This window comes from Homo sapiens, chromosome 16, assembly GCF_000001405.40.
Source record: "Homo sapiens chromosome 16, GRCh38.p14 Primary Assembly".
Taxonomy (NCBI): Eukaryota; Metazoa; Chordata; class Mammalia; order Primates; family Hominidae; genus Homo; species Homo sapiens.
Genome location: NC_000016.10, coordinates 30,135,923 through 30,640,089, shown reverse-complemented (window position 1 = coordinate 30,640,089; position 504,167 = coordinate 30,135,923). Strand labels below are relative to the sequence as shown.

Sequence of the window (504,167 nt, the reverse complement as noted above, 5' to 3'; positions counted from 1 at the left end):
CTTGCTCTGTTGCTCAGGCTGGAGTGCAACGGTGCAGGCATGGCTCACTGCAGCCTCTAGCCACTGGGCTCAAGCGATCCTCCCGCCTAAGCCTCCTGAGTAGTTGGGACTACAGGCACGCACTGCCACGCTCAGCTAAGTTTTTATGTTTTAATTTTTTGTAGAGACAGGGTCTTGTTTTGTTACCCAGGTTATCTTGATCTCTTGGACCCCAGCAGTCCTACCACTTCGGCCTCCCAAAGTGCTGGTATTATAGGCATGAGCACCTGACTCTGTTTTCTTGTTTTATTTATTTATTTTTTTTGAGACAGGGTGTCACTCTTTTGCCTAGGCTGGAGTGCAGGGGCACAATCTCACCTCATTGCAACCTCTGCCTCCCAGGCTCAAGGGATCCTCCCACCTCCACCTCCCAAGTAACCGGGACTACAGGCGCACACCACCATGCTAGGACAATTTTTTATTTTTTGAGAAGGAGTCTTGCTCTGTTGCCCAGGCTGGAGTGCAGTGGTGCAATCTTGGCTCACTGCAACCTCTGTTTCCTGGGTTCAACCAATTCTCCTGCCTCAGCCTCCCGAGTAGCTGGGATTACAGGCACCTGCCACCACACCCTGATAATTTTTGCTTTTCTTTTTTTTTGAGATGGAATCTCACTCTGTTGCCCAGGCTGGAGTGCAGTGGCATGATCTTGGCTCATTGCAACCTCTGCCTCCCAGGTTCAAACAATTCTCTGCCTCAGCCTCCCAAGTACTGGGATTACAGGTGGCTGCCACCACACCCAGCTAATTTTTGTATTTTTAGTAGAGACGGGGTTTCACCATATTGGTCAGGCTGGTCTTCAACTCCTGACCTCGTGATCCACCCGCCTCGGCCTCCCAAAGTGCTGGGATTACAGGCATAAGCCACCGCATCCGGCTGCTAGGACAATTTTTTATTTATTTATTTTTGTTGTTGTTGAAACAGAGTCTTGCTCTGTCGCCCAGGCTAGAGTGCAGTGGTGTGATCTCGGCTCACTGCACCCTCTGCCTCCTGGGTTCCAGCAATTCTCCTGCCTCAGCCTCCTAGGTAGCTGGGATTACAGGCGCCTGCCACCACATCTGGCTAATTTTTGTATTATTTTATTTCATTTTATTTTGTAGAGGCGGGGTTTCGCCATGTTGGCCAGGCTGCTCTCAAACTCCTGTCCTCAGGTGATCCTCCCGCCTCAGCCTCCCAAAGTGCTGGGATTACCAGCGTGAGCCACTGCGCCGGTCCGTTGTTGTTGTTGTTGTTGTTGTTGTTGTTGAGACAGAGTTTTGCTCTTGTCATCCAGGCTGGAGTGCAATAGTGCCATCTCAACTCACTGCAACCTCCGCCTCCCAGGTTCAAGTGATTCTCCTGCCTCAGCCTCCCCAGTAGCTGGGATTACAGGTGCCCACCACCATGCCCGGCTAATTTTTGTATTTTTAGTAGAGATGGGGTTTCACCATGTTGGCCAGGCTGGTCTCGAACTCCTGACCTCAGATGATCTGCCTTCCTGGGCCTCTCAAAGTGCTGGGATTACAGGCGTGAGCCACTGTGCCTGGCCTCAGAATGAACATTTTTAAATAAAATAACTGATTTATCCTAATCTACCAGTACATAATGGACTCTCAGGACTGGCAGGGAAAAGCATGGAAAGGAAGGACTCAGATAACACCCATGTTTTGGGACATTAGGTCTAATATTGCTAGTAACAGGAGGGAAGTCTAATTGAGTAGTCAGTGAAAGTTTCTAGGAAAAATAAACTCATAACCCAATAATCATGTGAAAATATTTAGCAGCCATTTAGATGTGTTGGCCTAGAAGGGGGTTACTCAACCTCAGAGCAATTAATATTTTGGACCAGATAATTCCTGTGAAGAGCTGTCCTGTGCATTGTAGGATGTAGTATTAATAGCAGCATCCCTAGCCTCTACCCACTAGATGTCAGTAGCACCTACGTCTCCTCCCTGTCTTTCTGCCCATTTGTGACAAACAAAAATGTCTCCAGACATTGCCAAATGCCCTCTAGGAGCAGTCACCCCCAGTTGGGAATCACTGGCCTACAGTATATTGAAACCAAGGCAAAGAGGGTGGAGGCTTGAACCTTGGGGAAATATATTTTATTTATTTATTATTATTATTATTATTATTATTTTTTGAGATGGAGTCTTGCTCTGTCGCCCAGGCTAGAGTGCAGTGGCACGATCTCGGCTCACTGCAAGCTCCGCCTCCCAGGTTCATGCCATTCTCCTGCCTCAGCCTCCTGAGCAGCTGGGACTACAGGCACCCGCCACCACACCCAGCTAATTTTTTGTATTTTTAATAGAGACGGGGTTTCACCGTGTTAGTCAGGATGGTCTTGATCTCCTGACCTTGTGATCTGCCCGCCTCGGCCTCCCAAAGTGCTGGGATTACAGGCTTGAGCCACCGCGCCCGGCCTTACTATTATGTTTTTTTGCGATGGAGTTTCACTCTTGTTGCCCAGGCTGGAGTGCAATGGTGCGATCTTGGCTCACTGCAAGCTCTACCTCCTGGGTTCAAGTGATTCTCCTGCCTCAGCCTCCTGAGTAGCTGGGATTACAGGCGGATGCCACCACGCCCGGCTAATTTTTTTTTTTTTTTTTTAGAGTTTCGCTGTTGTCCAGGCTGGAGTGCAATGGCACGATCTCAGCTCACTGCAACTTCCGCCTTCCCAGTTTAAGCGATTCTCCTGCCTCAGCCTCCTGAGTAGCTGGGATTACAGGCACCTGCCACCACGCCCAGCTAATTTTTTGTATTTAGTAGAGAAGGGGTTTCACCATTTTGGCTAGGCTGGTCTCCAACTCCTGACCTCAGGTGATCTACCCACCTTAGCCTCCCAAAGCGCTGGATTATGGACATGAGCCAATGCGCCTGGGCAGAAATGTGGTTTTTTTTTTTTTTTTTTTGAGACTGAGTCTCACTCTATCACCCAGGCTGGAGTGCAGTGGTGCGATCTCAGCTTGCTGCAACCTCTGTCTCCTGGGTTCAAGCTATTCTCGTGCCTCAGCCGCCTGAGCAGCTGGAATTACAGGTTCACACAACCACACCCAGCTAATTTTTGTATTTTTAGTACAGATGGGGTTTCATCATGTTGGCCAAGCTGGTCTTGAAGTCCTGACCTCAAGTGATTGGCCCGCCTTGGACTCCCAACGTGCTGGGATTACAGGCATAAGCCACCGCACCTGGCCAGAAATGTACTTTTAAAATGAAGGGTGGCCGGATGCAGTGGCTCACTCCTGTAATCCCAGCACTTTAGGAGGCTGAGGCATGAAGATTGCTTGAAACAGGAGTTCGAGACCAGACTGGACAACACAGTGAGGCCCCGTTTCTGGGCACACTTGTGATTTCAGGCACAAGTCACCACGTGGGGGCTTCATCTAATTATTACCTCTGTATATTTTCCATGGTTTCCCATCTTTTACCTCTTTCATTACTACTGCATTTGTTTAGATTCTATCATCCTTGAAGGTCCAGCTGCAACAGCAGCCCCACCCATGCGTCGAAGCCTTCTGAGGTCTTTCCTTCTTCTGAGCTTCTAGGGCATCTTTTACTGTCCCTTCTGCCCTCCAATTGTGCCACCACCAGCCTGGCCAACATGGCGAAACGCCACCTGCTAAAAATACAAAAATTAGCCGGGTGTGGTGGCACATGCCTGTAATCCCAGCTACTCAGGAGGCTGAGGCAGGAGAATTGCTTTAGCTCTGGGAGGCGGAGGCTGTAGTAAGCTGAAATAGTGCCACTGCACTCTAGCCTGGATGACAGAGACTCTGTCTCTAAATAAATAAATAAATAAATAAGCAGGGCTCGGTGGCTCACACTTGTACTCCCAGCACTTTGGGAGGCTGAGGTGGGTGGATCACCTGAAGTCAGGAATTCGAGACTAGCCCGGCCAACATGGTGAAACCCTGTCTCTACTAAAAATACAAAAATTAGCCAAGCATGGTAGTGCGCACCTGTAATCCCAGCTACACGGGAAGCTGAAGCAGGAGAATCGCTTGAACCTGGGAGGCAGAGGTTGTAGTGAGCTGAGATCGCATCATTGCACTCCAGCCTAGGCAACAAGAGCGAGACTCCATCTCAAAACAAACAAAACAAACAAACAAACAAAATGCTGCTCACCTCAGAGGACTAGATGGAGAATTTTTTTTTTTTTGAGTCGGAGTTTTGTTCTTGTTGCCCAGGCTGGAGTATAATGGTGCGATCTCAGCTCACTGCAACCTCTGCCTCCCGGGTTCAAGCGATTCTCCTGCCTCAGCCTCCCGAGTAAGTGGGATTACAGGCATGCGTCACCACGCCCGGCTAATTTTGTATTTTTAGTAGAGACGGGGTTTCACAATGTTGGTCGGGCTGGTCTTGAACTCCTCACCTCAGGTGATCCGCCCGCCTCAGACTCCCAGAGTGCTGGGATTACAGGTGTGAACCACCGTGCCCTGCCTGGATGGGGATAGTTTTGTAAACTATAGAGTGCCCCCAATTTTTAGTAAAGTTACAAAGAATTTTCACACATTTTGAGTTTTATGGAGCTAGAATGCACATCACAAATACACCTATTTGAAGTGTACAATTCAATTTTTGTGCTAGCATGAAAATTTTAGTGCACTTTCATGACCACAAAAAGAAACTGCATATTCATTAGCATTCACTCCCCATTCCCCCTAGTCCTTCTTTTTTTCCCTGGGCCATAGCGTCTGGCCAATGAAACGGATTTTTGTGCTAGCGCGGCCACAATCAGTACTAGTACATTTTCATCACCCCAGAAAGAACCTCTGTATTTATTAGCATTCACTCCCCTTTCCCCGAGTCCTTCTATAGATTTGTGTATTCTAGATATTTCATATTTTATAAAACACCTTCACACATTTTTACTTGACTTCCAGGATTTTTCTTTTCTCTCTTTTTTTTTTTTGAGACAGAATTCCGCTCTTGTTGCCCAGGCTGGAGTGCAATGGCGCGATCTCGGCTCACCACAACCTCTGCCTCCCGGGTTAAAGCGATTCTCCTGCCTCAGCCTCCAGAGTAGCTGGGATTACAGGCATGCGCCACTACGCCCGGCTAATTTAGTAGAGACGGGGTTTCTCCATGTTGGTCAGGTTGGTCTCGAAGTGTGATCCGCTCAAAGTGCTGGGATTACAGGCGTGAGCCACCGTGCCCAGTCCAGGAGGATTTTTCTTTGTAAGAACCTTTTACAATGATCTGTGGGGGTCCATCCCTCCTATTTTACAGGAGAAAATAGACGGTTATCTAGGCTTTGTGAGTGCCAAGTTCGCACGCGGCTTTCGACTCCGTGGCTACATTGTCGGGCCGGGATTTCGCGATTTCGAGGAGGGATGCTCGGCCTCCTCCTACTAGCGTGGTTGGGGCCTCGGCCAGGGCCGAGTTCCGCGGGGGAGAGCCCCAGGGTTCTGCCACCGCACCGTTGACCTAGAATGCACGTGGGGACAGCCAAAGGTCCAGTCTCCAGTCTCGGAACCCGCGGGCCCCCGAACACGTCTGCCTGCTTGGTCTTCTTTGAACCCAAGTCCCACCGCCCACCAGGATCCTAATGACGCCGGCCTGGGGAACTCCCACGCACGCGCCGTTCAAACGCCCCGCCCTCCGCGGCCCAATCACCGCACACCTTGTTTGGACGTTCGACCAGAAGCGTCCTATCAGCGAGCGCGATCCTAGAGACTGACCAGGATCCGTGACGCCCGTTCGGGTGGGCAGTGCCAGTGCGCTGAAGGGCAAGCCTCAGGGGAAGCTTGTTCCTTATTTAGTAAGATTAGCTTGACTAAGGGAGCGAAGGGCGTCACACTGCTTTTGGAAACAGGTGGTGAGGCTGGCGTCGCCATGTTTTCTAAGGGACTTTCTCAGGATCAGATCCAAGAGTGGTCCTTTAGGGCTTTTTTTTTTTTTTTTTGAGACGTTGTCTCGCCCTGTCACCCAGGCTGGAGTGCAGTGGCGCGATCTCGGCTCAGTGCAACTTCCGTCTCTCGGGTTCAAGCAATTCTCCTGCCTCAGCCTCCAGGGTAACTGCGATTACAGGCTCCCGCCACCACGCCAGGCTAATTTTTGTATTTTAAGTAGAGACGGGATTTCACCATATTGGCCAGGCTGGTCTTGAACCCCTGACTTCCAGTGATCCGCCAACCTCAGCCTCCCAAAGGGGCTTTTAAATGTAAGGGCCGCGCAGGGGCTCCGGGTAGGGCATGAAAGGTTGGGAGGGGCCCTAGCCATTGTCTTTTTTGTTATTGTTAAGGCTGACTTTTTTTAGGCTGTCGCCCATTCTAGAATGCAGCGGCGTGATCTTGGCTCACTGCAGCCTCGACTTCCCTGGCTCAAGTGATCCTCCCACCTCAGCCTCCCGAGTTGCTGGGACCACAGGTGCCACACCGCGCCCGCTTAATTTTTTTTTCTTTATATATATTTTTTTGTAGTGACGGGGTTTCGAACTCCAGGACTCAACGGAGCCTCCCATCTCAGACTCTGGGTGAGATTATAGGCGTTAACCATGACTCCCTACCCAGTATAAACTCAAACACACCAGGCGCAGCAGCTCACGCCTGTAATCCCAGCACTTTGGGAGGTGAAGGCAGGTGGATCACCTGAAGTCAGGAGTTCGAGACCAGCCTGGCCAACATGGCGAAATCCCGTCTCTACTAACAATAACAAAAATTAGCTGGGCGTGGTGGCAGGCGCCTGTAATACCAGAGATTCAGGAGGCTGAGGCAGGAGAATCGCTTGAACCCAGGAGGTGGAGGTTGCAGCCAGCCAAGATCGTGCCATTGCACTCCAGCTGGGGCAACAAGAGTGAAACTCTGTCTCAAAAAAACAAAAACAAAAGCAAATAAAATATTGCTGGGCGCGGTGGCTCACACCTGTAATCCCAGCAGTTTGGGAGGCCAAGGCGGGCGGATCACTTGAGGTCAGGAGTTTGAAACCAGCCTGGCCAACATGGTAAAAACCTTTTCTCTACTAAAAATACAAAAAAATTAGCCCAGCGTGGCAGTGGATGCCTGTAATCCCAGCTACTTGGGAGGCTGAGACAGGAGAATCCCTTGAACTCGGGAGGTGGAGGTTGCAGTGAGCCGAGATCATGCCATTGCACTCCAGCCCGGGCGACAGAGCGAGACTTTGTCTCAAAAAAAATAAAAAAATAAAAAAACCAAACATTTAAAAAATAAAAAACCAAACGAGGCTGGGCACGGTGGCTCATGCCTCTAATCCCAGCACTTTGGGAGGCTCAGGCAGGCAGATCACTTGAGGCCAGGAGTTGGAGACCAGCCTGGCCAACATGGTGAAACCCTGTTTCTACTAAAAATACAAAAATTAGCTAGGCATGGTCATGGGAGCCTCTAATCCCACAGGCTGAGGCAGAAGAATCGCTTGAACCTGGGAGGTGGAAGTTGCAGTGAACTGAAATTGCGCCACTGTACTCCAGCCTAGGCGACAGAGCGAGACTCCATCTCAAAAAATAAAACAAAACAAAACAAAACAAAAATGAAAAAAAAAAAAAATAGCTGGGCATGGTGGCGGGCGCCTGTGGTCCTAGCTCCTCAGGTGGCTGAGGCGGGAGGATCTCTTGAGCCCAGGAGTTTGAGGCTGTAGTGAGCTGTGATTGCACCATTGCACCCCAGCCTAGTGACACAGTGAGACCCCATGTCCATACACAACAAAAGCAAAAGAGGAATACAAAAATAGCTATATATTTTTAGTGTTTGCATTTAAGAAACTGATGCTTTTAACACAGTAATACATTACAATATAATTATTATACTCACAATATTGTTACAAGAGAAAAATAATACATAAGGCAAGATAATGAGGCCTAGTTCCTAATGAGGGTTTTCTTTCAATTCAGTGTCTCTAGGTCCAGAATACTTGCTTGAGGCTAAAATAAAGGTTTAAATTTTAGAGTTTTGGCTGGGTGTGTTGGCTCGGGCCTGTAATCCTTGCACTTTGGGGAGCCAAGATAGGAGAATGGCTGGAGCCCAGGAATTTGAGGTTACAGAGAGCTATGATCATGCCATTGCACTTCAGCCTGGGCAACAGAGTGAAACCCTGGCTCTTAAGAAGGAAAAAAAAGTTCGATAAGTATCCCCAACTTCCTAGTTGAGGACCTGTCAGAGTTGTTCCCCTCTTCCACCAGGGACTTCCTCTGGGTCTCCTACACCTGCTCTGCCTAATTTCTTCTCCCTCAGGATCTAAGAGGTCCAAACCACCTTTTAAATTTTTTTAATTTTTTTTGAGACAGAGTCTTGCTCTGTTGCCCAGGCTGGAATGCAATGGGGCGATCTCGGCTCACTGCAACCTCCGCCTCCCAGGTTCAAGCGATTCTCCTGCGTCAGCCTCCCAAGTAGTTGAGACTATAGGCTCCTGCCACCACACCTAGCTAATTTTTGTATTTTTAGCAGAGACGGGATTTCACCATATTGGCCAGGCTGGTCTCGAACTCCTGACCTTGTGATCTGCCTGCCTCAGCTTCTCAGAGTGCTGGGATTATAGGTGTGAGCTACCATGCCTGGCCAACCACCTTGTCTCTTGGATGGGACAAAAAAAGCTGAGATCTGTGGTATCCGAAGTTGGGGATCCCAAGGAGAAGGAAGGTTCCAAAAGATCCTGTTGAGACAAGAGAACCCTTGTATGCCTCAAGTCAGACTTCTCAGGGCCTATCATTTGCAAAGATCTCCCACTACAGAAACTGTCTGGGGCAATTTCAGTACCTTTTCTAGGCATTTCCATTCTCTTAGATTCCAGGTGGCACCAGGCTTCTTCCAGGCTTGAGGAATATAACAGTGGGTTTCTATTTCCTTCTTCTTTTTTGTTTATTTATTTGTATATCAATGGGTTTCTAAAAGTAACACAACTGGCCAGGCACGGTGGCTCACGCCTGTAATCTCAGCACTTTGGGAGGCCGAGATGGGCAGATCACCTGATGTCAGGAGTTCGAGACCAGCCTGACCAACATGGCGAAACTCCATCTCTACTAAAAATACAAAAAGTAGCTGGGCGTGTTGGCATGCACCTGTAGTCCCAGCTACTCAGGAAGCTGAGACAGGAGAATCACTTGAAGCTGGGAAGCGGAGGTTGCAGTGAGCCGAGATCCCACCACTGCACTCCAGCCGGGGCGACAGAGTGAGATTCTGCCTCTAAATAAATAAATAAATAAATAAATAAATAAATAAATAAATGTAACACAACTAAAATCTTTTCTTCACTCACCCCTTTCCCTGTGAATGATACAGAGAGAGAGGGCTGCAAAGTACAGGTAGGGAGGAAAGCTATATTTTGTTTAGCATATAACTGAACTCAGGTCTTGTACCACATTCTTTTTAAAGAGGGTCCCTTTAATTATCACACTTAATCTTCGTGACAACCCTAAGAGGGAGAAATTATTATCCTTGGAAATTAAAGCAGAAAGGCTCTCTTGCCAGTGAGGAGCAGAGGTTAAGTTTGCTTTGTAAATGGGAATTCTCAAGGAAACATAAGCTCTTTGGAAAGGGGCCCAAAGATGACTTTAAGTGTTTGAAGCTTTAGGTACATTGCTTTTGGTTGGAGTGGGAGAGTTGTGAAGGTCAGTCCATGCCTGGAATCCCTCCAAGGTGAAGATCAGTGTTTCCTGTGCCAGTCATTTAAAAAGATTAGAATGGGCCGGGCACGGTGGCTCATGCCTTAATCCCAGGGATTGGGAGGCTGAGGCAGGAGGATCACTTGAGCCCTGAAGTTCGAGACCAGCCTGGGCAACATGATGAAACCAGGTCCCTACAAAAAATGCAAAAATTAGCCGGGCATGGTGGTGCATGCCTGTAGTCCTAGCTCCTTGGTAGGCTGAGGTGGGAGGATCACTTGACCCTAGGAAGTCGAGGCTGCAGTGAACTGTGATTGCACCACTACACTGCAGCCTAGCGATGGAGTGAGACCCTGTGTCTGTCTCTGTCTCTCTCTCTCACACACACACATGCACGCACACACACACACACAGTAGCACGAGTTGGGATCTCAGTTTTTTTATCCAGATTGAGGGTAATATCTTCTAGAAGTCTAAATGAATCAGCCTGAGAGAGTGATGGAAATGGGAGATACCCTAATAGCCAAGGAATGGAACACTGAAGCTGACTGTACTTCTATTGATGGCTGTTGTGATATCTGTTCTTCTTGGTTTAAAAGAATTTAGACAAGAGACACAACAAAAAAAGTGTAGCATATAGTAATTTATTGCAAAAGAAAAAATATTTTGTAAGTTAGATGCCACAGCCTGGGCAACCCGTTTCTACTAAGAATAGAAAAATTAGCTGTGTGTGGTGGCACACACCTGTAGTCCCAGATACTCGGGAGGCTGAGGTGGGAGGATTGCTTGAGCCCGGGATGCGGAGGTTGTAGTGAGGTGAGATCGCATCTCTGCACTCCAGCCTGGGTGACAGAGCGAGACTCTGTCTCAAAGAAAAAAAAAAGTTAGGTGCAGAATAGACAGGACATCCTGAGAGCGTGAGGATTCTGGGCGGGCTGCTGGTAAGGATGAGACAGCAAAGACTGACACTAGGAAGAGTCCCTTTATGGGAGTCTTACACGATTATTCATAAGGGGATGGGAAGAGGTGTCACTAGTAAGCTTGTTCTGGGTGGTCCTCTGGGTGCACATGCACAGTAGCTGTACATGCTTGTTCATTCCTCGTCATTCAGCATCTTAAATCTCCACCCAGGGGTGTGTTTTTACTATTATAATGAGGAAAGGATCAGTTTGAGGACGGGTAAAATGAAAATGTGCATGCTCTCTAGACGGGACAGTCCCTACTGAAGATAGCTTTGCTTGAATGAGCTCAATTACAATGCGAATGCTGAGGCTTATTATGTTGGTCACCACGGCCGCTGCATCCCAAGAACATGATCATCAACCTTCAAGGCTTCTCCAAGAATGTATACTGTAGTGTGTCTCACTGCTTAGAGATAGCAGAACATACTAGGAAGCAGCCTTCTTGTTGGCCAAGCTCTATCTCCCTCAGATAACCCTTTGGAAATAACTGCCTACCATAGACCCCATACTTGACACAGGTAATGCATTTAAATCTCACATGACATTTCTGTGAAATAGGTAGCATGATCCCAGCTTCACAGATGAACCCCTCACTTGCTTACTTCCAACAGCTGCCGCCAGGTGGAGCCAGGGTTCAAAGGAGGTTCTGATTCCAAGGCCTGACCTCTTCCCTCTGAACTACGAATGAACCTATTCCATTTCCTGTGCCTCATAGCCTGTAAAGGGGGTGAATTATGGAATGAGGGTCCGCTGTACGCCTCTAGGAGTAAAAAGACAATCTGTTCCTTTGGGTGGAGGAGAAGCACCGAGGAAAGAGTAAAGCAAAGACAATCGTTTTCTTTTTTCTTTTTTTTATTGAGACGGAGTTTCCCTCTGTCGCCCAGGCTGGAGTGCGGTGGCCCGATTTCGGCTCACTGCAACCTCCACCTCCCAGGTTCAAGCGATTCTCCTGCCTCAGTCTCCCGAGTAGCTGGGACTACAGGTGCGCACCACCACGCCCAGCTAATTTTTTTTTTTTTTTTTTTTTTGAGACAGAGTCTCGCTCTGTCTCTCAGGCTGGAGTGCAGTAGCGCGATCTCGGCTCACTGCAAGCTCCGCCTCCCGGGTTCACGCCATTCTCTTGCCTCAGCCTCCCAAGTAGCTGGGACTATAGGCGCCCGCCACCACGATCGGCTAATTTTTTGTATTTTTAGTAGAGACGGGGTTTCACCATGTTAGCCAGGATGGTCTCGATCTCCTGACCTCGTGCTCCGCCCATCTTGGCCTCCCAAATGATGGGATTACAGGCATGAGCCACCGTGCCTGGCTGAGACTCTACTTTCAATTCTTTTGCCTAGTACCTGGAATTGCCAGATCATATCGTAATTCTGTGTTTCTGCTTTTACTTTTTTGAGAAACTACTATATTGTTTTCCACAATAGCTGCACCATTTTTGCATTCCCATCAACAGTGCACAAGAGTTTCAATTTCTCCACATTATCATCAGCACTTATTTCTGAGTGTTAATAGTTCTTTTTTTTTTTTTTTAAGACGGAGTCTTGCTCTGTCACCGAGGCTGGAGTGCAGTGGTGTGATCTCGGCTCACTGCAACCTCCACCTCCCGGGTTCGAGCAATTCTCCTAACTCAGCCTCCTGAGTAGCTGGGATTACAGGTGCCGGCCACCACGCCCGGCTAATTTTTGTATTTTTAGTAGAGACGGGGTTTCACCATGTTGGCCAGGCCAGTCTCAAACTCCTGACCTTGTGATCCGCCCGCCTCGGCCTCCCAAAGTGTTGGGATTACAGGCATGAGCCACGGTACCTGGCTTGATGTTTCTAATAGTTGCCATTATAATGAAGGTGAGGAAAGTATATATTTTTGAATATTGACCACAGCCTCACCCTAATCATCCCTGCTGAAAACAATTGCTTTATTAATTTGTTTGTTTGTTTTATTTGAGAGACAGGGTCTCCCTTAGTTGCCCAGGCTGGAATGCAGTGGCACAGTCATAGCCCATTGTAGCCTCAAACCTTTGGGCTCAAGTGATCCCTCTCAGCCTCCTGAGTAGCTGGGAATACAGGCGCACGCCACCACGCCCTATTGCTTTATTTTTTATATTTTTGAGATGGAGTCTTGCTCTGTCGCTCAGGCTGGAGTGCAGTGGTGCGATCTCGGCTCACTGCAACCTCTACCTCCTGGGTTCAAGTGATTCTCCTGCCTCAGCCTCCTGAGTAGCTGGGATTACAGGCACACGCCACCATGCCTGGCTAATTTTTATATTTTTAGTAGAAACGGAGTTTCACCATGTTAGTCAGGCTGGTCTCAAACTCCTGACCTCGTGATCTGCCCACCTTGGCCTCCCAAAGTGTTGGGATTACAGGCATGAGCTACCATGCCCGGCCTATCATATTCCCTTCTACACAGGCATAAGCAATCTGACAAATGATATCTCTGTTTGTTGCACACACGATCATCCTGTATTTGGATGTGTTGTATTTATTTTTATCCTTTATCACCAAGCATTTCCGAGCATAGTAATGTGGTTTTACCCTCTTGTTGTCTTCTAAATTTCACTTGGTATCTCTTAAAGTAGGCCTTATTCTTTTTTCCTTCTTTCTTCCTTTTTTTTTTTTTTTCTGAGACATGCAAGCTGGAGTGGGCATGGAAGTGCAGTAGCGCCATCTCGGCTCCCTGCAACCTTTGTGTCCCAGGCTCATGCAATTCTTCTGCCTCAGCCTCCTGAGTAGCTGGAATTACAGACGTGTGCCACCACACCTGGCTAATTTTTATATTTTTAGTAGACATGGGATTTCGCCATGTTGGCTAGGCTGGTCTTGAACCCCTGGCCTCAAGCAATCCACTGCCTCAGCCTCCCAAAGTGCTAGGATTAAGGTGTGAGCCACTGTGACTAGCCTGAATTTTGGCTTTGAATACCCTAAGCTTAGAAGATCTGTGTGCTCCTCCTGGCTGGCCTCAGAGGGGCCAGAGTTCACCGAGCCAGGTTTGTGGGCCTGCCCTTATTTCTCATGGCGTAGCTTGACATTAGAAGCTTCCCAGAACTTTCTGTATGTAAATAATTTGGTGACTTGGCATTTAGGATGGAAACAGCTGTTTCTGGGGTTCTGTTGAGATATCAGTTTTTTGAGAAATCTGTTTCCATGGCAATGCCCACATTTACGTTTTTGTTTGTTCGTTTGTTTTGAGACCAGAGTCTCACTCTGTTGCCTAGGCTGGAGTGCAGTGGCACAATCTCGGCTCACTGCAACTTCCGCCTCCTGGGTTCAAGCGATTCTCCTGCCTCAGCCTCCTGAGTAGATGCGATTACCACCACGCCTGGCTAATTTTTCTATATTTTTAGTAAAGGCAGGGTTTTACCATGTTGGTCAGGCTGGTCTCGAACTCCTGACCTCGTGATCCGCCCACCTCGGCCTCCCAAAGTGCTAGGATTACAAGCGTGAGCCACCACGCCCGGCCTTTTTTTTTTTTTTTTTTTTTTGAGATGGCGTCTCACTCCCATTGCACAGGCTGGAGTACAGTGGTGCCATCTCAGCTCACTGCAACCTCCACCTCCCGGGTTCAAGTAACTCTCCTTCCTCAGCCTCCCGAGTAGTTGGGATTACAGGTGTGTGCCACCATGCCCTGCTAATTTTTTTGTATTTTTAGTAGACATGGAGTTTCACCATGCTGGTCTCGAACTCCTGACCTCAGGTGATTCACCCGCCTCAGCCTCCCAAAGTGCTAGGTTTACAGGCGTGAGCCACCGCGCCTGGTCTTTTTTTTTTTTTTTCGAGACAGAGTCTTGCTCTGTCACCCAGGCTGGAGTGCAGTGGCATGTTCTCAGCTCACTGCAACTTCCATCTCCCGGGTTCAAGGGATTCTCCTGCCTCAGCCTCCCAAGTAGCTGGGATTATAGGCACCCGCCACCATGCTGGGCTGATTTCTTTTTTTTTTTTTTGAGATGGAGTCTCGCTCTGTACCCTAGGCTGGAGTGCAGTGGCGTGATCTCCACTCACTACAAGCTCCGCCTCCTGGGTTCACACCATTCTCCTGCCTCAGCCTCCCGAGTAGCTGGGACTACAGGCGCCTGCCACCATGCCTGGCTATTTTTAAAAATATTTTTAGTGGAGACGGGGTTTCACCATGTTAGCCAGGATGGTCTTGATCTCCTGAATTCGTGATCCACCCGCCTCAGCCTCCCAAAGTGCTGGGATTACAGGCGTGAGCCACCGCGCCTGGCTGCCAGGCTGATTTTTGTATTTTTAGTAGAGACGGGGTTTCACCAGGTTGGCCGGGATGGTCTCCAATTCCAGGGTTCCAGTAAGTTGAGCTGCCATGCCCAGACCACCTTATAATTCTTAGTTCCAATTATCTTGTCTCTGCAAAACAAGAATAAGAAAGAACAGAAGGAAGAAATGATGGCCAAAAGCGAAACAAGAAAAAAGAAGAGAATTAAAAAATAAACTTAAAAAAATGCAAAGGAAAAAATAGAAACAACAACCAAACAAACAAATAATAAATAAATGGGGGTCAATGGCCGGGCGCGGTGGCTCACGCCTGTAATCTCAGCACTTTGGGAGGCCGAGACGGGCAGATCACGAGGTCAGGAGATCGAGTCCATCCTGGCTAGCACGGTGAAACCCCGTCTCTACTAAAAATACAGAAAATTAGCCGGCCTTGTGGCGGGCACCTGTAGTCCCAGCTACTGGGGAGGCTGAGGCAGGAGAATGGCGTGAACCTGGGAGGCGGAGCTTGCAGTGAGCCGAGATCACGCCACTGCACTCCAGCCTGGGCGACAGAGCAAGACTCTGTCTTAAAAAAAAGAAATGGGGGTCAAGAAACTGAATGTGGCCTGTGTGAGGAAGTGGTCAGTATGTCACAAGTAGCAGGACCCCTGGAGAAGCCAAAGGCCCTATCTGCAGGGCCTGTGGCCAGACATGGCCTGGGGGCTCCTCAACCATGAGGTGACAGTGCACTCAGGCTCCAGTGGCTTTGGCTCCCTCCTCTTCCTGGGCAGCCCCTCCAAATCCACTTGCTGGAGCAGCCCTTCCCTGTAACTGCCCACCCCCTCAAAGCAAGGGTCTGCTCCAGCATCCGCTCATTCATCCACAGAGATGAGACACCCTGCTGCTGCCCCCAGAGTGGCCACTGTGTTCGAACAAGTGGGGCTCTGGCCACCCACAGGCACACACATGAGGGAGAAGCCGTAGGCATGTCTTGACCGTGGGCAGCTCTTTGCCTCCATCTCACTGTTGGTCCAATACCAGGAAATCCACTCTGGTGACCGTCCCCATGTTTGTGTGTTGGAGGCCGAAAGAATGAGGGTTGTGACCAACTCAGTATACCACTGGAGGCTATATGAGCAAACAGCAAACTGTTCTCATGGATGCAGGATGTGGGCAAGCTGACAACTGCATCTGCCGCCAGAAGGAATGCTGAGGATGGTCATGCCGTAGGTGAAGTGTTCTTTGTGGTTATCTATAGGAACATCTGGAGCCTGTTGTATAAAGAAAGCAATTATGTGAGCCTGTGATAAATCAAGCAGCTGATCAACCGTTGCCTCGTCCTCCCTGTCGATTCTACCTAATAAATACGAAGGGCTGTAGAAGCTCAGGGCCCTTATTCCCTAGAAGCAAGGAGCCCCCTGACCCCTTCCTTAAAACAGATCCTTTTGTCTTTGTCTTCATTTCTGCGTTTGTCCTCCTTCATTCAGTCCCAAACCAACAGCCACAAGTGGTGCCTAATCAGGGACGTGAAGGAAGAAGATCTGCTGGAGCAGAGAAACTGAAACTGACCAGATGAGTGAGAAACCCCAGGACAAATCTGCTGGCAGAGGATATAAGGTCAGTGCCCTAAAGAGATACTGGGAGTGGGAAGTTTGTGAATCAGGGTAACGTGGGGCAGAATTTGTCAACTGAGGAGCAACATTATGTGCAGTTGCTTAAAGTTTTACTTAAACAATCTGGTGCTCAGGTTAGTTCTCAAACACTAAGCTGCTGCAGGAGGTTGTTATGCATAACCCATGGTTTCCACAGACAGGCATCTCGATGCGGAAAATTGGGACAGTGTAGGGGAAGGATTAAAACAGGCTTATCAAAAAGGTCTTAAAGTTGATCCTTCTGTTTTGACTTTATTCCATACTGTCCTCCTGCCATTGTCTCCTTCTTATTCTGCCGGACAGCAGGAGCCATGTTCTGAATCTCAAATTTCAAAAGAATCTTTTGTCCCTCCAACAGCGCCCATTGAAATAATAAACAGGAGAGGGAGGATGAAAATTGGCCTGTACCGCCCCCTCCAGTAGTGGACACACGTGTACTGTCTCCTTCAGTAACAGAAATAGAGACCCCAAAACAAAGAATTCTACGCTCTGCTGCCATAGCTGGAGAGCCCTTCGAACCTTGTGCTTTTCCTATTTCTATAAGGCTGGATCCAAATAATCCACAGCAGTTTATTCATGAACACACCCCACTAGAGTTTAAGTTGTTGAAGGAATTAAAAGCTCATGTACTGAATAATGGAGTACAGAGCCCATTTACTTTAGGATTGCTAGAATCTGTATTTGGTGCTATGCGCCTTCCACCCTTTGATGTAAAGCATTTGGCCTGCACTTGTTTGTCTGCTAGTTCATACCTGACATGGAATTTAAATTGGCAAGAACTGTGTGCAGACCAGGCTAGACAGAATCGTGCTGCTGGACACAGGGACATTACAGAGGATATGCTGTTGGGTAATGGCCCTTATTCAGACCTGCAACATCAAATGGCACTCCCAGAAGCTGCTTATCAGCAGTGTGCACTGGCCGCTAAACACACGTTGGCCACAATTCCAGAGGAAGGGGGTCCCAATACAATCTTTTTTACGTGCCATGCAAGGGTTGCAGGAGCCCTCTGCACATTTTCTTGCATGATTACTAGAGGCAGTGAGGTGTCAGATTCCTCATACCGCGGCTGCAGAGATGCTAACTTTAACTTTAGCTTTTGAGAATGCAAATGAGGATTGTAAACGTGCACTGGCTTCTGTAAGATGTACAAAAAACTTAGGAAATTTTCTCAAAGCCTGTCAAAATGTGGGAACTGAGCTTCATCGCTCTACAATGTTAGCTCAAGCAACGGCTAATTTATTAGTGGCCAAATCTAGAAAGGGCCAAGGGTCAAACTCTAAAAGGGGAAAATGTTATAATTGTGGAAAAATCAGACGTTTCAAAAAGGAGTGCCATCAGACCTCTGGGCAGAAGGGATCTTATAATGCAGTACCCTACCCCCAACAGAAAAAAACGCCAGGACTTTGCCCTCATTGCAATAAAGGAAATCATTGGGCTAATCAATGCCATTCACAATTTCATCAGAATGGGACCGCCCACATTGGGAAATGAGAAGGGGGCCTGGACCCAGGCCCCTCAAACAATGAGGGCATTCCCCATCCAGGCCACAACCCGACTTCAGGGGTGGATCTCCGGAGGAACATTGATTCCCTCTCCCCAGGAACACCTGGAAGCGCAGGAATAGCTCTCCCAGTCAGAGAATGGGTTACGTTAGTCAGAGGAGACAAAAACCACTAAAATTCCCACTGGCATTTGGAGTCCTTTGCCAACAGGATATATGGGATTAATTTTGGGTAGAAGCCGTCTCAACTTACAGGGCATTACTATAGTCCCAGGAATTGACTCTGATCATGAAGGAGAAATTCAAGTAGTGGTAATGTCACAAGATCTGTGGGTTTTTGAACCAGGAGAATATACAACTACTGCCTATTGCCTGCAAATTACCCTTCTCCACATAAGGAGAAATGAGGGAATCAAGGATTTGGGAGTACAACCAGAAGGGAAATTTACCCCAAACGATAGCTTCTAATCGACCCACCTGTACAGTGCAAATTAAAGGAAAAAAGTTCTATGGGCTTATGGATATGGGAGCTGATGTGTCAGTAATATCTAAAAACAATTGGCCCCCATCCTGGCCCCTGCAATTAACTTCTACATCCTTAGTGGGAGTAGGAAAAGTTCAAAGTGTTCAACAGAGTGCTGAGATTTTACCCGTCTCAGACCAGATGGACAGTCGTGTACTTTTCAACCTTATGTTGCAAATATAGCTGTTAACCTATGGGGCCAAGATTTACTTACAGCACAGGATATGAGACTTACAAATGAAACTATTGACAATCCAGGATTTAAAATGTTAAAGAAAATGGGATATCAGAACGGAAAAGGCTTAGGAAAGTCCCAACAGGGAAACCCTGATCCTATATCAATAACTGGGCAAACAGATAGAAAAGGGCTAGGTCGTCAGGATTTCTGACAGGGGTCATTAATATTTCTCCTCCACCCAATGCTTTGCCGCTAGGGTGGCTGACTGACAAGCCTGTATGGGTGGATCAATGGCCCCTATCACAGGAGAAACTAACTCAACTCCATCAGCTAGTAAAAGAGCAACTGGATGCAAGACATATTGAAGAGTCAGTCCCTGGAATTCATCAGTATTTGTAATTCCAAAAAAGTTAGGAAAATGTTTCCTACTGTTTCATGATCTGACAGCTATTAATGCACAGATTAAACCAATGTGTGCATTACAGCAAGGTCTGCCATCCCCGGCAGTGATTCCAAGAGACTGGCCTCTTGTAGTAATAGATCTTAAAGACTGTTTTTTTTGTTGTTGTTGTTATTATACTATTACATGAGCAGGATAGGCCTCGATTTGCCTTCTCTGTGCCTTCTGTTAATCAAAAAGAGCCTGTCTCTCATTATCAATGGAAAGTTATACCCCAAGGCATGCTCAACAGTCCTATGTTATGTCAGCATTTTGCAGGACAGACATTAAAGCGGCCTTGGAATATGTTTCCCACTGCCTACATCATTCATTATATGGATGATATTCTTTTGGCTGCTTCTACAGATTAAATTTTACATCAGTTATTCAGAGAAATAAAACGGGCTTTGACTAAATGGAATCTCAAAGTAGCTCCAGAAAAGGTGCAAACAACCTCCCCATACCAGTACTTAGGCACTATTGTTACTGAAAGAAGTGTTTGGCCTCAAAAAGTAGCTCTCCGTAAGGACAGATTACAAATTCTGAACGATTTCCAACAATTATTAGGGGATATTAACTGGCTGCACCCAATGCTAGGTATTGCTACTTATTAACTCAAACAGCTTTACCAGACCCTCCAAGGAGACTCTTCATTAAGCTCTCCTCTGCAACTTATTAAGGAGGCAGAAGCTGAGTTACAGCTTGTAGAGCAGGTGCTTCAGCAACGACATGCCTCCTGGCTACAGCCACAAAAGGCTTTGCTTCTGTTTATTCTTCCTACCCTCCATTCTCCAACAAGACCTTTAGGCCAATTCATAGACAAATCTGTAGTAGTATTAGAATGGCTTTTTTAAAAATCCAATCAGACAGTGAAATCTTTGCAAGTTTGTCTTTAATTACTCAACTTATAACAATAGGTAGGCAGAGATCAAAAATACTTATGGGATATTATCCAGAAAAAAATTATTGTTCCCTTGGATTCCCAACAACAGGCAGCAGCATGGGAAATGTTGACTGCATGGCAAATTGCTCTCACAGATTTTGTAGAAATAATAGTTAACCGTTATCTATCAGACAAAATTTTGCAATTTGATAAAGCTCACCCTTTTATCCTTCCTGTGATTACTCATCACAAGCCTACTCCAGGCGGACAGACTTATTTCACTGATGGCTCTTCCAAAGGCCGAGCAGCTATTTATGGACCTAAGCATACTCAAACAATAAAGACCTCTGGAGTTTCAGCTCAATGCTCAGAACTAATGGCAGTTATTCAGGTTTTACAGCTCACCGCTTCATCTCCTATTAACATTGTCTGTGATTCAGCCTATGTTGTGAATGTAGCCAGTCGCATTGAAACTGCCACTATTAAAAGCAGCCTAGAACCAGAGCTGTTTAACTTATTTCTAAGACTTCAACAAGCTATTTTCTCTCGTGCTGTTCCTTTTGATATTTCTCATATCCACTCTCACACACAACTCCCTAGACCACTATCTCTAGGTAATGATGGAGCAGATAAACTGATCAGTTCTGTATTTCAACAAGCCCAAGTTTCTCATGCATTATTGCATCAAAACACCTCTGCCCTTACTCGTATGTTTCATCTGCCTCGCAGCCAGGCTCCAGCTATTGTGCAAGCCTGCCCTACTTGCCAGCATGTCCCTGGTGTTGCACCCATGGAAGGATGCAACCCATGAGGCTTGGCTCCAAATGAAATCTGGCAGATGGATGTTACACATATAGCAGCCTTTGGCACACTCAGCTATGTTCATGTGACTATAGACACCTACTCTCATATGTTACATGCCACATGTCAAACAGGGGAAATGGCTGTCCGTGTCTGACGACATTGTTTGTGATTATTCGCCCATATGGGGGTTCCTAAACAATTAAAAACTGACAATGGATCTGCTTATGTTAGTCATGCTTTTCAAAATTTTTACAGTTATGGGCAATCACTCATAAAACAGGAATTCCTCATAACCCTCGAGGACAAGGAATCATAGAGCAGGCACATCAAACATTACAATGTATGTTGAAAAAACAAAAAGGGGGAATAGGAGACCAACTAACCACCTGAAACAAAATTACATTTAGCCTTATTTACTTTAAATTTTTTGACTCCTGGTACAGATAGTAAGACTCTGGCGGAATGACACGGGCAAATGTTAGAAGGAAAGAGGAAAGTTTATCCAAAGCTATTATGGAAATCCCCAGAAGAAGGACAATGGAAAGGCCCAGTGGATTTACTGACATGGGGACGAGGATATGCTTGTGTTTTTTGTTGTTGTTGTTGGTTTTTTTTTTTTTTTTGAGACAGAGTCTCGCTCTGTCACCCAGGCTGGAGTGCAGTGGCATGATCTCAGCTCACTGCAAGCTCCGCCTCCTGGGTTCATGCCATTCTCCTGCCTCAGCCTCTCCGAGTAGCTGGGACTACAGGCACCCGCCACAACGCCAGGCTAATTTTTTGTATTTTCAGTAGAGATGGGGTTTCACTGTGGTCTCGATCTCCTGACCTCGTGATCTGCCTGCCTCGGCCTCCCAAAGTGCTGGGATTACAAGCATGAGCCACCACACCCAGCCTATGCTTGTGTTCTTACAGGAGATGGACAAACCGTGCGGGTGCCCTCTAGGTGTGTGCGACCATGGAATGGGGGACTGGAGGGATCTGTGGATCCCAACCATGCGTCCGGTTCCCCCAGTATGAGCCATGAGCCAGTGGAATCTGAATGCGAAGACAGAATGGGGGCCAACCGGAGTCACAATGACATCAACCCCCATAACATGGGGACAGATCAAGAAAACCACACAGGAAGTTGAAAAACTGCTGGAGCGCCAGGGTCAGGCAAAAACCCCAGACTCCATGTTTATGGCCATGCTAGCTGTAATATCCTGTGAGGTATGTTTTCCCTGTGCAGAGGCAAAAACATATTGGGCATATGTTCCTAACCCACTGGTAGTGTGACCATACTCTGGAACGACACTCCTCCTGAGATATATCATGATCAAGGAGCATAGGCACCAGGACCCCTAATCTCCCCTGACACAGAGCAATTAGACTCTCAGAACAATGGTATCAATTATACCACTCCATTGGAGGAACTTCCTTTATGCGTCACCCAGGATACCTCACTCAACTGCAGTTGCCTTGCAATTCAATCCCAAGCATGGCTGAGTTACCATGGAAATATTATGTACCTATTAGGCCTTAGCTCTATTAATATTACTGGTGTGGTTACTAATCACTCCCGGCCCCATCGCCCAAATTGTATTGATTATACAGAATGGGCTCCCTTTGATAATTCTCACCCCTCTCCTTGGGCCCACTGTCTTGGCCCCTTAGCTAGACAACAGTCCATGTTAATGGGAGACATTATTGACTGGGGTCCCCGTGGTCATTTAGATGGGAGAGATGAGAATCAGACCTCACGGCATAAGCTTCACTAGCACTGGTGGCAAAACTTTAACATCTCTTCACTACATCACACTGGGATTCAATCCCAATCTGTCACGTAACTTGCTTGGCACGGAATGGGCTTTAGCCCACCTTTGCCTCAATGGCATTATCAAGGAAAGAGAGGTCCAATTAGGAGTCGATATGGAAGGCACTCCCGTTTATGAATGGCAGCATTTGGGTTGGGACACTACCCAATAATAGTAATAGTGCTCAACACAGTTTTAATGTTACCTTTATAGAAAATATTACCACTCAATTTACAATTTGTGTTTTTTTTGTTTTTTTGAGACAGAGTCTTGCACTGTTGCCCAGGCTGGAGTGCAGTGGTGCGATCTCAGCTCACTGCAAGCTCTGCCTCCCGGGTTCACGCCATTCTCCTGCCTCAGCCTCCCAAGTAGCTGGGACTACAGGCACCCGCCACCACGCCCGGCTAATTTTTTTATATTTTTAGTAGAGACGGGATTTCACCCTGTTAGCCAGGATGGTCTCGATCTCCTGAACTCGTGATCTGCCCGTCTTGGCCTCCCAAAGTGCTGGGATTACAGGCGTGAGACACCGCGCCCAGCCTACAATTTGTGTTTTTAATCCCTATGTCTTTCTAGCAGCAAAAAAGGACCAACTCCAGGTAAACGATGCCCAATTGGCTTGTGATTCCTGTCAGCTGTATAATTGCCTTAATCATAGCACAATACAAACACACAGCATATCCACCCTAATAATTCTAGGTCGCATTCCCGGATTATGGATTCCTGTAAATCTGTCCAAGCCTTGGGCCCCTGCTTTGCATTTTGTAAAACTCCTTATTACTCAGCTTACTCATCGTGCTCGTAGAGCCTTAGGCATGATAATTTTTGCTATAGTATCCTTAGTCACATTAATAACCTCTGTTGTGGTGTCCTCCGTAGCACTGCATAACTCCATTTAAATAGCTCAATATGTAGAAAATTGGACGTGTATAGCCAACCAGGCATGGATGCTTCAAAATAAAATTAACACCGAGATACAAACAGAAGGGATAATGTTAAAGACTACTGTTCTGTGGCTAGGAGAACAAGTACAAAGCTTGCAGTTGCAGCAGCAATTGCATTGTCATTTTAACCATACTCATATTTGTGTAACCAATTTGGAATACAATCAAAGTGAATATCCATGGAACCTTGTAAAGGCCCATTTACAGGGAACTTTTTACATCCAGTGTTATTTTTGATATTAATGATTTACAAAGTAAAATCCTTAACTTGAATAAGCAAACTCAAGCATTTCAGCCCTCTTTAAAATATTGGGCAGAATTCCAGCAACTTTTAGAGAGCCTTAACCCTTGGACCTACTTCAAACAGCACCTCAGTGTCTTTTGTGTAATTATTGGAAAAATGTTATTATGTTTCTGCTTTTTGTTCACAGTCTGTAAAATCAGCTGGACCACCAGCTGGCAATTGAGAGCTGCACAGCCTGCAATTACCTTTATTCAACTAATGCAAAAACAGAAAGGGGGAGATGTTGGAGGCCAAAAGAATGAGGGTCGTGACCAACTCAGTATACCACTGGAGGCTATATGAGCAAACAGCAAACTGTTCTCATGAATGCAGGATGTTGGCAAGCTGACAACTGCGTCTGCCACCAGAAGGAATGCTGAGGACAGTCACACACCAGGTGCAGTTGTTCCTTGTAGTTATCTATAGGAACATCTGGAGCCTGTTGTATAAAGAAAGCAATTATGTGAGCCTGTGCTAAATCAAGCAGCTGACCAACTACTACCTCTTAGTCCCTGTTGATTCTACCTAATAAATATGAAGGGCTGTAGAAGCTCAGGGCCCTTATTCCCTAGAAGCAAGGAGCCCCCGACACTTTCTTTAAAACAGATCCTTTTCTTTGTCTCCATTTCTGCGTTCGTCCTCCTTTGTTCAGTCCCGAACCGACAGCCACATTTGTGGGTCATGCAGTGTCTAATTCTCCCAGAGAGCTCACCTGGTCCAGCACCAGCTGCCCCCACACAGGGGACGAGCTCTGCAAGGGCTCCGACTGCAGCCACCTCTTCCACCTGAGGAGGGCGCTGTCCACGCACATATGCGGATGTGTGCACAGATGTGGGTGCCAGTTTGCATTCCCCTCCCTTGTGGCCACCACCAGGCACATGCACTTGGGTGAGCACTGCCACCACTGCCTACAGTGTGGCACTCCCCTTGCTGACTGGGAAACTTGCTCCAGCACCAGCTTATCCATGCAGGAGAGAAGCCCTACTGGTGCTTTGACTGTGTGTGGTGCGTGCACCAAAGAGGCTCCCTTGGCCATTCATAGGCACACGCATACAGGTGAGAAGCCTCAGTCCTGCTCTGAGTGTGGCATCTGCTTCTCCTGCTAAAAAAAAGAAAAAAAGAAATAAAAGCTTGGCTTTTCCCTTTTTAGATGGAGTCTCACTTTGTCCCCTAGGCTGGAGTGCAGTGATGTGATCTCAGCTCACTGCAACCTCTGCCTCCCATGTCCAAGCGATTCTCCTGCCTCAGCCTCCCAAGTAGCTGGGATTACAGGCATGTGCCACCACACCCGCCTAATTTTTTTGTATTTAGTAGAGAGGGAGTTTCACCATGTTGGTCAGGCTGGTCTTGAACTCCTGACCTCAGGTGATTTGCCCTCCTCAGCCTCCCAAAGTGCTGGGATTATAGGCACGAACCATCGTGCCTGGCCTGACTTTTCTTTTCTTTTTTGAGATGGAGTTTCACTCTTGTTGCCCAGGCTGGAGTGCAATGGTGCAATCTGGGCTCACTGCAACCTCAGCCTCCCCGGTTCAAGCGATTCTCCTGCCTCAGCCTCCTAAGTAGCTGGGATTACAGGCATGCACCACCACTCTCGGCTAATTTTTTGTATTTAGTAGAGACAGGGTTTCACCATGTGGGTCAGGCTGGTCTTGAACTCCTGACCTCAGGCAATCCACCCGCCTCAGCCTCCTGAAGTGCTGGGATGGATTACAGGTGTGAGCCACCACGCCCAGCTGACCTGACTTTTCTTAACAGATTCATGCAGCCCAGGTTTTTTGTTTGTTTGTTTGTTTTTGTTCTATTCATTTAAACACAGAGTCTCAATCTGTTGACCACGCTGGAGCGCAGTGGTGTAATAATCATAGTTAACTGCAGCCTTGAACTCTTGGGCTCAAGTCATCCTCTCGCCTTAGCCTCCCAAAGGGCTGGGACTACAGGCATGAGCCACCATGCCCACACGCCCAGCCACAATTAGGAGGCTAGAGCTCCCGCCTTTTTTTTTTGTTGTTGTTGTTGTTTTTGTTTTTTGAGACAGGATCTCATTCTTTCGCCCAGGCTGGAGTGCAGTGGTGCAATCTTGGCTACTGTAGCCTTGACCTCCCAAGTCTCAATCGATCCCCCCACCTCAGCTTCCCAAGTAGCTGGGACTATAAGTGCCCGACACCATGCCTAGTTAATTTTTGTATTTTTTGTAGAGAAAGGGTTTTGCCATGGTGGCCAGGCTGGTCTTGAACTCCTGGGCTCAAGCAATCCCCCCACCTCGGCCTCCCAAAGTGCTGGGATTATAGGTGTGAGCCACCACACCTAGCCTGTAACTGTAGTTTTTTTTCCACCACCTCTGTTCAAACATCTCCTTCCTCTGAATATCTCACTGCTGCCTCCTCATCCTCCTCCTCCTTCTTCTTTCTTCTCCTTCCTCTTTTTTTTTTTTTTTTTTGAGACGAGTCTCGCTCGGTCGAAAGCTCCGCCTCCCGGGTTCACGCCATTCTCCTGCCTCAGCCTCCTGAGTAGCTGGGACTACAGAAGCCCACCACCATGCCTGGCTAATTTTTTATATTTTTAGTAGAGACGGGGTTTCACCGTGTTAGCCAGGATGGTCTTGATCTCCTGACCTAGTGATCTGCCCGCCTCGGCCTCCCAAAGTGCTGGGATTACAGGCGTGAGCCACCAAGCCCAGCCTTTTTTTTTTTTTTTTTTTTTGAGACTTAGTCTTACTCTGTCACCCAGGCTGGAGTGCAGTGGCACCATCTTGGATCACTGCAACCTCCGCCTTCCAGTTTCAAACAATTCTCTTCGGCTGGGCCTGGTGGCTCATGTCTGTAATCCCAGCACTTTGGGAGGTCGAGGCGGACAGATCAGCTGAGGTCAGGAGTTCAAGACCAGCCTGACCAACATGAAGAAACCCCATCTCTACTAAAAATACAAAATTAGCTGGGTGTAGTGGCGCATGCCTGTAATCCCAGCTACTCGGGAGGCTGAGGCAGGAGAATCGTTTGAATCCGGGAGGCGGAGGTTGTGGTGAGCCGAGATTGCTCCATTGCACTCAGCCTGGGGAACAAGAGCAAAACTCCGTCTCAAAACAAAACAAAACAAAACAAAACAGAAAACAATTCTCATGCCTCAGCCTCCCAAGTAGCAGGGACTATAGGCATGTGCCACCAAGCCCGGCTAATTTTTGTATTTTTAGTAGAGACAGGGTTTTGCCATGTTGGCCAGGCTGGTCTTGAACTCCTGGCCTCACGTGATCCACCCACCTCGGCCTCCCAAACTGCTGGGATTACAGGTGTGAGCCACTGCTCCCGGCCTCATTGCCTTCTAATTTTGTGACTTTTCCTGCCACATTGTTTGTCTTTATTCCTTGAAAGCTTTGAGGTTAGTGTTTTGCCCATAGTATATGCTTTACAATATTGATTAAAGGGTTAGAGAGATAGATGTGCATGTCACTAGCTAAGAGACATGGCAAATGGTGTATTCTCCTGCTCGCAGGACCCTTGGGGGTGGCATTGAGCTGGTGAAACTCTGCAGTATAACACATACATAGAAGTAGGGGCTAGGGCGGGCGTGGTGGCTCATGCCTGTAATCCCAGCACTTTGGGAGGCAGAGGTGGTTGGATCATGAGGTCAGGAGTTCGAGACCAGCCTGGCCAAGATGGTGAAATCCCGTCTCTACTAAAAATACAAAAATTAGCCGAGCAAAGTGGCGGGTGCCTGTAATCTCAGCTACTCGGGAGGCTGAGGCAGGAGAATCACTTGAACCCGGGAGGCCAAGGTTGCAGTGAGCCGAGTTTGCACCACTGCACTCTAGCCTGGGCAACAGAGCAAGACTCCGTCTAAAAAAAAAAAAAAAAAGGGCTGGGCACAGTGGCTCACGCCTGTAATCCCAGCACTTTGGGAGGCTGAGACGGGTGGATCACGAGGTCAGGAGATCAAGACCATCCTGGCTAACATGGTGAAACCCCGTCTCTACTAAAAATACAAAAAATTAGCTGGGCGTGGTGGCGGGCGCCTGTAGTCCCAGCTACCCGGGAGGCTGAGGCAGGAGAATGGCGTGAGCCCGGGAGGCGGAGCTTGCAGTGAGCCGAGATGGCGCCACTGCCCTCCAGCCTGGGTGACAGAGCGAGACTCCGTCTCAAAAAAAAAAAAAAAAAAAAAATGTGGAGGCTAATGGGGTGGGTGCTGGCTTGTTCCATCAGCAATTTTCAGTTCAGTGCCTTTCACATACATGCTTGTATCATTCTGTTATGATTCATTGTGAATTTATATGCTTTACTAGACTGTAAGCTCCATTCAAAGCATGGCCTATGACTTATTTATGTACGCTCTCCCAATTGCCTAGCACTATGCTTTGTACGTTGAACAAATGTCACGTGAAAATAATGTAGGGAGATTATGCAGAATATTGAACTTGAGAAGAAAACAAGAGCTCAGGTGGATTCCTGGTTTAGCAAGCAAATTAGGATACTGTGAAGGAAGGATGCCTATCAGTGGTATGAATAAAGGCTCTGTCTGCCCCAGGTTTAAATCTTTATTCCCCACTCCTTACTAGCAGTATGGCCCTGGAAACTCATGGAATCCCTCTGAGATCGTTTCTTCATTAGTAGAACCAGGATGATAACCATTGGTTCACAAAATGCTAGTAAAGAATTAATAACGGGCTGGGTGTGGTGGCTCACTCCTGTAATCCCAGCACTTTGGGAGACCGAGGTGGGCGGATTGCTTGAGCTCAGGAGTTCGAGACCAGCCTGGGAAACATGGCGAAACACCGTCTCTACCAAAAATACAAAAAATTAGCAGAGCACTGTGGGTGCATGCCTTCACTCCAGCCTGGGCAACGGAATGAGACCCAGTCTCAAAAAAAAAAAGCGAATAACTAATGGCTCCGGTGCTGTGGCTTATGCCAGTAATCCCAGCCCTTTGGGAGGACGAGGCAGGAGGATCACTTAGCCTAAGGGTTCGAGACCAGCCTGGGCAACACAGGGAAACCCTGACTCAACAAATAACATAAAAAATTAGCCAGGCGTGGTAGTGCACACCAGTAGTCCCAGTTACTCTGAAGGCTGAGGCAGGACGATTGCTTGAGCCCAGGAGTTAGAGGCTGCAGTGAGCTGAGATTGCACTACTGCATTCCATCCCGCCCGGGTAACAGAGTGAGACCCTGTCTCAAAAAAATAAAAATAAGGCCGGGCATAGTGGCTCACGCCTGTAATCCTAGCACTTCGTGGGGCCGAGGTGGGTGAATCACTTGAGGTCAGAAGTTCGAGACCAGCCTGGCTAACATGGTGAAACCCCATCTCTGCTAATAAATATGAATATTAGTCAGGAGTGGTGGCACGCGCCTGTAATCTCACTTACTCGGGAGGCTGAGGCAGGAGAATCGCTTGAACGTGGGAGGTGGAAGCTGCAGTGAGCCGAGATTTCGCCACTGCACTCCAGCCTGGGCGACAGAGCACGACTCTGTCTCAAAAATAAATAAATAAAATAAAAATAAAAAATAATAAAGATGAAATATGTAATATGCTGGGCATGGCGCCTGCCCCCAGGAAATGCTAACCATAATTCCCTCCCCTAAAGGGCAAACAAAGAAGATAACCATTCTCCAAAGTCAAGGATGCTCTGAGAACACCAGTAAAAGGAACTCAGGATAATCTCAGCTCTAACTCGGCCAGAGTGGCTCCATCGCTCAAATCGTTCCCTCCTTCAGTGATTGGCTGAGCCTGCCAGAGTCGAACAGCGGAAAGCAGCCCCGGGGCCTCTTGCTGCCCCCAGGTCGGTGCAAGTCGCTTCACAACTCCTTGTAGTCGCCTGATCCTAGCAGTCCAGCTTCCTGCCCTTATGCAGCTCTTGGCTTCGTTCAAACGGACCGCCTTTGCTAGCACCCAATCAGAACGCTCGATCTTCGGCTCTCGTCCAATGAACGCGCGTATTGGGGAGGGGAAAAAAGACGGCGTGAAGCCCAATCGCAGCGCCATTACACTTGAGGGCAAAGAGGTTAGGAAGCCGGCATGGCGCTCCGGTCAATAAAATCGATAGCTGGAAGCTGCCTGTGTTCCAGGCAAAGGCGGTGCGGTAGCAGCGCCGCCATTTTCCCCGAAGGCATCTTCCGGTGCCTTTCACCCAAGTTCGGGCAGGAGTTTCCTGAATAACAGCAAAAGGTTTCCGTTAGCCCCGCGGGCGACCAATTCCGATTCCCTCCGGGCCTCCCCGGCCACGCTCAGCCCTGGTCCGGCAGGGGCTCCTCGATCCCAGGGGCCGCCAGCGCCCGAGGGCCGAGGCCTGGACACGGAAGGCCGTGGCGCCGGCTTCTCGGGTCCCATGGCGCCACCTTCGGCTCCGCTCCCTGCGCAGGGACCAGGAAAGGCCAGACCCAGTCGGAAAAGGGGCAGGAGGCCGAGGGCTCTGAAGTTCGTGGACGTGGCCGTGTACTTCTCCCCGGAGGAGTGGGGCTGCCTGCGGCCCGCGCAGAGGGCCCTGTACCGGGACGTGATGCGGGAGACCTACGGTCACCTGGGCGCGCTCGGTGAGGCCGGCCCCATCCGCTGCCGCGGGGCGCGAAGGGATGCAGGAGCCGGAGAGGGTGTAGGCAGGGAGGCCACGGTCCTGGCAGGCGACCAGGTTGTCAGGGGAGGTGGGCAGGGGCTTAGCAGGAGGTGCCGTCGGGGAGATACTACTCGGCGTGATCTAGGAGCTGGCCTTCTGATTTGTTCTCTTTCCCCAGGGTGCGCAGGTCCCAAACCAGCCCTCATCTCCTGGTTGGAACGAAACACCGATGACTGGGAACCGGCTGCTCTAGATCCGCAGGAGTACCCGAGAGGGCTAACAGTCCAGAGAAGTGAGTGCTAAATAACCACGCAGAGCCTGCAGCCCTCCTATAACGTTCTACCTCTAACGGCTCTGTCCAGAGTTTTGGTTGGGCTAGGGGTGGGTGCCGCGTATTTAGTATATTCATCTTCCCAGCCTCTTGTGTCTGGTGGTGTGGGGCCGGTCCACCACACAGAGATTCCTATGTCAGTCTGCAAGCTGCAGTTTTCCACTGTGTGAATGAATCAGTGGGCTTATTCTTCGTCTTTTTTTTTTTTTTTTTTTTTTGTAGAAACATTGTCTTGCTCAGTTCGGTCTTGAACTTCTGGCCTCAAGCGATCCTCCTGCCTTGGCCTCCCAAAATGCAGGGGTTACTGGCGTGAGCCATTGCAGCCAGCCAGAATCAGTGAGCTTTTAACAGGTGCTACCCTCTGCCTCCTTTCCAGGATCTCTGCCTCTAGCCACCTTTGAGTTGGACCAAAGAGATCCTAAACTTCTCAGAGTTTTCTGGGTTTTGGTTGAAGGGAGCTCATGGGGAACAGCTGCCTGGGATGCAGGGGCCTCTTTCTGCTCTTACGGCAGGATGACCCTTATCAGCGAAGGACATACTGCAATCTCCTCAGAATCCAACAAGGCTCTGCTTAACCCCATTCAGGTAGAAGGGTCCCAGATCCACCCATAGTAGAAGATGGAGCTGTCTGGGCTGGAATTTCAGAGCCAGATTCTTCAAGACCAGGGATAGCTGTCCAAGATTCAGATCTGACCATGATATTTCCTTGCTTAAAACTTTTCAGTTAATTTTTGCCAAGGTTGTTAAATGGCCATTGGTTATATCTAAATCACTTGGGGAACTTGGTAAAAACGCAGGTTCCAGGACCCCATCCCAGAGCTATTCATTCACTCGTGTGAATGTTTAGGAACTTCCATTTTTTAAATAGCCTCAGCTGATTCAGATGTGCATCTAGGTTTGAAAACCGGCCGGCTGGTGGCTCATGCCTGTAATCCCAGCACTTTGGGAGGCCGAGGTGGGTAGATCACTTGAGGTCCGGAGTTCAAGACCAGCCTGACCAACATCGTGAAACCCCGTCTCTACTAAAAAAATACAAAAATTAGCCGGGCACTATGGTGGGCGCCTGTAATTCCAGCTACTCAGGAGGCTGAGGCAGGGAGAATTGCTTGATCCTGGGAGGTGGAAGTTACAGTGAGCCGAGATCATGCCAGTGTACTCCAGCCTGGGTGCCACAGTGAGACTCCATCTTGGGGGAAAAAAAAAAAGAAAAGAAAACCATTGGGTAAAATACAGTCCAAGGTCTTTAACAATGCTAACAGCAGTGGTTCTCAAAGCGTGGTCTCAGACCAGAAGCAGCATTATTTGGAAACTTGTTAGAAATGCACATTCTTGGACCCTACCCCAGACCTGCTGAATCCAAAGCGGGCACTAGGGCCTGGCATTCTGTTTCAGTAAATCCTCCCAATGATTCTGATCACAGTGGAGTTTGAGAACCATTGGCTTAGAGGGCCTTTTGACCCAGTCACTGCTAGCTCATACCTCATAGGTTTCCATATCTTGCCTTACACTCTTTTGTGTGTGTGTGAGACGGAGTCTTGCTCTGTTGCCCAGGCAGGAGTGCAGTGGCACGATCTCAGCTCACTGTAACCTCTTGCTCCCGGTTTCAAGCAATTCTCCTGTCTCAGCCTCTGGAGTAGGTGGGACTACAGGTGCCCACGATCACACCCGGCTAATTTTTAGTAGAGACAGGGTTTCTCCATATTGGTCAAGCTGGTCTCGAACTCCTGACCTCAGGTGATCCGCCTGCCTTGGCCTTCCAAAGTGCTGGGATTGCAGGTGTAAGCCACCGCGCCCAGCCTGTCTTGCTTTTACACTTTGTGTCTAAGAAGATCTTAGGGCCTGTGCACACTGTACACTGAGCCTTGGGACTTATGTTTCTTTTCTTTTTTTTTTTTGAGACGGAGTTTTGCTCTTCCACCCAGGCTGGAGTGTAGTAGTGCAATCTTGGCTCACTGCAACCTTTGCCTTCCGGTTTCAAGTAATCATCTTGACTCAGTTTCCCAAGTAGCTGGGATTACAGGCGCCCGCCAGCATGCACGGCTAATTTTTGTATTTTTAGTAGAGACGGGGTTTCACCATGTTGGCCAGGCTGGTCTCGAACTCCTGACCTCACAGTCCGCCCACCTTGGCCTCCCAAAGTGCTGGGATTATAGGAATGAGCCACTGCGCTTGGCTGGGACTTACGTTTCTAACACTGCATAATTTTAATTCTTTTTTTTTTTTTTTTTTTTTTTTTTGAGATGGAGTCTCACTCTGTCATGCAGGCTGGAGTGCAATGGCGTGATCTTGGCTCACTGCAACCTCCGCCTCCCAGGATCAAGTGATTCTCCCACCTCAGCCTCTGGGTAGCTGGGATTATAGGCACCTGCTATTGTGCCCAGCTAATTTTTATATTTTTGTAGAGACGGGGTTTCACCATGTTGGCCAGGCTGGTCTTGAACTCCTGACCTCAGGTGATCCGCCTGCCTCAGCCTCCTAAAGTGCTAGGATTACAGACATGAGCCACCACGCCCAGCCACATTTTTTAAAGAATCAGCTAAGTCAAATAAACCATCCACAATGGAATTCTGTGTAGCTGTAAAATAGAAAAAAGATTTGCTGACATAAAATGATCTTTAGAATATATTAAGTGAAAAAATGTAAAGTGTGTATAAGGTGTGTATATGTTGTCTTTTGTATAAGAAAGGTGAGCTGGGCATGGTGGCTCACGCCTGTAGTCACTTTGGGAGATAGAGGTGAGCAGATAACCTGAGGTCAGGAGTTCGAGACCAACCTGGCCAACATGGTGAAACCCTGACTCTACTAAAAATACAAAAAATTAGCTGGGCATAGTGGTGCATGCCTGTAATCCCAGCTACTTAGGAGGCTGAGGCAGGGAGAATCACTTGAACCCGGGAGGCGGAGATTTCAGTGAACTGAGATCACACCATTGCACTCCAGCCTGGGTGACAGAGCGTGACTCTGTCTCAAAAAAGAAAAAAAAAAAGAAAGGTGGGGAAGAGAACATACGCTGTAAAGCATGTGTATGCAATCTCTTATGAAAGAAAGATAGGGAAGGTGACATTTGTATTGCATCAAAAAAATGGGAAAAAACTAATATGGTTTCTACAAGGTAGATTGGAAAAAGGTGGCAGCAAGACTTCTCTGTATTCCTTTATTAATATTTTGACTTGTTTGTTTTTTGAGATAGGGTCTTGCTGTGTTGCCCAGGCTGGAGTACAGTGGTGCCATCATGGTTCACAGTAGCCTTGAACTCCTGGGCTCAAGTAATCCTCTACCTCAGCCTTCCAAGTAGCTAGGACTACAGGCAGGCACGCGTGCCACCAGGCCAGGCTAATATTTGTATTTTTTGTAGAGATGGGGTCTCACTATGCTGCCCAGGCTGATCTTGAACTCCTGGGTTCAAGCGATCTCTTGCCTTGGGCTCCCAAAGTGCTGGGATTACAGGCATGAGCAACCATGCCTGGCTGATATTTTGACTTTTGAATGATGTAAGCTTACCTCTTCAAAAATATTCCTTTTTTTTTTTTTTTTGAGATGGAATCTCGCTCTCTCGCCCAGGTTGGAGTGCAGTGGCACAATCTCGGCTCACTGCAACCTCTGCCTCCCGGGCGATTCTCCTGCCTCAGCCTTCTGGGTAGCTGGGATTACAGGTGCGTGCCACCACGCCCGGCTAATTTTTGTATTTTTAGTAGAAACAGGGTTTCACCATGTTGGTCAGGCTGCTCTCAAACTCCTGACCTTGTGATCTGCCCGCCTCGGCCTCCCAGTGCTTACGATTACAAGCGTGATCCACTGTGCCCGGCCTCAATTTTTAAAGTTAGTTTAATCTCCGAGAAATCTTCCTAGACTTCTCCAAGCTGGGTTAGAAGCTCCTGTAATGCACACCGTATTTGCATGACAGTATGTCACACTTAGCTGTCTGTGGCACTAGGAATTGAGACCAGGGGGTGAGTCTATTGGTCTTGTAACCTATAATGTAATTGACAAGAGCAGGAGCCCAGTATTTGTTAAATTAATGCTTCTGTATTTCTATAGAAAGCAGAACCAGAAAGAAGAATGGGGAGAAGGAAGTATTCCCGCCTAAGGAGGCACCCCGAAAGGGGAAGCGAGGCCGGAGGCCCAGCAAACCCCGACTGATTCCTAGGCAGACGTCCGGGGGCCCCATCTGCCCTGACTGCGGCTGTACCTTCCCTGATCATCAGGCCCTGGAGAGCCACAAGTGCGCCCAGAATCTAAAAAAGCCTTACCCTTGCCCAGACTGTGGGCGCCGCTTTTCCTATCCATCCCTGCTGGTCAGTCACCGGCGGGCACACTCCGGCGAGTGCCCCTATGTTTGTGACCAGTGTGGCAAACGTTTCTCCCAGCGCAAGAACCTCTCCCAGCACCAGGTCATCCATACAGGGGAGAAGCCCTATCACTGCCCTGACTGTGGTCGCTGCTTCCGGAGGAGCCGGTCCTTGGCCAATCACCGGACCACACACACAGGTGAAAAACCCCACCAGTGCCCTAGCTGTGGACGTCGCTTCGCCTACCCCTCCCTGCTAGCCATCCACCAGCGTACACACACGGGAGAGAAGCCCTACACTTGCCTCGAGTGCAACCGCCGCTTCCGCCAGCGCACGGCCCTCGTCATCCACCAGCGCATCCACACGGGCGAGAAGCCCTACCCGTGCCCGGACTGCGAGCGGCGCTTCTCCTCCTCCTCTCGCCTGGTCAGTCACCGGCGTGTGCACTCTGGGGAGCGTCCCTATGCCTGCGAGCACTGTGAGGCCCGCTTCTCCCAGCGCAGCACGCTGCTCCAGCACCAGCTCTTGCACACCGGAGAGAAGCCCTACCCCTGCCCAGACTGTGGGCGTGCCTTCCGGCGGAGCGGCTCCCTGGCCATCCATCGCAGCACGCACACAGAGGAGAAGCTGCACGCCTGCGACGACTGTGGTCGCCGCTTTGCCTACCCCTCACTGCTGGCCAGCCACCGGCGCGTGCACTCGGGCGAGCGGCCCTATGCCTGCGACCTTTGCTCCAAGCGTTTTGCTCAGTGGAGCCACCTGGCCCAGCACCAGCTGCTGCACACGGGGGAGAAGCCTTTCCCCTGCCTCGAGTGTGGCCGGTGCTTCCGCCAGAGGTGGTCTCTGGCTGTCCACAAGTGTAGCCCCAAGGCCCCAAACTGTAGCCCTAGATCTGCTATCGGGGGCTCCAGTCAGAGGGGCAACGCCCATTAGAAGGGGAAGGACTGCCTACGTTCATTTCATTTTATGGAGGGTCCCAGAAAAGGGAAGGAGGAGCCCCAGGTCATACAGGGCAGAGTCAGAACTAAACCCGGGTCTCCTGCTGCACAGAGCTGAACTTTGTATCTTGCAATGCGCTGGCTGCCTCCCTGTGCGTGTCTGGAACAGTCCCATTAGGAGAGGTGACGTCATTTGCTTAAAGTTTTCCAAGCTACCCTATCCTAAAATAGTTTGTGTGGATATCAGGGCTAAAAGTTCTCCCCATCTATTTTAGGGGCTGTCTGCTTTTCTAGTCTGTCCACACAGGGATTACCTGTCATCTTGCATGCAATCAGGAGAATCTCATAGGGGCAGGACCTTCCCCTACTCTGCCTCTTCCTCCATACTAGGTTGGAAAAATCTGGTTTAGCCCACTTTTTGCAACACTCCTGCCAAGTGGTCTTCTACCCATTGCTTGAAAATCTCTCTTGACAGGGAGCTCACTACCTCACAAGGCAGGTCATTTCATTGTGGGATCTATAGAAGGTTAAGTACCACATTCTCCTCTAAACCTTGCCTACGACATGTTTAATACTTCATCTACATAGCAGCCCTTCAGATAATCACAACCACTTTGCCCCCAAGTTTTCAGGTTAAGTAGCATGAATTTGGTCATTCCTTAAAGACAGGGTTTCAATTTCCACACATGATCTCTGCAAACAGGCACTGGGTTTTCAGTGTCCTTTTTGAAGGGTCATATAAAAATAAGGTAACACCACAGTGCCACTACACCTTCTGGGGCTGGACTTGTTTCAGCAGCTTTGGTTGCACTGAATTTGGGGGAGCTGCATGGTACCAGGGGTTTATTGGGTTGCAGATATATAAATGCCCTAAACTTAAAAAAAAAAAAAAAAGCTATAAAACTAAGTCTTCATCTTGTATTTGGAAAATTGGTTCAAGCTGGGTATGAGACATAAGTGTAGTCAGCTCTGGGAGAAGGTTGCTCTTAAGGAGAAGCAGGGACCTGTGGTTTAGCAGCAGGAAGTGCAAATGGGACTGGCTTGTGCTCTACCTGGCAGACCTGGATTGGCTTCAGGCAGCCAGTGCCTGGAAAAGCCTGGAGAATTGGGCCGTACTTGACCCTGATTCTCATCAGGCACAGATGAATCACAGGCACCTAAGAATCGGCACAGAACTTCCATGAGGCCTCAGTCAGCATTTTTTCACAAAATGAGCTGAGGCCATTCAAGGAGGCTAGAAAGAGGGAACTGAATCCAGAGAGGAAGAGTCTATAGTCATCAAGTTGTATCCATGCCAGCCTCCCTCCACAGAGGTGGCAGCAGCGTGGCTCAATCTGATCCACCTCCATGGCACCCACTGGGTAGGTGCTTCATAAAGCTTTACCGAGTTAAATGTGAACAAGGCCTACCACTTTGCCTTGGGCAGCTGCACCAAATTAGAATTTCCAGATGTGACTCATCTCATATTCCAACAGCTGGAGTGGGTCATCCTTTACCCCTGTGGCTCCTTCCTACAGCTCTCCTGATCTCAGCACAAGCAGGGGAGCAGCTGGGGGAACACAGCTTTATGTAATTACCTCTGTTCAATATTTAGCAAGTTGCATTGTAACATTGTAACTGTTTGTTTCTCCTTGGATGATGAGCTACCCCCAAGAAGGGGTCATATCAGATTGGGTCTCATTAAAATGTCTGATGAATGAATTCTGTTCCTTGTGGAATTACTTTTTACAAAATATCAATCTGGTTCCTTGACTCTGTAGCAATCTTTGCTATTCTGATGGGAGAGCCAGACTTTCAGACCAGGAGACCTGTCCTGCCCAGCAGAGCCCTATTACCAGGTCTGCCCAGCCCCCTGGTAGAGCTGGCTCTTTCCCCTTCCCTTTGCCACCAGAACGCAAGGATTTCCTCAGCTAGGAATTGTATAACTTTCTTTGGGACTGGATTGTAATTCATAAAACTTGGTAGCCACTGATGGCTAAATTCCATTATGTGGTCTGTGGAGAGCAGAAATGGGAGATAACCTCCTATGTTCCCTGAAGCACTTCAATCCACCCGAGCTGGGATCCTGGTTCCTTATTCAGTGAGAGATCCTAGCATCCTTCCAATAACTTCCCCTTTCCGCTTAAGGTGGTTTGAGTTTCTGTTATTTGCAATCAAAAGAATGAACTAATACACAGCCTCAGTCTGGGTTAATCTCCCATCTGCCTCCATGCCTAGATATGAGCTGTGAGGAAAAACACTGCATTGCTGCTGAGAGGGGCCACGATACCTTTCCTGACCTTCAACCTCAGTAGAACCTTCAATATTATGTCTTCTGGGCTGGGTGCAGTGGCTCATGCCTGTAATCTCAGCACTTTGAGAGGCCAAGGCGGGAGGATTGTTTGACCTGGGAGTTTGAGACCAGCCCGGGCAATATAGCAAGACTTAAAAAGCAACAACAGTAATAAGACAATATTATGTCTTCCATATATATATATATATATAGAATTAAAGTTAGATATAAACTAATAGTTTATATACAAATGTATAAATATAAATATAAATAAATAAGTACATAAATACTCTGGTAGTCCAGAGCAGGACCACCCTATAGGCAGTGTGCCCAGAGAAGCATTCCATATATATATATATATTTTTTTTTTTTTTTTGAGATGGAGTCTTGCTTTGTCGCCCAGGCTGGAATGCAGTGGCGTGATCTCAGCTCACTGCAACCTCCTCCTCCTGGGTTCAAGTGATTCTCCTGCCTCAGCCTCCCTGGTAGCTGGGACTACAGGTGCCTGCCACCACACCCGGCTGATCTTTGGTATTTTTAGTTGAGACAGGATTTCACCATGTTAGCCAGGATGGTCTCGATCTCCTGACTTCATGATCCACCTGCCTCAGCCTCCCAAAGTGCTGGGAATTCAGGTGTGAGCCACTGCTCCCTGCCCATTCCATATATTTTTAACCAGTAAATACCTCCGCTTTCACTAGGAAAATACAAGGGGTCAAATAGGAGCTTCTTTAACATTCTGCTCCCTGCCATTACTCCAAATTGACCAGTGTGCCCACTCATATTTACTTCTGATCCATCTCAGCAAGTCCTGGATATACAATGTTCAGCAACACAGCTGGGCCTGGGTTTCATCCCCTTCTGCCCCTCAGGGACTTTGCTCTATTATTCCTACTTTCTCGTCTCCTAGTTTTATGGTTTCAGATTCCCTTTCTTGTCCCAAAGACACTCCAGCCTATAAGCATGCTAAGATCTGCCTTTAAAACAATAAAAAAGAACTTTTCTCTTGATCCCTATTATTTTCAGCTAAATGCCTTGAAGCAGTAGCCTACATTCACTGAATCCACTTTTTTCTTTTCTTTCTTTTTTTGAGCTGGAGCCTCACTCTGTCACCCAGGCTGGAGTGCAGTGGCACGATCTCTGCTCACTGCAGCCTCCACCTCCTCCCAGGTTCAAGTGATTCTGTGCCTCAGCCTCCTGAGTAGCTGAGACTGCAGGTGTATGCTATCACACCCAGCTAATTTTTGTATTTTTAGTAGAGACGGGGTTTCACCATGTTGGCCAGGCTGTTCTCAAACTCCTGACCTCAAGTGATCTGCCTGCCTCAGCTTCCCAAACTGCTGGGATTACAGGTGTGAGCCACTGCACCTGGCCTGAATCCACTTCTGTTTATTCTTTGGCCTACTGCAATATTAATAGCCACTTGACTGAGCTTTTATGATGTTCCATGTACTGTGTTAGGCACTTTATATACATTCCAATCCAATGTTCACAAGAACTCTATAAAGTAGGTGTTAACAGACACTCCTCCATGAGTCTCCCTGCTGTGACTCCAAATTGACCAGCGTGCCCACTCATGTTGACTTCCGATCCATCTCGGCAAGTCCTGCCTTCACATCTTGTTGAGTTGGCAAAAATTGCAAGTCCCTGCCTTCAACAGATTCTCAGACTTGAGCCTATTCACAGATCTAGAGTCTCCCCTTCTCTAGATCTGGGGAGGCTGGGTTCCCTTGATGAAGGACTTGATGTCAGTTCTACACTGACAAAAACATGCTGTAGAGCTTCTAGCCTTTTCCAAGTGTACCTGCAGCCATTTAGCAAGCACATTAGATTGGAATGTATATAAAGTGCTTAACTCAGTACATGGCACATCATGAAAGCTCAGTCAAGTGTCTATTAATACTGCAGTGGGCCAAAGAATAAACAAGTGGGTTCAGTGAATGTAGACTACTGCTACTGTGAGCATCAGAGAAGGGGAAGTAACTAGAGTTTCCAGAGATTTGTTGACATTGGACCTAAACTAATTTTAATTCTAAGAGATACAAAATTTAGTTTACCAGGTACAATGGACTCATGGGATCAGGTGTGTGTAGGAATGGGTTAACTCAGGAGGTGTAGGTTGTTCAAACCCTGCACATTCCAAAGAAAGCTCATCTTTAGAACTGGCATTTGGTCTGCTCCTGGGAAATAACTTCTGAGCCCGTGGAATATTTTATTTGATTAGTGTTTTTGTATGCCAGAGGTCTTGGCATACAGCATGCCATCATGCTGTACCAGTCTGAACAAATAAGTTTATCCTAAGTGTGATTTATAGTGAACATTGTTTTTTGCTCTGGGGTCTGAGTAGCAGAGATCAGTAGTATGGACACTCCAAGCCTATGTGACTAATCCCCAATAAAAACCCCACACATGGCCGGGCGCGGTGGCTCACGTCTGTAATCCCAGCACTTTGGGAGCGCGAGGTGGGTGGATCACCTGTGGTCAGGAGTTTGAGACCAGCCTGGCCAACGTGGTGAAACCCCGTCTCTACTAAAAATACAAAATTAGCCAGGTGGTGGCACACACCTGTAATCCCAGCTACTTGGGAGGCTGAGGCAGGAGAATTGCTTGAACCTGGGAGGTGGAGGTTGCAGTAAGCTGAGATCGCACCATTGCTCTCCAGCCTGGGCAACAAAAGTAAGACTATCTAAACAAACAAACAAACAAACAAAAAACCAAAACAAACAAACAAAAAAACCCTGCACCCTAAAGCTTGGGTGAACTTCTCTGTTTGGGAACAATCAGCACCTGTTGTCAAAAATCATTGCAGGGAGAAAAAAGCACGTCCCTGTGATACCCCACTGGGAGTAGACACCTGAAAGTTTGTGCCCGGTTGCATCCGGATTTTGTCCCATGTACCTTATCCCTTTGATGATTTTAAATCTGTGTCGTTTTGCTTTAATAAACCATAAATGTAAGTATAACCAATAAATAAAAATAAATAAGCAAAGCCCTTGCCACTCATTACCCAGAACAATTCTCAGGAGTGTTGGCAGCAAGCAAACCTTGAGGGAGAGGTAATGTCTGCATCCAGGACAAAGAGCAGCTTCCTTACTGCTTACTATAAAACAGCAGATGGCTGGGCATGGTGGCTCACAACTGTAATCCCAGAACTTTTGGTGGCCAAGGCAGGAGGATTGCTTGAGGCCAGGAGTTTGAGACTACCCTGGCCAACATAGCAAGACCCCATCTTATTTATTTATGTATTTATTTAGAGAAGGAGTCTCACTCTTGTCACCCAGGCTGGAGTGCAGTGGCGTGATCTTGGCTCACTGCAACCTCCACCTCCTGGGTTCAAGCAACTTTCCTGCCTCAGCCTCCCAAGTAGCTGGGATTACACTCACCTGCCACCATGCCCAGCTAATTTTAGTATTTTTGTAGAGACAGGGTTTCACCATGTTGGTCAGGCTGGTCTCGAACTCCTGACCTCAGGTGATCTGCCTGCCTTGGCCTCCCAAAGTGCTGGGATTACAGGCGTGAGCCACCGCTCCCAGCCAAATCCCATCTTTAAAAAGGAAAAAAACAGCAGGAGCTTCCTGTTCCTCCCCTATGATGCAACTCACTGTGTGTCTAGCATCCATCTGGGCACATCCCACATTGCCCCTGCAGGGGGCAGAAGGGAACCAATGCAGGCATGCTCATGCTGCTTGTTGTGCCCTGAACAGTAAGGTCTTTTGTCTCTGTTTTCTGACAGCATCCATGAAACAATAACAGACCCATTTATTAACCTATAAGTAGGGCAGCCTCAAATTCCAGATCTGACTGTAGGTATTGTTTTCCTTGACCAGATGAGGAAACAGAGGCACAGTGACATTAAATAGCTTGTCGACCGGGCACAGGGTGCACGCCTATAATCCCAGCACTTTGGGAGGCCGAGGCGGGTGGATCACCTGAGGTCAGGAGTTCGAGACCGGTCTGACCAACATGGTGAAATCCCGTCTCTACTAAATGCAAAAACATAGCCAGGCATGGTGGCACATGCCTGTAATCTCAACTACTTGGGAGGCTGAGGCAGGAGAATCACTTGAACCCGGGAGGCAAAGGTTGCAATGAGCCGAGATTGCGCCATTGCACTCCAGCCTGGGCAACAAGAGCAAAACTCCATCTCAAAAAATTTAAAAAAAAATAAATAACTTGTCCAGGATCACATATCTGGGTGACTGTAAAGTCAGCTGCCATGCAATTATTCTAAGACTGTCCTTTAAGATAACTGATGACCTAGTTAACAAATCAGTGCTTCAATTTTTATCTTACATACCTTAGTTTTCCTACTTAAGCTCTCTTGTAACTTAGCTTTCATGCCCCGCATTCTTCTAGTCTTCCTGGTGCCGCTTGTGGCTTCTGCTAGTGCGTACATGTGAGAATTCCTTCCCAGCAAGAAAGAGTCTTGCTCTGTGGCCCAGGCTGGAGTGCAGTTGTGTGATCATGGCTCACTGCAGCTTCTACTTCCCTGAGCTCAAGTGATCCTCCTGCTTCAGCCTCCTGAGTAGTTGGGACCACAGGCATGTGCCACCACACCCAACTAATTTTTTTGTATTCTTTGTAGGGATGAGGTTTCTCCATGTTGCCCAGGCTGGTCTCGAACTCCTGGGCTCAAGCAATCCTCCTGCCTTGGCTTCCTAGAGTGCTGGGATTACAGGTGTGGGCCACCTCGCCCGGCCTTATGTTTTTTCCAAATCCCAAAAATAATCAGTAAAGAAATTGGGAAAATGCAAAAAAGTGATAATTATTTATTATTTGTTTGTTTGTGTGTTTATTCATTTATTATTTTTGAGATAGAGTCTTACTCTGTTGCCCAGGCTGGAGTGCAACGGCAAGATCTCGGCTCACTGCAACCTCTGTCTCCTAGGTTCAAGCAATTCTCCTGCCTCAGCCTCCCAAGTAGCTAGGATTACAGGCGTGCGCCACCACGCCCGGCTAATTTTTTTTTTTTTTTGTATTTTTAGTAGAGATGGGGTTTCACCATGTTGGCCAGGCTGGTCTTGAACTCCTGATCTCAGGTGATTCACCTGCCTCAGCCTCCCAAAGTGCTGGGATTACAGGCGTGAGTCACCACGCCCAGCTCATCTGTATATCTTCTTTGGAGAAATGTCTATATAAATCCTATGCCTGCTTTCATCTTTTTTTTTTTTAATTCTTTTTTTGAGTGGTGTCTTGCTCTGTTGCCCAGGTTGGAATGCTGTGGTGCCATTTTGGCTCACTGCACCCTCCACCTCCCAGGCTCAAGTGATTTTCATGCCTTAGCCTCCTGAGTAGCTGGGATTACAGGTCTGTGCCACAATGCCGGCTAATTTTTGTATTTTTAGCAGAAATGGAGTTTCATCATCTCTGTTGGCTAGGCTGGTCTCGAATTTCTGGCCTCAAGTGATCTGCCTGTCTTGGCCTCCCAAAGTGCTGGGATGACAGTGTGAGCCACCGTGCCCAGCCTCTTTGCCTGCTTTTAAATTGGGTTTTTATTTTTTAGTGGTTGTTGAGTTACCGGAGTTATTTATAAATTCTGAATATTAATCCCTTATTAGACACATGATTTACAAATATTTTCTCCCATTCTGTGGAGTGTCTTTTCATTCTCAATAGTGGTTTTGCTTTTTTTTTTCTTTTGAGATGAAGTCTCACTCCATTGCCCAGGCTGGAGTGCAATGGTGCGATCTTGGCTCACTACAACCTTCACTTCCCAGGTTCAAGCGATTCTCGGGCCTCAGCCTCCCAGAGTAGCTGGGATTACAGGCATGAGCTACCATGCCCAGCTAATTTTTGTATTTTTAGTAGAGATGGAGTTTCACAATGTTGGCCAGGCTGGTCTCAAACTCCTGACCTTAGGCGATCCACCTGCCTCAGACTCCCAAAGTGCTAGGAGTACAGGTGTGAGCCACTGCACCCAGCCACCATTCATTTTAAAAGTTTTGAAAGACACAGTAAAGTTGAAGGACTTTTACAGAGAATACCCATATACTCACCACCTAGATTCTATCACTAACATTTAGTGTATCTGCTTTATCATGTAACTATCAGTTACTCTACCAGTACACTTTGTTTTTGGGTGCATGTAAAAAAAATTGCTGAAATCAGTACACTTCACCCGTAAACATTTCAACATGCATATCATTAACTAGAGCTCCACGTTTGTTTTATATATTTTTTGAGTTAAAAGTACATAAAATGCACAAACTTTAAGTGTATATTTGCTGAGTGTTGACAAAGACGTATACATCTGTAACTGAAACCCCTATCCAAATACATAACATTACCATCATCCTAGAAAGTTGCCTCATGTGGCTGGGTACAGTGGCTCATGCCTGTAATCCCAGTAGTTTGGGAGGCTGAGGCAGGCAGATCACGAGGTCAGGAGTTCGAGACCATCCTGGCCAATATGGTGAAACCCCGTCTCTACTAAAAATACAAAAATTAGCTGGGCATGGTGGCATGTGCCCATAATCCCAGCTACTAGGGAGGCTCAGGCAGGAGAAGCGCTTGAACCAGGGAGTCAAAGATTGCAGTGAGCTGAGATTCTGCCGCTGTACTCCAGCCTGGCGACAGAGTGAGATTCTGTCTCAAAAAAAAAAAAAGAAAAGAAAAGAAAGAAAGTTGCCTTATGCCCCTTCCTAGTCAATTCCCATTCCCACCCCACCAGAGACAACTACTATTCTAATTAGTGTTCCCTGTTATAAAACTTCATATAATTGGAATCATACAGTGTGTATTTTTTTTTTTTTTTTTTTTTGTCTAAAGCTTCTTTTATTCAGCATAATGTCTCTGAGTCCTACTTCTTTTTAGACTTTCTTGAGTTCAGAGCTGGGAGAGTGCTCCCACATCAATAGAGTAGTTGACAAACTCAGAAATGCTCCTCAACAATGTTATCTGTGTTCATTTGTTACTGTAAGAAATTACTAGAAACTGGTGGCTGAAAACAACACAAATTTATCGTCTTATAGTTCTTCAGGTCTAAAGTCTGAAAATAGGTCTTATGGGACAATCAAGGTGTTGGCAGGGCTGCATTCCTTTTCTAGAGGCTCTAGGGAGAATCTGTTTCTTGCCTTTTCCAGCTTCTAGAGGCTGCCTGCATTCCTTGGCTAGTGGCCCCTCTCCAGCAACTGCATCACTCCACCTCTGCTTTTGTTGTCACATATCCTTCTCAGACTTTTACCCTCTTGCCTCCCTTTTATAAGGACCATTGTGATTACATTAGACTCAACAGGTTAGTGTTCCTAACTCAAAATCCTTAGTTTAATCACATCTGCGAAGTCCTATTTGCTAATATAAGGTAACACAATCAAAGGTTTTGCAGATTAGGATGTGAAATCTTTGGGGTCCATTATTCTTCTTAATTCATACATAATAACTATACATAAATATGGGGTATGTGGTGATGTTTCTATACATATGATGTGTAGTGATCAAATCGGGGCAATTAACATACCCATCATTTAAAACATTTATTATTTCTTTGTGTTAGGAACATTCAATATCTTCTCTTCTAGCTATTTGAAAATATATAGTATATTATTGTTAACTATAGTCATCCTACGGTGCTATAAAACACTAGAACTTATTCCTCCAATATAGCTAATAATTTTATGTCCATTAACAAATTTTTCCCTATCCCACCCTTGCCCCTACCCTTCCCTTTCTAGCCTCTAGTAACATCTATTCTGCCTTTTTTTTTTTTTTTTTTTGAGATGGAGTTTTGCTGTTTGGCCCTGGCTGGAGTGAAGTGGCACAATCTCGGCTGACTGCAATCTCTTACACCTGCGTTCAGGCAATTCCTGTGCCTCAGCCTGCCGAGTAGCTGGGATTACAGGCATGTGCCACCAAGCCTGGCTAATTTTTGTATTTTTAGTAGAGACAGGGTTTTACCATACCGGCCAGGCTGGTCTCGAACTCCTGACCTCAGGTGATCCATCCACCTCGGCCTCCCAAAGTGCTAGGATTACAGGCATTAGCCACCATACCCGGCCTCCACTAACTTTTGACTCCCCAAAACTTAACTACTGTTGACTGGAAGCCTTACCAATAACATAAATAGTCAATTAAAACATGTTTTGGGGTTGGGTGCCATGGCGCATGCCTGTAATCCCAGCTGAGGCTGAGCCAGGAGGATTGCTTGAGCTTGGGAGGTGGAGGTTGCAGTGAGCCGAGATCTCACCACTGCACTCCAGCCTGGGTGACAGAGCCAGACCTTGTCCTAAAAAAAAAAAATCAGATAGTAAATATTTAAATACATATATACTTTTTTGGGCTTACGCCTGTAATCCCAGCACTTTGGGAGGCTGAGGCGAGAGGACTGCTTGAGCTCAGGAGTTCGAGACCAGCCTGGACAACAAGGTGAAACCCCGCTTCTACAAAAAATTAAAAAATTAGCCAAGCATGGTGGCATGTACCTGTATTCCCAGCTACTTGGGAGGCTAATGTAGGAGGATGGCTTGAGCTCAGGAGGCAGAGGTTGCCAGGATGGTAGCCACTGCACTCCAGCCTGGGTGACAGAGCCAGACCCTGTCTCAAAAAGAAAAAAACAAAAACATATTTTGTATGTCATATATATCATATACTGTACTCTCTCCCCCCACCTTTTTTCTTTTTTTAATTTAGAGATGGGTCTTGCTCTGTCACGAAGGTTGGAGTGCAGTGACGTGATCATAGCTCAACTGCAGCCCGAAACTCCTCAGCTCAAGTGATCTTCCTGCCTCAGCCTCCTGAGTAGCCGGGACTACAGGCGCATGCCACCACGCCTGGCTTATGTAGTGTATTCTTATCATAAAGTAAGCTAGAGAAAAGAAAATGTTATTAAGAAAATCATAAGGAAGAGAAAATATATTTACTATTCATTAAGTGGAAGTGGATCATCATAAAACTCTTCATCATCATCATCTTCATGTTGAGCAGTCTGAGGAAGAAGAGGAGGAAGGGTTGGTCTTGCTGTTTCAAGGGTGGCAGAGGCAGAAGAGGTGGAGAAGGGCGAAGGGGGAGCAGAAGAGGCAGGCACACTGGTGCAACTTTATGGAAATACATCATAATTTCTGGAAATACATCATAATTTCATAATACATCATAAGTACATCAAAAAATGACTTTTTTTGCTTTTTCATTTCTCTAGACATATTTCTATACAGTACCAATCCTTCTTCTACTGTTTGCTTTAGTTTCAGTGCCCATATCTTAGAAGGGTCTAAGTCATAAAAGAAGTCAAAAGCAGTCTTAAATGACGGAAACCCTCCTGCCAGATTGTCTAATGTCAATTTGTTTTCTGGCACTGCCCCTTTCCATCTTCCTTATCATCTGGCACTGGTTCAGAAGCACTCATCTCTACCAAGTTGTATTCTAATTCCTCTGGTATGGTGTCTATTAGCTCTTCAGTTTCTCCAAAATCCATGTCTTGAAATCCTTCACCCCCTAAATTTTTTTTTTTTTTTTTTTTTTTTTTTTTTTTGCCATATTCACAGTCTCTTTCGTGATTTCCTTGATTGGCTCTTGTCATAATTTCCTATGAAGTAACACCTAGTATCTGGGCATAGTTTTCTCTAGTAGTCGCACTATTGGATACAGTTTTCTCCTGTAGGAATCTGTTTCAGGTTTGATGGCTTTCACAGCTTTTTCTATAACAACGATGGTGTCTTCAGTGGTGTAATCCTTCCAGACTTTCATGATGGGGTTCTCTTCCATAGGGTTGACCATCCTTTCCATAGAGTACCATGTGTAATGAGCCTTAAAGATCTTTATGACAACTTGATCTATAGGCTGAATTGGAAGTGTTGTGTTTGGGGGTAAGTAGGCCACTTCACCACCAAAGGTGTTGAATTCATGGGGTTCTGGGTGGCCAGGGGCATTGTCCAATATCAAAATAACTTTAAAAGGCAGTCCCGGCCGGGCACGGTGGCTCACGCCTGTAATCCTAGCAGTTTGGGAGGCCAAGGAGGGTGGCACACCTGAGGTCAGGAGTTCAAGACCAGCCTGGCCAACATGGTGAAATCCTGTCTATACTAAAAGTACAAAAATTAGCTAGGCATGGTGGCGTGCGCCTGTAATCCTAGCTACACGGGAGGCTGAGGCCGAAGAATTGCTTGAACCCAGGAGGTGGAGGTTACAGTGAGCCGAGATTATGCCATTGCACTCCAGCCTCGCAACAAGAGCGAAACTCCGTCTCAAAAAAAAAAAATAAAAGCTTCCAGATAGGTGAACATGTGGAGGTTCCTAGAGGGGTAGCATGCATACCTAGGGAGGGCATGGAATCTCTGCTCCCTTTCCCCCATATCTCACCCACTACATCTCTTCATCTATATCCTTTGTAATATCCTTATAATGAACCAGCAAATGAAACACAACCAGAGTTTGATAAAATTTGTCCAAATTGGGCAGAGTCTAAGTGACATGCCAGTGGCTTGTGCATCTCACCATCTGAGGGACCCCATCTGATAATGGTGTTGTGAGGAACACAGACTAGACTCTCTAGCTGCAGGCAGTGGATGCCTGGGAAGGAAGATCTGTGGCTGCAGACAGAAATCTAGTGGCTCTAACCTGTCAGTCATGGTCTGTATTTCCTTGTGCTTTAATTTCCCTTTAATAAAATGAGATGGTGGGCTGGGTGCAGCGGTTCACACCTGTAATCCCAGCATTTTGGGAGGCCGAAGCGGGCGTATCACGAGCTCAGGAGTTCGAGACCAGCCTGGCCAATATGGTGAAACCTCGTCTCGAATAAAAACACAAAAATTAGCTGGGCATGGTGGTGTGTGCTTGAGTCCCAGCTACTCGGGAGACTGAGGCAGGAGAATTGCTTGAACCCCCAGAGGCAGAGGTTGCAGTGAGCTGAGATTGTGCCACTGCACTCCAGCCTGGGCAACAGAGTGAGACTCCATCTCAAATAAATAAATAAATAAATAAATAAATAAATAAATAAATAAGTAAAGGCCTGGTGCGGTGGCTCACGCCTGTAATCTCAGCACTTTGGGAGGCTGAGGCGGGTGTATCACGAGGTCAAGAGATCGAGACTATCGTGGCCAACATGCTGAAACCCTGTCTCTACTAAAAGCACAAAATTAGCTGGGCCTGGTGGTGCATGTCTCTAATCCCAGGTACTCGGGAGGCTGAGGCAGGAGAATCGCTTGAACCCGGGAGGTGGAGGTTGCAGTGAGCTGAGATTGCACCACTGCACTCCAGCCTAGTGACAGAGTGAGACTCCATCTCAAAAATAAATAAATAAGTAAACAAACAAAATAAATAAAAATAAAATAAGATGGTAAAGGCCAATGGAGAAAGGCAGGCCTTTACCGGCCAGGTACTTCCTGACTTCAGGGACAAAGCACAGATGTACCCCATCCAGAAAAAGATTATTGTTGTTCAGGCCTTTTTTGTTGTACACCCAGAAGACTGCAAGCTAGTATTTCTCTTTTCCCTTCAAGGCTCAAGGATAAGCACCTTTATAGATAAGGGACGTACTGATAATAAACCTGACTGCATCTGCACAAAACAGTGGAGTTAGCTTATCCCTTCCTGTTGTAAATCCTGGTGCTTGCTTCTCTTCCTTACTACTAAATGTCCTTTGTGCCTTTTTTTTTTTTTCTTAGATGGAGTTTCACTTTTGTTGCCCAGTCCCATGGCGCCATCTCGGCTCACCGCAGCCTCTGCCTCCTGAGTTCAAGCGATTCCCCTGCCTCACCCTCTCCAGTAACTGGAATTACAGGGGATCTATGGAACCGATGAACCATACTGGAAAACCTCAGGTGATCCACCAGCCTCGGCCTCCCAAAGTGCTGGGATTACAGGCGTGAGCCACCGCGCCCAGCTACAGTGGTTTTTTTTTTTTTTTTTTTTTTTTTTGAGACAGAGTCTCGCTCTGTGGCCCAGGCTGGAGTGCAGTGGCGCCATCTCGGCTCACTGCAAGCTCCGCCTCCCGGGTTCACGCCATTCTCCTGCCTCAGCCTCCCGAGTAGCTGGGACTACAGGCCACTACAGTGGTTCTTATACTGGATCAATTTATCTGGAAATGGTGGGCAACTGCAGCTGCAGACCTCAATCTATGGTACATACCAAGCAATTCAACTTTTTCTTGAAATGTCATGACTTTTCTTTGCTTCTTGGGAGCACTTCCAGCATCACTAGTGGCACTTTGTATGGGTCCTATGGTGTTATTTAAGGTTTATGGTACTGCGCTAAACACAATGAAAAATGAGACCCAAGAGATTACTTTTTACTATGATATGCAAATCACTGGAGTGTGAACTTTTTTTTTTTTTGAGACAGAGTCTCACTCTGTTACCCAGGCTGGAGTGCAGTGGCACAATCTCGGCTCACTGCAACCTCTGCCTCCCAGGCTCAAGCAATTCTCATGCCTGTAATCCCAGAATTTTGGGAGGCCAAGGCCAGTGGATCAGAGGAGGCCAGGAGTTCGAGACCAGCCTGGGCAACATGTGAGACCCCGTCTCTACCAAAAATACAAAAAACTTAGCCAGGCATGGTGGCACCTGCCTGTAATCCCAGGTACTCCAGAGGCTGAGGCACGAGAATCTCCTGAACCCAGGAGGTGGAGGTTGCAGTGACCTGAGATTGCACTGCTGCACTCCAGTCTGGGTGACACAGGGAGATTCCATCTAAAAAAAAAAAAGAAAAAAAGAGAATATTATCAGCATCCTAGAAGCATCTATTATCGTACCTGGCTCTGATTTTTGATAGCATGGATTAAGTTTGCTGTTTTTTTGTTGTTGTTGTTTTGTTTTGTTTTGTTTTTGAGATGGAGTCTAGCTCAGGCTGGAGTGCAGTGGCGCGATCTTGGCTCACTGCAACCTCTACCTCCTGGGTTCAAGCAATTCTCTGCCTCAGCTGCCTGAGTAGCTGGGATTACAGGCGCCCGCCATCATACCCCGCTAATTTTTTGTATTTTTACTAGAGATGGGGTTTCACCATCTTGGCCAGGCTGGTCCTGAATCCCTGACCTCATGATCCACTCCCCTTGGCCTCCCAAAGTTCTGGGATTACAGGCATAAGCCACCGTGCCCGGCCACATTTTGTCTGTTTTTATACATATGTTTTTTAATTTTAGAGATAGGGTCTTGCTCTGTTGCCCAGGCTGGAGTGCAGTGGCATGATGATAATGGCTTATTGCACCCTTGACCTCTGGGCTCAAGCAGTTCTCCCATCTCAGCCTCCTGAGTAGCTGGGACCACAAGTGCACACCACCATGCCTGGCTTATTAAAAAAAATTGCTTTTGTAGAGATGGTGTCTCACTATATTGCCCAGGCTGGTCTCAAATTCTTAAGCTCAAGTGATCATCCAGCCTCAGCCTCCCAAAGTACTGATATTACAGGCCTCAGCCACCAGCCTAGCCTACATGCAGAGTCTTTTAAAAAGAAAAACTATAGAAACGGAATCTTTTTTTTTTTTTTTTTTTTTTTGAGATGGAGTCTTGCTCTGTCACCCAGGCTAGAGTGCAGTGGTGTGATCTTGGCTCACTGCAACCTCCACCTCCTGGGTTCAAGTGATTCTCCTGTCTCAGCCTCCCGAGTAGCCGGGCCTACAGGCGCCTGCCACCTCGCCCAGATAATTTTTGTGTTTTTAGATGGGGTTTTGCCATGTTGGCCAGGCTAGTTTCAAATTCCTGACCTCAGGTGATCCGCTGACCTCGGCCTCCCGAAGTGCCGGGATTACAGGCATGAGCCACCGCATCTGGTCTAGTTTTTACCTATTATAAGAAGTGTGGAGAACATTTGAGTAAATGCCTTTGAGTAAACATATGTATGCATATCTGTTGGGTATACACCTACAAGTGGAATCACTGGGTCATAGGGTATGACATCTATTCAGCTTTAGTAGGTACTGCCAGTTTTCAAAAGCGGCTGCACCAATTCACACTCCACCAGTAGTGTAAAAGAGGATAACACTTGATAAACTTGCTTTTGACTATATATTCTTTTGAATTTGGTTATATATATTCAGCTAAGACAGCAGAAGAGGTGATTTATTATATGGTTGTTACACTCGGCCACCAGTGAACACAGAAATAGTCCAGAATATCACAGGTCCGGAGCAAAGGACCAACATGCAGTTTTGGTTATGAGCAAGGTGAGTCTCAGAGGTGGTCTTGGCGACCAGATGGAGATGAAGTTCTAGATGCACTGAAACAAGCTCTAGACAGTAGCATGCAGCCCAATAACTGTACCAGCATCCCCAGCCTCTGGATTCCATGTTTCTGCTCCTGTAGCCTCCATGGGTGCATAAGCTTGTGGTTTACTTGGACCTCTGCCTCATCTTTCTTCTTTTGCGCTTCAGCCTGCGCATTCGCTTCCTCCACTAGGCTCTCATGGTGCAGAGGTTTCCAAGAAGATGGTGTGAAGGCCGAGATCATTTGGTTATATTATAAAATAGAATGCAAATTCACACAAGTTTTTGTTTTTTATTTATTTATTTTTTTAGAGATGAGGTCTTGCTATGTTGTTTAGTCTGGTCTCGAACTCCTGGCCTCGTGATCCTCCCACCTTGACCTCCCAAAGTGCTGGGATTACAGGCCTGAGGCCTGAGCCACTACACCCAACTGAATTCACATTTTTTTTTTTCTTTTCTGAGACGGAGTCTCACTCTGTCACCCAGTATGGAGTGCAGTGGCGCGACTGCGGCTCACTGCAAGCTCCGTCTCTCGGGTTCAAGTGATTCTCATGCCTCAGCCCCCCAAGTAGCTGGAATTACAGGGGTGCACTACCACACCTGGCTAATTTTTCTGTTTTAGTAGAGATGGGGTTTCACCATGTTGCCTGGTCTCAAACTCCTGACTTTAAGTGATCCACACACCTCAGCCTCCCAAAGTGCTGGGATTACAGGTGTGAGCCTCCACACCCGGCCGAATTCACATGAATTTTAAAGTGATGTCTTCAAAGTGGTTTCACTGTGGGGATGGGCAGCTTTTTGTTATACATCTAGAACGTTCCTCTTCTGTTTCTATGAATACTCGGTTGGAAAGGGCTGAAAAACGGTCTTAAGAGATTATCTGATTCGTTTCCCAGTTTTATTACTCACATATCAGCTGTAATTTGAGCACGTTTTCTGATTGAGACAAGACTCAGATGGTATTAAACATTACTACAACACATCCGGGCACGGTGGCTCACGCCTGTAATCCCAGCACTTTGGGAGGCCGAGGCGGGCGGATCACGAGGTCAGGAGATCGAGACCATCCTGGCTAACACGGTGAAGCCCTGTCTCTACTAAAAATACAAAAAATTAGGCGGGCATGGTGGCGGGCGCCTGTAGTCCCAGCTACTCGGGAGGCTGAGGCAGGAGAATGGCGTGAACCCGGGAGGCGGAGCTTGCAGTGAGCCGAGATCGCGCCACTGCACTCCAGCCTGGGCGACAGAGCAAGACTCCATCTCAAAAAAAAAAAAAAAAAAAAAAAACTACAACACTATAAATTCATATCTATTATAATAGTACTTTGTGCAGGGCCCTACCCTAAGTCCTTAACCGAACCCGGAAGCGAGAAGATGACTTTTGTTTGTTTTTAGAGATGGGCGCCTGGCTCTGTCGCCAGCCTGGAGTGTGGGGGCGCGATCTCGACTCACAGCAGCCTCCACCTCCCGAGTTCAGGCGATCTTCCTGCCTCAGCCCCTCGAGGAGCTGGGACCACCGGCGCGCTCCATCGCGCCCGGCTAGGAGCTGACTTTGAATCCGGGCTCTGCGCCTGGCCTTCTGCATCTCTATAAGGGAAGACATCTGTGACCTCGGGGCAAAGGTCAAATTAGATCCTGGGTAGGATCCTGTTCCCGCTGCCCCTCGGGCTGGCACTGCCAGGAGTACTCAGAGCTCAAAGCTGGGATCTGCAGTCCCTTACCCACTCAGTGCACGCCGCCTAAGGCTTTGCGCTTCACCTTTACTCACCTCGAAGCCCTGGACATCCGCATCTGCCCTAAGACTTCTCACCTCAGTAGCAGAAGGAAGTCGCGTCAGCTGGCCACAGCCTCTCTCCTAGGAGACCGTCCGGGAAAAGCGAGTCAGGGTAGACCCTGAGGCCCCTCAGCTCCGGCTATTTTCAGATCTGTCGCTCCTTCACCCTCAGCCTTTCAAACAGGCCACTCCAAAAAAAAGCCCAATCACAGCCTTCCTTCTTCTCCTGGCCTTCCGGCACTGTCCAATCAACGTACGCCATCTATCGGTTAGTGGTGTTGCGGGGCCACCCTTCCCGCTGGTTTCCCTCGTGGTGTGTAAAGGCAGAGAGGAAAGGCGAGGGGTGTTGACGCCAGGAAGGTTCCATCTTGGTTAAGGGCAGGAGTCCCTTACGGACTTGTCTGAGGAAAGACAGGAAAGCGCCAGCATCTCCACCTTCCCCGGAAGCCTCCCTTTGCCAGGCAGAAAGGGTTTCCCATGGGGCCGCCCCTGGCGCCGCGCCCGGCCCACGTACCCGGGGAGGCCGGGCCCCGGAGGACGAGGGAAAGCAGGCCGGGCGCCGTGAGCTTCGCGGACGTGGCCGTGTACTTCTCTCCCGAGGAGTGGGAATGCCTGCGGCCAGCGCAGAGGGCCCTGTACCGGGACGTGATGCGGGAGACCTTCGGCCACCTGGGCGCGCTGGGTGAGGCCGGGCCCTCCGGCCGGGACCCCCAGTCCGTCGGTGGGAAGCGGTGATCGGTGTCCCCAGAGGCTAGTGGGCTGGAAGCGGGGCGCCGAGGGAGCAGTCTCATTCTCCCCTCCCGTGCGCTCAGCCGAGCCCATTGTTTCTCCTTCGCAGGATTTTCAGTTCCCAAACCCGCTTTTATCTCGTGGGTGGAAGGAGAAGTGGAGGCGTGGAGCCCGGAGGCCCAGGATCCCGACGGTGAGAGCTCTGCAGCTTTCAGCAGGGGCCAAGGACAGGAAGCAGGTACTTCATTTGGATAAGTAGCCGTGGAGAAGCCCCAACCCCCGCCCCCAACTCACTCACATCCTCAGCGCAGGCTGCCCCCTCCAAAGTCCCATCCTGTCTCCCTGCACCCTACCCCAGAAACGTCCTCATCTCACTGCAAAATGGCCCGATGGAACAGCGAAATTGGGATCTATGGAACCGATTAACCATACTGGAAAACCTCAGTTTAATGCAAAATAGAGCTTGAGCTTCCTAGGAGGTCAAGGGAAAGGGGAAACCTGTAATTTGATTTTTGTTGTGGGATAAAATGAAGACAGATGTTCCTCTTGGATATTAATGATGTGAACCACGTGTAGTAAATAACACCATTAATTAGATTTTTAAATGAAGAGAAATGTTTTTCCTGCAGCCCTGATACCAGAATAAATGCTTGTTCCCAGAAGGTCTTCCCGTGGAACCTAGTGAGGCAGTCCAAGTGTAGACTTATTTTTTGAGACAGTCTCGCTCTGTTGCCCAGGCTGGAGTACAGTGGCATGGTCTAGGCTCACTGCAACCTCCGCCTCCCAGGCTCAAGCAATTCTCCTGCCTCAGCCTCCTGAGTAGCTGGGATTACAGGTACCCGCCATCATGCCCAGCTAATTTTTGTATTTTTAGTAGAGACGGGCTTTCACCATCTTGGCCAGGCTGGTCTTGAACTCCTGATCTCGTGATCCACCTGCCTCTGCCTCCCAAAGTGCTGGGATTACAGGCGTAAGTCACTGTGCCCCACCAGCAAGTGTAGACTTTTTGGTGATGGTAAGAGCAGAGAGGAAAGGTGCCAAAAGAATTTGAGCTGGTACCAAAGAAGGTCATTGAATGGCTGTTTTGTAAAGGGATCATAAACAGGTTCAGGATGGTAAGTGCCATGAGGACTGGGACCATCACTGTGTCCTCAAAGCCTGACACAGAGTTAAGCGTTCAATATTGTTCACTCCTTTTTCTTTTTTTATTTTTTTGAGACTGAGTCTTGCTGTGTCGCCCATGCTGGAGTGCAGTGGCACGAGGTTGGCTCACTGCAACCTCCACCTCCCCAGTTCCAGGGATTCTCCTGCCTCAGCCTCCCAAGTAGCTGGGATTACAGGCGCCCACCACCTCGCCTGGCTAATTTTTGTAATTTAGTACAGACAAGGTTTCCCCATGTTGGCCAGGCAGGTCTCGAACTCCTGACCTCAGGTGATCTGCCCACCCCAGCCTCCCAGAGTGGTGCTGGGATTACAGGCATGGGCCACCACGCCCAGCATTTTTTTTTTTTTTTATTAGAGAGTTGCCCAGGCTGGAGTGCAGTGGCCCGATCACAGCTCACTGTCCCTTGAATTTCTGGCCTCAAGCGATCCTCCCACCTCAGCCTCCTGAAGTGCTTGGATAACAGGTGTGAGCCATGGCACCCGGCCCGACTCCTCTTTCATTATCTCCAGTGCTCAGGGCCTTCTTGTGTTAACCTGCAGACCATGGCATTTGCTTTTACTCCAGGCTGGCTTTCAGGGCTTCATGAGGCCCCTATCATTAAGCCGTGCTCCCTGGGCGCCATATTCTGAACCATTCCTGCTGCCTTCCAAGGCAGGACATGGTCCCGGAATATGCTGGTTTTGACTTTATCATCTTTCCTGTCTCAGGATCCAGGGATGAGTTTCTGATTTTATCATCTTCCCTGTTTCAGGATCCAGGGATGGGAATGAGGAGAAGGAAAGGCTGAAGAAGTGTCCAAAACAAAAAGAGGTGGCGCATGAAGTGGCTGTCAAGGAGTGGTGGCCCAGCGTCGCCTGCCCAGAGTTCTGCAACCCTAGGCAGAGCCCCATGAATCCCTGGCTCAAGGACACTCTGACCCGAAGACTGCCCCACTCTTGCCCAGACTGTGGCCGCAACTTCAGCTACCCTTCCCTCCTGGCCAGCCACCAGCGGGTCCACTCCGGGGAGCGGCCCTTCTCCTGCGGCCAGTGTCAGGCGCGTTTCTCCCAGCGCAGGTACCTGCTCCAGCATCAGTTCATCCACACCGGCGAGAAGCCCTACCCCTGCCCCGACTGCGGGCGCCGCTTCCGCCAGAGGGGTTCCCTGGCTATCCACAGGCGGGCTCACACCGGGGAGAAGCCTTACGCGTGCTCAGACTGCAAGAGTCGCTTCACTTACCCCTACCTGCTGGCCATCCACCAGCGCAAGCACACGGGCGAGAAGCCCTACAGCTGCCCCGATTGCAGCCTCCGTTTCGCCTACACCTCCCTGCTGGCCATCCACAGGCGCATACACACCGGCGAGAAGCCCTACCCCTGTCCTGACTGCGGCCGCCGCTTCACCTATTCTTCCCTCCTCCTCAGTCACCGGCGCATTCACTCCGACAGCCGGCCCTTCCCCTGCGTGGAGTGTGGGAAAGGCTTCAAGCGCAAGACCGCCCTGGAAGCCCATCGGTGGATCCACCGCTCCTGCAGCGAGAGGCGCGCGTGGCAGCAGGCCGTGGTGGGGCGTTCAGAGCCCATCCCTGTTTTGGGAGGCAAGGATCCCCCAGTTCACTTCCGGCACTTTCCAGATATATTTCAAGAGTGTGGGTGATGGCGTTCACACAAACTGGTCAGCGTTTCCCTGGAGAGGAAGAGGCAAGGTTTGTGTATTTGGGGGATAAGGAAAGGAAGTGGGCGTTTGAGGAAAACAAAGTTCTGCCTTAGGTAAAAAGCAGAGGTAGGGGCACAGAGGGCTGTGGGGAGGAGGCAGGAATCTGAAAAGGTGCCTGGGGGTTGACCCCATTTTCTGAAGCTCCAGCACACAGGGCCCCGTGTTCACGTCCCATCCTTCACTGAAAACCATTCACCTAACTGGCTTTTCCTTCATGATTGTTCTCTCCCTTGTAGCTCTCTGCTTTTTGGCCTGTATCTCTCCTACTCCTCTGAGATGGGGTCCCCTACATTCCAGTGCCTATTAAAGGAGCCTGCACCCACTCTGGACCCCCCAGAATAGAGGGGATACCTCAGGCCTGTCCCTCGGCTGGTGGGGGGGGCGGAGCTCATCCCAGGATTCTTTTCTTTTTTTTGAGATGGAGTCATGCTCTGTCGCCCAGGCTGGAGTGCAGTGGCGTGATCTCGGCTCACTGCAACCTCTGCCTCCTGGGTTCAAGCCATTCTCTGCCTCAGCCTTCCCATTAGCTGGGATTACAGGCATGCGCCACCAGGCCCAGCTAATTTTTGTGCTGTTAGTAGAGACGGGGTTCCACCATCTTGGCCAGGCTGGTCTTGAATTCCTGACCTCGTGATCCACCCGCCTCGGCGTCTCAAAGTGCTGGGATTACAAGCGTGAGCCACCGACCCCTGCCGAGGATTCTGCCTTTTACCAATGCAGGTGAAACATCTGGCAAGGAGACACCTGGAGTGTAGGTGTTCCTTGGTCTTGAAGACCTAGAGGTGGCCATAGAGAGGACAGTGGCCTCAGGTGGGGAACTCCCCCCCCACTCTCATTCTGCAAGTGCACAAACTATCAAACATAGCGGACTCTGGAACTGGGCCAACTCTTCACTGTATGCATTAGTGATTGCAGTGTTTTTTTCTTCTTCAGATATTTGCATGTTCCCTGGATTTTGTATTTTTTGATAAAGATATATTCTTGGGCCACAGTAGCTGGAGATATAATGCCGGAGGATTCTTTTTTTTTTTTTTTTTTTTGAGACAGAGTCTGTCTCTATTGCCTGGGCTGGAGTGCAGTGGCCCAAGCTACGCTCACTGCAAGCTCCACCTCCTGGGTTCACACCATTCTCCTGCTTCAGTCTCCCGAGTAGCTGGAATTACAAGCACCCGCCACCACGCCCAACTAATATTTTGTATTTTTAGTAGAGACGGGGGTTTCACCGTGTTAGCCAGGATGGTCTCGATCTCCTGACTTCGTGATCCTCCCGCCTCGGCCTCCCAAAGTGCTGGGATTACAGGCGTGAGCCACTGCACCCAGCCTCTTTTTTTTTTTGAGATGGAGTTTCGCTCTTGTTGCCCAGGCTAGAGTGCAATGGCATGATCTTGGCTCACTGCAACCTCCGCCTCCTAGGTTCAAGCGATTCTCCTGCCCCAGCCTCTTGAGTAGCTGGGATTACAGGCACCCACGACCATGCCTGGCTAATTGCATTTTTACTAGAGACAGGTTTCACCATGTTGGCCAGGCTGGTCTCCAATTCCTGACCTCAGGTGATCCACCCGACTTGGCCTCCCAAAGTTCTGGGATTACATTTTTTTTTTAAAGAAAGAATAAATTAATTGTGATTAAAGTTGAAATCAAGGCATAGTCTTTCCAGTCTAATTTTTACTGTAATGCTTGTATGTCAACAGTTATGAAGGCCAGGCGCGGTGGCTCACGCCTGTAATCCTAGCAGTTTGGGAGGCTGAGGAGGGTGGATCACTTAAGGTCAAGAGTTCAAGACCAGCCTGGCCAATATGGTGAAACCCCATCTCTACTAAAAATACCAAAAAAAAAAAAAAAAACGGCCAGGCACGTTGGCTCACACCTGTAATCCCAGCACTTTGGGAAGCCGAGGCGGGCAGATCACGAGGTCAGAAGATCGAGACCATCCTGGCTAACATGGTGAAACCCCGTCTGTACTAAAAATACAAAAAAATTAGCCAGGAGTGGTGGCAGGTGCCTGTAGTCCCAGCTACTTGGGAGGCTGAGGCAGGAGAATGGCGTGAACCCGGGAGGCGGAGCTTGCAGTGAGCCGAGACTGCGCCACTGCACTCCAGCCTGGGTGACAGAGCGAGACTCCGTCTCAAAAAAAAAAAAAAAAAATTAGCCAGGCCTGGTGGCGTGCACCTGTAATCCCAGCTTCTTGGGAGGCTGAGGCAGAAGAATGGCTTGAACCCAGGAGGTGGAGGTTGCAGTGAGCCAACATAGCGCCACTGCACTCCAGCCTGGGCAACAGAGCAAGACTCTATCTCAAAAAAAAAAAAAAAAAAAGGCCTGGTGTGGTGGCTCACGCCTGTAATCCCAGCACTTTGGGAGGCTGAGGTGGGTGGATCACGAGGTCAGGAGATCAAGACCATCCTGGCTCACACAGTGAAACCCCATCTCTACTAAAAATACAAAAAATTATCCGGGCATGGTGGCGGGCGTCTGTAGTCCCAGCTACTGGGGAGGCTGAGGCAGGAGAATGGCATGAACCCGGGAGGCGGAGCTTGCAGTGAGCTGAGATCGCGCCACTGCACTCCAGCCTGGGCGACAAAGTGAGACTCCAGTCTCAAAAAACAAAACAAAACAAAAAACAACAGTTAAGAGAGTTCTTTCTGGCCCATTTAGATCTGCTAGCCCTACTTTTGAAGAGGAAACTTTTGAAGGAATGAACAAAAGAGGTAGGTGGGACTAAGCATTTCTGCATTCCAGGACTGGTGGTCAGTGACTCAAATATCTCTTTGAAAAGACTGCTTCTTTGAATCCTTGGGTTCCAAGATAATTAATGGGAACTGGTGCCGGGCACGGTGGCTCACACCTGTGATCCCAGCACTGTGGGAGGCTGAGGCTGGTTAATCACTTGAGGTCAGGAGTTTGAGACCAGCTGGGCAATATAGTGAAACCCCATCTCTACCAAAAAATTAGCCAGGCGTGGTGGCACATGCCTGTAGTCCCAGCTACTCAGGAGGCTAAGGCAAGAGGATCACTTGAGCCTGGGAGACAGAGGTTGCAGTAAGCTGAGATGGCTCCATTGCACTCCAGCCTGGGCTACAAAGCAGGACTCTGTCTCAAAACAAAAACAGATACAAAAACTGGGAACGGGGTGTTATCTTTACTTCACCACATAGCCTCTCCTGAATTGGTGGACCTGGATTCCTAGCTTGGCTCAGTCCCCACTGGCTGTGTGGCCTTTAGCATCACCTAGATTCTACAAATAACATTTTTCTCTATTTGTTTTACACATGTCAATCTGCCTATCCATCCCTCTATCCATTCATTTATCCATTTTATTAATGTATTTCAAAGTAAGTTGCAGACATCATTACATTTCACTTCTAAACACTTCAGCATACAGCTGAGTTTTATGCAAGAAACTTAAGCTCTCAGCTGGGTACAGTGGCTCACACCTGTAATCCCAGCACTTTGGGAGGCTGAGGCAGGAGGATTGCATGAGATTGGGAGTTTGAGACGAGCCTGGAAAACAGCAAGACCTCATTTCTACTAAAAATTTTAAAAATTAGCCGAGCATGGTGGGGGAGGGTGAAGAAGGAGGATAGCTTGAGCCCAGGAGTTTGAGGCTATAGTGAGCTATGATGGCGCCACTTCAGTCTGAGTAACAGCAAGACACTATTAAAAAAAAAAAAGAGCCAGGCGCAGTGGCTCACACCTGTAATCCCAGCACTTTGGTAGGCCAAGGTGGGCAGATCACCTGAGGTCAGGAGTTTGAGACCAGCCTGACGAACATGGAGAAACCCTGTCTCTACTAAAAAAAAAGAAATACAAAATTAGCCAGGCATGGTGGCACATGCCTGTAATCACAGCTACTCGGGAGGCTGAGGCAGGAGAATCGTTTGACCCCAGGAGGCGGAGGTTGCAGTGAGCCAAGATCGTGCCATTGCACTCCAGCCTGGGCAACAAGAGTGGAACTCTGTTTCAAAAAAGAAAGAAAGAAATTCAGCTCCCACTTAAAGTTCAGTTGTACTCTGTTATTGACAAGTAAAGTCGATTGAAGCCCAGTCATCTCCTGTATGTTGTGTGACTTCTCATAATTATCTGATCAAGAGTCTTGAAGAAACATTTACAATTTGATGGGCAATAAAATAATTTGAAAGCAAGAGCATTTTGTTGTTCTTGTTATTTCTTGAGACAGGGTCTCACTATAGCCTAGGCTGGAATGCAGTGGCACAGTCACGGCTCACTGCAGCCTCGACCTCCTGGGCTCAGGTGTTTCTCGTTCTCATCTCAGCCTCTTGAGTAACTGGGACTACAGGCATATGCCACTATGCCCAGCTAATTTTTGTATTTTTTGTACAGATGGGGTTTTGCCCAGGCTGGTCTTGAACTCATGGGCTCAAGTGATCTGTCTATCTGAGCCTCCCAAAGTGGTAGGATTACAGGTGTTAGCCACTGTGCCCGGCCAATTTTTGTATTTTTATAATGAGTGGCAGGAAAAACAACTCATCAGCTACACGGAACAGTTTTAGTCTTACTTGAAAGTTTGTTTCAGGCCTGGCGCTATGGCTCATACCTGTAATCCCAGCACTTTGGGAGGCCGAGGACGGTGGATCACTTGAAGCCAGGAGTTTGAGACCAGCCTGGCCAACATGGCAAAACCCCATCTCTACTAAAAATACAAAAATTAGCAGGTTGTGCTGTTTTCAGCTACTTGGGAGGCTGAGGCACGAGAATTGCTTGAACTCGGGAGGCAGAGGTTGCAGTGAGCCGAGATTGTACCACTGCACTCCAGCCTTGGCCACAGAGTGAGACTCTGTCTTAAAAAAAAAAAAAAACCACAGGCCGGGTACAGTGTGCAGTGGCTCATGTCTGTAATTCCAGCACTTTGGGAGGCCAAGGCAGGCGGATCACGAGGTCAGGAGATCAAGAGCATCCTGGCCAACATGGTGAAACCCTGTCTCTGCTAAAAATACAAAAACTGGGTGTGGTGATGCGTGCCTGTAATCCCAGCTACTCAGGAGGCTGAGGCAAGAGAATCGCTTGAACCAGGGAGTTGGAGGTTGCAGTGAGCCAAGATCCCACTACTGCACTCCAGCCTGGCGACAGAGCGAGACTCCATCTAAAAAAAAAAAAAAAAAAGTTTCTTTCAATCTGTTTAGTTAATATTTTTATTGTTCAGCTTCATCTTCTTAAGTCTTCTGCATACTTAGTTCAAAGAGAAGTGATTTACAACATAGGATCTGAAGAAACAAAAGTATTTTTGGTTCAAGTTGCTACTCTGTTTAAAAGGAGAATCCAAATAGCCACTCACCTGTAGTCTTAGCTACTCAGGAGGTGGAAGTGGGAGCATAGATCACTTGAGCCCAAGAGTTCCAGGCTGCAGTGAGCTTTGATCTTGCCACTGCACCCCAACCTGGGTGACAGAGTGAGACTCTGTTTCAAAATGACAATAATAGGCTGGGCATGGTGGTCCACACCTGTAATCCTAGCACTTTGGGAGGCTGAGGTGGGAGGATCACTTGAGCCCAGGAGTTCCAGACCAGCCTGGGTATCATGGAGAGACCCCATCTCTACAAAAACGAAAATTAGCCAGGCATGGTGTTGCACACTTCTAGTTCCAACGACTTGAAGGCTGAGGTGGGAGGATCACCTGAACCCAGGGAGGTTGAGGCTGCAGTGAGCTGTGATCATACCACTGCACTCCAGCCTGTGTGACAGAGTGAGAACCTGTCTCAATAATAATGATAATTAATAATAATAATCATAATAGAAGGAGAATCAAAATAAAACATGCAGATGGTCAACAGGTACATGAAAAAATGCTCAACACCACTAATCATCAGGGAAATGCAAATCAGAACTACAATGAAGCCGGCCTGGTGGCTCACGCCTATAATCCCAGCAGCTTAGGAGGCCGAGGTGGGCGGATCACCTGAGGTCAGGAGTTTGAGATCAGCCTTCCCAACATGGTGAAACTCCATCTCTACTAAAAATACAAAAATTAGCTGGGTGGCTGGGCGCGGTGGCTCACGCCTGTAATCCCAGCACTTTGGGAGGCCGAGGTGGGTGGATCATGAGGTCAGGAGATCGAGATCATCCTGGCTAACACAATGAAACCCCATCTCTTCTAAAAATACAAAAAATTAGCCGGCGTGGTGGCGGGCACCTGTAGTGCCAGCTACTCCAGAGGCTGAGGCGGGAGAATGGCGTTAGCCCGGGAAGCGGAGCTTGCAGTGAGCCAAGATCGCGCCACTGCACTCCAGCCTGGGCAACAGAGCGAGACTCCATCTCAAACAAACAAAAAAATTAGCTGGGCATGGTGGTGCACGTATGTAATCCCAGCTACTCAGGAGGCTGAGGCAGGAGAATCGGTTGAACCCAGGAGGGGGAGGTTGCAGTGAGCTGAGGTTGCGCCACTGCACTCCAGCCTAGGCTGCAGAGCGAGACTGACTCAAAAACAAAAAAGCACACAATGAGATATTATCGTACCTTAGTTAGAATGGCTGTTATTAAGAAGACAAAACATGACAGGTATTGGCAAGGATGCTAAGAGAAGGCAACTCTTGACTGGGCGCAGTGGCTCACGCCTGTAATCCCAGCATTTTGGGAGGCTGAGGTGGGTGGATCACCTGAGGTCGGGAGTTCAAGATCAGCCTGACCAACATGGAGAAACCTCATCTCTACTAAAAATGCAAAATTAGTCAGGAGTGGTGGCACGCGCCTGTAATCCCAGCTACTTGGGAGGCTGAGGCAGGAGAATCGCTTGAACCCTGGTGGCAGAAGTTGTGGTGAGCCAAGATTGTGCCATTGCACTCCAGCCTGGGCAACAAGAGTGAAACTCCTTCTCCAAAAAAAAAAAGAAAAAAAAAGAGAAGGGAACTCCTACACACTGTTGGTGGGAACGTAAGTTAGTACAGCCACTACTGAAAACAATATGGAGATGTCTGAAAAAAACAAAAACAGAACTACCATGTGGGCTGGGCATGGTGACTCACACCTGTAATCCCAGCACTTTGGGAGGCCAAGGCTGGTCGATCACCAGAGGTCAGAAGTTCACAATAGCCTAGCCAACATGGCAAAACCCCTTCTCTACTAAAAATACAAAATTTAGCTGGGTGTGATGGAGGGTGCCTGTAATCCCAGCTACTTGTGAGGCTGAGGCAGGAAAATCACTTGAACCTGGGAGGCAGAGGCTGCAATGAGCCGAGACCAGGGCATTGCACTCCAACCTAGACAACAAAAGCAAAACTCCGTCTCAAAAAAAAAAAAAAAGAACTACCATGTGATCCAGCAATCCCACTACCTGGAATTTATCCAAAGGAAAAGAAATCAGTATATAAAAAAGATAACCTGCATCTCCGTGTTTACTGTAGAGCCGTGTTTACAATAGCAAAGATATGGAATCAACCTAAGTGTTGATCAGGGGACAAATGAATAAAGAAAATATGATATATATACACAGTGGACTTAAGCCATAAAAAATGAAATCATGTTTACAGCATGGATGGAACTGGAGGTCATTATGTTAAGTGAATAAGCCAGACACAGAAAGGCAAATATCACATGTCCTCACTTACATGTGGGAGCTAGAAAAGTTGATCTCATGGAGGTAGAGAGTAGAATGATACCAGAGATTGGAAGGGTGTACGTGGGTGGGAGAGGTGGATGAAGAGAAGTTGGGTAATGGGTACAAACATACACTTAGGAAGAAGGGATAACTTGTAATGTTCAATAGCAGAGTAGGGTGACTGTAGTTAACAAAGTACTGTAAATTTCCATAGCTAGAAGAGAGGACTTGAAATTTTCCCAACACATAGAAATGTTAAATACTCAAAGTGATTGATACCTTAAATATCCTGACTTGATTATTGTACATTCTATGTATGAAGAAAAGCAAAATATCACATGAACTCCATAAATATGTAAAAATTTTGTGTATCAATATATTTTTTGTTTTGTTTGTTTTTTTTTTTTTTAGATGGAGTCTTGCTCTGTCACACAGGCTGGAGTGCAATGGTGTGATCTTGGCTCACTGCAACCTCTGCCTCCTGAGTTCAAGCCATTCTTGTGCCTCAGCCTCCTGAGTAGCTGGGACTACAGGCGTCCGACTCCACACCCAGCTAATTTTTGTATTTTTAGTACAGACGGGGTTTTGCCATGTTGGCCAGGCTGGTCTCGAACTCCTGACCTCAGGTGATCCTCCCGCCTTGGCCTCCCAAAGTGTTGGGATTACAGGCACAAGCCACTGTGCCCAGCCCAATTTTTTTTTCTTTTTGAGACGGGGTCTCACTCTGTCACGCAGGTTGAAGTGCAGTGGCATGATCTTGCTCACTGCAACCTCTGCTTCCTGGGTTCAAGGAATTCTTGTGCCTCAGCCTCCTGAGTAGCTGGGACTACAGGTGTGCACCACCAGACCTGGCCAATTTTTGTATTTTTAGTAGAGATGGAGTTTCAGCATGTTGCCCATGCTGGTTTCTAACTTCTGGCCTAAAGCAATCTGCCCACCTCAGCCTCCCAAAGTGCTGAGATTACAGGTGTGAGCAACTGGGCTGGGCCTAAATTAAATATTTTCAAAATTTAAAAAATACTCATTTCTAAGGATATATTTTTCCTTATATAATTTCTACAGTATTCACCACATGGAGTGCAGTGAGGCAGTTCCAGAACTCAAGGTAATAATGTAAGCATATTAATAATATTTAATTATTAACAATTAATAATTAATCAATTAATAACATATGCATATGAGATCAGCAGGAGTCACACTAAAAGCCAAAAAGCATTTCAGGTGAAAAACAGCAAGGGTAGGCCAGAAAACACAAAGAAATCTTGACTGAAAAGTCAGCAATAAAAAACACTATTGAATAAAAAGGAAGGCTCGATATACTAGGGCTGGCAGGGGAGCCAAGCAAGTAGATCCAGAGCCAGAATGACAGCAGGGACCTGGTAGGCCTTGCTTGTTATCTCCAGCAACCAGCCCCACGCTTAGCAAACAGTATTCTGCATCCTGTATGATTGCAGGTATATTCCAAATGTGGGGATGAAGGCAACTAGTATTTACAGTCCAATGCCACCAGCCATGAGGATGACCCATCTTGGCTGAAAAATAAAGACCTTAAATCTAGGAAGCGGAAGATACAACCCAGGACAGCAGGAAGGGGAGACCCGGTATGAGAAGAACTGAGGCCCAACCCAGTTTAGAGAGGAGACTGAAGGCTAAAGGAGGAAGGTTTCCCAGGAAAAAAAAAATTAGGATTTGAAAGTTGATGCTATCTTTGATAATTTGGAACAACGTAAATAAGTAGAAATGGCAGGGCCGGGCGCCGTGGCTCACGCCTGTAATCCCAGCACTTTGGGAGGCTGAGGCGGGAGGATCACCTGAGGTCGGGAGTTCGAGACCAGCCTGACTTAATATGGAGAAACCCCGTCTCTACTAAAAATACAAAATTAGACGGGCATGGTGGCTCATGCCTGTAATCCCAGCTACTTGGGAGGCTGAGGCAGGAGAATCGCTTGAACCTGGGAGGCGAAGGTTGCGGTGAGCCTAGATAGCGCCATTGCACTCCAGCCTGGGCAAGCCGAGATAGCGCCATTGCACTCCAGCCTGGGCAACAAGAGTAAAACTCCTTCTCAAAGAAAAAGTAGAAATGGCTGGGAACCGTGGCGCATGCCTGTAATCACAGCACTTTGGGAGGCCGAGGCAGGAGAATTGCTTGAGGCCAGGAGTTCCAGACCAGCCTGGGCAACATAGCAAGACCCTGTCTCTGTTTTAAAATTTAAAAATTAGCCAAGCATTGGGTGTGCGCCTGTGGTCCCAGCTACTCGGGAGGCTGAGGTGAGAAGATCGCTTCAGCCCGGGAGGTCGAGTCTGCAGTGAGCTAGGATCGCACTGCTGGGCCACAGAGCAAGACCCTGTCTCAAAACAAACAAAAAATAAATTCATGTATGTTAGCAACAATTACTATTTAATTTAAAACTTCCCCATTCCGATTCCATCCTCACCAAGCACGTTCCTTCGCCTGCAGCTTCGGTCTAGAGCCTGAGCGAGCCGAGCTGCGGATGCCAGGGGCTGGGTGGACTCCGCAGCTAAGCTACTGTAAAACACGCACCTGCTTCTACCGCGGGTGTACACATGGTTTGCCAGGGTGTGCGCGTCTTCCCAAGGGGTCTGGGGACCAAATTCCAGCTCCCGCCATCGGGAGGCACGGTAAGAGACCGTAGGGGACACAATCCCGAGCACCGCAGATGCCGAGGTCTCCGCTGCGCTCCAGTCTGTCAACAGAGGCTTCAGGACCGCGGGGTCCCTTCAAATGCCCCGCCAGTCCCAGGCCAATCACCGCGCAGCTTCTTCCGGGATCGTCGCCAATCATCGGCCGTTGCGTATTGCGGGTACAGAGGGGTAAGTGAAGCTTCGGGCCCTTACATCTTTCTTGAAGGCAAGAAGCCTCTCCTCTACTTCCCAGACACCCCGCCTCCCCCACTAGAAAAAGCAGCCGAAGCGGCTTTATTTAAGGGCAAGTGGGACGATGAGGCCAGAGAAGTCAGAAAGGCTCCATATTTGATATGGTCAAATAATGGCGCCCTTAAGAGCAGCCTGTGACAATTGAAGGGTGGTCGCCATATTTTCAGAAGGCACCTTCCGGGTCCCTTAACCCGGGTGTCTATGTCCAAGCGGCCATGAAGTGAATAAACACTGAGGAATTATATTTGTCCCTATCAGAATCCTCGAATCCCTAGCAGCCAGTCCCTGCTACTTCGGTTGCCTCGGCTGCGTTCGGACGCCACGGCTGGGCGGGGCCGCCCTTCCTGTGGACAACGACAGCTGAGGCCGGGAGCGGGGAGGCGGCGGCTCCAGGGACCTGGCGGCCGCCGATCGGGGCTGCGAGGCCCCATGGCGCCGCCCCCAGCCCCGCTCCTGGCGCCGAGGCCCGGGGAGACCCGGCCTGGTTGCAGGAAGCCCGGGACTGTGAGCTTCGCGGACGTGGCCGTGTACTTCTCCCCGGAGGAGTGGGGCTGTCTGCGGCCCGCGCAGAGGGCTCTGTACCGGGACGTGATGCAGGAGACCTACGGCCACCTGGGCGCGCTCGGTGAGAGCCCCGGGTCCGAGCCCCCTCCTCCTTCACCGGGTTCACAGGGGAGATGATGTAGAAGGGCCGAGAGGACTGTGAGCCCTAATCCCGCACTCTTGCACCAACACCAGCAGCCACCTCCCGTTCCCAGGGCTTCAGGTACCCCCTCGGGAGTGTTTTCACCCGCATCCATTTCATTCAGGCAGCAGCACTGCAGCCCCTTCCAGGTTGAGTATAAGCTCCGAGGGGGTGCCCTCAGCCTGGAGGGGAATGCCATCTTCCCACGATGGCCTCTCAGGCCCGCGCTGTGATCCCTGTTCTCTCCCAGGATTCCCAGGCCCCAAACCAGCCCTCATCTCTTGGATGGAACAGGAGAGTGAGGCTTGGAGCCCCGCCGCCCAGGATCCTGAGAAGGGGGAAAGACTGGGAGGAGCTCGGAGAGGTGAGGGATAGTCCCGGGTCCCCCCACTTGGTTTTCCAGGGCTTCCTGTCTAGCAGAGTTTCTTTTCAGGCCCCCACTTCCAGCATCCCTAAAGAAATTCAACTGTGTTGGGTACTAGAGGAGTAAAGAAGGCAGACCTGGTACAAAGTTTTCAGAACATGGGACAGCGGTCCTGTGAGGACTGGGAGCCCAGTCCAACCAGGCACTCCAGCCTGGGTGACAGAGTGAGACTCCGTCTCAAAAATAAATAAATAAATAAATAAATAAATAAATAAATAAATAAATAATAGCCCCTGCTTCCTGAGCACTTCCTAAGTGCTTAACATGCATCTACTCAGCTAAACCAGTAACGCTGTGAAGTCAAAAGCCATTATTATTCCCATTTGATGCATAAGGAACCAAGGCTCAGATAAGGCACTTTTAGGAGATCTGAATCCTGTTTACCTTGTTCTAAAGCCTGTGTGTTAATCACTGGACAGAACTTCCCTCACTGCCTTAAGTGAAAAGCATTCTATAACCTGAGACAGTCTGTGCAAAAGTGTTTGTAAGTGTAACTTAATTCCGGTTTCCCAGGAGATGTCCCAAACAGGAAGGAAGAGGAACCGGAGGAAGTCCCAAGAGCCAAAGGGCCTAGAAAGGCTCCTGTGAAGGAGAGTCCTGAAGTGCTGGTGGAACGCAACCCTGACCCAGCTATTAGCGTGGCCCCGGCACGGGCACAGCCACCCAAAAATGCTGCCTGGGACCCGACCACAGGAGCACAGCCCCCGGCACCCATACCCAGCATGGATGCTCAGGCCGGCCAGCGGCGCCACGTGTGCACGGACTGCGGCCGCCGCTTCACCTACCCCTCACTGCTGGTCAGCCACAGGCGCATGCACTCGGGGGAGCGGCCTTTCCCCTGCCCCGAGTGTGGCATGCGCTTCAAGAGGAAGTTCGCAGTGGAAGCGCACCAGTGGATCCACCGCTCCTGCTCCGGGGGGCGGCGGGGCCGGAGGCCTGGGATCCGGGCTGTGCCTCGGGCCCCCGTCCGAGGTGACCGGGACCCGCCTGTGCTCTTCCGGCACTACCCAGACATCTTCGAGGAGTGCGGCTGAGCGGCACCGCAGGCTGGAGTTGAGCCTGACCTTGGCACGAAGGACTGACGGATCCCTGAGGTGGGCCACTGAGTCGGGGACTCCGGAACTGAAATTCATGCCCTGGGCTTTCCTCAAGGATCCCTCAAGTTTCCAACTTGTAAAAAGAAAAGTGCCTGTAAAGATTCGAATAGATTAGACTTGCCACCCATCTCCCCAGTCTTTTGTTTAACAAAAAAAAAAAAAAAAAAAAAAAAAAAGAAGAGAGTGAGACCCTGGACTCATTTCAAAGTGTTATCTGAAGATCAGGTGCAACAGAGACCTTTATATCATCTCAGGAACTAGCCACTCCTTATCTATTTCAGATGCAGATGCTGAGGGGGACCAGGGCCTGGGGAGGGGACCTACATGGAGGGCGTGGTCAAACCCTGGCTAATTGTCATCAGCAGGGGACCCAGACACTGGAGTGGATGGGAGTAGAATAGATGCAGGTGGCACAAATCCAGCCTCTGTTGGGAGACCAAGGAGGGAGGATCGTTTGAGTCCAGGAGTTCAGACCAGCCTGAGCAACAGGCTATCTAGCGATATCTAGATATCTAGGATATCACTATCTAGAGATAGTGAAATCCTATCTCTACAAAAAAAAAAAAAAAAAATGAACCAGGCATAGTGGCACATCGTGCCTGTGGTCCCAGCCACTTGGGAGGCTGAGGTGGGAGGACTGCTTGAGCCCAGGAGTTCAAGGCTACAGTGAGCTATGATTGTGCCACTGTACTACAGTCTGGGCAACAGAGCAAGACTTCATTTCTTTCTTTTATTTTTTTTGAGACAGGGTCTCACTCTGTCACTAAGGGTGGAGTACAGTGGCGCCATCTCAGCTCACTGCAACCTCTGCCTCCCAGGTTCAAGCAATTCTCCTGCCTCAGCCTCCTGAGTAGCTGGGATTACAGGTGCACGCCACCATGCCCTACTAATTTTTGCATTTTCAGTAGAGACGGGGTTTCACATGTTAGCCAGGCTGGTCTCAAACTCCTGACCTCAGGTGATCCACCCACCTTGGCCTTCCAAAGTGCTGGGATTACAGGCATGTGCCACTGCGCCTGGCCAAGACTCCATTTCTTAGAAGAAAAAAAAAAAAAAAAAAGCTGGCGCCATGGCTCATGCCTGTAATCCTAGCACTTTGGGAGGCCGAGGTGGGCAGATCACCTGAGGTCAGGAGTTTAAGACCAGTGGCCAACATGGTGAAACCCCATCTCTACTAAAATACAAAAATTAGCTGGGTATGATGGTGGGTGCCTGTAATCTTAGCTACTCAGGAGGCTGAGATGGGAGAATTGCTTGAACCCAGGAGACAGTGGTTGCTGTGAACCGAGATTGCGCCACTGCACTCCAGCCTGGGCAGCTGCGTGAGACTCTGTCTCAAACAAACAAAACAAAACAAAAACTAGTCTCTGCAACTTACCCCAGGCACAGCTGGTAAGTCATGTGAACTTCCTGAGTCTCAGTGCCTCCTCTGTAAAATGAAGATGAATAATATCTACCTCAAAGGGTTACCGTGGAGACTGACATTTTAACAAGATGTATGACATAGTAATTGTGCAATACACATTTGTTGAAAGAGTGAATTACTGTGGATGGTCTACACTTTAGAAAGTGTAAAGAAGCCTGCCAGGGAGCCAGGGCATGGATATCAATAACCATGTTTGCAGATAAGTAAACTGAGACTCAGAGAGATAACGTGATGCTCTCAAGATTTCACTCCCATGTGGCAGCATGGGTGGAAATGAACACAGAGCCCAGATGTCTCTACCACTTCCTTTGAGAAGTCAGATCTGGACAGAAAACACGGGCTGGGAACTCAGGATGCAGGTCCCAGCCCAGCCTGCTTGGGGAGTGTGAGCAGAAAACTAAGAGTCCCAGTAAGTGCCCCTTTTCTTATCCTTTCCTTTTCTCTTTTATTTTTTTGAGATAGAGTATCACTCTGTCACCCAGGCTGGAGTGCAGTGGTGTTAACATGGCTCTCTATAGCCTTGACCTCCTGAGCTCAAGAGATCCTCCCACCTTTGCCTCCTAAAGTGCTGGGATTACAGGTGTGAGGCACCTCGCCTGGCCAGTTTTTACTTAGAAGGCACAGTCATGCTGGGCGTGGTGGCTCACACCTGTAATCCCAACACTTTGGGAGGCCGAGATGGAAGGATCTCTTGAGCTCAGGCGTTTGAGAACAGCCTGGGCAACATAGTGAGGCCCCCATCTCTACAAAAACAAAAATCAGCCAGGTGTGGTGGCGCGTGCCTGTAGTCTCAGCTACTTGAGAGGCTATGGCAGGAGGATCACTTGAGCCAGGGAGACTGAGGCTGCAGTGACCCATGATTGCGCCACTGCACTCCAACTTGGGCGACAGAGTGAGACTCTGTCTCAAAAAGAAAAACAAAAAAGAAGGTACAATTGGCACTTAGTGACTGTGTGTTGAGTGCCTTCTGTTGAAGGGACTGTGCTAGGTAATAGGGGAATTCCACGATGACGAAAGCTGACCCCATTCATTCATTCATTCAGCAAACACCCTCCTGAAGCCTCTGTGGGTTTTTGTGCTGGGCTCCAGTGATACAGCTGAGTCAGGGCCCACGTTCGACGTGGGAAGAGATTAATTGGCGCTATGACAGAGGAAGCCCAGAGGCACCACCTCACCTAGGCTGGTTGGTGATATGCCAGGAAATGTTCCTGGGAGGAGATGGCTGTGCTTCCCATAGCCTATGAATTGGTGTTGGGGGAGATTTTCAGGCAGAGGAAACAGCAAAGGAGTCTTGCTTCATAGAAAGAATAAAAGACACTTTGGGAGGCTGAGGCGGGCAGATCACCTGAGGTCAGGAGTTCAAGACCAGCCCAGCCAACATGGTGAAACCCTGTCTCTACTAAAAATACAAAAATTAGTTGGGCATGGTGGTGGGCACCTGTAATCCCAGCTACTCGGGAGATTGAGGCAGGAGAATCGCTTGAACCCGGGAGGTGGAGGTTGCAGTGAGCCGAGATCGTGCCACTGCACTGCAGCCTGGGCGACAGAGTGAGACATTCTGTCTCAAAAACAAAAACAAAACAAAACAAAAAAACTAGATAAGGAAGAATGGGAGACAGATGCAGCCGAGAAGTGGGGTCAAATCTGGGAGGGCCACAGAGGCCACCAGAGCAGCTTGAGATACATTCTGTGGCACTGAGGAGCCACAGAAAGTTCTTGAGCAAGTGCAGTGCTGTTTGCCAGGTGCTATCAGAAGATATCTTTGCAAAGCAGTGTGGGTGTGACCTGGTTGGGGGACAGAGCTAGACACTAGAGATCTGTTGGGCATTTTTTCCTAAGTGAGGGTCACTGGGAGCTGGGACCAAGGTGGTGACCTTGGAATTAGGAAGAAAGACACGAGAGGCTTCTGACATAGAATCTGCAGCTCGGTGACTGCCAATATGAGCCAGTAAGACCCAGAGGTTCCAGTATGGAGAGCCGGAGCCAGGGGACCTGATGCCCACCAAGGGGTGATCAGGAGTAGGAGGGTGTGAAGGCCAAGGGTGATCCGTTCTGGGGAGCAGGGAGGCCAAGGAGAAGGTGCAGCTGGAGAGAGGAGGCCCTGCCAGTGAGGGAGGAGCAGAACCAGGTGAAGTGTGTCAAGCATAAAGCTGCTCTGGGCAGCCCCAGCTCTGGTGCTGGACACAGGGCAAGTGCTGTCTGCTATTTCTCTTTCTCATTGGCGCATTTAACAAATAGCTGCTAAGCGTTTACCATGCACTAGCTGTTATTCTCCATGCCAGAACATAGCAGGGGAAACAGACACAGGAACCCTCTTGGAGCTTACTTTCTACGAGGGAGAGACAGGTGATAAACCAGAACACGAATGAAGGAAGGGACTGCGAATGCAAATACTAAGGCTTATGAAGGAGCTCGAACAGCGATGTGCAGAAAGAGCCTGCTGCAGACCGATACTGAGGCTGCGCCATGTTGAGAAAGAGCCACAGGGAACAGGGTTAGGGGACAGGGAGTGGGGAAGGGCAGGGTTCAAAGGCTTGGGGCTGGGGTCGGGGAGAGTAGGGGGTAGAGACGTTTCCAAAGAAAGGGAACAGCAAGTGGGATGTTCCAAGCTAGGGATGAGTTCCCACAAGGTGCAGAAAGGACATCTGTAGCTGTGCTGAGACACCAGGTGGAGAAGATTAACAGATGGGCTTAGGGAGGGGGAGGCGCTCCCACAAGGCTCTCGCTTCCCATGATGCTAAGTATCTTTTCTTCCTTCTCTTTCTAACCCCCACCCCGACACCACGTCTTCTTTCTTTGTGACAGGGTCTCGCTTTCTCTCCTGGGCTGGAGTGCAATGGTGCAATCATGGTTCACTGCAGGCTTGATCTCCCAGGCTCAAGTCATCCTCCCACTTCAGCCTCCCAAGTAGCTGGGATCCCAGGTGCACACCACCGCACTCAGCTAATTTTTTTTCCAGACAGGGTCTCACTATGTTGCCCAGGCTGGTTTCAAACTCCTAGGCTCAAGAAGTCCCCCTGCCTCAGCCTCGCAAAGTGCTGGGATTACAGGTGTGAGCCACTGCACCCAGCTCCATGATTCTCAGTATGTTGGGACATCACTGGGTTGTCTTTGTTTTTGTTTTGTGGTAAATATACATAATATACAATTTATCATTTAGACTATTTTTGAGTGTACAGTACAGTTCAGTGGCAAAATGTGTAATAGTACTATTGTAGAACCATCACAGCCCTCCATCTCCAATTTTTTTTTTCTTTTTTGAGACAGAGGAGTCTCACTCTGTCATCTAGGCTGGAATGCAGTGTTGGGATCTCAGGTCACTGCAGCCTCTGCCTCCTGGGTTCAAGCAATTCTCCTGCCTCAGCCTCCTGAGTAGCTGGGATTACAGGTGCGTGCCACCACGCCCAGCTAATTTTTGCATTTCTAGTAGAGACAGGGTTTCACCATGTTTGCCAGGCCGGTCTCGAACTCCTGACCTCATGATCCACCTGCCTCAGCCTCCCAAAGTGCTGGGATTACAGGCATGAGGCACAGCGTCTGGCCTGGAAAGTTTTTTTTAATGTGAAAAAATTTTTTTAGAGATGGGGTCTCACTGTCGCCCAGGCTGGAGTGCAGTGGCATGATTGTAGCTCACTGCAGCCTCAAACACCTGGGCTCAGGCAATCCTCCTGCCTCAGCCTCCCAAAGCACTGGGACTACAGACATGTGGTACAGACATGTGCTACCATGCCCCCCGGCGGACTACATTTCTTTATTGAAGGCTGCCCTGAACCTTAAATTTGCCAAAGGGGACTGTCAAGGGGAATGGAGAAGGCTGTTTGTTTGTTTTTTTTCCATAGAGCTTCTCATGGGAATACTGTTCTGCAGAATACACTCTGAGAATGCTGAAGCCAGAGAGATGAGGGGACATAATTTTTTTCTTTTTTTCCAAGACAGAGTCTTGTTCTGTCGCCCATGCCGGAGTGCAGTGGTGTGATCTTGGCTCACTGCAACCTCCGCCTCCTGGGTTGAAGTGATTCTCCTGCCTCAGCCTCCAGAGTAGCTGGGATCACAAATGCACACCACCACACCCAGCTAATTTTTGTATTTTTAGTAGAGACGAGGTTTCACCATGTTGGCCATGCTGGTCTTGAACTTCTGACCTCGTGGTCCACCCACCTCAGCCTCCCAAAGTGCTGGGATTACAGGCATGAGCCACAGCACCTGACCCAAGGAGGGGACATAATTAAGATCATGAAGCTGAGTCAGTGGCAGAAGTAGACCTGGAACCCAAATCTCCTATTTCCCAGGCACTGCTCTTCCTGTTTTCACTACACCAGGCTGCAGTGACAGATGGACGGCAAAGGCAAAAGGCTGGAGGCCCAGAGGCCAGCTAGGAGGCCCCTGGCCTAACTCAGCAAGGGCCTGAGCAAGAGGGGACAGCGGTGAGAGATGCTACAGGGGACCCTTTGTGAAGCGTTTGTCACCCATCCTGGGCAATTTCACACACTTCCTAGATATCTGAACAACCCCCCATTACATGACCCCTAAACAACCCTCTTATTTTTAGTACTTATCATAGTCTGTCATTTATATTTTTCTTTACATTTATTTATTTATTTATTTTGAGATGGAGTTTCGCTCTTGTTGCCCAGGCTGGAGTGCAATGGCACGATCTTGGTTCACTGCAACCTCCGCCTCCCAGGTTCAAGCGATTCTCCTGTCTCAGCCTCCTGGGTGGCTGGGATTACAAGTGCATGCCACCATGCCCCGCTAATTTTTGTATTTTTCATAGAGATGGGGTTTCATCATATTTCTCAAGGTGGTCTCAAACTCCTGACCTCAGGTGATCCACCAGCCTCGGCCTCCCAAAGTGCTGGGATTACAGGCATGACCTACCGTGCCTGGCCTTATTTATTATTATTGTTTTTTGAGATGGAGTCTCGCTCTGTGGGCCAGGCTGGAGTGCAGTGTGTGATCTCTGGTCACTGCAACCTCCACCTCCAGGTTCAAGCGATTCTCCTGCCTCAGTGTTCTGAGTAGCTGGTACTACAGGCACATGCCACCATGCCCATCTAATTTTTGTATTTTTAGTAGAGACAGGATTTCATCATGTTGGCCAGACTGGTCTCGAACTCCTGACCTCAAGTTATCTGCCTGCCTCAGCCTCTCAAACTGTATATTTTTCCTCTTTACATTTACATGGCAGTGTAGTAACCTAGCCTAAAATCCCACCTCTCTCTAGTTGCTAAGGTTTTGCCTTCAATAATTTGAGGCATTCCAGCCTGGCTTCTGGGGTCAGTGAGCCAAGATCATGCCATTGCACTCCGGCCTGGGGGACAAGAGCAAAACTCCCTCTCAAGAGTAGAGAGTAGAGGCCGGGTGCAGTGGCTCACGCCTGTAATCCCAGCACTCTGGGAGACCCAGGCGGGTGGATTTCCTGAGGTCAGGAGTTCAAGACCAGCTTCGCCAACATGGTGAAACCCCCTCTCTACTAAAGATACAAAAAATTAGCCGGGCGTGGTGGCAGGCACCTGTATTCCCAGCTACTCAGGAGGCTGAGGCAGGAGAATCGCTTGAACCTGGGAGGCGGAGGTTGCAGTGAGCCGAGATTGCACCATTGTACTCCAGCCTGGACAACAAGAGCGAAACTACGTCTCAAAAAAAGGAGAGAGAGAGTGTGTAAAGTGGAATAGAATAGAATAGAAAACAATTTAAAAAGAACTAAAATAAAATAATAAAATAAAGACTTGGCGCCGGGCGCTGTGGCTCATGCCTGTAATCCCAGCACTTTGGGAGGCCAAGGCGGGGGGATCACGAGGTCAGGAGATCGCGACCATCCTGGCCAACATGGTGAAACCCCGTCTCTACTAAAAATACAAAAATTAGCTGGACGTGGTGGCGCGTGCCCGTAATCCCAGCTACTCGGGAGGCTGAAGCAGGAGAATTGCTTGAACCAGGGAGGCAGAAGTTGCAGTGAACGGAGATCGCGCCACTGCACTCTAGCCTGGCGACAAAGTGAGACTCTGTCTCAAAAAAAAAAAAAAAAAAAAGACTCCGTCACTGAGTGGGCCTCCTCGAAGGGCCTCCTCTAAGGGACTGGGAAGGGGACGTCAGGCCCTCGGTCGAGAATCTTGGACCGGTTTCCCCTCCCCTGCAGCCTTTGCTGCCACCTGCCTGAGCCCAGGTCAAAGCGGCCGCACCCATCTTAACTACGGGCAAGAGGCGCTGCCAAGGCCGCCTGGGAGGAACAGCAAGAGAAGACTTTTCCAGCAGGAACAAACTAGGTCAGCAACACCGGATCGATATTCAAGCTGTTCAATGCCTTTCTCTAAAATGAAGAGAAGCTGGACTGTCGCCAGCCATCTTTTCTTCTTCTTTTTTTTTTGAGACAAGAATCTCACTCTGTCACCCAGGCTGGAGTGCAGTGGCACGACCTCAGCTCACTTCAACCTCTGCCTCCCGGGTTCACACGCTTCTCCTGCCTCAGCCTCCCAAGTAGCTGGGATTACAGGCGTGTGCCACTATGCCCGGCTAATTTTTGTATTTTTAGTAGAGACGGAGTTTCACCACGTTGGTCAGGCTGGTCTTGAGTTCCTCACCTCAAGTGATCCACCCGCCTCGGCCTCCCAAAGTGCTGGGATTACAGGCGTGAGCCACCGTGCCCAGCCGCCAGCCATCTTTTCTAAGAGCGCTTTCATTTTTCTGGACTCCGGAACCACAGAGTTGCTCGCCGTCCTCTCTAGGCCCCACCCGAAGCTACTACCGGTCGTCGAGGCGTCCGTGGAACCTCCTGCACCCTACTCCCAGGGCAAACCCCCAGCGTCCCTCCGGGAGCCGCGGAGCCACTGGCCGCGCTCATGGCTCCAAGCCAATGAACCAGGGAAGGTGGAAGGGACGGAGACTGGGAAAGTGTCTGAGGACCGAGAGCTCCGCGGAAACGGCCGACTGCCGCTTCCTGGCGCAGTGGGGGTGTCTGCGGTATAGGGATGTTCGCGTCCTGATCCGGGACGCGATGCCGCGACCTGCGGCCACCTAGACGCGCTCAGCGGCGCCCGCCCCACCCGGATCCCCGAAAAGGGAAAGAAGTGGCTCTCCTCACTTATGCGGCAGGTTGAGCTGTTTCCTGAGATTCCCGCCAGATCACCCTCCCTGAAGTTCCCTCCAGGCTCCTCCACAGGGGCTCCCCTGGACCTCCTGTAAAACATTCACAGCCTGGTATACTGATATATTCTGAGTTAAAAACAGAGAAATTGTAGTTTCAGAAGGAGCAATCCGACCTGTTTCTTCTGCATGGAGCATGCCAGAAACCTTACTCTGGGGGAGTATCCTTCTGTACCAGGGCAAGAAAACAGCCCTGAGAAGCCACAAGGGACCAGAATAAACATACGTAACAAAGTCATCTGTATCTTGTACCTGTTTGACAACCCCCTGATACATATTCTAGTTACTCACTGCCCTAGCCAAATTTTCTTTGTCCTGTCATTTCTTTTTTCTTTTATTCTTTCTTTCTTTTATTTTTTATTTTTTATTTTTGAGACCGAGTCTTGCTCTGTCGCCCAGGCTGGAGTGCAGTGGCGCAATCTCGGCTCACTACAACCTCTGCCTCCCGGGTTCAAGCTATTCTCCTGCCTCAGCCTCCCAAGTAGTTGGGACTACAGGCACGCACCACCATGCCTGGCTCATTTTTGTATTTTCAGTAGAGACGGGGTTTCACCATGTTGGCCAGGATGGTCTCGATCTCTTGACCTCGTGATCCGGCCACCTCAGCCTCCCAAAGTGCTGGGATTACAGGCATGAGCCACCGGGCCGGCCCTCTTCTTCTTTTTTTTTTAAACGAAGTCTCTCTCCCGCCCAGGCTGGAGTGTAGTGGCTCAATCTTGGCTCACTGCCACCTCTGCCTCCCAGGTTCAAGTGAGTCTCCTGCCTCAGCCTCCTGAGTAGCTGGGATTACAGGAACCCACCACCACCCCCAGCTACCTTTTTTTTTTTAATTTTTAGTAAGGACGGGGTTTCCTGACCTCAAGTGATCTGCCCACCTCGGCCTCCCAAAGTGCTGGGATTACAGGCATGAGCCACCGCGTCTGCCCACTGAAATTTTATTGTTCTTTGTCTAAAAAATATAAAAGCACCTGGCTTTGGGCACTTTTTCTGACTTCCCTCTCTTGTGAAGATCCCCATGTACATGTAAAACTAATACAATTGGTATAATTTTCTCGTTTGTCCACTGTCAATTCATTTGTTCTTATTTTACTTTAGTTTATTTTTATTTTTATTTTTTGAAGATAGGGTTTCACTAACTTGCCCAGGCTGATCTCATACTCTTGGGCTCAAGGGATCCTCCTGCCTTTGCCTCCCAGTAGTTAGCATTACAGGCGATTCTCAATCTGGGCCTACATTCAACTAAAGAGCCCACCAAGAGCTAAAAGGCAGTTGGAGGCAACTCTGACTCCCATACACAGTAAGGGAGGAGACCATCCCTCATATTGTCTTACGCCCAATTTCTGCCTCCAAAGAAAGAAGAAGTAAAAACTCAAAGGCAGAAATGGAATCCACAGGCAGACAGCCTGGCGCCACACCCTGGGCCTGGTAAAGATCGACCTCTGACCTAATCAGTTTTGTTATTTATAGATTACAGACATTGTATAGAAAAGCACTGTGAAAATCCCTGTCCTGTCCTGTCCTGTTCTAATTACCAGTGCCTGCAGCACCCAGTCACATATCCCCTGCTTGTTCAATGGATCACGACCCTCTCACGGGGACCCCCTTAGAGTTGTGAGCCCTTAAAAGGGACAGGGATTGCTCACTCGGGGAGTCGGTTTTTGAGATGTGAGTCTTGCCGATGCTCCCAGCCGAATAAAACCCTTCCTTCAACTCGGTGTCTGAGGGGTTTTGTCTGTGGCTTGTCCTGCTACAACAGGACATGTATGAAGTCACGTGGAGCACAGAATAGACCATCAGAAAGTGAGAGAGAGGTCTGGGGGAGAGTTGGTGACATTTACTAGATAAAGACCCTAGGGGAAGCAGATTGGGGCAAGAAAGGGATGAGTTGGATTTGAGTAGAGGAGCCTTGGGCCATCTGTCCAGGGGCAGGATGTGAGGGGAGGTGAGAGCCCGGCTGCAGCTACAGGGAGACTGGCAATTGGGAGGCGTCCTGAGCAGCACATGGGAGAAGCTCCTAGAAGAGAGGACCCTCTGACTTTCTCAACCTTACCCTACTCTCCCCACTGCCTCCGCCATCTAGAAACTTCCAGAATTTCAGGCCCCAACAAGCCTACGATGGAGGAGGTTCTCCTGTATCCACTCCTTTTTCTTTCTTTCTTTCTTTTTTATTTTTGAGACAGAGTTTCGCTCTGTCGCCCAGGCTGGAGTGCGGTGAGGCAATCTCGGCTCACTGCAAACTCCGCCTCGCGCGTTCAAGCGATACTCCTGCCTCAGCCTCCCCAGTAGCTGGGATTACAGGTGCACGCCACCACACCTGGCTGTTTTTTTGTGTGTTTTTAGTGGAGACGGGGTTTCACCATGTTGGTGAGGCTGGTCTCGAACTTCTGACCTCAGTTGTTCCGCTGGCCTCGGCCTCCCAAACTGCTGATTACAAGCGTGAGCCACTGCGCCACGCCCACTCCATTGGTTTTTTTACACTCAACATTGGGAAGAGACTGCTGTTGCCCTGTTTCTGAGATAACAAGGACAAAACGAGAGAGTGATGAGCTGGAGCCCGATTATAAAACGGTCCACAAACGAAAACTAATGCCTGAGTTCAGTAAGGCCGGGAGGCCAGCTCACTCCCGCGAGGCGCTCTTTTGTTCGTGCAAACCGGGGCGGAGCTCTCTGCTGCACCGCCTCGCCGGGCCGGGGCGGAGCTCTCTGCTGCACCGCCTCGCCGGGCCGGGGACTAAACATGCGCGGCTAGTTTTCAAGGCCGGCCTCTGTATTAGTCACCGCGGCCATTTTGGATGAGGGTACGGAGAGAACGCGGACTGGAGATACCGGGGGCGTTGTCTTGGGCACGACTGCGTAGGGGCAAAGGTCGAGTACCCGCGCCGCCGCCATTTTTTATGAGGGCATATTCCATTTCTGATTATACACCCGCTGCCATCGGCACCGTTAGTTTCCACGCCCTCTAGTGCGCCCTCGGGGGCCCTAGTAACCTCCCTCCTTCCCTTGGGCCCGGGCCGGGGAGGCTTTCTCGGGCGCAGGAGGTTCCGCAGGCCCAGGCCAGGCCAGGGGAGGCAGCCGATCCGTCGTCGGGGTTGACAGTTACCATGGCGCCGCCTCTGGCCCCGCTCCCTCCCCGGGACCCAAACGGGGCCGGACCCGAGTGGAGGGAGCCGGGGGCTGTGAGCTTCGCGGACGTGGCCGTGTACTTCTGCCGGGAGGAGTGGGGCTGCTTGCGGCCAGCGCAGAGGGCCCTGTACCGGGACGTGATGCGGGAGACCTACGGCCACCTGAGCGCTCTCGGTGAGAGCCCCACCTGCTCGCCTGAGCCCTGCGCCCCCACAGGCCCTGCCGCGCCTCTGGGAGCTGCGCGTGAAGTTGGGGGCCCCGGGGCCGGGCAGGTGGCCTCCCCGCAGCGTGGGGTTTGCGTTCTTCTTCCCTAGGAATCGGAGGCAACAAGCCAGCTCTCATCTCCTGGGTGGAGGAGGAGGCCGAACTGTGGGGTCCGGCTGCCCAGGATCCGGAGGTGGCGAAATGTCAGACACAAACGGACCCAGGTGGAGTATCGGGTGCTCAGTCCCATGGGGACTTCTCTGTTCCTGTCCCATCCCGGTACCCTCTGCCACCTCCAGCTACCTGCTTAGCAGTTTCCTCTCTGAACTGCCTTCTCAACTGCGACGACGAGGCTGAGCCCCTGCGTGGCTCCCAGATGCAGCCTAGAAAGGAGCTGTGATGGGGGCTCTGGCCCTGCCATACCCGCCTCTGAGTCCTCACCTCTGCGTGGTCACTACACTCTGGGGGCTTTTTTTGGTGTTTTTGTTTTAGAGACAGGGTCTCGCTTTGTTGTCTAGGCTGAGTGCAGTGGCGGCATCATAGCTCACTGTAGCCTGGAACTCCCGGGCTTAAGCAGTCCTTCCACCTGGGCCTCCAGAGTAGCTAAGACTGTACAGGTGCTCGCCACGAAGCCTGGGTAATTTTTTTTTTTAGACAGAGTTTTACTCCGTTGCCCAGGCTGGAGTGCAGTGGTGCCATCTCAGTTCACTGCAACCTCCCACTCCCAGGTTCAAGTAATTCTCCTGTATCAACCTCCCAAGTAGCTGGGATTACAGGCGCCCGCCACCAAGCCTGCTTAATTTTTTTTTTTTTTTTTGAGACAGAGTCTTCCTCTGTCGCGCAGGCTGGAGTGCAGTGGCGCCATCTCGGCTCAGTGCAAGCTCCGCCTCCCTGGTTGACGCCATTCTCCCGCCTCAGCCTCCCCAGTAGCTGGGACTACAGGCGCCCGCCACCACGCCCGGCTAATTTTGTTTTTGTGTTTTTAGTAGAGATGGGGTTTCACCATGTTAGCCAGGCTGGTCTCGAACTTCTGACTTTGTGATCTGCCCGCCTCGGCCTCCCAAAGTGCTGGGATTACAGGCGTGAGCCACCGCGCCCAGCCAATTTTTTGTATTTTTAGTAGAGACAGGGTTTCACTATGTCGCCCAGGCTGGTCTTTAACTCCTGGAGCTAAGCGATTCGCCTGCTTCGGCCTTCCAAAGTGACCCACTGCGTCTGGCCTAATTGTTTTAAATTGTTATGTAATATATATATTTTATAGAGGGGGTCTTGGCTCTCGGTGTGTTGCCCAGGCTGGTCCTGAAATCCTAGGCTGATCCTCCTTCTCTACCTCCCAAAGCGCTGGGATTACCGCCTTGAGCCCCCACGCCCAGTCTCTTAAACTCTGTTGACTCTACCTCCACCTCAGGACCCACCCCTGCCGTTCACCTGCAGGCTGGTTCCTTTCTCCCCGTCCGCCCCCCTTTTTTTCTTTCATTTCTTGCCCTCAGCCTTTGCAGAGTATCCAGCCCCACTGAACTTGGCCATGCCCTCCTGGTTCTGCCTTTCTTGGTGCTGTTCCTGCTGCCTGGAACATCCTCAGGTGTCCGTTCCTCCTTCTGGATCAGGCCCAGATGTTCATGTCATCTCTGCCCTTCCCCCACCGTGACATTTCCCCAGCCCCGAGGCGGAATGGGCTGTTCTCTCCCTCCCGGCTCTGTCTGGCTCTGCAGCCGAGGAACAGGTGTCACTCCTCCATCTCCCAGGAGCAGCCGGGGATCCAGCAGGCCTGTCCCTGTCCACGCGGGCTGTGGGATTCAAGGACCAGGATGAGCCGAGCCTGAACTCTCCCCTCTTTATCTCTCAGCAGATTCCAGAAACAAGAAAAAGGAAAGACAAAGGGAAGGGACGGGAGCCCTGGAGAAGCCCGACCCTGTGGCCGCCGGGTCTCCTGGGCTGAAGTCTCCCCAAGCCCCCTCGGCCGGGCCCCCTTATGGTTGGGAGCAGCTGTCCAAGGCACCGCACCGGGGACGCCCCTCCCTCTGTGCCCACCCCCCTGTCCCCCGAGCTGACCAGCGTCATGGCTGCTACGTGTGCGGGAAGAGCTTTGCCTGGCGCTCCACACTGGTGGAGCACGTCTACAGTCACACTGGCGAGAAGCCCTTCCACTGCACTGACTGCGGCAAGGGCTTCGGCCACGCTTCCTCCCTGAGCAAACACCGGGCCATCCATCGTGGGGAGCGGCCCCACCGCTGTCTGGAGTGTGGCCGGGCCTTCACGCAGCGCTCGGCGCTGACTTCGCACCTGCGCGTCCACACCGGCGAGAAACCCTATGGCTGCGCCGACTGTGGCCGCCGCTTCAGCCAGAGCTCTGCCCTCTACCAGCACCGGCGCGTGCACAGCGGCGAGACCCCCTTCCCCTGCCCGGACTGTGGCCGCGCCTTCGCCTACCCCTCGGACCTGCGGCGCCACGTGCGCACCCACACCGGCGAGAAGCCCTACCCGTGCCCGGACTGCGGGCGCTGCTTCCGCCAGAGCTCGGAGATGGCAGCCCACAGGCGCACCCACAGCGGCGAGAAGCCCTACCCCTGCCCGCAGTGCGGCCGCCGCTTTGGCCAGAAGTCAGCCGTGGCCAAACACCAGTGGGTTCATCGGCCCGGGGCCGGGGGCCACAGGGGCCGGGTCGCCGGGCGTCTGTCTGTGACCCTGACCCCTGGCCACGGAGACCTGGACCCGCCCGTGGGCTTCCAGCTGTACCCGGAGATATTCCAGGAGTGTGGGTGACGGCCTTAAAAGTGACTATCTAGACATTACGGGAGGCCCGAGATGGGCTCAGGGGCCCGAACCTCTGCGGCGGCCTGCAGGGAGGTCCCAGAATCTAGGGCAAGAGCTGGCCCTGGGGTGCGGACAGTCTGATCTTGGGCCCTTAGCAGCCTCCTCTGCCAGCACCTTGCTCCCCACTGCCCAGGGCTCTCCAAGGCCCCCTCTACTGAGGCAGGGCTGAGTTGAGAACCCCCAGACCTACATAAGGGGAACCAAAAGCTGTTTCTCAGCCCAGAGGTGCTAAGAGGACTGAGGTAGAGGAGAACCTTGTTTTACCCATTGTCTTTTTAAATTTTTTATCATTATTTTTATTCTTGTGACCCTCCCAGAACACAATACTCATTGTCTTTTTATTTATTTATTTATTTATTTCTGAGACAGCTTCCTGCTCTGTCACCCAGGCTGGAGTGCAGTGGTGTGAACAGGGCTAACTGCAGCCTCAACCTGCAGTGCTCAAGGAATCCTCTCCCATCAGCCTTCCAAATATCTGAGACTACAGGCGGGCAACACTACGGCCAGCTAATTTTTAAATTTTACATAGAGATGAGGTTCTCACTGTTGTCCAGGCTGGTCTCAAACTCCTTGGCTGAAGTGATCCTGTCGTCTCGGCTTCCGCAAGTGCTGGGATTACAGGCGTGAGCTACCACCATGCCTGGCTTCCATTGTCTTTGTGTGTGTGTGTGTGTGATGGGGTTTTGCTCTTGTTGCCCAGGCTGGAGTGCAATAGCGCAATCTCAGCTCACTGCAACCTCTGCCTCCAGAGTTCAAGCAATTCTCCTTCCTCAGCCTCCCAAGTAGCTGGGACTACAGGCACCCACCACCTCCATTGTCTTTTTACTGCCCAAGTTAAAATCCTGTGACTGTGTACTGGATCTGGCCTGCGGTTGTCATATTTATTGATCTGAGTCCAGGCAGTGTTTTTAAGTGATATGAGTTAGTAGTGAAAATTGAAAAGGATATTTTACAACCAAATACAGGTTTTCTGGTGTCTTTTGAAAAATCCAAAGATTTGGCAACTCGACCTAGGCTCCGACAAAACCACAGTTGTTGGGAGCTGAGCCGGAGCCAGAACTCACAATTCACCGTGGCCCGGCCACCCATCCCCACCACTCCCGTGGGCTCCTGACCAAGCACCACGTGCCATTCATCATGGCTTGCTTTTAGTGTTTTTGGTGTTTATCTTAAAGTACAGCGAAGAAGAAAGGGAAGTATTTCTTAGACCCATGTCTCTGTCCAAATAGGCCTTTCCATCTGGCATTTCCCGCTCATTTATATGACTTGCTGAGTTCCTATGGTCATTTGAGTTTGCAAACAGTGGTCTGTAGCACTCAGGTTTTCTGGAGTTGGAGAGAAAGGGTGGCAAGAGAGAAGTAAAAGTTGGTTTTATTTTAGATCTTTGCTTGTATTGCATTTTATGGTTTACAAAGTACTGTCTCTTCCATTGAATCATTTCACCTTCATAAGTGCTGAGAGAAACCCCTTGGTTGAAGAGGACAGCCTGGTCAGGAAGAGGCAGTCAGGACTGCCTTTCATCCCAAACCAAGGGGTGTGTCCGCCATCAGCCAACAGGCAGTTCCTGTTTTTGAATGGGAAGGTTTTGAGAGCTCCCTCCAGTCTTCTTTGGGCCTCCCTGAGATAGCCACATGCCTCAGGACTTCTTAGCCCTCCTAGACCCTGCCAGGAGGGCCTTATCACAGTTTTGAACTAGAAGAGATCTTCACTTTCCTAGGCTTTTACAGTTGGAGACACTGAGACCAAGGAGGGCTAAGCAGCCTGTCCAGGGTCACACAGAGACCCCAGGGTTCTTAGCTGACTGCTGACTTTACCCATCACTCCTGAGGCCTTCACTGGTGTCTCAGCCAGGGTTTTGCAGGCATCTGCCCCTCCCTGTGATAACACCCAGCCCTGACCTGGATGGGGTCAGACTAGCCCAGCATCAGTGAAGCCCACGTACCAGATGAGTTCTGACAAAGTGGCCATGTGACAGATCAGGTCAACTCAGAATCCAGGCAACGAGGAGAGTCCCAAGGCGCACAGACCTTGCATTTTTCCTCTGTACCATCATGGGCAGAGCGGGGTAGGCCAGGAACACCTGGTGTTAGATTAGATTTGTAGCCAGGGGTGACTACCCATCTGTATCCCCAAGCTCTGCACAGAATCCCCACCCCCATTATCCATCTACCACTAATTCCTTTGTGGGCAGAGTCTAGCCATGGGCAGCCCCTGCCCTGCTCCTGGTTAGGACAACATCTCCCTGAGGAGAGCAAGGGCCTGTGACCTCTGCTGGCCTATGCAGAGTCACCCAGCTCAGCCCTGTGTCTGGCCTACCCAGGAAGGAAGAAACCAGATTAATCAACCTGGAAGGAGGTAGAAGTTTTGGAGAAAAGACACTGTTCCGGTGTCAAGTGAAGTAATGAACTGACTTTATTCCAACCTCATCTCCAATCCGACCCCACCAAGGTCTCTCTCTCCTTCAGCTTTTCTGGGGCGGGTTGACTCGTGCGCCACCTTATCACAGGGGCATATTGGGGTCAGAAGAGGAACCTTGGCAGTAGAAGATACCTTTGTACCAGTTTTTTTTTTTTTTAATGTTTTGTTTTTGAGATGGAGTCTCTCTCTGATGCCCAGGCTGGAGTGCAGTGGCACGATCTTGGCTCACTGCAACCTCTGCCTCCTGGGTTCAAGTGATTCTCCTGTCTCGGCCTCCCGAGTAGCTGGGATTACAGGTGTGCGCCACCACACCTGACCAGTTTTTGTATTTTTAATAGAGATGAGGTTTCACCATGTTGGCCAGGCTGGTCTTGAACTCCTGACCCCAAGTGATCTGCCTGCCTTGACCTCCCAAAGTGCTGGGATTACAGGCATGAGCCACTGCACCTGGCTATTTTTTGTATTTTTAGTAGAGATGGGGTTTCACCATGTTGGTCAGGCTGGTCTCCATTTCCTGACCTCACATGATCCGCCCGCCTCAGCCTTCCAAAGTGCTGGCATTACAGGCGTAAGCCACTGCACCCGGCTTTTGTACCAGGTTTTAATTCCTAGTGTACAACCTAGTTCCCTCCCCTAACCCTCAGCACAGCCTCCGGGAGGCCCAGCTTGCAACACCAGTTCTCAGCCCAGACTGACAGCCAGATCTTGGCCCTCAGCTTGCCACTTAAAGGTGCTATGATTATTATCTAGAGATCTCTGAGTGCTTTGAAGTTTGTAAAGCTTATTTAGGGCCTAGAAACCAGACCTGACTCCTCTGCTTCCTGCCCTCATGACCCAACTTTCCAGCATCTCATCAATTTTTTTTAGTGTCATGAAACCCTTCAGCCTCAGCCCCACCCCATTCTCAGCTCCTCATTTCTTTTTTCTTTTTTCTTTTTTTTTTTTTTTTTTGAGACGGAGTTTCGCTATTGTTGCCCAGGCTGGAGTGCAATGGCACAATCTCGGCTCACTGCATCCTCCGCCTCCCGGGTTCAAGCAATTCTCCTGCCTCAGCCTCCCGAGTAACTGGGATTACAGGCATGCGCCACCACGCCTGGCTATTTTTTGTATTTTTAGTAGAGATGGGGTTTCACCATGTTGGTCAGGCTGGTCTCCATTTCCTGAACTCAGGTGATCCGCCCTGAGCCTCAGCCTTCCAAAGTGCTGGGATTACAGGCGTAAGCCACTGTGCCCAGCCAGCTCCTTGTTTCTTGGCACAGATATTTCCACCAGAGGTAGGGCCTCCTTTTCTCTCTGCTACCACAGGTCTTTGAGGGTCAGCCCCAGAAGCAATTGAAGTCAGGAAGGGGCTTTCCCAGGCTTCACTGTGCATTGAGGATATGCTTGTCTGCATCAACAGAATAAGCCACATCCAAGTGGCCAGCCAGAGTGAGAAGTAAAGGCCATGGCCACATGCCCATCCCTCGTCTGTCCAGGCCATTTAAGGGTGGGAGACCGGGTGCAGTGGCTCACGCCTGTAATCCCAGCACTTTGGGAGGCCGAGGTGGGCAGATCACCTGAGGTCAGTAGTTCAAGACCAGCCTAGCCAACATGGTGAAATCCCGTCTCTATTGAAAATACAAAAGTTAGCCGGGTGTGGTGGCGGGTGCCTATAATCCCAGCTACTCAGGAGGCTGAGGCATGAGAATTGCTTGAACCAGGGAGGTGGAGGTTACAGTGAGCCAAGATTGCGCCATTGCACTGTAGCCTGGGTGACCAGAGTGAAACTCCGTCTCGGGCCAGGCGCGGTGGCTCACACCTGTAATCCCAGCACGTTGGCAGGCTGAGGCGGGCGGATCATGAGGTCAGGAGATTGAGACCATCCTGGCTAACATGGTGAAACCCTGTCTCTACTAAAAATACAAAAAAAATTAGCCGGGCAAGGTGGTGGGCGCCTGTAGTCCCAGCTACTCAGGAGGCTGAGGCAGGAGAATGGCGTGAACCCAGGAGGCGGAGGTTGCAGTGAGCTGAGATTGCACCACTGCACACTCCAGCCTGGATGACAAAGCGAGACTCTGTCTCAAAAAAAAAAAAAAAAAAAAAGAGTGAAACTCCGTCTCAAAAAATAATAATAATAAAATAAGGCTAGGTGTTGATCTGAGCTCCAAGACCCCTAAAACTCCTTGGAATGTTTGTGTATGTGTGTGTCTCTAGGAATAGGCATGTAGGCATGCAAAGATGTATATGACCCAAAGAAGTTAATACTAGGCTAGTATTTTCAAATAAGGCCTCCCTGATGCAGAATCACGAGGTTATCTTTTATTATTATTATCATTATTATTATTTTGAGACGGTCTGTCTGTGTCACCCAGGTTAGAATGCAGTGGTGTGATCTTAGCTCACTGCAGCCTTGAATTCCTGGGCTCAAGCCATCCTCCCGCCTCAGTCCTGCATAGCTGGGACTACAAGTGTGCACCATTATACCTGGCTAATTAAAAAAAAAAAATTTTTTAGAGAAAAGTTCTCACTCTGTCACCCAGGCTGGTCTTTCTTTTGTTGTTATGGGTTTTTATTTTTGGAACCTGTCTCAGGAGCCCAGGCTGGTCTCAAACTCCTGACCTTGAGTGATCCTCCCATCTCAGCCTCCCAAAGTGCTGGGATTACAGGTGTGAACCACTGTGCCTGGCTGAGTGTCTTTTAAAAATGTAGGTTGCCAGGCGCAGTGGCTCATGCCTATAATCCCAGCACTTTGGGAGCCCAATGGGAGCAGATCACTTGAGCCCCAGAAGTTTAAGACCAGTCTGGGCAACATGGCGAAAACCCATCTCTACAACAATTAGCTAGGCGCGGTGGCTCACACATGTAATCTCAGCACTTTGGGAGGCCGAGGTGGGTGGATCACGAGGTCAAGAGATCAAGACCAGCCTGGCCAACATGGTGAAACCCCATTTCTACTAAAAACACAAAAATTAGCTGGGTGTGATTGCAGGCGCCTGTAGTCTCAGCTACTCAGGAGGCTGAGGCAGGAGAATCACTTGAACCCAGGAGGCGGAGGTTGCAGTGAGCCGAGATCACGCCACTGCACTCCAGCCTGGTCGACAGAGTGAGACTCCATCTCAAAAAAAAAAAAAAGAGAGAGAGATAAAGGCATGTCAGGCCAGGCAGTGACTCATGCCTGTAATCTCAGCACTTTGCTGAGTGACAGAAGAAGACTGACTCTGTCTCCAGAAAAAAACAGGCACGTTCAGAGAACAAAGATTCCATCCATTTAGCTGGAGCTAAGTGGGATCGTTTGCCTGTAGGGAAAGATGGGGGTTTGACTTTGAGAAGGTTGGTTTGCCATGGGCCTGGAAGGTCATGGGGGTACTGGCTATGAACACTTTTTTGAGACAGGGTCTCGCTCTGTCGCCCAGGCTGGAGTGTAGTGGCGTGATCTGGGCCCACTGCAGCCTCAACCTCCTGGACTCAAGTGATCCTCCCACCTCAGCCTCCCAAGTACCTGGGACCACACGCACTTGCCACCACGCCCAGCTAATAGAGCCCATGCCTCTATCTTAATGAGCCTTTGTTCTAGCTACTCTGTTCTATATAGGCTACACTTGCAAATCAAATTCCTCTGTCAATGACCTTCAATGCTATCTCTAAGAAATTCCTCCAGGAGTCTGTCTGTCCCATGCTAGAAGCCTCAGAACTGTGCCTCTGTGTTTTTATCCTGGACACAATCTGCCTAGAAGGTCTTCCCCAAACTCGTGTCAGCTGAATTCATACCTGGTATCTCTCTCCCCCAGCTTAGTGTAAACTTAGTGCAGGGACTTTATCTTGCCTCACCAATGTCTTCGCCACCCAAGAATAATGCTTGGCACACAAGAGGGGGCCAATACATTTTTATGAAATGAATGTAGACTTAGGATATGTGTCTGTTTTTTGATATGTTTCCTGAGTGGTCAGTGTTCTTCCCCAGGATTCCCTGACTCCAAACCAGCCCTCTGTTAGGGACAAACTGCCCAAGAAACCTTCTTGGTGCTGTCCACCCATCCCCCAAGCCTCTTTACATTTCTAAGCCCTTACCTAGGCACCACGGTGAAGCCAGCAGACTTTGCTTATCAGACCTTGCTGCAATAAGCAAACCCCAATTACAAACCACCCACACTGCACAGGGGGAGGTCATGGGAAACATAAACAAACTTTACCTACACCCTCCTGTAATAAACGTCACAAGGTAATATGTAGCAAAATTAACCAGCAAACAACCCCAGGATGCGGCCATACGAAAGAACTCCATCAAACTCCCCTCCCCAATATAAACCCCTCATTCTGTAAGCTTGGGGCTACTTCCTCTCTGACTGTTAAGGGAGCAGCCAGCAGGTTAATAAAAAGTTACCTGCCTAACTTTGGGTCTGTTTTTCCTTTCTCTTGGCTGACCTTACATTCTGGTGCCAAAACCCGGGAAGGGGATAGCCTCTGGCCAGGACTCACTCACTCACTCACTCTCTCTGTCTGTCTCCCTCCCTACTCCCTACCCTATCACCCCTCTTCCAGCCAATCTCCCCTTCCCTGAACCTGCCAAAGACCCAGAGAATCTCCTAGACTCTCCCATTGCTGACGACTTCATCCACCACCTCCACCAGGGTGAGTAAAAAGAGACTGTTGCCGTTCCTCAGAACCCTTGACCATCCATCTCTCCATTTCTGAAAGACCCAGCGCTGGGCCAAGGGCTTCCTCCGGCCTGTGGGCCTCTGGTTCCTCCATTTTAGGGATGCCTGACACGGCAGTTACCTCCTCTATTCCGGACAAGTTCCGCAAGAAAGGGGACGCCCTCTCCCACCGTCCTTGTCAGCAGCAGTCTCTTCTTCCTCTACCCCTACCTCCTCCATTCCGCAATCTCAATGCTCTCGGGCTCCATTCAGAGGTCCGTTCTTTTTTTTTTTTTTTGAGACGGAGTCTCGCTCTGTTGCCCATGCTGGAGTGTAGTGGCATGATCTCGGCTCACTGCAAGCTCCGCCTCCTGGGTTCACGCCATTCTCCTGCCTCAGCCTCCCGAGTAGCTGGGACTACAGGTGCCCGCCACCACGCTCGGCTAATTTTTTGTATTTTTAGTAGAGACGGGGTTTTACCGTGTTAGCCAGGATGGTCTCGATCTCCTGACCTCATGATCCGCCCGCCTCGGCCTCCCAAAGTGCTGAGATTACAGGCGTGAGCCACCACACCCGGCCCAGAGGTCTGTTCTAAGAGGCTTATCTTTTACTGCAATACCACATGGCCTCAATACCAACTGGACAGTGGCTCCCAATGGCCCAAAAATAGCACTTTACAACTTTTGCCATCACAGTGGGAAATGGTCTGAGATTCCTTATGTTCAGGTTTTCTTTAAGGGAGGAGACCACCCCTCATATTGTTTTATGCCCAATTTCTGCCTCCAAAGAAAGAAGAAGTAAAAGGCAGAAATGAAATCCACAAGCAGACAGCCCAGTGCCACACACTGGGCCCGGTAGTTAAAGATCGACCCCTGACCTAATCGGTTATCTTATCTATAGATTACAGACATTGTATAGAAAAGCACTGTGAAAATCCCTGTCCTGGGCTGGGCGCGGTGGCTCACGCCTGTAATCCCAGCACTTTGGGAGGCCGAGGCGGGTGGATCACAAGGGCAGGAGATTGAGACCATCCTGGCTAACATGGTGAAACCCCGTCTCTACTAAATGTACAAAAAATTAGCCGGGCGTGATGGCGGGCGCCTGTAGTCCCAGCTACTTGGGAGGCTGAGGCAGGAGAATGGTGTGAGCCTGGGAGACGGAGCTTGCAGTGAGCAGAGATCGCGCCACTGCACTCCAGCCTGGGTGACACAGCGAGACTCTGTCTCAAAAAAAAAGAAAATCCCTGTCCTGTTCTGTTCCGATCTAATTACCGGTGCATGCAGCCCCCAGTCATGTGCCCCGTGCTTGCTCAATAGATCACAACCCTCTCACGTGGACCCCCTTAGAGTTGTGAGCCCTTAAAAGGGATAGGAATTGCTCACTCGGGGAGCTTGGTTGTTGGAGAAGTGAGTCTTGCTGAAGCACCTGGCCGAATAAAGCCCTTCCTTCTTTAACTCGGTGTCTGAAGGGTTTTGTCTGCAGGTTGTCCTGCTACATCTTCACTCTCTGTAACTGCCATTCCCTCTGTCAGTCTTGTTCTACTTTCTAAATCCTCCTTGTCCGCTCCAAATCTGACTCGCCTCCTATCCTCCTCCCCACAGCCCCAGCTTAGGACGATTCCTCTTCCTTTGACTCTGCCAATTTTCCCCCTCCCCGACAGCATCACGATCCTCCACAGGAGCATCCTAATCCTCCACTGTATGTCCCCGTTCCAGCTCTACCCTTCTCCCCGTCTCTCAAACCACCCCGCTTCTGACTCTGGTTCCTCTCCGTCTCCACCCCTCACCCGCTCTTGGGCCCAACATGTTCAGCAACCAGCTCCCTTACTTCCCCTTCAGGAAGCAGCAGGAGCTGAAAGTATTGTTAGAGTTTATGTTCCCTTCTCCCTCACTGATCTCTCTGTAATTAACAAAAGACTTGGTTCATTTCCAGAAGACCCTACCTCTTATATTAGGAAGTTTCAGTACCTTACCCAGTCTTATGAACTAACCTAGCATAACCCCTACATCATCCTCTCTTCTACCCTCACCCCAGAAGACCGAGACCATAACTGGACCCTAGATCAGGCACATGCTGATACCATTCATCACCAGGCTCCTGCCCAGCCTACTGGTGCAAAGGCAGTCCCCAACCAGGACCACCCTAGGATTATCAAGACGGGGCCTCTGGACGCCACCATTGAGACCACATGATTGTATGTCTCTTTACAGGACTCCAAAAGTTTGCCTATAAAGCGGTAAACTATAAAAAACTTTCAGAAATCACCCAAGGTTCCTAACGAAAACCCAGCCCTTTTTCTCTCTGATTTAACTGAAGCCATGAGAAAATATACCAACCCAGACCCAGCCAGCCCAAAAAGAAACACTATTTTAAACCTTCAGTTTGTCTCCCAATATTTTAAACCTTCAGTTCATCTCCCAATCCACTCCCAATATTTGATGCAAGTTTCAGAAGCTTGACAATGGCCCTCAAACCCCACAATGAGACCTTCTTAATTTAGCCTTCAAAATCTTTAACAATCATAATGAGGAAAATAAAAGGCAAAAACAGGCAAAGTTTCAAATGCTTGCCTTTGCCATTAGAGGCCCTGCAGGCCCACGGGACCGCAGCTCCACATGGAAGCCTCCTAACAATTCACTTCCACCTGGCACCTGTTCCAAGTGTGGCAATAAAGGCCACTGGTCCAGACAATGCCCAAACCCAGGAAAGCCCACCAGGCCATGCCCCCTCTGTGGAGGACCCCACTGGAAGTCAGACTGTGAGTGGCCCCAGCAAGGACTGCCCCCATCCCCTCCTGAGCCAGCCAAAACCTCCTACTCGGATTTCATCGGCCTTGCCACTGAAGACTTGACGGTGCCCTGGAATGAACGCCCCCAGCAACTACCATCTCTTCATTCAAGCCAAAATAACCCTAATGGTGGCAAATGGGCCAGTATATATATTTTTTAAATTAATACCGGGACAAACTACTCTGCTTTACCTAATTTTTCAGGACCCACCCAGTCCTCCCAGGTCTCTGTTGTAGGAATTGATGGACAAGTCACCAAACCCCGAGCCACCCCTCCACTCTTCTGCTCCCTGCACAGTTTTTCCTTCACTCACTCTTCCTTAGTCCTGCCCTCATGTCCAACTCCGCTCCTGGGCAGAGATACCCTTTTCAAAACTCCACACTATTCTCCACCTCCATGGTAACCTACTTAGAAATTCAACTTCCCCTGGGGCCTGGACTGTGACCCCAGCCTGAGCAGCATTAATAATCTACCCCCCGCGCTCTTCCAAACGAGAAATCCTTTCCTTCCCAGGGTTAGCAGGCTTCTTTAGAATATGGATTCTCAACTTTACCCTCCTAGCTTGCCCCCTCTATAAAGCGGCCAAACACCCTCTCGATGAACCCCTAAAACCCTCACATAACATACTCCCCAGCTTCTACAAACTCAAAACCGCTCGTCACTGCACCAACTCTGTCCTTACCTATTATCTCCCAACCTTTCACTCTCCATACTTCCAAAAACTGAGGAATAACCCTCGATGTCTTAGGACAACAGGAAAAAAATCCTCCTTCTTTTGCCCCTGTAACTTACCTCTCTAAACAACTAGATGACACAGTCAAAGGGTGGCCAACCTGCCTTAAAGCACTAGCAGTGGTGGCCATTTTAGCTCTAAAAAGCAGGAAACTAACTTTCAGCCAGAATACCACCGTCTGCAGTCCTCATAATCTACAAGATCTCCTCTCCTCCTGAGCATTAGGCTCCCTTTCTCCTTCATGGATTCAATCACTCCATGCCTTTTTTTTTTTTTTTTTTGAGATGGAGTTTCGCTCTTGCCTCAGTGTCTTGCATAGCTGGGATTACAGGCGTGTGCCACCACGCCTGGCTAATTTTTGTATTTTTAGTAGAGAGGGGGTTTCACCATGTTGGCCAGGCTGGTCCCGAACTCTTGACCTCAGGTGATCCACCCGCCTCAGCCTCCCAAAGTGCTAGGATTACAGGCGTCAACCACCGCGCCCGGCTTACTCCATGCCTTCTTTATCGAAAATCCCAAATTCAGTCTTTTCAAAAGTGCTCCCCTCAACCCAGCATCCTTACTCCCTGTATCTTCTTCCCCTTCTACTCATTCTTATACTAACATCCTAGATCACCTGCAGCCACACTTTCTAAACATTTCCTCCCAGCCTCTCACCAACCCCAATGACCAGCTATTTATAGATAGCTCCTCTTCCGTACCCACTGGCTCCCCCAAAATTGCTGGGTATGCAGTTGTTTTCCTTGGCCGAGTAATTGAAGCTAAACCCCTACCTCCAGGAACCTCCTCTATCCCTCCTCTCCACAATATACAATGCAATCCCTGCCTCAGCCTGTAACTGGACTTCCACCCAAGTAACCTACCATCCCGAAATCCTCATTAACAGCCCCCTCGAACTCGACATGCAGGCATTAACAGAAATCTCCCCTCAGTTAGCTAATGAGTTGGGTCCAGCTGTTACAACCTTACATCCCTATTTACGCAACCTATCCCCCTACCACAGCTGTGATAAACCCGTATTAGGAGCCATAACAACCCACAAAATCTTATCCTATCCAGCACTGCTGTGCATCCAATGACATCTACCCTCTGGCATTCCCCTCAGCCACCTGAATTCCAAACTGCAACTTTACCCTACAACTCAAACCTCCCACCGAACATACTACTCTCAAAGCCGCCAACAAAAAAGACAGGCTTTATTTCTCTAGCCTCCACCTCCTTAACAAAAATTAAGGGTACTGTAATGGCCAACACCTCCCCTGTTTATCCCTCTTCCCTTGACTCCCCTCTCCATGCACCATCCTTACCCTACACCCACCACCCGGGACTGTCTCCTTCTCCCAACATTCAACAACACTCCCACATGCATCTTAGTGGAAACAAAACGCTTCCTCTTACACTGGCAAAAAAAAGAACCCAAAAGCCTCCCAGCCTAAACCAAACACCCCTTTACAACCACTTACAGCAGCAGCCCTAGCCGGGACCCCAGAAGTATAAATGCATGAAAATAACAAAATGTATATCTTTTTAGCATACACACCAGTTCTCTCTAACAAACCAAGGCATACTTTTCCTATGCAGTACCTCAACTTATATTTGCCTCCCCTCTAACTGGATGGGCGCCTGCACACCCTGGTTTTCCTCAGTCCAAAAATCAACGTTGCCCCAGGAGACCAACCCCTACCAATCCCCGTTAATACCCCTATCTGACACCGCCGTGCTATACAACTCATACCTCTATTAGTAGACCTCGGAATAACTACAGGAGTTGGAACTGGGATTGCGGGATTAACCACCTCCGTTTCCTATTACCAATCCCTCTCCAAAGACCTCACAAATAGCTTGGAAAAAATAGCCAAATCCATTACAACTCTCCAATCACAAATAAATTATTTAGCAGCAATGGTTCTTCAAAACCACAGAGACTTAGACCTACTCACAGCCGAAAAAGGAGGACTCTGCCTTTTTCTAGATGAAAAGTGTTGCTTTTATCTTAACCAGTCTGGCTTAGTACAACATGCTGTAAAAAGACTAAAGGACCGAGCACAAAAAATTAAAGAAAACATCCCTTGATGGCCAGCGTGGCCCTCCTGGTCTTTTAATACCTAGTTTCCATAGCTAATGCCCCTTCTAGGCCCGGCCATAACCATTTTTCTTTTCCTAGCATTCGGCCCTTGTCTCCTACACCATCTCACCCAGTTTTTACAGGACCGTATCAGAGCCTTCACCTATGCGACAATACAAGATATAATGCTGCTCCAGGAATACCAATGGCTCCAAAAACTGTAGTCCCTACTGTCCAGCCTTCCCCCACAACCGTCGCCCCTTCCCAGCAAGAAGCAGCCAGACAATGGCACCCCTCTTCTATTACCTATTAAAGGGCTGGAATGTTAGGGACAAACTGCCCAAGAAAGCTTCTTGGTGCTGCCCACCCTTCCCCCAAGCCTCTTTACATTTCTAAGCCCTTATCTAGGTGCCGCGGTGAAGCCAGCAGACTTCACTTATCAGACCTTGCTGCAATAAGCAAACCCCAGGTACAAATCATCCACACCGCACAGGGGGAGGTTGTGGGAAACATAAACAAACTTTACCTACACCCTCCTGTAATAAACGTCACAAGGTAATATGTAGAAAAATTAACCAGCAAACAACCCCGAGATGCGGCCATACCAAAGAACTCCCTCAAACTCCCCTCCCCAATATAAACCCCTCATTCTGTAAGCTTGGGGCTGCTTCCTCTCTATTAGGGGAGCAGCTGGCAGATTAATAAAAAGTTGCCTGCCTAACTTTAGGTCTATTTTTCCTTTCTCTCAGCTGACCTTACACCCTCATCTCCTGGGAGTAGGAGGAGGCCCAGCTGTGAGTCAAAATGCCCAGGATCCCCAGGAAGGAGGAAGCCTAAGAGAAAGGCAGAAAGGGGAGAAGAGGGGATGACGTCTCCGTCCCAGCTGGAAGAGGATATTTTGTTGAGGAAGGAATGCTATTTATATGTTCCTTACTCCTGGTGTGACTCATTTTTGCTGACCTGAATTTATGACATTCCCTGGAGCCTGGCATCTTGACCTTCTCTTTCTCACTTTAAGGGAGGAGACCACCCCTCATATTGTCTTATGCCCAATTTCTGCCTCCAAAGAAAGAAGAAGTAAAAACTAAAAGGCAGAAATGGAATCCACAGGCAGATAGCCCAGCACTGCACCCTGGTTAAAAATCAACCCCTGACCTAACTGCTTGTGTTATCTATAGATTGCCAGACATTGTATAGAAAAGCATTGTGAAAATCCCAGTCCTGTTCTGTTCCGTTCTGATTACCTGTGCATGCAGCCCCCAGTCACGTACCCACTGTTTGTTCAATCAATCATTACCCCCTCAGAGATGTGAGCCCTTAAAAAGGACAGGAATTGCTCACTCGGGGAGCTCGGTTTTTGGAGACATGAATCCGCCGATGCTCCCAGCTGAATAAAGCCCTTGCCTTTCACAACTTGGTGTCTGAGGGGTTCTTGTCTGCGGCTCGTCCTGCTACAATTTTTTTTTTGAGACGGAGTCTTGCTCTGTTGCCCAGGCTAGAGGGCAGTGGTGTGATCTCTGCTCACTGCAGCCTCCACCTCCCAGGTTCAAGTGAGTCTCCTGCCTCAGCCTCCTGAGTAGCTGGGATTACAGGCACCTGCCACCACACCCGGCTAATTTTTAATTGTTTTTTAGTAGAGACGGGGTTTCACCATGTTGGCCAGGCTGGTAATGAACTCCTGACCTCAAGTGATCTGCCCCCGTCAGGCTCACAAAGTGCTGGGGTTACAGGTGTGAGGCACCACACCTGACCGAGACTGGGCTTCTTTTCTTTCTTTCTTTCTTTTTTTTTTTTTTGAGATGGCGTTTTGCTCTTGTTGCCGAGGCTAGAGTGCAATGGTGCGATCTTGGCTCACCGCAACCTCTGCCTCCCGGGTTCAAGTGATTCTCCTGCCTCAGCCTCCTGAGTAGCTGGGATTACAGGCATGCGCCACCACGACTGGCTAATTTTGTATTTTTAGTAGAGATGGGGTTTCTCCATGTTGGTCAGGCTGGTCTCAAACTCCCGACCTCAGTTGATCGGCCCGCCTCAGCCTCCCAAAGTGCTGAGATTACAGGTGTGAGCCACTGTGCCCGGCCTTTTTTTTTTTTTAAAGATAGAGTCTCACTCTGTCACCAAGGCTCGGGTGCAGTGGTGTGATCTCGGCTCACTGCAACCTCCGCCTTCCGGGTTCGCACCATTCTCCTTCCTCAGCCTCTGGAGTAGCTGGGATTGCAGGCATGTGCCACCACACCCAGCTAATTTTTGTATTTTTTGTAGAGATGGGGTTTCACCATGTTGGTCAGGCTGCTCTTGAACTCCTGATCTCAGGTGATCTGCCCTCCTTGGCCTCCCAAAGTGCTGGGATTACAGGCGTGAGGCACCGCGCCCAGCACTTAATTTGACTGGTGACATCCCATGGGACTACAGTCAGGCTGTGCTATGAATCGGCCCATTCAGTGGCAGTGTGTGAATTCAAATTTAGGATGAAGAAAGTTCACCTTTCTGTCTCCAGGCCCCCAGGCCCTGGAACAGCTGCCTGTGTAGTTGATGGTGGCTCCTCTGGTTGGCCTTGAGGTGTGTGGGAATGTCACTGCCTGGTGAGCTCCTCAGTTGGCCAGCACTGTCTGGGGGTGGGGGATGAGGGTGGCTCCCAGGGGTACCCATCTGAATGCTGCTGTTGTGAAGGTTGATTCTGTCACCTGAATATGAGTAGGCCTTGAGGAGTTGACAGGGCCAGAGGTAAGTTATGAATCAGCAGTTTCCCAATGGCCACTCAGAAAAATGACACATTTGGAAGGGACCAGCAGGAGTCTATTTGGGAGCTGTCATAAGCCCTTGGTGTCAGAAACACTGACCTGGTCTCTGAGCCTTTGGCCAAGGCTCCCTGTAGCCAGACCTTCCCCAAATCTGCAGTCTCTGCCCGGCCTCAACATCTGGCACTCACTCAGCACCTCATTCCTGTCCCCAGTGCAGCCACACTTCGCCAGTACCTTCAGCCAGGCCTCAGGTACTCCGGGGAGTGACCCTTTGCCCGCAGCTGGTATAGCACCCACTTCTCCCACAACGAGGCCCACCCCTGCTTCCTGTTGCCCAGCGGGCCTGTGTTCCTTCACCTGTCCCCACTGCTGGCAATGCTTGAGCCAGGGGCCCTTCAGTGGATCGACTGGCCTGGTGACATGGACCTCAGAGGCTGACCTCCAGGATTGTGAACTCTGCCCCTGGTTCTTTCCCAGGAGGGTCCAGACCCCCAAGGGAGCTTCTAGGATCTCCCAGAGCTCTTCCAGACTGTGGGTAATGGGCACCACACTGAGGGGTGGGCACTGCAAGAGACAAAATGTCATTGCTTTTAAGGGAAGTTTTCAGTTTTCTCTTGTGTCCTTCCGAGGTCTGAGAGCCTGGGAGACCTAGGGCTGGGAACACACCCCCTGGGCAACAATGAATCCTTATGCCCCTCCCAAACTTTTTGCCTCCTCTCCCCAGGGTGAGAAAATAGCCCTTAGAGGCCCCAAGGGACCAGAATAAACACACTTAACAAAGTAATCCATATCTTCCACCTGTTTGATGCCCCCCCAACCCACACAGATCTCCCCTTGAAAATTTTACTGCCCTAGCCAGATTTTCTTCGTCCTGTCATTTCTTTTAAAATTTATTGTTCTTGGCCAGGTGCAGTGGCTCACGCCTGTAATCCCAGCACTTTGGGAGGCCAAGGTGGGTGGATCACCTGAGGTCAGGAGTTCAAGACCAGCCTGACCAACATGGTGAAACCCTATCTCTACTAAAAATCCAAAATTAGCCGGGTGTGGTGGTGCATGCCTGTAGTCCCAACTACCCGGGGTGCTGAGGCAGAAGAATCGCTTGAACCCGGGAGGCAGAGGTTGCAGTGAGCAGAGATTGCGCCATTGCACGCCAGCCTGGGCAATAAGAGCAAAACTCCATCTCAAAAAAAAAAAAAAAATTATGGTTATTTAAGAAATACAGGCCGGGCGTGGTGGCTCACACTTGTAATCCCAGCACTTTGGGAAGCAGAGATGAGCGGATCACGAGGTCAGGAGATTGAGACCATCCTGGCTAACACGGTGAAACCCCGTCTCTACTAGAAATACAGAAAAATTAGCCAGGCGTGGTGGTGGGCGTCTGTAGTCCCAGCTACTCGGGAGGCTGAGGCAGGAGAATGGCGTGAACCCGGGAGACAGAGCTTGCAGTGAGCTGAGATCGCGCCACTGCACTCCAGCCTGGGTGACAAAGTGAGACTCCGTCTCAAAATAAAAAAAGAAAGAAATATAATGATCAGTAGCTGCACCACTAGAAAGATGGCAGAGCAAGAGCACAGAAAAATTCCTTTGGTTCCAGAAAATCTCCTGAAAAATAGGAAGGCTTATCAAGCCCTCAAAGCCACCCAGGCAAAGCAGGCATTTTTGGCAAAGGAGCAGAGGAAAGGAAAAGGGCTCAGGTTTAAGTGACTGGAATCATTCCTACATGATTCCTGGCAGGAGAAACGTGACAAGGTGCATCTCAAGACAACTAGAAGTGCAACCTCACGCCTTGGAATTGCCGGATAAATGTTCCTTGGCCTTTGTTGTACGCATCAAAAGGATTGATGGCGGGAGTTTACTGGTGCAGAGAACCATTGCAAGACTTTGCCTGAAGAAAATTTTTAGTGGTGTCTTTTTAAAAATGCTGCGTATAGTGGAACCTTATGTGACCTGAGGATTTCCAAATCTGAAGTCTGTCTGGGAATTCATTTTGAAACATGGACAAGCCAAGGTCAAGAATAAGACCATCGGCCAGACGCAGTGGCTCACGCCTGTAATCCCAGCACTTTGGGAGGCCAAAGATGGGTGGATCATGAGGTCAGGAGATCGAGACCATCCTGGCTAACACAGTGAAACCCCGTCTCTACTAAAAATACAAAAAATTAGTCCGGCGCGGTGGTGGGCGCCTGTAGTCCCAGCTACTTGGGCGGCTGAGGCAGGAGAATGGCGTGAACCTGGGAGGTGGAGCTTGCAGTGCGCCGAGATTGCACCACTGCGCTCTAGCCTGGGCGACAGAGCGAAACTCTGTCTCAAAAAAAAAAAAAAAAAAAGAATAAGACCATCCCTCTGACAGACAACACAGTGATTGAGGAGGACCTGGGGAAGTTTGGCGTCATTTGCTTGGAAGACCTCATTCATGAAATTGCCTTCCCAGGGAAGCATTTCCAGGAGATCTCATGGTTCTTGCGCCCTTTCCACCTTTCAGTGGCCCGTCATGCTACCAAAAATAGAGTGGGCTTCCTCAAGGAGATGGGCACACCTGGCTGTGGGGGTTAACGCATCAATCAGCTCATCTGCCAGCTGAACTAGACCCAGGTGCCAAACCGCAGTAAATTTTTATCAATGAAGTGGAAGCATGTGTTTTTGTTGTTTTGGGAATTTTTATCAAGTACTTTCAGAGAAGATTATTTCCTGCTTTATCTTCAAAAACTGGAAAGGGTCAAAGAAAAGACAGTAGCTTGCTGGGCACGATGCCTCACGCCAGTAATCCCAACACTTTGGGAGGCTGAGGCGGGCGTATCACCTGAGGTCAGGAGTTTGAGACCAGCCTGACCAACATGGAGAAACACTGTGTCTACTAAAAATACAAAAATTAGCTGGGAATGGTGGCGCACGCCTGTAATCCCAGCTACTCAGGAGGCTAAGGTAGGAGAATCACTCAAACCTGGGAGGCGGAGGTTGCGGTGAGCCAAGATCGCGCCATTACACTCCAGCCTGGGCAAAAAAAGTGAAAGTCCGTCTCAAAAAAAGAAAAAAAAGACAGTAGCTTATGTTCATGGCAAGCACCTCTCATCACAGTCCAGTTCCAAGGAAAAATTCCAGCGTTTTCTACATTGGGTGCCACGTCGCCTGAAATCAGCACATTCCATGGAGGAAGTAGTACTTCTCTGTTGCATCTATCCTAGGGTTTAATGTTGGTAAATGAGTCACTCTAGCATTTGCACAAGGCTCCTTAAGACTCCTGCAGCAGTCGACCAAGCCCAAGGACATAATTGAATCTGGAGAGTCCTGGGGCCTTGTTTTGAAAAAGACTTGAAATACACATAGGAAGAAAGACATAAAAATAAATGTTCACTTGTCTCTGCAAAAAAAAAAAAAAGAAAAGAAATATAAAAGCACCTGGCTTCAGCCACTTTTTCTGACTGCTCTCTCTTGTGAAGATGCCTGAGTACATGTAAAACAGGTACAATTTGTATTCTTTCCTCCTGTTAGTCTGTCTGCTGTCGATTCATTTTTTCTTATTTATTTTTGAGATAGGGTCTCCTAAGTTGAGCAGGCTGATCTCATTCTCTTGGACTCAAGGAATCCTCTTGCCCCGACCTCCCAGGCGCCAGGATTACAGGCGATTCTCAATCTGGGCCTAGATTCAACTAAAGAACCCACTAAGAGCTAAAAGGCGCGTTGGAGGTGACTCTGACTCCAGTACACAGGACATGTATGAAGTCACGTGGAGCACAGAGTAGGCCATCAGGAAGTGTGAGAAGGAGGTCTCAGGGGAGAGCTGGCGACTTTTACTGAGATAAAGACCCCAGGGGAAGCAGGTTGGGGTAAGAAAGGGATGAGCTGGGTTTGAGCCTAGGAGCCTTGGGCCATCCGCGCAGGGGCAGGACGTCAGGGAAGCCAAGAGCCTGGCTGCAGCTAGAGGGAGACAGGCGGTCGGGAGGCGTCCTGCACAGCACATGGGAGAAGCTCCTAGAAGAGAGGGCCCTCTGACTTTCTCAGCCTTACCCTATTCTCCCCGCTGCTTCCGCCATCTAGAAGCTCCCAGAATTTCAAGCTCCAAAAAGCCTACAATAGAGGAGGTTCTCCTGTATCCACTCCATGGCTTTTGTGAAAGGAAAATAAATCTTGGGACCCCCCCAAATCACTACGCTAAAGGAAAAAGTCAAGCTGGGAATTGCTTAGGGCCAACCTGCCTCCCAGTCTATTCAAAGTCACCCCTTTGCTGGCTGACACAGATGCATATCTGATTGCCTCCTTTGGAAACGCTAATCAGAATCTCAAAAGAATGCAACCGTTTGTGCCTCACCTTCTGTTTCTTGGAAGCCCCCTTCCTGCTTCACGTCTTCCTGCCTTTGCTTCAAGTTGCCCCGCCTTTCCAAACAGAACCAATGTACTTCTTACATACATTTATTGATGTCTCATGTCTCCATAAAATGTATAAAACTAAGCTATGCCCAGACCACCTTGGGCACATGTCGTGAGGACTTCCTGAGGCTGTCACGCGCGCGTCCTCAACCTTGGCAAGTAATTGAGATCTGTCTCGGAATTTCTGGGTTCACACTTTTTGCTCTCAACATTGGGAAGAGGCTGCTGTCGCCGTTTCTGAGGACAAAACGAGACAGTGATGGGCTGAAGTCCGATTATAAAAAGGTCCAGAGACGAAAACTAACTTCTGAGTTCACGAGGGCTGCCTTCCGCAGGGCGCTGCTTTGTTCCCGCAAACCCGGGCGGAAGCTCTGAGCTGCGCCGCCTCACCTGGCGGGGCCGGAGCATGCGCGGCTGGTTTTCAAGGCCGGCGCCTGTAGCCGCAACGGCCATTTTGGATTAGGGCAAGGAGAGAACTGGGCCTGGAGCGGGGGCGCGGGGAGGGGGGCGTCGTCGTGGGTACAATTGCGCAGGGGCAAAGGTCGAGAGGTCGCGCTGCCGCCGTTTTATTTGAAGACATCGTCCAGTTCTGACCATGGACTCGCAGCCATCGGCCCTTAGTTTCCATCCCCTCTAGTGGGCCTTCGGGGGCTCTACTGACGTCCCTCCTTCCCTTGGTACCGGGCCGGGGAAGTGTTCTCGGGCGCGGGAGGTTCCGCATGCCCAGGCCTGGCCAGGGGAGATGACCGATCCGTCGCTGGGGCTGACAGTCCCCATGGCGCCGCCTCTGGCCCCGCTCCCTCCCCGGGACCCAAACGGGGCGGGATCCGAGTGGAGAAAGCCCGGGGCCGTGAGCTTCGCCGACGTGGCCGTGTACTTCTCCCGGGAGGAGTGGGGCTGCCTGCGGCCCGCGCAGAGGGCCCTGTACCGGGACGTGATGCGGGAGACCTACGGCCACCTGGGCGCGCTCGGTGAGAGCCCCACCTGCTTGCCTGGGCCCTGCGCCTCCACAGGCCCTGCCGCGCCTCTGGGAGCTGCGTGTGGAGTTGGGGGCCCCGGGGCCGGGCAGGCGGCCTCCTCGCAGCGTGGGGTTTGCGTTCTTCTCCCCCAGGAGTCGGAGGCAGCAAGCCGGCGCTCATCTCCTGGGTGGAGGAGAAGGCCGAACTGTGGGATCCGGCTGCCCAGGATCCGGAGGTGGCGAAGTGTCCGACAGAAGCGGACCCAGGTGGAGTATCGGGTGCTCAGTCCCATGGGGACTTCTCTGTTCCTGTCCCATCCCGGTACCCTCTGCCACCTCCAGCTACCTGCTTAGCAGTTTCCTCTCTGAACTGCCTCCTCAACTGCGGCCAGGAGGCTGAGCCCCTGCCTGGCTCCGGGATGCAGCCTAGAAAGGGGCTGTGATGGGGGCTCTGGCCCTGCCATACCCGCCCCTGAGTCCTCACCTCTGCGTGGTCACTACACTCCGGGGACTTTTTTGTTTTGTTTTGTTTTAGAGACAGGGTCTCTGTTGCCCAGGCTGAGGTGCAGTGGCGCCATCATAGCTCACTGCAGTCTTGAACTCCCGGGCTCAAGCAATCGGCTCAACCAATCCTCCCGCGTGGGCCTCCAGAGTACCTAACACTGTAAAGGCACTCGCCACCACGCCTGGCTGGTTTTTTTTTTTTTTTTTTAATTAAAAAAATTTTAAAGAGGTAGAGGTCTTGGTGTGTTGCCCGAGCTGGTCTCGAACTCTAGCGATCCTCTATCTCGGCCTCCCAAAGCACTGGGATTACAGGCATGAGCCACTGCACCCGGCCTCTAGGTTCTGTTGACTCTACCTCCACATCATGACCCGCTCCAGTCGTTTTCCTGCACTATGGTTCCTATGCCCCCACATCCCGCCCTCCCATTTCCTTCCTTTAGTTCTTGCCTCAGCTTTTGCAGAGTATCCAGCCCCACTGAACTTGGCCATGCCCTCCTGGTTCTGCCTTTCTTGGTGCTGTTCCTTCTGCCTGGAATATCCCCAGGTGTCCGCTTCTTATTCCAGATCAGGCCCAGATGTTCACGTCATCTCTGCCCTTCCCCCGCGGTGACATTTCCCCAGCCCGGAGGCGGAATGGACTGTTCCCTCCCTCCAGGCTCTGTCTGGCTCTGCAGCCGAGGAACAGGTGTCACTCCTCCATCTCCTAGGAGCAGTCGGGGGTCCAGCAGGCCTGTCCCTGTCCACGCGGGCTGTGGGATTCAATGACCAGGATGAGCCAAGCCTGAACTCTCGCCTCCTTATCTTTCAGCAGATTCCAGAAACAAGGAAGAGGAAAGACAAAGGGAAGGGACGGGAGCCCTGGAGAAGCCCGACCCTGTGGCCGCCGGGTCTCCTGGGCTGAAGGCTCCCCAAGCCCCCTTTGCCGGGTTGGAGCAGCTGTCCAAGGCCCGGCGCCGGAGTCGCCCCCGCTTTTTTGCCCACCCCCCTGTCCCCCGAGCTGACCAGCGTCACGGCTGCTACGTGTGCGGGAAGAGCTTCGCCTGGCGCTCCACACTGGTGGAGCACATTTACAGCCACAGGGGCGAGAAGCCCTTCCACTGCGCAGACTGCGGCAAGGGCTTCGGCCACGCTTCCTCCCTGAGCAAACACCGGGCCATCCATCGTGGGGAGCGGCCCCACCGCTGTCCCGAGTGTGGTCGGGCCTTCATGCGCCGCACGGCGCTGACTTCTCACCTGCGCGTTCACACTGGCGAGAAGCCCTACCGCTGCCCGCAGTGTGGCCGCTGCTTCGGCCTGAAGACCGGCATGGCCAAGCACCAATGGGTCCATCGGCCCGGGGGCGAGGGGCGTAGGGGCCGGCGCCCTGGGGGGCTGTCTGTGACCCTGACTCCTGTCCGCGGGGACCTGGACCCGCCTGTGGGCTTCCAGCTGTATCCAGAGATATTCCAGGAATGTGGGTGACGGCCTAAAAAGTGACCATCTAGACATTGTGGGCGGCCCGAGATGGGCTCAGGGGCCCGAACCTCTGCAGCGGCCTGCAGGGAGGTCCCAGAATCCACCGCAAGAGCTGGCCTGGGGTGCGGACAGTCTGATCTTGGGCTCTCAGCAGCCTCTTCTGCCAGCACCTTGCTCCCCGCTGCCCTGGGCTCTCCAAGGCCCCCTTTGCTGAGGCAGGGCTGAGGTGAGAACCCCCCAGACCTCCATACAGGGAAGCAAAAGCTGTTTCTCCTCCCAGAGATGCTAAGAGGATTGAGGTAGAGAAGAACCTTGTTTTCTCTGTTGTCTTTTTCTTTTTACTTTTTTAATTTTTTGAGACGGAGTTTTGCTCTTGTTGCCCAGGCTGGAGTGCAATGGTGCGATCTCGACTCACTGCAACTTCCACCTCCTGGAGTCAAGCGATTCTCCTGCCTCAGCCACCCAAGTAGCTGGAATTACAGGCACCTGCCACTATGCCCGGCTAACTTTTTGTATTTTTAGTAGAGATGGGGTTTCACCATGTTGGCTAGGCTGGTCTCGAACTCCTGCCCTCAGGTGATCCACCCACCTCTGCCTCCCAAAGTGCTGGGATTACAGGCGTGAGCCACCTCACCTGGCCTTTTCTTTTTTATTCTTTGACCTTCCCACAAGACAATACCCATTGTCTGTTTTTTTTGTTTATTTATTTACTTATTAAGACAGCATCTTGCTCCTCACCCAGGCTGGAATGCAGTGGTGTGAACTGGGCTCACTGCAGCCTAGACCTGCTGGGCTCAAGGAATCCTCCTGCCCCAGCCTCTCAGATGGCTGTGACTACAGGTGGGCAACACTATGCCTGGCTAATTTTTAAATTTTTTTGCAGAGATGGGGTTCCCACTATGTTGATCAGGCTGGTCTCAAACTCCTCGGTTCAAGCAATTCGCCCACCTTGGCCTCCCAAAGTGCTGGGATTACAGGGGAGCCACTGCACTGGCCTTCATTGTCTTTTTGCTGCACAACCTAAAAAACCAGTGACCCTGTATTGGATCTCGCCTGCAGTTGCTGTATTGATTTGGGCCCAGGCAGTGTTTTTAAGTGATAAGAATTAGTGATGAAGATCTAAAGGGATATTTTGCACCAAAATCCAGGTTTCTGGCATCTCTTGAAAAATCCAAAGATTTCGCAAGTTCACCTAGGCTCTCAGAAAGTCGCAGTTGTTGGGAGTTGGGCCGGAGCCAGAACTCCCAACTTACTGTGGTCCGGCCACTCATCCCATCAGCTCCTGACCAAGCATGAGTAGCCATTCATCATGGCTTGCTTTTAGTGTTTTTGGTGTTTATCTTAAAGTACAGCAAAGAAGAAAGGGAAGTATTTCTTGAACCCATGTCTGTGTCAAAACAGTCCTTGCATCTTTCCTGTCTTTAGGTACGCACCATCTTTGCTGTCTTTAAGTATGTGCCATCATGGGCAGAGGGGGCTAGGCCAGGAACACCTGGTGTTAGATTTGTAGCCAGTGGCAACCGTACCCATCTGTATCCCCAAGTTCTACACGGAATCCCTCCAGCACTTCACGACTCCATTATCCAGCTACCACTAATTCCTTTGTGGGCAGAGTCCAGCCACGGGCAGCCCCTGCCCTGCCTCTGGTCAGGACAACACCTGCCCAAGGAGAGCAAGGGCCTGTGACCTCTGCTGGCCTGTGCGCCCTCACCTGTCACCCAGCTCAGCCCTGTGTCTGGCCTACCCAGGGAGGAAGGAACCAGATTTATCAGCCTGAAAGGAGGTAGAAGTTTTGGAGAAAAGACACTGTTCGGGTGTCAAGTAATGAACTGACTTTATTCGAACCTCATCTCCAATCCAATCCCACCGTGGTCTCTCTCTCCCTCAGCTTTTCTGGGGCGGGTTGACTCGTGTGTCACTTTATCACAGGGGCACATGGGGTGAGAAGAGGAACCTTGGCAGTAGGAGATACCTTTGTACCAGGTTTTAATTTCCAGTGTACATCTCAGTCCCCTCCCCTAACCCTCAACACAGCCTGGGGAAAGCCCAGCTTGCAACACCAGTTCTCAGCCCAGACTGACAGCCAGATAGATCTTGGCCCTGAGTTTGCCAATTAAAGATGCCGTGATTATTACCTAGAGGTCTCTGAGAGCTTTGAAGTTTGTAAAGTTTACTTATGGCCCAGAAACCAGGCTCCAACTCCTCTGCTTCCTGCCCTCATGACCCAACCTTCCAGCATTTCGTCAATTTTTTTTAGTGTCGTGAAACCCTTAAGCCTTAGCCCCACCCCATTCTCAGCTCCTCAGTTGGTGGCACAGATATTTCCACCTAGAGGTAGGGCCAGGCTAAGTATCTTTTAAAAATGTAGCTATTCTCGGCCGGGCGTGGTGGCTCACACCTGTAATCCCAGCATTTTGGGAGGCTGAGGCGGGCGGATCGCAAGGTCAGGAGACCGAGACCATCCTGGCTAACATGGTGAAACCCCGTCTCTACTAAGGATACATTTTAAAAAAATTAGCCTGACATGGTGGCACGTGCCTATAGTCCCAGCTACTCAGGAGGGTGAGGCAGGAGAATCGCTTGAACTCAGGAGGCAGAGGTTGCACTGAGCAGAGATAGCACCACTGCACTCCAGCCTGGGTGACAGAGCGAGACTCTGTCTCAAAAAAAAAAAAAAAAAAAACTAGCTACTCCCTGGGCCCAGTTCCTCATCTATTGAATCAGAATCTCCAGGGATAGAATTTTATGGCTGTGAAAGTTTGAGAGAACCACGGCTGGGAACAAAACATTATTTTCAAACTGCTCTTAGTTTTGCAAGAGTAGTGGTTGGTCCCAGGGCCTGTCCCCAATGTCAGGCATACACAAAGACCTCCATTTCTTTGTTCTTTCCAAAGGGCCCTGTGCCGTGGCTGCTGTCTTCCTGGGTACTTAGGATCATGTTCAATACACTGGGGCATCTCCTCTAGCATCGGATGGAAGGGCTTTAAGAGGGCTTGTCCTTTGCATGAGGGAAGGGAGCAGTGCATACGGAAGCTCCTCTCACTGAGAACGTCTGTGAAGGCTCTCTGGCCTGCAGTGTTGGCCAGGTTGGCTGACCATAAGCCTTGGCTGCACACTGAATGGCTCTGCCCTAGTGCTGGGCATGCCAGGAGATAATGCTGTGAACAAAGTGACCACCTGACTCAGGACATGCACAGGGCTCATCCTCATGGATGCAGAGGCAGGACAATGCCAGTGGACTCCCCAAGTTTCTCCTGCCTTGGATTAGCTGGTGTTGGGTCAAGATGCAGCCCTTATCAGAGGCTTTCCTGGGCTTGGAGCCTCTCACTGCTGTGGCTGTGTGTCAGGTGGAGGCTGGCTTCCTTGTGAAGTCCCTGTGCATAGATGGCACCCTGGTCCTAGAGGAGGCTGGCTGGAAGTGAGCCACTCTTACTCCAGGTGCCAGTGAGGCTGAATTTGCACTTGGAAATGCGGGTGCCTGGGCAGCATGAAGTCTTGGCCCAGCTTCTGCTACACCTGGGACTTGTGGCTCATGATAAGAGTGCAGGCAGTGTACGGTGTCAGAGCTGTGGCTGGAGGTCTCGCCACCCATTTTTAGGGTGTGGCTGCTCTCCTGTGTGAATTTTGGTGGATCAGCAAGTTGGATGTCAGAGAAAAGTGTCTTGTGAAGGAGACTTGTTTCCTACCTGTGTGAGTGCTTTGGGGATGACCAGAGGGTACCCCATGTCCAGCTCTTCCCAAAACTGGTCCTCTTGTAGGCTGTTTGACTGTGGGCTCTAGTGCTGGACCATGTAAGCCATTCTTAGCAAAGGTTTCAAGACAAACATACATTGGGATGGGAGAGAGCTATGGGGCTGGAAGCTGTTTCTCTGGAGGGCAGAAAGTTTTCCCCGCTTCATTCGTGGCATAAGCTCTTGTGATTTTATTTGTAAGCCTTTATTATTATTATTTGAGACGGAGTCTTGCTCTGTCACCCAGACTAGAGTGCAGTGGCGAGATCTCGGCTTACTGCAACCTCCGCCTCCCGGGTTCAAGTGATTCTCCTGCCTCAGCCTCCCAAGTAGCTGGGATTACAGGTGCCCACCACCGTGCCTGGCTAATTTTTGTATTTTTTTAGTAGAGACGGGGTTTCACCATCTTGGCCAGGCTGGTCTTGAACTCCTGACCTCGTGATCCACCTGCCTTGGCCTCCCAAAAGTGCTGGGATTACAGACATGAGCCAGTGCGCCCCACCTGTAAGCCTTTATTTAGATAGTTTCTCTCCACTTTTTACCACTTGGCATTCTTCAAGTTCTTGTTCTCACCTCTTTTCAGGAAGGAGAGGCCATCCTTCCTCCCAAACATTCTCTTCCCTTCATTTGTCTGGGTAGGCGACAAGAAAACACGATCCATGGCTCCTGCTCACACAGGGGCATCGGGCTCGTTAACTGTCAAGAACGCTGCCAAACTTGTTTCAGCACGAAGCGTAGAAAAAAAAGACAAGAACTGGATGATATTAAGTTGTCTGTCCAGGCTCACTTCCTCAATTCAAAGCTGCGCCCGAGGCAGTGTTTCTCAGGTTCCCTTCCTCTGCAAGACTCCATTCGAGTCAGACAAGACTGGAGAGTTGTTAGATGCCTCGAAGGCCAGATGGTTCTCTCAGTCCAATTCTCCTTTGTATCACCCTCACCTGGAAGGAATCCTGCCTCCCTGTGAGGAAATCTAACAACAGGGACTAAGGCTGCCAGGGATTGAGTTAAACTCAGGCGCTGGGGAAGGTGGAGGGGAGAGGCAAGGGGTGTGAGGCTGACGAGGAGGAAGGGTGTCTGTCCTCAGATCTTCTGGCTTTCATAAAACATAATGGAGGCTAAGTGGGGGCGGGAAAAGTTTTGATGGCACAGGCCGGGCTGGAGGGGAGATGCCTGGCACCTCCCTCCCACTACCTCCTGAAGGCGCTTCTGGCCGACAGGGGAGGCGGACCCGACCACAGCACTCCCGGCCAATCAGGAAGGCGCCTGGCGTTCCCTGGCGACCATTAACGCCCAGCCGTCCGCGGGGTTGGAGGAGGCGGGGCGGCTAGAGCACGAGCCCCATCGGCCAACCGCCGGGCTTCCTGGGGCGGAGAAGCTGTGCCTCTGGGAGCCGGGGCGGGGCTGTCTCCTTGGCAACTATCCTAGCCCTCGAGGAGGGAGGAGGGAGGAGGAGGATCAGGGGAGCCGAGCTGGGTGGGGGCCGGAGGAACGGGAGCGGGCGCGCGCAGGTGCCGGGGAGCGGAGTTCCTGGAGGGGGTCCCAGGCTCAAGGACCTCGGCGAGGCCAAGGGGAGTCCGTCCCGGTTCCCGAGGCGCTGCCGGAGCTGACCCGGAGGCCCGGGAGGGGAGGGAGCGAGACACCGCCCCCGCTGGCGCCGGGAAGCGTCGCTCCTTCTCGCTGACCTTGGTCTCGCTTGTCGCCTCGCCCTTGGCCACACGCACCGACGACGCGGGGCCCGGGAGATGGACAGACGGGCCTCTGGAGGGACGGAGACCTAGAACATAGGCACACACACTGCCCCGGTAGCCCCGCGGGCTCCGGGGCGTCCGGTCCTCACCCACCCCGTGGCCGGGCCCCTCCAGCCCAGGGTTAATGCCAACGAGTTTCCACCTCCAGCGGCTCCTAGAGAGGCCGCGGCGCGAGCCGGCGGGGGGACCTGGCCGCGGACGGACACTTCCTGTGCGGGGGAGGGTGGGGGGGTGCTGGGCGGCCGTTGGACAGTGCAGCCCAGCCCGGGGCCGGGGTCCAGAAGGTGGGGGCTCGGGCGGGAGCGGGGGCCGGGGGCCGCCGGGGTAGTCGCGAAGCCCCTCATCCCCGAGGCCGCGACGCGCGGGGGCCAGTGAGGGCCACGGGGAGGCCGAGACCTTGGGAGGGGGCGGGGCCGCGGGCAGGGGAGGGGCCCGGCGCGCTGGAGAGGCGCGGGGTCAAGACGTCCGGCCTCGGGGGCCCGGGCTGGGCCGCCGAGTCCCCTGGGCGGCGCTGAGCGGGCGGGAGGCGGGGGCCCGCGGCTCGGGGCAACCGAGGCCGGGTCGCGGGATCGGCCGCCATCGCCGCCGCCGCTGCACTGGGAGCCCGCGGGGATGGAGCGGGAGGCGTTGCCGTGGGGCCTCGAGCCCCAGGATGTGCAGAGTTCTGACGAAATGAGGAGCCCCGAAGGGTACCTCAGAGGTGAGGAGGGAGCGCCCGTCCGAGGAGTGGACTTGCGCGCAGGAGAAGGGGCTGTGGCTCCAGGGAGGGAGCGAGGGCCCGGGGCTGGGACACCTGGGACTCGAAGGAGGGGCCGGCGGGGACTGGGGTGTCTTGGGTCAGCTGAGGGGGGCGTGGGAATTTCAGCACTTGTCTAGGGGCCAGCGACCCTGCATGTGAGGTGGGAGGTGTGTGGTTGCTAATGGACCAAATGACCTTCCAGGTCTCACACGATCTGGATTCTCTCATCCTGCAGGCAACATGAGTGAGAATGAGGAAGAGGAAATTTCTCAGCAAGAAGGCAGTGGGGACTATGAAGTCGAAGAGATACCATTTGGGCTTGAACCCCAGAGCCCTGGGTTTGAGCCACAAAGCCCAGAGTTTGAACCCCAAAGCCCCAGATTTGAGCCTGAAAGCCCGGGGTTTGAGTCCCGAAGCCCTGGGCTTGTGCCCCCAAGCCCTGAGTTTGCACCCAGAAGCCCTGAATCAGATTCTCAGAGCCCTGAGTTTGAATCCCAGAGCCCTAGGTATGAACCCCAAAGCCCTGGCTATGAACCTCGGAGCCCCGGGTATGAACCCCGGAGCCCTGGCTATGAATCTGAGAGCTCTAGATATGAATCCCAGAACACTGAGCTCAAAACCCAAAGCCCAGAATTTGAAGCTCAAAGTTCCAAATTCCAGGAAGGTGCGGAGATGCTTCTGAACCCCGAGGAAAAGAGTCCTTTGAATATCTCCGTAGGAGTTCACCCCCTGGACTCCTTCACTCAGGGGTTTGGGGAGCAGCCCACAGGGGACCTGCCCATAGGGCCACCTTTTGAGATGCCCACAGGGGCCCTGCTGTCTACACCGCAGTTTGAGATGCTTCAGAATCCCCTGGGTCTCACAGGAGCCCTTCGAGGTCCAGGTCGGCGGGGTGGCCGGGCCAGGGGTGGGCAGGGCCCTCGGCCTAACATCTGTGGCATCTGCGGGAAGAGCTTCGGGCGGGGCTCCACCCTGATCCAGCACCAGCGCATCCACACCGGTGAGAAGCCCTACAAATGTGAGGTCTGCAGCAAGGCCTTCTCCCAGAGCTCTGACCTCATCAAACACCAGCGCACCCACACTGGCGAGCGGCCCTACAAATGTCCCCGTTGCGGCAAGGCCTTCGCCGACAGCTCTTACCTGCTTCGCCACCAGCGCACTCACTCTGGCCAGAAGCCCTACAAGTGCCCACATTGTGGCAAGGCCTTCGGCGACAGCTCCTACCTCCTGCGACACCAGCGCACCCACAGCCACGAGCGGCCCTACAGCTGCACCGAGTGCGGCAAGTGCTATAGCCAGAACTCGTCCCTGCGCAGCCATCAGAGGGTGCACACCGGTCAGAGGCCCTTCAGCTGTGGCATCTGCGGCAAGAGCTTCTCCCAGCGGTCGGCCCTTATCCCCCATGCCCGCAGCCACGCCCGGGAGAAGCCCTTCAAGTGCCCTGAGTGCGGCAAGCGCTTTGGCCAGAGCTCGGTGCTGGCCATCCACGCCCGCACCCACCTGCCAGGCCGCACCTACAGCTGCCCCGACTGCGGCAAGACCTTCAATCGCTCCTCCACTCTCATCCAGCACCAGCGCTCCCACACGGGCGAGCGGCCCTACAGGTGCGCCGTGTGCGGCAAGGGCTTCTGCCGCTCCTCCACGCTTCTGCAGCATCACCGGGTCCACAGTGGCGAGCGGCCTTACAAGTGCGATGACTGCGGAAAGGCCTTCTCCCAGAGCTCCGACCTCATCCGCCACCAGCGGACCCACGCGGCGGGCCGGCGCTGACCTGGGGCCCCAGCAGGGGTGGGAGGTGTGGGCAGAAGATAAGGGGCCAGGGAGCTAGAGGAACCTTTAGGGAGGATAGTGGAGAAGCCGCAGGAGAATGGAGGAGCTGAGGATGCTGGAAGAAGAGAACCAGGGTGGAGGAAGTGACATGCCCTGGAGACTTGTGGGAAGTGGGTTGGAGGGAGGCCAGGCCGGCAGCGGGAGGCCCTGGGAGAAATGGAGAGAGGTCAGCGGAGGGCTGGCCTCAGCCGCGGCTCCTTGGTGGGTGCCTGGCTTGGCAACTGCTAGAGCAGGGAGGGGGGAGGGCAGGGGATTACCTAATTAGAGTGGGTTAGCTTAGATTGGTAGCTGCTGAAACTCTCGTTGAGTCAGGAGCGGGTAAAAGGTAGGTGGGGTGGGGAGTGGGGCCCCGGGGTGGGGCCTGGGCCTCTGCGTGCAAACCCCAGCCTCCCTCTTCTTCCTCAGGCTTTGGAGCCCCTGAGTTTGAGTTCAATAAAAACTTTATGTGGTAAACGAGACTTGTCCTTAAAATGTGTGCGTGCACAGCGCCCTGGGAAGTGGGAGACACCAGTAGTAGCCTAGGGCCTTATCCGGGAAGTGCTTTGCTGTTGCTGCTGTTAGAAAGCGGGTCTTGCTGTGTTGCAGCAGGCCACCGCACCTGGCTGGAAGTGCTATTTGTTTCTTTTTTTTTTTTTCTTTTTTTTGAGACGGAGTCTTACGCTGTCACCCAGGCTGGAGTGCAATGGTGTGGTCTCGACTCACCGCAACCTCTGCCTCCTGGGTTCAAGTGATTCTCCTGCCTCAGCCTCCCAAGTATCTGGGATTACAGGCGCCCGACACCACACCTGGCTAATTTTCACCATGTTGGCCAGGCTGGTCTCGAACTCCTGACCTCACGTGATCTGCCTGCCTCAGCCTCCCAGAGTGCTGGGATTAGAGGTGTGAGCCACTGCGCCTGGCCTGTTTTTCTTTTTTTTTAATTTTGAAGGCAGTATCTTGCTCTGTGGCCCAGGCTGGATTGCAGTGATGCGACCATCGCTCACTGCAGCCTTGACCTCCTGTGCTCACGTGATCCTTCTGTCTCAGCCTCCTGAGTAGCTGGGACTACAGGTACGTGCAACCAGGCTCAAATAAGTTTTTATATTTTAATTTTTTGTAGAGACAGGGTTTGCTATGTTGCCCAGGTTGGTCTCAAACTCCTGGCCTCAAAGGATCCTCCTGCCTTGGGTTTCCAAAGTGCTGAGAATACAGTTGTGAGCCACAGAGCCCAGCCAGAAATGTTCACTTGAGTAGGGCTGCAATATTGCACCAGCACAAAACCACCACAAAACTGGACAGAATTTCACATTTATTGGATAAATACATGCAGGCACTGTGCTTGGCACTGGGGCTCCAAGTTAGCAGACGTGGTTCCCACCTTGAGCTCAGTCTTTCTGTGGGGGCCACTGCACAGGCGTGATGGGTCCTGGGAGAGGGTGTGGAGCTAGGGCAGGGCAGAGCCTGAGAAGACAGCCTCCAAGGGTGGGGATGTCACGGGCCCGTGCCCGCTTTTTATTTTTATTTTTTCCTTGAGACGGAGTCTCGCTGTGTTGCCCAGGCTGGAGTGCAATGGCGCAATCTTGGCTCACTGCAACCTCCACCTCCCAGGTTCAAGCAATTCTCCTACCTCAACCTCCTGAGTAGCTGGGACTACAGGTGTGTGCCACCACGCCTGGATTTTGTATTTTTAGTAGAGATGGGGTTTCGCCAGGCTGGCCTCTAACTCCTGACCTCAGGTGATCCACCCTCCTTGGCCTCCCAAAGTGCTGGGATTACAGGCGTGAACCACCGCGCCCAGCCCAGCCCCTCTTTTTCTGTATCTTCCCACTGGCTCTGTCATTAATTCAGTGAAATTATGTCAAGCACCTACTAGATGTCCCACGCCCTGACATATCATGAGGCATCATCCCAAGGTGAACAAGACAAGTATAGCCTTTACCCTCACAGTTCACTGAGAGATAGCTGCTAAGTACGTCAATCATTAAACAGGGAAAAAACATCCAGGCTGCCGGATGAAGAAACATGACGTGTGCTTTGAGGGAGTAGTGCAGGCTGGTGGAAGTGTGAAAGATGTGAGGACCCAACCAAGTGTGACGTGAGCTGGGATCTGCTGGTCAAGGAAGGAGGGGTGGCGAGATGGAAGGTTCAGGCAGAGGGAGCTGTCTGGGTGAATGCAGGAAGACAGGAAGGAGCCTGGCCTGGGAGAAAGGCTGGTGTCACCAGAGCTTCAACAGGGAGGCATCACGGCTCTAGAAGAGGCTGGGGAAGGCCACGAGGGTCTCATTTTGCAGGGTGCTGGAAGGCATGCCAAGGAATTTGGTCTTTGGCCAAGAACAAGGCGTGTGCCACAGTCACGTAGTGACACAGGTCACATTTGCTTTCTGCCAGCAGAAGAGACTGGACTCCAGTGCAGGGGAGTGTGCAAGGACAGGTTCTGGGGGGTGGAGGCATCTGTGGACATCCCAGGGCAGGGGTGAGGGCCAGAACATCCCTAGGTCCTGAGACTACAGTTTCTCCACATTTAGATCAGACATTCTCTTCCAAGGAAGGAAACCAAGAGAGGCTGGTGAACCGTCTGGTAATGACAAGCCCTCACTTTTGCAGCCCTCTTGGCTGGTCCCTCAGCAGGTCTTCCCTATGAGCCTGCAAAGGAGACAGGCAGGAATGAGTTCCATGTTCGAGATAGGGAAACTGAGGGCCAGGGAGAGGCAGTGACTCGCCCGAGGGCACACGGCAGAATGCAGGCAGAGGCAGAGTGGCCCTGGGCATCCTGAGTCCAGTTCTGGGCACTCTGCACCTCACAGGCCTGGACTCAGTCCTTGCCACCACCACTCTCAGAGTCCTTCTCATGGAGGGGCTTCAGGCAGCCGGGATCCCCAGCCTCTTGCCCAGATGCCAGCTGCTCAGAGTCTTCTGCAGGGATTCCATTCGGGACACCTCTGCCAGCCTCCATCTTCTCCTTCAGGTTCCGTTTGAAGAAACCAACCTGTACAAAGACAAAATTTGAACGAGCAAAGAATTCACTGAGCACTTTGGCCCCAAGAAAATGTGAGAACACTTTTTTTTTTTTTGAGATGGAGTCTCACTGTGTTGCCCAGGCTGGAGTGCAGTGGTGCGATCTCGGCTCACTGCAACCTCTGCCTCCCAGACTTAAGCAATTCTCTTGCCTCAGCCTCCTCAGTAGCTGGGATTACAGGCATCTGCCACCACGCCCGGCTAATTTTTGTATTTTTAGTAGAGACAGGGTTTCACCATGTTGGCCAGGCTGGTCTTGAACTCCTGACCTCAAGTGATCTGCCCTCCTTGGCCTCCCAAAGTGCTGGGATTACAGGCATGAGTCCCCGAGCCCAGCGAGAACACTTTATTTTATTTTATTTATTTTATTTTATTTTTGAGATGGAGTTTTGCTCTTGTTGCCCAGGCTGGAGTGCAATGGCACCATCTTGGCTCACCGCAAGCTCCGCCTCCCAGGTTCAAGAAATTCTCCTGCCTCAGCCTCCTGAGCAGCTGGGATTACAGGCATGCGCCACCATGCCCAGCTAATTTTGTATTTCTAGTAGAGACAGGGTTTCTCCATGCTGGTCAGGCTGGTCTCGAACTCGCGACCTCAGGTGATCCACCTGCCTCTGCCTCCCAAAGTGCTCGGATTACAGGTGTGAGCCACCGTACCCGGCCTTCATCTGTAATGTCTACTCAGCCTTCAAATCCCACCTCAAATGCCACCTCTCCTGGGAGGCCTGCCAGGCCCTCACAGCCTAAGTGAGGCTCCTGGGTTCTAGGCCCCAGGCCACACAGGCCCTTTGCAGCCCTCATTCTGCTTGCTTCTGCCTGTGTCCTCTCTTAGACTGTGAGCGCCACAATGGCAGGGAGCATGTTTGTGGCATGTGCCTCTGTGTCCCTGTGCCTGGGACAGTGCCCAGCAGCCAAAAGGACCTCCACATTTGGCATACTTCCTTTTCCTCTCCCAGGACGCCTCGTCCTGGCTCTGCCAGGGATGGGCTGAATGACCGTGGAAAAGTCTCTCTTGCTGTTTGTGTGTGTGTGAGACAAGGTCTTGCTCTGTCACCCAGGCTGGAGCGCAGTGGCATCATCATGGCTCACTGCAGCCTTGACCTCCTGAGCTCAAGGGATCCTCCCACCTCAACCTCCCGAGTAGCTGGGACTACAGTTGGGTAGCATCACGTCCCCCTAATTTTTAAAATTTTTTGTAGAGGCGGATGCTTTCCATGTTGCCCAGGCGGGTCTTGAACTCCCAGGCTCACGTGATCCACCTGCCTCGGCCTCCAAAGTGCTGGGATTACAGGTATGAGCCACTGCACCTGGCCCTTGCTTGTTCTTTGGACCTCAGTAGCCTTCTCTGTTGAAGGAGGGAGTAGGCTGAGGCCCCCTGGCTCTGAGGCCCCCTGGCTCTTATGCCCTCTGGCTTGGTATTCTCCTCCCTGGCTCCCACCAGATCCCCTTCCCCAGCCTGGCTGTCTCAGCAATGCCTGTGACCCCCGGAGGCACCCACCTTGTACAGCACTATGAAAATGAGCAGCAGCAGCAGCAGCCCCCCGATGCCGCTCAGCACGTAGAGGTAGAGCATCTGCTTCTCATACACCACGTCAACCTTCATGACAACCTGGGAGCAGGGGGAGGGGAGTGCCGGAAAATGCCTTTTCCACCCCTGAAAGTCCCTGTGAACCTGGTTCCATTCCCCATCTCCTCCTATCCGGACTGCATCACCCGCCTGGAGTCTCCAGCTGCAGACCCTCTCCCTTTAACACGTCACCTATTGCAGTCGCTGCCATGAGTTGGCCAACACACACCTTAGGCAGCCCTAGGCCTTCAATGGCTTCCCCGGAATCGCACGCAGCTCAGCATTCAAAGCCGTCCAGAATCCAGCTTTTGCTTACCTGTTAGATGCAGCTTCCCTCCTCCCCTCTGCCTGTTAGCCACACTGAACTTCCTGCTCTTCAAACCTGCCCTGCCAACACTCACCACAGAGGCCCCTGGCCTTGCCACTGCCTCTGCTTAGAGCGCTCTTTCTTCACTGTCTGACTTGGCTTGGTAACTCCTTTGCTAAGCTGCCATCAGATTGATTTTTTTTTTTTTTGAGATAAGGTCTCACTGTGTTGCCCAGGCTGGAGTGTAGTGGCATAATCATAGCTCACTGCAGCCTTGAACTCCTGTGCTCAAACGATCCTCCCATCTCAGCCTCCCGAGGCACTGAGTACAGGCGTGAACCACCACGCCTGCCTCTGACAGATCCTTTTGAGATGAAGTCTCACTCTGTCGCCCAGGTTGGAGTGCAATGGTGGGATCTCAGCTCACTGCCACCTCTGCCTCCCAGGTTCAAGTGATTCTCTCACCTCAGCCTCCCGAACAGCTGGGATTACAGGCGCCCACCATCATGCCCGGCTAATTTTTGTATTTTTGTAGAGATGGGGTTTCACCATGTTGGCCAGGCTGGTCTTGAACTCCTCACTTCATGTGATCTGCCTACCTTGACCTCCCAAAGTGCTAGGATTACAGGTGTGAGCTACTGCGCCCGGCCTCGATTGAACTTTACTCGACACATAAGTCTACTACATCTCAGGCAACTCTGGGGTTGTGTGCCCACCAAGGGGAGAAGAAGCTTCTCCCAGGCTGATGGCTCTGGCAGTGGGAAGTTCTGACTCGCACAGAGCCCAGGAGCTCTCCCACATCTAGGTCTGCCCTGGGGCTCCTGGGCTCCCTCTGTTGCCTGTTCCTGGGGCTTCCAAGGAGGTGGAGATACCTGGGCCAGGGAGGCGTTGCTGCCATAGAGGTGGAAATGCTTGCTGCTGTTGAAGGAGATGGAGAGGGAGCTGCAGAGGCTGAACATGGAAGAGGCCTGTGGGAGCGGGGAAAGGCGTCAGAACCCGGGAGAACGAGGACAGAACCCACTGGCTTTTGCCCCCACCACAACACAGTGGGGAGGGGCAGAGAAGGGGTTCCAGGGGGGTGCACCCATCTCTACACAACTCTCTATTGTGGCATTCTTTTCTTTCTATTTTTTTTTTTTTTTTGAGATGGAGTCTTGCTCTGTCACCCAGGCTGGAGTGCAGTGGTGCCATCTTGGCTCACTGCAACCTCTGCCTCCCGGGTTTAAGGGATTCTCATGCCTCAGCCTCTCAAGTAGCTGGGATTACAGGCATGTGCCACCACGCCCGGCTAAAGTTTTGTATTTTTAGTACAGACAGGGTTTCACCATGTTGGCCAGGCTGGTCTAGAACTCCCGACCTCAAGTGATCCACCCACCTAAGCCTCCCGAAGTGCTAGGATTATAGGCTTGAGCCCCGCCCCAGCCTCTACTGTGGCACCCTAATATGTCGCTCCCCATTGTTGTAAGGAAAGCTTTTCTATAAAGAACACACAGGAACTATCCATAGGCCCATGGAAACAGCATTGCAAATATCACAGAAATCATTGTTCTCTTTCACCTGTGACTGTGTAAATGGGATTTTTCATCAAGATGGAAAACAAAAATGGAGGCAGACTATCTGGTGGGAGCCCACCCACAACGGCCCCAGGCATTGGGGCCCCCACAGCAGCTCCACATCTCTTAGGAGCGGGGACTACCTCGATCTCTCCCACCAGCTCCAGAGTCCCGATCACTTGGACGAGGATCTCCTGCCTGAAGACAACAGGGCAGCGGAACAGGGCTCCGGGGAGACAAGGCTGACAAGGATGAGGAAAGCGGGGTCAGGGCGGCTTCATTCCGACCCGTGTACCGCCCAGCCCCACCGTCTCTCAGCTCACACGCCCATACCTCAGCTGCATCCGGGAGCCTCTCCAGATCCTCATAGTGGCAGGGCACGGGAGGCTCCTAGGAACAAGCGGCAGGTCTTCAGTTAGAGCCTCCCCAACCCAGATAAGACACTGGCATCCCAGCTTTCCCCTGCCCTGGCCCTGGCCCTGGGTGAGTTCAGACATCTCTGAGTCCAGCAGGACCTGAATTCATCCATCCTTACTCTCCATACACCCAGCCTTGCCCCCTTGATTTTTTTTTCTTTGTTAGAGACAGGGTCTTGTTCTGTCACCGAGGCTGGAGTGCAGTGGTGCCATCATAGCTCACTGCAGCCTCAAACTCCTAGGTTCAAGTGATCCTCCCGCCTCTGCCTCCTGAGTAGCTGAGACCACGGGCACGGGCCACCATGCATGCCTGGATAATTTTAAAATTTGTTTGTAGAGACTGGAGTTGTGCTATGTTGCCCATGCTGGTCTCAAAATCCTGGCCTCAATGGATTCTCCCACTTCAGCCTCCCAAAGTGCTGGGATTTGGGAGGCAGAGCCACCGCACCTGGCCAAGCCCTGCCCTCTGTACCCTCAAATGCACTCACCCCCAAGACCTGAGGAGGGTAGACCCTCCCTCTACAGGCAGCACTCACCATCTGCACGCTCCACTGGTGTGTGATGGGCCCCTCGCTGGGAGGCTGTGGCACCCCAACCACAGCCTCCAGGGTGGGTATGTTGTGGTCGTGGATGGAAGGCTGGATCCTCACCTGGCACAGAGGACAAGGGATGCAGAGCCCTGAATGCCAGCCACCCCAGCTGCCCCCCAGACCCTGTGTGCCCTTGCACGCCTCTTCCAGTCCTCATTGGCTGAGTCCCCAGGGCCCTTGTCGGTTAGGCAGTGTCCAGTGACTGGGCATGGCCAGCTTCCGTCCTCAGGGCCTTGCAGTGTGGCTTCCATGCTCTTCCAGCTTTCTCCGCCCAGCACACTCTCACACACCCTGCAAGGGCCTGCTCTAATATTATCTCTGAAGGCTTCGCTGACTCCCCAAGGACAGGGCAGCTCCCCCTCCTGGGCTCCCACAGTGTGCTCTGCGTCCCCAGCAGGACGGCAAAGGATCTGCTTGGATGTCTGCATCTCCACTAGACCATGAACTCCCTGAGGACAGGAGCCATTCTTACTCCACCTCCAATCCCCTACTGCTTGACACAGTGCCTAGTGTGGTGGCTCACACCTGTAATCCCAGCACTTTGGGAGGCTGAGGTGGGCAGATCACTTGAGGTCAGGAGTTTGAGACCAGCCTGACCAAGATGGTGAAACCCCGTCTCTACTAAAAATACAAAAATTAGCCAGGTGTGGTGGCACAATCCTACAGTGCTGGGTACTCTGGAGGCTGAGGCAGGAGAATTACTTAAACCCAGGAGGTGAAGGTTGCAGTGAGCCGAGATCATGCCACTGCACTCCAACCTGGGCGACAGAGTGAGACTCCGTCTCAAAAAAAAAAAAAAATTTCTGAGCACCTTTTATTAAAAAAAGAACTACCTGTGTTAAGGCTGGGAGACTCAGATATGTGTAAGAAAGTGACACAGAAGTGGCACTAACAATGTCTCAGGAAGCAGGGAAATGTATCAAATTAGAAGGATTCTATCATTTATTCATTCAACGAACATTTGTGGACACTTGAAATACCAGTTAAATTAAAAAGGCCAAATGTCAGGGGCAGTATTTGAATTTGACTGTGAAAGATGGACAGGATTTTTTTTTTTTTTTTAGACAGAATATCACTCTGTCACCCAGGCTGGAGTGCGATGGCACGATCACAGCTCGCTGCAACCTTCACCTTCCAGGTTCAAGCGATTCTCCTGCCTCAGCCTCCCCAGTAGCTGGGACTACAGGCACACACCACCACACCTAGCTAATTTTTGTATTTTTAGTAGAGATGGGGTTTCATCATGTTGGCCAGGCTGGTCTTGAACTCCTGACCTCAGGTGATCTGCCCACCTGGGCCTCCCAAAGTGCTGGGGTTACAGGTGTGAGCCACCGCGCCTGACCAGATGGACAGGATTTTAACAGATGAAGGTGGGAGAGGGCATCCAAGAAGAGACATGTGGGGAGCCAGGATGGCACCAGGTGAGAGGGATGTGGCTGGAAGGAGGGTGCCTGGGAAGGAGAACAGGAGCTGAGGCTGGAAAGGAAGCCCAAGATCACACTATGGGGCCTGGAAGGCTTGAGAGTGAGGAGTTGGAGCAGCATCAAGGAGGCAGTGGGAAGTCACAGAAGGTGGCAGAGGAAGAGAGTGGCTCCAGGGAGGTCCATCCCCTGCAGGCATGAGCTGGAAAGAGGCTGGGAGAGGCGGGTCATGGCCCATGTTGGGAGCCTCTCTCAATAGTCCAGTTGCAAGAAGGTGAGGAATTGGGTCTGGGCGGTAGCAGAAAAAGGACACAGACAACCAGACTCCAGCAGGCAGTGGGACAAAGCAGGAGGAAGGAGAAATTCACCCAGACACGTTAAGTTTTCCTTGAGAAAGAGATGGTGCTTTCAAAAGATTCCACGCAAGCCAGAGGAGATGCTGGCTTAGGGGAAGACAGCAAATTTGGTTTAGAATATGTTGAGACCAGGCCAGGCACAGTGGCTCACGCCTGTAATCTCAGCACTTTGGGAGGCCGAGGTGGGCGGATCACCTGAGGTCAGGAGTTTGAGACCAGCCTGGCCAACATGATGAAACCCTCTCTCTACTAAAAATACAAACATTAGCCTGGCGTGGTGGTGGGCGCCTGTAATCTCAGCTACTCAGAAGGCTGAAGCAGGAGAATTGCTTGAATCCAGGAGGCGGAGGTTGCAGTGAGCTGAGATTACGCCACTGCACTCCAACCTGGGTGACAGAGCAAGACTCTACCTCAAAAAAAAAAAAAAAAAGAAAAGAAAAAAGAAAAGGTAAAAATAAAGCACCAGGCACAGAACCTGGGTTTGGAGACTGGGCAGGATGCCAGCACCTAGCTAAATACCTAACTTAGAATAGGCCAGGTGTGGTGGCTCATGCCTGTAGTCCTAGTACTTTGGGAGGCTGAGGTGGGTAGATCACTTGAAGTCAGGAGTTCCAGACCAGCCTGGCCTACAGGGCAAAACTCCGCCTCTACAAAAAATACAAAAGTTAGCTGGGCATAGGGCCGGGTGCGGTGGCTCATGCCTGTAATCCCAGCACTTTGAGAGGCCACGAGGGGGGAAGATCACGAGGTCAGGAGTTCAAGACCAGCCTGGCCAACATGGTAAAACCCCATCTCTACTAAAAATACAAAAATTAGCCGGGCATGGTGGCACATGCCTGTAATCCCAGCTACTTGGGAGGCTGAGGTAGGAGAATGGCTTGAACTCAGGAGGCGGAGGTTGCAGTGAGCTGAGACCGTGCCACTGCACTCCAGCCTGGGTGACAGAGTGAGACTCCGTCTCAAAAAAAAAAAAAAAAATTAGCTGGGCATGGTGGTGGATGCCTGTAATCTCAGCTACTTGGGAGGCTGAGACAGGAGAATTGCTTGAACTTGGGAGGCAGAGTTTGCAGTGAGCCGAGATTGCACCACTGCACTCAAGCCTGGGTAACAAACAGAGCAAAGAATAGTAGCTCATTCAGTGTTGTTATGAAAAAGCAGGTTCTCTCTCAGCATCCTCCTTGCTCTCAAGTCCTGTGATTCTTGAAATAATGCATCCAGTGGCAGAAAGGAGTTAGCATATGCTGCTGCTGGAAGCCTGTAAGTGGAGGCTGTGACACTCTAGAGAAAGGATTATTGAACAGTTGGATGGCTAGGATGAGTACTGTGTCTACTTGGTGCCTGCATCCTCAGTCCCCGGGATAAAGAATGAATGTGTGACCTATAAGGACCTTCCACATTGGGATTCATACCTGGTACATGTGCTTGACTTGGTGGATCTTGGGGCCTTTGGGGGTGAAACTGACATAGAGTGTGGAGTCTTCTTGGCTGCGGAGAGAGAAGGGCAGCGATGGAAGAACGAAGTGACAGCAACCCGGGCTCCAGGAAGCTTCTGAGCGCCCAGCCACTGTGCTAGGAACGGCACAGATACCATCTCATTCAATCCCTACCACAACCTGCTCTTTCCCAGAAACTAAGGCTCCTGGACAGGGCCAGCCTCTTGTCCAAAGCTTCTCCACAGTGGAGAGACAGGACTGGAGCCCAGGGAAGTGTGTCCAGTGGAGGCTATGTCCTCCCCACTGCGCGCCACCTCACCAGTGTCTCCACTGTCCTCTGGGCCCTGCTCATCTCCTAGATAATCGTATCCACTGCTGATGCCCCTCGCACCCATCCTTCCAACACACACTGCTGGGTGACCTTCCCAACATCACTCTCTAGTCCTGCCACTCACCTGCTCAGCATTGGCCAACGGCCCCCTACTGCGAGGGAGGGTCAGGTCCAAAGCCTCCCATGTCCAGGCAGTCTCCTCACTGCTCCCCTGCACACACCTGCCCTTGGCTAATCCTGCCCAATCCCTGTCCCCCAGGTATGCCCCACTGCTTCCTCCCTCCTTGCCTTTGTCTGGGCCATGGTCTCTGATGAGGACATCTAGGTTCCTTTTTAGCTCTTCCCCTAATGGCCTCATCCTCCAGACCCCAGTCCAAGCCGCACTTTCTCCACGAACTCTTCCATTTCTCCCCCAACCCACACTCATCTTTCCTGGCTCTAATTTCATGTCAGTATCATACTGTGTGGCATTGATGTTCAAAAGCACTGGAGGCCAGGCGCGGTGGCTTACGCCTGTAATCCCAGCACTTCAGGAGGCTGAGGCAGGTAGATCACCTGAGTTCAGGAGTTTAAGACCTGCCTGGCCAACATGGCGAAACCCTGTCTCTACTAAGAATACAAAAATTAGCTGGGCATGGTGGCAGGCACCTGTAGTCCCAGCTACTCGGGAGGCTGAGGCAGGAGAATTGCTTGAACCCTGGAGGAGGAGGTTGCAGTGAGCCGAGATTGTGCAACTGCACTCCAGCCTGGGCAACAGAGCGAGACTCTGTCTCTTAAAAAATAAAAAAAATTTAAAAAGCACTAGAGACCTGAGCTCAGACACTGTCCCCGTCCTTCTCTGTCCTTCTGTAACTGAGCCAACTGGAAAAAGCCACTCGATTTTGAGTTTCCTTTTTTTTTTTTTTCACACAGGGTCTCACTCTGTCACTCAGGCTGGAGGGCAGTGGCATGATCTCGGCTCACTGCAACCTCCTCCACCCGGGTTCAAGCAATTGTCCTGCCTCAGCCTCCTGAGTAGCTGGGATTATAGGTGCCTGCCACAACGCCGAGCTAATTTTTGTATTTTTAGTAGAGACAAGGTTTCACCATGTTGGCCAGGCTGGTCTTGAACTACTGACCTCAAGTGATCCACCCACCTTGGCCTCCCAAATTACTAGGATTACAGGTGTGAGCCACCACACCTGGCCAAGTTTCCTTTTCTATAAGCGAGAAGACCTGTAACAGGTTTTTTTGAAATAGCAAAAAACGGACATAACTCCCTCCATTTTTGTTGAAGAGGCCTTTACCCATTCCTGCCCATAGGCTAGGATAATTTTAGAGCACTGAGATAACATGCAAAAACAGCTATCATGTAGTTTTTAAAACTAAGTCTGGCATTAAAGGGGACGTTTGTAAACAACTAACTATGTTTTGTTAAAGATTTATAGAAGCACTGTGACCTGACCAAGGACCAAGAAGTTCCCAACCTCCTTGTATCCTCTCTGGTGCCCAGATGTCTGTGCTAAGTTACCTCTTGATCTTAACCCCTTTCTCTTCCCCCTACCCTTAACATTACAGATGGTCCTTTAGAACACTAGTTCACTGTCTTCTCAATTGCCTGGCTTTCCAGATAAACCTGCCTTTCCTCCCACCAACTCTTGCTTCTTAAGTCTGGCTTTCAAGTAACAAGCAGCCAGACCAGAGTTCAGTTACAAACCCAACTAGCGATCCCCATGGTTCCTTCCTGCTACTGTGTTCTGAGAGTCACTGACTCTGTGTGTGCATGAGTTTGGGCTCTCCCACTTGACTGTAAGCTCCCTGAGGGCAAGGGGTATTGTGATAACTTTTCTCCTATCTCTCCTGGCATTATCGGCCCCCAGGAGGGGAGAGAATCTAGGGTGACTGAAACAGTCAGGAGCTTGGCTGGGCCTTTGGAGTCAGACAGGCTGAAGCTCAGACCCTGGCTTTAGTACTTCCAGCTATTGGACCTTGGGTAAGTGCCGGCCTTCTCTGAGCCTCAGCTTGTTCATTGGTAAAATGGAGAGCGGCACAGCTGCCTCACAGAGGTGCTGAGGGCTCCAGGCAATGTCAGCAACTGCGCAGTGCAGCTGGCCCTCAGTCTGACATAAAATTAGTGTTCAATGAGCTTTTTCTTCCATCAGTAAATGCTAATCCTTCCCTGAGCTCTTCCATGGCCCTCACATTTTGGAATGTTGAAAACTTTTGGGGTTGTGGCTGGAATCAGTTCTAATTACCCCAAGGGGCTCTAAGAAAGGAAGGAGGTTCAGAAGGAGAGCCCCAGGAGCAAAGTCGGGGCCCTGGGTTGGGAGGCTGCGGTGGGAGGAGAGGGTTGGCTGTCTGCTGGGAAGAACTTACTCCTGGATGAGGATGTTGATGGGGTACAGGATGGGGATGATGGTAGTGGCTGAGTTGTCCTCCAGGAGGTCTGAGTCCTCATTGTTACTGCATTGGGGCAAGGAAGAGGCCAGTGTTAGGAGAAGGGCTTGGCCAGGTCTGAGACCATGGCAGGGATGTGGGCGGGGCCTGCTCACCAGGTCACATTGGCGTGCAATTCAACCGAGTCCCCCCAGGAGCTGTTTACCAGTGTATTAAACATCATCTGCAGAGCAACCTGGCAGGAAAGGAGAGGGCAATGGAAATGGAAGGGTCATGAGGAGCAGCCTCATGGCCCCCACATCTAATCACCATCATCTCAGGGACCCCTTATCAAGTGCTCACTGCACCCCAAGCACTGAGCTAGGATTCTACCCATTGCAAAGATGAGGCAACCAAGGCTCCAGACGGTTAAGTTATGTCTATAAGGTCACAAAATGAATAACCCAATCCCAGCTTTGCCTGATTCTAAAGTCCAGGCTCTCAAACATGACACAGAACAGATTCACATACATTTCTCTTAGGTAGGGGCAAGGTACACCCTTCTTGACAATCACCTGCTCCCTTCTCCTGAGCCAAGAGCTCCCTGCCCTCCACCAGCTCAGGGCCCCTAGGCTGCTTGGTCCCTGGAGACTTGAAGCACTCACCGAGTGGCCTGCTTTGAAGATGGGAGAGCTCACATTGCAAGATAATGCCCTGGACAGAAGCCTGGACTCTTCAGGAAGCTCCTCGCAGCTCACAGGTATCTGGCTATGGGGCTGGGAGTGAAAGGAGGAAACAAGTTTGTTAATGAGCAAGGCCAAGTTTCCCCCAGAGGCCACCAGCCCTCCTGGCCTACCTCCCCCAGGGGCTCTGTCCCTGTCATGGAACCTTCTCAGCGGGAAAGGGCCCAAGAATCAGGGCTGCAGACAGAGGCTTAGTACAAAATAGTCACTGGAAGGCTGGGTAAGGTAGCTCACACTTGAAATCCCAGCACTCAGGGAGGCTGAGGTGGGAGGATTACTTAAGGCCAGGAGTTCGAGATCAGCCTGGGCAAGAGTGAGACCCCATCTCTATTAAAAAAAATTTTTTTTTTTTTTAAATATAGGATCTTACTCTGTTGCCCAGGCTAGAGTGCAATGGTGCGATCTCGGGTCACTGCAACCTCTGACTCGCAGGCTCAAGCGATCCTCCTGCCTCAGCCTCCCGAGTAGCTGGGACTACAGGGATGTGCCACCATGTCCAGCTAATTTTTGTATTTTTAGTAGAGATGGAGCCTGTGTATGTCACTCAGGCTGCTCTTGAACTCCTGGGCTCAAGAGATCTGCCTGCCTCAGCCTACCAATGTGCTGGGATTATAAGTGTAAGCCTCTGTACCTGGCCTACAAAAAATTTTTTAAAATGAGCTGAGCATAGTGGGGCGTGCCTGTTGTCCCAGCTATTAGGCAGGAGAATCACTTGAGCCCAGGAGTTTGAGGCTGCAGTGGGCCATGCTTATGCCACTATACTTTAGCCTGGGCAACAGAGTGAGACCTTATCTCAAAAATAAAAGTTGGGTGTAGGGGGGTAATTGCAACACTATTTATAATACTGAAAAACTGGAAGTGCTCAAACAGGTCAAAGAGATAACAACGGCTCAGTAAAGTGTGGTACAATCAAAGAAGAGACTATCGTGAAGTTTTTAAAATGCCACTACCTCTATACATTCAGTAACCATTTAAAAAATGAGCCTGATCCTGGGCTAAGCATTATTAAACCATTCATCTTCATCCCAATTTTGTAAAGGACAGATTTCAGTCTCAGACTGGGAAGGAAACAGATAAGGAAATACAGGTTCAGGGAGGCTAAGGGACTTTCCCAAGGTGTCATAACTGGGTAACAGTAGGGATCCGTAAGAACTTGAACACAGAACTGTTTGACTCCAGTTATTTTCTCTCTCTCTCTCTCTTTTTTTTTTTTTTTTGAGATGGAGTCTTGCTGTTGTCACCCAGGCTAGAGTGCAGTAGAGTGATCTTGGCTCACTGAACCTCCACCTCCTGGGTTCAAGTGATTCTCCTGCCTCAGCCTCCCAAGCAGCTGGGATTACAGGCACATGCTACCACACCCAGCTAATTTTTGTATTTTTAGTAGAGATGGGGTTTCACCATGTTGCCCCGTCTGGTTTTGAACTCATGACCTCAGATGATCTGCCCACCTCAGCCTCCCAAAGTACTGGGATTACAGGCGTGAACCGCCACACCCAGCCCAGTTTTTTTTTTGTTTTTTGTTTTTTGTTTTTCCTGAGACAAGGTCTCGCTCTGTCGCCCAAGCTGGAGGGCAATGTTGTAATCATAGCTCACTGCAGCCTCAAACTCCTGGACTCCAGCGATCCACCCACCTCAGCCTCCTGAGTAGCAGGACTACAGGCACACCCCACCACACCTGGCTAATTATTTAATTTTGTGTAGAGACAGAGTATTGTTCTGTTGCCCAGGCTAGAGTGCATTGGCATGATCATAGCTCACAGCGGCCTCGAACTCTCGGGCTTAAGCACTTCTCCACCTCAGCCCCCAAGGTAGCTGGAATTGCAGGTGCGCACCACCACATCCAGCAAAGAAACATTTAATGTTGCTGTATAAGAATAATTCGGTTGGGTGCAGTGGCTCACGCCTGTAATCCCAGCACTTTGGGAGGCCAAGGCGGGTAGATCACCTGAGGACAGGAGTTCAAGACCAGCCTGGCCAACATGGTGAAACCCCATCTCTACTAAAAATATAAAAATTAGCTGGGTGTGGTGGCAGGCGCCTGTATCCCAGCTACTCGGGAGGCTGAGGCAGGAGAATCACTTGAACCTGGGAGGCGGAGGTTGCAGTGAGCCGAGATTGCGCCATTGCACTTTAGCCTGGGGGACAAGAGCAAGACTTCGTCTCAAAAAAAAAAAAAAAAAAAAATAGGCCGGGCGTGGTGGCCCACGCCTGTAATCCCAGCACTGTGGGAGGCTGAGGCGGGTGGATCATGAGGTCAGGAGATCGAGACCATCCTGGCTAACACAGTGAAACCCCGTCTCTACTAAAAATACAAAAAATTAGCTGGGCGTGGTGGTGGGCGCCTGTAGTCCCGGCTACTCGGGAGGCTGAGGCAGGAGAATGGCGTGAACCCGGGAGGTGGAGTTTGCAGTGAGCCGAGATCGCGCCACTGCACTCCAGCCTGGGTGACAGAGCGAGACCCCGTCTCAGAAAATAAATAAATAAATAAATTTAAAGAAAATAAAAAAATAAAAAGAATAATTCAAGTGTTCATTGACAGATAAATAGGTAAAATATGGTCTATGCATAAAATGGAATATTATTCAACCTTAAAAAGGAAGGAAATTTGGCCGGGCACACTTGTTCACACCTGTAATCCTAGCACTTTGGGAGGCTGAGGTAGGCAGATCGCTTGAGCTCAGAAGTTTGAGACTAGCCTGGGGAACATAGTGAGACCCTCTCTCTATTTAAATTTTTTTTTTTTTGAGATGGAGTCTTGCTCTATCACCCAGGCTGGAGTGCAGTGGCACAATCTTGACTCACAGTAGCCTCTGCCTTACAGATTCAAACGATTCTCCTGCCTCAGCCTCCCTAGTAGCTGGGATTACAGCCGCACACCACCTCGCCTGGATAATTTTTGTGGGTTTTTTTTTTGTTTTTTTTTTTGTTTTTTTTTTGAGACGGAGTTTCGCTGTCGCCCAGGTTGGAGTGCAGTGGCGCGATCTCGGCTCGCTGCAGGCTCCGCCCCCTGGGGTTCATGCCATTCTCCTGCCTCAGCCTCCCGAGTAGCTGGGACTACAGGCGCCCGCCACCTCGCCCGGCTAATTTTTTGTATTTTTAGTAGAGACGGGGTTTCACCGTGTTAGCCAGGATGGTCTCGATCTCCTGACCTCGTGATCCGCCCGCCTCGGCCTCCCAAGGTGCTGGGATTACAGGCGTGAGCCACCACGCCCGGCCCATTTTTGTATTTTTTTAGTAGAGACAGGGTTTCACCATGTTGGCCAGGCTGGTCTCGAGCTCCCGACCTCAGGTGATCTGCCCGCCTTGGCCTCCCAAAGTGTTGGGATTACAGTTGTGAGCCACCGCACCCAGCCTGAGAGGGTAAACCTGGTACCTCGGATCATACAGCTCGAGGCTGGGAACCCAGATATGACCCTAAGACCCCTGTCCACCCGCAGCTGCCCATGTGTTCAGGCTGTCCTGGCTGCCTGGGGCTCAAAGAAGGGGGCAGTGTCTGCCGAACAGATGCCCGCAGGCAGGCGCTGTCCTCTCACCCACCTTCAGCATCTCCACCTTGCGGAAGGAGAGTCCCGGGGGGAAGTGCAGGTCCAGCTGGACCCAGTAAGCATCTTCTTCCAAGTTACTCAGGCTCAGCTCCACAGAGAGGCTGGCAAAAGCAGTTAGACGCAGGGCTCTGGATCTGTGGGGGATGATCAGGGAAAGATGGAGGAGGGAGGATCAGGGTGGGGAATATCAGAACTGAGGGATCTGGTGGGCCAGAAAGAAATAAATCAAAACCAATCATCTTTTATGCTCAGTCTTTTTTTTTTTTTTTTTTTTTTTTTTTTTTTTTTTTGAGATGGAGTCTCACTCTGTCACCCAGGCTGGAGTGCAGTGGCGCGATCTTGGCTCACTGCAAGCTCCGCCTCCCGGGTTCACGCCATTCTCCTGCCTCAACCTCCCGAGTAGCTGGGACTACGGGCGCCCACCACCATGCCCGGCTAATTTTTTTTTTTTGTATTTTAAGTAGAGACGGGGTTTCACTGTGTTAGCCAGGATGGTCTCAATCTCCTGACCTCGTGATCCGCCCGCCTCGGCCTCCCAAAGTGCTGGGATTACAGGCCACCGCCCCCGGCTTTTTTTTTTTTTTTTATTGAGACAGAATCTCACTCTGTAGCCCAGACTGGAGTGCAATGGCACAGTCTCGGCTTACTGCAACCTCCACCTCCAGAATTCAAGCAATTCTCCTGCCTCAGCCTCCCAAATAGCTGGGATTACAGGCACGTGCCACCATGCCTGGCTAAGTTTTGTATTTTCAGTAGAGACAGGGTTTCACCATGTTGGCCAGGCTGGCCTCGAGCTCCTGACCTCAGGTGATCTGCCCGCCTTGGCCTCCCAAAGTGCTGGGATTATAGGCGTGAGCCACCGCGCCAGGCCATGCTCAGACTTTCAGTTTTACAATTCTTGCAATCTCATTTACTGATGACTGATAGGAGTTCCATGAGGGATTTGCTTTTTATTTTATTTGCTTTTTATTTTTTAGAGATAGAGTCTTGCTCTGTCACCCAGGCTGGGGTGCAGTGGTGCTTACTGCAGCCTCAAACTCCTGGCTCAAGCCATCCTCTGCCTCAATCTCCCAAGTAGCTGGGAATACAGGCATGAGCCACCGTGCCCAGCTAATTTTTAAATTTTTTTTTAGTGACAGGGTCTTGCTATGTTTCCCATAGCTGGTCTTGAACTCTTGGCCTTAACGAATCTTCCCCCTTTGGTTGGCCTCCTGAAGTGCTGGGATTATAGGCATGAGCCCCTGAGTTCAGCCTCAAATTTCTCAGAAAAGGAAACTAAGGCCCAAGAGAGGGAAGTGGTGTCTGCAAATGACATATCTGGTGAGTGGAGTGGGGGGTCTTAAAACAGAGTGGATGGGAGGCTGGAGGGTGGGAGGCCTTACTGACCTTGCAGGAGAGAAGGACACTCTCAAGTTTGCCTCACACTTCTTGTCCTCCCCACAGTTCTTCTCAAAAGGGATCTGAAACACCAAGAAGAAAGGAGTAACAGGCTCAGATCAGGAGGGACTTGTTCCCAGGCCTCTCTGCCTGCCCCTTCTCCCCTCTTACCTCCCAGGTTTCCGAGTGCAGGGAGGGTCTCAGGATGGGCGGTATGTCCTTGCCCTGCTGAGCGAGGGGTAGTGGGCAGGATGGAGAGAGGAGAGATTAACTGAGGCAGCAGACCTCATGAAGGAGAGCTGGAGGGGCAGGGGCTTAGCTCAACTGGGCTGGCTGTGGTTGGCCCTGCCCAGGAGCCAGCTGCCTTTCCAGGGCTGCCCCACTCTGCTGCCTCAGCCTACTGCCATTTGTGCAGTCTTACTCTGCTGGCAGCTCTTTTTTTTTTTTTTTTTTAAGACTGTCTTACTCTGTTGCCCAGGCTGGAGTGCAGTGGCACAATCTCTGCTCACTGCAACCTCTGCCTCCTGGGTTCAAGCGATTCTTATGCCTCAGCCTCCTGAGTAGCTGGGATTACAGGCATCTACCACCACGCCTGGCTAATTTTTTAAAAATATTTTTAGTAGAGATGGGTTTTCGCCATGTTGGCACACTGGTCTCGAACTCCTGGTCTCAAGCAATCCACCCCCCTCAGCCTTCCAAAGTGCTGGGATTACAGGTGTGAGCCACAACACCCGGCCGGCTCTTTTTTTTTTTTTTCTTCTTTAGAGACAGGGTTTCGTGCTGTTGCCTAGGCTGGAGGGCAGTGGTGCAATCATAGCTCAATAGCTCACTGCAGCCTCAACCCTCTGGCTCAAGTGATCCTCCCTGCTCAGCCTCCCAAGTAGCTGGGACTACAGGGGCGCACCATCACAATAACTAATTTTTTATGTTTTGTAGAAAGGGAGTCCCACTATGTTGCCCAGGCTGGTCTCAAACTCCTGGCCTCAAGTGCACCATCACACCCGACTAATCTTTGTATTTTTAGTAGAGATGGGGTTTCACCATGTTGGCCAGGCTGGTCCTGAACCCCTGACCTTAAGTGATCCACCCACTTCAGCCTCCCAAAGTGCTGGGATTATAGGAGTGTGCTGCCCGGCCATGGGCGGCTCTTCTTGCCAAATGGATTTCTCTGATAAACTCCCCACCATCCCTAGCCATCTCTTCTTACCGCCCTTTGGTCCCTCGGTGTCCCTTCCTCCTCCCAAAGAGAGAAATTCAGGGAAACATTGATGGGGGAGATGAGGTCTTGAACACATACCTGAGGGTGATAAGAATACAGCCTATGTCATGAATCTAACTTTTACCGCACTTCCGATTAGATGTATACCTTGTCAGCATTTTACAAGTGATGAAATTCTGGTAGTTCTTTGTCTAAGACCCTACCAGTATTGAAAATCCATTGACTACATAGCAGGTGTGTACAGCACACCCAGGGGGCTTCTCAGCACAGTTATCATCCCTGAGCCCCGGTTCCCCAGCAGACATCACTAATCAATCCCAGCACTTTTCCCCCACTGTGTCCTAACTGAAGCCCCTGAATTTTGACCTAGGCAGCCATTATCAAAGTTTGCTTAAGAAAATTTCAGAATAACTAGAATATCCTAGTTCTAGAATTTTGTTCCTTGAGAATAGGGCTGGGTCTTAGTCATTTGCTATTACCAATGCCTGACACTGGCATTTTGTAGGTACTCAAATTGTTTTTCACCTGAAGGTTCTACTAGCCCTAAGAGGTAGGTATTATTACCCCAACATTTAAAATAAGGAAAATGAGCTCTCCCTTCCTTCCTTTTCTTTCTTCTCTTTTCCTTCCTTCTCTCCTTCTTTCTTTTCTTTTTTTCTTTCTTCTTTTCCCTCCCTCCCTCCTTGCCTGCCTCCCTCCCTCCCTCCCTTCCTTCCTTCCTCCGTTGTCCTTCCTTCCTTCCCTCCTTTCTTTCTCTTTCTCTTTCATCCTCCCTCCTTCTGTCCCCCTCTAGAAAAGAAAAAAAAAAAAAGAAAATGAAAACTAAAAAGGTGGCACAGTTGTCCTAAGAGCTTGGAGTGACAGTCAAGATTTGAACCCAAATCTGTCCAAATCCAAAGTCCAGGATCTTTCCACCATGTCACACTGCTTTCTTTTCTGGCAAATTTATGTTTAAAATGTCTAAATCTTATAAGAGGTGGAATGGGAGTAGGCAGAGGGGCACTGAGTAGAGGTTTGAATGAAATAGAGGGTGAGTCGATAATTGTTGAAACTGGGTGATGAGGACCTGGGGATTCATTAAACTATTTTTTTTCTAGTTTTGTGTGATTCATATTCTCATAATAAAAAGTTTAAAACAGGCTGGGTGCAGTGGCTTACACCTGTAATCCCAGCACTTTGGGATGCCGAGGTGGGTGGATCACCTGAGGTCAGGAGTTTGAGACCAGCCTGGCCAACATGGTGAAAACCCATCTCTATCACAAATACAAAAATTAGCCAGGCATGGTGGTGTTCACCTGTAATCCCAGCTACTTGGTAGGATGTGGTGGGAGAATTACTTGAACCCAGGAGGGCAGAGGCTGCAGTGGGCCCAGATCATAACAATGCATTCTAGCCTGGGCAACACAGTGAGACTCCATCTCAAAAAAAAAAAAAAGTTTAAAACAAACTTCAAATTCTTATGTCCCAATCCTATACTGTCTTATATGAATTTTTTTTTTTTTTTGAGATGGAGTTTCACTATCATTGCCCAGGCTGGAATGCAATGGCACAATCTCAGCTCACTGCAACCTCCGCCTCCTGGGTTCAAATGATTCTCCTGCCTCAGCCTCCTGAGTAGCTGGGATTACAGGCGCCTGCCACCACACCTGGCTAATTTTTTGCATTTTTAGTAGAGATGGGTTTTCACCATGTTGACCAGGCTGGTCCTGAACTCCTGACCTCAAGTGATCCGCCCACCTCAGTCTCCCAAAGTGCTGGGATTACTGGCATGAGCCACCATGCCTGGCCTTTTATGAAATATTTAAGAGAACATAACAATTTGATATCAATCCTTTTTTTTTTTTTTTTTTTTTTTTGAGATGGAGTCTTGCTCTGTCGCCCAGGCTGGAGTGCAGGGGCGCGATCTCGGCTCACTGCAAGCTCCGCCTCCCGGGTTCATGCCATTCTCCTGCCTCAGCCTCCCAAGTAGCTGGGACTACAGGCCCCCACCACCACGCCCAGCTAATTTTTTGTATTTTTAGTAGAGACGGGGTTTCACCGTGTTAGCCAGGATGGTCTCAATCTCCTCACCTCGTGATCCGCCCACCTTGGCCTCCCAAAGTGCTGGGATTAGAGGCGTGAGCCACCGCGCCCGGCCATATTAATCCCATTTTTATACAGGATTGCTTATAAGCAACTGAATCTGGGTATTTCAACAGTTGTTCAAACTTTATTGTTTTGGAGACAGAGTCTCATTCTGTTGCCCAGGCTGGAGTGCAGTGGCACAATCACAGCTCATTGCAACCTCCACCTCCTGGGTTCAAGCAATCCTCCTGCTTCAGCCTCCCAGGTAGCTGGGACTACAGGTGCGCTCCACCAAGGCTGGCTAATTTTTTGGTGTTTTTTGTAGAGAAGGGGTCTCGCTATGTTGCCCAGGCTGGTGTTGAACTCCTAAGCTCAAGCAATCCACCTACTTCAGCCTCTCAAAGTGCTGGCATGAGCCACCGTGCCTGGCCTGTTTTAACTTTTTTAAAAACTTTTTTTTTCCATGTACCATACATGAGACTTAATTTAAAAACTTTAAAAAATCCCTAAGTTTTTCTGGGATGCATGATATGTACCTGGCAAATAACAACATACCATGATGATTGAATATTCTGTAAAAATTAAATATTTTAATTTTTTTTTTTTTTTTTGAGATGGAGTTTCACTCTTGTTGCTCAGGCTGGAGTGCAATGGCACGATCTCGGCTCACTGCAACCTCCATCTCCTGGGTTCAAGTGATTTTCCTGCCGCAGCCTCCCAAGTAGCTGGAATTACAGGCATGGGCCACCACGCCCAGCTAATTTTGTACATTTTTAGTAGAGATGGGGTTTCTCCATGTTGGCCAGGCTGGTCTTGGACTGCCAATCTCAGGTGATCTGCCCACCTCGGCATCCCAAAGTGCTGGGATTACAGGTATGAACCACCGTGCCCAGCCAAACATTTTAATATTTCATAATTAAAAATTATGAAAGCTGTGTAGCAGCATTAATATATAATGTATGAAAAGAGTAGGGAAAAATAGTAACTACATTGCCATTGTAATCATGTTAAAAATGCCCATAAATATATTAAAAAGTAGAAGCTGCTGGGCACGGTGGCTCATGCCCGTAATCCCAGCACTTTTGGAGGCCAAGGTAAGAGGATTACTTGATGCCAAGGGTTTTAGACCAGCCTGGGCAACACAGCAAGACCTTGTCTCTACAAAAACTATTTTTTTTTTTTTTGAGATGGAGTTTCACTCTTGTTGCCCAGGCTGGAGTGCAATGGCACGATCTTGGCTCACTGCAACCTCTGCCTCCTGGGTTCAAGCAATTCTCCTGCCTCAGCCTCCCAAGTAGCTGGGATCACAGGCATGTGCCAACACACGCAGCTAATTTTGTATTTTTAGTAGAGATGGGGTTTCACCATGTTGGCCAGGCTGGTCTCGAACTCCTGACCTCAGGTGATCCACCCACCTTGGCCTCCCAAAGTGCTGAGCCACCGCGCTTGGCCTACAAAAACATTTTTAAAAATTATCCAGATGTGGTGGTGCATGCCTGTAGTCCTAGCTACTCGGGAGGCTGAGGTGGGAGGATCATTTGAGCCCAGAAGTTGGAGGCTACAGTGAGCCATGATTGCATCACTCCACTCCAGCCTGGACGATAGAGCAAGGCCCTGTCTCTAAAAAAATTTTTTTAATAAAAAATTAAAAAAATTAAAAACCTAGAAGCAGCCAGGCACAGTGGTGTGCACTTGTAGTCCCTGCTACTCAGGAAGCTGAGGCAAGAGAACCTCTTGAGGCCAGAAGTTAGAGTCCAGCCTGGGCAACAAAGTAAGACCCCCATCTCTAAAAATATAAAATATGGCCGGGGGCAGTGGCTCATGCCTGCAATCCCAGCACTTTGGGAGGCCGAGGTAGGAGGATCACCTGAGGTCAGGAGTTCGAGACCAGCCTGGCCAACATGGTGAAACCCCAACTCTACTAAAAATATAAAAATTAGTTGGGCATGGTGGCATGCACCTGTAATCCCAGCTACTCGGGAGGCTGAGGCAGGAGAATCGCTTGAACCCGGGAGGCAGAGGCTGTAGTGAGCCGAGATCATGCCACTGCACTCCAGCCTGGGTGATAGAGCGAGACTCTGTCTCAAATAAATAAATAAATAAATAAATAAATAAATAAATAAATAAATAATATAAAATAGGCCAGGAGCGATGGCTCATGCCTGTAATCCCAGCACTTTGGGAGGCCAATGCAGGCAGATCACCAGAGGTCAGGAGTTCGAGACCAGCCTGACTAACATGGTGAAACCCTATCTCTCCCAAAAATACAAAAATTAGCTAGGCATAGTGGCAGGTGCCTGTAATCCCAGGTACTCGGGAGACTGAGGCAGGAGAATTGCTTGAACCCAGGAGGTGGAGGTGGCCATGAGCCGAGATCGTGCTGTAGTAAGTGAGACCGTGCCACTGCACTACAGCCTGGGTGACAGAGCGAGACTCTGTGTCAAAAAAAAAAAAATATATATATATATATATATACATATATATATATACACATATATATACATATATATACACATATATATATAATTTAAAAAAAACACTAGAAGAAAATATGCTAAGGGTGTTATTACTACCATTGCACAGGAGAGGAAGTGACAGCACAGAGGGATGGAAGTGACGTGTCACCCACTGGACAGTGACGGAGCTGAGCCTGCCCCTGCAGGTAGCTCATCCCAGAGCATTGGCGCTGGCTCCCTTACCGGGAAATGAAATGAGAAGTCAGTGCATGACATGCTGGTGGTGACAGCTATATTCCTTCTGAGTTCATGTCTCCCTCCTGGGAACAACCCCCGTCTTCTGGTCCGGTGGCCATCCAGCTGCAGAGTGTAAGTGAGATTGGCAACCAGGCGGCCTGGGCAGGGCGGAAAAGGCAAGAGTTAAATGGTGGGGGATCCCAGGCCATAAGCCTGGATTTGGGGCGGCAGCTGCCCTGGGAGCAGGAGGAGAGCTCTGACCTTGGAACTGGGGGATGAGAGACTTGATCTGGAAACAGATTGTGATATTAACTCCTTCTTTCATCTTGTTACTGGTTGAATAGGAGCACTCCACTTCATGCACTGGGATCTCAGCTGGAGAGAAGGACATCAGGGTGACCATATCCACCACGGGCCGGGAGCTGCAGGGCAGAAGGCAACCAACTCTCTCCCTCCAACCCAACTGCACGTCCCCCCTCAGATGTGGGGCTCCCGCCAGCAAAGCCAGAGAACTCTCCTTCCCTAAAGCAGACCTCAACATGTCACTGTCTCCTCTTAAGGAAAATAATAATGATACTTTTTATTTATTTATTTTGAGAGAGGGTCTCACCCTGTTGCCCAGGCTGGAGTGCAGTGGCATGATAACAGCTCACTACAGCCTCGGCCTCCCAGGCTCTAGTAATCCTCCCACCTCAGCCTCCCAAGGATCTGGGACCACAGGCATGTGCCACCACACCTGGCTAACTTTAAATAAATTTTTGTAGAGAAGGGACCTTCCTATGTTGTCCAGGGTGGTCTTGAACTCCTGAGCTCAAGCAATCCTCCCGGCTTGGGCTCCCAAAGTGCTGGGATTATAGGCATGAGCCACCATGCCTGGCCAATAATGGTGATAACTAATTAGGGCTCCCAGTTCATTCTAGCAGCCTCTGACCCATTTTCCATGAAGAAGAGAAAGCTCTTAGGAAGAGAAATCATACTGAGTTACTTTCATGCTTATGTTTAAGCCTTCAGTGATGCTTGCATGAATTTTATTATGCTTCATAATAAAGTTGCAGCTTTTGTTGTTGTTAGAGCCTCGCTTTGTTGCTCAGGCTGGAGTGCAGTGGTGCAGTCATAGCTCACTGCATCCTCACACTCCTGGCCTCCAGCGATCCTCTTGTCTCAGACTCCTGTGTAGCTGGGATTACGGGAGTGAGCCCCAGTGCCTGGCTCCTATTTTTTTTTTTTTTTTTGAGATCCTCCTCTTGGGCTCAAGCAATTCTCCTGCCTCAGCCTCCCGAGTAGCTGGGATTACAGGCGCATGCCACCATGCCCAGCTAATTTTTGTATTTTTAGTAGAGATGGGGTTTCAACAGGTTGGCCAGGCTGGTCTTGAACTCCTGACTAAGCCCCCCGTGCCTCCCATTGAAGATGTATACAGCCCCCTGCTCCTCCAGAGGGGCCCCCACAACCACGTCCACCTGACCTCAAATGATCCACCCACCTCGGCCTCCCAAAGTGCTGGATTACAGGCATGAGTCATTGCATCCGGCCTATTTATTATTTTTTTGTGGTAGGATCTCACTCTGTAGCTCAGGCTGGAGTACAGTGGCATGATCACAGCTCACTGCAACCTCGACCTCCCAGGCTCAAGTCATCCTCCTGCCTTAGCCTCCCAAGTAGCTGGGCCTACAGTCATGCACCACCATACCTGGCCAATTAAAAAAAAAAAAGAAAAGGGCTGGGCACGGTGGCTCACTCTGTAATCCTAGCACTTTGGGAGGCCGAGACGGGCGGATCCCTTGAGGTCAGGAGTTCAAAACCAGCCTGGCCAACATGGCGAAACCCCGTCTCTACTAAAAATACAAAAAAATTAGCAGGGCATGGTGGTGCATGCCTGTGATCCCAGCTACTTGGGAGGCTGATGCAGGAGAATCGCTTGAACCCAGGAGGTGGAGGTTACAGTGAGCCAAGATCGCACCACTGCACTCTGGCCTGGGCAACAGTGCAAGACTCTCTCTCAAAAGAAAAAAAAAAAGTACAGATGGTGTCCCACTGTGTTGCCCAGGCTGGTCTCAAACTCTTGAGCTCAAGTAATCTTCCTGCCACAGCCTCTCAAAGTGCTGGGATTACCCACATGAGCCACCACACCCTGTTAATCTTTTTTTTTTTTTGAGGCGGAGTCTCACTCTGTCACCCAGGCTGGAGTGCAGGGGCGCGATCTCGGCTCACTGCAAGCTCCGCCTCCTGGGTTCACGCCATTCTCCTGCCTCAGCCTCCCGAGTAGCTGCGACTACAGGCACCCGCCACCACGCCTGGCTAATTTTTGTATTTTTAGTAGAGACAGGGTTTCACCGTGTTAGCCAGGATGGTCTCCATCTCCTGACCTCGTGATCCGCCCGCCTCGGACTTCCGAAGTGCTGGGATTAGAGGTGTGAGCCACCGTGCCCAGCTGCCACACCCTGCTAATTTTTAATTATATGTTTTCCAATATGTAAGCTGTCTCTGGGATTACAGGTGTGAGCCACTGTGCCTGGCCTGGAAGACCATATATTAAAAAAAATAAAAATTAGGCCATGCATAGTGGCTCCTGCCTGTAACTCCAGCACTCTGGGAGGCTGAGGAGAAAGCATAGTTTGAGACCAGGAGTTTGAGACCAGCTGGGGCAACAAAGTAAGTCCCCATTGCTACCAAAAAAAAAAAAAAAATTAGCCAGGTGTGGTGGCGAGCACCTGTAGTCTCAGCTACCCGAGAGGCTGAGGTGGGAGGATCACTTAAGCCCAGCAGTTCGAGGCTGCAGTGAGTTATGATCATGCCACTGCACTCCAGCCTGAGCAACAAAGAGAGACCCTGTCTCTAAAAAAAACCAAAATAAATAAATAAAATAAAATATAAACAAAACAGGATAAGAGCTGGGGTCATCAGGTGTGACCTGGGAGACCCATCTCACCTCAGCACGATCATCTGGCTCTCAGCCCCCACAGCCACATCTGCCAAGCCATCCCCTTCAAGGTCCTTCACCCCATGGATGGAGCGTCCAAACCACTGAATTCCTGAGAGCACTTGGGTCCCTTCTATCCGCTGAGAGCAAGAAAGAAATTGCCACTAAGCTGAGGAGAGGTAGGTTGGAGGGAGGGAAGGATCGGGCTGGGGAGTGGGGTCTGGGCTTGGGGGCTTAGGGCACCTGAGAATGGAGTGTGATTGGCAGGCAGCATACGTCACCTGACTTGGCTGGGGACTAAGCCCCCCGTGCCTCCCATTGAAGATGTACACAGCCCCCTGCTCCTCCAGAGGGGCCCCCACAGCCACGTCTACCAGCCCATCGCCGTTGATGTCTGTCAGAGCAGTGATGGCTTCTCCAAACCGCCCGAGTGGGTAGCCGGGGTCCCCCTGCAGCTCTGAGACTTCTTCAAACCCCAACTAGGAAGTAGCAAGAGACAGGTCACACCCAAGTCACTCAGCATGCTGTCACAGAACAACTGAGTGAAGAATGCTAAAGAAACGTAAGATGGGGTCCCTCACAGAATTGGAATGGTGCTGTTAGACTAACCAGGGTTCAAGCACCAGCCCAGACTCTTACTGTCCTCTTACTGTGACCTTGTGGTTTCCCCTACTGAGCTTGGGGTTTCCATTTATATATATATACATTTTTTTGATAATTTTTTTTTGAGATGGAGTCTTGCTCTGTCGCACAGGCTGGAGTGCAGTGGTGCAATCGCAGCTCACTACAGCCTCGAACTCCTGGGCTCAAGCGATCCTCCCACCTCAGCCTCCCAAGTAGCTGGGACTACAGGTATGTACCACCACATCTGGCTAACTTTAAAATTTTAATTTATTTATTTTTATTTTTGTAGAAACAGGGTCTTGTCATGTTGCCCAGGCTGGTCTTGAACTCCTGGCTTCAAGCAATCATCTTGCCTCAGCCTCTCAAAGTGCTGGGATTACAGGCATGAGCCACCGCACCCCAGGGATTCCCATTTATAAAATAAAGCTTGTAGTATCTCAGCAGGTGGTCATGAGGAAAGGGAGGTCATATCTATAAAAAGTTTGGCGCTGCCTACCAGGTGCAGCGGCTCACGCCTGTAATCCCAGCATTTTGGGAGGCCGAGGCGGGTGGATCACCTGAGGTCAGGATTAGAGACCAGCCTGGCCCACATGTCGAAACATGGTCTCTACTAAGAATACAAAAATTAGCTGGGTGTGGCGGCAGGCACCTGTAATCCGAACACTTTGGGAGGCCGAGGTGGGTGGATCACCTGAGGTCAGGAGTTCGAGACCAGCCTGACCAACATGGTGAAACCCCATGTCTACTAAAAATACAAAAATTAGCTGGGCATGGTGGCACATGCCTGTAATCCCAGCTACTCGGGAGGCTGAGGCAGGAGAATCCCTTGAACCTGGGAGGTGGAGGTTGCAGTGAGCCGAGATCGTGCCACTGCACTCTAGCCTGGGCCATAAGAGCGAGACTCTGTCTCAAAAGAAAAAAGAAATATTGGCACTGGACCCTGCATACAGTCTTTCCCCAGTGAGGATTTGCTATTGCCTCTCTGTCGTTCTAAAAGTTTGATCGCCACGTGACCAGACAGAGAAAGCCTTCAGAATAACTGGGAGCTGCGAATCTCTGCTGCTCTCCCTCCTCCCTCTCAGCTCCAGATCCTGGCCCCACCTGTCTTCTCTGGTAGATAAACACCCGGCCTCCTCTCTGCTCCCCATAGAACAGTGGGGCACCAATCAGCAGCAGCTCTGTCTCCCCATCTTGGTCCACGTCGACGCCACACAGCTCCCCACCGAAATAAGAGCCAATCTGTGGGGAGAGGCAGGTGTTTGGGGAAGCGCCTGTGGGAACAGCAGGGGTTGGCAGGGAGATACCTGTACCGTGTTCATCTTGTGCCACTCCCTCAAATGCAGGTTCCAATCTTGGATCCACCCCTAGTCTATGTGCGTTAAGACAAGGTGGGCTCTTTGAGGTTCAGTTTCTTAAACTAGAGAGGGAGATGACAGGGCTTACCTCTGTGTGTTATGAGGGATAAATGTGATCATGTTTAGCACAGGGGCTGCCACATGGTAAGTGGATGAGCATTCAAAGGACAGAAGGGAGTGTGATGTGTGTCCCGCCAGTCCCTGGTCTGCAGATGCCCTCGGACTGGGCGCACCTGGGTCCCATGGATTGTCTGGACCTGGCTCCAGTGTCCTCCGCCCTGTGGCTCTTGGAACAGCAGCACTCGGCCCATGTGCTGGTATCGAGGGGCTCCCGAGGCCAGCAACGAAGTCTTTTGCCGGGAGGGCAGCCAGGTCACGGTGTAACCTGAGGAAAGTGTGTGGGGTGTGGAGTTAGGAACACAGGATGCTGGAAGAACACCCAGCAGGAGAGGGGCAGGGGCCCCAGGGAATTGGGTTAGTAGCAGAGATGCATGGAAACAGCTGAAGACCTTCTCCTGAGAAAAGCATCCATGTGCTCCCAGCCAAACAAATCCTGCCATCTTGGGGATGGCATGTCTTCAACTGTGGGTGACATGCACACCCAGGGAAAAGCAGCTATGCACAACAAGTGGAGCGTGGAGCCTCTTCTGAGCCTCAGTTTACCTGAGGATTAGTAAGGAAGACTCCATTCTTTCTTCTTTTTTAGAGACAGAGTCTCGCTCTCTTGCCCAGGCTGGAATGCAATGGCGTGATCTCAGCTCACTGCAACCTCCGCCTCCCGGGTTCAAGCAATTCTCCTGCCTCAACCTCCCAAATAGCTGGGATTACAGGCGCCCAGCCACCACACCCAGATAATTTTTTGTATTTTTAGTAGAAACAGGGTTTTGCCATGTTGGCCAGGATGGTCTCAAACTCCTGGCCTCAGGTGATCCACCCACCTCAGCCTCCCAAAGTGCTGGGGTTACAGGCATAAGCCACTGTGCCCGGCCTCTTTTTTCTTAAATAATAAATTAAAATGGGAGTCCAGGTGCGGTGGCTCACGCCTGTAATCCCAGCGCTTTGGGAGGCCGAGGCAGGTGGATCACAAGGTCAGGAGATCGAGACCATCGTGGCTAACACGGTGAAACGCCGTCTCTACTAAAAATACAAAAAATTAGCTGGACGTGGTGGTAGGCGCCTGTAGTCCCAGCTACTTGGGAGGCTGAGACAGGAGAATGTGAACCTGGGAGGGGGAGCTTGAAGCGAGCTGAGATTTCGCTACTACACTCCAGCCCGGGCGACAGAGCGAGACTCCGTCTCAAAATAAATAAATAAATAAAATAAAATAAAATAAAATAAAATAAAATAAAATGGTATATATTAGTCAGAAGAATGCAAAGTTGGCATGGATATTAAAAATAAAGCATGTCTGGGCCAAGTGCAGTGGCTCACACCTGTAATCCTAACATTTTGGGAAGCCGAGGTAGGAGGATCACTTAGGCCAGAAGTTTGAGACCAGCCTGGGAAACATAGTGAGACCCCGTCTCTACAAAAAATTACAAAAACTAGCCAGGTGTGGTGATGCACACCTGTGATCCCAGGTACTAGAGAGGCTGAGAGGCAAAAGGATTGCTTGAACCCAGGAGTTCAAGGCTGCCTTGAACTACGATGGTGCCATTACACTCTAGCCTGGGTGACAGAGTGAGACCCTGTCTCTAACAAAATAAAATAAAGCAGGAAACTTGAAAAATTTTCATGCTTAAAGATATCATGTTGCCGGGCGCGGTGGCTCACGCCTGTAATCCCAGCAGTTTGGGAGACCGAGGCAGGCGGATCACGAGGTCAGGAGATCGAGACCACGGTGAAACCCCGTCTCTACTAAAAATACAAAAAATTAGCTGGGCATGGTGGCGGGCACCTGTAGTCCCAGCTACTCGAGAGGCTGAGGCAGGAGAATGGCGTGAACCCAGGAGGCGGAGCTTGCAGTGAGCTGAGATAGCGCCTCTGCACTCCAGCCTGGGTGACAGAGCAAGACTCCGTCTCAAAAAAAAAAAAGATACCATGTTGGCCGGGAGCGGTGGCACACGCCTGTAATCCCAGCACTCTGGGAGCCCAAGGCGGGTGGATCACCTGAGGTCAGGAGTTTGAGACCAGCCTGGTCAACATGGTGAAACCCCATCACTACTAAAAATACAAAAAATTAGCTGGGCGTGGTGGCGGGCACCTGTAGTCCCGGCTACTCAGGAGGCTGAGGCAAGAGAATCAGTTGAACCTGGGAGGTGGAGGTTGCAGTGAGCTAAGATCGCGCCACTTCACTCCAGCCTGGGCGACAGAGAGACTCAGTCTCAAAAAAAAAAAAAAAGAAAAAAAAGATATCATGTCAGTGTCAGGCTGTCTTCATCTTCAACTTCCTGTAATGAGGTTCTTTCCTCTAAGATACCAGGACAACCTCTATTGAATGTTCGAGGAAACACTGCAGGAAATTGGACCCAAGATTGGGCTAGAGCCAAGAGCCACCAGCAAGAATCCTCTGAGATGAGTCACTGACCCCATCTGATGGTCTCTGTGCAGAGCAGTTGAAAGTGAGTGAAGAAAACAGAGCTGTCCAAGGCCCTACAGCACATGGAAGGAAGAGTGAAGAGACGGAACCGCTTCCCTATTGTCGTATGGAGTCTGGAAGCACAAGGGTTAAGAACTCCAAATTCTTGAACTCCATGAGACAAGGTTTAAATCCTAGTGCTACTGCTTCCTAGCTGTGTAGTAGTTAAGTAAATTGCTTCATGCCTCTGTGCCTCAGTTTTCTCATCTACAAAAAGGGAAGAGGCTGGACATTGTGGCTCACGGCTATAACCTCAGCACTTTGGGAGGCTGAGGAAGGGGGATTGCTCAAAGCCAGGAGGTCAAGGCAGCAGTGAGCCAAGATGGTGCCACTGCACTCCAGCCTAGGTGACAAAGTGAGACCCTATGTCTAAAGAAAAAAAAAAGGAACAGTACCAATCTCATGGGGTGTGTTTTGAGAGTTAAATAAGACATGTATATAAAATGCTTAGTGCTACACTAGTGATAGCTAAACTGAGATCTGAAGGATAAGTAGCATAGTAGACACTCAGGATTCTGTTTATTTATCTATCCACATATATGTATATATTTATGTGTGTGTATAGTGGGGTGGGTGTCTAACTAGAGATTAAACTTTTTTTCTTTTTTCTTTTTTTTTGAGACAGAGTTTTGCTCTGTCACCCAGGCTGGACTGCAGTGGTACGATCTCGGCTCACTGCAACCTGTACCTCCAGAGTTCAAGAGATTCTCCTACCTCAGCCTCCCGAGTAGCTGGGATTACAGGTGCATGCCACCATGCCTGGCTAATTTTTTGCATTTTTATAGAGACGGACTTTCACCATGTTGGCCAAGCTGGTCTCGAACTCCTGACCTCAAATGATCTGCCAGCCTCAGCTTCCCAAAGTGCTGGGATTACAGTGTGAGCCACCACACCCAGCTAGAGATTAAATTTTAGAGTCATTTCTTCTTTTTTTTTTTTCACTGCAACCTTAACCTCCCAGGCTCAAGTGATCCTCCCATCTCAGCCTCCCAAGTAGCTGGGACCACAGGCATGCACAACCATGCCCAACTAATTTTTTTTTTTTTTTTGAGACAAAGTCTCTCTCTGTCACCCAGGCTGGAGTGCAGTAGTGCAATCTCGGCTCACTGTAACTTCCGCCTCCCAGGTTCAAGTGATTCTCCTGCCTCAGCCTCCCAAGTAGCTGGGACTACAGGTGCGTGTCACCACGTCCAGCTAATTTTTTTGTGTTTTTAGTAGAGACGGGGTTTCACCATGTTGGCCAGGCTGGTCTTGAACTCTTGACCTCAGGTGCTCTTGGACAATTCAAGAGGAGGAAGCCTTAAAAAGGAGTGGCCAGTCCTCTTACTAATAAGGCAGGTTGTTTTAAAATGTGCCTGGGATTTAATATATAGGTGTGACTGATGATACAGAGAGTCACTGTCATTGAAAGAAGTTTACTAGCCACAGTTCCAAGAGGGAGTAGGCACTGGATGCCATGCAGGGCCAGAGAGGGAAACACTACATTAGTGAAGAGGCAGGAGGAGCCAGGGAAGAGCATGGCCCAGAGCTCTTCTTGTGGTTTCCACAAGGAAGGGTGGCGAGCTAGGTTGGCAAGTTCAAGCAAGTTTAGGATTGCACAGTTTGAATAATTTTGGCTGGCTCTGGGCTATAGCGGTGGCCTCTGGTTGACTGATGCCTGGCTCTGAGCTGATTTAGGGCAGAGGAACTATCGGCTTATTGTGTAAGGATTAGACAAAGGAGGTGGCTGAGGATATGGGCTCGGAATTGGCTGGTTTGCATATAAAAGGCCTTTTTTTTTTTTTTTTTTTTAAGACGGAGTCTCGCTCTGTCATCTTGGCTGGAGTGCAGTGGCATGATCCTCAGTTCACTGCAACCTCCGCCTCCTGGGTTCAAGCGATTCTCCTGCCTCAGCCCCCTGAGTAGCTGGAATTAAAGGCACCCGCCATCATGCCCGACTAATTTTTGTATTTTTAGTAGAGATGGGGTTTTGCCATGTTGGCCAGGCTGGTCTCGAACTCCTGACCTCAGGTGATTCACCTGCCTCAGCCTCCCAAAGTGCTGGGATTACAGGTGTCAGCCACTGTGCTCGGCCCTGTTTGTTGAGACAGAGTCTTGCTCTTTTGCCCAGACTGGTGCGCAGCTGCGTGATCTCCACTCACTGCAACCTCCTCCTCTCAGGTTCAAACGTTTCTCCTGCCTCAGCCTCCAGAAGAGCTGGGACTACAGGCATGCGCCACCATGCCTGGCTAACTTTTGTATTTTTAGTAGAGACAGGGTTTCACCATGTTGGCCATGCTGGTCTTGAACTCTTGACTTCAGGTGATCCACCTGCCTCAGCCTCCCAAACTGCTGGGATTACAGGCATGAGCCACTAGGACCAGCTACAAGGCATATTCACAGGCAAGTTGTTTACTATCTCTAGGAATTTGCCTACCCTGGGAGAGGTAGTCTTTTCAGGATTAGCACGGCCCCAAGATGTCAAAGCATCAGAAAATACAGACAATAAATTATGAATGTTATAGCCATATTTAAACTCTGACTTTGTTCATGCTGGTTGCTTAACTGCTTTCATTATTGTTTTGGAAGCCAGGCTGAGCGACCATCTGACCTCAACAACCAGAAGATCCCAGCAGAAAAGAGAAGTACTCACCCAAATAGCCTGCTCTCACTTCTGGTGTCAATGGTTCATTCCCAATAAATGTGTCATCCTGCAGGTCTGCCTTCAGGTCAAGAAAGCCCCCAGCCCAGTCCTTGGCTCCTACTGCCCCCACGACTGCATGGCCCTGCCCAGGGAAGGAGATGAGCGGGTCAGCTACCCACCGACCCACCCCCCAGAGCCAACTGCACTCCCTGCAGCCCATTGCTCCAGCCCAGCACGCACCCTGCTGAGGTCAGCACTGATGCCGCTGGAGGACAGCTCCATGTTGAAGGAAGTCAGGTCCTGTTTGCTTGTGCCTGGGGAACAAAGCAGAGAACAGGTGAGACCCAACAGCAGTAAATGCAGTGAAAAAAATTCATGGCAGGACGGGGAAGAAGTGAGGTATTTACTTCTGGGTAAGGTAGAAGGCATGCATGTGAGGGTCAGGCAGACCCAGGAAGTGGCTTAATGCGGAGTTGGCTTTTACCCTGGGAGTCCCAGATTTGTTTGTTTTTTGTTGTTGAAACAAGGTCTTGCTCTGTTGCCCAGGTTGGAGTGCAGTGGCGCAATCACAGCTCACTGCAGCCTCAACCACCCAAGCTCAAGCAACCCTCCGGGCTTAGCCTCCTGGATAGTGGGGACTATAGGCACACACCATCACACCTGGCTAATTTTTTTTTTTTTTTTTTTTTTTTTGAGATGGAGTCTCTCTCTGTCACCGAGGCTGGAGTGCGGTAGTGCAATCTCAGCTCACCACAGCCTCTGCCTCCTGGGTTCAAGCGATTCTCCTGCCTCAGCCTCCCGAGTAGCTGGGATTATAGGTGCACCACCATGCCCAGCTAATTTTTGTATTTTTAGTAGAGATGGGGTTTCACCATGTTGGCCAGCCTGGTCTCGAACTCAGGTGATCCACCCGCCTCGGCCTCCCAATGTGTTGGGACAATGACAGGTGTGAGCCACTGTGCCCAGCCTCCAGATTTGAATATCCAATTACTCATCTCCATGTGTCCAAGACTCAGCTCTTGGTTTCTGCTCTGACTCAGGCTTCTCACTTCAATGAATGGCACCCCCACTCACCTAATGAACCATGCTAAGAAACCAAATCCACCTGGAGTCTTCTCTATACTCCATCTCATCTCCAACACATCACCAAATCATGATACTCCTGCCTTTGAAATACACCCTTTTTCTTTTTTTTTTTTTTGAGACAGGGTCTTGCTGTGTTGCCCAGGCTGGAGTGCAGTGGTGTGATCATAGCTCACTACAGTCTCAAACTCCTAGGCTGAAGAGATCCTCCTGCCTCAGCATCCCAAGTAGCTGGGACTACTGGTATGCACCACCGTGCCTGGCTTATATAGCTTCTCCTTAAGAACTCTTCACTGGCTGTGCGTGGTGGCTCATGCCTGTAATCCCAGCACTTTGGGAGGCCAAGGCAAGCAGATTACCTGAGGTCAGGAGTTTGAGACCAGCCTGACCAGCATGGTGAAACCCTATCTCTACTAAAAGTACAAAAATTAGCTAGGCATGGTGGGACATGCCTGTAATCCCAGCTACTTGGGAGGCTGAGGCAGGAGAATTGCTCGAGGCTGGGAGGCTCAAAAACAACTGGAGGTTGCAGTGAGCCAAGATCGCACCACTGCTCTCCAGCCTGGCTGACACAGTGAAACTCTGTCTTGAAAAAAAAAAAAGCCAGGCACAGTGGCTCACACCTGTAATCCTAGCACTTTGGGAGGCCAAGGCGGGCAGATTACCTGAGGTTAGGAGTTCAAGACCAGCCTGGCCAATATGGTGAAACCCCGTCTCTACTAAAAATACAAAAAATTTATCTGGGTGTGGTGGCAGGCGCCTGTACTACTAGCTACTTGGGAGGCTGAGGCAGGAGAATCGCTTGAACCGAGGAGGCTGAGGTTGCAGTGAGCCAAGATCACACCACTGCACTCCAGCCTGGTGACAGAGCAAGACTGTCTCAAAAAACAAAACAAAACAAAACAAAAAACCTCTTCATGGGCTGGGCACAGTGGCTCACGCCTGTAATCCCAACACTTTGTGAGGCTGAGGCAGAAGACTTGCTTGAGCCCAGGAGTTAAAGATCAGGCTGGGCAATATAGTAGAAACTCTGTCTCGGCCGGGCGTAGTGGCTCATGCCTGTAATCCCAGCACTATGTGAGGCTGAAGCAGGAAGATTGCTTGAGCCCAGGAGTTCAAGACCTGCTTAGGCAATATAGTAGAAACTCTTTTTTTTTTTTTTTTTTTTTTGAGACGGAGTCTCACTCTGTCGCCCAGGCTGGAGGGCGGTGGCACAATCTTGGCTCACTGTGAACTCCACCTCCAGGATTCACGCCATTCTCCTGCCTCAGCCTCCCGAGTAGCTGGGACTACAGGCGCCCGCCACCACGCCTGGCTAAGAAACTCTTGTCTCTACAAAAAATTTAAAAATTAGCCAGGTGTGGTGGTGTGTATCTGTAGTCCCAGCTACTCAGGAGGTCAAGGTGGGAGGACTGCTTGAGCCCAGGAGTTTGAGGCTGCAGTGAGCCGTGATCGCACTACTGCACTCCAGTCTGGGCAACAGAGTGAGTCCCTGTCTCAAAACAACAACAACAAAAAACTCCTTCATGATTTCTCATCGATCTTCACACTGAAATCCAAACTCTTTCTGAGGGCCTGGAAGACCCTTACCTCCCTGCCAACCTTCTCTCTCCCTTCCTCACTGCGCTTCGGTCACACTGAACTTTTTCCATTTTCCTGGCATGCCGAGCCCTTTCCCCGCCCCTGGGCTTGCACCTGTGCTTCTCTCTGCCCTCATTCCACCTTTCTCACATTGCTGTTTGAATCTCATCTTTCATATCTCAGCTTAAAAGCCAGTTGAGAGTGAGTTTTTTTTAAAAACTTTTTTTTAAAAAATCACTTTTCATTTTTATTAATTATTTAGACATGGCTTCTTGCTATGCTGCCCAGGCTGGACCATTGCTGCTGATTTTTTTTTTTTTTTTGAGACAGTTTTGCTCTTGTCACCCAGGCTGGAGTACAGTGTCACAATCTCAGCTCACTGCAACCTCTGCCTCCTGGGTTCAAGCGATTCTCCTACTTTAGCCTCCCAAGTAGCTGGGTGACCTCAAGTGATCCGCCTGCCTCAGCCTCCCAGAGTGTTGGGATGACAAGCGTGAGCCACCACGCTCAGCCCATTGCTTCTTTAACTGAACCGAACACCAAGGCTGTGTCCTAGCAAAGGAGACTTTCCTGTAGGAATCACATATCTTTCAGTCAAGTAAGCTTCCTGGGGAAATGCCCTCCATAACCAGTCCTCCATCTGGTGACCACAATATAAATCTTCTCTTATTCTAGGCCAGGAAAGAAGACTTGTGGGTTCTTCACACTGGCCCCTGCCAGCCTGCCCTTCTGAAGTAATGTGGAGCCTTGGATAAGTGACAGCAAGACAGTTGAGCAAGAAGGGGGAGGAATTACATTCACTCTGCGGGGCTCAGATCACACCAGCAAGACATAGGTCAGTCCTAGATCAACCTGAGCTCCAAGAGAAGATGGAATTTCAGAAAGAAATATCAGAGAGGGCCGGGTGCAGTGGCTCACGCCTGTAATCCTAGCACTTTAGGAGGCCGAGGTGGGCAGATTGCTTGGGGCCAGGAATTCGAGACCAGCCCAGGCAACATAGCGAGATCCCTGCCTCTACAAAAAATACAAAAAATACAAAAAAAAAAAAAAAAATTAGCCAGGTGTGGTATCACACACCTGTAGTCCCAGCTACGTGGGAGGATCACCTGAGCCTGGAAGGTCAAGGCTGCAGTGAGCTGTGATCATGCCACTGTACCCCAGCCTGGGTGACAGAGTGAGACCCTGTGAAAGAAAAGCAAAAAAGAAAAGAGGCTGGGCGCAGTGGCTCACGCCTGTAATCCCAGCACTTTGGGAGGCCAAGGCGGGCAGGTCACGAGGTCAGATCGAGATCATCCTGGCTAACACGATGAAACCCTGTCTCTACTAAAAATACAAAAATTAGCCAGGCGTGGTGGCTGGCGCCTGTAGTCCCAGCTGCTCGGGAGGCTGAGGCAGGAGAATGGCGTGAGCCTGGGAAGTGGAGCTTGCAGTGAGCAGAGACTGCGCCACTGCACTCCAGCCTGGGCAACAGAGCAAGACTCTGTCTCAAAAAAAAAAAGAAAAGAGAGAAGAGAAAAGAAGAGAAGAGGAGGGGAGAGGAAGGGGGGAGGAGAGGGGAGGAGAGGGGAGGGGAGGAGAGGGAAAGGGAAGGAAGGGAGGAAGGAAGGAAGGAGAGAAAGAAGGAAGAGAAAGAAAGATCACAGAGGCTGCTCTCAAATGGCCCTCTCCTAAATTCCTTCTAAAGGTCTGTTTTATTTAGGCAAGCCCTTGGCACAAGATCAGATATTCAGTAAGTGCTTATTATTCTTTGTGTTTCTAATAGGATGTCCCAGGGGAGGTTTTTTTTTGTTTTTTTGTTTTGTTTTGTTTTGTTTGAGACTGAGTCTTGCTGTGTTGCCCAGGCTGGAGTGCAATGGCACATCTCAGCTCACTACAACCTCCGCCTCCTGGGTTCAAGCGATTCTCCTGCCTCAGCCCCCTGAGTAGCTGGGATTACAGGCATGCACCACCAAGCCCAGCTAATTTTTGTATTTTTAGTAGAGACGGGGTTTCGCCATGTTGGCCAGGCTGGTCTCGAACTCCTGACCTCAGGTGATCTGCCCACCTCAGCCTCCCAAAGTGCTGGGATTACAGGTGTGAGCCACCGCGTCCGGCCATTTTTGTTTTTTGTTTTTTATTTTTTGAAATGGAGTCTTCCTCTGCCACCCAGGCTGGAGTGCAGTGTGGTGCGATCTTGGCTCACTGCAACCTCTGCCTCCTGAGTTCAAGCGATTCTTGCGCCTCAGCCTCCTGAGTAGTGGGATTACAGGCACCCACCACCACACCTGGCTATTTTTTGTATTTTTAGTATAGATGGGGTTTTGCCATGTTGCCCAGGCTGGTCTCAAACTCCTGAGCTCAATTGATCCACCTGCCTCGGCCTCCCAAAGTGCTGGGATTACAGGTGTGAGCCACCAAGCCCGGCCTGATGTCCCAGGGGAATTTCTTTATGCAGACTCCCGAGCCCTCTCCCAGGGCCTGCCACTCACCCTCAATGACATAGATCTTCTTCTGCAGCTCAGTGAATAGATCTTTCAGCTTCTCAAATGTGTCCAGAATTTTCACAAACTCGCTCGCGGGTTTTGATGCAAATTTGTGGAGGGTCTCCTGACTCTCCTTGGTCTGAAAATGCTTTCCAATCTGTGAGGGAGTGGAGAGTGAAGAGCTGAAATCCCCCAAACCTCAGTCCAGTTTGCTATTATTTTCACAAGAGTCTGGCCCCAGGGAGAAAGGGGCTTGGGGTTCAGAAAGAGGAGAGGGAAGATATGATGCAGGAAGCAGCAGGGGCCCTACCCCGATGATGTAGCGGATGATGTCTTTGGCCGCATCGATGTTGCCACTGTCAGTGGCCTCCCCATCCGTGATGATGATAAGCACTTTGGTGGCATCTGGCCGGGCCCCCAGCTCCTCCCGGAACACCTCTGTCCTGTGTCCAGGAAAGGAGGAGATGAGAGACTCCCCCAAACTAGGGCCTGAGGTCTCTTTCCCCACCTGCTCATCAAGTCACCTCCATGCTGGTTACGCAAAAGCCCTTCCTGGATCTCCCAGGCCGGGATTCCAAGCCTGCAGCAGTCACCTCTAAACCTCTTTGCTGCCACCCCTTTCCTTCTGGACCAGTGGTCCTCACACTGCATCCTGGGCAGTCCAGAGGGTGTCCCAGAGCCCATGGACAGGAGGAGGAGGTTTTGTGAGGAATGACTCTGGGCTTCCTACCCTCCATTGCAACCACATGGCCACCACTCTTTAATCAGCTACAGATATTGATCCAAGTGAGATTTCAATGTGGAAGAGAGGGTCCTACAGCTGAAGAAAACTGGGGAGTCACTCTTCCAGAGCAAGCTCTTCCAGCACCTCCTCTGCCTTCCCATAGTCCACAGGCTGCCTCCGGATCTCTACCATAGCAGTGAACCTAGTGAATTACCGTGACTCATTTCTCTGTCAATTTTCCCCCTAAACCATGAGTTCCTCAAGGAAAGGACCATGTTGGATTTGTTGCTGTATCTCTGGCTCCCAGCACAAAGGAGGCGGTTGTGCATGTGAGATGAAGGAGGGAGAACTAGTGTTACAGCTCTTTTAGAATTTGTCTAGCAGGCTTTCTGTTTTTTGCTAAAATCCTCCACCCTCAAAAAAATTAAAAAAATAAAATAAAGAAGGGAGAACTGAACACCAGATGGGCCAAGGCTAAAAATTTCTGCCCTGGGAGTTCCAGACCATTCTGGGCAACATAGCGAGACTCCAACTCTACAAAGATGAAAACAATTAGCCAGGCATGGTGGTGTGTGATTGTAGTCCCAACTACTCAGGAGGCTGAGACAGGAGGATCGCTTGAGCCCAGGAGTTTGAGGCTGCAGTGAGCTAGGATCACGTCACTGCGCTCCAGCCTGGGCAACAGAGTGAGACCTTGACTCTAAAAAAAAAAGAAAAAGAAAATTCCTGTTTTGCCCACAGCCTTCCTCTGAGCAAGTTGGGTTGGCCATAGCTCTTGCTGGAACAGCAGCAAGGTGTGAACCGTCTTACCCATGAACACCTGCTGTCAAGACCTCTGGTTCTATCTTGGATGCAAAATGCTTCTCCAATCTCCATCCACACAGACATGGGCCTATTGCGGGTCCTGTTCATGGATTTCCACCCTGGTTTATACAACCATTGTCTCTCATCTGGATTTTTCAGTAGCCTTCTAACTGGCCCTATCACTTCCACCCGCCCTTGCCCCCTCTACAGTCTAATATCAACCCTGCAGCCAGAGGGATCTTTTAAAAAACATAGATCATCACTCCTCTACTCAAAACCTCTAATGACTTCTCATCTTACTCAGAGGAAAGCCAAAGTCCTCACTATGGTCTCCAAGTCACTAACCCATCCAGACCCTCATGATCTCTCTGACCTCATCACCTACTATTTTCCCCCCTCACTTATTTCTCTCCGGCCACATTGGTGTCCTGGCTCTTCTTTTTTAATTTATTTTTAATTTCTTAGAGTTAAGATCTTGCTCTGTTGTCCAGGCTGGAGTGCAATGGTGTGATCATAGCTCACTGCAGCTTCAAACTCCTGGCTCATAGGCCAGGTGTGGTGACTCACACCTGTAATCCCAGCACTTTGGGAGGGTGAGGCAGGTGGATCACCTGAGGTCAGGAGTTTGAGTCCAGCCTGGCCAACATGGTGAAAGCCTATCTCTACTAAAAATACAAAAAAAATTAGCCAGGCGTGGTGGCACAGGTCTGTAATCCCAGCTACTTGAAAGGCGGAGGCAGGAGAATGGCTTGAACCTGGGAGGTGGAGGTTGCAGTGAGCCGAGATCATGCCATTGCACTACAGCCTGGGCAACAAGAGCGAAACTCCATCTCAAAAAACAAAAACAAAAACCAAAAACCAAACAAACAAACAAAAACTTCTGGGCTCAAAAGATCCTCCTGCCTCAGCTTCCCAAAGCCCTGGGATTACAGACTGTGCACCTGGCTTAGACTTTCTCTTGGATTTAATTAGTACAGAGTAGATTTCTGTTACGTACAACCAAAAGAATCTGCAGTAAAATTGTTCCACTTCAATTCAGACAATAAACTGCCCCTTGCTGTACCTACCTACTGAGTTCCCATGCCCTGCAGCTGGAAGTGGGTAGATCACCCAGAACAAATCACAGGACACGTGCTCTCCTGCAAAAGGGAACTCACGCGACATAATTGATGGCACCAAAGGTATTGGTCAACAGCAACATGTGCTTTACATGCTTCAGCAGAGCATCAGGGTCCTTCCGTTTAACATAATCTGAGAAATCAAATTCTGTTTTGTAGCTTGTGGAAAACTGAACAGCAGCAAACTAGAAAAGGAAGGAAGAAATGACATTCAGTTATATATCCCTTTCCATTTGTCTGTTCCAAACTCTACTTCTTTTTTTTTTTTTTTTTTTTTTAGATGGAGTTTCGCTCTTGTTGCCCAGGCTGGAGTGCACTGGCACAATCTTGGCTCACTGCAACCTCTGCCTCCCGGGTTCCAGCGATTTTCATGCCTCAGCCTCCCAAGTAGCTGCGATTACAGGCACGTGCCACCACACCCGAATATTTGTGTGTGTGTGGTGTGTGTGTGTGTGTGTGTGTGTGTGTGTGTGTGTGTGTTTTTAGTAGAGACGGTGTTTCACCATATTGGCCAGGCTGGTCTCGAACTCCTCACCTCAGGTGATCCACCTGCCTCAGCCTCCCAAAGTGCTAGGATTACAGGCATGAGCCACCGTGCCCAGCCCCAAACTCTACTTCTTCTTTTTCAAAACAGGGTCTTGTTCTGTCTCCCAGGCTGGAGTGCACGGTCACAATCATAGCTCACTGCAGCCTCAGCCTCCCAGGCTCGAGCCATCCTCCCTCGTCAGCCTCCGAAGTAGCTGGGACTTCAGGCACGTGCCACCACACTTGGCTAGTTTTTATTTTTTGTAGAAATGGGGTCTTGCTATGTTGCCTAGGCTGGTCTCGAACTCCTGGCTTCAAGTGATCCTCCCGGCTAAGCCTCCCAATGTGCTGGGATTACAGGTGTGAGCCACTATGCCTGGCTCAATCTCTTCTTATGCAGGACCTGGGCAACCCAACTCCACATCCTTGCCTCAGATAATTCTTTTGAAAATGAGGCAATATACAAATAAACACAGAAATAAAATGAAATAAACCTTGCTCCCTCATGTAACACTGTGTGTTGAGCTCCTGTTTTCTGGGTCCACCTATGTCACTGATAGGGATGGGTTCCAGCAGCCATATTTCTGCTGAGTGACGCTGCTTAACTAGATACAGTTGGCTGGGCCGGGGATCAACACCTGACTGAAGCTACGCCAGCCAGAACCTCTTCTCTGAGAACTGGAAATTTGCAAAGGGAGGTGTTGGTTGAGGGGAAGGTAAAAAACCCTCTTGGAACTTTAACACATGAACTTAGGAGCTTTCCATAGGTCTATGTGGTCTAAAGGCGCTAAGGGAGCCAGTCTACGGAGACTGAGAAAAGAGAAGAAGGAAGCAAAGACGCAAAAAGAAACAGAAATGAGAACTAGCTGGGCACAGTGGCTCATGCCTGTAATCCCAGCACTTTGGGAGGCCAAGGCAGGAGGATCTCTTGAGAGATCCAGGAGTTTGGGACCAGTCTGGGCAACACAATGATAAACCATCTCTACAGAAAATTTAAAAATTAGCCACGCACAGTGGTGCACATGGGTAGTCCCAGCTAGTTGGGAGGATCATTTGAGCCCAGGAGTTTGAGGCTACAGTGAGCTATGATCGTGCCACCATGATTCCAGCCTTGGGGACACAGTGAGACCCTGTCTCAAAAAGAAAAAATGGCTGTGCACGGTGGCTCACGCCTGTAATCCCAGCACTTTGGGAGGCCAAGGTGGGCAGATCACAAGGTCAGGAGTTCAAGACCAGCCTGGCAACATGGTGAAACACCATCTCTACTAAAAATACAAAAATCAGCTGGGTGTAGTGGCAGTTGCCTGTAATACCAGCTACTTGGGAGGCTGAGGCAGGTGACTTGCTTGAACCTGGGAGGCAGTGAGTCGAGATTGTGCCATTGCACTCCAGCCTGGGCAACAAGAGCAAAACTCCATCTCAAAAAAAAAAAAAAAAAAAAAAAAAAAAAGGAAATGAGAACTAGAGAGACTCCTAGAAGCTTTCTACTCCCTGGTTCTTGTCCCTTCCAGAGGCCCAGTTATAGCCATGCCCATAGGCTCTGAGGATTCCACATACTAACATTTCCTTTCATGGTTTAAGTCAGTTCAGGTAGGCATCTATTGCATGCAACCAAGAATCCTAACTAACTTTTTTACCTGGTACGAAGTGTTGCTGAGTTTCTTCATCACATCCTTCATGAAGTCCAGAATTTTCTGAAATTCATCTGGCTGCAAGCTCATCGAACCATCAAACAGAAATACCAGGTCTACGTTGCCCTTGATACATTCTGCAGAAGCCAGACGCAAGGGACCCAGTGAAGCATCTCTGGTGTTTGACCTGCCCATGCTGGTTCTCTCTAGGGACAGCCATTTGGAGGTATTTTTACCCAATGAGTCCCCAGTTCCTTACCCTGAAAACCAGGGCGCCCCTGCAGCATGGGACCCTGCAGATTCTGGCGGAAGAGGTAACACAGGCCACTCAGATAGGTGTTCTGGTCACACGTTCGAGACAGCCCAGGGTCACAGGCCTAAAGAAAGCAAAGGCCAAAGATTTGGGTCTCCTATTTGCTATGTGTCTTTTGGGCAACATCAACCAAAACTAGGAACGTTCAGAGTCCTTGTCCTCTTTCTCACTTCCTCTATCCAACTGGTTACCAAGGCAAGGAATGTCCGCCTCCACAGTCTCTACTGTCCATCCCTCCCATCCTACCAATGCTCTATGCCAATGGATGCTCACCGCCTGTAGGACTGGTGGTGAGTCTGGACTCCTTATCTGGGCTTACACTGGGCACGACCCCACATTTCCAGGTCCATCTTCTCCTAGTCCCAATCTCTTTTTCTGTGTTCCAGCCAAATCAAATTATCAAGATTCCCAGAATATACAGTGCCTCTTTCTTTCTTTCTTTTTTTTTTTTTTTTTTGAGATGGAGTCTTCGCTCTATCGCCTAGGCTGGACTGCATGGCATGATCTCGGCTCACTGCAAGCTTCGCCTCCCGGGTTCACGCCATTCTCCTGCCTCAGCCTTCTGAGTAGCTGGGACTACAGGCACCCGCCACTACACCCGGCTAATTTTTTGTATTTTTAGCAGAGACGGGGTTTCACCGTGTTAGCCAGGATGGTCTTGATCTCCCAACCTCGTGATCTGCCTGCCTCGGCCTCCCAAAGTGCTGGGATTACAGGCATGAGCCACCGCGCCCGGCCATGCCTCTTTCTTTCTTTTTCCCTTCCTCTCCCCTCCCCTCCGCCCCCCACTTTCTTTCTTTTTCTTTCTTTCTTTTTTTTTTTTGACGGAGTCTCGCTTTGTCACCCAGTCTGGAGTGCAGTGGTGCGATCTTGGCTCACTGCAACCTCTGCTTCCCGGGTTCAAGTGATTCTCCTGCCTCAACCTCCTCAGTAGCTGGGACTACAGGTGCCCACCACCACGCCCAGTTAATTTTTGTACTTTTAGTAGAGACGGGGTTTCACCATATTGGCCAGGATGGTCTCAAACTCCTGACCTTGTGTCTGCCCACCTCGGCCTCCCAAAGTGCTGGGATTACAGGAGTGAGCCACTGCACCCAGCCTTTTCTTTCTTTCCTTCCTTCCTTCTCCTTCCTTCCTTCATCTTTCTTTTTCTTCTTCCTTCCTTCCTATCTCTCTCTCCTCCTCTCCCCTTCCTTCCTTCCCTCCCTCCCTCCGTCCTTTCTTTCTTTCCTTTCTTTGCTTTCTTGCTTTCTTTCCTTGCTTTCTTTCTTTTCAGGTCTCACTCCCATCACCCAGGCTGGAGTGCAGTGGGACAATCATGGCTCACTGCAGCCTCAACTTCCTGGGCTCAGGTGATTCTCCTACCTCAGCCTCCCAAATAGCTGGGACTACAGGCACACGCCACCATGCCTGGCTATTTTTTTTTTTTGTAGAGATGGCATTTTGCCATGTTGCCCAGGCCAGTCTTAAACTCCTAGGCTCAAGCGATCCACCTGTCTCGGCCTCCCAAAGTCATTTCTTTCATTTATGACCCTTTCCTGCCAGATTGCAATTTCTTCAAAGTCTGGGCTTGTATCATGGTCATCTTTTTGCTTTGTTTTGTTTTTGTTCTTTTTAGACACAGGTCTCACTCTGTCTCCCTGGCTGTAGTGTAGTGGTATGATCAAGCTCACTGCAGCCTTGAACTCCTGGCCTCAACTGATCCTCCCAAGTAGCTGGGACTACACGTGTGTGCCACCATGCCCAGCTAATGAAAAAAACATTTTTTTTTTTTTTGTAGGGACAGGATTGACCAGGCTGGTCTTGAACTCCTGGCCTCAAGCAATCCTCCAGCTTTGGCTTCCCAAAGTGCTGGGATTACAGATGTGAGCCACCAGCCCGGCCTCATCAACTTTGTATCTCACTCCCCTTCCCCTGTCAGAACCTCGCCCAATGCCTGGCTATAATAGTAGCTAAATAAACAAGCTCTACTTAAATACTGGATGAATATTTCACTCAGTCTTCTATCTCTCACACAGAAGGATGCTGGCTGGGATAAGTTGGAGAGAGCAATGAACTTGGGATCAAATGAGAATTTTATTCAAATCCTGACTCTACCACTTTGCAACCATGTGACCTTGGTCAAGTCTCTTAACCCTTTGGTCCTGTTTCCTCGTGTGTGAAATGTGTACACTGATCCCTATCTCACCGGAGTGTCTTGAGGGTTTAAAAGAAATAAAGTGACCAGGTGTGGTAGCTCATGCCTGTAATCCCAGCATTTTGGGAGGCCGAGGCGGGCAGATCACCTCAGGTCAGGAGTACGAGACCAGCCTGGCCAACATGGCGAAACCCCATCTCTACTAAAAATACAAAAATTAGCCAAGGCATGGTGGCACACGCCTGTAATCCCAGCTACTCCGGAGGCTGAGGCAGGAGAATCGTTTGAACTCAGGAGGCGGAGGTTGCAGTGAACTGAGATCATGCCACTGCACTCCAGCCTGGGTGACAAGAGTGAAACTCTGTCTCAAAAAAAAAAAAAAAAGCAGTGTTTCCTAAACTTTAGGCATTTGTGTAATACTTCACAATATCTGCCATATGAGCATACTATTATTTTCTTAATATTTTCCTTTAAATTTTTGTTTAACTTCAGCCTCTTCCTAAGCAATATGATGTAAGAAATTATAAATTTGATGTGCTTGTCATATATTTTTTTCTAATAAGCCATTAAATTTATAACCATGAAAACATTAAAAGTTTGTATACCACTAAAAATCATATTGCATATCAATGATCACAGATATTTCATATTTGGAAGAAAAGTGAGGTTAAGTTATTGAAAATAGCTGGCTCTGCTGGGTGTGGTGGCTCACACCTGTAATCCCAGCACTTTGGAAGCTGAGGCAGGAAGATTCTTTTTTTTTTTTTGAAACGGAATTTCACTCTGCCGCCCAGGCTGGAGTGCAGTGGCATGATCTCGGCTCACTGCAAGCTCCGCCTCCCGGGTTCACACCATTCTCCTGCCTCAGCCTCCTGCGTAGCTGGGACTACAGGCGCCCGCGACCATGCCCGGCTGATTTTTTGTGTTTTTAGTAGAGATGGGGGTTTCACCGTGTTAGCCAGGATGGTCTCGATCTCCTGACCTCGTGATCCGCCTGCCTCGGCCTCCCAAGTGCTGGGATTAGAGGCAGGAGGATTCTTGAGCTCAAGACCAGTCTGGGCAACATGGTGACACTCTCTGTCTACAAAAAATATAAAAATTAGCTGGGCATGGTAGCATGCGCCTATAGTCCCAGCTAATTGGGAGGCTGAGGTGGGAGGATTACTTGAGTGCAGGGAGGTTGAGGCTACAATGAGCTGTGATCACGCCACTGCACTCCAGCCTGGGCAATAGAATAATAGAATGAGACCTTGTCTCAAAAAAAAAAAAAAAAAAAAAAAAAAGGCTGGTTCATCATTGGTTCTCAATAAACACTAATTGACTCTGATGCCTTTGACCATCTGTGGGAACTTTTATCCACATTCTTCTTCTTTTCTTCTCTCATTACTTGAATTGAGCTTCACAGGCTCTGATAACACCACTGCACAAAATTCTTACCAAAATGCTTCCATCTGTGGGGTCTGTTGCCAAGGTCATTCCCAAGTACTTGGAGGTATAGTTGGAACCTGTAGGCACCAGAAGGTTGGTCTGGAGGAGCTCAGGCAGTCTAGGTGGGCTGGGGCCAGCCTCAGTTTCCCCAAGATCCCATTCCTCCCAGCTCACCCCCCAGTTACTCACCTCTCAGGGTGACTGGCAGGCAGTGTCCTGTGCCCGACTGGCACTGATAGAGGCTTCCTGTGCTGTTCCCCTCCCCTGGAGCTCCCACGATGACCCTGGTGAGAAATCTCACCTGTGAGAGGGAGTGGCCCAGATCTGTACCCATCTACTCCTGCCTGCTAAGGAGGTTCAGATCTCCTGTCTCATTTCTCCAAGCACTGCAGCCATTCCCCTTCAAGAAGGTGCCTCTGGCCAGGTGGGGTGGCTCATGCCTGTAACTTTCGCATGAGGCCAAAGTACTTTGGGAGGCCGATGTCGGTGGATCACCTGAGGTCAGGAACTTGAGACCAGCCTGGCCAATATGGTGAAACCCCGTCTCTACTAAAAATACAACAATTAGCCCAGCATGGTGGTGCATGCCTGTAATCCCATCTATTTGGGAGGCTGAGGCAGGAGAATGGCTTGAACCTGGGAGGCACAGATTGCAGAGAGGTGAGATCTAACCGTTGCACTACAGCCTGGGCGACAAGAGCGAAAACTCCCTCTCAAAAAAAAAAAAAAGAAAAAAAAAAAAAGAAGATGCCTCCGTCCTCATCTCTTCCCTACAGAATCGCAGAGAAATAATTCCAAATGCTAAAATCCTAGAAAATTAAGGTTCCTTTGCATTTACAGTCTCTGAGGCCCAGAGAATGATCCGCCAGAATGTCTCATGATAAGTACATTCATTCAATCCTTGATTCAAAAGCCATTCATGGCTTACCTACTGTGTGCTGGGCGGTGGCGTATCTAAGAAGGGTTAGGAAGAGAGAACAGACTCCTGGCTTCCAGGCGCTCGCAGGGGAGTAAGGGAGTGTCAGGAACCTACTGGGCAATGCGAAGTGTTTTGGGGCTGGGATCCTTCCCTGTTCTGCACTTCCATGGCCTCCCTGATCGCGTGTATCCCGCTTTTTGATCCCTCACTCCTGTCTCTGAGGATTCCCACCACAGGCTCCTCCAGACGGGAACCCCTGGAGAGCTGCCTCGTGCCACCGACTAGCCCAGGCGAGGGTCGGGGAGGCGGCCACCGCCTCGGGGGCTGCCCCAGGGCGGGCATCAGGAGGAGGACTTGTGGGGCACAGCTCACCCGTTTCCGACCTGCAGGACGCGGTATCCAAAGTGCCTCCCGGCGCGCGGTGGGGAGAAGCTCCGCGCGCCCCGCACGTCCAGGTTGTAGCTCGAGGCCGGCGCTGAGGAAGGCAAGGGTCGTCAGCTGCGACCGAGGGACCCCCGCCCCTGCACGTGCCCAGCAGGTGGCCGATCCCAGGCCCACCCGGATGTCGCTCCCCAGGCCACCCGCACCCTGCGCTTCCCCTCCAGGGCGTTGACTTCTGGGAATATGGAAGGAGCAACTCCCGGCCCCCCTAGAGCTCTGAAAGCTCTTCCCAGGGCCTGAGGATACAACTTCCCGTTTGGCCTCTCTGCAAAAAAGGAAGGATGAGAAGTTAGAGGCTCCAGAGAGAGGAGCAGACCCAAGGGGCCCCAAGGCAGAGGGTGACCAAGTTCTCAGGCAGAGGCCAAGATGGGGATGCCCCCGAGCCGGGTGCGCCTCTGCCACCCACTTCTCCTGCGGTCATGGGGCCCAGGCGCCTCCTCCCACAGTCTCAGATTGTAGCTCCCCTGATCCCTGGGGGGCTGCCTCCCCACCCCACCGGGCCAGTCTTTCGGAGCATCTGTAGATCCCAGCTCCCTTCCCCCTCAGTCAGCCTGCCCAGGCGCCCTGGCACACCCAGCTGTCCTTTCCGCCCTGCTTTCTCTCCCCGCATGGAGTTTAGTTCAGAGCATCCTAGAATGTCATGGAGGCTGGGCCTTCATTTGTTTAGATGAAGGGTGTGGGGCTGGAAAGGGGAAAGGACTTGCCTAAAACGCGCAGAGGTGGCCCCAGAACCCAGCACCCTCCTCCCAGCTCTAGCTACTCAATAACTATCTGCCTTTTGTTTGTTTGTTGTTTAAGAGACAGAGTCTTGCTCTGTCACCCAGGCTGGAGTGCATTGGCACGAGCTTGGCTCACTGCAACCTCTGCCTCATGGGATGAAATGATTCTCATGCCTCAGCCTCCCGAGTAGCTGGGATTACAGGCCTGTGCCACCACGCCAAGCTAATTTTATTGTATTTTTAGTAGAGACGAGGTTTTGCCATGTTGGCCAGTCTGTCTTAAATTCCTGACCTCAAGTAATCTGCCCACTTTAGCCTCCTAAAGTGCTGGGATTACAGGCGTGAGCCACCGCGCCTGGCCCTATCTGTCTTTTTAAAGAACCCACTGCCCCTTCTTATGCTCCCTTCTCTGTCTTTGCCTCCACCCCTTGCTTATTTGTTTCTTTTATTTCCCCACTCTCCCCTTTCTCCTTCCAAGATCCCTGGGCCCCATATCCCTAAGGCCAATCCCACTTTTAGGGGGCAGCTCCTTGTTTACTCCAGCTGCACCAAGCCCTGCAGTTTCTCTGGTCACAGACACATGTCCCTTCCCCTGCCTCCTCCCTTGCCTACCGAAGAAAAAGAACCCAGACAGCAGCGCCATGGCCATCACAGTGATGCAGGAATCCTTCATCCTTCCAGCACTCGAGGGACCTGTGGCCCCAGGGGCAGCGTCAGGAGGCCCGTGGGATTTGCTGGCAACCTAGACAGGGTGAAAGAGGAAAATGATCATGCCCTTTGGCCTCTTACAGTGGTACTTTCTCACAGAGGCAACAGGCTGGTGACACTGGCAGGCGGGGAGGGAGGTGTGCCTGCAGGAGTTGTGAAACCGCAGGGGTTCAGGGAGGAAGTGTAAGCAAGTTAGAGACATTTCCTGTGCCTGCTTGCATTTTCACATCATCCAAAAGCTGACAGCATGTCAGGGAGATGACAGTCTCCACTGCTGTCATGGTTTCTCACTAACATCCCAACTAAGGGCTCTGTAAAGCTCAGCAGAGGACTGGTCTAATAAACAGTGGCAAAATTACAATGGAATGCTATGCAGCAGTGAAAAAGAATGAGGGAAGGAAAAATAAAACGGGGAGAAAGTGAGAGCTTTCTCTGGACCTTGAAAGATGTACATGAACTACTATTAAAGAAAAGAGCAGATTACAGAACAGTGTATTTAACCCATTTTGGTTCTAAAATGTAAAATCTAAAGAATTGGAGGCTGGGTGCAGTGGCTCACTGGCTGTAATTCCAGCCCTTTGGGGCTTCAGGAGGTGGAGGTAAGAGCATCTCTTGAAGCCAGGAATCAAGACCAGCCTGGGCGACAAAGTGAAACTTTGTCTTTAAAAAAAAAAAAAATTGGAGAAAATATTTGCAAATCATATCTCTAATAAGGGATTTGTTTCCAGAATATATTTTTTAAAACTCTTATAATTCAACAATAAAAAGACAAATAACCAGTTTTTTTTGTTTTGTTTTAAATTTTTTGAGACAAGGTCTTGCTCTGTCACCCAAGCGAGAGTGCACTGGCGCGATCACAGCTCAATGCAACCTTGAACTCCCAGAATCAAGCGATCCTCCCACCTCTGCTCCTAAGTAGCTGAAACCACAGGTGCATGCCACCATGCCTGGCTAATTTTTCTTTTTTGAGATGGTTTTTCACTATGTTGCCCAGGCTGATCTTGAACTCCTATGCTCAAGTAATCCTCCTGCCTCGGCCTCCCAAAGTGCTGGGATTACAGGTGTGAGCCACTGTGCCCAGTTTTTTAAATTTATTTATTTTAGGCTAGTCAAGTGAAGCAGAGGGAGTGGAGAAGGAACAAAGATATTGGTAACTGGTTGTGCTCCATTAGTTTTAAACGGCCTGGTGCGGTGGCTCACACCTCTAATCCTAGCCCTGTGGGAGGCCGAGGCAGGTGGATCACCTGAGGTCAAGAGTTCGAGACCAGCCTGGCCAACATGGAGAAACCCCCGTCTCTACCAAAAATACAAAAATTAGCCAGGCGTGGTGGCGCATGCCTGTAATCCCAGCTACTTGAGAGGCTGAGGCAGAAGAATTGCTTGAACCCAGGAGATGGAGGTTGTAGTGAGCCAAGATCTCACCATTGCATTCCAGCCTGGGCGACAGAGTGAGACTTTGTCTCAAAAAAAAATTAGTTTTAAACACCACTGCACTCAGACCAACCTACCTAAGTTTCTAAATGAGCAAACGGTTTGAGTAGACATTTCTCCAATGACATATAAATGGCCAACATGCACATGAAATGATACTTAACACTATTAGTCATTAGAGAAATGCAAATCAAAACCACAGTGAGATACCCTTTACACCTACTTTGATGGTTAGAGTTTAAAGCAAAGGAAATAAGAGTTAGTGAAGATGTGAAGAAACTGGAAGCCTGGTGCACATTGCTGGCAGAAATGTAAAATGGCGTGACTGCTGTGCAAAACATTTTGATGGTTCTTTTTTTTTTTTTTTTTTTTTTTTTTTTTGAGAGAGGGTCTCACTCTTGCCTAGGCTGGAGTGGTGTGATCTCGGCTCACTGCAGCCTCAACCTCACGGGCTCGAGTCATTCTCCCACCTCAGCGTCCTGAGTAGCTGGAACTACAGGTGCGGGCCACCACACCTGACTACTTTTTTATTTTTTGTAGACATGGGGGTCTCTCTACCTTGCCCAGGCTGGTCTTGAATTTCTGAGCTCAAATTATTTGCCCGCCTCAGCCTCTCAAAGTGCTGGGATTGCAAACGTGAGCCACCGCACCTAGCCCAACAGTTCTTTAAAACAGTTAAACATAGGCCAGGCATGGTGGCTCATCCCTGTAATCCCAGCACTTTGGGAGGCTGACATGAGAACTCCTGAGGTCAGGAGTTTGAGACCAGCCTGGGCAACATGGCAAAATCCCGTCTCTACTAAAAGTACAAAAATTATCTGGGTGTGGTGGTGCGCCCTGTAGTCCCAGCTACTCGAGAGGCTGAGGCAGGAGAATTGCTTGAACCTGGGAGGCAGAGGTTGCAGTAAACTAAGATCACACCACTGTACTCCAGCCTGGGCAACAGAGTGAGACTCCGTCTCAGGAAACAAAAACAAAACGTTAAACATAGAGTTACTATATGACCCAGAAGTTCTCCTCCTAGGTATATACCCAAAAGAATTGAAATCATATGTTCGTACAAAAACTTATACATGTATGCTCATAGCAGTATGAATAATGACTCACACTAGCCCCAAACTGGAAACAGCCTACATGTCTATCAGCTGATAAATGGATAAACAAAATAAGGTATAGCCATGCAATGTAATATTATTTGCCTGTAAAAAAGAATCAGGCTGGCGATTCACACCTGTAGTCCCAGCACTTTGGGAGGCCAAGGCAGGCAAATCAGCTGAGGTCAGGAGTTCGAGACCAGCCTGGCCGACATGGTGAAACCCCGTCTCTACTAAAAATACAAAAACTAGCCGGGTATGGTGGCACACGCCTGTAATTCCAGCTACTCGGGAGGCTGAGGCAGGAAAATCTCTTGAACCCGGGAGACAGAGGTTGCAGTGAGCGAAGATCGTGCCACTGCACTCCTGCCTGGGTGACAGAGTGAGACTCCATCTCAAAAAAAAAAAAAAAGTAGAGTACTGGTACATGCTACAATATGAGTAAGCCTTGAAAATATGCTTAGTGAAAGAAGCCAGCAAAAAAAAAAGTCACATATAGTCTGACTCCGTTAAGTGAAATATCCAGAACGCAAATCTAGAGAGACAGAAAGCAAGTTGGTGCTTGCTGGGGAAATGGAGGCTAGGGAGCGAGTACTAATGGGCATAGGGTTTCATTTTAGGTGATGAAATGTTCTGGAAATAGACTGTGGTAATGATTGCACAATTTTGTGAATCTATTTAAAAATCACTGAATTCTATACTTCTTTTTTTTAAATTTTTGAGACAGGATCTTGTTTTGTCACCCAGGCTGGAGTGCAGTGGTGCAATCATGGCTCACTGCAGCCTCGACTTCCCTGACTCAAGCAATCCTCCCACCTCAGCCTCCCAAGTAGCTGGAACTACAGGTGTGTGCCACCATGCCCAGCTAATTTTTGTATTTTTTGTAGAGACAGGGTTTCACTATGCTGTCTAGGCAGGTCTCAAACTCCTGGGCTCAACTGATCCTCTCTCCTTAGCCTCCCAAAGTGCTGGGATTACAGCCCTGTGCCTGGTGAATTGTATACCTTAGAATGGTGATTTATGGTATGTGAATTGTATCTCAATAAAAAATAAACATGAAATTATATATATGTATATATTTGTTAAATTGGAAAGGATATACAACCATACTTTAAACAGTGGTTAGCTCTGTAAAATGAGATTTATACATTTCTATATGGTCTGCATTTTTTTTTTTACAATGAGGATGTATAACTTTACCACTTAAAAAAATTAGGCGCAGTAGTTCACACGTATAATCCCAGCACTTTGGGAGGCCAAGGTGGGCAGAACCCCTGAGGTCAGGAGTTCGAGACCAGCCTGGCCAACATGGTGAAACTCTGCCTCTACTAAAAATACAAAAATTAGCTGGGCATGGTGGTGCACGCCTGTAATCTCAGCTACTTGGGAGGCTGAGACAGAAGAATAGCTTGAACCCAGGAGGCAGAGGTTGCAGTGAGATGAGATCGCGCCATTGCACTCCAGCCTAGGCAACAGAGCAAGACTCCATCTCAAAAAATAAAAAATAAATAAAAAATAGGCTGGGCACCACGGCTCATGCCTGTAATCCCAGCACTTTGGGAGGCCGTGGCGGGTGGATTACCTGAGGTTGGGAGTTCAAGACCAGCCTGACCAACATGGAGAAACCCCATCTCTACTAAAAATACAAAATTAGCCGGGCGTGGTGGCGCATGCCTGTAATCCCAGCTACTCGGGAGGCTGAGGCAAGAGAATTACTTGAACCCAGGAGGTGGAGCTTGCAGGGAGCCAAGATCACGCCATTGCACTCCAGTCTGGGCAACAGGAGTAAGACTGTCTCAAAAAAAAAAAAATTAAACTACCATTAAAAAACAAAAAATATTGGCCGTGCATGGTGGCTTACACCTGTAATCCCAGCCCTTTGGGAGGTCAAAGTGGGCGGATTGCTTGAGCTCAGGAGTTTGAGACCAGCCTGGGCAACTTAGCAAGACCCTTGTGTCTACTAAAAATAAAAATAAAAAATTAGCCAAGTGTGCTGGTGCACGCACGTAGTCCTAGCTACTCGGGAAACTGAGGTAGGAGGAGCACTTGAGTCCAGGAGGTAGAGGCTGCAGTGAGCTGTGATCAGGCCACTGTCCTGCAGCCTGGGTTACAGAGTGATACCCTATCCTTATACACAAACAAACAAACAAACAAACCAAAACATAAAAATATTTAAAACACAACAGAGTGAAGGAACTATATTCGTTTACAAGAAATTGGGAAGGATCTTCAGACTCTCCCTGTGCGGTGAAGAAATCCCGTTCAACCTGGAAAGATGTCACTGCCCTGAGGAAGCCTTTTTCAGACGGATTATCTATCATCTGTACTGCCAGGCGGCTGGAAAAGGACAAGCTGGCTTGTGGTAATTAGAAGGTATTAGACAGTCTTTTGAAAATTCAGTTAAGATCAGATAATTCAGGCTGATTTCTTTGATTCTCTGTAGAGCAGTTCCAACCAAATTCTTTTGTTTTGCTCTGAAATTACAAAAAGAGTATAAGTTTTTAGATTCAAACACTATGGAATGTGTAAAGAAGGATAAGCATTGTTTTTTTTTTTTTTTTTTGAGACGGAGTCTCGCTCTGTCACCCAGGCTGGAGTGCAGTGGTGTGATCTCAGCTCACTGCAAGCTCCGCCTCCCGGGTTCACACCATTCTCCTGCCTCAGCCTCCCGAGTAGCTGGGACTACAGGTGCCCGCCACCAAGCCCAGCTAATTTTTTGTATTTTTACTAGAGACGGGGTTTCACCATGTTAGCCAGGATGGTCTCGATCTCCTGACCTCGTGATCCACTCACCTCGGCCTCCCCAAGTGCTGGGATTACAGGCGTGAGCCACCGTGCCCGGCCCCAAGCATTGTTTTAGTGTCCACCGCCCATCCCTAAATCCCAAGAGGAATCATTGTTAACAATTGAAGCCATATATTTTTCATGAATAAAAAAAACTTAGGCCAGGCACTGTGGTTCATGCCTGTAATCCCAACACTTTTGGAGGCCGAGGTGGGCGGCTCACCTGAGGTCAGGAGTTCGAGACCAGCCTGGCCAACATGGTGAAACCCCATCTCTACTAAAAATACAAAAATTAGCCAGGCATTGTGGCACGCGCTAATCCCAGCTACTCAGGAGGCTGAGGCAGGAGAATCACATGAACCTGGGAGGCACAGATTGCAGTGAGCCAAGATCAAGCCACTGCACTCTAGCTTGAACAACAGAGGGAGATTCTGTCTCAAAAAAAAAAAAAAAAGAAAGAAAGAAAGAAAAGAAAAAAAATTAGTTCTATTAGTTAACCATACAGGTTTGACCTGTTTGGAAAAACTGTAATTATCTCACCACAGAACATCTGAGAATTAATGGCTAAGTCAGCCATCTCCTGTGTGAAGGTTTTCCCTCAAGCCATCTTCAAAATTTAGACTTGAATTAGGGTTTAATTTTCAGCAGGCAAGCTTATACGTTTTTATCATATTATGTTTTCAGATTTAAAATAAGCAAGGCTGGGCATGGTGGTTCATGCCTGTAATCCCAACACATTGGGAGGCCGAGGCGGGTAGATCACTTGAGGTCAGGAGTTCGAGACCAGCCTGGACAACATGGTAAAACCCTGTCTCTACTAAAAATACAAAAATTAGCTGGGCATGGTGGCACACGCTTGTAATCCCAGCTACTCGGGAGGCTGAGGCACAAGAATCGCTTGAACCTGGGAGGCGGAGATTGCAGTGAGCCAAGATCGCGTCACTGCACTCCAGCCTGGATAACAGAGTGGGACTCTGTCCCAAGAAAGAAAGAAAGAGAGAGAGAGAGAGAGAGAGAGAAAGGAAGGAAAGAAAGAAAGAAAGAAAGAAAGAAAGAAAGAAAGAAAGAAAGAAAGAAAGAAAGAAAGGGAGACAGAGAGAGACAGAGAAAGGAAGAAAGAAAGAAAAAGAGGAAAGAAAGATGAAAGAAAGAAAGATGAAAGGAAGGAAGGAAGGAAAAGAAAGAAAGACAAAGTAGAATGGCAGTTGCTAGGGGCTGGGAGGATCAGTAAACAGCGGGTAGGGATGGGGGTGGGGAAAGCCAGATCATGTCACTTTCTTATTCAGAACCCTCCAGTGTAGCCAGGGGCAGTGGCTCACACCTGTTACTCCAGCACTTTGGGAGGCCGAGGTGGGAGGAGCACCTCAGGCCAGGAATTTGAGACCAGCCTGGGCAATATAGTGAGATCCCCATCTCTACAGTTGAAAGGAAAAATTATAAAAAAGGAAAAAAAAATCCTCCAGTGGCTCCATATTTCACTCAAAATACAAGCCAAAGTTCTCACTGTGGCCTACAGAGATTTAACCCATCAGAGATCTCGTTCTCTCTCTGACTTCATGGCCCTCTGGCCCTCTCCTCACCAGTCACGCTGCTGCCCTGGACTGTGATCATTCCAGCATGCCTGTTCTCTTGCTTGAATGCTCTTTCCCAAGAAAGCCTCATACATGGCCGGGCTCGGTGGCTGATGCCTGTAGTCCCAGCACTTTGGGAGGCCAAGGTGGGCGGATCACAAGGTCAGGAGATCGAGACCATCCTGGCCAACATGATGAAACCCTGTCTCTACTAAAAATACAAAATTTAGCTGGGCATGACTGTGCTTGCCTGTAATCCCAGCTCCTTGGGAGGCTGAGGCAGGAGAATTGCTTGAACCCAGGAGGTGGAGGTTGCAGTGAGCCGAGATCGCACCACTGCACTCTAGCCTGGTGACAATGCTAGACTCCATCTTAAAAAAAAAAAAAAAGAAAGCCTCATACATGGCTTGTACCCTCGTGTCCTTTCAGTCTCTGCTTGAATGTCAGCTTCTCCTTTACATTTATAGCCTCCTTCTGTACTATCTATTTTTTTTTTTTATATGGAGTCTCACTCTTATGCCCAGGCTGGAGTGCAGTGGCATGATCTTGGCTCACTGCCACCTCCACCTCCGGAGTTCAAGCAATTCTCCTACCTCAGCCTCCAGAGCAGCTGGGATTACAGGTGCGCACCACCATGCCTGGCTAATTTTTGTATTTTTAGTAGAGACAGGGTTTCACCATGTTGCCCAGACTGGTCTCGAACTCCTGACCTCAGGTGATCCGCTCGCCTTGGCCTCCCAAAGTGGTGGGACTATAGGCCTGAGCCACTGCGCCTGGCCCTATATGATCTAATTTACTTTGCTGTCCAGTTTATTGTCCATTTTTCCTACTAGAATGTAAACTCCACAGAGGAAGTATTGTTATTATTTGTTTTTCTTCATTGGTCTATCCCCAGGACCTAAAACAGTGCCTGAAGCATAGTAGATGATTAGTAAGTATTACTGAATGAGTAAATGTTTGGGGTTGCCCCTGCCCCTAAGGAGAGTTAAGAGGCTTTTGCTTTTGCTGGGCACAGTGGCTCACCCCTGTAATCCCAGCACTTTGGGAGGCTGAGGCAGGCAGATCATGAGGTCAGGAGTTCAAGACCAGCCTGGCCAACATGGTAAAACTCCATCTCTATTAAAAATACAAAAATTAGCCTGGCGTGGTGGCGGGCGCCTGTAATCCCAGCTACTCGGGAGGCTGAGGCAGGAGAATCACTTGAACCCAGCAGTCTGAGGGTGCAGTGAGCAGAGATCGCGCCACTGCACTCCAGCCTGAGCAACAGAGCAAGACTCTGTCTCAAAAAAAAAAAAAGAGCCTTTTGCTCTTGAAGGTCTAGATTCTTAGAAGCAAAGAGCTGTATTGTCCAAAAGGGATGGGCTGAAGGGGTTGAACGAAGAGGGTTAGGCCGGGCATGGTGGCTCATGCCTGTAATCCCAGCACTTTGGAAGGCCGAGGTGGGCAGATCACCTGAGGTCAGGAGTTCAAGACCAGCCTGGCCTACATAGCAAAACCCCGTCTCTACTAAAACATGTATATAAATTAGCTGGGTATGGTGCTGCGTGGCTGTAATTCCAGCTACTGGGAAGGCTGGGGCAAGAGAATCATTTGAATCAGGAAGCAGAGGTTGCAGTGAGCAGAGATTGCACCACTGCACTCCAGCCTGGGCGACGGAGCAAGACTCCATCCGCCCCCCCGCCAAAGAAAAACAAGAGGGCTAAATTCCCAGAGACTGGGCCTTGAAGAATGCTTCTGGTCCTGCAAGTGAGGGCGATCAATGTCTGTGACTCTCTGTGCTGGAAGAGGCAGTCCTGGAGGGTGATGTGTGGAGGTCTGGAGACAGAATCCCAAACCCCTGGATTTAGAGGCTGCAAGGCGGGTTCCAGTGTCCAATCTGGACATGAAGATATGAAATCCCTTGAGTAGAACCGTTGCTTTAGAATGAAACAGGCAGCTTGGACAATGAGCATCCCCATAGCCACCAAGACAGTGAAAACCAAAAACCCTCCATCTAATTTTTGAAATACATAAATCTCCCAGGACTCTTTAAAGCCAGATTTAGGCTGGGGGTGGTGGCTCACACCTGTAATCCCAGCACTTTCGGAGGCTGAGGTGGGAGGATCACTTGAGCCCAGGAGTTCAACACCAGCCTGGGCAATACAGTGAGACCTCATCTCTATTTTTAAAAATTAAATTAAATTAAAAACTAAAAGCCAGATTTGTTTATGTATCATCTACACTTATTAACATTCACTGTTTAAAAGAGTAGAGTTCATGAGTTTTGACAAATATATACCGTTGATTAACCACTATGACAATCAAGATATAGAATATTTCCATCACACTCAAATGCCCCTTTTTTACTACTTAGTAGTAAATTTCTTCCATTTACCCCAACTCCCTGACAACTATTGATCTGTCTCTTTTCCTACAGTTTTGCTTTTTCAGAATAGCCTAAAAAGGAATCATGTAGGGTCTTAGTCTGTTTTGTGCTGCTCGGACAGAATACCTGAGACTGGGTAATTCATAAAGAACAGAGATTTATTATTTGGCTTATGGTTCTGGAGGCTGGGAATTCCAAGGCTGAAGGACCTGCATCTGGTGAGGGCCTTCTTGCTGTGTCATCCCACAGTAGAAGGTATCACATCACATCTTTTGAAGGAGACAGCATTCCAAACAAAAACGAAAAATAAAAAACAAACAAACAAACAAAAAAAACAAGAGATTGAACTCATAGCATTAAGTCCCGTTTTTTTTTTTTTTTTTTTTTTTTTTGAGACAGAGTCTTGCTCTGTAGCCCAGGCTGGAGTACAGTGGTGTGATCTTGGCTCACCGCAACCTCCGCCTCCCAGGTTCAAGCAGTTCTCTGTCTCAGCCTCCCACCAGTCCCTTTATAATCAGCATTAATCTATTTAGGGAGGCAGAGCCTCCATGACCTAAACACCTCCCATTAGGCCCCACCTCCCAACACTGTTGCATTGGGGATTCTTTTTTTAACACATGCTTTTGGGGGACATCTTCAAACCATGGCGTATAGTCTGTAGCCTTTTGTGCCTGGCTTCATTCACTCAGCATAATGCCATTGAAATTCGTCCATGTTGTTGCATTCTTATTTTTTTGAGACAGAGTTTTGCTCTTGTTGCCCAGGCTGGAGTGGAATGGTGTGGTCTTGGCTCACTGCAAGTTCTACCTCCTGGGTTCAAGCGATTCTCCTGCCTCAGCCTCCCAAGTAGCTGAGATTACAGGCACCCACCACCACGCCCAGCTAATTTTTGTGTTTTTAAGAGAGACAGGGTTTCACCATGTTGGCCAGGCTGGTCTTGAACTCCTGACCTCAGATGATCTGCCCGCCTCGGCCTCTCAGAGTGCTGGGATTACAGGCATGAGCCACTGCACCTAGCTGTTGTTGCAGTTTTATAAAAAAAGTTTTATTTCAAATTTTGTGGGAATGTAGTAGGTATATATATTTATGGGGTACGTGAGATGTTTTGACACAGGTATGCAATGTGAAATAATCACATCATGGAGAATGGGATATCCATCCCTTCAAGCATTTATGCTTTATGTTTTAAACAATCCAATTACACTCTTTCAGTTATATTGAAATGTACAGTTAAGTTATTGTGGACTACAGTCACCCTGTTGTGTTAGCAAATAGTGGGTCTTGTTCATTCTTTTTTTTTTTTTTTTTTTTTGACAGGGTGACAGGGTCTTGTTTCATCACCCAGGCTGCAGTGCAGTGGCACAATCTTGGTTCACTGCAACCTCCTCCTCCTGGATTCAAGTGATTCTCCTGCCTCAGCCTCCCATATAGCTGGGATTACAAGCATCTGCCACTATGCCTGGCTAATTTTTGTATGTTTAGTAGGGATAGGGATTCATTATGTTAGCCAGACTGGTCTGAAACACCTGACCCCAAGTGATCCATCTGCCTTGGCCTCCCGAAGTGCTGGGATTACAGGTGTGAGCCACCACACCCGGCCTGAACCACATTTTCTTTATCCATTCATCTGTTGATAGATACTTAAGTTCCTTCCAAATCTTAGCTATTGGAAACAGTGCTGCAACAAACGTGTGAGTTCACATATCTCTTTGATAGGCTGATTGTCTTTTTTTTTTTTTTTTTTGAGATGGAGTCTCCATCTGTCACCCAGGCTGGAGTGCAATGGCCCAATCTCAGCCCACTGCAACCTCTGCCTCCTGGATTCAAGTGATTCTCCTGCCTCAGCCTTAAGTGATCCGCCTGGCTCAGCCTCCCAGCGTGCTGGGATTACAGGTGTGAGCCACCACGACCGGCCCTGATTGTCTTTCTTTTGGGTATATGCTCTGTATGAGATTGCTGAATCATATGGTAGCTCTATTTTTAGTTTTTGAGGAACCTCCAAACTGTTCTCCATAGTGGTTATACTAATTTATATTCCTGTCTCTACTAAAAATAAAAAATTAAAAAATTCACCAGGCATGGTGGCTCAAGCCTGTAGTCCCAGCTACTTGGGAGGCTGAGGCACGGGTTCAAGTAGAGACATGGTTTCACCATGTTGGTCAGGCTGGTCTCAAACTCCTGACCTCAGGTGATCCGCCCGCCTTGGCCTCCCAAAGTAGTGCTGGGGTTACAGGCATGAGCCACCATGCCAGGCCAAACATGCTTATTATAGATTCTTTTTTTTTTTTTTTTTGAAAGAACAAAACATCTACAGCTCTGCAAAGCTGGTGGGACCTGATGTTTACCTTAATTCTGACTTGAACTGGAAGCATTTTAAGAAAACTTCTCATTGCTTTTCTAACAAACTCCAGCTTATTTTGCCTTTGTTGCTACTTCTAGCTAGATTTCAAACTTGCCTGTGGACTTGACAATGCAAATTGCAATTAATTATTTCTGGAGTCATGGGAACACACAGCATAGAGGGTACGTGGGGCCCCCAGGTGCTGAATCTAGACATCTGTGGGGTCTCCTGAGTTCAGCAGCTGTTGATCCAATGTCAACGTTGACCATCAGGGGAGTGGTTTAAGAGTACCAGGCAAAGGGCAAACTGTAGATCAATCGTTATACTGTTATTACAAGAGAAGTGACATACTTTATATATGTTTATATTAGCAAGGTCTGTTTTTAATACCATATACTTTATATTCTATGCATTTATATTTCTAATAATATGGTTATCACTAATTCATGTAGAGAGTTTTAGAATTTATTAAATCCTTGACTTTGTGCATTATAGCATTCCATTAGCAACAGTTGCGCCCCCTCCCCTTCCCCTTCCTCTCTATTTATTTATTTAATTTTTTTTGAGATAGAGTCTCGCTCTGCCACCCAGGCTGGAGTGCAGTGGCACAATCTCGGCTCACTGCAACCTCCGCCTCCCAGGTTCAAGCGATTCCCCTGCCTCAGCCGCCTGAGTAGCTGGGATTACAGGTGCACACCACCACACCCAGCTAATTTTTGTATTTTTAGTAAAGACAGGGTTTCACCATGTTGGTCAGGCTGGTCTTGAACTTCTGACCTCATGATCCGCCCGCCTCGGCCTCCCAAAGTGCTGGGGATTATAGGTGTGAGCCACCGCACCCGGCAACCCCTTCTCTTTTTAAGCTGTTTTATGCAAAAGATCTAGAAGTCCTTGATTTATTTTTAAATTGATTTATTTATTTATTTTTGAGACGGAGTCTCGCTCTGTCGCCCAGGCTGGAGTGCAGTGACGCGATCTCGGCTCACTGCAAGCTCCGCCCCCCAGGTTCAGGCCATTCTCCTGCCTCAGCCTCCCGAATAGCTGGGACTACAGGCGCCTGCAACCACGCCTGGCTAATTTTTTGTATTTTTAGTAGAGACAGGGTTTCACCATGTTAGCCAGGATGGTCTCGATCTCCTGACCTCGTGATCCGCCCGCCTCGGCCTCCCAAAGTGCTGGGATTACAGGCATGAGCCGCCGTGCCCGGCCGCTTTATTTTTAAATTTTTTAAAGTCCTTGATTTATTTTTATTGTTCTTTCCATAGGTAGAAGAGAAAGTTGATTGGTTGGTTGGTTTTTAATTATGCCATTAAACTAAACATTTCTGTTAAATTACCTTAAGAAAAAAAAAAAAACAACAACAGCAATAACTTGCAGAGCTGCCTCCATTCCTCATGGCCCCTCTAGTCCCAGTCCACATACTTTCCTACTGAACCTTTCTCTCTTTTGGCTTTTACTTATTTTTTTATTTTTATTTCGAGACAGAGTCTCGCTCTGTCACCCAGGCTGGACTGCAGTAGCACGATCTCGGGTCACTGCAAACTCCGCCTCCTGGTTTCAAGCGATTCCCCTGCCTTAGCCTCCCGAGTAGCGCGCACCACCATGCCCAGTTAATTTTTTGTATTTGTAGTAGAGACGGGGTTTCACCATGTTGTCCAGGCTGTTCTCAAACTCCTGACAGGTGATCCACCTGCCTTGGCCTCCTTAAGTGCTGGGATTACAGGCGTGAGCCACCATTCCTGGCCTCTTGTGGCTTTTAAATGAATCAAATGAATAAAATCTTGGGTAAGCCTGGGCAAAATGGCAAAACCCCTTCTCTACGAAGAAAAAAATTTTTTAAATTAGGTGGCTGTGGTGGCATGTGCCTGTGGTCCAGCTACCCAGGAGGCTGAAGTGGGAGGGTCTCCTGAGCCTGCGGTGGTCAAGGCTGTGGTGAGCCGAAATAGCGCCACTGCACCCCCCCGAGTGACAGAATGAGACCTTGCCTCAAAAAAAGAAAAAAAAGTAGAGTAAGCTGGGGTGTGGCAGCAGGAGGCTGCTGGGTACACTTGGGACAAATGGGCCATGGATATGGAGCCGGCAGCAGGGCTCGGGCTGGAGAAATAGGCTAGGGCTTCCCTGCCCCACGCTAGTCCACCAGGCCTGGCTGCCTCCAGTCCCTGGAGGGCTCAGGGCTAAAGGTCTGTCTGCAGCTTCACAGAGGCCTTGCTGGGGAAGGCGCTGCCTCACTGACAGCTACTGCTCTCTGCGCCAGCCTGGCTCCCCACCCACCACTTCCTCCTGGGTGCGTGACAAAGGCCACTTCGGTTAGGATGGCTCTGACAGATGTTTGTGGGTCACCACACTGCTCCTTCCCCTTCTTCCCACCTGCCAAGAGGTTAAGGGGAGGCTGCACCTCAAGCGAGCGGTTTCTAAGGTGGTGGTGGGAGCTTACGATGGGTGGAGCTTGGAGGCCACCATCATATTCCAAGGCCCTTGTGATCTCATGGTAGGTGGGTCTGGGCATTCCAAAGTTCTAGAAACTCAAGGCCGGGCACAGTGGCTCACGCCTGTAGTCCCAGCACTTTGGGAGGCCGAGGCGCGTGGACCATTTGAGGTCAAGAGTTCAAGACCAGCCCGACCGACATTATGAAACCCCGTCTCTACTAAAAATACAAAAAAATTAGCCAGGCGTGGTGGTGGGCACCTATAGTCCCAGGTACTCGGGAGGCTGAGGCAGGAGAATTGCTTGAATCCGGGAGGCAGAGGTTGCAGTGAGCTGAGATCGCGTCACTGCACTACAGCCTCGGTGACAGAGCAAAACTCCGTCTCAAATAAATAAATAAATAAATAAATAAATAAATAAATAAAAACTAAAGTTCTAGAAACTCAACCTGGATTTTCTGAGGAAGGGCTGAGCTGAACGCACCACAGGTAGGATTTTGGAAGGATGGCTTCTCTTGGGGGTGTTCATATGCAGTCCATAGGATCTGTTGTCACTGGGTGAGCTCACTCCAGAGGCTTCATTTCCAGCCTCTAAGTGGATGGTTGATGTGTGTGTGTGTGTTTGTGCGTGTGTGTGTGTGTGTGTGTGTGTGTGTTTGCAAACGAGCATATAGTTGAGGGCCAGAGACCTGGGAACCAGATATGGGCAACACTCTCTTGCCTTTAATGTCGATGAATGGGCTGGGCACGGTGGCTCACACCTGTAATCCCAGCACTTTGAGAGGCTAAGAAAGGCGAATCACCTAGGCCAAAAGTTCGAGACCAGCCTGGCCAGTGTGGTTAAACCCTGTCTCTACTAAAAATACAAAATTAGCTCAGCGTGGTGGCAGATGCCTGTAATCCCAGCTTCTCAGGAGGCTAAGGCATGAGAATCGCTTGAGCCCAGGAGGTGGAGGTTGCAGTGAGCAGAGATCACTTGACTGCATTCCAGCCTGGGCAACAGAGCAAGGCTGTGTCTCAAAATAAAAAACAAAAAACAAACAAATAATGTGGATGAAGGTATTCCTCTCTCTGGGCCTCGGGCCTCCTTCTGTATATATATAGCTCGCACCTCTACAGAACTCACCAACCTGTGAGTTCAAATAGCATCATATTAACTTTCACATACCCATGCTGTGGCCTCATTGCCTCCACCTGCCATTCCAGGTTCCCTAGCTTCCTGCAAACCTGAGTTCTTGCAGAAAGCCTCCAGCACTATCTCACTGGTACTCCACTCCTCTCCCTGGAGTGTGAGCTGCTCCAGGCTTTTGCCCCTTGGCTGCTGTTCTATAGTCTGACCTCAGACACAGCCATTCCCCTTGCTTTTGGCCCTGAGCCCTGGATGTGCCAGGGCTGAAGGAGCTGTGGCAGAGCTGGGGAGAAGGGCTCTCTCTCTGCTTTGCATCATGCAGAAGGTGTCCCAAAGCTATTGCTTGGGCTCCAGGGTGTACAGGCTAGCGAAGTAGCTGTTTCTGTCTTGTTTCTTTGTTTGTTTGTTTGTTTTGAGATGGAGTCTTGCTCTGTCACCCAGACTGGAGTGCAGTGGTGCGGTATCAGTTCACTGCAACCTCAGCCTCCCAGGTTCAAGCAATTCTCCTGTCTCGGCCTCCCGAGTAGCTGGGACTACAGGCATGTGACACCACGCCCTCTAATTTTTGTATTTTCAGAAGAAACAGGGTTTCACCATGTTGGTCGGGCTGGCCTCGAACTCCTGACATCAAGTGATCCGCCTCCCTCAGCCTCCCAAAGTGCTAGAATTACAGGTATGAGCCACCTTGCCCGGCTAGCTCTTTCAGTTTTTACCGATTCTTCTTTCTCTCTCCGTCTGCCTCTTGAACCCAGATTTATATTCAGGGAGGCTGAGCCAGAAACACACTTGAATAATAGCCACCATGCCACAGGCAGTGTCACTACTCCCCAAGGATGACTAAGACTTTGTTCCTTGGCCGGGTGCAGTGGCTCATGCCTGTATTCCCAGGGCTTTGGGAGGCCAAGGTGGGATGGCTTGAAGCCGAGAGCTCAAGACCAGCTTGTGGGCAATGTAGTGAGTCCCCATTTCTACAAAAAATAAAAATATTAGCCAGGCATGGTGGCACACATCTGTAGTCCTAGCAACTCAGGAGGCTGAGATGAGAGGATCCCTTGAGCCCAGGAGCTTGAGGCTGCAGTGAGTGGTGATCCAGCCTGGGCTGAGCAGAGCAAGACCCCATCTCAAAAAAAGAAAAAGAAAAAGAAAGAAAGAAAAAGAAAACAAATCAAACAGAAACCTGTTGCTGACTGATGTGTTTACATGGTGTAAGGAGCTAAAGTGTTTAGGGGAATTCCTACAGCATCTTTCTAATCATCTCCAATAGCACCTCTAATAGCTGAATGATTACGAAGGCCTCCTGCTGGCTTCACTAGCTGCTGGACTCCTCTCAGCCCCTTATGCCACTCCTCCTCCAGCTAAATATTCCTGAAGCTCACTGGGGAGCCGTGGATGACTCCCTTCAAAACCCTGGATGGCTCCCTATTATTTTGGAAGTTCTTGGCCAAAGCTCATACTGTGGCAAGTCGGAGGAGCCCCGGAGAGCTGGCTAGAACTAAAAGAATAATTTGTAGCCGCACATGGTGGCATTCGCCTGCAGTCCCAGCTACTCAGGAGGCTGAGGCAGGAGGATCCCTTGAGCCCAGGAGGCTGAGGCTGCAGGGAACTATAATCATACCACTACACTCCAGCCTGGGTGACAGAGCCAGACCCTGTCTCAAAAAACAAACAAATAACCAAACAAACAATACCCCAATAATTTAAGGGCTATCAAAAAAACCCTTAGAGGAACCCAAAGACATCAGGTCTCCTGGGCGGCTGGAGGAGGCCCCCACATCCCTCCATTCTCCCTCTCTCTACAGGCTACTTTCTCCTCTTCAACACACAGTGAAGATAACTGCCCTTCAGTGGCAACGTCAGTTCCCAACTTTGCATTTACTTAATTGAAAGACCATGGACACCCGGGCGCAGTGGCTCATGCCTGTAATCCCAGCACTTTGGGAGGCCAAGGTGGGTGGATCATTTGAGGTTAGGAGTTTGAGACCAGCCTGGCCAACATGGTGAAACCCCATCTCTACTAAAAATACAAAAATTAGCCAGGGGTGGTGGGCGCCTGTAGTCCCAGCTACTTGGGAGGCTGAGGCAGGAGAATCGCTTGAACCTGGGAGGCGGAGGTTGCAGTGAGCTAAGATCTTGCCACTGCACTGCACTGCACTGCACTCAGGCACTGCCAGTGAGACAGAGCGAGACCCTGTCTCAAAAAAAAAAAAGAAAGAAAGAAAAGAATGACCATGGAGGCTAAAGTCTCAATTTCCACAGTCTTAGGTCTTAGGAGGGAGGATCTCTGATTGGCCCAGCTGGAGTCAAATGTCCATCCTGTGGTAACCTATGGTCAAAGGAACAGGGTCATATCCTACATGCAAACCCAGCACTCGGCCGCCTCATCTGGCTGAGGAAGTAGTTCTTATGTGGAGGTTGTCGTGCTAGGCAGACACAACAAAATTATTTGTCACCTGCGGTAACGTTCAATCTTGTGCCATAGCTTGGCCCAGTCTCTCTCTTTGGCCTCACACCCTGCTTCCCTTCCTCAGTCTCTCTGATCAGCCTGTTCCCTTCGCCTGGAAAACACATCCCCCATCACCACTTGCCAAAATATCCCCAGGCCTCTAAGGCATTGGGCCAACTTCTCCGGGTCACCTTTTATGATACCTTCAACTGTCAGGCCTCTGAGCCCAAGCTAAGCCATCATACCGTGACCTGCACATATACATCCAGATGGCCTGAAGCAACTGAAGATCCACAAAAGAAGTGAAAATAGCCTTAACTGATGACATTCCACCATTGTGATTTGTTTCTGCCCCACCCTAACTGTTCAATGTACTTTGTAATCTCCCCCACCCTTAAGAAGGTACTTTGTAATCTCCCCAACCCTTAAGAAGGTTCTTTGTAATTCTCCCCACCCTTGAGAATGTACTTTGTGAGATCCACCCCTGCCCGCAAAACATGGCTCTTCACCCCCATCCCAAAACCTGTAAGAACTAATGATAATCCACCACCCTTTGTTGACTCTCTTTTCGGACTCAGCCCGCCTGCACCCAGGTGAAATAAACAGCCTTGTTGCTCACACAAAGCCTGTTTGGTGGTTTCTTCACATGGACGCGTGAGACATCAACTAGAAGTGTAGTAATAAAATGTCAGATTTGAAAGGACCCCAAATATCATCTAATCCAACGCTCCCCTGCCTCACACAAGTCCTGTCTCTATTCCCTCTCACTAAGTGTTCAGCCAGCCCTGCTTACGCACCTTCAGACAGGATGCTCACAACTTCCCACAGAGATGCATTGCAGCTCTGCCTATAGGAAATGCTTCCCTGTGACTCCCATGCTGAGAGGTGGCTCTGACCTGTGGAAATGCCCAGGACGAGTCTGTTCCATTCCACACCTGGAAGCTCCTTCAGAAATTTGGACAGGGCTCATGTCACCTCTTAGTCTTCTCTCTTTCTGGCTGAACATCCTTAGTTATAACTAATATTCCCCCATAAGACAAATTCCCAAGTCCTCTGATCACCCCACGGGGAATACCTGCTTCAACTTTTAGGACATCTGATGCCTCAGAATAAAGGCAAAAGGGGCTGGCCCGAGTGCAGTGGTGTTTACAGCGAATTGATCACAACCAGTTACAGATTCCTGTGTCTTTCTCCGCTCCCACTGCTTCACCTGACTAGCCTAAAATCAATCAATCAAGCAATCATTCAATCAATGCAAATGCATGTTCCAGGAAATCTTTTTTTTTTTTTTTTTTTTTAATGCAGGGTCTTATTCTGTCACCCAGGCTGGAGTGCAGTGGCACAATCTTGGTTCACTGCAGTGATCCTCCCACCTCAGCCTCCCAAGTAGCTGGGACCACAGGCATGTATCACATGCCCAGCTAATTTTATTTTTTGTAGAGACAGGGGTCTAGCCATGTTGCCCAGGGTGGTCTCAAACTCCTAAGCTCAAGCAATCCTCCCATCTCAGTCTTCTAAAGTGTTGGGATTACTTGGCATGAACCACCACACCTGACCAAGGAAATCTTTTAATTAAAAAAAAAGAGGAAGAAGACAAGACAAATGAAATATCCAACAATAAGTTGGTTAAATCAATTAAATATATCAATTTCATAGAATATTATCCATCCTTTAACAAAATATCGACTGGGCACAGTGGTTCATGCCTGTAATCCCAACACTTTGGGAGGCCAAAGTGAGCAGTTCGCCTGAGCCCAGGAGTTTGAAACCAGCTTCCGCAACGTGACAAAACCCCATCTTTGCAAAAGATACAAAAATTAGCTGGGTATGGTGGTGCATGCCTGTGGTTCCAGCTACTCGGGGAAAGGGAGGAGACCTCCCCTTATATTATCTTATGCCCAATTTCTGCCTCCAAAGAAAGAAAAAGTAAAAACTAAAAGGCAGAAATGAAATCCACAAGCAGACAGCCCGGCACCACACCCTGGGCCTGGTAGTTAAAGATCAACCCCTGACCTAATCGGTTATGTTATCTATATATTACAGACATTCTATAGAAAAGCACTGTGAAAATCCTTATCCTGTTTTGTTCCGATCTAATTACCGGTGCATGCAGCCCCCAGTCACATACCCCCTGCTTGCTCAATCGATCACGACCTTCTCACGCACACCCCCTTAGAGTTGTGAGCCCTTAAAAGGGACAGGAATTGCTCACTCGGGGAGCTTGGCTCTTGAGACAGGAGTCTTGCCGATGCCCCCCAGCCGAATAAACCCCTTCCTTCTTTAACTCGGTGTCTGAGGAGTTTTGTCTGTGGCTCGTCCTGCTACAGGGAGGCTGACGTGGGAGGATCATTTCAGCCCAGGAGGCGGAGGTTGCAGTGAGCTGAGGTCACGCCACTGCCCTCCAGCCTGGGCAACAAAACCAGACCCTGTCCCCAAAATAAAAAGGTAGATTTACATGTGCTAGCATAGAAAGATTGTTATGATAATGTAAGCAGAAAAAAATCAAGATACAAAACAGTGTGTGTCACATCTCGTTTATCTGTTAGGCAGGAAATCTGTTTTTTCTCAGCCTCTCACTTCCACATCTCTGCCTACTAAACATTTGTTAGGTATACTTTAAAACAAATTGGTGTGAGGAACTCTGCACAGTTATTTCTAGATTTTAGAGATGTCTTATTTATAGAGCGCAGAAGAGATGAGGTTTTGGGAACCTTCCATGTGCAATGATATTGATATTGATATTGATATTGATATACACAGTCGTCCCTCCCATATCAATGGTGGATTGATTCCAGGAAGCCCTGCAAATAACAAGTTCCACAGATGCTCAAGCCCCTTATATAAAATGGCATAGTATTTGTATGTAATCTACACACATCATTTCTAGATTACTTATAATACCTAATACAATGTAAATGGCATGTAAATCATTGGAACACTGTATTGTTTAGAAAATAATTACAAGAAAAAAGTCTGTACATGTTCAGTGCAGAGGTAACCATTCATTCTTCCTTTTATAATCATTTTCAATGCATGATTTGTTGAATGCACGGACATGAAACTCACAGATACAAAGGGCTGGCTGTGTATATATCTCCATAATGTTTGTTTTCAAATAAAGAGCACATATTACTTTTAAAATAAAAAAAATTAATAACGGATTTGAGATAAGCTTGGCATGGTGGGAAGATAAGGCAGGAGGATTGCTTGAGCCCAGGAGTTCCAGGCTGCAGTGAACTGTGATTGCACCACTGCACTCCAGCCCGGGTGAGTGCAGCATGGGTGAGAGACTTAATCTCTTTTTTAAAAAATTAATTGGCTGGGTGCGGTGGCTCATGCCTATAATCCTAGCACTTTGGGAGGCCGAGGCAGGCGGATCACCTGAGGTCAGGAGTTTGAGACCAGCCTGGCCAACATGGCGAAACCCTGTCTCTATTAAAAATACAAAAATTAGCTGGGCGAGGTGGCAGGCGCCTGTAATCCCAGCTACTCAGGAGGCTGAGGCAGGAGAATTACTTGAACCCAGGAGGTAGAGGTTGCAGTGAGCCGAGATCATGCCATTGCACTCCAGACTGGGCTACAGAGCAAGACTCCGTCTAAAAAAAAAAATAATAATAATAATAATTAATTTTTGGCCAGACGCGGTAGTTCACGGCTGTAATCCCAGCACTTTGGGAGGCCGAGGCTGGCGGATCACTTGAGGTCAGGAGTTCGAGACCAACCTGGACAACATGATGAAACCCCATCTCTACTAAAAATAGTCCCAGCTACTGGGGAGACTGAGGCGGGAGAATCGCTTGAACCTGGGAGGCGGAGGTTGCAGTGAGCCGAGATCGTGCCACTGCACTCCAGCCTGGGCGACAGAGCGAGACTCCGTCTCAAAAAAAAAAAAAAAAAAAAAAAGACATTCTTTGTACCAGACCCCATGCTAAGCCTTGGGCACATGGAGACCAGTGAAGCGGGGTTCCAGCTGTAGGGCTCACAGGTGTCACAGAAAACCCAGAATGGTAAATGCTAGAACAGAGGAAAGACCAGGGTATGAGATCACAGAGGAGAGACTTCCTCTTGAAGATAATAGTGTTTCTTGGGCAGAGAAACAGCCATTCCAAAGGGCAATTGAGAGCAGCACTGTGTTGCCTGGGCTGGAGTGCAGTGGCCATTCACAGGTGCCATCATAGCACACCATGGCCTTGAAGTCCTGGACTCCAGTGATCCTCCTGCCTCAGCCTCCCAACTAGCTGGGACTACAGGCTTGCCCCACCAGGCATAGCTCTCTTGCTTTTTTGGCAAGAGATGATGCACTAGGCCTTCTCACATTTGCCCCAGATACAAAGATGAAGCTTTCTGTCACTTGGGATGGTGGCAGCTGATGAAGGTGTGAGGGTGGTGGCCATAGGTGTCATCTCTCAAGTCTTCTGAGGCAGAGCCTGCTACTCTTAAGTCCCACAGGCAAGTCCAGGGGAAGTGGGGCTTGGGAACTGAGGCCATGCCGGGCCTGGGTCAGGGTCAGGGCGAGGTCAGGGACCGGCAATGGGGGCACTCATTCAGATGCTGAGCCAAGGTAGTGCAGGCTCAGACTGTGGGAAGGACACTTCAGAGGTTCCAAACCTCTTGAATTTTTTTTTTTTTTTGAGACGGAATTTTGCTCTTGTTGCCCAGGCTGGAGTGCAGTAGCATGATCTTGGCTCACTGCTGTGAGACAATTTTGTCTGTTGTGTTCACTGCTGTATCCCCGGGTCTAGCACAGTGGCTGGCACAGAGGAGGTCTTCAGTAAGTATTTGTGAATGAACCCAGGGAGTGTTGAGCATCTATAACCAGGTATCTCAGGTAATTTTTAACCATTATTTTATTTCTTACTAGAAAAAATGATGCTGGCCGCGGTGGCTCACATCTGTAACCCCAGCACTTTCGGAGGCCAAGGTGGGCGGATCACCTGAGGTCAGGAGTTCGAGACCAGCCTGGCCAACATGGTGAAACCCCATCTCTACTAAAAATACAAAAAATTAGCTGGGCATGGTGGCAGGCACCTGTAATCCCAGCTACTCAGGAGGCTGAGACAGGAGAATCGCTTGAACTTGGGGCGCGGAGGTTGCAGTGAGTCAAAATTGTGCCACTGCACTCCAACCTGGGCGACAGAGTGGGACTCCGTCTCACCAAAAAATAATAAAATAAATAAATAAATGAGATTATCCCATTTTTGCTAATTTAAAAAAAAACATACATACACAGCACACAGGGCAGGGTTCCCCACAGGGCGGAGGGTGACAGGGCGCCCCCTGGAGGGTGATGCGTGTAGGTGGAAAATGTTTAAAACACCATCCATTAAGGTATCCCAAGGATTTCTCTTTGGGAAATGGGATTTCAAGTCGTTTTAACATTCCTCCTTTTTACGAAGCTGTATTTTGTGATTTTTCTACAATGACAACAGAATGATTTTACAATAAGAAAAAAAATGGGGCCGGGTGTTGTAGTTCACACCTGTAATCCCAGCATTTTGGGAGGCTCAGGTGAGTGGATCATTTGAGCCCAGGAGTTGGAGATCAGCCTGGGAAACATATCAAGACCCTATCTCTACAAAAATTTAGCAGGAGTGGTGGTGTGCACCTGTAGTCCCAGCTACTTGGGAGGCTGGGGTGGGAGGATTGCTTGAGCCCAGGAGGTCAAGGCTGCAGTGAGCTATGATTAAACCACTGCACTCCAGCTGGGGTGACACAGCAAGACCCTGTCTCAAAAAAAAAAAGGGGGAAATGGGAATAGTGTACTAAAGGTATGTATATTTTACCACAGTAAAAAATAAGAATTTTTTAGATGTACTGATCCTTCAAGTGTAGTGTTATAACCCCAAATGATTATCACAATTGGGCCACATACCTGACCCAAATGCTGTTGTTGTATGTGAAAAGCAAACCAGGGGCTAGGACTCCAATCCTGTTATTCTTTTCCCAACCTGGAGTGCAGTGGCGCAATCCATAGCTTACTGTCACCTTGAACTTGAACTCCCAGGCTCAAGCGAGGTCTTCTTGTTCTTTTTTTTTTTTTGAGATGGAGTCTCACTCTGGCACCCAGACTGGAGTGCATTGGTGCGATCTCTGCTCACTGCAACCTTCGCCTCCTGGGTTCAAGTTATCCTCCTGCCTCAGCCTCTTGAGTAGCTGAAATTACAGGCATGCACCACCATGCCCGGCTAATTTTTGTATTTTTAGTAGAGACAGGGTTTCGCCATATTGGCTAGGCTGGTCTCGAACTCTTGACCTCAGGTGATCCGCTCACATTGGCCTCCCAAAGTACTGGTATTACAGGCGTGAGCCACTGCGCTCGGCCACAAATAGTAAAACATAGCTCAATGGATCTCTCAGTGAGAAATAAGAAAAGAACAAAAGGAATGCTTCCAGGTGCTGAGGCTGCAGCCCTCAGGGTCACCCTTGAGAGGCCCCTATGGGTCACCTGCACAGAGGCACATGCATGTGTCATTCTGAGCACAGCAGGTTGGTCACTGGCCAAGGCAAATTCGTGACTTTCTTTGCACTGGCCCAAGTGAATATTGCTCCAAGTAGAAGCAACAGGGAACTGTATGGATGAAAACCTTCCCCCAAAGACCTCTGCTTCCTAGAAGGGCATGGAGTAGAGGTTATGAGTATTATCAAGGAGGCCCCTCAGCCAGGTGCAGTGGCTCATGCCTGTAATCCCAGCACTTTGGGAGGCTGAGGCAGGAGGATCACCTGAGGTCAGGAGTTCGAGACCAGCCTGGCCAACATGGTGAAACCCCATCTCTACTAAAAATACAAAAATTAGGCAGGCATGGTGGCAGGTGCCTATAATCCCAGCTACTCGGGAGGCTGAGGCAGGAGAATCGCTTGAACCTGGGAGGCAGAGGTTGCAGTGAGCTGAGGTCAAGCCACTGCACTCCAGCCTGGGTGACAAAAGCAAAACTCTGTCTCAAAACAAAACAAAACAAACAAACAGAAACAACAGAGCAGCCCCTGCTCTGCAGAGCTTACAAACGAGGGGGCCAGACAGATAGGCATGGCATTATCACATGATTAAAGAATTACAGGGCCAGGCGCGGTGGCTCATGCCTGTAATCCCAGAACTTTGGGAGGCCGAAGGGGGCGGATCATGAGGTCAAGAGATCAAGACCATTCTGGCCAACATGGTGAAACCCTGTCTCACTAAAAATACAAAACATTCGTTGGTTGTGGTGGCGGGTGCCTGTAATCCCAGCTACTTGGGAGGCTGAGGAAGGAGAACTGCTTGAACCCGGGAGGTGGAGGTTGCAGTGAGCCGAGATCGCACCACTGCATTCCAGCCCGGGTGACAGTGCGAGACTCCATTTCAAAAAACAAACAAACAAAAAAAAGAATTGCAAATTGTACTAAGTGCAGAGAGGGAGAAGTCCAAAGAACTAAGAGAATGTATAACCAGCACCACCTGACCTAGTCACTTTTTAACTCAGGTGAGGTGATTACAGACATAATACAATGTTTTCCTCTTTCCCTTAGAGATATGAGGATCCTTTCCCTGTACAATAGGCTTAACATTTTGCAAAACACTTTTCAGCTGAGGTTTCCTATGGCCCTTCCACTAGATCCTAAGCAGAGATTGTGACCCTGGTTTAACAGAAGAGAAGACTAAGGTGCAGAGAGGCTAGATCACTTCCTCAAGGTCAGCCAGCTCACTGACAGCAATGCAGACATCATACAAGGTCTTTTGCTTTCACTGTATTTTCCCACTCCATCATGCTTTCTTTTTGCATGTTTTTTAAATTCTGAAATATAGCATACCTACAAAAATAGTGTGGGAAAATATCTATGTGCAGTTTTTTTTTTTTTTTTTTTTGAGACAGAGTCTCGCTCTTTCACCCAGGCTGGAGTGCAGTGGTGCAGTCTTGGCTCACTGCAACCTCTGCCTCCCAAGTTCAAGCAATTCTCCTGCCTCAGCCTCCCGAGTAGCTGGGATTATAGGCGCTCACCACCATGCCCGGCTAATTTTTGTATTTTTAGTAGAAACGGGGTTTCACCATATAGATCAAGCTGGCCTCGATCTCCCAACCTCGTGATCCACCCGCCTCGGCCTCCCAAAGTACTGGGATTACAGGTGTGAGCCACTGTGCCCGGCCCCGAAAATATCTATGTACAGTTTAAAGAACAACCATGTACCACGTACCCACCACCAGCCCAATGAACAGAATTAAACATAGCCCAGAAGCTCCCTATGTAGCCCTCCCTAGACATAGCCCCTATGCTGAGTCTTCTATTCATTTTCTTGTCTTTTAAAAAAGTTTTTATTGGCTGGGTGTGGTGGCTTATGCCTGTAATCCCAGCACTTTGGGAGGCCGAGGCCAGCAGATCACTTGAGGTCAGGAGTTTGAGACCAGCCTGGCCAACGTGGTGAAATCCCGTCTGTACTAAAAACGCAAAAATAAGCCGGGTGTGGTGGCGCACACCTGTAATCCCAGCTATTCAGGAGGCTGAAGCAGGAGAATCACTTGAACCTGGGAGGTGGAGTTTTTAATAGATATTGGCAAACTGCCCTTCATGGCTATATAAGATATATATATATATTTATTTACAGAGATATAGGAATTTTAGAATAGACCAGTCCTATGTAACCCACTCTGTTCCACAGATGGATGAGTCAACCGACGCGGAGAGTGACTCCACACAAAGCTGGTGGGAAACACCATTAGAATCCATGCAGGTGTCTGGACTTCCAGTCCTAAATCTCTCTTTTTGTGTGTGTCTGTGTGTGTGGGGGGGGTGTTTGTTTGTTTGTTATTGTTGTTTGTTTTAGAGACAGGTTCTTGCTCTGTCGCCCAGACTAGAGTGCAGTGGCGCGGACGCAGCTCACTGCAGCCTCGACCTCCTGAGTCCTAGAGTTCTTGAAGTTCCTGTTAACATTTCATTATATTGATGCTGCCTGCAGTTTGCTAACTTAATGGTAGTAGTTTAATTTCTAATTTCTCATGCTTTCTGTTTTTTCCCTTGGGCTATTTTGCCATCCTGGATCGATCATGTGCGCTGTCAAGTGACCTTTGGGACAATCCTGCCGATCATGAGGTTTGCCGAGTGACCAATCTTCCCTCGTCTACAATTTGCTGGACTTGGAAAAGTGACTGGAAGGGAGCAGAGTTCCGTCAGCCACTGCCAAGAAACCATTTAAATTACTAAGAGAGCGAAGGAAAGCACGTGACGTTCTGCAATCCCGTTGCAAGCGGTTTTGCAAGCCGGAGGTTGTTGCACCTTTTAGAGTCTAGGAAGCCCGCCTCTCGGTGGCGGAGTCGTCATTGGATGTTGCGGCTGTCAATCGCCAGGGCTATAAATAAGGGAGTCCGGCGGCTCCTCTATCAGGAAGATTGTGCATGCCGTGGGTCTGACGGCTTGAGTAGCGCTAGGGAGAATCCCTGCAGGTAATATTTGACTTTTGCTTCATATTAATCTGAGTGGAAAATAAAAGGGCCCTCTTCTCCTCTCGCTTCCCTGCCGGGCAGGCGCCATGGCGGAAGCCTCGGCGACGGGCGCCTGCGGAGAGGCGATGGCAGCGGCGGAAGGCTCCTCGGGCCCGGCGGGCTTGACTCTGGGCCGGAGCTTCTCGAACTACCGGCCCTTCGAGCCCCAGGCGTTGGGCCTCAGCCCGAGCTGGCGGCTGACGGGCTTCTCCGGCATGAAGGGCTGAGGCTGCAAGGTCCCGCAGGAGGCGCTGCTCAAACTCCTGGCGGGACTGACGCGGCCGGACGTGCGGCCCCCGCTGGGCCGGGGCCTGGTGGGTGGCCAGGAAGAGGCGTCCCAGGAAGCCGGCCTGCCGGCAGGAGCGGGCCCCAGCCCCACCTTTCCAGCCCTGGGCATCGGGATGGACTCCTGCGTCATCCCCCTGAGGCACGGGGGCCTGTCACTGGTGCAGACCACGGACTTCTTTTACCCCTTGGTAGAAGATCCCTACATGATGGGGCGCATAGCTTGTGCCAACGTGCTGAGTGACCTCTACGCCATGGGGATTACTGAGTGTGACAACATGTTGATGTTACTCAGCGTCAGCCAGAGTATGAGTGAGGAGGAACGCGAAAAGGTAACGCCACTCATGGTCAAAGGCTTTCGGGATGCGGCTGAGGAAGGAGGGACGGCAGTGACCGGTGGGCAAACGGTGGTCAACCCTTGGATTATAATCGGTGGAGTTGCCACTGTAGTATGCCAACCAAATGAGTTCATAATGCCGGACAGCGCCGTCGTTGGGGACGTGCTGGTGTTAACCAAACCGTTAGGAACCCAGGTTGCTGTCAATGCCCACCAATGGCTGGATAATCCTGAAAGATGGAATAAAGTAAAGATGGTGGTCTCCAGAGAAGAGGTGGAGCTGGCCTATCAGGAAGCCATGTTCAATATGGCTACCCTCAACAGAACTGCTGCAGGTTTAATGCACACATTTAATGCCCATGCGGCCACAGATATCACAGGCTTTGGCATTCTAGGACACTCCCAGAACCTTGCAAAACAACAAAGAAATGAAGTGTCCTTTGTTATTCATAATCTGCCAATAATTGCCAAGATGGCTGCCGTCAGCAAGGCCAGTGGACGGTTTGGGCTTCTTCAAGGAACCTCAGCTGAAACCTCTGGGGGATTACTGATTTGTCTGCCAAGAGAACAGGCGGCTCGCTTTTGTTCTGAAATCAAATCCTCCAAGTACGGAGAGGGTCACCAAGCGTGGATCGTTGGCATTGTGGAAAAGGGAAACCGAACGGCCCGGATCATTGACAAGCCGCGAGTTATTGAAGTCCTGCCTCGTGGGGCCACAGCTGCTGTTCTTGCTCCTGACAGTTCAAATGCCTCCTCTGAGCCTAGCTCGTGAGATGAAAGAACAGAAGTTGTTTGGACCTTAGAGCCATTGTCCACAATCACGGATGGTTCTCAAGAGTTGATTGTAAGAAATTTCCAAAGAAGGCTGCCTGCATAGTGGTTCCGGCTGCCCTTTCTAGGTGATTGGAATCAGCCCATCTAAAGCAGTCTTTATATGCATTCCGAGGCCAGAGTAACATTTTGAACTTTGGGGGGATATTTGTTCATCACTTGGGTAGAAGAGGAGCAAAAATACCTCTGTTTTCTCTTGCCAAAGTAAGATGAAGCTATTCCAGGTTGAGGGATTTTTCTTTGCACGGGGTTGATTAATTTCTGCACAGGGAGTGAGATTATTAAAGTAACACACACACAAAGTAAATTGCAAAATGAAAAAAATTAGAAGCAAATGAGTTTTGGACCAATATTGTTGATAAATCTAAATTGTTAAGAGAGATCTTATAATGCAACATCAAATTCTTTATTCAATTTTACTGAAGTACTGGCTCTTTCCTGCTCTGGACAAGAATTGAGCAACTTGTCTGATGACTGGGAAAGGAGGACCTGCAACCATCTGACTTGGTCTCTGTTAATGACGTCTCTCCCTCTAAACCCCATTAAGGACTGGGAGAGGCAGAGCAAGCCTCAGAGCCCAGGCCTCAGTGGTCATTAAGATGTTAAGTCTTTTGCGGCAGATTCCTGGTGATTTGATCAATAAAGAGTAATTTCTTGCTAAATAAATAAAAGAAACCTTGTTGAAAAACTATTCTGGCTAATGTTTGGTGGTTTGAAATTCAATACAGTCTTATAAAACGAACCAGCTTATACACTGAGTCTGGTATAGCAGAGAGAGAGTGTTTTCCCTGATGCTGGTGAATTGGGTAATTTAACACCCAGATTTAGGGTTGCACCTTCCCCCTGAAATGACAGAAAAGGACTCGAAGCAGGCATACGCCCCAAGGGTTAGAGAGTGGGCAGGAAATAGCAAAAGAAAGGTGTCAACAATTCTTGAAAGATGGAAAGGAGGTGGAAGAGGGGTAACTGACTTAAAGGAATCCTTCATAGTAGGGGAAGACAAGAAGCAAGAAGATGTGCTTGGAAGATGGGGTAAGACCTGGGGATAAAACATACTGTTTGAGAGTTTATACACGGTAATTCGATCTTTAGCGTTCTCCACACTCTTATTTCACACAGCCAGGTGACTGCCTCTCACCTACGCAGGTAGAGTTGGGAGCACCACACACAGCAGAGGATAGGGAGCCTAACTGAAAAAATAAAAATTTAAAATGAGACTGCCCAGCCCCCTTCCTCAATTAGATATTCAAAATACTGGCCAGGCCAGCACGGTGGCTCACGCCTGTAATCCCAGCACTTTGGGAGGCCGAGGCGGGCAGATCATGAGGTCAGGAGGTTGAGACCATCCTGGCTAACAAGATGAAACCCCATCTCTACTAAAAATACAAAAAATTAGCTGGGCGTGGTGGCGGGCGCCTGTAGTCCCAGCTACTGGGAAGGCTGAGGTGGGAGAATGGCGTGAACCTGGGAGGCAGAGCTTGCAGTGAGCCGAGATTGCACCACTGCACTCCAGTCCGGGCAGCAGAGCGAGACTCCATCTCAAAACAAACAAACAAAAAACTGGCCAGGCCAGGCCCAGTGGCTCACGCCTATAATCCCAGCACTTTGGGAGGCCGAGGTGGGCAGATCTCTTAAGCTCAGGAGTTTGAGTTCAGCCTGGCCAATATGGCAAAACTCCGTCTCTACTAAAACAAAAAAAAATACAAAAATACCCAGGTGTGATGGCGTGCCCCTGTAGTCCCAGCTACTCGGGAGGCTGAGGTGGGAGAACCTTGAACCCGCAAGGCAGAGGTTGCAGTGTGCAAACACTGCAGTCCAGCCTGGGCGACGGGAGTGAAACCCTGTCTCAAAAAAAATAAATAAAAGCCCAAAATCACTCTACCACAAGGCCTCCTAGGTGAAAGCCTTTATTGAATGATGTTAAGCTTTTTTTTTTTTTTTTCCGGACAAAGTCTCACTCTGTTGCCCAGGCTGGAGTGCAGTGGTTCGATCTCAGCTCACTGCAACCTCCGCCTCCCAGGTTCAAGCGATTCTTCTGCCTCAGCCTCCCGAGTAGCTGAGATTACAGGTGTGCACCACCACGCCCGGTGAATTTTGTGTTTTTAGTAGAAAATGTGGTTTCACCATGTTGGCCAGGCTGGTCTCCAACTCCTAACCTGAAGCAATTTACCCGCCTCAGCCTCCTGAAGTGCTGGGATTACAGGCATGAGCCACCGCGCCCAGCTAATGTTAAGCTTTTTAATGCCTCATTCTTAAATATGAGCAGTCAAGGATCACCAAGCATGTGAGGAGAGCCTCCAACTTAAACAGAAAAAGGAAACTCAGAGGGACAATACAGGGAGTAGGAAAAAAGATAAAAAATATCCGCAAAGCAATACTTAAGAGAACCAGCCACTTAGAATATAAAGATAAAGCTAAAACTTGAAATTTTTAATAGGGGGCTGGGTGCAGTGGCTCACATCTGTAATCCCAGCATTTTGGGAGGCCAAGGCGGGCGGATCACCTGAGGTCAGGAGTTCGAGACCAGCCTGGCCAACATGGTGAAACCCCCATCTTTAATAAAAATATAAAAATTAGACAGGCTTGATGGCATGAACCTGTAATCCCAGCTACTCAGGAGGCTGAGGCAGGAAAATCACTTGAACCCAGGAGGCAGAGGATGCAGTGAGCCAAGATCATGCCATTGCACTCCAGCCTGGATGACAAGGCAAAATTCTGTCTCCAAAAAAAAAAAAAAAATTTCTAATAGGAGACATAAAGTTGCAGAAATTTATCAGAAAGTAGCCCCAAAAGGCCAGGCACCTTACTCACACCTGTAATCCCAGCACTTTGGGAGGCCAAGGTGGGCTTGAGCCCATGAGTTCAAGACCAACCTGAGCAACGTGGCGAAAACCTGTCTCTACAAAAAATACAAAAATTAGCAGGCATGGTGGTGTGCACTTGTAGTCCCAGCTTCTCTGGAGGCTGGGGTGGGAGGATCACTTGAGCCTGGGAGATGGAGGCTGTAGTGAGCCAAGATTGCACCACTGCAGTCACCACTGCAGTCCAGCCTGGGTGACACAGTGAGATCCTGTCTCAAAAAATAAATAAGCCGGGCGCGGTGGCTCACGCCTGTAATCCCAGCACTTTGGGAGGCCAAGGCAGGCGGATCACGAGGTCAGGAGATCAAGACCATCCTGGCTAACACGGCGAAACCCCGTCTCTACTAAAAATACAAAAAATTAGCCGGGCGTGGTGGCAGGCACCTGTAGTCCCAGCTACTTGGGAGGCTGAGGCAGGAGAACGGCGTGAACCCGGGAGGTGGAGCTGGCAGTGAGCCAAGACTATGCCACTGCACTCCAGCCTGGGTGACAGAGCGAGACTCTGTCTCAAAAATAAATAAATAAGAAAGTAGACCATGTCGCCATAAAAAAGAATGAGTTCATGTCCTTTGCAGGGACATGGATGAAGCTGGAAGCCATCATTCTCAGCAAACTAACACAGGAACAGAAAACCAAACACTTGCATGTTCTCACTCATAAGTGGGAGTTGAACAAATGAGAACACATGGACACAGGGAGGGGAACATCACACACCAGGGCCCATTGGGGGTTGGGGGCAAAGGGAGGGAGAGCATTAGGACAAACAGCTAAAGCATGCGGGGCTTAAAACCTAGATGACAGGTTGATAGGTGCAGCAAACCACCATAGCACATGTATACCTGTGTAACAGGCCTGCATGTTCTGCACATGTATCCCAGAACGTGAAGTAAAATAAAAAAAAAAAGTAGCCCAAAAAGATGCACAATAAAATAAATTCTATAAAGATCAAATGAGGCAGGAGGTTCAACATCTAAGCGGAGTTCTAGAATAAGGCAGTAAAGCAGATGGAAGAAAAAATATTATCCAAGTTTTCTAGAACTTAAAAGTTGTAAACCACATACCTCTTGAACTCCTAGCACAGTACATTTTAAAAGATCCATGCTAATTTTATTAAATTTCAAAATGCCAGTTATGAAGAAGAGATCCTAATAATAATGAAAGCAAATGTTTATATAGCACATATTCTGTGCAGGAAGTAAGTGCTTTATACGTATTAACCCAATCTTCTAACAACCCCAATTTGCAAATGAGGAAGCTGAGGTATAGGGAGAATAAGAAATTTGTCCAAGCTTGCATAGTCAGTCTTGTAGGCGGTCTGACTCCAGAACCCATGCTTCTGATCACTATGATCACATACAAAGGTGTGGGAATAATGACACACCTTTGTATGTCATCATGACATCAGACTTCACAACCTCAAATTGGAAGCTAAAAAACAATAAAGCAGCCAGGTGCGGTGGCTCACACCTGTAATTCCAGCACTTTGGAAAGCCGAGGCAGGAGGATCACTTGAGCCTAGGAGTTTGTGACCAGCCTGGGCAATACAGTGAGATCCTATTTCTACAAAAAAAATAGAAAATTAAGTTTAGCCAGGCATGGTGGCATGCGCCTGAGGCCGAGGTGCAAGGATTGCTTGAGCAACAGAGTGAGACCCTGTCTCAGAAAAAAAATTTAAAAACAACACACACACAAAAGCAATGCCTTCAAAATTCTGAGGGTAAATGATAATCTCTGTAGAAGTCTACAGCAAGCCACATTTTTCAAATAAGTAAAATAAAGATATCTTGGGGCATACAGGGTATCAAAATGGCTTCATCCCATGTACTTTTTCTCAAGAAACTACCAGAGGATATGCTCCAACAAAACAAGGAAGCAGGCCAGGTGCGGTGGCTCATGCCTATTAATCCCAGTACCTTGGGAGGCCGAGGCGGGCAGATCACGAGGTCAGGAGTTCAAGACCAGCCTGGCCAACATGGTGAAACCTTGTCTCTACTAAAAATGTAAAAAATTAGCCAGGCATGGTGGTGGGTGCCTGTAATCCCAGCTACTTGGGAGGCTGAGGCAGGAAAACTGCTTGAACCCAGGAGGCAGAGGTTGCAATGAGCTGAGATCGTGCCACTGTACTCCAGCCTGGGCGACAGAGCGAGATTGTTTCAAAAAAAAAAAAAAAAAGAAAACCCCGTCTCTACTAAAAATACAAAAATTAGCCAGGCGTAGTTGGTGGCGGGTGCCTGCAATCCTAGCTACTTAGGAGGCTGAGGCAGAAGAATCACTTAAGCCCAGGAGGCGGGGAGGTTGCAGTGAGCCGAAATCGTGCCACTGCACTCCAGCCTGGGTGACAAAGCGTGACTCTGTCTCAAAAAAAAAACCAAAAAATCAAAACAAAACAAAACAAAAAACAAGGAAGCAAACTGAGAAAGAGAAAAACATGAGATTAAGGAAATGCAACCCAGCACAGGAGAGAGGTGAAGGTAATAGCTAAACAGTAGGCTTACAGAGCAACCAGCCCACACTGGACAGGGAGCCTGGAAGGCTTCCAGAAAGGCCTTCCAGAAAAGAAAAATATGAAACTGATATAATATTGATACATTTAATTGTGTGAAAATTGTATTGGCAGGATAATCGAATATGTGAAAACAATTAGTGGCCAGGCATGGTGGCTCATGCCTGTAATCTCAGCACTTTGGGAGGCTGAGGCAGGAGGACTGCTTGAGGCCAGGAATTCAAAAGCAGCCTGAGCAACATAATGAGACTCTGTCTCTACCGAAAAAAAAAAAAAAGAATTTGTGATAATCATTTAGAAAATTAGCAAACGACTGCCAGGCGCGGTGGCTCACACCTGTAATCTCAGCACTTTGAGAGGCTAAGGCGGGTGGATCACCTGCGGTCGGGAGTTTGAGACCAGCCTGACCAACATGGAGAAACCTTGTCTCTACTAAAAATACAAAATTAGCCAGGAGTGGTGGTGGGCACCTGTAATCCCAGCTACTCGGGAGGCTCAGGCAGGAGAATCACTTGAACCCTGGAGGTGGATGTTACAGTGAGCCGAGATCGCACCATTGCACTCCAGCCTGGGCAACAAGAACGAGACTCCATGTCAAAAAAAAAAAAAAAGAGAGAAAAAAGAAAATTCACAAATGACAACAAAAAATGAATCAACACAGCCAAGAATAACCCTGTAAAATAAACCAACTAACCAACTCCAGCCCAAAACAACCTTATAGAACAAATGAAATGTAGTCATACATTTGTATGAGGTATAGGGAGAATAATAATTGAACATTGACTTTTTTTTTTTGAGACAGAGTCTCACGGTGTTGCCCAGGCTGGAGTGCAGTGGCATGATGGCGGGTCACTGCAACCTGTGCCTCCTAGGTTCAAGCGATTCTCCCGCCTCAGCCTCCCGAGTAGCTGGGATTACAGGCAGACACCACCATGCCTGACTACTTTTTGTATTTTCAGTAGAAACAGGGTTTCACCATGTTGGCCAGGCTGGTCTGGAACTCCTGATCTCAAGTGATCCACCTGCCTCGGCCTCCCAAAGTAATCCTGGGATTACAGGTGTGAGTCACCGTGCCTGGCCAACATTGAATATTTACATAGCCAGTTATGTAAATACTATTAACATCAACAACAAAAAATAGGTAAATCAATTCAATCCATTTTTCTCCTGTTCAAAGTGCAGAAACAGCTTTTCCAGCAATTTCCCACCCCTGCTACAGATCTCCAGCTTCATCTCATGGCACTCTCTCTACCTCTCTCACTACCTGCTGGCCCATCAGCCTTCCCTGGGACTTCAAACAAATCAAGATCCTTTGTGCTTGCAGTTCCCGCTGTCTGGAACCTCACCTCACACTCACCTGACTGGCTTGTTCTCAGTCCTGTCTCAGTTCAAATAAAACCTCTTCACAAAGGCCCTTTCCCACCTCCTGGCCAACAACCAGCCACTCTCCAATGCATCACCCTGTTTATTTGCTTTGTAGCTCTTATCCTAGCCTATAATTCCCTTGAGAATGTGTTAGTTCGCTTTAGAATTGTCTCCTTCTGGGCAAGGCATGGTGGCTCATGCCTGTAATCCCAGCACTTTGGGAGGCTGAGGCGGGCGGATCATGATGTCAGCAGTTCGAGACCAGCCTGGCCAACATGGTGAAACCCCGTCTCTACTAAAAATACAAAAATTAGCCAGGCGTGGTGGCGGGCACCTGTAATCCCAGCTACTTGGGAAGCTGAGACAGGGGAATCGCTTGAACCTGGGAGGTGGAGGTTGCAGTGAGCCGAGATCATGCCATTGCACTCCAGCCTGGGCAAGAGGGCAAGACTTTGTCTCAAAAAAAAGAAAAAAAGAAAAAAAAAGAATTGTTCCCTTCTGCTAGTATGTAAGCACCAGGAAGGTAGGGATGTTCAGTATCTCCAGCAGCTAGAACAGTGCCTGGTCCATAGGTACTGACCCTTTCTTTTCACTCTTCTGGGGCTCTTGGTGTCTCCTGCAATTGAAGCTGGTACCACTTTTTTTATTTGAGACTGTAACCCAGACTAAAGTGCAGTGGCACAATCATAGCTCACTGCAGCCTCGACATCCTAGGCTCAAGTGATCCTCCCACCTTAGCCTCCCCTGAGCAGCTGGGACTAGAGGCACACACCACCACACCCAGATAAGTTTAAAAGTGTTTTTGTATAGATGGGGTCTTGCTATGTTGCCTAGGCTGGTCCCTGGCTTCAGGTTGGGCACCATGGCCTGTAATCCCAGCAGTATGGGAGGCCGAGGTGGGCGGATCATTTGAGGTCAGGAGTTTAAGACCAGCCCGACCAACATGGTGAAACCCTGTCTCTACTAAAAATACAAAAAAAATTAGCCAGGCATGGTGGCACAGGCCTGTAATCCCAGCTATTTGGGAAGCTGAGGAAGGAGAATGGCTTGAACCTGGGAGGCTGAGGTTGCAGTGAGACAAGATCACAGCACTACACAGCAGCCTGGGTGACAGAGCAAGACTCTACCTAAGAAAGAAAGAAAGAAAGAGAGAAAGAGAGAGAGGAAGGAAGAAAGAAAGAAAGAAAGAAAGAAAGAAAGAAAGAAAGAAGGAAGGAAAGAAAGAACGAGAAAGAAAGAAAGAAAGAAAAAAAACGAAACGAAACTAACTCCTGGTTTTTCAAGTGATCCTCCTGCCTTGGCCTCCCAAAGTGCTGGGATTACAGGCATGAGCCACTGTGCCTGACCCTATTTCCTTTTAGGAGGAAGTTTAGGAAGGCTTTTCAGACGAGGTGGCCTTGAAACAGGGCTCTGCAGGATGGGTGGCATTTGGATTTGGATGTGCACAGAACGGGGCGGGCATTCCAGATGGAGGAAACTGAGGAAGCAAAGGTGGGGAGGGAAGAGTCCGGAACATCTCTCTGGACTTCAGCAAGTGTGTACAGGGACAGGATGGAAAAGCAGGTTCGAAGAAGACTTCAAAGGGTGTTGGGGACTCTCTGGCCTGAATGAGCTAGGCTGGAGATTCCTAAAAGCCCCTGTTATGACTCTCCCTGAAAAATTTAAGAACAAATATTCTGAATTATAGCAGCACCTTTTCTCCCAGTAGCAGAAGGATGTACTGCAAGCATGGCCTGCTTGCCTGGCCCAATCCATCCAGCCGGCCATTAAACCTTTATTGGCTTGCACTGGAAAAACACCTTTGATTTGAAAAGACTCATGGATCCCGTCTCTTGGGAAGATAGGCTCATAAAGAGCTAGTTACTGGGGCACGGTGGCTGATGCCTGTAACCCCAGCACTTTGGGAGGCTGAGGCAGCAGGATCACTTGAGTCCAGGAGTTCGAGGCTGCAGCGAGCTGTGATTACACCACTGTACTCCCGCCTGGCCAACATGGTGAGACCCCGTCTCTAATAAAAATAAAAAAATTAGCCAAGCGTGGTGGTGTATGCCTGTAGTCCCAGCTACTCGGGAGGCTGAGGCAGGAGTATCATTTGAACAGAGGTTGCAGTGAGCCGAGATCGTGCCACTGCACTCCAGCCTGGGCAACACATCAAGACTCCATCTCAAAATAATAATAATAATAAAATATAAATAAATAAATAAGTAAACATTAATAATATAGAAAACATCTCACTATGTTGCCCAGGCTAGTATCAAACTCCTGGGCTCAAGCAATCCTCCCACCTCAGCTTCCCAAAGCGCTAGTATTACAGAAGTGAGCCACCATGCCTGGCTCCAAATCTTGGTCTTTTCTGCCTAGATTCTTGTGTTAGTTATTCATCTTCAGTTCCTTGACTTTCAGTATTGTCTAAATGATTGAGACTGCCACATCTGAATGTCTAGCCCTGATCTCTCCTCTAAACCTTAGATTCAAAACTTCACTGCCAACTCACCATGCCTCTTCAACTTGCCTTGCCCTAAACCACACGCCTGAGGCCACACGTGTTCAGTCCTGTCCCTCATCTTTTCCATCCCCAAATCAGTCACCATCCACCCACCGGGTTGCCAAACCCTCAAAATCTGTAAGCCATTCTACCCTTTCTCCCATCCCCCATTCAAAACCAACAAAAACCTCCAGATCTACCTTCAAAATACGTTCCCAAGACATCCACTTTGCTCCATCTTCACCCACCATCACCTGGCTCAAGTCACCATCATCTCTTGCCTGGACAACAGCAGTAACTCATCCCCCTGCTTCTACTCTTGCCTCCTCCAGTTCTTTTTTTTTTTTTTTGGAGACAGAGTCTCGCTCTGTTGCCCAGGCTGGAGTGCAGTGGCACAATCATCGCTCCCTGCAGCCTCAAACTCCTGGGTTCAAATGATCTGCCCAAAATATGATCACTCTCCTGCTTAAAACCCTCTGAGGCCAGGCGCGGTGGCTCACACCTGTAATCCCAGTGCTTTGGGAGGCCAAGGCAGGCAGATCACCTGAGGTCAGGAGCTCGAGGCCAGCCTGACCAACATGGTAAAACCCTGTCTCTACTAAAAATACAAAAATTAGCTGGGCGTGGTGGCACATGCCTGTAATCCCAGCTACTAGGGAGGCTGAAGCAGGAGAATTTATTGAACCCGGGTGGCAGAGGTTGCAGTGAGCTGAGATCGCACAACTGCACTTCAGCCTGAGCAACAGAGGGAGACTACATCTACAAAAAAAAAAAAAAAAAAAATCTAAAATGAAACTCGTGGTGAATTGGTCTGATCTGACCTCTTTTTACTTCTCCTACACCGTACACATGCAACCACTCTCTGCTTTGCTCACTGCCTTCCTGCCACACTGCAATATGCCAAGCCTTTCCTGCATTAGGCATTGGTTGTTCCCTCTGCCTAGAACTCTATTCCCCTTGATTTGTCCTCAGCTTAAATGTCACTTTCTCCAAGGCAAGTAACAAAAAACCGAACTAAAAGTAGTTTGACCATTAAAGGGATTCATTTTCTTATATAGCCAGAGTCCGAAATTAGGGTATTTCTGGAACTTGTACAATAAGTGGCTCAGCAATGTTAGGAAGGATCAAGTTCCTTTGTATCTGGCTGACTTGCCAATTTCAGCCTGAGGACTAGGTTTCCTCTCAATCTTCTCTCCATATACCAACATCTAGAGGTAGAAACATCCTGTGTCTTTTGTGGTTTTGTTTGTTTGTTTGTTTGATTTTTTTTTTTTGAGACAGGGTCTCCCTCTGTCACCCAGGCTGGAGTGCAGTGGGCTGATCATAGCTCACTATAACAAACTCCTGGGCTCAAGTGATCCTCCCACCTTAGCCTCCTGAGTAGCTAGGAATACAGGTGCATGCCACCATGCCCAGCTAATTTTTTTTTTAATTTTGTGTAGAGTGTCGCTATGTTGCCAGGGCTGGCCTCAAAAGATCCTCCTGCCTCCACCTCTGAAACTGCTGGGATTAGAGGCATGAACAACCATAGCCAGCCCCTGTAATTTCTTTAAAGAACTAAGAAGAACGTTTCCCAGAAATCCAATAGAGTTCCTCCAACTTGGCCGGGCAGTGGCTCATACCTGTAATACCAGCACTTTGGGAGGCCGAGGCAGGGAGATCACAAGGTCAGGAGATCGAGACCATCCTGGCCAACATGGTTAAACCCTGTCTCTACTAAAATACAAAAAATTAGCTGGGCGTGGTGGCACACGCCTGTAGTCCCGGATACTCAGGAGGCTGAGGCAAGGGAATCGCTTGAACCCAGGAGGTGGAGGTTGCAGTGAGCAGAGATTGCGCCACTGCACTCCAGCCTGGCGACAGAGCGAGATTCTGTCTAAAAAAAAAAAAAGACTTCCAACTTATTATCCATAGCATGCTCATTCATAAACCAATCAATGGCCAGGGCAATGGGAACACTATGACCAGTCAGGCAGAACAATCAAGTGGAGGAGCGTGGACCCCAGAACAAAATCAAGATTCTGTAAGTGGCCGGGCGCGGTGGCTCACGCCTGTAATCCCAGCAATTTGGGAGGCAGAAGGGGGAGGATCACTTGAGGTCAGGAGTTCAAGACCAGCCTGGCCAACATGGTGAAACCCCATCCCTACTAAAAATACAAAAATTAGCTGGGTGTGGTGGTGTGCACCTGTAATCCCAGCTATTTGGGAGGCTGAGGCAGGAGAATCACGTGAACCCAGGAGACGGAGGTTGCAGTGAGCAGAGATCATACCACAGCACTCCAGCCTGGGCGACAGAGTGAGACTCCTAAAAAAAAAAAAAAAAATTCTGCAAGAATAGAAGAGGAGCCAGGCATGGTGATGCTCACCTGTAGTCTTAACTACACAAGTGGGCTGTGATTGTGCCACTGCACTCTAGCCTGGGCAATAGAACCAGAACCTGTCTCCTCCTCAAAAAAGAAAAGAAAAAAGAAAAAGAGAATGGAGAAGAGGAAAAAGAGCAATTAAGTAGGTAACCTACAGTGCTTACTATATATCTTCCTGGACCATGCAATCTAAACATGCCCCCAATCACTTTTCATAGTATATATGTATGTATTTATTGAAACAGGGTCTCACTCTGTCGCCCAGGCTGCAGTGCAGTGGCGTAATCATGTCTCACTGCAGGCTTGACCTCCCTAAGCTCAGGTGATCCTCCCACCTCAGCCTCCCAAGTAGCTGGGACCACAGGTGTGCACCACCATGCCCAGATTTTGTTTTGTTTGTTTTGTTTTGTTTTGTTTTTGAGACAGGGTCTTGCTCTGTCACCCAGGCTAGAGTACAGTAGCACAATCTCGCCTCACTGCAACCTCCATCTCTCGGGTTCAAGTGATTCTCATGCCTCAGCCTCCTGAGCAGCTGGGACTACAAGCATGCACCACCACACCCAGCTAAGTTTGTATTTTTAATAGAGAAAGGGTTTCACCATGTTGCCCAGGCTGGTCTCAAACTCCTGATCTCAAGTGATCTGCCCACCTCCGCCTCCCAAAGTGCTAGGATTACAAGCATGAGCCACTACGCCCAGCCTTTCATAGTATTTAAAATACAGTTACATTTATTTTTTTCATATTTATCGCCATTTCAGGCAATACATCATAGGGTCTAATAACAGACTGTGAAGCCAAACTGCCTGGATTTGACGCCAGCTCTACCACTTTACTAGCTGTTAAGTTATTTAACCTCTCAGTTTCCTTATCTTTTTTTTTTTTTTTTTTTTTTTTTTTTTGAGACGGAGTCTCGCTCTTTCGCCCAGGCTGAAGCACAGTGGCGCGATCTCGGCTCACTGCAAGCTCCACCTCCCAGGTTCACACCATTCTCCTGCCTCAGCCTCCTGAGTAGCTGGGACTACAGGTGCCCGCCACCACACCCAGCTAATTTTTTGTATTTTTAGTACAGACGGGGTTTCACCGTGTTAGCCAGGATGGTCTCGATCTCCTGACCTCGTGATCCGCCCGCCTCGGCCTCCCAAAGTGCTGGCATTACAGGCGTGAGCCACCGCGCCCGGCCTCAGTTTCCTTATCTTTAAAATGGGGATGACAACAATATTACCTACCATATAGGGTTTTTGTGAGGATTAAATTAGTTGCTATGAGGATTAAATATGTAAAATGCTTAAAACAGCCACCCCAGTTCCAGTTCATTCCTGAGGTCCCACTGTATTCTGGAGACACTCTTGTATCCTTACAATAAATTCCTTGTGGCCGGTGGGGGTGGCTCGTGCCTGTAATCCCAGCACTTCGGGAGGCCAAGGCAGGAGGATTGCTAGAGCCCAATCCAGCAATCCTGGTTCAAGACCAGCTTAGGCAACATGGTGAAACCCTGTCTCTATAAAAAATTTAAAAAATAAAAATAATAGATTTCTTTTTCTTGCTAAAAGCAGTTTAAACTTGTTTCTGTTGCATGTATCCAATCTTAACTGCTGGATAATATCATTTGTATAAATATACTTCCATGTAGCCATTCTTCCGTTGATAGTCATTTTATTTTCAATTTTTTTCACTCTTAGAAACAAAACTGTAATGAACTTCTTGCATGTGTCTCTCTGCACATATTCATTAATTTCTCTAGGGCATATACCTAGAATTGCAATTGTCACAGCCTTGGGATTTTAATTTCCAAAATCTGACTCTGCCTCTTCCTGCGCTTTCTTACGCTTTCACTTCCAGCAAGCTGGAAGCCTCTTTAAACGTGGAAATCAGAGATAGTAGCCCTAATAAGGGTACAATAATAAATCATTCTTTGCAAGACTACACCTGTTCTAGGGTTTCATAAAGATCTCTGCTCCTCCCATGGCCAATAACTCAGTGGTTCTGATTTGAAAGCAGCAACCCTGTGACTCGCCACCTCGCGTATTCCCTGGTGTGAGTGGAGCCTGGAGTTCTCGTGTGTGGGGTGGAGGAGCCGTGCTGGGGACCCATGAGGCTGGAGAGGCCGGCACAGGCCAGACCATAAGGGGCCACGTGTTTCAGGGCAATGTACGTTGCGCTGGGGCCTACTGCCTCCCTTAGGACAGGGATGGGGCGACCTCCATCGTTTCAACCACAGGACACAGCGATGGCGGGGAGCTGAAGTCCTACTGCCGTCTGATCTTACTCCGCTCTTCCCCTTCAATCCCATCCAAATAGTGTGGGGGTTGGCCTCGAGGTTTCTCAACGTCCTTAAGCCCTGATTTAATACCTATGCATAGGGCCTTTCATTTATAGGGTTTTCCACCTGACGGGCCCTCTTCCGCTGCCGTTTCGCTTTGGCGCCCTCTGGCGCCCATAAACGAAGTGACGCGCCTGCGCTTCCCCCACCCTCTGCCCTTCGTCTCTTCCCCAGGTCGAATTGGTACCTCTACCTTTAGACACAGGGCCTAGCGGAAGAATTCCAGGGCCTAAGACTAGAAACGCGCGCTTGAAGCTCCCTCAGATTGGTCCAGTGAGGGAAGGGGAGGGCTGTAGCAAACTCCACAAAAGTCATTGGTCTCTTTCCTCAGGCTCCGCCCCGTGAGGCAATAGAGAACTCCCGTAATTGGTCGGAGCTCTGGAGGCGGGGCTTCGAGCGTGGCTCGTGGGTTTTCCGTGAAGTCGCGGTGCAGCGGTGGGCGGCATGTCTGTGGCCGGTGGGGAGATTCGTGGGGACACGGGGGGAGAGGACACTGCTGCTCCCGGCCGGTTCAGCTTCAGCCCGGAGCCCACGCTCGAGGACATGTAAGCAGGCCTGGCCCAGCTCGGGGTGGGGAAGTCGCCCCTTTCTCCCGCGTTTTGGGGAGGGTTCCTCCACGTGGTCGGGAAGCGGGCTGGCAGCGGGGCTCGGGTCCTGGCTCTGTGGGCTGTCCCTGGGTGAGCCTTCTTACCTCATCTGCAAAATGGGCGCAGCGGTGCACACCTGAGGCAAGGGAAATTGGGTGGTGCCTCCGAGTGGTAACTAGGAACGCCCTTCAGCCTAGCCCTGGGAAGATACCGGCACCAGATACCGCCTCTGCTCTCCAGGCGCCGGGGGTACGAGAGGGGCAAACGAAGTGCTGAGAGGTGGGAGACGTTATTTTTTGCTGGAGGAGGTCAAGAAAGGCTTCTTAGAGGAAGGGTCTGTGGAACTACCTTCTGTAAGAGAAATTGCATTTTGATGTGCGGCGATTCCAGGTGGAGGAAACTGCAGAAGTAGCAGCAGGAGATGGAATAATGAAGAGGGTTTTGTTAGTTTTGGCGAGATGTTAAGGGCAGTTCAGGGGCACGCCCATTTTATAGATGAGGGAACCAAGTTCCGGAAAGAGGAAATGACCTGCACAATACCATCCAATGAATTAGTTGCAGAATCTCCTGGTCCCAGGCCCCATTACATACTACGGGGGTAGCTGCCTCTGGCCCCTGCATCACCCTCTAACCCGGAGACTTGGACTTACACTCCTTTGTCCTATTTCAGCCGCCGCCTCCATGCTGAGTTTGCTGCGGAACGAGACTGGGAACAGTTCCATCAGCCTCGGAATCTCCTCCTGGCCTTGGTTGGGGAAGTGGGGGAGCTGGCAGAACTCTTGTGAGTAGATGGAAAGCTTCCTGGTAGAGTCTGAGTTGTGGGGGAGGGGAGGGGAGCATTTATTTGGTCTTCAAACATTCATGGGTTCAGTTTCCCCTCCTGATTGCTAGGCTCTTTGCTGTTGTTGGGATGCAGAGAGGACTCACGGGTCCCTGCCCTCTAGGGGCACTCAGCCTCCTGGAAGAGAGAGGTGTGAGGTGTGAAAGCATCAGGACAGGTCCCGTCTAGGAAGAAGCAGTGGCAACAACCCTTTTCCCTTCTTTTGTTTTTTGTTTTTTTGGCTTTTTTTTGAGACGGGGTCTCGCTCTGTCGCCCAGGCTGGAGTGCAGTGGCTCAATTTCGGCTCACTGCAACATCCGCCTCCTGGGTTTAAGCAGTTCTGTCTCAGCCCCCCGAGTAGCTGGGACTACAGGTGCCCCCCACCACGCCTGGCTAATTTTTGTATTTTTAGTGGAGACGGGGTTTCACCATATTGGTCAGGCTAGTCTCAAATTCCTGACCTCAGGTGATCCACCCGCCTTGGCCTCCCAAAGTGCTGGGATTACAGGGGTGAGCCACCACGCCTGGCCCAACAACCCTTTTCCTCTGCCTCTGGGGCTGAAAGGAAGGTATTCTGTAGAGGACCTGCCTGTGGCATTCCAGACATGGGAACTACATTTGCAGGGGCAGTGAGGCAAGAAAGGGCAAGTTCAATTCAGGGAGAATCTGACGCTCCTTCATTGTAAGCATCTCAGGAAAAATCAGGGATTTGGGATCTGTTTTCTCTGATGTGTCCCAAGTGCCCAGCGCATAGTAGGCGCTCAATAGGCACACGTTGGATGAGTGATAGGGCTGTGGAGGAGAGGGGTGGGAGTTGAACCCACAAAGATATGATTAGGGCTAGAGTATGATGGAGAGTTTGGACAGAAGACCTGACCAGATATGAGTGTTGGAAAGGTCACTGTGTCTACAGGGTGGATTGGATGGATCACTGAGAGAATGGGGCAGGGGACACCAGAGAGTTGGCTGGTGTAGACCAGGCAAGAGGCGATGAGCCCTAGACCAGGACAGTCATTTTTTTAAGAGAAAAGGTCTCACTCTGTTGCTGAGGCTGGAGTGTACTGGTGTGATCATAGCTCACTGAAGCCTCAGGAGCTCAAACGATCCTCCCACCTCAGCCTTCGGAGTAGCTGGGTCTACAGGCGTGCGCCACCACCAAGCCTGGCTAATTTATTTTTACTTTTTGTAGAGATGGGATCTCTCGCTGTTGTTGCCCAGGCTGGTCTCAAACTCCTGGTCTCAAGTGATTCACTTGCCTCACCATCCCGCAGCACTGGGGTTACAGGTTGAACCACTGCACATGGCCTCATGACAGATTTATGAACATCACCTATGTGCTAGGTCTTCTAGAATTGAGATATGGCCTGGAACAAGGCAGAAAGGTTTCCACCTTCACAGTGGAAGGAGATTGACAGTAAATCAGTAATCTCATATTAGAAGATCTGGAATTATGACAAGTTCTATGAGGAAAAGAACACAAGGTGATGACCCAGTCTGGCCAACATGGTGAAACCCTGTCTCTACTAAAAATACAAAAATTAGCCAGGCATGGTGGCGGGCGCCTGTAATCCCAGCTACTCAGGAGGCTGAGGCACAAGAATCGCTTGAACCCAGGAGGCAGAGACTGCAGTTAGCCAAGATCACACCATGGCACTCCAGCCTGGGCGACAGAGCAAGACTCTGCCTTAAAAAAAAAAAACAAAAAAGGGGCTGGGCGGGGTGGCTCACACCTGTAATCCCAGCACTTTGGGAGGCTGAGACGGGCAGATCATGAGGTTAGGAGATCAAGACCATCCTGGCTAACACGGTGAAACCCCGTCTCTACTAAAAATACAAAAAAATTAGCCGGGCGTGGTGGCGGGCGCCTGTAGTCCCAGCTACGCAGGAGGCTGAGGCAGGAGAATGGCGTGAACCCAGGAGGCGGAGCTTGCAGTGAGCCGAGATCGCGCCACTGCACTCTAGCCTGGGCGACAGAGCAAGGCTCCGTCTCAAAAAAAAAAAAAACCCAACGAAAAAGGTCCAGGTGCGGTGGCTCACACCTGTAATCCCAGCACTTTGGGAGGCCGAGGCAGGCAGATCACCTGAGGTCAGGAGTTCAAGACCAGCCTGGCCAACATGGTGAAACCCTGTCTCTACTAAAAAATACAACCATTAGCTGGGCATGGTGGCACACCCCTGTAGTCCCAGCTACTCGTGAGGCTGAGGCAGGAGAATTGCTTGAACCCTGGAGGCAGAGGTTGCAGTAAGCCAAGATTGTGCCACTGCATTCCAGCCAGGGCGACAGAGCAAGACTCCGTCTCAAAAAACAAAACAAAACAAAACAAAAAAGACCAGCCTGGCCAACAGGCTGAAACCCTGTCTCTACTAAAAATACAAAAATTAGCCGGGTGTGGTCACAGGCGCCTATAATCACAGCTACTCAGGAGGCTGAGGCAGGAGAATCGCTTGAATCCGGGAGGCAGAGCTGGCAGTGAGCCAAGATCACGCCATTGCACTCCAGCTTAGGCAACAGCAAGACTCTGTCTCAAAAAAAAAAAAAAACCGGCCAGGTGCTGTGGCTCACACCTGTAATCCCAGCATTTTGGGAGACCAAGGCAGGCGGATCATGAGGTCAGGAGATCGAGACCATCCTGGCTGACACGGTGAAACCCCATCTCTACTAAAAATACAAAAAATTAGCTGGGTGTGGTGGCAGGCGCCTGTAGTCGCAGCTACTCAGGAGGCTGAGGCAGGAGAATGGCGTGAACCTGGGAGGCGGAGCTTGCAGTGAGCCAAGATCGTGCCACTGCACTCCAGCCTGGGCGACAGAGCAAGACTCTGTCAAAAACAAAAACGAACAAACAAAAAACACACAAGGTGACGAGCCAGGAGGTGACATCTAGGCTGAGCCCTGAATAACAGGAAGGAGCTAGCCCTGGGAATGATGGGGGATGGGGAAGCATTCAAGGCAGAGGGAGCAGTGAATGCAAAAGGCCTGTGACAGTCTGGCCTGTGTGCAAGGCAGAACAAGCCAAAGTGGCCTTAGGCGGGGAGTGAGAGTGGGGGGCAGTGGCATTGGAAAAGGCAGGCGTCAGCCCATGCAGGACAGGAGGGCTTTGTCAAGAGTTTAGATTGTATTCCAAGCACAGTTTGTATTTTAGCAGAGAAGGGGAAAAATACAATTTGTGGGGTCTCGTTTTGTTTTGTTTTGTTTAGTTTTTGAGACGGAGTTCTGCTCCTGTTACCAAGGCTGGAGTGTGATGGCGTCATGGCGGGTCACTGCAACCTCCGCCTCCCGGGTTCAAGCGATTCTTCTGCCCTCCTGCCTCAGCCTCCCAAGTAGCTGAGATTACAGGCATGCGCCACTATGCCTAACTAATTCGTATTTTCTGTAGAGATGGGGTTTCACCTTGTTGGCCAGGCTGGTCTCGGACTCCTGACCTCAGGTGATCTACCCACTTCACCCTCCCAAAGTGCTGGGATTACAGGCATGAGCCATGGCACCCAGCCAATTTTTTTTGTTTCATTTTGTTTTGTTTTGTTGTTTTTTTGAGACGGAGTCTTGCTCTGTTTCCCAGGCTGGAATGCTGTGGTGCGATCTCGGCTCACTGCAACCTCTGCCTCCTGGGTTCAAGAATTTCTCTGCCTCAGCCTCCTGAGTACCTGGGATTATAGGTGCCCACCACCATGCCCAGCTAATTTTTTTGTATATTTAGTAGAGACGGGGTTTCACCATCTTGGCCAGGCTGGTCTTGAACTCCTGACCTCATGATCCACCCGCTTCAGCCTCCCCAAGTGCTGGGATTATAGGCGTGAGCCACTGCGCCAAGCCTGATTTGTGCTTTTAAAAGATGGTGTGGGCCGGGTGCGGTGGCTCATGCCTGTAATCCCAGCACTTTGAGAGGCCGAGGAGGGCGGCTCACCTGAGGTCAGGAGTTCGAGACCAGCCTGGCCAATATGGCAAAACCCTGTCTCTACTAGAAAAACAAAATTAGCCGGGCATGGCGGCACATGCCTGTAATCCCAGCAACTCGGAAGACGGAGGCAGGAGAATCGCTTGAACCCGGGAGGCGGAGGTTGCAGTATCGCCCCATTGCACTCCACTCCAGCCTGGGCGACAGAGCGAGACTCCGTCTCAAAAAATAGAAAAGATGGTCTGGGCAGGAGTAGAAGATGAGCTAGCCAGGAGATGAGTGGGGAGGCTTCTGCAGTGGTCCAGGTCCGAGGTTTGGTCTGTGGTGGTGACGGCTAGGGCTGGAGAGAATTAGAATTGGGCCTCAAAGCTTTGTCTCAACAGATGAAACATTCTTTTGGCCACTCCTTGGCCCAGGGAGAGACACAGACATCTTGGTATCATCTGTCGGGGTCTCTTCCCCACCTGACTCTTCCCAGGGCCCAGATTGGTTAGGTCGTCCTTGGAGGTGGGTGTTATTACTGCAAGGACTGGCAGAGCCCATTGCCCCAGGTTACATCTGAGTGTGTGTCTGTCTGTGTTCTGCCCCTAGTCAGTGGAAAACCGATGGGGAACCTGGCCCCCAAGGCTGGTCCCCCAGGGAACGGGCAGCCCTTCAAGAGGAGCTTAGTGACGTCCTCATCTACCTGGTGGCATTAGCAGCCCGCTGCCGTGTGGATCTGCCGCTAGCAGTGCTCTCCAAAATGGACATCAACCGGCGACGCTACCCAGCCCATCTGGCCCGCAGCTCTTCCCGCAAGTATACAGAATTGCCCCATGGGGCCATCTCTGAAGACCAGGCTGTGGGGCCTGCGGACATTCCCTGTGACTCCACAGGCCAGACCTCAACCTAGAAAGATGGCCACAGGACTTGCAACTCAGGGTGGTGTCTGAAGAGCAGAGAGTGGCCTGGCCCTGGAGCCTTTTTCTAGTCTTTTCAGAATAGATCATGGGCCTGAGGCCTCCACTTCTTGAGGTCTGAGGCCCAGCAGCCTCTAGAAGGTAGCCTCCTGGTGTTTGTTCTCCCAGTAAAATGGTTTTGGGCGATAACTTCTAGATTATTCCTGGATGGCCAGGGAGGCTCTCTGTCTCAGCAGGTGATGACGGGGGTACCAGGGGTGCCTCTGAGACCCATTCTCGTGTTTCCCTGTTGTACCTTTTGCCTGCAGGGCAGAGAGATCTGGTTTCTAGCAAATTCCCAGTAGGATGTCATGTAAGTTCCTTCCCCCTCTTAGAGATTGAAGGCTGTAAGAGTCCAGATGGTGGAGCCAGGCTGTCTGGGTTCAAATGCCATCTTTGACACTTGCAAGCTAAATGACATTACTCAAATTAATCGTTCTGCACTTCAGCTTCCTTGTCTATCAAATAAAAAGAATAGTACCTGCCCAATAGGGTCGTGAGGTTTCAATGAGTTATGTGAATGCTCAGGGCGGGGCCTGGCACATAGTAAAGTACACTTGGTAAGTTTTGCAGTTACTGTTATTACCTGTTTTCCTTTTTTTTTTTTTTTTGAGACAGAGTCCTGCTCTTGTAGGCCTGGCTGGAGTGCGGCGGTATGATCTCGGCTCTCTGCAACCTCTGCCTCCTGAGTTCAAGCGATTCTCATGCCTTAGCCTCCCAGTAGCGGGGATTACAGGTGCCCACCATCACGCCCAGCTTTTTTTTTTATTGTTTTGAGACGGAGTCTCACTCTTTCGCCCAGGCTGGAGTGCAGTGGTGTGATCTCGGCTCACTGCAAGCTCCACCTCCCGGGTTCACACCATTCTCCTGCCTCAGCCTCCCGAGTAGCTGGGACTACAGGTGCCCGCCACCACGCCCGGTTACTTTTTTGTATTTTTAGTAGAGATGGGGTTTCACCATGTTGGCCAGGCCGGTCTTGAACTTCTGACCTTAGGTGATCTGCCCACTTTGGCTTCCCAAAGTGCTGGGATTACAGGCCTGAGCCACCGTGCCCAGTCGTTTGCCTTTTTATTTATTTATATATATATTTTGAGACTGAGTCTCGCTCTGTCACCCAGGCTGGAGTGCAGTGGCGTGATCTCAGCTCACTGCAACCTCCGCCTCCCAGGTTCCAGCGATTCTCCTGCCTCAGCCTCCCAAGTAGCTGGGATTAAAGGTGCATGCAACCATATCCGGCCAATTTTTGTAATTTTAGTAGAGATGGGGTTTCACTATGTTGGCCAGGCTGGTCTCGAACTCCTGACCTCGTGATACGCCCACCTCAGCCTCCCAAAGTGCTGGGATTACCGGCGTGAGTCCCCGCGCCTGGCCTTATTTACCTTTTTAACTCAACTATCGGGCCCAGAGCAGGAAATCAGGGTCAGGTCTCTGATGTGGGGCGAAATAGGGCTTCCTCCTTGGTAAAAGTAAAGGCTACCCACCCTGCCACACCAAGGCCAATTTATTGTTTTTCCTCTCCACCTAAAGATAGTGTTGAGGGCCGAGCGTGGTGGCTCACGCCTGTAATCCCAGCACTTTGGGAGGCTGAGGCAGGTGGATCCCCTGATGTCAGGAGTTCGAGACCAACCCGGCCAACATGGTGAAACCCTATCTCTACTAAAAATACAAAAATTAGCTGGGCGTGGTAGCGGGTGTCTGTAATCCCAGCTACTCCGGAGGCTGAGGCAGGGAGAATTGCTTGAACCCGGGAGTCAGAGGTTGCAGTGAGCTAAGATCATGCCACTGCACTCCAGCCTGGGTGACAGAGCGAGAATCCGTCTCAAAAAAAAAAAAAGAAAGTGTTGAGTGTGTAAGATTTGCCTGTTGTGTGACTTTGGGCACATCACTTTTTTCTGAGATACCTCTGGCTGCCTCCGTCATAGGGTAGGCTAATGTAGGGGAAAGGACTTTTAAACTGCAGTTGACCCTTGAACAACACGGGTTTGAGCTGTGTAAGTCCACATTTGGTTGAATTTTTTTTCAACCAGACATGGTTCAACAATACAGTATTTGTGGGATGCAAAACCCATGTATGTGGAGGACCAGCTTTTCCCATATGTGGGTTCCGCAGGGCTGACTGGGGCTTGAGTATGCGTGGATTTGTGTACACGGTGGGGATGGGGGTGTGTCCTGGAAACAGTCCCCCACGTATACCAGTGGACATCTGTGCTTTCAGAATCTTCAATGGTCAGCCGGGTGCAGTGGCTTACACCTGTAATCCCAGCACTTTGGGAGGCTGAGGCGGGCGGATCATGAAGTCAGGAGATCAAGACCATCCTGGCTAACACAGTGAAACCCCGTCTCTGCTAAAAATACAAAAAATTAGCCGGGCGTGGTGACAGGCACCTGTAGTCCCAGCTACTTGGGAGGCTTAGGCAGAATGACGTGAACCCAGGAGGCGGAGCTTGCAGTGAGCCGAGATCGTGCCACTGCACTCCAGCCTGAGGGACAGAGCGAGACTCCGTCTCAAAAAAAAAAAAAAAAAAAAGAATCTACAATGGTCACTGACTTGCTGCCTCTCTGAGGCAGTCTGCATCTCAGTAAAATGAGGCATTCTCCTTTCCTGGCCTCACTCTCTTATATTTCTTATCCATTGACCCCCATTCTTATTTCCCAGGTAAAACAGTGCATCAGATTATGTGCCCAAACCCGCCTGTCTTCTGGCTGTCCAGTGATAATGGGATCCGCATTCTTATGAAGCCCTGATTCCTTCCTCTCTTTAATTGGGTGTCTGCTTTCCCTTCTGTATGATCAGCTTCTCTGCATTAGCCCTTTCTTCCCGTGCAGAAAGCATATATGAATCCCTTCCCTGTTGCCAAAAGTGAAACCATCAAACCTCGAGCAGTATCTTCAAAGGGTTGGCTAAATTCCCCCAATCTGCTTCCCCACTGTCCCATTTACAACCTTGCCTCCTGGCTGGTTTTCACCCCCCTCCACTGAAACGACTCTCACCACTATCCCCACCTTCATGACAAATGCAGCGGGCACCAGAGCAGCAGCTGATCCTCCACTCTCCCTGAAACACTTTCCTCTAGATTTCCCAGATAAGATGCTTACCTGGTTTTCTTCCTACCTCTGGCTATTTTTCCTTATTTTTAGTGGAGACGGGGTCTTACCATATTGCCCAAGTTGGTCTTGAACTCCTGGCCTCAAGTGATCCTCCTCCCTCGGCCTCCCAAAGTGCTGGGATTACCGGCGTGAGCCACCGCGCCTGGCCACTTTCAAGACTCTTCTTGAGTGCTTTCTTCTGGACATGGTGTCATGGACTCCAGACGAACTCCAGACCTGATATCTCTAAGCTATTATTGCCAATCCCCTCCCTCATGCTGACCTAACATTCAGCATGTCCAGACTGGGGTGTAACAGTTGCCCCACTTAACCTCCTGTCTTGCTCTTCATCCTGCACCCCCATCTCAGTGACACTGTCCTGCAGTCACCCAAGCTAAGAAATGAAGTCAGTCCCATCTCCTTTCCCTCAACCCCAGGTCCACTGCTATGAGTTCCAGCTCCCTACAGATGTCAGATCCATCCTTCCCCTCTAAGCCCTCAAGGCTTTGCTACCTTGGATACTTTAACCTCACTTCCAAAACCCTCTTGCTTTTTGTCCCCCCATTCCACCCCAGGGAACATTTGCAAGCTCTAATGACCCTGGAATGCAGCTTTAGGGGCTCTCTCCACACTTCCCGAACCCCAGCTTCACCTTCCAGACCCAACTTAAACATCACCTCTGAGAAGAGCCTATCTTCCTCCATCATAGCACCAGTTGACACTGGACTGCAAGTGCCTATTTACTTGTCTCTGCCATTCATTGGCTGTAGCAAAAATGGACAGAAAAGATTTACCTAGCCAGGCATGGTGGCTCATGCCTGATCTCAGCACTTCGGGAGGCAGAGGTGGAAGGATTGCTTGAGGCTAGGATATGGAGACCAGCCTGGGCACCATAGCGAGACCCTGTCTCTACAAAATAAATAAATTTATTTTTATTTTTTATTACTATTTTTTTTTGAGACAGAGTCTCACTCTTGTCACCCAGGCTGGAGTGCAATGGTGTGATCTCAGCTTACTGCAACCTCCACCTCCCATGTTCAAGCAATTCTCCTGCCTCAGCCTCCCAAGTAGCTGGGATTACAGGCGTCTGCCACCACGCCCAGCTGATGTTTTTGTTTTTTGTTTTTTTGAGATGGAGTCTCACTCTGTCTCAGCCTTCTGAGTAGCTGGGATTACAGGCTAATTAATTTTTGTATTTTTAGTAGAGATAGGGTTTCACCATGTTGGCCAGGCTGGTCTCGAACTCCTGACCTCAGGTGATCTGCCTGCCTCAGCCTCCCAAACTGCTGGGATTACAGGCGTAAGCCACCTTACCCGGCCCAAAATAAATTTAAAACAACGCATGGGTTTGGATTTATGATGGGCTGGATTCCCTAGGCCTCTCATAGTACCCCATGCCAGAGCAAACTGTAGCCCCAACCATTGCCGGGCCTCTATGCCTGTAGGCTGCTGGCACTGAAGTGGGTTGCACAGTAGAAAACAAGAAAAAATTTTTTATAACTTTGGAATTTTAAATTTTTATTTATTTTTGAGACAGCCTCACTCTGTCGCCCAGCCTGGAGTGCAGTGCCACAATATTAGCTCACTGTAGCCTCAACCTCCTGTGCTCAAGTGATCCTCCCACCTCAGCCTCCTCATTTGCTGTGACTACAAGTGTGCCTCACCATGCCCAGCCTTTTTTTTTCTTTTTTTAATAGATGGGGGTCTCACTTTGTTCTCCAGGCTGATCTCAAACTCTTGACTTCAAGAGATCCTCCTGCCTCCGCCTCCCAAAGTGCTGGAGATTACAGGCATGAGCTGCTAGGTCCAATCGCTTTGAGATTTTTTTGGTTTGGTTTGGTTTGGTTTGTTGTTTTTTGTTTGTTTGAGGCAGTCTTCCTCTGTTGCCCAGGCCGGAGTGCAATGGCACTATCTCGGTTCATTGCAACCTCTGTCTCCCAGGTTCAAGTGATTCTCATGCCTCAGCCCCCTCAGTAGCTGGGATTACAGGCGCCCGCCACCACACCCAGTTAATTTTTGTATTTTTAGTAGAGACCGGGTTTCACCATGTTGGCCAGGCTGGTATCGAACTCCTAACCTCAAGTGATCTGCTAGCCTCGCCCTCCCAAAGTGCTGGGATTACAGGCGTGAGTCACTGTGCGCCGGGCTGGGTAAGCTTACATAACAAAGCAGTTAAAACCTTTAACGTAGTGTTATTACAGTTTTCTCTCCTTCACTAGACTGAGATCTGAGGGTCGTGCCTTGCTCACTGGAGCTCTGCCGAATGCAGTGCGTGTCTGATCGTGAACATAGTATATTTATGGGCCCTTTCAGGTCTAAGGTTATGAGGACGTAACCAAGGGCCAAGTGTGCGATCACCTCCAACCAACACAAACCGAGGTGCCGGGAACCCCTTTTAGGTTTACATCCCCATTTGGTTCCTTGACAACTCACTTGGCACCTGAGCCTGGAGAACCCCAACTTTCTTCCTCTCCCACCCACCTCACTCACAGGCACGGGTGGGGTGAGGATATAATACTTTATTCACTAACACGGGCCGAGGGAATGTAGTGATGTGGGGTGGGCACTGTTTCCAGGGACCCCGGCAGGGGATTCTCCCTGTCTCCCAGTTCCAGGGCAGCCGGGCCTGCCGTCCCCTCAATTTCCCAGACCCGGAGGCCGGGGCGAGGAGGAGCCTGGGTTAGTGCAGCCAGGTCGAAGCCCCAGCGCGCCCCTCCGCAGCCCTGCGGGACTCAGCTGCCCTCACACTCCGGGCAACGCTCGGTGGCAGTGGCGGCCGTGGCGCCAGGGGGCAGCTTGAAGTCCCTGCCGCAGCCGGCGCAAATATACAGGCGGCGCCGCATGTGCGCGCGTCGGTGGCGAATGAAGTGCGAGCTTAGGCGGAAGCGGCGGCCGCACTCGGCGCAGGGGTAGGGCCGCTCGCCTGTGTGCGTGCGCGCGTGCTCCGCCAGGTTGGAGCGGTGGCCGAAGCGACGGCCACACACAGCGCAGCGGTGCGGCTTCTCGCCCGTGTGCACGCGCCGGTGCTTGGCCAGCGCCGAGCTCTGAGCGAAGCGCGTGCCGCAGTCGGCGCAAGCGTAGGGCCGCTCGCCCGTGTGCGTGCGTCGGTGGCGCGCCAGGCACGAGCTGCCGCCAAAGGCGCGTCCGCAGTCCGGGCACGCGTACGGCTTCTCGCCCGTGTGCACGCGCAGGTGCTGTGCGTAGTTGGAGCTCTGCGCGAAGCGGCGGCCGCAGTGCGCGCATGCGTACGGCTTCTCGCCCGTGTGCCGCCGCCGGTGCTGCCGCAGGTTCGAGGCGGCCGAGAAGCGTTTGTCGCACTCGGGGCACTCGTAGGGCCGCTCGCCCGTGTGCGTGCGGCCGTGTTTGGTCAGCGCCGACTTCTGTGAGAAGCGCCGCCCGCACTCGGTGCACCCGAAGGGCCGTTCGCCCGTGTGCGTGCGCGCGTGCTTCGCCAGCGTGGAGCGGCGCGCGAAGGCGCGGCCGCAGTCGGGGCACGCGTGGGGACGCGCCGGGTCGGCGGACGGCGCGGGCGCCTCGCCCGGGACCTGCGGGGAGAGGGGGATAGGTCAGCCCTTAGCGGCAGGCCCCGGAGCCAGAGACCTGGGTCTCCACAGGCTGCTCCCTCTGTGAGCCTCAGTTCCCCATCTATGAAATAGGAAAGGCCACGGTGCTGCCTCCCAGGATGGCTGTGCGCATCCAGTGAGATAATGCGCGTAACGCACACATCACAAAGCCCAGTGGCGTTCTAGCTATTTTTATTAATTCAACCAATATTTACTGAGGGCATGCAGTGTCCTAGACTGTTCTAGGCACGGGGATTCCGCATTAAATAAAAAGCATTAAAAAATTCCTGCTTTCAGAAATAATGGATAAGGAATGCTGGTATTGGGGATGCTACAGATTTAAACAGGGTTGTCAAGACACTTTACCGATATGATAACATGAGCAAAGACTTAAAGGAGGTGACAGAGCAGGCTACGTGGATAGCCCTCTGAGGAGCACTGCAGAGGGAACGGCAGGGCGCAGAGGCGGGAGTTGCCTGCTGTTCCAGAAATGGCAAGAAAAATTGGTTAAAGCAGAATGCATGATGGGGGGAGTCACGGATGTAGTGGTGGAGATCTCTTGGCATATAGGGCCTTGTATTTGTTATATTTGGCTTTTTTTTTTTTTTTTTTTTTTAAGAGACAGGGTCTTGCCGTGGCCCAGGCTTGGTCCCGAACCTCCTGGCTCAAGCAGTCCCTCCTGACTCAGCCTTCTGAGTAGCTGGAGTTACAGGCACATACCACTGTGCCTGGCTCTGGCTTTTATTATAAAGGAGACAGGGACCTGTAAGAGGAGATGTCAGAGGGCTTTGAGCAGGGAAGTGACCATATCCTACACATTTAAAAAGGCTCCCCTCAGGCTACTGGGGTTGAAAACCAAATGAAGGAGTTGGAGAGAGCAGAAGCAGAAGCCCAGTGAGGAGGCCACTACAGCCACCTGGCAAGAGAAGATAGTGGCTCATACCCAGGTGACAGAAGTGGACGGTGGATGGTGGAGGTGGTGAGAAGTGATTGGCTTCTGGATCTATTTGCAGTGTGAGACAATAGATTTAATAAGAGATTAGATATGAGGTGTGAAGAAAAAGAGATCAAAATGACTTCAAGGTTTTTGAGCTTAGCAACTGCAAAGGTGGAGTTGCCATTTACAGAGATGAGGACGGTGGGAGGAGCAAGTTGAGAGGGGAGATCTGTTTTGGATGGTGTCACGGCTTCTTGACATATCTGGAGCTCAGAAGCGAGGCCTAGACTGGAGATGTTAATTGAGAAGCTGTCAACCTATAGATGGTTTATAAAGCCTTGAGAATGAGTGGATGAGATCATCCAGGGGATGGGCAGACAGAACCTAGGGCAGCAAGATGGGGAGAAGCCAGGGAGGGAGGAGAGCAGGAGAGGGGCATCCTGGAAGCCAGGCCAGGACCAAGTCCAGGCTCTTAATCAGCTTTGAATAGCAAACACCTATCATTTTTTAAGCAGTGAAGAAAAAGGCAAGGGTAAAAGCCAAATGTTATTCTGAGGTCTGAAATGAAACAATCTGAAAATGAGCCAGTTTCACAAGCTCTGGCCTTTTAGAGATAAAAATCAGAAAAAGGAAAGAAATGCCTTCTAAGAGGCACATGAAGGGAAAACATTCTGGACTAACAGTGAAGAGTATTGAGGGCATATTGCTCCCTTCCTAGAAAAGAGAACGCTCAAAACCCCAGCAAAACTGATGTCGCGTATCTACTGTGGCCAAGCAATTAATTCATGACCAAATGAAGTGCCTGGGGCATATTAAGGACAAGACAGTGTCAGCTTCTCCCATATTCGATCTCCACGAGGTAATTATCATCATCCCTATTTTACAGATGGGGAGACAGGTGAAGAGAGAGGGACAGCAAGGCCAGGTGCAGTGGCTCACGCCTGTAATACCAGCACTTTGGGAGGCCGAGGCAGGTGGATCACGAGGTCAGGAGTTCAAGCCCAGCCTAGCCAAGATGTTGAAACCCCGTCTCTACTACAAATACAAAAATTAGCTGGGCGTGGTGGCGGACGCCTGTAATCCCAGCTACTCGGGAGGCTGAGGCAGGGAACTGCTTGAACCCGGGAGGTGGAGGTTGCAGTGAGCCAAGATTGCACCACTGCCTCCAGCCTAGGTGACGGCAAGACTCCGTCTCAAAAAAAAAAAAAAAAAAAAAAGGGTGACAGCAGAAAATAGTAGGGCCTTCTGTTTCTGAAGCTGCAGGAGGGCAACTTCAAGGCCTTCAAGATAGTTTGTCAAAAGGTAGTGGCTTTGTGGTAACCAACTCAGAAATTAGAAAATAAGCCAGGCGTGGTGGTTCACACCTGTAATCCCAGTACTTTGGGAGATCGAGGTGGGCGGATCACTTGAGGTCAGGAGTTCAAGACCAGCCTGGCCAACATGGTGAAACCCTGTCTCTACTAAAAATACAAAAATCAGCTGGATGTGGTGGCTCATGCCTGTAATCCCACCTACTCAGGAGGCTGAGGCAGGAGAATCACTTGAACCCGGGAGGCAGAGGTTGCAGTGAGCTGAGATCATGCCACTGCACTCCAGCCTGGGGAACAGAGTGAGATTCCATCTCAAAAAAAAAAAAAAAAAAAAAAAAAAAAAGAGGCCGGGCGCGGTGGCTCACGCCTGTAATCCCAGCACTTTGGGAGGCTGAGGTGGGCAGATCACAAGGTCAGGAGATCGAGACCATCCTGGCTAACATGGTGAAACCCCATCTCTACTAAAAAAATACAAAAAATTAGCCAGGCGTGGTGGCAGGTGCCTGTAGTCCCAGCTACGCGGGAGGCTGAGGCAGGAGAATGACATGAACCCGGGAGGCGGAGCTTGCAGTGAGCGGAGATGCGCCACTGCACTCCAGCCTGGGCAACAGAGCGAGACTCCGTTGAAAAAAAAAAATTAGAAAACAGGGCAATTTAGAAAATTAGTGACCAAGAGAAATCTGGTTTAAATAGTATCTATACTGATAACAATAGCAACAATCAATAACAAAGTATTAAGCTTTGACAACACTATGTATGTTATTGTATTAAATCCTCCTGTCACCCGCCTTGAGCTGGGTGTTCTCTCTTTTGATAGCTGAGAAAGCTGAGGCTGAGGGCGATGAAATTCACATGGCCAGTGGGAGCCAGGATGGACTCAGGGTGCCCATGAGACCATGCCGTCATTCAGGCTACACTGTTCTGAACTCACGTGACCAAGATGTGACAGAGGCTGGATTCCACGTCCCTGGCACACTCCAAGAGGGATTCAAGGTTAAAATACAACTTGATACTTTAAATGGAGAAACTCCCCACAGTATGTTTGGTACCATCTGAATTCAAGGTCACATTTTCCAGTCTTGCCCTGGTTTTGAAATCTATTGGTTTATTTCAATACATCAGCCACTGTGGAGAGAACTTGTCTCATCAGATCTACATTTTTCTGGCCCGTTTTTCCTTGGCACCCTCTTTCAGGTGACTTTGGACAGCCTGAGGGCTTCCTCATGCTGAGTTCACTGACTTCTGAAAAAGAAATTCTCCATACAAGCACTGTTGATGTCTCCAGCCCAGGAGAAGGGGCCTTGGATGCCCGAGGAAAAATCTTGGTAAGAGGAGCTGAATCCAGCTCATTAAGATCCTCCTCTGCCCCAGTGTCCCGAGAAAGGCCAGGTAGGCTAAGTGAGATCAAATTCCCAGTATGAGGCCAGGTGCAGTGACTCACACCTGTAATCTTAGCACTTCGGGAGGCCAAGGAAGGAGGATTACTTGAGGCCAGGAGTTGGACACCAGCCTGGGCAACACAGTTAGACCTCGTCTCTACAAAAAGTGAAAAATTAGCCAGGTGTGGTGGGGTGCACTTGTAGTCCCAACAACTTGGTAGGCCGAGGAAGGAGGATCACTTGAGCCCAAGAGTTCAAGGCTGCAGTGAGCTACAATCACGTGCCACTGCACTCCAGCCTGGGTGACAAAGCGAGATCGTGTCTCTAAAAAAAGAAAAAAAAACCCAAAATTTCCCAGCATGAGGTATAAGGTGGTATGTGGGCAAACTTTAAAAAAGTCTCATAATTGTTACACATTTATTTTCACGAATATTTAAAAAACAAGATATCACATGAAACCCACAATTTCATCAGTACTATTGTTTAGATGAAGGTACATTTATTTAACAAAACAATGTGAATCTATTTGAAGAAAAACATTAATAAATAATGTGAGTACAACATATGAGCAATACACATGTGACTGAAACTTGGCAAATACCAGACTAGGTGATCATTAATGGCCCAAGCATGTCTTAAATTCTACAACTATTAGATTTAAAAATTAGAATAAATGGTATTTGCACTATAACAGGAGGCTACTGTGAACATACAATGTAGTGTAATAATATAATAATCCAGGTATTAGAAGTTAGTGATTTTTGTTTTCCTGCTTAAATGTTTTTTAACCAGAGCAAACATCCCAGTTTCTTCCTTAGCCATTACTTCTCTAATTAATAAAATAACTCCCACTTGTTGGGCACTCACCATGTGCCAGGAACTGTGCTAAGTGCTTTTTACCAGTACTGTCTTTCTAAATTCTCGCCATGGCTTTCGTTAGGTACCTTAGCCCTGTTTTATATATAAGGAAATAAGACTCAGAAGTTAAGTGACTACACAAGGCAAGGCTATTCAGCTAATAAATGGCAGAGCCAGGGTTTGAACTGAATTTACTCATTTTCCAGAACACCTATTCTCTTAACCATGATGCAATTCTTTTTTTATTCTCTTTTTTTTTTTTGAGAAAAGGTCTCACTGTGTCACCCAGGCTGGATGCAGTGGCATGATCACGGCTCACTGCAGCCTTGACTTCCCGGGCTAAAGCAATCCTCCTGACTCAACCCCCCAAATAGCTGGCGCTACAGGGGTGTGCCACCACACCCGGCTAATTTTTGTATTTCAGTAGAGATGGGGTTTTGCCATGTTGCCCAGGCTGGTCTCGAACTCCTGAGCTCAATCAATCCTCCTGCCTCAGCCTCCAAAAGTGCTGGGATTACAGGCAAGAGCCATCACGCCCAGCCTCCATGATGCAATTCTAATCTCACTGACTAGAGTTTGAGGCCACTTACACAGCTTGTCTCCCTCCCCTGGCCCCTTTTTGCGGTCACAGTCTTCCTTCATTTTGGCACAAACTATTAAACACAACCACTGTCTTCTAGTTCCTTGCTGGAGGATGTGTGGTCCACAGACCAGCAACATCAACATCACTGGGAACTTTTTACAAATGCAGAATCTCAAATCCCACTCCAGATTTTACTGAATTAAAATCCTCATTTTAACAAGACCCCTGGGTGATCTGTATGCATGTTAAAAATTAAGAAACTGATCTAGATGAGAAAAGAGCTACTCCTGGAGAAAGCAGGGAGCAAAGGTGAAGAGGGCTTTGCGGGCTGAGACCACAAGGGGGGATGGGATAGGTGTCGAGGGGATGAAGCCAGAATGGCATGAGGTCAGATGGTAAAGAGCTTTGAATGCCAAGTTTAGGAGCTGAGACCTCACCCTGAGGGAAACAGAAAACCACTCAAGGGTTCAAGCCAGGGAAAGATAGGTTTGGATGTGCATGGAGCCCTCAGAAAATCTTTCTAAAAGATAGATTGGGTTTTGATGGCAGAGGGAGAATACTCCAGCCCCTGCATGCAGCGTAATTAAGGCCCTTCTGGACAGTGACTGGCCACAGGACTGGCAATAGCTAGGACTCACTGAATGTCACCACTGGAAGGTGTTTTCGAGGTCACCATTTCATAGATGGAGAAATGAGGCTCAGGAAGGCCCACAGCAAGCTAACGATCGAGCACCCTTCTGGGCACGATGCTAACAGTTCATGGGATATGTGTGCATAATCCTCAATTCCACCCATCTCCTCCAAATCTAGTCACCTTGATGACACTTCTCAGACTGGCATTCAGGGGTCTTACTCTATTACCCCATTTTACAGATGAGAAAGCCAAAGAAAAGCTGGTAAACGGTGGAGTTACGACCGCTACATGATACCATTCACAATCTGGCCCTGTGTGCCTTTCATGACTAGCCATGTCAGACCTTCACCGCACATACCCCTTGGCTCTAGCCAGGTTCCTAAATGGCCCCTTTTCCTCATCATTGCTGTTACTACCTTAGAGCAGGCCCTACCTGGCCTGGGCTCCCTGTAGCAGCCAATAATTCTTCTAAACAGAAAATCCAATCATGTCCCTCCTCTGATTTTTTTTTTTTTTTGAGATGGAATCTTGCTCTGTTGCCCAGGCTGGAGTGCAGCGGTGCAATCTCAGCTCACTGCAACCTCCGCCTCCCAGATTCAAGCGATTCTCCTGCCTCAGCCTCCCAAGTAGCTGGGATTGCAAGCAGGTGCCACCACACCCGGCTAATTTTTGTATTTTTAGTAGAGATGGGGTTTCACCATGTTGGCAAGGCTGGTCTCGAACTCCTGACCTCAAGTGATCCGCCCGCCTCAGCCTCCCAAAGTGCTGGGATTACAGGCATGAGCCACCACGCCTGGCCTGTTTTTGTTTTTTGAGACAGGGTCTCTCTCTGTTGCCCAGGCTGGAGTACAGTGGTGCAGTCATGGCTCACTGCAGCCTTGAACTCCTGGGATCATTCAGCCTCCAGAGTAGCTAGGACTACAGGCATGCCACCATGCCCAGCTAATTAAACTTTTTTTTTTTTTTTTTTTTTTTTTTTGTAGAGATGAGGTCTCCCTATGTTGCCCAGGGAGGAATCGAACTCCTGGGCTCAAGTGATCCTCCCACCTTGGCTTTCCAAAGTGCTAGGATTACAGGTGTGAGCCACCACGCCTGGCTCTTCCCATGATTTAAGGCTTCTTATGGTGCCACAGAACCTAACACAGTACGTCCTGCCCTAGCTTGCAAGGCCCCTCTGTCCCCCAACTGCCTTTCCAGTCTCATTTCCTCTGAGTCTTTGTTTTTGCTGTTTCCTCCTCCTGGAATGCCCTTCCTCCTCCTCCATGTGCCAAACCCCTGCAAAGCCTTCAAGGCCCAAGTCAAAAATCATCTCCTCTGGGAAGCCTTCCCCACTGCCTTGAGTCGTTTGTCTTCAATCCTCTGTGCCCCCACATTCACTTCCCTGATCAACCCCAGTTCTCATGGTTCAGCCCAGGCCTTTGATAAAAATGAGTTGAGCCAGGCGTGGTGGCTCACGCCTGTAATCCCAACACTTTGGGAGGCCGAGGCGGGCGGATCATGAGGTCAGGAGTTCGAGACCAGCCTGACCAATATGGTGAAACCCCACCTCTACTAAAAATACAAAAATTAGCTGGGCATGGTAGTGCGCACCTATAATCCCAGCTACTCAGGAGACTGAGGCAGGAGAATGGCATGAACCCGGTAGGTGGAGGTGCGGTGAACCAAGATTGCGCCACTGCACTCCAGCCTGGGCGACATAGTGAGACTCCGTCTCAAAAAAAAAAAAAAAAGTTGAAAAATCTCAAGAAGGATGACCTTGCCCAAGGTCCTGAGCTTTGGGGAGAAGAATAAATGTAACAGCAACTATTTCCGTGTTTATTTTGTGCCAGACACAGTTCTAACTCTGTGCATGTGTTGACTCATTCATTCCTCACAACTCCAAGATGTAGGTGCTGTTATAATTTCCCTTTTACAAATGAGGAAACTGAGGCGTGGAGCGGTTAGGAAACTTGGCCAAGGTCACACAGCGGGTAAATGATGGAGCTGGAAGTCCACCCTAAGCTCTGGAGCCTGTGTTTGTAACTTAGAGGCCAAAGGTGGAGATCAGGCAATCGCAGGGCCAGAAGAGGCAGGCAGAGCTGGATAATGGGCGAAGGGGGCCCGCAACAAACACAACCAGATAGTTATTAGACTATCCAGAGGCCTAAGGAGCTAGTCCCCTCCCCCAGCACCCAGCAGGCCCACTAGGGGGCAGCAGAGCATTCTTTCCCTGGGAACTGGCTCCTGGGCAGGAAGAATCAGAGTCCCGGCCCCTGCAAGCTGGGTCCCTGGGGCCAAAGCCCTCTGCTGGTACTCAGGGCTGCTCAGGCTGGGGGCAGACAGAATCCTCTGGGGTTCTGAGAAGCGGAAACGTATCTGGTGGCAGTTAGGGTCTCCAGGGGGTGAAATTTAACTCATATTCTGATCTCAAAACCTTCAAATACCCTCAGAATAAAAGCCAGACTCCCTGTGTGGCCTGCCAACCACCCCCACTCATCCACACTACAGCATGACCGAACCACCCACCCTCACTGCTGCAGTGCACTACTCACTCGTCTGAGCCTCTATAAGGGCCATTTCTGGCTGGATACGGTGGCTCACACCTATAATCCCAGCACTTTGGGAGGCTGAGGTGGGAGGATCACCTGAACTCAGGAGTTTGAGACCAGTCTGGCCAACATGGCAAAACCCCAACTCTACTGAAAATACAAAAAATTAGCCGGGCGTGGTGGTGCATGCCTGTAATCCCAGCTTCTTGGGAGGCTGAGGTAGGAGAACCACTTGAACCCGGGAGGTGGAGGCTGCAGTGAGCCGAGATCACGCCACTGCACTCCAGCCTGGGCAACAGAGCGAAACTCTGTCTCAAAACAAAACAAAAAAAAATTAGCCAGGTGTAGTGGTGCATGCCTGTAGTCCCAGCTACTTGGGAGGCTGAGGTGGGAGGATCACCTGAGCCCAGGGAAGTCAAGGCTGCAGTGAGCTGTACTGCACTACAGCTTGGGTGACTGAATGAGACCCTGTCTCAAACAATAACAACAGTAATAATAAAAGAGCCATTTCCTCTGACTGGGTCCATCACCCCACTTCTGACCCCAGACTCCTACTAGTCTCACATAAGCCATCCTTTTACTTTGAGACCTGTGGCCAGTTACCAAACTGCCCTGGGCCTCAGTCTCCTCATCTGTAAAATGGAATAAATGCTACCGACATCATAGAATCGAGGTGCTTAGAACAGTGCCTGGCACATAGAAAATGCTAGGCAAGGGTTAGCTATTGTTACTGTTGCTGTTGAACTAACCTGACCTTTCCCCAACCTCTAAATCTGAGTTAAGTTCCCACTTCTAGGCTTCATCATCCCCCTGTACCTGCAGCCATCACACGGGATTCTAACTGTGTGGTTACCCTTCAGTCTAACATCAAGCTCCATGGGGGATCCAAGGACGGAGTTTAATCTCCTGCACCCAGCAGGAAGCCTGGGACAGTAGGCGTGACTTTTGTATGATGGAAGCCCAGGCAGTAGGGCAGAAGGATGGGCCAATCCTGAGGTTTTAGATCCGAGATTCTGGGAAAAGTAGGGGCAAGATCCCTGGCTTCTATCTGAGGGAGGCTGGGCCTGGACCAGGTTTGGGGACAGTGTGCCCCAGGGTGTGTGTGACACATACCTCCTTGTTGTCCATGGGGATCTTGAGTTTCACCACCTCATACTTCTCCTCACCCTCATCCTCCTCACCCTTCACCAGCAGCACCATCTCCTCCTGCATCTCTTCCTCCTCCTCTTCCTCTGCCTGCTGTTCGCCAGGCATCTTGGTGTCCTGAGGCGGGGAGCTGGATCAGAAGCTCAGGACCCGCCCCCCCCCACCCCCCCCCCCGCCCACCGTGGCCCTGGCCCAGCAAGGCAGTGCAGCCGTGGCTTCTCCCGCCCTGCCCTGGTCTCCGAATCTGGTCCTCTCCCGTCCACCCCAGCCCGGCCCCACGCTCTGGCACAGCCCCGGGACCAGCTCCGAGGGCTCGCGTTCACCCCACTCATCCCAGCATTCAAGGCCTTGAACAGTTCGAATCTCCAGCCCCCGCAAGTCGCCACCATCCTTGCGCTGAGTCACTCCCCAGGGCCCGGGTCGGCGACCTGGAGCTCTGGGGCACGGGCTGGAGGCGGGATCGGGGCGGAAACCCCGGGGAGGGGGTGCGCACTCACCAGCCGAAGGTTCGGCACTCGCGGTGCCCCAGGCCTGGGCGCCGGGCGGCTGGGCACTCAGCGAGGCCGCGGCTCCGGGGGCGGGGAGGGGGCGGGACCGCAGGGACGGCCGGTCATTGGTCCGAACATATAGCCCCACCCCCTGGGGCGGAGCCCGAAGGACCCAGGCGTCCGGCCCAAACGGCTCGGAGAGGGCGGCGAGCTCAGACTTGGCGTCCTCCGCAGTCCCCCGACTCCCAAGCACCTGGAGCCGCCCCAGCCCGGCGTTCAAGGTCCTTGCCGCCGAGTTCCAACCTAACCTCGCGGCCCGTCTCCTGGGGCCGGCTTGGAGGTCTCCGCTGCGCCCAGTGCCTCTGCTCCGCCCGAAATAGGCCACGTGCGCTCCCGCCCCGGCCTGGGCCTCTCCCTGGCGCCCCGCCTGGAGGGCGGACCCTGTTGCCTCCTCACTTCTTCCATTCCCTCTTTATCTCCTCTGCCGTCTTTTCTCCATCTTTCTCGGCTTCGCCTATTCCGCTGGCCTCTGGGATATCCTTGAATACATCCTAACCAATTCAACATCCACCCAAGCTACCGCTGTCGCGTCATGCGTGGGGTGCTTACCATGCGCCAGCGCTGTTCAGCGTCTTACATACCTGGTCTCATTTGATCCGCATAACGATGGGTCCTGATCCATTTTACAGATGAGCTCACTGAAGTTCAGGGAGGTAAACTGATTTGCCTAAGTTACACGATAAGGATGTCATAGCATCCCTGACAATCAGTAGCCTAGGTGAACAACAGCCCAAAGCTAAATCCAGTCCACAGGGGTACCTTGTTTGGCCCTTAGGGTATTTTTACTTTTAAAAAATCTTTTCGGACGGGCACGGCGGCTCACGCCTGTAATCCCAGCACTTTAGGAGGCCGAGGCGGGCGGATCACGAGGTCAGGAGATAGAGACCATCCTGGCTAACACGGTGAAACCCCGACTCTACTAAACAAAATACAAAAAATTAGCTGGGCGTGGTGGCGGGCACCTGTAGTGCCAGCTACTCGGGAGGCTGAGACAGGAGAATGGCGTGAACCCGGGAGGCGAGCTTGCAGTTAGCCGAGATCGCGCCACTGCGCTCCAGCCTGGGCGACAGAGCGAGACTCCGTCTCAAAAAAAAAAAAAAAAAAAAAAAAAAAAAATCGTTTCAAAGCCGGGCGCGGTGGCTCATGCCTGTAATCCCAGCACTTTGGGAGGCGGAGGCCGGTGGATCACTTGAGGTCAGGATTTCGAGACCAGCCTAACCAACATGGTGAAACCCCGTCTCTACTAAAAATACAAAAATTAGCCAAGCTTGGTGGTGCATGCCTGTAATCCCAGCTACTCGAGAGGCTGAGGCACGAGAATTGCTTGAACTGGGGAGGCAGTGGTTGCAGTGAGCCGAGATCATGCCATTGGTCTCCAGCCTAGGCAACAAGAGCGAAACTCCGTCTCAAGAAAAAAAAAATTAAATTGGGATATTTCATATAAAAATAGATTTTTTTTTAGTGGAATAAACAAATGCCACTTCCTTTGAAAAACAGCCACTTCCCTTGAAAAAGCAGATATCTAATTTTCCCATTTTATGAATGGGGCAACTAAGATTCAGAAATCATGAAGGAAAACAGAAATAACATTCAGTAAGTGCTTACAAGTTCTATGTTGTCTCTTTACAACAGCCCTGTTGGGATCAATAATATCTCCATTGGACAAAAGAAGAAACGGAAGCTTAGACAAGTTAAGTAATTTGCTCAAAGTCACACAGCTGGCAAGCAGCAGATTCAAAGCTTGTGCTCTTCTATTGCACCAAATTACCTCTCAGGAATGAAGTTATAAAACTGGCTCTTTCCCAGAGCTGGGAGAAGGGGTCAAATGCCTGGATACTCACACACAGGATCCCCAAAAGCCACTTTGCATTCATTCTCTGAGTTTTTTTTTTTTTTTTTTTTTTTTTTTGAGATGGAGTCTTGCTCTGTCGCCCAGGTTGGAGTGCAATAGCACAGTCTAGGCTCACTGCAACCTCCGCTTCCCAGGTTCAAGTGATTCTCCTGCCTCAGCCTCCCAAGTAGCTAGGATTACAGGCACACACCACCACACCGGGCTATTTTTGTATTTTTTGTAGAGACGGGGTTTCACCATCTTGGCCAGGCTGGTCTCAAACCCCTGACCTCGTGATCCACCCACCTTGGCCTCCCAAAGTGCTGGAATTACAGGCTTGAGCCACCACGCCTGGCCTCTCTGGGTATTTATTGAGTCCTATATACCCGTCACCCTTCTAGGTATGGGGGATGTAGTAGTGAACAAAACAGATAAAAATAGTGGCTCTTGTGACACTACTAAGGGTGCAAACAAATGTACACATGTAAAGAGGAAGATAATATCAGATAATGATAGGTGCAACGGGGCAAATCTGACAAGATGATCCAACAGGGAGCAGCTATGGTAACAGGGGCTTCTTTAATGCAGGCAGGGAAGGTGTCTCAGGATACAATTTTTTTTTTTTTTTTGAGATGGAGTCTCATTCTATCACCCAGGCTGGAGTGCAGTGGCATGATCTCAGCTCACTGCAACCTCCACCTCCCGGGTTCAAGGGATTCTCCTGCCTCAGCCTCCCGAGTAGCTGAGATTACAGGTGCGCGCCATACACTCAGCTAATTTTTTTTTTTTTTTGAGGCGGAGTCTTGCTCCGTCTCCCAGGCTGGAGTGCAGTGGTGCGATCTCGGCTCACCGCAAGCTCTGCCTCCCAGGTTCACACCATTCTCCTGCCTCAGCCTCCCAAGTAGCTGGGACTATAGGCGCCCACCACCACGCCCAGCTAATTTTTTTTGTATTTTTAGTAGAGACAGGGTTTCACCGTGTTAGCCAGGCTGGTCTTGAACTCCTGACCTCAAGTGATCTGCCTGCCTTGGCCTCCCAAAGTGCTGGGATTACAGGAATGAGCCACCATGCCCAGCCTGGATACAATATTTTGTTTGTTTGTTTGAGACAGAGTCTCCAGCTGTCGCCCTGGCTGGTGGACAGTGGCGCAATCTTGGCTCACTGCAACCTCTGCCTCCCGGGTTCAATTCTCCTGCCTCAGCCTCCCGAGTAGCTATGATTACAGGTGCCTGCCACCATGCCTGGCTAATTTTTTGTATTTTCAGTAGAGAAGGGGGTTTCACTATGTGAGCCAGGCTGGTCTCGAACTCCTGACCTCAAGTGATCCACCTGCTTCGGCCTCCCAAACTGCTGAGATTATAGGCGTGAGCCACCGCGCCCGGCCTGGATACAATATTTGAGATGAACCTTGAATGATGAGAAAGGGTTAGCCATTTGAAAATCTGGAAGAAGAGTGTTTGAGACTGAACTGCAGAGGCCTTGAGGCAGAAGCTTGTGTGTTTGAGGAATAGGAAGAAGACTTGTGTTGCTGGATCTGAGCATCCAAGGGAGTGAACAAGGGGAAATGTAGCAAGGGAGATGGAGGAGAGGTAGGCAGAGGGTAAACTTGGCCAGAACCCAACCTCTAGCGAAAGCAAAGCATCTCGCTCTGATTAAGAGAGAATCAGTGAGGAGACTCAGCCAGGAGCCTGTCTCTGGCAGTGAAAGTCCCTACTGGAAGGAGCCTCCTGCTGTTTTAAATAGGAACTTGGAAAAAGAAGGTAAAGGGCTCCATCGATTTGCCCTGCAACCATGTACAGGTATCTACTTGCAATACGATCTAGTTCATGTTCTTGAGGATCTCATAGTCTAGTAAAGAAGTTTTTGGGCCATGCGCGGTGGTCACACCTATAATCGCAGCACTTTGGGAGGCTGAGGCAGGTGGATCACCTGAGGTCAGGAGTTCGAGACCAGCCTGGCCAACACCCCATCTCTACTAAAAATACAAAAATTAGCCTAGTGTGGTAGCGCATGTCTATAGTCCCAGCTACTTGGGAGGCTGAGGCAGGAGAATTGCTTAAACTCTGTCTCAAAAAAAAAAAAAAATAAGTTTTTGGGGCCAGGAGCAATGGCCCATACCTGTAATACCAACACTTTGGGAGTCCAAAGTGGGTAGTCGCTTGAGGTCAGGAGTTCAAGACCAGTCTGGCCAACATGGCGAAACCCTGTCTTTACTAAAAATACAAAAATTAGCTGGGCATGGTGGCACACGCCTGTAATCCCAGCTATTTGGGAGGCTAAAGCATGAGAATCGCTTGAACCCAGGAGGTGGAGGTTGCAGTAAGCTGAGATCGTGCCACTGCACTCCAGCCTGGGCAACAGAGCAAGACCCTGTCTTAAAAAAAAAAGAAGACGGAGAAGGAGGAAGAAGAAGAAGAAGAGGAATAGGAAGAGGAAGAAGAAGAAAAGGAGAAGAAGAAGAAGAAGAAGAAGAAGAAGAAGAAGAAGAAGAAGAAGAAGCAGCAGCAGCAGCAGCTTGTGGGCTGGGCGTGGTGGCTCTCACCTGTAATCCTAGCACCTTGGGAGGTTGAGGCAGGTGGATTGCTTGAGCTCAGGAGTTGGAGACAAGCCTGGGAAACGTGGTGAAACCCCGTCTGTACAAAAATCACCAAAAAAAAGAAAATTAGCTGAGCATAATAGTGCACGTGCCTGTAGTCCCAGATACTTGTGCGGCTGAGGCAGGAGGAGCACTTGAACCTGGGAGGTTGAGGCTGCAGTGAGCCGATATTGCATGCTGCACTCCAGCCTGGGTGACAAAGTGAGACTCTGTCTCAAAAAAAAAAAAAAAAGAAGCTTCTGATTTAAAATAGATCTCTAAATATACAGTATGAGTGATATAAGAAAAGGATAACAGGGTGTTCTAGCAGGAGAAGAGTGGGGTAAGTGAACCACTCTTTCGGGGGTATTAGGTATTTCGTGCTGGTCTCACTGAGAAGGTAACTGTGAAGGACCTTGAAAGATGAGTGGGTGTCAGGTGTGGTGACGCACACCTATGGTCCCAGCTACTTAGGAGGCTGAGGCAGGAGGACTGCTGGAGCCCAGGGGTTCAAGGCTATAGTGCACTATGTGCCTGTGAATAGCTACTGTATTCCAGCCTGGGCAATATAGTGAGAGCTCATCTGTAAAAAAAACAAGCAAACAAAAACTAAAGATGAGTGGGACTTTGCCAGATTGGCAAGGAGGCAGTAGTTTGTGGAAATATATATATATATTTTGAGACAGGGTCTCACTCCGTCCCCCAGGCTGGAGTGCAGTGTGCAGTCACAGCTCACCGCAACCTTGACTTCCCAGGCACAAGCGATCCTCCTGCCTCAAGCCTCCCGAGTAGCTGGGATTACAGTATTTTCTGGTGGTGGCGGGGGTCGTTTTTGTTTTTTGGAGACAAGATCTTGCTCTTTTGCCCAGGATGGAGTGCAGTGGCATGATCATGGCTCACTGCAGCCTCAACTTCCTGGGGCCAAGCGATCCTCCCACCTCAGCCTCCTGAGTTGCTGGGACTACAGGTGCATTCCACCTAATTTTTGTATTTTTTGTAGAGAGGTCTCACTATGTTGCCCAGGCTGGTCTCGAACTCCTGGCCTCCTGGCCTCCTGCCTCAACCTCTCAAAATGCTGGGATGACAGGCCTGAGCCACACCTGGCCTGGAAAGGCCTTTGGATCACAGAGGATTCTTTCCAGCTCATAGGTTTGCTGGACATTTCTCACCTCACTTGTAATTATTTGTTCAATGTCTATCTCCCGCATAAAAACAGGTCAGGGACTTTGTCTTGTTTATCTTTCTATCCCAGTATGCAGCACACAATAGGTGCAGCTGTTGAGTGAGTAACTATCCTCAAGAAGCTCTTCATGTGTTAGGTGCTCAGAGACGGGTTGCTCAGAGAAGGGGATTGTAACTAACCCAGACGAGGGTCAGAGTAGGCTTCTTGGAGGAAGTAGTGCTTGAGGTGTTTTGACAGAGGAGATTAACAAGGGGTGGGTAGTGGTGGAGGAGCATTCCAAGTAAAAGAAACGACATTTAAGGAGCCCAGGGCTGAAACTACACAAATGGAAGGGCTTGAGTGCCAATGAAAGTTAGGCTTTGGGGACAGCATGTGGAGATCCACTGGGGTTTCAATGGGGGAGTGACATGGCCAGATGTAATTTTAGAAAGCAGGCCAGGCACGGTGGCTCATGCCTATAAATCCTAGCACTTTGGGAGGCCGAGGCGGGCAGATCACCTAAGGTCAGGAGTTTGAGACCAGCCTGGCCAACATGGTGAAACCCCGTCTCTACTAAAAATAAAAAAATTAGCCAGGCGCGGTGGCGGACGCCTGTAATCCCAGCTACTAGGGAGGCTGAGGCAGGAGAATCGCTTGAACCCGAGCGGAGGCTGCAGTGAGCCGAAGATCCTGCCACTGCACTCCAGCCTGGGCGACAGAGTGAGTGAGACCCTGTCTTGAGAAAAAAAGAAAAAAGAAAAAGAAAGAAATCAAGAAAAGAAAGTGGCCAGGCGCGGTGGCTCACGCCTGTAATCCCAGCACTTTGGAAGGCTGAGGCGGGCGGATCACGAAGTCCGGAGTTCGAGACCAGCCTGACAAACATGGTGAAACTCCGTCTCTACTAAAAATACAAAAATTAGCCGGGCTTGGTAGCGCGCCTGTAATCCCAGCTACTCAGGAGGCTGAGGCAGGAGAATCGCTTGAACCCGGGAGGCGGAGGTTGCAGTGAGCCAAGATCGCGCCACTGCACTCCAGCCTGGGCGACAGAGCGAGACTCCGTCTCAAAAAAAAAGAAAAGAAAGTTCACTGCAGGTCGTCTTGGAGGGCACACTGGTAGGGAAGGGAGCTAGGAAAACCAGCAAGAAGGAACTTCCAGAAGCCCCAAAGGGCTCCGCTCAGGCCATCAAGAGCCCCAGCCCTGAACGCAGGGTTCTAGGGTTTTGAGAGCGCATCAATTTGGAAAGGGCGGGCGGAGCGGGAGGAGCCGCACTGCAGCCAGCCCTGGTCGGTTTCTAGGGAAGCCAGGCCAGTGCTTACGATCTCGCGAGAACCCGTCCAGGGATTCTTTCCGCACGGAGATCGGGGAGAGCCGGGGGCGGGAACTTGCGACCCTGTACTTCGTTGCCTTCATTGTTTAGCGGGGAGAACCGCCCTGGACTTCTTTTTTCTTTAATCCCTGGCCGATCAGGCCAGTGGTTGTGAAAACGCTAGGGATTGCAGACCTGCTTCCCAGGCCCCGCGGGGCGCCGGGAAATCCGGCGGGCTTTTCTGGGGGTGAAGGAGCACCGTTTGCCCTCCCTTTGGGCTGTGCAGCCGAATGACTCATTTCCCGACGCATAAAAAGGGTCTCGGGTGTCGGGTTTCCCAGGTCCCGGTGGGCGGCGCGCCGGCGTCCGGGCTTTCCACGCCGGTTCCAGACCTGTGGGCTGCCTCCCGCCGACAGCCGTCGCCATAGCAACAACGCCCCCCACACGCCCCCTCTTCCTCCTCCTTGCTGCCTTGTCTCTGCAGCGCCGCGCGGTTTTCCTTTTAAGGGTCGCGCTGGATGCTGTGGCGTAGGTGGTGCCTGCGGGCAGCCAGACCTCAGGCCTGGGGCATCGGCTGATGGAGCTGGCGGCCGTTTTTGAACCAGACGTCGGAGCTAGAAAGCCGCTGACTACGCCAAGACAACCTCTTTATTTAATGGGCTCAGAGAGCAAGGGAAGCACACAAAATTTACAGTCTGAGTTTTGCGCGCAGAGACCCCTCTCCACCTTTTTCATGCCTGTGTGTACACACACACTGTCCAAGCCTCAGAAGAGAAGCCGTTTATTGGTAAAAAGACACATGGAAATGTGGCTGCCAGGCCTCAGAGCATCCTGCCCTTTTCCCAAACAGCTGGCCTCTGCTATCCACCAGGACTTGGGCTTGGCATCCAGGCTGGATACCATGAGAGCACCTTCTGTCTCTGGTCTATTCTGCCAGTGTCTCCGTGTCAGGGTGGGTTGGCTCCCTCCAGGGCACAAAGGTCTGGGCTCTGTCCAAGAGTGCCCCTCCATAGGGGTGGGTACCACCATGCCACACAGCAGTATTTGCCCCATCCGGATGATCAAGATACCCCTGCCTCATCCTGTTACCTTAAATTCCAGAAGCCCCATCTCTGCAGCTCAGAAGGTAAACAAACCCTGGTTCAGGCATTGGTCTCCCAGAGCAAGGTTGGGAGGCATCAGTGGTGCAATCAGCTCACTGCAGCCTCAAACTTTTGGGCTCAAGTGATTCTCCCACCTCAGCCTCCCAAACTGCTGGGATTACAGGTGTGTACTACCTGCCCAGCAAGGGGAAAGTGTCAGTTCTTAACAGATGAGGCAGCAGGAATTTAGGGTTGAGTCCTTAGGTGAAAGCCAGTTTATTTATTCAACAAGTATTGAATGCCTACTGTGTGCTAGGCAGTCTTCTAGAAGCCAGGGGTACAGCCCGTCCTGGCAAGGTCCTGACTCAGCCCAGCCAGGACAGTTTCCTGAGCTTCAAGGTTACTGTCTCCAATCCCTATTTCTATCTATTCTTCCTCCCCTTTCTTCCCTTCCTTCTCCCTCCCACCACCTCCCAGGCCCTTTCTTCTCTGCTAAGCGGCAGAGCCCCTCCCTTTGGTCTCCTGGGCCTCCGCCCTCCCTGGACCGCGTCATTCCAGTCCTGTTGCTGCCTCCTGCTTGAGGGGCCTTGCCCTACCATCCCCTATCCCAAAGGGCGTCAGGACCAGGTGCCCACGCTGGTGCTTGATGCGGGCAGAACTGTCACCAAAACCCTTGCCACACTCTGCACACTTGTATGGCTTCTCCCCCGTGTGTGTACGCCTGTGTTTGACCAGATCTGAGCTCCGGGGGAACTCCTTCCCACAGAAGCCACACACGTGGGGCTGGCTGGGTCCAGAAGGCTGGGCCCGAACTCGGGGTCGAGGGGCCATGGGTACTGGGCCAGGTGGGTTATGTGGCCGCAGCAGAGTGGATGGTGGTGGTGGCCGGGCCCGTTCACCACGGTGGGTGCGGAGGTGCTTGACTCGGGCTGAGCTGTCAGCAAAACCCTTGCCGCATTCAGGACAGAGGTAGGGTTTCTCCCCTGTGTGCACACGATGGTGTTTCACCAGGTCAGAGCTTCGGCGGAAGCCCTTGCCACACTCAGGGCACTTGTGGGGCTTGTCGCCCGCCAGTGGTGGGGGTGGCTCCCCAGCCTGTGGGCCCCCAGGCTCTGGCTCCAAGCCAGGCAGGCCAAAAGGCTCACCCGAGTGTGAGGGACTTCGAGGTGTCAGCGGGGGGCTGGTGCCCAGAGGAGGTGGGGGTGGGCTGGGGATCAGAGCGGGTAGGGGATAGCCTGGGAAGCTGAAGTCCTGGGGCTCCATGTGAGTGAGGCGGTGGCGAAGAAGGGTGGAGCTGAGGCTGAAGGTACGGTCGCATTCCGGGCAGGCATGGGGCCTCTCGCCACTGTGGGTGCGGAGGTGTTTGACTCGGGCGGAGCTGTCCGCGAAACCTTTGCCGCACTCTGGGCAGAGGTAGGGCTTCTCACCCGTGTGCACCCGCAGGTGCTTCACCAGGTCGGATCCCCGGGCAAACTCCTTTCCACACACATCACAGCCAAAGGGCTTGGGCCCCAAGTGACTACGCTGGTGACTCAGGAGGCTGCAGCTGAGCACAAACCTCTTGCCGCAATCAGTGCAGATATATGGCTTGTCCTGGGCCTTCGGTCCCTGGGTAGCTGCCGTGGCTGCCCGAGATGGCTGCCGTCGGGGCACCACTGGTCGGGGGGGCTGCTCCCCCCGGTGTGTCCGCTGGTGCTTGATGCGGGCGGAACTGTCGCCAAAGCCCTTGCCACATATGCCACACTTGTAGGGCTTCTCACCAGTGTGTGTCCGCTGGTGTTTCACCAGGTCAGAACTCTGCCGGAAGCTCTTGCCACATTCACCACAGATAGTGGGGCGCTCACCAGCAGGGATCCGGGACCGAGGAATCTTTGGGGGACCCTGGGCTGGTGGCCGGGCTCTATAGGGCTTCTCCCCACTATGAGTCCGCTGGTGTTTGATCCGGGCAGAGCTATCCCCAAAGCCCTTGCCACAGACCCCACACTTGTAGGGTTTCTCCCCTGTGTGGGTCCGCTGGTGTTTCACCAGATCTGACATCTGCCTGAAGCTTTTGCCACACTCACCACACACAGCGGCCCGATCACTACTAGCCTGGCCCCAGCGTGGTTCACCCAGGAGCCGGGGGCCTCTGTCCCGAGGCTGAGGCTTTCCTAGACCCTCTCTCTGGACCCATAAGTCATCCCAGTTCTGGATGCCTTCAGGTTTGAGAGAGGCATTTCCTACTTCATGATCTGGAGCCAAATCTTCTTCCTTGAACCCCAAGTCATCTTCCTGTGGGGTATGTTCAAACTCATTCGGCTGAGAAATCACGTTCTCACTCCCTAGACCTGAGGAAAGAAAAGGAAGTTGTAGACCCTCCCCTTTGGCTCGGTACTTATCTTTGACAGCAACCTCTCCAGGAAGACTCCCTTGACAATCTGTGGTCACAGGAACCCCAATCTCTCTGTCCTCTCAACCTCTGGTGCACTTACTATCTGTGCCTCTCAATAAAAACTTCTTTTTACTGTGCCCTTAATGTATGTCATTCACCAAACTCAGCATTAGTATTAAACGCTTGCAAACAATACTATAACACTATGACTATCCCCATATTACAGGCATGGAAAGACTCAGAGAATTTAAGTCCTTTTGCTGGAGGTTATAAAGGTTAGAAAGTAGCAAAGCCAGGCCAGCAGGGTGGCTCACACCTGTAATCCTAGCACTTTGGGAGGCCGAGGTGGGTGGATCACTTAAGCCCAGGAGTTAGAAACCAGCCTGGGCAACATGGTGAGACCCTAACTCTACAAAAAAAAATACAAAAATTAGCTGGGCATGGTGGTGCACACCTGTAGTCCCAGCTACTGGGAGGCTGAGGTAGGAGGATCACTTGAGCCCAGGAGGTGGAGGCTGCAGTGAGCTGTGATTGTGCCACTCTAGCCTGGGTGACACAGTGAGACCCTGTCGCCAAAAAAAAAAAAAAAAAAAAAAAGTAGCAAAGCGTGATGTCTAACTAAGGTCTCTCTGACACTCAAGCCCGTGTTAATCCCTACATTATATTGTCTATTTGGAAAACTTGGTATTTGCTATTATTATTGTATCTTATTATATTAGCCCATTCGGTAATTTATTACATCAGTTATCCTGTGTGTACCTGAGAGGACCCAGGCACACATCCCTTCCTCAAGAAGCTTAGGGTGGTAGGAGAGATAAGATTAAAGTATCAATGGTTATAATTGTGGGTGCAGAATAACTAGAATAACTATGTTGTCACAAGAGAGATAGGAGATAAGGAAATAGGAACCGGCATTACGGCAGAGCGAAGAGAAAATAATGGAGTGGAATGGAAGATAAGGTGTCAAAGGATGTTGGGACTAACCTGAGCACGCACGGTTTGGATTGGACACTAGCTAAGGCTTTTAATTAGGAGACTGGGGGACGCTAGGGAAGGTTTTCCAGAAGAGACACAGGATTATATCTGGACTTAGATCAAGCTGGCGAGAGAATGCATCAGTGGAGAGAAAGGGGCAGAGAGGAGGCTACTGCAATTGCCAGGATAAAACAGAATGAAGCCTGAAGTAGGGCAGAGGCAGTAAGGATGAGGAAGGCCGTGAGGGAGGGGACAGAGGCCGTGAAGAGCCCCTCCCGGCCTGGCGCACAGTTGGTGCTCCGAAAGCTCCCCTCCCCCTATCTCCCCAGAGGCACAGCTCACGTCCGATCTTCCAGGATCTCGGCCGGCCACAGCCAAGCATCGCAGTCCCCACCGGCCGTTACCTGTCCGTGGCGGCGCACGGCCGAGGCCCTCACCTGTGCGGGCGCCTCTCTGTGGCTCCCTCTCCTCCGGGCGGTGGAGATCTGGGCCCCAAGGCTCTACCGCGCGCTCCATCGCCGGCACGCCGCCCTGAGCAAGGGGACAGACAGCATCCCGCGGTCACGCAGCCATGTGTGGCCCGCGGCGCCCTGCCGCTGCCCTCTGCCGGCCAGCGCGGGCACCGGGCGGCGTCGGGTCCCAGGTACGGGCGCGGCTCCCGGTGCCCCCTGCCCGCGCCGCCGGCCGCCCCTGCACCTGCTGCTCCTCCCAGCGCGCAGCCGCCGCTCTCACCTTGCCGGCCGCCTCCGGCTCCGCCACCCCGGCGCCCTCCGGAGCTCCTCAGCGGGGTGCAGGCGCCCGAGCCGCCAGCGGCTCCGGGATGCAGGCTCCGCGCCAAGCCGGGAGCGGGCTCGGACCCAGGCGTCCCGGGGGCGGCCACCGGGGGCGGGGACGGGAAGCGGAAGCGCGGGGCCGCACGGAGCCGCTCTAGGACCTTGGAGGAGCTGCGGGCCTGTGGGGGTCGCCCGCGTCGGCGGTAGCTCTGTGGCCGGCGGGCGGCAGCGTGCGGCCCAGGGGCTACTCTAAGCCGAGGCCGGCGGCCCGAACTCGGTGGTATTAACCGTGTGCCTCCTGGGCTGCAGCTGGGTGGTGAGGCCCGAGGCTCTTCGTAATTGTGGCTGTGTGTCTCCAGCCACCCGCGCCGACCTCCCCGGCCGGCCGACAGCGCCAGCCACTCCGACCTGGGAGAGACAAAGAAAGAGGGATCCAAAGACGGACCCGGGGAAAGGGGTGGGGGAGAGACCAAGGCAGACAAAGGGCGGCGGAGACCCCAGACGGGGCGGGGCGGGGCGCCGAGACGTGGGAAACAAAGCGGGGCTGGTCCGAGAGGCCGAGGGCCCGGGGTGGGGGTGGGTATGGAATGGGGGCTGGGCTGGGGAGACCGAGGCAGGAGCAGAGGCTAGAGGCAGACACCGGGTAAATGCTGCTGGAGAGATGGAATCAGACCTGGGGCCCGGAACAGAGACCCTGAGCCAGAGACTCACATCAGAGCCCTGAGTCACAGAGGACGCAAAGGCAGAGAGAGACCGAGGGACAGCGGCTGACCAAAAATAAGGGGAGCCAAAGATTAGCCGCTAGAGACAGAGACGTAGAAACGGATAAGAGATAAAGTCATTGACGCAGAGTCCGAGGAGCAGTAAGAGGCTGGGAGCCTGGAGAGTAACAGGCCCAGAAGCAGAGGAACAAAAGACGATAGTGAGCGAAACGGGCAGAGACAAAGAGAAAGAGACACAAAGAAAGAGGCGGCCAGAAAGACTCCGGACAGGTCGGCAGCCCTATAGAGGCCAGGCTCAGGGAGAGGCTGAAGAACAAGCCCTGTTTCCCATCCTGGTGGGCCCCTGGCTGGAGCTGTGTTTCCAGGTTCCCAGGCCCTAGGAGCAAGATCCCAGTATCCGCTCTCTGGGCGGGCTTGGTTTTGGGGTGGAGAGAGTGTCTGGAGGTGTCTTCAGCCCCTCTGCCAATGATGGTGGGGGTAACTGTGGTTTATGCATTAATTCACATTTATTAGCATCTTAGTGCTAAGCCAAGAGTTGGGGATAAAAAGTTGAAACACCTGCAAGATTTGTCCTTGGAGAGCTACCAGTCTAAAGGAGCAAGTACACAAATCACTGAAATTAGAGAATTTAGCTGGGCCTGGTGGCCTGCCCCTGTAATCCCAGCTGAGAGGATTCCCTGAACCTGGGCATTCAAGGATGCAGTGAGCCATGATCGTGGATCGTGCCACTGTACTCCATGCTGGGCAACAGAGCGAGACCCTGTCTCTTTAAAAAAAAAAAAAAAGAGAGAGAGAATGGGCTGGGCCCAGTGGCTCATGCCTGTAATCCCAGCACTTTGGGAGGCCAAGGTGGGAGGATCACTTGAGGCCACTAGTTCGAAACCAGCCTAGGCAAAAAAGTGGACCTTGTCTCTACAAAAAAAAAACAAAAATTTAGCAGCGCATGGTAGCACATATCTGTGGTCCTGGCTACACTGGAGACTGAGGCAGGAGGATCACCTGAGCCCAGGAGGTTGAGGCTGCAGTAAACCATATTTGTGACACTGCCCTTCAGCCTGGGTAATAGAGCGAGACCCCATCTAAAAAAAAAAGAGAAAGAAAGAGAGACTGTTAAGGTAGTTATATGGACCCGGCCAGGTGCAGTGGCTCACACCTGTAATCCCAACACTTTGGGAGGCCGAGGCAGGTGAATTACATGAGGTCAGGAGTTTGAGACCAATCTGGCCAACATGGTGAAACCCTGTCTCTACTAAAAATACAAAACTTAGCAGGGCGTGGTGGCACGGGCCTGTAATCCCAGCTACTCAGGAGGCTGAGGCAGGAGTATCACTTGAACCTGAGAGGCGGAGGTTGGAAAGAGCCGAGATCACGCCACTGCATTCCAGCCTGGGTGACAGAGTCAGACTGCGTCTCAAAAAAATAAATAAATAAAATTTAAAAGGCCGGGTGTGGTGCCTCACACCTGTAATCCCAGCCCTTTGGGAGCCAGAGGCAGGAGCTCACTTGAGGTCAGGAGTTCCAGACCAGCCTGGCCAACATGGTGAAACCCCATCTCTACTAAAAATAAAAAAATTAGCAGGGCGTGGTGGCAGGCGCCTGTAATCCCAGCTACTTGGGAGGCTGAGGCAGGAGAATCACTTGAACCCCAGAGGCGGAGGTTGCAGTGAGCTGAGATCGCGCCATTGCACTCCAGCCTGGGGGACAAGAGCGAGACTTCATCTCAAGAAAAAAAAAAAAGAGTTATATGGACCAATTCACGATAGTGTGGGAGAACAGGAAGGGTTCTAGTTTGTAGTAATGAATCTCTGTGTGCCTGGCATGCATGGATGTTAGCACTGACAGAAACAGGGACCAGAAATCAACACATACCTATTGATCACTAGCTAATACCTAAACACTGTCCTAGGCCCTGGAAATAAAGAAACTCTTCAGGGAGCTCTTGGCCCAATAGGATATGGAGTTGTCAGATGGTGTGACAGGTTCTATATTGACTGTATGGACAAAATTTTATAGGAGTGTAGCGCACAGAGATACCTTCTGTAGTGTTCAGTGGGTGCAGATACTGTCTTTAAAGCCATTTATGCAGAGTGTGGTTCTTGGCCTTTGTCACTTAATTGCTACTTGACTTTAGGGAAGTTACTTAAGCTTCTGTTTCCCAAACTGTAAAATAGGGATGATAACAGCTAACTTTGATGGTTGAGGATGAATATGTGTAAAGCACTTAGCAAAAGTATCAGCTATTACTCTAATTGGTTTGATTTCGGCAAAGTCCAGACTCTGCCTGGAGTGGGGGCTGAATGAACAACTCCAGGCAGTGGGGGCTGAATAAACAGTGGGCCACATACTAATTGAAAACCTAATATGGGCCAGGCATGGTGGCTCACGCCTGTAATCCCAACACCTCGGGAGGCTGAGGTGGGCAGGTCTCTTGAGTCCAGCAGTTTGAGACCAGCCTGGCCAACATGGTGAAAACCCATCTCTAAAAAGATACAGGGCCGGGGGCGGTGGCTCACTCCTGTAATCCCAGCACTTTGGGATGCCGATGTGGGTGGATCACGAGGTCAGAAGATTGAGACCATCCTGGCTAACACAGTGAAACCCCGTCTCTACTAAAAATACAAAAAAATTAGATGGGCGTGGTGGCAGGCGCCTGTAGTCCCAGATACTCAGGAGGCTGAAGCAGGAGAATGGCGTGAACCTGGGAGGCGGAGCTTCCAGTTAGCCGAGATCGCGCCACTGCGCTCCAGCCTGGGCGACAGAGCGATACGCCGCCTCAGGAAAAAATAAAATAAATAAAAAGATACAAAAAAGTTAGCTGGGAGTGGTGGTGCACACCTGTAGTCCCAGCTACTTGGGAGGCTGAGGTGAGAGGATCTCTTGGGCGCGGGAGGTGAAAGTTGCAGGGAGCTGAGATCATGCCACTGCACTCCAGCCTGGGTGACAGAGCAAGACCCTATCCCACCCCCACCCCCCCGCCAAAAAAAAAGGAGAAAGAAAAGGAAAGAGAAAGAAAACCTTAGGCTGGAATCAGTGGCTCACGCCTATAATCCCCACACTTTGGGAGGCTGAGGCAGGTGAATCACCTGAGGTCAGGAGTTCGAGACCAGTTTGGCCAACATGGTGAAACCCCATCTCTACTAAAAAATACAAAAATTAGCCAGATGTGGTGGTACGCGCCTGTAATCCCAGCTACTCGGGAGGCGGAGGCAGGAGAATCGCTTGAACTCGCGAGCCGGAGGTTGCAGTGAGCTGAGATCACACCACTGCATTCCGTTCTGGGCAACAGAACAAAACTCTGTTTAAAAAAAAAAAAAGAAAAGAAAAAGACTGCCAGGAGCAGTGGCTCACGCCTGTAATCCCAGCACTTTGGTAGGCTGAGGCGGGCGGATCATGAGGTCAGGGGTTGGAGACCAGCCTGACCAACATGGTGAAAACCTGTCTCTACTAAAAATAAAAAAATTAGCTGGAGGTGGTGGTGCTCACCTGTAATCCCAGCTACTCAGGAGGCTGAGGCAGGAGAATCATTTGAACCCGGGAGGCAGAGGTTTCAGTGAGCAGAGATCACTGCACTCCAGCCTGGGCGACAGAGTGAGACTCCGTCTCAAAAAATAAAAATAAAAGAAAACCTAATGTGTGCTAGAAGCTTGAGATCCAAAGATGACTATGGATTACGACCTATCTTCAGAGAGGAAAATAGAGAATAGTTCCGTTTTAATGTGCCGTGAGTTTACATATTAGGAAAGCAGTGAAAGATGAAGATAGAATGTAAGTTTATTCGGCCGGGCGCAGTGGCTCACGCCTCTAATCCCAGCACTTTGGGAGGTCAAGGTGGGCAGATCACGAGGTCAGGAGATCGAGACCATCCTGGCTAACACATTGAAACCCTGTCTCTGGCCAGGCGCGGTGGCTCACGCCTGTAATCCCAGCACTTTGGGAGGCTGAGGTGGGCAGATCACGAGGTCAGGAGATCGAGAGCATCCTGGCTAACACGGTGAAACCCCGTCTCTACTAAAAATATAAAAAAAAAATTAGCCAGGCGTGATGGCGGGCGCCTGTAGTCCCAGCTACTCAGGAGGCTGAGGCAGGATAATGGCATGAACCCAGGAGGCGGAGCTTGCAGTGAGCCGAGATCACACCACTGCACTCCAGCCTGGGCGACAGAGAAAACTCCATCTCAAAAAAAAAAAAAAAAAAAAAAAAAAAAAAAAAAAAAACCCGTCTCTACTAAAAATACAAAAAATTAGCTGGGCGTGGTGGCAGGTGCCTGTAGCCCCAGCTACTCGGGAGGCTGAGGCAGGAGAATCACGTGAACCCGGGAGGGGATGTTGCAGTGAGCCCAGATCGCACCACTGCACTCCATCCTGGGCGACAGAGCGAGACTCCGACTCAAAAAAAATAAATAAATAAAAATAAAAAAGAATGTAAGTTTATTCATTTGTTCCACAAACATTTCCTGGGTATCCATCAGGTACTGGGCATTTGTGCTGGGAAATAGAAGAGGGTATAAATGGTCAGCATGCCTGCCATATTCATTTGCAGAGCTGCCTAACTCTGACTTTGAGAGGACAAATCCTATAGTTATTAGATCTGAACTTGAATTAATGTCTAAAGATATAGAAGTCCCTCAAGGGATGCAAGGGGTGGGGAAGAGGTAACTGTGAAGACATGATGGCAAGATGAAGAAGAACTAATACGGGCTGGGCATAGTGGCTTACACCTGGAATCCTAGTGCTTTGGGAGGCCAAGGCAGGAGAATCATTTGAGGTCAGGAGTTTGGGACCAGCCTGGCCAACATAGTGACCCCATCTCTAAAAAGAAAAAAGAATTAGCCAGGGATGGTGTTGCAAAGCTATAGTCCCAGCTACTTGGGAGGCAGAAGTGAGCCCAGGTGTTCAAGACTGCAATAACCTATGATCGCACTACTACATTCCAGCCTGGGCAACAGAACAAGACCCTGTTTCTAAAAAAAAAAAAAAAAAAAAAAAAAAAAAAAAAAAAACTAATCCAAATGACTAAATAATTACTAAATGGGAAGAGAGCTGTCCACCACACACTGCCCTATATGAAACTCAAGGTACTGCCTTCCTTTGTCAAAGCAAACAAGCCCCAAATATCATATGAATGATTCGCCATAATTAGTTGGAATTAATAAGCATGGAAATGGACTATGGTGTCACTGTTAATTCATATAAACTCTACATTTAACACAATGACCAAGCAAGAGCCTTTTTTTTTTTTTTTTTGAGACAGAGTCTCACTCTGTTGCCCAGGCTGGAGTGCAGTGGCACGATCTCGGCTCACCACAACCTCTGCCTCCCAGGTTCAAGCAATTCTTCTGCCTCAGCCTCCCAAGTAGCTGGGATTACAGGCGCGCACCACCATGCCCAGCTAATTTTTGTATTATTATTATTTTTTTTTTTTTTTTGAGATGGAGTCTCGCTCTGTTGCCTAGGCTGGAGTGCAGTAGCACAATCTCGGCTCACTGCAAGCTACACCTCCCGGGTTCACGCCATTCTCCTGCCTCAGCCTCCCGAGTAGCTGGGACTACAGGGCCCACTACCACGCCCAGCTAATTTTTTGTATTCTTAGTAGAGAGGGGTTTCACCGTGTCAGCCAGGATGATCTCGATCTCCTGACCTCGTGATCCGCCCGCCTCAGCCTCCCAAAGTGCTGGAATTACAGGCATGAGCCACTGTGCCCAGCCAATTTTTGTATTTTTAGTAGAGACAGAGTTTCACTTTGTTGGCCAGGCTAGTCTCGAACTCCTGATCTCATGATCCGCCTGCCTCAGCTTCCCAAAGTGCTGGGATTACAGGCGTGAGCCACCACACCCGGCCACAAGAGCCTTTTTTGCAGGGTTGTTTTCTTTTTGTTGTTGTTTTTGTTTTTATTTTTATTTATTTTTATTTTTAATTTTCTTTTGAGATAGAGTCTTACTCCGTCGCCCAGGCTGGAGTGCAGTGGCGCAGTCTCGGCTCACTGCAACCTCTGCATCCTGAGTTCAAGCAATTCTCCTGCCTCAGCCTCCTGAGTAGCTGAGATTACTGGTGTGCGGCACCACGCCCGGCTAATTTTTGTATTTTTTTTTTAGTAGAGATGGGGTGTCGCCATGTTGGCCAGGCTGGTCTTGAACTCCTGACCTTAGGTGATCCACCCACGTTGATCTCCCAAAGTGCTGGGATTACAGGCGTGAGCCACCGCGCCTGGACTGTGGTTGTTTTTTTTGAGACAAGGTCTCGCCCTATTGCCACTGCACCTGGCCTGGCATTAATATGTACAAATGCTTAAAATATATAACTTCCTGGGCCGGGTGCAGTGGCTGTAATCCCAGGACTTTGGGAGACCAAGAAGGGAGGATTGTGTGAGTTCAGGAGTTCAAGACCAGCCAGGGCAACATAGCAAGATCTTGTCTTTACTAAAAATCAAAAAGCTTAACTGGGTATGGTGGTGAACACCTGTAGTCCCAGCTAAAACAAACACAAAAACTAAAACAAAAACAGATAATGTACATGTGCATGTATCATAGAAAGATGTAGAGAACAGGCCTGGCGTGGTGGCTCACACCTGTAATCCTAGCACTTTGGGAGGCTGAGGTGGGTGGATCACCTGAGATTGGGAATTCGAGACCAGCCTGACCAACACTGAGAAACCCCATCTCTACTAAAAATACAAAAAAAATTAGCCAAGCGTGGTGGTGCATGCCTGTAATCAATCCCAGCTACTTGGGAGGCTGAGGTAGGAGAATCGCTTGAACTCAGGAGGCGGAGGTTGTGGTGAGCCGAGATCGCGCCATTGCACTCTAGCCTGGGCAACAAGAGAAAAACTCCCTCTCCAAAAAAGAAAAAAAAAAAGATGTAGAGAACACATGAAGCAACAAAAGCATGTTTCCAAAGTTATAATGTGACCCTATTTTTATAAATATAAACAGTGTGTATACATATATATAGGCGTACGAGAAGGATAAATACTAAAATTGGGTTATAGAAAGATAGTGATTGGGAGGCCAAGGTGGGCAGAGCACCTGAGGTCAGAAGTTCAAGATCAGCCTGGACAACATGGTGAAACCCTGTCTCTACTAAAAATACAAAAATTAGTCAGGTATGATGGCAGGCATCTGTAATCACAGCTAGTCGGGAGGCTGAGGCAGGAGAATCACTTGAACCCAGGAGGCAGAGGTTGCAGTGAGCCGAGATCGCGCCATTGTACTCCAGCCTGGGTGACGAGGAAAACTCTGTCTTTTTTTGGTTTTGTTTTGTTTTGGAGAGGAAGTCTCACTCTTGTCCCCCAGGCTGGAGTGCGATGGTGCGATCTCCACTCACTGCAACCTCTGCCTCCCGGGTTCAAGTGATTCTCCTGCCTCAGCCTCCCGAATATCTGGGATTACAGGCATGCGCCACCATGCCTGGCTAATTTTTGTATTTTTAGTAGAGACAGGATTTCAACATGTTGGCCAGGCTGGCCTTGAACTCCCGACATCAGGTGAACCGCCCACCTAGGCCTCCCAAAGTGCTGGGATTACAGGAGTGAGCCATGGCGCCCCGCCGAAACACTGTCTTTAAAAAAAAAAAAAAAAGGCCGGGCGCGGTGGCTCACGCCTGTAATCCCAGCACTTTGGGAGGCCAAGGCGGGCGGATCACAAGGTCAGGAGATCGAGACCATCCTGGCTAACACGGTGAAACCCTGTCTCTACTAAAAATACAAAAAAATTAGCCAGGCATGGTGGTGGGCACCTGTAGTCCCAGCTATTCGGGAGGCTGAGGCAGGAGAATGGCGTGAACCCTGGAGGCAGAGCTTGCAGTGAGCCAAGATCGTGCCACTGCACTCCGGCCTGAGTGACAGAGCAAGACTCTGTCTCAAAAAAAAAAAAAAAAAAAAAGGCCAGGTGCAGTGGCTCATACCTGTAATCCCAGCACTTTGGGATGCCGGAAGTTCAAGACCAGCCTGACCAACATGGTGAAACCCCATCTCTACTAAAAATACAAAATTACCTGGGCGTGGTGGCACATGCCTGTAATCCTAGCTACTCGGGAGGCTGAGGCAGGAAAATCACTTGAACCCGGGAGGCAGAGGTTGCAGTGAGCCGAGATCACACCATTGCACTCCAGCTTGGACAACAAGAGCGAAACTACAAGGGCGAAACTCCATCTCAAGAAAAAAAAAATGGTGATATCACATTAAAAAATATATTTTTTTCGAGGTAGGGTCTGGCTCTGTCACACAGACTGGACGATCCTCCCACCTCAGCCTTCTGAGTAGCTGGGACCACAGGTGCATGCCACCATGCCCAGCTAATTTTTGTATTTTTTGTAGACATGGGGTTTCACCATGTTCCCCAGGCTGGTCTCGAATTCCTGAGCTTAAGCCATCCTCCTGCCTCAGCCTCCCAAAGTGCTGGGATTACAGGCATGAGCCACCACTCCCGGCCCACATTTAAATGTTTATATTTCAATTGCATTTTATAATTTTTCTATGAAAACATGTGTTGGTTGTACAATAAACAGATAAATATATATCATCCTAAATTTTGTATTTTTTTTGAGACAGGGTCTCGCTCTGTCACCCATGCTAAAGTGTAGTGACACCACAATGACTCATTGCAGCCTCAAATTCCTGGGCTCAAGTGATCCTCCTGCCTCAACCTCCCAACTAGCTGGGGCAACAATTGTGCACCACGATGCCCAGCTAATTTTTTTTTTTTAATTTGTAAAGACAGGATCTCACTGTGTTGCTCAGGCTGGTCTCAAACTCCTGGCCTCAAGTGATCCTCCCACCTCGGCCTCCCAAAGTGCTGAGATTACAGACATGAGCCACTGCCTGGCCTACATGTTATCCTCTTTTTTATTTATTTTTTTAATACAGATCGGGTCTTGCTATGTTGACCAGACTGGTCTTGAACTCCTAGCCTCAAGCAATCCTCCCACCTCAGCCTCCCAAAGCACTGGGATTACAGGCGTGAACCACCACGCCCAACATTTTTTTTTTTCCTTTAAACATGTTATTCTGTCAAAGGCTGTTGAATAACTCAGAGAAGAGTTGATCAGGGTCTGAACCCAAAGCAGGTTAATGGCATGGAGAGTGTGAAGAAAAGGGGACCAATTTTTCTGAAGGATAGGTGGGAATTGGAAACTCACTGGAAACACTTGTGGGGAGTGAGAGTGGGAGGAGTTCAGAAAGTTTTTTTTCCTTTTTTTTGAGACAGAGTCTTGCTCTGTCGCCAGGCTGGAGTGCAGTGGTGTGATCTTGGCTCACTGCAACCTGCGCCTCCTGGGTTCAAGTGATTCTTGTGCCTCAGCCTCCCAAGTAGCTGGGATTACAGGCACGCGCCACCACATCCAACTAATTTTTGTATTTTTAGTAGAGACGGGGTTTCACCATGTTGGCCAGGATGGTCTCGATCTCCTGACCTTCTGATCTGCCTGCCTTGGCCTCCCCAAGTCCTGGGATTACAGGCGTGAACCACCACACCCGGCTGATTTCAGAATTTTAACTAAGACCATAGAGATGCTCAACCTGGTGAGAGATGCAGGAGGAAGGCCGGTGGTGGAGTGCTGAGAGGTAACATGATCCCTGCCCTTTGCTTATTTATTTATTTATATTATTATTATTATTATTATTATTATTATTATTATTATTATTATTTGAGAAAGAGTTTTGCTCTTGTTGCCCAGATTGGAGTGCAATGGCACAATCTCAGCTCACCGCAAACTTCACCTCCCAGGTTCAAGTGATTCTCCTGCTTCAGCTCCCGTGTAGCTGGGATTACAGGCATGCGCCATCACGCCCTGCTAATTTTGTATTTTTAGTAGAGTCAGGGTTTCTCCATGTTGCTCAGGCTGGTCTCGAACTCCTGACCACAGGTGATCTGCCTGACTCAGCCTCCCAAAGTGCTGGGATTACAGGCATGAGCCACCGCGCCTGGCCTACTTATTTATTTTTTTGAGACGGAGTCTTGCCCTGTCGCCCAGGCTGGAGTGCAGTGGCAGGATCTTGGCTCACTGCAACCTACGCCTCTCAGGTTCTAGCAATTCTCCTGCCTCAGCCTCCCTAGTAGCTGTGATTACAGGCGTGCACCACCATGCCTGGCTAATTTTTGTATTCTTAGTAGAGACGGGGGTTTCACCATGTTGGCCAGGCTGGTCTCGAACTCCTGGCCTCAAGTGATCCGACTGCCCTGTCCTCCCAAAATGCTGGAATTACAGGCATGAGCCACCGCACCCAGCCCCCCTTTCCAGATTCTTAACAGTCCCTAGATGGTATTAAGTAGCATTTTTGTTTGTTTGTTTTTTGTTTTTTGAGACGGAGTCTTGCTCTGTCACCAGGCTGGAGTGCAGTGGCACGATCTTGGCTCGCTGCAACCTCCACCTCCTGGGTTCAAGCAATTCTGCTTTAGCCTCCTGAGTAGCTGGGACTACAGGCAATGCCACCATGCCCAGCTAATTTTTTGTATTTTTAGTAGAGATGGGGTTTCACCATGTTGGCCAGGATGGTCTCAATCTCTTGACCTCGTGATCTGCCCGACTCAGCCTCCCAAAGTGCTGGGATTACAGGTGTGAGCCACCGCAGCGGTCCTGAGGTAGATTTGTTTGTTTGTTTGTTTGTTTGAGATAGGGTCTTGCTCTGTTGCCCAGGATGGAGTGTAGCGGTGCAATCTCGGCTCACTGCAACCTCCACCTCCTGGGCTCAAGCAATTCTCTTGCCTCAGATTCCCAAGTAGCTGGAATTATAGGTACGCACCACCATGCCTGGCTAATTTTTGTATTTTTGCTAGACAGGGTCTCGCCATGTTGGCCAGGCTGGTCTTGAACTCCTGGCCTCAAGTGATCCACCCGCCTCGGCCTCCCAAAGTGCTGGGATTACAGGTGTGAGCCACCACGCCAGCCAGGTGCTGGGAATCTGAAGGAGGGACAATGACCCTGCCTAGGGTAGGTGGAGAGATTGCATAGAGGCAGAGCCCTTGGAAAGAAACACTTGAAGGATGAGGAAGAGTTTAACTGATTCAGAAAAAGGAAAAGCTCAATGTGGGTAGAGAGCCAAGGACGTTTGGAAGAGTGAGAGATGGGGTGATGAGGCCAGCTGAGGGAGGCTTTGGCAGTCAGGCCAGAATTCAGACTTGACTCTGAGTTACTGGGGAGTTCCTGAAGGATTTTGAGCAGTGGAGTTCTTTGGCCAGGATTCTGAAGGAAAATCTCTCGGGCAGTGGTGTCCAAAGACCTGGAGTCCTTTTATGAATCCATTGTCTGAGCTGGAAAATGTATGGCTTCACCCACTCCCAATCCCATCATGGCTTCTGGTCCACTTTTTTCTTTTTCTTTTTTTGAAACAGCGTTGGCCTGGCATGGTGGCTCACGCCCGTAATCCCAGCAGTTTGGGAGGCCGAGGCGGGCAGATCACGAGGTCAGGAGATCGAAACCATCCTGGCTAACACGGTGAAATCTCGTCTCTACTAAAAACACAAAAAAATTAGCCAGGCGCGGTAGCAGGTGCCTGTAGTCCCAGCTACTCGGGAGGCTGAGGCAGGAGAATGGCGGGAACCCGGGAGGTGGAGCTTGCAGTGAGCCGAGATGGCGCCACTACACTCCAGCCTGGGCAACAGAGCGAGACTCCGTCTCAAAAAAAGAAAGAAAGAAAGAAAAAGAAACAGGGTTTTGCTGTGTTGCTCAGGCTGGAGTGTAGTGGTGTGATCACAGCTCACTGCAGTCTTGATCTTCTGGGCTCATGCAATCCTCCCACCTCAGCCTCCCCAGTAGCTGGGACTACAGGATTGTACCAACATGCCTGGCTAATTTTTTAATGTTTTGTAGAGATGGTAGAGGGGCACGTCCCTCTGTTGCCCAGGCTGGTCTGGAACTCCTTGGCTCAAGCTGTCCTCCCTCCTCCGCCTCCCAAAGTGCTGAGATTACAGGCGAGAGCCACCTTGCCCGTCCTGGGAACTGTTTTCTAATCAGCTCATCAAAACCTTCATCTCCCCTGCTAACAAAGGGAGCCACTTCCTTCCTCTCTGCACATACCCCATGTCTCACCACGATGATGGAGCTACAGTGGGACTTGGAATCCAGATGTGTGAAGGATGGAGGGTTGAAGGTACGTAGACAGGTGATGGGCAAAGGGGTCCAGGAGGTGGCAACCCCAAGTGTTCTTGGCCTTGGCCTTCCCCACCTCTCTGGGACTGGGCCAGTTTGAGCATCTCAGCTGCCTCTTCTGCCCGCCCCCTTGTTAGCCGCACTCAGCTTCCTGCCCCACCAGAGGAAGTGGGGAGAGACGGCAGGTGCAGTGATGGCTGGCGGAGTCATGGTGAGTCCTTACACCCAGAAACCTGGGCATCTCGGCCCCCAGCCCCCATGCCTGGGGTCCCCAGACCCCACTGACTCTTCCTAGCCCAGGAACTCAAGTGATCCTGGGGACCCTGCCTGCCATTGCCAGCAGCCTCATATTGTCCACCCCCATCCATAGGACAAGGAGTACGTGGGTTTTGCTGCCCTCCCCAACCAGCTGCACCGCAAGTCTGTCAAGAAGGGGTTTGACTTCACGCTAATGGTGGCAGGTCTGGGGGTTTTGGAGAGGGAACTGCGGAGGGGATGTCCTTAGGAGGCCCTGGCTGTCCCCTCCCCTGACCAGTTGGGCCTGTTCTGTCCACAGGGGAGTCAGGCCTAGGGAAATCCACCCTCATCAACAGCCTCTTCCTCACCAACCTCTATGAGGATCGCCAGGTGCCAGAGGCCAGTGGTAAGACCCTCCCCACCCTCTTGAGGCAGTAGCCCCTGTCCCCAGGTTACACCCTAGTCTTTTCCATCTGGGGACTCAGGTAGTTGACTGCTTTTTTTCTGAGACTTTCCTCCCCTGGGAAATGGGTGCAGGCAACTGTGATATTGACAAAGGAAATTAATTCTGCCTCAGAGCCTCCCCGGATCCCTGACCTCTCCCCCATCCCACAGCTCGCTTGACACAGACCCTGGCCATTGAGCGCCGGGGCGTAGAGATTGAGGAAGGGGGTGTGAAAGTGAAGCTGACCCTTGTGGACACACCTGGCTTTGGGGACTCAGTGGACTGCTCTGACTGGTGAGGAAGAGGAAAGGGGACAGAGGCTCAGCCTTTCACAGTGGCGACTCCCTGGAGAGTTACAGGACTGGTTTGTGCTGGCTCCCTATCTCAAAAGGTGGTGTCTGTTTCAGAGGGCCACTGGGTCCCTGTGCTTCTTGATGACTCACCTAGGCCCCCACCAGTTCCCCTTAATGTCTTTGGAGGGAGCCAAAGAAATGACATTCTACTCCCACAGTCCTGGCTAGCCTTGCCCCCTGCCCTCTGGCCTTTGATCTCTGACCTCACATCCTCTCCCCACACCCAGCTGGCTTCCGGTGGTGAAATTCATCGAGGAGCAATTTGAGCAGTACCTTAGGGATGAGAGTGGCCTGAACCGGAAGAACATCCAGGACTCCCGAGTCCACTGCTGCCTCTACTTCATCTCACCCTTCGGCCGGGGGTCTGGTGGGGGGATCCTGGGGGCTGGCGCATTTAGGGAGGGCTGGGGGGTCTCTGCCCCCTGAGGCTGGGCAATGACCAATCCCTGGGTGCAGGCTCCGGCCCCTAGATGTGGCCTTCCTCCGGGCAGTACACGAGAAAGTCAACATCATCCCAGTCATTGGCAAAGCGGATGCTCTGATGCCCCAGGAAACCCAGGCCCTCAAGCAGAAGGTGTGAGTGATGACCTCTGACCTTTGACCCCATGTGAAGCCAAACCTGATTTCAGCTTAGACTTCTTTGATCTTGAAGTGGCCTTTCTGGAGCATGGTGCATCAGGCTAGATTGTAGGAGAAGCTTCTGAGGAAGGCGGGTGGTAAGCCGCCAGCATAGCCATGTCTCTGAAGGCTCAAAATAGGCTACATATGCAGCCCCCGGGCTAGATGCCTGGCTGAGGCCTATTTGAGGGCAGGAGCATAGACATGAGAACATAGTGACTTCCCTCTGGCCCCCACCCCGTGTCTTCAGAGCCCTTTCCCACTGTTTCTGCTTATATCTCTCTCGGCCTCTCTTTCTCTCTCTTTTTTTTTTTAGATAGAGTCTCACTCTGTGGCCCAGGCTGCAGTACAGTGGCAAGATCAGAGCTCACTGCAGCCTCGAACTTGTAGGCGCAAGTGATCCTCCTGCCTCAGCCTCTTGAGTAGCAGGGACTATAGATGAACACCACCATGCCTGGCTAACTTAAAAAATATTTTTTTGGCTGGGCTTGGTGGCAGACACCTGTTAATCCCAGCACTTTGGGAGGCTGAGGTCAGTGGACTGCTTGAGCTGAAGAGTTTAAGACAAGCCACGGCAACATGGTAAAACCCCATCTCTACAAAAAGTACAAAAACCAGCCAGGTGTGGTGGTGTGCACTTGTAGTCCCAGTTACTCAGGAGGCTGAGATGGGAGGATCACCTGAGCCTGAGAGGTTGAGGCTGCAGTGAACCAAGATGGAGCCACTGGACTCCAGCCTGGGTGATAGAGTGAAACCTTGTTTCAAAATATATGTGTATATTTGTTGTAGAGATGGGATCTAGCTATATTGCCCAGGCTTCTCCTGGTCTCTTAATGTCTGCCCCATCTTAGAATCTTGTGTTTCTCACCATCTATGTCTCTGAGATTTTGTTTTTGTCTTCCTGTATGTCCATCTCTCCCCATCTCTGTCTTTCATGTCTTTCTCTCTGTCTCTGACCACCCAGTATCTCTGTGTCTCACTGTCTCTGGTCATGAAATGTCTGTCATTGTGGCCCGTTTCACACTGTCTCTATATCTGTTTCCCCTGAGATCCGGGATCAGTTGAAGGAAGAGGAGATCCACATCTACCAGTTCCCCGAATGTGACTCTGATGAAGATGAAGACTTCAAGAGGCAGGATGCAGAGATGAAGGTGTGGGAAACAAAGAAGGAAGGCAGGCCGGGCACGGTGGCTCACGTCTGTAATCCCAGCACTTTGGGAGGCTGAGACGGGAGGATCCCCTGAGGTCAGGAGTTCCAGACCAGCCTGGGCAACATGGCGAGACCCCACCTCTACTAAAAATACACAAATTTGCCAGGTGTGATGGTGGGCGCCTGTAATTCCAGCTACTCGGGAGGCTGAGGCAGGAGAATCACTTGAACACTCCAGCCTGGGCAATGGAGTGAGACCCTGTCTCAAAAAAAAAAAAAAAAAAAAAAAAAAGAGGAAGGGGCAGGAAGCAGAGGAGGCGGGTGTGGAGATTGAAGCTGGGAAAGAGAAAGTTTCTGCCGTGTGAGCCAATGGTGAACCCCTGCCCCCTGCCCTCCAGGAAAGCATCCCTTTTGCAGTCGTGGGATCATGCGAGGTGGTGAGGGATGGCGGGAACCGGCCGGTGAGGGGACGCCGCTACTCCTGGGGGACCGTGGAGGGTGAGTGAGGCCAGGCAGGGGTCCTAAGGCCAGCAGGGAGCCCGGGGCCTCTGGGTCAGGCGCACTCAACATGTGAAGTTGGGGTGGGCTTTGGTCCCAGGGGATCCTAGGAGGAAAGGGGGGTCGCTGGGCTGCAGACCGCGGACCCTCCGCTAGAGTGGCAGCAGGACTTTCCTGTAGACCCGACCCTTACGGGTGGGTTGGACCCGAAACTCCCTGACGTTCGCTGGTCCGCGCCGCCCCCCCTCCAGTGGAGAACCCACATCACTGCGATTTCCTGAACCTGCGACGGATGCTGGTGCAGACACACCTGCAGGACCTGAAAGAGGTGACGCACGATCTGCTCTACGAGGGCTACCGGGCCCGCTGCCTACAGAGCCTGGCCCGGCCTGGGGCTCGCGATCGAGCCAGCCGCAGGTGAGACCCGGGGCGGACAGTATCAGAGCCTCCAAGGTCCCGCCTCACCCATGACCCCGCCCTGAGGACTCGTCCCCACCACCCGTGACTCCGCCTTCACCACTCAGACTTCTCTCTCCCTCCCTCCCTCCCTCCCTCCCTCTCTCCGTCTCTCCCTCTCTCCCCCTCTCTCCCCACCCGCTTTGCCTCCGGCCCTAACCTCAAGGAACTGGCTCCGCCTCCTAGACCCCAACCTCGCCCCAGGCCCTGCCTCCTGGGCCTCACCCACAACCTCAGGTCCCGCTCCTGATTCCTGTCCCCTTCCCACTGTCCCGCAGTAAGCTTTCCCGCCAGAGCGCCACAGAGATCCCGCTGCCCATGCTGCCTCTGGCGGACACCGAGAAGCTGATCCGCGAGAAAGACGAAGAGGTGAGCACGCACCTCGCTTCCCCCCGACCGATGCCCCAGGTCCCCCTCTGGCTTCGCCAGGTCACCGCCTGCAATCTCGCCCTGCACAGCTGCGCCGCATGCAAGAGATGCTGGAGAAGATGCAGGCCCAAATGCAGCAGAGCCAGGCCCAGGGCGAGCAGTCAGACGCCCTCTGAGGCCACGCCCCGCCCGGCCTTACCTCGGCTCCGCCTTCAGTCGGCCTCTTGTCCAATCCCCGCGCCCCACACTGCCCAGCGCCCCCCGGGACCTCCGCGGGTGCCGCCCTCGCGCGGGCTAGGGGGAGGTTCTCCCAGCCTGAGTCCGTAGCCCCGCCCCGGCGCTGGTCCCGCCCACCCAGACACCGCCCACTTCCCGGCCCGGGGCCTGCACAATCTCCGACCGCATCACTGTCTTCCGGAGTCCCCCTTCTTCTCCCAGACTCTGTCTTCAATAAAAACTGAGCTTCCCGCGGCCACGCGAGCCTTCTCCTTCCTTGCGGAAAAAGGCGGCGGGCGTAGATTGTGGGGCCGACCCCCGCAGGCCTCCAGGCCGCATCCATTCATTTGTGGGGCGCTCCCACCTGAGGCCCTCGCGCAGACACTCTGAAGGCGCCGCCCATAAGAAACAAAGATCAGTTAAATTTTATTGGGAGCCGGGGTGGAGGTCGGGCCGAACAGAAGCGTCGGGCAGCGGAGGCCCGCGGGTGCCCCTACTCCTGGTCCTTGGCGTCGCCGTGCGTGATGACGTAGCAGATGTTTTTGTAGTCGACGTTGCCGCCCACGTCGGGGGGGAAGGCCGCCCACATGTTCTTGATCTGGGGAAAGACGTAGGGGCGTCTCGCACAGGCCCTTAGTCTCCCCGGCCCCAGCCCCTTTGCTGCTCCGGCCCCGCCCCGGTCCCCACTCACCTCCTCCTGGGAGAAGCGGTCACACTGCGTGGTCAGCAGCTCCTCCAGGCTGGAGAGAGGTGACACAAGGGGAGTTGCGATTGGGTTCCTGGTTCCTTTCCACTCCCTCGCACCTCATCCCCGATGCCAGCCCCAGCCTCCCCTGAAAACCCAGGTCACTCTACTTCCTTCATTGGCCTCCCAGACACTCGCTTTTGCCCTCTCCGCCCACATTTGCTGTGAAAATGCAATCTTACCGCCCATTACCACAATCTTAACTACTCCCTTACCTCTGGCAGTGCCTAACCCTTCGTAGGAATTTTTGGGTTTTTGTTTGTTTTGAGACAGGGTCTCACCCTGTCGCCCAGGCTGGAATGCAGTGGTTTGATCACGGCTCACTGCAACCTGGAACTCTTGGGCTCAAGGGATCTTCCTGCCTCAGCCTCCGGAGTAGCTGGGACTATAGGTGTTTGCCACCACTCCCGCGAATTTTTTTTTTTCTTTTTTTTGGAGACGGAGTTTTGCTATTGTCGCCCAGGTTGGAGGGCAGTGGCGTGATCTTGGCTCACTGCAACCTCCGACTCCAGGGTTCAAGCGATTCTCATGTCCCAGTCTCCCTAGTAGCTGGGACTACAGGCGCCCGCCACCACGCCCAGCTAATTTTTGTATTTTTAGTAGAGACGGGGTTTCACCGTGTTGGCCAGGCTGTTCTTGGACTCCTGACCTCACATGATCCGCCCGCCTTGGCCTCCCAAAGTGCTGGGATTACAGGCATGAGCCACTGTGCCCGGCCAGCCCACGAATTTTTTAGTTAAGTTTTTAGAAACAGGGTCATGCTGTGTTATCCAGGCTGATCTCAAACTCCTGTCCTCAAGTAAATCCTCCTGCCTCTGCCTCCCAAAGCACTGGGATTATAGGCCTGAGCCACAGGGCCCAGCCTTGGTAGAAATTTAAGGAGGCTGTCAGTGTGGGAGCAGCTGGTGGAGTGGGGGAAGGGTCGGAAGGGTGGGGGAGCCGATGCTTACAACTTCTTCTTGATGGTGCCCTTTCCCTCAGGGTCCAAGACCTTGAAGGCTCCGGTGATCACATCCTCAGGGTCGGCACCTGTGGGGGTCAGAGGGCACATGAAGCTGATGGGTCCCTGAAGGGTCTGGGAAAAGGCAGCCGGGGCCTTGGACCCAGGACACTCCACTCACCCTTGAGCTTCTCCCCGAACATGGTCAGGAAGACGGTGAAGTTGATGGGACCGCTGGCTTCCTTCATCATGGCATCCAACTCCTCATTCTTCACATTGAGGCGGCCTGGAGGGGGTTGGGGGAAGCATGGGCTGGAGCAGGCTCCTGGGGCCGGGCCTGCGCTTCCCACTAATTCAGCTGATCCCATTCATTTTTCAGCTGGGTAGACTGAGGCCCAAGGTGGAGCTGACAGGGCTGGAACCCAAGGCCACTGAATTTCCTAGACTCTGCAGCCTTGAATATTCCCACCTGGGGGTAGGGGGCTCACCCATGGCTGCGAAGGTGTCCCGAAGGTCCTCCTTGTCTATAATACCATCACGGTTCTGGTCGATCACAGTGAAGGCCTGGGGAGGGCCGTGGTGGGGAGGGTTAGGTCCCCCATGGCCCAGCCTCAGCATCCCTACCCCAGGAGGATCAGATGCTGGCTCTCAGCCAACTGTCCTCTTCCACCCCAAGCAGAGAGGGGAGGAAGGAATTCTAAACCTTTCCCCTCCTTCAAGCAGGTGCACATTCCAGGGAGAGGGCCAGCAGGGCTGCTTTTGGTCAGCCTTCCAGTTTCCCCGTCCCCTCACCCACCTCTTTGAACTCCTGGATCTGAGTCTGGTCGAACATGGAGAAGACGCTGGAGCTTCCGCCCTCTACTGTCCTTCTCTTGGCCCTCTTGGGTGCCTGGAGGGTGAGGGTTGAACAAAGGGGCCCATGGACCAGTCCCTCCACCTCTCTGGGGGCAATGGATTAAGAGTCAGAATTCTTCGAGTCCCTGTTCCTAAAGCAGCCCTTTGGCCTGAGTCTCCCCTTCCTTGGGACCTCTTTGCTGAGGGGGCTTGCTTTGATTGCATTCCCCAAATTCCCGTCTGTGGCTCCTGGGTCTCCAACTCTCCATCCCCCACAATGGGTGGAAGCTTCCTTATCTTCTCAGTGTCCTGAGCCTAGCTCCTCTGAGCCTCAGACTTGCTGTGTGACCCCAGCCACTCATTTGCCCTGTTTGAGCCTCTACTTTTCTTTTCTTTTTTTTTTTTTTTTTGAGACAGAGTCTTGCTCTGTCACCCAGGCTGGAGTGCGGTGCTGCGATCTCGGCTTACCGCAACCTCTGCCTCCCGGGTTCAAGCGATTCTTATGCCCCAGCCTCCGTAGTAGCTGGGATTACAGGCATGCACCACCACGCCCAGTTAATTTTTGTATTTTTAGTAGAGACGGGGTTTCGCCTGTTGGCCAGGCTGGTCTCGAACTCCTGGCTTCAAGTGATCCAACCACCTTGGCCTCCCAAAGTGCTGGGATTACAGGCGTGAACCACAGCACCTGGCCTGAGCCTCTACTTTCTCATTTGTAAAATGGGATGGGAGTTATTGCCTGGCTGGTGCCAGAGGGCCTTAGGAAGATGGAGTACAGGAATGAATGGATCAGGCTTTGAGAGGGACTGGGCCCCTGTGAGTTGAATGTCTGGGCGGATTATCATTGATTGGATCCTTTAGGCCATCACACAGTCTGTTTTCCATCAGTGATGCCGAGAAAGAGATGAGCATCCTTTTAACTTTTTGTTGGACTGGGAACCAGCTACTTTCTTTCAAAGGGTGAGGCTGCCCTGAGGTCTAAGGGATCTGGGCAGGGGTTGGAGGATTCTCACTCACCATGTCTTCAGTCTCCGGGGGGCAAGGCAGCGGCTCCGGCTGGAAAGAAGCAAGGAGTCAGCATGGGGCAGTCCCTCTGGGGTTATATAGTCCTGCCCCAGGGAGCCCTTAACATACCAAGGTAACCTTAGCCCTGCGGGTGCCCACCCCAGATACCAAAATAGCCCAACTCAGGGCCTCTCCTTTCTTGGAGGGCTGGCAGCAGCTGGAGCCCAGCGGGGAGGAAGGGGGGAGCATGTCTTGCGATGCATGTCTCACTAGGGCCTGGGCAAGAAGAGATGTTCTTTCTCCCAAAGAGGGGCTGGAATGTGCCAGAGTTTAGAGGGGACGCAACCCAAGGCATCATTCTGGGAGATAAATGAACCAGATCCTGTACCCCTGAGTGGGGTGGGCTCAGATTTAAACCCAGTAAACGTCTGGGTGCAGTGGTTCACACCTGTAATCCCAGCACTTTGGGAAGCTGAGGCAGGAGGATTGCTTGAGGCCAGGAGTTCAGGACCAGCCTGGGCAACATAGTGAGACCCCTGTCTCCCTTTTTTTTTTTTTTAGACAGTCTCGCTCTGTCTCCCAGGCTAGAGTGCCAGTAGTGTGATCTCGGTTCACTGCAACCTCCACCTCCCCTGTTCAAGTGATTCTCCTATCTTGGCCTCCCGAGTAGCTGGGATTATAGGTGTGCCACGAAGCCAGGCTAATTTTTTTTTTCTGTATTTTTAGTAGAGACAGGGTTTCACCGTGTCGGCCAGAGTGGTCTCAATCTTCTGACCTGGTGATCCATCCACCTAGGCCTCCCAAAGTGCTGGGATTACAGGTGTGAGCCACTGCGCCTGGCCCCCGTCTCTATTTTAAATTAATAAAATAAACCCAGTAAACATGTATTGAACACACACAGTGTGCCACGTGCTAGGCTGGGCTTTGTGGATGTACTTTGGCAGACACAATCCCTCCACCCCCACATGGTGGAGTTCATAGTCAAGTGTGTGTAAGTGTGAGGGTGGTGAGAAAGAGCCATCTGTGGAAGCTGAGGGATCAGGTGGGTCTCCTACCTCCCTTCAAGGAGAGGGGAATTTTTTTTTCTTTTCTTTCTTTTTTTTTTTTTTTGAGATGGAGTCTTGCTCTTGTCACCCAGGTGGGAGTGCAATGGTGCGATCTCGGCTTACTGCAACCTCCGCCTTCTGGGTTCAAGCGATACTTCTGCCTCAGCCTCCTGAGTAGCTGGGATTCCAGGCACCCGCCACCATGCCCAGCTACTTTTTTTTTTTTTTTTTGAGATGAAGTCTCGTTTTGTTATCCGGGCTGGAGTGCAGTGGCGTGATCTTGGCTCACTGTAACCTCCGCCTCCCGGGTTCAAGTGATTCTCCTGCTTCAGCCTCCCGAGTAGCTGGGACTACAGGCGCGTGTCACCACGCCCGCCTAATTTTTTTGTATTTTTAGTAGAGACGGGGTTTCCCCGCGTTAGCCAGGATGATCTCGATCTCCTGACCTTGTGATCTGCCTGCCTCGGCCTCCCAAAGTGCTGGGATTACAGGCGTGAGCCACCGTGCCCGGCATCTAATTTTTTGTATTTTTAGTAGAGATGGCGTTTCACCATGTTGGCCAGGCTGGTCTTGAATTCCGACTTCAGATGATCCACCCGTCTCGACCTCCCAAAGTGCTCAAAGTGCTGGGATTACAGGCATGAGCCACCGCGCCGAGCCAAGAGGGATTTTTTGAGGCAAGATGCTTTGTGGTCTCAGGTTTTGTGCTGGGCCTTGGTTTCCCCTCTGTAAAAGGGAGATGTAGTTCCCATCCCACAGAACTTGCCTTATAACTAATAGAGACAGGAATGAATGCAGAAACTGACATACCAGAGCTGGTCAGGAGCCCAGAAGTGGAGGGCGCAGCAGCCCTGTCTAGGAGTATGGGAGTGGCTTCACGAGGGCCAGGGAGTCAGGTGCAGGTGGAGGAGCAGATGTGCTGGGCGGAGGGCATGGCCTGAGCAAAGGCCTGGAGAGCGGAAGATCAGAAGTGTTCAGGTGGCCAGAATTGTGATGGGGCTGGTGACCAGCCCCTGAGGGGCCTTTGCCAGGCACAGGACGGAGACCCTGGGGAACCTTGGAAAGGTTTCATGCAGAAGAAGGATGTGATCTAGTATGAGTCTAGAATATTTTCTCTGGGTACTGGTGTGGAGGCTGGAACTCAAGAGGGGAGGAAAAGACCCTAAAAGGACAGCCAGCTGGTCACTTTCTGTGAGGTGCCTTGATAGCCAGTGGCAGCTCACTTTATTCTGGCCAAGAGCCAGCTTGGCTGATTGTGTGACTTTGATGTACCCTCTCTTCTCCCTCTGGGCCTCAGTGACCCAGTCCCCTCCATGCAGCAGAAGTCTGGAAAAATAGTGGCTGAGGAAGCCCCAAGTTGGCAAGGACAACCATCTCCTTCTCCTCCCGCTCCCTCTAGGACCCGATGTCCTGAGGAAGATGCCTCCCCCTGCCCTGTCCCCCCTCCTCCAGGCCCATGCCGATACCTCTAAGACATTTTCTTTTCTGGGCACTGAGGCCCCAGCCACCTGTTGTCTCTAAGAAGAGAGAAGGAGCCACCCTAAACTTAGCAGCTGCCCTTAGCCTCCCACACCAGCCCCTCCCTGCCTCAGACAGCAGCTGCCTCGCCTTATAGGGTTACCACGGGGGTCCAGGCCAGGGAGGAGCCCACTTATTACTGGGTTCTGGGAGAGGAGGAGGACTCCAAAAAGGGGAATGGGAGGAGAGCTCAGGAAGCTTGGGTCAAACGGGAGATGGGAAAGGTGAGGAGAAGGAGATCAGACACTGAGTGGGAATTGACAGGACATGGGGCTGAGTTGGGAGTGAGGGACCTTAGAGGACTCAGAAACCAAGGAGGAGCTGAGAAGTCGGGAGCTAGGTCTCACTGGAATTCCAGGATGGTGGATGCTATATGGAAATCAGAATATGGGGGTCAGAGAAAGAAGAGGGCGTTTAGAAGTTGGAAGGTTGGAGCTCATAACGTCAGGTCTTTATGCTTGTGATCTAAGGACAACCTGGAGCGCTCATGAGATTGAGGTCGGGATTCTCAGTGGAACATGAGGAGCACAGAGGGATGTGGCAGTGAGGGGAGAGGGGTTGACGGGACTGGGGCCTTGGATCCCCAAAAGAATAGTAACACACATATGGGGAGTTCATGGTATTAGGGATTCATGGATTTGGGGTTTGAGATCCCCACTAGAAGAAATGGAGGGGGTACTCAGAGGGATAAGGTCTGAGGAACTGGAGCCTGGGTTCTGGGGAGGAGCTCAGATAGATGGGAACTGAGGAGAGGGACTTGGAGGTTGGGATTCCCGCAGGAAATGGGTGAAGCAGAGATATGGGTTGCTTATAGGATCTGGGGGCTCTGGCTATTGCCACCTGGGCCTGGAGTGTTGGGGTTAGTTGGGGGCCGAGATCGGAGAATTATAGAGTAAAGGATGAGAGTACTGGGTCAGGGCACTGGATCTGTGGTGGGGCTCAGGGTCCCACAGACCACCAGAGTGTGGGGCTCAGGAGCTGAACGAAGAATAGGGGACCGGAAAGGACTCGAGAGGGGGCAGCGCGGCACTCATTGGTTGAGGGCTGCACTAATGCCCCCGCCCCTTCTCCGTGCTGTCCCCAGCTGTCACCCTCCCATAAGGCTTGTCTCCGGTTGTCACCGACTATCCCTGGGCTGGCACCGCCTGCTGGCAGCATCTTTGCCCTTTGGATGCTCCCATTGGCTGAGACAGCTATCTATTTTCCTGTCCTGTGGCCAAAGTGGGAGAACACGATCATTGGCTGACGGGGCGAATTAATCTCTAGCTTGCCCCGCCTCCTCCCAGCTGTCATTCCTTACTGACCATTTTGGGAGACCTAAAGAATTCTTCAGCTCTTCCTATTGACTGCGGATGCTGTCTGTCACCGCCTAAATAGACATCACTGCCTGTCAATTTGACCTCCACCTGCTCCCCTTTTCATTGGCTCCCTTTTTACCATTCCTATTGGTTAAGAAGCCTCCAGGCCCCACCTCTTACTCGCACAGCCCTGCCTCCTCCTCCGCCCTTCCGCGGTCATTCACCCTTCAGTCATATTCATTGGCCAGGAGGTTCAGACCCCTGCGTTTCTATTGGTTATTTCTTTCGTCCCATCGCCCCCTGCCTTTCCTCGTCCTCTGATTGGTCTTACAGCCCTAGCTTTCTCCGTTTCCTCTTTCCAGATGACCCACCCCTTTTTCGCCTCCAGCCCCGCCCACGATTCCAACGATTGGCAGAAGCCCAGTTCTCTCTCTCCCACTATTCGTCCAAATCCTCTGACTAGGCGGGAGAAAAAAGGAGCGCGATGAGCCAGTCCGCGCGCAGGCGTGGAACGCCGAGACGCTGGCGCGGAGCCGGCTCTGCGGCGTGTGCGCAGGCGCGAGGTCGGCGGCTCGCCCCCAAGCAGGAGGGAGGGGGCGGTGGCGAGAGCGCGCGAGGGGGTGAGAGGGCTCGAGAGAGACCCCGGCGCGCGGCGCCCCCCGACCCCTGCCCCGCCTCTGCGCGCCCAGCGGCCGCTCCGCCCCCGGCGCGCGCCGAGCCGCGCCCTTCGCCCTCTCCCCTTTCTCGGCTGGCCTCGCCGGGAGGCCCGAGGGGCGGCGCCTTCTGCGGCCTCCCCGGCGGGGGGATGTGAGGGGCGGCCCGCGGCCATGGAGACGGGCACGGCGCCCCTGGTGGCCCCGCCGCGCCGTCATGGCGCCCCCGCGGCCCCCTCGCCGCCGCCCCGGGGTTCCCGGGCCGGGCCCGTCGTGGTGGTGGCTCCGGGACCTCCAGTGACTACGGCCACTTCGGCCCCCGTCACCCTGGTGGCCCCCGGGGAGGCGCGGCCCGCCTGGGTCCCGGGGTCGGCCGAGACCTCTGCTCCGGCCCCGGCCCCAGCCCCGGCCCCAGCCCCGGCTGTCACGGGCAGCACGGTGGTGGTGCTGACCCTGGAGGCCTCGCCCGAAGCCCCAAAGCCGCAGCTCCCCTCCGGCCCGGAATCCCCAGAGCCCGCGGCAGTGGCTGGAGTTGAGACATCGAGGGCTCTGGCCGCAGGGGCAGACTCGCCGAAGACAGAGGAGGCTCGACCCTCACCCGCCCCAGGACCAGGGACCCCCACCGGGACCCCTACCAGGACCCCTTCCAGAACGGCTCCTGGTGCCCTGACCGCCAAACCCCCGCTTGCCCCCAAGCCGGGAACCACAGTGGCCTCAGGAGTGACTGCACGGAGTGCATCAGGACAAGTGACAGGTGGGCATGGAGCTGCCGCAGCAACATCAGCATCAGCAGGACAGGCTCCTGAGGACCCCTCAGGCCCTGGCACAGGCCCCTCTGGGACTTGTGAGGCTCCGGTAGCTGTCGTGACCGTGACCCCAGCTCCGGAGCCTGCTGAAAACTCTCAAGACCTGGGCTCCACGTCCAGCCTGGGACCTGGCATCTCTGGGCCTCGAGGGCAGGCCCCGGACACGCTGAGTTACTTGGACTCCGTGAGCCTCATGTCTGGGACCTTGGAGTCCTTGGCGGATGATGTGAGCTCCATGGGCTCAGATTCAGAGATAAACGGGCTGGCCCTGCGCAAGACGGACAAGTATGGCTTCCTTGGGGGCAGCCAGTACTCGGGCAGCCTGTGAGTACCAGTGGGCACCCAGCGGGACCGCCTCGGGGAAGCAAAGGTTGGGGGAGGGCGAAACGAAAACGATACACTTTGCCCAGACTCTGGCAGCCCAGCCTCCTCTGAGGATCCACGGGGTGATCAGCGCGAGCTGCCGTGTCTTGAGCATCCTGAGGTGCCTGTGACATTGGCATGTTAGTGGAGTTTCAGACCAGGGGTCAAGAGGTCTGGGTTTAAGCCTTGCCTTTGATGGGTTGTGTGCCCTTGAGCTAGTGGCTTCCCCATTTCCGTGCCTCAGTTTTTTCCTCTATAAAGTGGATTGAATGAGATGATACCTGAGGTCATCCCTGCTCTTTGATGGGGAACTCCAGCTACAGGCCGGATATTCTGGAGGGTTGGTTGGGCGAGGGTTCTGGTAGAGACCCTTGGTCCCTTAGGGTGGATAGCCTGGGAGGGGTGCAGGCATCTCCCTTCCCCCATAGCCCTAGGTCCCAGGGATGGAGTAGAGAGGTGGGGAAGTCTGGCTGATGGAAGGGAGACTGTGCAGTCAGGATCCCGCTGTGAAACAGGGCAGTCTTGTATCTGCACTGAAGTAAAGGGTGGGAGAGGCCTCTTCCCCATTTCCTCATCTCCCCAGCCGGGCTGACTCTTTCCTAGTTCTCTCCGGGGCCTGAGTCACTCCCGAGGTAGGGGGTGATTGCCTCTGACTTCTTCCTTCCCCCTCTCTGGATCCTGCCCGTTGTTCCTGTGCCCCTTTGACCTGCTGGGCCAGTCAGCCTACAGCATCTCCTGGGCCCCCAGGTGTCAGGCCCCAGGTGCTAAGGATAAAATAGTCCTTTCAAGGAGCCAATCATCTGGAGAGAAAGAAAAGTACTTAAACAGTTGGTTTCAATAGAAGACCTCGGGTTTAGCCTAGAGATCTCCAGAGGGTTTCCTGAGGCACCTAGAGCAGGGAGTCAGCTGAACCTGCTCTGAATCGTGGAGAGTAAGTAGGATTGATTTAGTCTTGGCTATGTGTGCAGGGATCGGGGGAAGCCCTGTGGGAGAGTTTTCCAGGCAGGGTTCATGAGCCAACCAAAATCAGAAAGCCTTTGATTGGGTACCAACATTCAGGGTCTTACATGGGAAAGCAACTGAGGTTTGACCCTGGTGCTTTCTAGGCACAAGGACTCGGTTTATAGATGAAGAAACAATTAGTGCAGTTGAGTGAATTGTCCCCCTCAAATAATCTGGATCTGTGTGACCAGTGGCTCTCTCCTCAATAGCAGGCTGTCCTGAGGAACTCGGGCTGAACTTAGTTTGGGGGAGTCCCTCTTGTGTGCCAGGCACTATGCCGGGTGCTGTTTCTTTGCTTTGTAGCTTTGTCCCTGTAAGATCAGCTTCAATGCCAGAGAACTCTACCTCTTGGGCAAGACTGACTGTAATCCATGTTACTTTCGCAGCGTTCAGTGGCTCGCTGCTGTCCACAGGATGAAGTTCAGGCTCTTTGGCCTGCGCATAGCCTCTCTGGTCACCTTTGCCACCATTCCTCACCGGGTGCTTTGCGCTGTGGTCCTGCTGAACTAGTTGTAGTCCTTTCCCCTTCATATTCAGGCTGTGCACCTGCCAAGGGTGCTCTTCTCCCCTTTCTTTGCCTGCTAAGTTCTACTCATTTCTTCATGGCTTACCTCAGATGTCCCCTCCTCCAGGAAGCTTCCCTGATACCCACTGCCCCCACTCCAATTAGATGTGTCTTTGGTGCATCTTTGTCATTGCATTTCCCATGCTGTATTACAGTTATCGCTCCTCTTAGGCTGTAACCTTCTTGAGGGCCAGAAGGTATCTTACTCTTCCCAGCCCTTGGTAGAGTTTGTAACCGACTTATGATAGAAATTAATGAGAGATGGTCTCTCTGTTTAAGGAGCTTCTAGAACAAAGGAAACTAACATTTAACGAGCCCCTTCTATTTAACAGATGTTTATATGCAGTTTCTCAATAGTCTTCTCATAACTTTGTGATGTAGGTGGTGGTGGTGTTTTTTTTGTTTTGTTTTGTTTTGTTTTGTTTTTGAGACGGAGTTTTGCTCTTGTTGCCCAGGCTGGAGTGCAATGGTGCGATCTTGGCTCACTGCAACCTCCGCCTCCCAGGTTCAAGCAATTCTCCTGCCTCAGCCTCCCGAGTATCGGATTGAAGACATGTGCCACCACACCCGGCTGAGTTTGCATTTTTAGTAGAGACAGGGTTTCACCATGTTGGCCAGGCTGGTCTTGAACTCTCGACCTCAGGTGATCCGCTTCTCACTTCTGACACCTCCGCCTCCCAAAGTGCTGGGATTACAGGCATGAGCCACCATGCCCGGCCCGGTGGTGTCTTTTTATAATTGAGGAAGGGACTCAGGTCATCCCTTGACAAAGCTCCCTATTGTCTCAGAGACAGAACTGAAATTTGAACTTAGGTAGGTTTGATTCTTAAGACCCAAGCTTTCTTCCGTTCTACTCACCTCCTAGTACTGGCTCCTACAAGTAAGTGTTTGAAGAATGATGGGGCACCATGAGTATGAACCTCTGACAGAACAGTGAGTAAATAGGGCAGGGAGTCCTTTATTTGCCTGGGGTGATTTCAGGGAGGAGGAGGTAGAGTAAATTGCAGGTGACCCAAGGGATCTTAAACATTTGATAGGACAAAACTCAGATGGTTGCGTCTAAAGAGACAGAAGTACATTTGTTCTGTATTTTATTTTATTATTATTATTTTTTTTTTTGATGGAGTCTCGCTCTGTCATCTGGGCTGGAGTGCAGTGGCACAATCTTGACTCACTGCACCCTCCGCCTCCCGGGTTCAAGCGATTCTCATGCCTCAGCTTCGCGAATAGCTGGGATTTCAAGCACGTGCCACCATGCCTGGCTAATTTTTGTATTTATAGTAGAGACAGGGTTTTACCATGTTGTCCAGGCTGGTCTCAAACTCCTGACCTCAAGTCATCCGCCTGCCTCGGCCTCCCAAAGTGCTGGGATTACAGGTGGGAGCCACCATGCCCGGCCTATTTTATTATTTTATTTTTATTTTTTGTAGAGACAGAATCTCGTTATGTTGCCCAGGCTGGCCTTGAACTCCTGGCCTCAAGTGATCCTCTTGCCTCTGCTTCCCAAAGTGCTGGGATTACAGGCATGAGCTACCATGCCTGGCCCTCTAGGGTATTTTATTTTATGGATAGTAAGGTATTACTTAATGGGCACTTCGCTGTGTGTTATTTCGTATAAACCCCTTCGGGTAGATATTGTTACTTTCTCCACCTTACAGATGAGGAAATTGGGCTTAGCAAAATTAAGTGATTTGCCCAAGGTCACACAATGAATAAATGGTAAAGCTAGGACGTGGATCCAGATCTAATGCAAAATGTGGCTTTAAAATACTCCATACTCTCTCCCCAGATTTGGATGTGTCAGAAGTGAGATTTAAATATGACCTCTGAATAGAGATCCATCAGGGAAGGAAGCCCTTTCAGTGTGCCTTGGGATGCCCAAGTGGCCAGACATCCTGATGTTTGGCAGCTCACAGACTATCCAGTTTCTCGTTTGAGCTTGGGGAGGTGGCTTGCCTCAGTTCCCCCTGCAATGCAGGTTTTACACTATTGCTACTGACCCCTTCCGTGCTCCCCCGACCCTGCAGAGAGAGCTCCATTCCCGTGGACGTGGCTCGGCAGCGGGAGCTCAAATGGCTGGACATGTTCAGTAACTGGGATAAGTGGCTGTCACGGCGATTCCAGAAGGTTTGAGGGCTGAATGGTGGGCAGGGCAATGCACAAGTTGGGAGGGGTAGCATGTGCTCCAGGGAAGCCCAGGAAGCCGATAATATCTGCCCTCTGGACCACACTGGGGATAGATGGGCCCTGGCGGGGGAATGGCTTTAAAAATAGAAGTCCAGGCCAGGTCCAGTGGAATCAAGCCTATGGGATGTCGGAGGAGTATCCAGGGAGTTTGTGGACTGCTGGGGAAAGGTTGGAGGCTGTGCCAGCCCTTGAAGCTGTCCCCCTCCTGCCACTTTGCCTTAGGTGAAGCTGCGCTGCCGGAAGGGGATCCCCTCCTCTCTCAGAGCCAAAGCCTGGCAGTACCTGTCTAATAGCAAGGAACTTCTGGAGCAGAACCCAGGAAAGTTTGAGGTGCGTGCAGCTCCAAGGTGTGGGGACATGTGGCCCTGTCTGTGCAAGGGGTATCAGTTCCCCCAGATGCTGAGGTAATCCCCACTGTCCCACTGCAGGAGCTGGAACGGGCTCCTGGGGACCCCAAGTGGCTGGATGTGATTGAGAAGGACCTGCACCGCCAGTTCCCTTTCCACGAGATGTTTGCTGCTCGAGGGGGGCATGGGTAAGGTGGCCGGACCATGGGGGTCAGTCAGCAAACATTGGCTGGAGGATCCACCTTTTAGCTAGGTGGATACAAGACTGAGTCGAAAGTGGTTTTTGCCCTTCAGGACTTGTAGAAGAGCTATCTGTAATGGACTAAGTGTCAAGCCATGTCAAAGGAACTGTCCTGGGAAGGAGACTTGACTCAGGTTGTGTGTGGGGGCACGTCATGGGCTCCTTGAAGAGCTTGCATTTGGGCTGGGTTTTGGAGGGGTGGGAGCTACAGCAGTGGGGCAGGGTTTTCCTGCCTGGGGGTTATGGAAAAGATCACCAGGGACCCTTAAATGCTATGCCAAAGCATTTGGAATTTTGTTCTATAGACCAAGCTTCCTCCAGATGTCAGTATATACTCTTCTCTAGTAGTATGCAAGATGATCATCTTAGGGAGTTCTCTGATGGACTTTTTTTTGTTTTGTTTTTTGAGATGGAGTCTCCCTTTGTTGCCCAGGCTGGAGTGCAGTGGTGTGATCTCAGCCCACTGCAACCTCTGCCTCCCAGGTACAAGCAATTCTCATGCCTCAGCCTCCTGAGTAGCTGGGATTATAGGTGCACACCATCGTGCCCAGCTCATTTTTGTGTTTTTAGCAGAGACGGGGTTTCACTGTGTTGGCCAGACTGGTCTTGAACTCCCAACCTCAAGTGATCTGCCCGCCTTGACCTCCCAAAATGCTGGGATTACAGGTGTGAGCCACTGCGCCTGGCCAGATGGACTTTTTGTTCTTTCTTTTCTTTTTTTTTTTTTTTGAGATGGAGTTTTGCTCTTGTTGCCGAGGCAGGAGTACAGTGGCACGATCTTGGCTCACTGCAACCTCTGCCTCCTGGATTCAGGTGATTCTCCTGCCTCAGTCTCCCAAGTAGCTGGCATTACAGGTGCGCGCCACCACACCCGGCTAATTTTTGTATTTTTAGTAGAGACGGGGGTTTCACCATGTTAGCCAGGCTGGTCTCGAACTCCTGACCTTAGGTGATTCACCTGCCTTGGCCTCCCAAAGTGCTAGCGTTATAGGCGTGAGCCAACACGGTCAGCCGGACAATTTTTTAAATCAATAATTCATCCTTTAGCAAATATTTATTGAGCATCTGCTATCTACCAGGCACTGTCTAGTCACAAATGATTGCAGTGAACAAAAAACCAAAAACTCCTCTCATGGTGTTTATATTTTAGTGGGGACAAACAATAAATCAGGGAAAGGAAAGTATATTGTATGTGAAATGATGGTAAGCATTAAGGAGGAGGTTATTTTTATTTTTACTTTTATTTGTTTTTTGATAGAGATGGGTTTTCATCATGTTGCCCCGGCTGGTCTTGAACTCCTGGGCTCAAGCGATCCGCCTGCCTTAGCCTCCTTAAGTGCTGGGATTACAGGCGTGAGCCACTGTGCCTGGGCCTAAAGAGGAGTTTAAAGCAAGAGGGAAATAGAGAATGTGAGTGGGGATGGGGTTACAAATGACTTGATCCTGCTTATGTTTTAAAAGGGTCATTCTGGCTACCATGCTGAGAACAGACTATAGGGAGACAAGGACAGAAACGGACCAGTTAGGAGACTTCCTGTAATCCAGGAGAGGGTGAGAGCTAGACCAGCATGGTAGCAGCGGGAGTATGGGGAGAAGTGGTTGGATTCTGGATATATTTTGAAGGTCGAGTCAAAGGGATTTGCCAATGGATTAGACATGCAGTGTGAGAGGAGAGAGGGGAGTAGGGTTTTTGGCCTGAGAAATGAGAAGAATGGAGTTGCTGTTTACTAATACAGATGGGGTAAAGGTAGCTGTGGGGGGCATATCAGGAGCTCAGTTTTGGAACGTTTATTTTTTATTTTTGTTTTTTGAGACGGAGTCTCGCTCTGTCGCCCAGGCTGGAATGCAGTGGCGCCACCTCGGGTCACTGCAACCTCCACCTCCCAGGTTCAAGCAATTCTCCTGCCTCAGCCTCCTGAGTAGCTGGAATTACAGGCACCCGCCACCATGCCTAGCTAAGTTTTGTATTTTTATTAGAGACGGGGTTTTGCCATGTTGGCCAGGCTGGTCTCGAACTCCTGACCTCAAGTGATCTGCTCACCTCGGCCTCCAAAGTGCTGGGATTACAGGTGTGAGTCTCCATGCCCGGCAGGGAACATTAAGTTTAAAATGCTTATTGGACCTCTAGATAGAGATGTAAGTTCAGTGTACAGTATACACAAACCTGGATTTCAGGGCAGATGTTTAAACTGGAGATAAATTGGAAATTAAGAGTCGTCAACTTATAGAGGGACTAAATCTTACCCACGAGACTGGATGAAGTCACAAAGGCAACAAGTGTAGATACAAAAGGAATTGATGCGAAATGTCCAACAATTGAGCCCTGCAGCTCCAATAGTTTGAGAATGGGAAGATGAGAAAGAGCCGGTAAAGGAGACTGGAATGAGAAGCTAGAGGTAGGAGGAGGACCAGGAGCATGTGATTGGGAGCAAAATGTAGTGGGGTTTCAAGCATCAGCTGTGTGAAATGCTGCTGAAGGGTCCAATAAAGTCCAGCCTGAAAATTGACCTCTGGATTGAACACTGGAGAAGTCATTAGTGACCATGTTAAAAACAGTTTTGTGGCTGGGTGCGGTGGCTCACACCTGTAATCCCAGCACTTTGGGAGGCCAAGGCGGGCAGATCATCTGAGGTCAGGAGTTCAAGACCAGCCTGGCCAACATGGTGAAACCCCGTCTCTACTAAAAATATTTTTAAAAGGCCAGGCGTGGTGGCCCACGCCTGTAATCCCAGCACATTGGGAGGCCGAGGCGGGCAGATCATGAGGTCAGGAGTTCGAGACCATCCTGGCTAACACGGTGAAACTCCCGTCTCTACTAAAAAAATACAAAAAATTAGCCAGGCATGGTGGCGGGCGCCTGTAGTTGCAGCTACTCGGGAGGCTGAGGCAGGAGAATGGTGTGAACCCGGGAGGCAGAGCTTGCAGTGAGCCGAGATCGCGCCACTGCACTCCAGCCTGGGCGACAGAGGAGATTCTGTCTCAAAAAAAAAAAAATTAGCTTGGTGTGGTGGCAGGTGCCTGTAATCCCAGTTACTCGGGAGGCTGAGGCAGAGGTTTCAGTGAGCCGAGATCACGCCATTGCACTCCAGCCTGGGCAACAAGAGCGAAACTCTGTCTCAAAGGAAAAAAAAAACAGTTTTGTGGCTGGGCGCGGTGGCTCACGCCTGTAATCCCAGCACTTTGGGAGGCTGAGGCAGGCGGATCACCTGAGGTCAGGAGTTTGAGACCAGCCTGACCAATATGGAGAAACCCCGTCTCTACTAAAAATACAAAATTAGCCGGGCATTTTATAGGGAGGCTGAGGCAGGAGAATTGCGTGAACCTGGGAGACAGAGTTTGCCGTGAGCTGGGATCGCACCATTGCACTGCAGCCTGGGCAACGAGAGTGAAACTGTCTCGAAACAAACAAAAACAGTTTTGTGTGGAGCAGTGGGTGAAACCCTAACTGGAGAATGGGAGAAAAGAAATTGAAGACAGTGAGTCTATAGGTAAGGAAAGAAACAGTGTGGTATTTGGAGGGAAGAGAGGGGTAAAGAGACTTTTTTTTGTTTGTTTTGAGACAGAGCTTGACTGTCGCCCAGGCTGGAGTGCAGTGGTGTGATCTTGGCTCACTGCAACCTCTGCCTCCCAGATTCCCAGATTCAAGTGATTCTCCCACCTCAGCCTCCCAAGTACCTGGGATCACAGGTGCCCGCCACCACACCTGGCTAATTTTTGTATTTTTGGTAGAGACGGGGTTTTGCCATGTTGGCCAGGCTGGTCTCGAACTCCTGACCTCAGGTGATCCACCCACCTTGGCCTCCCAAAGTGCTAGGATTACAGGCGCGAGCTACTGCGCCTGGTGAAGAGACTTTTTTTTTTTTTAAACTCAAATAACAGCATGTGGGTATGCTTGTGGGAACGGTGGAGAGAGAAATTGATAGTGCAGGAGCAAGGGGAGGGTTGTTGGAGTGGTGGCCTGTACACGCGAGAGGGGATGGGATCCTGGGCCCAAGTGGAAAGGAAGTGCTTGCCAGGATCACAGACTCTTCACCCATAGCAACAGGGAGAAGGCAGGGACACGGAAGCAGGCAGGTGGGTGATGGGTGTGGGTGCTTGTGGAAGTTACATATTTATTTTAATATGCATTAGGTAAAATAACCATATCAAACCTGTCATTTCGTGGATGCTTTTGCAAAGTGGAGAAAAAATGTCAACTAAATAGTAGGGTGGTATGCAGATAAAATACAAATGAAGATCACACTTGAATGCCTGGAGTTTTGGGAAAAGCTATTCTGGGAAGTGGTCAGGAGGAGGATGTGTGAGACTGGAGGCAGGGAGAGGATCTGGGAGGTCATTTTTTATGGGCAAGAAATGGAGGTCTGAGCTGCGAATGGCTGTGGAGGTGGAGAGGAGCAGGCAGGAATGGAATTCAGGGTGCAGCGCTGCTTAGGCTTGGAGTAAGGGGCTCTTTTCTGATGTGGGGCTGAGTGAATAGAAGTCCTGGACACGGCAGTGGGGCACCCTCAAGAAGAGCAGATCTAGGGTACAGATTTTATTCTTTTGGATGCAGAGACAGGAGAAAGGGCTGAGGCACAGCTGGCTTCCAAGCCTTCCCCAAGAACCATGAAATCCAGTGAGACCGATAAGGCAGGCCCTGCCCTGGGGAGCTACTGCTTTGGGGTGACAAAGACATTTAGTGCTAGAGGAGGGCTGATGCTGCAGCTGTGGAAAGCTTCCTGGAGAAAATGACCTGGAAGGTTTCTGGGATGTGGCTGAGGAAGGAGGGCGAGGGTGCAGCCTGTGCTGGGATGGCCAGGAGCATGTGGAGTATGTAGCCAAAGGCGGAGCCCCGGGGCCTGGAGTGCTCTGCTGTGGGCTGAGCCTTTAGCTGAAGCTCGCTCAGCAGGACTGGGCAGGTGGATGGAGGAGCCTGGTGATAAACTCTGGGACGAATCTGGAACTGGGTTTGGGGACAGAGCTCTCAGCCCGTGACTGCCCTCACAGTCTTCCCCAACCCCCACAGGCAACAGGACCTGTACCGAATCCTGAAGGCCTACACCATCTACCGGCCTGACGAGGGTTACTGCCAGGCCCAGGCCCCCGTGGCTGCGGTCCTGCTCATGCACATGCCTGCGGAGGTCAGCGCCCTGGTCCTGGGCCGGGAGGGGCAGGGGGGATCTCACCCTACAGTGGTGATGGGGGAGCTCCCTGCTCCCTGCTTCTCAGGCCCCACCCCTCCTCCTTGTTCTTGCTCTTCTCAGCAAGCCTTTTGGTGCCTGGTGCAGATCTGCGACAAGTACCTCCCAGGTTACTACAGTGCAGGGCTGGTGAGTGTCTGGAGGCTGGGTGCATCCGGGGCTGTGGCGTTTCCTCCAGGCTGCAGGCAGGTCCTTGCCTTGCCCCACCCTGGCCTTCCCGGCTTCTGCCCACAGGGCCGGCCAGTTCTCCCCTGATGGGGGCACAGCTGACTTGGCCCTCTTCTCATGGCTTGTCCCACCTGCAGGAGGCCATTCAGCTGGACGGGGAGATCTTTTTTGCACTCCTGCGCCGGGCCTCCCCGCTGGCGCATCGCCACCTGCGGCGGCAGCGCATTGACCCTGTGCTCTACATGACGGAGTGGTTCATGTGCATCTTCGCCCGCACCCTGCCCTGGGCGTCGGTGCTGCGTGTCTGGGACATGTTTTTCTGTGAAGGTACTTCTGTGGCCCTCCAGGCCATGAGGGGCTGGGGTTTCTGTGGTGGCTACCAGGGGTTCTGTCATATTTCTGGTGGTCCATGGACAAAAGGTACTTGTTGGGTGGAGGTTTCACCATAAGCAGCTGGGGGCTGGAGAAACAGGCCTGATTTTAGTTCTGCCACCAACCCAGAGCCTGCTCTCCCTGCCAAGATCCTGAGACTGATAGCAGCTCATGTACTTTCACAGGGCCTCAGTTTCCTCATCTGAGATTGGCAGTAGATGGGGATGGGGGCTGTGAGTCTATCCTGATCAGGACAGGCTGAGATCTTGGGTCTGACCACCCCATGCTCTCTACTCTCCACCCCTGCAGGCGTTAAGATCATCTTCCGGGTGGCCCTGGTCCTGCTGCGCCACACGCTGGGCTCAGTGGAGAAGCTGCGCTCCTGCCAAGGCATGTATGAGACCATGGAGCAGCTGCGTAACCTGCCCCAGCAGTGCATGCAGGAAGACTTCCTGGTGCATGAGGTAGGCCTGTGCCCTCAACGCAGCCCCTGCCTGCCTCAGCCCGCTCCCACCCTCAGCTCCATTCTGGTACGCATTTCCTCTCTGTGCAGGTGACCAATCTGCCGGTGACAGAAGCACTGATTGAGCGGGAGAATGCAGCCCAGCTCAAGAAGTGGCGGGAAACGCGGGGGGAGCTGCAGTATCGGCCCTCACGGCGACTGCATGGGTCCCGGGCCATCCACGAGGAGCGCCGGCGGCAACAGCCACCCCTGGGCCCCTCCTCCAGCCTCCTCAGCCTCCCTGGCCTCAAGAGCCGAGGCTCCCGGGCAGCTGGAGGGGCCCCGTCCCCGCCGCCCCCCGTCCGCAGAGCCAGTGCTGGGCCTGCCCCAGGGCCTGTGGTCACTGCTGAGGGACTGCATCCATCCCTTCCCTCACCCACTGGCAATAGCACCCCCTTGGGTTCCAGCAAGGAGACCCGGAAGCAGGAGAAGGAGCGGCAGAAACAGGAGAAGGAGCGGCAGAAACAGGAGAAGGAGCGGGAGAAGGAGCGGCAGAAGCAGGAGAAAGAGCGAGAGAAGCAGGAAAAGGAGCGAGAGAAGCAGGAGAAGGAGCGGCAGAAGCAGGAGAAGAAGGCTCAAGGCCGGAAGCTTTCGCTGCGTCGAAAGGCAGATGGGCCCCCAGGCCCCCATGATGGTGGGGACAGGCCCTCAGCCGAGGCCCGGCAGGACGCTTACTTCTGACCTCTGCCCTGGGGCTGGACTGCATGGCCCCCCTCTTTCCCTCAGCCAAGAACAGGCCTGGCCCAAGGTGCCACCCCCTAGCACCTTGTCAGGCTGTCCCTTGCTGGGGAAAGTGGCTTGGTTCCCCATCTCCTCGCCAGCTGCTGATCCCTACACGGGCAGGACAGATGGGCAGCTGCAAATGAGTCTGGAGCCTCTCATCTCCCATGAGGCTCAGCTGGGGTCTCTGTCGCTCCTGCCCCAGTTCCCTCTGGGTCCCCTCCTAGGTGCTGTCCTGAATGGCCCGTTGTCATCCCAGGGGTGACTCCTGGTGATGGGAGTCAGCAGTTTCAGATTCTTACACTCCATAGCTCCCCTTACCATGAGGTGGAGCTGGCTTCCTTTTCCCTGTCTTCAGCCCTCCCTGTCTCCCCCACTTCCTGGCCAGGGCTCTCATTCTGGACCTGTGTTGTAATTGTGTACAGAGGATGGCGTTGGCCTGGGGTGGGGGTGCTCGCTTTGTCTTCTGTCCTTTGGTTCTCCTTCCATAATGCTCCTGTACCCAGTTTATTTAAGGGGACATGCACTGGAATAGGAAATGTCCCCCATCTCCCTTCCTGCACCCTGCTGTGCTCCCTCCAAACCCACCTTGCTCTGTGTTCTCAGGCCCCCCTGCTTTTGTCTCACCAGGACCCATACCTTTCACCTTGTTCCCTTCCACCCCTCCAGTTAGTCCCTATCTGGGTAAGGGTCTTCCCTTGAGCTCCAGGGGGTGGAACCCAATGTTTACATTCTCTTCTGTCTCTGCCCCCACCCCATGCAGCGCTTTGAGGAATTGGAAAAGAACCTGCTGTTGTACCTGGGCCTGTTTTCTGCCTTGTTATTTGATGAGGGGGGGATGGGGTAAGGACGAGGGAGGGAGGGACAGAGCCAGGACCTGGGTCTCTGTTGAAGCAGTCTGCTGTCTTGGCAAGTAGGTACCTCTTAGCTTTGGGTCCATCTCTCAGTCACTCATCAGACACTGGTTGAGCTCCTGCTCCATCTTTGCCTGGGATCTGCTGTCTCCATTGTCACTGGCTGCCTGGAGCTCTCTATGTACCACGTGCAGCACCCGGATCTCCTTCCCAAAGTGCTCATGCAACTCCTGGAAGCTGGAGGGGGTACTCACAGTGGCTAGAAAGCCACTGTCCTCTGGGGATGAGATGGGTTCTTGGCCAGTTGCCTGGCACAGCTCCCAGTATTGGGTTTTGGTGGGGGGGGAGGGGGGACAGCAGCCCAGCCAGCCGCCTCCAGCTCGCGCCAGCCAGTGCCCACAGCCAAGTCTCCAGCTCTTCCTGGGTTTCTGCAGCCAGCTTGTAGGCCCGCCCACCTGTGCCCTCCACCCCAGGGGTCAGGATGGTAAAGGCATAGGGTTCTGCAGCCTTAAGGTGTGGTTCCACCTGGCAGTTCTCTAACAGGATGAGGCTCAGGGGTGCATGGTCGGTCTAGTGTTCTAGGTAGAAGAGGAGGTTTCCTCGGAGGATGAACCATCGGCGCTGGTAGCTGAGGTTTCGGGTCCCCTTCTTTAGCAGAATGCCTTCCTGGTCTGGGGCCTGTGTTCTGTAACCATGGAAGAAACTGAGCACGGACTTTCTGTGCAGTTTTCATCGTGATCCAATATGGGAGGAAACCCCTAGGGAGAGAGAAGTGGCCCATCTAGTTGCCTGGGGGAAGAGTAGGGGAACTCTCATGCTGTCCTCGTCTGGCTTCAGCACGTGCTGCCTGCGCACAGTCTTGGCTTAGGGGGATGCAGGCTCCGAGTGTCAAGAGCTAGGGGTCCCAGCACAGGGGCTGATCCCCGCTACCTCCCCAATTCCCCCTTCTGCTTGGGCCACATTCCGCTACCTGGGCAGGAGTTGCTAGGCCCTGTTTGCTCAGGGGGGCTTCATGCTGCAGAGAGGCACTGTTGCCCTTTTCCAGGCCTACCTGAGAGCAGGGCACAAGGGGCTTCTGGCCTGAGTACTGGCGCCAATGCCACCTCTCCAGTGATGGCTCTCCCACCTCAGAAACCAGGAACTCGCCCAGGGTATGGGCGTGGGACAAATTATTTCCCCTGGGTCCTAAAGGGAGGTGTGTTCAGAAAGTGCCCGGAGAGCCGTCCAGGGGCCCCAGGCTGGCCATCGGGAGAGTCAGGCTTCCCCTCGGAGAGGCAAGGCTGCACCTCTCAGGCTAGGAGGGCTGACCACTGGACCATAGGAATGGGAAGGCAGGATTTCTAACGAGACGGTAGGGGCGCTGAGCCCTTAGCCCTGGGGGAAGGGTGACTTGAACCCAGGACAGGAAAACGGAGCAGCAACCCACTGACCCTGCTCGGACTTTGCCCCTCCATCCTGACCCTGGGCGGCCCTTTAAGCAGATGCGCTCCAGTTTTTCTCCAGAGCCTCTACTGCTTGAATGACGGACTCGAAGCTACTTCCGGCCATTTCTCACGCCCAGTCAGAGTCCAGGAATTCTTAGGTTCCCTCTTCTCACCATTGTCCTCCCACGTGACTGACGTCACTTCTGGCGGGAGAGAGGGTGGAGGCGTCTTCGCTCGCTTATCGCATACTTCCGCCCGCTCTTCCAGTTAGTTCCCTAACCCGAGTGAAGCCACTTCCGGGCTTCCCGGGCGCCTTCCGCAGTCCTCTTCCGGGTGATGGCGGCCGGGTGCCCCGGATGTAGCCCTGGCGCAAGCATCTCTTCTTTTTTCCACCTCGCCTTCCGCGGATTCCCAGGTGAGTGCGCGAGGGTGGGACCGCCCGAATCCCCGTGGCCCTCTAAGTTGTACACAGCCCGGGACAGTTGGGGCTCACCACACGGAATTGGGAGTTCGGAGCAGGGAGGAACGGGGTGGCGAGAGCGCCAGGTCCTGGGTCTGCCGGGGCCCGGCGAGCTCCGAGAGAGCCAGGGTAGAGAGCGGGGGTCAGCCCGTGGAGCCGGTGGCGCGCAGACTGCGGGGGCTGGAGTTGGGGGCGGTCACGTGGTGAAGCCTGTCTCCTTTCAGCCAGGGTCGGGGGATCCAGAGGGTCCGCTCCTCCGTCCCCGCCCCGTTTAACTCGCGGATGCTAGACCCAAGTCCTGGAGGCCTCCTGGCTGCCAGCTTCCTTTCGGCCCCTGCTTTTGTGCTCCCTCCGCTCCCAAACTGTACCTGTCACAGACCAGGAAAAATGTTTGCTGTGCTGCGTCTGTTGGCGAGTCCCCTCCTCACCCGGTTCCCTTCCTCTGCATCCTTTCCTCAGCTTGAGAAACACCTCTTTGCCCCGTCATGCCAAAGAGGAAAGTGACCTTCCAAGGCGTGGGAGATGAGGAGGATGAGGATGAAATCATTGTCCCCAAGAAGAAGGTGAGGGGGCCAGACTGCTTTGTGTGGGGGAAAGAGGAGCTAGAAGCCTGAAGAGGAAGAAAGCTGGCGGGAGAGGGGCGGGGCGGGCAGGCAGAGAAAAGCCTAGTTTTTTCAGGTTCTCTGAGGAATGGGTTGGGAGCGTCTTTAGTGTGGCTCCTGAAATATTTGGGGAAGTAGTCGAGATCCTGAAATATTTGGGGAATATTTGGGTCCAGATCCGGAAGTATTTGGGGAGGTAGCCAGTAACCTGCATTTCTCAACTTTCTGGCTCCTGCTCACAGCTGGTGGACCCTGTGGCTGGGTCAGGGGGTCCTGGGAGCCGCTTTAAAGGCAAACACTCTTTGGATAGCGATGAGGAGGAGGATGATGATGATGGGGGGTCCAGCAAATATGACATCTTGGCCTCAGAGGATGTAGAAGGTAAGCTGTACCCAAGAATACACTCTGCTGGAAAAACAAGTAGGGGCCTCTGGTGGTGTGGAGCGAGGGAGGCTCCGGTCTCTTTTTTCCATGCCTGGAAAAGGGCACCTGTGTCTTTGGTGCAGGTCAGGAGGCAGCCACACTCCCCAGCGAGGGGGGTGTTCGGATCACACCCTTTAACCTGCAGGAGGAGATGGAGGAAGGCCACTTTGATGCCGATGGCAACTACTTCCTGAACCGGGATGCTCAGATCCGAGACAGCTGGCTGGACAACATTGACTGGGTGCGGCCCAGGGGCTGGCGTGGCTGGGGCCTGGGAGTGGCAGATGCTGGGCCTGCTCCCGTGGCAGTTGGTGGGAAATCACTCCATCTTCCCATTACAGGTGAAGATCCGGGAGCGGCCACCTGGCCAGCGCCAGGCCTCAGACTCGGAGGAGGAGGACAGCTTGGGCCAGACCTCAATGAGTGCCCAAGCCCTCTTGGAGGGACTTTTGGAGCTCCTATTGCCTAGAGAGACAGTGGCTGGGGCACTGAGGCGTCTGGGGGCCCGAGGAGGAGGCAAAGGGAGAAAGGGGCCTGGGCAACCCAGTTCCCCTCAGCGCCTGGACCGGCTCTCCGGGTTGGCCGACCAGATGGTGGCCCGGGGCAACCTTGGTGTGTACCAGGAAACAAGGGAACGGTTGGCTATGCGTCTGAAGGGTTTGGGGTGTCAGACCCTAGGACCCCACAATCCCACACCCCCACCCTCCCTGGACATGTTCGCTGAGGAGTTGGCGGAGGAGGAACTGGAGACCCCAACCCCTACCCAGAGAGGAGGTGAGCTTGGAGGACAGAGGAGGGGGCAGTGGGTAGGAAGTGAGACACTGGAGGCCAAATGGCTTTGCCTGTTATTTTAGAAGCAGAGTCGCGGGGAGATGGTCTGGTGGATGTGATGTGGGAATATAAGTGGGAGAACACGGGGGATGCCGAGCTGTATGGGCCCTTCACCAGCGCCCAGATGCAGGTGAGCTGCTTTCTCCCTCCTCCTGCCTTGTCCCTGCTTCCCCCACTCCTGTCAGTTGTTCCCCAGCTCTGCCCTCTCCTTGCAGACCTGGGTGAGTGAAGGCTACTTCCCGGACGGTGTTTATTGCCGGAAGCTGGACCCCCCTGGTGGTCAGTTCTACAACTCCAAACGCATTGACTTTGACCTCTACACCTGAGCCTGCTGGGGGCCCAGTTTGGTGGGCCCTTCTTTCCTGGACTTTGTGGAGGAGGCACCAAGTGTCTCAGGCAGCGAGGAAATTGGAGGCCATTTTTCAGTCAATTTCCCTTTCCCAATAAAAGCCTTTAGTTGTGTACTGGGGCCTTGGCTGTGCTGATGGCCAGAAGCCAGGGGCCTTCTCCACAGTCCCTTTGGACTTGTCTTGGTCCCTGAGTACTCCCATGAAGATCCTTCTTGGAGGTGCCTGTCAGGTATCCTGTGGCCTCCCTGCCTGGACTCTGCTTGCCGTGTAAACACCCCCAACTGCGCTGCTCTGTGCTCCTCTCCCAGGTTTCTTGTTCGATTCCTCTTAGGTCTTTGGCTTTCAGGACCTCAGATTCTTTATCCTTGTAGCCACCAGAGGACAGAGCCCCAGAAGTGGATGTTTTAGGCCCAGAAGGACCAGGGCATCGAGAAGACATTGGGACCCTGTTGGGGGTGAGCATGGAACCCTCTTACTCTCGCTTCACCCTCTCAAGCTCCTTAGATGCTGGGCAGAAGTGGGATGAGTGGCCCAAGACCGAGATCCCTAAGGTTCTGAGAGCCAGTGTCTTCCCTAATCTGGCTTTCCTCTATCCTTGCCGTCGTTCCCACAGCCCTTCAGTGAAGTGCAAACTCAGTGGCCAAGTGTGGGCCAAGTGTGCATTGTACTGGCACAGAGAGGGGCAGTGACTCACTGGAGATCACAGGAATCAAAGGGCTGGCCCAGACCCAGTGGGCTCCTTTCCCAGACCTTTCTTGGCACAAAGCCTTTGCTGCCTGGCCTTGGAGGCCCTGCGGCCTACATTCTCTGGACCCCACTATGTGCCTGGCACAGGGCTAGTGCCTTGAGGAAACTGAGGTAGCTGGGTTGGTCCCCTTCCAGGAATTCAGAGTCTGGTGGCAGGGGCATGGGAAATAGACAGATGTAATTCTATAGCCTGGGCCTGGCACCCTCCACCTCCACGCCCCACCAGCATTGCCTTACGCCTCCCTTGCCCCACGTTAGATGGTTTCTTCCGGTTTTGCACTCTGGCTGCCCCTTGGAGTCTCCTGGGGAGCTGTAATATCTCTTTGGAGATTCAGATTGAGCTGGTCTAGGTTGTGGCCCAGGCATTGGGCATTTTGGAAGCCCCCAGGTGTTTTCAGCTTGCAGCCAGGCCGAGAGAGAGCCCCTGAGTCAGATCCCCATGGTTTAGGCACACCTAGCGGGAGGGGTGGCTCCTGGACCCCACCGTGGTTGGAGAGCTGAGCATGTGTGTGGCTTTAGTGGGGTCTGTTAGTTATGGGGGTCTGGGCACTGGAGCTGCAGGACACTTGGGATCCCAGGTCAGAAAGGGCCAGATGAGCAACTAGGAAAGACTTGGGGGCCAGGGCGGAGTGGGGTCACCTGACACTCTTGTGAGGCCCCTTCTAGTGCCTGCTCACACCGGAATTTCATTCACTCCAAGAAGCCATCAGGGGTAAGATACCTTCCTTTAAACGTCACTAAGAAAGAAGAGGCCTGCCGGTGACACAGTAAGATGCCATTGATCTAAAGATGCGTCTTGATTTCAGAAAGGTCCGGAAGTGGAAAGCAGGTTTCAGGGCTGCTGAGGTACAGGGTTCTCCTGTAGGCCCCAGGGATGGTCTCAGGGGTGCTGAGTGCGTGCGTGGTAAATGGATGGAGCCCAGGGGCGCCTCCTGCCAGTGTCCTCCAGGCACTCAAACCTAGCCCTTCTGAAGCCGACCTCACGTGACCTCACAGCCCCTCCTGAAGGCGCCTCACTGATGACGGTGGGTGGAATAACAGCCCCCAGAGATGTCCAGGTTTGGAACCCCAGGACGTGGGAAAGTGTTACCTTGCGTGGCAAAAGGGACCCGGCGCCTGTGCTTCAGTTCAGGATTTCGTGGTGGGGAGATGACCGTGGATGGTTGAGGTGGGCCCTGAGTAATCATGGGGGCCCTTATAAGGGAAGGGGAGTCACGAGGGTCTGCGCATGAAGCAAGGAAGCTTCTGGCTGTGAAGATGGCAAGAAGGCCTGGGGCCAGGCGATGAGGTGGCCCCTGGAGGAGCTGGAAAAGGCATTGGATTCTGCCCCAGAGCCTCCGTGGAGAAACAAAGCCGCACTGACAAGACTTCAGCCTGGTGAAAACCATTTTGGACTCCTGACCTCTAGAACTGTAAGATAATAAATTGGTGTGGTTTTCAACCTCTCAGTTTGTGGTAATTTGTTAACAGCCCCAATAGGAAACAACTACTCATGCATCCAGGGGACACCTCATGAACCACCCGATCTCACTAAGTTCTCCCTTCCTGTGACCACATTGCTATTTCAGGTCCCTGTCAGCACTTATAAATGTGGCTGCCTCTTGCTAGGGTGGCCTTTATAGCACATCTGAAACAGCACTCCTTGGCTTTTTGTTTGTTTTGTTTTTAGAGACAGGGTGTTACTGTCACCCAGTAGGGGTGACAACATCTCTCTACACTGGAGTACAGTGGTGTGATCATAGCTCAATGCAGCCTTGAACTCCTGGGTTCAAGTGATCCTCCCACCTCAGCCTCCTAAGTAGCTGGGTCTACAGGAGTGCACCACTTCACCTGGCTAATTAAGAAACTTTTTTTTGTAGTGGCAGGGTCTTGCTATGTTGCCCAGGCTAGTCTCAAACTCCTGCACTCAACCGATCCTCCCAGATCAGCCTCCCAAAGTGCTGGGGTTACAGGTGTGGGCTACTGTGCCCAGTGTGCTTTTCTTTTTTAGTTGTGTGTGTATATATGCAGTTTATATGTATACAGTTTGTAAGAGATACATATAGATAGATAGATAGATATAAACTTTTTGTTTGAGTAAGTTTTTTTTTTTTTTTTTTTGAGATGGAGTTTCGCTCTTGTTGCCGGGCTGGAGTGCAAATGGCACGATCTCAGCTCACTGCAACCTCTGCCTCCTGGGTTCAAGGGATTGTCCTGCCTCAGTCTCCCGAGTAGCTGGGGCTACAGGCACCTGCCACCACGCTTCAGTACCCTTCAGTGGTTTTTTGTATATTCACAGGGTTGTGCAACCATCACCACAGTCTAATTTTAAAACCTTTTTTTCCTACCATGAAAGAAACCTGACCCATGAGTAGCCCCTTCTCACTACTCCCCACCTTTCCTCACCCCCCAGCCCTGGCAACCACCCATCTACTTCCTGCCTCTAGATTTGCTTCTTCTGGGCATTGAAGATAAATGGAATCATATATGTGGTCTTCTGGGTCTGGCTTCTACTTGGCCCTATGCTTTCAAGTTCAGCCATGTGGATATCTTCATCTATGTTTATTGTTTTTTTTTTTTTGAGACGGAGTCTTGCTCTGTCACCCAGGCTGGAGTGCAGTGGCACGATCTTGGCTCACTGCAACCTCTGCTTGCTGGGTTCAAGCGATTCTGCTTCAGCCTCCCAAGTAGCTGGGATTACAGGCCTGTGCTACCACACCTAGCTAGTTTTTGTATTTTTAGTAGAGACTAGGTCTCACCATGTTGGCCAGGCTGGTCTCAAACCCCTGACCTCAGGTGATCCGCTCCCCTTGGCTTCCCAAAGTGCTGTGATTACAGGCGTGAACCACCGTGCCCAGTCCTTTTGTTTATTGTTGAATAACAGTGTATTGTGTGGATGTACGGTACATTAATACTAATTCAACTTCACCCTTTTTTAAAATTTTTCTTACTAATTCAACTTCACACTTTTTTTTTATTTTTCTAGTTTTCCCCTAATGTCCTTTTCTGCTTCAGGATCCCTTGTGACACCACATTATATTTAGTTGTCACATCTACTTAGCTTCCTCAGCCTGACAGCTTCTCAGGCTTCACCTTTGTTGATCTTGACAGTTTCAAGGAGTGCTGGTTTGTATTTTGTAGAATATTCTTTTTTTTTTTGGCGGACGGGGGGCGGGGGACGGAGTCTCTCTCTGTCACCCAGGCTGGAGTGCAATGGTGTGATCTCTGCTCACTGCAACCTCCACCTCCCCGGTTCAAGTGATTCTCCTGCCTCAGCCTCCCGAGTTACTGGGATTATAGGCGTGTGCCACCATGCCCAGCTAATTTTTGTATTTTTAGTAGAGATGGGGTTTCACCACGTTGGTCAGGCTGGTCTCAAACTCCTGACCTCAGGTGATCTACCTGCCTCGGCCTCCCAAAGTGCTGGGATTACAGGTGTGTGCCACCGCACCTGGCCTCAGAATATTCTTTTTAAAAACAACTTTATAAATTTAAAATGTATATATATATATATATATATACACACACATTATATATATATACATGCATATATATATACACATATACACGCATATATATATACGCATTATATATACGCATTATATATATATATGTTTTTTTTTTTTTTTCTAGAGATGAGGTCTCACTATGTTGCCCAGGCTGTTCTTGAACTCCCAGGCTCAAGTGATCCTCTCGCCTCAGCCTCTTACAGTGCTGAGATTACAGGTGTGAGCCTCCACACCCAGTTGAATATTCCTAAAATTTGGGTTTGTCTGATCCTTTTTCTCATGAATAGGTTTGGTTTATGGAGTTTAGGGAGGAAGACCACAGAGGTGAAGTTCTTTGCTTTTCACTTAAAACTTTTTTTTTTGAGACCGGGTCTTGCTCTGTCAAGCCGGGTAGAGTGCAATGGTGCAATCATGGCTCAGTGCGGCCTCAGGCTTCTGGGTTCAAGTAATCCTGCCTCGGCCTCCCTAGTAGCTGGAGCAAGAGATGCATGGCGCCATTCCTGGCTAAATTTTTGCAATTTTTTTTTGTAGAGACGGGGTTTTACCATGTTGCTCAGGCTGGTCTCGAACTCCTGACCTCAGGTGATCCGCCCACCTCAGCCTCCTAAAGTGCTGGGATTACAGGCGTGAGCCATGGCACCCAGGCCTGAATGCAGCCTCTTGCCTTGGCCAGGTTATTCTTCAGAGAAGTAGCAGGAGTTGGGGAAGGAAGTCTCGGCACTCCTGACAGAGGCCTGGGGCGTCAGACTCTGTCCTGGGCAGCTGCTGTGGCCCTGTGAGAGACAAGGCCTGCACAGGAGTCCAGCAGGGTTCAAATAAGTGAAGGCTCCGGCTCCTCATGCCGGAGGAATGAGGGCTCTTCACGTCTCTGCCACATCTGCCACCCCTTCCCATGAGGAGTGTCTAGTTACCCAGACCCTAGAGCGGCAGTGCGGCCAGCTTGATGACGTGCTGCTAGTCGTTTCACCCAGGCTCCCAGGCAGGGGGTCAGGCTGAGCTACTTGCCTTCCGTTCTGCTCCCGGCAGGAACCAAGCCGGAGACCTGGACATGCCCAGCTCCTCCTGATGCCAAGACCTGAGAGGAGTTTCTCCCAAGGATGGATTTCAAGGTAGATGTTTTGTGTGGGGCCCAAGTAACAACAGTGCTCCGTGGAGTCAGCAGCCACTCTGAACTCCCTGTGGAGCCCAGTCCCCAGCTGCCGGGCACCCTCGGGGGTATGCTCCACAGGGGAGGGTTCAGTGGCCCCTGACCACCTACACCCCCTGCGGTGGGCCACCGCTGCCATCTCCAGTTGGCCGCTGCAGGTGGCTGCAATCCTGTCCCCGCTAGGCCCCTGTTCCCCAGGAGGCTTCTCTGTCCCTTTATGTAAGATGCCAGCTTCCCAGCTGCCCATGCAGACGTGGCACATGACCTGCCTGTAAAAGTCAGCAGCAGGCGCTGGCAGCCTCTGGTTTCCCTCTTCTTATTTATTTGTATTTATTTATTTATTTATTTATTTATTTATTTATTTATTGAGACTGAGTTTCGCTCTTGTTGCCCAGGCTGGAGTGCAGTGGCGTGATCTCGGCTCACTGCAACCTCCGCCTCCCGGGTTCAAGCAATTCTCCTTCTTCAGCCTCCTGAGTAACTGGGATTACAGGCGCCCGCCACCACGCCCAGCAGATTTTTGTAGTTTTAGTAGAGATGGGGTTTTGCCATGTTGGCCAGGGTGGTCTTGAGCTCCTGACCTCAAGTGATCCACCTGCCTTGGCCTCCCAAAGTGCTGGGATTACAGTTGTGAGCCACCGCGCTCTGCCATTTAGTTTTAGAGACAGCGTCTTGCTGTGTCGCCCAGGCTGGAGTGCAGTGGTGCGATCATAGCTCACTGCAGGCTGGACCTCCTGAGCTCAAGTGATCCTCCCACTTCAGCCCCTTTATTTTTATTTTTTATAGACGTGGGGTCTCACTATGTTGACCAGGCTGATCTCAAACTCCTGGCCTCAAATGATCCTCCTGCCTGGGTCTCCCAAAGTGTTGGGATTACAGGCATGAGCTGCCGTGCCCAGCCCAGTTTCTCCATTCTGATGCCATCGTACTTGCTCTTACTTTCCTGATACCCCACCCATCCCTATTCCCTCCCCATACAGCTGCCTTGCAGCTCTTGGTGGCTTCAGACCTTGTAGCTCCAGTGCACTCTTTGGGACACATTTTTCTGTCTTGAACACTTCACATTCCTTTGGATACAATGTGGGCATTTGCCCTCTGGCCTCAGACATTGAGACCTCTTACCTGGCCCAGCCTTCCCCGGCTTACACACTAAGCCCGTTCTCTGCCAGGCATGTAATCTCAGCTGAGGTGGGCAGATGGCTTGAGCCAAGGAGTTTGAGACCAGCTGGGCAATATAGCCAGACTCCATCTCTACACACACAAAAAGTGTATATATATATATATATTTGTATGTATACATATATACATCCTCTATTTGACAGGGGAAGAAGAGGGTGTCTGGCATTTATTAGGGACCTAAATAAGTTCAGAATATTATGTTTAATCTCCTTGACTACCTATTTAGTTACGTATCTCTCCCACTTTGCTGATGAGAAAAATGAGGCTCAGAGAGGTGACATTCAACATCACATAGCCTGAGGGTGGTAAAGCCAGGATTTTAACCGAGGTCTGTGGGACTCTAAAGTCCTGTCAAAATTTTTGGTCGAGTGTTTGCTCATATGTTTTGCCTGTTTTAAAAACTGAATTGTTTGTCTTCTGATTGACTTGTAAGAGACCTTGATCATTAGATATTCCAGATAATGAGTCCTTTGTCAGATTCTGTTTTGTGAATATTTTCTTGATCCATGACTTGTCTTTTTTTTTTTTTCTGTCATCATCTTGAAGAACAAAAGTTTTAAATCTGGTTAAAATTTAATTTGCTGACTTTTCTTTGAGACAGAATCTTGCTCTGTCTCCTAGGCTGGGGTGCAGTGGTGCAATCTCACCTCAGTGCAACCTCCGCCTCCTGGGTTCAAGCAATTCTCCTGCCTCAGCTTCCCAAGTAGCTGGCGTTAGAGGCGCACACCACCATGCCTGGCTAATTTTTGTATTTTTAGTAGAGATGGGGGAGATGGGGTTTCACCATGTTGGCCAGGCTGATCATTTTTTTTTTTTTTTTTTTTTTTTTTTGAGACAGAGTCCCACTATGTGGTCTAGGCTGGAGTGCAGTGGCGCAATCTCGGCTCACTGCAACCTCTGCCATCTGGGTTCAAGGAATTCTTGTGCCTCAGCCTCCTGAGTAGCTGGGACTACAGGCTGCCACACCCAGCTAATTTTTGTATTTTTAGTAGACCACCATGTTGGCCAGGCTGGTCTCGAACTCCTGACCTCAAGTGATTGGCCCGCTTCAGTCTCCCAAAGTGCTGGGATTACAGGCGTGAGTCGCCGCACCTGGCTTAATTTGTTGATTAAAAAATCATTTGTGCTTTTTGTGTCCTATTTAAGAAATCTTTGAGCCAGGTATAGTGGCTCATGCCTGTAATTCCAGCATTTTGGGAGGGTGAGGCAGGAGGCTCAGTTGAGTCCAGGAGTTGGAGACCAGCCTAGGCAACATAGCAAGACCCTGTCTCTACGAAAATTTAAAAAATTAGCCAGGCATGGTGGCTCGAGCCTGTAGTTCCAGCTACTCCAGAGGCTGAGGCAGGAGGATCCCTTGACCCTAGGAGTTTGAGGCTGCAGTGAGCTATGATTGTGCCACTGCACTCCATTCTGGGTGACAGACCAAGACTTTGTCTCTAAATAAATAAAATAAAATAAAACAAAACAAAATAAAATGCATTTTAAAAATTAAAAAAAGAGCCAAGCACGGTGGCTCACGCCTGTAATCCCAACACTTTGGGAGGCCTAGATGGGCAGATCACCTGAGGTCAGGAGTTCGAGACCAGCCTGAACAACATGGTGAAACCCTGTCTTTACTAAAAATACAAAACTTAGCTGGGTATGGTGGCTTATGCCTGTAATCCCAGCTACTGGGGAGGCTGAGACAGGAGAATCACTTGAACCCGGGAGGCAGAGGTTGCAGTGAGTCGAGATTGGGTCACTGCACTCCAGCCTGGGCAACAGAGCGAGACTGTTTCAAAAAAAAAAAAAAATTAAAAAGAGCACTTCTGGGAGTGAAAAAGAAAAACCTTGCTCTTGATGCCTAGAGAGCTGTGCTAGTTCCAAAGATAAAGCTTTTACTTTAGGCACCGACCTCAAATTAATCTTGTAGGAAAGTGTTTTGTCTTGTTTTGTTTTGTTTGTTTTTTGTTTTTTGAGACAGAGTTTTGCTCTTGTTGCCCAGGCTGGTGTGCAATGGGCGATCTTGGCTTACTGCAACCTCCGCCTCCCAGATTCAAGGGATTCTCCCGCCTCAGCCTCCTGAGTAGCTGGGATTACAGGTGCCGGACACCATGCCTGGCTAATTTTTGTATTTTTAGTAGAGATGGGGTTTCATCATGTTGGTCAGGCTGGTCTGAAACTCCTGACCTCGTGATCTGCCCGCCTTGGCCTCCCAAAGTGCTGGGATTACAGGTGTGAGCCACCGCACCCAGCCTTATTAATTATATTTAAGGCTATTCAAGTTTTCTTTTCTTTTCTCTTTTTTTTTTTTTTTTTTGAGACAGAATTTCACTCTGTTGCCCAGGCTGGAGTGCACCGGTGTGAACTTGGCTCACTGCAGCCTCCACACCCAGTAGCTGGGACTACAGGCGCACATCACCACACCCAGCTAATTTTTATAATTTTACTAGAGACGGGGTCTTGTCCTGTTTTCCAGGTTGGTCTTGCACTACTGCTGGCCTCATGTGATCCACCTGCCTCGGCCTCCTGGGATTAGCACTTTGGGAGGCCGAGGTGGATGGTTCACCTGAGGTCAGGAGTTCAAGACCAGCCTGTCCAACATGGTGAAACCCTGTCTCTACTAAAAATACAAAAAATTAGCCAGGCGCGGCGGTGGGCGCCTGCAATCCCCACTACTTGGGAGGCTGAGGCAAGAAAATCGCTTGAACCTGGGAGGCAGAGGCTGCAGTGAGCCGAGATTGCACAATTGTACTTCAGCCTGGGTAACAAGAGCGAAACTCCATCTCAAACAAAACAAAACAAAAAGAGAGAGAGAAAAAAAAAAAAACCACAAAGTGCCGGGATTACAGGTGTGAGCCCCTGTGCCCGGCCTATTCAAGTTTTCTATTTCTTCTTTTTTTTTTTTTTTTTTTTGAGACGGAGTCTCGCTCTGTCTCCCAGGCTGAAGTGCAGTGGCGCGCCAGCAGCACAAGGAAAGCAGCACCTTCCAGCTCTCCTCCGCCTTCTCCGCGAAGCCCCTGACCCTGCTCCCAGAACAGGGAGCGGAGAGGAGAAAGTCCTCGAGCCCCAGCTGGCACTCACCTGATGCCTTGGTGGCATCGTCAAATTCCACCTGGAAGAGGTAGCCAGTGTTCCAGATGTACAGGCAGGATGCCACGTCATAGGAGACCCTGAGTGGCTTCAGCCAGGGGTCATAGACGCTGTCCCTCCACTGGATGTTGATAGGAGACTGCCGGGTGCCCCCTGGCACGGAGACCGGGCCCGTCCAGAGTGGGTGCACTGCAGGGAGAGAGAAGGAGACCCCGAGTGAGGCATGAGCTTCATCCTGTGTCTTGGACGGATAGGGCAGAAACCTGGCCGCACGAGACCCCACAGGTACTGGCTCATGGGAAACAGACCCACGGGAAACGGGTGCGTGGGGGCCCCTGCGCAGCTGGACGCGCGTCCACAGGGTACTCGCCTGCTCCTCTCCTTTCCGCACCACTCGGGGACTTTCTTTCCCACCCAGAAGCAACTCCCTCTCGGCCCGTGCCGCCTGTGTTGATGGGTTTTTGACTTTTGTGTTGCCCTTGTCACAGAGTGGTCACAGGAAGTCTGGAGAGACCTTGGGGAGGGCAGGTGGGCGGAGGAGGGCCCTGTGGGGAAGGCAGGCTGAGTGCAGTGGGGCTCTTGTCTCTCGGGAAGGGCTTGAAACCTCCCTTCCCACTCACAGGTATCCCACCTAGTGGGTCCTGTGGAAACTGGAGCTGCTTTGGAAGTCTCACTCTCCAAGCCCTCTGGCAAGGAGGAAATGAGACCCCAGTGTGGAGAAAATTAAGCAGAGTGGCAGCCCCTTTACCCACTTCCTCGAGGCTCATTTCAAACTGCTTTGATTGTCATTTTTAAAGTTAAGAGCCATTAATCAAAAACAGTTCAGAGGTCAGAAACAGTGGCTCACGCCTGTAATCCCAGCACTTTCGGAAGCAAGGTGGGCAGATCGCCTGAGGTCAGGAGTTTGAGACCAGCCTGACCAACATGGCAAAACCCCATCTTTACTGAAAATGTAAAAATCAGCTGGGTGTGGTGGCGGGCGCCTGTAATCCCAGCTATTCGGGAGGCTGAGGCAGGAGAATGGCTTGAACCCAGGAGGCAGAGGTGATAGTGAGCCAAGATCGCGCCACTGTACTCCAGCCTGGGTGACAGAGACTCTGCCTCAAAAAAAAAAAAAAAAAAAAAAATGCAGAAAAACTTATGAGTGAAGAAGCAGCTGTCCCATGATTGCACCCCCTGGTGTGTGTCTGCCCAACTGTTCTCTGTGCAATAACCTCATGCGAAGAGAAAGCTGGATCTTTTATTTTTATTTTTCCTTAAGAGACAGGATCCTTGGGATATCCTGCTCTCGAAACCTTAGAGCAGCTTCCAAATACAGAGTCCCCTTGCTTGGGGATATCACCCCAGAGGCCTGGCGTGCCCTGTGGCTCCTGTCCTCACCTTAACAGGCCTGAGCTAAACCAGTTCTTAAAAGGGATTAAATGGAATAGTGCTTTTTTGAGATCAGGTCTCACTGTGCCACCCAGGCTGGAGTGCAGTGGTGCCAATCACTGCAGCCTTGAACCCCTAGGCTGAAGCAATCCTCCCACCTCAGCCTCCTGAGCAGCTGGACTACAGATAAACACCACCGTGCCTGGCTAACTTTTTCATTTTTTGTAGAGACGAGGTCTCACTATGTTGCCCAGGCTGGTCTCAAACTCCTGGCCTCAAGCGATTCTCCTGCCTGTCCCAAAGTGAGGCAGGCGTCTCCCAAAGTGTGAGATTAGAGGTGTGTACCACCAAACCCGGCCAGGATTTTTTATTTTAATGAACAAGGATTTTACTGTGTATATTATCCTGTAAGTTGCCTTTTTTCATTTAACATTGTGAACTCATTTTGTCAAAAATATATATATATACACAATTCTTTTTAATGGTGGTACATTTCCATTGTACAGTTATGACACAATTTTTAAAATCCATTATTTGGTGATGATATTTAGGTTATTTCCAACTTCTTGCAATTAAACAAAGCTGTGATGAAGTTGCTGTTCTTTCTCTGTATTCTCATCTGGATTATTTTCTTTTTTTTCTTTTTTTTTTTTGAGACGGAGTCTCGCTCGGTCACCCAGGCTGCAGTGCAGTGGTGCCATCTCAGCTCACTGCAACCTCTGCCTCCCAGGTTCAAGTGATTCTACTGCCTCAGCCTCCTGAGTAGCTCTATTACAGGCGCGCGCCGCCACACCTGGCTACTTTTGTGTATTTTTCATAGAGACGGGGTTTCACCGTGTTAGCCAGGATGGTCTCCATCTCCTGACCTTGTGATCCACCCGCCTTGGCCTCCCAAAGTTCTGGGATTGCAGGAGTGAGCCACCGCGCCTGACCATAGAGCAGCCTCTTCCTTTTCCTGTTGGGACCAGAGGCAGTGGCCGTGGGAGGGGCATTTAACATGGCCGCACAGACCTGAATGTAGACAGAACCCAGAAGCCACTGATGCCACAGAGGAGGCGCTCATCTAGACAGGAGACGCAGGCTTCCCTGGCTCACAGAGACACAGGATGTGGGAAGAGCGGGTAATTTTAGGTTCTGCTTGCTGAGCTGCACCAACAGGCCCACCAACAATGAAACACCCGCGTTGAACTCAGCGTGTGTCACTCAACAAAAGGATGGGCTCATTGCCACCTGCACGGAGGCGACGCCACCTGGATGCTGAATAGGCTTCCAATCTCCACACAGCCGACCCTGGTGCACAGCAACGTGGGTTCTGTGCTAATTCCAGTAGGGCTCCGATGGGAGGTAATACAAATGTTATCCTCTTTTTTTTTTTTTTTTTTTTTTTTTTTTGAGACGGAGTCTCGCTCTGTCGCCCAGGCTGGAGTGCAGTGGCACGATCTCGGCTCACTGCAAGCTCCGCCTCCCAGGTTCATGCCATTCTCCTGCCTCAGCCTCCCGAGTAGCTGGGACTACAGGCGCCCGCTACCACGCCCGGCTAATTTTTTGTATTTTTAGTAGAGACGGGGTTTCACCGTGTTAGCCAGGATGGTCTCGATCTCCTGACCTCGTGATCTGCCCGCCTTGGCCTCCCAGAGTGCTGGGATTACAGGCATGAGCCACCGCGCCCGGCCATTATCCTCTTTTTTAATCAGTCAACAAATATTTACAGAGCTGCTCCTATGGGTCAAGCCCTGGCCCAGGTGCAGGGGCATGGAATCAAAGACGCCAAGTCCCCTGCCCCAGGAGGCCAGTATTTGCCCCTAATTCACATGGGCACAGTCTGGAAGGAGACCCCCTCTCCCCAATGCATTCTCAGTCTCCAGGTTTGATGGTGGTTCAGCAAATCTCAAATTCCTTCCCCCTTGACCTCCATGGGAGGAGCTATCCCCTCCCCCATTGTCACTAGGCTTGGCCACCTGGTGACCTGCTTTGACCACTGGGACATTAGCAGACATGACGTGAGCAGTAGCTTGGAATACATGGGCACCGCTGGCCTCACCCTGTGAGTGCCTGCCCTCCGCCGTGAGAAGAACAGGCCTCAGGTGGCTGCAGAGGGAGGATGAGAGATGCAGTGAGCAGGCCTGGACCCACCCAGAGTGGGGAGCCCAGCCCAGCCACGCTCAGCCCGGGGGGAGCCAAACGCAAGAAGACTTACACACACCTGAGCAGGAATAGCCAGTAAAATGTCCAACAACGTGCAGCGGTGTGCTGGTTGAGGTTTAATAAGCCGTTCTCCCAGGAATTTAGAATCTTCAATTTCTAGGGTTTGCCAATGACTGTGGTGTAAACACTTTCACCATGGCCAATTTTAAGTTACCAACGTAATGTTGCTGATCACACACTTAGGAACAGATGGGCACTGCCAGTGCATGCCCTGAAACATGATTAAAAAACGCACTGAAACATGACTAGAAAACATGATTAAATGATCCCTAAAATTATTATTATTTTTTTTTCTTAGACAGAGTCTTGCTGTGTAGCCAAGGCTGGAGTGCAGTGGCCTGAGCAGGACTCACTGCAGCCTCAAATTCCTGGGGTCAGCGATCCTCCTGCCTCAGCCTCCCAAGTAGCTGGGATGATAGGTGTGTGCCACCATGTCCAGTTAATTTTTTAATTTTTTTTTTTTTTAGAGATGCGTTCTTGCTATGTTGCCCAGGCTGATCTTGAACTCCTGGGCTTGATCTGTCCTCCCACATCAGCCTCCCAAAATAGTGCTGGGATTATAGGCATGAGCCACCATGCCTGGTTCTGAAATTATCACTGAACGTTTTGTAACTCTTTGACTTTTCTCTCAAGGCCAAACCACCAGTGATTTTTCAATAATTTTTAGTAACAATATTCTTTTCCCAAATGAAATAATCTTCAGAATGCCCATAAATAAAACACCGACATAGAAGGATGAATTCCTTACGATGTTCCAATCTTCTCTGCTTGGCAGAATATTCTGTTCTTTGTGGAACTCTGAAATGATTTGGCAGAGCCCTCTGTTCACTGGGAACAGATTGAGGACCATGGTGTAAATGGATTTAGGTGCCGATACAGAATATGACTCTCTCTAGCACAAGATGTAAGAGGACATGTTGCCATAGTAAGAAATGGAATGCTACCTGCTGCCCACTGACAGGGAAATGCTTAAATAGACACAGGGCACCCACCGCTGCCTGTGTTAGCAACAGCAGCAGCTGGCGTCTAGCAAGGGCTTCCTGGAGCCATGTGCTGTCCCCAGCCTTTGCAGGCCCCACCTCGGACCCTTCTCCCAACGACACTGCGCAGTAAGCACCATTATCAACCCCCTGTTACAGACGACAAAACTAAGGCTGGGGGAAGTTAAGAAAGTCACAGAGGGGACAGCCGGGCGCAGTGGCTCACGCCTGCAATCCCAGCACTTTGGGAGGCCGAGGTGGGCAGATCACCTGAGGCTGGGAGTTCAAGACCACCCTGAGCAACATGGAGAAACCCTGTATCTACTAAAAATATAAAATTAGCCGGATGTGGTGGCGCATGCCTGTAATTCCAGCTACTCGGGAGGCTGAGGCAGGAAAATTGCTTGAACCTGGGAGGTGGAGGTTGCGGTGAGCTGGAGATCGCACCACTGCACTCCAGCCTGGGCAACAAGACAGAAATTAGTCTCAAAAAATAAAGGAAAGTCACAGAGGGGCAACAGCCATAGAGCAGTGGGGCCAAGATTCCACCTAGGCAGGCTAGCGCTCTTAACGGTTGTACTAAGAATAAAAAAGGGAGGTGGGTGAGGTGACTCATGCCTGTAATCCCAGCACTTTAGGAGGCCGAGGCAGGTAGACCACTTGAGGTCGGGAGTTTGAGACCAGCCTGGCCAACATGGCGAAATCCAATCTCTACTAAAAATACAGAAATTAGTTGGGCGTGGTGGCACACGCCTGTAGTCCCAGCTACTTGGGAGGCTGAGTCAAGAGGATCGCTTGAACCCAGGAGGCAGAGGCTGCAGTGAGCCGAGATCGCACCACTGCACTCCAGTCCACAGGTGTGGACCCCAACAGAAGGAATGAGTGGAGCTCACCGACAGTTTGGGGTGGGCCAGGCTTTCTACATGCATCATGTCATCCTTCCATGGCCCTGGAGAGAAAGTCTGGCCACCCCCATCTCGAGATGAGGACACAGAGGTTTGGGGGTGAAGACCTGCCGAAGCTCCACCTCAGCAAGCGTCAGTAGCACCGCATGCCTGGGGTCTGGCTCCTAAGCCCATGCTCTTTCAATGGCCCAAACATGGAACGCGTGGAAGATTTGAGTTAGAAGAGAACTTGGCAGCTGCCAAAGCAGCCTCTCATTCTACGGAGGAAGCACCTGAGACCCAGAAAGAGGAAGGGCCTCGTCCAAGGTCACAAGGCACTGACCGTGAAGCCAGGAGGGGCTGGCATGGGGCAGTTTCTTGGCAGAGTTGGCTGAGTGGTTTATTTGCTACAGGTTTGCTTGGAAGCGTTCTTTGCCGAAGAGTTTAGGAGCGATCGTGACTGGTTAGTGCAAGCCATTCCGCCGGGTCTGGATGGTGAGTCATGCCAGTGTGTCCTGTGCGAACACGGACTACCCGCCTGCTCCCGGCATCTTGCCCTCCCCAGGACCCCTGAAACGGAGGCTAAACGATTCACCCAAGGTCACCAAATACAAGAGAAAAGGAGTGTGGCCAGGCACGGTGGCTCATGCCTGTAATCCTAGCACTTTGGGAGGCTGAGGTGTGTGGATCACCTGAGGTCAGGAGTTCGAGACCAGCCTGGCCAACATGGTGAAACCCCATCTCTACCAAAATACAAAAAATTAGCCGGGTGCGGTGGTGGGTGCCTGTAGTCCCAGTTACTTTGGAGGCTGAGGCAGGAGATTCACTTGAACCTGGGGGGCAGATGTTGCAGTGAGCCGAGATCATGCCATTGCACTATAGCCTGGGCAAAAGAGCAAAACTTCATCAAAAAAAGAAAAAAAGAGGGCCGGGCGTGGTGGCTGACGCCTGTAATCCCAGCACTTTGGGAGGCTGAGACGGGCGGATCGCGAGGTCAGGAGTTCGAGACCAGCCTGGCTAACGTGGTGAAACCCTGTCTCTACTAAAAATACAAAAAATTAGCCAGGAGTGGTGGCATGCGTCTGTAGTCCCAGCTAGTCAGGAAGCTGAGGCAGGAGAATCGCTTGAACCCGGGAGGTGGAGGTTGTGGTGAGCCGCTGAGATCGCGCCACTGTACTCCAGCCTGGGCCATAGAGCGAGACTCCATCTTAAAAAAAAAAAAAAAATAGAAACAGAGTGGAAATCTGAACCCGTGTGGCTCGGGATGGTCTCTACTCTCTCATCTTGAAAGACCCCATCAGCTAAGACAAGGATCCAGTTGCATTTGGGAAATTTGAGGCTCTACTTACAAGTGTTACTGCTGGTTCGCCGCGCACAGGAACGCTGAGAACACCATCACCCTGGCCTCATCGAACGACTCCAGAGAGGGGCCCACATCTGCTCAACCCAGGAGAAAGCTGAGGTCTTCCAAGTGTTCTTCCCCAACATCTTAGGTCTGTTCCCACTGACTCCAATCTGAAGAGGGTGATGTTCCCTGCTGTCTGTTCTCACTTTGATCAGGACCACTGTGGACTGGCGTGTACCCACCTCTTTTTGTAGAAACTCATCCCAATCCCTGAGCCTAATGGTTAAAGTTCAACCCATGCCTTTCCCAATGGGGTGGGTCCACAGGGACTAGTGGCCTCTGCTGGGGACAGGCCGCTCAGGTCACTGGGCTTTGATCTGGCAAACAGGAGCACAAGTCTGCCAGGGAGCTACAAAAACTTTACGGTGGGGCTGTGTGAGCACCAGGGGATTACGCGGGGGGTGGGGGCGAGTGGATGAGAGCAGAGTCCCGGTTTCTTTCATGGGGTTGACCCTGTGGTTTGGGGCTCCGGGACACTCAGTACCAGGCACAAAGCCACGGTGTGCGTGTGAGGAGGGACTGACAGGCAGGCTCAGAAGTACAGGAATGGGACTGGCCAAAGCGCTGCTGGGTAGACAGGCTGGGGGAGCAGGGAGCTTCTGTCCACCCACCAGGGCTCCTGAAGTCACAGAGTCCTTGCTTGCCTCAAAATAGGTGCGATTTGATTCATTCATCCTCCCCGGAAACAAGATGCCCTGTGGCTTGGGACACTTCCAGGTCATGCCGGCTGTCTTGGCATAAACATTAACGGGGCCACCTTTCTTTCTTTCTTTTCTTTTCTTTTTTTTTTAGGCAGAGTTTCACTTCTGTTGCCTGGGCTAGAGTGCAATGGCGTGATCTCAGCTCACTGCAACCTCTGCCTCCCAGGTTCAAGCAATTCTCCTGCCTCAGCCTCCTGAGTAGCTGGGATTACAGTTGCCCACCACCATGCCCAGCTTCGCCGTCCAAGAGCCTGGGGCCGTGGGGGGCGGGGCTGCCTGCTATCGGCCCCGCCCCGCCGACAGGACCCGCCTCTCTCCCCAGGCCCGGCGGGGCCGACCCCGCCTCTCGCTCCCAGCTTGCCGTACGACAGCGGCGGCGCGGCGGGCGGAGCCGGGAGGCGGGGAAGCAGTGGCCGTGTGAGCGTGAGGAGCTGCCGCCACCGCCTGCTCCTCGTCCTCCTCGTCCTCCGGGGCCCCAGCGTCGTGGGCCGCGCACGGCCCTGGAAGAGACGTCGCCTCGCCTTCATCCGCCTCTCTCACCGCGCCGCTCCCTCGTCCTGCCCTGCGGGCTCAGGCGGAACCCGGAACGGCCGTCCTCTTCCCCCGCCCTCCGCCGCCGCCTCCTCCTCCTCCTTCTCGGCTTCCTCCTCAGCCCCGGGCCGGAGCGGGGTGTCGGCGGCGGCCGGTTCGGGCGGCGGCGCTTGGCCATGTCGTGTCGGGGAAGGTAATGAGCCGCAGAGCCCCGGGGTCTCGGCTGAGCAGCGGCGGCACCAACTATTCGCGGAGCTGGAATGACTGGCAACCCAGGTGGGTGACCGGCCCGGGACCCCGCCCCGACCTCCCGGGCTCCGCCTCGGGCGGGCCGAGGCCTAGGGCCGCGGGGCTGGGAGGCGCGGCCTAGGCCCTCCACCCACCGGAGCCGGGCGCGGCTTCCTGGGTCTCCTCCTCCCCGGCTAGGGGAGGAAGGCCGCGGGGAGGCGAGGCCTAAGTGCCTCTCCCCTCCCTGCTTGTTCAGCCCGGGGCTGAAGCCGAGCCCCGGGGCTCCCGGCGGTGGCACTGACCTAGGGTCGGGACCAGGAGGTGAGAAAGAGGCGGGGGTGGTGGGGGGGGCATTCCACTTACCGCCTCCCCCTGACCCCGAGTTGGGAGATCCTGAGAGTCCAGGACCCTCCCTGTTACTCATTCACTTTCTCGGTTCCCCAGTCTTTCAGCCGCCACGTGAGAGCTCTTGTAGCCTCTGTTCCTTTCTGTGACCCCCACATGTTAATATTGAAAAAACCAAAACAAAACTCCAGCCAAGGCATTGCTCTGACTTTAGGCAGAACATTCATTAGTGGAGCATGAGATGAGATTGTGTGACTGTTGATGGGATCGACCCACTCTGGTCTTGGGCGATGGAAGTTTTCCCTAAGTGCAAGGCCGGTTACTCTGGTGAATCGTAATTCATACCTGGACACTTGAGTGAACTCTTTGGGCACCCACTTAGAAGTCTAGAGAATTTCCTCTTTTATGGAGGATTTGATCTCAGACCGTTTTGGGGCTTAGTTAGATTTGAATATATTAGGAACATTAACTTTTTAAATAAATGTAATTTCCTATCTTTTTGATCAATGGGGGGAGGGTAGCTGTGCCTAATTTAGGATTGATTTATTCTAACCTCTCTTACTAAATAAATGCTTGTATTCAGAGTCTGTTTGGAATTTAACCCAATGCTTAGAACTCCTTAAATATACAGAAATATATTTTAGGGGCAATTGATTCATGGAACTCTCCTGCTTTGGAGCACAATTGTATTATAATTGTCCGGAAACTGGCCAGATAATGTAGAACGCACAAGTTGTTGAGAAGCCCTTTTGTTTCCTGATAGTTACATGTAATTCCAGCAGTATTTGGAAATAATTTGCTAAGATGTTAGAATGTAACATTTGAAGACTCATTAGAAAAATCAATAAAATTATCTTTGGCTAATGGGTAGTACACATCTTAGTCTGTTTAATATGCCTTTCCAAAAAAAACTGTGTCTGTTGAGAATTGGTGTATATAACTAGATGACTTTAATAATTAGTGCCTGAGTCTAGAATTGAGATGTTTAGTCGTAAAAAAAAATATTGTTCGATAAACAGCGTTGGCTTGTCTTGTACCACTTAAGAGTTTGTGAGTGCTTTAAATAAAATTAGTTAAGTATTTTTCTTCCTATGATTGACATGCTTAGTTTTGCCTTTTTATTGAAATGTGTGAAATTTGATTATCTGGCATCTAACAAATCAGGTGGTAAATGAATGACAATGGATTTTCTATTATTTTTCAGTATTGTGATCAGTATAAGTATATAAGAGAATTTAGTAACCTTTTAGAAGAATAAAGTGCCTTCCCAAATAGTCCTACAGCTTTTGTAAAGTGTAAATTGTAGTTTATAGTTCTAAATAAATAGAGAAGAGTCGCAGCCACGTGCTAGGGCCAGCTGACTTCATTGCTGACAGGTATGAAGCCAAATGGCTTATGTAGTTATGGAATATGTACATGAGCTATTAATAAATATTATCCATGTTGTTTCTTTCAAGTGCTTTATTTCTCGGCTCTGGGGAGGGGCGATGTGGGAAGGGAGGAGCTTACAAGAAAGCTTGCAAGGTTTCTTTGAAGCTGTGCTTTTTGTAGGAAAGTTTCAGGATGTAACGCCTTGGTAGACGATACTGTGATACATTTGGTTACAGGGAGTAACAGTTTGTTAGGATGTTGGAAAGATTTGATTTTCTCCTGTTGTAGAGGGAACAGGGAAGTGTGGACATACCCCATAGCATAACTTGATTTGTTGCTAAGATTGTCATAGCTGATTTGTTAGTCAATAAAAATACCTGGGGTGTTTGCCAAGTCATAAATTTTTATTAGTTAAATTTGAGGTGATTCCGTCCCCTATTCCGAAAGATGACAGACTCCAGGTAACTGACGGAATGGATCTTGATCTTGCTTCTTACTTAAATGAAGGTTTAGAACATCTTCAGATGCAGGCACATTTATTATGGTTCATCTGAATAATTTTGGTGAAAATTTTTTTGCCTCTTATGTACCATTTTGTCCCTGGTGTTTTGGTTCTGTTTTCCTTGATGTAGGCTTTTTTTTTTTTTGTCTTCCTGAGATGGAGTCTTGCTCTGTCTCCCAGGCTGGAGTGCAGTGGTGTAATCTCGACTCACTGCAGCCTCTGCCTCCTGGTTACAGGGAAAAATTCTCCTGCCTCAGCCTCCTGAGTAGCTGGGATTACAGGCGTCCAGCTAATTTTTGTATTTTTAGTAGAGACGGGATTCCACCATGTTGGCCGGCCTGTTCTTGGACTCCTGACTCAGGTGATCCGCCTGCTTTGGCCTCCCAAAGTGCTGGGATTACAGGTGTAAGTCACCGCACTCAGCCGATTTAGGCTTTTGAAAAAGCAATACTTGTTGATTTCTTTTAGTGTTAGTTTGCCAGTTGGTGTGGAAAATGACTGTTGAGTCAATTTTGACCACACATGATACTTCACACATACTGACAAGAAGTGTTCCAGGTGGCTGAATACGTGAATGTCATATGGCAAGAGAGCAAACCCGTGTTCCATAGAAGCATACCTCCAACAGTAAGCATTTATATGGCACTGGCTTATAGTCTTCCTTTTCATTCACTGTGCTCTCAGTCAACTCTTCTGTCAATTTTTTTGAGACAGGGTCTTGCTGTGTCACCCAGGCTGGAGTGCAGCGGCACAGATACTTGGCTTACTGCAGTCTCGACCTCCCAGGCTCAAGCCTCCTGCCTCAGCATCCACAAGTAGCTGGGGCTACAGGCGCTTGCCAACAGCCTGGCTCATTTTTGTATTTTTTGTAGAGATGGGGTTTTCACCACGTTGCCCAGGCTGGTCTTGAACCCCTGAACTCAAGCAATCTGCCCACCTTCAGCCTCCCAAAGTGTTGAGATTACAGGTGTGAGCCACCGCACCCGACATTTAAGAATGGTTAATAGGCCGGGGGCAGTGGCTCACGCCTGTAATCCCAGCACTTTGGGAGGCTGAGGTGGGTGGATCACCTGAGGTCACGAGTTCAAGACCAGCCTGGCCAACCGACATGGTGAAACCCCGTCTCTACTAAAAAAAATAAATAAATAAATTAGCGGGATGTGGTGGTGCATGCCTGTAATCCCAGTTACTCGGGAGGCTGAGGCAGGAGAATCACTTGAACCTGAGAGGCGGAGGTTGTAGTGAGCGACATCACACCACTGCACTCCAGCCTGGGCAACAGAGCAAGACTCCTTCTCAAAAAAATAAAAATAAAAAATTAAAAAAAGAATGGTTAAACAAATGAGTGGTCTTAGGTCAGTTGTATTATTTGAAATCTGTGGGTTCCTCAGGCATAAAGTTGAGAAGGTTTTGGGAACCACTGGATGCCTCTGGGTTTTTTCATATGAAGAAACAGGGGTGGTGGCTTCTTAGAACAAAGGGATATCTGACCTATGGAGGTTGCCCTCTTTACTCCTCTTCCCTAAAAAAATGACCTATCATTGCCAATAGCTAAAGTCTGTCATTTTTTCCACCTTAGTTTGGAAGATAATCTTCTAGTATCAATCAAGACAGAGATCAGAATGATGTGTTTTAAAATTAAATGTGTAATTCATAATTGTACATTTTAATATTCTAAAGTGACATTGATTAATTTGACATTGGAGTCAAATAGATTGATTAATTCAACAAAAGAGAAGGCATTCAAGTCAACAGAAAACAAGTAGATTTTACTTTTCCACTCGGGGTATTAGGACATTAATTGTGTAATTGGTCTTACTTGTTTAGTAGTAGATCTGTATTGAGTGTCTTACTGTGCCCAAACTTAGGATCTTTCTGTATTTCTAAAAGGATGAAACTGTATAATAAAAACACCTTCCAATTTTGGTAGATTGTAGACAGAGCAGAGTATTCAAAAGTATACACATCTTCTCTATTGTGAAAGACCAAAAAATGGAAATATGTTGTGAAATTAGAAAAGCTGTATACTAGTATGTCTGATGTTGTGAGAAGCTGGATTTTTGAAACCAGAGTTGTCTATTCAGCCTTTTATCAGTCTGTAGTAAGTTTGATGTCCATAGGTACATAATATAGGGAAATACATAAAGGATAAAATTAAGTGAAGTTACATATTTTATACGTATTAGGTGGGTGCAAAAGTAATTGCAGTTTTGGCAAAAACCGCAGTTACTTCACACCAGTCTAATTTTAAATGGAACTAGAGTCAAATAGAATTTAGCGATTGCCAGTTCTGTTCCACAGATTTCAAAGTACACTAAGGAAAATTTCAGCAAATTGTGTATGGCAGTTTTACTTGGAGGAGAGTAAAACAGCCATAATAAACTAAAAAATAAAAATTAAAACTAAAGGAACGTTTGTTTTTATGTTTTTCTTTTCTTTTCTTTCCTCTTTTTTGAGATATGCTCTTGCTCTGTTGCCCAGGCTGGAGTGCAGTGGTGCAGTCACTGCTCACTGCAGCCTTGACTTCCTGGGCTCTGGGAATCCTCCCGCCTTAGCCTCCTGAGTAGCTGGGACCACAGGTGCATACCACCACACCTGACTAATTTATTTATTTTTCCTCTCTCTCTCTCTCTTTTTTTTTTTGAGACAGAGTTTTACTTTGTCGCCCAGGCTGGAGTATAGTGGCACAATCTCAGCTCACTTGCAACCTCCACCTCCTGGTTCAAGTGATTCTCCTGTCTCAGCCTCCCAAGTAGCTGGGAATACAGGTGCATGCCACTATGCCCGGCTAATTTTTGTGTTTTTAGTGGAGATAGGATTTCACCATGTTGGCCAGGCTGGTCTTGAACTGCTGACCTCAGGTGATCCACCCGCTTCGGCCTCCCAAAGTGCTGGGATTCCAGGCGTGAGCCACCACGCCTGGCCGCCTCTCTCTTTTTCTGAAACAGAGTCTCACTTCATTGCCCAGGTTGGAGTGCAGTGGAACCATCTCAGCTCACTGCAGCCTCCACCTCCCAGGCTCAATAAGTCCTCCTACCTCACCCTCCCAATAGCTGGGACCACAGGTGCATGTCACCACCCCCAGCTACTTTTTTTTGTTTTCTGTAGAGACGGGGTTTTGCCATGCTGCCTGGGCTGGTCTTGAATACCTAGGCTCAAGTGATCCTTCCTCCTTGGCCTCCTAAAGAGCCAGGATTACAGGTGTGACCCACCATGCTTGGCACGCTAATTTTTTATTTTTATTTTTTTGTAGACGTGGGGCCTCCCCATGTTGCCCATGCTGGTGTCAAACTCCTACTCCATTATGAAATAAGTCATTCCTTATGAAACACTTAGTAATTGTATCTTTAAGTTGAACCTTCCCCTCACTCCAACTTTTTTTTTTTTTTTTTTTTTTTTTGAGACGGAGTTTTACTCTTGTTGTCCAGGCTGGAGTGCAATGGTGCAATCTTGGCTCACTGCATCCTCCGCCTCCCAGGTACAAGCTGTTTTCCTGTCTCAGCCTCCCAAGTAGATCAGATTACAGGCATGTGCCACCACACCTGGCTAATTTTTTTTATATTTAGTAGAGACGGGGTTTCACCGTGTTAGGCTGGTCATGAACTCCTGACCTCAGGTGATCCACCTGCCTCGGCCTCCTAAAGTGCTGGGATTACAGGTGTGTGCCACTGCACCCCGCCTTTTTTTTAAAGACATAGTTTCACTCTGTCTCCCAGGCTGGAGTGCAGTGGCACGATCTTGGCTCAGTACAACCTCCACCTCCTGGGTTCAAGTGATTCATGTGCCTCTGCCTCCCGAGTAGCTGGGACTACAGGCGCATGTCACCAAGCCCGGCTAATTTTTGTATTAGAGACAGGGTTTCGCCATGTTGGCCAGGCTGGTCTCGAACTCCTGACCTCAAGTTCCCACCTTGGCTTCTCAAAGTGCTGGGATTACAGGAGTGAGACACCGTGCCTGGACCCCCCAACCCATTTTGTTTTGATTCCTTTATAAATTAGTATAATGGAGGGTTTTTTTGTTTGTTTTTTATAACAGGTAATGAAATACTCTAATTCAGTAAATATTGATGCTTCTAGGGAGATGTGTGTGTGTGTGTGTGTGTGTGTGTGTGTGTGTGTATGTATATATATATAAATTTTTTTTTTTTTTTTTTTTTGAGATGGAGTGTCGCTCTGTCGCCCAGGCTAGAGTGCAGTGGTGCAATCTCGGCTCACTGCCAGCTCCACCTCCTGGGTTCACGCCATTCTCCTGCCTCAGCCTCCCGAGTAGCTGGGATTGCAGGTGCCCGCCACCACGCCTGGCTAATTTTTTGTATTTTTAGTAGAGATGGGGTTTCACCATATTAGCCAGGATGGTCTTGATCTCCTGACCTCGTGATCTGCCCGCCTCGGCCTCCCAAAGTGCTGGGATTACAGGCATGAGCCACTGCGCCCGGCCATAAATTTTTTTTTTTTGAGATGGGGTCTCGCTTTGTTGCCCAGGCTGAAATGCACTGGTGCAATCTTGGCTCACTGCAACCTCGGCCTCCTGGGTTCAAGCGATTCTCCTGCCTCAGCCTCCCGAGTAGCTGGGATTACAGGCATGTGCCCACTACTCCTGGGTAATTTTTGTATTTTTAGTAGAGACGGGGTTTCACCATGTCGACCAGGCTGGTCTCGAACTTCTGACCTCAAGTGATCTGCCTGTCTTGGCCTCCCAAAGTGCTGGGATTACAGGCACAAGCTACTGCACTGGGCCATGGCCAGGATTTTTATGACTTGTAAAACCACTGTCTTCAAGGAGGCTATAAGTTATTATGGGAGAAAAGTAAAGGGCTTTGTAAAGGGGAGAGCATGTGGATTTTGTGATGTAATTCTCAGTATACCTTCCTTCCTTCCTTTCTTTCTTTTTTTTTTGAGACAGTCTTGCTCTGTCACTTAGGCTGGAGTGCAGTGGCATGATTGACAGGGTTTCGCCAGGTTGGCCAGTCTGGTCTTAAACTCCTAACCTCAGGTGATCTGCCCGCCTTGACCTCCCAAAGTGCTGGGGTTACAGGCCAACATGGTGAAACCCCGTCTCTACTAAAAATACAAAAATTAGCTGGATGCAGTGGTGGGCGCCTGTAATCCCAGCTACTTGGGAGACTGAGGCAGGAGAATCGCTTGAACCCAGGAGGTGGAGGTTGCAGTGAGCCAAGATCATGCCATTGCACTCCAATTTGGGTGACAGAGTGAGACTGTCTCAAAAACAAAAACAAAAACCTGGAGGGTTAGAGGAGGGAAATGGGGTGATGGAATTGGTCTGTACAATTTTCACTGTGAATTTGGGGGAGAATCCCCCCCAAAATAGAAGAAAATTAGGATAAGGCCAGGTGCAAATTGTCAGTGTGTAGAGGAATTGGGTACTTATGAGGAGTAATACAAATAAGAGGTGAAGCTGAAGCACTGGGTTGGGGACCCTATTGTAGACCTTTAATCATAGTTCAGGTGTTTTTTTGTTTGTTTGTTTGTTTGTTTGTTTTTGGAGACAGAGTTTTTGCTCTTGTTGCCCAGGCTGGAGCACAATGGTGCCATTTTGGCTCACTGCAACCTCCGCCTCCCGGGTTCAAGCAGTTCTCCTTCCTCAGCCTCCCAAGTAGCTCTAGGGATTACAGGCACGCACCACCACACCTGGCTAATTTTTTGTATTTACTAGAGACGGGGTTTCACCATGTTGGTCAGGCTTGTCTTGAACTCATGACCTCAGGTGATCCACCCATCTCGGCCTCCCAAAGTGCTGGGATTACAGGCGTGAGCCACCACCCTGGCCCAGTTTAAGTGTATTTGGAGTGACTTTAGGGAATCATTGAAATTTTACCTGCCGGAAAGTGGCACAATTTAGGAAGATTAAATCTAGTTGCTTCTTGAAAAAGTGTGTGGGCTGGCCGTGGTGGCTCATGCCTGTAATCCCAGCAGTTTGGGAGGCTGAGGTGGGTGGATCTCCTGAGGTCGGGAGTTCGAGACTAGCCTGACCAACATGGAGAAACCCCGTCTCTACTAAAAATACAAAATTAGCCGAGTGTGGTGGTGCATGCCTGTATTCCCAGCTACTCGGGAGGCTGAGGCAGGAGAATTGCTGGAACCTCGGAGGCCGAGGTTGTGGTGAGCTGAGATTGCGCCGTTGCACTCCAGCCTGGGCAACAAGAGCAAGACTCCGTCTAAAAAAAAAAAAAGGAGTGTGTGTGTTAGAGTGCGTGCACACACGTGCAGGAGAGATCGCAGTGGGAGGCAGTTAATTGGAACAATATAGAGAAGGGGCTGCTAAGGACCTGAGTATTATGTTTATATTTAACAATTTAAATTAAGATAAGGCTGTGTATGGTGGCTCACACCTGTAATCCCAGCACTTTGGGAGGCCAAGGTGGGTGGATCACCTGAGGTTGGGAGAGACCAGCCTGACCAACGTGGAGAAACCCCGTGTCTACTAAAAATACAAAAATTAGCCGGGCGTGGTGGCATATGCCTGTAATCCCAGCTACTTGGGAGGCTGAGGCAGGAGAATCACGTGAATCCGGGAGACGGAGGTTGTGGTGAGCCGAGATCGAGCCATTGCACTCCAGCCTGGGCAGCAGGAGCGAAACTCTGTCTCAAAAAATAAATTAATTGGCCGGGCGCGGTGGCTCACGCCTGTAATCCCAGCACTTTGGGAGGCCGAGGCGGGCGGATCACGAGGTCAGGAGATCGAGACCATCCCGGCTAAAACGGTGAAACCCCGTCTCTACTAAAAATACAAAAAAATTAGCCGGGCGTAGTGGCGGGCGCCTGTCGTCCCAGCTACTTGGGAGGCTGAGGCAGGAGAATGGCGTGAACCCGGGAGGCGGAGCTTGCAGTGAGCCGAGATCCCGCCACTGCACTCCAGCCTGGGCGACAGAGCGAGACTCCGTCTCAAAAAAAAAAAAAAAATAATAATAAATAAATAAATTAATTAATTAATTAAGGTAAAAGTGTTCAGCTCAATATGTGAGAATTTCCATAAGCAAAAGCCCCTCATTTGTTATCTGGTGTTGATTGAGGATGATTACTAAAGTGATACCTTTTATCTGCTCAATCTTCATGTTAGACACATGTATGGAATGTCATTTAAGTGTCATATAAAATGGAGTGTGGTCCATGGTGTCTGTTGGGAACATTGAATTGTTAAATTCTTTAGGATTTTCTGCCTTTGTTACCTGGCTCTTGTTCCTTATCCTAATCGCCTAAAACAAATCCCTGAGGCTCCTTTCATTGGACCACCCTTAATGATTTAGAGGAGCTGTTGTTTGTTAATCTTTTCACATTGTCATCATTTTGGTTACCTGTCTTTGACTATCTTGAAGTTTTTCAGAGCCCATTTTATTTTTGGAACTATAAAATGAAACATACTTCCCCTTGTATAGAGGCCTAACAGTAAAGAGTACAGAAATTTTGTGGTTTCATATGTATAGGAAATGCTCCCTTATTCTGAGTTTTTGTTTTTTGTTTTTTTTTTAATGTAGAGTATAACTTACTAAATTCTTGTGGAGTTCGCTCATGCAGAGATACTTGGTTTTATAATGTTATTCTTTTCCATCTTGTATTAATCGAGTGTACTTTTCCTTTTTAAATTGAATTCGTTTTTGAATTCTATTGTGGTGCTTCTTTGAGATAAAATTTATGTATGTATAGGTGGTGGTGTTTTTTCTTTTTTTCTTTTTTTCTTTTGAGATGAAGTCTCGCTCTTATCCCCCAGACTGGAGTGCAATGGTGCGATCACGACTCACCGCAACCTCCGCCTCCCGGGTTCAAGTGATTCTCTTGCCTCAGCGCCCCAAGTAGCTGTGATTACAGATGCCTGCCACCACGCCTGGCTAGTTTTTGCACTTTTAGTAGAGATGGGGTTTCACCATGTTGGCCAGGCTGGTCTGGAACTCCTGACCTCAGGTGACCCATCCGCCTCGGCCTCCCAAAGTGCTGGGATTACAGGCGTGAGCCACCACGCCCGGCCTGTATAGGTCTTAAATTCAGTAAATTTTGACAAATGTATACACCTGTGTAACCATGACCTCAGTCAAGGTACAGATATGCAGTGACTTTTTCACTATCACACCCATTCCTGCCACTTTTTTTCATATCCTTACCACTATCTGGAATTTTTATGTGTGCCATCTCCAGTAAAATACAACCTGCATATGTGCATGGATCTGGTAAAATTGTTACTTTTGCTATCCCCTTCTTTCCTACTAAGTGCATCAATAAATAGCATCCACTCTATATTTGTGTCTTTCCTCAAGTAAATACATGAAAATGAGATCCTGCAAGTTTGTGTTTTTATATTAAGTGTTAACTCCAGAGATTGCAACACTGTTCTTGTAGGATGTTTTTTTGGGGAAAGCATTCCTCTTATGGCAGCCTTGTTGGCCTGAGGCAGGGCTTAAACAAACTGATTGAGCAGGCTCAAAAGGACAGTATCGTAATGGACTGGAGTGGCCAGATCTTTCTACAGAAGAAAGAATACGGTAATTTGGCCACGCGCAGTGGCTCATACCTGTAATCTCAGCACTTTGGGAGGCCGAGGTGGGCGGATCATGAGGTCAAGGGATCAAGACCATCCTGGCCAACATGGTGAAACCCCATCTCGACTAAAAAATATACAAAAATTAGCTGGGCATGGTGGCACACGCCTGTAGTCCCAGCTATTCAGGAGGCTGAGGCAGGAGAATTGCTTGAACTTGGGAGGCGGAGGTTGCAGTGAGTGGAGATGATGCTGTTGCACTCCAGCCTGGGCAGCAAGAGGAAAACCTCTGTCTCAGAAAAAATAAAAAATAAAAGAATATGGTAATTTAAGATTCATATGTTTTATCCATCTTGAAAAATACCTTGTGCACATATTTAAAGTCTTTTTACACATTGATTTATTTTGAGTCTATTGTATCTGTCTACATTATTTAAGCAATGTAATCACTAAAAATTTAAGCACTGGGTTGAGCCTTCTGGCATCCCATTAGAATGCCTGGGGAAACACACTTCTTGCCAATTGCATGCCTGCTGATTGGGGAATGAAACGCAAATATTCCAGAATCAACAGATTTCTTTATTTTATTTTATTTGTCACCCAGGCTGGAGTGCAGTGGTGAGATCTTGGCTCACTGCAAACTCTGCCGCCCGGGTTCAAGTGATTCTCCTACCTCAGCCTCCTGAGTAGCTGGGATTACAGGCGACTGCCACCACGCCTGGCTAATTTTTGTAGTTTTTAGTAGAGATGGGGTTTCACCATCTTGGCCAGGCTGGTCTTGAACTCCTGACCTTAGGTGAGGAGGAAATGCCATTTTGTAAATCCCAAAGTGCTGGGATAACAGGTGTGAGCTACCATACCTGGCCTAGAATCAACAGATTTCTGAACATACTGAATTACTTCTTTCATATTAATTTTCAGACCTTTTCAAAAAAGGATTTGGATACCCTGTTGATATTCATATTCATATTATTATGTTGGCATTCATATAATATGTGTAGGACTTTATAGTTATTTAAAAACCTGTTATAGACTTTTTTGTTTATTATTTAAAACTTTTTTCAGAGGGACTTGTTGCTTTTTTTTTTTTTTTTTGAGATGGAGTTTTGCTCTTGTTGCCCAGGCTGGAGTGCAAGGGCACGATCTAGGCTCACGCAACCTCTACCTCCTGGGTTCAAGTGATTCTCCTGCCTTGGCCTCCTGAGTAGCTGGGATTACAGGCATGTGCCACTCGCCTGGCTAATTTTTTGTATTTTTAGTAGAGACAGGGTTTCACCCTGTTAGCCAGGATGTTCTTCATCTTCGGACCTCAGGTGATCCCCCCTGCCTTGGCTTCCCAAAGTGCTGGGATTACAGGTGTAAGCCACCTCGCCCAGCCTCAGAGGGATTTCTGGTACCAGAATTATAGATTGTTTTTGTTACCGAACTTCCTAAGTTATGCTCGTTCTTTGTTTATTAAGGGGAGACACTAGATTTTTTTTATCACGCTTTTTATCATCATAGAGAACTTTAGTAGTCTACAAGAATATTGTTAGAGGCTTAGCAGTGGCCTCACTGCACATACATGTATATGTCTTTGGGAACCTACAGGTTTTTAAGAAGTCGTTAAACTTAATATTTACTAGATATTTGTTTTTGGATGGCATCTAATATATTAATAGCCCAGAAAAAAGGCGCCACTAATGAATATGTCTTGGATTACATAGTGACATATATTAGCTTTTCGTCCACATTTGATAACATTGCTAATATTTTTTTTTTTTTTACTGAAGCTCTTTGAATTTAAAGTTTTCTCTCATTTAAATTTATTAATTGAAAACATACCTTTACTCTGTTCCCTTTAGCATTTCAACCTGATGTTAAAAGATGTGTATGTGTGATATGTGTGTTTGAAATTTTAACTTTCATCTTGGAGTATTTAATTCTCTGAAGCAGTGCATGACTCTTGCTCTTCAGCCTCTTGAGAGTGTCCCTGGTTTATATTCCTGATGATACAAACCCTGGAATTTCTTGTCTGAAGTGTTAACACTTTATTTCCAGGTCCTAATTTGATTTGAATAGTGGAAGTTCAGATTCAATGCATTAATGACAGATTCTATGTTGACTTCTTCAGATTTGCCAGACAGAAAAATCTACTTATGTGAGGAAATCATTAGGCTTTTTGACTATCCTCTTTGTATAATGAGACTCTTTTCTCATTAGATGAGTAAAAAGATCCAGAGATGATCACCAGTATCCCCCAGAATTCATATATATTTAATTGAAAAGAAAGCAAATCCTGGGATTCTTTCCTAAAAAGGTTGATTACATTTCTTGCCTGTCTGTACGTTCTTTGTATAAACGTGAAGAAAAATAAAAATATAGGTTTTCCAGCACTGGGACTATGAAATTTGAGATTTAACATTTATTCATTAGTCAGATTTAAAGGAATCTACCTTAAGTCATAGTTTATATTGTTTTTGAAGGACCTGAGTAAGGATTCTATTAAAAATGATTAATTCTGTCATTATTTGAAATATTGATAGGATTTTAATATGTTCCTTTTTTGAAAATACTAGAATTATAAATTACACTTAATAGCAAATAGGTCGTAAGTATGTGGTAATCAATTTATTGACTAAAAATTTTGTAAAAGATGCCTTTTATTTAAAGTGGCCTATCGTATAGTTACTATAATGCTAGTGCTCTCTACATTTTCATTGTAATCTTACTGAAGAAGTAAAAATTAATCATTGTTCTCCCCACTCTAATATTAATTCAGAAATCATAATTGTACACATAGGGTACAACGTAATGTTTATATATATGTGTGTAATGTAGTATGATTAAATCATGCTAATTAACATACTATCGCCTTACTTTGCTTACTTATATTTTGTGGTGAGGCATTTGAAATTTACTCTTAATTGTTTGAAATACATTATTATTATTGCTATTGTTATCTGTGTCTTCTCTTTGCAAATAAATACATCATTATTTACTATGGCCACCCTGTTGTGCAAAGATTTCAAAAACTCTTCTCCTATGTGAAATTTGTTCCCTTTTCTTTTTCCAAAAAAAAAAAAAAATCCACCTGCTGTCTTAGCATAAAAATAGAACCAGTGTGTTTTAGATTCCTCTCTAAGTGTCTTTATTTTTAAGAATGTATTTTTTTTTTTTTTTTTTGAGACGGCGTCTTGCTCTGTTGCCCAGGCTGGAGTGCAGTTGGCACCATCTTGGCTCACTGCAATCTCCACCTCCCGGGTTCAAGCGATTCTCCTGCCTCAGCCTCCCATGTAGCTGGGATTACAGGTGCATGCCACCACGCCTGGCTAATTTTTGTATTTTTAGTAGAGACGGGTTTCACCGTGTTGACCAGGCTGGTCTCAAACTCCTGACCTCAGGTGATACGTCCGCCTCAGCCTCCCAAAGTTCTGGGATTACAGATGTGAGCCACCGTGCCCAGCTAGAATGTGTGTATTTTAAAAAGTTGATCCTTCACAGATATTTATCTTAGGAGAGGCTGGTGTCATGAAAAAAGCTATGGACTAAGAATGGGAAGACAAAGATCTTCTGTATTGGCACTACCAGCTGTGTCCCTCTGAGGGGGTAATTTTTGCCTTTTGAAGACGTTGGGAGGGTTAAAGTTCAGGAAATTATTTTTAAAACTGTTCCAGTGAATATTTAGAAAAATATTAGTGGAGATAGAATTAATTGCTCTGCAGTGGAGTGGCTCTCTTTCTACATTTTCTTTTTTTCTTTTTTCCTTTTTTTTTTTTTTTTTGAGACGGAGTCTCGCTCTGTCCCCCAGGCTGGAGTGCAATGGTGCGATCTCAGCTCACTGCAACCTCCGCCACCCGGGTTCAAGCGATTATCCTGCCTCAGCCTCCTGAGTAGATGGGATTACAGGCATGTGCCACCGCACCCAGCTAATTTTTTTTTTGTATTTTTAGTAGAGGCGGGGTTTCACCTTGTTGGCCAGGCTGGTCTTGAACTCCTGACCTTGTGATCCATTCACCTCTGTCTCCCAAAGTGCTGGGATTACAGGTGTGAGCCACCGTGCCTGCCCTCTTTCTACACTTTCTAGTATAGTCCCATTAGGCTGTAAACCTATTTCAAGTTGAACGATAAGAAATTTCAGCATAGCTCTGCATCATCATTTTTTCTCCATATCTTGTATTCACACCTTAAGAATTTGTTACTAGTTGAAATGATAAGCCAGCAAACATAATCTAATCTTTGTGACTGTTTGCATAGATTGGAGGGCAAGTACAATGTAAATGGAATGTATATAGAGAAAGGGTAGGTTAAAAGGTAGCTTATAGCTTGCTTACCTTTTACTACACAGTTGGAATTTAAGAACTGATTCTTATAAGAACACCAGTTGAACGATGAGTTGCTTTTTTCCCTCTGGTGTAGTGTGTATGGGTGTGTATATACATATTTTTATTTTAATTTTTTTTTTAATGGGAGGAGGGAGGATGCCAGAAACATTTAGTTGTACTCTGCCAATGTGATAGTTTTAAGTACTTGAGGGGGTGGAGAAGAACCACACGCATCTTCTAAACAAAGATGGGAAATATCATATCATTATAAGAATGTATATACAGTATTAAGCAATTACAAGATTTTGGGCCAGGCATGGTGGTGCTTTGGGAGACCAAGACAGGGAGGTGGGTGGATCACTTGAGCCCAGGAGTTGGAGACCAGCCTGGGTAACATAGTGAGACCTCGTTTCTACAAAAAATAAAAAAATTGGCTGGGCATGGTGACTTACACCTGTAATCCCAGCACTTTGGGAGGCTGAGGCTGTCAGATCACCGAGATCAGGAATTCGAGACCAGCCTGACCAACCTGGTGAAACTCCGTCTCTACTGAAAATACAAAAATTAGCTGGGCATGGTAGTGCATGCCTGTAATCCCAGCTATTTGGGGGCTGAGGCAGGAGAATTGCTTGAACCCAGGAGGCAGAGGTTGCAGTGAGCCAAGATCACACCACTGCACTCCAGCCTGGGTGACAGAGCAAGACTCTGTCTCAAAAAAAAAAAAAAAAAATAACTGGACATGGTGTCATGAGTTTCTAGTCCCACCTACTTGGGAGGCTGAGGTGGGAGGATTGCTTTAGCCCAGGAGGTCGAGGCTTCTGTGAGCTGTGATTGTGCCACTGTCTCAAAGAAAAAAAAAAAAAGATTCTGGTACTATTTGAAATTGTAGTACTGTAAATCTATAATAAATGATTGCTGTCTCTTAAGGAACTTAGTATCTGGAAACATTGTTTCTTTTTTTCTTGTAAAAGGGAATTATAAAAGTTACTTCTTTTAAATCACTTATGTCAATCTGATTAAAGTGTGTTTAGTATAAAATGTAACAAAAGAAAAAGATAGGGTTTGTATAGACTGTGGGTTTAAAGTGGCTTAAGTGATGATTTTGAAGTTTCCTAGGTGTCTTATACTTAAGGCTAAATACAAAGACCTCAGTAAATTTCTGGCTACTGCTGAGCATGGTGGGAGCATCGTTTCCTGTTCTTACTAGTATGTTTCAGCAGCTAGCAAAAGCTGTCTTCATTTAATACATTTTCCTGCAGTTAAAATAATAGTGTGATTATCTTGAAAGGCGTCTTCCTTTTTCAGTATTTGATTTGTGAGACCATATCTTCTGGAATTACTTGAGACCTCTAATTAAATTGACTTTTAAAATTTTTTATTTCATTTTCTTTTAGAGTTGGAGGTCTTGCTATGTTGTCTGGACTGGCCTAGGATGATGACGATTTTTTTCTTTAGAGACACAGTCTGACTGTGTTGCCCAGGCTGGTCTCAAACTCCTGGGCTCAAGTGATCCTCCTGTTTCAGCCTCTTGAGTAGCTGGGATTACAGGTGTGAGCTACTGCAGCCAGCTTGGCCTAGGATTATTTTTATTTTTATTTATTTTATTTTATTTTTTTCCTGTTTTTGAGATGAAGTTTCGCTCTTGTTGCCCAGGCTGGAGTGCAATGGCGCCATCTCGGCTCACCACAACCTCCACCTCCCAGGTTCAAGTGATTCTCCTGCCTCAGCCTCCCGAGTAGCTGGGATTGCAGGCATGCACCACCACACCTGGCTAATTTTGTAGTTTTAGTAGAGACAGGGTTTCTCCATGTTGGTCAGGCTGATCTTGAACTCTTGACCTGAAGTGATCCACCTGCGTCGGCCTCCTAAAGTGCTGGGATTACAGGTGTGAGCCACCGCGCCTGGCCAGGATTATTTTTAAAGAGAAGATTTAACATATGCAATTGTTAGAAAATCTTATAAACATGTTATTCGCTGGGAATGTGCTTCAACCTGTTGGCTAAAGGAACTTTATCAGAATAACTACAGTTATTATCTGACTATTTTCAGGAGTTGAAAAAAATGGTTGCATACATTTCTTTTTTTTTTTTTTTTGAGGCGGAGTCTCGCTGTGTCACCCAGGTTGGAGTGCAGTGGCGCGATCTCAGCTCACTGCATGCTCCACCTCCCGCGCTCACGCCATTCTCCTGCCTCAGCCTCCCGAGTAGCTGGGACTTCAGGTGCCTGCCACCACGCCCGGCTAATTTTTTTGTAGTTTTAGTAGAGACGGGGTTTCACTGTGTTAGCCAGGATGGTCTCGATCTCCTGACCTTGTGATCCTCCCGCCTCGGCCTCCCAAAGTGCTGGGATTACGGGTGTGAGCCACTGCGCCTGGCCCATTCATTTCTTATATTGGTAAACATGACTTCACCTTTACCTTGATTATAAAGTCCCAGTCTACTTTTGAGATTCTTTAGATTTCTGCAGTGTGTAACTCTTTTTTTTTTTTTTTTAAACGGAGTCTCGCTCTGTCACCTAGGCTGGTGTGCAGTGGTGCAATGTAACTCTTAGTGATTCTTAATCTTGGTTGGAATGTGCTATGTTTGGCCTTTTTTTTTTTTTTTTTGGAGACCGAGTCTCACTCTGTTCTCCAGGCCGGAGTGCAGTGGCGAGCTCTCAGCTCACTGCAACCTCCGCCTCTGGGTAAGCGATTCTCCTGCCTCAGCCTCCTGAGTAGCTGGGATTACAGATGTGCACCACCACGCCTGCCTAATTTTTTTGTATTTTTAGTAGAGACTGGGTTTCACCATGTTGGCCAGGCTGATCTCGAACTCCTGAACTCAGGTAATCTGCTTACCTCGGACTCCCAAACAGCTGGGAGTACAGGTGTGATCAACTGTGCCTGGCCTATGTTTGGCATTTAACTGGTGGGGGAGGGATGCATATCTTTGTACATTTTCAGCCTTTTTTGTCCTTCATCTGTTAAAGAGGTCATAGAGTAAGACATTTCCTTTTAATCTTGGCAATTTCCCAGGCCAAATGATAGGTTTCTAGGGTACTTCCAGGACTTAACTGACAAAAGGGGAAGATAAGCGATGCAATTGAGAGCTGAAGTAGGGTCTCTCTTTTTTTTTTTTTTTTTTTGGAGTCTTGTTCTGTCGCCCAGGTGGGAATGCAGCGGCGTGATCTCGGCTCACTACAACCTCCGGCTTCACTACAACCTCCGGCTCACTACAACCTCTGTCTCCCGGGTTCAAATGATTCTCCTGCCTCAGCCTCCTGAGTAGCTGGGACTACAGGCACCACACCACCAGGCCTGGCTAAGTTTTTGTGTATTTTTAGTAGAGGCAGGGTTTCACCATGTTGGTCAGGCTGGTCTCGAACTCCTGACCTCATGATCCGCCCGCCTTGGCCTCCCAAAGTGCTGGGAGTATAGGCGAGAGCAACTGTGCCCGGCGAAGCAGCATCTCTTTTTAAGGTTGTAAGGTAGCTTGGGTTAGAAATAAAGGCAGAGAGCCACTCCATACCTGTAGTTCTAGCTACTGGGGAGGCTAAGACCAGAGGATCTCTTGAGCCCAGGAGTTCAAGGCTGCAGTGAGCTGTAATCACACACTGCACTACAACGTGGGCAACATAGAGTGAGACCTAATTAAAAAATAAATAAATAAATAAATAAATAAATGCAAGGAGAAAGTCATGAACTTGGTGCATTTAGGTGTACAATTAGTTGGCATAAACAATTTTTTTTTTTTGAGATGGAGTTTCTCTCTTGTTGCCCAGGCTGGAGTGCAGTGGCACAGTCTCGGCTCACTGCAACCTCCGCCTCCTGGGTTCAAGTGATTCTCTTGCCTCAGCCTCCGGAGTAGCTGGGATTACAGGTGCCCGCCACCACGCCCAGCTAATTTTTGTATTTTTAATAGATGGGGTTTCGCCATATTGGCCAGGCTGATCTTGAACTCCTGACCTCAAGTGATCCGTCCGCCTCAGCCTCCCAAAGTGCTGGGATTACAGGCGTGAGCCACTATGCCAGCCAAGAATTTTTAAAAAAGGAGTTTCATTCAGCCCACCTCATTCCTCTGCAGGGCACCTGTGTGCAGGGCAAAACTGCTCAACCCTACTCAGCAGCCCTGTGAAAGCTGCTGAAAGGATGAGCAGATTGAGGCCTGAACTGTATCTTGGATTTAGCAGCCTGGAGGTCATAATGGATTTTGCCAAGAGTGATGGGGCAGAATTTGGACCAGTGTGTGTTAAGGAGCTAGAAGAAGTGAAGAAATGGGAGAGGGGAGTCTAGACAACTTTAGTTTGGCTGCAGCAAGTAAAGGCAGATTGTTCGATGGAGGGACATGTGGGATTGATGGAGTTTTTCCTTTTTATATGTTTTTGCATTTTTCAATGGGATACATTAGAAAGTGTTGCATGTTTATGGGGGGGATTTAGTTCAGTGGGAAAAGTATTTGAAAAGTTACAGTAAGGTAGAAGTAGATGGAATCCTCAGTAAGGTCTAGAATCGGGTGCAGGTATTTTATGGTATCTTCCCCACCCCTCCCCGAGATGGAGTTTCGCTCTTATTATTGCCCAGGCTCTGGAGTGCAGTGGTGCAGTCTTGGCTCGCTGCAACCTCCACCTCCTGGGTTCAAGCGATTCTCCTGCCTCAGTCTCCCGTGGAGCTGAGATTACAGGTGCGCACCACCACACCCAGCTAATTTTTGTATTTTTAGTAGAGATGAGGTTTCACCATTTTGGCCAGGCTGGTGTCCAACTCCTGACATCAAGTGATCCACCCGCCTTGGCCTCCCAAAGTGCAGGGATTACAGGCGTGAGCCACCGTGCCCAGCTGGTACCTTTTTTTTTGTTGGTGAAGTAGAATGTGTGTATGGGGAGGGGAGGTGGATAGGATATTTTGGAATTTGAAGATAATGGGAATGTCTGGATAGTGCATGTATAGAATGGGAAGTAAACACTGGAGGACCTGGGAGTGTGGTGCTTATTGATGGATCGTTGGGTTTATCCAGGATTGGGGTTTTGCCAGATGGCTGTGATGAAAATCTTAAGAGTTAAGGGTATAGGCAAGAGTGTTGTTGAAATGACACACAATGAAATCTAAGCTGGTTAAAGAAGTGAAGAAGGGGCCGGGCACGTTGGCTCACGCCTGTAATTCCAGCACTTTGGGAGGCCGAGGCGGGTGGGATCCCTTGAGGTCAGGAGTTCGAGACCAGCCTGGCCAACATGGTGAAACCCCGTCTCTACTAAAAATACAAAAATTAGCCGGGTGTGGTAGCAGGGGCCTGTAATCTCAGCTACTTGGGAGGCTGAGGCAGGAGAATCGCTTGAACCTGGAGGTGGAGGTTGCAGTGAGCCAGTATTGCACCACTATACTCCAGCCTGGGCAACAAAGTCAGAGTCTGTCTCAAAAAAAAAAAAAAAAAAAAAAAAAAGTGAAGAAGGAGGAGAATACTTGGATTGGGATAAAGTAGAAAGAGTCACTGGAATTAAAGTTAACTAAAAAACTCATAAACTTTAGAATGGTACTGAGAAATTGTAAGGTGAACTGAAAAAGGCTCATGGGATTTTAGAGCCAAGAAGTCCTTGAGTGGCAGTTCCTACCTTAGTAGGAATAGCTTCAGTGGTGTGTTGCAGGTGGAACCCAGATTAAAGTGCGTTAAAAAGTAAATGAAGGCAAGGAAGATACATTTTTCAACAGGTTTGTCTGTGAAGAGTCCAGGCTATTAGATTGATAGAGGGAGAAAGGCAGTTAAAGGGTTTTTTTGTTTTTTGTTTTTTTTTTTGAGTCAGAGTCTCACACTGTTGCCTGGTCTGGAGTGCAATGGCGCGACCTCGGCTCACTGCAACCTCCGCCTCCGGGGTTCAAGTAGTTCTCCTGCCTCAGCCTCCCAACTAGCTGGGATTACAGGCGCCCACCACCACACCTGGCTAATTTTTTGTATTTTTAGTAGAGATGGGGTTTCACTATGTTGCCCAGGCTGGTCTCAAACTCCTGACCTCATGATCTGCCTGCCTCACCCTCCCAAAGTGCTGGGATTACAGGCGTGAGCCACCGTGCCCGGCCTTATTTTCTTAATTTTTAAATTTATTTTATTATTATTATTATTTTTGAGATGGAGTCTCTCTGCCGCCCAGGCTGGAGTGCAATGGTGCAGTCTCGGCTCACTGCAACCTCTGCCTCCCGGATTCGAGCGATTCTCCTGCCTCAGCCTCCTGAGTAGCTGGGATTGCAGGCGCCCGCCACCACGCCTGGCTGATATTGGTATTTTTAGTAGAGACGGGGTTTCACTACATTGGCCAGGCTGGTCTTGAACTCCTGACCTCATGATCCACCCACCTTGGCCTCCCAAAGTGCTGGGATTACCAGCGTGAGCCACTGCACCCGGCCTTTAGTTTTTTTTTGAGACAGAGTCTTGCTCTGTCGCCAGGCTGGAGTGTAGTGGCACGATCTCGGCTCACTGCAAGCTCTGCCTCCCGGGTTCAAACGATTCCCCTGCCTCAGCCTCCCAAGTAGGTGGGACTACAGGTGCGTGCCACCACGCGCAGGTAGTTTTATTTTTTCTATTTTAGTAGAGACGGGGTTTCACCATGTTGGCCAGGGTGGTCTCAATCTCCTGACCTTATGATCTGCCTGTCTTCGCCTCCCAAAGTGCTGGGATTACAGGCGTGAGCCACCGTGCCCGGCCATTTTTTGTTTTTGTTTTTGTTTTTTTTAAAGTAAGACTTTTGAGAGTGCTCATATGTTGACGATGTGATAAGCAGTAGTAAAATGGGAGATTTTGCAACATACAAAAGAAACAGGCCGGGTGCAGTGGCTCAAGCCTGTAATCCCAGCACTTTGGGGAGGCCAAGGTGGGCGGATCACGAGGTCAGGAGATCGAGACCATCCTGGCTAACATGGTGAAACCCCGTCTCTACTAAAAATACAAAAAATTAGCCGGGCATGGTGGTGGGCGCCTGTAGTCCCAGCTACTCGGGAGGCTGAGGCAGGAGAATGGCGTGAATCTGGGAGGCGGTGAGTCGAGATCACGCCACTGCACTTCAGCCTGGTCGACAGAGCGAGACTACATCTCAAAAAAAAAAGACAAGACATACCTTGGAAAATGGGGGGAATAGACAGATCCAGATGATTTCTATGGATAGGAGGTTTATTTGTTCCATTATGCGAAGATGATGGGAAGAAAAGCTGTATGTGCAGATGCAGGTGAATTTGTGGATATATTAGAAGGAAGATGACAGGCAGCGTTGGAGTGTTGAAGAGCTCAAACATTAGACAGTACTGGGTCTGAGTTCTGACTCTGCCTTTTACAAGCTGTGCAACCTTAGGCCAGTTATGAAACCTTAGTTATCAAGTTATAACTAATAGGATTGTGTTGAACACGAAATGACATGATAAACATATGTAAACTGCTTGGATCAGTTGCCCACTAGCTCTTGTTAGGAGCTAAAATGTTAGCTCTTGCTGAGGGTGCTGTCAAATGGCTTCTATTTCTCATGGAGCAGAAATCTATAAGGTCATCCACTGGTAGTGGTGGGAGAAGGGAGAAGGTGCAGAAAGTTTTACAGATGTTTTGGAAAGGAAAGAAACCTGATGAGGGAAGTGTGGGCAGCATCAGAGGCCCACTTGAAGTCAGAGAAAAGGAGCATTGGGGCATGGAGGTGAGGGGGTACTTTCTTCAGCTTTTCTCTGAAGACAATTGTGCATGTGAAACAAGGGTTAAAATCAGATCTATTGCCCTCCTGGATTTATTGGCTTCGTTTGCTCTTTCTGGCTAATTTGATTGGAGTTCTGAACATAGAGAATATTAGAGGTTCCTTGGAAGGAAAATAAGCAACACTGAAGCCAAATCTTTATCATGTTTGCTAGAAATGTTATTAAAAAACAAAATTTATGGCCGGGTGCAGTGGCTTATGCCTGTAATCCCAACCCTTTGGGAGGCTGAGGTGAGTGGATCACTTGAGCTCAGGAGTGCGAGACCAGCTTGGGCAGCATTTTGGGAATGTTGTAGAGAATGGGACAAAAAAAATACAAAAGTTGCTGGGCGTGGTGGAGTAAGCCTGTGGTCTCAGCTACTTGGGAGGCTGATGTGGGAGGTTTGCTTGAGCTCGGATTGCGCCACTGCACTCTAGCCTGGGCGACAGTGGGAGACCCTTTTTCAAAACAAACAAGCAACTTTTTTTGAGCTACAGTATATTTAATGGTTTTAAATATGAATGCAGAGTAAGAGGGAGTCCAGTCCATAAGATGACCCTTGCTTCTAATACTAGTTGCAAGTTTGGGGGTTCCCAAGACCACTCTTTTTTTTTTTGAGACAGGGCCTCTCTCTGTCACCCAGGCGAGAGTGCAGTGGCATGATCACGGCTCACTGCGCCCTGACCTCCTCCCTCCCAGGTTCAGGCAGTCCTCCTACCTCAGCCACCTGAGTTGCTGGATCTATGGGCACACACCACCTCGCCTGGCTAGTTTTTCTATATTTTTTAGAGACAGTTTCACCATATTGCCAGGCTGGTCTCAAACTCCTGAGCTCAAGTGATCCGCCTGCCTGGGCCTCCCGAAGTGCTGGGATTACAGGCTTGAGTCACTGTGCCTGGCCAAGACCACTCTTAGGTTGGATGATTTGCCAGGAGGACTCACCAGAACTCATTGAAAGCTCTCATACCCATGGTTAGAGTTTATTGCAGTTTAGGGATTCAGATTAGAATGAGCCAAGGGTAGAGGTGCATAGGGCAGAGTTCGGGGAAGTTCCAAATGTTGGAGTTTTGAATTGTCCTGTCCCTGTAGAGTTGTGAAAAATGACACCTTCCTGGTGGCACTGGTGTGCGACCATACTCATGGATTATTGCCAACCAAGGAAGCTCACTCTATTTTTTATGTCCAGCGTTTTTACTGGGGTTCCATGGTTGCATGCCCATGTGGCTAACCTTAGTCTCCAGCCCCACTGGAGGTCAAGCTGATCCATATGACTCAAAGCCCCCACCATAAGCCACATTATTAGACTCTGCTGTGGCCTAAAGCCCCCAGATGAACAAGGACACTTTCCCCCCACTGCCGCCCCCCCCCCCTTTTTTTTGGAGATAGTCTTGCTCTGTTGCCCAGGCTGGAGTACAGTGGCATGATCTCAGCTTACTGAAACCTCAGCCTCCTGAGTAGCTGGGATTATTACAGGTGCCCGTCACCATGCCTGGCTAATTTTTGTATTTTTAGTAGAGACAGGTTTCACCATGCTGGCCAGGCTGGTCTCAAAATCCTGACCTCAAGCGATCTGCCCGCCTTGGCCTCCCAAAGTGCTGGGATTACAGGTGTGAGCCACTGCTCCTGGCCAGGACTCTCTTATTAGGTTTGACATTTCAAGAGTTTAGAAATTACCTTCCAGAATTCACAGGTAAAAGCCAGACCTCTCCTTGGTGAAGATACAATTCTTTACAATTTTACAATAGTTAAGTATATTTTATCAGTCTATATTGGCTGTTTAGTTGACAAACCGTTAAAAATTGGTGACAGTCCAGATGTGGTCACTCATGCCTCTAATCCTAGCATTTTGGGAGGCTGAGGTGGGAGGATTGCTTGAGTCCAGGAATTTGAGAGCAGCCTGAGCAACATAATCAGACACCTGTCTCCAAAAAACATAAAAATAAAAAATTAGCTAAATAGAGTGGCATGCACCTGTGGTCCCAGCTGTTTGAGAGGCTGAACCCATGAGGTCGAGGCTGCACCCATGAGGTCGAGGCTGCAGTGAGCTATGGTCATGCCAGTGCACTCCAGCCTGGGTGACAGAGTGAGACCCTGTCTCAAAAAAGGAAACAAATCACCCATAAATGGATAATTAAGATTTGGTTATTATAGACACTTAATACTTAGGTAGCTAAGCTAGTTTTACCAATAAATTATATTAATTTAATATTTCAGTATTGCAAAACTGATGCATACTCATTTACAATTTTGACGTGGAATGGTTCTGTTTTGTTTTATTAAATTTGAACTTAAAGTTCTCTGCAAGAAGAGATTTGTATAATGAATTCCCTGAGCCTCTCAAATTAATATTTTAGCCATAGACTCATATTTAGAGCAGTGTTTCTAATGTAATGATACAAGGCCCGGGGTTATTCATAGTTTCACCCTTTCTCTTATTCCTCATTAAAGCATGTTTGAATCCAGGTAAGAGGCATTACAGGGGAAAACCTTGAATTTATTTTTGAAGGGTAAATCATTTCCAAGTGGTATTAACCATTAGTATGGAAAGCAACATATCCTATAACTGCTCTGTGACAGTGAGACTATCTTTGCTACGTTAGAGAATAAGTACATTCCTACTTCATTGGCTTTAGTGCAAATCTCATTTCCTGGTTTATATCCATTACAAATTAGATCTCAGCATGAGAGCAAAATCCCTTAATAAACCTAGGTAAAAGCAATTTGAAGTAATATGATGCTTACTCCAGTGATACCACTAGGTGTGGTGTTTGCATCAAGTCATTTTGGGGTGCTTTATGGAAATGCTTCCTAGTAGGGAAGTCCCTGACTTCACACTTTCCAGAGATGACGCTCTCTCTCTTTTTCTCTCTAATACTTACAAGAATGGACTGCAAGACTACATTTAGTCAGGCGATACCATCCCCAGCACATGGTGGATCGTTGGTGTGAGGTCTAAGGATTCCGGTCATTTGAAACGAATGGCCTCCTAGATTTGTGGCATTTTTCTGTATATTGAGAGTAGGTAACTAAAATAAGTGGTAACTATATTTGCATGTGATTTGTATATTATAGTTAACATTTAAATTCTCTTATGTACTAAAAATTTTTTGGTTGCCACATTAAGCCTCTTTATCCTGTAAGGCACGGAGTGGCTTTCCACCTCAATTTTTGCTTTAATGTATGAACCCTAATGGGACCATAGTTCAACTAAAGTCACCTAACTCATGAATGATATTTGCTCCATGTTTGAACAACAAATGTTTTAACCCACTGTCTTCACTAATATTATAACTACTGTCTTACAGATTGACTTGATGCAAAACATCACAAAGGCTCCATGTTATACAGTATGCGATTTTTGAGTTATGAGCTTTAGAAACTTACCTCTCATGTGGCATGTACCTCAGGCTTTAACTTCAGTTTGATCGTTTTGGGGAAATTTATGCATTTCTTTTTTTTTCTCTCCATGATATTTTTAGAATATTAAAGGGGCTGTAGAGGTATTTTTGGATCTTTGCTAGGATTCTTAGACTTAACAGATAGATTTTCTTTTTTCACTAAATTGAGACACTAATTCTGGCAGATGATATCCCTTTCAGCTCTTCTAACTAACTAGCCTAACATTTATGCCTGCTTCTTGGAGTTCATATCTGCAGTTTCTATTTTGTGGCTTTGATTGCCTCATTTTAAGTGCTCATTTCCGTTCTTTAACAGTTTTCTATTTATTGGACTGGGATGATCTTGTTGGTGCTAACAGCCTGACATTGACATTTTTTGAAACCTAAGCAGTCAAGATTGTATAAAAATAGAAATTTCGTATAAATGTTAAACCATTTTGTGCTTTTCGGTTCAGAATGCTTACAACCTGAGTTCTGGTTGGGGATGCTTTGATCAATTTGTATTAAAATAATTTGGCAACTAGGGAGTTTTCAGGTATTTCTGAGACAGTGGCTCTATTCCAGTTTTTTTTGTTATATTTCTGAAAACACAAATTTTTTTGGGAAAAAAATCTCAGTGTTCATAACTTAGGGGATTTAGAAACCTTATTTCTAACCAATGGGGAAGCTGCTCCTGGTTTTACAGTTTAGTTTGAAATCAGATGCTTCCTAGTTGGAAACACATTGTTGGTAGCCACAGATTACCTGCTTTCTTCAGTGAAGTATTTAAGTTGCTCTATATTGACTGTAAAAACTTGTTTTGATTATATTCATATACTCATGAACTGTTTGTACATTGTCTTTTAGACTGGAAACTGAGTTTATTTTGTATTATGGTCATAATAACTTTTAACATACCCTGCAAACTAAGTGTTTCTTTATAATTCATTATCTTATTTAAGCCTCACAACAACCTTACATGTTAGATAGGTATCATCCTCATTTTATGCAAGAGACAACCAAGGCTTGGAGATCAAGTAATTTGTGCAAAGGCACACATACTTTTCAGTGCTGGAGCTGGGATTTGAGCCCAGATCTTTTTTTAACTTGTATTCTCTGCTGCCTTATGGTACTACTGTGTCACCAGAAAATGATACAAACATTTAACTCTTAATAGTAAAGGTAGTATAGGAGATAAGTAAACATGATGAAAACAGGAAGTGAAGATATGTTTAAATATTGGCAGACTTCAGTTATCTTTGTGTTTCTGAATTAGTCAAGTGCTTATTTTATTTGCTCATCTAATAAGAGCTTACTGTGGCGTACATATAAAGTTCACACCCTGTCAGAAAAGATTATAAGCTCTCTTACATTTCAGTCTCCTTTCAGAAAGTAATGGTATGCTATGATTTATATAGACGCATGTTAAATGTGCTATTTTTAGGTACATAAGGAATGTCTTTTCATTAGTTTAAAAAAGTTATGGTCCATTGAGTTAATATTTTAATGCTTATAGACTTAGTATACTCAGAAAATATTCTCATACATTTTTCTTGAAATTCCATAGATTTAATTTTCCCTTATGTTCGAAGTACTTAGCTTTATGAATAAGCGAACTCTGAATATTAGAAGATACTCCTTATGGAGCCGTAGTCATTTTAGTATGCTAGGTTTTGAATTTCATGAAGTTTCAGATTGAGATCCTTTATAAGTAATGACTTGTACCAGTTAGATATCCAAGTTTAATTGGACCTATTGTCTGCATTCTGTATTAACAGTGATTGCAGTAAGTGCAGATCAAGGTGTCCAACTGAGTGAGCTCATGCAAAGTTTTATGTTTAGTATTTTTGGGAGCAAGGAAAGACTAATAAACTCTAAATGAAATATATACAGTATACAAACACTGCTGTCACTTTTACACCATAGAGGGGCAAAGCGTAGAGGAATAGGTTAGTTTCTGGCCTTGCCAGTGTCCTAAACTTTTCTAAAAGATTCAGGTTCTAAAAGGTGGAGAAAGCATTTTTAGTAAATATCATAGAAGTGATTTTCTTTTTTTTTTTCCTCAAAGTTGTTCCTCTCAGGAGAAAATCAGTAGGGGAAGAACTTACTTGGATTTTTCATATGCTATAACAGATTATTTTGTTGTCTTCTTTCTTAATAGTTTATGATTGATGGCTGAAAGAGTAACACTCGTGAGAAGTCTTGTAACTCAGCTCTGTTTTACTTATGAGGCAGTTGAAGCGTAGAGCAGATACTTAGATGAGGACACACTTTTACCCTTGGCTGTACCCTACTTGTTTACTAATAAGCATCAGGTATTATTCTAAACAGTACCTAAATTTTAAATAGATTATGAACTACAACTTTCCGATATAACGTTATTGCATTTCTGATACCTTTTATTTTCTTAAAATGTCTTCTTTTTTACTTTTTAAAATTTTGATTGCTACCTTTACAATTAAGGCATCTTCAATGGGGTCTTCAATACTACAGTACCTAATCAGTACTTAGAAAATAACTTGGTAAGACATTGCCTGTCCCTGACATGCTGCCAGTGTTTTTTATTTTTATGATAGGAAAGGCTGAAATGTTTTGACTGATTAACCCTCTCCATGGGGGAGAATTTAGAAAGAATTATTCTTATTATCAAGTCATGTGAGGAGAACACTGGACCAGAGTAACCAATTGTCCTGTTTTGCCTGGGACAGGAGGCTTTCAATGCTAAAACCAGCAAAGTCACCCTAATCCCAGTAGTTATTCGTATTTCTGAATGGGTCTTTAGAACAGTAGAAGAGACTGAAAAGTTGGCATTTCATCCATTGAGAATCTCTTCCCAGTGAAAGACTTCTTATTAGACGGCTGAGTGCTTACATATAATATATAGTACATATTACATTAAATACAATAGTAATGGTTAAATGTAAAATTTGGGAGAAGAGAGGCTTGTTTAAAGAAAGATTTATTTATGTTATTTAAAGTTCTAATCTTAAACTTTTCTCTTTTTATAGAACTGATAGTGCATCAGCTGACCCAGGTAATTTAAAATATTCTTCATCCAGAGATAGAGGTGGTTCTTCCTCTTACGGACTGCAACCTTCAAATTCAGCTGTGGTGTCTCGGCAAAGGCACGATGATACCAGAGTCCACGCTGACATACAGAATGACGAAAAGGGTATATATATTTTCTTATTGCTACAAGCATGTTTTTTGAACCTACCTATCCCACCTTCTTGCCTTCTTACACCCCCAACTTTCTCGCTTTCTTCTAATATATTTAAAATACGAATAACAAATGCAGTGTTATTTCTGAAAACTTCATAGGACGTTTATCCACTTTATTATTTTTAAAATTTAAAATTTTTCCGTACATAATTCATCAATGCAGTTTTCTTACAAAAAAGATACAATACTATTTTTGTTTTTATTTTCAAAAATATTTAGCTAAGGTTGAAGTTCCTCTTGGCTACTGTCTCTAAACTTCAAGAAAGTTTTAAGGTGCAAAATTTGATTTAATTTAGTTTTCATTTCTTTGCTTATTTTCCAATGAAGGGATCAAAATAAAATTAATTTAACTTCAAAGGTGTATTAAAAGAAATGAAAATGATTTTCAAGGCAGACAGTACAGGAAAAAGGTAGGAGAAGCAAAGGCTGGTTGAGCTGCAGATTGAGTAGTAAGATCCTGAGCTATCAGGAAATTGACTGAATGAAACGAACAATCATATTTAAATAACGTACACATTGCTGTTTGTAGGTGGCTACAGTGTCAATGGAGGATCTGGGGAAAATACTTATGGTCGGAAGTCGTTGGGGCAAGAGCTGAGGGTTAACAATGTGACCAGCCCTGAGTTCACCAGTGTTCAGCATGGCAGTCGTGCTTTAGCCACCAAAGACATGAGGAAATCACAGGGTAAGGCTGGGAAAATGGGGACCAATCACATACACCTTCCAAAGACTTGTATCTCCTCTTATTCTGGATGCCTCTTACTAACGCCTTGCACAGGCATAAGTTGATTAGTCTACTGTGCAGGTAAAAATTGTTTACATTCTTTTCCTGTGAATTGTTAATTTCCCACTAGAAAGGTTATAGTACATTTTAAAAGAGAATTCTCTTAAAACAAGATTAGAAGACTGGATAAGATCTTACAGAAAAGGTTTACCCAATTATCGTGGATATTGAATGTATAGTGCATAGTAGGCTCTTACTACAGCAAGTCCTTGAACTCTTGGGCCTGTGGAGGATATAGATATATATATAGAGGGGGTACTTTTCTGTCTTTTTTTTTTTTTTCTCTTTTAAGTTCAGGGTACATGTGCAGGATGTACAGGTTTGTTATGTAGGTAAACGTGTGCCATGGTAGTTTGCTGCACAGATCATCCCATCATCTAGGTATTAAACCCAGCATCCATTAAGCTATTCTTGCTGATGCTCTCCTTCCCCCCGCCCCCTAGAGTGGGTACTTTTCTGGTTTTTTTGTTGTTGTTTTCAATATATTTTTTTGAGACAGAGTCTTGCTCTGTCACCCAGGCTGGAGCGCAGTGCTGCAATCTCTCCTCACTGCAACCTCCGCCTCCCAGGTTCAAGTGATTCTCGTGCCTCAGCCTCCCAAGTAGCTGGGAGTACAGGTACATGCCACCACACCCAGCTGATTTTTGCATTTTTAGTGGAGACAGGGTTTCACCATGTTGGCCAGGCTGGTCTCGAACTCCTGACCTTAAGTGATCACATGTGCTCATTACAGGCGTGAGCCACTGGGCCCTGCCTAGAGTGGGCACTTTTCTAAAGTTAAATACACTGATAGCATTTCTGCCTTATGGCGTAGCCTCACTGTATAGGTGAGTGCCTTGGAAGTTCAGAGGATTGGCCGGGTGCAGTGGCTCACGCCTGTAATCCCAGCACTTTGAGAGGCTGAGACGGGCAGATCACGAGGTCAGGAGATCGAGACCATCCTGGCTAACACGGTGAAACCCTGTCTCTACTGAAAATACAAAAAATTAGCTGGGCGCGGTGGTGGGCGCCTGTAGTCCCAGCTACCCGGGAGGCAGAGCTTGCAGTGAGCTGAGTGCACCACTGCACTCCAGCCTGGGCAACAGAGCGAGACTCCGTCTCAAAAAAACAACAACAAAAAAGAAAGTTCAGAGGATTAGAGGTAATGATAATTTTTTTCCTTAAAGAGAAATTTATCGGTAAAGCTGAGTTATGGGCTTTGTCAGATGTAATTACTTTTTGGACATTTAGTTTTTGACTTTTTTTTTTTTTTATACTGTGTGTGTGCTTCGTGTATCTTGGTGAAAATCTTTGTGCGTGTAGCTTTTATTGTTGGTATATAACTTTTAAAAAACTGATTTCTTTTTATGTTTTCACAAGTGGAATGAATTCAAAGGCTATGTATGCTGTTTGTTAAAACAGAGTGTTTGAAGCCTTAGACTTATGATATTATAGAAGCTAAACAGTGACTCTAAAGTAGTTCAGTAAACAATTCCTCTTCTTCAAAGGTAGTTTGCTAGTGACAGAATTGTAAGTAGAGCCTAATTTCCCAGCTGGTAACTTGATGACATTTTTGGTATCCGTCCTTATTGAAATACTCTATGGGCTACGGATTTGTAAAAATCCTATTCTTCTCTCAGACATTGTAGTTTCTTTTTTTTTTTTTTTTTTTTTAACTTTTAAATTCAGGATACAAGTGCAGATTTGTTACACTGGTAAACTTGTGTCATGAGGGTTTGTAGTATAGATTATTTTATCACCCAGGTATTAAGCCTGGTACCCATTGGTTGTTTCTCTTGATCCTCTCCCTCCTCCCACCCCCCACCCTCCAAAAGGATCCAGTGTGTTTTGCTCCCCTTGTAGTTATTTATTTATTTATCTATGAGATGGAGTATCTCCCTGTCACCCAGGCTGGAGTGCAATGGCGCGATCTCAGGTCACTGCAGCCTCCACCTCCCAGATTAAAGTGATTCTCCTGCCTCAGCCTCCCGAGTAGCTGGGATTACAGGAGCGTGCCACCATGCCCGGCTAATTTTTTGTATCTTTAGTAGAGACGAAGTTCCACCATGTTGGCCAGGCAGGTCTCAATCTCCTGACCCCGTGATCTGCCCTCCTCGGCCTCCCAAAGTGCTGGGATTACAGGTGTGAGCCACCACGCCCAGCCTTCTGGTTTCTTTTATTATCAATTTTTTCTCATACCTTAGAAATGAAACTGTCAGACCCTTTGTGATTTGTTGTTTACGTATGTATTGGCTAATTATGGTAAATAGCACAGTTGAAAATGTTTTGCAAAAATTGAGTTTTTTGTTTTGTTTTGTTTTTTGAGACAGTCTCGCTCTGTCACGCAGGCTGGAATGCACTAGTGTGATTTCACTGCAACCTTTGCTTCCCAGGCTAAAGCGATCCTCCCACCTCAGCCTCCTGAGTAGCTGGGATTACAGGCATGTGCCACTGTGCCCAGCTAATTTTTGTATTTTTCGTAGAGATGGGGTTGTACCATGTTGCCGATGCTGGTCTCGAACTCCTGGGCTCAAGTGATCTGCCTGCCTTGCCCTTCCAAAGTGCTGGGTAATTACAGGGAAGAGCCACCTCGCCCAGCAAAAATCTAGTTTTTAAAGGCATTGTTAATATACTAATGGTATTCACTATTGTGTGCTTGTTCTTGTGATTAAAAAATAAGGGGAGAAAAGTTGTGGTTTGCTACCTTTCTAGTGGAGGCATGCCTTGCATGTGGTAGATGATAATTAGACATTTGTTGAACTAAATGTGTGATTATGGCTCCCCAAAACTTCATCCCAGGGAAATGATGATAATGTGAATAAGAGGCTTTCCTCCAGTGGGATACCTAGATGATAAGTAGAAGCCTATATCCTGTTTTTACTCGATTGAGGCTTTATCCGTACCCCTTGGAAGTTGTTTAATTTACCTACACCCAGGCTCTTTACCTGCATGTTGAAAACAGTTTGGAATGGACCCAAAGAAAGTTGTTACTAAGGCCTTTCTTTTTTCTCTCCCAGCCAGTCCTCTGGAATGAGGTGTTCAGCTGGCCTAGGGTTATTCATTTCTCGTTTCCTTCAGCAAATATTTTTTTGAGGGTCTGTTATGTGCCAGGCACTCTGCTGGGATTTGGAATATAGAGTTGAACAAAAGAGCGATAGGACCTATATTCCCTGAGCTTTTATTGACCAGTGGACTGTGACTTTTGATGTAATTTTATTTTTGAGAGAGGGTCTTGCTCTGTCACCCAGGCTGGAGTGCAGTGGGGTGATCTCGGCTCACTGCAACCTCCACCTCACGGGCTCCAGTGATTCTCCTGCCTCAGCCTCCCGAGTAGCTGGGACTACAGGTGCACACCACCTTGGCTGGCTAGTTTATGTAATTTTTTGTGTGTCTGTGGAGACAGGGTTTCACCATGTTGCCCAGGCTGGTCTCAAACTCCTGAACTGATGTGATCTACCCGCCTTCCAAAGTACTGGGATTACAGGCATGAGCCACCATAATAATTTAATTATTATTTAAATAATTTTTAATTTTAAAAATTTAAAAATTATTTTAAAATTTAAAAATTCCTTTGCTTATTTATACTCAATGGACAACAAAATGTTTATATATTCACAGAGAGATCGATGTCTTATTGTGATGAGTCTCGACTGTCAAATCTTCTTCGGAGGATCACCCGGGAAGACGACAGAGACTGAAGATTGGTCACTGTAAAGCAGTTGAAAGAATTTATTCAGCAACCAGAAAATAAGCTGGTAAGTATAGTATGTTTGGAAATATGAGGATTTTTGTGTTTCCATAATAAACTAGGTAATGCTACCTTGAGTAGTTTAAGAATGGGGAAAGTCTGTATTATGATGATCAAGAACTTAATGCTCTCTAATATGTAATTTCTTTTTCTTCTTAAAGACAAGATCTTGCTCTCGCCCAGGCTGGAGTGCAGTGGCACAATCATAGCTCACTGCAGTCTCAAACTCCTGGATTCAAGCTGTCCTCCCGCTGTGGCCTCCTGAGTAGCTGGGACTTCAGGCATGTGCTACTACACCTGGCTGAGGTGGAAGAATCACTTGAGCCCAGGAATTCAGGGTTGCAGTGAGATATGATCACACCTCTGCATGTCAACCTGGGCGACAGAGGGAGTCCTTGTCTCTTAAAACAACAACAGAAATGTAACAAAGTATGGGAAGGGTTAAATTTTTTTCTTCACTTTCTTTACACCAATTAAGAACTTGATATGGGCCAGGTGTGGTGGCTCATGCCTGTAATCCCAGCATTTTGGGAGGCCAAGGTGGGCGGATCACCTGAGTTCAGGAGTTCGATACCAGCCTGCCCAACATAGTGAAGCCCCATCTCTACTAAAAATACAAAATTAGCTGGGCGTGGTGGCACATGACCGTAATTCCAGCTACATGGGAGGCTGTGGCAGGAGAATCGCTTGAACCCAGGAGACGGAGGTTGCAGTGAGCTGAGATCACGCCATTGCACTCCAGCCTGGGCGAAAAGAGTGAAACTCCATCTTAAAAAAAAAAAAAAAGAACTTGACAATGAGCAGGAGAAAATTAATGAAAATGGTCTAGTGAGGCAGATGACACTTGGATCAAAGCAAGTTTCTCCTCCTTCCAAATTTTATTATGAGTAGTTTCAAATATATAGCAAGTTGAAAGAATTTGACATTGAATCTGTTAAACCCATCATCTAATTTTTGTCGTTAATGTTTTGCCCTAAATACTGCCTTGTCACATATCTCTCCATCTATCCCTCCATCCATCAGTCAATTTTTCAAATGGATTTCAAAGTAAATAAAACAAGCTTTTTGAGTTTATTTTTTTGTTGATGATCACAGCTCTATGTTTCCAGTGGGTGAATTTCTTTCATAGGCTGAAAGGAAACATGACATTCCTGATACATGCTCATTGGGGAGTGGGAATAATAAAGAAAGTAAAGTACTGTTGAATTAGAATTTGGAGGGAAGACAAGTAAAAAAGTACACAATGCTATTCTTAAAAGTATAGGAATTTGAAGTTTTTATAAATGTGTTTTCTTTTAAAGGTACTAGTTAAACAATTGGATAATATCTTGGCTGCTGTACATGATGTGCTTAATGAAAGGTAAGTAACTAATAATGGTTCGGTTTAAATGACTTTAAAATATATTTTTAGAAATTACTTAACAATACACAAGAAGACAAACCCACTGGCTTTGTTTATGAACATCTATTGACATTTCAGTGGGTCTTGTCATTTTTATCTGCATTAATTATGTGTTAATTACGGTTGAATACAAATGGAATCCACTTGAAAAGAATATTTATTTTTTGAGCCAGAGTCTCACCGTGTCGCCCAGGCTGGAGTGCAGTGGTGCGATCTCAGCTCACTGCAACCTCCACCTCCCGGGTTCAAGTGATTCTCCTGCCTCAGCCTCCCGAGTAGCTGGGACTACAGGCATGCACCACAACTGCCAGCTAATTTTTGTATTTTTAGTAGAGACAGGGTTTCACCATGTTGGCCAGGCTGGTCTGGAACTCCTGACCTCAGGTGATCCACCCACCTTAGCCTTCCAAAGTGTTGGGATTACAGGCATGAGCCACTGTGCCTGGCTGGAATATTTTATTTTTTTAATTTACTAGTCTCACTGGATAACTGAGTCTTGACTTATGGAATGGCATAAACTCTTGATGCAGGCATGAAGAATAAAATTAGTTTTTGTAAACTAGAGAATTTGAAACTGCTTAGAGAATAGAGGTAAAAAGGAATTTCCTTCTTTGGGTAAGAGTGGATCCAAACCATATATTCTCTGGCTATTAGCGTCTCCAGAGGTGTGTGGTCATTTTTTGTTATGGTGATTCCCAAAGATTTGCAGTGTTGGCAAGTACCCAAAATTTATCTCAGCTGGTCATAAACCTTAGTGCCTTTTGATGGTTTTGTTTTATAGAGTTACTTATTAAAGTTCTATGTAAATCATTACTGTTATCCTTTTAAGTTTCTGTATTTAACTATTACCATTTTTTATTTTATAGTCATTACATATTGGATATTATGTAGAATGTAGTTATGTATAGAGTGTTTTATCTAATTATTTGTTGCTGCCCTTTTCTGAGAGTTATTTAATACAGTTTGAGATGGAATTTAGCATTTTTGGGCCTTCCCTCACTGTTTGTAAATAATTGATTTTGTAAAAAGAAAGTAATGTCAGACAGATACTTGAGGGCAATGCAGGCTAGACAGAATGTAGTATTTAAAGTGGAGAAAATTTCAACCTTTTATGTAGTTTGAATAGAAATTTAAAAAACCACTTAAGACATTCTTTTGTAAGATGTATTACTCGTGTCATCATAGAAAACTTAAGCCTTTTGTGTGTGTTTTTTGTTTGCATTAAAATAAACACAGTAGCAAATTGCTTCAGGAGTTGAGACAGGAGGGAGCTTGCTGTCTTGGCCTTCTTTGTGCTTCTCTGAGCTATGAGGCTGAGAAGATCTTCAAGTGGAGTTTTAGCAAATTTAGCTCATCTGCAAAAGATGAAGTTAAAGTCCTCTACTTATGTGCCACCTACAAAGCACTAGAGACTGTAGGAGAAAAGAAAGCCTTTTCATCTGTAATGCAGGTAAGAATGAAGGGGGAAAATGCATGATGTACTTGGGAAGAAAATTGTCCCTTAACACATGTCCTTGGAGGGGAGCTTGAAGAAGGGAAACATAGAATAGGGGTTATCTACTGATAGGAAATATGTTTTAAAAATTCCTCTTTCTCAGTTTGAGTAAAGGATACACTGTTCAAGGATCAGTGCTACATACATATATGCATATATGTGGAGAAAGAGGGAGAGATTTCTTCTAAGAAATTGGCTTACACGCCGGGTGCGGTGGCTCACGCCTGTAATCCCAGCACTTTGGGAGGCCGAGGCAGGCGGATCATGAGGTCAGGAGATCGAGACCATCCTGGCTAACATAGTGAAACCCCATATCTACTAAAAATACAAAAAAAATTAGCCGGGCGTGGTGGTGGGCACCTGTAGTCTCAACTAATTGGGAGACTGAGGCAGGAGAATGCCGTGAACCTGGGAGGCGGAGCTTGCAGTGAGTCGAGATCGCGCCACTGCACTCCAGCCTGGGCAACAGAGTGAGACTCTGTCTCAAAAAAAAAAAAGAAAAAAAAAAGATACACGTTGAAGTTAGATTTGAAATAAGTTAGTTTTAAGATTTTTTTCCTCAGCCAAGCGCGGTGGCCTATATGCCTGTAATCCCAGCACTTTGGGAGGCCGAGGTGGGAACATCATGAGGTCAAGGGATCGAAACCATCCCGGCCAACATGGTGAAACCCCGTCTCTACTAACAATACAAAAATTAGCCAGGCATGGTGGCACGTGCCTGTAGTCCCAGCTACTCAGGAGGCTGAGGCAGGAGAATCGCTTGAACCCGGGAGGCCGAGGTTGCAGTGAGCCGAGATCACACCATTGCCTGGGCAACAGAGCCAGACTCTGTCTCAAAAAAAAAAAAAAAAAAAAAAAAAGGATTTTTTTCCTCTTTGGTTTTTAGAAATGTTTTTTTGAGATTGCTTAGGACCAGAATGATTTGCAAATTTGAAAATAGGAACTCCACTAGGAATGCTGGATAGAAGAGTGCTTCACATTTGTAGAGGGAGACAAGAACTAAATATCACAACTTCTTTCTGAGCCTTTTGGTTTGCTAACGTGCCCCAAATTCTTATTCCAAATGGTATAAGATAATTATGTGTAAATGAATACCAGCTCTACTTAGTTTTATTTCACATTTGTGTATCTGAATATATTAAAACATCATTCCTTTTTTTTTTTTTTTTTTTTTTTTGATGCAGAGTCTTGCTCTGTTGTCCAGCCTGGAGTGCAGTGGCATGATCTCGGCTCACTGCAACTTCTGCCTCCCAGGTTCAAGCGATTCTCCTGCCTCAGCCTCCCGAGTAGCTGGTATTACAGGAGTGTGCCATTAGCCTGGCTAATTTTTGTATTTTTAGTAGAGATGGGGTTTCATTGTGTTGGCCATGCTGGTCTTGAACTCCTGACCTCAAGTGATCCTCCTGCCTCGGCCTCCCAAAGTACTGTGATTAGTGTCATGAGCCACCACACCTGGCCTAAAAGATCATTGATTTAGTTTTGAGTAAGATTTTAAGTGATTAAATTATGGTATTGTTGTGTTTGGAATATCTGATATTAGGGTTTTTTTTTAATATAGTTTTTGATATGCTTTATTTTGGGTATGTAGTTTAAAAAATATAAAGGAAATATAAGGAATGTTCTTTTTTTTTTTTTAAATAAAAAATGTATTTTTAACTGGGCATGGTGGCTCACTCCTGTAACCCCAGCACTGTGGGAGGCTGAGGCCGGTGAATTGCCTGAGTCCAGGAGTTTGAGACCAGCCTGGGCAACATGGTGAAACCCTGTTTCTATCAAAAAAAGGAAAAAAAATAAGTCGGGCATGGTGGCATGCATCTGTAATCCCAGCTACTTGGAGGCTGAGGCAGGAGGATCGCTTGTGCCTGGGAGGTTGAAGCTACAGTGAGCTATGGTCAAGCTACTGCACTCCATTATAGGCAACCCTGTCTCAAAAAAGCAAAACAAAACGAAACATTTTCCCCCTTGATTATAGAGGTTTGAGAAAAATTTGAGGGAGGATTCAGAAAATTACCTGTAACTGAACAGAATGCCACCAGCTTGGGCTTATTCTGCATGCATAATTATGAACATTTTCCCATCTCTTGTGAAAATTCTCACATTCATAGAAAGATAGATGCACCAGTAAAATAAATACCTGTAAATAACGATAATAATTTCATAATATATGCTTCACCTAGATTTACCAGTTACTAATATTTTGCTACAGTTTTATTTTCTCACACACTTTTGTTGAGCATCTGAAAACCATATACATGATGACAGTTCACCCCATAATGTTTTAGTATGCATCTCCCAAGAATAAGGTTTTTCTTCTGTATAACAAGAATATTGTAATCATACCTAAGAAAATGAATTTTATTACATATGTGTTCTATATTCAAATTTCTGTAATTACCCTTAAGATGTCTTTTAAATGATTTTTAGCATTGATAGTCTGTGCCTGTGTAGATTATAACATTGGCTATTGCAAAATAATGGTTTTCTTTTTCTCTCTTTTTTTTTTTTTGAGATGTAATCTTGCTCTATTGTCCAAGCTGGAGGGCAGTGGTGCGATCTCGGCTCACTGCAACCTCCGCCTCCCAGGTTCAAGCAGTTCTCTTGCTTCAGCCTCCTGAGTAGCTGGGATTACAGGCATGTGCCACTGTGCTCTGCTAATTTTTATATTTTTAGTAGAGATGGAGTTCATCATGCTGGCCAAGCTGGTCTTGAACTCCTGACCTCAGGTGATCCACCTGCCTCGTCCTCCCAAAGTGCTGGGGTTACAGGTGTGAGCCACTGCACCCAGCGTAAAATGATGGTTTTCTGATTCTAGCATTTCTTTTATAAGATTGCTATGTAAAGCGCAGCTTTTCCTTTTTTAGGGAAAAATGTTTTTTAACAGCTGCAAAATAAATATTCTTTCAATGGAATGACAAATAGTTATTTATTATTTTATTTTTGCCATATATTTATTTTAAAAATTTATGTATAATGGTAACCTGAGCCTGCATGTTATTCATGTGTGGTGCCATACTGATCTTCTTTAATTTTAATATGAAGCAAGTACTAATATACTAAAGCATAAATTATATAAAATTTGCTTTATATTTTGGATTGCAAAGTAATTGTTGTACTTTATAGAAAAGTTTCCCAAATCCATTTTACTTTTTTGTATTTGAAATTTAATCACAGGTAGAATCTTAAAGAGAGCATTTAGAGATATTGTAAACAGATGTTATTAAGGACTAATGTTAACTGATGTCAAAGGACTAATATTAACAAACATTGAAGAGGAGAAAGCAGTATTTGTTTTTAGCTTAACATCTTAGTGGAGCGAAATATTTTCAATTTATTTATTTATTTATTAATTATTATTTTTTTTGAGATGGAGTCTGGCTGTATTGTCCAGGCTGGAGTGCAGCGGTGCAGTCTCAGCTCACTGCAACCTCTGCCTCCTGGGTTCAAGCGATTCTTGTGTCTCAGCCTCCCAAGCAGTTGGGATTTACAAGTGAATTTTTTTTTTTTTTTAACTAAAACTACAGAATCTATTTTTCTTGGTCTCATACTCAGTTTTTTATGTAGTCAGTAAATAATGAACCTAATTTGCTTGTTTTCTCCCTATTTTGTTGAATGTTCACGGTTTGTAACTTTTATTTTTAAGCTTGTAATGACCAGCCTGCAGTCAATTCTTGAAAATGTGGATACACCAGAATTGCTTTGCAAATGTGTTAAGTGCATTCTTTTGGTGGCTCGATGTTACCCTCATATTTTCAGCGCTAATTTTAGGGTGAGTTCCTCATTCCGTTGTTCAGATCATGGGGTGAGGGGGATGGTTGTGTGTGTGAGGAACTGAGGAATCAGATGGAAAACAATGCCTCTGCTCCTTTGAATATAATCAGTGATATTTGAGGTTCCAGGGTTAAATGCCGCATTTTTCTTTCTGACGTTCGTACCTTAAAATATTTGAAGAAAATAAACTATTTCATTGTTGTCAGAAATGTAGTTCTTTTATTTTCCTGCCCCTCTCCCCTTTCTAAGTTTCTAGAATGTCAAGTAGGTAGAACATAGATGCTCCTTTTAGGATCTTTTGCTGTGAAATGGTCCACAGGTGAATGGCAGTAATATCTTAAAATGATTGGCCCCCTCTCTCTTTGTTTCCATCAAGGATACAGTTGATATATTAGTTGGATGGCATAGAGATCATACTCAGAAACCTTCGCTCACGCAGCAGGTATCTGGTAAGTCTTGCAGCCTATACCAGTTATTTAAATACTGTCGGGGAGGAGCAGTGGTCCCCCAGTGACCATCTATCAATACCATTTCTTTAATAATGCAAGAAAACTAATTCGGAGAAATGTTTTATTGTAAATGAACATGACTTGTTAGCTAAATATATATTTTCAGAGGAAATTACTAGTAGGTGGGTAGAGTAAGTACAGACAGGACTTACCCAAGTTATTTGTAGTTTGTACTGGTAGGAAAGTATATGGTAAGAATATATTGCAGTGGCAATACCCTGAAGTGGACAATGGAAGATCCAAGTTATTTGTCACATTTTATTGTTTTTCTGGTTATTTTTTTAAAAAAGGAAATATAGGGTTAATTTGGAGAATTGTCATAAATGAGAAATGGTTTTGTTTCCCATTTTTTTGGATTTAAGTGAATGACTAGCGTGGCTCATTTGCACATTTCAGCTTGTTTCAAGTGTCATAGTTTCTCGTAACTTACTTGGTGTAATAAACTTTTGAAAATAGGATATTCAGGTGATAGTGGTCTGTTTCATTTTCACTGAGGAGATGAGTATACACCTTTAATGGTTAGATGTGGCCCTGGGATTAGCCAGGCCAATGGTAGATTGTGGCATTTTAGTCTTAAGTCATGTGTAGTGACAATATAGATATGAAATTTACTGAAAAAGTAAGGAAATAACATTTACATGTTAATTTCTGCAGAAATTAAAGAGGTATTAAAGAGGTATTGGTTAATCGTGATCAGCATGTTTAGCAGTCTTAATTTTATGATATAGGACATGTTTTAGGGTATGCTGCTTGAAAACCAGATACTTTTTAAAACGAGCCTCTTATATTTTTTTAATTTGGATTTTTTGGTGTTTTTTCTCCCCCCTACCCTTTCACAATTTCTTATACGATTCCAAGGGTGGTTGCAGAGTTTGGAGCCATTTTGGGTAGCTGATCTTGCATTTCCTACGACTCTTCTTGGTCAGTTTCTAGAAGACATGGAAGCATATGCTGAGGTGAGTATATAGAAAGCTGTTTCTTAAAATTTTGGTTAAGAAAAAATCTTAAATTGTGCTAGATTTATTTTAAAATGGCTCAGACCTCCTGACATTTAAGCAGAAATTACAAGCCCATTGCAATATTTTGAAAAAAAATTTTTTTTTGAGACGGAGTCTCGCTCTGTCACTCAGGCTGGAGTGCAATGGCACGATCTCAGCTCACTGCAACCTCCACCTCCTGGGTTCAAATGATTCTCCTGCCTCAGCCTCCTGAGTAGCTGGAATTACAGGTGCCCGCCACTACGCCCAGCTAATTTTTGTATTTTTAGTAGAGACGGGGTTTCACCGTGTTGGCCAGGCTGGTCTCAAACTCCTGACCACTGGTGATCCACCCACATCGGCCTCCCAAAGTGCTGGGATTATAGGCATGAGCCCCCGTGCCCAGTCAGTATTTTAAACATTTATTTCAGATGTGTTTAAATTACCAGGAGAATTACTGGAGAGACTAAAAGAAACGTTGCAAGCTTCGTATTTCGCAAAGCTTTACATACTCTTGGTAGCTGGTATTTTTCTAAAGACATTTTTTGTTATTTATTTTTATTTTTTGTCCCCAGTCTTCAGAGTCTTAAAGCAAATTGATGTTGTGTTATAAAAAAACACAAAACACCAAAAGCTCCTAAAGATTTTCCTCTTACATATGTACAGGAGAACTTGAATCGTACTTTGGAGGACAAGCCTTGGCTTCAGCCAGCTTTTGTGGCTGTACGAATATAGCATAGGAGCTTTAAGAGCGCTGCTGAAGCCTCTGTTACTGGTACTTGGCTTTTCTGGCCCCACTGTCATGGCTTAACTCTGTGCCATCTCTTATCTGAATCTCTTTGTGTTTCTCCCCTATTCAGATCAACCAATCAAGGCTCCCATAAAGATTTTGGCCTCATCTTGTTTTTTTCATCTTTGCTGCTTGTAGTCAACAGGAATTCAGTACCTTTAGCTGTACTGATGTGTTTACTCTTTCCTAGAAAAGCAAGGAAATGTTTTGCTTCTGCGTTGTTTTTTCTTTGCCCCCACACCTAGAATGTCTTTTTTCACAGCCCACGTTTAAAGCTGATCTACCTCTCATAAGCCACACATTCTAGTTTGTAGAGATGTTTCCCCTTGTTATCCTTAAGATCTCATTCTCTTCTGTTATTTTGGTGCTTAATTTTAGGTAGATGTATACATTGGTTCTAGTATCCTAGTTTTTGCGAATCTTGTCCTTTTCATATATCGTACTTCTTCAGTTACACATCTGTAGACCAGGTCTTGTAATCTCCCTTTGCTCTTCATGTGCATGCTCTTGGTTTGGAGGACTTACTGTTGAGCTGAGTGGCTCAAAGAATACCTAGAATGAGATTTTTAGCCAAAAACTAATTCAGGAGTGGCAAAAGCTTCCGTCTTCATTTATACCTACATATAACTAGAGCATATGTGCTAGAATTTATTTTTCCCCGACAGCTTTCTGAGTTGATTTAAGAGATTATTTCCTTAATTTGTTGTCTATTGGGTTTAATGTTGGCTTTTTGAAATAATTAGGTAAAACCCATTTTTATATTCAGAGTCATGAATATTCTCATGGGCCACAGTTCTCTTTCTAAAAGCCTAAAAATCTATTCTAAAATGAATTGATTGAAATATTTTAGAGTTTTTTGTTTTTTTTTAAACAATGTACTACTTATTAAGAATGCTGTGAATTCACATCTAGGACCTCAGCCATGTGGCCTCTGGGGAATCAGTGGATGAAGACGTCCCTCCTCCATCAGTGTCATCACCAAAGCTGGCTGCGCTTCTCCGGGTATTTAGTACTGTGCTGAGGAGCATTGGGGAACGCTTCAGCCCAATTCGGGTCCTCCAATTACTGAGGCATACGTAACAGTTGTAAGTGCTTTTGGGCATTTGAAGTGTCATTCAAAAATAAAATTGTTTTACATTGTAAATGATTCTCTTTACCAGGTGAACTGTTATTAATCCTTCATTTGTTTAGCATGTGTGTATGTATGTATATATGTATATATTGTCTGACTGCTTTCTTAACCAGAAAAGCAGGGAATCCTGTTATATCTCATCCTCCTTTCATCCAACTCCCCTACCCTCCCATGACAAAAGGCCACTCTGAATTTTTAAATCTTATTCTTTCATTTTTAAATAATATTTCTTATAATTTTACTTTTAAATTATTGGGTTTCCTTTTAGTTTTTCAACATATTACGAATAGCACACTATAGGAGAAGCCTCAGAAAGTAACCTTCTCTGAGCATAAGATGGAACTCATATGAAAACTTGTATATCTTTATATTCTTTGATAGCCTGATATCAAAGAACATAAACAAATTAAAAATGAGGTAGCTAGATTGCCACACTTCAGCAGCCTCAAACATTAGCTGCACTGTATATAGCACATCCAATGAGGGTTCAGTGGAAAAGACACAAGAAATGAACCCCAGGCATTGTACTCTGCTTTGAATAAGGAGAAAGAAGCATGTGTGATACAGTCATAAAAAAATTAATCTAACTGATGAAAATTTTACTGTTAGGATAAAACTCGCTTTTAGGAGCATATACTTTTGCTGAACATGTTGCTAAATAAAATAGGATATTGATTATATAGTAAGTTGTGTACTTGAGCAGAAATGTCAGAACTTAAAGATAAATGAAACCAGCATATTGGTATTTTAAACCAATATGGTTTCAAAATGGTTTAATATCTTTGCTTCATTTTTAATGTCTAAAAGGTGGTTGAAGACTGTACAGAGTTGAAATAAAAAGCCGTTAATTCAGACATAAAATAAAAGGGACATAATTTATAGGATAGGTGTATATTGATTTATGAGGATCTTTTAGGCCTTTGAGAATGGTAGAATGGTGGGGTTTTTATTTTTTTTATTTATTTTTGGAGCTGGAGCCTCACTCTGTCACCCAGGCTGGAGTGTAGTAGTGCAATCATAGCTCACTGTAGTCTTGAACTCTTGGGCCCAGGTGAACTTCCCATTCACTCAGCCCTACAAGCGGGTGTCACCATACCCAGCTTTTTTTGTTTTTCTTTTTAAAGTGGGGTGGTGCCATCACGACTCAGTGCAGCCTCTGTATCTTGGGCTCAAGTGATCCTCCCACCATAGTTCCTGCTAATTTTTTATTTTTGTAGAGATGGGGTCTCAGTGTTTCCCAGGCTGGTCTTGAACTTTTGGCCTCAAGCAGTCTTCCCACCTCAGCCTCCCAAAGTGTTGGGATTATAGACATGAGCCACTGTGCATGCATGGCCAAGAATGGTTCCCCCTCCGCCCTCTCTCCCCCACTCTTTTTTTTTTGGAGACATGGTCTCTGTTGCCCAGGCTGGAGTGCAGTGGCACGATCTTGGCTCACTGCAGCCTTGACCTCCCAGGCTTAAGTGATCCTCCCACCTCAGCCTCAAGTAGTTGGTGGGACTACTGGTGTGAGCCACCACGCCCAACTAATTTAAAAACAAATTTGGTAGAGATGAGGTGTTGTTATGTTGACATGGCTGGTCTCAAACTCCTGGACTCAAGAGAACCTTCCAGCTAATCCTCTCAAAGTGCTAGGATGATAGATGTGAGTCACTATGCCCAACCTCCAAGGATACTTTTAATGAAAACTATGGGTAGACTAAATAAAATCCTGTATGTATTGGTTGTTAAATATTATAGAAATATTTTTAAACATTTGCTCTGTTTTCTCCCCCATTTTATTAGAAATTTAGTACACAATTATTGGCCATTATAGTTAAGTGGGGGATTTTGTTTGTGTGTGTATTGGAAATAATATGATTTTTGAAGATATTATGTGGTAAGCATGAGAGTGCTTATCTTTCAAAAGAGACCATCAGTAGATAGAAACTTTAATAAGCTTAAAGTGACTTGTATGTTCAGTTTTGAAAGATTGATTCCCAAAAGCCCAAGAGCTAGCTTGTAGTATGTGTGGGCAGGCTATTCCCATGCTGTCAATACCATTACTGTCGTGGTGTATTTCATGATAAAGATTCTGAGCTTCAGCCATTTAGTGACATTGGGAGAAACGAAGTTGGGTATATGGGAAATAGAGGATGGCAGGTTCCATTTCCTGTCATAGTAGCACTTTAGGATTTTTTAGCCAAGATCATGTTTACATATTGTAGTAAAGGGATCATTATTATTCAGCTACTGAGAACTAGAATATTAAGAGACTGCTGGCAAGGCAAGCAGTTAATTTTCAGTTGAAATTGCATTAAATAAAAAGTATTTTCTTGCTTTGTGGAAGCACGTGAATTTTTGTAAAAAGCTGCTTGTTTTCCCCATTTACAGGTTCTGTACAGAGTAATGAGATGTGTGACGGCTGCAAACCAGGTGTTTTTTTCTGAGGCTGTGTTGACAGCTGCTAATGAGTGTGTTGGTGTTTTGCTCGGCAGCTTGGATCCTAGCATGACTATACATTGTGACATGGTCATTACATATGGATTAGACCAACTGGAGAATTGCCAGACTTGTGGTACCAATTATATCATCTCAGTCTTGAATTTACTCACGCTGGTATGTGAATTATTCTTTTCCTTTTTAATGTGTTGGTTTATTCAGGCCCTTAAATCGATATGTAAGAAATTAAGGACTTTGTCTGGGTATGGTGGCTCATGCTTGTAATCCCAGCACTTTGGGAGGCCAAAGCAGAAGGATTGCTTGCATCCAGGAATTCTGGCACAGCTTGGGCAATGTAGTGAGACCCCATCTGTACAAAAAGTCAAAAATTAGCTTGGTGTAGTGGTGTGCACCTGCAGTCCTAGCTACTCGGGAGGCTGAGGGAGGAAGATCGATTAAGCCCAGGAACTTGAGGTTGAAGTGAGCTCTGATTGTGCCACTGCACTCAGCCAAGGTGACAAAAAAGGCCCTGTCTCCAAAAAAGAAAAAAAATAAGGGCTTTGCTTTATTATATTATTTTTTAGAGTACATTCATCAGTCTTATAATCTATGCTTTCATTTTAGTGTCTATTTACTTTTATTTTTAATGCAATTTTTTTTTGAGACAGGGTCTCACTCTGTTGCACAGGATGAAGTGCAGTGGCATGATTTTGGCTCACTGTAGCCTTGACCTCTTGGGTTCAGGTGACCCTCCCACCTCAGCCCCCCAGGTAGCTAGGACTACAGGCGTGCACCACCACACCTGGCTAATTTTTTATATTATTTTGTAGAGATGGAGTTTTGCCATGTTGCCCAGGCTGGTCTTGAATTCTTGGGCTCAAGCAATCCACCTGCCTTGGCCTCCCAAAGTACTGGGATTATAGGCATGAGCCACTCTGCCAGGCCTCTATTTTTAGTGGTTGATAGCTAGTCTCAGTGTAGCTTTACTCGTTTTTTCTGAGGAAACATTGCTCTACGCACCAGATTCTTTCTTTTTTGCTTTTCTTTTCTTTCTTTTTTTCTTTTTTCTTTTTTTTTTTTTTTTTGTCACAGGATCTTGCTGTATTCCCCTGGCTGGAGTGCAGCGGTACAATCAGAGCTCACTGCAGCCTCAAACTCCTGGGCTCAAGTGATTCTCCCACTCAGCCTCCCGACTATCTGGGACTACAGATGCATGCCACCATGCCTGGCTAACCTTTGTAGTTTTTGGAGAGAAGGGGTCTCACTACATTGTCTAGACTGGCCTTAAATTCTTGGTCTCAAGTAATCCTCCTGCCTTGCCCTCCCGAAGTGCTGGGATTACAGGTGTGAGCAATCATGCCTGGCCTCCTTTAATTTCTTTTTTTTTTTTTTTTTTTTTTTTTGAGACGGAGTCTCGCTCTTTTGCCCAGGCTGGAGTGCAGTGGCACAATTGTATTTTTAGTAGAGACGGGGTTTCACCATGTTAGCCAGGATGGTCTCGATCTCCTGACCTCGTGATCTGCCTGCCTTGGCCTCCCAAAGTGCTGGGATTACAGGCGTGAGCCACCACGCCCGGCCGGCCTCCTTTAATTTCTTAACCATAAATATCCTCCCCCCACTTTTATTATGGACATTCTGAAGCACATAAAAATAGGGAGCATAGTATAATAAATTTGTACATATTTAACACTCAGCTTCTATAATTAGAAACAAATGGCCCATCTGGTTTCATCTAGGCCTCTTTGCTATCCTTTCATCTCCAGCTGGATTATTTTAAAGCAAATTCTAGATGACATTCTGCTGAGCATTTCTGCCAGAATTACACCTCTCTTTGCTAATGTGAAAAAATGCCCATGATAACTGTAAAATACGTGTGTCCTATTTAGGTGTCTAAACACTTTAATGTCACAGTATTAAGGCCTTAAAATATAGCTTAGATATATTTTTCTAAATTAAAAGACTTTATTTTTTAGATATACAGAAAATTGAGCAGAAAACAATGAGTTCCCATATACCTTCTTCATCCCAACAGTTTCCCCCTCATTAACATATTGTGTTAGTGTGGTACATTTATTACAAAGGAGTGAATATTGATATATTATTATTAACTAATTTTATAGTTTACTTTGTGTTATGTATTCTATGGACTTTAACATGTGTAATGACATGTATCCCCTATTACCAGTATCATACAGGATAGTTTCACTTCCCTAAAAATCTTTGATGTTCTACCCACTCCTTCCTCGTTCCCTCTCCTCACTCCTCCCTCCCTCCATCTTAAGCCCATGGCAACCCCTGATCTTTTTACTGTCTCCATCGTTTTGCCTTTTCCAGAATGCCATGTAGTTGGAGTCATATAGTATGTAGCCTTTTCAATTGACTTCTTTCACTTACCAGTGTGCATTTAAGGTTTCTCCATGTCTTTTTGTAATTTGAGAAGCTCATTTTTTAAAAATTTTATTCTTTTAGATTGTTGAACAGATAAATACGAAACTGCCATCATCATTTGTAGAAAAACTGTTTATACCATCATCTAAACTACTATTCTTGCGTTATCATAAAGAAAAAGAGGTAAGTAATACACTGATAATGAATTTTGACAACTTGAGTCACTGAAGAGTTGGACCTAATGTTGCTTACCAGGCTATATAAGTGAAATTGAGTGAAATGTGAAATGTTTGATTTAGAATATAGTGATTGTATTTGTTCTTTTAAATTTATATTTCTTGATAATCATACTGAATACTTTCATGAATGATGTGCCAGATACTCTTTTCAGACTATGCATCTCTTGCTGTTATTAAATTTATTAAATTTTCATAAGGGTAAAACAAGTTGACACATTTATAAAGTTATAAATTAAGTACTGTATATTTTGTAAACAAAAATGACTGGCTTTTCAACCACCCCCTAGTCAAATCCACCACAGACTTTCCTGGTAGATTTAAGAAACCCAGTCTTAAATTGCTGTTTGCATATGTCTTTTGATGTTGATTATTTAAAAAAAAACGGCCATTTTGGAAATTTCCTATTGACAGTTTTCATTTATAGTACTCTTTATTTGTGATAAAACTTAATAGATTTGAAATAGCATACTGATCTGTGTCAGTTTTCTGATTGGTTTTTTAAAAATTAAAATATTAAGTGCTACGGACAGTGAATTGATCAATCTTAAATTTATTTGTATCATCAGCACTAATACAGATAGTGATTTATTTTCCATATAATTTTAGAAGATTTATTTTCCATTTATCACTTCCTTGAATTTTTTGTTTTTCAGGTTGTTGCTGTAGCCCATGCTGTTTATCAAGCAATGCTCAGCTTGAAGAATATTCCTGTTTTGGAGACTGCCTATAAGTTAATATTGGGAGAAATGACTTGTGCCCTAAACAACCTCCTGCACAGTCTGCAACTTCCTGAGGCCTGTTCTGAAATAAAACATGAGGCTTTTAAGAATCATGTGTTCAATGTAGACAATGCAAAATTTGTAGTTAAATTTGACCTCAGTGCCCTGACTACAATTGGAAATGCCAAAAACTCGAGTCTTTAATTGTAATGACTTTGTTTTATCCACAGTTAAGCCTTTTCTCATTACATATTTATGTATTTCACTGTCATGTCAACATGTCTGCAGAATCACTGTATGTAACAAACAGCCATATTTAAGACATGCCTGGATAAATAAAATTGGTAGGAATGTTTTCTTGCCATTATATTTAACGTTTCTTCTTTTTCCTTGACAAATCTTGATAAGTTTTTTTATATTAGTTTTATTTTCTAGAAAACGTCTTATGAATTTCTCCCATTTGCTCTAGCATGCTTATAGAAAATGTCAGTGTTTCTTACAGCTCAAATTTGTATAGTTGTTTTAAAATGCGGTCTCTTTCTTCTTCCCCTGGTACTTTTTTCTTTCTGTCTACTGAAGTTAGTTCTTATACATGGTCTTATATTTTGGCTGTCTTTTTTTCCCTAGGAACATTCATACAGGTTGAATATTCCTTATCTGAAATACTTGGGACTGGAAGTGTTTTTGATTTTGGATTTTGGAATACTTTTTTTTTTTTGGAGATAGTGTTTTACTCTTGTTGCCCAGGCTGGAGTGCAATGGCGCAATCTTGGCTCGCTGCAACCTCCGCCTCCCGGGTACAAGCGATTCTCCTGTTTCAGCCTCCCAAGTAGCTCGGATTACAGGCATGCGCCACCACGCCTGGCTAATTTTTTTGTATTTAGTAGAGATGGGTTTTCACCATGTTAGCCAGGCTGGTTGTGAACTCCTGACCTCAGGTGATCCACCTGCCTTGGCCTCCCAAAATGCCGGGATTACAGGTGGGCACCACCATGCCCAGCCGGATTTTGGAATATTTTCATAACACTTTCTGGTGAGCATCCCTAATCTGAAAATCCTAAATCTAAAATGCTCCAAAATTTGAAACTTTTTGAGCACCAGTATGATGCCCCAAGTGGAAAATCCCACACCCGACCTCATGTGATGAGTCCAAACTGTTGTATGCACAAAATTATTTAAAATATTGCATAAAATGACCTTCAGGCTATGAATAGAAGGCGTCTATGAAATATAAGTGAATTTCGTGTTTAGACTTGGGTCGCGTCCCCCACATATCTCATTTTATATATGTGCAAGTATTCTCAAATCCAAACATATACAGAGTCTGAAACACTTCTGGTCCCAAGCATTTTGAATAAGGGATACTCAACCTGTAGTCTTTCTTTTAGGAGGGGGGGAAAAAAAAAGCTTTTTTTTTTTTTTGGAGACAGAGTCATGCTGTTGTCACCTGGGCTGGAGTGCAGTGGTGCAATCTCGGCTCACTGCCACCTCTGCCTCCCGGGTTCCAGCAATTCTCCTGCCTCAGCCTCCCGAGTAGCTGAGATTACAGACACCTGCCACTACGACGGGCTAATTTTTGTATTTTTAGTAGAGACTTGGTTTCACCATGTTGGCCAGGCTGGTCTCAAACTCCTGACCTCAGGTGATCCACCCGCCTCAGCCTCCCAAAGTGCTGGAATTACAGGCACGAGCCACCGCGCCCAGCCCGTGTGTTTTTTTTTTTTAAGTAATTCGACGTGGCCCTGCTCTTGATTTGTATTTATTGTTTATGGTTTGTGTATTTCTTCTTCCTATTGGACCACACAGAGTTGAAAAACATTATTTTTAATAGAAAATAATAGGTGTAGGCTGGGCACGGTTGCTGACACCTGTAAACCCAGCACTCTGGGAGGCCACGTCGGGCTGATCACTTGTGGTCAGGAGTTTGAGACCAGCCTGGCCAACATGGTGAAAGTTCGCCTCTACTAAAAATAGAAAAATTAGCCAGGGGTGGTGGTGCACACCTGTAATCCTAGCTACTTTGGAGGCTGAGGTAGGAGAATTGCTTGAACCCAGGAAGTGGAGGTTGCAGTGAGCTGAGATCACACCACCGCATTCCAGCCTGGGCTACAGAACCAGACTCTGTCTCAAAAGAAAAAAAAAAAAAAGAAAGAAAGAAACAAAGAAAGTAATGGATGTAATTAGGGAATAAAGTTTTTAGGAGGAAAAAGGTAAAATTTGATGTTTGCGCTTCAGTGTGCTCCATGTTGTTTGATTGGATTGCCTTGTATAATTCCATAGCTGCTTCGCTTATTACCAGTTACAGCTTATGTTTGAAGTCACAATAAACTCTTCTTCAAACATGAAAGCTTGATTTTTGAGGAAAATTATTCACATTATTTGCAGATTCAAAGATGTTTATGTCCTGTACTCTAGAAATAAGGAGAAAGTGGGTGGGGCTGGGGCAGTCAGGTGGAATGGAGTGTCTTGGCAGTGTAAAGGAAAAAGATGGATGGAAAAGGTGTATAGTGGCAGGGTGTGCCTTTGTTTCCTTATTGAACAGGGCACCTTGCCATTTGCAGTATATGGAAAATTGAAGAAATACAGTCTACTTCCGCAAAAGGCACATACAAAGGGCTCTGTTTAGACCAGAGATCAGCAAACTATGGTCCGTGGGCCAAATACAGCCCAGCACCTGTTTTTTGTTTGTTATTTTAAGTGTATAATTCACTGATTTTTAGTATATTCACAGAAGTGTACAACCATCGCAACACTAGTGCCTGTTTTTGTAAAGAAAGTTCTCGTTGGGCTGGGCACAGTGGTTCACGCCTGTAATCCCTCGGGAGACCGAGACAGGCAGATCACCCGAGCTCAGGAGTTCAAGACCAGCCTGGCCAACATGGTGAAACCCTATCTCTACTAAAAAAATACAAAAGTTAGCAGGGCGTGGTGATGGGCACCTGTAGTCCCAGCTACTTGGGAGACTGAGGCAGGGAGAATTGCTTGAACCCCGGAGGTAGAGGTTGCAGTGAGCTGAGATCGCCCCATTGCACTCCAGCCTGGGCAACAGAGCGAGAGACTCCGACTCAAGAAAGTTTTCTTGGAACACAGGTACTCTCATTCCTGTGTTTCGTATGTGGCTGGTGTTTTGTTTTGAGAGAGAGAGTCTTAACTTTGTCATCTAGGCTGGAGTGCATTGGTATGATCTCGGGTCACTGCAACCTCTGCCTCCCAGGTTCAAGCGATTCTCCTGCCTCAGCCTCCCGAGTAGCTGGGATTACAAGTGTGCGCCACCATGCCCAGCTAATTTTTGTAATTTTAGTAGAGATGGGGTCCCGCTGTGTTGCCCAGGCTGGTTTCAAACTCCTGGGCTCAAGTGATCTGCCCACCTTAGCCTCCCAAAGTGCTAGGATTACAGGTGTGAGCCACAACACCTGACCTGTGGCTGTTTTCTTACTGTAGTGATAGACAAGGAGTTGCTGCATTGCATAGAGATGCTATATTGCACGCAAAGGCTTTACTGACTTCACAAAAAAGTATTTGTCCAAGGTGTAGTGTACTAGATCCCTTCCAATCTGTAATTTTAATTTAAAAATGTCCAAATAAAAAAAAAAAAGTCCAAATACCCCTGTTTTGAAGGATAAACTCTGTATGCTTGTGCTTATTTTGGAGAAGCCATAAACTTACTTTGTTTTGTACATGATCAGATGTGGGCGCTATCTCCAACTGTCTTTGCACTTCTGAGTAAGAATCTGATGATTGTGCACAGTGACCTGGCTGTTCACTTCCCTGCCATTCAGTATGCTGTGCTCTACACATTGTATTCTCATTGTACCAGGTACTGTATTCACAAATTTTTCTTAAGAACCCCACAAAACATTTTATTTTTTTAATGGATAGATTTTAAAGATGTATGTTGATTTAACTTTGGACTTGCTTGCTTTCTTTGATTAAAGATGAAAAGATAATCTATGCTTTGTCTTTCAGGCATGATCACTTTATCTCTAGTAGCCTCAGTTCTTCCTCTCCTTTGTTTGATGGAGCTGTGATTAGCACTGTAACTACGGCCACAAAGAAACATTTCTCAATTATATTAAATCTTCTGTGAATATTACTTAAGAAAGATAACCTTAACCAGGACACGAGGTAACAGATTTTATATAGTATTAACTATTCCTAACTTTGTTAATTTGCCTTTATAATTTGAGAATAAGAAATGTGAATTACAAAAAATTTTTAAAAATGTGGATTATAGAGGTGAGGTAGAGCAGCTTCTTTACTGTCAAACACCTTATAATTTGGTTTTATTATTTAATCTAGGCTTTCTTATTCTTTCTGAAAAGAAATACATGAAAAACCTCAATCCCCCATCCCCAGTGTTTCATAGAAGAATATATATAGATTTTTAATATTCTATGCTTTTTTTGTTTTTGAGACGGAGTTTTGCTCACTGCAACCTCTGCCTCCCAGGTTCAAGCAATTCTTCTGCCTCAGCCTCCCAAGTAGCCGTGATTACAGGTGCCCGCCACCACACCCAGCTAATTTTTGTATTTTTAGTAGAGATGGTGTTTCACCATGTTGTTGGCCAGGCTGGTCTTGAACTCCTGACCTCAGGTAAGCCACCACGCCCGGCCTCTTTGCTATTATCATGCTGCGTTGGGAGGTTTTCTTAAAAGGCACACAACAATTTTGACAGTAATTTCTATAGTTTCATTTTTTATTTTTATTTTTTATTGTTTGAGATGTTTGAAAAACCAAGAGAAAACCAATGTAAGAAGACTAGGCTTTTAACGTTTTTTTGTTTTTGTTATTGTTTTTAATGTACAGTCAACTGTATATTTTGTGTTTCAGGAAACTGTTAATGACTTGGGCTTTGGAAGTAGCTGTTTTAATGAAGAAGTCCGAAACATATGCACCTTTATTCTGTCTTCCGTCTTTCCATAAATTTTGCAAAGGCCTTTTAGCCAACAGTAAGACTCTGTTTTTTTTTTTCTATTTTGTTTATCAATCCTTAAAAGGGTCTTTGGTAATGGGAGATGGTCATCAATCGAGCTCTTTTCCTGACCTGCAGATGTGTAATCCTCATTTTAATGACAGATACACAGTCTTGATTTTTTTTCATTCTTAGTATTAGAAAAATGTTTTGAAGTGATTGTCACATTTTTAAGCTTACGTGAATGTTTATAGTTTGCATATACTTTTACATTTTCTCTCAGAAAAAGTTTTGTGTGATGACCCATCAGTTACATTACGTGGGTTTTGTTGAATGTGTCATTTTTCCAAACGTGACAGTCAATGAGGATTCTGGACAAGAACAGTGCCTAGTCTAGAGTAGGCACTCACTCTTTGTTGAATGAATGAATGGATTCAGATAATTATGACAAACTGGGATATAATTTCTTTTGGCCAGCTGAAAGTAGCTGTCTTTTAATGTTTAATAGTTCTCGTTGAAGATGTGAATATCTGTCTGCAGGCATGCAGCAGTCTACCTGCTCTGTCCTCTTCCTTGCCAGATGATCTTTTACAGAGGTATGAAATTAAGATCATGTCTTTTGACATTAATCCTAATAACTTTGAAATGTTAACACACCTGCTTTGTCTATTTCGTTCTTTCATAGATGTGTTGATGTTTGCCATGTTCAACTAGTGCACTGTGGAACTCGTATTCGACAAGCATTTGGAAAACTGTTGAAATCAATTCCTTTAGATGTTATCCTAAGGTATAACAGTTGTTTTGGAGCAAAGACATTCTGTGATATTTACAGCCTCTACTGGTTGTCTACTTTAGGAGAAGACAGATCACCTATTAGAGCATTAATGACACATCTTTTATGGCCCTGCTTGTCAGTGATTGAAGTGATGTCAAATAATCAAATTTTGCAGGTCTGCAAGAAAATTAAAAATTTTTAATGAGCTTTATAGGCTCACAATAATTAGTATAGAATAACTCATGTAGTGCCAAAATATGTTTCTTAGTAGCTCAGATATTTGAAAAACTAAACAGTAATCTTTTATTGTTTTTGATCAAGTTGATTTGGGAGCTTTTAAGAGCCTAAACTTGATCCTTTTGTAATACATAAGCATAATGATTGGGTTTTTATGTTCACATGTTTGATATGCCTCCCTCAAATCCTCTTATGATGTCGGCACATGACCCATCTGAAGTGAATAAAAAAAGGATCTAAAGTTGTAATCACATCTCCGTATCCATTTGAAAGTCTCAATTTTTCTATATTTTTACCTCCAGTGAGTTAATAAGTAAATAATCCACTTACAGTATGTGCTAACCTTTTAAGCTAAAATATTTTGCGTAACAACAACTTTATTTTCTGTCTACAGCAATAACAATCACACAGAAATTCAAGAAATTTCTTTAGCATTAAGAAGTCACATGAGTAAAGCACCAAGTAATACATTCCACCCCCAAGATTTCTCTGATGTTATTAGTTTTATTTTGTATGGGAACTCTCATAGAACAGGGTAAGGCATTTCTTTGACTATTTTATCTAGGAAAGATAATTTTAAGATTCCCTTGACTTTACATGCAGTTTTGAAGAGAAAATATGTTTGGGGGTGGCAGAGTATCAAGTAACATTCTTCTCATATGGGTTATTTCAGTTTTCATCAATAGGAAAATTACTTTGAAGATAGCATCTGTAGAAACAAAAATGGGCTTTGAAATTGAGTCATGAAATGTGGTTAACAGTTAACTGATGTGATGTCATTAACACTTTGGGGAATGGGGTGGGGGTGGAGATATTCTAGAGATGCTTAGTTGCATTGAATGAGTTTCATTCCTGACCGGCATGAGCCGTTTACCCTAATCATCCTTCCACGCTGTACCTCATCCTGTTAACTATAAAAGACCTCAAAATAAGAGGGGGGGGACATAATGCTTCTCAATTTCATAGGTTTTGCCTTTTTTTGGAGTAGGGAAAATTACAGTTCCTTATTCCCATTCCCCTTGCATTTTTTTTTCATTATTAAAATGAAGTTGTCATTGTCTTTTAAATATGAAACTACTTTTCCCAGGAAGGACAATTGGTTGGAAAGACTGTTCTATAGCTGCCAGAGACTGGATAAGCATGACCAGTCAACAATTCCACGCAATCTCCTGAAGACAGATGCTATCCTTTGGCAGTGGGCCGTATGGGAAGCTGCACAATTCACTGTTCTTTCTAAGCTGAGAACCCCACTGGGCAGAGCTCAAGACACCTTCCAGACAATTGAAGGTAACTCGCTCAAGCTTTGTGATGTGAATACTTTCAAAGCCTTATTAAGAAATAATGGATTTTTAAATCTTTGTTAAAGATTTGAGAGTATATGATTTTTTTGAAAAGAAGTCAGTAATTTTCAGGTATGTTTGTTAGAATAAGCTTTCATTGAATAATTGCATTGGAAATATGTTTGTTTTTTTCCCAAAACTTATGGGAGTTGTGTGGAAAAAATATATATTTTTTTCCCCTAAAATGAAAGATCTTTCATGTTGGGATTTTTTATTTTTAAATGATGGGTAGACAGAGGATACTTGATAAATGTGAATTGATCATAAAAAACTCACACTTATTCTAGGAACTTTTAAGATTTTTAAAAATTCAGAATGTTGTCTTTGCTTTCAGGTATCATTCGAAGTCTCGCAGCTCACACATTAAACCCTGATCAGGATGTTAGTCAGTGGACAACTGCAGACAGTGATGAAGGCCATGGTAACAACCAACTTAGACTTGTTCTTCTTCTGCAGTATCTGGAATATCTGGAGAAATTAATGTATAATGCATACGAGGGATGTGCTAATGCATTAACTTCACCTCCCAAGGTTGGTTTCCATGAGATAGTGTTGTTTTATAGCAGTTTAATGGTCACAGCTGGCAGTATGTGCAGAGCTGAAATCACAATAGACTTGTGTATTTGGTTTATATATAGGTGAGACATCCTTACCTACAAATTGAACCAGTCCTGAGCTTTTCTTTCTCTTATCGTAAAGGTCATTAGAACTTTTTTCTATACCAATCGCCAAACTTGTCAGGACTGGCTAACGCGGATTCGACTCTCCATCATGAGGGTAGGATTGTTGGCAGGCCAGCCTGCAGTGACAGTGAGACATGGCTTTGACTTGCTTACAGAGATGAAAACAACCAGCCTATCTCAGGTAAAGTGGTGTGTTTGAAATTCATTTTAAGTCTGTTAATAAGAAAAACATGGTTTAATTCCTTTGGTATGATTTAATCTATGGATAAAATAAGTTAAAGCTTGGATTCATTTTCAAAGGTTTTTATCCTGTATTTTGTAAAAGCAACAACTGCCAGAGTTACCTATTTTATTCGTGTTAAAACAGTGTTAGAAGTTAAAATAATGTTCATGTTTTTGTTCATGTTAAAACAATATTCATCTTAGAACATGTTAAAACTATATTTCTTATGTGCAAAGTTTAGAACTTTAAAGGTAATTCTGAAAATTTGTTTATGGGGGATATTTTTTATTTATTTATTTATTTTTTTGAGACACAGCACTCTGTCGCCCAGGCTGGAGTGCAGTTGTGTGATCTCAGCTCACTGTAAGCTCCGCCTCTCGGATTCAAGCCTCTTCTTGCCTCAGTCCCTGGGATTACAGGCACCCACCACCATACCCAGCTAAGTTTTGTATTTTTAGTAGAGACAGGGTTTCACCATGTTGGCCAGGCTGGTCTCGAACTCCTGACCACAAGTGATCTGCCCACCTTGGCCTTCCAAAGTGCTGGGATTACAGGCATGAACCACTGCACCTGGCCAGGAGAAATTGTTTTTATAACGTATGACAAATGCTTGAGTAATTCCTGGCTTGAAAGTGGGCTCACAATAAATAACTGGAATCCAAAAATAACAAAATGTTTAGCAATTCAGGTAATGTCAAGCAGTATTCAAACACATGAAGTTAATCATTCTTTAATTCCTGTTTATTTATATTTAATTTTTGCTTTCTTTTTACTCCATGTGTTATTCCTACAGAGGTCACAGGTTAAATGTTTGGGTAACTTCGGGGTCGGGGTACAAACATCCATGTGCTGCTAAGGTTCTGTTAGTCACCCTTTGTGGCTATTTTATATGTAACATTTTAAATAATTCTGAGCTAAATAATGTGAAAATTGTGAAAATAATTGTTAAATACATTTGGCTTTAAGCAGGCACAGACTGTGATCAGTTGTAAATTTTATAGGGATTTATGTTTTAATGGTATTGGGTGACTAACTTTTCTGAATGCGTTTTCAGGGGAATGAATTGGAAGTAACCATTATGATGGTGGTAGAAGCACTATGTGAACTTCATTGTCCTGAAGCTATACAGGGAATTGCTGTCTGGTCATCATCTATTGTTGGAAAAAATCTTCTGTGGATTAACTCAGTGGCTCAACAGGCTGAAGGGAGGTAGGTTGGAGGGAAGGAAATGGGTGATAGAATTACTTTATGTTTAAATTCTTTGTATTACTCACTGACATTGTAGCCAAATCTTAAAACAGCTTTGTTTGCTTTCAGCATTGAAGCTTGCTATAAATCACTTCACCAGGAGGCATCTTCAGTTTGTTCTTTAGTTAGCAGCAATACTTGAGTGCCTTTCTTATTTAAGAATTAGTGGCAAATCACACTGAAAAACAAGACCTGTCAGTTGTTTTATAAATGCTTTTGAACTTGATCCCTAGTTGAGCTCCTTCCCCCTCAGAGTCTGATACAAATTACCCTTTATTGTCAGAGTATTTGCTCATTAGTCCTGTGAACTCTACATTCAGACTCATTGCTTCCTCCAGATAGAGGAGCTTGTACCATAATATTCTGTGTCCATTTATGTTAGTTTAATGAAATCTTGCGAATTTAGGAAAATAAAAGAACTGCTCATTCTTCCATATCTTTGTAGTAACTTCTGTTGTGTGTCCTTTTGTAGTCCCATATTTCCATATCCATATGCTTTGTAATTCTTTTTTCTTTCATGTCGTTTTCTCCATTCTTCACCAAAACAGCAGCATACATAGGCACATGGTTTTATGATCTGTTTTTCCCACTCAATATTTAAAAAAAAAATTTGCCATGTTAGGTAGGCTGGGTTCGGTGTCTTACATCTGTATTCCCAGCACTTTGGGAGGCCGAGGCAGGTGGATCACCTGAGGTCAGGAGTTTGAGACTAGCCTAACATGGTGAAACCCCGTCTCTACTAAAAATACAAAAAATATTAGTGGGGTGTGGTGGCACATGCCTGTAATCCCAGCTACTTGGGAGGCTGAGGCAGGAGAATCGGTTGAACCCGGGAGGCGGAGGTTGCTGTGAGCCCAGGTTGTGCCACTGCCCTCCAGCCTGGGCAACAAAAGCAAAACTCTGTCTCAAAAAAAAAAAAAAAAAAAAAATTGCCATGTTAAGTATTCTACAGTGTTATTTTTAATAAAGATTTGTATTTATGAGTGTACCATAATTTAATATTTCTTACTGTTGGGCATTAAGGTTGTTTCTGATTTTTTTTTTTACTAAATGTACCATAGCACTTAATATCTTTGCTTATATTTCTGATTACTTTCTTGGAATCCATTCTCATAAACTGATTTACTAGAAGAAAGGCTGCCAAACCATAAGTCTTATGATATATTCTATTGCTAAGTTACTCTACAGAAAAGATGGCTGCAATGTATACCCTTAATAATAGAGTACCCCCTTCCCTTCACCTTTGTGGATACTGAGAGTCACTGAGAAACAAGAATGCTGCCACCACCATCAGCGAAAATAGTTATTGTACTTTACATTTCTATATGTATTAATGACTAATAGTAGAAGTTGCCCCATATAGTGACCATTTGTGATTTTTTAAAACATGGATCATGTCTTCATGGCCTCTCAATTTTTCCTGTGTTAATCTGTGAAATTTCATTAAATACTAAGATTGTTGATGCTATCCAATTTCTTGATTTATAATTTGTTTTTAATGTTTAGTGTTGTATTTCAGCATTATGCATCTAGATGCTGTTACTTGTGCATCTTTTCTTGCATTTTATCCTTCTACAAAGCCTTTCCACACACTGACATCAGTTACTTATCAATATTTTCCACTAGTTCTTTTATACTCTTACATTTTTTAAAAAACATTTAACCACTTTTAAATTTAGTTTCATAGTTGTGAGGAAGACATCAAACCTCCCCCCACCATAGTCAACTCACTGTTTTAGCTCAGTTTATTCTTGCACCATTTTTTGTGGGAGGGGGGAAATGAGATATGTGTGTTTAAAATAACAGCCTCCTTTGGGGCTGGGCGCGGTGGCTCACGCCTGAAATCCCAGTACTTGGGGAGACTGAGGTGAGCGGATCGCTTGAGTCCAGGAGTTTGAGACCACCCTGGCCAACAGAGCAAAACCTTGTTTTAGCCAGGTGTGGTGGTGGGCGCCTGTAGTCCCAGCTACTTGGGAGGCTGAGGTTGGAGGATTGCATGAGCCTGGGAGGGCAAGGCTGCAGCGAGCCATGATCATGCCACTGCCCTCCAGCCTGGGTGACAGTAAGACTGTCTCAAAAAACAAGTAAGTAAGTAAGTAAAGGCCAGGCGCGGTGGCTCATGCCTGTAATCCCAGCACTTCGGGAGGCCGAGGCAGGCGGATCACCTGAGGTCAGGAGTTCAAGACCAGCCTGGCCAACATGGTGAAACCCCGTCTCTACTAAAAATACAAGAAAATTAGCCGGGCATGGTGGCGAGCGCCTGTAATCCCAGCTACTCAGGAGGCTGAGGCAGGAGAATCGCTTGTACCCAGGAGGCAGAGGTTGCATTGAGCTGAGACAGTGCCATTGCACTCCAGCCTGGGCAAGAAGAGCAAAACTTCATCTCAAAAAAAAAAAAAAAGTAAGTAAGTAGATAAATAAAGAAATAAGACTGCTTCAATTTGCTTTTCAGGTTTGAAAAGGCCTCTGTGGAGTACCAGGAACACCTGTGTGCCATGATAGGTGTTCATTGCTGCATCTCCAGCTTTGACAAATCGGTGCTCACCTTAGCCAATGCTGGGTGTAACAGTGCCAGCCCGAAACATTGTCTGAATGGTGAGCGTTCAGTATTTTTAAATAAAGCAAAAGTTATAGTAATATATTTCGTACTGATGATCTTATCATGTTTTTAGGTTTCTGTGCTCTTTGAAATATTTCTAATTGATCTGAATCTCTCTCTTCTTACTTTATAAAATACTTTCAGGTGAATCCAGAAAAACTGTGCTGTCCAAACCGACTGACTCTTCCCCTGAGGTTATAAATTATTTAGGAAATAAAGCATGTGAGTGCTACATCTCAATTGCCGATTGGGCTGCTGTGCAGGAATGGCAGAACGCTATCCATGACTTGAAAAAGAGTACCAGTAGCACTTCCTTCAACCTGAAAGCTGACTTCAACTATATAAAGTAAGGCTTTCTGTTTCCAGTTATAAAACAAATTTCCAATAACTACGATGTTTTTCCTATGGCAAAAAAATATTAAAATTGGTCATATGTAGTAATACAAAATGGTTATATTTCTAACTTACTGCCATTATGAAAATGACAACAGGAAACTGACATCAGAGATGAGGGAAGGTATTTGTATAATGGGAAAACACTGCTGAGATAGTCATTTGGTATTAATTTTCAGAACCTGTTGTTCTAAAACCTTAATACAGTTTGAAGATTATGCCAGAGTGAATATAAAGAAAAATTTGTACTGCTTTAGAAAGAATCACATTTGATGGCTTTGTTTCTAAATGAGGTCTGAATATATCAAAAACATTTATTCTAATGAGGACAGAGTTTGTGAACATCTGTAAATTAAACTTTCTTCTCATTCCTCTGTGCTTTTATTAATTCTGTAATTCAAAACTGAGCACTCTGTTGCAGACACTTGGCTGGGAAGATAAAGGTCATTAGACTTTGTCTGATACTTCTACTGCTAAATGGGTTAATGTGTAATTGCTTCACTGAGCATGTGCTGTGACCCAGGCAGCACATAAAACAGACACAAATTCCAACCTTTTAAAGCAAAGATTAGATAAAGATTATTGATAGAAGGACTAATTGGACCTCACTCACCTTTTCTGTGCCATAAGGAAAGCAGTTAGGTAAAGCTGACCTTCTTTGGAGGGAAGACACAAGGTCAAGACATGCCCATCAGGATGCCCTTTGGGCCTAGACCTGATGTGAGAATGATGGGCTTGGAGTGTTCTGGAAATAGCTGGGAGGCCTGTGTGTTTAGGAGCGCCTTAAACAGTAGGATATAAGGGCAGAGAAGTAGCTGGGAACTGAGAAGAACTTTGGCTGTTATTCTAGTAAGACTGAAAATTTCAGGTGGGATTTGAACAGAGATGTGTGGTGATCTGACTTGGTTCATTCTGCTGTGGTGAAGAGACTGGAGGTGCGGGGCAAGTATGGAAGCATGGAGACCATTAATTTATGGGGGCAATGGTAGAGGGAAGAGAAACAATGCTATTAACTGGAGTAGGAGCACACAGAGAACAAGCCATGTTTTAAGATTTCTAATGAAATGTGCAGATGAGATTGTTGGGTAAGCTGTTAAGAATTGGATTTTGAACTAAGGAGACAGTCTAAGCTTGAGAGATTTGCAGATGATTAGTACACAGAAAAGGCCCTCTTTCCTTTTCAGTCTCTATACTCTAGAGCCTTTGTAAGCAACCAAACCAGAGAGAAGCCTCTGGAGAATAGTGAGTGAAGAGGAAGGAAGGCCTGGGTCAGAATCCTAGCTTAGCATTTTTGTGAAAGGATAGAAGAGGAAGCCATTCAAAAAAATACAGGGACATTGAGAAGGGAAGTGCCCTAGATATAGGACATCCAGATGGGAGTAGTCAGCCTTGTCAGATGCTCTAGGGATTATAAGGAAAAAGAGTTTTGTAGAGAGACAGAAGAAGCTAGATTGAATAGTATTGAGTGGTAGAGACATTTGAAAATGAAAAGCTTGAGGTAAGTTATTTGGTCAGTGAGTTTTTCTTGAAGTCGAGGATAGGAAGCTGTTGCTGGAGGGAAATATGAGATGTTTATTTTAAATGTTGGAGAGATTATGTTCTTTTGGCCAAGGGGAAGGAGCCACTAGAAAGCAGAGGTTGAAGAAACAGGAGAAAGAACATTGATAGATTAACTGGCCCTCACCTTTTCTCTGCCTCAAGGAAAGCAGTCAAAGTTGGTATAGACAGAATTTCGGCAGTGTATGGTGGATTGGGGGTAGGGGTAGAGGAAATTAAAGCCTGTGTTTTTTTGTTTATTTGTTTGTTTTTTCTGAGGACTGAGTCATTAGCTGAAAGCATAGGGCATTATAGAGCATAGTGGGGACTTGGGGAACCTGCCACTGGAGAGGACTTAGGACCTTTTAATGGCAGAAATGATGACTGTGTTGGCAGCAGTTCATCAGTGCCCAGTACTCAAGGGTCCCCCTGAGAAGCCAGTGGTTGCACTGATCTAGGTAGAATCAGGCACAGAATAAGTCAGGTGATGTGCCTTTCTAGCACTGGCCTCAGGCTGAGTTATAAGGGAAGTTACACAGCGAGAGGGACAGGCAAAGATGGAAAAGAGAGAGTGAGAAACAGTGTCTTCTTCCTGGCTGGAGAGCCCGTGTCATGAAAATGGGGACAGGGTAAGGGATCTGAAAGGAGCAGCATAGAAGCTGGGAGGATGAGGCCTGTCTTCCTGGCATTGATGCTGCAGAACTACAGGAAAGAATTTCAGAGGTGTCATTATTTTTCATATAAGCAGATGAAAGAGAAGAATTCTTTGAAAAAAGAAAAGTAGGTGAAAAAGGGAGAGACAGAGGGATGCCAGCAGTGAAAGAAGCCAGGACTGAGATACAAGATTGTGATGCTGGGAGAGCTGCAAGGGCTCATGCTGTAGGTGAGGAGTGAGGCTGCACAGGGAGCTCACTGGCAGCTTGGAGAGAACTGGGTGTCAAAGTTGTCCTGCAGAGGTCTACTGTCAGTGTGTCAGGCTCTGAAGAGAACAGGCTGCAACACATGAAAACAGGAAGGAGACACAGGGGCGAGTCAGCTCCACTGAAAGTCTGTAGCTGTGACTTTCTGGTTTGCCACTCCAATTTGAGTACTAATTAAGTGGTAGTCACATCTTCAACATAAAAACCAAAATAATGGCATCCTCGTGGAAGGAATTTTGTCAGAAAAATGCTGTGTACTTTGCTGTCTTCCTAGGATTTGTTCTGTTTTTGTTTGTTTGTTTTTTTTAATGGTTCCACAGGCTGCATAGGAATACAAGCTAAGCAATATTTTAATTACAGATCATTAAGCAGCTTTGAGTCTGGAAAATTTGTCAAATGTACCGAGCAATTAGAATTGTTACCAGGAGAAAATATCAATCTACTTGCTGGAGGGTCAAAAGAAAAAATAGGTAGGTATTTGAGAAAATAGTTTTAAAGTTATTTTAGTGGACAAGTTGCTCAAAATGTTTGGCTTAGTATATTTTACTGGAAAATCTGGAAGTTATTTTACATTTTTGTGGGGGCAGAATCCCATGTGAAGCAACAAATTTAGGGCTGCCCTATTTATGTTTGATTTGGGAAATGAAAAGCACTTAAAATTAAGTCAAATAAAAAAAATGACCACCTTAATACTTTGAGATTTATCTAGCCATTTTGTTTGATAAAGGACAAAGTAGTGTTTCAGCTAAATATTTTTCTTGATTTTCATCTTGATGTGGCTCATTAAGTTCTTTATCACAAATGGAACACTTGATAAGATGTTATTAAAAAGTTTAATGAGTATTCTGGATTGAGCAAGATTTGCTAATGCAGGTCTAGATTTGTCCCCTTAAATAGTAGATTGACTTACCGATTTTCTTTTTTGTTGAGACAGAGTCTCACTCTGTTGCCCAGGCTGGAGTGCAGTGGCGCGATTTCGGCTCACTGCAACCTCCGCCCTCTGAGTTCAAGTGATTCTCCTGCCTCGGCCCCCTGAGTAGCTGGGATCACAGGTGTCTGCCACCGTGCCCAGCTAATTTTTTGTATTTTTAGTAGAGACGGGGTTTCATCATCGTGGCCAGGCTGGTCTTGAACTCCTGACTTCGTGATCCACCCACCTTGGCCTCCCAAAGTGCTGGGATTACAGGCGTGAGCCACCACACCTGACCTCGACTTAGTGATTTTTGAGCCTTTGAAGGCAACTGCTTTTTAGGGGTCTGAGGTACAGTAATTTTGTATGAAGTATGATTTTTATATAGCTCTCAGTAATGCTTATAGTGTTTAACTGCCTGAAATATTAAAGGAGCTGTTCATTGGTGATTAGTTCTTAATAATGCCAAACATAAATCAAAATTTATAATAAAAGCACATTAACTTAATGACATTTCATTTAACTTCTGTAGACATGAAAAAACTGCTTCGTAACATGTGAAGTCCAGATCCAAGGGAACCTCAGAAATCCATTGAAGTTCCATTGTTAAGAAGTTCTGTTTGTTTGGCAACTGCTTTAAACCCGATAGAACAAGATCAGAAGTGGCAGTCTATAACTGAGTAAGTTTACTCTTACGGAGGTAAATGTACATTGTGTATATCATGTGATAAACATACATGGGGTGAAGAGGGCTGGAAGGAGAGTTACTAGATTACTAAATACTAGTGCTAATAGCTTCATTTTAGTTGTAGAAGTCATATGATATATGAATGCTGCTTGCCAACAAAAACTGAGGTTGAAATGAAATAAAATGTAAAAATCCCCAAAAGCAAATGTCTTGACTTGCTGATATCATTTTATTATAGAGCAGGCTGCTCCTCTTACTGCCCCCTAACTTTGGATGTCAGTTTGATAGCATCTTATCAATTGCTTTATTCTTTGAGTGGTTATGAATTGTAATTTTTATTAATTGACAGTAAATATTTTGTTTCAGAAATGTGGTAAAGTACTTGAAGCAAACATCCCGCATCACTATTGGACCTCTGAGACTTTCTACTTTAACAGTTTCACAGTCTTTGCCAGTTCTAAGTACCTTGTAGCTGTATTGCTCGTTTGCTTTGGAGACCACAGTTTCTAACAGACTTTCAACAGAGGTCTGTATATTTTTACAAGCACACTCTTATGACTATTAATGGTCATTACTGTAGAACAAAGACCTTATTTTTTGAGTTTTTTGGAATAGGATTTGTAGTTGGGCAAGCTGGTAAATCCAGAAATCTAACATGCCGTTTTCAGGCAGTCTTTCATTTGGGAAGTACATGGGGCAGATGGAAGAACCTGAGATAATCGCAAGGATGGCAAATTGCTCAGTTTTTTCTTCTATTTTTGGGGTGGGAGGTGGTGTAGGTAAAGACAGTTCCTTTAGGCGGATTACGTAAATTTTAGATTTGCTGCAAACAAAGATCTCTCCTCTTCATCCTAAATGGGGTAAAGTTCGACCAGAGATGGGGGCTTCTGAATGAATGGTGATCTTCGAGAACTTCATAATAAAGCATTAGTTGTAATGTTTTTCTGCAGTCTGCTTTATAGTAAATGTGCTGTGACATTTTTTTTGTAATGTGCTTTATTAAGTATATTGATAAATTAGACTTAATATTCTGAAGAAGATTTCCCTTCAAAACAAAAGGCTTTCTCTTACTGTGTGCTTGCCTCTTGTGAGTAGAAGATAAATGATGGAAGGGTATAGTGTAATAGATAAAACTACTGCAATCAATCTGAAGTAGCCAAACTATATTGCAGTCTTGGACTTAAGACTTGCTATATATCTGCAAACATATCAACAGCCTGTTTTACGTTGAGTAATTTTGGTTTTTCTCTGGCAGGACTGTCTTATTCCACTCTTCGGCGAAGCTTTACGTTCATGTAAACAGCATGACGTGAGGCCGTGGATGCAGGCATTAAGGTATACTGTGTACCAGAATCAGTTGTTGGAGAAAATTAAAGTTAAGTGGTTTTCCTTTTTTTTTTTTTTGTAAGAGAAAATTAAAGGTGGTTTTTTTTTTTTTAATTTTGCTTTATTGAGGTTTATATTACACATTCTAAGTGTATGGTTTGATGAGTTCTAACATGTCTTCACTTGTGTGACCACCAATACGATCGAGATACAGAACAGCGTCTTACCCCAGAAGGTTCCCTTGAGATCATCTCCTCATTTGCCCCTGTCAGCAGTTACTGATTTGCTTTCTGTCACTATGGATTAGACTTGTCTTTACTAAAGTTTCATGTACGTGAAATCATAACAACATGTTCTCTTGTGTTTGGCTTCTCTTGCTCAGCATGATATTTTTACGGTTCACCCATATTGCATGTATCAGGAATATAATCCTTTTTATTATTGAGTAGTGTTCTATTGTATGTATATACCACAGTTTATTTCTCCCTTCATCCTTTGCTAGATTTTGGGGTTTTTTCACATTGCGCTATTCAGTATAAACCTGCTCTCAACATTCATGTGCAAGTCTTTGAGTGGACATATATTTGCGTTTCTCTTGAGTGAATGCACCTTGTTGGGTCACGTGGCTTAACTTAAAAAAATTTTAATCACTGTGGTGCATATGTAGTGATTATTAGTGATTATCTCATAATTTTATTTTCTTGATGACTAATGATGTTGAGTGTATTTCATTTGTATTTTAGTTTGCAAATGTTTGTTCAAATTCTTCACCCGTTTTTAATGAAGATGTACGACTTATTTTTGTGTTCTGAACAGAAGTTCTTTGTCACATAAAATGTGCTATGAATGTTGAGTTTTAAATACTCCAAATGAATGGCTAGAGAATTACTATTTGTAGAAATATTTATATGTCAAAGGGATGCTAACAATTTACTTTATTGCTCTAAAATAGAAAAGTTGCCAGAATGCTGTGGAGTTTTAGTGGAAAACATGATAGCTGGTGTTACTGAGTAAATTTGAGTGTTAAATGTCAATGTAAGCTAACGGCCAAGATAGGGACCACTGCAGGGTGGTTACTTGCAGCTGTGACTCAACTGGTCCTTCACTGCCAAACATACCTGGGGTTGGATCATTGGCCTGACGTTTGCAAATTGAGGAACCTTAGGGCAAATCAGTGAACTTCTGAACTGCCTTCGTCTTCAGTTATATGGGGATTTCCCCACTTTTGAGATCCTTGTAAGGATTATATGAGATGAAGAGATGAGACAAGGTATATAAAAGTCCTAGCACAGAGCGTGTCATATAATATGGCTTCACAAGTACCCTCATCTCCTTTCCAGTCGTTTTTTGTTTTTGTTTTTGTTTTTTTGAGACCATCTCACTCTGTTGCCCAGGCTGGAGTGCCTCTTCATTTTTATTTCTTTATTCAGCAAGTATTGATCAAATGTGCTTTGTACCAGGTACTGAGCTCTACGTTGGGATATAATGGTGATCAAGGAGATTGTAGATTCTGGCAGGGAAAACTGACATCAAACACGGCGACCCGACATAGTGAGACCCTGTCTCTACTAGAAGAACTTTAAAAATCACCTAGGTGTGGGCCGGGCACGGTGGCTAACGCCTGTAATCCCAGCACTTTGAGATGCTGAGGCAGGTGGATCACGAGGTCAGGAGATCGAGACCATCCTGGATAACACGGAGAAACCCCGTCTCTACTAAAAATACAAAAAAATTAGCCGGGCGTGGGGGCGGGCATCTGTAGTCCCAATTACTCGGGAGGCTGCAGCAGGAGAATGGCATGAACCCGGGAGGCGGATCTTGCATTGAGCCAAGATCACGCCACTGCACTCCAGCCTGGGCGACAGAATGAGACTCCATCTCAAAAAAAAAAAAAAGAAACCAAGGATATAGAATAAAACAAGAGTGTAGATTTGGGCATTGAGGCCTTCAAATTGGATTGTTCCCAATGTCCAGAAGAAAAAAAAAATTTAGAAGAGACCCAAATCAGAAAACAAAAGTTGGGCTGAATTCAATGCGAATTATTTTCTAGCTCAATATTAATACTGCTTATGTCAGCTGAATTTCAGCCTTTCAATAACAGCTAGTCAAGTATTTTTTTAGTTGGTTCCTATTGATCGTCATCTTATTTTAGTGGAATCCATTATATTGAAGATGTCAAGTTCCTCATTTCCCATACAAAGAATGTGAGATTCATCTTTCTTGAATCTTTGCTAAGTGTTGAAGGGGACTTTTGGCATCTTTTCAGGAGGACTATAATTGGGCCCTCTAACTAAAAAGTCTCCTATGCCCCTTAGATAGATGAGATTTTTTTTTTTTGACCTTGTACCCACCAACATTGGTGGGAGGCTCAGAAGGGACTGTGTTTGTAACTTTGTAGCACTTTCTAAACAGTGACCTGTTGTATGGGCATTATAGGACAGTCCGTGGGGTGGGGCGGGGGATGGGGGAGATGGACAAATGAGGTCTGGTTTAAAGAATGAGAAGTGTGACCAGGCATGGTGACTCATGCCTGTAATCCAGCACTTTGGGATGCTGAGGCAGGAGGATCACTTGAGCCCAGGAGTTTGAGGTTACAGTAAGCTATGATTGTGCCACTGGGCTCCAGCCTGGGTGACAGAACTAGACCCTGTCTCTAAAAAAAGAAGAAGAGGTGTGTATCCTTCTAAATGATAAAACAGATCACTCCCCTGCTTACATAAAACTTTCCGGTGGCTGGCCAGGCACGGTGGCTCACGCCTGTAATCCCAGCACTTTGGGAGGCCATGGTGGGCAGATCACGAGGTCAGGAAATCGAGACCATCCTGGCTAACGTGGTGAAATCTTGTCTCTACTAAAAACACAAAAAATTAACCCAGGTATGGTGGCATGCACCTGTAGTCCCAGCTACTCGGGAGGCTGAGGCAGGAGAATCGCTTGAACCAGGGAGGTGGAGGTTGCAGTGAGCTGAGATTGCGCCACTGCACTCCAGCCTGGGTGACAGAGACTCTGTCTCAAAAAAAAAAAAAAAAAAGAAAAAGAAAAATTAGATGGGTGTGGTGGCATGTGCCTGTAATCCCAGCTACTGGGGAGCCTGAGGCAGGAGAATCGCTTGAACCTGGGAGGCAGAGGTTACAGTGAGCCAAGATTGCACCACTGCAGTCTGCCTGGGTGACAGAGCTAGACTCTGTCTCAAAAACAGAAAAACAAAAAAACAACTTTCCAGTGGCTTCTCACTGCTCTGAGAATAAACTCCAGGCTCTTCCATTGCAACCAACAGGATCTGGTGATTCGACCCCAGCCCCTCTTTCCAGGCCCTCATCACCTTGATCCTCCCTTAACCTATCCTGCTCCAGCTGCACTGGCTGCCTTCCTATTCCTCCAGCATACCAAGATTGTTTCTGCCACAGGGCCTTTGCATCTGCTGTTCTCTTCGCCTGGACACCTCTTGGTTCTTTTTTTTTTTTTTCCTTTGAGATGGAGTCTCACTCTGTCGCCCAGGCTGAAGTGCAGTGGCGCGATCTCGGCTCACTGCAAGCTCCATCTCCCAGGTTCATGCCATTCTCCTGCCTCAGCCTTCCGAGTAGCTGGGACTACAGGCATCCGCCACCACGCCCGGCTAATTTTTTTGTATTTTTAGTAGAGACAGGGTTTCACCGTCTTAGCCAGGATGGGCTCGATTTCCTGACCTCGTGATCCGCCCGCCTGGGCCTCCCAAAGTGCTGGGATTACAGGTGTGAGCCACCGTGCCTGGCCATAGAGCAGTCTCTTCCTTTTCCTGTTGGGTCTCTGCTCAAATGTCATGTCAGAGAGGCAGACCTCTGGGGCGGTCTATCTGAGGGAATGCACCCATCTCCCTTCCTCTGACCAGTTAGTTACCTTGCTTATTCTTTCAAAGCTCTTACCACCACCTGAAGTCATCTATCTGGTTTGGTTATTTTATTGTTTAGTAGCAGTCTTTATTTTATTATTATTATTTTTTTTTGATGGAGTCTCACTCTGTTGCCCAGGCTGGAGTGCAGTAGCATGATCTCGGCTCACCAGAACCTCTGCCTCCCAGGTTCAAGCAATTCTCCTGCCTTAGCTTCCTGAGTAGCTGGGACTACAGGCACGTGCCACCATGCCCAGCTGATTTTTGTACTTTTAGTAGAAACGGGGTTTCACTATGTTGGCTGGTCTTGAACTCCTGACATCAAGTGATCCGCCCACCTCGGCCTCCCAAAAAGTACTGGGATTACAGGCATGAGCCACCACGCCAGGCTGGTAGCAGTCTTTCCTAGAATGTGGATGCCTTGGAAAACAGGGGCTCTGCCTTGTTTCCCTATAACCTAGAATGGCATCTGGCACACAGCAGATGCTACATCTATTGTAAATGAATGAATGAAAGAAGTGTCCTTGCAGCCACACTGGCAGCCATAACATAGTGGTTATAAATCTAGACTCTGGAGTCTCAAGTGCAAATGTCATTGGCCTCTCCTCCAGCCTCCTCAAGGGGCACTCAATGACTGGAAGCGCCCTGATATGACTGTGGTTAGACTGACATGACTGCCAGATGGTGGGACTTGGTCTGGAGCAGAGACTACTTGGAATGGTAGAGGCAAAACTCAACAGCCCCTGGAGCTGCGCTTGTGGTGGAGCTGGACCCTGATTTTAGCTGGACCTTGTTTTTAGAGACAGGGTTTCCTTCTGCAGTCTCAATCTCCTAGCCTTGATTGATCCTCCTGCCTTGGCCTCCCAAAGTGCTGGGACTACAGGTGCATGCAACCACACCTGGCTAATTTTCTTTTCTTCTTTCTTTCTTTCTTTTTTTTTTTTTTTTTTTTTTTTTTTTGATGGAGTCTTGTTCTGTTGCCCAGGCTGGAGTGCAATGGTGCCATCTCGGCTCACTGCAACCTCTGCCTCCTGGGTTCAATCCATTCTCCTGCCTCAGCCTCCCAAGTAGCTGGGACTACAGGTGTGTGCCACCGTGCCTGGCTAATTTTTGTATTTTTAGTAGGGACGAGACTTCACCATGTTGGCCAGGCTGGTCTCGACCTCCTGACCTCAGGTGATCCACCCACCTTGGCCTCCCAAAGTGCTGGGACTACAGGCACATGCAACCACGTCTGGCTAATTTTCTTGAGTTTCAGTAGAGACTGGGTCTCGTTATGTTGTCCAGGCTGGTCCCGAGCTCCTGAGTTCAGTCGATCTTCCTGCCTTGGTCTCCCAAAGTGCTGGGCCTACAGGCGTGAGCCACCATCCCCAGCCCAATTTTTGTATATTTTGTAGAGACACAGTCTTGCTATGTTGTCCAGGCTGGTCTCAAACTCCTGGGCTCAAGGGATCTTCTTGCCTTGGCCTCCCGGAGCACTTAATTACAGGAATGACTGCATGTGCTGTTGTGCCTATACTTTCTGGAGATACGTTGTTAGGAATTTATGTAGTTGGCCGGGCACGGTGGCTCACGCCTGTAATCCCAGCACTCTGGGATGCCGAGGCAGGTGGATCACCTGAGGTCAGGAGTTCGAGACCAGCCTGGTCAACATGGTGAAACCCTGTCTGTACTAACAATACTAAAATCAGAGGTTGCTTGCAGTGAGCCAAGATCATACCATTGCACTCCAGCCTGGGCAACAGAGCGAGACTCTGTCTCAAAAAAAAAAAAAAAGAAAAAAAGGAATTTACATAGTTGAACAACTATTCTTTGGACATCTTTTAGTCCAGTAGACGGTGTTAAACTTGAAGACAAATAACGATTTGACCTGTGATATTTGTTTTTCCCTCTTATCTTCTAAGCCCATTCATCCAGATCATTCATCACCTTTAAAGGCATCCCCAAAGGGAGGCAGGTCTGGACAGAGCTGAAGATTGCACAGGCCATTTGCAGGCTGGATTCGTTCTCTGGTGACCCACCTGTCTGACTCGAGTTATTTTTTTCCCATGTCTGGACAAGACTGACCTCTGCCCAGCAACTGAGGCCTGGATTTAGTCCAAGGGCCCTCAGTGGCTTTTTTGTTTGTTTGTTTTTTCAGGAAGTGAAGAATTTAGAGGGATAAAAGGCGGAAATAACTTTTCAGCCTCTGACCTTTGTAACAATCTGGTTTCCTTTTAAAGGAGCATTGTTTGGGCCTGGGGCCACCTAGACCTTCTGATGCTCTTTCCCCACCCTTGGAGGAGGAGGAAAGGAAGAAAATGGGCCCTGAGCGATCACCACATACCAGGCCCTGGGGGTCTAGTGGCGAAGGAGGCAGGTAGGGTCTCTTGCTTTCATGGAGCTTCTAGTCAAGCGAGACGCACTAAACAGTAAAGGGACAAATAGGATTACTGGAGGTAGCCCTAACTACTGGGACAGAAACAAGATGGTAAGATAGAGAAGGAAGAGTGGCCTGCTCAGATGGGGTGGTCCAGAGGCCTCTCGGGGGAGGTGACTCCTTTTTGTTTTATTTTTTTTGAGATGGAATCTAGCTCTGTCGCCCAGCCTGAAGTGCGGTCGTGTGTTTCATGCGCGTCCGTGTGAAGAGACCACCAAACAGGCTTTGTGTGAGCAACATGGCTGTTTATTTCACCTGGGTGCAGGCGGGCTGAGTCCGAAAAGAGAGTCAGCAAAGGGTGGTGGATTATCATTAGTTCTTACAGGTTTTGGGATAGGGGGTGAAGAGCCATGTTTGCAGGCAGGGGTGGATCTCACAAAGTACATTCTCAAGGGTGGGGAGAATTACAAAGAACCTTCTTAAGGGTTGGGGAGATTACAAAGTACCTTCTTAAGGGTGGGGGAGATTACAAAGTACATTGAACAGTTAGGGTGGGGCAGAAACAAATCACAATGGTGGAATGTCATCAGTTAAGGCTATTTTTACTTCTTGTGTGGATCTTCAGTTACTTCAGGCCATCTGGATGTATACGTGCAAGTCACAGGGGATGCAATGGCTTGGCTTGGGCTCAGAGGCCTGACAGTGTGATCTTGGCTCACTGCAAACTCTGCCTCCTGGGTTCAAGCAATTTTTGTGCCTCAGCTTCCCGAGTAGCTGGGATTACAGGTGCCCGCCACCATGCCCAGCTAATTTTTGTATTTTTAGTAGAGACATAGAGTTTCACCAGATTGGCCAGGCTGGTCTCGAACTCCTGTCTCACGTGTCTGTGTGAAGAGACCACCAAACATGCTTTGTGTGAGCAACATGGCTGTTTATTTCACCTGGGTGCAGGCGGGCTGAGTCCAAAAAAGGAGTCAGCAAAGGGTGGTGTGATTATCACTGGTTCTTATAGGTTTGGGGATAGGCGGTGGAGTTAAGAGCAGTGTTTTGGGGGCAGGAGGTGGATCTCATAAAGTACAGTGTCAAGGGTGAGGAGAATTACAAAGAAACTTCTTAAGGGTGGGGGAGATGATAAAGAACCTTCTTAAGAGTGGGGCAGATTACAAAGTACATTGATCAGTTAGGGTGGGGCAGAAACAAATGACAATGGTGGAATGTCTTCAGTTAAGGCTGTTTTCACTTCTGTGGATCTTCAGTTGCTTCAGGCCATCTGGATGTATACGTGCAGGTCACTGGGATATGATGGCTTAGCTTGGACTCAGAGGCCTGACATTCCTGTCTTCTTATGTTAATAAGAAAAATAAAACAAAATAGTGGTAAAGTGTTGGGGTGGCGAAAATTTGTGGGGGTGATATGGAGAGATAATGGGCGATGTTTCTCAGGGCTGCTTCGAGCGGGATTAGGGGCGGCCTGGGAACCTACAGTGGGAGAGATTCAACTGAAGAAAGATTTTGGGGTAAGGGCTGATACTGTGGGGTTGTTAGAAGGAGCATTTGTCATATAGAATTATTGGTGATGGCCTGAATACGGTTTTGTATGAATTGAGAAACTAAACAGAAGACACACGGTCCGAATAAGAGAAGGAGAAAAACAGGTATTAAAGGACTAAGAATTGGGAGGACCCAGGACATCCAATTAAGAGAGTGCCCAAGGGGGTTCAGCATAATTATTTGCTTGGTTGGCAAGTTTTTGGACTCTATCCTTGAGTTTTTTTATGTTGTCATATACCAGGCCAGATTGATTTAGGTAAAAACAACACTCTTCATTTAAAAATATACAGAGTCGTCCTTTTTCAGCAATGAGTAAATTGAGGCCTTGGCGATTTTGGAGGAAAGAGAATTGCAAAGCCAGCAATTGTTTCTTTTTTTATTTATTTATTTACTTATTTTTTAAAATTATACTTTAAGTTATAGGGTACATGTACACAATGTGCAGGTTTGTTACATATGTATACATGTGCCATGTTGGTGTACTGCACCCATTAACTCGTCATTTACATTAGGTGTATCTCCTACTGCTATCCCTTCCCCCTCCCCCACCACACAAGAGGCCCCAGTGTGTGATGTTCCCCTTCCTGTGTCCAAGTGTTCTCATTGTTCAATTCGCATCTGTGAGTGAGAACATGCGGTGTTTGGTTTTTTGTCCTTGTGATAGTTTGCTGAGAGTGATCGTTTCCAGCTTCATCCATGTCTCTACAAAGGACATGAACTCATCCTTTTTTATGGCTGCATAGTACTCCATGGTGTATCTGTGCCACATTTTCTTAATCCAGTCTATCATTGATGGACATTTGTGTTGGTTCCAAGTCTTCACTATCGTGAATATTGCCGCGATAAACATATGTGTGCATGTGTCTTTATAGCAGCATGATTTATAATCCTTTGGGTATGTATCCAGTAATGGGATGGCTGGGTCAAATGGTATTTCTAGTTCTAGATCCCTGAGGAATCGCCACACTGTCTTCCACAATGGTTGAACCAGTTTACAGTCCTACCAACAGTGTAAAAGTGTTCCTATTTCTCCACATCCTCTCCAGCACCTGTTGTTTCCTGACTTTTTAATGATCGCCATTCTAACTGGTGTGAGATGATATCTCATTGCGGTTTTGATTTGCATTTCTCTGATGGCCAGTGATGATGAGCATTTTTTCATGTGTCTGTTGGCTGCATAAATGTCTTCTTTTGAGAAGTGTCTGTTCATATGCTTTGCCCACTTTTTGATGGGGTTTGTTTTTTTTTCTTGTAAATTTGTTGGTGTTCTTTGTAGATTCTGGATATTAGCCTTTTGTCAGATAAGTAGATGGCAAAAATTTTCTCCCATTCTCTAGGTTGCCTGTTCACACTGATCCTAGTTTCTTTTGCTGTGCAGAAGCTCTTTAGTTTAATTAGATCCCATTTGTCAGTTTTGGCTTCTGTTGCCATTGCTTTTGGTGTTTTAGACATGAAGTCCTTGCCCATCCCTATGTCCTGAATGGTATTGCCTAGGTTTTCTTCTAGGGTTTTTATGGCTTTAGGTCTAACATTTAAGTCTTTAATCCATCTTGAATTAATTTTTGTATAAGGTGTAAGGAAGGGATCCAGTTTCAGCTTTCTACATAGGGCTAGCCAGTTTTCCCAGCACTATTTATTAAGTAGGGAATCCTTTCTGCATTTCTTGTTTTTGTCAGGTTTGTCAAAGATCAGATGGTTGTAGATGTGTGGTATTATTTCTGAGGGCTCTGTTCTGTTCCATTGGTCTATATGTCTGTTTCGGTAGCAGTACCAGGCTGTTTTGGTTACTGTAGCCTTGTAGTATAGTTTGAAGTCAGGTAGCATGATGCCTCCAGCTTTGTTCATTGGGCTTAGGATTGTCTTGGCAATGTGGGCTCTTTTTTGGTTCCATATGAACATTAAAGTAGTCTTTTGCAACTCTCATCAGCCCAGTTTAATATTACCTATTTATTATAATGTAATGCTGCTCGGACAACTGAGAAAATACTGTTGCTTTACCCCCTCCAGCTCTGTAGCAGCCACGCAGAAATCATAGAACTGTAAACATATGCTAATTACACAACCTATGTAGGCAATCAATATTAAGAAAAATTTTTACTGCCCGGTATTTCTGTGGTTGAAAATGTAGAGTCTAATTTTGATCCGCAGTAACATCTAGGTTAATGTTGATTCAGAAGGAAAATGTTTGTTGTTGCCATGAGAAGAGGCATTGAAATGCTGAATCACCACCACAAATGTTACCACTATTAATATAAGGAGATACATAGGAAGATGGAATTAGACCATCTCGGACCACCAGGTTTACAATTCCACCTGCAGATACATGCAAGAAGTATTGTCACAATACTTATGTCACGTTATTCCGTTGAGGTCATCACCAACTAAGCTTATAATTAATGTGGTCAATTTGGTCAATGTCACCAGCGTAGCATACTAACAAAAACAAGGGTTGCAAAGTCAAATGCCTATAAGGCAGAACGTAAGACGGTAGGAAGCAAAGTCTATAGGGAGCTATATAATAGAGGCTGCAGATTCATGGCAGATTCTAAAGCACAGCAGTCCCCAACATTTTTGGCACCAGGGACCGGCTTTGTGGAAGACAATTTTTCCACAGGCGGCAAGGGATGGGGCGCAGGATGGTAATGGTCTTGGGATGAAACTGTTCCACCACAAATCATCAGGAATTAGATTCTCATAAGGAATATGCAACCTGGATCCCTCGTGTGTGCAATTCACAACAGGGTTCATGCTCCTGTAAGAATCTAATGATGCTGCTGATCTGACAGGAGGCAGAGCTCAGGCAGCAATGCAAGCAATGGGGAGCAGCCAGAAATACAGACGAAGCTTCAATTGTTACCCACCATTCACCTCCTGCTCTGTGGCCCAGTTCCTAACAGGCCACAGACCAGTACATGTCCATGGCCCAGGGGTCAGGGACCCTGCTGTGGCACATTGCTTAATAGAGGACTGTAGCAGCCATGTGCCCTGACCTTTCCTTTTTTTTTTTTTTTTTTTTTTTTTGAGATGCCAGAAACCCAGAATTTTTTTTTTTTTTTTTTTTTTTAAGACAAGGTCTGGCTCTGTTGCCCAGGTTGGAGTGTAGGAGGGCGATCTCAGCTCACTGTAACATCAACCTCCCAGGCTCAAGCAATCCTCTCACTTCAGCCTCCCACGTTGCTGGGATTACAGGCACACTCCACTACACCCAGCTAATTTTTTTGTATTATTTGTAGACATGGGGTTTCGCCATGTTGCCCAGGCTAGTCTGGAATTCCTGAGGTCAAGCTGTCTGCCCATCTCAGCCTCCCAAAGTGCTGGGATTGCAGGAGTGCACCACCACACCTGGCCTGAAACCCAGATTTTATTTATTTATTTATTCATTTTTTGAGATGGAGTCTTGCTCTATTGCCTAAGCTTGAGTGCAGTGGCGCGATCTTGGCTCACTGCAACCTCCACCTCCCTGGTTCAAGCGATTCTCCTGCCTCAGCCTCCCAAAGTGCTGGGATTACAGGCATGCAACACCACACCCAGCCTGAAACCCAGATTTTTAATATGAAATCAAAGTCTTCAGACCTTGTAGGTGTCATAAAAAGCACGCTGAGGACCACTAGTTTGCAACTGCCAATCTAAAATATCATAGACATTATATCACTTTAACCACGAAAAAAAAAGTATGTGAGGCAGAAAATGGAAGCAACCATGCCTAATTTATTGTTGAATACTTTTTCCGTATACCAAGAGCTTCCTTTGCACTAGCATCTGAAACTATATCCAGAATGACACTGGTTTTCATAAAAGTGTTGATCCTCACACCTCTTTATAGTCTTGCACCTAGCCCAGTGGAGTGAAACACTTTAAATAGCACTTGTTCCTTGAGTATATATGGAAAAAAGTGAAGTATTGATAAGTGCTCAGCTAATATGAGCAGCATCTCAGGAGTCTCCAATTCTTGAATTACCAGGGAGTATTTTTACCATTTTCCCCCAGTGAAAGGCCTATTTTGAGAGACTTATCCTCCAAAATGAATGTATTAAGTCATGTTCCTTTTTTTTTTTTTTTTTGAGACAGGGCCTTGCTCTGTTGCCCAGGCTGGAGTGCAGTAGCATGATAGTTACAGGAAAGGGGTCCCAATCTAGACCCCAAGAGAGGGTTCTTGGATCTTGTGCAAGAAAGAATTCAGGGTGATGCCACAGTGTGAAGTGAAAGCAAGTTTATTAAGAAAGTAAAGGAGGAGGGGCACCGTGGCTCACTCCTGTAATCGCAGCACTTTGGGAGGCCGAGACAGGTGGATCACGAGGTCAGGAGATCAAGACCATCCTGGTTAACACGGTGAAACCTCATCTCTACTAAAAATACAAAAAAATTAGCCAAGTGTGGTGGCCGGTGCCTGTAGTCCCACCTACTCTGGAGGCTGAGGCAGGAGAATGGGATGAACCCGGGAGGCGAAGCTTGCAGTAAGCCGAGATCGCGCCACTGCACTCCAGCCTGGGTGACAGAGGGAGACTCCATCTCAAAAAAAAAGAGAGAAAGTAAAGGAATAAAAGAATGGCTACCCCATAGACGGAGCAGCCGTGAGGGCTGCTGGTTGCCCATTTTTATGGTTATTTCTTGATGATATGCTAAACAAGGAGTGGATTTTTCATGCCTCCTCTTTTTAGACCATATAGGGTAACTTCTTGATGTTGCCGTGGCATTTGTAAACTGTCATGGTGCTGGTAGGAGTGTAGCAGGGAGGATGATGGGAGGTCAGTCTTGTCTCTATTTTGGTTTTGGTGGGTTTTGGCCAGCTCCTTCACTGCAACCTGTTTTATCAGCAAGGTCTTTATGACTGGTATTTTGTGCTGACCTTCTATGTCATCCTGTGACTTAGAATGCCTTAACCATCAGGGAATGCAGCCCAGTAGTTTCAGCCTCATTTTTCCTGGCTCCTATTTAAGATGGAGTTGCTCTGGTTCACACACCTCTGACATGATCATTGCCCACTGCGGCTTCCACCTCCCGGGTTCAAGAGATCCTCCTGCCTCACCCTCCCAAGGTGCTGGGACTACAGGTGTGTGCCACCACGCTCAGCTAATTTTTGTATTTTTTGTAGAGATGGTGTTTTTCCATGTTGCCCAGGCTGGTCTCAAACTCCTGGGCTCAAGCAATCCTTCTGTCTCAGCCTCCCAAAGTACTGGGATTACAGGCATGTCCCACCATGCCCAGACTAATATTTACTTTTAATCAGACTAAGATAGGGTTACTACTTGAGTTGCTATGGCTCCAGCTGAAAGAAAGCCCGTGCAGTCATATCACGCGTAAACATTTGCTTTATGCTAAAAATATGGTGGACCTGGCATTACAGCTATTACAAATCTCCTAAGATGTCTCGGGTAGTGTATTAGTTACTTTTCATACTGCTATGAAGAAATACTGGAAACTGGGTAATTTATAAAGAAAAAGAGGTTTAATGTACTCACAGTTCCACAAGGCTGGAGAGGCCTCAGAATCATGGTGGAAGGCAAGGAGCAAAAAGGTATGTCTTCCATGGCAGCAGGCAAGAGAGCACGTGCAGGGAAACTGCCCTTTATAAAACCATCAGATTTAGTGAGATGTATTCACTATCACGAGAACAGTATGGGAAAAACCTGCCCCCATGATTCGATTACCTCCTACCGGGTCCCTCCCACGACACATGGGGATTATGGGAACTACAATTCAAGATGAAATTTGGGTGGGGACGCAGCCAAACCATATCGGGTAGCAACAACCTAGGGTCAGTTTTGCAGGTGGTAAAGCCATTTACCAAGATAGTTGTAGGTAAAGAAGGGCAGATTTATTAGAGAAATTGTGAAAATATGTTGCAGTGGGCAGCTCAGCAGAGAAGGGGCTACCTGCAAAGAGGCAAGGGCTGGAGGAAAGTTTTATAGGGTCCTGCTGAAGGGTGCTACGTGTGGAATGAGGTCATTGTGCCCGCAGGTTGTTTGTGATTAGCTGTTTCTAACAATTGTTCATACAATAATTGTTCATTATTGTTCTCAACTTGGGGCTCTCCCCAACCTGGGGACCCTTCCTTATTGTTGCTTACTTATCAGGTCTCCACATAAAGGTGTGGAAACTTCATTCATTCATATCTTCAACACAAATTGTAGGTAGCCTGTTTTTTAAAACATTTATTCAACAAATATTTAGTCCAAGCCACTATTACTTATTACCTTCTCTACTATTGTATGGACTTTTAACTATCTCTGACACTATTCACTATTCTTCCACATTCTCTATTATTTATACCTATGGTAAAATTTGCCAGTTTGACCATACAACTAATACTCACAGGGAATATATAGAGTCTAGAAGAAAATATACAGGTCCTTAAAGGCTGCCCTGCCAACAAAACCATAACGCAGGAACAAACATCACAACTATGCCAAATAATCAATCCTACAATGTCCAAAATTTTACTTTAAAACTGGAATTTCCAGACTTCCTTTCTGCATTAACCAGTTTAACTAGACAGTAACGAAATATTCCTACTTTATGCTGTGATAGTTTGTTTATTTATTTATTTATTTATTTATTTATTTGAGACAGAGTTTCGCTCTTGTTGCCCAGGCTGGAGTGCAGTGGCACGATCTCAGCTCACCACAACCTCCGCCTCCCAGGTTCAAGCGATTCTCCTGCCTCAGCCTCCCGAGTAGCTGGGATTACAGGCATGTACCACCACGCCCGGGTAATTTTGTATTTTTAGTAGAGACGGGGGGTTTCTCCATGTTGGTCAGGCTGGTCTAGAACTCCAGACCTCAGGTGATACCCCTGCCTCAGCCTCCCAATGTGCTGGGATTACAGCTGTGAAGCCACCGCGCCCGGCTGCTGTGATAGTTGAGATGTAAACCAAAAATAAAATTCTAAGCCACCCAATCCGACTGAATGGACCCTTCCTGTTGAGCAAGGACATTCCAAAGTAAACTGAAAAGACCAGCTTAGGCCATGATGGGAAGGGGAGGTGTCAACATGCCTCATTCTACCTTCCTCCCTCTGGAATCCAGACACAACTGACCAGCATTAACATTAAAACAGAGATCTTAAGCTGGGCACAGTGGCTCATGCCTGTAATCCCAGCACTTTGGGAGGCCAAGGTGGGATCACCTGAGGTCAGAAGTTCAAGACCAGCCTGGCCAGTATGGTGAAGCCATGTCTCTACTAAAAATACAAAATTAGCCGGACATTGTGGTGCACGTCTGTCATCCCAGCAAGGCAGGCGAATCACTTGAACCCAGGAAGCAGAGGTTGCAGTGAGCCAGGATCATGCCATTGCACTCCAGCCTGGTCAACGGAGCGAGACTCCGCCTCATTAAAAAAAAAAAAAAAAAAATTAGCCGGGCGTGGTGGCGGGCACATGTAGTCCCAGCTACTAGGGAGGCTGAGGCAGGAGAATGGTGTGAACCAGGGAGGCGGAGCTTGCAGTGAGCCGAGATTGTGCCACTGCACTCCAGCCTGGACAGAAATGCATTTCATAATGCATTTTAATTGCATTAGCAGTGATTTAATTTTTTTAGATGTTAAAACTTATGGGTGAAAGTGGATTAAATGTAGCCAAATGCAACATCAAAATCTTCAGGCACAAAAACCCATTAACTTTTTCATACTCTCAGAAGGTGAACCTAATTTCAAATGAAAGCTGCCTCCAGAATATATTGTTAAGCGTATTCTAGATATAATTCATTTTGGCAAACATACTGTAGAAATTCACATAACATTTTACTGTACTAAAAGTAAATTGCCCATGTAACAAAAAATATCTTTTCAGAGCTTGAAATGAATTTTAAAGGATGACTGATGGTCCTTGGAAGAGAAATAGTAAACAAATAAGGTTTGTAGCAATGATGTATGAGTTAGAAATTGCAGTTCCAGATGATCTCTTTATTAAAGAGACGATCTACACTTAATTTGGTCAAGTGTTATGAACATAGTTCATGTTAAGTCTCCATTTAAATACAACCTGAAATACCAAAGTTAATTTTCTTTTCTTTCTTTCTTTTTTTTTTTTTTTTTTTAGAAGGAGTCTTGCTCTGTTGCCCTTCCTGGAGTGCAGTGACGTGATCTTGGCTCACTGCAACCTCCACCTCCTGGGCTTGAGCGATCCTACTGCCTCAGCCCCCCAAGTAGCTGGGAGGACAGGCGCAAGCCACGGCACTCAGCTAATTTTTGTATTTTTCGTAGAGATAGGGTTTCACCATGTTGCCCAATTTGGTCTCGAACTCCTGAGCTCAAGTGATCCGCCCGCCTTGGCCTCCCAAAGTGCTGGGATTACAGGCATGAGCCACCGTGCCTGGCCAGAAAATTGTAAACACACACAAACTCTCAAGTGGCCTAATTCCCTCTCACCAAACCAATCACAATACAGATAAAAGAGAATAACTTGTGTTCATTTTTGTACAAACAAAAAAGATATAAATTGTGAATGATGCATGATTTTTAATTACAAGTAAACTGGGCAAATGCTTCTGCATTATTTAAAGCTAAAAGGTGATCAGTGGAAACTTTCCTCTGTTAGTACTCTAATACTTTTTATATTTATCGGCTCACTACAACCTGTGCCTACCAGGTTCAAGCGATTCTCCTGTCTCAGCCACCTGAGTAGCCGAGACCACAGGCACGCACTACCATGTCCGGCTAATTTTGTATTTTTAATAGAGACAGGGTTTCACCGTGTTGGCCATGCTGGTCTTGAACTCCTGACCTCAACCGATCCGCCTGCCTTGGCCTCCCAAAGTTCTGGGATTACAAGCGTGAGCCACCGCGCCCAGCCTTATTATAATTGTTACTATTTAAATCTCTTTTGCTCTCTCCTTCAAGAGAGACCTCATCCCATTCAGTTGCTTCCATTTATTTATTCATCTTCTGCCTCCTGGGCTCGAGAGATCCTCCAGCGTGAGTCTCCCAAGTAGCTGGGACTACAGGCTCACACCACCAAGCTTGGCTAAATTTTGTAGGTTTTGGAGAGACAGGCTCTTGCCACGTTGCCTAGGCTGGTCTCAAACTCCTGGGCTCAGATGATCCACCTGCCTTCGCCTCCCAAAGCACTGGGACATGAGCCACCACGCCCAGCCGCAAGTACTTTTACACAAAATGCAAACACCATTCTTCCATCATAAAAGTGATACCACAGCTTCCGTGAAGTTTTGCCAGGTAGTACTCATAATTACCTTGGGTAAACTTTTTGATGTTAAACTGTATCTTCTTATTACGAGTTTTTCCATTGTATTAACTGCTTTTACAACAACACAAATAACAAGTTATTTTACAAACCATTTAGAAATTTCTGTACTATGGTCCCAGTAATGTAAAATATATTAATGCCTATTACATTCAGATAAATTATACACTTGGAAACCACATACTTATGACTTACAGAAACTTACATAAACAAATTATAGAAATTATATGCTCAATTTTTAGGTATATAGTCTTAAATTAAGCTTAAATATACATTCTCAAGATAAATTAACAGTTCAGGGCTTCACAACTTGAAATCTGTGGAAGATGACATTGGAGACAACAGAACTCTGGTGGAATTCTTAGATGGAATTTGCCGAAACTTTTTTTTTTTTTTTTTTTGAGATGGAGTGTCGCTCTGTCGCCCAGGCTGGAGTGCAGTGGCGCAATCTCAGCTCACTGCAAGCTCTGCCTCCCGGGTTCACGCCATTCTTCTGCCTCAGCCTCCCGAGTAGCTGGGACTACAGGCGCCCACCGCCACGCCCAGCTAATTTTTTATATTTTTAGTAGAGATGGGGTTTTACTATGTTAGCCAGGATGGTCTCGATCTCCTGACCTTGTGATCCACCCGCCTTGGCCTCCCAAAGTGAAACTTTTCTTTAAAATAGAGATGGGATCTTGCTGTATTGCCCAGGCTGGTCTCAGACTCCTTGCCTTAAGCAGTCCTCCCACCTCAGCCTCCTAAAGTGCTGGGATTACAAGCGTGAAGCATTACATCCAAGTGAAACTTCTTGAGATGGTTACATAATGTCTAAATCTGCTGGTGTAGAAGTTAATAAAGTGTAGAACTGAATAAATATTAAATATTAGATCAAGTTTCTCATGTTTATCTTAACGTATAACGATTTATCTTAAAGCACTGATTTTCACAAAATAACATCAGTGTGAAATTGGAAAAGAAGCCAAATATTTTATTTCATGTATCTGGGAAATGAGGTGCTTTAGTCAACTGAATCTGCCCAAAACTAAAAAGCATTAATTAAAAAGTACTTAACTCAGAAATTATAAAAATAGGAGACATCAATAAAATACATTCTACACAGAATACGCCAACCATACACTACTCTTTTTTGATAATAAAAAATGTATTTACTGAGCCAGTTGTGGTGGCTCACGCCTATAATCCCAGCACCTTGGAAGGCCAATGAGAGTGGATCAGTTGAGGCCAGGAGTTTGAGACCAGCCTGGCCAACATGGTGAAATGCCGTCTCTACTAAGAATACAAAAATGAGCCGGGCACGGTGGCACGCACCTGTAATCCCAGGTACTCCGAAGGATGAGGCAGGATAATTGTTTGAACTCAGGAGGTGGAGGTTGCAGTGAGCCAAAATCATGCCACTGCACTCCAGCCTGGGTGACAGAGTGAGTCTCTGTCTCAAAAAAAAAAAAAAAAAAAAAAAAAAGTCAGTTGCAGTGGCTCACGCCTGTAATCCCAGCACTTTGGGAGGCTGAGGCAGGCGGATTACAAGGTCAGGAGATTGAGACCACCCTGGCCAACATGGTGAAACCTCCTCTCTACTAAAAATGCAAAAATTAGGCTGGGCACGGTGGCTCACACCTGTAATCCCAGCACTTTGGGAGGCCGAGGCGCGGAGATCACGAGATCAGGAGATTGAGACCATCCTGGCTAACACAGTGAAACCCTGTCTCTACTAAAAATACAAAAAATTAGCTGGATGTGGTGGCAGCACTTGTAGTCCCAGCTACTTGGGTGGCTGAGGCAGGAGAATGGCGTGAACCCGGGAGGCAGAGTTTGCAGTGAGCCGAGATCCCACCACTGCACTCCAGCTTAGGCGACAGAGCCAGACTGTGTCTCAAAAACAGGAAAGAAAACAAAAGAAAATTTGGACTATTGCCAATTACAAATATTTTTAGAGAAGAATTCAAAACAGTAACTGTGGATGATGGAAACAATAGTTATGATAAAAGTCTGATGAAACTTCCCAGTTCACAAGGAAATTTAATTACTTATGTGCAGCATTTTAAGACAGTAATCAGAATCATGACTGACAGCATCATATCAGGGCCAGCAGACTTTTATGAATTTCATACAATCTTCAGAAATAATAACTTTTTTTTTTTTTTTTTTGGATAGATTCTACCTTTGTCACCCAGGCGGGAGTGCAGTGGCATGATCTCGGCTCACTACAACCTCCGCATCCTGGGTTCAAGCAGTTCTCCTGTCTCAGCCTCCCGAGTAGCTGAGATTACAGGCATGTGCCACCAGGCATGGCTAATTTTTGTATTTTTAGTGGAGACAGGGTTTCACTCTATTAGGCTGGTCTGGAACTCCCGACCTCAGGTGATCCACGTGCCTTTGTCTCCCAAAGTGCTGGGATTACAGGCATGAGTGACGGTGCCCAGCCATTCGTGACATGTTTATACAAATATAACTTTAGCAAATATTTAGCATAACTATCAAAATTACAAATCATATTAAATTTGTATAAATGTATGCAATTTTTGGAACACGCATATCAACAACATACCCATAAATATAACTGAGATGAGATCTAATGTCACCTCACTTGACAGTGCCCTCCCATGCAGTATCGCCACATTTGACAATGCCTGCCCATTTAATCTACCAAATAAATCGAATCACTTAATACCTCTACAAGATGAGAGATACATTCTTTAGACTCCCCAAGGGATGCAGCTGAAAAAAATCCCAAAGTTAGTTTTAAGCCAAAAAGACTTGATTTAGGATTTTGACACTGGAGAAACCCATCAAAGACGTCAAGTTTGAAAACACTTGATCAAAACAGAATCACAGGTCACTATTAAAAGAGTATTAATTTAACCAGAGACTTCCAAAGCAATACAGAAACTTACATGGATATAAAAACCCTAACCCTTTTAAAGGTCAGATTTGCTAAGTGATCAAAAGGGGTACTTGAATTGAATCGACACAGGAAGAGTGTGTACAGGGTTATGAGTGTAGGCAGATGGTTACTTTGGTCATATCTCCATTTGCCACCTGATTACACATGAGAATGGCATCTTTACTCACCAGAAAGCCAGTATTATAGGAGGTGTAGGAGGCATTCTTGGACTTGAGACAAGAACATTGTTGTGTAGAAATTTCATTGACTGTGTTAAAATTATTCTCCATGGGCTGGAGAACACATAACATGGCCTTTAGAATGAGACGGGCATTGATTGGATGCAAGGTCTCCACACTTACTAGCTGTGTGACATTGGACAGAGTGCTTCATCATTCCGAGACTCAGTTTTTAAAGGAAAAACAACTACCTTGCAAGCTTGCTGGCAGGTTTAAGTGTAATAATGTGTGGGAATGACTGCACCGTGACTAACATGCAGTGACAGCTTAATTAATGTTAACCCTTATCATTATCATATAAGAATGTGAGTTACATAAGAGAGGAGTCCTGTCAGTTCGTTCTCTGCTGTGTCCCCAAGACCATGAATCATGGCTGGCATGTAGTAGGCATTTAATAATATATGTTCAACAAGTATTTGGCAGTCTTGGAGGGCAGAAAAGGAGGTGGGGAAGATTTTTAAATAACATTTTTTAAAAAGTCACATTGTCCTACAATACCGATTTTTCTTGCATATTTAGGAAATTGAGGATTTTTTTCTAAAACATGCGGACATATGGGAAATAGGATGCAACATTTGCACTAATGTTTCAGACACAGTTAGAGGTTTCCAAGAGATTTTGCGCTGGGGAGGCTGCTTGCTACAAGCTCCCAAAGCTCTGGGAGGACATAGTATTCATTCCTCCCTCAGCAGAAGCGGTGAGGCAAGAAGCTCTGGGGAGCACCCAGCCTTGGACTTTTAGCATAGTGTGTCAGGTCTTCATAGTTTGGGCCCAGGGCACAGAGAAGTCACAGCTCTCTGGCATCCTGTGACCTTTACCCTCTTTGCCAAGGGAAAATGTGGCCCACCAAAGCAAGAAACTTGAGGGCATGGGTCACCCCAGCCCTGGCATCTGCCCAGAGCCCGAGAAGGAAGGAACAATGATCCTCCAGCTACCTCACGGGGCTGGCACAGGTGACCACTGCCCTGGCATCACCCAGCTGTGTCCGGCAGCCTGAACCCCATCTGTGGGGATGCGAGGAGGAAAATACAAAAGTCCTTAGGTGAACACTGAGAAGGCAGATGTAGCAGAAACCTCCAGGCCAGAACTACCCAGTCTTGGACCTATGGTGGAGATAGAGCATAGCTGGCAATCATGTGTACTTACACTCTAAGGTCACCTGGTTGCACTGTGGCCTCATCTGTGGCTCTGAAAATGAAGATTTGGAAGGAGATCATCACAGCTAATGTTAACAAGCCCCTCCTGTGTGCCAAATCATTCACCCCTCACCACAACCGAATGAGCTAAGGATTCTCATTATATATAGTTTATGGAGAGGGAAGTGCAGACATAAAGAGGTGAATTATCTTACCCAGATCACACAGCTGATAAGTGGTGGAGGCAGAATAGAATCTAAACAGTGTGGCTCCGGAGCCCACATGCATTGATTCGACAAGTGTTTATTGAGCACCTGCCACGGACAAGGCCTTGTGTGATTAAATAGGGTTATAATTAGTAATATAAAAATGAGAAATCACTAATGCTTTTTAGACTTAACATTTTCTTTTTTTGTAGGTTTCAGGCACAGAACTGTATATCCAATAATAGTGAAATGGATCCCACTAATTATGACAGAAATGATGATACATTTAAATGACTTGGATGTTTTATAGGTATGATCTCGTGAAACCTTGAGAGAAACTGAATGACGAATGAAACTATTGTTCCTGTTTCACACAGAAGAAAACTGAGGTTAAAAGGGGTAAAGTAATTTTGCATGGCATGAAGTAGAAATTCAAAGTACAGGAATTTGAACTTGGTTCTGTCCTTTTCTGAAGCCCTTGACCACTATAGACTCAAACATCACCTTGTTTTTCCACTCATTCAACACTTTTTTTTTTAAATTATCTAATAGGTTGGCACTCATCATGAGCCCCTGTTCTCATTCTGCAAATGGTGAAGCTCTCTATTGTCCTGACCCCACAGTTCCTGTCCCATGACCAGGGCCAGCTCACCAAGGAGCTGCAGCAGCATGTAAAGTCAGTGACATGCCCATGCGAGTACCTGAGGAAGGTGAGTGAGTGCAGACAGATGGGGCCTGGTGCCCTTGAGCAGTTCCCGGGTCTCAGCTGCCACACATCTCATAGCGGGTGATGCTGGGGGAAGCTTACGCAGTCACAGTACTGGCTTCTTCCTCTTTTTCTTTCCATACAAGTGGCTTAGGGATGGGGTAGAGTAGTTGACTTATTTGGATGAAAACCACTATCTTCTGTCAGAAACTCAAAAGGAATCATTGCTGGCATGGTAACCTAAAGAAAAACAACCAGACAAGTGCCCAACGACACTTAAAAAGGTGATTTATTATCTTGCCAAGTTTAGGCTGGGCATGGTGACTCATGCCTGTAATCCCAGCATTTTGGGAGGCTGAGGCTGGTGGATCACCTGAGGCCAGGACTTCGAGACCAGCCTGACCAATATGGCAAAACCTCGTCCCTACTAAAAATACAAAAATTAGCCGGGCATGGTGGTGTGAGCCTGTAGTCCCAGCTACTCAGGAGGCTGAGACAGGAGAATTGCTTAGATTCAGGAGGTGGGGGTTTTAGTGGGCCGAGATCACGCCATTGCACTCCAGACTGTGCGACAGAGCGAGACTCTGTCAAAAAAAAAAAAAAATTATCCTGCAAAATTTGAAAAGGAAATTCAAATCAACAGCTTCTAAACTACTTTTTAACATGACTCATAATAAGAAATACATTCTATAGTACATATATATGTTCTATAACTTTGAATAAAAGAGTTAACCACATCACATTTATTTTACAACATGTAATACATATTTTTTATTCTCCTTCATTTGTTTTGAATGCTCTGTTTAGTCTACAAAAAGTCCAATAGTAATAATTAAATTAGTCATTAAGTTGAACATTATCTTGTCTTTTAAAATGATAATCTCAAAAATGATCTTTTATTTTTGAGATTTATATAGATACACACACACACACACACACACACACACACACACACACACACACACACACACACATATATTTTTTGAGACAGAGTTTCACTCTGTCCCCCAGGCTGGAGTGCAATGGCACAATCTTGGCTCACTGCAACCTCCGTCTCCCGGGTTCAAGCAATTCCTCTGCCTCAGCCTCTGAGTAGCTGGGACTACAGGTGTGTGCCACCATGCCCAGCTAATTTTTGTATTCTTAGTAGAGATGGGGTTTCACCATATTGGCCAGGCTCGTGTCAACTCCTGACCTCGTGATCTGCCCACCGCGGCCTCCCAAAGTGCTGGGACTTTAGGTGTGAGCCGCTGCACCCGGTCCAAGTAAAATTATTTTAACAATATACTATGAAGAGAAAAACACTGGCTATGAAAGAATATGCATAGTTTTACCCTGTTTAAAAATAAAGATTGAAAGAATACATATGCAAATAAGTTTACTTTTATTTTTGGTAACACTTTACTGCATTGTCTGAATATTGACAATCAGTATGCATTATGAAGCTACCTGGCTAACATTGTGTACTCACTGTGTGTGCCAGGCCCTGGGTTCAATGCTCTACATGCACTTATATTTCATTTAATTCTCTCTGCAACCTGAGATGGTATAGCCACCTCATTTTACAGAGTTGAAACTGAGGCTCAGAGACTGAAAGTTAAGCCTGAGGTTGCAGTCAATAAGAGGCAGAGCTGGAACTGAAACCTACCTGTGTCTGACCACCAGTTCGTGTTCTGACGGCAGGCTAGTCTGCATCACAGAGTGTGGAGTAGATGGTGCATGCCTGCTAGGATGGGCTAGGTATCACTGTAGGTAAGAAACAGCCCCAAACTATGGAAATGTACACCACTGAAGGCTCTTTTCCTGCCCATGCTGCACATCCTCCATGGCTCTCCTGTGCCCTGTGCCCCACATGCCCTCATCCTGCCACGAGAATAAAGGAGCAGCCTCCATATGGGAGCTGTCAGCTGCTCTAAGAGATGAAGGAGAGAGTGGCCCGTCTCAATGGCTCCCAACTCTTTTGCCTCGAGGTGACACGCTTCACTTCCACTCACATCTCCTGGGTCAAAGCAAATCCCATGGGTACATCCACTTTCAAGTGGCCCAGGAGAGAACCTGAAATACTCGGTGGACTCCATTAAGGCCGTCATATGGTGTCAGCCTGCATGGGAGACTGTGGAGGGGCAGAGGAGGAGAGTGGGGAACTGATGGGAAATGACAGGAGGACTAAGTCACCGCAGATTTGCTTTATCTTCAGCCAGGTGGAGTTTGTCCCAGAGCCGCACAAAATCATCACCAGCATGATTAAACGGAGTAGACTTCAGAAAAAGCAGTTTGGTCGGATGTAATCAGCAGTGAACTCAGAATCAATTGAGTGACATTGAGTCAGTAAATCTCTGACTGCCTCAGTTACCCCATATGATAGTTTTGAGGATGGGAACATTGAGAGAGTTGATTTGGAAGGATATCAAGAGTAAAAATTCCAACATTTTTAGTTCCTTTAAGTTAAATCCAGGCACTGTCTTTCCTGCAAGTCTCCTGTTCCTTTCAGATTGCACAGGTGAGAGTGCTCAGATTAGGGCTGGAGGTTGTAAACCATTGCTCCCACACTGACAGTGCCCCCGTGTCGTGCATGTATTCTGCGCATTTTCCTGTGCTAAACACTCTCCCAAAACATCGTGGGGCCTGATTCTTCCTCTTTGTTCCAATGGCCCTGGGTGACTCAAGTGCCCATTCAATGACCAGGACACAGAGGTCTTAGAGAGATGCTCCTTGAGGCCCCAGGTGCGAGCCTGTACCCTGCCGGAGCATGAGGCAAGGGACAGGGCATCGTCTGTGGGGATAGTGGGGGTAGTGGGGGTAGTGGTCAGCCAGATTTGGTGACTCTACTTGCTCACCAGACGATCCTACACCTGCCACCTCCGATGGATCCACTGCCTCTGTGCCTGCCTGTACTGCTGATGCTCCAGTGGATAACTCAGCATCCCAGCCTAGGCCCAATGCCACTGAAGATGGACCTTCCCCCTGGGGACCCAGGAGTCCTACCACTCAGCTGTCCCCAGGAGTGCCCAGACCCTCATTCTTATCCAGGACCTAGGAGCCCTACCCCTGGCCTTCCCTCATCAGCCGTAAATGATGATTTACTGCTGTTACCATCATCACTGCCTTCAGTGACCAAGGGCCTTCCAAGGCGCCAGCTCTGGAACGAAGGATGCCCTTGGGAGGTGATGACACTCAGGTACACGGGTGCTCAACAGATTGCTTCCTCCTATCCTCAGACGGTCTTTGCATGCATGCAGCCATTGGCACTCCCATTGTGTGGAAGGAAACCAGCCCAGGGTCACACAGCTGGTCAGCAGCAACATAGCTGTTCTCAAATCTAAGGTGCCTGACCATGCCTCCATGAGGGACCGCCTCCAAGGGAGGTTGATCCTGGCTTTGGGGAGCCTTTCCTGGGCTGCACGAATAACCTCCATTGTTCGAGACCCCAAACTCTGCTCACATCTTCCTTTCCCTATCTCTGCTTGGGCTATGATCACGGTGACTCTAGCAGCCCTTCATGGACATTATAGTACTCTCTGCCATTCACTTTTGCTCTAATCTGACTTCAACCCCCACTTACTTGGTCTCTCCTTTTACAACCACCACAACCGAAATCTAGGGCTGCTTTTTTTTTTTTTTTTTTTTGAGACAGAGTCTCATTCCATTCTGTCACCCAGGCTGGAGTGCAATGGTACAATCTCGGCTCACTGCAACCTCCGCCTCCCGGGTCCAAGGGATTGTCCTGCCTCAGCCTCCTGAGTAGCTGGGATTACAGGCGTGTGCCACCATGCCTGGCTAATTTTTGTATTTTTAGTAGAGATGGGGTTTCACCATGTTGGTCAGGCTGGTCTCCAACTCCTAACCTCGTGATCCGCCTGCCTCAGCCTCCCAAAGTGCTGGGATTACAGGCGTGAGCCACCATGCCCAGCCAAATCTAGGGCAGGAACATGGCTGCAGCATATAAAAAGAATTGAATTCCATACTTTTGTTAACCCTGTTTTTTGTTTGTTTGTAGTTGTTGCTGTTTTTGAGACAGAGTCTCGCTCTGTCGCCTAGGCTGGAGTGCAGTGGTGCAATCTCGGCTCACTGCAGACTCTGCCTCCCGGGTTCAAACTATTCTCCTGCCTCAGCCTCCCAAGTAGGTGGGACTACAGGCGCCCACCACCACACCCGGCTAATTTTTGTATTTTATTAGAGACAGGGTTTCACCATATTGGCCAGGCTGGTCTGGAACTCCTGACCTTGTGATCCGCCCACCTCGGCCTCCCAAAGTGCTGGGATTACAGGCGTGAGCCACCACACCCAGCCCCTGTTTTGTTTTTGTTTTGCTTGCTTCTTAGGGTTGTTTTTCTATTTATGGTAAAGGCATTGGCTTTCCATTTGTAGCATCAATAGAATATTTCCTGTTTACAATAACCTTATGTCATAGTAAATGGTAAAGGGATTTAAAGCAGTGGTTTTCAGCTGCCAGAGGCCTGAGAGAGTTTGGGCATACTCTGTGTGATCGGGCAGAAGGCCTGTGGGAAGTTTAGCAGAGGACAGGGCCAGGAAAGTTGATGGACAGTGGGGGTCTGTCCTGGTCACCAGGCCCCTGGGTCCTGCCCACCTGCTTGGAGCTCCCCACCCATCACACATGATGCTGCCAAGCCCTCTGGGTATTGTGGGCAAATACCTTAGGAGAGAAGCTGATGAACTTTGTTTCTTGAAATGCACAGATTCCTTGGACGTCCCTGAGAGCTCAGTCATGAAAGTCAACTTGGTTTTCTCCCCCTCATTTGGGTTCAGAATTTAAAGTCCACACACACAGGCAGTAAGATGATATAGATAAGGACGTCATCACTCGGTTTCGGATGTTAAAATGTCTAGGTGGGTTAGCGGTGATTTGAGATCACACAACCTTGTGCCACAAAGAGGAATTCCCAGGCCAGAGGGAGACATTTTATTGCCATGTTATGATCTCATCATTGAGTTGAAAGGCAATCTTGTTTCATTTTGGATTCTTTCTTATGTTTATGTCTTATAAGGGCACTTTGAATTTCCAAGCAAATAATAATTTTGAATTAGCTTTTAATCATTGACTTCTAGCACAGTTATATGATCAGAAACATGCTGTGTGATTTGATTGCTCTCAAATATATTGAGATTTGCTGGAACAAAATAAGTCAGGTTAATTTTTGTAAATGTACCAGGCATGCTTAAAATGAATGTATCTACATTTGTTCCTGAGATACAGGTTGATGGACGGATGGCTACATGGATGTGATGGAGATGGTTTACTATCGGGACCTTCCGCACCCTGCTGATGTTTTGTTGCTTAGGATATGAATGGCTGAGCGGAGGCTGTAAAACCTGGCACTCTGCTTGGGTATGAGGTTCTTCCTGCCATCCTGCCATCATTTGTTTTTTATGTTTTGTCGCCATAAGTGACCTTGAGGAACCCTGGGAGCTCAGGAAGGAAGGAGCGCCCAGAAGCAGGGACAGGGAGCTGGTTGGGGAGGACCAGAAATCAGGTTTGTGAAGGTTCCAGAGAGGACCTGTCTTTGGGAGGAGTGTGGGAGACTGAGATGGGGGAGGGGTCATTGGAATGATGCGGGCGCTACTTGGCATTGTCCATTGTGAGGCACTGTCCATTGTGAGGCACCACCGGGGTCATCAGGGATTGGTGGAGAGGGAGTATAAAGCCCCAGGGTTGGTAAGGGAGGGCCCAGACCGAAGAAGGTTTGGTGGATAGCAGAACCTTTTTGTCTCCCTCTGATTGCTCCTAAGCCTCACGCTCCCTTGCCCCGCGTGTCCTGTTGCTTCCCTGATCTTCTCCGTGACCTGTAGCTAAACCTTCCACCAGCGCTTGAGAACTTAATTTGAACCGGATCCTTTCCCAGACCCCTTTCTTCTTCTCCTCCTCCTCCTCCACCTCCTCCAGGTGCCCAACAGCCCCCTTCTCCTCCTTTCCCTTCCCTTACTTCCCCCCTTCCCCTCCCCTTCCCCTCCCCCTCCCCTCCCCCTCCCCAACTCAGATCCGGCCCCGGTCCCGTCCCCTTCCCTCCCCCCTGCCCTAAGCCACCTCCACCTCTGTCCTGGCCGCCTCAGGGCGCCCTGAAAGGACCAGGACATGCGGGTGCGGTGGATGCTCTTTTGGCTCCTCTTTGGGCTCCTACTGGAATTTATCAGCCATCAGTGCATCTCTGTGAGTAGACGCTGGACCCGTGGGGTTTCTTCCTTTTTACTGGGCTGTATCACGTGGCATGAAATTACACAGCTCAGGCCTGTAATCCCAGCACTTTAGGGGGCCGAGGTGGGCAGATCACTTGAGTCCAGGAGTTGAAGACTAGCCAGGGCATCATAGCGAAACCCCATCTCTACAAAAAATTCCAATAAAGATTAGTCGGGCCTGGTGGTGCGTACCTGTTATCCCAGTTACTGGAGAGGCTGAGGTGGGAGGATCGCTTGGGCCCAGGAGCTGGACGTTGCAGTGAGCCGAGATGGCCCCGCTGCACTCTTGTTTTTAACAAAGAAAATGGACCAAAACAAAGTGAAATGTCATTTGATTTGTGTCATCTGGTTTGATGACTTTTTTTTTTTTTTTTTTTTTTTTAGACAGAGTCTCACTCTGTCGCCCAGGCTGGAGTGCAGTGGCAAGATCTCGGCTCACTGCAACCTCCGCTTCTGGGGTTCAAGCAATTGTCCTGCCTCAGCCTCCTGAGTAGCTCAGATTACAACGCCTGGCTAATTTTTGTATTTTTAGTAGACCACCACGCCTGGCTAATTTTTTTTTTTTTTTTTTTTTTTTTTTTTTTTTTTTTTTTGAGACGGAGTCTCGCTCTGTCGCCCAGGCTGGAGTGCAGTGGCGGGACCTCGGCTCACTGCAAGCTCCGCCTCCCGGGTTCACGCCATTCTCCTGCCTCAGCCTCCCAAGTAGCTGGGACTACAGGCGCCCGCCACTACGCCCGGCTAATTTTTTGTATTTTTAGTAGAGACGGGGTTTCACCATGTTCGCCAGGATAGTCTCCATCTCTTGACCTCGTGATCTGCCTGCCTCAGCCTCCCAGTGCTGGGATTACAGGCGTGAGCCACCGCGCCTGGCCAAAATATATAACCTTAAGTGTAAGTTTACTAACTTTGGAAAGTACATACACCAGCATAAACCAACCCCCTTTCAAGATCTACATTATTTTATTTATTTATTTATTTATTTATTTATTTATTTTGAGACAGTTTCTCCCTTGTTGCCCAGGCTGGAGTGCAATGGGGCAATATCAGCTCACCGCAACCTCTGCTTCCCAGGTTCGAGCGATTCTCCTGCCTCAGCCTCCCGGGTGGCTGGGATTACAGACATGTGGCACCACTCCCAGCTAATTTTGTATTTTTAGTAGAGATAGGGTTTCTCCATGTTGGTCAGGCTGGTTTTGAACTCCCGACCTCAGGTGATCCGCCCGCCTCGGCCTCCCAAAGCGTTGGGATTACAGGCGTGAACCACCGTGCCCAGCCAAGATCTACACTATTATGTCACCCCAGAAAGTGAACTCTCAGTCTTCCCAGCCAGTCTCTTTCTTATCATAGGTTAGCTTGCTTATTCTGGAATTTCGCGTATACAGATGCATGCCATGCCATAGGTACTCTTTTGTGTCTGCTTTGTTCTGCTCAACACCATGTTTCTGAAATCATTACCATTGTTGTATGGTTCTCTAACTTCATCATTTCCATTTCAGACTCAGCATATGCTGAGTTCAACCTGTTGAAGGGCTATCTCTGTTTAATTCACCATCTTGAAAGAAACATTTAAAATTGAGATGTTTTCAAGAATATATAGTTAAATCCTGAGGAATCGACGTAGAAATGTTATCACAAGCTGTCTGAACTTACTCAGGGGAAGTCTTCGTCTTCACTCACATAAGAGTCTAATGGAATTAATATCAACAATCTTAGAGAAATCCCACACTATTCATGCCATTTTCATGATCTCCACCTTGGTAATTTTTTTTTTTTTTTTTTTTGAGACAGAGTCTCGCTCTGTCACCCAGGCTGAAGTGCAGTGGTGCGATCTCGGCTCACTGCAACCTCTGCCTCCCGGGTTCAAGTGATTCTTCTGCCTCAGCCTCCCAAGTAGCTGGAACTATAGGCACGTGCCACCATGCCCTGCTAATTTTTTGTATTTTTAGTAGAGACGGGTTTCACCGTGTTAGCTAGGATGGTCTCAATCTCCTGATCTCGTGGTCCACCCACCTCGGCTTCCCAAAGTGCTGGGATTGCAGGCGTGAGCCACCACGCCCAGCCCACCTTGTTAATTTTTAAGCACTAAAATTTGATACTTATTTGTGAATGAAGTAATCTCTTCATTGTATTTTTTTTTTTTTTTACTTATGCTGAGATTTAAATGACAAAGATTCATATAATCCAAGAGAGAAGTATTATTTAGAGGGATTCTTTTACCATGTGATATATAATAAATGCATCCAATGTTATACATCAATTTAAAAAACAAGTAAATAACTTTAAAGAAAAGATAACTACTGGCCAGGTGCAGTGGCTCACACCTGTATTCCCAGCACTTTGGGAGGCCAAGGCAGGTGGATCATGAGGTCAGGAGTTGGAGACCAGCCTGGCCAAGATGGTGAAACCCTGTTTCTACTAAAAATACAAAAATTAGCCGAGCGTGGTGGCAGGCGCCTGTAATCCCAGTTACTCAGTAGCTGAGGCAGGAGAATCGCTTGAACCCGGGAGGCGGAGGTTGCAGTGAGTTGAGATCATGCCACTGCAATCTAGCCTGGGTGACAGAGCAAAACTTTGTCTCAAAACAAAAAGAAAAGAAAAGATAAGATAATTACTTTATACTTAGCTTGTCTTACCCATGAGTGACGGGCTGCATGTGGCCCAGGACAGTTTTGAATGCAGTTCAACACAAATTTGTAAACTTTCTTAAAACATTAGGAGATTTTGGCCAGGTACAGTGGCTCATGCGTGTAATCCCAGCACTTTGGGAGGCTGAGGCGGGCAGATTACCTGAGGTCAGGAGTTCGAGACCACCCTGACCAACATGGCAAAACCCCATCTCCACAAAAAATACAAAAATTTGCTGAGTGCACTGTCAGGCACCTGTACTCCCAGCTACTCAGGAGGCTGAGGCAGGAGAATCACTTGAACCTGAGAGGCAGAGGTTGCAGTGAGCCGGGAGCACACCACTGCACTCCAGCCTGGGTGACAGAGTGAGACCCCATCTCAAAAATAACAAACAAAAACAAAAACAAAAAAATGGCTGGGCACGGTGGCTCACACCTGTAATCCCAGCACTTTGGGAGGCCGAGGCAGGCAGATCGCCTGTCAGGAGTTCAAGGCCAGACTGGCCAACATGGTGAAACCTCATCTCTACTAAAAATACAAAAATGAGTCGGGCATGGTGGCAGAGACCTGTAATCTCAGCTACTCGGGAGGCTGAGGCAGGAGAATGGCTTGAGCCCAGGAGCTGGAGGTTGCAGTGAGCCGAGATTGCACCACTGCACTCCAGCCTGGGCGACTGAGTGGAGCGGAACTCTGTCTCAAAAAAAAAAAAGAGGTTTTTTTTAGATCATCAGCTATTGTTAGTGTTAGTGTATGTTATGTGTGGCTCAAGACAACTTTGCTTCTTTTAATATAGGCAGGGAAGTCAAAAGATTGGATATCCCTGCTTTATACCAAGAAAGACAACACCCCACATTTGCAATGCCTGAAAACACTACCAGCCATCTGAAAAACATGTGACTTCTAACTTCTGTTCTTTTTTGTAGCAGTGGAATCCCACGGTGATATCTGAGGGATGTGGTTACCTTTTGGAGGAGGTTGACGGTTTCTAAGGATGATTCTTTCTGAGTGAAATATTGTCAGTGTCATTGACCTTTTCATTATTTCAACTATTATTATTCCAGGTTATCAATACTCTGGCTGACCATCATCATCGTGGGACTGACTTTGGTGGAAGTCCTTGGTTACATGTCATTATTGCGTTTCCGACAAGTTATAAAGTTGTCATTACCCTCTGGATAGTTTACCTTTGGGTGAGTATACTAACTTTCTGTAGAGGTATACTTGTAATCACAAATAAGAATAAATTATATAAAACAATTCACATTTCTGGACTTCATTATGAATATGTGGTTTTACCCAAAAAATCAGGGAAATGATTTATTAGTATAAGAATTATGAAAACATCTGCCATTTGCATTATGAAAATTAAATAGGTCGGTGTTTGTTTAATAGAATGTCAACAGAGCTTTTGGTCAAAAATAAGTTTTTTTAACCTTTGTGCTATTTATCACAAATGGAGTATGAGGTTTCGTCACTTAAATAGGAAATTCTTTCTAAACTCTTCTGCTTTATAGTTCTATCGTATGGGTGGAAGGAAAGCTTCCAATCTCCTCTCTGAAGATTCACTGCAGAAATGAGCTGACAACAGACAGCTTAACAGGAAAAGAAAAACATAGAACAGGCATAAACATGGGAACCAGCTGAAAAATGAGACTGCTAGAAGGGCCGGATGGCTGATGCTTAAAGAGCACCCTCTTCTGAGGGGAGAGGGAGATAGATGGAGATGTAGGCCATTTAGAGGGGCAGCAAATGATTTTTAGGGGAAATGAAAGAGGCCAAGGAACAAACAATTGGCCTGAGACAAAGTTCCTGTGAGGTCATAGGGACGAGGTGACAAACTGCCGGAAGGTGAAGGGCAGAACTGCACTGCGTCTCATGATGCAGAGAAAGCCCCAGAGACTCTTAGAACTGCCCTCCAAGAGAATCAATGAAAAGTGTGTCTGGGCAGGGTAATTTTGAATGACATCATTCAAAGTGCATGTTCCGACTTGGAACTGGAGAGAGATCAGTATGTCAAAAGTCTGTACTTGGTAAGAATTTGGCTGCTAAGTTGTGCCATAATTTGTCTTTTGAGCCTTTTTTCCTTTGGGTAAGTTGAGCTCTACATTTTGTCTTGCCATTCATGACAGTAAAAATGTGGTTGTCTGGGGGCTGAACCTCCTTCTGAACAATGATCCAAGATAAAAGTACTAATACCACAATGCTTTTTTATATTCAAGGGAAGAGGAAGTATGTTTCAGTTTTACCACCTAGATAATTACACGTCATTTGGCACTGCCTTTCAAGATATGTAGAAAACAGAAAATATATGAGTTATGAAGATATCTAGGCACATTTAACATTCTCTATGCCACTTAGTCCTGAACAGAGAATTTTCGGTATAAATTGGAGGAAGCTTTTTTCTTTTTTTTTTTTCTTTTCTCACCCCGAAGACGAGTCTCCTTCTGTTGCCCAGGCTGGAGTATAATGGTGTGACCTCGGCTCACTGCAACCTCCACCTCCTGGCTTCAAGTGATTCCCCTGCCTCAGCCTCTCAAGTAGCTGGGATTACAGGTGCCCACCACCATGCCCAGCTAATTTTTGTATTTTTAGTAGAGTCGGGGTTTTACCATGTTGGCCAGGCTAGTCTCAAAACCCGACCTCAAATGATCCACCCACCTCAGCCTCCCAAAGTGCTGGGATTACAAGCGTGAGCCACCACGTGAGCCAGGGGAAGTTTTTAAATTTACCACTTTTTAACAATTCCACTTAGGAAAGTTCAGTTGAGCTGTTGGACTTGGACAACTTCGCACCTCTCATCTTTGTCCTTGTCATCTAGTCATCTATACCATTACCTCCTAAGCAGGGACATCATGGGTGCCATGAAGCATTCATGCGTGATGGCATTTCTTGGCTTCTCATTTCTTCATGTGTTTGACATTTCCCCTAGCTCCAAACTGGGCCAGCTACCTTTCCTATGAAATCTAGCAGTAGCTGTGGGATTGACGTGGTTGCTCTTTTCATCTTTTTAGATTACCCATTGCTTCTCTCGAAATCCTAGTACATGATTTTTTTTTTATCCTATGTGCAGAAATCAGGAAAAAACAAATTCTACAAAGAATTTGAAAGATATTATTTCAGGCCAGGTGTGGTGGCTCATGCCTGTAATCCCAGCACTTTGGGAGGCTGAAGCAGATGGATCATTTGAGGTCAGGAGTTCAAGACCAGATGGGCCAACATGGTGAAACCCCATCTCTACTAAAAAGACAAAAATTAGCCAGGCATGGTAGCAGGCACCTGTAATCCCAGCTACTTGGGAGGCTGAGGCACAAGAATCGCTTGAATCTGGGAGGTGGAGGTTGCCGTGAGCCAAGGTAGCGCCACTGCACTTCAGCATGGTTGAGAGTGACACTCTGTCTCAAGAAAAAGTCATTTCAATGACCACCTCAGGAGATTCATAGGTATCTGACCCACATCTGAGATGGGATTTGCATTGCATTTTAGCTATGATGAGAAGAAATATTTAATATCTTAGAAGATTAAAAGCATACTGTGATAATATGGAAATCTTGGTGGGAATTCAGTCATTAGTGAGAATGTTTTGCGTTAAGTTCAAACCAGCCTCAATGAAGCTGATGTGAGGGAAGGGAAAGTGAACTCTGAGTAGAGCAGGGACAGAAGGAAGATGCTCCAGTGCAGATCAGGAAGGAGCAGGGGATGAAATGTTACAAATTCTAGAACTCAGAGAGCTGAAGGTAATTACTTCCTTTTCAAGTTGTGAAACATGTTAACCTGTGGTAAAATACTTATAAGATGATAATTACCATCTAACCGTGTTGAAGTGTACAGTTCAGTTGTGTGAAGTATATTCATGTCATTTTTTTTTTTTTTTTTTTTGAGACGGATTCTCACTCTGTCACCAGGCTGGAGTGCAGTGGTGGGATCTTGGCTCACTGCAACCTCTGCCTCCTGGGTTCAAGCAGTTCTCCTGCCTCAGCCTCCCGAGTAGCTGGGACTACAGGCGTGCATCACCATGCTCAGCTAATTTTTGTATTTTTAGTAGAGACGGGGTTTCACCATGTTGCCCAGGATGGTCTCCATCTCTTGACCTTGTGATTCACCTGCCTCGGCCTCCCAAAGTGCTGGGATTACAGGCGTGAGCTACCGCATCTGGCCTATTTTTTTTTTTTTTTTTTGAGACAAGAGTTTCAATTTTGTTGCCCAGGTTGGAGTGCAATGGCACAATCTCAGCTCACCACAAGCTTTTCCTGCTGGGTTCAAGTGATTCTCCTGCCTCAGCCTCCCGACTAGCTGGGATTACAGGCATGCACCACCATGCCTGGCTAATTTTGCATTTTTAGCAGAGACAGCGTTTCTCCATGTTGGTGAGGCTGGTCTCAAACTCCCGACCTCAGGTGATCCGCCTGCCTCGGCCTCCCAAAGTGCTGGGATTACAGGAGTGAGCCACCGTGCCAGCCTCATGTCATTCTTGTGTGTGTGTGTGTGTATGTGACAGAGTCTCATTCTGTCGCTCAGGCTGGAGTGCAGTGGTGTGATCTCGGCTCACTGCAACCTCCGCCTCCCAGCTTCAAACGGTTCTCTGCCTCAGCCTCCCGAGTAGCTTGGATTACAGGCGCCCGCTGCCATGCCCGGCTAATTTTTGTATTTTTAGTAGAGACGGGGTTTCACCATCTTGGCCAGGCTGGTCTTGAACTCCTGACCCCGTGATCCACCTGCCTCAGCCTCCCGAAGTACTGGGATTATACGCATGAGCCACCGTGCCCAGCCGTCATTCTTATATTATTATTTCCTAGGTGTCTCTCCTGAAGACTATCTTCTGGTCTCGAAATGGACATGATGGATCCACGGATGTACAGCAGAGAGCCTGGAGGTCCAACCGCCGTAGACAGGAAGGTATGGCTCTGTTGGAATCCGCATAGTGTGGAAATGAGTTTGCCCTGGAAAGGGAAAGAACAGCTTCTTGCCCTCAGGTTTCTCACCTTCTCCTCTCCTCACTCTCACCAAGGGCTGAGGTCCATTTGTATGCACACAAAGAAAAGAGTTTCTTCCTTTCGAGGAAATAAAATTGGCCTGAAAGACGTCATTACTCTACGGAGACATGTGGAAACAAAAGTTAGAGCTAAAATCCGTAAGAGGAAGGTGACAACGAAAATCAACCATCATGACAAAATCAATGGAAAGAGGAAGACCGCCAGAAAACAGTAAGATGTGCCTTGACACAAATACTGTTGTATGAACCATGTGCCAATCAAAGTAGACAACTGTAAAGTCCTTGAGAATATTTTCTACAATATTTGTGGCAAATTCAGTGGGTTCAAAATTGAGTTTGTCCTTTCTGCTTCATTAGTTTAAGCTGTATAATTCCTTTCCCTTCCTACATTCTTGTTTTCATTTTTTCGGAGGAAGAGGAGTTGCTAGTACTGGCATTGGTTTTCCTTTCTCTTTTTTTTTTTTTTTTTTTTCCTGAGATGGAGCTTTGCTGTTGTTGCCCAGGCTGTAGTGCAATGGCACAATCTCAGCTCACTGCCTTTTGGGTTCAAGCAATTCTCCTGCGTCAGCCTCCCAAGTAGCTGGGATTACAGGTGCCCACCACCACGCCCAGCTAATTTTTGTATTTTTACTAGAGATGGGGTTTCACCATGTTGTCCAGGCTGGTCTCGAACTTCTGACCTCAGGTAATCCACCTGCCTCAGCCTCCCAAAGTGCTGGGATTAGAGGCGTGAGCCACCACAGCCAGCCTTTTTTTTTTTTTTTTTTTTTTTTAATTTTGAGATAGAGTCTCGCTCTGTCGCCCAGGCTGGAGTGCTATGGTGCAATCTTGGCTCACTGCAACCTCTGCCTCCCAGTTTGAAGCAATTCTGCCTCAGCTTCCCGAGTAGCTTGGATTACAGGTGTGTGCCACCACATTTGACCAATTTTTTTTTTTTTTTTTTTTTTTGAGACAGAGTCTCACTCTGTCACCCAGGCTAGAGTGCAGTGGCATGATCTTGGCTCACTGCAACCTCCACCTCCCAGGTTCAAGCGATTCTTATCCCTCAGCCTCTTGAGTAGCTGGGACTACAGGCATATGCCACCATGCCCGGATAATTTTTGTATTTTTAGTAGAGGCGGGGTTTCACCATATTGGCCAAGCTGGTCTAGAACTCCTGACATCATGATCCGCACACCTCGGCCTCCCAATGTGCTGGGATTACAGGCGTGAGCCACCGTGCCCGGCCCAATTTTTGTATTTTTAGTAGAGACGGGTTCACCATGTTGGCCAGGCTAGTCTTGAACTCCTGACCTCAGGTGATCTGCCTACCTCAGCCTCCCAGTGTGAGCCACCGCACCCAGCCTGGATTGTTGAATTCAATGCTTGGGTCACCTCCAGATTCATTTTCACAGTCTTTCATGTTTTGGTCATATGACATTGTATTTTGCTGCCATATGACTGATCTTTTTTTGTTAAATGTGAGATACTTGTTAAAAAATGTTTAGCAATGAATTGAGGCCTAGTAGCATGTTATCTTGCTGCAGAAGAGATGGGAGTCTACTTCTGGGGGATGGTCAGGGGTCCTCCATACAGGCTGCAATTGAAGTCGTCGGTGCAGGCTCAGTCCCTACAAAGGCCAGGGTATTTCCTGTCCACCTTTATTCTGATGCATGACTCTTCTGGGTCTCAACCAGAGCCAGTGGACTTCAGTACGGGTCGCTTTCATTGGCAGACCCTCAATCCACTTGTTTTCCATCTAATCCCACGCATGTGTGCAAAAGCTGCTGTGCTTCTTTGCATCTCAGTAGTTCCTTCTGGAATTCAGCAATGAAACTCAGGGAAATGGGTTCCAAATGCGAGGCTGACTTTCGTCCTGGGTTTCCTTCTTCTCCATCTTCACCTCATGTCTGTTTACTGCCATGTTAGCAATTTGATGTATTCAATCATGGGTTTTATATTCTGTTTGGTGTCCCCCATTGTTCTCATCGGAGATCAGAAGCTTCAGATGCACTTATGTCAACTCAAGAGTAGAATGCTTCCTTAGCTTCCCTCCAGAGTCAGGTTTTGTGTTTCTAGTTCCCAAGTGCACAGCAGGAGTAGTGATGTCCTCACTGGCTTCTCATTTGCATTAAGCTGTGAGCTTCTTTAGCGTGGGGACAGGACCCTGCTCCCATTGCATTCTCAGCACCACACCACACACTCCTTGTTTGAGGCCACTCCAGACAGCATGTGCTGAAGGATGCCTTGTGGTCAGAAACAAGTTCATTAACTTTCTCTTTGAAGTGTTTTCGCCCCTGTTTCCTAGCGTTCTGGGAATTTTACACATCCTTCCTATAAAACCAAGTATCAGGTGAGATCCTTAGGATCAGGACCATGAATCAAGTGGAGTGAGGGCAACACAGCAAACTTACCCTTTTTAGGCCGTTTCCTTTTTCTGCCCTCAATCTCTGTGAACTGAACCTTGTTAAAGTCAGTCAACACCAGGGTGGATGGTTTGCCGTTGTCACCTATTTTCAGGACATAACACCCTGACTTAGGAGCCATTCCGATCATTTCTAATTCAATAGATGCGCCCAGCATTCAGATTGCCTTTTCTCTCAACCAGGATCTTTAAAGTCGATGACAAGAGTTCCAGTCCTGAATCATGGCAAAGTGCAGTAGTGAACTGCGGGGTTATTCTGGAAGGATCTCTCTATGGCTGATGGTCTCAGTTCCGGCATCAGCCTCTGACTGAGAATAAGGTCTCACACAGGAGGAGTCAGATGAGGAGCAATCCTCTGCTTCCGATGGAGTTAGTTGTGATGAATTGGTGAGGTCTGGTTTTTCACACTGAACTAAAATGAGCTTTCGCTGTGTCAAGCACAAGACTGACCCCAGAGACACACATAGTGCACCTCATAGAAGCTTTTAATAGTCTTTATATTTACTAAAGAATAGGACTAACTATGGAACTATGAAGATGAGCTGGAAATGACAGGTGACTTGCCAGCAGGCCAGAGTGTGACTTTTTTTTGTCCCTCAATGGGAGGTGTCAATTCTCCCTTCGGTTGTGAGAATCAGTTGGTTCATTTGTGGGAAGGTTGCAGGGGGGATCTTTGAATCACAGCCTTCAGATGCCAGAAGGGCAGAGGGAATCCCACACGGGCTGGTGGATCATGTGTGTGCATTTCTCTCCCTTCTAATCTGAGGAAACTAAGCGTGAAAGAATGTGAGCATGCAGAAAAGGAGAGGCAGGTATCAGAGGCAGAGGAAAATGGGAAATTGGATATGAAAGAAATACACACCTACAAGTGAGTTCAGAAACTGAACCCCACCCTCCTGGGAAACGCCCATTGGAGTGTTGTTTTTAACCTTTGTACAGTATTTAGACCCAGTAAATGCAGAAATAGAAACAAACGGTCAGAAGACATATCGTGAGAGAGAGCGAGAGAGAGTTCACAAAACAGAAAACAAAGTACCTTAATATTTACCAGTGACCAAAAGATGTGAAGTAGCAAAACGTCTCCTGACCCCATTGCCAGCTAGACTGTGTGGAAACTCGGTTCATACCAGCCATTCTAGGGGTGGGGTGAGTTGTTGTCATCCTTAGGAAAGTGTGTTGTTGTAGGATCAACCACATCCTTCAAAAGGACTATGCCTGTTTATAAGCCCAGCTGTTTCTGCCCTGTGAAACACGGTAAGGATATTAATACAAAGAGAATACAGCTTTATGATAAAAGATGCTCAATGAAGGATGAATTAGGGATGTACTGAGAATGGGGAAGGAAACTATCATCTCAGAAGTCAGCAGGCAGTAAGCAAGAGGAGGAATCAATACAGCAACAGTTTGGATCAGACTGTACAGTTTTTTTGTTTTTGTTTTTCTGAGATGGAGTCTCGCTGTGTCACCCAGGCTGGAGTGCAATGACGTGATCTTGGCTCACTGCAACCTCCGCCTCCCAGGTTCAAGTGATTCCCCTGCCTCAGCCTCCCGAGTAGCTGGGATTACAGGTGCCTGCCACCACGCCTGGCTAATTTTTTGTATTTTTAGTAGAGAAGGGGTTTCACCATATTAGCCACAATGGTCTCAATCTCCTGACCTCGTGATCCATCTGCCCCGCCCTCCCAGAGTGCTGGGATTACAGGCGTCAGCCACCGTGACCGGCTCAGACTGTACTCTTATAGCCATCTGAAATACGTTTTCTAGGTAGAGATAGATTGTGTAAGGGTACAGTTGTGAGGATAACAGAAACATGGCAGATTATTTAAAATCATCCTGAAAGTGGTGCTTTATCTGATGAAAGTGATTGTAATCCATAGGAAAATGTTTCAACGTGCGCAAGAGTTGCGGCGGCGGGCAGAGGACTACCACAAATGCAAAGTAAGGAGCTTCCTCCCTGCAGTTGCAGGATAGTTCAGTGCTGATGCAGATGATGCCACGGCCCTTAGACTCTCTCAACATTCAATTTCTCATGTGTTGGCTTTTTCAGATCCCCCCTTCTGCAAGAAAGGCTCTTTGCAACTGGGTAAGTTTGCTTGTTTTCCTTGCTTTTGGACATAGTCTGCCAGGTCAGGACATGGATACATTTTTCTCCCTACAGCTCTGTGCTCAAGCCCTGCAGAGGGAGATGGCAGAGAGAAAGGCTGCCTACAAGCATCACAGTCCCATCCCTGTTGGTAACCGTGTTGCGCAAAAACACCTTCATCCCCACCCAGTGGGGCCCCTGATCTAATATTCTAAGTGTCAGAGGTTCCGTATTTGTAATAGCAGATGGGCCCTGACTGTAAACTAGTGAAGAGTGAATGTAACTTATTACCCACAGGGACAATTCCAAATGAAGGCCTTAAATGATGCTCAGCTAAGCTGGTTCTTGTGTGGCCTCTGTACCTTCAAAAGCTGCCGAGTCCTATGATTACACGTGATGGGACTTGTACACTTGAAGTGAAACACAGTTTTAAAACTTGCTTTGTTTAGAATTCCCACCTCATTTTTCCATGGACAAAAGTATTCTTTATGTCCTAGTGCACTTACAATTTGGTATTACCTGGGAGTGAAAAGAAATATTACAGCCGTGCCTAAGTGACTTCTTGAGGTGAGATTGTTCTGTCAGAAAACCCTCTCCCAGTTCCCCTGCAGCTCTTCAGGAATCCACATCTCTCCAGAGCTCTTTGTTCTCATGGGTGGCACCTCCAGAGTGAAGAAGATCCTTTGTCAAGAAGGGAAACAGAGGGGAAATGAGAGGGTCCTGCAGGCAGAGCTGGAATCAACTTCCACTCTGCCTCTTGCAAGCTGTGTGACCCTGGGCACAATTTCTCCTTCCTCTGGAAACCTCTGTTTTCTTAGATTTGGAGCAGGGTGGTCACACTGACCTTGCAGAGTTCTGAGAGTCAGAGACAGAACATAAAAGGCCTGGAAAACATTCTCCAAAAAGAAGCTGCAACATGTGTGGACAGTGGGCTTTTCATGCCTCTCTTACTGTCTCTTACTGTCTGTTGACCTGGTGCAAGAAACATGCTCTGGTGATGGCTGTGAGGGAGGAATGAGGATAGACATAGACACTCCTGTGTCTCAAACATGCTTCTTTATTACTCTGTTATGACTCTGTCTTCCCTGGGGCAGGACCCCAGCCTGCCTACATTTGCAGACAGACACAGTGGCATGTGGAGACAACAGTGTGTCCCAATGACTTTCCTTTACCCTCCAGCTGTCGGCAGTACTCAGTGGAAGGGTGATATTATGACACTGATACTGCTATTTTGAAACCTGGAGGATGGAAAGGTGCAAAAATCTATCACCAGCAACAGAAGGTGCAGACTGTGTTGGTGGCGGTAATTTTGTCCATCAAATGAATATGTGTGAAAACATTCCCTCCTTTGGCCCTACAGGTCAGAATGGCGGCAGCGGAGCATCGTCATTCTTCAGGATTGCCCTACTGGCCCTACCTCACAGCTGAAACTTTAAAAAACAGGATGGGCCACCAGCCACCTCCTCCAACTCAACAACATTCTATAACTGATAACTCCCTGAGCCTCAAGACACCTCCCGAGTGTGTGCTCACTCCCCTTCCACCCTCAGCGGATGATAATCTCAAGACACCTCCCGAGTGTGTGCTCACTCCCCTTCCACCCTCAGCGGATGATAATCTCAAGACACCTCCTGAGTGTCTGCTCACTCCCCTTCCACCCTCAGCGGATGATAATCTCAAGACACCTCCTGAGTGTCTGCTCACTCCCCTTCCACCCTCAGCGGATGATAATCTCAAGACACCTCCCGAGTGTCTGCTCACTCCCCTTCCACCCTCAGCTCCACCCTCAGCTCCACCCTCAGCGGATGATAATCTCAAGACACGTGCCGAGTGTCTGCTCCATCCCCTTCCACCCTCAGCGGATGATAATCTCAAGACACCTTCCGAGCGTCAGCTCACTCCCCTTCCACCCTCAGCTCCACCCTCAGCAGATGATAATATCAAGACACCTGCCGAGCGTCTGCGGGGGCCGCTTCCACCCTCAGCGGATGATAATCTCAAGACACCTTCCGAGCGTCAGCTCACTCCCCTTCCACCCTCAGCTCCACCCTCAGCAGATGATAATATCAAGACACCTGCCGAGCGTCTGCGGGGGCCGCTTCCACCCTCAGCGGATGATAATCTCAAGACACCTTCCGAGCGTCAGCTCACTCCCCTTCCACCCTCAGCTCCACCCTCAGCAGATGATAATATCAAGACACCTGCCGAGCGTCTGCGGGGGCCGCTTCCACCCTCAGCGGATGATAATCTCAAGACACCTTCCGAGCGTCAGCTCACTCCCCTTCCACCCTCAGCTCCACCCTCAGCAGATGATAATATCAAGACACCTGCCGAGCGTCTGCGGGGGCCGCTTCCACCCTCAGCGGATGATAATCTCAAGACACCTTCCGAGCGTCAGCTCACTCCCCTTCCACCCTCAGCTCCACCCTCAGCAGATGATAATATCAAGACACCTGCCTTCCACCCTCAGCGGATGATAATCTCAAGACACCTTCCGAGCGTCAGCTCACTCCCCTTCCACCCTCAGCTCCACTCTCAGCAGATGATAATATCAAGATACCTGCTGAGCGTCTGCGGATTCCGCTTCCACCATCAGCCGATGATAATCTCAAGACACCTTCCGAGCGTCAGCTCACTCCCCTTCCACCCTCAGCTCCACCCTCAGCAGATGATAATATCAAGACACCTGCCGAGCGTCTGCGGGGGCCGCTTCCACCCTCAGCGGATGATAATCTCAAGACACCTTCCGAGCGTCAGCTCACTCCCCTTCCACCCTCAGCTCCACCCTCAGCAGATGATAATATCAAGACACCTGCCGAGCGTCTGCGGGGGCCGCTTCCACCCTCAGCGGATGATAATCTCAAGACACCTTCCGAGCGTCAGCTCACTCCCCTTCCACCCTCAGCTCCACCCTCAGCAGATGATAATATCAAGACACCTGCCGAGCGTCTGCGGGGAGCGTCTGCGGGGGCCGCTTCCACCCTCAGCGGATGATAATCTCAAGACACCTTCCGAGCGTCAGCTCACTCCCCTTCCACCCTCAGCTCCACCCTCAGCAGATGATAATATCAAGACACCTGCCGAGCGTCTGCGGAGGCCGCTTCCACCCTCAGCGGATGATAATCTCAAGACACCTTCCGAGCGTCAGCTCACTCCCCTTCCACCCTCAGCTCCACCCTCAGCAGATGATAATATCAAGACACCTGCCGAGCGTCTGCGGGGGCCGCTTCCACCCTCAGCGGATGATAATCTCAAGACACCTTCCGAGCGTCAGCTCACTCCCCTTCCACCCTCAGCTCCACCCTCAGCAGATGATAATATCAAGACACCTGCCGAGCGTCTGCGGGGGCCGCTTCCACCCTCAGCGGATGATAATCTCAAGACACCTTCCGAGCGTCAGCTCACTCCCCTTCCACCCTCAGCTCCACCCTCAGCAGATGATAATATCAAGACACCTGCCGAGCGTCTGCGGGGGCCGCTTCCACCCTCAGCGGATGATAATCTCAAGACACCTTCCGAGCGTCAGCTCACTCCCCTTCCACCCTCAGCTCCACCCTCAGCAGATGATAATATCAAGACACCTGCCGAGCGTCTGCGGGGGCCGCTTCCACCCTCAGCGGATGATAATCTCAAGACACCTTCTGAGCGTCAGCTCACTCCCCTTCCACCCTCAGCTCCACCCTCAGCAGATGATAATATCAAGACACCTGCCGAGCGTCTGCGGGGGCCGCTTCCACCCTCAGCCGATGATAATCTCAAGACACCTCCCTTAGCTACTCAGGAGGCTGAGGCAGAAAAACCACGCAAACCCAAGAGGCAGAGGGCGGCTGAGATGGAACCACCTCCCGAACCCAAGAGGCGGAGGGTCGGTGACGTGGAACCGTCACGCAAACCCAAGAGGCGGAGGGCCGCTGACGTGGAACCATCATCACCCAAACCCAAGAGGCGGAGGGTCGGTGATGTGGAACCGTCACGCAAACCCAAGAGGCGGAGGGCCGCTGACGTGGAACCATCATCACCCGAACCCAAGAGGCGGAGGGTCGGTGACGTGGAACCGTCACGCAAACCCAAGAGGCGGAGGGCCGCTGACGTGGAACCATCATCACCCGAACCCAAGAGGCGGAGGTTGAGCTGAGAAGAGGCCAGTGCACTCAAGCCTGAGCAATAAGAATAAAACCGAGTAGAACAAAATAAAAAATTCAAAAAACAAAACAAAACCCACACTCCAAAAACTAACAAAGAATAAATAAATAATATAAAAATAAAATAAATACTGCAGTCCTTATGTTATTGCTTTGTTTCGATATCTGGTATGATTGCCTGAGGGACCTGAGGTTTTTAATCATAGGGGTTTTTTTTTAATCTTTAGAAGTGGTTGGTTATGTAAAATATTATTATTATTTTTTTTGAGACTGGATTTTGCTGTGTCACCCAGGCTGGAGTGCAGTGGCTCGATCACAGCTCACTGCAGCCTCAACCTCCTGGGCTTCAAGCAATCCTCCTGCCTCAGCCTCCCAAGTAGCTGGGATCACAGATGTGTGCCACCACGCCTGGCCAATGTTAAAAAATCCTTTAACTTTTTTGTAGAGATGCACTCCTGGACTCAAGCGATCCTCCTACTTGTCCCGACCACCAGCCCCTTTCTGATAAACAAACATTTACACTGTTTATTATCTGATGCCATTTCTATCTTCTTCCTTGTCGTCCAGACATCGAATAATTAGGTTTCTTCAGGGTTTTCTTTTTCAAGTGCTCAGTGTTAAAGATCACTCACATTAGGGCCAGACACCATGGCTCATGCCTGTAATCCCAGCACTTTGGGAGGCCGAGGCGGGCAGAGCACTTGAGGTGGGGAGTTTGAGACCAGCCCGGCCAACTTGGTGAAACCCCACCTCTACTGAAAAAAATACAAAAATTAGCTGGGCGTGATGGTGCATGTCTGTAGTCCTAGCCACTTGGGAGGCTGAGGCATGAGAATCGCTTGAACCCAGGAGGCAGAGGTTGTAGTGAGCCAAGATCACGTCAGCACACTCTAGCCTGGGTGACAGAGTGAGACTCTGACTCAAAAAATATAAATAAAATAAATATCACTTACATGAGATATACCCAAGGGGTGGTCTACAGAGACTTGGAAGCAGTGGTTATTGCAACAGGGGCACGGAAGTCATCTGGCTATGCCAGGGTGCCCAGGGGATACTCGGGGTGGGTGGCATGGTGCTGCTGGGGACTCATCGCACAGGACGCTCTGATTGACGCACTGCCAGGAGTAGCGCTCTGTCTTGGGGCTGCAGCCGGCCTCCTCAGCTCGAGTGTAACAACAGTCGTGGCCATGGCAGCACCTGCGGATGTCACATGGGCAGGACAGCAGGTGGGTGAAGCTCTCTCCTGGCCCTCCTCTCTTGCCAGGACCATGGGTGACTGAAGACCCCCAGGGAGGCACAGCATCCTCTTATCTAAGATTTTTTTTTTTTTAAGAGACAGGGTCTTTAAAAAAGTCCTGCAGTCTGCAGTCGCCCAGGCTGGACTGCAGAGGCACAATCATAGCTCACGGCAGCCTTGAACTCCTGGGCTCAAGCGATCCTCCCACTTCAGTGTCCCAAGTAGCTGAGACTACAGGCACACGCCAGCATGCCCGGCTGGTTTTTTAATTTGTATTTCCTTTGAGACAGCATATCTCTCTGTCGCTCAGGCTGGGGTGCAATGGCTCAATCAGCTCACTTTAGCCTTGAACTCCCGGGCTCAAGTGATACTGCCACCTCAACTTCCCAAGTATGCTACTACAGGAACACAAACTCCTTTTTTAAATTTTTTGTGGATATGGGGTCTATGTTGCCTAGGCTGGTCTTGAACTCCCAGGCTCAAGCAGTCCTCCTACCTCAGCCTCCCCAAATGCTGGGATTACAGGTGGGAGCTACTGTACGCCTGGCCTTATCTAAGCTGTTTCCCTGAAAATGCCCGTCTTGGGTAATGATTCCATTGGCCCCACCATGCCCTGTCCTGCCTTCCTGGCTGTGCCCAAGCTTGGTCCCTGCCTGCCTGCCTCACTCTCTGGGTCTCGAGCTCCTGTGACACATGACTCCTCTCTCTTCCTGGAGTGATCCAAGCCCTGCCACTTCCTGACTTTGCCCACACTGTACCCTCTGCCTGGGGCAACTTCATGTCTGCCCATTGTCCCTTAAGCCTCAGCCCAGGCACAAGCCCCTGCCTCCGGAGGTCATCCAGGCCTCACCAGGCTACACCCTCTCGTAAAATTGGATTCCCTCCCTTCAGGGCAGGTTTATAATGAAATCCTCCTCGGAGGCCAGGTGCGGTGACACCCATCTGTAATCCCAGCACTTTGGGAGGCTGAGGTGGGAGGATCACTTGAGGCCAGGGGGTCGAGACCAGCCTGGGCAACATAAGAGAGACTCTTGTCTCTATAACAAATTTAAAAATTAGCTCACCAGGCCAGGCTCAGTGGCTCATGCCTGTAATCCCAACACTTTGAGAGGCCGAGGCAGGTGGATCACGAGGTCAGGAGTTCGAGAGCAGCCTGACCAACATGGCGAAACCCTGTCTCTACTAAAAATACAAAATTAGCCAGGCATGGTGGCACACACATGTAATCCCAGCTACTCGGGAGGCTGAGGTAGGAGAATTGCTTGAACCCAGGAGGTGGAGGTTGCGGTGAGCCAAGATCATGCCACTGCAGTCCAGCCTGAGCAACAGAGCAAGACTCTGTCTCAAGACAATAAAAACACACAAAAAATTAACTCGCCATGATGGCACATGCCTATAGTCCTAGCTACTTGGGAGGCTGAGGTGGGAGGATTCCCTTCAGCCCAGGAGTTTGAGGCTGCAGTGAGCCACTATGATTGTGCCACTGCACTCTAACCTGGGCAAAAGCGAGACCCCAGGCTAGAGTGCATGATTTTGGGTCACTGCAACCTCCACCTCCCAGGTTCAAGTGATTCTCCTGCCTCAGCCTCTTGAGTAGCTGGGACTACAGGCATGTGCCACCACGCCTGGGTAATTTTTGTATTTTTAGTAGAGACAGGGTTTAGTAGAGACCATGGTGAAACCCCGTCTCTATAAAACAAATCTCTACTAACCCCATCTCTACAAAAAACAGCTGGGCGTGGTAGTGCACACCTGTAATTCCAGCTACTTGGGAGGCTGAGGCACGAGAATCATTTGCATCTTGGAGGCAGAGTTTGCAGTGAGCTGACATCGCACCACTGCACTCCAGCTGGGATGACAGAGCAAGACCCTGTCTCAAAAAAAAGAAAAAGGAACAAACAACAGCAACAACAAAAAAACCTCTGTGTCAATCACAGCCTTCAAGCTAGGGGAGAGGCGGCCGAATTCTGCCCTCTGCTAACTAACTATAGCTTTGTGGAAATGGGTGAGTGGCATGCCCCTGTGAGCCTCAGGGCCCCATCTGTAAAATGGGCATAACTGTCATGCCCGTCTTTAAGAACAGCCTTGGGGGTAAATGAGTGGAACTCATGGAAAGATCTCAGCCCACAACCTTCCACAGAACAGGCGCTTCTCACACAGTAAGTAGCAGGAGTGCAGAGGCTGCAGGCATGAATCCAGCCAGACTGCCTGGGTTCAAGTCCCAGCTCCCACGTCTTGGTAACTAAGTGGCCTCAGACAAGTTACTTAATATTTCTTTTTTTTTTTTTTTTTTTTCAGAAGGAGTTTTGCTCTGTCACCCAGGCTGGAGTGCAGTGGTGTGATCTCGGTTCATTGCAACCTCTGCCTCCCGGGTTCAAGCAATTCTCCTGCCTCAGCTTCCTGAGTAGCTGGAATTACAGGCACCTGCCACCACACACAGCTAATTTTTGTATTTTTAGTAGAGACGGGGTTTCACCATGTTGGCCAGGATGGTCTCGAACTCCTGACCTCATGATCTGCCTGCCTCAGCCTCCCAAAGTACTGGGATTACAGGCGTGAGCCACCGCACCTGGACACGTTACTGAATATTTCTGTGCCTAGGTTTCTTCATCTGTGAAATGGGATTGTTGTGAGAACACAAAGGGATTCCCAGGGCAGTTCCTAGTGCATAGTCTGGCTGCCTTTGTGTGTGTGTGTGTGTGTGTGTGTGTGTGTGTGTGTGTGTGTGTGTGTGTGTGTGTGTGTGTGTTTAATATAGAGACAGGGTCTCACTCTGTTGCCTAGGCTCGTTTCAAACTCCTGGGCTCCAGTGATCCTCCTGCCTCGACCCAAAGTGGTGGGATTACAGGCATGAGTCAACACACCTGGCCACTTTATATTATTATTATTTTTTTCTTTTGAGACAGGGTTTGGCACTGTTGTCCAGGTTGGAATACAGCGGTGCAATCTCAACTCACTGCAAACTCCACCTCCCGGGTTCAAGCAATTCTCCTGCCTCAGTCTCCCCAGTAGCTGAGATTACAGACGCCTGCCACCACACACAGCTAATTTTTGCATTTTTAGTAGAGATGGGGTTTCACCATATTGGCCAGGCTGGTCTTGAACTCCTGACCTCAAGTGATCTGCCCACCTCGGCCTCCCAAAGTGCTGGGATTACAGGAGTTAGCCACCGCTCCTGGCCAATTTTTTAAGGCAACGTTTTCAGCCCATGGCCAGGGTAAGGGGCAGCTGGTACCAAGATCTGGCTTCACTGGCCATGTTATCCAAGAGGCCTCTGCCTGCCTGCAAAGTAGTACTGCACACTGGGATCTCCCTGGACCAAACCCCAGCTTCAGTTTTGGGTACTTCCTCATAAGCCTTGACTACCCCAGAGTGTGAGGGATTTTGTAGCCTGGTCCCAGGCATGCACTCACCAGTCAATGGCATCGCAGGGCTGGCCATGGCCTCCCAAGCCACAAAAGGAACCATATTTCATATAGGCGATGGGAGTCTAGGGACTAACACAACCCACAATTCCTGCCAGTTCCAGGATCCCACGCCGGTGCACACATAATATCCTGGAGGCTGGGGGGTAAACGAAGGTGACAGGCTGCAGGTCAGGGCTTCCCAGACCCCTGGGAAGGGCATGAGCCTGAGAAGAGCCTAGGTGTTACAGCCTGGCTGTCTGGGTTTGAATCCTACTTCCTAGCTGTGTGACCTTGGACGAATTCCTAACCTCTCTGGGCCTTGGTTTCCTCATCTGTGAAATGGGGGGTAAGCTGACTTCAACTCATATGAATGAAATGAGATAATGAGTATAAAGCCCCTGGTGCATGAAAAGGCTATTATAATCCGGCTGGGCTCAGTGGCTCACACCTGTAATCCCAAGACTTTGGGAGGCCCAGGTGGGCAGATCACCTGAGGTCAGCAGTTCAAGATCAGCCTGGCCAACATGGTGAAACCCCATCTGTAGTAAAAATACAAAAATTAGCTGAGCCTAGTGGTGCACACCGGTAATCCCAGCTACTAGGGAGGCTGAGGAAGGAGAGTCACTTGAACCTGAGAGGTGAAGATTGCAGTGAGCCAAGATTTTGCCACTGCATTCCAACCTGGACGACAGAGCAAGAGTCTCAAAAAAAGAAAAAGAAAAAAAGGATAACTATTATAATCAAGGTCCTCAAGGTAGCCAAGAAGGGAAAAAAGAGTCGTGCATGAAACGTTTGTCCAGTTCCCTGTGTTGGGCACTGGGCATCACGGATGTGCCTACAGGTGTCTGTCACCAAGGTGGGCTCCTCTGTGGCAGCTCCCGGGCCCTGGCACTGCCCTGTGCTCATGACTTCCCCTCCAGACTCAGGGCCCTTGGTATCTCCTCTTATTTTCACTGCCAGACAGGAAGGCCCCTTGGCCTGAGTCCAGCCATTTTTCTAGATCCTGGCACAGCTTGGACATGTAATGGTGCCCAATGCATGTGACTGGAACCCCTGCATTGGACATGAAGGAAACGAGGCCAGCCGGGAAAGGTAACCCCACATTCCCACAGCCAGCAGGAACCCGAGCAGAGGCTTCAACCCAGGCTTCTGACTTGCAAAGCAGTGCTCCTTCCTCCTTACACAGTAACAACAGGGGAAGGTGGCCTTCCGGGTTGCCAGAGCCGAGTGGTACCAGCAATAGAGTGGAAACTCACACACAGGCTTGCCTGCTTCCTGGGTTAGGGTTAGGGTTTATATGGCTCCGGGAGGTTGATGCATTGTGTTTGATCATCCCCCCTTTTTTTTTTTTTGAGACAGAGTCTCATTCCTGTTGCCCAGGCTGGAGCACAGTGGTGTAATCTTGCTCACAGCAACTTCTGCCTCCCAGGTTCAAGCAATTGTCCCGCCTCAGCCTCCCGAGTAGCTGGGATCACAGGTGTGCGCCACCACACCCAGCTGATTTTTGTATTTTTAGTAGAAACGGGGTTTCACCATCTAGGCCAGGCTGGTCTCGAACTCCTGACCTCATATGATCCACCTGGTTTGGCCTCCCAAAGTGCTGGGATTATAGGCGTGAGCCACTGCGCTCATCCTGATCATCTTGTCTCTCTTTTTTTTTTTTAGAGACAGGGTCTCACTCTGTCACCCACACTGGAGTGCAGTGGCACAATCATAGCTCACTGCAGCCTCCAAATCCTGGGCTCAAGCGATCCTCCTGCCTCAGCCTCCAGACATATGGGCATGCACCACCATGCCCAGCTAATTTTTAAATTTTTAGTAGATCTGGGGTCTCACTATGTTGCCCAGGCTGTTCACAAACTCCTGGCCTCAAGTGATTCTCCTGCCTTGGCCTCCGAAGGCGCTGGGATTCCAGGCATGAGCCACCATGCCCAGTCTCATTTCTGTTTTATCTAGAACATGTTTTCATCACACTGACTTTTTTGAGAAGTCCAGGCCAGATTTAAATTCCATTTTGTCTTTTTATCGGTAGAAAAGTAGCATATTTATGTTGCAGGACAAAGATGAATCAAATAGGAAGAAAATGTAAAACACATTTGGGGCCAGGCACAGTGGCTCATGCCTGTAATCCCAGCACTTTGGGAGGCCAAAGTGGGCAGATCACCTGAAGTCAGGAGTTCCAGACCAGCCTGACCAACATGGAGAAACCCTGTTTCTTTTTTTTTTTTACTGATCTCCAGAACTCTTTTTTTTTTTTATTGATCATTCTTGGGTGTTTCTCGCAGAGGTGGATTTGGCAGGGTCATAGGACAATAGTGGAGGGAGGGTAAGGTCACAGATCAACAGGATCCCAAGGCAGAAGAATTTTTCTTACTACAGAACAAAATGAAAAGTCTCCCATGTCTACTTCCTTCTACACAGACACGGCAACCATCCGATTTCTCAATCTTTTCCCCACCTTTCCCCCCTTTCTATTCCACAAAACCGCCACTGTCATCATGGCCCGTTCTCAATGAGCTGTTGGGCACACCTCCCAGCCGTGGTGGGAGACATGCACCACCACGCCTGGCTAATTTTTGTATTTTTAGTAGAGGCGGGCTGGCCAGGCTGATCTGGAACTCCTGACCGCAAGTGATCCACCCGCCTTGGCCTCCCAAAGTGCTGAGATTACAGGCGTGAGCCACTGCACCTGGCCCATTGATTTAAAAATATATATATATATTTAGTTTTAATGTATTGAGGGGGTATAAGTACGAGTTTCTCACATGCCTATATCGCATAGTGGTGAAGCCTGGGTAGTTCATTGATCTGGGTTATCAGAAAACTGTGTTCAAGAGGACTTGTTAGAGTTTTCTCCATGCAAAGCAAATTTGGGGGCAGGACGCAGTGGCTGACTGCTGTAATCCCAGCACTTTCGGAGGCTGAGGAGGGCGGATCACGAGGTCAGGAGCTGGAGACCAGCCTGGCCAACATGGTAAAACCCTGTCTCTACCACCACCAGTTAGCTGGGCGTGGTGCTGGGCGACTGTAGTCCTAGCTACTTGGGAGGCTGAGGCAGGAGAATCGCTTGAACCCAGGAGGCAGAGGTTGCAGAGAGCCAAGATGGCACCACTGCACTCCAGCCTGGGTGACAGAGCCAGACTCCATCTCAAAAAAAAAAAAAAAAAAGGTATTTACTAAATTTTAGTATCAAAATAACAAATTATGTATGTTTTGGGGAAAGAAATCTGGTTATTAAATCTTCATTTCGATTGAGTTCTATGTAAATTAAAATTCACTCTAAGAACTATTTTTTGGTGTAAAACTTCATCTGTCCAAAAGTGTTCAGGAGATAACCTGAGATTTTAGAATAGAAATGTAAACAATCAAAACCAAGAAACCAAGTTTCCTGAAACTTGCATTAAAATATTAGAAATATTAATAATTCTAAAATGCCATTTTGCCACTGTTATTCATATTAACCAAAATATCAGAGAAGTAATATTTCAGACTAGATCAGGAAAAAATGTCTGAATACAATTAAAAAATAATCATTGATAATTTTTTTAAAAGTGGGTCTATAAATAGTAGTAATTCCTCAAAATGAAGTGCATAATTGGCACATCAAATATTTTGTCTGCAGGCAATTCTGTGCATTTTAGGTCAAAATGTGGTCCCTTTAAGAGAGTCCTTGACTTCTCATTTCTCCGGGGACCCTTCTGTGGCACTGGTCCCCTTTGTATATAAAATGGTGAAAGCTGACTTGAATGTGCCGTCACCGCTCTGCTGGGAAAAACAGATGAAGGTGGCCCAGAGAAAACCACAGACTCCAGCGTAAGCTGTTCTCCATTGAACAGGAACAAGGCTGAAGTTGGTTAGCTGGAACAGGGAGAGTGAGTCCATTAGGGCCACATGGAAACCAAAGCCCTGAGTTCATATTACTGAGCAGGCGGAACTCACCTGTACTAAGGGCCAGTACATCAGTCCGCTCTGGAATTAAAAAAAAAAAAAAAAGCAACAACTTAATTAGAATGCCTTTTATTTTTTATTTATTTATTTTGTTTTTTATTTTTTGAGACAGGGTCTCACTCTGTTGCCCAGACTGGAGTGCAGTGATGCAATCTTAGCTCACCGTAACCTCTGCCTCCTGGGTTCAAGCAATTGTCGTGCCTCTGCCTCCTGAGTATCTGCGATGACAGATGCACACCACCTCACCTGGCTAAATTTTGTATTTTTAGTAGAGACGGGTTTTCAACATGTTGGCCAGGCTGGTCTCGAACTCCCGACCTCAGGTGATCCGCCCACCTCGGCATCCCAAAGCGCTGGGATTACAGGTGTGAGCCACTATACTCGACCTAGAATACCTTTTAGCCACACAAAACAATTGCACAGTTCATTCCATAAAAGAGTAAGAAATACTAGGCCAACAAGATGCCAAGGTAGTATTATATTTCAGACTAAGCTGATTAAATTAGACTACTAAGGCCTCTAGAGTGAGGGGGTTGGGGAGTTGTGGGGAAAAAAGCTATTAGGTACAAGACATTTCTATTAATTATATTTTTAACATCAGAATGAAAAGTCTACTAGAATCAGTACCAATTCTGGAAGAGAGCCGCTTTGGAAATGACAGCATGTATTTATGCATTGCAATTTCCTGGTTACCATGAACAAATGATGCAGGAATATATTTGTAAATACAGAATCATCAATGAATTCTCTTTTTTAAAATTAATTATATATATATTTTCTGAGACATGGTATCTCTATGTTGCCCAGGCTGGTCTTGAACTCCCAGGCAAAAGCAATAGTCCCACCGCAGCCTCCCAAAGTGCTGGGGTTATAGGCATGAGCCACCTCATCCTGCTGAATTATTTTATTTATTTATTTTGTTTGAGATGGAGTCTCATTCTGTCGCCTAAGCTGGAGTGCAGTGGCAAGATCTCGGCTCACTGCAACCTCTGCCTCCTAGGTTCAAGTGATTCTCCTGCCTCAGCCTCCTCAGTAGCTGGGATCACAGGCACCTGCCACCATGCTCGGCTAATTTTTGTATTTTTATTAGAGACAGGGTTTCACCATGTTGGCCAGGCTGGTCTTGAAGTCCTGACCTCAGGTGATTTGCCTGCCTCCTCCTCCCAAAGTGGTGGGATTACAGGCGTGAGCCATTGTGCCCAGCCTTGAATTGTTAAAACTATATACCAAACCATTGTTTATGGAATGATTTTCAATAATATATTCAAACCATGGGATGCTATAGCACAAGTTTAGCTGAAATTTTCATATATTACAAAATATCTTAGACATTTTAACAAGCTTTATTCTATACAGTCCGATAAAAAAGTCACCATTATGAATTTTTTTTTTTAAAAAAGTCTTGGTATGTAAATTATATCTCAAAAAAAAGCTAGAGGATTTTAAAATAGTTCTTAAAAGTGGTATTACAGACTTATTTTCTTCTTTTTACTAATTTGTATTTTCTGAAGTTTCTAAAATGAACAATTGCAATAAAAGCTTTATAATATTTATGTTTATATTTAAAAGTAGATATTACATATAATGTGTGTGTGTATATACATATATTTTGTTTTGTTTTGTTTTGTTTTATTTTGTTTTGTTTTTGAGGTGGAGTTTCGCTCTTGTTGCCCAGGCTGGAGTGCAATGGTGCGATCTCGGCTCACTGCAACCTCCACTTCCCGGGTTCAAGGGATTGTCCTGCCTCAGCCTCTGAGCAGCTGGGATTACAGGTGCACACGACCACGCCCAGTTAATTTTTTGTATTTTTAGTAGAGACAGCGTTTCACGATATTGGCCAGGCTGGTCTTGAACTCCTGACCTCAGGTGATCTGCCCACCTCGGCCTCCCAAGGTGCTGGGATTACGGTTGTGAGCCACCATGCCTGGCCATAAAATATATTTTACATATATTTTTGAGACGGAGTTTCGCTCTTGTGCCTTTCAAATTCCCGAGTTCATGGGATCCAGCCACCTCGGCCTCCCAAAGTGCTGGGATTACAGGCGTGAGACACTGAGCCTGGCCCTTAATTTTTAAATATACTTTAAATATAAAATATACCCCTGTAATCCCAGCACTTTGGGAGGCCAAGGCAGCCGGATCACCTGAAGTCGGGAGTTTGAGACCAGCCTGACCAACATTGAGAAACCCCATCTCTAACAAAAATACAAAAATTAGCAGGGCGTGATGGCAGGAATCTGTAATCCCAGCTACTCAAGAGGCTGAGGCAGGAGAATTGCTTGAACCTGGGAGGCAGAGGTTGCAGTGAGCTGAGACTGCACCATTGCACCCCAACCCGGGCAACAGAACGAGACTCTGTCTCAAAAAATAATAATAATAATAATTTAAAACTTCAGCAAAAATAATCAGAAGACTAAACTCATCCAAATATGGCTTTCCTTCTTTCTTTTTTTTTTTTCTTAATAGAGATGAGGGCTCACTATGTGGGCCAGGTTGGTCTTGAACTCCTGGCCCCAAGCAATCCTCCTGCCTCAGCCTCCCAAAGTGTTAGGATTACAGGAGCCACTGTGCCCGGCCATGGCTTTATTTCTTATGGCTGTGTTTTTTCCTGTCAGAATATAGTATCATGTAGTAGTATATTTTGTTCTCAAACCGTTCCCCCACAAAAAGGAATCAGGATGCCTCAGAGAATTGGCTGATTCTAGGGCCAGGGCAGGGCAGGTGCAAGGTACAAGATGGTCCTGGAACACACTGTCATGCCAGGAAGGAAGTGGCTTATGAAAGAAGAAAAGGAGAAAGAAGATGGGTGATGTCACAGGACACAGGAACCAGCGTGGAGGGACTCCAATTGGCCGAATCTGGGACATGAGAGCACTAAAAATAATTAAACCCTGTCATGAACTCTCCTCTGTGCTTCGGCAATCTCCCTCTGAATAGGCCAAAGGCATCTGGCATTCAACATTTCCCAAACTGAACTCACCTCATCTTTTTTTTGAGACAGAGTCTTGCTCTGTCACCCAAGCTGGAGTGCAGTGGTGCAATCTCACCTCACTACAATCTCTGCCTCCCAGGTTCAAGTCATTCTCTGTAGGGACCAGCCCCACAGGGTCGGTGGGTCTCTCCCTAAGTGCGGCAATGAGAGAGTGTAGAAATAAAGACACAAGACAAAGAGACAAGAGAAAAGGCAACTGGGCCCGGGGGACCACTACCACCAATGTGCAGAGACTGGTAGTGGCCCCGAATGTCGGGCTGCGCTGTTATTTATTGGATACAAGGCAGAAGGGGCAGGGTAAAGAATGTGAGTCACCTCCAATGATAGGTAAGGTCACGTGGGTCATGTGTCCACCGGACAGGGGGCCCTTCCCTGCCTGGCAGCCGAGGCAGAGAGGGAGAGGAGACAAAGAGAAAGACAGCTTATGCCATTATTTCTGCATATCAGGGACTATTAGTATTTTCACTAATTTACCACTGCTATCTAGAAGGCAGAGCCAGGTGTACAGGATGGAACATGAAGGTGGACTAGGAGTGTGACCACTGAAGCACAGCATCACAGGGAGACGGTTAGGCCTCCGGATAACTGCGGGCGAGCCTGACTAATGTCAGGCCCTCCACAAGAGGTGGAGGAGCAGAGTCTTCTCTAAACTCCCCCAGGGAAAGGGAGACCCCCCTTTCCTGGTCTGCTGAGTAGCGGGTGTTGTTTCTTGACACCTTTTGCTACCGCTGGACCACGATCCGCCTGGTAACGGGCGTCTTCCCAGACGCTGGCGTCACCGCTAGACCAAGGAGCCCTCTGGTGGCCCTGTCCGGGCATAACAGAAGGCTCGCACTCCTGTCTTGCAGTCACACCTCACTATGTCCCTTCAGCTCCTGTCTCTGTATGGCCTGGTTTTTCCTAGGCTATGATTATAGAGCAAGGATTATTATAATATTGGAAGAAAAAGTAATTGCTACAAACTAATGATTAATGATATTCATATATAATCATATCTAAGATCTATATCTGGTATAACTATTCTTGTTTTATATTTTATTATACTGGAACAGATCGTGTCCTCTGTCTCTTGCCTCGGTGCCTGGGTGGCTTGCCGCCCACAGAGGAAGCTCTAGGGCCTGCCTGTGCTGTCTCCCTGCCAGCCAGCACCCTTTGTCTCACCATTTTCTGCTGTGACCCCCAGCCTCCACCCAGTGGGCTCCTCTCCCCGATGCTCCCCTCCTTGAGCCCCTCAGGCCCCTCACATGTGGAAACCTCCCAGGCCGGCCAGGCCTGTGATCCACCTGCCCAGCCACAGTCCATCTGGGCTCCAGGACAAGCATGGTCCATTGAGCAACTGAGCTGGTACTGGGGGCCAGAGCCTGGTGTGGGAATGAACAAAACTCTGATGATTCCGCAGAATGAGGAGGGGACACCATGGCTCATGCCTGTAATCCCAGAGCTTTGGAGGCCCAGTGGGGAAGAATCACTTGAGCCTTGGACTTTGAGACCAACCTGGGCAATACAGCAAGACCCCATCTCTAGAAAAAAAATATTTAAAACTGAGCTGGGCAGCCAGGTGTGGTGGCTCACACCTGTAATCGCAGCATTTTGGGAGGCCAAGGTGGGGCGGATCACCTGAGGTCGGGAGTTCAAGACCAGCCTGACCAACATGGAGAAACCCCTTCTCTATGAAAAATACAAAATTAGCAGGGTGTGATAGCGCATGCCTCTAATCCCAGCTCCTTGGGAGACTAAGGCAGGAGAGTCGCTTGAACCCAGGAGGCGGAGGTTGCAGTGAGCTGTATCATGCCATTGCACTCCAGCCTGGGCAACACGAGCAAAACTCCGTCTCAAAAAAATAAAAAATAAATTAAAAATAAGTTTAAAAAATTAGCTGGGCATGGTGGCTCTCTCCTGTACACCCAGCTACCAGGGAAGCTGAGGCGTGATTATCATGTGAGCCCATGATTTTGAGGCTGCAGTGAGCTACAATTTGGCCACTGCACTCCAGCCTGGGTGTCAGAGCCAAGCCTTGTCTCAAAAAAACAAAAATAAAAAAGAAAGAAGGGAAGCCAGGCTGGAGTTCCCCTAGTGAAACTGGATATCCGTGGGGAAACAGCCAGTATGGCAGAGGCCTTGGCTGCTGGAATGTTGGCTCCAAAAGCTGAGCAGGGTGAGGGCGCCCTGGGCCATTCCACTCTAGTACTCACCTGAGCTTTCTGGAATTTTGCTCCCTTGCCCTGGTGGCTGAGTGTGGGGTGTGTGGAGCTGTTGTCTGCCCTGAGGGTGTGGTAGGTCTAATGTGGGAGGGATCCGGAGTCGGGACCAGACTTGGGTTTGCTCCCGGAAGGAAGGGGTGGGGTTGAGAACGAGGGAGCTTCTCTATTAGCCTCCTCAGCACCACAGCTGCAGCCAAGCTTAGAGTGATCTGCAAAGCCAAGATGTGAGTTTAGTGTTTAGTTGTGATTAGAAAGCACAAGAATAAAAGGCAAAAGAGCCCAATGTATAATTTATTTATTTATTTATTTTGAGATGGAGTCGTGATCTGTCGCCCAGGCTGGAGTACAGTGGCAGGATCTCGGCTCACTGTAACCTCCACCTCCTGGGTTCAAGCAATTCTCCTGCCTCAGCCTCTTGAGTAGCTGGGATTACAGGCATCCGCCACCACACCCGGCTAATTTTTGTATTTTTAGTAGAGGCGGGGTTTCACCATGTTGGTCAGGCTGGTCTTGAACACCTGACCTCAGGTGATCCGCCTGCCTCGGCCTCCCAAAGTGCTGGGATTACAGGCATTAGCCACTGCTCCTGGCGGCTTTTTTTATTTTTTGAGCTGTCACCGGGCTCTTGAGCTGCCCTCTGAACTCCACCCTGCAGGGCAGGCCAACAGAAGAGCTTTTTCTAATTGACCCAGCCAAGGGAAGTGAGCCGGTGAGTGGGGAAAAATGGGTACTCACTAGACAGAAACAGGGCAGGTCATGTTTCCCAGGGCAGTCTTGAAGGCGCCAATGCTTCTAGTCCAGTGCAGCCTGCATGCAAGCCCCCAGCAGCCCAGGCATTCCAGGCTCTGACCACAGGGCCAGTCTGGAGTAATATGTGTGGGCAGAGTTGAAGGGGCAGCGGTGGAGCAGAGCATGGATGCATAGAACAAGAAAGAACAAAGACGCTGGAGTCCCATCACCCTGGGAGCCAGCCCAGTTTCATGGCTCTCAGGGGAAGTTACAGAGCTTCGCTAGAAGATCCTAGAAAAACAGCAGCCCGTGGCAGGTGCTTTTGTTTCCCTGGGTTTGAAGGAGGCTCCACAGACAAGAGACCAGAGGAGGTTGAGGCTTGGAAGCCACAGGGCCCTGTGGAAGGAGGGCATCCCCCCACCCTCCTCATTCTTTGTCTTCACTATTTAAAGTTCAAGGTCAAGCTGGGGCCAGGCATGGTGGCTCACGCCTGTAATCCCAGCACTTTGGGAGGCCAAGGTGGGCAGATCACGAGGTCAGGAGTTCAAGACCAGCTTGGCCAACATGGTGAAACCCTGTCTCTACTAAAAATACGAAAATTAGCCAGGCACGGTGGTGGGCACCTGTAATCCCAGCTACTGGGGAGGCTGAGGCAGGAGAATTGCTTGAACCCGGGAGGCGGAGATTGCAGTGAGCTGAGATCACGCCACTGCACTCTAGCCTGGGTGACGCAGCAAGACTCCAACTCAAAAAAAAAAAAAAAAAAAAAAAAGGTCAAGCTGGGCACGAGACACGAGACAGGTAACCATTTGAGTAAAGGTGAGTCTCCCAAGCCTTCCAAGAATTGTGTGAATTCAGAGGCAAGCGGGCAGGTGGGAGTGTGGGAGAAGCTGAGGCGTCCGGCTTCCAGGCAGAGGAGAAGCTGCTCACATGCTAGGGCCACAGGCCCCTCCTCCCTCCTCTGGAAGCCCCTTGACTGGCAGGACCACAGGCAACTAGCTCTGCCTCCGCCCTCAGCAACCAACAGAAGGCACCCTTGACTCAGACTTTGTATTGCATTCCAGTAAAAAGCCCCAGACCCGCAGTGGATGGCATAGAAAAAAGGTGGGAGGGGGGTTACACAGCTCAATCCTGTGAGGCAGGGGCGACGATTATTCACATCTTAGAGATGAGGAAATGGAGGTGGGGGGGGGGTAAAATCCTTGCCCCCAGGGACTAAGCTGGCCAGTGTCCTGTGAGCATGGGCAGTGATTGACTGAGTCACAGCCTCACCCCTGCAGCCAGATCTGAACTTCCTCATAGCTCAGCAACCCCCGCCAGATCACTGAATCTCTGCAGGGCAAGCCCTTTACTCACTCACAGTAGAGGCCAGGACCATCGTCTGTTATTTTATTAACTGTTTCTTGGCCATTGGCTCTATGTGGGACTTTGTTCTACAGCAGTGATGAGAGCTGCCCCCAGGCAGTTTAGTACACAGGTTCGGAAGGGGTTTAATGAGATGCATAAAATTTGTAGTATGGCAGAAAATAATAAGGGTTCAGGAAAGGGGGGCGGGCAGGGAAGTGCACAAGAAAGAGCCGCAATTTTATTGTATTTTATTTTTTTAGAGACAGGGTCTTGCTGTTTCCCCCAGGCTGGAGTGCAATGGAGTGATCATAGCTCACTTCAGCCTCCAACTCCTGGGCTCAAGCGATCCTCCCACCTCAGCCTCCCCCGTAGCTGGGACTACAGGCATATGCCACCATGCCCGGCTTCTCAGAGCTGCAATTTTAAATTGGGAGCCAGGGAAGACCTCCCTGTGGAGGTGGCAGGTTATCAAGACTGAAGATGTAGAGAAGAACCTTCCAGTCAAAGGGAAAAGGCAGGTCCTGCTGTGCTCAGGAATGGCCAGAAGTACTATCATCCATCCCCATCTTAGAGATGTGGACAGGGCCGCAACAGTGTCAGGGCGTTTCCTGGCTCCTCAACAGCAGGATCCGAAGTCGTCTGGAGGATGTGCCGCTCTGCTTGGGGCGGACCTCCCCTGGAGCGCACCTCCCCTGGAGCGCGCGGACGCGCAGGGTGCACACAGCCCTCTTGGACCCCGGGACCGGCTCAGGCTCAGGCTCGGCGTCAGCAAAGGGACCTGCGCGGCGCCCTGGGGCGGAGGAGGCCCGACGGTCAGTGGCCAGTGCCGTGCGGCTGACGGAGGTCGGGGCGCAACGGGACCGGGAGGAGCGCCCAGGGCGGGGGTGCCAGGCCCCCTCCAACCGCGGCGGGGTTGGAGTCAAGGCGGCTCCGGGCGGGGGTCGGACCCCAAATCCAGGCCACAGGCCGCCGCCCGGTCTTCTTCTTTACCCGAAGGGCGGCCGCGGCGGATGGGAAGCCGTGCACGACGAGCACAATCTCCATGGGGAGGAGAACAGGAATGTTCCTGTGAGCCCCGCCGCGCCCTACCGCCAGCGCAGCCCAGCATCGCGGGTCCCCTCCTATCCCACCGGAGAACGGGGTCCTCACTCCCAGCTTCAGCCGAGCCCTGGCCCCGCAACTGCCTGAAGGCACGCCCCCTGCACCTGCCCACCTCAGGTCCCGCCTCCAGCCCAGGTACCCACCTGTTCTCATTCCTCTCCCTCCTGCGCTCCACCCGACCCCAGCGTGCCCCCCAAGACCCCTGCGCTGGACCCCAGCCTGGATCATCACCCTCGCCTCAGCCAGCTGCTCTCCGGAGTTCTAACGCCGAGATTCCCAGGGCACCGCCTCCCCGTTAGGCTCCTCCCCTGCGACAGCCTCCCCCCACCAACAGGCCTCGCCCGGGACGTCCCGCGCACGTCACAGACCTAGTGGGTCCCTCTCAGCAGGCTTGTGCCCCCCGGTTCCGCCTCCTCCAGGGAGCCTTCCTCCGGGCACAGAGACCCTCCCCCTCTTAACAGGGACCTCGGCCAATGGTCCGCCAAGCCCCGCCTTTTTTGCGGCCACCATTGTGCTGCTGGACGAACAGGGTTGACAGTGAGCCCCACGTAGACAGGGCCCGGGTACCAGGGATTCAGGCAGTAGAGCAGCTGGACGCTGAAGAGGCACCCGGCCTCGCCCCGATTCCCGCGGGACCCTTCGAATTTTAGGAACTTTTCACTAACGAAACACACTTCTGTGTCAGCACCGACATCAAGAAGAGAACCTCACCAGCACCTCAGAACCCGCTTTGTCCCTCCCTGGTTCCTTCCCCTGGGTGCCTGGTGTGCTGCCGTCTCACCCATATGTAGTTGAGCGCAGCAGCCCCTGTAGGACACCTGGCAGATCAGGTCACAGTCCTGCTGTGCCCTCGGGCTCACTCGGGAGCTGGGGGCTCCCAGGTGCTCCTCCAGCAGCTCAGTTCAGCATGCTGGGGGGTCAGGGCCAGCCCCTGTCCCTGGGGCCTCAGGCCTCCCTTTCTTCCCACAGTGGCCAAGATCGCGGGTCTCTACAATGACTTGGAGCCACCCCGGAAGACCATGCGCAGAGGGGTGCTGATGACCCTGCTGCAGCAGTCGGCCATGACCCTGCCCCTGTGGATTGGGAAGCCTGGTGACAAGTGAGGGCAGCAGCTGCGAGGAAGGGGCTGGTGCCCAGGGGCTGGGACTGATCCTTTGTTCCACTCACAGGCCCCCACCCCTCTGTGGGGCCATCCCTGCCTCAGGAGACTACGTGGCCAGACCTGGAGACAAGGTGGCTGCCCGGGTGAAGGCCGTGGATGGGGATGAGCAGTGGATCCTGGCCGAGGTGGTCAGTTACAGCCATGCCACCAACAAGTGAGTGACACCAGCCCCGGGGCTGCTCTCTGCCCTTCCTGTCCACCTGCCCCACAGCCCCAGGAGGACTATTCTATCCTGTTTGAAGACACCTCCTATGCAGACGGCTACTCCCCTCATCTCAGTGTGGCCCAGAGGTACCTGGTAGCTTCTAAGGAGCCCAAGAAAAAGTGACGCTGCCCGGCGGACTCGACGTCCTCCACCATCTTGGGGCAGGACAGCAGAGGATGTGCTGGGATTAAACAGACATCCCCCCTCCACACATCTCCTGGGTTTTACTTCTCCAAACCCTTCTCCCCTCCCCAGATATGGTGACCTGGGGAGCTGAAGGCTGGGGGAGAGGTGACCATATGTGGCCCCACCGGGCATTCACTCTTTCAGCTCAGAGTTTCTCTTCCTTTCCAATACAGGCTCTACATGAACACAAATCATATTTTATTTTAATTGAGCTTTATTTTCTTTGGAGGGAGGGTCTTGCTTGTCATCCAGGCTGTAGTGAATGGGCATGTCATAACTCACTGTATCCACAACCTCCTGGGCTGAAATGATCCTCCAGCCTCTGCTTCCCAAGTAGCTGGGACTACAGGTAAGTGCCAGCACATGTGGCTAATTTTTTTACATCTTTGTAGAGATGAGGTCTCACTATTTTACCAGGCTGGTCTCAAATTCGTGGCCTATTGTGATCCTACCAGCTCAACCTCCCAAATCGCTGGGATTGCAGACATGAGCCACTGTGCCTGACTCAAAAATCATACTTTATTCTTGAGCCCATTGGTCAGGGTAGATTCGCACACTCCCTCTGCAGTGACTCCAGGAGCCCCTCTCACAGCTCAGAGCGGAAGCTGAGGCTGCAGCCTGCCATCTTCTCCGCATAGTCCGCATCGAAGCGCTCATTCTGCGCCACGGTGAAGGTGGTCTTCCAGTCCCCAGCCATGCCTGGGGGAGGAAGGCAGGGAGCAAAGCTGGAGTCTCATCCCAGGGGAGGCCCCAAGTGCCTATGGGGAGGCTGCAGCTGCTGCTCCCACCCGCCCCAAACCCCCGTGCTGGCCAGCACCCACCTTTCCTCATGAAGGGGGAGATGCTGTGGTCCATGAGCTCCTGGGGGACGGTGGTGTAGTTGGTCATAGGGTTCTTCTTCATCTCCTTGAACGACGTGTGCTGAACCATGAAGTCCATGGTCTCCTCTGGCAGGGAGCGCCCCACAAACTCCAGGATCTTTTGAATCTCCCTTTTGGGGTTCTGAGCAGCAGAGGGCTCCTCAGTGGAGCAAAACAAAACGGGTCCCCCTCTCTAACCTCAGAGGGGATCTGGCCACTTCCCCTAGAAACCCCAAAGAGCCTCAACCCCTGGGGCCCTAGTCTCTGGAGTAAAATGAATTGATCTCTGCCCTGTGATCCCATCATGAACAGGGCTTGGCGCCTATGGGTGAGGACCGGGATGGTCTTCTTCCATGACTGTGGCCCTGGGTGGCACACCCTTTGGTGAGGATAAGCAATAGGACTAAGTATCTGATCCGTGGCCACCCATGCAGCTGACTCAGGTGCAGAAGATGAAAGCTGTGCCGAGCCTGCTGCCAGGTGGGGCTGCAGTGGGGGGGCCTGGGCCAGGGAGGTAGGATGGGGAATCCGGGCTTGCTGTGGGAGCCGCCCAGGGACGGGGCTGGGTGGCCTTGGTGGGTCCCTGTGAGGTGCCTGCCCCCAGGTGTCACATGGGGGGAAGCATCACAGTCGGTCTCACCTCCTTCATGTCTTCATAGAAGAGGTAGAGAACAGGGTGGGTGCGGCTCAGCTCCCACCACTCCTGCACGTGCTGGTACCAGGACCCGTAGGACACTAGAGAAGCGGGCAGGGGGCACCGACACAGGGTTGCTGTACGTTATAGCCACCACCCCTCGGCTTCACACCCTCCTTCCTCCAGTCAAGCCCACCTTCTCCAGCCATGAACTTTTCCAGGAAGCTGTCCCAGGTCCCAGGCTCAGGGTGCGCCTTTTCCATACGGTGGAAATGGTAGTAGGAGACCGCCACGTCCTTTGGGTTTCGGGCAACATAGACCACCTGCAGGGGCAGAGGACCCAGCCCCAGCACCATCACCACACAGCCCACCCCAGGCCAGCTCATCTGTTGAACTGGCAAAGGAGGAACCTGAGGCTTAGAGGCTGACTTGCTTGAGATCTCACTGCACAGGTAGGGCCAAGCTGGGATCTGAACCCTGCTCGGAAGCCAAAGTCCTGCCTGGTTCCTGAGACCATATTCTATACTAATATAATCTGCACCAATGCCATCATATCCTGATCTGGAGCAAGGCATGCCTGGTCCCCACCAGCTCCCCCTCCTCCGCTGACCTGTGAGCACCCACATGCTGCCTTTCTTAAGTGTGCACTGTAGAGACTCACTATCCTTGCATCAGACCCTCATCAGAGCAAGAGGCAGACAGTGTCCTCTCTCAAGATGTGATGAAGGCTGGGCGTGGTGGCTCATGCCTCTAATCCCGGCACTTTGGGAGGCCAAGGTGGCCAGATCACCTGAGGTCAGGAGTTCAAGACCAGCCTGACCAACATGGTGAAACCCCATCTCTACTAAAAATACAAAATTAGCCGGGCGTGGTGGCAGGTACCTGTAATCCCAGCTCCTTGGGAGGCTGAAGCAGGAGAATTGCTTGAACCCAGGAGGCGGTGGTTGCAGTGAACCGAGATCACACGATTGCGCTCTAGCCTCGGCAACAAGAGTGAAACTGTCTCAAAAAAAAAAAGGGCCAGGCGCGGTGGCTCACGCCTGTAATTCCAGCACTTTGTGAGGTCGAGGCAGGAGGATCACAAGGTCAAGAGTTTGAGATCCACTTGACCAACATGGTGAAACCCCGTCTCTACTAAAAAGAATACAAAAATTAGCCGGGTGTGGTAGCACACGCCTGTAATCCCAGCTACTCAGGAGGCTGAGGCAGGAGAATCACTTGAACTGGGGAGGCGGAGGTTGCAGTGAGCTGAGATCATGCCACTGCACTCCAGCCAGGGTGACAGAGCAAGACTCTGTCTCAAAAAAAAAAAAAGATGTGATGAGCCTGGCAGAAGCGAGGAGGCCCTTCCAGAAGAACAGGTACATGGCTGAGAGGGCACCTGAGCCCCCCTTCCTGGCTTTCCTTGCCAGTCAGTGGGAACTTTTTTTTTCGTAGAGATGGTTTTGCTGTGTTGCCCAGGCTGGAGTGCAGCAGCAGGATCATCAGGGCTCATTGCAGCTTCCTATTTGCATAAACAGTCCTCCCCGCTGAGCCTCCTAAGTAACTGGGAACAGTCTATGCCACCATACCAGGTTGTTAATTTTATTTTTGTAGAGATGGGATGTCATCTCTACAGCAATGTTGCCCAGGCTGGTCTCCATCTCTCGCCTTCAAGGGATCCTCCCTCCTCAGTCTCAAACTGGGATGACAGGTGTGAACCATTGAGCCCGGCCTCACCTTGACCTTCTGATCCAACAGAGTCTGAGGGAGCAGAGCCAGGGGCAGGTGTGACTTGATGAGCCGTGGGGGCGGTGTGTCTTTCAGAGTCTCCAGCCCTGAGTAGTGGGTCAGGGAAGGTCTGGTGAGCTGAAGCCCCAGCCCTGTCTTCCTCCACTTCCCTTACCCCCAGGACCCAGCCATGCACCTGAGGGTTCCCCTGGATCATTGACCTCAAGGAAGGGCACCCGTACGTAGATGGGAGCCCGGTTACACTTCTCTAGGTCGCCGCCCTGGTAGATCATGTCCAGTATCTGGCTCACCCAGGTGGTGCCTGGAGAGGGAGGGAGATAGGAGGTGAGCAGGCTGAGGGCACGACCTTGCTGACCAAGGTGGGGACTGCCGCCTGGGAGAGGGTGGGTGGCCCTCCTCACTTACCAGACTTGGGGTAGGTGTTGATGAGCAGGTCATCAGGTCGGGCTTGGAAGCTCTGCAGGGGCCCCAGTGCCTCTGCAAAGTACTTGATGAGCGGGACCCCCTTCACGTACTCCAGTGGCGGGCGGGAGGTGTCCTGGATCAGCTCCATGTTCCTGCATCAGGGGCCAGAGCCAGGCCCGTTCCCTTACCACCATCACAACAGCAAGAAAGTGGGATTCTCTCTTTTTTTTTTTTTTTTTTGAGATGGAGTCTCACTCTCACCCAAGCTGGAGTGCAGTGTGGCACAATCTCAGCTCACTGCAAACTCCACCTCTTGGGTTCAAGCAATCCTCCCGCCTCGGCATCCCAAGTAGCTGGGATTACAAGCATGTACAACCATGCTCAGCTAATTTTTTTTTTTCTTTAGTAGAGATGGGGTTTCACCATGTTGGCCAGGCTGGTCTAGAACTCCTGGCCTCAAGTGATTTGTCTACCTCAGCCTCCCAAAGTGCTGGGATTACAGGTGTGAGCCAGCACCCAGCTGCCCCTTTGCAGAGTTTTTGCTTTCAGGGAAGTCACTGAGGCCTAGGGAGGCTGAGTGACTTGCCCGCACTCACAAAGTCAGTCAGTGGCGGGGCTGGGGCTGAAACCAGGTCGTTCCCCAGCCTGGCCGCACCTTTCAGTCACCTGCAGAGCTGTTCAAAATCCCAGGGCCTGGGGCATAGTGCAGACCAGTGAAAGCACCCTCGTAGCGCGGGGCCCAGATATCAGGGTGTGTGAAGGTCTCCAGGAGAGTCCAGCTGTGCTGAGGAAGCTCTAGGGCCTGCCTGTGCTGTCTCCCTGCCAGCCAGCGCCCTTTGTCTCACCATTTCCTGCTGGGACCCCCAGCCTCCACCCAGTGCGCTCCTCTCCCCGATGCTCCCCTCCTTGAGCCCCCCTCATGCCCCTCACATGTGGAAACCTCCCAGGCCGGCCAGGTCTGTGATCCACTTGCCTGGCCACAGTCCATCTGGGCTCCAGAACAAACACAGCCCATTGAGCAACTAAGCTGGTACCAGGGGCTAGAGCCTCGTGCGGGAATGAAAACTGATGACTCATCAAAAGGAGGGGCCCAGGCAGGGTGACTCCCGCCTGTAATCCCAGAGCCTTGGGAGGCCAACGGGAAAGGATCCCTTGAGCCCTGGAGTTTGAGACCAACCTGGACAACAAAGCAAGACCTCTCCTCTACAAAAAATATTTTTCAAAATTAGCTGGGTGTGGTGGCTTGCTCTTGTAACCCCAGCTACTCAGGAGGCTGAGGCGGCAGGATTGCCTCAGCCTAGGAATTTGAGGCTGCAGTGGGCCAGGATCCCACTACACTCCAGCCTGGGTGACGGAGCAACACCCTGTCTCAAAAATACACAAAGGAAAAGAAGGAACGCAGGGGGATTCCGGCCAGGCTGGGTTGTCTAATTGAAATGGAATATCCATGGGAAAGGGCAGGGATGGCAGAGGCCTCGGCTTCTAGAATGTTGGAGCCACAAGCTGAGCAGGGTGAAGGTGCCCTGGGCCATTCCAACGTGTCACTCACCTGAGCTCTCGGGAACCTGACCTGTTCTCTCCTTGCCTGCAGGGGCTGAGTATGGGTGTGGTGTAGGGAGTGTAGGGCTGCTCTCTGCCCTGAGGGTTTTGAAGGTCCAGTGTGGGAGGGATCTAAAGTCAGGGCTGGGAACTCCAGGAAGGAAGGGGTGGGGTTGAGGGTGGGGAAGCTTCTCTATTACCCTCCTTACCACCACAGCTCCAGCCAAGCTTGGAGTGATCTGCAAACCCAATATGTGAGTTTAGTGTATAGAAAACACATGAATGAAAGGCAAAAGGGGCCAACATTGGTATTTGGGTTTTTTTTTTTTTGAGCTGTCACTAGGCTCCTGACCTTCCCTCTGAACTCCACCCTGCAGGGCAGGCCAACAGACAAGCTTTCTTTCTTTCTTTTTCTTTTTTTTATATGAGATGGAGACTCGCTCTCTCGCCCAGGCTGCAATGCAGTAGCACGATCTCCGCTCACTGTAACCTCCCCCTCCTGGGTTCAAGCGATTCTTCTGCCTCAGCCTCCCGAGTAGCTGGGATTACAGGTGCACACCACCACATCCGGTTAATTTTTGTATTTTTAGTAGAGACGGGGTTTTGCCATGTTGGCCAGGCTGGTCTCAAACTCCTGAGCTCAGATGATCCGCCCGCCTCGGCCTCCCAAAGTGCTGAGATTACAGGCATGAGCCACCATGCCTGGCCGACAAGCTTTCTCTAATTGACCCAGGCAAGGGAGGTGAGTGAGTGGAGGGGAAAGGTGGGATAGGCCGGCCTGGGAAAAGTCACCTACCTGCTGGCTACAGGCCAGTCTTGAAGGCGGCAGGGGTTCTGGCCCAGTGCAGTCCACAGGCCCCCAGCAGCCCAGGCATTCCAGGCTCTGACCACAAGGCCAGTCTGGAGTGATGTGTGGGGGCAGAGTGAAGGGGCAGAAGTGGAGCAGAGCATGGACATATAGAACAAGAAAGAGGCTGAGCGTGGTGGCTCACGCCTGTAATCCCAGTACTTTGGGAGGTCGATGCAGCAGGATCACCTGAGGTCAGGAGTTCGAGACCAAGCTGGCCAACATGGTGAAACCCTGTCTCTACTAAAAATACAAAAATTAGCTGGGCATGATGGCGGGCATCTGTAATCCTAGCTACTCAGGAGGCTGAGGCAAGAGAATCACTTGAACCCAGGAGGCGGAGGTTTCAGTGAGCCAAGATCACACCACTGCACTCCAGCCTGGGCAACAGAGTGAGACTCTGTCTCAAAAAAAAAAAAAAAAAAAAAAAAAGAAAGAAAGAAAGAACAGAAAGAATAAGAAAGGACAAGGACACTGTAGTCCCATTGCCCTAGGAGCCAGCCCTAGCTTCATGGCTCCTGGGGGACCTCACAGAGCATCAATAGAAGATCCTAGAAGAAAAACAACCCTGGCAGGTGATTTTCTTTCCCTGGGTTTGAAGGAGGCTCCGTAGACAAGAGACTAGAGGAGATTAAGACTTGGAAGCCACAGGGCCCCGTGGAAGGAGGGCATCCCCCCATCCTCCTTGGTCTTTGTCCTATTTGCATTCAATTTCAAGGTAAGTCTCCCAGGCTTCCAAGAATTGCATGAGCTCAGAGGCAAGTAGGGGAAAGCTGAGGCATGGGGTTTCCAGGCAGAGTAGAAGCTGTTCACGTGCTAGGGCCAGGGGCCCCTCCTGCCTCCTCTGTGCCCCTGAGGAAGCCCCGTGACTGGCAGGACCTTGGGCTACTAGCTCCGCCCCTCCCCTCAGCATCCACCATAAGGCACCCTTGACTCAGACTTTTTATTGTACTCAAGTAAAAACCTGCTGGACCCACAGCAGGTGGCACAGAAAAGAGGTAGGAGGGGGTAAGGACACTGAGGATCAGGTCTCCAGCAGGTCTGTCCAGTGTGCCTGCAGAGGCAAGCAGTGTGGTCACAGGCAGCCCAGGGCAGGGAGTGGGGTAGGGAGCCCGCCACCAAAGCCCACTCACCTCTTCTAATTCTGAGTCTTCTACTTCTTTCTCAGTGTCCATCTGGCACAGCCAGATCAGGTCTCCCCAAAGCAGTGACTTCTCACAGCTACCAAGGAGAGGGGCAGGTAGGAGATACAGAGTCAGATGCCACAAGCCCCCTCCAGTATCCGCCCTGCATGCTGAGATGAGGGCTCAGCTGCCTGGGCCTGGATTGCACAACTGGGCACCCTCTTCCCAGAGGTGGACCAGGCTGGGGCCAGGGGACTGCACTCACCAAGGGCATTGGCCCTCTAGGGGCAGAAGCTGCCCTGGTTCTTCCTGAAGAAACTCCTCTGCCAGGCAGATCACATGGGCCCTTAGCAGGCAGCCAGGGTGGGGGCAACACAAGGGCCCCTCTTCATCCTGACCCAGGCAGCAGGCAGGTAAGAGACAAGGAGGGAGAGGCAGCTGGCAGCAACCCCTCTATGCAGCAGGCACTGTTGCGGGCATTACACAGCTCCATCCCATGAGGCAGGGGTGACTGTTATTTGCATCTTACAAATGAAGAAACTGAGGTGGACAGTTAAAATCCTTGCCCCTAGGACTAAGCTGGTGCAGGTCCTGGGAGCATCAGCAGTGATTGATTGAGTCACAGCCTCACCACTGCAGCCAGACCTGAACTTCCTCACAGCTCAGCAACACCCAGCAGGTCACTGAATGTCCCCAGGGCAAGTCCTCTACTCACTCACAATTACCGGGAGCTCAGTAGAAGGCACCCATCGTCCATTATTTTATTAAATATTTAGGCCGGGCACGGTGGCTCATGCCTGTAATACCAGCATTTTGGGAGGCTTAGGTGGGCAGGATCACCTGAGGTCAGGAGTTTGAGACCAGCCTGGCCAACATGGTTGAAACCCCATCTCTACTAAAAATACAAAAATTAGCCAGGCGCGGTGGCAGGCGCGTGTAATCCCAGCTACTCTGGAGGCTGAGGAAGGAGAATTGCTTGAAACCAGGAGGCAGAGGTTGCAGTGAGCTGAGATCGCGCCACTACACTCCAGCCTGAGCGACAGAGTAAGACTCTGTCTCAAAAAAAAAATAAATAAATAAATAAAAAGAAAATTTCTGGGCCATCGGCTCAGTGCAGGACTTTGTTCTACAGCAGTGATAAGTGCTGCCCTCTGATAGTGCAGTGTGGCAGTTGGGGTGGGAGAGGCTAATGAGATCAAGAAAACACGTAGCATGCCAGACAATAGTAAGTGTTAAGGGAAAGGGGGTGCAGAAAAGTGCACACAAGAATGAGCTGCAGTTCATTACATTGTTTTAGAGACAGGGTCATGTCCAGGCATGGTGGCTCACGCCTATAATCCCAGCACTCTGGGAGGCCGAGGCGGGCAGATCACTTGAGGTCAGGAGTTTGAGACCAGCCTGCCCAACATGGCGAACCCCATCCCTACTAAAAACACAAACATTCGGCAGGTGTGGTGGCACACTTGGGAGGTTGAGATAGGAGAATCGCTTGAACCCAGGAGGCGGAGCTTCCAGTGAGCTGAGATCACTGCACTCCAGCCTCCGCAACAGAGCAAGACTCTGTCTAAAAAAAAAAAAAGGGCCGGGCGCGGTGGCTCATGCCTGTAATCCCAGCACTTTGGGAGGCTGAGGCGGGCGGATCACGAGGCTAGGACATCGAGACCATCCTGGCTAACACGGTGAAACCCCGTCTCTACTAAAAATACAAAAAATTAACCAGGCGTGGTGGCGGGCGCCTGTAGTCCCAGCTACTCGGGAGGCTGAGGCAGGAGAATGGCGTGAACCCAGGAGGCGGAGCTTGCAGTGAGCAGAGATCGCGCCACTGCACTCTAGCCTGGGCGACAGAGCTAGACTCCATCTCAAAAAAAAAAAAAAAAAAAAGAGGGTCATGCTCTGTCGACCACACTGGAGTGCAGCGGAGTACTGATGGCCTAGGGAAGAACCTTTTCTTTGAAGGGGAAATGGTGAAGGCCCTGAGCAGGGCCTGCTTTGCTCAGGAATGGCCGTAAGTCCTATAGCATCAGCATCTTAGAGATGGGGATAGGGTGGCCAAAGCGTGTCAGTGGGTTTCCCTCAAGAAAGAGCTGGATCCGAAGTCGTCTGGACTCTAGAGCCATCCATTCCTCGGGGGGACCTCACCTGGATGGTCTGGGCGCACAGGGAGCAGCAGGCCCCTGGATCCCCCTGGTCTGGCTCAGGCTCCGCGTCATCAAAGGGACCTGCGCGGCGCCTTGGGGCCGGGGCCTGGGGCGGTGGAGGCCCGAAGGCCAGAGGCACGTGCGGCGGCGGCGGGAGGCAGAGGTCCTGGCGGAGGTCTGGGCGCACCCAGCGCAGCGTGAGCGGGAGGCGAGCCCAGGGCGGTGCGCGCAGCATGTGCGCCAGCACGCGCAGGTGGAAAGCGAAGGCTGTCTCTCCTCGCAGGCGAGGCCCCACGTGCGCCAGGCGGCGCGAGGCGTGCGGGTGCTGCCAAGCCCACTCAAACTGCGGGCGGCGTACAGGGGCATCAGGGCGGCTCGGAGCGAGGGGCGGAACCCAAGCCCTCACCCGGCCGCCGCTGCCCGGTCTCCTTCCTTACCCGAAGGGCGGCCACGGAGGACGGGAAGCCGTGCACGACGAGCACCATCTCCCTGAGGAGGAGAACGGTGATGTCCCTGTCGCAGCCCAGCGCCTCAGCCGCGGGTCCCCTCCAATCCCACCCGAGAGCGGGGTCCTCATTCCCGGCTTCAGCCGAGAAGTGCAGCCCTCTGCACCTGCCCACCTCAGGCCCTGCCTCCAGCCCAGGTACCCACCTGTCCCACCTCCTCTCTCTCCTGCATTCCACCCGACCCCAGCGTGCCCACCAAGAGCCCTATGCTGGAACCCAGCCTGGATCATCACCCCCGCCCCAGCTAGCTCCTTCCCTGAGTTCCGCCGCGGAGATGCCCCGGGCACCGCCTCCCCGTCACGCTCCTCCCCTGCGACAGGCCCCGTCCCCACCACAGACGCCCCGCCTCTGTCACAGTCCTGGCCGGTCCTTCTCAACAGGCCTGTGCCCCGCGGGGTCCGCCTCCTCTGGGACGCCTTCCTCCCGGCACAGAAGGCCTCCCCCTCTCACCAGGGCCCTCGCCCGCTGGTCCGCCAGGCCCCGCCTTTTTTGCGGCCCCCATTGTGCTGCTGGACCCGACGAGCAGTGTTGACAGTGAACCCCACGTAGACGCGGCCCCGGTACCGGGGGTTCAGGCAGTAGAGCAGGTAGACGCCGAAAAAGCGCCCTGGCCTCGCCGCGACCCCCGCGGGACCCATCGGGCCTTGGGGTTCGGGAACCACAGCAGGGGGTTGATTGCCGTGACCTAGGGTCCAGGGGAGGGCTGGATCGCTAGGGCTGCAGGGTGCTTGCTTCGGAACAAGCTCTCGGGGACTATCCGGAGGCAGCCTGCAGGAAGCCGTAGCGCCGGTACGTGCCCCTCTCCTGTCTGGAGGCGGGTGTAGAAGTCCGACCGCGGAAGCCAGACTGCTGTCCAGTCGGCGAGCGCGTACCATTCAGCATCGGCTCCGCCCGAGTCCCACCTTCCTCAGGCTCTGATTGGCTGACACATGGCAAGCGCGAAAAGCCTGGACCGCTGGAAAGCCCGGCTGCTTGAGGGCGGAAGTACTGCGTTGACGTACGCCTTAGTAAGGGCGGAAGTGAGTTTTCCAGCGGAAGTGGCTCCTGTAAGGCAGCAAGGTAGCGTGGCCGGCGCCCGAGCTGGGGTTGTGTCCCTGCTGGGCTGCCGTTCCAGCTGGACTGCCGCCATGGAACTCAGCGCCGAATACCTCCGCGAGAAGCTGCAGCGGGACCTGGAGGCGGAGCATGTGGTGAGTTGAGCCGCCGGACAAGGGGAAAAGAGCTCGGGGGGCGGGTTCGGCACCATTCATATTCTTCCGCTCGGTAGGAGGTGGAGGACACGACCCTCAACCGTTGCTCCTGTAGCTTCCGAGTCCTGGTGGTGTCGGCCAAGTTCGAGGGGAAACCGCTGCTTCAGAGACACAGGTAAGGCCCTGGGAGCACCTTGCCTAGCTCCTGTACCACAACCCCAGCCACTCCCCCTACCCCTGCAACCTGACTCCCGCACTCCCCCTGGCGTGGCTCAGGGACCTTGAGGATCCCGCCTTCGTGACCCCTGCTTCGAGTATTTCGATGTAGACCCTCTCTCCAAGTACGTGTTCCCACGGCCTGGGGACTACAACCTTGGGGACACCAGTCTCTTGGGTCACCCTAGCCTCGGGGTGTGCGATCACCGCTGGCCTTTTCCTAACCCCATCTCTCGCCCCAGGCTGGTGAACGCGTGCCTAGCAGAAGAGCTCCCGCACATCCATGCCTTTGAACAGAAAACCCTGACCCCAGACCAGTGGGCACGTGAGCGACAGAAATGAGGGACTGGGATCTGCACAGCCATTAAATTATAAATCTGGACCAGCTTCTGTGTCGATGTGTGTGTGGGAGGGGTGCTGAGGCCGAGTCTAGGACCTGGCCTCTCCCTGCCCTGCCTCCGTCCATTGTTTTACCTTGGACACGTCTCTGTCCCCATCTAGGCCTCTATCCCTGCTTGTAAAATGAAAGTTCTACCGTAAAAGTCCCTTCCAGGGTCTACCGAGAAAGCCTTCTCTCTGCAACTCCGTTTAGACATCTAGGAGTCTGTACTGCCACCACCTACCCACCTCCTAGAGAGCTCAGGGTTCCTCCTCTCTGCTAGCCTTCAAGATGCAGAGATGAGAAAGTGATCGGGGTTTCAGGGCCCTGACCAGTTGAACAAACCTCTCCCTGACATTACCGCAGTATCAGAGGCACCATATAGAATTCCACATATTCCTTGCAGGTTCCCCCCGGCCTTCTCAGGCCCAAGAGGGAGTGGTGCCCAGGTAGGGGCTCATCAACTCCTGGAATGCTGATGTTTTCAGACCCACTGGAGAAGGTTCCAGTGGCCCCATAGCCCTGGGCTTAATGTGTCTACAGCTGCCCCCGGAGGACCATGGAGGTTTTAAGAATAGTGGGTGTGGGACGGGGATAGGGGTGAGATTAGAGTAGGAATATAAGGCTGACCTGAGTCAGAAAATTGGGGCAGGTGATGCCCCTGTATCAGTCTTCATAACAGGTTAGTAGGGTTGCTAGGACCTTGTTTGTTTTATTTGTTTTTTGTTGTTTGAGACAGGGTCTTGCTCTGTCGCCCAGGCTGGAGTGCCGTGGCGCCATCTCAGCTCATTGCAACCTCTGCCTCCCAGGTTCAAAAGATTCTTGTGCTTCAGCCTCCTGAGTAGCTGGGATTACAGGGGTGCACCACCATGCCCGGCTAATTTTTGTACTTTTAGTAGAGACAGGGTTTCACCATGTTGGCCAGGCCAGTCTCAAACTCCTGGCCTCAAGTGATCTGCCCGCCTTGGTCTCCTAAAGTGCTGGAATTTTAGGCGTGAGCCATTGTACCTGGCCCAGATTGCTAGGACTTTGAACAGAGGTCCCTGAGACCTAGGGAGGGAGCCCAAATAACCTAGTTGGGGCCAGGGCTCGTTGAGAGTGAGAAATTGCAAGTTTCAGCCATCACACACTCTTTTCCTGCGTTTTTTTGTTTGTTTGTTTGTTTGTTTTGAGACAGAGTCTTGGCTCTGTTGCCCAGGCTGGAGTGCAGTAGCATGATCTTGGCTCACTACAACTTCCCCCTCCCGGGTTCAAGCGATTCTCCTGCCTCAGCCTCCCTAGTAGCTGGGATTACAGGCACACGCCACCATGCCCAGCTAATTTTTGGGGGTTTTTTATTGTTTGTTTGTTTGTCTGTTTTTGAGACAGAGTTTCACTCTTGTTGCCCAGGCTGGAGTGCAATGGCACGATCTCGGCTCACCACAACCTCCGCCTCCTGGGTTCAAGCGATTCTCTTGTCTCAGCCTCCCAAGTAGCTGGGATTACAGGTATGTGCTACCACGCCCGGCTAATCTTGTATTTTTAATAGAGACAGGGTTTCTCCATGTTGTTCAGGCTGGTCTTGAACTCCCGACCTCAGGTGATCTACCCGCCTCGGCCTCCAAAAGTGCTGGGATTACAGGCGTGTGCCACTTATGCCCAGCTTTCTTTTTTGTTTTCTTCCCACACCTCTACTGCCCAAGTAGTTTTCTATGGCATACTGAAGAGGTGGGGCCTGGAAATGACGCCATGGGTGGTCCCTGCTTGATATGAACCAAACCTTACTATGGCTAAGACGCCCATCCCAAACAGCCCTGTGTCCTCCCATCTCAGGATCACCTGCTAAGTTGGGTATCAAAACCTATTCCCACACCCACTCCCCACAAGGCCTGACAGACCTGTTCCTGCCAGGTCTCTCACAGAGGTCAGGCCCAGGCAGAACCCACAGGAAGGGCTAGAGAGGCAGAAGCACTCACTACACGGGGGAAGGCTCTGAATTCAAAAGGGGAGACATAAGGCCAGGCACAGCGGCTCATGCCTGTAATCCCAGCACTTTGGGAGGCTGAGGCAGGCAGATGACTTGAGGCCAGGAGTTTGAGACCAGTCTGGCCAACATGGTGAGACCCCACCTCTACTGAAAACACAAAAGTTAGCCGGACGTGGTGGCACATGCCTGTAATCCCAGCTACTTGGGAGTCTGAGGCACGAGAATGGCTTGAACCCAGAAGGCAGAGGTTGCGGTGAGCCGAGATTGTGCCATTGTACTCAATTTGGGCAACAAGAATGAAACTCCATCTCAGAAAAAATTAAATAAATAAAAAAGTGGGGAGACTTGGACTCTGACTTGGGATCTGCCCTTCAGTGAGCTGGGCTCCTGCTCCCGGCCTCAGTTTCTTCTCTGGTAAACTAGGATCAGCCTGTTGCCTTAATTCTGTCTTTTCCTTAGAAGAAGTTCCCCTGTTTCATATATTAAAATATATAATATATAAAACATATATATAAAATATATATAATTTATATTATAATATATAATATAATATAATATAATATAATATATATTATAATATATATTATATATTATACTATATTATTATATAGTATAATATATAACTTATTACTATATAATATAATATATAATTTATTATTATATAATATAATATATATTATATATTAAAATATATAATTAATATATATAATATTTATATATTAAAATATAATATATATAATATTTATATATTAAAATATATTATATATAATATATTTATATATTAAAATATATAATATATATAATATATTTATATATTAAAATATATATGATGTATTTATACATTTAAAAAATATATATATATATATATATATATATTTTTTTTTTTTTTTGAGACGAAGTCTCACTCCTGTCCCCCAGGCTGGAGTACAATGGCATGATCTCGGCTCACTGCAACCTTTGCCTCCCGGATTCAAGCAATTCTCTTGCCTCAGCCTCCTGAGTAGCTGAGATTACAGGCGCCTGCCACCATGCCCAGCTAATTTTTGTATTTTTAGTAGAGATGGGGTTTCACCATGTTGGCCAGGCTGGTCTCGAACTTCTGACCTCAGGTGATTCACCCACCTCGGCCTCCTAAAGTGCTGGGATTACAGGCGTGAGCTGCCACACCCGGCCTATTTATATTTTTTAGAGACAGTGTCTTGCTCTGTCACCCAGGCTGCAGTGCAGTGGTGCAATGGCTCATTGCAGCCTCGACCTCCTGGGCTCAAGGGATCCTCCTGCCTCAGCCTCCTGAGTAGCTGGAACTATAGGTGCCCACCACCATGCCTGGCTAATTTTTTATTTTATTTTTCGTAGAGACGGTATCTCGCCGTGTTGCTCAGGCAGGTCTCAAACTCCTGGGCTCAAATGATCCTGCCGCCTCAGCCTCCCACAGTGCTGGGATTATAGACGTGAGTCCCCATGCCCAGCCTCCCTCGTTATTTTTATCTTTGGACCTGCAGTTTAAAAGATGCCTACCCTGTAAGTGATGGTTGGTTCATTTCCTCACAAGCAACAGTGCCAGCAGAGTCACGTGCAACGTGATGTTTTGGTTGACTAGGAAAGGCAGATTTTTGGTAAATTTGGGAATTATTGAGGTTCTAAGCTAGGGCCTTAAATAGTTCAGCTGTGTCAGCTCTGAGAAGGAGCTCGGAAACGGAGAGCAGCCTCCTGGCCCACATCAGCATGGCTGGTTTCTACCCACGAAGGCCCTGTTCCTGTGATGTAGTAAGTCAGGGGGCATCCCACATCCCCTGCCATGGGTCAGTCCCCTCAGCGCGGTGGAGGGGAAGCTCTAGGGCTGGTTGGTTCAGCAAACTGCGTGTCTAGGGGACCAGTCATCAGAGTCTGGGAGGTACCAGAAAATAAAGCCATTTTATTATGATTTTTTTCTCTGCCATGTGGCTGGGAATGGGAGGTGAGTGGATGGGTGTGAATGGCTGACCCTGCTGGAGGCCCTGCGGGGCTCTACTTGGCCTGGACTGTCTCCTCCAGCCTGTCCAAGCGCTTCTGGAGCTCCTGCACCGTGGCCTGGAGCTTCCGCATCTCCTCCTCCAGCCGAGACACGGCATCCTGGGGACCCGGTGCTGCATTAGGCCCAGCTCCTCCCTGGCTCCCCTTACCCCAGCCTCTGCTGAGCCCCATCCCTAGAGCCCTGGCCTTGGGCCCTTTAGTCGCTCAGCTGGTTGCTGCCTGGAGACCTGCAGGCCTATCAATCTGAAACCTGTGTTCTGAGGCCTCAGGATTACCATTCCCGGACCCACAAAGATTCCCAATGTTGTGAGTTTGAGGTGCCCCAAACACCAGCCCCACCCCACCCTCCCAGTTTTATTCCCTGGCTTCCCAGCCCTCTCACCGAGCTGGGAGTGCCACTGGCCTCTGGTGCTGCCCTCCTGCGCCCGGTGTCCAGGCCCCGGTTGACCCTCAGCTCCCGGCTCTTTGGGGGTACGTAGCCATCCTTGAGGGAGATGAGGAGGGGCCCAGCATCCCGACCCCCCAGCCACTCCTCAGCCGTGAGGGCAGGGTCGGGCCCTGCGGTGGGTGGGTACAGGTCCTCCTGGAACAGGTCCGACTGTGGGCAAGGCCAGGGATAGTGAGGAAAGCGCTTATGCCAGGACACCCCCCACAAGACCGCAAAGTCAGTGCCCAGCCTGGAGCCCAGGGTGGGGCGGGGGAGCATCACCTTTCGAGGCACTGTCATGGCAATGGGCTCACACCTCCGCTCGTGCAGCTTGTAGAACCTGTGGGAAGGGGAAGGTGAGCGGGGCCCACAGTCTGGTTGGGTGGGCTTGGGACTGCCCACTGCCCAAGGAGCATGCTGCGGTCAGGGCCGGGGGTCAGTCACCTGGCGATCTCACACTTGTTCACCTCCAGGCCACGTTTGGGCATGTAGCCCATGCCCCGCTGGGACTCCTTGGAACTGAACATGGAGAGATAGTGCAGGAAAGGGGCCTCGGAAGTGATCTCAAAGTACCGGATTGAGCTGTCACCCTGTAGGTGGCAGGTGTGGAGGGAGGGTCAATACCAGCGGATGCCCACTGCCCTGGCCCTCTCCAGGCCCATCCTGCCCACCTCCCACCCCCACCCCGCCCGACGAGGCCACCTTGCCACAGAGGTAGACGATGTTGGTGTCAGGGTCAAAGAAGGGCAGCAGGACACCGCTGCTGGTGTCCAGCTCCTGCAGGGACAGCGGCTCCTCCAGGTGCTTCTGTAGACACAGGTGAGAGGTAACATCCCAGGCCCTGGGATGGTGGTCTTCCCTGGGCAGTGACCTGTGAGGGCCCTCCCGACCAACCAGTGGGAACAACCATCTCACGCCTGGGTAAACTGAGGCCCATGGCCATCCTGCCAGGTGAGTGGCAGAGCAGGGACGAAACCTCCAGTCTTGGTTCCCAGCCTGGGGGCCCTCGGCTTCCTGCCCCAGCACTCACTGTGTCCCACAGCGCCACCTGCCGCTCACTCATGCGGCTGAAGCCCGTGGTCAGGATCTTCCCCTCCGACACGAACACTGCACGCACGGGCCGGGTCCCCTCGTGGGGACGGTCCTTCTCCTGCAAGGAAAGGGAGGTGGTAGGTCAGGCACCCGTACATACCCTACGGGGCCAGTCCCAGGTGGAGGCGAGGGAGGGCAGCATCCAAGGGCCTGGCTGATGGTGGATAAGAAGGATAAAGGCTGTAGGGTCAAAGGTCAGGGTAGATGGCGACTCACAGCTACGACAGTGCCTTTGCGGGGCTCGATGATGCGCACGCGCTTGTCACGGCAGGAGGTACAAATGAGGCCTCCATCTCGGCTCCAGTCCACACTGTAGATCGTGTCTGGGTGCACCTCTGGGCCCAGTGTCAGCATGGCCGCCCCAGTGCCCACGTCCCACACCATGATCACGTTGTCACAACCTGCACGTTCCCCACAGTGTCAGAAGCCATGAGCCTCCTGCCCTCATCCACTGCAGGCCACGAGCCACCCCCAAGCCCCTCCTCCCGCAGCACCTGCACTGAGCAGCACGTTCTGGGCTGTGGTGTGCCAGGCCACAATGCCCACACGCTTGGTGTGGCCCTCCAGGGTGACGACGGGCTCCCGCAGGGGCAGCATCAGGCCCCCATCTGGGATCTCCCACACCTGCAGAGGAGGGGCCAGTGAGTCTTCAGGACTCCAAATGTCAGATCCCATCCTAGAGCCCCTCTCCCAGCCCCTGGGTCCCCACCACCACTCACCATGACTGTGCAGTCCTCGGAGCCACTGGCAATGACGTTGTCATTGTGCGGGCACCAGGCGATGTCTAGCACAGGGGCTGTGTGGCCACAGACCGTGGGCGCATTCTTGTCCACACGTCCAGTCTAAAGGCACAGCAGGGCCTTGGAGGTGCTTTTGCCTCCCAAACCCAATCCAACCTCCCCACACCTCCTTCAGAGAGGCCCAGAGAGGAAAGCTGTGGTGTCCCTGGGAGCTGGACCAGGGCCTGGGGTGGGGACGGGGGCGGGTTGTTCTTCTCTTGTTCCAGTCCCAAAATGGCCTGGGCAAACCCCAGGAGGGCTGGCCACGCATGGCAGAGGTTGGGGGCCGTGCAAGACCCTGGCAGAGTTCCCGCCGGTCTCTGTCTCAGTCTGTCTCTGCCCTTAGGGTTGGCACCCCCACCCCAGCTTCCCCGAGTGAGGCTTCCATGGGCACAACTGGCCCTGGAGCCAGGACAGGTGTATGGGGGCTGGGGGGGTGGAGGCAGCTCCCCAGAGAGCGAGTGTGAGTGGTGGGGCTGCAGGGGTGGGTCCTCCCAAAAGGAGAGGGGCCAGGGAGCCTGTCCCAACTGGCCCCAGGCAGGAGCAGAGGTTTGGAAATGGCTTCTTCCGGGGACAGCTGCTTCAGCAGGGCTTCCTGTGTGACAGCCATGTGGGGCGCGGGCCCAGCTCTCACCCCGACAACCACTTCCTCTTCTCTTTGCTTCCATCAGCCCTTTTAAGGTAACAACTTGGGGCCCATCTCCCCTTCCTGTCTTACCCCCCAAAGAGCACAGGAGTGTGCTGGGGGTGCGGGGCAGCAGCCAGCCAGCGGAGGGGGCAGCAGGCTCCAGGGGAGGGCAGGGCTGCGGGTGGGGGAGAGCACCTCTTGCATCATCCCTGCCTGCGAGCTGGGGGACAGAGTTGCTAGGTCCTCAGACAGGCCCAGAGCCAGAGTCCCTCCCAACCCTGAGAACGCTGCCAGGGCCCCCAGACCCCATCCCAACCCCCTCTGTGTTTCCATGGGGAGAAAGCCCCAGGCTGAGGCTCAGGAGGGCTGATCATGGGTCTGCAGGACTGTCTGTAGTCCTGGTCACTGGTGTGACCCATCTTGTGTTGGCTCCTTCTGAGCGTCAGTTTCCACACAGCCACAGCACAGAGGAGCTGGAGGAAGTGTAAGGCTCATGGGGCCCAGCTCAGTTTTCCAGATGGCAACACAGGCCCTGGAAGGCCTGGTGACCGTCACCTAATCAGGACCTGCACAGAGCCATGGGTCCGGTGGAGGAGCTGCTCCCCCCAGGGCCCCAGGGGCTCACCTTGCCCAGGGGCAGCACCAGGAAGGCCCCTCCCCCGCTGGCCTCACAGATCAGGGCCACAAACTTAGGGTTGACAGCACAGAAGCCACTGTCCCAGGTGGTCTGTGAGACGCGCACATCTTCATAGCACTGGTCGGCCTTGGCCGGCTGTCCAAACACGTGGCGGAACTTGCTGGAGCGGACCACCTGCCGGCTCATTCTGGGGGCACACAGCATAAGAGCATTTCTCCCTTCAGGTCAACTCTGATCTTCCAGTGGTCCCCACCTCCCCCAGGACACCCCTCAGTCTGGCTTTTAAGGTCCCAGCATCATCTCCAGGGGCTCCCTATTCTTCCCTCTGTGGCTGATGCCTGCTTGCCTTCCCCAGCCTCTCCTTCCCTCTAACCTGCAAGCCCCCTTCTCCCTGGCCCCAGGCCACTCTGAGCCACCCTCTCAATCTGTACCCTCAGCCTCTGCAACAGAGCCTGGCGTGGTGTTGCCCCACTGCATGTTTGTTGACTGACTGGCTGATGGATGCAGAGCCCGTCCTTCCTAATGGTTCAGACTCAGGCGTCATCAGCCCAGATGGCTCCGAGGGTGGGTTCTCTCTTAGTTACCGTGTCCAGAGCCCACCTCCCTCACACCCACACAGCGCTTCCTAAAGGCAGGGACAGGAGCTGGCCTCCCTCGCCTGCTGGCATGGGGCTGGACACAGGAGGAAGTGGCGTGGGGGCTGCCTGAGGGGAGTGAGGCGGCAGGATAGCTTCCCCAGCAGGTCTCTGGCTCAGGTCCAGGTATCTCCTCCTCCCCATACCTCTGCCTCTCGCCTCCGCTCAGAAAAGCAGGTGCCCTTAAGAGCCATCTCCACCCCCATGTAAACTGCACACAGGAAGGGAGAGGCCACTCCGACTGCTCTGAGGTCCAGGTAGGATGGTTTCCCCCAGTGTCTGGGTGGGGAGCAAGGAACTCCAGGGGCGACCTTGTGCCACCGCATCACCTTCCTGCTCAGGGAAGGGGCCTGTGCTGCCGCTTGGAGGGTGCCATGCCCAGAGCCTCTGCCCCTAGCCTCAGCCTCGCCTACTCACTGGGGGCTCCAGCACCCCCGGCCACCCCAGGACTCCCGAAGAGGCTGCTAGGTCGGCCTGCCCAAAGAGCGGTGAGGAGCGTATGTGAAGAGCCCCAGTCTTGAGGAGCAGCCTGTATCTGGAGAGAGGGGAGCCCCGGACCAGAGGTGGGGGACAGGAAGCCATCGCCCCACCCTGCCTCCTCCCCCACCACAGGTACCAGGCCCGGAAACCACGGAAAGGGGAACTTGGTCTTTTCTTGTTTTGCTCTCAACCCCTTCCTGTCTCCAAGCCCAGGGCAGCTGCCCCGCTCACCCCACCCTGCCCTCGTCCCCACCCTCCCCGAGACTCAATTCCGTGGGGAGTCGGGCCCTCGACACTGTGCTGACCCCCGGCCACCCACCTCCATCTTGGCCGCGGTGGTCCCTAGCCCTCGCCTCCGCAGAGCGCTCTGGGGCCCCGGCGGCCCCCACTCCAAGCAGCGTCCCCCCACGGGCTGCTGCGCCCGCTACCTGGCCCCGGCGCTGGCTGGGTCGCGGTGACAGCCGCGCGCCCCCGCAGCCCGCGGCTCCCACGCGCGCGCCGCCCCACAGGTGGCCCTCGCCCCGGCCCACCCGCGCCTCCCAGGCCCAGCCTCACCTGCTGCCGAGAGAGGACAGTGATCCCCCAAAAGCCGGAGGTGGAGGAGGAGGAGGAAGAGGAGGAAGGAGCTGGAGGAGCCGGGGACTCGCCCGCTGAAGATGCTCTTGTCAAGACAATGAATGAGAAGCAGCCGTGCGCCCGCCTCCGGGGTGGCCGCGCCCCTTGGGGCGGAGCTCTTCCAGGCCCGCCCTGCGCTCCCGGGCTCCCGCTGCGGCCGCCTCTCTCCCCGGCCCCTGCCCGTGCACCACGTTGGTCCCCAACCATAGCGCAGGCTGCCATCCCGGCTCCGGGAAGCGAATCTAAACTTCTTTTTAAAATGTCAAAACGCAAGAGCACCCCATTGCTTCTTTCCTCCCTGCGTCCGCCCCCAGCCTCCTCGCCAGCCTTTCCCTGGCAGGCACGAAAGCGCCCCAGGCCCGCCCGCCAGGCCTCGGTGCCCGCCCCGGCCCGGCTGCGCCGCCCCTTCCTCCCGGCCCCGCAGACGCGAGCGCAGGGGGCGCGGGGGGCGCGGGGGGCGCGAGGGGCGCGGGGGGCGCGGGCGAGGAGGAGCCCCGAGCGCGCTCCTGGACCCCCGGGACCTGGCTCTTGCCTGGCTCTGAGATCTAAGCATGGGTGGCCCCGGGAGTCGCTTCTCCTCCCTGGATCTCCTGGCTTCATCGGGAACACCCCTGCCCTCCTGCTGAAATAATCCGGCATCACGGGCACCTACTTCGTGCCAGGGGCTACAGGGTCGAGCAAGGCAGGCAAGCCAGGCAGGTTTCCGCCCCTGAAGAGCCCAGCCTGGGGGAAGGAGGAGGAGCCCACGGCCGCTCCAAGCCCTGGCTTTGGCGAAGGCTCGAGGGCAAGGAGGAATAGTTCCCACCCTTGGATTCAGAGAGGCTTCTGGAGGCAGCAACAGCGGGCAGGAAAGGCCTGCTCTAGAGTCAGACTATGTCATGAGTGCGACCGCAGCCTGTCACCTGCTGAGTGAGGTGTGGCCGCTACTTAGCCTTTCTCAGCCTCGGTTTCTCCCTCTGTAACAGTCATACCTGCCACGTAAGAGGTATGGGGATGATTACCTAAAATAACCCAAGGAAGTCAGTAAGGACCTCATCTAGAAAGTGGCGGGTGCTTAATAAACGTTAGCTCTCAGCCATGCGTAGTGACTCACGCCTGTAATCCCAGCACTTTGGGAGGCCAAGGCTGGCGGATCACCTGAGGTCAGGAGTTCGAGACCAGCCTGGCCAACATGGTAAAACCGCATCTCTACTAAAAATACAAAAATTAGCGTGGTGTAGTGATGCACCCCTGTAATCCCAGCTACTGAGGAGGCTAAGGCATGAGAATAGCTTGAACCCTGGAGGCAGAGGCTGCAGTGAGCCAAGATTGAGCCACTGTTATCACCCAGTCTTCTCTGGGTGAAAGAGCAAGACCGTCTCATTTTAAAAAAAGTTAGCTCTCATCATTCTTGTTTAAAAAGTATCTGGGCTGGGCCTGAAAGGATTAGGAAGAGCCAACAGGCAAGGCTAGAGGGGTGACCTGTAGGCTGAGGGACAGCCCTGTCGTGTGGAGAAGTTCAAGGAACAGCAAGGGACGGGTTCAAGTCCCACCTCTGCCACTGACTGGCTGTGCGATCTTGGCCAAGAGGGCTAATCTCTCTGAACCTCATTTTGTCATTGGTAAATGGGGAATTAATAAGATTTGAACTGCCCACCTCACAAAGTTATGAGGCTCTGGCCGGGCGCAGTGCCTCACGCCTGTAATCCCAGCACTTTGGGAGGCCAAGGCGGGCAGATCACGAGGTCAGGAGATGGAGACCATCCTGGCTAACATGGTGAAACCCCCTCTCTACTAAAAATACAAAAAATTAGCCAGGCATGGTGGCAGGCGCCTGTAGTCCCAGCTACTTGGGAGGCTGAGGCAGGAGAATGGTGTGAACCCAGGAGGCGGAGGTTGCAGTGAGCCGAGATCGTGGCACTACACTCCAGCCTGGGTGACAGAGCGAGACTCCATCTCAAAAAAAAAAAAAAAAAAAAATTACCCGGGCATGGTGGTGCATGCTTGTAATCCCAACTACTCTGGAGGCTGAGGCAGGAGAATTGCTTGAACCTGGGAGGCGGAGGTTGCAGTGAGCTGAGATGGCACTATTGCACTCCAGCCTGGGCAACAAGAGTGAAACTCCGTCTCAAAAAAAAAAAAATTAGCTGGGCATGGTGGTGTGCGCCTGTAGTCCCAGCTACTCGGGAGGCTGAGGCAGAAGAATCGCCTGAACCCAGGAGGCAGAGGTTGCAGTGAGCCAAGACTGTGCCATTGCACTCCAGCCTGGGCAACAGAGTAAGACTCCATCTCAACAACAACAAAAAAGTTACTAGGCTCAAATGAGACAATAAATCTGTAAATCTTTTATAGATTATTCAATTGTAAAAACCTTAGGGCTGTACTGTACTCAAAGGCCTGCGACTGGACGGGACTAGACCGAGATAAGGTGGGTACTCTGATGTGCCGTCTCCCACAGAAGTGACAGGAATAATAACTGGCTTTTATTGAGTGCCTACTATGTGCTGGGCACTGTTCTAGACACTATACTATGTTCATGTAATCCTCATAGCACCCCTGGGTAGCAAATACTATCTCCATTTTACAGATGCAGAAACTGAAGCACACACTGCCTTCAGCTCTGGAGGGCCTCATGTCCACCCACAGGACGAGGGCATTGGTGAAGGACCTGAAAACTAGGCTCCTGAAGGTGGCGAGCCTGACGGCCCTGGAGAGGGCAAGGTGCAGGCAGACAGTGCTGCTTTCAGAGGCCAAGTGGGCTGCAGCAGGGGAAGGGGTGGGCAGCCTTGGGGCTGCCACAAAGGTCAGGGGCAAGGCTGGTGGGTGGAGGTTCTGGGAAGCAGATGTCCATGCAGCATAAGAATTAGTTACAGCAGTGAGTGGGGAAGGCCCTGGCAAGGCTCTCCATGTTTGAGAGGGGGACAACCTTTTCAAAGGGTGTCCTTATAAGGGATGTCAGAGGGCATTTGCCCAGGAGCGGCGAGAATCACTTGAGCCTAGGAGTTTGAGACCAGTGTGGGCAGCATAGCAAGACCCCATCTCTTAAAAAAAAAAAAAATGAAATTAGCCAGCTGTGGTGGCATGTGCCTGTGTTCTCAGCTGCTTAGGAGGCTGAAGTGGGAGGTTCGCTTGAGCCCAGGAGTTCCAGGCTAACAGTGAGCTATGATTGCACCACTGCACTCCAGCCTGGGTGACAGAGGGAGACCCAGTTTCAATTAAAAGAAAAAAAAGGGGGACCTTTGCCTCTCTTGTTCCTGCTGGTTTAGCTCTTACCATTGCCTCTCTCTTTTTTTTTTTTTTTTTTTTTTTGAGACAGGGTCTCCCTCTGGCTGGGGTGCAATGGCACGATCACAGCTCACTGCAGCCTCAACCTCCCACGCTCAAGCGATCCTCCCATCCATCCTCAGAGCCTCCCGAGTACCTGGGACCAGAGGCACATGCCCAACACACCTAGCTAATTTTTTAAATTGTTGGTAGAGACGGGATCTCACTATGTGGCCTAGGTGGGTCTCGACCTCCTGGGCTCAAGCAATCCTCCTGCCTCAGCCTCCCAAAGTGGTGCAATTACAGGCATGAGCCACCGTGCCTGGTCCCGTCGCCTCTTTATTGGATTTTCTTTTGGGGAACCAACCTCTCCTCACAGGCACTCCATGAGGTTCAGGAGGGGACCTGGCGTATTCACATGGCCTGTGCTTCCCAACCAAAGCAACCTGTTTTCATTGGCTCAGGGATGGGCACTTGATTCATCTTGTGCCCAAGACTCACCTTGGAGCTGCTGTGAAAAAGATGCCCTCTCTCCACTGGGAGTTAGGAAGCTGATAGGATGTAAGCCCAGCACTGCTGGTGATATCTTGTTGGTATGCAGGAAAAGCTGGTCAGAGCAAGGTGCAGTGGCTCACGCCTGTAATCCCAGCACTTTGGGAGGCCGAGGCAGGCAGATCACCTGAGGCCAGGAGTTTGAGACCAGCCTGGCCAACATGGCAAAACCTGTCTCCACTAAAAATATAAAAAGTAGCCAGGCATGGTGGTGTGCACCTGTAGTCTCAGTTGCTTGGGAAGCTGAGGCAGGAGAATAGTTTGAACTGAGGAGGTGGGAGTTTTGGTAACCCGAGATCACGCCAGCCTGGACGACAGAGCAAGACTCTGTCTCAAAAAAAAAAAAACAAAAAACAAAAACAAAAAAAACAGCAAAAAGCTGGCTAGGATGGGTCTACACAGAGGCCTGAAGAGGCCAGATATGAAGAGACATATTCTTGAGATCATTTGAGTGTCTGGATCAAGCTGTGCCTGAAACCCTTAACTTTCCTGTTGTATAAGGCAATGCACTTCTTTTTCACGTAAGCCAAGAAGTATGAGTTGGATTCCTGGCACTTGCAGCTGAAAAAGTTCTGATTACACCTACCCTGGAGGGAGACAGGACCAGAGGCCCTTCCAAGGAGCCAGATACCTACAGTAGAGGTAGACTGAAGTGTTGGAATCAAATCATTACTCCTCTTTTTATTTTTATTATTTATTTATTTTTTTTTTTTTTGAGACAGAGTCTCACTGTCACCCAGGCTTGAGTACAGTGGTACAATCTCTGCTCACTGTGACCTGCGCCTCCTAGGTTCAAGCGATTCTCCTGACTCAGCCTCCCGAGTAGCTGGGATTACGGTGCATGCCACCTTGCCTGGCAAATTTTTGTATTTTTAGTAGAGAGGGGGTTTCACCATGTTGGCCAGGCTGGTCTTGAACTTCTGACCTCAGGTGATCTACCCACCTGGGCCTCCCAAAGTGCTGGGATTACAAGCGTGAACCACCATGCCCGGCCAAAGTCCAATGTCTTTAGCAAGGTTCACAGAGCTTCCCTAGTCTGTCTTGCCCAAAGGAGGCTGTGGAGCATGGTGGGGTCAGGCACCCCTGATAACCTTGGTTTCAGCATCTCCTTACTGTCCCTGGCCAGGTGCGTTTTCCTCATCTAGGACAGGTGCACAGTGGCCCTCACTTTATAGAGGATGAGGACTAATGGAAACTAGCTATAAATGCTGGGCACAGTGCCAGGAACCAGGCTGGAGTGTGCTGGCAACTTTCCCTACCCCCTCCGCCTTCTCCATGGAGAAAGTGTGGCCCTAGAATGACACACGTAACATGCTGTCTTTGGGAAGTCACTTCCACTTGGAGTTTCTGCCCTTAGCATGGTAGCATGCTTTGTAAACATGTGAAAGGGACCCTTTTCTTATTTTTCTTATTTTTTATTTTTTATTTTTTTTGAGACAGAGTCTTACACTGTCGCCCAGGCTGGAGTGCAGTAACCCGACCTTGGCTCACTGCAACCTCCACCTCCCAGGTTCAAGCGATTCTCCTGCCTCAGGCTCCCAAGTAGCAGGGATTACAGGTGCCCGCCACCACGCCCGGCTAATTTTTTGAATTTTTTTTTTTTTTTTTTTTTTTTTTTTTTTGAGACAGCGTCTGGCTCTGTCGCCCAGGCTGGAGTGCAGTGGCGCGATCTCGGCTCACTGCAAGCTCCGCCTCCTGGGTTCACGCCATTCTCCTGCCTCAGCCTCTCAAGTAGCTGGGACTACAGGAGCCTGCCACCGCTCCCGGCTAATTTTTTGTATTTTTAGTAGAGACGGGGTTTCACTGTGTTAGCCAAGATGGTCTCGATCTCCTGACCTCATGATCCACCCGCCTCGGCCTCCCAAAGTGCTGGGATTACAGGCGTGAGCCACCACGCCCGGCCAAATTTTTTGAATTTTTAGTAGACATGGGATTTCACCATGTTGTCCAGGCTGGTCTCAAACTCCTGACCTCAGGCGATCTGCTCATCTTGGCCTACCAAAGTGCTGAAATTACAGGCGTGAGCCACCGTGCCCAGCTCTTTTTCTTATTTTTTATTTAATTTAATTAATTTATTTTTGAGACAGCGTCTCACTCTGTCGCCCAGGCTGGCGTGCAGTGGCACAATCACAGCTCACTGCAGCCTCCACCTCCCAGGCTCAAGTGAGCGATCCTCCCACCTCAGCCTCTCGAGTCACTGGGACTACAGGCAAGTGCCATAATACCCAGCTAATTTTTAAATTTTTTGTGGAGATGGGGGTTTTGCATTATTGCCCAGGTTGGTCTTGAACTCCTGAATGCAAGCAATTCTCCCGCTTCAGCTTTTCCCAAAGTGCTGGGATTATAGGCCTGAGCCACCTCACCCAGCCCTCTTTTAATTTTTTTAGAGACATGGTCTCACTGTGTTGCTTATTTTCTATCCTCTTCCTCACCCATCTGTCCATCCATCCACCCACCTACTTGTGTCCCAGGCAGGGTGCTTTGTGCTGGGGATTCAGAGGCTAATTAGCACACTCCTGCCATTAGAGAACAGCTGATTAAGAGAGGAGTGATGAGCGCTGGAGACCCAGGCCAGGCCAACAGTGCCCTGCGAACTAATTCCAGGCCTTTTTTTTTTTTTTTTTTTTTGAGACAGAGTTTTGCTCTTGTTGCTCAGGCTGGAGTGCAATGGCGCAATCACGGCTCACTGCAACTTCCACCTTCCAGGTTCAAGCGATTCTCCTTGCCTCAGCCTCCTGAGGAGCTGGGATTACAGGCATGCACCACCAAGCCTGGCTACTTCCATATTTTTTTAGTAGAGACGGGGTTTCACCATGTTGGTCAGGCTGGTTTGGGACTCCTGACCTCAGGTGATCCGCCCACCTCGGCCTCCCAAAGTGCTAATTGCAGGCCTTTTATTGGAACTTTCTGTTGGATGACTCACATTATAGGATAGAAGTCTAAGAAATGCTGGTAGTCATCCCACCTTCATCTGAAGCAAAACTGCCTGAGAACAGAACCAACCTAGAGGACAGTAGGGTCAAGAAAGGGAGAGAACAAGACAGACTCCCGGAGCCCGCCCTGGGTCCAGCCGCACTTGAAGCTAGATCCTTTCCATTATGTGAAGCAACAAATTCTCTCTTTTTTTTTTTCCTTATCAAAATTTGAACTAGGTTTCCTTCTTCTTCTTCTTCTTTTTTTTTTTTGAGACAGAGTCTCGCTCTGTTGCCCAGGCTGGAGTGCAGTGGTGCCATCTCAGCTCACTGCAAGCTCCACCTCCTGGGTTCACGCCATTCTCCTGCCTCAGCCTCCCAAGTAGCTGGGACTACAGGTGCTCGCCACCATACCCGGCTAATTTTTTTGTATTTTTAGTAGAGACGGGGTTTCACCCTGTTAGCCAGGATGGTCTTGATCTCCTGACCTCATGATCCGTCCGCCTCGGCCTCCCAAAATGCTGGGATTACAGGCGTGAGCCACTGCTCCCGGCCCTTCTTTCTTCTTTTTTAACTTTTGATGGTAATAAGGATTTATCTCTTATTATTATTATTATTATTATTTTTGAGATGGAGTTTCACTCTGTTGTTCAGGCAGGAGTGCAATGGCACAATCTTGGTTCACTCCAACCTCTGCCTCCCAGGTTGAGGCGACTCTCCTGCCTCAGCCTCCTGAGTAGCTGGGATTACAGATGTTCACCACCATGCCCAGCTAATTTGTTTCTATTTTTAGTGGAGATGGGGCTTCACCATGTTGGCCAGGCTGGTCTCAAACTCCTGACCTCAGGTGATCTGCCTGCCCTGGCCTCCCAAAATGCTAGGATTACAGGCGTGAGCCACTGCGCCCAGCCTATTTTATCTGTTTTCAAGAATTTGTTAACTTTATTTTTATTTTTTGAATCAGGGTCTCACTCTATCACCCAGGCTGGAGTGCAGTGGCTCGATTAGAGCTCACTGTGGACTCGACCTCCTAGGCTCAAGCAATCCTCTACCTTGGGCTCCTAAAGTGCCGGGACTACTGGCATGAGCCACCTCATGCAGCCAATTTTTTTTGAGACAGAGTCTCATTCTGTTGCCCAGTCTGGAGTGCAATGCTGCAATCTCAGCTTACTGCAACCTTCACCTCCTGGGTTCAAATGATTCTCCTGCCTCAGCCTCCTGAGTAGCTGGAATTACAGGCATGCACCACCACACCCAGCTAATTTTGTATCTGTAGTAGTGATGGGGTTTCACCATGTTGGCCAGGCTGGTCTCCAACTCCTGACCTCAAGTGATCCTCCTGCCTCAGGCTCCCAAAGTGCTGGGATTACAGGCATGTGCCACCATGCCCGGCCTGTAGACATTTTCAAATACAGAAAACGGGAATAATTGTATAATAAACTCTTTTGTACCCATCATCCAGCTTTGACAATGGTCAACATATATTGGCAATATTTGATTCAAATATGGCAATATTAGCAAACATTGATTCATTTCTTTTTTCACATTATTTTCTTAGAGTGTATTAAAACAGCCGGGCGCAGTGGCTCACGCCTGTAATCCCAGCACTTTGGGAGGCTGAGGCGGGCGGATCACAAGGTCAGGAGATCGAGACCGTCCTGGCTAACATGGTGAAACCCTGTTTCTACTAAAAATACAAAAAATTAGCCAGGCGAGGTGGTGGGCGCCTGTAGTCCCAGCTTCTCGGGAGGCTGAGGCAGGAGAATGGCGTGAACTCGGGAGGCAGAGCTTGCAGTGAGCTGAGATTGCGCCACTGCACTCCAGCCTGGGCGACAGATTGAGACTCCGTCTCAAAACAAAACAAAACAAAAAAAAACAGAATGTATTAAAACAAATCTCAGACATCATAGCATTTCAACTTAAATACTTCAGTATTAGCCAGGCACAGTGGCTCACACCTGTAATCCCAGCACTTTGGGAGGCTGAGGTGGGCAGATCACTAGGTCAAGAGATTGAGACCATCCTGGCCAACATGGTGAAACCCCATCTCTACTAAAAACAGAAAAATTAGCTGGGCGTGGTGGTGCACACCTGTAGTCTCAGCTACTCGGGAGGCTGAGGCAGGAGAATCGCCTGAACACAGGAGGTGGAGGTTGCAGTGAGCTAAGATCATGCCACTGCACTCCAGACTGGCGACACAGTGAGACTCCATCTCAAAAAAACAAAAAAAAAAAACTTCAGTATTTACCTCTAACACACAGAGACTTAAAAAAAAATCTCTTAGATCTGGCCAGATGCAGTGGCTCAAACCTGTAATCCCAGCACTTTTCAGGGTCAAGGTGGGCAGATCACCTGAGGTCAGAAGTTTGAGACCAGCCTGGCCAACATCACAAAAACCCGTCTCTACAAAAATACAAAAATTAGCTGGACGTGGTGGCGTGTGCCTGTAATTCCAGTGCAGTGACGAGATCTCAGCTCACTGCAACCTCTTCCTCCTGGGTTCAAGCAAGTCTCCTGCCTCAGCCTCCCAAGTAGCTGGGACAGGTGCTCATCACCACAACTGGCTAATTTTTGCATTTTCTGTAGAGACAGGGTTTCACCATTTTGCCAAGACTGGTCTTGAATTCCTGGGCTCAAGCGATCCTCCCACCTTGGCCTCCCAAAGTGCTAGGATTACAGGTGTGCACCACCATGCCTGGCGGATTATTTTTATTCTAGTTGTAACGTTATTTTCCTTCTTTTTAAAACAAACTTTATTTACATACAACAAAACACACTTTAATTTTCTTTTTTTATCTTTTTTTTTTTTTTTTTTTTTTTTTTTGAGACGGAGTCTCACGCTGTCACCCAGGCTGGAGTGCAGTAGTGCGATCTCAGCTTACTGAAACCTCCGCCTCCCGGGTTCACGTGATTCTCCTACCTCAGCCTCCCACGTAGCTAGGATTACAGGTGCACACCACCACAGCCGGCTAATTTTTTGTATTTTTAGTTGAGACAGGGTTTCACTATGTGGCCACACTGGTCTCAAACTCCTGACCTCGTGATCCACCCGCCTCAGGCTCCCAAAGTGCTAGGATTACAGGCGTGAGCCTCTGCGCGCAGCCCACTTTAATTTTCATACAATAAAGCACATTCATTTTAAGTGCATGATTCAGTTAGTTTTGACAAATATACATACCCATGTAATTACTACCATAATCAAAATATGAAATACTCCCATCACCCTTAAAATTTCCTTCCACTCGCCAGGCGCAGTGGCTGCCAGTCAGGAGATTGAGACTATTCTGGCCAACACGGTGAAACCCCATCTCTACTAAAAATACAAAAAATTAGCCGGGCGTGGTGGCAAGTACCTGTGGTCCCAGCTACTCAGGAGGCTGAGGCAGGAGAATCGCTTGAACCCAGGAGGCGGACGTTGCAGTGAGCCAAGATCGCGCCACTGCATTCCAGCCTGGGCGACAGAGCGAGACTCCATCTCAAAAAAAATAAAAATAAAAAAAATAAGTTCCTTCCCCAATCAATCCCCAACCTCAGCCCCAGACAGCGATTGATCTTTTTGCTGTCATTATAGATTAATTTTGCCTGTTCTAGAATGTTCCACACAAATGAAATATACAATACGGGTCTGCTTTTTTTCACTTTTCATAATGTTTTGAGATTCGTCATATTATTGTATGTCAGATAAGGATTACTTTACCTAACCACAGTACCATTACGTAATACATAATTAATTACACCTAAATTTAGCAAGAATTTTTTTTTTGGAAATGTACTAAAATTTAATCATCCATAAAAGCTTTTTTTTTTTTTTTTTTTTCGCAGACGGGTTGTCGCTCTGTTGCCCAGGCTGGAGTGCAGTGGCACAATCTCAGTTTGCTACAGCCTCCACTTCCTGGGTTCAAGCAATTCTCATGCCTCAGCCTCCCACGTAGCAGGGACTATAGGAGTGCACCAACCCTCCTGGCTAATTTATTTTTTTTCAAAACAGAGTCTTGCTCTATCGCCCAGTCTGGAGTGCAGTGGCATGATCTCAGCTAACTGCAGCCTCCGCCTTCTGGGTTCAAACAATTCTCCTGCCTCAGCCTCCGGAGTAGCTGGGATTACAGGTGTGTGCCACCACACCCAGCTAATTTTTTTTTTTTTTTTTTTTGAGACAGAGTCTCGCTCTGTCGCCCAGGCTGGAGTGCAGTGGTGTGATCACTGCAAGCTCCGTCTTTCAGGTTCACGCCATTCTCCTGCCTCAGCCTCCCGAGTAGCTGGGACTACAGGCACCCACCACCGCACCCAGCTAATTTTTTGTATTTTTAGTAGACACGGGGTTTCACCGTGTTAGCCAGGTTGGTCTCGATCTCCTGACCTTGTGATCCTCCTGCCTCGGCCTCCCAAAGTGCTGGGATTACAGGTGTGAGCCACCGCAACCGGCCCACACCTGGCTAATTTTTTGTATTTTTAGTAGAGATGGGGTTTCACCATGTTGACCAGGCTGGTCTTGAACTCCTGACTTCATGATCTGCCTGCCTCGGCCTCCCAGAGTGCTGGGATTACAGGCATGAGCCACCGTGCCCAGCCAATTTTTCTATTTTTAGTAGAGATGGGGTTTCGCCATGTTGTCCAGGCTGGTCTCAAACTCCTGGCCTCAAGTGATCTGCCCACCTTGGCCTTCCAAAGTGCTGGGATTACAGGCATGCGCCACCTTGCCCAGCCCAGAGATATAATTTAACAGTAAAACAGAATAAGCTATGTTAGAGTTGGTTTAGTGCAAGCTTGTGCAACCCCAGGATGATCCAGGATGGCTTTGAATGCAGACCAACACAAATTGGTAAACTTAAAACATTATGAGATTTTTTTGTGATTTTTTTTTTTTAGCCCATTAGCTATCGTTAGTATATTTTATGTGTGGCCCAAGACAATTCTTCTTCCAATGTGGTCCGGGGAAGCCAAAAGATTGGACACCCCTGATTTAGTATATTATATATTTTATCTTTGAAAGCCATAGAAATCATTTGTCCCAGGCCGAGCGTGGTGGCTCACGCCTGTAATCTCAGCACTTTGGGAGGCCAAGGTGGGTGGATCAAAAGGTCAGGAGTTCAAGACCAGCTTGGCTAATATGGTGAAACCCCATCTCTACTAAAAATACAAAAATTAGCCGGGTATGGTAGTGGGCACCTGTAGTCCTAGCTACTGTGGAGGCTGAAGCAGAGAATTGCTTGAACACGGGAGGCGGAGGTTGCAGTGAGCCGAGATCATGCCACTGCACTCCAGCCTGGGCAACAGAGCAAGACCCCATCTCAAAAAACAAAAAAAAGAAAGAAAAGAAATCATTTGTTCCAGTTTTTTTTCTATAAAAGATCCATTTTCCCAAAGCATTCTGCACAAATTTTAATTAGAATGCAATGACAGACGGTATTTCATAATTTTTAAAATATAAAATGAAGTCAATGACTCAAAAAAGTTAGCTGCTGCAATGAATTCGAAAGGAATTTTCATAATCTATATCACTGCAGAAATAGAGTATAATGATTCAACTTTTCAGTGCTTGGCAGAGAGGAATAATGATTAAAAGGTCAATATGAAATTATTTGAGGCTGAGTGTGGTGACTCAGGCCCATAATCCTAGCACTTCGGAAGGCCGAGGTGGGAGGATTGCTTGAGTCCAGGAGTTTGAGACCAGCCTGGGTAACGTAGTAGGACCTTGTCTCTACAAAAAATTTAAAAGGAAAAAATAAATAACTGGGCACAGTGGCACGTGCCTGCAGTCCCAGCCACTCTGGGGGCGGGTGAGGTGGGAGGATTGCTTAAGCTCAGCAGGTCGAGGTTGCATTAGGCCATGATTGTGTCACTGCACCCCAGCCTCGGTGACAGAGAGACCCTGTTTCAAAAAAAAAAAAAAAAGAAAAGAAAAGAAGAAAAGAAAAGAAAAATAAATCATTTGATAATACTAGCAACATCTAACATTTGAAATGCATTCATGCTCTTCTGTATAATCATATTAGAGTTGAGTGTATTTATTTTCACATCTGTTTTTTTTTTTTTTTTAATTTATTTATTTTTTATTGATAATTCTTGGGTGTTTCTCACAGAGGGGGATTTGGCAGGGTCATAGGACAATAGTGGAGGGAAGGTCAGCAGATAAACAAGTGAACAAAGGTCTCTGGTTTTCCTAGGCAGAGGACCCTGCGGCCTTCCGCAGTGTTTGTGTCCCTGATTACTTGAGATTAGGGATTGGTGATGACTCTTAACGAGCATGCTGCCTTCAAGCATCTGTTTAACAAAGCACATCTTGCACCGCCCTTAATCCGTTTAACCCTGAGTGGACACAGCACATGTTTCAGAGAGCACAGGGTTGGGGGTAAGGTCACAGATCAACAGGATCCCAAGGCAGAAGTTTTCTTAGTACAGAACAAAATGAAAAGTCTCCCATGTCTACTTCTTTCTACACAGACACGGCAACCATCCGATTTCTCAATCTTTTCCCCACCTTTCCCGCCTTTCTATTCCACAAAGCCGCCATTGTCATCCTGGCCCGTTCTCAATGAGCTGTTGGGCACACCTCCCAGACGGGGTGGTGGCCGGGCAGAGGCGCCCCTCACCTCCCGGGCGGGGCCGCTGGCCGGGCGGGGGCTGACCCCCCAACCTCCCTCCCGGACGGGGCGGCTGGCCGGGCGGGGGGCTGACCCCGCCACCTCCCTCCCGGACGGGGCGGCTGGCCTGGCAGAGGGGCTCCTTACTTCCCAGTAGGGGCGGCCGGGCAGAGGCGCCCGTCACCTCCCGGACGGGGCGGCTGGCCGGGCGGGGGGCTGACCCCCCCACCTCCCTCCCGGACGGGGCGGCTGGCCCGGCGGGGGGCCGACCCCCCCACCTCCCTCCCGGATGGGGCGGCTGGCCTGGCAGAGGGGCTCCTCACTTCCCAGTAGGGGTGGCCAGGCAGAGGCGCCCCTCACCTCCCAGACGGGGCGGCTGGCCGGGCGGGGGGCTGACCCCCCCACCTCCCTCCCGGACGGGGCGGCTGGCCGGGCGGGGGGCTGACCCCGCCACCTCCCTCCCGGACGGGGCGGCTGGCCTGGCAGAGGGGCTCCTTACTTCCCAGTAGGGGCGGCCGGGCAGAGGCGCCCGTCACCTCCCGGACGGGGCGGCTGGCCGGGCGGGGGGCTGACCCCCCCACCTCCCTCCCGGACGGGGCGGCTGGCCGGGCGGGGGGCTGACCCCGCCACCTCCCTCCCGGACGGGGCGGCTGGCCTGGCAGAGGGGCTCCCCACTTCCCAGTAGGGGCGGCCGGGCAGAGGCGCCCCTCACCTCCCGGACGGGGCGGCTGGCCGAGCGGGGGGCTGACGCCCCGACCTCCCTCCCGGACCGGGCGGCTGGCCTGGCGGGGGGCTGAACCCCCCACCTCCCTCCCTGACGGGGCGGCTGGCCGGGCGGGGGGCTGACCCGCCTACCTCCCTCCCGGACGGGGCGGCTGGCCGGGCGGGGGGCTGACCCCCCCACCTCCCTCCGGGACGGGGCGGCTGGCCGGGCGGGGGGCTGACCCCCCCCACCTCCCTCCCGGACCGGGCGGCTGGCCGGGCGGGGGGCTGACCCCCCCCACCTCCCTCCCGGACGGGGCCGCTGGCCGGGCGGGGGGCTGACCCCCCCCCACCTCCCTCCCGGACGGGGCGGCTGGCCGGGTGGGGGGCTGACCCCCCCACCTCCCTCCCGGACGGGGCCGCTGGCCGGGCAGAGGGGCTCCTCACTTCCCAGTAGGGGTGACCAGGCAGAGGCGCCCCTCACCTCCCGGACGGGGCGGCTGGCCAGGCGGGAGGCTGACGCCCCGACCTCCCTCCCGGACGGGGCGGCTGGCCTGGCGGGGGGCTGACCCCCCCACCTCCCTCCCTGACGGGGCGGCTGGCGGGGCGTGGGGCTGACCCCCCCACCTCCCTCCCGGATGGGGCTGCTGGCCTGGCGGGGGGCTGACCCCCCCCACCTCCCTCCCGGACGGGGTGGCTGCCGGGCGGAGACGCTCCTCACTTCCCAGACGGGGTGGCTGCTGGGCGGAGAGGCTCCTCATTTCTCAGACGGGGCGGCTGCCGGGTGGAGGGTCTCCTCACTTCTCAGACGGGGTGGTTGCCGGGCAGAGGGTCTCCTCACTTCTCAGACGGGGCGGCGGGGCAGAGATGCTCCTCACCTCCCAGACGGGGTCGTGGCCGGGCAGAGGTGCTCCTCACATCCCAGACGGGGCGGCGGGGCAGAGGTTCTCCCCACATCTCAGACGATGGGCGGCCGGGCAGAGACGCTCCTCACTTCCTAGATGTGATGGCGGCCGGAAAGAGGCGCTCCTCACCTCCTAGATGGGATGGCGGCCGGTCGGAGACGCTCCTCACCTCCCAGACTGGGCAGCCAGGCAGAGGGGCTCCCCACATCCCAGACGATGGGTGGCCAGGCAGAGACGCTCCTCACTTCCCAGACGGGGTTGTAGCGAGCCGAGACCACGCCACTGCACTCCAGCCTGGGCACCACCGAGCACTGAGTCTTCACATCTGTTATAGCTGCCTTTGCAAAGGAAAAATAGTATTATCTTATTTTCCAAGAGATATACACAGAGCAATTTTTTTTTCTGCAGGGAACTTGTGCAAACCAACATAAGATCTAAATTCTCCATATAATATATCAAGCAGGAAAAGCCTCATCAGATTTCTTTTTTGAATTCTGGGATGCTGACACTTTCCAATTAGGCAATGGTTCTTCATCCTGCAGTTGGCTCAGAGCTGCAGCTGACTGTGGGTCTGCCATAGCAGACATGATTTCTTTATTTTGATATGGAGTTTTGCTGTTTCGCCCAGTCTGGAGTGCAGTGGCACGATCTCGGCTCACTGCAACCTCCTCCCCGCAGGTTCAAGCAATTCTCCTGCCTCCACCTCCAGAGTAGCTGGGATTATAGGTGCCTGCCACCATGCCCAGCTAATTTTTGTATTTTTAGTAGAGATGGGGTTTTGCCATGTTGGCTGAGCTGGTCTTGAACTCCTGACCTCAGAGTGATCTGCATGCCTCGGCCTCTCAAAGTGCTGGGACTCCAGGTGTGAGCCACCACACCTGTCTAATTTTTCTATTTTTTGTAGAGACAGGTTTCACCATGTTGGCCAGGCTGGTCTCGAACTCCGGACCTCAGGTGATCCGCCCGCCTGGGCACCCCAAAGTGTTGGGATTCCAGGTGCAAGCCACCACACCTGTCTAATTTTTCTATTTTTTTAGAGATGGGGTCTTGCTATACTGCCCAGGCTGGTCTCAAACTCCTGACCTCAGGTGATCCGCCTGCCTCACCTCCCAGAGTGCTGGGATTACAGGCGTGAGCCACTGCTCCTGGCCTGAACTAGGTATTGAATAGGAGTCTGCCAAGCAAAGAAGAGAGGCAGGAGGGAGAAGAGCCATTCAGATGAAGGCAGGAAAAGATCATGACGTTTTAGGGAATGGAGAGCTGTCCCCCAAGGCTGGGGCCTCAGATGCTTGGGGTGAGAGGAAAGGTCAGAATGCTGGGAAGGTCCATAGGGGCAGAGCATGGGGGACCTCAAACAGAGCCTTCTCAAGGAGTTTTCTCCAGTGAGTAGCACGGAGCCCCCACAAGTCTCCAGGTAAAGAAGTAACAGTTTCATTGGCAAGAGGTTGCTCTGGTAGCCTGGCACCTCCTCATGTGGCCCTGATCTTCCATCTACCTGCAGGGTCAGCACTGACTCACATTCTGAAAGCACTCCTGCCCGGGCACAGTGGCTCATGCCTGAAATCCCAGCACTTCTGGAGGCCAAGGCAGGAGGATCATTTGAGGCCAGGAGATTGAGACAAGCCTGAACAACATAGTGAGACTCCATTTCTACAAAATATAAAATATGGGCTGGACACGGTGGCTAATGCCTGTAATCCCAGCACTTTGGGAGGCCAAGGCGGGCGGATCACCCGAGGTCAGGAGTTCGATATCAGCCTGACCAACATGGTGAAACTCTGTCTCTACTAAATACAAAAAATTAGCCAGGCGTGGTGGCGCATGCCTGTAATCCCAGCTACTTGGGAGGCTGAGGCAGGAGAATTGCTTGAACCCGGGAGGCGGAGGTTGCAATGAGCTGAGATTGTACCATTGCACTCCAGCCTGGGCAGCAAGAGCGAAACTCTGTCTCAAATAAATAAATAAATAAATAAAATAAAATATTAGCCACGTGTGATGGCATGTGCCTGTAGTCCTAACTACTCGGGAGGCTGAAGCAGGAGGATCCCTTGAGCCCAGGAGTTGGAGGCTTCAGTGAACTATGATTGCGCCACTGCATTCCAGCCTGGATGACAGAAGGAGACCCTGTCTCTAAAAAAATGTTTTTAAAGTAATGGTTCTCATTGGGCCCAAGGCCGATCCCTCTTGGGACACATTCCTCCCATTTCTTCAGTGATCTCACCTCATCGTTTCACCCTTTTCTCCTCTACTGGCAGGCCTCTCTCTGCAGACCCTCTCTTTTCAGGATATAAAACACACCCAGGTTCCTGTGTGCAGGGGGAACCTCTCTCAACTTGGCAACCTCAAACCACTTCCCTATTTCACTCCTATTGTTCACATGTGAGTTTCTTGAGAGAGTGGTGGACACTCACTGTCTCCACTTCCTCATTTCCTACTTTTCCACCTACTTGAGTCTGTCTTCTGCCCTCGCCATTCCACATATATTTGCCCTCACCAGCCAGGCCCGGTGGCTCACGCCTGTTATCCCAACACTTTGGGAGGCTGAGGCAGGCAGATCACCTGAGGTCAGGAGTTCAAGACCACCCTGGCCAACATGGTGAAACCCCATCTCTACTAAAAACACAAAAATTAGCTGGGTGTGGTGGCGCACACCTGTAATCCCAGCTACTGGGGAGGCTGAGGCAGGAGAATCGCTTGAACCCGGGAGACAGAGGTTGCAGTGAGCCGAGATTGAGCCATTGCACTCCAGCCTGGGTGACAGAGCGAAACTCCATTAAAAAAAAAAAAAAAAAAGATTTGCCCTCAGCAGGGCCACCAGTAACTTCCTGGTCATCAAATCAGGCAAACACGTTTTGGTGTCCATCCAATGCTACTGACTATGCCTCCTCCTTGAACATGTTCCTTTCGAATATGCGACGACGCACCCTCCCCTTGTTCTCATCTTTCTCTATGGCTTTCTCTGTCAATCCCCTGTGGGGTGTCTCTTCCTCTGCTTTACTCATTACACCCAGAGTCCTCCCAGGACTCCACCTCTTAGTTACTTATTTAGATTCAGGGTCTTGTTCTGTCACCCAGGCTGGAGTGCAGGGGTGCAATTACAGCTCACTGCAGCCTCAAAGTCCTGGGCTCAGGCGATCCTCCTGCCTCAGCCTCCCAAAGTGCTGGGACTAAAGGCGTGCAACACCATGCCTGGCTAATACTTCTGGTTTTTGGAGAGGCGGGGGGGGTCCCATAATGTTGCCCAGGCTGGTCTTAAACTCCTGGCCCTAAGCAACCCACCCATCTCAGCCTCCCAAAGTGCTGGGATTACAGACGTGAGTCCCGCACCTCCATCTCTTCTTATTGCACTCAAACTCCCCACACTATCTTATCCACATAGGCAGCTTCAATTGCAAACTCTGATGACTCTCAGCCTGTCTCTGAGGTACAAACCTGTCTCTGTGTTTCCTGGTTCTGACCTGCATGTCCCATTAGAACCCCAGGGAGGGCCTCCTGGAGTGAGGAGTCTTGACCTTGAATCTCCCCTTTTCTCTTCATCACTACCGACACTACCTGAGTTGAGTTGCTTCTACCATTGCAGGAACCCCCTAAGTAATCTGCAGGCCATCTCACCTTCTTCTGATCCATCTTTTATTTATTTATTTACTTACTTACTTACTTACTTACTCACTTACTTATTTGAAACAGAGTCTTGTTCCATCACTCAGGCTGGAGTGCAGTGGCACAATCTCAGCTCACTGCAACCTCCACCTCTTGGGTTCAAGCGATTCTCGTGCCTCAGCCTCCTGAGTAGCTGGGGTTACAGGCACACGCCACCACAGCTGGCTAATTTTTGTATTTTTAGTAGAGATGGGGTTTCACCATGTTGGCCAGGCTGGTCTGAAACTCCTGACCTCAGGCGATCCGCCCACCTCAGCCTCCCAAAGTGCTGAGATTACAGGCATGAGCCACCACACCCAGCTCCCATGACTGCTTAACTGATAGAATGTGGTAGAAGTTATTCTGTGACAATTACAGGCCTATCCTTTCAGTAGACTAAAAGGTTTTGCTTCCTTTCTCAGGATGCTTCTGCTCAAAATCCCAGAATAATGAGAAATAACAAAATGGTTGTCAATTTGGCCAGGTGCAGTGGCTCACACCTATAATCATAGCACTTTGGGAGGCCAAGGCGGGTGGATCAGTTGAGCTCAGAAGTTCAAGAACTGCCTGGGCAATATGGTGCAACCTTGTGTCTACAAAAAATATACAAAATTAGCTGGGCATGCACCTGTTGTCCCAGCTACTCAGGAGGCTGAGGTGGGAGGATTGCTTGAACCAGGGAGGCAGAGGTTGCAGTGAGCCAACATCACACTGCTGTACTCCAACCTGGGCAACAAAGTGCAACCCTGTTTCAAAACAAACAAACAAACAAAATAATAATAAATAATGGCTCCAGTGTGGTGGCTCACACCTGTAATCCCAGCACTTTGAGGGGCCAAGGCAGGAGGATTTCTTGAGCCCAGGAGTTCAAGACTAGCCTGGGCAACACAGAGAGATCCTAACTCAACGAATAATATAAAAAGTTAGCGGGCTGGGTGCAGTGGCTCACACCTCTAATCCCAGCATTTTGGGAGGCCAAGGCAGGAGGATCACTTAGGGCCAGGAGTTCAAGACCAGCCTGGGCAACAAAGTAAGACCCTTGTCTCTAAAAATATTTAAAAATTAGCCAGACTATAGGTGGCGTGTGCCTATAGTTCCAGCTGCTTGGGAGGCTGAGGTGGGAGGATCGCTTGAGCCCAAGAGGTCAAGTCTGCAGTGAGCTATGATCACACCACTGCACTCCAGCCTGGGTAATAGAGTGAGACCCTGTCTATACACAAATAAACAAACAAACAAACAAACCACTCTTTTTGGCAACAGATGGGGTTTCACCATATTGGCCAGGCTGGTCTCAAACCCCTGAGCTCAGGTGATCCATCCACCTTTGCCTCCCAAAGTGCCGGGATTAAAGGTGTGAGCCACCACACCCAGCCAACTTCTTTTGATGTGGAAATTTACAAAGGATTGGCAGCCGTCTTTCATTCACTAGAGAGGACTGTGCAGGTAACATGAGCATCTGAGGCAGGGCGGGTGAACCAGAACAGGGAGTGGAGGGGCTGTGGTGGTGCCAGCCACTTGTCACCATGAAGAAATGCTGGCCCTGTGTAGCCAAACTTGGCTTTTCAAGATAAAGTAGAAATATGGATTTTTATGTGAAAGCTCTAGATCTTTCAATGTTGGCAACTAATTCAAAAATTTCTAAAAATGTTGTGCGAGCAAAACTAAATATGTCTTTGGTTTGGATGTGGTTTTTCTGGCCAGATTTTTTTTTTTTTTTTTAAAGAAATAGAGACAGGGATTTGCTATGTTGCCCAGGCTGGTCTGAAACTCCTGGCCTCAAGTGATGCTCCCACCGCAGCCTACCAAACTGCTAAGATTATAGGCATGAGCCACCAGGCCCTGCCCTGGCCAGCAATTTTTCTTTTTTGACTCTGTTCTTTGCCCTTGACATGGGCCTGAAATCTCTTTTTTAAAATTAATTTATTTATTTATTTTTGAGACAGAGTCTTGCTCTGTCACCCAGGCTGGAGTGCAGTGGCACCATCTCGGCTCACTGCAACCTCCACCTCCCTGGTTCAAGTGATTCTCCTGCCTCAGCCACCCAAGTACCTGGGACTACAGATATGCACCATCACACCTGACTAATTTTTTAATTTTTTGGTAGAGATAGAATTTCATCACGTTGGTCAGGCTGGTCTCAACCTCCTGACCTCAAATGATCCACCCACCTTGGCCTCCCTAAGTGCTGGGATTACAGATGTGAGTCACTGCGCCTGGCCTGAATTTATTTTTAATTTATATATTTTTTAGAGACAGGGTCTTGCCATGTTGCCCAGGCTTGTCTCGAACTCCTGAACTCAAGCTATCTGCCTCAGCCTCCCAAAGAGCTGGGATTACAGGTGTGAGCCACCGTGCCCAGCCTGGGCCTGAAATCTCTTACTCTTTGTTTCCTACCAAACTTTCATGTATCCTACTTATCCCTTGAAACCTGGCGAGGTGTGGTGGCTCGGCGAGCCGAGATCGCACCACTGTACTCCAGCCTGGGTGACAGAGTGAGACTCCATCTCAAAAATATAAAAATTAAAATAAATAAATAAAACTCAAGTCAAGATTTCCTTCTCTGGGAACTGCCTCTCCCCTGACCCACAGTCACTGCCCAAATGCTTTCCTTTCTGTTTTGTGTTAGTGGCCCTTGCTGTATACCTCAATCATTGTAACTGGTACATTGGATAGTCATTGTTTATATGTCCCCCTCTTCCACAGACTGAGTTGTTGTCTGTTTCTTTGAGACAGGATCTTGCTCTGTCGCCTTGGCTGGGGTGCAGTGGTGTGATTATGGTTCATTGCAGCCTTGACATCCCAGGCTCAAGCAATCCTCCTCCTGCCACAGTCTCCCCAGGAGGTGGGCCCACAGGCACGAGCCACTGGACCTAGCTAATTTTTCATTTTTTGTAGATGAGATCTCACTGTGTCACCCAGGATGGTCTCAAACTCCTGGCCTCAAGTGATCCTCCTGCTTCAGCCTCCCAGAGTGCTGGGGTTACAGGTATGAGCCACACCATGTCTGGCCTTCAAAATGAGTTGCATTTGCCCAGCACAGTGGCCAACACATGGCTGGCATTCAATAGATAAAATCCTCTTTCTTTCCCAACACTGCTAAGCAATGAGCACTTGCATACTCTGCCTCCACCATGTTATTTCCTGGCCAGTCCATCCTCTGTTCCCACTGCTATTACCCTGGCCGAGCAGAACATACCTTACCTCCTCTTCCCCATGGTGATTAGTTTACAGAAGAATTTATGACCTACTGTAGACCAATGAGATTCTTCCCAAGCACCATTGCAGGAACTTTTAGGGATGAGATTTCTTTCGACTCTGGTCGGCAAAATGGCAGAAAGAAGAGGCTGCCTGAAAATGAAGCTAACAGCCGGGCGCAGTGGTTCACATCTGTAATCCCAGCACTTTGGGAGGCCAGGGGAGAATCACTTGAGGCCAGGATTTCAAGACCAGCCTGGGCAACATAGCAAGACCTCATCCCTAAAACAAAAAATTTAAAAATTAGCTGGACAGGCCAGGCATGGAGGCTCATGCCTGTAATCCCAGCACTTTGGGAGGCCGAGGCAGGTGGATCATGAGGTCAGGAGATCGAGACCATCCTGGCTAACACGGTGAAACCCCGTCTCTAATAAAAATACAAAAAATTAGCCGGGCGTGGTGGCACGCGCATGTAGTCCCAGCTACTTCGGAGGCTAAGGCAGGAGAATCGCTTGAACCCGGGAGGCGGAGGTTGTAGCCGAGATTGCACCACTGCACTCCAGCCTGGGCAACAGAGCGAGACTCCGTCTCAATAAAAAGAAAAAAAAATTAGCTGGACATTGTGGCACTTACCTGTAGTCCCAACTACTTTGGAGGCTGACACGGGAAAATTGCTCGAGCCTCGGAGATTGAGGCTCTAATGAACCATGATTGCACCACTGCATACCACCATAGGCAACAGAGGGAGACCCTGTTTCAAAAAAAAAAAGTAACCAGGCGTGCTGGTGCTTGCCTATAGTCTCAGTGACTCGGGAGGCTGGGACAGGAGGAATGCCTGAGTCCAGGACTTTGAGGTTAGAGTGAGCTGTGATTGCACTACTGGACCCAGCTCTGGGCGACAGAGTGAAACTGTCTCTTAAAAAAATGTTTTTTGTTTTTGTTTTTTGGTTTTTTTTTGAGATGGAGTCTCACTCTTGTTGCCCAGGCTGGAATGCAATGTTGCGATCTCAGCTCACTGCAACCTCTGCCTCCCAGATGCAAGCAATTCTCCCTCGGCTTCCCGAGTAGCTGAGATTACAGGCATGCACCACCATGCCCGGTTATGCACCACCACGCCCGATAATTTTTATGTTTTTAGTAGAGACGGTTTCATCATGTTGGCCAGGCTGGTCTCAAACTCCTGATCTCAGGTGATCCACCCACCTCGGCCTCCTAAAGTGCTAGGATTACAGGTGTGAGCCACTGCGCCCGGCCCAAAAATATGTTTTTTTAATTGAAGCTAACACAGGTAAGGGATTGGTGAGACAAGTTCCTGATGACATTCTTTGAACACCTATTCAGGCTTTCCTGAAGCCAGCTATACACAGGAATTTTAATTTATATCAGTCAATAAATTTATTTCTGGCTGGGTACTATGGCTCACACCTGTAATCCCAGCACTTTGGGAGGCCGAGGCCGGTGGATCATTTGAGGTCAGGAGTTCAAAACCAGCCTGGCCAACATGGTGAAACCCCACCTGTACTAAAAATACAAAAAAAAAATTATCTGGGCGTGGTGATGCACTCCTATAATCCCAGCTACTTGGGAGGCTGAGGCAGGAGAATCACTTGAACCCAGGAGGTGAAGGCTGCAGTGAGCCGAGATCGAGCTACTGCACTCCAGCCTGGGTGACAGACTGAGACTCTGTCTCAAAAACAGAAAAAGAAAAAAAAAAAGAATAGAGGTGAGTTTCACTTCAGTAAGAGAAGACTAGCGACGCCGGGCACAGTGGCTCACGCCTGTAATCCCAGCACTTTGGAAGGCCGAGGCGGGCAGATCACCTGAGGTCAGGAGTTTAAGACCAGCCTGGTCAACACAGGGAAACCCTTTCTCTATTAAAAATACAAAAATTAGCTGGGCGTGGTGGTGCACTCCTGTAATCCCAGCTACTCAGGAGACCAAGACAGGAGAATTGCTTGAACCCAGGAAGCGGAGGTTGCAGTGAGCTGAGATCGTGCCACTGCACTCCAGCTTGGGGGACAGAGCAAGATTCTGTCTCAAAAAAAAAAAAAAGAAGACTAGCAGCACAGATTTCACGAGCAACCTATATATAGCTATTTCAGAATCACAGAATGCAGTCATCTTCTAAAACACAGGCTTAATGATACTCTCCTGCTTTGTAAACTGGAAGAGCTTCTTGGCACTCTCCTGTTAAATCCAAACTCTTCCTTATAACCTCTATTCAGAGTTATGTCCTTTCCAACAGAATTGCCTAATTTTAAGAGCTGGGAGATATTTCTGTTTACTATTTTACATTTCTTTTTTTCTTTTCTTACTTTTTTTTTTTTTTTTCTGAGATGGAGTTTCGCTTTGTCGCCCAGGCTGGAGTGCAGTGGCACGATCTTGGCTCACTTCCAGCTCCGCCTCCCAGGTTCACGTCATTCTCCTGCCTCAGCCTCCCAAGTAGCTGGTACTACAGGTGCCTGCCACCAGGCCCGGCTAATTTTTTGTATTTTTAGTAGAGACGGGGTTTCATCGTGTTAGCCAGGATGATCTCAATCTCCTGACCTCGTGATCCACCTGCCTTGTCCTCCCAAAGTGCTGGGATTAGAGGCGTGAGCCACTGTGCCCGGCCTTTTTTTTTTTTTAAGATGGAGTCTTGCTCTGTCGCCCAGGCTGGAGTGCAGTGGTGTAATCTCAGCTCACAGCAACCTCCGCCTCCTGGGTTCAAGCGATTCTCCTGCCTCAGCCTTCCAAAAAGCTGGGACTACAGGCGCCCACCACCACACCCAGCACAGACGGGGTGGCGGCCGGGCAGAAGCGCTCCTCACTTCCCAGACGGGGTGGCGGCCGGGCAGAGGCTGTAATCTTAGCACTTTAGGAGGCCAAGGCAGGCGGCTGGGAGGTGGAGGTTTTAGCGAGCCGAGATCACGCCACTGCACTCCAGCCTGGGCAACATTGAGCATTGAGTGAGCGAGACTCCGTCTGCAATCCCAGCACCTCAGGAGGCTGAGACGGGCAGATCACTCAAGGTCAGGAGCTGGAGACCAGCCCGGCCAACACGGCGAAACCCCGTCTCCACCAAAAATACAAAAACCAGTCAGGCGTGGCGGCGCATGCCTGCAATCCCAGGCACTCGGCAGGCCGAGGCAGGAGAATCACAGGAGCCTGAGGCAGGGAGGTTGCAGCGAGCCGAGATCACGGCAGTATAGTCCAGCCTCGGCAACAGAGGGAGACTGTTGAAAGAAAGAAAGAGAGAGAGAGAGAGAAAGAAAGGCGGGCAGGCAGGCGTTTTTTCACTTTCTTGACGGTGTTCTTTGAATCACAGAAGTTTCACGTTTTTGTTTCAAATTCTTTTTTTTTTTTTTTTTTTTGAGACAGAGTCTCACTCTGTCCCCCAGTCTGGAATGCAGTGGCACGATCTCGGCTCACTGCAAGCTCCGCCTCCTGGGTTCACACCATTCTCCTGCCTCAGCCTCCTGAGTAGCTGGGACTACAGGCACCAGCCACCACACCCCGCTAATTTTTATTTTTATTTATTTTTATTTTATTTTATTTTATTTTTGTATTTTTAGTAGAGACAGGGTTTTGCCGTGTTAGTCAGGATGGTCTGGATCTCCTGACCTCGTGATCCACCTGCCTTGGCCTCCCAAAGTGCTGGGATTACAGGCGTGAGCCACTGCGCCCGACCAAAATTCTTTTACACTTATTATGATTGTTGAGTATTTTCTATATTTTATTTTAAATCCTGGGATACACGTGCAGGATGTACAGGTTTGTTACATAGGTAAACGTGTGCCATGGTGCTTTGCTGCACCTATCAACCCATCACTTATGTATTAAGCCCTGAATACATTAGCTTTATCCTAATGCTCTTGCTCCCCCGACCCCCCGACAGGCCCCAGTGTATGTTATAAGTTTCACATTTTGATGAAGCCCAATGTATCTGTTTTCATTGTTGTTGCTTTCCTTTTTGTTGACATGTCTAAGAAGACACTGCCGGGATGGGTGCGGTGGCTCATGCCTGTAATCCCAGCACTTTGGGAGGCCGAGGCACCCGGATCACAACGTCAGGAGATGGAGAACATCCTGGCTAACATGGTGAAACCCCGTTTCTACTAAATACACAAAAAATTAGCCGGGTGTGGTGGTGGGCGCCTGTAGTCCCAGCTACTCGGGAGGCTGAGGCAGGAGAATGGTGTGAACCTGGGAGGCCGAGCTTGCAGTGAACCGAGATTGTGCTGCTGCACTCCAGCCTGGGCAACAGAGCAAGACTCCGTCTCAAAAAAAAAAAAAAAAGACACTGCCAAATTTGAAGCTACAAAGACTTGTCCCTATGTTTTCTTCTAAGAGTTTTATAGTTTTAGCTTTTACATTTGGTTTTAAAACAACAACAACCCTATTTTGAGTTAATTTTTGTATATGGTATGAGGCAGGGGCTCCACATTCCTTATTTATTTATTATTTTTTGAAACAGGATCTTACTCTGCTGCCCAGGCTGGAGTGCAGTGGTGTGATCACAACTCACTGCAGCCTTGAACTCTTGGGCTCAGGTGATCCTCCCACCTCAGTCTCCTAAGTAGTTGGGACTACAGGCACACACCACCATGCCTTGCTTATCTTTTTGTATTTTTTGTGGGACAGGAGTTTCACTATGTTGTTCAGGCTAGTCTCAAACTCCTGGGGTCAAGTGATCCACCCACCTCGGGCTCCCAAAGTGCTGGGATTACAGGCATGAGCAACCATGCCCAGTCAAGTTCATTATTTTGTATGTGTATGTTTTGTACATGTTCACTGTTACATAGCACTGTTTATTTAAAGACTATTCTTTCCCTCATTGAATTGTCTTGGCACCCTTATTTAAAATAAATTGACCACAGACATATAGGTTTATTTCTGGACTCTAGATTTTTTTTTTTTTGAGGCAGAGTCTGTCACTCAGGGTTCAAGTGATTCTCCTGCCTCAGCCTCCCATGTAGCTGGGACTACAGGTGCCCACCTCCACACCTGGCTAATTTTTGTATTTTTAGTAGAGATGGGGTTTCACCATGTTGGCCAGGCTGGTCTCGAACTCCTGACCTCAAGTGATCCACCCACCTCAGCCTCCCAAAGTGCTGGGATTATAGCTGTGAGCCACCACATCCAGCCATGGACTCTATAGATCATTGATCTATGGGTCTAGCCCTATGACAGTATCACAGTGTCTTGATTACTGTAGCTTTGTAGTAAGTTTTGAAATTGGGAAGTGTGAGCCTTCAACTTGTTTCTTTTTCAAGATTGTTTTGGCTATTCTGAGTCCCCTGAGTTTCCATATGAATTTTAGGACCCATTTGTCAATTTCTACAAGGAAGTCACTGGAATTCCAATAGGGATTGGGTAGATTAATTTAACAATATTAAATCTTCTGATCCATGAATGTGGGGTATCTTTCCATTTACTTAGAAATCAAATCTTCTTTGATTTGTTTCAACAATTATTTCAAGGTTTCAGAGCATACATTTTGTACTCCTTTTGTTAAGTTTATTCTTAAGTATTTTATTTTGGGGGTGCTATTGTAAATGGAATTGTTTTCTTAATTTCGTTTTCAGAAATTGTTCATTGCATTTTTTTTTTTTTTTTTGAGACGGGGTCTCGCTCTGTCACCAGGCTGGAGTGCAGTGGCACGATCTCAGCTCATTGCAACCTCCAACTCCCTGGTTCAAGCGATTCTCCTGCCTCAGCCTCCTGAGTAGCTGGGATTACAGGCATGCGCCACCACACCCAGCTAATTTTTTTGTATTTTTAGTAGAGACGGGGTTTCACCATGTTGGCCAGGATGGTCTCTATCTCCTGACCTCGTGATCCACCCACCTCAGCCTCCCAAAGTTCTGGGATTACAGGCATGAGCCACCACACCCGGCTTTTTTTTTTTTTTTTTTTTTTGAGATGAAATGTCACTCTTGTCGCCCAGGCTGGAGTGCAATGGTGCATTCTCGGCTCACCACAACCTCCACCTCTCAGATTCAAGCTATTCTCCTGCCTCAGCCTCTCTAGTAGTTGGGATTGCAGGTGCCGACCACCATGCCTGGCTAATTTTTTTGTTTGTTTGTTTTTGTATTATTAGTAGAGATGGGATTTCATCATGTTGGCCAGGCTGGTCTCGAACTCCTGACCTCAAGTGATCTGCCCGCCTTGGCCTCCCAAAGTGCTGGGATTACAGCTGTGAGCAAACGTGCCTGACCTGTCCATTGCAATTATATGGAAATATAATTGATTTTTTTTTTGCATATTGACCTATATCTTGCAACATTACTGTTTTCATTAATTAGTTTGTTTTTTGTTTTTTGTTTTTCAGATGGAGTCTCGCTCTGTCACACAGGCTGGAGTGAAGTGGCATGATGTCGGCTCACTGCAACCTCCGCACCCCATGTTCAAGCAATTCTCCTGCCTCAGCCTCCTCAGTAGCTGGGATTATAGGTGCGTGCCACCACGCCTAGCTCATTTTTGTATTTTTTTAGTAGAGATGGAGTTTCACCATGTTGGCCAAGCTGGCCTCCATCTCCTGACCTCAGGTGACCCACCCACCTTGGCCTCTCAAAGTGCTAGGATTACAGGCATGAGCCACCTCACCTGACCTTGGCCTTTTTTTTTTTTTTTTTTTAGACAGTGTCTATCTCTATTGCCCAGGCAGGAGTACAGTGGTGCGATCTTGGCTTACTGCAGCCTCAACCTCCCAGGCTCAAGTAATTCTCTCTCTTCAGCCTCCCAAATAGCTGAGACCACATGCATGCACCACCATGCCCAGCTGATTTTGTTTATTTTTGTCGAGACGGGGGTTTCACGGTGTTGCCCAGGATGGTCTCGTACTCCTGGGCTCAAGAGATCCTTCCATCTCAGCCTCCCAAAGTGCTGGGATTACAGGTGTGAGCCACTGTGCCTGGCCAGTTTTATTTTCTTATTGTGATAAAACATATAACATGAGATGTACCCTCCTAGCAAGTTTTTGTTGTTGATTTTTGTTTGTTTGTTTGCTTTTGATGGAGTCTTACTCTGTCGCCCAGGCTAGGGGGCAGTGGCACGATCTTGGCTCACTGTGGCCTCTGCCTCCCGGGTTCCGGCAATTCTCCTGCCTCAGCCTCCATGCCACGCAACCATCCCCAGCTAATTTTTATTTATTTATTTTTTAGTAGAGACGGGGTTTTGCCATGTTGGCCAGGATGGTCTCGATCTCCTGACCTCGTGATCCGCCCGCCTCGGCCTCCTAACGTGCTGGGATTACAGGCATGAGCTACCACACCTGGACCCGAGCAAGTTTTAAGTGTACAGTACTTTAAACTACGATCACAACGTAGTGCAGCAGATTCTAAAATTTTTCATTTTGCATGACTGAAACTCGATACCCAATAAACAGCAACTCCTCCTCTCCCCCTCCCCTCAGCTGCTGAACATCACCTTTCTAATTTTTGTTTTGGTGAGTTTGACTACTTTAGATACCTCGTATGAGTGGAATCATGCAGTTTTTGTCCTTCTATAACTGGTTTATTTCACTTAGTATAATGTCTTTGTCTTAAGCCATTCTTGCTTTGCTATAAAGAAATGCCGGAGACTGGGTAATTTACGGTGAAAAGAGGTTTAATTGGCTCATGGTTCTGCAGGCTGTACAGGAAGCATGGTGCTGGCATCTGCTTGGCTTCTGGGGAGGCCCCAGGAAACTTAAAATCATGGCAGAAGGCGAATGGGGAGCAGGCATGTCATGGCGAAAACAGGAGCAAGACAGCGAGAGGGTGAGGAGGGGTGCCACTAACTTTTAAAGAGTCAGATCTCGTGTGAACTCAGAGTAAGGGCTCACTTATTGCTAAGGAGATGGCGCAAGCCATTTATGAGGGATCTGCCCCCGTGATCCAAACACTTCCCCACAGGCCCCACCTCCAACATTGGGGATTGCATTTCTACAAGAGATTTGGGCAGAGACACACATCGAAACTGTATCAGTCTTCAGGGTTCATCTGTGTTGTAGCATATGACAAGATTTCCTCCTTTTTACAGCTGAATAATATTCCATTGTATGTCTGTGCCACATTTTCTTTCTTTCTTTCTTTCTTTTTTTTTGAGATGGAATCTTGCTCCATCACCCAGGCTGGAGCGCAGTGGCGCAATCTCAGCTCACTGCAAGCTCCACCTCCCGGGTTCACGCCATTCTCCTGCCTCAGCCTCCTGAGTAGCTGGGACTACAGGCGCCCGCCACCACACCTGGCTAATTTTTTGTATTTTTAGTAGAGATGGGGTTTCACCGTGTTAGCCAGGATGGTCTCAATCTCCTGACCTCGTGATCCGCCCACCTTGGCCTCACATTTTCTTTATCCATTCATCTGTTAGTGGACATTTAGGTTGTGTACACCTCTTGATTATTGTAAATAATACTGAAATGAACATGGGAATGCAGATATCTCTTTGAGATTCTGATTTCAATTCTTTTGGATAAATACCCAGAAGTGGCCAGGCGCAGTGGCTCACACCTGTAATTCCAGCACTTTGGGAGGCCGAGGTGGGTGGATCACTTGAGGTCAGGAGTTCAAGACCAGCCTGGCTGACATGGTGAAACCCTGTCTCTACTGAAAACACAAAAATTAGGCCGGGCACGTGGCTCATGCCTGTAATCCCAGCACTTTGGGAGGCTGAGGTGTGTGGATCACTTGAGGTCAGGAGTTCAAGACCAGCCTGGCTGACATGGTGAAACCCTGTCTCTACTGAAAACACAAAAATTAGGCCGGGCACATGGCTCATGCCTGTAATCCCAGCACTTTGGGAGGCTGAGGTGGGTGGATGACCTGAGGTCAGGAGTTTGAGACCAGCTTGGCCAACATGGTGAAACCCCGTCTCTACTAAAAATATAAAAATTAGTCTGCATGGTGGCAGATGCCTGTAATCCCAGCTACTCAGGAGGCTGAGGCAGGAGAATCACTTGAACCCGGAAGATGGAGGTTGTAATGAGCCAAGATCACACCACTGCACTCCAGCCTGGGCGACAGAGTGAGACTCTGTCTCAAAAAACATACACAGACACACACACACACACACACACACACACAAATTAGCTGGACGTGATAGCACACCCCTGTAGTCCCAGCTGCTTGAGAGACCAAGGCACAAGAATCGCATGAACCCAGGAGGCGGAGGTTCCTGTGAGCCAAGATCGCACCATTGTACTCCATTCTGGGTGACAAGAGCGAAGCTCCGTCTCAAAAATAAATAAATAAATAAATAAATAAATAAATAAATAAATACCCAAAAGTGGGACTGCTGGATCATATGGTAGTTCTATTTTTAATATTTTGAGGAACTTTCACACAGTTTTCCACATTAGCTGTACCATTTTACATTCCCACCAACAGTGCACGGGGTTTCCAATTCGCTCTCATTCTTGCCACACGTATTTTCTGGTTTTGGTGTTTTTTGTTTTTGTTTTCTATAGTGGCCATCGTAACAGGTATGAGGCAGCACCTCATTGTGATTTGGTGATATATATATATATACATCTAGATTTTGTCCACAGTTCCTGGTTCACAGCTCCCATAGCTCTTGCTAGAATGCTGGAGTGCTGCAATCCTCTGAAGCAGGCCTCATTGAAAAAAGAATCTCTTGGCTGGGTGTGGTGGCTCATGCCTGTAATCCCAGCTCTTTGGGAGGCCAAGGTGGGTGAATCACGAGGTCGGGAGTTCAAGACCAGCCTGGCCAACATGGTGAAACCCCGTCTTTACTACAAATACAAAAATTAGCCAGGTGTGGTGGCGGGCGCCTGTAGTCCCAGTTAGGAGGCTGAAGCAGGAGAATCGCTTGAACCTGGGAGGCGGAGGTTAGTGTGAGCGGAGATCACTGCACTCTAGCCTGAGCAACAGAGCAAGAATCCGTCTCAAAAAAAAAAAAAAAAACTCTCTCTCTCTGTTTGACCTTCTCCTGCTCTCCTTTCACCTGCTTCTTTTTCTCACCAAGGCAGGAATCTTCCCCTACCTTTCTGTATTGAAATTGGCCATAAAGAAACTCTCTGACATACCTTGTCTGAGTGTAGTTGATGACACCTTCATTTCGGTAGGACTCCTGCCCATACCCTGGAGGAAGGAAAGCTGCACAGAGAGGCCAAGGAGTTGCTGAACACAAGGGCCTTGCTGGGGTTCCCCATTCAGGGTATTAGTATTAGATCGTGCCCTTTTTGACCAATCACCTTTCTACACATTTGTCCATGCTTGAGTCATGCCTATCCAATTAAGTCTCCATAAAAGGCCAAAAGGACAGGGCTTAGGGAGCTTCCGGATAGCTGACCATGTGGAGGTCATACAGGAGTTAAGAAGAAATTACTTAGGCAGATAGTAAGGGTACAGAAGTCTTTGGTAAGGTTCTCCTTTTAATGAAAAGCAGCCCCAAATTATTTTCCTTTCTAACGAAGAGTAGCCTGTAAAATCGAGCTGCAGACATAGATGTTGGCAGTTGTGCCAATCATGTTCAAGATGGTGGCTCCATCTTCCCTTCTCTTTGTCAGCCACGTGTACAGTAAAGAGCAGACAAGATGGCGAAGGCCAAGGGGAAAGTTCATTTGCATAATATGATTAGGGTGAGGCAGCCAGCCTTCCCTGCATGCTATGTAATATCACTCTTGATCAAACCAATCTGTGAGTCCTATGTAAATCAGGCACCACATCCTCAAATCTGACTATAAAATATGGCACATCCCCCACCTGCTGGTCTTTTCCTCTCAGAAGTCCCCACTCTCACTAAAGAGAGAGCTGTGCCAGACATGGTGGCTCATGCCTGTAACCCCAGCACTTTGGAAGGCCGAGGCGGACGGATCACGAGGTCAGGAGATCGAAACCATCTCTGGCTAACACAGTGAAACCCCATCTCTACTAAAAATACAAAAAATTAGCTGGGCGTTGTGGCATGCACCTGTAGTCCCAGCTACTCAGGAGGCTGAGGCAGGAGAACGGCATGAACCTGGGAGGCGGAGCTTGCAGTGAGCTGAGATCTCTGCCACTGCACTCCAGCATGGGTGGCAGAGGAGACTCTGTCTCAAAAAAAAAAAAAAAAAAAAAAAAAAAAGAGGGAATCATGGAAACCCCAATTTGAAGCCAGTCGGTCAGAAGTTCTGGTGTGTGTAGGGGTGCAGTCTTGTGGGATTGAACCCTCAACTTGTGGGATCTGATGCTATCTTCAGGTAGATAGTGTTGGAATTGAATTGGAGGACACTCAATTCAGAATTGTCCATTGGAGAATTGGTTGTTTGCTTGGTGTTGGCAGGAGTTCCCCCCAACATTTGGTCACAGAAGACTTCTTTTTTTTTTCTTTTTTCTTTTCCTTTTCTTTTCTTTTTTTTTTGAGACCAAGTCTCACTCTGTTGCCCAGGCTGGAGTTCAGTGGTGTGATCTCTGCTCACTGCAACCTCTGCTTCCCTGGTTCAAGCATTTCTCCTGCCTCAGCCTCCCCAGTAGCTGGGATTACAGGTGCCTGCCACCACACCTGGCTATTCTTTTTGTGTTTTTAGTAGAGATAGGTTTTCACCACGTTGGTCAGGCTGTTCTTGAACTCCTGACCTCGTGATCCACCCACCTTGGCCTCCCAAAGTGCTGGGATTACAGATGTGAGCCACCGCACCCAGCCCGGTCACAGAAGACTTCTGTAGTGATTGTTACTGTGGTGTGAGAGCCAAGAAAAAAAACAGTTTGTGTTTTTTCTTCAGAGGTTTTGATTTGCATTTCCCTGGCGATTAAAGTTCTGATTTTTTAGTGGGTTCCTTAGGATTTACAGGATCTTATATATTTTCTTTTTTTGTTTTTGTTTTGTTTTGTTTGAGACAGAGTCTGACTCTGTCACCCAGGCTGGAGTGCAGTGGCACGATCTCAGCTCACTGCAAACTCTGCCTACCAGCTTCAAGGGATTCTCCTGCCTCAGACTCTGAGTAGCTGGGATTACAGGTGTGCACCACCATGCCCAGCTAATTTTTTGTATTTTTAGTAGAGACGGAGTTTCACCATGTTTGCCAGGCTGGTCTCAAACTGCTGATCTCAAATGATCTGCCCACTTTGGCCTCCCAAATGCTGGCATTACAGGCATAAGCCACCACGCCCGGCCTTGGATCTTGTATATTTTCTATATACAAGATCATGTAATCTATAGATAGTTTCACTTCTTTCTTTCCAATCTAGATGCCTTTTATTTCACTTTCTTGCTTAATTTTCCTGGCTAGAATCTCCAGTACAATACAGAATAAAAGTGGTAAGAGCGGACTTCCTTGTCTTATTTTGATCTGTCAGGAACTTTCACCATTAAGTATGATGTCAGCTGTGGGTTTTTCACAGATGCTCTTTATCAGGTAGAGGAAGTTGTCTTTTACTTGTAGTTTGTTGCATGGTTTTTTTCTTACGAAAGAATGTTGAATTTTGTCAAAGTTTTTTTCTGCATTTATTGAGATGATTAATTGCTTTTTTCCATTTATTCTAAAATTATGGTGTATTAAGTTAATGTATTTTCAGATATTGAACCAGCCTTGCATTCCTGGGATCATTCGCACTTGATCATGGTGTACTGTCCTTTTGATGTGGTGCTGGATTCTGTCTGCTGGTATTTGAAGATTTTTGCCTCTATATTAATAAGAAATACTGATCTGTAGTTTCCTTTCTTATGTCTGGCTTTGGCATCAGGGTAATACTGGCCTCATAAAAAGAGTTGGGAAATGTTGCCTCTTCTTCTATTTTTTGAAAGAGTTTATGAAAAACTGGTATTAATTTTTCTCTAAATGTTTAGTTAAATACAGCAGTGAAGCCCTGTGGGCATGAGCCTTTGTGGAAGTTTTTGTTTTTGTTTTTGTTTTTTCTCTCGAGAGGGAGTCTCGCTCTGTTGCCCAGGCTGGAGTGCAGTGGCACGATCTCATCTCACTGCAAGCTCCACCTCCTGGGTTCACACCATTCTCCTGCCTCAGCTTCCCATGTAGCTGGGACTACAGGCACCCACCACAATGCCTGGCTAATTTTTTTTTAGTAGAGACGGGGTTTTACGGTGTTAGCCAGGATAGTCTTGATCTCTTGACCTCGTGGTCTGCCCACCTCGGCCTCCCAAAGTGCTGGGATTACAGGCATGAGCCACCACGCCAACCTGTGGGAAGTTTTTTATTACTACTTCAATCTATTTACTTGTTATATGTCTATTCAGAATTTCCATTTCTTCCTGAAATTTGGTAGGTTTTTCTTGTTTTTCTAGGACTTTGTCCATTTTTCTAAGTTGTTTAATTAATTGGCATACAACTATTTATTGTATTCCTTTATAATACTTTTTATTTCTTTAAGGCTCATAGTAATGTCCCCAAGGTGTCTAATAAGAGGTCAGCTCTAGTTAAGTGGAGGCTGAAATAAATCATTTGAACCTCAAATAACTTTGGGGGAGGTCAGGTACTACATATATATATATATATATTTTTTTTTTTTTTGAGATGGGGTCTCACTCTGTTGCCCAGGCTGGAATGCAGTAGTGTGATCTTGGCTCACTGCAATCTCTGCCTCCCAGGGTCAAGTGATCCTCCCACCTCAGCTTCCCAAGTAGCTGGGAGCTGAGAGCACAGGCATGCACCACCACACCCGGCTAATTTTTTGTATTTGTTGTAGAGACCGGGTTTTGCCATGTTGCTCAAGCTGGTGTTGAATGCCTGAGCTCAAGTGATCCACCTAGCTTGGCCTCCCAAAGTGTTAGGATTACAGGCGTGAGCCACTGTGACCAGCCTAGTACTACATTTTAAATCTTTCATTTTTGCTGACATGAAAAGCTATTTATCTGTAAAAGTGGAACCTATCAATTAATCAGATTAAGCAAAAACTTTACATGTGGTCTGTCCAGAATAGGCAAATCCATGGAGACAATAATTAGATTAGTGGTTGCCAGGGACTTGGGGAGTAGGGAGGGGACAGGGAGTGGCTGCCAATTAGTATAGAGTTTCTTCCTGGGGTGAAAATATTTTGGAATTACATAGTGGTGACAGATGAACTTTGTGAATCAACTAAAAACCAAACCCACCAAACTGTACACTTTGAAAGGGTAAACTTAATGGTGTATGTTTTATATTCCAATAAAGCTGTTATTTTTTAAAAAGGTTATATGGGCCAGGCGCAGTGGCTCACACCAGTAATCCTAGCACTTTGAGAGGCTGAGGCGGGCGGATCACTTGAGGTCAGGAGTTCGAGACCAGCCTGACCAACATGGTGAAACCTCGTCTGTACTAAAAATACAAAAATTAGCCAGGTGTGATGGCGGATGCCTGTAATCCCAGCTGCTCGGGAGCCTGAGGCAGGAGACTCACTTGAACCCAGGAGGTGGGGGCTACATTGAGCTGAGATTGCGCCACTGCACTCCAGCTTGGGCAACAGAGCAAGATTCTGTCTTCAAAAAGAAAAAGAAAAAAAAAAAAAAGGTGGCTGGGTGTGGTGGTTCATGCCTGTAATCCCAGCATTTTGGGAAGCCAAGGCGGGTGGATCCCAAGATCAGGAGATCGAGTCCAGCCTCACCAACATGATGAAACCGCGTCTCTACTAAAAATACAAAAAAAATTAGCTGGGTGTGGTGGCACGTGCCTGTAGTCCCAGCTACTCAAGAGGCTGAGGCAGAAGAATTGCTTGAACCTGGGAGGCAGAGGTTGCAGTGAGCCAAGATTGCGCCACTGCACTCCAGCCTGGTGACAGAGCAAGACTCCATCTCAAAAAAAAAAAAAAAAAAAGTTATATGTGAACTCTGTTCCTAATTTTAAGTTATGCTGTATGTTCCTACCTTTCAATGATGGAATATGAAAGGAGAACAAAAAAGGAAAAGAAAAGAGATAAGGGCTCTCTTACTGTCAACTTACTGTATTACCCTTCTAAAATATAAACCGGGCCGGGCACGGTGGCTCACGCCTGGATTCGCAGCCCTTTGGGAGCCTGAGCCGGGCAGATCACCTGAGGCCAGGAATTTGAGACCAGCCTGGCCAACATGGTAAAACCCTCTCTCTACTAAAAATACAAAAATTAGCTGGGCGTGGTGTCACGCACCTGTAATCCCAGCCACTCAGGAGTTTGAGGCAGGAGAATCACTTGAACCTAGGAGGCGGAGGTTGCAGTGAACATAGATTGAGCCACTGCACTCCAGCCTGGGTGACAGAGCAAGACTACATCTCAAAAAAAAAAAAAAAAAGCTGGACGTGGTGGCTCACACCTGTAATCCCAGCACTTTGGGAGGCCAAGGCAGGTGGATCACCTGAGGTCAGGAGTTGGAGACCAGCCTGGCCAACATGTGAAACCCTGTCTCTACTAAAAATACAAAAATTAGTCGGGTGTGGTGGCGGGTGCCTATAATCCCAGGTACTTGGGAGGCTGAGGCAGGAGAATCTCTTGAACCCCACAGGCAGAGGTTGCAGTGAGCTGACATCATGCCACTGCACTCCAGCCTGGACAACAGAGCAAGACTTTGTCTCAAAAAAAAAAAAAAAAAAAAGACCGGGCGCGGGGGCTCACACCTGTAATCCTAGCACTTTGGGAGGCCGAGGTCGGGGGATCACGGGGTCAGGAGATCGAGACCATCCTGGTTAACACGGCGAAACCCCGTCTCTACTAAAAATACAAAAAATTAGCCGGGCGTGGTGGCGGGTGCCTGTAGTCCCAGCTATTCAGGAGGCTGAGGCAGGAGAATGGCATGAACCCGGGAGGCGGAGCTTGCAGTGAGCCGAGATCATGCCACTGCACTCCAGCCTGGGCGAAAGTGCGAGACTCTGTCTCAAAAAACAAAGTGATTAAGTTTGAACTGACAAGTAGTTTGTTTTCTCTACTTCTTCTCACTGATCTCCTCCTTTCAATTAATGAGTGCCCAGATAAGCTCTGTCCTCAATCTGTCATGCAGCCTAAGGGTGGCTGCACACATTGGTAAATGAGTTTGATATTCCTGTGGCCCAGATTGCTCAGCCCTTGATCATGTTTTCCTTTTCCTTCACATCCACCTATGATGCTCAAGCATCAGGTACAATCCTGACATCCCAAACTTCTATTTTTTCACCTGTTAACTGGTGCAATCAATGACATCACTCACACCAACCGGGGATGAGGGAAAAGTACAAATTATCACATCCTGTCTATATTTGTAAATGTCTTCATCAACATTCAAATGTGCAAATGTTTTTACTGCAAGGCTCTGAAGCTGACTAACATGATAAAATGCTCTCATTCCTTCTAGCAGAAAATCCAGTCTTCTTATCCCAGCCCTCAAGGTCTTCTTTGCCATCTGCTGCTCCAATTGTTCTCCACACAACTCCTGTTTTTTTTTATTGATACATAATGTATTCCAGGCCAGGCGCAGTGGCTCACACCTGTAATCCCAGCACTTTGAGAGGCCAAAGCAGGTGGATCACCTAACATCAGGAATTCAAAACCAGCCTGACCAATATGGTGAAACCCCATCTCTATTAAAAATACTAAAATTAGCTGGGTGTGGTGGCGGTCGCCTGTAATCCCAGCTACTCGGGAGGCTAAGGCAGGAGAATTGCTTGAAACCAGGAGGCGGAGGTTGCAGTGAGCCAAGATTGTGCAATTGCACTCCAGCCTGGGCAACAGAACAAGATGCTGTCTAAAAAAGAAATATATATATTATATATATCTCACATATATAATATATCACATATATTATATAATATATCACACATATCATATATAATATATATCACATATACCACATATATTATATATGATACATAATATACCACATATATTATATATGATACATAATATATCACATATATTATATATGATACATAATATATCACATATATTATATGTGATACATAATATATCACATATATTATATGTGATATATATCACATATATTATATATGATATATGATATATCGCATATATTATATATGATATATGATATATCACATATATTATATATCATATATGATATATCACATATATTATATCATATATGATATAATATGTGTTGCATATGATATATCATATATGTCATATATATATACACCATGCTTATGGGGTCCATGAGAGTATTTGTTACATGCATAGAATGTGTAATGATCAAGCCAGGGTATCTGGGGTACTCATCACCTTGAGTATTTCTCATTCCTATGGGTTGGGAGTAATTCAAGTTCTCTTCTAGTTACTTTGAAATATACAATTCATTGCAGCCAACTATAATCACCCTACTCTGCTATCAGATATTAAAACTTTTTTTTTTTTTTTTGAGACTGAGTGTTGCTCTGTGGCCCAGGCTGGAGTGCAGTGATCTTGGCTCAGTGCAACCTCTGCTTCCCAGGTTCAAGCAATTCTCTTGCCTCAGTCTCTGAAGTAGCAGGGATTATAGGCACCTGCCACCACGCCTGGCTAATTTTTTTTTTTTTCCAGTAGAGGTGGGGTTTCTCCATGTTGGCCATGCTGGTCTCGAACTCCTGGGCTGAAGCAATCCACCTGTGTTCGCCTCCCAATGTGCTAGGATTACAGGTGTGGGCCATCATGCCCAGCCTAATTCTGTTTTATAGTCAAATAGTATTCCATTCTGTATACATACCATAGTTGATTTATCCACTCCTCCATTGATAGATACTTAGGTTGATTCCATATCTTTGCTTTGTGGATAATGTGGATAATGATGTGGTAAGAATATGACAACTCTTTTTTTTTCCTTCAAGACAGGGTCTTGCTCTGTTACCCAGGCTGGAATGCAGTGGTGCAATCACAGCTCACTGTGGCCTTGAATTCCTAGGTTCAAGTGATCCTCCTGCCTTGGCCTCCCAAAGCACTGGGACTATAGGCATGTACCACCACACCTGGCTATTTTTTTAAATTTTATGTAGAGACAGTCTCACTCTGTTGCCCAGGCTGGTCTCTAACTCCTGGCCTCAAGCAATCCTCCTGCCTTAGCCTCCCAAAATTTTGTGATTACAGACATGAGCCACCATGCCTAACCAAGACAAGGTTTACTTTTAAAAAGTTAGAAGGGGCCAGGCACAGTGGCTCACGCTTATAATCCCAGCACCTTGGGAGGCCGAGGCGGGCAAATCACCTGAGGCCAGGAGTTCAAGACCAGCCTGGCCAACATGGTGAAACCCTGTCTCTACTAAAAAAAAAAAAAAAATTAGCCAGGCATGGTGGCAGGCGCCTGTAACCCCAGCTACTCGGGAGGCTGAGGCAGGAGAATCGCTTGAACCCAGGAGGCAGAGGTTGCAGTGAGCCAAGATCACACCATTGCACTCCAGCCTAGGTGACAAGAGTAAAACTCCACCTCAAAAAAAAAAAAAAGTTAAAAGGCATCAGGTTAAAGATAGTAGACTAAACACATGTATTTACTTCTGTTCTTGCCCCAAACATAATAAAATGGCAGTAAGAGAATCTTTCTAATGCCACACACCCACAGGAAGAGTAAGAATAGGAAAGAAGACAATACGAACAAAAATGTTTAAGCCAGGTACTAATAGAGGGACTCATGGTAACCAATTTACTAGAACCAAGGAAGTGGAATCGAGCTGGCATTGGAAAAAATGAGAAATTGCTAGGTTTTCTTTGCAGAAGCCACAAAAGACATAGAAATTGGCACCTTCAGGCAGGAATTGGAAGAATCTTCTGAAGGGACTGTGATCAAGCCAAGAGGAAAGTCCTGAAGACACTGACATCAGGAGCTCCCTGGGAAGCCACCAGCAAGGTCACCCCCTAGCACACAGTGCCACACAGTGGAGAGAGGTTTTTTTTTTGTTTGTTTGTTTGTTTTTGAGATTGGGTCTCACTCTGTCACCCAGGCTGCAGTGCAGTAGCACAATTACAGCTCACTGCAACCTCAAACTCGTGGGCTCGATCGTCCTCCCACCTCAGCCTTCCTGGTATCTGGGACTACAAGTGTGCACCACCGTGCCTGATTTATTTTTTTTCTTATTTTTTTTTGAGATGGAGACTTACTCTGTCGCCCCGGCTGAAGTGCAGAGGCACGATCTCAGCTCACTGCAACCTCTGCCTCCCTGTTCAAGTGATTCTCTTGCCTCAGCCTCCTGAGTAGTTGGGATTACAGGCATCCACCACCACGCCTGGCTAATTTTTGTATTTTTAATGGAGATGGGGTTTCACCATGTTGACCAGACAGATCTCGAACTCCTGACCTCATGACCCGCCCGCCTTGGCCTCCCAAAGTGCTGAGATTACAGGCGTGAGCCACCATGGTCAGCTTTATTTTTTTATTTTTTGTAGCGATGAGGTCTTGTTATGTTACCCAGGCTGGTCTTGAACTCCTGGACTCAAGAGATCCACCTGTCTTGGCCTCCCAAAGTGCTGGGATTGCAGGCATGAGCCACTGTGCCCTCAGCCTGGGGAACTTTTAAAAGGCTTTTAATAGCTCCAGCTTTAGTATGCACAGACCCCCAAGATTCACCACGTTTGAGGAAGGCATCCAATATAGAAGACAGGTTCGGGAGCGGTGGCTCACACCTGTAATCCCAGCACTTTGGGAGGCCGAGGCGGGCGGGTCATGAGGTCAGGAGTTCGAGACCAGCCTGGTCAACATGGTGAAACCCCGTCTCTACTAAATATACAAAAATTAGCCAGGCATATGGTGGCGGGCACCTGTAATCCCAGCTACTCAGGAGGCAAAGGCAGGAGAATCACTGGAACCCGGGAGGCGGAGGTTGCAGTGAGCTGAGATCTCGCCATTGCATTCCAGTCTGGGCAACAGAGCAAGACTGTCTCAAAATAATAATAATAATAATAAAGACAGAGGCTGAAAGGGTGAATGGATAAACAAACTGTGCTACCTACATACAGTGGAATATTATTCAGAATTTTTTTTAAAATAGGAAATTTTGATACATGCTACAACATGGCTGAACTTTGAGGACATTATACTATGTGAAATAACCCTGTCCCCAAAAGACATATACTGCATGATTCCACTTATGTGAGGTACCTGGAGTCAGAGTCATAGAGATAGAAAGTAGAGTGATGGTTGCCAGGGGCTGAGGGGAGGGGAGAGAGGGGAGTTGTTGTTTAGTGGGTTCAGAGTTTCAGTTTTGCAAGATGAAGAGTTCTGGAGATTGGTTGCACCACAGTGTGAATGTACTCAACACCACTGAACTGAACACTAAAAAATGGCTCAGATGGTACTTTGGGAGGCCGAGGCGGGTGGATCACCTGAGGTCAGGAGTTGGAGACTAGCCTGGCCAACATGGTGAAACCCCATCTCTACTAAAAATACAAAAATTGGCCAGGCGCACATCTGTAATCCCAGCACTTTGGAAGGCCAAAGTGGGTGGATCACCTGAGGTCAGGAGTTCCAGACCAGCCAGGCCAGCATGGTGAAACCCTGTCTCTACTACAAATACAAAAATTAGCCGGACGTGGTGGCACACACCTGTAATCCCAGCTACTCGGGAGGCTGAGGCAGGAGAATTGCTTGAGCCTGGGAGATGGAGGCTGCAGTGAGTGGAGATCGTGCCACTGCACTCCAGCCTGGCCAAGAAAGCGAGACTCTGTCTCAAAAAAAAAAAAAAAAAAAAAGGTACATTTATGTTGTGTGTATTCTACCACAATCACAATTAACTTTTTATTTATTTATTTTTTTTTGAGACGGAGTCTTGCTCTGTCACCCAAGCTGGAGTGCAGTGGTGCAATCTCGGCTCACCGCAACCTCCACCTTCTGGGTTTAAGCAATTCTCCTGCCTCAGCCTCCCGAGTAGCTGGGATTACAGCCTTGTGCCATCACGCCCGGCTAATTTTTTGTACTTTTAGTAGAGACGGGGTTTCTCCATGTTGGTCAGGCTGGTCTCAAACTCCTGACCTCAGATGATCCGCCTGCCTTGGCCTCCCAAAGTGCTGGGATTACAGATGTGCGCCTGGCCAATTTTTGTATTTTTAGTAGAGATGGGGTTTCACTATGTTGGCCAGGCTAGTCTCTAACTCCTGACCTCAGGTGATCCACCCGCCTCAGCCTCCCAAAGTGTGGGATTACAGGCGTGCAGGCGTGAGCTACCACACCCAGCCTACAATGAGTGCATTCTTTTTTTTGAGACAGAGTCTAGCTCTGTTGCCCAGGCTGGAGTGCAGTGGCACAATCTCGGCTCACCACAACCTCTGCCTCCCGGGTTCAAGTGATTCTCCTGCCTCAGCCTCCAGAGTAGCTGGGACTACAGGCGTGCAAGACCATGCCCGGCTAATTTTTGTATTTTTAGTAGAGACAGGGTTTCACTATGTTGGCCAGGCTGGTCTCGAACTTCTGACCTCATGATCCATCCACCTTGGCCTCTGAAAGTGCTGGGATTACAGGCGTGAGCCACTGTGTCTGGCCATGAGTGCGTTCTTATAAAGCCCAAAACAGGCAGGAACTAAGCCTGTTTAGAAATGCATACATGGTGCAGCTGGGCGAGGTGGCTGATGCCAGTAATCCCAGCACATTGGGAGGCTGAGGCAGGAAGATCACTTGAGCTCAGGAATTCAAGACCAGCCTGGGCAACATTGCAAGACCCTGTCTCTACAAAAAATTTAAAAATTAGTCGGGTGTAGTGGCACGCATGTGTAGTCCCAGCTATTCTGGGGGCTGAGGTGGGAGGACTGCTTGGAGCCCAGGAAGCTGAAGCTGCAGTGAGCTGTGATTGCACCACTGCACTCCAGCCTCCGGTACAGAGCAAGACCCTATCTCAAAATAAAACAAAACAAAATAATATGAAATAAAACCAATAGAAAATGGAATATGTTTGAATGTGATAAAGGATTGACATCTCAAGGTAGCATTCAGGATTGAACTAGTGTTACATAGCAAAAAAACACAGCAGCTAAAATGTGACATAATGAACTCAGTGTGGTGGAGGGGAAAGAAGGAACAAACAGTGCAGGGAAGAAGTGTTTGTGGAAAGGGCATGGTTCAGCTGTGAACAGTGTTTACATAGCTATAGGATATAGACTCTGAATATCTGTGTACCCAGAACCGAGGCACAGTGACATGGAAGAATGAAAACAGGAAGTGCACACGTGCATATGTAGGAATAGAGATGTGGGCTGTCGGGGAGAGGTGGAAGAATTGTAAAGCCTCAACCTTCAAAATGATAACAGGTAGTGCCTAAAACCGAGAAATCAGCAAGTACAATATGAACATGCTGTTTAGAGACATGGAAGTCAATACCAATGGCCCAGCCAAAGCGGTGGAACGTTCTTGCCTCTGGGGAACAGGAAATGGGTCATGAAGGAGCCCTGGTTTTTCATAATACGCCTATAGAGCCCAGCTTCAGCGGCTCATGCCTATAATCCCAGCACTTTGGGAGGCCGAGGCGGGAGGATCACTTGAGCCCAGGAGTTCAAGACAAGCCTGGGCAACATGATAAGACTCCATCTTTACAAAAAATTGAAAAAATTAGCTGGATATGGTGGCATGCACCTGTACTCCTAGCCACTTGAGGGGCTGAAATGGGAGGATTGCTTCAGCCCAGGAGTTCAAGGCTGCAGTGAGCAATGATCACACCACTGCACTCCAGCCTGGGAGACAGAGTGAGACCTTGTCTCAAAGAAAAAGAAAAGCCAGGAGGCCAGGTGCCGTGATTCATGCCTGTAATCCCAGCACTTTGGAGGCTGAGGTGGGCAGATCACTTGAGGTCAGGAGTTCGAGACCAGCCTGGCCAACATGGTGAAACCCTGTCTCTACTGAAAATACAAAAATCAGCTGGCGCAGTGGCGCACGCCTGTAATCCCAGCTACTTGGGAGGCTGAGGCAGGAAAATTGCTTGAACCTAGGAGGCAGAGGTTGCAGTGAGCTGAGATTGCACCACTGCACTCCAGCCTGGGTGACAGAGCGAGACTCCGTCTCAACAAAAAAAGAAAGGAAAGGAAGGAAAGAAGGAAGGAAGGAAGGAAGGCCGGCCGGCCAGGTGCAGTGGCTGACACCTGTAATCCCAGAACTTTGGGAGGCATAAGTGGGAGGATGACTTGAGCCCACAAGTTCCAGACCGGCCTGGGCAATGTACTGAGTCTCCACAAAAAATCTGTAAAAAAATTAGCCAGAAGGCCGAGGCGGGCGGATCACCTGAGGTCAGGAGTTTGAGACCATCCTGGCCAATATGGAGAAACCCCGTCTCTACTAAAAATACAAAATTAGCCAGGCATGGTGGTGCATGCCTGTAATCCCAGCTACTCAGAAGCTGAAGCAGGAGAAACACTTGAACCTGGGAGGCAGAGGTTGCAGTAAGCCGAGATCACGCCATTGCACTCTAGCCTGGGCAAGGAGAGCGAAATTCTTTCTCAAAAAAAAAAAAAAAAAAAAAAAGTTAGACAGGCATAGTGGCGCACACCTGTAGTTGAGAGGCTGAGATGGGAGGATTGCTGGAGCCCAGGAGGTAGAGACTGCAGTGAGCTGAGATTGCACCACTGCCCTCCAGCCTGGGTGACAGACTGAGACCCTGCCTCAGAAAAAAAGAAAAGAAAAGGCCTGGCATGGTGGCTCACACCTATAATCCCAGCACTTTGGCAGGTGGATCCTCTGAGGGCAGGAGTTCGAGACCATCATGGCCAACATGGTGAAACCCCATCTCTACTAAAAATACAAAAATTAGCCAGGTGTGGTGGTGGGAGCCTGTAATGGCAGCTACTCGGAGGCTGAGGCAGGAGAATCACTTGAACCCAGGAGGCAGAGGTTGCAGTGAGTTGAGATCACACCACTGCACTCCAGCCAGGGTGACAGAGTGAGACTCTTGTCTCAAAAAAAAAAAAAAAAAAAAAGTCCAACTGTGCTTTCGCATACGGGTTGCCCCCTTACACACAGGCTGCGTGGTTTTCAGTCCCCTTTGGGCCTGAGCCTACCCTCCTGCCACTGCAGCGCAGGCAACAGGCATGTGACTAAAGCAGCCATCTGCGAAGCAGATCCCCAGCCCCGGCTGTTCCCTCCCCATCCATTAGAGTTACTGTTGGCTGTTCGGGTCACCCCATCTGAGGCTGAGGCTCAGACATCACAGAGCAGAGTATAGCTTTTCCCACTTTGCCCTTCCCAAACTCCACCCACAGAATCAACGAGCATTTGAAAAAAAATTTTAAAAGGTGGTTGTTTCATGCCACTAAATTTTAGGATCGTTTACCACACAGTCGTAAATAAATGAAAGCTAAGGGAAAAAGCAGTATGTAATTGTGTATTAATGTACTTGAGGTGAACAAGACAATGCCTATGACTATTAGGATGCTAAATTAATCATAGGATGCTAAATTAATGAACAATTATCTCATTGCATGTGCTAAATATTTATCTGTGTTCCAATACTGAACTAATATGTATCATTTTATTTATCATTTCAAGAATATCCAACCTCCTCCCGCCTCCCCAAAAAACCAGCCACTCCTTCATCCCTTTTGGGTCCTGATGAAGAGGCAATCGGAATAGCATTTATAGGAGCCAAAGCGGCTGCACAGGAAGTTCTGTAATAAAAGAAGATGTAAGAAGAGCCGCGTAACCCAGGGATAAACACAAAAGCTGAGCATAAACCTATGAGAACAGTGTCGGGATGGCTGTAACTCGGAATGAGCTGAGATTACAAAACATGCTATAGACAACAAAAAGGGCTTTGATAGCTATATCTGGATCAAGAAAAAGGAAGAAATAGGCCCATTGCTTAGGGTAGATGTTGTAATACGAACAGATGACCAAGAGGAAGCAGAAGCTCTCCACTTTCATTTAGTTTCTCTTTTTTCTTTTTTCTTTCTTTTTTCTTTTTTTTTTTTGAGACAGGCTCTCTCACTCTGTTCCCCAGGCTGGAGCGCAGTGGTGCAATCATAGCTCACTGCAGCCTCCACCTTCCAGGCTCCAGGGATCCTCCCACTTCAGCCTCCCAAGTAGCTGGGACTACAGGCATGCACTGCCATGCTCAGCTTATTTATTTATTTATAGAGCTGGAGTCTTCCTATGTTGCCCAGGCTAGTTTTGAACTCTTGGCTCGGCCTGGCACAGTGGCTCACGCCTGTAATCCCAGCACTTTGGGAAGCCGAAGTGAGCAGATCACTTGAGGTCAGGAGTTCAACCAGCCTAGCCAACAGGGTGAAACCCCGTCTCTACATACAAAAATTAGCCGGGCGTGGTGGCACGCACCTATAATCCCAGCTACTCGGGAGGCTGAAGCACGAGAATTGCTTGAATTTAGCAGACAGAGGCCTCAGTGAGTTGAGTTCCCACCATTACACTCCAGCCTGGGCGACAGAATGAGACTCCGTCTTAGGAAAAAAAAAAAAAAAAGAAAGAAAGAAAAGAAAAGAAAAAAACTTGGCTGGGTGTGGTGGCTCACACCTGTAATCCCAGCACTTTGGGAGGCCGAGGCGAGCGGATCATGAGGTCAGGAGATCAAGACCATCCTGGCTAACATGGTGAAACCTCGTCTCTACTAAAAATACAAAAAAATTAGCTGGGCGTGGTGGCATGCGCTTGTAGTCCCAGCTACTCGGGAGGCTGAGGCAGGAGAATTGCTTGAACCCAGGAGGCGGAGGTTGCAGTGAGCCGAGATCACACCACTGCACTCCAGCCTGGGCGACAGAGTGAGACTCCGTCTCAAAAAAAAAAAAAAAAAAAAAAAAAAAAAAAAAAAAAAAGAAAGAAAAAGAAAAGAAAAAACTCCTGGGCTCAAGGATTCACCCGTCTCAGCCTCCTAAAGTCCTGGGATTACAGGAATGAGCCACTGTGTCAAGCCTGGTTTGTGTTTTCTCTCTCTCTCTCTTTTTTTTTTTTTTTTTTTTTGAGATGGATTTTTGCTCTGTCGCCAGGCTGGAGTGCAGTGGCATGATCTCGGCTCACTGCAACCTCTCTGCCTCCTGGTTTCAAGCAATTCTCCTGTTTCAGCCTCCCGAGTAGTTGGGACTACAGGCGTGTGCCACTACGCCCAGCTAATTTTTGTATTTTTAGTAGAGGCAGGGTTTCACCATGTTGTCCAGGATGGTCTCAATCTCTTGACTTCGTGATCCGCCTGCCTCAGCCTCCCAAAGTACTAGGATTACAGGCGTGAGCCACAGTGCCCAGCCTGTGTTTTCTGTAAAGAGAATGACACTCAAGA

General features: G+C 48.9%; 20 protein-coding genes, 8 long non-coding RNA genes, 3 other non-coding genes and 6 pseudogenes across 84 annotated transcripts, besides 114 other annotated features; 22 read left to right on the top strand and 15 right to left on the bottom strand.

Annotated features, from left to right (window-relative positions):
* Window positions 4,722-5,672: an enhancer, noted in NCBI's record as "H3K27ac hESC enhancer chr16:30645739-30646689 (GRCh37/hg19 assembly coordinates)". NCBI's record gives its function as "activates a minimal SCP1, AML or CMV promoter by ChIP-STARR-seq in primed H9 embryonic stem cells {active_cell/tissue: H9 hESC(primed)}" and the evidence as "EXISTENCE:reporter gene assay evidence [ECO:0000049][PMID:30033119]".
* Window positions 5,673-6,624: an enhancer, noted in NCBI's record as "H3K27ac hESC enhancer chr16:30644787-30645738 (GRCh37/hg19 assembly coordinates)". NCBI's record gives its function as "activates a minimal SCP1, AML or CMV promoter by ChIP-STARR-seq in naive and primed H9 embryonic stem cells {active_cell/tissue: H9 hESC(naive and primed)}" and the evidence as "EXISTENCE:reporter gene assay evidence [ECO:0000049][PMID:30033119]".
* LOC124903678 (uncharacterized) lies at window positions 23,917-29,616 on the bottom strand. Its single transcript, XR_007065051.1, has 2 exons — window positions 29,327-29,616; window positions 23,917-24,838 (listed from the first exon to the last, which is right to left on the bottom strand). It is a non-coding gene; the product is annotated as an uncharacterized LOC124903678 (long non-coding RNA).
* Window positions 24,231-24,471: a silencer, noted in NCBI's record as "fragment chr16:30626940-30627180 (GRCh37/hg19 assembly coordinates)". NCBI's record gives its function as "represses an EF-1alpha promoter that drives an FKBP-Casp9 reporter gene in an ReSE screen in K562 erythroleukemia cells {active_cell/tissue: K562}" and the evidence as "EXISTENCE:reporter gene assay evidence [ECO:0000049][PMID:32094911]".
* Window positions 28,705-29,674: an enhancer, noted in NCBI's record as "NANOG-H3K27ac-H3K4me1 hESC enhancer chr16:30621737-30622706 (GRCh37/hg19 assembly coordinates)". NCBI's record gives its function as "activates a minimal SCP1, AML or CMV promoter by ChIP-STARR-seq in naive H9 embryonic stem cells {active_cell/tissue: H9 hESC(naive)}" and the evidence as "EXISTENCE:reporter gene assay evidence [ECO:0000049][PMID:30033119]".
* ZNF689 (zinc finger protein 689) lies at window positions 29,315-37,532 on the top strand. 5 transcript variants are annotated; one of them, NR_073481.2, is made up of 3 exons: window positions 29,315-29,502; window positions 30,452-30,565; window positions 34,643-37,532. NR_073481.2 is itself a non-coding variant. In NM_138447.3 (3 exons), the coding sequence occupies exons 1-3, from the start codon at window positions 30,049-30,051 to the stop codon at window positions 35,824-35,826; spliced, it is 1,503 nt and encodes a 500-aa protein (NP_612456.1). In that variant the 5' UTR covers window positions 29,701-30,048; the 3' UTR covers window positions 35,827-37,532. The 5 variants fall into 5 exon arrangements, 1 of the variants encoding a protein (NP_612456.1); NR_073482.1 differs by lacking the exon at window positions 29,315-29,502 and adding an exon at window positions 29,657-29,724; NR_073480.2 differs by lacking the exon at window positions 29,315-29,502 and adding an exon at window positions 29,701-29,888.
* Window positions 29,962-30,011: a silencer, noted in NCBI's record as "silent region_7381". NCBI's record gives its function as "represses an Ori minimal core promoter by ATAC-STARR-seq in GM12878 lymphoblastoid cells {active_cell/tissue: GM12878}" and the evidence as "EXISTENCE:reporter gene assay evidence [ECO:0000049][PMID:35858748]".
* Window positions 53,393-53,993: an enhancer, noted in NCBI's record as "H3K27ac-H3K4me1 hESC enhancer chr16:30597418-30598018 (GRCh37/hg19 assembly coordinates)". NCBI's record gives its function as "activates a minimal SCP1, AML or CMV promoter by ChIP-STARR-seq in naive H9 embryonic stem cells {active_cell/tissue: H9 hESC(naive)}" and the evidence as "EXISTENCE:reporter gene assay evidence [ECO:0000049][PMID:30033119]".
* On the top strand, window positions 54,393-61,729 carry ZNF785 (zinc finger protein 785). Of its 3 annotated transcripts, none has more exons than XM_017022967.3 (4): window positions 54,393-54,683; window positions 54,840-54,968; window positions 56,647-57,579; window positions 60,243-61,729. In XM_017022967.3, exons 1-3 carry the CDS (start codon window positions 54,479-54,481, stop codon window positions 57,528-57,530), a joined length of 1,218 nt encoding a protein of 405 aa, XP_016878456.1. In that variant the 5' UTR covers window positions 54,393-54,478; the 3' UTR covers window positions 57,531-57,579; window positions 60,243-61,729. The 3 variants fall into 3 exon arrangements, with proteins under 3 accessions (XP_016878456.1, XP_011544055.1, NP_689671.2); XM_011545753.3 differs by having other exon boundaries at window positions 54,393-54,722; NM_152458.7 differs by lacking the exon at window positions 60,243-61,729 and having other exon boundaries at window positions 56,647-59,434.
* Window positions 54,459-54,588: a silencer, noted in NCBI's record as "silent region_7380". NCBI's record gives its function as "represses an Ori minimal core promoter by ATAC-STARR-seq in GM12878 lymphoblastoid cells {active_cell/tissue: GM12878}" and the evidence as "EXISTENCE:reporter gene assay evidence [ECO:0000049][PMID:35858748]".
* Window positions 54,595-55,195: an enhancer, noted in NCBI's record as "H3K27ac hESC enhancer chr16:30596216-30596816 (GRCh37/hg19 assembly coordinates)". NCBI's record gives its function as "activates a minimal SCP1, AML or CMV promoter by ChIP-STARR-seq in primed H9 embryonic stem cells {active_cell/tissue: H9 hESC(primed)}" and the evidence as "EXISTENCE:reporter gene assay evidence [ECO:0000049][PMID:30033119]".
* On the top strand, window positions 60,139-70,364 carry ZNF688 (zinc finger protein 688). 6 transcript variants are annotated; one of them, XM_047433654.1, is made up of 4 exons: window positions 60,139-60,295; window positions 66,199-67,968; window positions 68,967-69,080; window positions 69,654-70,364. In XM_047433654.1, exons 2-4 carry the CDS (start codon window positions 67,815-67,817, stop codon window positions 70,172-70,174), a joined length of 789 nt encoding a protein of 262 aa, XP_047289610.1. In that variant the 5' UTR covers window positions 60,139-60,295; window positions 66,199-67,814; the 3' UTR covers window positions 70,175-70,364. The 6 variants fall into 6 exon arrangements, with proteins under 6 accessions (XP_047289610.1, NP_001019854.1, NP_660314.1 ...); NM_001024683.2 differs by lacking the exon at window positions 60,139-60,295 and having other exon boundaries at window positions 67,683-67,968; NM_145271.4 differs by lacking the exons at window positions 60,139-60,295; window positions 66,199-67,968 and adding an exon at window positions 68,376-68,656.
* Window positions 68,369-68,608: a silencer, noted in NCBI's record as "silent region_7379". NCBI's record gives its function as "represses an Ori minimal core promoter by ATAC-STARR-seq in GM12878 lymphoblastoid cells {active_cell/tissue: GM12878}" and the evidence as "EXISTENCE:reporter gene assay evidence [ECO:0000049][PMID:35858748]".
* Window positions 69,471-70,034: an enhancer, noted in NCBI's record as "H3K27ac-H3K4me1 hESC enhancer chr16:30581377-30581940 (GRCh37/hg19 assembly coordinates)". NCBI's record gives its function as "activates a minimal SCP1, AML or CMV promoter by ChIP-STARR-seq in primed H9 embryonic stem cells {active_cell/tissue: H9 hESC(primed)}" and the evidence as "EXISTENCE:reporter gene assay evidence [ECO:0000049][PMID:30033119]".
* Window positions 70,035-70,600: an enhancer, noted in NCBI's record as "H3K27ac-H3K4me1 hESC enhancer chr16:30580811-30581376 (GRCh37/hg19 assembly coordinates)". NCBI's record gives its function as "activates a minimal SCP1, AML or CMV promoter by ChIP-STARR-seq in primed H9 embryonic stem cells {active_cell/tissue: H9 hESC(primed)}" and the evidence as "EXISTENCE:reporter gene assay evidence [ECO:0000049][PMID:30033119]".
* Window positions 71,560-71,669: an enhancer, noted in NCBI's record as "active region_10715". NCBI's record gives its function as "activates an Ori minimal core promoter by ATAC-STARR-seq in GM12878 lymphoblastoid cells {active_cell/tissue: GM12878}" and the evidence as "EXISTENCE:reporter gene assay evidence [ECO:0000049][PMID:35858748]".
* Window positions 78,278-78,427: an enhancer, noted in NCBI's record as "active region_10714". NCBI's record gives its function as "activates an Ori minimal core promoter by ATAC-STARR-seq in GM12878 lymphoblastoid cells {active_cell/tissue: GM12878}" and the evidence as "EXISTENCE:reporter gene assay evidence [ECO:0000049][PMID:35858748]".
* Window positions 78,448-78,647: an enhancer, noted in NCBI's record as "active region_10713". NCBI's record gives its function as "activates an Ori minimal core promoter by ATAC-STARR-seq in GM12878 lymphoblastoid cells {active_cell/tissue: GM12878}" and the evidence as "EXISTENCE:reporter gene assay evidence [ECO:0000049][PMID:35858748]".
* Window positions 81,587-81,726: an enhancer, noted in NCBI's record as "active region_10712". NCBI's record gives its function as "activates an Ori minimal core promoter by ATAC-STARR-seq in GM12878 lymphoblastoid cells {active_cell/tissue: GM12878}" and the evidence as "EXISTENCE:reporter gene assay evidence [ECO:0000049][PMID:35858748]".
* ZNF764 (zinc finger protein 764) lies at window positions 81,716-86,326 on the top strand. 2 transcript variants are annotated; one of them, NM_001172679.2, is made up of 3 exons: window positions 81,716-82,103; window positions 82,244-82,357; window positions 83,983-86,326. In NM_001172679.2, the coding sequence occupies exons 1-3, from the start codon at window positions 81,908-81,910 to the stop codon at window positions 84,894-84,896; spliced, it is 1,224 nt and encodes a 407-aa protein (NP_001166150.1). In that variant the 5' UTR covers window positions 81,716-81,907; the 3' UTR covers window positions 84,897-86,326. The 2 variants fall into 2 exon arrangements, with proteins under 2 accessions (NP_001166150.1, NP_219363.2); NM_033410.4 differs by having other exon boundaries at window positions 83,980-86,326.
* Window positions 82,267-82,828: an enhancer, noted in NCBI's record as "H3K27ac-H3K4me1 hESC enhancer chr16:30568583-30569144 (GRCh37/hg19 assembly coordinates)". NCBI's record gives its function as "activates a minimal SCP1, AML or CMV promoter by ChIP-STARR-seq in primed H9 embryonic stem cells {active_cell/tissue: H9 hESC(primed)}" and the evidence as "EXISTENCE:reporter gene assay evidence [ECO:0000049][PMID:30033119]".
* Window positions 86,185-86,684: an enhancer, noted in NCBI's record as "H3K4me1 hESC enhancer chr16:30564727-30565226 (GRCh37/hg19 assembly coordinates)". NCBI's record gives its function as "activates a minimal SCP1, AML or CMV promoter by ChIP-STARR-seq in naive H9 embryonic stem cells {active_cell/tissue: H9 hESC(naive)}" and the evidence as "EXISTENCE:reporter gene assay evidence [ECO:0000049][PMID:30033119]".
* LOC124903677 (uncharacterized) lies at window positions 91,827-98,978 on the top strand. Its single transcript, XR_007065050.1, has 2 exons — window positions 91,827-91,973; window positions 98,315-98,978. It is a non-coding gene; the product is annotated as an uncharacterized LOC124903677 (long non-coding RNA).
* Window positions 98,288-98,582: a silencer, noted in NCBI's record as "tiled region #8694; K562 Repressive non-DNase unmatched - State 5:Enh". NCBI's record gives its function as "represses a minimal TATA promoter and a strong SV40 promoter by Sharpr-MPRA in K562 cells {active_cell/tissue: K562}" and the evidence as "EXISTENCE:reporter gene assay evidence [ECO:0000049][PMID:27701403]".
* Window positions 98,545-99,190: an enhancer, noted in NCBI's record as "H3K27ac-H3K4me1 hESC enhancer chr16:30552221-30552866 (GRCh37/hg19 assembly coordinates)". NCBI's record gives its function as "activates a minimal SCP1, AML or CMV promoter by ChIP-STARR-seq in naive H9 embryonic stem cells {active_cell/tissue: H9 hESC(naive)}" and the evidence as "EXISTENCE:reporter gene assay evidence [ECO:0000049][PMID:30033119]".
* On the top strand, window positions 101,831-103,086 carry RPL7L1P16 (RPL7L1 pseudogene 16; annotated as a pseudogene).
* On the bottom strand, window positions 102,941-105,032 carry ZNF747-DT (ZNF747 divergent transcript). The gene is made up of 2 exons (NR_184306.1): window positions 104,610-105,032; window positions 102,941-103,661 (listed from the first exon to the last, which is right to left on the bottom strand). It is a non-coding gene; the product is annotated as a ZNF747 divergent transcript (long non-coding RNA).
* Window positions 104,928-105,222: an enhancer, noted in NCBI's record as "tiled region #7881; HepG2 Activating DNase unmatched - State 1:Tss, and K562 Activating DNase unmatched - State 1:Tss". NCBI's record gives its function as "activates a minimal TATA promoter and a strong SV40 promoter by Sharpr-MPRA in HepG2 and K562 cells {active_cell/tissue: HepG2 | K562}" and the evidence as "EXISTENCE:reporter gene assay evidence [ECO:0000049][PMID:27701403]".
* Window positions 105,120-105,169: an enhancer, noted in NCBI's record as "active region_10711". NCBI's record gives its function as "activates an Ori minimal core promoter by ATAC-STARR-seq in GM12878 lymphoblastoid cells {active_cell/tissue: GM12878}" and the evidence as "EXISTENCE:reporter gene assay evidence [ECO:0000049][PMID:35858748]".
* On the top strand, window positions 105,232-109,723 carry ZNF747 (zinc finger protein 747). 4 transcript variants are annotated; one of them, NM_001305019.2, is made up of 3 exons: window positions 105,232-105,639; window positions 105,780-105,893; window positions 106,942-109,723. In NM_001305019.2, the coding sequence occupies exons 1-3, from the start codon at window positions 105,411-105,413 to the stop codon at window positions 107,589-107,591; spliced, it is 993 nt and encodes a 330-aa protein (NP_001291948.1). In that variant the 5' UTR covers window positions 105,232-105,410; the 3' UTR covers window positions 107,592-109,723. The 4 variants fall into 4 exon arrangements, with proteins under 4 accessions (NP_001291948.1, NP_001291947.1, NP_001291949.1 ...); NM_001305018.2 differs by having other exon boundaries at window positions 106,939-109,723; NM_001305020.2 differs by having other exon boundaries at window positions 105,232-105,893.
* Window positions 105,580-105,679: a silencer, noted in NCBI's record as "silent region_7378". NCBI's record gives its function as "represses an Ori minimal core promoter by ATAC-STARR-seq in GM12878 lymphoblastoid cells {active_cell/tissue: GM12878}" and the evidence as "EXISTENCE:reporter gene assay evidence [ECO:0000049][PMID:35858748]".
* Window positions 105,930-105,979: an enhancer, noted in NCBI's record as "active region_10710". NCBI's record gives its function as "activates an Ori minimal core promoter by ATAC-STARR-seq in GM12878 lymphoblastoid cells {active_cell/tissue: GM12878}" and the evidence as "EXISTENCE:reporter gene assay evidence [ECO:0000049][PMID:35858748]".
* Window positions 106,287-106,798: an enhancer, noted in NCBI's record as "H3K4me1 hESC enhancer chr16:30544613-30545124 (GRCh37/hg19 assembly coordinates)". NCBI's record gives its function as "activates a minimal SCP1, AML or CMV promoter by ChIP-STARR-seq in naive H9 embryonic stem cells {active_cell/tissue: H9 hESC(naive)}" and the evidence as "EXISTENCE:reporter gene assay evidence [ECO:0000049][PMID:30033119]".
* ZNF768 (zinc finger protein 768) lies at window positions 107,613-116,086 on the top strand. Of its 3 annotated transcripts, none has more exons than XM_017023666.2 (2): window positions 107,613-107,811; window positions 114,039-116,086. In XM_017023666.2, the coding sequence occupies exon 2, from the start codon at window positions 114,044-114,046 to the stop codon at window positions 115,571-115,573; it is 1,530 nt and encodes a 509-aa protein (XP_016879155.1). In that variant the 5' UTR covers window positions 107,613-107,811; window positions 114,039-114,043; the 3' UTR covers window positions 115,574-116,086. The 3 variants fall into 3 exon arrangements, with proteins under 3 accessions (XP_016879155.1, XP_016879154.1, NP_078947.3); XM_017023665.3 differs by lacking the exon at window positions 107,613-107,811 and adding an exon at window positions 112,799-113,348; NM_024671.4 differs by lacking the exon at window positions 107,613-107,811 and adding an exon at window positions 113,524-113,764.
* Window positions 112,139-112,438: an enhancer, noted in NCBI's record as "active region_10709". NCBI's record gives its function as "activates an Ori minimal core promoter by ATAC-STARR-seq in GM12878 lymphoblastoid cells {active_cell/tissue: GM12878}" and the evidence as "EXISTENCE:reporter gene assay evidence [ECO:0000049][PMID:35858748]".
* Window positions 112,509-113,338: a silencer, noted in NCBI's record as "silent region_7377". NCBI's record gives its function as "represses an Ori minimal core promoter by ATAC-STARR-seq in GM12878 lymphoblastoid cells {active_cell/tissue: GM12878}" and the evidence as "EXISTENCE:reporter gene assay evidence [ECO:0000049][PMID:35858748]".
* Window positions 113,429-113,748: a silencer, noted in NCBI's record as "silent region_7376". NCBI's record gives its function as "represses an Ori minimal core promoter by ATAC-STARR-seq in GM12878 lymphoblastoid cells {active_cell/tissue: GM12878}" and the evidence as "EXISTENCE:reporter gene assay evidence [ECO:0000049][PMID:35858748]".
* Window positions 113,769-113,818: a silencer, noted in NCBI's record as "silent region_7375". NCBI's record gives its function as "represses an Ori minimal core promoter by ATAC-STARR-seq in GM12878 lymphoblastoid cells {active_cell/tissue: GM12878}" and the evidence as "EXISTENCE:reporter gene assay evidence [ECO:0000049][PMID:35858748]".
* Window positions 114,019-114,078: an enhancer, noted in NCBI's record as "active region_10708". NCBI's record gives its function as "activates an Ori minimal core promoter by ATAC-STARR-seq in GM12878 lymphoblastoid cells {active_cell/tissue: GM12878}" and the evidence as "EXISTENCE:reporter gene assay evidence [ECO:0000049][PMID:35858748]".
* An 818-nt stretch (window positions 116,087-116,904) lies between the features above and the next one.
* On the bottom strand, window positions 116,905-167,348 carry ITGAL (integrin subunit alpha L). 7 transcript variants are annotated; one of them, NM_002209.3, is made up of 31 exons: window positions 167,192-167,348; window positions 165,792-165,894; window positions 164,690-164,784; window positions 164,510-164,577; window positions 160,882-160,999; window positions 160,629-160,759; window positions 158,506-158,651; window positions 156,131-156,263; window positions 155,827-155,977; window positions 150,935-151,008; window positions 150,704-150,836; window positions 145,727-145,878; window positions 145,240-145,377; window positions 143,796-143,993; window positions 143,524-143,654; window positions 140,856-141,016; window positions 140,601-140,752; window positions 135,826-135,915; window positions 134,790-134,846; window positions 134,628-134,701; window positions 133,234-133,375; window positions 129,619-129,729; window positions 129,130-129,209; window positions 128,954-129,040; window positions 126,244-126,319; window positions 123,004-123,117; window positions 122,385-122,441; window positions 122,195-122,293; window positions 121,371-121,466; window positions 120,123-120,233; window positions 116,905-118,598 (listed from the first exon to the last, which is right to left on the bottom strand). In NM_002209.3, the coding sequence occupies exons 1-31, from the start codon at window positions 167,250-167,252 to the stop codon at window positions 118,425-118,427; spliced, it is 3,513 nt and encodes a 1,170-aa protein (NP_002200.2). In that variant the 5' UTR covers window positions 167,253-167,348; the 3' UTR covers window positions 116,905-118,424. The 7 variants fall into 7 exon arrangements, 6 of the variants coding, with proteins under 6 accessions (NP_002200.2, XP_005255370.1, XP_006721107.1 ...); XM_005255313.1 differs by having other exon boundaries at window positions 134,790-134,843; XM_006721044.2 differs by lacking the exons at window positions 160,629-160,759; window positions 160,882-160,999.
* Window positions 136,089-136,171, bottom strand: MIR4518 (microRNA 4518). Its single transcript, NR_039743.1, has one exon. It is a non-coding gene; the product is annotated as a microRNA 4518 (primary transcript).
* ITGAL-AS1 (ITGAL antisense RNA 1) lies at window positions 140,536-141,660 on the top strand. The gene is made up of 2 exons (NR_186415.1): window positions 140,536-140,726; window positions 140,939-141,660. It is a non-coding gene; the product is annotated as an ITGAL antisense RNA 1 (long non-coding RNA).
* Window positions 156,896-156,952, top strand: RNU7-61P (RNA, U7 small nuclear 61 pseudogene; annotated as a pseudogene).
* Window positions 167,118-167,207: an enhancer, noted in NCBI's record as "active region_10707". NCBI's record gives its function as "activates an Ori minimal core promoter by ATAC-STARR-seq in GM12878 lymphoblastoid cells {active_cell/tissue: GM12878}" and the evidence as "EXISTENCE:reporter gene assay evidence [ECO:0000049][PMID:35858748]".
* Window positions 167,118-167,753: a biological region, named in NCBI's record as "CRISPRi-FlowFISH-validated ITGAL regulatory element GRCh37_chr16:30483658-30484232". NCBI's record gives its function as "regulatory_interactions: ITGAL | SEPHS2".
* Window positions 167,179-167,700: a transcriptional cis regulatory region, noted in NCBI's record as "chr16:30483711-30484232 region (GRCh37/hg19 assembly coordinates) targeted for CRISPR interference". NCBI's record gives its function as "negatively regulates SEPHS2 gene expression in LPS-stimulated THP-1 monocytic cells {active_cell/tissue: THP-1(+LPS for 4hr)}" and the evidence as "EXISTENCE:mutant phenotype evidence [ECO:0000015][PMID:33828297]".
* Window positions 167,179-167,728: a transcriptional cis regulatory region, noted in NCBI's record as "chr16:30483683-30484232 region (GRCh37/hg19 assembly coordinates) targeted for CRISPR interference". NCBI's record gives its function as "negatively regulates SEPHS2 gene expression in THP-1 monocytic cells {active_cell/tissue: THP-1}" and the evidence as "EXISTENCE:mutant phenotype evidence [ECO:0000015][PMID:33828297]".
* Window positions 167,179-167,738: a transcriptional cis regulatory region, noted in NCBI's record as "chr16:30483673-30484232 region (GRCh37/hg19 assembly coordinates) targeted for CRISPR interference". NCBI's record gives its function as "positively regulates ITGAL gene expression in anti-CD3- and PMA-stimulated Jurkat T cells {active_cell/tissue: Jurkat(+anti-CD3 and PMA for 4hr)}" and the evidence as "EXISTENCE:mutant phenotype evidence [ECO:0000015][PMID:33828297]".
* Window positions 167,179-167,741: a transcriptional cis regulatory region, noted in NCBI's record as "chr16:30483670-30484232 region (GRCh37/hg19 assembly coordinates) targeted for CRISPR interference". NCBI's record gives its function as "positively regulates ITGAL and SEPHS2 gene expression in Jurkat T cells {active_cell/tissue: Jurkat}" and the evidence as "EXISTENCE:mutant phenotype evidence [ECO:0000015][PMID:33828297]".
* Window positions 167,179-167,753: a transcriptional cis regulatory region, noted in NCBI's record as "chr16:30483658-30484232 region (GRCh37/hg19 assembly coordinates) targeted for CRISPR interference". NCBI's record gives its function as "positively regulates ITGAL gene expression in GM12878 lymphoblastoid cells {active_cell/tissue: GM12878}" and the evidence as "EXISTENCE:mutant phenotype evidence [ECO:0000015][PMID:33828297]".
* Window positions 168,286-168,495: an enhancer, noted in NCBI's record as "active region_10706". NCBI's record gives its function as "activates an Ori minimal core promoter by ATAC-STARR-seq in GM12878 lymphoblastoid cells {active_cell/tissue: GM12878}" and the evidence as "EXISTENCE:reporter gene assay evidence [ECO:0000049][PMID:35858748]".
* Window positions 180,039-181,441: a transcriptional cis regulatory region, noted in NCBI's record as "chr16:30469970-30471372 region (GRCh37/hg19 assembly coordinates) targeted for CRISPR interference". NCBI's record gives its function as "positively regulates ITGAL gene expression in GM12878 lymphoblastoid cells {active_cell/tissue: GM12878}" and the evidence as "EXISTENCE:mutant phenotype evidence [ECO:0000015][PMID:33828297]".
* Window positions 180,039-181,563: a biological region, named in NCBI's record as "H3K4me1 hESC enhancers GRCh37_chr16:30469848-30470348 and GRCh37_chr16:30470349-30470849". NCBI's record gives its function as "regulatory_interactions: ITGAL | SEPHS2".
* Window positions 180,562-181,062: an enhancer, noted in NCBI's record as "H3K4me1 hESC enhancer chr16:30470349-30470849 (GRCh37/hg19 assembly coordinates)". NCBI's record gives its function as "activates a minimal SCP1, AML or CMV promoter by ChIP-STARR-seq in primed H9 embryonic stem cells {active_cell/tissue: H9 hESC(primed)}" and the evidence as "EXISTENCE:reporter gene assay evidence [ECO:0000049][PMID:30033119]".
* Window positions 180,638-180,807: an enhancer, noted in NCBI's record as "active region_10705". NCBI's record gives its function as "activates an Ori minimal core promoter by ATAC-STARR-seq in GM12878 lymphoblastoid cells {active_cell/tissue: GM12878}" and the evidence as "EXISTENCE:reporter gene assay evidence [ECO:0000049][PMID:35858748]".
* Window positions 180,903-181,403: a transcriptional cis regulatory region, noted in NCBI's record as "chr16:30470008-30470508 region (GRCh37/hg19 assembly coordinates) targeted for CRISPR interference". NCBI's record gives its function as "positively regulates SEPHS2 gene expression in THP-1 monocytic cells {active_cell/tissue: THP-1}" and the evidence as "EXISTENCE:mutant phenotype evidence [ECO:0000015][PMID:33828297]".
* Window positions 180,908-181,408: a transcriptional cis regulatory region, noted in NCBI's record as "chr16:30470003-30470503 region (GRCh37/hg19 assembly coordinates) targeted for CRISPR interference". NCBI's record gives its function as "positively regulates SEPHS2 gene expression in LPS-stimulated THP-1 monocytic cells {active_cell/tissue: THP-1(+LPS for 4hr)}" and the evidence as "EXISTENCE:mutant phenotype evidence [ECO:0000015][PMID:33828297]".
* Window positions 180,931-181,431: a transcriptional cis regulatory region, noted in NCBI's record as "chr16:30469980-30470480 region (GRCh37/hg19 assembly coordinates) targeted for CRISPR interference". NCBI's record gives its function as "positively regulates ITGAL gene expression in anti-CD3- and PMA-stimulated Jurkat T cells {active_cell/tissue: Jurkat(+anti-CD3 and PMA for 4hr)}" and the evidence as "EXISTENCE:mutant phenotype evidence [ECO:0000015][PMID:33828297]".
* Window positions 180,938-181,017: an enhancer, noted in NCBI's record as "active region_10704". NCBI's record gives its function as "activates an Ori minimal core promoter by ATAC-STARR-seq in GM12878 lymphoblastoid cells {active_cell/tissue: GM12878}" and the evidence as "EXISTENCE:reporter gene assay evidence [ECO:0000049][PMID:35858748]".
* Window positions 180,948-181,448: a transcriptional cis regulatory region, noted in NCBI's record as "chr16:30469963-30470463 region (GRCh37/hg19 assembly coordinates) targeted for CRISPR interference". NCBI's record gives its function as "positively regulates ITGAL and SEPHS2 gene expression in Jurkat T cells {active_cell/tissue: Jurkat}" and the evidence as "EXISTENCE:mutant phenotype evidence [ECO:0000015][PMID:33828297]".
* Window positions 181,028-181,257: an enhancer, noted in NCBI's record as "active region_10703". NCBI's record gives its function as "activates an Ori minimal core promoter by ATAC-STARR-seq in GM12878 lymphoblastoid cells {active_cell/tissue: GM12878}" and the evidence as "EXISTENCE:reporter gene assay evidence [ECO:0000049][PMID:35858748]".
* Window positions 181,063-181,563: an enhancer, noted in NCBI's record as "H3K4me1 hESC enhancer chr16:30469848-30470348 (GRCh37/hg19 assembly coordinates)". NCBI's record gives its function as "activates a minimal SCP1, AML or CMV promoter by ChIP-STARR-seq in primed H9 embryonic stem cells {active_cell/tissue: H9 hESC(primed)}" and the evidence as "EXISTENCE:reporter gene assay evidence [ECO:0000049][PMID:30033119]".
* Window positions 182,365-182,864: an enhancer, noted in NCBI's record as "H3K4me1 hESC enhancer chr16:30468547-30469046 (GRCh37/hg19 assembly coordinates)". NCBI's record gives its function as "activates a minimal SCP1, AML or CMV promoter by ChIP-STARR-seq in primed H9 embryonic stem cells {active_cell/tissue: H9 hESC(primed)}" and the evidence as "EXISTENCE:reporter gene assay evidence [ECO:0000049][PMID:30033119]".
* Window positions 182,865-183,366: an enhancer, noted in NCBI's record as "H3K4me1 hESC enhancer chr16:30468045-30468546 (GRCh37/hg19 assembly coordinates)". NCBI's record gives its function as "activates a minimal SCP1, AML or CMV promoter by ChIP-STARR-seq in primed H9 embryonic stem cells {active_cell/tissue: H9 hESC(primed)}" and the evidence as "EXISTENCE:reporter gene assay evidence [ECO:0000049][PMID:30033119]".
* Window positions 185,235-185,904: an enhancer, noted in NCBI's record as "H3K27ac hESC enhancer chr16:30465507-30466176 (GRCh37/hg19 assembly coordinates)". NCBI's record gives its function as "activates a minimal SCP1, AML or CMV promoter by ChIP-STARR-seq in primed H9 embryonic stem cells {active_cell/tissue: H9 hESC(primed)}" and the evidence as "EXISTENCE:reporter gene assay evidence [ECO:0000049][PMID:30033119]".
* Window positions 190,028-190,322: an enhancer, noted in NCBI's record as "tiled region #3639; K562 Activating DNase unmatched - State 12:CtcfO". NCBI's record gives its function as "activates a minimal TATA promoter and a strong SV40 promoter by Sharpr-MPRA in K562 cells {active_cell/tissue: K562}" and the evidence as "EXISTENCE:reporter gene assay evidence [ECO:0000049][PMID:27701403]".
* Window positions 194,078-195,024: an enhancer, noted in NCBI's record as "H3K27ac hESC enhancer chr16:30456387-30457333 (GRCh37/hg19 assembly coordinates)". NCBI's record gives its function as "activates a minimal SCP1, AML or CMV promoter by ChIP-STARR-seq in primed H9 embryonic stem cells {active_cell/tissue: H9 hESC(primed)}" and the evidence as "EXISTENCE:reporter gene assay evidence [ECO:0000049][PMID:30033119]".
* SEPHS2 (selenophosphate synthetase 2) lies at window positions 194,216-196,459 on the top strand. Its single transcript, NM_012248.4, has one exon. The coding sequence runs from the start codon at window positions 194,363-194,365 to the stop codon at window positions 195,707-195,709; it is 1,347 nt and encodes a 448-aa protein (NP_036380.2). The 5' UTR covers window positions 194,216-194,362; the 3' UTR covers window positions 195,710-196,459.
* Window positions 194,632-194,751: a silencer, noted in NCBI's record as "silent region_7374". NCBI's record gives its function as "represses an Ori minimal core promoter by ATAC-STARR-seq in GM12878 lymphoblastoid cells {active_cell/tissue: GM12878}" and the evidence as "EXISTENCE:reporter gene assay evidence [ECO:0000049][PMID:35858748]".
* Window positions 197,468-197,762: an enhancer, noted in NCBI's record as "tiled region #2626; HepG2 Activating DNase matched - State 5:Enh". NCBI's record gives its function as "activates a minimal TATA promoter and a strong SV40 promoter by Sharpr-MPRA in HepG2 cells {active_cell/tissue: HepG2}" and the evidence as "EXISTENCE:reporter gene assay evidence [ECO:0000049][PMID:27701403]".
* Window positions 209,613-209,722: an enhancer, noted in NCBI's record as "active region_10702". NCBI's record gives its function as "activates an Ori minimal core promoter by ATAC-STARR-seq in GM12878 lymphoblastoid cells {active_cell/tissue: GM12878}" and the evidence as "EXISTENCE:reporter gene assay evidence [ECO:0000049][PMID:35858748]".
* Window positions 210,060-216,475, top strand: DCTPP1 (dCTP pyrophosphatase 1). 3 transcript variants are annotated; one of them, NR_134470.2, is made up of 3 exons: window positions 210,060-210,235; window positions 210,923-211,033; window positions 215,557-216,475. NR_134470.2 is itself a non-coding variant. In NM_024096.2 (3 exons), the coding sequence occupies exons 1-3, from the start codon at window positions 210,110-210,112 to the stop codon at window positions 215,855-215,857; spliced, it is 513 nt and encodes a 170-aa protein (NP_077001.1). In that variant the 5' UTR covers window positions 210,060-210,109; the 3' UTR covers window positions 215,858-216,475. The 3 variants fall into 3 exon arrangements, 1 of the variants encoding a protein (NP_077001.1); NM_024096.2 differs by having other exon boundaries at window positions 210,060-210,210; NR_134471.2 differs by lacking the exon at window positions 210,060-210,235 and adding an exon at window positions 210,290-210,501.
* Window positions 210,123-210,202: an enhancer, noted in NCBI's record as "active region_10701". NCBI's record gives its function as "activates an Ori minimal core promoter by ATAC-STARR-seq in GM12878 lymphoblastoid cells {active_cell/tissue: GM12878}" and the evidence as "EXISTENCE:reporter gene assay evidence [ECO:0000049][PMID:35858748]".
* Window positions 210,956-211,456: an enhancer, noted in NCBI's record as "H3K4me1 hESC enhancer chr16:30439955-30440455 (GRCh37/hg19 assembly coordinates)". NCBI's record gives its function as "activates a minimal SCP1, AML or CMV promoter by ChIP-STARR-seq in primed H9 embryonic stem cells {active_cell/tissue: H9 hESC(primed)}" and the evidence as "EXISTENCE:reporter gene assay evidence [ECO:0000049][PMID:30033119]".
* Window positions 211,457-211,957: an enhancer, noted in NCBI's record as "H3K4me1 hESC enhancer chr16:30439454-30439954 (GRCh37/hg19 assembly coordinates)". NCBI's record gives its function as "activates a minimal SCP1, AML or CMV promoter by ChIP-STARR-seq in primed H9 embryonic stem cells {active_cell/tissue: H9 hESC(primed)}" and the evidence as "EXISTENCE:reporter gene assay evidence [ECO:0000049][PMID:30033119]".
* A 3,855-nt stretch (window positions 216,476-220,330) lies between the features above and the next one.
* Window positions 220,331-220,465, top strand: SNORA80C (small nucleolar RNA, H/ACA box 80C). Its single transcript, NR_145731.1, has one exon. It is a non-coding gene; the product is annotated as a small nucleolar RNA, H/ACA box 80C (small nucleolar RNA).
* Window positions 220,466-220,675: 210 nt separating this feature from the next.
* Window positions 220,676-232,484, bottom strand: ZNF771 (zinc finger protein 771). 3 transcript variants are annotated; one of them, XM_047434196.1, is made up of 3 exons: window positions 232,252-232,484; window positions 231,896-232,045; window positions 220,676-222,535 (listed from the first exon to the last, which is right to left on the bottom strand). In XM_047434196.1, the coding sequence occupies exons 1-3, from the start codon at window positions 232,315-232,317 to the stop codon at window positions 221,723-221,725; spliced, it is 1,029 nt and encodes a 342-aa protein (XP_047290152.1). In that variant the 5' UTR covers window positions 232,318-232,484; the 3' UTR covers window positions 220,676-221,722. The 3 variants fall into 3 exon arrangements, with proteins under 3 accessions (XP_047290152.1, NP_057727.2, NP_001135777.1); NM_016643.4 differs by having other exon boundaries at window positions 231,896-232,058; window positions 232,426-232,484; NM_001142305.2 differs by having other exon boundaries at window positions 232,426-232,484.
* Window positions 222,019-222,068: a silencer, noted in NCBI's record as "silent region_7373". NCBI's record gives its function as "represses an Ori minimal core promoter by ATAC-STARR-seq in GM12878 lymphoblastoid cells {active_cell/tissue: GM12878}" and the evidence as "EXISTENCE:reporter gene assay evidence [ECO:0000049][PMID:35858748]".
* Window positions 222,099-222,178: a silencer, noted in NCBI's record as "silent region_7372". NCBI's record gives its function as "represses an Ori minimal core promoter by ATAC-STARR-seq in GM12878 lymphoblastoid cells {active_cell/tissue: GM12878}" and the evidence as "EXISTENCE:reporter gene assay evidence [ECO:0000049][PMID:35858748]".
* Window positions 222,459-222,548: a silencer, noted in NCBI's record as "silent region_7371". NCBI's record gives its function as "represses an Ori minimal core promoter by ATAC-STARR-seq in GM12878 lymphoblastoid cells {active_cell/tissue: GM12878}" and the evidence as "EXISTENCE:reporter gene assay evidence [ECO:0000049][PMID:35858748]".
* Window positions 230,425-230,514: a silencer, noted in NCBI's record as "silent region_7370". NCBI's record gives its function as "represses an Ori minimal core promoter by ATAC-STARR-seq in GM12878 lymphoblastoid cells {active_cell/tissue: GM12878}" and the evidence as "EXISTENCE:reporter gene assay evidence [ECO:0000049][PMID:35858748]".
* Window positions 232,349-232,558: a silencer, noted in NCBI's record as "silent region_7369". NCBI's record gives its function as "represses an Ori minimal core promoter by ATAC-STARR-seq in GM12878 lymphoblastoid cells {active_cell/tissue: GM12878}" and the evidence as "EXISTENCE:reporter gene assay evidence [ECO:0000049][PMID:35858748]".
* Window positions 232,581-232,760: a silencer, noted in NCBI's record as "fragment chr16:30418651-30418830 (GRCh37/hg19 assembly coordinates)". NCBI's record gives its function as "represses an EF-1alpha promoter that drives an FKBP-Casp9 reporter gene in an ReSE screen in both phorbol 12-myristate 13-acetate-treated (for megakaryocytic differentiation) and untreated K562 erythroleukemia cells {active_cell/tissue: K562 | K562(+PMA)}" and the evidence as "EXISTENCE:reporter gene assay evidence [ECO:0000049][PMID:32094911]".
* On the bottom strand, window positions 239,982-261,778 carry ZNF48 (zinc finger protein 48). 5 transcript variants are annotated; one of them, NM_001214906.1, is made up of 3 exons: window positions 261,680-261,778; window positions 244,217-244,310; window positions 239,982-242,760 (listed from the first exon to the last, which is right to left on the bottom strand). In NM_001214906.1, the coding sequence occupies exons 2-3, from the start codon at window positions 244,293-244,295 to the stop codon at window positions 240,983-240,985; spliced, it is 1,857 nt and encodes a 618-aa protein (NP_001201835.1). In that variant the 5' UTR covers window positions 244,296-244,310; window positions 261,680-261,778; the 3' UTR covers window positions 239,982-240,982. The 5 variants fall into 5 exon arrangements, with proteins under 5 accessions (NP_001201835.1, NP_001201838.1, NP_001201836.1 ...); NM_001214909.2 differs by lacking the exon at window positions 261,680-261,778 and adding an exon at window positions 244,512-244,670; NM_001214907.1 differs by lacking the exon at window positions 244,217-244,310 and having other exon boundaries at window positions 261,680-261,776.
* Window positions 240,774-241,317: an enhancer, noted in NCBI's record as "H3K27ac-H3K4me1 hESC enhancer chr16:30410094-30410637 (GRCh37/hg19 assembly coordinates)". NCBI's record gives its function as "activates a minimal SCP1, AML or CMV promoter by ChIP-STARR-seq in primed H9 embryonic stem cells {active_cell/tissue: H9 hESC(primed)}" and the evidence as "EXISTENCE:reporter gene assay evidence [ECO:0000049][PMID:30033119]".
* Window positions 243,652-244,248: an enhancer, noted in NCBI's record as "H3K27ac hESC enhancer chr16:30407163-30407759 (GRCh37/hg19 assembly coordinates)". NCBI's record gives its function as "activates a minimal SCP1, AML or CMV promoter by ChIP-STARR-seq in naive H9 embryonic stem cells {active_cell/tissue: H9 hESC(naive)}" and the evidence as "EXISTENCE:reporter gene assay evidence [ECO:0000049][PMID:30033119]".
* Window positions 244,219-244,478: a silencer, noted in NCBI's record as "silent region_7368". NCBI's record gives its function as "represses an Ori minimal core promoter by ATAC-STARR-seq in GM12878 lymphoblastoid cells {active_cell/tissue: GM12878}" and the evidence as "EXISTENCE:reporter gene assay evidence [ECO:0000049][PMID:35858748]".
* Window positions 244,569-244,758: a silencer, noted in NCBI's record as "silent region_7367". NCBI's record gives its function as "represses an Ori minimal core promoter by ATAC-STARR-seq in GM12878 lymphoblastoid cells {active_cell/tissue: GM12878}" and the evidence as "EXISTENCE:reporter gene assay evidence [ECO:0000049][PMID:35858748]".
* Window positions 246,250-246,750: an enhancer, noted in NCBI's record as "H3K4me1 hESC enhancer chr16:30404661-30405161 (GRCh37/hg19 assembly coordinates)". NCBI's record gives its function as "activates a minimal SCP1, AML or CMV promoter by ChIP-STARR-seq in naive H9 embryonic stem cells {active_cell/tissue: H9 hESC(naive)}" and the evidence as "EXISTENCE:reporter gene assay evidence [ECO:0000049][PMID:30033119]".
* On the top strand, window positions 257,275-261,955 carry SEPTIN1 (septin 1). 2 transcript variants are annotated; one of them, NM_052838.6, is made up of 12 exons: window positions 257,275-257,355; window positions 257,492-257,565; window positions 257,725-257,815; window positions 257,911-257,997; window positions 258,207-258,330; window positions 258,617-258,751; window positions 258,846-258,963; window positions 260,057-260,158; window positions 260,556-260,655; window positions 260,907-261,072; window positions 261,390-261,480; window positions 261,570-261,955. In NM_052838.6, the coding sequence occupies exons 2-12, from the start codon at window positions 257,548-257,550 to the stop codon at window positions 261,654-261,656; spliced, it is 1,119 nt and encodes a 372-aa protein (NP_443070.6). In that variant the 5' UTR covers window positions 257,275-257,355; window positions 257,492-257,547; the 3' UTR covers window positions 261,657-261,955. The 2 variants fall into 2 exon arrangements, with proteins under 2 accessions (NP_443070.6, NP_001352906.1); NM_001365977.2 differs by lacking the exon at window positions 257,275-257,355 and having other exon boundaries at window positions 257,529-257,565.
* Window positions 260,163-260,720: an enhancer, noted in NCBI's record as "H3K27ac-H3K4me1 hESC enhancer chr16:30390691-30391248 (GRCh37/hg19 assembly coordinates)". NCBI's record gives its function as "activates a minimal SCP1, AML or CMV promoter by ChIP-STARR-seq in naive and primed H9 embryonic stem cells {active_cell/tissue: H9 hESC(naive and primed)}" and the evidence as "EXISTENCE:reporter gene assay evidence [ECO:0000049][PMID:30033119]".
* Window positions 260,721-261,278: an enhancer, noted in NCBI's record as "H3K27ac-H3K4me1 hESC enhancer chr16:30390133-30390690 (GRCh37/hg19 assembly coordinates)". NCBI's record gives its function as "activates a minimal SCP1, AML or CMV promoter by ChIP-STARR-seq in primed H9 embryonic stem cells {active_cell/tissue: H9 hESC(primed)}" and the evidence as "EXISTENCE:reporter gene assay evidence [ECO:0000049][PMID:30033119]".
* Window positions 260,721-261,309: a biological region, named in NCBI's record as "H3K27ac-H3K4me1 hESC enhancer GRCh37_chr16:30390133-30390690".
* Window positions 261,200-261,309: a silencer, noted in NCBI's record as "silent region_7366". NCBI's record gives its function as "represses an Ori minimal core promoter by ATAC-STARR-seq in GM12878 lymphoblastoid cells {active_cell/tissue: GM12878}" and the evidence as "EXISTENCE:reporter gene assay evidence [ECO:0000049][PMID:35858748]".
* Window positions 261,450-261,509: an enhancer, noted in NCBI's record as "active region_10700". NCBI's record gives its function as "activates an Ori minimal core promoter by ATAC-STARR-seq in GM12878 lymphoblastoid cells {active_cell/tissue: GM12878}" and the evidence as "EXISTENCE:reporter gene assay evidence [ECO:0000049][PMID:35858748]".
* Window positions 261,580-261,919: a silencer, noted in NCBI's record as "silent region_7365". NCBI's record gives its function as "represses an Ori minimal core promoter by ATAC-STARR-seq in GM12878 lymphoblastoid cells {active_cell/tissue: GM12878}" and the evidence as "EXISTENCE:reporter gene assay evidence [ECO:0000049][PMID:35858748]".
* Window positions 261,900-262,239: an enhancer, noted in NCBI's record as "active region_10699". NCBI's record gives its function as "activates an Ori minimal core promoter by ATAC-STARR-seq in GM12878 lymphoblastoid cells {active_cell/tissue: GM12878}" and the evidence as "EXISTENCE:reporter gene assay evidence [ECO:0000049][PMID:35858748]".
* Window positions 261,900-262,382: a biological region, named in NCBI's record as "Sharpr-MPRA regulatory region 9884".
* Window positions 262,088-262,382: an enhancer, noted in NCBI's record as "tiled region #9884; HepG2 Activating DNase matched - State 1:Tss, and K562 Activating DNase unmatched - State 1:Tss". NCBI's record gives its function as "activates a minimal TATA promoter and a strong SV40 promoter by Sharpr-MPRA in HepG2 and K562 cells {active_cell/tissue: HepG2 | K562}" and the evidence as "EXISTENCE:reporter gene assay evidence [ECO:0000049][PMID:27701403]".
* MYL11 (myosin light chain 11) lies at window positions 262,099-269,156 on the bottom strand. 3 transcript variants are annotated; one of them, NM_001324459.2, is made up of 9 exons: window positions 269,086-269,156; window positions 267,074-267,212; window positions 265,230-265,268; window positions 264,178-264,270; window positions 263,870-263,945; window positions 263,563-263,667; window positions 263,392-263,470; window positions 262,388-262,436; window positions 262,099-262,294 (listed from the first exon to the last, which is right to left on the bottom strand). In NM_001324459.2, the coding sequence occupies exons 3-9, from the start codon at window positions 265,230-265,232 to the stop codon at window positions 262,190-262,192; spliced, it is 510 nt and encodes a 169-aa protein (NP_001311388.1). In that variant the 5' UTR covers window positions 265,233-265,268; window positions 267,074-267,212; window positions 269,086-269,156; the 3' UTR covers window positions 262,099-262,189. The 3 variants fall into 3 exon arrangements, with proteins under 3 accessions (NP_001311388.1, NP_001311387.1, NP_037424.2); NM_001324458.2 differs by lacking the exon at window positions 269,086-269,156 and adding an exon at window positions 267,730-267,796; NM_013292.5 differs by lacking the exons at window positions 267,074-267,212; window positions 269,086-269,156 and having other exon boundaries at window positions 265,230-265,288.
* TBC1D10B (TBC1 domain family member 10B) lies at window positions 269,596-282,988 on the top strand. Of its 2 annotated transcripts, NM_015527.4 has the most exons (9): window positions 269,596-270,862; window positions 274,496-274,595; window positions 274,878-274,985; window positions 275,084-275,190; window positions 280,249-280,363; window positions 280,487-280,552; window positions 280,729-280,918; window positions 281,273-281,427; window positions 281,517-282,988. In NM_015527.4, the coding sequence occupies exons 1-9, from the start codon at window positions 269,907-269,909 to the stop codon at window positions 282,144-282,146; spliced, it is 2,427 nt and encodes an 808-aa protein (NP_056342.3). In that variant the 5' UTR covers window positions 269,596-269,906; the 3' UTR covers window positions 282,147-282,988. The 2 variants fall into 2 exon arrangements, with proteins under 2 accessions (NP_056342.3, XP_011544091.1); XM_011545789.3 differs by lacking the exons at window positions 274,496-274,595; window positions 274,878-274,985; window positions 275,084-275,190.
* Window positions 269,711-270,000: a silencer, noted in NCBI's record as "silent region_7364". NCBI's record gives its function as "represses an Ori minimal core promoter by ATAC-STARR-seq in GM12878 lymphoblastoid cells {active_cell/tissue: GM12878}" and the evidence as "EXISTENCE:reporter gene assay evidence [ECO:0000049][PMID:35858748]".
* Window positions 270,091-270,170: a silencer, noted in NCBI's record as "silent region_7363". NCBI's record gives its function as "represses an Ori minimal core promoter by ATAC-STARR-seq in GM12878 lymphoblastoid cells {active_cell/tissue: GM12878}" and the evidence as "EXISTENCE:reporter gene assay evidence [ECO:0000049][PMID:35858748]".
* Window positions 279,763-284,656, bottom strand: CD2BP2-DT (CD2BP2 divergent transcript). 4 transcript variants are annotated; one of them, NR_184233.1, is made up of 2 exons: window positions 284,470-284,656; window positions 279,763-283,797 (listed from the first exon to the last, which is right to left on the bottom strand). It is a non-coding gene; the product is annotated as a CD2BP2 divergent transcript (long non-coding RNA). The 4 variants fall into 4 exon arrangements; NR_184232.1 differs by having other exon boundaries at window positions 279,763-283,724; NR_184231.1 differs by lacking the exon at window positions 284,470-284,656 and adding an exon at window positions 284,091-284,168.
* Window positions 283,865-284,816: an enhancer, noted in NCBI's record as "NANOG-H3K27ac-H3K4me1 hESC enhancer chr16:30366595-30367546 (GRCh37/hg19 assembly coordinates)". NCBI's record gives its function as "activates a minimal SCP1, AML or CMV promoter by ChIP-STARR-seq in primed H9 embryonic stem cells {active_cell/tissue: H9 hESC(primed)}" and the evidence as "EXISTENCE:reporter gene assay evidence [ECO:0000049][PMID:30033119]".
* Window positions 283,865-285,768: a biological region, named in NCBI's record as "P300/CBP strongly-dependent group 1 enhancer GRCh37_chr16:30365679-30366878".
* Window positions 284,533-285,732: an enhancer, noted in NCBI's record as "P300/CBP strongly-dependent group 1 enhancer chr16:30365679-30366878 (GRCh37/hg19 assembly coordinates)". NCBI's record gives its function as "activates an origin of replication core promoter dependent on BRD2, BRD4, P300/CBP, MED14 and CDK7 cofactors, with strong dependence on P300/CBP, by STARR-seq in HCT116 cells {active_cell/tissue: HCT116}" and the evidence as "EXISTENCE:reporter gene assay evidence [ECO:0000049][PMID:35650434]".
* Window positions 284,548-284,842: an enhancer, noted in NCBI's record as "tiled region #48; HepG2 Activating DNase unmatched - State 1:Tss, and K562 Activating DNase unmatched - State 1:Tss". NCBI's record gives its function as "activates a minimal TATA promoter and a strong SV40 promoter by Sharpr-MPRA in HepG2 and K562 cells {active_cell/tissue: HepG2 | K562}" and the evidence as "EXISTENCE:reporter gene assay evidence [ECO:0000049][PMID:27701403]".
* Window positions 284,611-284,670: an enhancer, noted in NCBI's record as "active region_10698". NCBI's record gives its function as "activates an Ori minimal core promoter by ATAC-STARR-seq in GM12878 lymphoblastoid cells {active_cell/tissue: GM12878}" and the evidence as "EXISTENCE:reporter gene assay evidence [ECO:0000049][PMID:35858748]".
* Window positions 284,751-284,810: an enhancer, noted in NCBI's record as "active region_10697". NCBI's record gives its function as "activates an Ori minimal core promoter by ATAC-STARR-seq in GM12878 lymphoblastoid cells {active_cell/tissue: GM12878}" and the evidence as "EXISTENCE:reporter gene assay evidence [ECO:0000049][PMID:35858748]".
* On the top strand, window positions 284,782-289,317 carry CD2BP2 (CD2 cytoplasmic tail binding protein 2). Of its 2 annotated transcripts, NM_006110.3 has the most exons (7): window positions 284,782-284,878; window positions 285,383-285,486; window positions 285,768-285,906; window positions 286,032-286,189; window positions 286,290-286,722; window positions 286,803-286,909; window positions 286,995-289,317. In NM_006110.3, the coding sequence occupies exons 2-7, from the start codon at window positions 285,409-285,411 to the stop codon at window positions 287,103-287,105; spliced, it is 1,026 nt and encodes a 341-aa protein (NP_006101.1). In that variant the 5' UTR covers window positions 284,782-284,878; window positions 285,383-285,408; the 3' UTR covers window positions 287,106-289,317. The 2 variants fall into 2 exon arrangements, with proteins under 2 accessions (NP_006101.1, NP_001230575.1); NM_001243646.2 differs by lacking the exon at window positions 284,782-284,878 and having other exon boundaries at window positions 285,156-285,486.
* Window positions 284,817-285,768: an enhancer, noted in NCBI's record as "NANOG-H3K27ac-H3K4me1 hESC enhancer chr16:30365643-30366594 (GRCh37/hg19 assembly coordinates)". NCBI's record gives its function as "activates a minimal SCP1, AML or CMV promoter by ChIP-STARR-seq in primed H9 embryonic stem cells {active_cell/tissue: H9 hESC(primed)}" and the evidence as "EXISTENCE:reporter gene assay evidence [ECO:0000049][PMID:30033119]".
* Window positions 291,859-292,358: an enhancer, noted in NCBI's record as "H3K4me1 hESC enhancer chr16:30359053-30359552 (GRCh37/hg19 assembly coordinates)". NCBI's record gives its function as "activates a minimal SCP1, AML or CMV promoter by ChIP-STARR-seq in primed H9 embryonic stem cells {active_cell/tissue: H9 hESC(primed)}" and the evidence as "EXISTENCE:reporter gene assay evidence [ECO:0000049][PMID:30033119]".
* LOC100421031 (carbonic anhydrase 5A pseudogene) lies at window positions 296,747-303,769 on the bottom strand (annotated as a pseudogene).
* Window positions 296,927-297,428: an enhancer, noted in NCBI's record as "H3K4me1 hESC enhancer chr16:30353983-30354484 (GRCh37/hg19 assembly coordinates)". NCBI's record gives its function as "activates a minimal SCP1, AML or CMV promoter by ChIP-STARR-seq in naive H9 embryonic stem cells {active_cell/tissue: H9 hESC(naive)}" and the evidence as "EXISTENCE:reporter gene assay evidence [ECO:0000049][PMID:30033119]".
* Window positions 304,159-304,258: an enhancer, noted in NCBI's record as "active region_10696". NCBI's record gives its function as "activates an Ori minimal core promoter by ATAC-STARR-seq in GM12878 lymphoblastoid cells {active_cell/tissue: GM12878}" and the evidence as "EXISTENCE:reporter gene assay evidence [ECO:0000049][PMID:35858748]".
* Window positions 304,489-305,308: a silencer, noted in NCBI's record as "silent region_7362". NCBI's record gives its function as "represses an Ori minimal core promoter by ATAC-STARR-seq in GM12878 lymphoblastoid cells {active_cell/tissue: GM12878}" and the evidence as "EXISTENCE:reporter gene assay evidence [ECO:0000049][PMID:35858748]".
* SMG1P5 (SMG1 pseudogene 5) lies at window positions 304,716-355,072 on the top strand (annotated as a pseudogene). Its single transcript, NR_002453.5, has 13 exons — window positions 304,716-305,115; window positions 334,137-334,300; window positions 334,880-335,035; window positions 338,732-338,868; window positions 340,163-340,221; window positions 341,500-341,713; window positions 345,399-345,524; window positions 345,903-345,975; window positions 346,894-346,991; window positions 348,715-348,887; window positions 351,305-351,529; window positions 353,822-353,923; window positions 354,633-355,072. The product of NR_002453.5 is annotated as an SMG1 pseudogene 5 (transcript).
* Window positions 314,991-315,040: a silencer, noted in NCBI's record as "silent region_7361". NCBI's record gives its function as "represses an Ori minimal core promoter by ATAC-STARR-seq in GM12878 lymphoblastoid cells {active_cell/tissue: GM12878}" and the evidence as "EXISTENCE:reporter gene assay evidence [ECO:0000049][PMID:35858748]".
* Window positions 355,073-360,738: 5,666 nt separating the features above from the next.
* Window positions 360,739-360,842, top strand: LOC124903798 (small nucleolar RNA U13). Its single transcript, XR_007065243.1, has one exon. It is a non-coding gene; the product is annotated as a small nucleolar RNA U13 (small nucleolar RNA).
* Window positions 363,096-363,221: a silencer, noted in NCBI's record as "fragment chr16:30288190-30288315 (GRCh37/hg19 assembly coordinates)". NCBI's record gives its function as "represses an EF-1alpha promoter that drives an FKBP-Casp9 reporter gene in an ReSE screen in K562 erythroleukemia cells {active_cell/tissue: K562}" and the evidence as "EXISTENCE:reporter gene assay evidence [ECO:0000049][PMID:32094911]".
* Window positions 391,611-417,193, top strand: NPIPB13 (nuclear pore complex interacting protein family, member B13). Of its 7 annotated transcripts, none has more exons than XM_047434416.1 (10): window positions 391,611-394,636; window positions 404,511-404,639; window positions 408,243-408,342; window positions 408,455-408,650; window positions 412,721-412,781; window positions 412,891-412,926; window positions 414,287-414,877; window positions 415,250-415,866; window positions 416,000-416,146; window positions 416,260-417,113. In XM_047434416.1, exons 1-10 carry the CDS (start codon window positions 394,517-394,519, stop codon window positions 417,059-417,061), a joined length of 2,799 nt encoding a protein of 932 aa, XP_047290372.1. In that variant the 5' UTR covers window positions 391,611-394,516; the 3' UTR covers window positions 417,062-417,113. The 7 variants fall into 7 exon arrangements, with proteins under 7 accessions (XP_047290372.1, NP_001308821.1, NP_001382788.1 ...); XM_047434417.1 differs by lacking the exon at window positions 391,611-394,636 and adding an exon at window positions 394,868-399,979 and having other exon boundaries at window positions 416,260-417,114; NM_001321892.3 differs by having other exon boundaries at window positions 391,611-391,733; window positions 394,139-394,236; window positions 394,479-394,636; window positions 414,287-417,193.
* On the bottom strand, window positions 394,475-430,951 carry LOC101929894 (uncharacterized). Of its 2 annotated transcripts, XR_002957884.2 has the most exons (4): window positions 430,845-430,951; window positions 425,652-425,681; window positions 418,022-418,265; window positions 394,475-394,872 (listed from the first exon to the last, which is right to left on the bottom strand). It is a non-coding gene; the product is annotated as an uncharacterized LOC101929894 (long non-coding RNA). The 2 variants fall into 2 exon arrangements; XR_001752367.2 differs by lacking the exon at window positions 418,022-418,265.
* On the bottom strand, window positions 418,160-421,870 carry PLA2G10JP (phospholipase A2 group XJ, pseudogene; annotated as a pseudogene).
* Window positions 432,033-433,031: an enhancer, noted in NCBI's record as "H3K4me1 hESC enhancer chr16:30218380-30219378 (GRCh37/hg19 assembly coordinates)". NCBI's record gives its function as "activates a minimal SCP1, AML or CMV promoter by ChIP-STARR-seq in naive H9 embryonic stem cells {active_cell/tissue: H9 hESC(naive)}" and the evidence as "EXISTENCE:reporter gene assay evidence [ECO:0000049][PMID:30033119]".
* LOC613038 (SAGA complex associated factor 29 pseudogene) lies at window positions 433,163-435,774 on the top strand (annotated as a pseudogene). Its single transcript, NR_002557.1, has 5 exons — window positions 433,163-433,836; window positions 433,926-434,165; window positions 435,000-435,129; window positions 435,200-435,263; window positions 435,404-435,774. The product of NR_002557.1 is annotated as an SAGA complex associated factor 29 pseudogene (transcript).
* On the bottom strand, window positions 435,761-445,657 carry SLX1A-SULT1A3 (SLX1A-SULT1A3 readthrough (NMD candidate)). Its single transcript, NR_037608.1, has 11 exons — window positions 445,299-445,657; window positions 444,863-445,204; window positions 442,989-443,116; window positions 442,733-442,820; window positions 439,214-439,365; window positions 438,984-439,109; window positions 438,797-438,894; window positions 437,274-437,400; window positions 437,084-437,178; window positions 436,405-436,585; window positions 435,761-436,282 (listed from the first exon to the last, which is right to left on the bottom strand). It is a non-coding gene; the product is annotated as an SLX1A-SULT1A3 readthrough (NMD candidate) (long non-coding RNA).
* Window positions 435,780-440,835, bottom strand: SULT1A3 (sulfotransferase family 1A member 3). The gene is made up of 8 exons (NM_177552.4): window positions 440,763-440,835; window positions 439,214-439,365; window positions 438,984-439,109; window positions 438,797-438,894; window positions 437,274-437,400; window positions 437,084-437,178; window positions 436,405-436,585; window positions 435,780-436,282 (listed from the first exon to the last, which is right to left on the bottom strand). Exons 2-8 carry the CDS (start codon window positions 439,359-439,361, stop codon window positions 436,170-436,172), a joined length of 888 nt encoding a protein of 295 aa, NP_808220.1. The 5' UTR covers window positions 439,362-439,365; window positions 440,763-440,835; the 3' UTR covers window positions 435,780-436,169.
* SLX1A (structure-specific endonuclease subunit SLX1A) lies at window positions 442,524-446,247 on the bottom strand. 2 transcript variants are annotated; one of them, NM_001014999.3, is made up of 6 exons: window positions 445,818-446,215; window positions 445,299-445,350; window positions 444,863-445,204; window positions 442,989-443,116; window positions 442,733-442,820; window positions 442,529-442,653 (listed from the first exon to the last, which is right to left on the bottom strand). In NM_001014999.3, exons 1-6 carry the CDS (start codon window positions 446,003-446,005, stop codon window positions 442,624-442,626), a joined length of 828 nt encoding a protein of 275 aa, NP_001014999.1. In that variant the 5' UTR covers window positions 446,006-446,215; the 3' UTR covers window positions 442,529-442,623. The 2 variants fall into 2 exon arrangements, with proteins under 2 accessions (NP_001015000.1, NP_001014999.1); NM_001015000.2 differs by lacking the exon at window positions 444,863-445,204 and having other exon boundaries at window positions 442,524-442,653; window positions 445,818-446,247.
* Window positions 444,522-445,245: an enhancer, noted in NCBI's record as "H3K27ac-H3K4me1 hESC enhancer chr16:30206166-30206889 (GRCh37/hg19 assembly coordinates)". NCBI's record gives its function as "activates a minimal SCP1, AML or CMV promoter by ChIP-STARR-seq in primed H9 embryonic stem cells {active_cell/tissue: H9 hESC(primed)}" and the evidence as "EXISTENCE:reporter gene assay evidence [ECO:0000049][PMID:30033119]".
* Window positions 445,971-446,695: an enhancer, noted in NCBI's record as "OCT4-NANOG-H3K27ac hESC enhancer chr16:30204716-30205440 (GRCh37/hg19 assembly coordinates)". NCBI's record gives its function as "activates a minimal SCP1, AML or CMV promoter by ChIP-STARR-seq in primed H9 embryonic stem cells {active_cell/tissue: H9 hESC(primed)}" and the evidence as "EXISTENCE:reporter gene assay evidence [ECO:0000049][PMID:30033119]".
* BOLA2B (bolA family member 2B) lies at window positions 446,424-447,158 on the top strand. Of its 2 annotated transcripts, none has more exons than NM_001320607.3 (3): window positions 446,424-446,557; window positions 446,673-446,732; window positions 447,016-447,158. In NM_001320607.3, the coding sequence occupies exons 1-3, from the start codon at window positions 446,495-446,497 to the stop codon at window positions 447,064-447,066; spliced, it is 174 nt and encodes a 57-aa protein (NP_001307536.2). In that variant the 5' UTR covers window positions 446,424-446,494; the 3' UTR covers window positions 447,067-447,158. The 2 variants fall into 2 exon arrangements, with proteins under 2 accessions (NP_001307536.2, NP_001034271.2); NM_001039182.4 differs by having other exon boundaries at window positions 446,635-446,732.
* Window positions 451,014-456,488, bottom strand: CORO1A (coronin 1A). Of its 2 annotated transcripts, NM_001193333.3 has the most exons (12): window positions 456,365-456,488; window positions 455,747-455,864; window positions 454,683-454,881; window positions 453,370-453,492; window positions 453,145-453,274; window positions 452,867-453,051; window positions 452,589-452,708; window positions 452,261-452,365; window positions 452,003-452,148; window positions 451,841-451,898; window positions 451,514-451,729; window positions 451,014-451,230 (listed from the first exon to the last, which is right to left on the bottom strand). In NM_001193333.3, the coding sequence occupies exons 3-12, from the start codon at window positions 454,878-454,880 to the stop codon at window positions 451,126-451,128; spliced, it is 1,386 nt and encodes a 461-aa protein (NP_001180262.1). In that variant the 5' UTR covers window position 454,881; window positions 455,747-455,864; window positions 456,365-456,488; the 3' UTR covers window positions 451,014-451,125. The 2 variants fall into 2 exon arrangements, with proteins under 2 accessions (NP_001180262.1, NP_009005.1); NM_007074.4 differs by lacking the exon at window positions 455,747-455,864.
* Window positions 452,422-452,961: an enhancer, noted in NCBI's record as "H3K27ac-H3K4me1 hESC enhancer chr16:30198450-30198989 (GRCh37/hg19 assembly coordinates)". NCBI's record gives its function as "activates a minimal SCP1, AML or CMV promoter by ChIP-STARR-seq in naive H9 embryonic stem cells {active_cell/tissue: H9 hESC(naive)}" and the evidence as "EXISTENCE:reporter gene assay evidence [ECO:0000049][PMID:30033119]".
* Window positions 452,488-452,782: an enhancer, noted in NCBI's record as "tiled region #7413; HepG2 Activating non-DNase unmatched - State 12:CtcfO, and K562 Activating DNase unmatched - State 5:Enh". NCBI's record gives its function as "activates a minimal TATA promoter and a strong SV40 promoter by Sharpr-MPRA in HepG2 and K562 cells {active_cell/tissue: HepG2 | K562}" and the evidence as "EXISTENCE:reporter gene assay evidence [ECO:0000049][PMID:27701403]".
* Window positions 452,962-453,502: an enhancer, noted in NCBI's record as "H3K27ac-H3K4me1 hESC enhancer chr16:30197909-30198449 (GRCh37/hg19 assembly coordinates)". NCBI's record gives its function as "activates a minimal SCP1, AML or CMV promoter by ChIP-STARR-seq in naive H9 embryonic stem cells {active_cell/tissue: H9 hESC(naive)}" and the evidence as "EXISTENCE:reporter gene assay evidence [ECO:0000049][PMID:30033119]".
* Window positions 453,526-453,675: an enhancer, noted in NCBI's record as "active region_10695". NCBI's record gives its function as "activates an Ori minimal core promoter by ATAC-STARR-seq in GM12878 lymphoblastoid cells {active_cell/tissue: GM12878}" and the evidence as "EXISTENCE:reporter gene assay evidence [ECO:0000049][PMID:35858748]".
* Window positions 454,006-454,155: an enhancer, noted in NCBI's record as "active region_10694". NCBI's record gives its function as "activates an Ori minimal core promoter by ATAC-STARR-seq in GM12878 lymphoblastoid cells {active_cell/tissue: GM12878}" and the evidence as "EXISTENCE:reporter gene assay evidence [ECO:0000049][PMID:35858748]".
* Window positions 454,006-454,584: a biological region, named in NCBI's record as "H3K4me1 hESC enhancer GRCh37_chr16:30196827-30197368".
* Window positions 454,043-454,584: an enhancer, noted in NCBI's record as "H3K4me1 hESC enhancer chr16:30196827-30197368 (GRCh37/hg19 assembly coordinates)". NCBI's record gives its function as "activates a minimal SCP1, AML or CMV promoter by ChIP-STARR-seq in naive H9 embryonic stem cells {active_cell/tissue: H9 hESC(naive)}" and the evidence as "EXISTENCE:reporter gene assay evidence [ECO:0000049][PMID:30033119]".
* Window positions 454,585-455,124: an enhancer, noted in NCBI's record as "H3K4me1 hESC enhancer chr16:30196287-30196826 (GRCh37/hg19 assembly coordinates)". NCBI's record gives its function as "activates a minimal SCP1, AML or CMV promoter by ChIP-STARR-seq in naive H9 embryonic stem cells {active_cell/tissue: H9 hESC(naive)}" and the evidence as "EXISTENCE:reporter gene assay evidence [ECO:0000049][PMID:30033119]".
* Window positions 454,586-454,685: a silencer, noted in NCBI's record as "silent region_7360". NCBI's record gives its function as "represses an Ori minimal core promoter by ATAC-STARR-seq in GM12878 lymphoblastoid cells {active_cell/tissue: GM12878}" and the evidence as "EXISTENCE:reporter gene assay evidence [ECO:0000049][PMID:35858748]".
* Window positions 455,125-455,666: an enhancer, noted in NCBI's record as "H3K4me1 hESC enhancer chr16:30195745-30196286 (GRCh37/hg19 assembly coordinates)". NCBI's record gives its function as "activates a minimal SCP1, AML or CMV promoter by ChIP-STARR-seq in primed H9 embryonic stem cells {active_cell/tissue: H9 hESC(primed)}" and the evidence as "EXISTENCE:reporter gene assay evidence [ECO:0000049][PMID:30033119]".
* Window positions 455,302-456,697, top strand: CORO1A-AS1 (CORO1A antisense RNA 1). Of its 3 annotated transcripts, none has more exons than NR_186358.1 (3): window positions 455,302-455,586; window positions 455,759-455,941; window positions 456,319-456,697. It is a non-coding gene; the product is annotated as a CORO1A antisense RNA 1 (long non-coding RNA). The 3 variants fall into 3 exon arrangements; NR_186357.1 differs by having other exon boundaries at window positions 455,671-455,941; NR_186359.1 differs by lacking the exon at window positions 455,759-455,941.
* Window positions 455,667-456,207: an enhancer, noted in NCBI's record as "H3K4me1 hESC enhancer chr16:30195204-30195744 (GRCh37/hg19 assembly coordinates)". NCBI's record gives its function as "activates a minimal SCP1, AML or CMV promoter by ChIP-STARR-seq in primed H9 embryonic stem cells {active_cell/tissue: H9 hESC(primed)}" and the evidence as "EXISTENCE:reporter gene assay evidence [ECO:0000049][PMID:30033119]".
* Window positions 456,056-456,165: a silencer, noted in NCBI's record as "silent region_7359". NCBI's record gives its function as "represses an Ori minimal core promoter by ATAC-STARR-seq in GM12878 lymphoblastoid cells {active_cell/tissue: GM12878}" and the evidence as "EXISTENCE:reporter gene assay evidence [ECO:0000049][PMID:35858748]".
* Window positions 456,196-456,655: a silencer, noted in NCBI's record as "silent region_7358". NCBI's record gives its function as "represses an Ori minimal core promoter by ATAC-STARR-seq in GM12878 lymphoblastoid cells {active_cell/tissue: GM12878}" and the evidence as "EXISTENCE:reporter gene assay evidence [ECO:0000049][PMID:35858748]".
* Window positions 456,796-456,905: a silencer, noted in NCBI's record as "silent region_7357". NCBI's record gives its function as "represses an Ori minimal core promoter by ATAC-STARR-seq in GM12878 lymphoblastoid cells {active_cell/tissue: GM12878}" and the evidence as "EXISTENCE:reporter gene assay evidence [ECO:0000049][PMID:35858748]".
* Window positions 457,626-457,735: an enhancer, noted in NCBI's record as "active region_10693". NCBI's record gives its function as "activates an Ori minimal core promoter by ATAC-STARR-seq in GM12878 lymphoblastoid cells {active_cell/tissue: GM12878}" and the evidence as "EXISTENCE:reporter gene assay evidence [ECO:0000049][PMID:35858748]".
* Window positions 462,925-463,425: an enhancer, noted in NCBI's record as "H3K4me1 hESC enhancer chr16:30187986-30188486 (GRCh37/hg19 assembly coordinates)". NCBI's record gives its function as "activates a minimal SCP1, AML or CMV promoter by ChIP-STARR-seq in primed H9 embryonic stem cells {active_cell/tissue: H9 hESC(primed)}" and the evidence as "EXISTENCE:reporter gene assay evidence [ECO:0000049][PMID:30033119]".
* Window positions 473,745-474,004: an enhancer, noted in NCBI's record as "active region_10692". NCBI's record gives its function as "activates an Ori minimal core promoter by ATAC-STARR-seq in GM12878 lymphoblastoid cells {active_cell/tissue: GM12878}" and the evidence as "EXISTENCE:reporter gene assay evidence [ECO:0000049][PMID:35858748]".

What these genes read in the sequence shown, in the direction of transcription:
- CD2BP2 (NM_006110.3), top strand. Translation starts at nt 285,409, where the DNA reads ATGCCAAAGAGGAAAGTGACCTTCCAAGGCGTGGGAGATGAGGAGGAT. An exon ending in TCATTGTCCCCAAGAAGAAG is followed by an intron (nt 285,487 to 285,767) that starts GTGAGGGGGCCA and finishes TCCTGCTCACAG; the next exon opens with CTGGTGGACCCTGTGGCTGG. An exon ending in GGCCTCAGAGGATGTAGAAG is followed by an intron (nt 285,907 to 286,031) that starts GTAAGCTGTACC and finishes TCTTTGGTGCAG; the next exon opens with GTCAGGAGGCAGCCACACTC.
- ITGAL (NM_002209.3), bottom strand. Translation starts at nt 167,252, where the DNA reads ATGAAGGATTCCTGCATCACTGTGATGGCCATGGCGCTGCTGTCTGGG. An exon ending in GTCCTGCAGGTCGGAAACGG is followed by an intron (nt 164,785 to 165,791) that starts GTGAGCTGTGCC and finishes ATTTCTCACCAG; the next exon opens with GGTCATCGTGGGAGCTCCAG. An exon ending in AGACAATCCATGGGACCCAG is followed by an intron (nt 145,378 to 145,726) that starts GTGCGCCCAGTC and finishes CTCTCCCCACAG; the next exon opens with ATTGGCTCTTATTTCGGTGG.
- CORO1A (NM_001193333.3), bottom strand. Translation starts at nt 454,880, where the DNA reads ATGAGCCGGCAGGTGGTCCGCTCCAGCAAGTTCCGCCACGTGTTTGGA. An exon ending in TCGTCTACCTCTGTGGCAAG is followed by an intron (nt 452,149 to 452,260) that starts GTGGCCTCGTCG and finishes TGCCACCTACAG; the next exon opens with GGTGACAGCTCAATCCGGTA. An exon ending in AACAAGTGTGAGATCGCCAG is followed by an intron (nt 451,899 to 452,002) that starts GTGACTGACCCC and finishes CCCTTCCCACAG; the next exon opens with GTTCTACAAGCTGCACGAGC.
- SULT1A3 (NM_177552.4), bottom strand. Translation starts at nt 439,361, where the DNA reads ATGGAGCTGATCCAGGACACCTCCCGCCCGCCACTGGAGTACGTGAAG. An exon ending in TGTTGGATCAGAAGGTCAAG is followed by an intron (nt 437,401 to 438,796) that starts GTGAGGCCGGGC and finishes CTGCCCCTGCAG; the next exon opens with GTGGTCTATGTTGCCCGAAA. An exon ending in TCTATGAAGACATGAAGGAG is followed by an intron (nt 436,586 to 437,083) that starts GTGAGACCGACT and finishes TCTGCTGCTCAG; the next exon opens with AACCCCAAAAGGGAGATTCA.
- ZNF768 (XM_017023665.3), top strand. Translation starts at nt 113,189, where the DNA reads ATGCCAACGAGTTTCCACCTCCAGCGGCTCCTAGAGAGGCCGCGGCGC. An exon ending in CCGGGGCCGGGGTCCAGAAG is followed by an intron (nt 113,349 to 114,038) that starts GTGGGGGCTCGG and finishes CTCATCCTGCAG; the next exon opens with GCAACATGAGTGAGAATGAG.
- ZNF785 (XM_011545753.3), top strand. Translation starts at nt 54,479, where the DNA reads ATGGGGCCGCCCCTGGCGCCGCGCCCGGCCCACGTACCCGGGGAGGCC. An exon ending in CCGGGACCCCCAGTCCGTCG is followed by an intron (nt 54,723 to 54,839) that starts GTGGGAAGCGGT and finishes TCTCCTTCGCAG; the next exon opens with GATTTTCAGTTCCCAAACCC. An exon ending in GGGCCAAGGACAGGAAGCAG is followed by an intron (nt 54,969 to 56,646) that starts GTACTTCATTTG and finishes TCCCTGTTTCAG; the next exon opens with GATCCAGGGATGGGAATGAG.
- BOLA2B (NM_001039182.4), top strand. Translation starts at nt 446,495, where the DNA reads ATGGAACTCAGCGCCGAATACCTCCGCGAGAAGCTGCAGCGGGACCTG. An exon ending in ACCTGGAGGCGGAGCATGTG is followed by an intron (nt 446,558 to 446,634) that starts GTGAGTTGAGCC and finishes TCCGCTCGGTAG; the next exon opens with GAGGTGGAGGACACGACCCT. An exon ending in CCGCTGCTTCAGAGACACAG is followed by an intron (nt 446,733 to 447,015) that starts GTAAGGCCCTGG and finishes CTCTCGCCCCAG; the next exon opens with GCTGGTGAACGCGTGCCTAG.
- TBC1D10B (NM_015527.4), top strand. Translation starts at nt 269,907, where the DNA reads ATGGAGACGGGCACGGCGCCCCTGGTGGCCCCGCCGCGCCGTCATGGC. An exon ending in TGTCACGGCGATTCCAGAAG is followed by an intron (nt 274,596 to 274,877) that starts GTTTGAGGGCTG and finishes ACTTTGCCTTAG; the next exon opens with GTGAAGCTGCGCTGCCGGAA. An exon ending in TCATGCACATGCCTGCGGAG is followed by an intron (nt 280,364 to 280,486) that starts GTCAGCGCCCTG and finishes TGCTCTTCTCAG; the next exon opens with CAAGCCTTTTGGTGCCTGGT.
- DCTPP1 (NM_024096.2), top strand. Translation starts at nt 210,110, where the DNA reads ATGTCTGTGGCCGGTGGGGAGATTCGTGGGGACACGGGGGGAGAGGAC. An exon ending in GAGCCCACGCTCGAGGACAT is followed by an intron (nt 210,211 to 210,922) that starts GTAAGCAGGCCT and finishes GTCCTATTTCAG; the next exon opens with CCGCCGCCTCCATGCTGAGT. An exon ending in GGGGAGCTGGCAGAACTCTT is followed by an intron (nt 211,034 to 215,556) that starts GTGAGTAGATGG and finishes TTCTGCCCCTAG; the next exon opens with TCAGTGGAAAACCGATGGGG.
- ZNF747 (NM_001305018.2), top strand. Translation starts at nt 105,411, where the DNA reads ATGACCGATCCGTCGCTGGGGCTGACAGTCCCCATGGCGCCGCCTCTG. An exon ending in CGGCCACCTGGGCGCGCTCG is followed by an intron (nt 105,640 to 105,779) that starts GTGAGAGCCCCA and finishes CTTCTCCCCCAG; the next exon opens with GAGTCGGAGGCAGCAAGCCG. An exon ending in TCCGACAGAAGCGGACCCAG is followed by an intron (nt 105,894 to 106,938) that starts GTGGAGTATCGG and finishes CTTATCTTTCAG; the next exon opens with CAGATTCCAGAAACAAGGAA.
- ZNF771 (XM_047434196.1), bottom strand. Translation starts at nt 232,317, where the DNA reads ATGGTGGCGACTTGCGGGGGCTGGAGATTCGAACTGTTCAAGGCCTTG. An exon ending in TGAATGCTGGGATGAGTGGG is followed by an intron (nt 232,046 to 232,251) that starts GTGAACGCGAGC and finishes TCCCCGCCTCAG; the next exon opens with GACACCAAGATGCCTGGCGA. An exon ending in TCCCCATGGACAACAAGGAG is followed by an intron (nt 222,536 to 231,895) that starts GTATGTGTCACA and finishes CTCTCCCCGCAG; the next exon opens with GTCCCGGGCGAGGCGCCCGC.
- SLX1A (NM_001014999.3), bottom strand. Translation starts at nt 446,005, where the DNA reads ATGGGTCCCGCGGGGGTCGCGGCGAGGCCAGGGCGCTTTTTCGGCGTC. An exon ending in CTAGAGGGCCAATGCCCTTG is followed by an intron (nt 442,821 to 442,988) that starts GTGAGTGCAGTC and finishes TCTCCTTGGTAG; the next exon opens with CTGTGAGAAGTCACTGCTTT. An exon ending in AAGACTCAGAATTAGAAGAG is followed by an intron (nt 442,654 to 442,732) that starts GTGAGTGGGCTT and finishes TTGCCTCTGCAG; the next exon opens with GCACACTGGACAGACCTGCT.
- MYL11 (NM_001324459.2), bottom strand. An exon ending in AGATCCAGGAGTTCAAAGAG is followed by an intron (nt 263,946 to 264,177) that starts GTGGGTGAGGGG and finishes GGCCCTCCCCAG; the next exon opens with GCCTTCACTGTGATCGACCA. An exon ending in GGCACCATCAAGAAGAAGTT is followed by an intron (nt 262,437 to 263,391) that starts GTAAGCATCGGC and finishes ACCTCTCTCCAG; the next exon opens with CCTGGAGGAGCTGCTGACCA.
- ZNF688 (NM_145271.4), top strand. Translation starts at nt 68,461, where the DNA reads ATGGCGCCGCCCCCAGCCCCGCTCCTGGCGCCGAGGCCCGGGGAGACC. An exon ending in CGGCCACCTGGGCGCGCTCG is followed by an intron (nt 68,657 to 68,966) that starts GTGAGAGCCCCG and finishes GTTCTCTCCCAG; the next exon opens with GATTCCCAGGCCCCAAACCA. An exon ending in ACTGGGAGGAGCTCGGAGAG is followed by an intron (nt 69,081 to 69,653) that starts GTGAGGGATAGT and finishes CCGGTTTCCCAG; the next exon opens with GAGATGTCCCAAACAGGAAG.
- ZNF48 (NM_001214906.1), bottom strand. Translation starts at nt 244,295, where the DNA reads ATGGAGCGCGCGGTAGAGCCTTGGGGCCCAGATCTCCACCGCCCGGAG. An exon ending in ACAGAGAGGCGCCCGCACAG is followed by an intron (nt 242,761 to 244,216) that starts GTGAGGGCCTCG and finishes TTCTTTCCTCAG; the next exon opens with GTCTAGGGAGTGAGAACGTG.
- NPIPB13 (NM_001321892.3), top strand. Translation starts at nt 394,517, where the DNA reads ATGGTGAAGCTCTCTATTGTCCTGACCCCACAGTTCCTGTCCCATGAC. An exon ending in CAACCGCCGTAGACAGGAAG is followed by an intron (nt 408,343 to 408,454) that starts GTATGGCTCTGT and finishes ACTCTCACCAAG; the next exon opens with GGCTGAGGTCCATTTGTATG. An exon ending in AGGACTACCACAAATGCAAA is followed by an intron (nt 412,782 to 412,890) that starts GTAAGGAGCTTC and finishes TGGCTTTTTCAG; the next exon opens with ATCCCCCCTTCTGCAAGAAA.
- ZNF689 (NM_138447.3), top strand. Translation starts at nt 30,049, where the DNA reads ATGGCGCCACCTTCGGCTCCGCTCCCTGCGCAGGGACCAGGAAAGGCC. An exon ending in CGGTCACCTGGGCGCGCTCG is followed by an intron (nt 30,254 to 30,451) that starts GTGAGGCCGGCC and finishes CTCTTTCCCCAG; the next exon opens with GGTGCGCAGGTCCCAAACCA. An exon ending in AGGGCTAACAGTCCAGAGAA is followed by an intron (nt 30,566 to 34,642) that starts GTGAGTGCTAAA and finishes GTATTTCTATAG; the next exon opens with AAAGCAGAACCAGAAAGAAG.
- ZNF764 (NM_033410.4), top strand. Translation starts at nt 81,908, where the DNA reads ATGGCGCCGCCTCTGGCCCCGCTCCCTCCCCGGGACCCAAACGGGGCC. An exon ending in CGGCCACCTGAGCGCTCTCG is followed by an intron (nt 82,104 to 82,243) that starts GTGAGAGCCCCA and finishes CTTCTTCCCTAG; the next exon opens with GAATCGGAGGCAACAAGCCA. An exon ending in TCAGACACAAACGGACCCAG is followed by an intron (nt 82,358 to 83,979) that starts GTGGAGTATCGG and finishes TTTATCTCTCAG; the next exon opens with CAGATTCCAGAAACAAGAAA.
- SEPTIN1 (NM_052838.6), top strand. An exon ending in CCAGGTGCCAGAGGCCAGTG is followed by an intron (nt 257,998 to 258,206) that starts GTAAGACCCTCC and finishes CCCATCCCACAG; the next exon opens with CTCGCTTGACACAGACCCTG. An exon ending in ATCTCACCCTTCGGCCGGGG is followed by an intron (nt 258,752 to 258,845) that starts GTCTGGTGGGGG and finishes CCCTGGGTGCAG; the next exon opens with GCTCCGGCCCCTAGATGTGG.